At 49.1% G+C, this 576,716-nt stretch overlaps 1 protein-coding gene across 4 annotated transcripts; it reads right to left on the reverse strand.

The window, feature by feature from the left end:
- Positions 1 to 48,642: 48,642 nt before the first annotated feature.
- Positions 48,643 to 403,495, reverse strand: hhip (hedgehog interacting protein). 4 transcript variants are annotated; one of them, XM_073042967.1, is made up of 14 exons: positions 402,912 to 403,495; positions 393,850 to 394,045; positions 390,255 to 390,411; positions 178,750 to 178,951; positions 131,728 to 131,879; positions 127,275 to 127,448; positions 123,548 to 123,691; positions 114,190 to 114,311; positions 113,815 to 113,938; positions 100,050 to 100,192; positions 97,114 to 97,195; positions 63,373 to 63,521; positions 54,489 to 54,613; positions 48,643 to 52,593 (listed from the first exon to the last, which is right to left on the reverse strand). In XM_073042967.1, the coding sequence occupies exons 1-14, from the start codon at positions 403,170 to 403,172 to the stop codon at positions 52,408 to 52,410; spliced, it is 2,217 nt and encodes a 738-aa protein (XP_072899068.1). In that variant the 5' UTR covers positions 403,173 to 403,495; the 3' UTR covers positions 48,643 to 52,407. The 4 variants fall into 4 exon arrangements, with proteins under 4 accessions (XP_072899068.1, XP_072899067.1, XP_072899066.1 ...); XM_073042966.1 differs by having other exon boundaries at positions 48,643 to 52,596; XM_073042965.1 differs by having other exon boundaries at positions 54,485 to 54,613.
- Between the last annotated feature and the right edge of the window lie 173,221 nt (positions 403,496 to 576,716).

The raw sequence follows: 576,716 nt of genomic DNA on the forward strand, positions 1-576,716 counted from the left end.
ACTGGTCTTGAAAACAGTCTTACTGCACAGTCTTCAACCATTCTTGTTTCGAAAATGTCATCAGTGCTGATGTACTTTCAGTGATGTCTCATGAGCAGATCGGACATGATGCACACCCAGAATGACCATCGGGTGAGGCACCTCTGAAGTGAGTTGTGCCTTCTTAATACATCCTCCAACTTGCTGTAGCCCCTCAGAGTCAAGAAAAGGAAAGAGTTCACTAAGGTAACTTTTGATTAGAATTGGTACCTGCTTGGTGATACATTGTTCTTCCTCAGCATACACCTGTCTTTGAACAGCAAGAAGGATTCTAACGTTTGCCTGATCCAGTTGCTCTGCACTGAGATTGCATATATGTGTGCCAACCACTACAAAGCCTGTCTTTGGTTACTTCTACAATCTTCAGTTTCTTATCAATTATACTCTCACAGGGTCTGAAATGACTTGGGTGCCTATTCTTCTGCACATTAGTCTTAAATGTGCTGAGAGTGGACTGATGAGTACCATCAAGCAAGATCTCACCCACTGTGACCCAACCCAGGTCCACAGATGGTGTCTCTGCCAAGCAACAGCAGAATCTCAGTGGATGAGTCAAGTGTGAGGATCTTGTGAGCTATGTCCTTAAGGAGTGACATTTTCACCCTGCTGCCCTCACAGTGGATTGCATACAAAGTTAGGCAGGCAGTTAAACACCTTCTCAAAAATCATCTGAGCTGGAAACTTTCTTCAGGGTTTTTAAATGTGAAAAGTTTGTGAAATTTCAGAAAGTTAAGTAAAACACAGAATAAACTAATATTATTGATAACTATTATTCTCACTAACAGCATTAAACAAGGTAATACACGTGCGGCATTCTGTCGCTGTGCCGTGGACTAAAATAAACTTGTGCAACAGCAATAACTTAATGATGAATGATCAACATAATAGTTCCTTCAAAGTACATCTGCTAAATGCGTTCTGATATTAAGAAAGCTTAAGACTCTCAGATATTGCTATTTCAAAGGCAAGTAAAGAGTGAATGGAAATAGATGTCATTCTAACATGTTTCCTCGAAGTTGAAATCCAAATTTTAACTTGCACAGGAAATAATGTAAAAACAGCTTACAAACAGGAAGTGATGTTTGTACACAATGAACAACTCCTCGAGAGGCAGAACAGTATGACTGATTCTAACCCTCGGACTAAGACTACTTGGTTGTAAGAAATGTGATCATCTGTTCTGAAGAATGATTAACTCTTATATCCTGACAAGAAACATAGCTTTAAAATAAAGTCTCTTCATTTACTTTTAGGTCATTTATAGTCCATTGTGATAGCAAATTTATCCAGCTATGTAAAATACACTAATCCCACTGACCCTTCTAAAAAGATTAGCAGAAAAGAAATTGAATTAAAATGCTACAGTGTACGTGCCTTTGGAATAATCATATAAGGCAAGCCATACTTGCTGTAAAATTATGACTACAAAAAAAATCTGACAATTCACTATTTGTTTCTCAATCCAAATGGCCCCAAAGAAGGCAGCAGTGGGTAATTGCCTTGACTTACATCTGTTTGTTGTTAAGGTATTTTGTACAATGTTTTTATGATAGAGAGTTCTTGAATTTATATTGACAATGATGACAACAATAGTACATTTCCAATATAGTCGAGAATGGCAGGGGAATTTGCAGGCACTTTCCATTGCATCTCCTGTCCTTCCATTTCCTGATGGCAGAGTTTGGGGATGCGGTACTTCGATATACCACTGCAGTGCATTTGTTTGTAGGGTGTAGGACCAAAGTAAATCATTCACGTAAGTGAGAAATGACGTAAGTCAGTGCATGACATTGAGTAGGGCACCTATTATATTCTAAACCTGCCTATCAACCAGGAGTTTTTGCAAGTAAAATATGTGTGTTTATGCAGCAAGACACTTAAATTATTGATAAAAGGGCAAAAAGAAGATTTGATTGGAGACTCATCATGGTTATTGATCAACTGAAGCCAAATTAATTTAGGCTGGGCCCACATAAACATTTGATTGTTTGATTCTACCATTTGCTAATAATGAAATTTTTTTTGCGGACTGGTATGATAGTTACAGCCAACATGAGCAATGTAATTCTACCCCCTCACTCTTTAATTATTTTAAGATACAGGGCAATGTAAGTTACAATGACTGAAATTGTTTAGAAATTTTCTGAAGTTCAAAACCCTCTTGCAATTGTATGCAAGCAGTGAAATTCCAAACTTTAGCACAGTTGATTCCCACTGCTTCCCCAACAGTACTGCAATGCTAGGTTCCATGTCCAGAAACAGTGGGTAATCTGAATCAGAGCCAAATGAGGCCTGGCACTCTCTCAGTGACTTCATTTCAAGCAAATGAGACAAACGAGTATAAGGTAATTTAGACTTTTTGGAATTGCATGTATTTAATTGTTTATAAGTGTTTGGTGTGTGTTTCAGATGAAATAAAACACTTTAATAAGATTAATAACTCTTTAACGTCAGATCTTCACAAAAATTAAAACTTTTGGTAGCCATTTCAACCAGGGACATTGCATCAACATGGAGGACTCTGTTGGTCGGGGTTGACCATGAATGTTGCATCCCAGCTGTCAACATGATGAGCAAATCACTATGCAAACCAGGGCAGTATGATAAGTAGAGTAAGCTGTTGCCCATGTAGCAAGATACCTTTCTCCACGTAGCTGACGAATCCAAAAATGGCAGAGACCGACGCAGTTCCAGTCAGCGTTGAACTCAGTGTTGGGTTGCCTGATGGACACCTGCTCCAGATTTTTCCTTGGGATTTACTCCTGAAGCCTTCCCCGTGAGAGGGTATAGTTGCAAGGTAGCAGAGCTCAGAATTTTCCTTCTAGGTGAGTTGCCATCATGGGGCTAATGAGCCCCATTTGCCCGAAGAGACAAGTTTTAAGGCGCCAGTAATCCACCTTTGCTCCTTCTCCTGTCAGTAGAAACTGTTCTGCTGGGCTTAATAGCTAAGCCACACATGAAGACCAGGAGCTGAACTTAGTTGTCAGAGGTTATTTGAGACACCTGCCATTGGGAGCATTTAATAGATAGTGGGAGCTTATTCCCATTACCACCCCGGCTGTAACAACCTTAAGGAGCCTGGATCAACATCTTTCAAAAGTATTTATATGGAATTCATGATTGACAAAACCCTGCAGATCTCAAGGTGTCAAGGTAAAAGCTTAAGTGGGTTGGGATTTGAGCAGTTTGCAAAAGTTTTGGGCTATCAAACCTTAGCCTACTGGAAATAGTTACAAATCAATTAGAAGCAGAATATTTTCTGCAGCATTGTTTTTAAAATTTGATGACGTGTCCGGGAACGTAATATATTCAAGCTGTTGCATAACTGTTCTGTGTCTATATGTTAACACAGGGTTTCCATCAGTAATCTGGAGGTATTGTTTAGCAATGTAAACTCACAGCACAGAACATGTTTGCTAGTTCTATAAATGCTAAATGAGGGCAAAAATGTACCAATTTAACTTGCCAAGATTTAATATTTAGTGTGATCAATAGTCGATGTGCACAATCAATCCTGTGTTAATGTCAGGAAGCTATTTCCCCCCATTATCCTTAAAGTGATTGGATTACACAATGGAATCAGTTTATACTGCAATTTGTTCATCCAATGAATTGAACAAAAAGGAGATTAAAATGATTTCCTTTAAGTGCATGTTAGAGAACTGACTAATATTGTGATCGTTGTAAAGTAGGATCCAGACCTTTGAATGGTCCCCTTGCTTCTTCATTGAAATGTTCCCACAGTTACTGGATTCACTTTCAAGAACTCTTCATCTCATTCTCTCGATAGTTATTGCTTATCATTTATTATTGTTGCTTCTTCTTCTTGTATTTGCACAGCTTGGTGTCTTTTGCACTCTGGCTGAACATCCTGGTTGGGTGGTGTTTCATTGATTCTGTTATGGTTATTATCCTATAGATTTATTGAATATGTCCACAAGAAAATGAATCTCAGGTTTGTATATAGTGACATATATGTATAGTACTCTGATAATAAATTTACTTCAAACTTTGATATAGACCCTTGGTGGAATCACCTACTACTTTATGATCTTGCACCTTATTGTCTACCTGCACTGCATTTTCTCTTTATAACACTTTAAAGCACGGGGGAAATCTGCAAATTGTTGTCACTCCTCCCAAAATGGAGAAACAACTGCATATCTAACAGTGGATATTGACAAAGTGTATGATATTCTTGCATGTCACACTCTGCTAAGTAGTTTAATGAGAAAGTATTTACAGTAGACCCTGTTACAGCACCTGCACAACTCAAGGATGCCCAGACAGCATGTATGTCTCCCCTCCATGGGCTCTGTCTACACCTCTCACTGCCTTGGTAAAGCAGCCAATGTAATTAAAGATCCCTCCCACACCAGACATTCCCACTTCTTACCCCCACCTTATTGGATTGAAGATACAAAGTTTTGAAAATGGATATCACTGGCTCCAAGTTAGCTTCTACCCTGTGTTTGTAAGACTATTGAATGGTTCCTCTGTATATAAGATGGACACTTGACCTCTGAATCTACCTTGTTAAGACCTTATACCTTATTGTCTACCTGCTCTATATTTTAACAGTAACTCTTTGTACTCGGTTTTTACCTTGTGCTACCTCAATGCACTGTTGTACTGAATTTATCTCTGTGAATAGTTTTTGCAAGACAAGTTTTTCACTACACGTGTCAATAATAAACCAACTTACCATTAAATTTTGAGCGTGATATGATATGGCAGCCAAACTGATTCAAAATGTCTCTTCACATACTTTGAGCAAGGTATTTCACTTTGACTGAATGCTGGTGCCTGAATTTATTCCCATGATGATTTTCTGCAGAACAAACCTGTCTTATGGTGAATTGGGCTCCTTCTGTTCATCCCAGTAAGATATTAATATGAAAATTATAATATCCCAGGAGATATACAATATTCCTGCATTAACCTCGAACTGCTAGCTTTCAGAGTTGTTATTTAAAAGTACATTAAGTTTCATGTGAAAATCTATCTCTGAATTGTTCTATTGTGCTGCACCTCTAGTATAAAGATAATGCTGCCTCATTTGAATTTTTGATTTCAAAATTTATTTCATTCATAATCACATAATATCTTGCATTTCAAAAGCACCTTTTATAGTAAAGTATTTGGGGGGAGTGTTTTGGCAGTCAAGTGTTGACTATTCTATCTGCCAAGGGAGTTCTCTGCCATCAACATGGTTACAGTGTGCTTTGCATCATTGGCAAACATCAAGCTGGCACTGGAGGAGCTGAGCACTGTGATCAACAGTTATGAGACAGTGCACCCTATCTCTAACAGAAGAACTCTCTGACCAAATACTACCCGCACGTCACCTGTGGAACTAGAGGAGTCAACACACTTAATCACTGTTACACCACTAAGCAATAACACTCACAGCGCCATCCTATGCTCGTGCTTTGGCAAGTCCAAAACTCTGGTTGCTCTCCTTCTCCCAGTGTATGAGTAGAGTCTGAGGACCACAGCAACAATAGTGAAGACCGCAAAGGAATGGTCAAGAGAGGTGGAGGAGCTTTCACAGGACTGCTTTGAATGGTGAACTGGAAAACATTCAGCGACTCTCTTAAGATCTGAATGAATATGTCACTCTATACTCATGACTGTGTGGCTAGACACAGCTCAAACACCTATAAATTTGCATATGCCATCACTGTTGTTGACAGAATCTTAGATTCCGACAAGCTGGTTGAGTGCAAACTTGCACTTAATGTCAGCGAGACCAAGGAATTGATTGTGGACTTAAGGAAAAGGAAGTTGGGAGAGCACACGCCAGACCTCATTGTCGGGTCAGTGATTGAAAGGGTGTCAAAGGAACTTGATGAAGGCTAGGTAGTGGATATTATCAACATGGACCTTCGTAAAGCATTTGATAAAGTTCCTCAAGGTAGATTGATTCAGAAGATAAAGATGCATGGGATCCAGGGTGAATTGCAGGTTTGAAGATAGTGGTGGAAGGTTGGTATTCTGCCTGGAGATCCATGATCAAGTGTTCTGAAAAGTTTGGGGCTGGGTCCTCTGATGTCTGTGATATGTACGTACAGTATATGAATTATTTGGTTGAAAATGTAGATGGGTATATTAGCAAGTTTACACATCTCACCAAGATTGGTGGAGTTGTAGACAGCGTAAAAGAATATCAAAGAATACAGTGGATATAGATTAGTTACAGACATGACCAGAGAAGTGGCAGATGGAGTTCAGTTTGGGTAAGTGTGAAGTGTTGCACTGTGGCATCAAGTGAAAGGAGAAAGGATACAGTTAATGGTAAACCACTAAATAGCATTGAAATACAGGGAGATCTTGAGGTCTAGGTCCATAGTTCACTGAAAGTGGATAACGTAGTAAAGAAGCTGTATGCCTTCATTGGTAAGTGTGTTGAGTGTAAGAGTAAGGAAGTCATGCTGCAGCTGTATAAAACTTCAGACAGGCCACTCTTGAGTATCGCATGGTTGCTCCATTATAGTAAGGATGTGGAAAGGACGCAGAAGAGATTTTCCAGGATGCTGCCTGGATTAGAGATTATGAGCCATAATGAAAGGTTGGGTTGTTCTCCCTAGAACATCAGAGGCTAAGAGGATCTTAAAAATTTTGAGAGACATAGATAGGGTAAATGGTCCGAATATTTTCCCCAACGTAGAAATGTCTAACACCAGAGGACATGTTTTTAAGGTCAGAGGTGAGACGATTTTTTTTTACATAGAATGATTGATGCCTGGAATGGGGTGGTATGGTAGTGGAATCAAGCATTCTGGTGGAGTTCAAGAGACTTCAGATAGATGAATGAATCTGAAGGAAATGGAGGGATATGGATCTATACACAGGAGGGGTCATTTAGCATGAATTGGCATCCAGATTGGCACAACACCATGGGCTGAATGGCCTGTTCAATGCTGTTCTAAGTACAAAAATTAGAAAGTCATGTTGCAAATGTATAGAACTTTAATAGACCACATTTGGATTATTTGGAGTGTGCAGTTCTGTGTGCTACCCTACAAGGATATTGCCCAAATTGCACAGTAATTAGCTACAAGGAGAAATCGGGCAAATTCGAATTGTTTTATCTGGCATGTCAGTGGCTGAGAGGTAAACAGAGTCAGTTTTCCAGGGTGCAAATGTCAACTGTTAGAGGGCATAGCTTTAAAGTGAGGGAGGGTTAATTTACACACTGAGAGTAGTAGGTGCCTGGTATGTGATGCGAGGAGATTGAAGCAGATATGACAATAATGCCTAAGGAGAAATTTAGATAGACACTCGAAGAGGCAGAGAACTGCGGAACATGAGCAGACACTGGGATTAGTTAGGTTGGTAACCTTTTCCTGTGTTGTACTGCTCTATGTTCAATGTATTCTCATACTGATGTGGAGTGGCAACATGGACACATTTAGAAGCTGAATGAGATAGAAGTATCAAAGGAAAATAAGCAAAGACAGAATCCTGGCTGCTCCAGTAAGAACAATAAAATATTTTCTCATTTAGCTGTTCTGAAGACAAAATGCACAGACAATAATAATAATCCCTGGAACACTATCCAGCACTATAAAGACCATCCCAAAGCAGAAGCCCAAACAGTAATTTATGTCTTGGAAGCTCATTTTGATTGTCACTTTCCAAATCAACCTTATTATCCTTTGGAAGACAAATCATCAATTGACATCCTGTGAGGGAATGTCGGATGAACATTAACCTAAAAAGACACATTGTCAAAAATAGTTTATCACGATAACATATAATGGAGATACCATTCTCTGGTTGAGAACACCTGAGTCATGGACACCCATTAAACATAAATGAGCTCTATCATATGAAATTCAAAAGCCCAAGATACATACTGTACACACAAAATGATGGAGAAACAGAATGCAGATCCTACATACTGACGTTTGTTTCCTCTCTCTGTCTTTTTTATCAGCTTAGTTGTTTTTGATGCCATTCATCACAATACCATGGAGGTATGGTTAACATTGAGTGATTTTTGTGCTTGTATTAACTTATGGACATAATTGTCTCATGGATGTCTGTAAAAATGGAACCTGTTCATTACCTGGAGACAACTTGTAATAGGACACTTGTCAGAGAATTACCTTAAGTATGTGGGCTAAGTTAATTTACTTTTTTCCCTTCTTAAAACCTCGGTATGAGCCCTTGAACCAAATTATTATCTTACAATCACAAGAGGATCTTTCCACTTAGAAGTAAGTTTGTCTGGATCTTTTACTGCACAGTGAAACATCAGAATCGACATAAACTTCACATCTTGGTCTTACTAGTTCTACTAGTTTTATTAGAAATCATTCCAGTCTAAGATGATTTTCATTTGCATTATTCTTCCTGAAATGCCCCATGTTCTTCAAATCTGAGAGTTCTTTTCAATGTTGGATCATCATTCAGTTGTCTCTGATATTCCTTTGTTCATTTTAGATTATTATTGGATTTTTCTATCAACTTCAACATCACAACATGGGCCAATAGGCCCCTTAAGCCTACACCTCTATTCAATAAAATCATGGCTGAGCCAGCTTTAGCCTCAACATCCCTTTTGCATTATTTCCCATCTCTCTTGTAGATTTAATGTCTGTCAGTCTCTGTCCTTGAATATATCCAGTAACTCAGCCTCTACAGCTCTCGTGGGAAGATGTTCGGAGAGATTCATAACCTTCTTAGAGGAGAATTTCCTTTTCACATTTACCCATTTAAGTCAATCCTTTATTCTGAAACTATGCTGTCTAGTTCTGGATATCCCCATTACTGAGAACGTCCTTTCACCATCTACCCCGTCTAGACCCCTCAGAATGTTGTGCTTCAGTGAGATCACCTTTCATTTTTCTATACCCAATGGATTTAGACACAAATGATTCAAACAGTGACCTTTCATGTTGCACCTTATCAAATGTCTTCCAGAAATCCAAAAACACTGGATCCATCTATTCCCTTTTATCTGCTTTGCTTGTTATATCCTCAAAGAAATTGAGTAAATTTATGCAATGTAATGACTCTGCCCGAACGTATTATGATTTCCTAAGTGTCCCAAGTTTGCTTCCTTAATGGTTTCCAGTATGTTTTCAATGACAAGTAAAGACTACGGTTTCCTGCTTTTGGACTCTCTTTATTCATTGTATTTAGTGATTTTTCTGTCCTCTGTGATCTCCCCATATTGGTACATTACATCCAAAACCCCACCATCTCAGCAGCCCCTTCCTTTAAGACCGCAGGACACAGGGCATTGGCCCAGGGACCTGTTGCTCTTCAGTCTCATTACTTTGCCTGTGGTTTTAGATTGCTAGTGCAGTTGGCCTTGCCCAAAGCTCTTTTTTCAACTATATGCAGAATCCAGTCCCACACATCATCAAGTGACAGTATTGTTCCTGACAGAACCATACTCACTGTATCAAACTGCTGGACCCTTCTATCACTATTGTTGATTGCCCTCAGGTGGGAACAGCAGTAATACTTTGCTTAGGAAAGCAGTAGTCCTGGATTCTTAGAGCATGAGAGGAATCTTCCTACCAATTACCGTCCTGTCTGAGAAAAGCACTGAAAGTAATACCTATTATGGGTGGGTGACTTCAATGTATTTGATAGAGACAGTTAGGCAGCACTATTGCAGGCCAAGTCGAGAAAGACGTGATGCCAAGCTGGCTCTGCACAGGCAGTGAATGAGCCACCATGAGGGATGAGCCTTCTGATGTTGTCCTTGCCAATTGCCCGGTAATGGGCCCATGTGTGTGTGATAGTGTAAGTGACCACTGCGCAGTTCTCAAGTAACTAAAGTCCCTCTGACGTGCAGAGCGGAGCCGCAAACACGCTAAATTGGATAGAAGTCGAGTAAATCTGGAAGCTGCATCCTGATTCTCCATGAGCAACAGAAATAGGCTCTGCCATAATTGGCAACACCATGACACGATAACGTTCCTTATTCAGCCAGGTGATCAATCCTGGCCAATGAGAAGTGCAGTAGGGCATGATGGGAGTAGCAGCAGTCATTGCTTAGAGTGAAGTGCCAACCCGGTGACGCTGCGGCATGTGTGTTACGTGAAACTGCATGTAATAGACACAGCTAACCATCTCATGATAGGTCAAACCATCCACCCTCCCCCTCCAGTGAAGGAAGGAGGAGACTGCAATCCCCTACAGTGGCAGAGTTCAGCATGTGAGTGCTGAAAATGAGGCTGAAATATTCTTAGCTTGTTCAACCAAAAGAACTGAATTAAAAAATCCATCTCCGATTCCTGCTGAGACCCATGTCATCACATCGGCCAGTCTTCAGCCTATTTGATTTGATCCACACAACAGCAAGAGCCGACATCACTGAATACTGCAAGGGCTCTGGGAAAAACTGTTCCATTACAGGTACAGCAGTGGCATTTACCTATCAATGTTGAAAAATTGCCCAGGCTTGTTTTATTTATAAAAGCAGGACAAATAAAACCCAGTGAATTACCATCCAGAATCAGCACACAATAATCAGGTGGAAGATGTCATCAACAGCGCTTATCAAGTGACATTTACCAAGGTGGCGTCTGCCAATGGCCATTTTCAGTTTTATCAGGGACTATTTGGCTCGAGACTTCATAATGACCTTGGTGGAAGCATGGACTGAGTTCCAGAGGTGAGTTGATAGTGAGTGTCCTTGACATCAGGCCATCCTGGTAAACCAAAGTCATTGAGCATCAAGGTGAAGGTGTTCTGATGGCTGGAATTGTATCTCACATATAGACTGATGCCAATTTTCCCATCCCCAGGCCATCAATAAAGGAATTCTCTATTATATCTCCAGAATCATAATTGGACACAGAAGCTCGAGTTGTGAACTGATAGAGGGCCACAGCTCAAAAGCTGGATCAATTGAAGTCCTTCTTTATTTTGTATGTCATGCATAGTGTGATTTAAATTGACAAAGATCCACCCTAGTGATCAATCCCGAGTGATATAAACTCTGACCTGTCTGTCTTCAAGCATTTAAACTGGGGGATTTGGTGTGGTATTCATGTTAATTTTCTAGAGTTAGATTTGAAATTCATTACATCATTATTCATGCCTCACCTATTTCTGTCTTTAGTGAGAGGATCTGGAGTTTAAAGGCACAACCTAGGACCATTACTGAACAGTCAACATACAGTTCAACGTATAGCCCGCTACTTCATTGCTTATGTTGCTATTTAAAACACTGGTTATGCTGAGAGATTGTAACTTCTGTGTTACAATCAGGGGTGGCTCTGCTATTGGGGCACTTACTGATAAATGGGAAACTATTTTCTATGTAAACAAGCTTCTAATATGGTTGACCTTAAGATGAAATTAAATATTAGACTCAGCACTGGAAATGAATGAGGGCTGTCAGATTGATTTAGCAATGTTTGCAGGAGTTTTGCATGCATGTACTGAATGGGAACATACAAGAAACTTTGCTTTGATTGAAATATTGTTTCATTTTAGGACTTGTTTATTTATACATTGCTGATTTAACACAATTGAGAAAATTATTGTCCGCTTTTGCAGTATGCTTTAAGCTGAAAGTTATGATTATTTCTAAAGATTTGGAGATAGAAGAAACCTTTTCAATGGCAGAATGGTACCCTATTGTAAATTAACTCCAACGCCCTGGCAAAGTTTAGAATTGCAGCAAGTTAACTATTCAAGAAAGAGAAGTATATGTATTTCTACAAAGTTAGTTACAGCTACAATATGTAAAAAGAAAGGAAATATTGTTATTTTTCTGGCCACTACCGCTGAGGCTTTACCTTGACCATGATGGCCTTTGATTCTTTAGTGGTCCTTGAAGAACAACGGTTAATATCCATCATTGAAGATTCTGCATGCGCAGAAAACCTGCCTCAGCCACGGAACCTTGCAACCTCCCAGGACCATGTGAGAAAGGATTGGAGTGAAACTAGGGACACTGGCCATTTTCTTTTTGTTTGTTTTCCCATCATTTCATTTCAGACAGATTAATTTCCCATTGTGTAGCCTCAACTGCAAGGTATTAAAATCCAGGGATGGCGAACCTATGGCACATGGTCCCAAGATGTCACATGCAAGATTTTTGTTGGCACACAGCATGTGGTGGTGCCCCTCGATTCTTTAAACCCCACCTGTAATAAAAAGATACATAGTGATTATCATTGCTGCCAGGTGAAGCAGCAAATTACTTTTTCGTAACCTGAGAGCAGTGAGATGCTTTCACAAGAAATGTCTCATACTGGCTTGGCGCCAGCTGGACAGTTGTGAGAACATGTGACGTTGATTGATAGCAAACAGTTGGGCAGTTGGCATTGGCTTTACTCTAATTATGTTTTTTCTTCTGTCATTTGTGAGTGAGTACTGATATTCAGTGATAATAAATACTATATATTCATGTATTGAAGTAACCATTATTGCCAGTAATGAAATGAAATAACTAAATACCTGGGCCCAATACACACTCACTCTTATGACTCAAACATCCTTTTAGAACCATAGAACACTACAGAACAGAAAACAGGCTATTCGGCCCTTCTAGTCTGTGCTGAGACTTTATTCCGCTAGTCCCATTGATCTGCACACAGTCCATAGCCCTCCAGACCTCTCCCATCCATGTACCTGTCCAATTTATTCTTAAATCTTGAGTGAGCCCGCATTTACCACGTCAGATGGCAGCTTGTTCCACATTCCCACCTCTCTCTGAGTGAAGAACTTCTGCCTAATGTTCCCCCTAAACCTTTCCCCTTTCACCCTAAAGCCATGTCCTCTCATATTTATCTCTCCTAATGTAAGTGGAAAGAGCCTACTCGCATTTACTCTGTCTATACCCTTATAATTTTGTAAACCTCTATCAAAACCCCCCTCATTCTTCTACGCTCCAAGGAATAAAGTCCTAACCTGTTCAATCTTTCCCTGTAACTCAACTCCTGAAGACCCAGCAACATCCTAGTAAATCTTCTCTGCACTCTTTCAATCTTACTGTTATCTTTCCTATAGTTAGGTGACCAGAACTGCACACAATACTCCAAATTTGGCCTCACCAATGTCTCATACAACCTCACTATAGCATCCCACCAATGTCTTATACAACCTCACCATAACATCCCACCAATGTCTTATACAGCCTCACCATAACATCCCACCAATGTCTCATACAACCTCACCATAACATCCCACCAATGTCTCATACAGCCTCACCATAACATCCCACCAATGTCTTATACAGCCTCACCATAACATCCCACCAATGTCTTATACAGCCTCACCATAACATCCCACCAATGTCTTATACAGCCTCACCATAACATCCCACCAATGTCTCATACAACCTCACCATAACATCCCACCAATGTCTTATACAGCCTCACCATAACATCCCACCAATGTCTCATACAACCTCACCATAACATCCCACCAATGTCTTACACAGCCTCACTATAACATCTTTTACTTGTTTTACTTATGCACAAGGAAAACAGCATGGGCCCTTGTCACCCACACTGTTCTGTAGTCTGAACAGAAAACTGCTAAATTTGTATAGAAATGGCTTATCAGTTACACTTATTAATTATTGTAAATTGTATGTGTTTGAATTCCATACTTGCAGGATCCATTGCCATTCATAATAGAGCTGTTAAAAGACAATCAAAACTTCGATCACTCAGCCAATGATATTTTGAAGTTAGTAAAGACAATAAAGCCTTAGTTGCTGGCTATGCCTCATATCCTTCTGTGATCTCATCTGTCTCCAGCACCTCCTATTGTGTAAAGGGACACTATCTTTTAGGAAGACCTTTCTGGAAAAGCCTCACTACAGAGTCCTCACTTATTTGAATTGAGTACACAATCCCTCAGCAGAGATGTCTTCAGCAGTCTCAACTCGAAAGTCTCACTTGACTACAACTGCCCCAGGCTATCTTTGCCTTACTGTAACTTCCACACATGAATATTTATTTTATCACAATAAAAATATTTTATTTATAATAGTAAAACTATGGGATAGTTTTAAATTGTGTTTACCATTTTCAGCTTGTTCAAAACATCAGATACACCAGCAGAGATTTTCAAGAGTGGCAGAGAGATAGATTTGGCATGATTAAAAAGATTGATAAAGCATTATCCATTTTATGTTCCAAAATAGTGATGTGTAGGACTTCCTCCTTAAATCAGCATAATGAAACTATTCATGAATGACCTTGCAATAAAAATAAAAATTAAAAAAGAAACATGGTTCTTGAGAAAGCGACAATAAATCAACGCAGTTGAATATTTTGATGATATTTATTTCGGATAGTTCCGACTTAGATACTGCTCAGGGATGGGGATTATGTTAAAGAATCATCGGTAGAGTGTGCTCCTTTCCTTTTTGACAGTTTTCCAGAAAAAGAATAAAATATTCAGTGATTAAGGATTTGCCAGAGAGCAGAAACACAGTAAAAGATAGAATATTAATGTTGTGAACAAACATAGCAGAATAGCTAACAAAAGTTATCAGGACAAGTAAATTTCTTTCCATTTGTGTTGATGAGAGCACTGATTTTACATGCTAAGCTAGGCTGGCCATTATTGCTTGGTTTTATAGGAGTGCTGACATATGCAAAAATATGGTTAACTTGGTGTTGTTACCTGAAGACACCACAGGGGTTGAAATATGTAAGGAAATAGTAGAAGAATTGTCTGGTTGACAAGTTACCCTTCAAAATTAGTTTCCATAATAACTGGTGCACCCAGCATAATTGGTGAAGAGGCAGGTTTTGTGAATCTTGGCTAATTACAGGACTTAAGACATTCATTGATGGGCTTTCATTGTACAGTACCTGAAGAGGCTTTATGTGCAAAAAATGGCCTTAAGGAATTTGAAGAAATGACAAAAATTGTAACCAAAGTAATTGATTTTATTTCTGGGTGTACTTTGACAACTTCACAGTTTACTAAGCAAGATGCATTCAGTGCACACAGAACTACTTGTGCACAAGAGCTCTGTCCTTAAAATTTTTTAACAAGTACTTGTATGAAATTTGCCTGTTTTTGACAAAAAAAACTCGTCTTCTCAAGAATTATTTGACATTGAATGGATTGTAGATTGATGTTTTTTTCAGATTTCTTCTCACATTTAAATGACTTCAACACCAAGTTACAGCAAACTCCTGATCCTCTGTTCGTATAAAAGCCTTTGAAATCAAACTGGAAGTATTTAAGTGTGCTGCAGAACATGGCCCTTTCTAAATATTTTCAGACCTATAGATACTGAAGTTCACAAAAAGGCAGACTTTCAGAGCCTTCCTATGCAATTTTTGAGCAGCATTCGTTCAATTACTGAACAATTTTCTTTAAGCTTCACTAAGTACAGGTCTTTTGAAGAAACTGCAACATTCATGAAGTATGCAGTCACTAGACAAAATGAATTGGAAATTTGGATAATTTTGAAATGCAATTGATTGATTTACAAAGCTCAATTTAAGAGGTAAATTAGAAAATATTAGAAGAGATCAGGTAGTCACTGAATCAATGCATAAAATCAAGACAATGAGGTTTAAGCTTTGGGGTTTCATTCTTGAAATACATAACTCACTGAAAAATTGTGCAATGACATTATTAACAGTACTTTCATTGACATATCCACGTGACTCATTGTTTTCAGTGATGAACTTGGTCAAGTCTAATTATGTGAATAGATTTACTGACGAAACTAACGCTGTGTGCATAGCTCTCAGAACAACCAGTACCAGCTCAATAGAAAATATTTGTCATCATTAGTGCAGCAACATCCAAGTCTCACTGAGAGTAAAGTGTGTTTATTTCACTCTCCATTAACTTTTAAGAATATGCACCAAAGTTTATAAGTTTCAAGTTCAGTATTCTTACTTTATCTATGAGATACAATAGCAATGCCATTTAGAAATTATATTATTTTTCAAAAATTAGTATTGATTTTTGAAGAAATTTTGTAAAATGCTTCATTTATTGCAATCTGCTTCTATTAAACTTTTATTATTATTAAAACAATGAATACACATAAATAATCAGCTGCACTCATTTCTTTTACCTTAAGAAAGTCCATAATAACAGTTACTAATTCATTAATCAATGATAATCTCAAATATACCATGGCACCGGAGAGAACATTTTTAGAAACTTAATGGCTTATTTGGACTCACACTGTCAAATTGGTTTGCCATCCCTGTCAAAAGCAGTTTCTAGTAAAATAGTAGTTCCATTTTACTTCAGTGGGGACAAAACTGAACAAAGTGTTGCGTGAATTATATTTCTTTCTGGGATGTGTTACTATTATTGTCAACAGTCATCAATAGATTTGTGTCATTTGCTGTTGCAGTGGACAGAGAAATGTCTGTAATAAAGAACTAGATTGAACGGAGGCAAAGCAATGTAAATGATGTAAATAATTAATGGGTGAACATGTAACTGTTCTTGATATTAATAACTTTTATTGCATTAATGACATTAATACATTTGAAGTGGTCAAAAAGGTCACTATGCTGGTATACATTGGATGAGAATTTAATTGCTTCACAATATTTTTTGTCTCATTAATGATAAACCCTGGAGTAAGTGGTGTGAATGTACTGCCATCTTCTGACAGTTTTATGAAGAGCTGGAAAAAATCAGTAACCTCAACAATCATCGCTATAATATTTTCCTTTGCTTTATACTTCAGCTATCAGAGGTTCTGACATTTATAGTAATTTATTTCTCAATTATATCAGCAAAAATGATATCTCCATTGTTGAAAAATATGCATGCATTGAAGTAGATTAATTATTTAAGAAATATTTGCTTTGGTAGCACATCATCACCTCAGCTGTTCAAATCGATCACACAGGAGAAAGGTCATAACTCAATATCATAAGTACACAATCCTCAGGTCTTAAAATTTATCCCTGATGTGCAGAGGAATGCCTCCTGCAATTTGAGCTGCGACCTCAAAACGAGGCCATGGGCAGAGCCGAGATGTGGATGGTTCAAGCGCCGGGCCACATTGAAATGGTCAGGGTGTCAGGGTCAGAGGTGAGAGACAGTCCGGTATGGCTTGCTGCTCTTTGTTTGTCTCTGTGCTAGACCAAAGATGTAGCCTGCAACTAGTGGACTCTGGATCGGCTGCAGTGATGCCTGGCTTTGTGAACTTCAGTTCTGAATGCTATGTGCTTGCTTTATTGTTTGCACGATTTGTTTATTTTCTGGGTGTTTGACGGTCTTCATTTGTTTTTAATGAGTTCTATTGTCTTTTTTTTGTTCCATGGCTGCCTGTAAGGAGATGAATTTCAAGGTTGTATAAAGTAAACAGTTTTTGATAATAAACGTACTTTGAATTTTGAATTGTCTCTCAGAGAAGGAGGAACATCCAGAAGGATTTTGTCCAATGTTTGGAAAGTGAAGAGGAAATGTTTACTACAAAAAAGCCTTCTCCTACTGTCCTCACATGAAACCATATCATCTATCTGCTGAAAAATGCCAACGATCGTATAATTTGTTTTTTTTTTGTAATTTATTTTTTTATTGAAGTTCATCATCGAACGAACATTTCCATAAGATGTATTTCAGACATTGTACATATATATCATGTAATCATATATATCACAAATCTCCACAAAGTATTTATCTGAGGTATGCACTTATAGAAAAGAAAGGAAAGAAAAAACAAGCAAAAGGAAAGAACTACGTACAAGTAGGGAGTGATCTTTTTTTTTTACAACAGATTCATTGATTTGTGAGAATAAAATCAGGCCTATGAGGCATTATGTAGTTAAACCATTTTTCCCAGTATGAATCAAATTGTTCCAGCTTATGATTAACAGATGCTGTTATCTTCTCCATTTTGTAAATGTCCATTGTAATTTCCATCCACGTATTTAAAGTTGGGCTCTCCTGTGATAGCCTAGTAAGATTCTTTTTACCAGCCACTAACAGTATATTCATTAAATATTTATCTCTTTTCAACCATTCTTGAGGTATATATCCAAAATATATGGTCTTACTCTCTAAGGGTATTTCATATTTAAAGATGTCTTGTAGGGCATTGTGTATCCCCCTCCAACAGTTTTTGATAACAGGGCAGTCCCAAAAAATATGATAATGATTTGCATTTTGATTTCCACAATTTCTCCAGCAAACAGGGAGGTTACTATCATAATGGGATTTCTGAGAGGGTGTAATAAAATATCTTATCAAGTTTTTCCATCCAAACTCCCTCCATTTCTGTGAACTGGTACACTTCCATTGATACCTCCATATTGTTGTCCATTCTTCCTCAGATATAATTATCCCTCCTTCCTTCTCCCATTTTGTTTTAATGTATGAAGTTGAATGTGTTTTAAGATTTGACAACCCCTTATACGTGCTTGAAATGATTCTACTACCATTATCTAAATTATATGCTTTTCTAAAGAGCTCTATCAAGCATGTACTTGCCTTGGTTACATTTTTAAGTGTCTTATTAATATATTGTCGCATCTGTAAATACCGATAGAAATCTTGTTTTTCTAATAAGTGTTTCTCTTTAAGCATTTCAAAACTGAACAGTGTTCCTTCTTTCATTATGTTGCAAAGAACTGTTATTCCTTTAGCTGTCCAGTCCTTAAATCTAGCATCCAATTTATTTGATGTAAAATCCGAGTCATATGCACACCATTTAAGAATTGCAATATCTCCCTCTAGATTATATTCTTATATAGTAGTTTTCCATATTTTAAGAGTCAACTTTACCCATGGGTTATCAATAGTATTTATGTACCTTTGCAGGTTGTTATCAGCCAGAATTGCTTGTATGGGGTTGGGAAGTACCCGCTCCTCAATGTTTTTCCATTGAGTGTCATATGATGGGTTGCACCAACATATCACAGCTCTCAACTGTGCTGCAAAATAATAATCTGTAAGAGAAGGTAGGCCCCATCCCCCCTTTTCCTTTGCTAATTGCAAAGTTCTGAGAAGAACTCTAGGCCTTTTACCCTGCCAAATATACCTTGATAGCATCTTGTTCCATTCATTGAATTGATTTTGATTAATCTCTATTGGTAGGGTCTGAAAGAGATATAACAGTCTGGGCAGTATATTCATTTTCATGTGTAGTATATTCATATTCATTTTAATAGACTCAATCCTTGAACTGAGACTGAAAAAAGGAATGAGGTTCCATCTTGCCACATCTTCCTTAATTTTTTTATATAAAGGCTGATAATTACATTCTGATAATTTTGCCAAATCTTTTGGCATAATGATGCCCAAATATTTGAAAGACTGTGTGTGCCATGCCCAGGGGTATTGACTTTCAATTTCTCTTGGTGGGCTATAGTAATATGAGAGTAATTGGGTTTTATCTATGTTGATCTTGTATCCTGATAATTGACCATATTGTTCAAAGGATTGCATCAATTTAGGTAAAGACTCCTGATGAAGGGTTTTGGCCTGAAACGTTGTCACTACCTCCTCCCATAGATGCTGTCTGGCCTGCTGAGTTCTGCCAGCATTTTGTGTTTTTAGGTAAAGAGTATATTGGTTGCCCTAGATAGATCAAAATGTCATCTGCGTAATAAGCCAATTTATGCTCTGTCCCTTTAATAGTAATTCCCCTGATATCTTCATTTTGTCTGATGTATTGAGCTAATGGTTCCAGATATAACGCATAGAGTAGCAGTGACCATACTCAACCCTGTCTCGTGCCCCTTTCTAGGGTAAGACTATTTGATAAATATCCATTGATTTTAATCCTAGCAGTAGGATTGTCATATAGTGTCTGTATTTGCTTTTATGTTAAAAGAGAGTTTGCCCTCTTGTATGTCAGAGTTTAGCCTACATAGTTCTTAGAACATTGCCATTGGCTTCAGTGGAAAGCTGAGGTCTATCTACAAAGCTGCTGTATGAAATACAATTGTGTCAGGTACATGTCTGAACCCGCGGAGAGAAGGCTCTTTAAGGTTAATTGATCATTTTCTCTCAGTAATCTCCATTGAACTCAAAGAACATCATGTAGTCTACAAGGTAACCGGTCGAGTACTGAGTAGGGCTCATTTTTTTGTCATAATGCTCCCTATGAATTCCTATCTGTTGAAATGAGTGGATGACACCTTACAAGCTCAATGATCCTGAAATTCCAGTAGGCAAAGTTTCATAGTGAGGGTATTGTCTCCATGAGAATGATTGGTTCCTAAGAAAATGTACATTTAATTACAGGAGGGAACAAAATACTAGGAAACACAAGAGAAAGCCAATTTTGTAACAAGTAATAATTGATGAATGTAGCTAAATTCGACATTAACAAAGTCTGAAATCACTTTTCGACTGCACTGGCAATATGCTGGTATTTTCACAGCTGAATGGTACATATACAGCTTCCATGAAAATGATTCAGATGTTATGATGGATACAAATTATGTTATGTATTTTTTCTGCCGGAAGCAACTGATTTATAAATACTCGAGAACGCCATATGTATACTGACTCTAATAAACAGGCTGGAAAAGAAATTGTCAGTCTCATTGACAGGAGCTCATGAGAAATGGAAACTTGCTGTGACAGTCACAAATGTAGTCAAAAAAGCAGATGAAAAGCTGAACAAAATAGTATAAATAAACTTTCCAGTGCCTTTGTGCATCAACCATGAATTCCAGACAGTGATTTTTAGATTTTTGATGGTTATAAACCTCTTGAGTTTGCCTTTTACAAGCTAAGAAATTGTATGAGTCCATTATTGCAATCCACAATTTTCCAGTCATCTCTTTTCTATTCAAGAATATTGCATTCAGATCTTAGAATGAATTGCCAGAAGAGCAGATTTATTTATCTTCCTCTCCTAAACAAGTCCATTCATTAGACAAAGAGTGAGCTGTCTCTTTGACCAGGATGCACAGGAGACCTGAACATGTTGTCCCAAATTGTCACCAGTCTCTTACTGGAGTTTGGCACTAATTAAGAGCAGAAGCCTATTTTCCTTCTGTCTCACCTACACAGTATAGTTTTGCATCTTATGGGGTGCTTTATTTGAGGTCAGTTTTAACTGTTCCATCACTTCTAAGTTCTAACTCACAAAAATTATAACTTATCCTACCTTGGTTCAAGTGTCAATTATGAATCACCAATGGTCTTGCCAATTATCTCCTAACTCCCCATTTCAAAATCTCTTTTTAAACCTCTAAGTAATCTAGCCTCAACTTTTTGATTTTCTGCAGCCTTATATTCTCAGTGACAAACTCATTCTGTACCTTCAGTTCTGTTCTGTAGTGTATAGACTAATGAATACCACTGAAATCTAATCACCAGGACAGTGAGCTGTTTACTTGTGCTGCACGCTGCACATACATTTTGAATTATATTTTATTGACTTATTTATAAATTTTGTTAACTATCATCCCCTCAAGACTAATCTATTAAGCTTCAAGACCTTGGCCTCAATAACTCCTTGTGCATTTGGATCCTTGATTTGCAGACCCAGTCAGTTCAGATCGACAGCAACTCCTCCGTAACTTCCATCAGCACAGGCTGTGTGCTTAGCCCTCTGCTCCACCCATGACTGTGAGGCCAAGCACAGCTCCAATTCCATATTTAAGTTTGATGATGACACCACTGTCACTGGCTGATATCAAAGGTGGTGATGAGTCAGGGAGATTGAAAGTGTGGCTGAGTGGTGCCACAACAACAACCTCTCACTCAGTGTCAGCAAGAAACTGATTATTGACTTCAGGAGGAAAAAGCCAGGTGAATGAAATATTTTTTTTAAATTTAACTTCGCCTGCTTAAGGATTTTTCTTAACCTTGTCATTTCTATTTACAGTTGGTTTAAATTGGTATACCAGTTTCCTAATTAAGTATACCAGTTATTAATTAAGTAACCAACCAATCAGAACTGAGCAACTCAGTCGGCTCAGAAGGAGAATAGAAATCAGTGGATCTGCACATCATCTGGTGCTCACTAGGTGTGATATCTCTGGATTCTCATCATATGTACGTAATAGACTTTGATGAAACAAAGGCTATAGTGCAGTAAAGAATTAAATAAATTAAACAACACACACAAAATGCTGGTGGAACACAGCCGGCCAGGCAGCATCTATAGGGAGAAGCACTGTCGACGTTTTGGGCCGAGACCCTTCGTCAGGACTAATAATAAGTAAGTAAGCAAGCAAGTAAATAAATAAATAAATAAAATGTCCTGTTTTGTGCTTTGTATGCAAGTCTGAGCAAAAAGGGGCATTGCAGAGGTCCTCTGATCTGTGGAATGGCCCTCTGTGCAGCGTGGAAACTTAAGGATGCTTCCTATATCCTTGATAGCTACAGGTGTTGGAAGTTCTGTTGGTTAAAGGAGTTTTATCCCTGGATTCTGGAACTTAAGGCATGCCTGAAGTTGCTGTGGTCCATTGGGAAGGTTACGTGTTTCCTGGCAATCAGAATGGAACAGAGTTGCAAGGGATGACTGTCAGACAAGCTGATAATTCAGGGACTTCTGAGAGAGAGATACTTACCCTGGGAGTGTAGCCAGACCTAAGACGCTGGGTGGCTTAGCTCAGCTGTACAGGACAGTGCAGTGGTGCTGCTGTTCCTCAGCTCATAACCCGGGCTTGATTCTGGCCTCCGGAGTCTCTGCGAGTCAACACACTCTCCCCGTCACCCCTCCCCGTCACTCTCCCCGTCACCCCTCCCCGTCACCCCTGGCTGTTCGAACTTTCTCTCACTTCTCTGACTTACAGGTTAATTGACCACGGCAAATTATCCCAAGTGTGGGTTGGGTGGGAGAATAAGTTACGGGAATATTAATGGGGAAATCGAATTATACTGTGAGCTGGCATAGGGTTCAAGCTCCATCTACATTTAAGGAAATATATGGACGGGAGTAGAAATTTCAAAATCAATGGCTGTAGGGGATTCTGTAATTCAGGAGGCAAATAATCATTGTAGCAGCCTTAGAAGAAATTTCTGATTGCTTGTTTTCCTTTTGGTGGCTGGGATATATCACAAGGATATCACTAAGTGGTTGCAAAATATTATGGAGGTTCGGCAACCAGAGATTATGGACAAATATCATTACTAATATCAAAAGTAGAAAAGAGGGTACGGTATTTAAATAGGGATTCTAACAAATAAGCAAAGAGATTAAGAAACATGACTGCAAACACATTAATCTCCAGATTACCGTTATGTTTTGTAATTCCAAAACGTTAAATTAATTCAAAGGAAGATGTGGGGAGTTCGAAATACGAGTGTAACTTCCTCTTTACTTTTACCGAGGTATTACATGGCAGCGAGATGACGTATGCAATTAATGTATTTTTACATACGACCCATAATTAATTATTTAAATGAACAAGAATGCTCAGTCAGTCAATATACATACAAAAGATCATTGAAATATGAAATACACAACAATTACTTCCAATCCACTCCACCAGTGGATATAGCTAGAGCCTGGTGGTGCAGATTGTGGCTACAGGGTGAGTCTTATGTTCTTGGGACACAGAAACCAGTTCTGGGGAAGGTGCTACCTTTACAAGACGGATTGCAATTCAACAGTGATGGGTTCAACTTCCTGGCAGCAGGTTTGCTAGTTTTTTTCTGAATCAGATTCAGCTGTATCATTACTGACTTATATGATGGGAAATTTGTTGCTTTGCGGAAACAGTGCAGTACAGGGACATTAAAATTACTATAAAATACAAAATAAAGGGCAAATAAAGGGAATATTGAGGTATTCATGGGTTCATGGAAAGCTCAGAGATCTGATAGTGGAACTGAAGAAGCTGTTCCTAAGTTGATGAATGTGAGTTTTCAGGCTCCCATACCTCCACCCTGATTGTTGTAACAAGTGGAGAGCATGTCCAGGATTGTCAGGGTCCCTAGTGGCAGATGTTGCTTTCTTGAGACCCCACCTCTTGAAGGTGTCCTTGATTCTGCCTTCTCGAGGTTTCACCTCTTGAAGATGTCCTCAATTCTGCCTTCCTGAGGTCTCACCTCTCGAAGTTGCCTGTGGTGGGGCTGGCTGAGTCTAAGATCTTCTGCAGCCCCAAGTGATTCCGTGCAATGGAGGCTCTGTGACATGACTAATCGGAATGCTCTCCATTGTACATCTTTTGTAAGAGTCTGGTGACATATCAAACTCCAAATGAGGCAGTGCTGATGCCATCAATGTGTTGGGTCCCAGAATTATATGTTTGGGATGTTTACATTAAATTGGCAGTGGAATGAGAAGTGGAGCTAAGATTTAGAGGGGATATAACCAGATCTGGAAAATGGAAGGCAGACCAGTAGTGAAAGAGTTAAATAGACATCGAAATCAGGGCTTTTTTTTTGGTGAAATTGTGAGGGGTGATGAAAAAAAGGAGGTGGTTAAAGAAATAATCAGCAATGTGAGGGGATAATATGGGTGCTGCCTGGTCTGCTGAGAGTTTCTAACATTTTCTGTTTTTATTTCAGACTTTTGTTTTTTTAAAATACGCATATGAAGTGTGTAGTAATGCATTTGGGGAGGTGCAACAAGGAAGGCAATATGCATTAAATTGGAAGAGATTAGACAGTGTGAAGGGACAGAGAGATTATGTATGATTACAGATAAAACATAGAACGGTACAGTACAGTGTGGACCCTTTCGCCAAGATGTTGTACCAGCCTATATAAACCTGCACTGCCATCAGTCTAACCCTAAACATAATGGGGCAGGTCAAGAGGATGGTATGGAATATAAGAGCAGAGAGTTTGAATTTGGCTTCAGCTTGAGGACTGCATACAGTTCTGGTCAACACTTTACATGAACAGTGTGATTGCACCAGCCGGGGTGCAGAGATTTTCCAGGATGCTGCCGAGGAACAATTTGATAAACTAGGGCTGTTTTCTTTGTAAGAGAGGAAGGTGATGGGGAATTAATTAAGATATATGAAATTATGAGTGGCCTAGATAGAAGGATCCACTTCTTTTAGCTAAAGGCTTAAAATCATGGGTACAGATTGAAAGTATTTGGTAGAGGGATTAGAGAAAAGTTGAAGAAAATATTCAGCTCACTACCTGAAACAGTGGTAGAGGCAGAAACTGCCATCAAATGTAAACAATGATAGGTGCTGGAAGGCAGGATTCGATTATATAGTTTTGTTTTTGATCAGCACCAGGAAGGTGGACTGAATAGGCTTCTGTGTTGTAAAAGTTCTATGCAGTTTTTCACTTTCGTCTGATCCTGCAGTCGTCTGCTCTGCATGCTTGAAAAAACCTCCTGCTAGTTTTGCATTTCTGTCCACCTACAAATACCCTCCTAGACTTCTGTCTCTCATTGTGTCTTTGGCTATTTCCTTAACTCTTCTGGTGATTCCAACCCAAATTTGCTGTTGGCCTCTTTAAAGGCGGAACTGGAATTCAAATGGTTCCATTTTAATATCAGAGAATTTATATAGTATACATCCTGAAATTCTTACTCTACACAGACATCCACAAAAATCTGAAGAGAACCACAAAGAGTGAACGACAAAAAGCATTCGAACCCCAAAGCCCCTCTCCCCCTCCCACACACAAGCAGCAGCAAAGCATCAATGTCTCCCCTATTTCAGCAGTCACCACACACCTAGCAACAACAAACAGAGATTATAATCTGCAGTCAACAAAAAGTATTGTTTACCCAACAGTCTGACATGCCTCACAAACAAGGGATGGAGAGGTGTCACCCATTTCACAGAGAAAGGGGAGACTAAGAAACAGTTGCTGTTCTGGTGTTTCAATCTGTCGTCTGAGTTCATAGCATTATGAGAACAAAAGTGCTTGAGAAAGCACTGTAAGATGTTTTCAATAGTCACATCGTCTTGTACTTCAATAGTCACATCGTCTTGTACTCAACAATGAAACAGTTGTGGATGTGAAACTGAAAATGTAGGTACAAGCAGTTACATGCATATTTTAAAAGCAAATAAAAATATCGTACAACACATGCAAAATGCTGGAAGAACTCGGCAGATCAGGCAGCATCAAGCAGTCAAAGTTTCAGGCTGATACCCTTCATCAGGTGCAAAACATCACTTTTTCCCCCTCCATTGATGCTGTCTGTTCTGCTGAGTCCATCCAGCACTTTGTGTGTGTCACTCAAGATTTCCAGCATCGGCAGAATTACTTGCGTCTGAAAAACACAGTCGTTTCTTTGTGTCATTCCATGCAAATCCAGTAGGTGGGACTGGTTAGTGTTTAATTCAGTGCTTTCCAAACTTTTTTCAGGTTTCTGTCCCCTTGGCTCCCAGGCCACATCCCCAGTGCCCCCCTCTCCCTGCCCAGCTGTTATGTAAAAACTACAAAGAATTTTGATTTATGATGAGCAGCGATAGGAACTGCAAATTCAAAGCTGTGACAAATAATTGCAAAAATATTCAAATATATTTAACACTATAATTTTTTTCTCTAATTACAATAAAAACAATTTTCATCAACAATTTTAGTGTGTACAGTCATAGTCCAACTATTCACTTCTTCATTGGTTTTTCACCTTTCAGTGAGACGGACAGACTTGGTGCAGTGATAGCAACTCCTCAACATCAGGCTGGATATCACTCAGAAAGGGTTTCAGATCCCCACGTTCAGTAACTTACAGTCTGTTTGTTGCTTTGAAAGAAGTTGTCTGACTGCACTGGAAATACGCTGGGCTAAATATGTTGTAGGAAAGGCAATAAAGAACATCCTGAGCTTTTTCCACAGTGCAGGATAGTGTTCAGAAATTTCTTTCTGAAAATAAAAGTCTTGATTTGAATTTTTGAAACTTAGTTTCACTCGAAGCCATTTTATAGCGAGATCAGTTCTTCCTCCATCCTTCCGGTTAATTCCTCATTACAAGTGTCCAGGATTGGATTTATAACCCAATCTAGAATTAGGATTGAGAGAAGATTCTAAAATCTCTCTGACATGTCTTTATACAACTCACCCAGGTCAGCACAGTATACTTTTTTTAAAAATTTCTTTTGCTCAGCATAACAAAACTTTCAATTTCCAGATACATTTACACTTACATTGCTTCCCCTCACAGATATCAGCTATCAGAACACTTCCATCAAAATACAGACATCACCACAACATCCTATACAAAAGCCCTTATTAGTAAAGCACACAGGTTTGCATCTACATACTGCAGAAAAGGTTGCCATGTTTTATGAAAACTATCTGTTTTTGAGTGTACCATACCTGTCAAAAAGTCCAAAGGAATGTATTCCATGATTTAGCACAGTATACTCAAAGATCATCTGGTCTTCTTTCTTTGTCTTCCATCTCAGAGAGGCTCAGAAATTAGAAAAGGTCATGTCAGCTAATGTTGTACTTAAATCAAGTTAACTTGGACAGAAATGTGGAGATGTCTGATCCGACTTTACTAAGATTCACATCATTTCCTCGCAATTGGAGATTGATTTCATTAAACTTTGCAAATAATTCTGACAGATAAGCAATGTCATGCCTGATATTCTTGAGTTGATTTCTGAATGAAGCATTCGAGTCTTCAAAGATTTTTTTTCAGTTTCATAAGTGCATAAAAACATCTCAGGCAGTTTCCTTTTGAGAACCATATGCTTTGACTTATGGCTGTTCCAATTACCTTCTCGAAATGTTGGATTTGATCAGAAAGTTTTTCTTTTTTCTTGCTTTTACTCTCAGCTTGAGCTGCCCAGTTCCTTTTTCTCTCTCTTTTTTTGTTTTTTCTGTTTGTGTTCTTTTTGTGTATATTATAATTATAAAAGTTCCTTTATCTTTTTTCATCCTTTCATGGATAAGAGGAGAATCAATTATCTTTTTCTTTATTACATACTATTAGATTAATACTATGTATGATCTTGATAATGTTTATTTTACCTTTTATATAAATTGTTTTGATATAGATATTTGAGATAATTCTCCTCTTGTTTATAAATATATGTACTCTTTTATTTAATTAATAAAAAGATTGATAAAGAGAAAGAAAGAGAACCATCTGACCTCTGTGTGCAACGGCAAGCATTCAAATTGTTCATTATTCTCAATACAAAGCTCTGGAAATAGTCAATAATCAAGAGCATGGGACTTGATTTTATTTACTGTTGTGATAATAGTATTCAATAATTTCTGCAACTGATGACTTGGTTTTTTTTAATAACATGACATCTGTAAATTACACAGTGAATGGTAAATATGTTAGGTACAGCTTTCTTCAGGAAACCAGCGGGGTCCTATCCTTAGCGGAGACCCATCTGTTGCACAAATAAGAATGTTGATAAACAGAATGCCCTTCTCTTTGAAAAATTACTCAACTCCTTCTTAGTATCTGCTTTTAGTCCCCTTGGAAGTAATAACTCTTGAACCATGCCTTCATCTTTTATGAAGCAAGCATAATTAACAAAGTTGACTCATCCAAACGCACACCAGATTCTGTTGTCCTAAGTATGTTGCACAATGTGTCTTCCACATAATTAGACATTTCATCTATTCATCTTTGAACAGAGTTTCACTGAGCAGAATTCCTTTAATTATTTGGCCAGGTGACTTGAACAAAATTGAATCTAGAACATCTCATACTGCTGACAGAATCAGTTCTTCTCCAATTGAATGGGGCTTTCTAGTATTAGCAAAGAGTAATGAAATGTTGTATGAGGCATGCTAACCATTACTGTTTTGTTGTGAAGTGTGAGTAAACATATATTGAAGTTTTTGTTTTCCATTTCTGAAAGTTTTCACAAAGTGACTGAAAACAAGCCAAGTTCTTGTTTGCTTTTTCAAGTGTATTCTCTTCAAATGTTCAGGAAGCCTGCATGTTTTCATTGCCTCATTTGAAAAAAATCTTTTTCTCACAACAGACACATCGGTTACTTGGTGTTGGTATAAATCCTTATTTCAGATACTCCATACTATACTGTCTACCCTTTTTCATTGGGTTTGCTTCTGCCATTTTCATTATGGATTAGTGGCCACAGTCAGTCAGTTATTCTTTATGTCCAACCTCAAGTGCTGCGAAAATGAAGGGGAAAGTTATGACATCATCATAGCTCGGGCAAAACCTGGCTCTCAGCCTGAAGGTATATAAAGCGGGGGCAGTGATATTGCATTTGGGCTGAAAGCTAGAGAAATGTGCTCAAGACCATTCGAAAGGGAAGATTCTGAACTTTACCCCATTGAATGCCATACCCTAATTCACAGGAATTGCATCACTGTGTGATTAGAGTATGGGAGTTGTACCAGCTACTACAGTGGTGAATGACAATAATGTGTGGGCCAGGCCTGGAAATAACACGATTTCTTTAGTCCGGATTTCTCATGATGTACCAGGTACAGAAGTGTCACATTGCTTTTCAATAACTATAATGGGCTTCGATCAAAATCTAAAGAACTGTGGGTCAGCAAGAGATGAGGTGAATATGCGATCATTGTGATCAATTATACTAAGTCATTCATTTTAAAAAATTAAGCCTGTACCCCTTCAGCTGCCCCCTCCATTGAGCATCCCCCCCCCCAGTGTTCCCTTTATCTTTATCGTCCCTCCCCTTAGAATCTCCCACCACTCCCGGGGGATGATATCACTCATTTTGGAAAACAAAATTAAACTTTAATTCAACTGCAGCACTGAAGTAGTTTAGAATGGACTTCAATTTTTTTTAAATTTAGAGATATAGTGGGGCAGGCCCTTCCAACCAGCACTCATCTGTCTAACCCTAGGATAATGACAGGACAATTTACAATACCCAGTTGATCTCCTACCCCGTATGCCTTTGCACTGTGGGTCGAAACCGGAGCACTCAGTGGAAACCCATGCACATGAGGGAAGGAGTGTACCAACTTGCTAACAGAGGACGTCTGAATTGAACTCTGAACTCTGATGCCCCGAGCTGTAATAGTGTCATTTAATTTAAAAGCAAATGACTTTGTTTTAAATAAAAGCATACCGAACCTTTATTATATTATAAATAAATCTGGAGTGCTTATTTATTTAATGTTGACATATTTAGTAGATACCCTTTTCAAAGAGTAAGAAAGAGTTAGTTACCAACATATATTTGTCTGAAATATAATATTTTTAATGTGTGATTATGTGCTGTAAATGTGCTCTGCCAAGCGGTTATAACATCGTCTTTAGTCTTCTGATGGAGACCCCTGAGATCAAAGACAGCTCGCATGCAATCTGGTTTTGTGGTTTCTGTGTGACCGATAAGGTCAGTATGGGAAACCACAGCCTCTCTCACAGGGCACTGATGCATATACTTGAGCTTTGTATACCATTGGAGTGTTCCTCCTCCCTTATAAAGATTAGCTTTACTTGCCACATGTACATTGAAACATACAGAGAAATGTGTTGTGTGGTTCAACGACCAACACAGTCTGAATATGTGCTAGAGACAGCCTTAAAGTCTTGCCACGCTTCTGGCACCAATATAGCATGCCCACAACTTATTAACCCTTACACTCTGTGCTAGAGTCAGTGAGAATGTTACATTTTTCAAGAAGCTTTTGACATGCCTGTTGTCTATTTGATATTTCAATAATATTTGAGTAATCTTGTATATACAGTATACTGTTTGATTAATCACTCTTGTTTGTTTGAGTAATTACAGGCTGTACGTAAAAATATGTTAACTGCATTCATCATCTTGTTACCACGTGATACGTGCGCGCCTCGCTCCAAGTAAAGTTGAAGCTACCCCTCTCTGTATTCCGCACTCCCATGTGTTCCTTTGAATTAGTTTAATGATTTGAAGTTACAAAACAGAACAATACCCTTAAGTCTTCTCCTCTCTCCATCTGGTAATGTCTTCCCCTCACTGCACTACATGTAGCTGTATATTCAAGACAATATTTTTCTGTTTGAAATGGAAAAAAAACCCAGAAAATCATCTGTTCATCTCTCAAATTGTGATTCATGTCAACTCTTTCAAATCAAATTTGAAAACAATATAACTGGCTAAATCAGAAATGCAAAAGCAACAACTGGTTTTGAAGGTCTGTCATTTCTGATTCTCTTCTCCACCAAGGAACATTAGGTATTGCTGTTTGAAGCTGCAGAATTAGGCTGATGTGGGTGGGTGGGGAAGGTTATCTTGCAATGGAGCAGAAATTCTGCTGATGCTGGCAGTCCACAATGCCGATGAAAGCTCTTTATTTACACGGATCGTGAATTTTATCATTGATACTTGTCTCCGCTGACAGCTGTCTCGGTGGGTTTTGTTGTGTACAGCAGGGGCAGATTGATAGAGAACCTTTGTTTTTCAGGTGCTGAGGGTCAGGCCCAGTCTCCCAGATGTTTCAGTGACCCTGTCAGCTTCCCAAGGTGTGTGTATGCAAAAGTCAGGAACTTTGCTCTTCGGACTGAAGTTGCGACGACGTTGGCTCTGTAGTGGAGCAGTTCACGCTGAACATTCTATTTGTCCTGGAGATTACTCCCACTCCAACAGCTAAGAAAGATTGAAGGAAATGGTGGAAAATGACGCAGTCTTGCTTGGTCATATTCTCCATTCAAATTATTGGTTAGAATTACATTTTGTATGCTATCATGTGGCAAATGTAGAATGGAGACATACCTATTCGCTTGGGCAGCCAAATTCCTGCAGAATTTTCAACAGTCCCTCCTGCTGGAGAGGGAGGAGCTAAAGATGGCACTAGAGGTTTTTGTTGGCCTGGGCAACTTCTTCCAGTTTGTTCATGAAACAGTTTAATTCTCCTCTTCTCATGTCTCCTTTTCCTGTTTCAAGGTGGCTGGGGTCCTGTTGCAGTCCGTGATCTACAGCCACAGCTCAGACTGTGGTTCTTCACACGTGGTGAGTTCTTGCTCTCTCAGCTCGCTGAGTGGCCTGGTGTTCAATATCTCCAGGTGCGGCCAGGAAGACATGCCCCTTCAGGGTGTGGCCCTGTGGACAACCCAATTCCTTCAGCATTGCGGAAGATTGAAACATCAAGACAGCAGGCAGACAGTGTACACTGCTGTCGAAAGAATTCTCTCTCTCTCTCACACTTTCTCTCACTCTCTCGGGTCAGGGAAATTCGGACAAGTAATGCGGCAGATTGTAACATCAAAACAGTGTGCTGTTGGTCTCCCCTCTTGCTGTGGCTGGAGCGATATCTCTCTCTCCTTCACTGGTGAGAGAGATACATAGATACTTTATTGATCCCAATGGAAATTACAATGATACAGTAACATTACAAATGCACAGATATACAAATATTGTAAGAGAAGTAAGAAAGAATTAAAAAATGTTACCTCAAACAGCATAACAGGAGGGAGTCATCACTTCCCCGGCTGCAGACTGACTTGTTACAGAGTCTAATGGCTGAGCGTAAGAATTACCTCATATAGCGCTCTTTGGAGCAGCGCAGTTGACTTAGTCTGTTTCTAAAGATGCTCCTCTGTTTAGCCAAAGTGGCATGCAGAGGGTGAGAAACATTGCCAGGATTTTCCGTGGGGTTCTTTGTTCTACCACAGCCTTCAGTGTGTCCGGTTTGACTCCTATAACAGAGTCAGCCTTTCTTATCAGTTTATTGAGCCTGTTGGCATCACCCGTGTTGATGCCATTGCCCCAGCACACCACCGCATAGAAGATCGTAAGACTGGTAGAACATGTGATGGAGAGGCCTGCATACTCCAAAGGACCTCAGTCTCCTCAGGAAGCAGAGATGACTCTGGCCCTTCTTGTACACAGCCTCTGTGTTGGTTCTCCACTTAAGTTTGTGGAAAATGGATCTGGAGAAGAGGAATAATTGAACATCCTGCTTCAGGTGAACCCCAAGCTTCATTACCTCCAGTATTAAAAACCATGGAATCATCTTGTATTCCATAGAATTTACAATAGAATCATACATTAATACAGTACGGCAGTGAAGGGGCAGCAGGGTAGTGTAGTGGTTAGCACAGCTGTTTACAGTACCAGTGACCTGGGTTCAATCCCTGCCACTGCCTGTTAGGGGTTTGTATGTGACTAGGGGTGCAGGGTACACAGTGGAGGCGGGAAGCCTCTCTATGGTCGGATTGGGTGATAAAGTGCGTTGCTGCAATGTTCCAGTCAATGAGATGACATAAACACGAGCAAGTCTGCCGATGCTAGAAATCCAAGCAACACACACAAAATGCTGGAGGAACTCAGCAGGTCAGCAGAATCGATGGAAATAAATAAAGAGTTGACATTACAGGCTGAGACACTTCTTCGAGACCCTGAAGAAGGGTCTTGGCCTGAAACATTGACTGTTTATTCTTTTTCATAAGTGCTGCCTAACCTGCTGAGTTCCTCCAGCATTTTGTGTGTGTTGCTTGGATTTCTAGCATCGGCAGACTTGCTCACCCAGCACTTTGGCCAAGCTCCTTGCAGTGAACAGCCTGCATGTGTGGGGACAGCTACAGAGTAAATGTCATTTAATTGAACGATTGAATAGGCTGGTGGGTCCGAATGACTGGTGAAGGACGTGCTCTGATTGAAGTCTTGTCACCACTGAGAAAAGATGTCATCCAAATAGCCGATCTGTTTCAGCTGGAATTTGGACTACCAGTCAGAGCGGAGAAATCTATCAACCGAAGAGGAACGGAGATGACGTGTGGCTCAGCTCTTACCTGTGTCAGTCTCTTACTTGTCACTTTACCTCACCCCGTTCTGATCTCTTTGTCTTCATTCCTTTCTTTGTCCCACTGAAATCCTAAATAAGTGAAAGGAAAATACTTCTGAAAAGGACATTGTAGACTCCTATACTCAACACTGACTTTAACTTGGATAATGGCTCTGCTTTTTCCGGATCCAGGAAGAGACGAGATGATTATCTTCCAGAGGACTATGGGTCTTTGGAACTCTATTCCTCAGGTGGCAGTGAATGAAGGGTTTCGGATTGTGTTCAGGGAAGGGTACATGAGCGAGGGGTGAGAGGTTGTGATGAAATGTGGAGATGAGGCTACACTGAGATCAGCTATTATCTCACTAAGTGTCAGTACAGATGTGAGAGGTCAAGTGGCCTATTTCTGCTCCTAACACGTATGAGTCACGGAGTCATGGAGAAATACAGCTCAAACACAGGCTCTTCAGTCCAATGAGTCCATGCCATCTTGTCCCAATTTCCTGCATTCATATCTCAGCCCTCCATTAACCTATCTGAGTGCTTCTTAGATAATACTATTGTACTTGCCTCAACTATTTGCTCTGGCAGCTCATTCCATATACTCTCCCACTTCTGCATGGAAAATGTTACCCTCATTCACTTCTAAATCTTTTCCTTCTTACCCTAAATCTATGTCCATTAGTTTTGGACTCCCCTACTCTGAGGAAAAGATCCACCTCATCTTTGTCTCTCATAACTTTAAACACTTCTGTTAGGTTGCCTGTCATTCCCCTACCTTTCAAAGGATATAGAGCTAGCCTGGGCAACCTCTGTCACCAACTCAAGCCCACAAGTCCTGGAAATATCATTGTAAATCTTATATGCATCCTTCATTTTTTTTCCTTTGATGGTGACCAAACCTGCACAGAGTATTCTAAGTGAGGCTTCACAAACGACTTATAGAACTGCAACATAAAATCCCAGCTCCTTTATCGGTGCACATGGCCAGTGTGCTAAATACTTTTTACAACACTCTGTGATGTGTACGTGTGCTCCTGGGTCCTTCTATTTCATTCCACTTCCTAATGCCCTACTAGTGTAGGTCCTATTGACTTTCTACGATGCATCACTTCACACATGTCTGTATTCAAATCCATTTTCCACTCCACAGCCACTTCCCTAACTGATCAAGAAACCCCCCCCCCCTTGATCTACAATAACTTCCTTCACTATTGACAGCATCTAATTCTGTGTCACCCACAAACTTGCCGATCGAGCCTCGTGCATTTATGCCTAAGTCATTTATGTCAATAATAACAAGCATCCCATGCAGGACACCACTAGGCACCAGCCTTCATTCTGAGAAATAACCTTTAACCACTAATCTATACTCCCTGCCCTGAGACAAATTAGAATCCACCTAAACAGCTCTCCCTGGATTCCATGCACCAAAACCTCCAGGTTAGCCCATCACGTCAAAGGCCTTGCTAAGGTACAGATAGACAACATCCAGTGCTTCACTGTACATGTTATAATAATAAACCAGCTACAATTCCAGTTCTCCATTTGTAAATCAGTTGCTTTTCCTGGCAGGTTTTTCACCCAGAGTGACTTCTCATGGGATTTAGAAAGTCCTGGCTCAGTCCACTGGAGGGACTGGGTAGAAATTGATCGCAAAGGAAGGCTTCTGAAGCAGAAAGCATAACAAGGTTCAGGTGACATTTAAGAGTGTTTGTGTTATCGTTCTTGTGTGCTGGTTAGTGCATTCATATCCAGTTACAGTGTGTGCTGCAGGTTAATGATTATGTTAAAGGAACACATTCAGGACTAACATACAACGTACTAGCCAGTGTCCTAAAGATATCTGAGACAGTTCAGGTACTAGGTAAGGTTCTGGAGAAGGAACAATTAAAATGTTGGAAAAGGAATGTTACATAAATATATTCAGCAGATGTGTACAGACACTGATCTTCAGTTCATGCAGAAGGAAGAAGATGGGGCTGACTGGGCTTCATGGCCTGCCTCCCACTTCAATAAAATAATAAGTTCAAAGTACATATCTGTCACCATATACAACCCTGAGATTCATTTTCTCGTGGGCATACTCAATACTCTATAGAATAATAACCATAACAGAATCAATGAAAGACCACACCAACTTGGGCACACCAATTTGGTCAGTGTGCAAAAGATAACAAACTGTGCAAATACAAAAAGAAAGAAATAATAATAAATAACTAAATAAATAATAAGTATCGAGGACATGAGATGAAGAGTCCTTGAAAGACGGAACGTTTCAATGACGGTGCAAATGAAGTTGAGTGAAGTTATCACCTTTGGTTCAAGAGCCTGATGGTTGAGGGGTAGTATCTGTTCCTGAACCTGGTGGTGTGGGTCCTAAGGCTCCTGTATCTTCTTCAAGTTGGCAGCAGTGAGAAGAGAGCATGTCTTGGGTGGGGGTGTTCCTGATGATGGATGGTTCTTTACCGTGACACTGTTTCATGTAGATGTGTTCAATGGCAGGGAGGGCTTTGCATGTGATGGACAAGTCAAGTCACTTTTATTGTCATTTTGACCATAACAGCTGGTACAGTACACGGTAAAAATGAGACAACGTTTTTTCAGGAGCATGGTGTTACATGACACAGTACAAAAACTAGACTGAACTATGAAAAAAACAACACAGAAAAAAAACTACACTAGACTACAGACCTACCCAGGACTGCATAAAGTGCACAAAACAGTGCAGACATTACAATAATAATAGACAAGACAATAGGTCTGTAAGGTGTCAGTCCAGGCTCTGGGTATTGAGGAATCTGGTAGCTTGTGGGAAGAAACTGTTACATAGTCTGGTTGTGAGAGCCCAAATGCTTCGGAGCCTTTTCCCAGATGGCAGGAGGGAGAAGAGTTTGTATGAGGGGTGCGTGGGGTCCTTCATAATGCTGTTTGCTGTGCGGATGCAGCGTGTAGTGTAAATGTCCATGATGGCGGGAAGAGAGACCCCAATGATCTTCTCAGCTGATCTCACTATCCGCTGCAGGGTCTTGCGATCCAAGATGGTGCAATTTCTGAACCAGGCAGTGATGCAGCTGCTCAGGATGCTCTCAATACAACCCCTGTAGAATGTGATGAGGATGGGGGGTGGTGTGGGAGATGGACTGGACCATATCCACTACATTTTTAGGATTTTTCATTCAAGGGCATAGCAGATTGTAATGCAGCTGGTGAATATGCTCACCACTACACATCTATAAGAGTTGCTTCGTAGTTGGAAGACTCTGGGCTTTGAAATGTTTTCTTCAAATGTTCATTGCTATCTTCATTCATTTCAGCAAAATCGAAAACTTACTGTGAAATTTTATACACGTCTTTTATTGTATTAGTCCCTTAAGTTCCTGGTCCATCGGCTTGCCCAGCTCTCGATGAACTGTGAGTGGAAAGGTGGTGGGTCACACAGATAGTCAACATAGAAGGTCAGCTTTTATATTTCTTACCACAAAGAAATCTTCCCAGTAATCCCTGCAACAGATCATCTGTCTGGGCTTTATCTGTATTATTAATACCTGGAACGATGTTGAAATTATTTCAATTAGTTGACCCTGGGAACTTAGAAGAGGTTAGGTCACTTGCAAAGCATACTTGTGAAGTGCAGCTGTCCAAGTGCCAGCCTGCTGAGATTATACTCTTGTGATGGCTGGAGCCAATCCATTCCTTGTTGTGAGCCCTGAACCTTCTGAAACAAGTCTACGGTAACCGGTGAGGTGAAGAGGGAATTGGACCTTCCTTTTCTCATGTTTATTTTTGGTGGTCTTAAGTCCAGTTTCTGTCACGTGTTTAAATTCCCTTGGGTACGCTGTTAGAAGTCGGTTATCTGCTATGTTACGCTGGCTGCCCCGTAATTATATTTGCACATTTTCCGATAGATTTTGGAAGCAGACTTTAGTAACTATACTTTCTACACTTTATCTGTAAAAATGTACAATGTTTCTATAAAGAGGATGCCCTAAAAGCGCATACGATTCAGCATACAGTGACATAACAGGGCCAACCAGACTTCACAGTCGGGAAGGTCAGAAGCTCGAATGGTGGGAAGAAAAAGCTGACAAATTTCTTCAGCTGATCAGTCGATTGAAGCTGGAGCTGTAGTGTGCAATTAACAATTACTTACTAATTTATTGCCAGGACCTGTATTCTGGACCAAATTAGAATGTCCTCATCCCTTTGGTATATCAAAGCTATACCTCAACTATACCCAAGGTAGATTACCAAAGCCCCATTGATCTGCCACGGTGAAGGTTATGTAGGTATTAAAAGAGCCAGATTGTTTAGTGTATCTCCTTGTTGTGTATTTTACAATTCTGTAAACAGACTTTGACTTCTCTCCCACTTGCTGAACTCTCAATGAAATTGGGGGCAGCTATAAGCCAACAACATTTGAAATATTTAAATGTTTTTATTGACCTAAGTATTGGCAGCTTTAGCACATGCTGCAGCAAGATTTTTAGCAGAGAATCTGACTGCAATGTGTAATCTAATTCACGGTGCTGGTGTGCTATATGGGGAAACAGTTTGTCTACACGTTCCGGTTGCTGATGCTGCGTGTTAATATCAAACCTACTGGAAAACTTCCAAGAAACTGATGGCACGGTGATGGAAGTGGTTTTTATTTTTATCCATGACAGAAGGCCAAACTGCAACGTGCCCTTGCAGGTCCTTGCAGTGATGATATTGTGATCTACATGAACATAGCTGCATCGGTGAAATAACCTTGAATGACAATAATATGATTGTGAATGTTTATAATACCTGGGCAAATCTATTCTTACTAAGAACAAACATTGTTTCAAGAAATTTATTCTTTCTCTGATTGAAATCAGTGTTCTAAATTGGAACTATTTTCTCATTTGAACAAATAGCAATGTAGAGTTCGCCAGATGTTAGTTGATACTTGCCTCTTTCTTACCTGTGAAGAGGCTAATTACACAATTGTTCATTTCAATAGGTGGCTGTAACTCCTCATCGTTCACATAGCAACAGCTGGGGCATGATGTTTCTTGTAACAGGACCAGAACTGTTTGTGTTGGGCAAAGGAAGGCTTAGTTTTTTTTTGTAGTATTTGTGAATATCAGACTGCCTTTATGAAGTGTATAAATCATGTGTAATAGGATCAGCCTCTTCTATTGATTGGTTGATTGACTTCCTTTCCCCGTTCTCCGCTTGCTGCTGCTCTGCGTCATTTACTCCGCTCTGCGCAGCACTGAGACTGAGGCTGTGGCCTGCTTTGGCTGCTCCAGGCTTCGTATCTGCAAGCTCCACACCGATTTGCTCTGTTGTGTGATGAACTGAGGCTGTGGCCTGCTTTGGCTGCTCCAGGCTTGGTATCTGCAAGCTCCACACCGATTTGCTCTGTTGTGTGATGAACTGAGGCTGAGGGTCTACTCCGGCTGCTCCGGGCTTCGTGTCTACGGACTCACTTTCATTCTGAATGCTTTTGCTTACTTTTATTGTTTGCACGATTAGTGTTTTTTTCTCTCTCTCTGCACATTGAGTATTTGTCAGCTTTTTTTTTAATGGGTTCTTTCGGGTTTCTTGTGTTGTGGCTGCCTGTTAGGGGCCAATTCTCAAGGTTGTATAATTTATACATACTTAGATAATAAATGTACTTTGAACTTTAGAGTTTAGAAGAATGGTAGGCAGCCTCAATGAAACATACAACATTCCTAAACAGTTTGATAGACCAGCTGTAGGGATGATGTTTCCTCTAGCTGGGTTGCAAGTCATGTGGGTGTAACATGTGGGAGATCTTGTATGTTAAGGAAACCACCTGCCTTTATAATGCCTATCAACGCACACACAATGCTGGAGGAACTCAGCAGGCCAGGCAGTGTCTATGGAAAAGAGTAATTATTCAGAGTTTCCGGCCGATACCCTTCATCAGGACTAGGGAAAAAAGATGAGAAGTCAGAGTAAGAAGGTTTGGGGGAGGAGAGGAAGAAGTACAACATAGTAAGTGACAGGTGAGTCCGGGAGCGGGTGAAGTAAAGGTCTGGGAAGTCGACTGGTGAAAGGGATAAAGGGCTGGAGAAGGGGGAATCTGATTGGAGAGGGCAGAAGGCCATAGAAGAAAGGGAAGGGAGAGGAGCACCAGTGGGAGGTGATGGGCAGGTGAGGAGATAAGGTGAGAGAGGGAAATGGGAATGGGGAATGGTGGGGGGGGGGGGGGTGGGGGGAGCATTACTGGAAGTTCGAGAAATTGATGCTCACGCTATCAGGTTGGAGGCTACCCAGATGGAATATAAGGTGTTGCTCTTCCCACCTGAGTGCCCCTCATCATGGCAGTAGAGGAGGCCATGGACTGTCATGTTGGGATGGGAATGGGAAGTCAAATTAAAATGGGTGGCCACTGGGAAATCCCACTTTTTCTGATGGATGGAGTGTAGGTGCTCGGCAAAGTGGTCTCCCAATCTCCGTCAAGTCTCACTGATATACAGGAGGCCACACCAGGAGCACTGGGTACAGTAGATGACTCCATTAGACTTACAGATGAAGTGTCGCCTCACCTGGAAGGATTGTTTGGGGCCCTGAATGGTAGTGAGGGAGGAGGTGTAGCTCCTATTCTGTTTGCAAGGATAAGTGCCAGGAGGGAGATCAGTGGGGAGGGTCAAATGGACAAGGGAGTCGTGTAGGGAGTGATCCACGCAGAAAGCAGAAAGTGGGGGTGGAGGGAAAGATGTTCTTTGTGGTGGGATCCCGTTGGAGGTGGTGTAAGTTATGGAGAATTATGTACTTGACACAGAGGCTGGTGGGGTGGTAGGTGAGGGCATGAGGAACCCTATCCTGGTAGAGTGGTGGGAGGTTGGGGTAAGTGCAGACATGTGGGAAATGAAAGAGATGCGGGTGAGGACAGAATTGATGGTGGAGCAAGGAAAGCCCCTTTAATGAAGGAGGACATCTTAGTTCTGGAATGAAAACACACATCCTGAGAGCAGATGTGGCAGAGATGGAGGAATTGAGAGAAGAGGATGATGTTTTTACAAGTAACAGGGTGGGAAGAGGTATAGATCAGGTTGCTGTGAGATTCAGGGGGTTTATTGGTGGAGGGGCAAGTAATGTAGAGGAAACAGGTAGGATGCAGAAGGACTTACACAGATTAGGAGAATGGGCAAGAAAGTGGCAAATGAAATGCAATGTTAGAAAATGTGTGGTCATGCACTTTGGTAGTAGAAATAAATGTGTGGACTCTTTTCTTAACGGGGAGAAAATCCAGGAATCTGAGATGCAGAGGGACTTGGGAGTCCTTGAGCAGAACACCCTGAAGATTAACTTGCAGGTTGAGTCAGTGGTGAGGAAGGTAAATGCCATGTTAGCATTCATTTCAAGATGCTGATGTAGCATGAAATGCCAACAACTAGAAGTGGAGATAATACAATATCAGCAATTTTCTCTACTCCCTGTTCGAGCACAAATATACAGGGTTGACATTGCAGTCTAGGCATCACAACGCTTCACTGTTCCTTTCAAGCTGTAGAGTTTGGCCTGTGGATTATTGACTGTGCCTCACAAACTCTGTTGTCTAGATGGAAAAATGTCAACCTGTACCAAATAAGGGACTGCTAGCACTTCTGCAACAAGATAGATGGGGAGGCTGGGTGTGGGCAATATAGAAAGGTGTGGTAAAGGGCAAGAACTAGACTGGGAAGGAAGGTGGTGAGAGGGCAAGGAGGGAGAGACCGACAAACTAGGAATTAGTGCTCTGAACCAAGGGAGTTGTTGGTTCTCTCACTAAAATGCCAACCCAGAGTCATGTCGAAAACTGATTTTCTTTTACTAATTTAAAATATGCCTGCTAGACATTTTTTGACACAGAAATGAGAATCATTTTAAAATATTGATATGTATCACACTACTTTCAGACAGCAGATACAGTATGATAACGGGTTGAGAACTACTGTTCTGTAGAATTCGTATTAAGTAAATTTGAATCGCATTGTTTTGTCTGAGTAACAGATCACTGAACAACAGTCCAGAAAACAATTAACATGATCTAAAACGTTTGTACATCAGTAATTTCACCAAAACATCTCTCCGGATCTGATTTCCAAGCCAGTCCGCTCTCCACCTCACAGAAAAAAGTCTCTCCTTTCCTCTCACACAACGTTGCAGGGTTAATTGAAGGAAATGGACGGACATAATCTCTCTGACTGATCCTCTGTATTAAGTACATCCCCTGCAGAACTCTTACTCTGTGTGAAGTGGCAAATTAACCATGACTTACTCATCCACGGTGAGTCACCATACATTGCAGGAGTAACAGCCACCTCTTCTGTTGCTTTGTCATTTACAGCTCTATTGGATAACCAGTGTCAAAGTTAGTTACCTGTGAAAATACCCTGTCATTTACGGATACAAAGAGAATGAGATACCGTTCTACAGAACCAAATTTGGATTGATTACACAAAGATCCTACAGTACAGTATCACCCATGTGTGAACAGAGGAAGAGAATGCCAGAAGGTTTTTAAACCATGGGGCTAACACAAAAGTACCCAGTCTCAAAATCAAAGACATCAATATCTGCAGCAGGGATCTGGCCTCTGGATAACTCAGTGGCATCTACAGTACTTGGCATAAGTAATTATTTGGTTCTCTGTAGTAATTCCCAAGTTGTTTTTGATTTTGACACCACTCCAGACCCACTGCCCTGTGAGTGACTCTTAATTGCCCTCTAGCAAGCCCTTCACTTGTAATTGAATTACTGTGTTGAAATAGAGAAAAAAAGAACGAAATAGGGCAGGCAACCTGGCATTGACATAAATCGGACATTATTAATTCTCTCTCAGAAACCTCAACTTGCAAAGCCCTCCTGCAAAAGTCTGGAGGACCAGTGGACTAGTCAGGGAACAGCCTATAGAATTGTTTCTAGCATCCAACATGCCGGACTCCTGTATCAGATTTTCCTTCATACAAAGTTCACCACAGACATATTTGCCACTGGCAGTGGTGTTCGGTATGTGGGAATTCTCAGCATTGGCTGAAGGCCTTATGAAGACCGATAGTATCTGGCCAAACATGCTCTAGGGTGCTTATTCCATAGTTCCACCTGTTGCTGTTTCTCAGCTGATGAACTGGTGCCCCTACTTGGAAGAAGCCCTGAAACTACCAAGGACACAGAAAGTAGGCTAGTTAGTGGACCTCATTGCTAAGAGCAGCTTGTTAACAGCATGAGACTTAACTGTCTGACCAACTCTGTGGCAGGTAGGAACGCATCTATTTGAGGGATAAATCTGCAAACTTGTCCTTACGTATTTACATAGTTTGGGTACTTTGTCTGAGGTGGCATCACTACTTGACAATCTTTGTGGAAATGTAGTCTTGCCATCATGTCAAGGAAATCTTCCATCGTTTTGCGTGCAGCTAAAATTGTGCTAAGTGGGCCAGACTCAGGACAGTTCTAGGAGCTCCAGACTGGGCATCGGGAGGAACTGTGGACTATAAGAAGCTACAGATTTATTCACAGCCCAAATCTCTAACCTCATGGCCTTGCATTTCCCGAACTCCACATTAAAACTACAGGAAGAACCCTGGTTCGTTGGGGGGGGGGGGGGGGGCGGCGAGGCAGAACAACAAGCCGGCAGTATCAACATGAGTACCTACAACTGAGATGCTAAGGCAGGACCCCATGTGCTAAATAACAAAACCAGCGTGCAGCGAGGGAGCTAAGCTGTCTTGCAAGCAATGAATCCGTTCAGATCTCTGCATTGTGACACTGCACATCATGAATGTTGATGGAGAGTTAACAGAGAGAAGCTCCAGGAACATCGTCCCCAACACTTGCAGAACCCAGCACGAGTGCAAAGCATATTTACAATGTTCGGTATCATGTTTCGTTGGAAGTGTGAAGTGGATGAGTCATCTTGGCTTCCTCTTAAGATCCCTACGATCAGAGTCAACTCGGGCAACAGAATGACGGCACTGGTGCAGCAATGGCCAGAGCACCGGACAACTGCAATACTTTGCACCACAGTAACAGTCAAGCTGTTCTTACGGTTTAAACTTCCCGACAACGTGAAAAAAAACCCCATGTAGATATGGTCAGACATGGACCAAATTCCAGACAAGAGGTCAGATAATGCCCCGGGCATCAAAGTATCAGAAAGTGGAATCAAGGGGCTCTGGGAAAACTTAAAACAATGGGCTCCAAGGGAAAAACACTGCTGTGATTGCATTCAGGAAAGCGATTGTACTTGCTGGAAGTCAGTTACATCTGTGGCAGTACATTGTCACACGAGTCACTCATGGCAATGTCCTCAACCCAAACACCTTCAGCTGAATGATTCCATCATTAGTTTAGGCATGGGAGGGTGACCAATGATTAAATAAAGTTCAATCCAATTTCCAATTCCTCAGCAGATATTGTAGCCTATATTCACCTTATAGACAATATTCACCTTCAGCAGGACATGGACAATTTTCAGGCATGGAACGATGAGTGGCTACAAAAACATTTGCTCCACGTAAGTGACAGCCAATGACTATTTCTGAAAAGCGAGGGTATAAACATCTTCTCTTCACATTCAAAGGCATTACCACTGCTGAGACCTTCACCATTAATCCCCAAGAGAGCACCTGAAACTCAGCTGAATCCACCACATAAGAAGGTATGACTCGGAGAGTGGGTGAGTTGTCAGTGAAGGAATGGATTCACTGTCTGACATCCCAATACCTTTTCAAAATACAAGTCAGCCTCTTTGCAGATTTAGAAAAATTTGACCTCGGTCAAAGTTTTATCTCTTGGATCAAATTACTATATCTATGTCCTACCACCTCTGTTTTGACTAATTCTCAGCAATCCCAGTTGTTTAACCTTAAACATGGCACCCGTCAAGGATGCCCCTTAAGTCCCTTTCTTTTAGATTTGGCTGTAGAGCCTCTGGCGATTGCATTTCGAAGTTGTCCTGAATTGACGGGGATCTGGAGGGGGGGTGTTGAGCATAAAGTTTCTCTTTATGCTGATGATCTATTACTTTTTCTTTCAAATCCGTCCACATCCTTACCTCCAATGTTTTCACTTCTTGATCAATTTAGCCAGTTCTCTGGCTATAAACTTAATTTACATAAGAGTGAACTTTTTCCAATTAATAAAGAAGCACAAGTATTAGTATTTCGTGACCTCCCCTTTAAAGTAGTTGATAATCAATTTACCTATCTTGGTATTACAGTTACAAGGAATTTTAAGGATCTTTTTTGTGAAAATTTTGCCAATCTTTTGTACTCTACAAAACAGAGTTTGTCACAATGGTCACCTTTATCTATGTCCTTGGTAGGTTGTATTAATGTTATTAAAATGTAGGTTCTCCCTAAATTTTTATACTTATTTCAATCTATTCCAATTTTTATTTCTAAAACCTTTTTTGATTCCTTAGACTCTATTATTTTGTCCTATCTGTGGAAGGGTAAGCGTTCCAAAATTAACAAAACTTACCTTCAAAAATCTAAAAAAGAGGGCGGCATGGCCTTACCCAATTTCTGTCTATACTACTAGGCAGCTAACATTCGTTGTCTTATCTTCTGGTCTTTTTTCCATAGCCAGTCTGATCGCCCTAAACGGGTAGCAATGGAGCTGAATTCCACTAAGGATCTATCTATCTCTGCACTTCTTGGATCTGCACTCCCTAGTAGTTTGCCTAGACTAATTGTTAATCCTCTTGTTAGACACACTCTGTGAATATGGGCCCAGTTTAGGAAATTTTATGGTTTCTATGGTTTCTCCCTTTCTAGTCCTATTTTACATATTCATCTTTTGCTACCTTCTATGCATGATTCAACATTTTATGATTGGTATAGAAAGGGCATTAGGTATTTTGAAGATCTTTTCACTGATAATCGCTTCGCATCTTTTCAACAGTTCTCTGCTAAGTTTAATCTACCTAATGCCCATTTCTTTAGATATCTCCAAAATAGACACTTCATTAATCTTTTATTACCCAACTTCCCTGAGATGCCCGAGAAAAATGCTGTGGACTTGTTTCTTTCTATTAATCCATTGTGTAAAGGCTTAATATCCTTTCTCCGTGATAAATTAGTATCCTTACGGCGCACCACTTTGGATAAAATCAGAATGGCTTGGGAGCATGACTTAAATATCCCTTTATCTGATGAGGTTTGGGACTCGATTCTCAAGTCGGTTAACTCAACTTCTCTTTGTGCTCGCCACTGTCTTTTACAGTTTAAGATTGTTCATAGGGCTCATATGTCTAAATCTAAATTATCTCGATTTTACCCTAATATTAGTCCTCTTTGTGATAAATGCAAAAGTGGCGAGGCTTCTCTCATTCATATGTACTGGACCTGTCCTAGTCTAGAGAAATTTTGGAGGAATGTTTTTTTAACTTTATCCTGTATTCTGAATCGCCACTTAGAACCTAACCCTTTAATTGCTCTTTTTGGTTTCTTGGCTGAGACAGATATACGCTTGAGTTTGACTAAATGTCGAATATTATCTTTTGCTTCTCTCCTGGCTAGACGTCTAATTCTTCTTAGATGGAGAGATGTTGCCCCACCCACGCGCGCTCAATGGCTTAATGATATTATGTCCTGTTTAGACCTTGAAAAAATTCATTACTCAATTCTTAATTCGGACATAAAGTTTCATAAGGTCTGGGGACCTTTTATTGAGTATTTTCATAACTTTCCTTTTGACTAAGTTTCTTTTTCAGTCCCTTGCTTTCAGCTTTTTTTTTTGGTAGTAGGCATTATTATCTTCTTTGTATGTTTATAACATTTGTAACCATTGTATGTTTATCTTGCACTGTATTAATTTCCTATTTTGTTCTTGGTTTTTTTTGTAGTGTTGTAGAAAATGCATTAAAAAATCAATTAAAAAAATACAAGTCAGGTATGTAATTGAATGCACTCTGCTTGTTGTATGAATCTAGTTCCAACAATGTTAAACCAGAGCAAAGCAGCCCACTTGACCGGGACCCTCCTTCATCCTAAACATCCCTTATCACTGATGTACTTAACTGTAGAGCGAGCTGTCTACAGAATACACTGTGATTACTCTCCACACCGTAACCTTCTAGCACCAAGATAGGCAAAGGGATCTGGTGCACAGAAATACCACCATCTACACTGCCCCTTCAAGTTGCAAACCATTCTGGCCTGGAAAATATTGCCCTTTTGTCATTGCCCTGGCGTCTTCATCTTCCCTATCCTTCAGTACTGTGGGAGCACTTTCACTGAAATGACTTTAAGAAGGTGATCAAATCAACTTCACAAGTACTTTCAAGGATAAAGAATAACATAAGCCTTGACAGTAAGAAGCACATTTTGAAATAATGTATATAAACTTTTGCCTAATTGTTAGGCTTGTTTTCTCTTCTGTAAATAACCACATCCTACTCGATCATCAACTTCTCCATTGATGTTTTGAATTGCACAGTGTGTAGGAAAGTATATGTACAACAGAGTGGACTTCTTAATTCCTTGATCCTGTTTCACCATTATGATGTCTCTCTGTTCCAAATACTCATTTTATCACATATTCTTTCAAGTTTTATGCCAGGGAGTTCAAACTATTATATAGTTAAAATTAACAACTAACCTTGAACCAAGAGGTTTTGTGAGTCTTCAACATACTTATATACATATGAATAAAACATGGCAAATGAAAATAAAGTCTATTTCCATTTATGTGCAGAACATTCTCAACTTCACTCCTGGATTCTTCTTGTTTTCCTCTCAATTTCCCTTCTTACCTGCCTATCACCTCCCTCTGGCGCTCCTCCTTCCCTTCCTTCCATGGTCTTCTGTCCTCTCCTATTAGATACCCCTTCTCCAGCCCTTTACCTCTTTCACCAATCAACTTCCCAGCTCTTCACTTCACTCTCTCCTGCTTTCACCTATCACCTGCCACCTTGTACCTCTTCTAGATGTTGTCTGGCCTGCTGAATTCCTCCAGCATTGTGTGTTAGTGCGCTGTTTTGGATTTCCAGATTCGTGTTCGTGATTTAGTGCATTCAAAGTTCAGATTTTGGCCTCCTCCACATTGGAGAAACAAGTGCAGATTGGACGATCATTTTGCAGAACATCTGCATTCAATCCACAGGGGTGGTGCTGACCTTCCTGCTGCTTGCCACGTTAATTCAAAGTCACACTCCATTTTAACCTGTGGTCTTATCCACTCCCATTGCGAAGCTCAATGTAAGCTAGATAAACAATTTAAACTAGAAGAACACATCTTATGTCCTTCTAGGCATTTTAGTATATTCTGGGATGAGCAACTTAATTTCCCTCCATGTCAACCTCTCTCTCATTGTTTCACATGATCAAGTTTGTGTCTTTTTTTGCCCCATTTCATTAACATGCCAGAATAATCGTCAGTAAACATGCTTCTCATCATTTGATCTATCTTCATCGATCTTTATATAATCTTTTGTCCTACATTTCAGTTCTTTCCCCAACTCTGCTTTGAAAACTATACATGCACCACTTACCCTGAGGAAGTATCATTGACCTGAAACCTTGCCTGGCTTCCACATGTAATGCTTGTCTGGCCACGTTCTTCCTTTTTCTGTTTGTCTTTCACTCTTGTTACATTTCTGACACTGGGCTGCAGGTAGGCTGATTAACTGCTCAAGAGTGAAGTCACAGGGAAGCTTGACTCTGCTTCCCAGTAGGTGTGCAAATGTGGAGTCCAAATGTTACAATTAGGAGAATACTGAAACAAGCTGGAACATCTTATCTAAGGTCACCCATTCATCCCATCAGGAATGTAATTTAAATCCATTGCAGTTTTCCTGTTGCAGTAGTCCACCAGGTAGTCCGTTTTTCACTCCATGTGTTTCGAAGTTCATTTGTACTTATGATTAACAATTTGTACAACACTGAGTCCAATCAATAGCAACATTCAATAAATCCTTTGTATTTGTTGCAATTACATTCTTCCCTTACTTGAAACACCTAAACCATCCCCACAATGCTGCTGAAATCACTGAAACTTTGCCTTTTGTTTAAAAGTAGTATCTTTGTCATAGTTTGCATTGATGAGTTCATAGGAGTGAAGAAAAAATACACGAGCTTTATTATTCCATATAAACAATACCTCAATAGCTATTTTAGAAAAAGGTTAGCACTGATAGATTCTGCTTTTATTTCAAAAATCAATGATAATAATGATAACTTAATTTATTTACTTTCAATTGTTACTTAAAATATTAAATACAAACTTTTCCAGATTTAGTCTGATTGTGAAAGTATACAATACTGTATTTATAATTTCCTTTATACAATACTGTATTTGACTAATATATGGAGCCTCAGTGACCAGCAGTAAACAACATTATTCCACATTACATTAAACCTTTCCCTTTTTCATCTTTTGTTTCCTGTGTTAGTCGCAAACATAAACCGCGCAGTATGAGCTGTGTAGTCCATGCTGTGTGCTTATTATGGTAACTAGTCACATTAGTGAGGGTGTAGTAAAGCTGAAGGGAGTAAGTTTCGCATTCACGCTTTTTTTGTGTCAGTTTGTAGCTTGGGGCTGGTGGGGGTTATATCTTTGCTGAACGCTGAGACAACTCTTAAATATGCTAAGTGGTATGTTTACTAATTGCTAATAAAGGATGATATAAGGAATCTGACTCATTGGAGCTGTGGGCATGTCATGCAAGTATAACAACTCTGTCTGGGTCAATTGTTTTGTTTGATTTTGAACCAAATTTTTGAGCCACTGTAAGTGCCTTGCAGTGCGTTAAATTTCAGGTCACTCTCTTCACTTCAAATTATGTCATTTAGTCTTATCACCAATTATTTATTTAAAAAAAGCTTACTTGAATTCAGTACTAAATCTACATAGCTTCTGTCTTATCTCAGTTATTTCCACTTATGAATTTACTGGAAAAATAAAATCTCATGATTATTAAGTGGTGATATAAAGAAGCGATTTTTAAACTAAACATTTAATAATTCTTTGCATAACTATTTGCAGGAATTGCCTCACCAAACCAGGTATTAACTCAACTTATCTCATGTTCACAGTTAAATTGTTGTATTTAAGTACTGAATATACAAGGTAAAGTCTGAAACATTGATGTATTTGGATAGAATTCTGCATGGCCGTGTCTGGTAAAGTGTATCTGATAAATAAAATTGATACAAGGGGAACAGAAGTGTTCTATAGCAGGATATTTGTCTATGAAGACTAACCTGTGGCAGGGTTTTACTGTGTTATAAATGGATAAGGATTGAAAGAAAAAAAAACTTTGTCCAGAAGTTAGATCTATTAGCTCTTATTTAATGCACAAATCACACAGAACACGTTACTTGGATAGATTTGCTTCAGTGTTAATTTCTGGATAAAATTTCATCCCTTGGGAATTTACTCTGGGAACTTCCATGCACAGTTCACCAGTGTGATTGACAGCTGTCAGGCATCAGTCCTGTATTTAACGACAGCAGAGGTAATGCATCCACATTTCCTCCACTGCTAATGTACACCGAAGCTTTTCAGTACTACCGAACACCTTCCCTGGCCACTCACAGAACCACCAGTAGCACACTAAGCAAATTGGAACTGGGAAAACAACGGAGGAATCTTCATATGATAAGTGCCAGCCGTAGTTTCCAATGATCAGCGTTATGAAGAATCATTCTGTCAGCTTCCCTTCACTGACCATAGGCTCTTTCTTCAAATCAGTTATGAGCCACACGTTGCAGTCATCTACCCCACCCTGTACCTAAACCTGGGTGTCAGCATCTCTTTTCGCAACTGGATCCTTGACTTCCTCACCAACAGATCACAATCAACAAGGATAGGCAGCCACACGTCCACCACGATCAACGCTGGTGCCCCACGAGACTGCATGTCAGCTCCCTACTCTACCCCCTATACACTCACAACTGCATGGATAGATTCTGCCCTAACTCCATCTGACCGCTTACATATGATACCAGCCTAGTGGACTGCGTCTCAAATAATGATGAGTTGTGTAACAGGAAGGAAATAAGAGGGTCCAGTGACATTGCATCAGGACAACAACCTTTTCCTCAACATCAGCAAAACAAAAGAGCTGGTCATTGACTTCAGAAAGGGAGGCGTTGCACATTCCCGTCTACTTCAACAATGAGGGTTGCGAGTTTCAGGTTCCTAGGAGTGAACATCACAAATGGCCAGTCCCGGTCCAACCACGCCGACACCGTGGCCAAGAATGGTCCCCAGTGCCTCCGTTTCCTCAGGAGGTGAAAGAAATCTGGCATGTGCCCTTTGACCCTCATCAATTGTAACACTGCACCATGGGAAGTTTCATATCTGAATGCATAACAACCTGGTGTGGCACCTGCTCTGCCATGATTGCAGAGTTGTGGACACAGCTCAGCACGTTACAGAAAGCAGCCTCCCTCCCCTCCAGGGTCTCTGCCTATACTACTTGCTGCCTCTATAAAGCAGCCAGCACAATCAAAGGCTCCAGCCACCCTGGAGATTCTCTCTTCTCCCCTCTCCTAACGGACAAAAGATACAAAAACCTGGAAGTATGTAACACTAAGCTCAAAGACAGCTTCTATCGCACGGTTATAAGACTATTGAATGATAAGATGGACCCTTGACCTCACAATCTACATCATTATGATCTTGCACCTTACCGTCTACCTGCACTGCACTTTCTCTGTACAACATCCTGTCATCATCTCGTGCTACCTCAATGCACCGTGCAATGAGTTGATCTGCATGAACAGTATGCAATTGGAGCCTTTCACTGTACCTCATTACATGTGACAAGAATGAACCAGTTTACCTCCTCACGGTGGAATGGGTCTTGATCAAGTTAGGCCATCAACTGAAGGATGCCCAGACTCACTGGTTAGTGCCTGCCCCCCTGCATTTTGTCTCACCTCAGCAGCAGTGTTTTCTATGGCTACTGTGTGGAGGGATCTTTAAGCAAGAGCTCATTTACCAATGACCTGCTCTGCGATGGCAAGGGGGCTTTGAATGCTGCATTTGGCTTCCAATAACATCACAGATATCTTGTTTTAGTGCAATATTCCGTGCGCAAAACATAGTTTTACAAACTTTTTCAGGAGATTGGATTTTGGGTGTTAATGTCATATCATGTTTAGTGTGATAAGAGGGTGCACCCAATTGGTATTTATCTTTCCAACTGCATTATGAGCTCCCAGCCCCGAGCATTTAAAAACCTGGTGACAACAGTCCTTCACAAACACCAATGGTTTCTTCACTAATCTGCTACTGATCAGTATCTCCCACCCTTGCCTATCCACCACCAGGTTATAGCTTAATGATCATATCGATAGAGGCCCACAAAGAGAGCCTTAGAAGTTTAATAGAACTATCAGTGGTCAATTACTTTTTTAGCTACTGTAATAAAAATATACTTTAGCATATCTGCTGCTTACATATAGTATAATAACAAATGCAATTCAGCATGTAACAGGTAATGTTTAAAAATACAATTTATCAGCTCAATGGTCACAGTATAATACTGTATTCTTGAGGACATTAAGCATGCATTTACATAAACAATATATTAAAATTTAAAAAGAAATTATACATTTAAATGTCTTTGTTTTAAATCTACGCACACCAATTAGAATCTGGTGAATGGCAGACCTGTAATGAGCTTATACAATTTGATCGTTTTTTTTTCAGATATCACAATTTCTAGTATTTCACTTCAGATATTACACATCATTTTAAAATAAATTTAAGGTTAGATAATAAAAACCTGAATTAACCTGTTTTCCCATCTTTGAATTTTAAAATCTTTTAGTCCTATGTAAAATATACATCAAAAATATGAAATGTATTTGTTTTTTCTCTCATTATGGAAGAAACTAAAAGATGCCTGGTCAAGAGTTTATTTATTCATCCCTTGTATCAGTTCTGTGCCTTGGTGGTTTCTTGGTAAGCAGGTTTTCTCACACTCTTCTTGAGAATTGAATCTGTTTTTGCTTCCTTGACAACCACTATAGAGAAACTGTTCACACTGTCTGGTGTCCACATTAAAGAACCAAAGCCATGTAGGGGTGTTACATTTCCCACTTCTCCTGGGCTGCTGGCAAACTGCTGTGCAAGAAAACAATGCAAAATAATACTGAACCAAAGGCCAAATAACATGCTTCAGAAAACCAAATAATGCGATAAACTTCAAACAGTATTTACTGAGGTAAACTATCATCGCACTTATTTTGAATGTGCCACAGTGAAAATGTGTAGCAGTTCTGATGAAAAGCCTGAAAGGTTATGTGTTGTTTATCCCTCCATAAATGCTGCCTGATTTGATAGCCATTTCTAGCTATATTTCAGATTTTTAGATCCCTGGGAAACAGAAAAGAAGTTTTGGAATCTAGGTACACTCTACCGATTCAGGAAAACTCCTGTCACCTGATTTCTGAATGGACGTTGAACCATGAACCCCTCTCCACTGTTTTTATTTGCACTACTTATTTAATTTAGCTCTGAATTAAAGTACCGTAGTACAAACGTATATATTCACTGTTTTATCATGTATTGCATTGTACTGCTGCCGCAAAGATAACAAATTTCGCGACATATTCCGATGATATTAAACCTGATGGAGTTATAAAAAGGCAAATGGAATGCTGATCTTTCTTTCAAGGTTTTAAAAAAAAATTATTAATGTTTCAGGATCAAAGAATTGTTGGTACGTCCATCATCCATCGGCCATCCCTAACTGCCTGTGGTGGTGTGAGTGGACACTTTACCCTCACAGTGCTGTTGGGGAGCAAGCACTGGAGACGTTATCAGGCGATCGTTTTAAACTTGCTGCACAATGCAGCTGGTGTTACGGAAGGGATGAGCATTTAGGGAGGTGGGGTGGATGGGGATGCTGATCAAACGGGCTAATCTATCCTGGAGTGTGTTGGACATTGCCAGCTACTAGATCCACGCTCATTCAGGCAAGTGAAGAATATTTCATCACACTCTTCACTTATAACCTGTAGGTGGTGGAAAGGCATTGGTAAGTCAGGAAGAGAGTCACTACACGTGTACCCTGGCATTTTTAGAAAGATGCTCAGCAGAATCTGCCTTTTCCCAGAGCACACTTGGTTTAACCAGAGTTAATATATCACCCTTGTACATTCTTATACACTACAATCAGATTTATTGCTTTATTGGATACTATTGGGGAAGCCTTACAAATCTGTATTAGGTTCTACAAATGATTTTGCCAAGAAAGCAAACTGGATGAAAAATCCAAGCTGATGTTCTTAGGAACACTGAGATCAATTGTGGCATTTACACCAATAAGCTAAATTAGTACCATTTTCCTTTTACAGACCATACATTCAAACTAAATAAAAGTTTTTGCTTTTGAAGAAACTGTGTGGACTAGGTTAAGGCTGGGGCACTGTGCACTAAACCAAACATTGAAAATGATAGGGAAACACCAGACAGGATTGTGTGAGGAATGTCAGGAAGAGGAGTCAGTAGAACATGTAATTCTGAGTTGCAGGAAGAATGGGATACAGAGAGAGATGATGAGAATTAGTCTAAGGGAATTGGGGGTGCAGGAATTCATGTTAAAAGGGTTACTGGGCATGGGTGAGAGGGCACAGGTCAGGGTACTTTTAGCTTTCTTAAGGGATACAGGGATTTTTTATAGGATATGATGGATAAGCAGGAACAGGATACTAGGATGGCCAAAGAAGGAAGGATAAAGTGTAGATTAGGGTATGTGCATGTGTGGGAATGGGTGAAGGGATTTAGAATGTAAGTCTATCGTCTGATCCACACTCTGGAGCAGAAGGTGGTGGTAATGCACCATTAAGCTGGGTGCCAACCGCTGTAAAACAAGAAGAAGTTGTTTTTGCTTAGTGCCTGAAGGAGGTCACTTTTTAAAACTAGAACTTAAATCTAATTAACTACTAAAGCAAATTAGTACAAGTTATTACTTAAAGGCATATATATAATTCTGGTGGTTGGATAATACCTGCCCTTGCCATTCTGTCAATGCTTCGATCTACTTGTTCGCACTGAGGTCCAGTGTAGCTCTCCTTACACAGGCACTTATTTGGTCTCACACACACGCCACCATGCAGACAAATGGGGTCGCACTTTGCTGTTAAAGAAATGAGAAATTGTTAATTCATCAAGCACATTCCATTAACTGAAAGTTTAAAATATGCAGATAAAGACAAAAATACAATGTTCCATTTAAATACAAGTTTAGCTTAATGTTGAAATGTCAATTTTTTTCTGTATCTGTTGGAAATAGATACTATCTTTTATTATCTGGTCAAACTTGGGAATCAGGAACAATGTTCAGTGTTACTGAACTCCAAGGAGCATCATGTCGTGGGATTGACGTCATTCTCAAGTCAGGCATTATTTAGTTTCGGGAGCAATTCATCCCAGTTTACAGCAACAAAGCCACTATCGAGCAGTAGTACTGCAATCTAAATTGTTTTTGTAGTCACACTAAATTTAAGCCAATGCAACTAAACTTCAGTTTCAATAGTGGAGCAGAAGGAAATGTGTTTACACTGTTGTGTGCTCAGTGCTGCTGACTATGGTGAATATATGGACAGGAAATTCCTAACTAACCAGTTGCTATTGTACACCTGCAGGTGGTCAGTCAGCTCCCACTGACGACTATCAGGAAACAAAGCACTTGCCCACTAGCTGTGGAGGATGAGAAGGTGAGTTGTGAGGGCATAAAAAAGGAAGATTAAGAGAATTCTATCCTTGGAGTGAAATGATGACTTCTTAAAATGACAGTGTGTATTCTCACCATTCTGCAATGGAATGCTTATATGACTTTCAAATTTACAATTCCAAACACGCTGCTATTTCAGCACCTAAATATATTTTATAATTACTTTATATTTCAAACATAAAACATCCTTTATATTCCATTAGGCAGAAAAACCAACAGAAATTTTGCAGAGGGTCCTACTATTTTTATAAATATTCTTTCAGCACAAGATGGCATATTTTTCTTTATACAGCAAGATCCACTAATGAAAGAGACAAAGCAAATTGTCACGGAAGCAAACTAGAATCAAATTTTTCTTCATTTATTTTGCTGTAAAGAAATTACCAGTAATATAATTAGCAAAATGTGAAGAACGTTAAAGCTAATTCCTCACTTACATGAATATTACAGTCTAAGTATTGCACATCAGTTAACCCTAGGTCAAGTTCTAGAAGGATTTTGAAATAAAATAAATTTGGGGGGAATTTCAGCTTCAAAGAAGATGAATTCTACAAATTAAACTGATGTTCTTGTATAATGTTCTTTCCAATTTATATTTTTGAAAGATTATTTCTTCTGCTTCCATTCTAATTCAGACAGTGGTGATGATTTTTAAGTTAACAGAACACTGTACATAAATCCACATGATAGAGCTTGTGAGATGTGTGAGGTATGCTCTGTAAAATGTCTTGCAAATGCACCATGCCACATCACCATTAATTCTGAAAGTGGCAGCAGTTAGGTGATTTTGCACAAAACCTGCTTTACTCAATGTAATTTTTTTTAAAAATCCAGGGAAAGAACAACTTTCAGCATTAAATTTGCTAATTGGATAAATGAAATGGAAATGCCTGATCACCCTGAAGGTCAGTGATTCCATACTTCTCATTAGGCAGTCTGTCAGGATCAAGGATGATTCAATTCCAGCAGATGTAAGCATTTTTCATTGTTGTTTTCTAAACAGGGTGAGCTTCAAATTATTCAGCTTCATTTGACTTCAGAGTTTGCATTTTTATTTAATTGTAAGCTTTCGTGTATAAATCTAGAGTAAAAATACGCAAAAATGCTTAGACCTGCATATCAATTTAGAAATGTAGCCAGTTCCCAGCACAAAAAATGTTTAGAAGTATTGCTGCAGAGGATGTCAAAAGCTTTATCAGGATCATTGTTGAATCTGGTACCAGAGAGCCTTCGGAGTGTGTAAGTTATACTGGGAGTCACTAATGGGCTATTGGTCAAGGGATGGGGGAAGGGGCCACCTTGTTAGATCAAATGCCCATTTAGAGCAATTCGAAACCGTGGCACCCACAAGCGGGTAGTACCCAACAATCTGAAACCTCACTACCATTCCTTAAGCACAAAATTCAGGTTGATAATGACAAGCGTGAAGTGATCATGACTTCACAGGTCAAAGAGAGTCATAAAGCACTACAGCACAGAAACAGGCCCTTCTGCCCATCTAGTGCATGGGAAAACTCTGATTCTGCACCTGGACCATAGCCTTCCATACCTCTCCCATGCAAGTACTTATCCTAAATTCTCTTAAAAGTTTCAATCAAATCCACATCCACTACTTCTGCTGGCAGCTCGTTCCACATTTGCACCACCTTCTGACTGAAGAAGTTTCCCTCAGATTCCGAAAAGACATAGAAGCAGAGTTAGGGCAATTGGCAAATTATGTCTGCACCTCATCCCTTTATGGCTAATTTATTATTATCTCTCTCAATCCCATTCTAATGCTTTTTCTCTGCAACCTTTGATACCCTTATTAATTAACAATTAATCAACCTCTGCTTTAAATGTACCCAAAGGCTTGTCCTCCACTATCTCTGGCAACAAATTCCATATTTACCACCCTCTGGCTTAAGAAATTCCTCTTCATCTCTGTTCTAAAGGGATGCTTTTCTATTCTGAGGCTGTGCCGCCTGGTCCTAGAATCCCCCACCATAGCAAACATCCTCTCCTCATCCACTCTATCCAGGTCTTTCGATATTTGATAGGTTTCAACGAGAGCCCCCCTCCCATTCTTCTAAACTTCAGCGATTACAGGCCCAGAGCCATCAAATGCTCTTCATGCATTAACCCTTTCATTCCCAGGATAATTCATGTGAACTTCCTCTGGACTGTCTTCAATGCCAGTACATCTTTTCTTAGATAAGGAGCCCAAAACTGCTCACAATACTCCAGGTACGGACACACCAATGTCTTATAAAGCCTCAATATTACATCCTTAATTTTATACTCTAGTCCTCTTGAAATGAATTAACATTGCATTCACCTTCTTTAACACTGACTCAACCTGCAAGTTAAACTTCAGTGAATCCTGCACGGGGACTTCCAAGTCCCTTTGAACCTCTAATTTCTGAGTTTTCTCCCATTTAGAAAATAGTCTATGCTATTATTCCTTCTAGCAAAATGCACGACCATTCACTTCTTACACTATATTCCATCTGTCACCTTCTTTGCCCATTCTCCTAATCTGTCTAAATGCTTCTGCAGACTCCCTGCTTCCTCAACACCATGTGCCCCTTCATCACCTTTTGCAGCAAACCAGAAGACCATCAATTCCTTCATCCAAATCAATGACATATATCGTTATCTATGACCTCTAGTCTAGTCTCACCCAACCTCCGTGGAAAAAGCCTGCTTGCATTTACCCTATCTGTACCCCTCATAATTCTGAATACCTCTATCAAATGTTCCCATTATTCTCCTATGCTCCTGGGAATAAAGTCCTAATCTATTCAATTTTCCCTGTAGTTCAAGTTCTCAACTGCTGGCAACATCACTATAAATTTTCTCTCCATTCTTTCAATCTTATTGATATCTATCCTGTAGGTAGGTGACCTAACTAAACAACATACTCCAAATTGGCCTCACCAACTTCAGCACAACATCCCTATGCTTATACACAATACACTGATTAATGAAGGCCAATATGCCAAAAGCCCTCTTTATAACCCTATCTTTCTGAGATGCCACTTTCAATGAATCATTCTTTCTATCTATCTATTTAGCTAACTAGCGTGGAATAGACCTTTCCAGCACTTTGAACCACATCGCCTAGCAACCTCCGACAACCTGATTTAGCTCTAACCTAATCACTGGACGATTTACAATGGCCAACTAACTTCAGCAGTACACCTTTGTATCATGGTCCTGATCGGTTATTCCCTAGTTCCCTTTAAACTTCCTTTGTGTCACGATTGGGACCATTGACTCCTTGTTTTCCTTTAATTCATTGTTTCCCCGTGTTTCTTGGGCTCTGTAATTAAAGGCTCTTTATTCTCAGCTGAACCAGCAGTACACAGTGTCAGGCTTACAGCTACTAGGGGCTAGTGCATCACCAGATGCCACCTTACATCACTGAAGCAAGTCACCTTGCCGGAGCGAGCCAAGTCATATCAGTGGAGCAAGTCAAGTCTTCTCCCCGAAGCGAGTGCCAGTAAGTCGCCTCTCCTCACCAGAGCCAGCCCGTTAAGTTACCTCACTGGAACGAGCCGTTAAGCTACCTCGCCGGAGTTAACCCACCAGAGTGAGACAAGAGCCGCTGTCTGTAGTTCCTTGGCCGCGTCAAGGGCTTGCCGCTACTTGGAGCTATTTCAGGTCAAGATAAAGAACTGTCTATCGTTCTGTGGTTTTGTATCCCCGTGTCCTCTCCTCCGCTGGGTAGGTCTGGCTGTTTGCCTCTACCCTGAGTGGGGAACTGTCTCTTCGTGTCCTGTGTCCTGCGTCCAAGAAGAGTCCTGGCTCTGAGTCCTGTGTACAGGAAGAGTCCCGGCTCTGTGTCCTGTGTCCAAGGAAGAGTCCTGGCTCTGTGTCCTGTGTCCAGGAACAGTGTGTCCTGTGTCCAGGAGCAGTCCCGGCTCTGTGTCCTGTGTCCAGGAAGAGTCCGGGCTCTGGGTTCCGATGTTCCAAGTTCCAAGTCCAGGCTCTGATGTTCCGAGTTTTCAAGCTCAGGTTCTGAGTCCTGAGTTCCAAGTCCCAGTCCATGTCTGGGTCCTGAGGTCCTAGTCCAGCCACACTTACTCCTTGATTTCCCTCTGAACTATCCTTGTTTTCTGGCTTTCCTTATAATTATTAATAAATCCTATTTTGTTAATGTTACGAAATGTGTTTGTGTTCTGCATTTGGGTCCACCTGTGCCCCGCACTTGTGACACTTTGGAATATGGGAGGCAACTGGAGAAAACCCACGTGTTTCACCGGGAGGGCATACGGACAGCACTAGAACTGAACTCTGATGCCCCAAGCTGTAATAGCATTGCGCCTATCGCTGTGCTACCATGGTACCCTGATTATGGATCTACAGTATACTCCCAAATCCTTTGTTCTATAATGGATTCCCAAATCCATTCTGTAAATCCGACCCTGGCTTGTCCTCCCAAAGTGCAACACCTCACTTGTCTGCATTAAATTCCACCTGCCATTTTTGAGTTCATTTTTCCAGCTGGTCCAGGTCTCACCACTGCAAACTTTGATAGCCTTCCTCACTGTCCACTGGCCCTCATTCACAAATCTGCCGATCCAGTTTATCACATTATCAATCATATTATTAACAACAGTAGGCCAACATTAATCCCTGTGGCACACCACTGTGTAGTCACAGGCCACCAGTCAGAAAGGCAACCATTTACTACTACTCTCTAGCTCCTCTCACTAAGTCAATGTTGAATCCGACTGACTATTTAATCTTCATTGAACCTTCTGGACCAGCCTCCCATGCGAGATTTTCCTCAAAGGCCTTGTGAAGCCTGTGTAGGCAACATCCACTGCTTTTTCTTCATTAACTCTCTTGGTAACCTCAAACAAAATCATTAGAATTCATCAGACATGATCTACCACTCACAAAGCCATATTGACTATTCCTAATCAAGCCTTGGTTCCTTAGAATACCTTCCAATAATTCTCCCATTAGTGATGGCAAGCTCATTGGCCTATAGTTTCCCATCTTATTCTTAGAGTGTTTCTTGAACAATGTAGCAACATTAGCTATCCTCCAGTTCTCCCTCTCCTCACCCATGGCTAAGGATGACTTAAATCTCTGCTCAGGCCCCTGCAATTTCTGCCCCTGCCTCCCACAAAGGTTTGGGGTGACACCATATCAAGCCCTGGGTACTTATCCATCCTAATTTGTCTAAAGACAGCAAGAACCTCATCTTTATTCCTTGATCTCACTACTGTTTTGCTTCAGTTCTATAAACTCTGTGTCCATTTCCCAAGGTAATAAAGATGCATAAACTCCATTTAAGATCCCCCCGAACTCTTTAACTCCATGCATTGATGACTACACTGATCCTCAAGTGGACCAATTTTGTCCTTTGTTCTCATTTTGCTCTGTGTATCTATAGAAGCCCACAAAATTCTCCTTCAGCTGTCCGCCAGAGCAACCACAAGCCTTCTTTTAGCAATGCACTGTCATTTCCATTGTTCTGTCTGTGCAATGAGAAAGAAAGAATCTTTCCAGAAACTTACCTTAGCCTCTGCCTCTTCTTGCTGAAGCTTCTCGATCCAAAGTCTCAGCTCGCCATTCTAGCCCTGGCCCACTCCCACAATGACCACTCTACTTAAATCTAACTTCTTTATATTGACTGTTGCCAAATGCCAAATAACTCAAATTATCTCAAGATCCTTGGAAACAAATGGCAGAAACATTAATGTGAAAAATCACATTTAGCTACATTGCTGATGCTAACAGATTAGGCAGAAATTTTGTTTTGAGGTTTCAATTATATAACTGATTGAGAGAATTGTTCTCTTAATCCTTTTCCCAGAAGAAGTGGAATACAGATGTAACATGAGATTTACGACCTAATGCAGAACTGTTTATAATTCTTACAAAAAATACACTGTAGCTATAATTAAATTTTTATTTGATTTCCTGTCCAAGGAACCTTCTTCGCTATTCTAAAACTGTCAGATTATAAGAAATGGGAGAATAAGAAGACCGTGTAGTCCACTGTATCTTCGCTGCCATTCAGTACAAGAAGTGGCAGGGAACTTGTGAGGGAGTAGGAGGTGGGTGAGGAGATAAAGTCAGAGGGTGGTAACAGTGAGGCCTACAGTTTGCATGAGCAGGACAGGGCCGAAGCCTGCAAGGGAGTTACATTACCTTAGAGAGAAGTGGCAGACATCGCATGTCACCTCCTGTATTATGGAGCAGAAGCAACTGTGAATAAGTTGTAGGAGGTGAGTGTTTCCATTTATTCTACACTTTATGAGATAAAGAAAATTTCCTTTAATTGTTTGGGGCAGAGTTGAGAGAAACTTGAGTGATTAGTATAATTAATTTAGTTTAATTGAAAGTAATCAAAGATTAAATTATAAACAAGAGAAACTTGGCAGATGATGGAAATCCAAGCAAAACACAAAATGCTGGAGGGACTCAGCAGGCCAGGCAGCATCTCTGGAAAAGAGTACAGTCAATGCTTCAGGCTGAGACCCTGCATCAGGACTCTCAGAGTGTTTCTTGTAACAACATTAGCTATCCTGTAGTTCTCCCTCACCTCACCCCTGGCTAAGGATGTTTCAAATCTCTCTGCTAGAGCCCCTGCAATTTCTGCACTATCACTTAAGTCCTGATGAAGGGTCTTAGCCTGAAATGCCAACTGCACTCTTTTCCATAGACGCTGCCTGACCTGCTGAGTTTCTCCAGCTTTGTGTGCAGAAGAGTGAATTATGACAGGAGAGCTGAAAGCTATGGTATGCTCATCTGCAGATGTGGGAAAACAGGGCTACTTCCACTAACTCAGATGACCATGTGCAGGGAGGGATGTGAACAGGAAACGCAGGGGTATTTAATACTTCAGCAAAGAAAGCAAAAGTGACTAGGAGTCTAGAACAAAACTGAATTGCATACTCATTTTATGTTTCATACCTCTGGGGAGAAAACATAGGTGATACCACCTCCTAACATTTCTATATGGTTTCAATATTGATCCAACACTATCATTTCACTACTTAAGGCAACAAAGTTGCCTGTTGCAAGTTGGCGGCACGACGCAGCACGCAGCGGCCACTTTGGAATGAATATCTGTAATTTGTCAAGTAGGATGCCGTGTACAATCCTGATTTGATGGAGACGGATGTGTGAAGCACGGAGGAACATCTGGTGAAACTTTTGAAATGCCTGTTTTCACTGCCGCTGCTACTGTGTGATCAGAAAAATCTCCGGGAGGAAGGCCCCGAATCCTTGGCTTTGCCTGTTGCTTGGCGTCGAAGCGCTCGGCAGAGATGGTGCTCGGTGTTGGAGGGCTGGTCGGAGGCTCGAAGTTTTCGGACGGACTCGGAGTTGGCTGTGGTCGGGGCTCCCAGAGTGCTGTATCGGCAAGCTGCGGCACTGGAGGTTCATGGCAGGAAGAGTTTTTCTTCCTTCTACCGTCTGCGTGAGATGATGGGCTGTTGGGACTTTGAGACTTTCTTTTAAACTGTGCCATGGACTGCTCTTTATCAGGTTACGGTATTGATTTGCACTGTTGAAACTATGTGTTATAATTATGTGGTCTTTGTCAGTTAGTCTTTTATCAATTATGGTATTGTCTGCACTGTTGAAACTATATGTTAACTATAACTATATGTAACTGTGTGGTTTTGTGTAGGTCTTGTAGCTTTAGTTTTGTCTGATGGGTTTGTAGTTCCTTTCTGGGGAACGTGATAAGACGGTAGCGCAATATCGATACGCAGCAGCCTCTCCGGACTCTGGATTGGGGATTGCCAAACGTTATGTGGTTTTTCTTGTGTGGTCTGTTTTGTGCTTTTTCGTGGTATCATTCCGGAGAACGTTGTCTCATTTTTTAACTGCATTGTATTTGTGGTTTATAAATGACAATAAACTGAATCTGAATCTGAAAGAATCATTTCTCTCCATGGCATGGTTGTTAGCAGTAGCCTTCAATTATTATTGTATACTTTTGAAATTAATGGCCACAGATGCAGCCTTCTTTCATAGTTAAGTTCTCAGAATTTCCAAGGAAGATCTAAAAAAAAGTGTTATTTTCATAGAAGGCATTTAATTCTTGACTACTCAACAATAAGTATTGCTTTATAATATTGGTCAATGTCACACAAAGTATTTGTTTTATAATTACAAATGGTTTTCTAACAAATAAGACAAAAGCTACCTACCCTCTCTGCAGAACTTTCCCTCCCAGCCTGGATTACAGCAGCATACTCCTGTTGGTGTGCAGTGTCCATTTCTACACAGATGTGAGCACTCCGACGCCAATGGTTGTGCAGGCAACACTGATCTCTTACATTCTTCTGGAACCAATGGTCTATTTTGAGATAAAGAAATAACAAGTGCTATGTTATTTGGTTGAGAAGTGGTCATGTAAAATCTCTGCTGGGTTGTAGAGTCAGAGGGCGATAGAGAGATACAGACGGAAAGAGGCCCTTTGGCCCACCAAGTCCATGCCAACCACCTAAAAATCCAATTTTTAGACCCCCATATTCTCATCAACTCACCTCTAGATCCTATCACACACCTACACAAGTGGGGGGAATATTTACAGTGGCTAACTGACCCACCGACCCACATGATGTTGGGATATAGGAGGAAGACAAAGAGTCCCTGGTGGGTATTTACGTGATCAAATGTGCACAGGTCAGGATTGTGCCTGTGTCTCCACAGTGTTATTATCAGAACCAGTTCAATCACCATCTTTTAATGCAGTCTTTTACAAGGGACCACACAGTGCCTAAATGAGAATGGTTCAGAATTTGCAGGCTTTGTTGAACCATCAGGGCTCACAGTTCACTTATGAAACACGATGATGATGATGAAAGGCATTGATCATGTGGATAGTCAGAGGCTTTTTCCCAGGGCTAAAATGGCTAACATGAGGGGGCATGGAAGTAGGTACAGAGGGGATGGGATGTCAGGGGTAAGTTTTTCACACAGATTGGTTGAATGTATGGTATGCACCGCTGGCAACAGTGGTAGAGGCAGATACAATAGGGTCTTCTAAGAGACTCTTCGATAGGTACATGGAGCTTAGCAAAATAGAGGGCTATGTGGTAGGGTAATTCTAGGCAGTTTCTAGAGTAGGTTACATGGTGGGCCAACATTGTGGGCCAAAGGGCCTGTAATGTGCTGTAGATGTCCTTGTTTCTATGTTCTATTCCCCTCATCTTGCGTGTTTCCCCAATCTTATTTTTAGGCATCCGTTAGTCTCGAGAGACCATGGATTTGCGCCTTGGAAGTTTCCTGGGCAGGATTGTATGGGAGACCGGCAGTTGCCCATGCTGCAAGTCTCCCCTCTCCACATGTTGTCCAAGGGAAGGGCAAGGGCTGATACAGCTTGGTACCGGTGTCATCGCAAAGCAATGTGTGGTTAAGTGCCTTGCTCAAGGACACAACACGCTGCCTCAGCTGAGGCTCAAATTAGTGACCTTCTGATCACTAGACCAATGCCTTAGCCACTTGGCCACGCAGCAACACAACTTGAGAAAAGAAGTTGACCCAGTCCTTACAGATAAGTGGTTATCCATGGTCTAAATGGCAATCTGTGAGGGGCCAGAATCAGTCCCACCACAAAACAGCTGGAAGAAACTTACAACAACCAGCTAAGGCATATCCCCTGGACTGACAACCTACTAAATATTACTCAAATCATTAAAATGTTGAACATAATTAAAATGTTTAAAGCAAAAAAAGTCAAGCAATTAAAAATAACTAACATTACTTATTCACAATTTCAGACCCTTGCAATAATCTCCTTTGGAACCAATACAACAGAACTACCTCTGCTAAGTTTATCTGACACAAGCAATTTGAATGGTTTTCCCTCTGTAGGTGGTGGGCAATTTTGTACGGTTTTGGGTTCAAAAAAATAAATATATATAAATAAAACAGGTTTCTGTGCAAAATCTGGAATATTATTTTGGTCTGCTGTTCTAAAAGAAGATTATTTGTTTTATTTCAAATGCATTTATCACTTCTCTGGCATAACTTTATACACTATGGTTTTACAATATAAATTCAATAAGTGTCAGACAGAAGGAAGTAGACTTTACATAATAAACTGATGATGAAATGTGATGGCATTATGCAGCAGTAAGAGAACACAGGTATTGTACAATGGAAATTCATAATGCACAAATATATCGCCGTGCAAAAATGATTATGTTCTCAAAATGGAAGCTGAAACAAACTGCTGGACTCCTGATGTAAGTGGACTGGCATTGACCTTTTAAGCATTGACAATGCTAGGAGGTACAGTAGGGCCTTAAATTGGACAAAGAGGGAAATCTGGTTGGGATGAATACAAGGAATTATACAGGATTTTATAGGTATGTAGTTTACATCAATGTGCAAAACGTGCATTTTCAAAACATTCTTAACAAGTGGCATGAGAATGAGCATTCTAACTGGTTGCATCAGTACACAGAATCAGAAAAAGCTGTAGAGGTTTGTAAACTCAACCAGCCCCATCATGGGCACTGTCACGGTCATCTTCAACAGTGATGCATTGAAAAGGCAGCATCCATTATTAAGGATCTCCATCATACAAGACATGCCCTTTTCTCATTACTGCCATCAGGGAGGAGGTACTGGTGCCTGAAGATGCCCACTCAATATTTTAGAACAGCTTTTTCCCTTCCATGATCAGATTTCTGAATGATCCATCAACCACTGAACACTACCTCACTATTTTGCTCTCTTTTTGCAATACTTAATTATTTTTTATATTTCGCATTTTAAGTTATAGCATTTTACTGCAGCCACAAAACAACAAATTTCATAAAATATGTCAGTGATAATAAACCTGATTCTGACACTATCATAATTTTAAAGTTCCAGAAAATAACTTCTATTGTAAGTTTTGCAAAACCAAGTTACTTTTTGTCCCTATGCAAGAAAATGTCTTTCTTTTTGCTTTGTGCTTTCCTATCGACCAATATCAAAAACAAAGATTGACACCTATCTACAAGTAAAAGTTTTAGTTTAAATGGCCATAGCAGTGCCATGTAATAATCCTTACGATAACACAAATAAATTTAATCATTCAGCATGCCCAAGCTTTGGAGCTACTGAACAATATACTCATGTGGGGGAGTTTTGATTTATTTTAATGTTTAAATATTGACTTATCTTTAGTTGGTTGACAGAGTATATCGGACAAGCTGGACAATCAAGTTTCATATTCCCATCATTCTAAAGTTTCTCCTATATAGGATGGGAGATGAGGGGTGGGTGGTAGATGAACCACAGAACAAAGTGGCAGACAGGAGCAATGCACCCCACCTCTGCAATAATTAACAAGCGTGTCATGAACCTGTGTTGAAATTCACATAGAACGCAGAACAGTACATCACAGGAACAGGCCCTTCAGCCCACAATGTTATGCTGAACCAGATAAAAAGTAAATCAACTCCCCCTCATAAACGAATTCCTCCTATCTACATGATGTCCATATCCTCCATCTTCCTCATATTCATGTGGCTACCTAAATGACTCTTAAAAGCCTCTGATGTATTTGTCTCTACTACCACACCAGGCAGCGCATTCCACCACTCTCTGAGTGAAAAATTTACCCCTCATATCCTCTTTGAACCTACCCCCTCTCAACCTCAATGCATGCCCTCTGGTATTAGACATTTCTACCCTCCAAAGGTGGTTAAAATGAAACTGTTGCACACTCCCTGTTTCTAAATTATCCATTTGATGAGTTAGTGAGCATTTTATATTTCTGTTCCTTTTCCTTTTCAAAAAGTGAAAACAGTTTCTTTATATTCATGCCAGCAAACATTTAAACATTTTAGTTTTAAATTTTTTTTCAGGTCTCTTTTGGTTTTCCTTTTCAAAAAAAGCTTCAACCTGACTTTTAGTTCTCTTACAATATTGGTTGCATTTTCTCCAGTGCATAGAGATTAGAACTCCTTGCAATGCTTTGTGTGGTCCAACCACAGTTCCATATTAGCTTAAAATTGTTGGCCTGCCTTTGCATTCCAATCTGTGACAAACAAAACATAGCAACACACGCAAAATGCTGGATGGAATCAGCAGGCCAGGTAGCATCCATGGAAAACAGTAAACAGTCGAAGTTTTTGGCCGAGACCCTTCTTCGGAACTGAGAAGGAAGGGGGAAAAGTGCCAGAATAAAAAGGTGGGAGGAGGGAAAAGAGGCTAGATGAAGCCAAACATGAGGAAATCTGCAGATGCTGGAAATTCAAGCAACACACACAAAATGCTGGTGGAACGCAGCAGGCCAGGCAGCATCTATAGGGAGTATGGTCTCGGCCCAAAACGTCAACTGTACTTCCACTAGATGAAGCCATGTGGGTGGGAAAGGTCATGGGCTGGAGGGGAGGGAATCTGATAGGAGAGGAGAGTGGACCACAGGAGGAAGAGGAGGAGGAGTGGAAGCAGGGGAATTAATATGCAGCTGAGATGAAGAGTGGGGAATAGATGAAGTGGGGGGGGGGGGGAAGAATTTGATCACAGGAAGGAGAAATTAATAGTCATGCCATCAGGTTGGAGAGTACCAAGATGGAATATAAGGTGTGGCTCTTCCTCTCTGAGGGGAGCCTCACCTTGGCACAAAAGACCATGGACCGACATGTTGGGATGGGAATTCAAAGGTTTGGCCAACAGGAATCTGGCCACCCCTCCCTCCTTCCTCCATTCCCCATTCTGACCTTTAACTTATCCCCACCCTCTCCAGCCCAGGGTCTTTCCCACCTTTTAATTCTGGCATTTTCCCAGTTCCTTCTCAATCCTGAAGGATGGTTTCAGCCTAAAAAGGTGACTATGTACTAAGTGCCAATAGATGCTGCCTGACCTACTGAGTTTCTCCAGCATTTTGTGCACGTTGCTTTGGATTTCCAGTACCTGCAGATTTTCTGGTGTTTATAAAAAATTAATGTTGTTGCATGCTCCAGCATTTTATAATATAGATTTGTACTTTAAGAAATTCAGCACTAATATCCTCAGCTCCCTTTGCACTTCTACCCAATTTAGTTTCTTGCCTTCAGAGAAAACCTACTGAATACTCATTAATGCTCTACCAAGACCCAGTCTCATTAACAAGGGACTAACAAAGGAAGAGGCATTCTGTCAGTGGTCAAACATAGAAGGATAGAATGTTTGGTGGGGGTTTCGGGCTTGAAGTGGTGCATTGGAAGGGCTGAGGCTATTTATAAAATAACAAGGGATTTTACGTCATTGGAAAAGGTAAAATGGAAGCTTCCAAAGTCATGGAACATGAATAACTGGGTTTATTTTGTAGGTTAAGATATAGAAGAGCTTTTTGGATAAGCTGATGTTTATGTAGAGTGGGAACTGGAAGGCTATCTCATAAAACTTTAGATTAACAGCTTATCAGAATCATGGATTTATGGAGGGAATGCAATGGCGATAGGGCAGAAGAAGTTGATGATGTGAAATATGATCTCAATGGATCTTCCTAAGGTTTGGGGTTGGAAAACCTGAAGTAAATAGCCAGTGATGAAGCATTTGAGTGCATGTGGTAACCAAAGATTGAGACTTTGGTTTTCAATATTTATCAAGTAAGTTGAAAAGGGCTGTAGATAGTATTTTTCATTTGAAAAAGTAGGTGAAAATATTAGTTTTAATTTGAAGAGGAGTGGAGATCTGTGGATCTCACATTTTCTCAATGAATTTGCATGACTAAATATTAGTCTAGCCTGGGAGTTGCTTCAGGTGCACCAACCTCAGTCAAAGTTTAGGCAGCATATGTGGAGATAGAAACAAATGCCTTGCATGTAAGGTTTCAGGATCATGAGTTAAAGGAACCTATGGTTCTTGTTGGGGAGTTGCATGAAATGCTTGTCGAACAATGTGGAGATCATCAAACCTAAAAAAGGTTCTCCATCCCCAGCAGCCATGGCACTGCTGCATAAAAGGCTCCCATGAAAAGGGTGAAAAACACACAGGAAGATCTGACTCCCCCATGTGATGCCCTTCTTCAATTGAGCCCTGTGCCACAAATGGCCCCATGTTACTGCGAGGTGTGCGATTACAGTGCGCAGCTCTGATGAGTTTGGGAACAGCAAGTAGAACTGCATCACTGTCGATCTGTGAGTGTTCAACATATATTGTACATTGCACCTAAACATCCAATTTGTTCTGCACAGCAGAACACGTGCAATGTACAGCTCAGTTTCATTAGGTGCACAGACGAAATTGAGCAAAAAGTCATTCAGAGAAGCAGAATCACGTGTGGAATTCCTCCTCCCCCCCACCACCAAGACAATTTTTACCCAAAATAATCGCTAATGCGGTCTAACCCAGGTAAAATTGCTTTTATGTGTTATCTGCACATGAGAAATGTACAGCAGCAGCTCTGATTTCTAAACAATAGTTTCTATTTCCATAGATGTTTCTTGACTTACTAAATATTTTGAACTTTTTCTGTAATACAATTGAAAAATATTGATTTATATATTTGACAGCTTATAGATAGCATATATTTTTATATATAAAAGGTAGTTTGTATGAAAATGTTACATGCCCGTCTATCAAATGAAAACACACATTTACATAATTTCTAACTTAAGAACTTCATACTTGCTGAAAAGAACTTTTCAGAGTCCGCCAGAGTTCTTGTTAAAAAATTAAGCAGACGTGTTCATAGAAATCTTGAGTTTTCCCAATCCTATCAGCCATCATTTTGTCATAAAATAATTAATGTGAAATTCTACATTTTACTTTAGAAGCTACTCTGTTAATAAATATCATGTTTCTTCTGTATCTTAAATATCCATAGACTGCAGGCATAAAAGATATGTACAAAGGTTAGTGCAGACCATTAATGGAACTTCAGAATCTATTTCAAGCAATTGTAATGGAAGCCCGTTGTGCCATCTCAGTTAAAATCAATATGTTCTGATTTTATATTGATATTAAAACTGGTTGCTTCTATTTTACACAACAATGAAAGCAAGATATTTTTAAAAATTTTTGCTTTAAAACAATTCATTATGTTTTTCATTGCTACTTCTCACTATTTCAGTACACACTCTGATATTGTTGTTGTTGTTGTTCGCCCTTCGGAGTCGAAGACGACCACGACCTCTGTCAGGTGGAGGGTTTGTGACTGTGGGTCCGGAGGTGACTAGTGAGGCCAATCCGAGCCCTGAAAGCTCGCTCACATGTGGGACACATAAGGGTAGGTGCTGCAGTGGAAGTGGGGCAAGGATCTATTGAGTTGAATTGAATTGACTTTCTTACGTCCTTCATACACATGAGGAGTAAAAATCTTTGCGTTATGTCTCTGTCTAAATGTGCAATGTGCAATCATAGTAATTTATAATAATTTATAATAAACAGTCAATGTAATATAGAGTATTTTCAAATCAATGTGAGTTAATTAGTCTGGTGGCCCAGTGGAAGAAGCTGTCCTGGAGCCTGTTGGTCCTGGCTTTTATGCTGTGGTACCGTTTCCCGGATGGTAGCAGCTGGAACTTTGTGGTTGGGGTGACTCGGGTCCCCAATGATCCTTCAAGCCCTTTATACACACCTGTCTTTGTAAATGTCCGGAATCATGGGAAGTTACAACTGCAGATGCACTAGGCTGTCCGCACCACTCTCTGCAGAGTCCTATGATTAAGGGAGGTACAGTTCCCATACTAGGCAGTGATGCAGCCAGTCAGGATGCTCTCAATTGTGCCCCTGTAGAAGGTTCTTAGGATTTGGGGGCCCATACTAAACTTCCTCAACTGTCTGAGGTGAAAGAGGTGCTGTTGTGCCTTTTTCACCACACAGCTGGTACGTACAGACTATGTGAGGTCCTCGGTGATGTGGATGCCAAGGAACTTAAAGCTGTTTACCCTCTCAACCCCAGATCCATTGTTGTCAATCTCCATTCCTCCTGTAATCCACAACTAGCTCCTTTGTTTTCACGATATTGAGGGAAAGGTTACTTTCTTGACACCACTGTGTCAGAGAGATGACTTCTTCTCTGTAGGCCACCTCGTTATTGGTTGAGATAAGGCCAATCAATGTAGTCTCATCAGTAAACTTAATTAGCAGATTGGAGCTGTGGGTGGAGACACAGTCATGGGTACATAGGAAGTAAAGGAGGGGACTCAGTACACAGCCCTGAGGGGTTCCTGTATTGAGAGTCAGAGGGTTGGAGGTGAGGGAGCCCACTCTTACAACACGCTGGCATCTGACAGGAAGTCCAGGATCCAGCTGCACAAGACAGAGTCAAGGCCGAGCTATCTGAGCTTCTTGTCAAGCCTGGAGGGAATTATGGTGTTGAATGCTGAACTCTAGTCCAAGAACAGCATTCTCATATAAGCATCTTTCTTCTCCGGATGTTTAAGGACAGTATGTAAAGCAGTGGCTATTGCATTGTCAATTGGATGTGTCAGCAGGTGAACTGAAAATACTGGCTCATTTTTTGCAGGGAAATGTTGATACCGTAACACTATTGACATTAATCAAATAATAACCAGAACTGCAGTATTTCCATGCATGGGCAAACAAAGGTAATTTATTGCTTATTAAATTATTAAACAAAGGTGGCACCTGATGTTGAATTTCTAATGGAGTAGTGATTTTGGGCTAAATGTGCTCTGCTTAATTTCTGGATTTGAAGAATCCTGCGAAGATAAGAAGATGCTTGGGTTGTTTTCATCTCTTGTTTTGAATGGAAGGGAAAATCTGTGAGACTTAGGCATCTGAATGTAAAATTACCTTTATGTACATTATGCTATGCTCGATAAGTACTGCCTCAGGGCACCAATGTCTGTTTTGGTTGTGTGAGCCCCCACTATGAACATTCCTCCTAGGAACTGACAGGAGACCCAGTACAGATGGCCTATCAGTCAGACCTACACTGAGTGTAGATTGCATAGTGAGGGAAAATAAAAATGAGACCCATACTGTTGTCTGAAGCCTAGTCAAGGCTTGGGGAGAAGAAACCAGTTCCACTGCAATAAAGTCTGTGGCAGACGATGAGCAGATTGAAGGTTGCGGCCAACATTTGAAGGATTTGGATTATTGAGGCTTGGGCTTTGTTACTAAAACAGGGGGTAGAATTATGAAAGGTGGGTAAAGAGAAACGCATTTTTAATAGTGTTGCCAAGTCTGGTCCAATATGGAAACTGTCAGGTCAAAAGGCTGTCCCAAGTGGAAAAAAGGGTTTCATGAAATAACCCACAAATAGCCATTGTCTTATTTTGCTCAGGGTGAGATTGATAAATCTCAAAACCCTGTGAATAATACAACTGAAATTCTTGTCAAATTTTTTTTAATCCTTCAAAAATATTTTAAATATACCTAACGAACAGTTCATTTAAGTCTCTCAATGCTTTAAAAATGTTTTTTAATCTTCTTTCATAGTTGTTTCTTTGAAGTTTTAAACTAAAAACAAACAAGTGTTTCTATGTCTCGCAACACACACAAAATGCCGGTGGAACGCAGCAGGCCAGGCGGCATCTAAAGAGAGGAATTAACAAGCAGTACACACAAAATGCTGGTGGAACGCAGCCGGTCAGGCAGCATCTATAGGGAGAAGCACTGTCGACGTTTTGGGCCGAGACCCTTCGTCAGGACTAACGTCGACAGTGCTTCTCCCTATAGATGCTGCCTGACCTGTTGCGTCCCACCAGCATTTTGTGTGTGTTGCTCGAATTTCCAGCATCTGCAGATTTCCTTGTGCTTGCTTTCTATGTCTTGGTTGTACCGGTTAATAGGTGCTGTTTACCTGACTTCCAAAGTAGTTCTCTAGTTCTTGTTAATTGTTTTGCCCCCTACCCACCAACTTTTTACTTCTCTCTATCATCCTAACTTCTGCTTCAAGCCCTAGGTTGTAGCATTGTACAATTCCATATTGTTGATTGCATATTTCTGATAGCAAGTTGCCTGGTTTTTATGGAATGATCAATATTCCTGTACTTAAGTCTGACTAGAGCAGACCCAGAAATCGGAAATATATTTCCAATTAGTGAATCTTTGTTCTTCAAGTCCACCAGTGAAGAATTTACTCTGTTAGCTTAATTCGCAGATGATGTTCATCCAATCAGTGGAGGCTCGATACAAACATAAAGTTGGAAGGTTAATAATTAACCCACTGTGCCACCCAGTTTGCGCACTCCACCAACTTTGTCGTTCATTTGTATAACTGTGGGAGCTGTATCAATCATTAATTATTTACAGAGAAAATATTGAATCAGTGCCCAAAATCAGCAGAGAAAAATCTTTGCACGTAATTTGAAGAATTACACTAACATTCATCGTTTTTAAGCAAGGCAGTGGAAAAAGTTTTTTCCTTTGTAAAAATAACCAGAGATATTTTTCTCTGTTGGATTTCTGTACCAAAAGGAAATTAAAATAGTAATGCATGAATGCATGATTTCTGGTGTCAGAACACTGTGCTTGAAACTTGCAGGAGATTAATACTGTCCTGGCATCTCCTAGCCGACAGCCTTTAACAACTATGTCACTTTGGAAAAATGATACCTACTCTGCCTTGCATTGATGGTAATAGCTCAGAGGTCAGCACAACTACTAAACAGTTTGTATTACTATCAGGGTGGCCATGAAAACAACACCTGCTGTACGAGCACTTGACCAAACAGCTGGGTCAACAGTCACTGTGGGAATTTATCAATGTAACATCTATCACAGGAGAGGGCAAGAATTTACTACCATTCTCTAAAGTTAGTTTAAGTGTTTGGAAAGTTGAAATGCACACAAATTATTATTAAAGCTCTTAAGGGAATGGTTTCTGCGTGTGGCTGGGTAATTGAGATAAGCAATCTGTGGCAATGTTATGCTCACTGGCTAAGTTCAACATAACACAGTGCTAATTTTAGTACGTCATTCTTTACAAAGAATTACATTAATTCATGAGGAAATAGAATAACCAAATGCTATACAAAGCATAATATATTTTAAAATATTACTGGCAATAGAAGATATACTTAATTAATAACTATAAGATGGAAATAAATGTGATCACTCCAACTAGTAATCGACAAAGGGGAAGAGGAGCTGAGTAAGTTGCCTTGGATTCAGCCCGTGCAGCACGTTATGCTCATCTCATTGCCACTGTAACCTATTACAAGGATCAGTACTGTGCGATGTGAGATCCCATGGCAGCCTTCGCAGACCACCCTGCTAGCCTGGGCAAAATGAGCACAAAATCAAGGTCAGACAAGCCAGTCTCTTGAAATCAGATACAATACTGTATGTACAAAACTATTCACACAGTCCAAGAAACCAAATCACTTTATCTAATTTGTAAAGATTTGTTAGTTATCTGACTGAGTGGCAATGCTAGCGGGAAGCTATAATGTCTAGCTGGTTGCAACCCTGATTCCAATGTGATTCACAATTCCCTTGTATCAATACACCACAAATTTCTTGATTACTATACCTTGATGGAAATGGTTTAAACCTCACCATGTATTTACAGTATAATGCACCTTTAATGTAGCAGTGTCCCAAAGTGCTTCATGGGTGTAGCAGCAAATAAAATTCAATTAGAGGGCTCGGGTGAGCAAAAGGTTGGACAGAGGTGATTGTAAGGAGTGCGATGTGGGAGGCAAGAGGTACAGAGGCCGAGTGGTTTCAGGAGGGAATTGCAAAGCTTAAGCATGTTGCCAGAAGGGGGAACCAAACTGTGAGTGCAGGATAAGTTAGAGCTGTTTACAGAACAGGTTATAGAGCTGTGCAGGGGCAAGATCATGGAGACACTTGAAAACCTGCATGTGAAACTCAAAATAAAACTGAGGTGCTGTTGAACTAGACCAACAGTTAGTGCTAAGATGAAGGTGAGAGTCAGGATGCAGATCACAACATAATTTATTGGGAAACATTTGCTGTTTGTTTCTATATAAATCCAAGAATTAAGAGGGTCTGCATCACTTGGTCATACTTGATTGAGATTTTTCCAGAATCTTGCAAAAAACTCTAATTATTTTGTGTTATACTCTGATGAAGGGTCACTGACAGATGCAGAATGACGTGGTGTGTATTTCTAGCGTTGGATCCGTTAGGGTCTTTTAAGGGACTCTTAGATAGGTACATGGAGCTTAGAAAAATAGAGGGCTGTGCGGTAGGTTAATTCTAGGCAGTCTCTAGAGTAGGTTACATGGTCCACACAACATTGTGGGCTGAAGGGCCTGTAACGTGCTGTAGATTTCTATGATATTCTATGATAGTAATTTTTTGTTTTGGATTTCCAGCATCTGCAGCTTTTTAATTTTTTTTCTAATTATTTTGGTATGGTTCCTTCTTTTGTACACATAGATACAATAAAATATTAATTTATAGTATGCCAAGTGGAAACATGTAAAACTTTTTGTACCCCTTTAGAGTTTTAATTGTATTCTCTAGTATCTTCCAATAAATACCTCTCTAGGTATATGGAAAAGGTGAAAACTAATTTATTTTAAATAATGTAGTCCCTTTCTTGTCTTTGGGGTGTTTCAAATCATTGCATAATGCATTGAAGTGTAATGTCAATTGTGAAAAATACTGCAGCTAACTTTTCACAAAGCAAGATCCCCAAAACGGCAATGAGATATTGAAGATATTTCCTCTGAGATTAATTGTTCAATTGATGCTATGGAATCTTTAATGCCAACCTGAGGGCTTAACATAGTGCCCAAAAATGGTATCTCTCTCAGTACTGAAGTATGAGACAGGATTAGATGTTCAGATCTCAGAGTGGAATCTGAACGTATTCGCTTCCACAGCAGAGGCAAGAGGATGGCCACTGAAACACAGCTGACATAGTGTGAACAGAGTTAAAATAGTTTATCCAATTTCCTTATTATAAAAGTTCCAATTATTTGCAATTAGGTGTTTAATAATATTGTTGTAATGAGATATTTCTGTAAATTGAAGAAGCATTATGCTGCAAACATTGCAAGATAATGGGGCTGATAGTTGGATTTGCTTTATTTATTGTATTATACAGCGCGAACAGACCTTTCCGGCCCTTCGAGTTGCACTGCCCAGTAATCCTCGATGTAATCACGGGACAATTTACAATGACCAACTAACCTACCAAATGGTAGGTCTTCGGACTGTGGAGGAAACTGGAGCACCCAGAAGAAACCCATATGGTCATGGGGAGAACGTGCAAACTCCTTACAGGCAGTGACGTGTAAGCGTTTTGCTAACTACTACGCTACCGTGTTGTACTACTTACTGTGACTGATATTATTTAACGATGCAAATTATCTGTATAATGGAGCAATAAACCCATGAGTTTTAAATAGCCAGGATCTTGGATAAAACAACAGGAGTTTCCAGCTTTCAAACACATTTGCTAATGAGACTAGTTAAGAAAAGCAGAGGTTCTGACGTTTGATAATAAACATTCAGAACCATACGTTAACTTGTCTTAACGAGACAAGCAAGTGCCAATGGTATGGTCTTGCCACTAATTGCAATGGAATGTGTTCAGAGTTCAGTCCTAACACCTGCATACATAATCCCGCCCTCATACTTCAGTACTGAGAGCGATACCAATTTTTGGATCATATGTTAAGCCCTCAGGTTGGCATTAAAGATTCTTGACACGGGGAGCAGGTAATTGCTTCTGTTCTCTCTCTGCTCAAGTTTTCTTGATTGTAAGTGTGCCGATTTGAAACTATTAACACAAGAGCAACAGGTCTCCTGCTTTCAGAAGCATGCCCACAGAAAAAAGTCTTTAGTTTACCAGTCCATATTTAGCCATTTCACTTATCGTGCTCTTATACTCTAGAAATCTGGGAAATTAAATTAATAATGTCCAACAGAACACAAATCTTGAATTTGTAGGAGTAATCATTTGCTGTATCGCTGTAGAATTTAAGGATTCAAAACAGAAGAGTCTGGCCTGGATTTTCAATGGCACAGCACACGTGACTGATCTGATGTGCAATGTCAATTAAACAACGTCACTTCTACATGCACATAATGTGAAAATAGAATCATTCAACTCTACATGCATGATATTCCCTGTCCCTGGTGCCTTCTAATTGCATGGCAATGAGTCAATTAACGTCCAGCTTACAGCATGTCTGGCGATCATCCTATGATGAAGCTGAAAAAACCACATGAGACTTAGATGATAAATGAAGATCTTCACAGGAGAAATAAATAAAATGGTAAATTGAAGCATTCATTAAAGTGGTGGTTTTCTTTGAGGAGTTTTGCTTTAAGAGCTTCCGATACAGCAGGTGATTATTTAAATAAGTTTGGAATTCTGCTTGAAGTTGTGTGCACTTGTAACCCCATTGATGCTGAGGATTTAAGATCTCTTCATTAAACATTACTTATGGTTTTCCAGGAGCTGCACTTTTTATTTGGAAATATGCAAAATCTGCATTATAATGATAATTGACAGAATGGTGTCAATTACTTACGACTGTCCGATGAGAAGAGGAACCATGCAAACTTCCTAGGGTGTAATTCTGTCTTTATACCATTTCTAATATATTAACTTGTAGGTTCAAGCAAATTCCATTCTGTGGCATTTTAGACAGATGCTATCTCGATTATTTCGAAGTAACTTGTATTTGCATGGCATGCCCTTTAGATACAGTAAGGAACTTGCTCCCCTGTGGCCCTGCAGACAAGTGGTATGGGTCAACTGTGCAGCGTCAATTTGCTGTAGATCCACTCTTTTTAAATGGCAATTATTCAGATTCCCTTTGAATATTGGCTACTATCACAGCAGAGTGTCTGCTGGTCATTGCTGGGTTTTTCACGCCACTTCTCCCAACCACAGAGGTGACACAGAACTAAGCACTGAGACCTTTCCATCATCATGACCTACTATCCAATGCAAGATAACGTAAGACGTTACAGATGCTAATTGAACAAGAGACATTCCATTAAGATGAAGTCACATACAGTATTTCCTATGTGAAAAATGAATCACCATGCCTCACTTGTTATGAATATAACTGTAAGAAATAGGAGCAATTAGGCCATTTAGCCCATTGAGTCTGCTCCACCATTCCATCATGGCTGGTTTATTAACCCTTTCAACACCATTCATCTGCCCTCTCCCAGTAATCTTTTCTAATCAAGAACCTATCAATCTCTGCTTTAAATGTACCCAATGACTTGGCCTCCACAGCCATCGGTGGCAATGAATTCCACAGATTCAGCACCCTTTGGCTAAAGAAATTCCTCCTCATCTCTTTGAAAGGGTTATCCTTTTATCCTGAGGCTATGCCCTCCAGAACTGGACTCTTGCATGACTGGAATCATCTTCTTCATATCCTGTCCAGCCTTTCAATATCAATACTTCTCAATGAGATCCCCCCTCATTCTTCGAAACTCCAGCAAGTACAGGCTCAAAGCTATCAAAAACTCTCCCATACATTAATCCTTTCAACCCCAGGATCATTCTCATAAACTATCTCTGGACCCTCTCCAACGCCAGCATATTCTCCCTTAGATATGGGGCCCAAAACTGCTCACAATACTCCAGGTGTGTTCTGACCAATGCCTTATAAAGCTTCAGCACTCCATCCTTGATTTTCTATTGCAGTCCTCTTGAAATGAATGCTAACATTGCATTTACCTTCCTTACTACCGACTCAACCTGCAAGTTAACCTTGAGGGAATCCTGCACTAGGGCTCCATAGTCCCTTTGCACCTCAATCTACCCATTTAGAAAATAGTCTACATCTTTATTCTTTCTACCAAATAGCATGGCCGTACACTTCCCTTGCTGTTTTCCATCTGCCAGTTCTTTGCCCATCCTACCAACCTGCCCAAGGCCTTCTGCAGACTCCTTGCTTCCTCAACACTACTTGTCCCTCCACCCAACACACACAAAATGCTGGGGGATTCAGCAAGTTGGGCAGTATCTTAGGAAAGGAATAAAGAGTCAACATTTCAAGCCAAGACCCTTCACCAGTCCTCACGTGAGGCATCTTGTCAAAGGCTTTCTGAAAATCCAAATAATCAGCATCCACTGACTCTCCTTTGTCTATGCTGCTTGTCCTCCCTCAAAGAATTCCAACAGATTTTTCAGGCAAGAAATTTAAAGAAACTTTAGCCTTTATTATTATGTGCTTCTGAATATTCCTACGCCTCATCCTTTACAACAGACTGAAGATCTTGCCAACTGCTGAAGTCAGGCAGCTTTTATGGAAAAGAATAAAGAATCAATGTTTTGGACTGAAACCCTTCATCAGGTCCTCCCAATTTTTTCAATCTTCAGCTGAAGGCTACCACATATAACTTCTTTTACACAGCTATCATTATGATATCTTATAGAGGTAGATATTTCACATGCGAGCCCAGGGAGTGAGTCATTGGCTCTTCAGAAACTTTTTCACTGCCCTATAGCCCAATCTAATCTTGTCCTTCCCAAAACTACACACTGGAACCTTCTAGCAGAGGTTACTGAACAGGGAAGGTAAGTTTAGCAAATTTTATTTCAGCTCCACAATACAGTGAGGAAACCAAGCCAATTCTCACTGCAGTGTTCAGTGCTAGGTTCCTCGAACCACTTTCCCCTTTCCTGCAGCAGAATGTAAGAATAAGCAGAGATTAAACTTACCTACTGAGATTGATAGTTATTCAAACTGTTGAGTAACTAAATTAGTGTGAACGTCAGGGAACACTTTGAGATTATTTAGTGAGTTGAATACCCATTCTGCAAAAAGTTCAACAACCATATGAAGAATACTGCCCTATGATTGCTTGCAAAACACAGGTTTATATTTATTTATTTAGCCATTCTGTGCGGGGTAGACCCCACCCTCAGCCCTTCAAGTCGCACTGCTCCAGCAACCCCTAACAAACCCAATGATGGGACAATTTACAATGGCCAATTAACCTACTTGGTATGTCTTTGGACTGTGGGGGGAAACCGGAGCCCCGGAGAAAACCCCCACATTCCACGGGGAGGATGTAAAGAATGGCATCGGAATTGAACTCCGGAATGCCCGAGCTGCAATAGTGTGGCTGTTACGGCTACGCTTCCAATGTTGTAACATGCATTAAGGTGCGTTCTGTTACAATAGCTTTGTTTCGATTTTCATTCATAGTTAACAGGCAAAATGCTGGAAACACAGCATTTTAATGTTTCAGGCTGAAGACAATATACAGGCCCTTCTAACCAATCCCACGATGAATTTAACCCTTCCCTCCTACACAGCGCGTAACTCTGGATCAATTCCCACCGCTGTTTGTGAGAAGTTTGAACGTTCTCCCCATGATTGTGAGGATTTCCTCCATGTGCTCCAGTTTCCCCCTGCGTACGGGTCAGGGTTAGTGAGCTGTGGACACGCTATGCTGGCACTGGAAACGTAGTGGCTCGTGCTGGCTTCCCCCAGCAAATCCTTGGCTCATTAACACAAAATGATGCATTTCACTGTAAGTTTCAATGTACACATGACAAATAAAGCTGATCTCTTCTTTCATCCATATGCCTATCTAAGAGTGTCTTGTGTCCCTAACGTATCTGCATCTACACACACCCAGTGGTAAATGCATTCCATGCACTCTTGCCACTATATGTAAAAAAGTGACTTTGGACATCTCCCCTAAACTTTTCTTTGCTCTCCTTAAAAGGATGCCCTCTGGTATTACCCCCTGCCACCCTGGGAAAATGGCACTGCCTGTCCACTCTATCTATACTTCTTATAATCTTATAAATCCCTGTCTGGTCGGCAAATTTTTAAAATGTGTCTTCTGACCATCCCAGCCTTTAACTGACCCGCTAAAAGTTTAGCAGATTTTTCCCCATGTATATAAAATAAACTTTTAGATTTAAAAATTTGCTGTTCAATGGGAAAGGTCAGAAGTAAATCATACTGTGATTGAAGTTCGACCCTTTCTTTATATAGGTTTCAGTAGGTTTAACTGAATACGCTTTATCTATCTGTTTAATTTTATTAATAAGCACTGACAATACCGCTTTAGTTTTCTTTCTCAAGGCTGCTGAATATGAGATTATCTGTCCCCTAAGAAAAGATTTCAAGGTGTCCCATATAACCAGATTTGACATTCCTTCAGTTGTATTAAATTCAAAAAATACAGAAATTTGCTCCTTAATAAAATTAACAAAAGCTGGATCCTGTAACAATACGGGGTTCAATCTCCACTGTGAGATTTTCAAAAATCTATCCGAAAGCTTAAGGGTTAACTTTAAAGGCGTGTGATCTGAAAGTGCAATGATGCCAAATTCGCCGACCAGATAGAACAGAAACTTTAGATCCTTATGAAATTAATAAGATATTTATGGACTTTTATTCTAATCTTTATAAATCTGAGTTCTCTGATAGTACTATGACTATGAATAAATTTTTGCAAAGGTTAAACATACCCCAAATTTCGATTCAAGATCCCAATATGTTAGATGCACCTATTAAACAAGAGGATATAAAAGGCTATATCCTCTATGCAATTAGGTAAAGCTCCGGGACCTGATAGTTATACGGTAGAATTTTACAAGACTTTTCATGAAATGCTTATACCACATCTTCATCAAACGTTTACCGATTCTACATCCTTTGGGAACCTTCCTAAAACTTTTTATGAAGCACTAATTTCATTGATTCCAAAAAAAGGAAAAGACCCACTGGAATGTGTATCCTATAGACCTATTTCTTTACTGAATGTAGATTTTAAAATTCTCTCTAAGATTCTAGCAAATAGGCTTGAGACTATCTTGCCTAATGTTATCTCAAATGATCAAAGAGGATTTATTAAAAATAGGTACTCACATTTTAATATTCAAAGATTATTAAATGTCATTTATTCCCCCTCAGCCAAAGAATTGGAATGTATTGTATCTTTGGATGCAGAGAAAGCCTTTGATAGGGTGGAGTGGCCTTATCTATTTCAGGTTTTGGAGAGGTTCAATTTTGGTCCAGGATTTATTTCCTGGATTAAATTGATTTATCATGACCCGGTAGCTGCGGTTTTAACTAATAATCAAAAGTCTCCTTACTTTAGATTATATAGAGGTACCCGTCAGGGTTGTCCCCTTAGTCCTTTATATTTAATTTGGCTTTAGAACCACTTGCTATTGCTCTTAGGGATCCTAATTCTGTGCAGGGTATTAAGAGAGGGGATAAATTACATAAGGTTTCATTATATGTGGATGATTTATTAGTTTACATTTCAGACGCTAGGAAATCTATTCCTTCTATGTTATCTATATTTATGGAATTTGGTACTTTTTCTGGATATAAACTTAATTTACATAAAAGTGAATTATTCCCTATTAATAATTATTCTGATTATTATTATCAAATACCTTTAAATATTGCCAAAAACCATTTTACTTACCTTGGTATCAAAATTACAAAAAATTTTAAAGACCTATATAGGTATAATTTCTTCCCTTTAGTTGAATATACTCAACAGGCACTTTCTAAATGGTCACCTATGTCGATGTCATTGATAGGTCGAATAAATGCTATAAAAATGGTTATTCTACCAAAATTTTTATATATATTCCAAGCAGTTCCCTCTTTTGTTCCAAAAAAATTTTTTGATAAAATACAAACACGAGGAGATCTGCAGATGCTGGAAATACAAACAACAACACACACAAAATGCTGGTGGAACACAGCAGGCCAGGCAGCATCTATAGGAGTCTGTAGGCTTATAGTAGATATCAGTAGATAGGCCGTCTCCAGAGATGGAGAGTCTGTAGGCTTATAGTTATCCTATAGATGCTGCCTGGCCTGCTGTGTTCCACCAGCATTTTGATAAAATAGATTCTTTGATTTTATCTTATGTTTGGAATAATAAAAGCTCTAGAGTGAATAAACTTTTATTGCAAAAATCAAAAAAAGATGGAGGACTGGCTTTACCAAACTTTAGATTTTATTATTGGGCAATTAATATTCATTATATTACTTTTTGGAATTATGATATAAACGACCAAGATCGCCCTTCATGGTTACAGTTGGAGGAAAATTCAGTAATGGGGTTTTCGTTAGCTTCTTTATTAGGAGCTCCTCTTCCATTTTCGCTCTCCAGAATAGGTAGACAAGCTCTTAACCCTATTGTTAAACATACTTTAAAAATTTGGTTTCAATTTTGTAGATTTTTTGAATTAAATAATTTTTAACTTTCTAGTAATATTTATTCTAATTTCTTTTTTAAACCATCAACTTTGGATAAGACTTTTATAACATGGAAAATTAAGGGAATAAAAACTTTTTTAGATTTGTTTTTACAAGACTGTTTAATGTCTTTTTCACAGTTAATGGATACATATGATATCTCTAATACACATTTTTTCAGGTATTTACAGGTTAGGAATTTTTTACGTGATTTTTTACCGAATTACCCCTTGGCCTGCTCTTCAAATTTGGCTTATGTTATTTTTCAGTTTAAACCTTTTCAAAAATGATTAATAGATATCATTTATAAACAGTTAATGAATGCTCGCATGTCGCCCAATGATAGGGTTCAACGTACCTGGGAAGTAGAACTTCAACATTCACTTTCAGATAACCAATGGAGTAAAATTTATTATTTAGTCAATAATTCATCTATCTGCGCACGCCATATCTTAATTCAGTTTAAGATCGTACATCGTATGTCCAGAGATAAATTGGAGCATATTTTTCCGAATATAAGCCCTATTTGTGACAGATGTAACACAGAAATGGCTACTCTAACTCATATGTTTTGGTCATGTGTAGGTTTAAATAATTTTTGGAGGGATGTGTTTGGAATATTATCTCAAGTTATAGGTATGGATGTTCAACCTAATCCACTTACAGCAATTTTTGGGATTATTCCAGAGGAAGCAAGCAAAGTGGCTGCTTCTGCCCAATATGTGATAGCTTTTTCCAACTTTACTGGCTAGGAGAGCTATTTTGCTACATTGGAAAGAATCTAATCCGCCTACTGTTTTCTATTGGCTCTCCTCCATTATGTCATGTCTAAGCTTGGAGAAAATTAGAAGCCAGACATTTGATACATCTTTTAATTTTGAACAAGTCTGGCGACCCTTTATTCAATATTTTCACCTGATTTAATTAATTTTTATTTATTTATTTTTCTTTATTCTCTTTGGGGAAAATCCTTATCTATGAAGGTTCAGAGATGACTGGAAGGATGTGTTTTTTTCTCTCTTTTTTTCTAAATTTATCCTCAATTGGACTGCCCAATCTTTCTTTTTTTTCCCTTTCTTTTTTTTTGTTTTTTGTTTCAGTTTAGTTAGTGGGTTTTTTCCCCTTATCAATAAAATTTCCAATTTTTTTATGATTGTTATGAGGAGTTGTAGTTTTTTTTGACCATTGTATATATAACAGCATGATATTTTACTTATTCGATTTTGATATTATATACTTTTTATTTTTACTATTGCTGTTTATATGTCTTTTATATTATCTACTTGTTAAACTCCTCTTCCGATTTGTATATTCTTTATTTGGAAATCAATAAAAAAGATTGAAAAATGAAAATGAAATCCCTATCAAGTTGCCTCTCATCCTCCTTCATTCTGCAAAGAAAAGAAGTTGTAGTTCATTATTCTAGGCAGCTTTTAGAGTAGGTTACATTGTGGGCCGAAGGGCCTGTAATGTGCTGTAGATTTCTATGTTTCTATAGTTCTATGTTTCACTCAAAAGCTCTAGTTTGCTTTATTTTTATTTTAGATTTCCAGCAACTAATTTTTAAATCTACGCGATTGGTTAGTTTAGCTTCTTGCTATCATTATCATATTGACCAATATTTACTTTTATAATAATAAGGCTCTCAGCTTTTGATTTCTCACTATCTGTAAAAAATTCTTTGGTAGTGATTGGTATTTCCAAAAAGTACCAAAGAAATCAGGATTTGAATTTGTGTGAAAATCCAAATCCAAAATATGTGATAGATAGTGGGTGCAACCCAAGTTTGAGGCTAACATTGCGGAATAAGCTCGAAAGTTGGCGACGAAGAAATCCCTGAGGCTGAGCAAAGTAAGAAGAGGAAGAGCAGAGGAATGAGATTCAGGTAGTAAGCCAGGCGTTAAAAGCATTTGTGGTAAGCTACAAGGCAGATTCATTAAAAGTAAACTAGCAGCACAGAAACAAAAGAGTACAACATCTCTGGGACAGGAGCAGGCCGCCAGTATCCTGAGTTGTTTCCCCTCTTCAATTAGATCAGTACCTTGAACTTCGCTCAATTACCTTTTATTTCAATACTTAACAACTGAAATTCAATTGTAGAGTGCAAGTTTCCATTGGCTCCACAGAGAAGTTCACATTTCTACTGTTGTTTGTTATTTGGCTAAAGGACACTTGCCCTCGATCTATACTCAGGAATGAGCTCACATATGCTCACTCAAAGAGGAAAAAGTCTCCGTGTACAACATTTTTTCCACAAAGCCTTTATCAATGTTTTATGTTAGGTTGTTTCCTTTCAAAGTTTTGCTTAATCACTTAATCAGTGAATGTTCCTTTATTATTTCCTTCTCTCAGTCACAGCTCTAGTGCAATTTGATCCATCAGTCGAATGATTTATACAACTGGGTATCAATGAGAATTTCAGTGTAGGGTTTCCACTGACAACTTCATTTAAGGCTAAAGGCCTGAGCATAACTGACTGGGTGCTGCTAATTTCTGCTCCCCAGAGTGCACACAGTTCCATTCTGTGTCTGGGTTCAGTTGGAGCTGGCAGGGGTAGATTTGCATCAGCAAATGTAAGCCCAATCAGATTTGATGGTAGCGACATTGCAAGTCGGTATTTGGGAAATAATAACAATTGGAATAGGCAGTATCGATAGGGGTATGGCATTCAGAAGAGGAATTTGTCATCTTTATCTGTTATGGCCTGTATGTGGCCCTGGCCCTTGCAACTGTTAACTGACTTCTCAGTTAGAGATGGACAATAAGATCATAAAATTATTAGATATAGTAGCAGAATTAGGCCACTTGGCCCATTGAGTCTGCTCTGCCATTTCGTCATGGAGGATCCAAGTTTCCTCTCAGTCCTAGTCTCCTGCCTTCTCTCCGTATCCTTTGGCATGAAAGGACCAATCAAGACCTGACCAATCAAGAATCTATCACACTCTGCCTTAAATATACATAATGACTTGGCCTCCACAGCTGCCTCTGGCGAAGAATTCCACAGATTCACCACTCTTGAGTTAAAGAATTTCCTCCTCATCTCTGTTCTAAAAGGACACTCCTCTATTCTGAGGCTGTGTCCTCTGGTCTTAGATTCTCCCATCATAGGAAACACCCTCTTCACATCCACCCTATCAAGGCCTTTCACCATTTGACAGGTTTCAATTGTGTCGCCCCTTGTTCTTCTGAATTCTAGTGAATAAAAGCCCAGAGCCATCCAATGCTCTTCATATGACAAGCCATTCAATCCTGGAATCACATACATGAACCTCCTTTGAACTCTCTCCAGTTTCAGCACATCCTTTCTAAGATAAGGGGCCCAAACCTGCTCACAATACTCTAAGTGAGGCCTCACCAGTGCTTTATAAAGCCTCAACATTACATCCTTAAGTGCCAGCATTGTCAGTGGTGTCCATTGTTAAAGAAAGTAATTAATATACGTGGCACGTGTCTGAACCTGGTACTGTGGTAATGAGTTCTATTTGTTCTGCGAGTGTCCAATGACAGATGCCTCAGGCCAACTTGGTGTGAATTCACGTACAGAACTCCACTACATCATCACTTGCACCCCAACAATAGAATGTGCATCAGGACACTCAAGTAACATACTGTAGCTCAGAAACTTATGGTTGAACTTCAGAATGATGTAAACTGATCGAGAAGCAGCTTTTAAGCTTTACATTGAAAAAAATCATTAAAAAAAGAGTAAATCTGAGTATATTCCTTTTATTTCTATACCTCACTTCTACCAATAATTTAAAAAAACTTACAAAGCAAAATCCATATCATTAAAATCCTTATTAAGAAAAATGCTCACAAAATCCACAAACTGCCTGGAACCTGCACTGCTGATTTTGGCCGTATTTGCTTCTATTGCTTTGTGCAGTCTTTCTATCAAATTTTTCCAAATGTATTTTGACAGACTTGAAGTCATTTAGTGAATTTAAAAAATGCACAAACCACAAAATATTTCATTGAATTTGCAAAAATTGACAAAAAAGTACCCTGAAGGAAGAGCTGGATCTTCTAGCTCATTACAAATGTCTCCACTGATGATTTTAGCCGATGTTAGCACCTGTGCCCTGAGGGAATGTAAATCACACAAATTGGGCTCGCATTTTTCAACTTCTCAAGGAGCTCATTCAGCTTCACACTAAAACTTTCTTTTATGATATTTGCCTCTTGAGTGGATTCTGAGAAACAGCTGAAGGTGTTTATAATGTTACATTTTATTTCCTGTAGCTGGGGAATTGAACTACACTCAGGACAAAAAGTATGGTGTTGGGTGAATTAAACTGGGATTAAATAGCGTGAAATCCGAGTGTTACATCATCGTTGCTTACCTTCAGGAATCAAGAGTAAAAGAATAATATTTAAAGAAGAGCTCACTGTAATGATTCAGGGACAAGAGATACTAAAACTATTTTTAATATAAAAAGGGCCACAACTGGTAATGTCGTAAATAGATGCAGTAACATGGTAATTATTGTTATACACTGCCTGCTCATTCATTTATAAGATACCTATTATAATGATTCTAGTGTCCTAGACAAAGCATAGTTTCTTTCCAAAAGCAACACGAGTGAATCTGCAGATGCTGGAAATAAATAAACACAAAATGCTGGCAGAACTCAGCAGGCCAGACAGCATCTATGGGGGGAGGCCTCCCATAGATGCTGTCTGGCCTGCTGAGTTCTGCCAGCATTTTGTGTTTTTAATAATTTCTTTCCCTTGCTTTTCCTGCAGCTAGCAGGCTATGCGTTTCTAACAGAAACCACTGCTTTTGGAGCTACTCCACAAGTTATTGAATAGATGAATATTTCCTAATTTCAGAAGGCTGCAGTTGTGACTGTATCTCACACAACTACTGCTTCTGGCCCCGGGAGCGTGAGTAGCATGGATAAATTATCAATCCCGGAGCAATCCAGGATCTAATTAACCCAAAGCAAGCAGGTGATCTTGGATTTCATATCTGGTACCTTGCACTAAAACAAAATACAAGAAACAAGAGTGTCTTAAACAAGATGCTGGTGACTACTTAACTGCAGAGGCAGGGGCTGCTGGTGGAGGAGCCAGGGGAAATTACAGGTGTGGTACAATGTCTACTTTGTGGAAGAAGGATACAGGCTCCAGAAAGTGGGCGGGCTCAAGGAATAAATATGGGGGAGGGAGACAAGAAATGCTGCAGTATGGGAGTTTTCCCCCTTTGGATGAAATGCTGAACAGGAGCCACCTATGTGTAATACAAATGGAAAATGCTGAAAGCAGTTTTGGAACATTATGGAGAAACATCACGCAGCCAGCAATCACAACATGAAGACCATTCCAGACTCAGACAGGAAGAAACCTCTGATCTCATAGAAAATACAGAACAGTGAATCTCTGGAGCTCTACCCAAGGGTGCTGTGGAGAGTTAGACTGCATGTATCAAGGGAAGGAAGAGTAATCAACTAGCTTCGAACCCGATGCTTCTTCATAGATCTCCCATGTACCTGCCTGTTCTTACCCCAGATACGAACACTCAGTGCTTCAGCACTTGCAGGGGTAACTTCCATGACGTCACAACAGTGATAAGGCTGCCATAAATGGGAGCAAAGCGAGAGAGAGAGAGAGAGAGAGAGAGAGAGAGAGAGAGAGAGAGAGAGAGAGAGAGAGAGAGAGAGAGAGAGAGAGAGAGAGAGAGAGAGAGAGAGGGGAACATAACATGCCTCTCACTTTACCAATTGTAACCCAGTGAAATAAGGTGCCAGAAAATAGGTATTAAATCCCTGTGCAGCCAGAATCAAAATCAGGTTTAATATCACTGACACTGTATGTCATGAAATCTGTCATTTTACAGCTGTAGTACATTGAAATACACAAAAATAAAAACTATTAATTACAATAAGCAGTATATATAAAAAAAATTGGTGCAAAAAGAGAGGGAAAAATACTGAGCTAGTGTTCATGGGTTCATTGTGATGAATGAGGGGAAATGTGATGGCAGAGGGGAAGAAGCAGTTCCTGAAATGTTGAGTGTGTGTCTTCAAGCTTGTGTGCCTCCTCCTCGCAAGTAGTAATGAGAAAAGGTCACGCCTGGGTAATGGGGGTCCTCAGGAATGGATGCCACCTTTTTGAGTCATCACTTTTTGAAATGAAATATATGAAATGCCAAGAGCTGGTTGCTCCTCAAAAGGGGAATTTCTGAAAGCTGGTGCAGTGTCTGGAGCAGAAGATGTACTGAGGTCTCAAAAGACATGGCTAGGCAAGAGTTCTGACTCTTCAGTTTTACCCTAAATATTCAGCTGCTGTGCTCAGACCCCTTAGGATGATACCCTCTTGCCACACATGGAGCCAACTAGGCGAATAAAAGGTGGGAATGCTTTCGATAGACTACTAGAAATTCCTCCTATATCTTTCAGGATCAAACATAAATTATAGGCTGGTGAATCGGGCAGAAAGAAGGTTTACTTGGGCTCAAAGCCTCACCAAGTTGAAACACGGGCAATGGACACTCCAGGGCCCATGTCAAGTATACAGGGTATAGTAGAAGTTTGACATTTTGCAGTCAGCCCTCAGTCTCTGGTGTGTGTTACACCCCCTCATCATTTCCCTATTCCTTACCAAATTGACTTCTGCTAATACAATGAGCTAACTCTGAGATAACACAGAATCCCTGAGCAGCAGAGTTGTTTTCAGTGACAAAATTAGTAACAGTAACACAGATGTGGAGGATAAGGTGATGAATCACAGCATTTCTAAGCCTGCTGGTCTAAGGAAAGAATCTAGACTCAGATTCATTATCATTGACTTAGATTACCTGAATGAACTGGCAGCAGTACAATGTAATAACACAAAAATATTATAAGTTACCAAACTATAGTGCAAAAAAAAAGACTATCAAGGTAGTGTTTGTAGGTTCATGGACTGTTCAGGAATCGACTGGTGGAGAGGAAGAAAGTTTCTCGATTACTGAATGTGGGTCTTCAGGCTTCTCCACTTCCTCCCTGACGGTAGCAATGAGATGAGGGCCTATGGGTTCTTAGTGATGAATGCTGTCTTTCTGAGGCACTGCCTCGTGAAGATGTCCTCAACAGGGAGGAGGGTTGTGCCTGCAATGGAGCTGGCTGGAGATCCTTGATCTCCTGAGGATTCCACTAGAACTGGAGAGCATGAAGTTATTGTCCTTTTTCAGGATGTCAGCATTGTATTAACACAGCAACCAGCTATCTCAGGCTACGGTTTTGCACTGCGGCTCACAGCAGGTGCTAAGTGGCCCTTCCAGGATAGGAGCTGATGAAGCTTCCAGCTTGATCAAGCTGTTACTTCCAGATGCCATGGGATGCACTATCATAGCGGATGGCCACACCAATCACAGCAGGGGACTAACTAAGGAAGGTTCTAAGATATGCATTATTCCTTTAAGCTGTACTTTCCTAAGAACAACTGGAGTTAACATTGTTAAGTGACAAAATATCACGCAAGGTAAGTCCCCCGACTTACCTTTGCATCCCAACCTAACCTTGCACAGAACAGACCTCCCCAATGCCCAACTATGCCTTGACACACAAACACATCTTTACCTAACTCTGATCATTCCCCACCACCAATACCCCTCTGACTCCTGACATTAACCCCAGTCCTCAAATGTGAATGTCCAGCTCCTTAATGTACCTCAGTTCTTAATCATCGATACCCCCAAACCCTGGTCACATCCCCAACTCTCAGTCATCAACTCCTAATCATTATCATCCTTCTGCCCACCCAAACCCTCCCAAACTCCTCCAATCATGAACCGTGAGGCCACTCCCATCACCTTAAGACCAGTGGTCCCCAACAACCAGGCTGCAAAGCATGTGCTACTGGACCGCGAGGAAACGATATGAGTCAGTTGTACCTTTCCTCATTCCCTGTCACGCCCACTGTTGAACTTGAAAGTATGTGTGGACATTACGCATGCGAGGTCATCAGTTGCCTAAACACAGTGATACCCTTATGCCAGGGATCACTGGTTGGCCTCGTGTGGCCAGCGAGAAGTGCCGTTGCTACTGGTCTGGAGCGCGGACAGATGGGCGCTGCCTCTAAACCTGTTTAGCACATTGAATGTTCACGGGGAACCTGGTGCAAAATATTCGCAGACAACTTAATTCGGGCTCAGGGTTTTGTAAGTAGCAGAGCAGCTACCCCGCTGTGATCTACTGAAAGTCATCCCTCGAGCCAAACTTTTGTTGGCCGATAGATCCTACTGACCTACAATGAGGGCAGGAGCGTGCCCTGTCGCACTCCTCCTCGTTCTCTGGACTGCGACCACCACGGCCCTGGTATGGGGACCTCCGGCCCTTACCTTGTCCTCTCAGCCCACCCACGACCAGCAGCACCTGGCCAAGGCGTCTGGCGGTGGACGGGTGTGAAGCTGGAGTTCGGGTCCGGAGGCTGTCTAATGAGGCAATGAAGCCCTCAAAACTGCTCCGGTACCTTGAGTCCAAGCACCCTGCACTTAAAGACAAACCCATTGAGTTTTTTGAGCGAAAAAAAACATGAGCAAGCGGGACAGACGCAAGTGCTGAGAGCCACAAAAACTAAATTGTGGAATAGACTGGACATAAGGAACCCCCTTCGAGTATCACTGTATTCCGGTTGTGATTAACACCCCCCCCCCCCCACCCCGTCGGCCGGTCTGCAAGAATATTGCCAATATTAAACTGGTCCGCGGTGCAAACAAGGTTGGTGACCCCTGCTTAAGACTGTCCTACATTCTATTGTCTGAGATGCCAATCCCCTCACTGAAACCAACTCAACCATTAACCTCTTCACCCAGGCCTAATCCCAACATGCAATGCCTTTTGGATCACAGTAACACCGTCATCATTAACAAATATTACACACATATTCACAACTTTAATGGCCATAAATACATTGTGTTACTGTGTTTGTAGCTGTAATAGTGTTCTTCAATATCTAAGCCAATGTTTCCGTTTGAAATACCATAATGATTAAAAAGGTTATTAATTTTGCTGATACATTATTTTGCTTTCACTTATGAAGTTAATGACAAAAAATATTAATGTATTTTAATGTTTGTATCCTTGATTGTGACATTTACCATTTATCCTGATGTTTTAGGCCAGTGAAAGGTTGGACAGTATGAAAAATTAATCCAGATTAATGCAGAGATGAGCTGGTAGATTCTGTTCCTCATAATAAATGAAAAGGCTTCAGCTGAAGGGATAAAGGGTAACACTAGTGACCCTGAAGAGAAGGTCAACTATTGCTAATCATCGCCTTGTGATCACAAACCAGAGGGCACTCTGTGAAGATGAGTACTTAATTGCTTTCATATTCATGCTGAAATATGGAAGCACAAGGAGGGAGGATGAGGTTTCTCAGTCCTGCAGTCTGCAGATGGTACAGAGGGGCACAGCTCAGCTTTCATGTCTTTGCAACGAAAGCCAACCTCACTTTGACAAAATCACATCCTGTTTATATTCTTACAATGGTCATTTTTAATATCATGATATATGATACCCATTTTTAAATAATCTACTAGTACACCTTTTACCAGTCTCAGATATCGGAATTGCTCACAAAAGAGCAGTGATGCTGGAAGTTCAGTGATGTCCATAAGATCACAAGACAAAGGAGTCTTATTGAGTCTGCTCTGTCATTTCATCATGGCTAATCCACTTCCCCCTCACCCCTATTCTCCCGCTTTCTCCCCGCAGCCTTTGATGCCTTGACTAATCAAGATCCTTCTGCATTAAATACACCTAATGACCTGGCGTCCACAGCCATCTGTGGATTCAGATTCCACAGACTCAACATGCTCTGACTAAAGAAATTGCTCCTCATCTCCCATACAATGTCAAAAGTAGAGATTTAATAAATGCTGGGACATTAATTTATCTTGCCCAGAATTGGCGGCAGCCCATTCCACACACTCACCACTCTCTGCGTAAAAAACTTACCCCTGACATCTCCTCTGTACCTGCTTCCTAGCACCTTAAACCTGTGTCCTCATGTGGCAACCATTTCAGCCCTGAGAAAAAGCCTCTGACTATCCATACAATCAATGACTTTCATCATCTCTTATACCTCTATCAGGTCACCTCTCATCCTCCATCGCTCCAAGAAGAAAAGGCTGAGTTCACTCAACTTATTCTCATAAGGCATACCCCCCAATCCCGGCAATATCCTTGTAAATCTCTTCTGCATCCTTTCTATAGTTTCCACATCCTTCCTGTAGTGAGGCGACCAGAGCTGAGCACAGTACTCCAAGTGGGGTCTGACCAGGGTCCTATATAGCTGCAACATTACCTCTCACACTTAAACTCAATTCCACGATTGATAAAGGCCAATGCACCGTATGCCTTCTTAACCAGAGTCAACCTGTGCAGCAGCTTTGAGTGCCCTATGGACTCGGACCCCCAAGATCCCTCTGATCCTCCACACTGCCAAGAGTCTTACCATTAATACTATATTCTGCCATCATATTTGGCCTACCAAATTAGGTATATGTTGAAATGTTGCTATTAAATCAAACAGCTACTGTATCTGTACTTCAGAGGTATTTAATAAATTGAAAGAATTTAAACAACGAAGAATCTTTGATGCAACAACTTATCTCGATAAAGTAACAATTGTTTCTGACAGTCAGTACCATAAGTGATCTCCTAATCTCCATATCATTCCAGATAGACAAAGCTGATTGGCTGACAGCCAACCTTTTCCAAGCATAAGCTGATGTTGTTCCATTGGTTTAAGAAATGCTTTAAACCAGGAAATGATAGACCAGTGAGCCCGACATCAGTACTGGGCAAGCTGTTGGAAGGTATTCTAAGGGACCAGATATATTAATATTTAGATATACAGGGACTGATTAAGGATAGTCAGTATGGCTTTGTGTGTGGTAGGTCATGTCTAACCAATCTTATAGAGTTTTTCTGAGGAAGTTACCAGGAAGGTTGATGCTGTCTACATGGACTTTAGCATTGACAAGTCATGCTTGGGAGGTTGGTCAAAAAGGTTCAGACGCTAGGCATTCAGGATGAGGTAGTAAATTGGATTAGACATTAGCCTCATTGCAGCAGCCAGAGTGGTAGTAAACGATTGCCTATCTGACTGGAGGCCTGTGACTAGTGGTGTGCCATACAGATCGGTGCTAGTTCTGCTGTTGTTTGTCATCTATATCAAAGATCTGGATGGTAATCTGGCAAACCAGATCAGCCATTTGCAGACATCACGAAGATTGGGGGCATCGTGGACAACAAGGTAGGCTGTCAAAGCTTGTGTGGGATTTGGACCAGCCAGAAAAAAATGTGCTGGAAAACGGCAATGGAAATTACTGTAGTCAAATGTGAGGTGTTACCCTTTGGGAGGACCGCCCAGATTCGGTCTTACACAGTGAGCGTTAGGACACTGAGAAGTGTGGTGGAACTGAGGGAGCTGGGGATACAGATCCATCATTCCTTGAAAGTGGCATCACAGGCAGACAGAGTTATACAGAGAGTTTTCAGCAAATTTGGCCTTCATAAATCAACACATTGAGTACAGGAGTTGGGATGTTATGTATAGGATGTTGGTGAGCCTGACTTGGTGTATTGTGTGCAATTCTGGTCACATACCTATAGGAGATATACTGATACCTACATTAATAATATTGATAAGAGTGCAGAGAGAATTTACAAGGATTTTACCAGGACTTGAGCACCTGAGTTATAGGGAAAGATTGAATAGGTTATGACAAAATTCTCCAGAGCATAGGAGTAAGAGGGGAAGTATATACAATTATGAGGTGTATAGATAGGTTAAACATAAATAGGCTTTTTCTATTAAGGTTGGGTGAGACTAGAACTAGAAGTCGTGGATTACGGGTGAGGGGGAAACTTCTTCACTCAGAGGCTAGTGAAAGTTTGGAATGAGCTGGCAGCTCAAGTGGTGGATGTGGTTTCAACTTCAGCACTTAAGAGAAATTTGGATAGGCACATAGATAGGAGAGGTATGGAGGGCTACGGTCCAGGTGTAGGTAAATGGGAATAGGCAGATTAATGATTTAGCATGGACTGGATGGGCAGAAGGGCCAATTTTTGTGCTTTAGTGTTCTATGGACTCTAATTGTAGAACTCTAGACTAACATGAGATAATTTCTAACAGCAATCAGTACTGAAATAATTCAATACATTCTTGCACAAACACATATTGTAGGCAGAATACTGTGAATTCTCACAGCAAAAATAATTGCCATCAGATTCTCTCTGGGCAAAAATCAATCTTCATGTTGTTCTAATTTACAGGTAATACTTCAATCAGCTGTGAATCATAAACACAAGAGATTCTGCAGATGTTGGAAATGGCTGTAAGTGTTGCATTTTCTACATGCAGCTCGACTTAACATGAGACTTACATTAAACATGCGATTAGGCATTCAATAACTTATTCCAATTTACTCCTTTATTTGCCAGAATATAGATTCCAGTCTTAAATTAAGGAAACTTTATTCCTATGCTGAAATTATGAAAATTCCAGACACAGACAATCCCCATTAATATATCTACAAACACAGAAGGTGTCAAGGGAGATAAAACAACCCAAAAGTTCTGAAATTAAACTCAGCAAAAGAGTGCTGAGATGTTCAAAATACTAACATGGAATGAAGGGCTTCCTGAGACTGCCCAGTCTGAATGCGACGATGCAAACAGGTATGAATGGCTAAAATAAGTTTTGTATCTTCCTGCCATTTTCCAAGAAAGTGCAAGTCAATGAAGTCACACTTGAACTGAGTGCTTCTTCATAGCTTTATGGACACACGAGTTGCCAGTGAAAATGACATGAGGCAAGCACGATTAATTATAATGGAATAACGCATAGAATAGACATTAATGCTGTTTAATAAAGATACTAATTTTCCCTGAAGGTTCTCAAATTAAACAGTTAAAACGCAAGGTATAAAAGATGTTAAACATGTTTAAAATGTTTCAAATCAAAGCCTTGTTTTGCATTTCTGAGGTTTTGCCACATTATTCTGGGAGCCATGACATCTGTTTTACCTATGTCTAATGTAGATAACAAAACACAGATGCGAGATAATCTCTTTCCCTCAATAACTGAAGAGTTCGATGGTGCTGTCAGCATTGTTTTTTGCTCATTCTTTGTATGAGCTGGGAAACAGATACAATGGAATAGATTAATACCATGTGGCACATAGGCTGAATACTGGAAATGTTACCACGAAGCACGTTTTCTTTATATGCTGTGCAAAGGATTTGAAGTACAAAATTGATCATGAAATGTGATTGACACTTCAGCAAAAATACAAAGCGAATTTATTTCAGGGTCCTTTGTGCATGCACTAAGCATGCAGAAGTGACAAAGTCACCATACAAAGAGTTTAAGTGCTTGCATATGCTGGAGAGATTCAGGGAATAAGAAGAGGATTAAAGCCAGTTGCATCATCAGTTAAAGTTAAGTCCCTGTTGAGCCACTAAAGACAAGCATGGAATCTTTAGCTCTTAATTGTACTTCTCCAAAACTGCCAAAAGGAATTCTGCTTTTTTGAGGTGGGTGGAGTCCCAACCATTCTGATGAATTCCCCCTGGGTATCCATCTCAGGTGCCACGATTCCTGATTACTGGAAAGAGGTCATTGCTCTGTAAAATTCCATGCTGCCACCATCAGTGAAAAGTAAGCTGATTAGGCCCATTAATTAAAGTTCCAGTTTCCAGTGAGAACTGCCACTATAGGAGAACTTGTTATGGCATCTAGCTGAAATTACGTTTGATTTCCTTGCATTGAAATTATGCCCAAGCAAGGTTTGTGAGGTTTATTCGTGATTTCTAGAATATACAATTTCTAAGTGCTTATGTTTCACACAAGCTTTACCTCTTTGGGTCCATTAGTTTGTAGAGCTTTCCACTGTGTACTTGTGTTACACTCTTACTGCTTGCCAAAATATAGACCTCACCTGTAAACAACAAATTAGGAAACTACTTAATAATTTGTTATGTGCAATCTATTATTATTAAAATGTTATCTGCATCAATTTGAAACTATTTCAAACGAGTAGTTCTAATCACTTAAAGACTAACTTAGCTTCCTATGAACTATGGTGTCAAAACAGTTATTAAATTAACATGTACACAAACAATTTTAAGTGGTTCCAGATCAAGCAAATTAAATCAAATTATTATCTGCTTTAATTGGGTTCAATTTGTTTTTATAGATTTATGCATAACATATTCACCAATATCAGGGGAGTGGGGCAAATTAAATATAATCAGAAATTTGTAGAAAGTTTTGGAAAGGAGAAAGCAAAAGTCCTGTTCGGACACAGCAACCCTTGATGAATAAATATGATTTTCACCAGTCTGAAAATCTGCTGTTTGAAATACATAGGTCAATGTGAAAAATATTCTGAAAATACATGGATCCTATTTTTTAGAAATAGAAGCTGAAATGGCCATAATTATTCAGTGAGGTCACCACACTGAAGACCACATTCACAGCTGCTTCAATTGGACTAATCTGTGAAATCAAAACACAGTGGCCAATTATTTTCAGCAGATACATATGTGATGATTCACCACCTCATAAAACTTACATAAACCTGCCAAGCACTAACATGGCCCATTAATTCTTGATCTTATTCCAGAATTGAAATATTGCAATATGATCTCATCGTACTTTCATAAACTATCTGCAAACTGATTAAGCTTGAAAACTACGATAATCACAATCCAGGAAAATTTACTTGCAAAGTACCAACAGCATGTCATCTGAATGTTCATGTCACCCTCATGGGTGGGAGTTCTGGCACACTTTGGCCAGAGTGGAAGTTTCACCTGTCCGAAAGCAACCACTTTATGGAATGAATTGATTTTGTATTAATGAAATTGGATTTGCAGTCTCTACATACAAGCTGGATAGGGCTCATGTTTAATAGTTTGAACAAACATCCATGCCCTTTGCATTTATGAAGTAAAATAGCAGCGCATACGGTACTGTGCAAAAGTCTTGGGCACATGCAAAACAAAATATGTAAAGTGAAGATGCTTTCAAAAATAATAAAATGAAAAGTTTCCAAATATAAAGAAGATTACTATAAAGAGCAGTAAACCAGAAAAAAAAACTAAATCAAATCAATATTTGATGTGACCACCCTTTGCCTTTAAATATCCATCAATTCTGTTGGGTGCGCAGTTGTGTAGTTTTATAAGACAATTGGCTGGTAGGTTGTTCCAAGCATCTCAGAGTTCTTAGCAAACTTTAGCTGTCTCACTCGCTTCTGACTCTCCAGGTAATCCCAGGCAGCCTCGATTTTGAGATCAGGGCTCTGTGGAGGCCATCGCATCTGTTGCAGAACTCTTTTCACTGAAGGTAGTTCTTTATGACCTTGGCTGTATTTGGGGTCATTGTTCTGTTAGGACTGATCAGACACTTCCCTGATGGTACTGCATGGTGTATGAGAGTGTGCTTCTACTTTTCAGCATCGAGGATTCCATTAATTCTGACGAGATCACCATTTGTGGAAATGCAGCCTGATACTTGCAGGGAACCTCAATCATGCTTCACTGTTGGCTGCAGATGCTCATCCATGTAGCACTCTCCAGTTCTTCTAGGGCCAAATTCCCTCCTGCTTGAGCACTTGGTGCCATCGTTCAAACACCCCAGTCCTTGTGCATATGAGAGTCTTTGTTTCCACTTCAAAGGAATGGCATTTTGGCAGCAACTCTTCCATGAAGACCACTTCTGACAAGACGTCTGCAGACTGTAGAGGGGTGTACTGGGTTCCAGTGGATTCTGTGAGTTCTGAGCTGATAGCAGTGCTGGACTTATTCTGGTTTAGTAGTGATGTCAGTTTGATGTATCTCTTGTGTACTGCACTCAGTTTCCATGGCTGACCACTGCGTTTCTGGTCCTCAACCATGCCTGTTTATTTGTGCTTCTTCAGAAGAGTACATATTGGATCTCCCGTCTACTGCAAAATTTCTGTTGGAGAGACCTTGCTGATGCAGGATGACCACCGTGTGTCTTGTTATGCTCACTCTTGCCGTGGTGTAAGAACTAATAATTTGAAGGTTAAACTGTCACATCTGCCACACCCTCATCTTTTAAATTTGGTGTTTGCCCACTTTGATTCTGATTCTGTTTCAGTTAATCAGTTTAGTTCATTCAACTCATGATATCATTAATCCATTTGTGATCTTTGTTTAATCATGCACTGGGCTATGTACCTACAAAGTAATCAGGTTTATATTTGAAAAGTGGTCTATTACTTAGCATGTTACTTTCTTCAGCAAAATACAAGCATTTCTCTGCAACATTTATTTTTTGGAACCTAAATATTTGGAAACCTAAAATTGTTCTCTCTTACTGACAAACTAACGCAGAAGGCAAAAACAAACAACTAAAGCAAAATTTATACAAAAAATCTAAGATGCTAAGACTTTTGCACAGTATTGTACATAGAACACCTAATGTTTCATATTAGGAAGTAAATAACCTACCGGTAATTAAGCAATAGTTTAACAGATATATTTAATACATGACTAATTATCAAACTCTCTTGCTGCTTCCAACACTTTTTCTCTGTCTGGCTATTGCAAGAGCATCATCATATATTTTGGATATGGTGGTATGGAGACCTTTTTCATTTAAGGTGCAACTGCATGCAACAAGGAAAAACGTCTTATTTGTAATCCAAAATTTTGTTAATTTGATTAGATTTGTTTTCAGTAAACGAGAACAAATAATCCCCTATTAGCATTAACGAGAACAGACATTAGTTTTTTATTACGAATATTAAGTTGATTCATTACCTAACTCATCTTCTCCAAATCCCAAAACCGTTCCTGAGATCTGGCCAATAAGAGAATTTTTGCATGTGGTGCTACTGCCAAGACACAAAGTTCGTTCTTGCCACTGTTTGTTCAAGGGGTTTTGTTGAAGGCTCATCAATTGCCTGAAATTATAAGTGAAAACAAAGATGTATCATTATAGATAAACTTTGCAAATATTTTGATGTACAGCTCCTCTTGATCTCACATAGATTTTTGAAATGAGCCTGTAAAATGTTCTCAGGTATCTTTAGACTTTTACTGTTTGGCACAAGGAAATTTGCACAATGTTAATTCACTTTATTAGAGTAACTTGATACAAGTTAGGCATTAAACTCAATCACTGGTGTGAGAAAAATATAAACGATTACAGTAATAAGATAGAAGGGAGTCTGAATCCAATCCCAAAGACTCACGTCAACGACAGCATAGAACACAAATAAGAATCCTCATGAGTCTGCTTACATTACAACATTGCGCTAATTCAACTCTGCAATTGGGTATTAATTTGCCCGCCACCTCATTCAGCTGTGTTTATATTTTACTTGCTTCTAAACACTGATGCACATCTGAAATATCTTCCCTTTGAAACTTAAATCATGAAATCCTATAGTAATTATAAAATACATTGCAAAAATATATCTTTAATTGCAAGAATAAACACAAGAATTTGATTCAGATGTATTTAATTGTATCCTAAATATCGCTGGTGCACTTCAACTATTAAAGACCATTACAATCATTTTTTTGTTTAACTGCCAATGGCATCAGAACATGGTTGCACGAGCTGCTAAATATCGTAAAAACGTTTACGCCAATTTCAGTTCCGTAGGTGTTCTCACCTACAGAGTGCTGGGTTGAAGCCATTCAAAAGCCAGCTCTTGGGTGGTAAGTTTTTTTGAACACATTCAGAGCTGTTTTATAGTTCCTTCATGTTTATATTGGCACCGTTAAGTAGTTATAAGATCAATACCACTATTATATTGGCACAAAGCTGTAAGTATAAACAAAGACGCCCAAATCCTTTGAATAACTGCTACAATTTGAAGAACGAATGCTTGGAAAACTGAGTAGTTGTGAAAGCAAAAAGCTTTACATTTCCACCTAAATAACCCAAAGATGTACAACAGAACATAAAGCAAACATGAGTTCATCCAGTGGGTTCAGATAAATATTCTACATCTGAACCAAGTACAACTACACTCACTAAATGTTACCAAGCAGGTTGCTGTTCTAGATGGAGAGTTCAACCATTTGGATAATTTTCACTTTCTCCACTTGGTCAAAATCCAGTGGAGTACAGCCCTGAAGAATTTGCCCATATTTCATTCAACTCATTTCAATGAAATGGACATTGGATGGATTTTGCAAAGTGTGGGCAACCACTCAGGAAGATACTCTGGCAGTAAAATTATACTTGGCCTCTGCAATTCAAACAGAATATACACAAGTTAAGGAGAAAGTAAAGAGGTGAGTTTGATGTGCACAACATCTGAATACTGTAATTTACATGATACTTGGTTTTATTAAAGCTTTTCCTTTGCTCGATTAAATACTGTTGCTCAAACTGAGTTTAGCTGAAGGTAAGTACAAGCCTTTGCAAAAACCTATAAGTAGTTTGGTATTAATTGGAAGTAAGATTGTAATGCCATTTAGAGAGTCCATAGGACTAACTTAATAGGACAGAGAATGAAACTGCAGTAATATAATTGAGGGCATTTTCCTCCTGGTCTCTTGTCAGGGGCAACTGGTCTTGGGCTGCCAAATCCCGATATGAGAACCCAACGATATTGCAAGTGCTACAATATCTAATAGAGATATTATATGTGAGTCTTTGGAGGACGCCATCTCCCTCGCACCACATTCAGCTCTGGATCACTTGACAGTAAGAATACATATGCCAAGATGCTATTCATTAACTACAGCTGAACCTTCAACACTACAGTAAAAGATAAGCTCATCTTTAAGCTTCTGAATCTTGGCCTTGGGTCCCCAGCTGCAAATTGCCCTCTCCCAAGTCATTGCTCAAAGGTAGTTTCCAACCAGGAGCACAGTTTCTCTTGTTCTTTGTAGCTATTCTGCAACCAAAAAATTAATGAGTTGTAGACTGCCAGTAATAAAGCAAATGCATTAAAACATTCAACATATTAATAATATAATAATATTATGTACCTAACATGCTATATACTCCTGGCTTGTCTATTATATTGTCTAACAATATGGACTCAATGATGGGCAATATGTCTACCTGCACTGCACATTCTCTATAATGGCAACACTATATTCCGTGTAAACATGAGAAATTCAAAAGATGCTGGAAATCCAAAGCAATACACACAAAATGCTGGAGAAACTTAGCAGGTCAGGCATCATCTGTGGAAATTACTAACCAGTCAACTTTTCGGACCAAGGCTTTTCTTCAGGACTGGACAGGAAGGGGGAAGATGCCGGAACAAAAAGGTGAGGGGAGGGGAAGGGAAGGAGGATAGCTAGAAAGTGATAGATGATCCACGTGGGTGGGAAAGGTAAAGGGCTGGAGAAAGGAATCTGACAGGAGAGGAGAGTGGATCATAGGAGAAAGGGAAGGAGGAGGGGACCCAGGTGGAGATGATGGGCAGGTGAGGCAAGGTAAGAGGCAGAGTGGGGAATAGAGAAAGAGGGGAGGGGGTGGGAAAAATATTTTTACCGGAAGGAGGAATTGATATTCCTGCCATCGGGTTGGAGACTACCCAGATAAAACGTGAGGTATAGCTCCTCCACACTGAGGGTGGTCTCATTTTGGCACAAGATGTCCAACATGTTGGAACAGGAATGGGAATTCAAATTAATATGTTTACCCACCCGGAGGTTAAGGTTTTGGTGGATGGAGTGGAGGTGCTTGATGAATTTACAACAGGTCTCACCAATGTAGAGGAGGCCGCGTAGGGAACACCGGCACAACAGATGACACCAGCAGATTCGCAGGTGAAGTGTTGCCTCACCTGGAAGGACAGATTCTGCATTCCATATTTCTTTTTACTACCTTGATGTAATTCTGTCTGGATGGCATTCAAAGGAAAAGCTTTTCACTGTATCTTGGTACATCTGACAATAATAAATCAAACCAATTTACAGCATACACTGGATGTGCCAGATTTCTTGGCAGAAAAGATCGCAGAACTGAGTGTCCCAAAATAAGATAGTATAACAATTCATTGATGTAGCTTAGTTTGTTCCCACTGAGCAACTGGGAGCTTGATTTAAAATTTAGAATTCATTCCTGCAATATTGCTTTTCTGAGAGGAGTGAAATTAGATTTCGAGATTTTGATAAGTATATTGCAAAATCTGCTTCACAAGGTAAACACCTGTTTATAGCATCTCTTATGAGCTTGGTAGAGCAGGAATAAACCCTACCCACTGCCCCTCCCCTCCCCCTCCCCCCGCCTCACCCCAGTGTTTAGTTGCTCAGGGCTCAATTCTGCAAAGTTTCCTGCTGTGCTCCTTCTGCACGTTTACTCTCTTGGCTGCTGTAATTTGACAAGGTGCCAAACAGGAAAAGGAAAACAAAACGATATTCAGGTGCCAGGTTTATGCAGTGGGAAGTTGTACGGCCCTGGACCTGTTGCACAAACACTGTCCCTGCTTGGGCTATGATATTAGCAATACCATCGATCTACCCCCTTTGTAATCTTCCATCACAGGACAGACAAAAGCTAATGGCACTGAAACTGTAATAGAGAATGTGGACACCACTACTGGTAAGAAACACCCTCTTCCTTGTGTCCGTTTTACTAGAGGATAGAACAGTACCACACAGGAACCGGCCCTTTGTCCCACAATGTTGTGCTGAACCAGCTAAAGAGTAAATAAAGCAAACCATAAACTAATCCCTCTTACCGGCATGACGTCCATATCCCTCCATCTCCCTCATATTCATCTCTTAAAAGCCTCTTACAAACATGCCTCTACCACTATACCAGACAGCGCAATCCAGGCATCTACTGCTCTCTGAGTAAAAAACTTACCCCTCACATTCCATTTGAATCTACCCCCTCTCACCTTCAATGCGTGCTGTCTGGTACTAGGCATTTCAACCCAGGGAAAAAGTACTGTCTGTCCATTCTATCTATGCTTCTCATAATCTTATAAACTTCTATCAGATCTCCCCTCAGCTTCCACCACTACAGGGGAAAGAACCCAAATTTGTCCAGCCTCTTGCGATAGCAAATGCCCTTTTAACCAGGCAGCATCCTGGCAAACCTCTTTTGCACCCTCTCTAACACCTCAACACCCTTCCTATAGTGGGGCGACCAGAACTGTATGCAATACTCCAGACATAAATCTTATCAGCCATGAGAGAAGGTAACATCAACCTCGTAAAGACCACTTCTCAAACATCTGGGAACTAGTGTCTAAATTGAGAGAATTGTTCCAGAGACTAATCAGGTAATAGTCTGACATAACCATGCTCACAATTATATCTCACAATGGTGTTGACTCCTCCGTCACAATTCTTAGGTACGTATTTTCCCAACAGCAGGGACAACAGAGTAATATTTAGATAGGAATGACTAGTCTTTAGAAGCCTCAACACCAACTTCAGACCCCACTCCCACTGACATGGCATCTGGCAGAACATGGGGGGGGGGGAAACCTTCCTCCAGATTATGAGTTAATGTTCTGCCCCTACTGCTGAATCAATGTTCTTCAGAAATACCAGAAAGCAGCAAGTACACAGAATATATCCTGGATGGGGGATTTACAAAAAAAAAGCCTGCAATACACAGAACTAAGTGATCCCACCATCAGTAGATAAGGCTAACACATCATAATCCTGCCACGTTTAGTTGTGAACAGCCGAAAGAAGCTAATAGGGTGGGGGTGGGGAGAGAAGACTCCAAGAACACTACCATCCTCAAAAACTGAGACCCGGAAGTTGGGGGCGAAGTCAAGGCTGAAGCGGTTGCAACTATGCTTAACCAGGATTATTGAACATTTGATCTAACTCAGCTTTCTTCCACAGTCCACAGAAATCAATTCAATTCACCTCGCACAACATTAGGTAAAGGGTAACCACTGTATTAGAAAATATATGAATGCATACAACATCACAGATTTAACACCAAAGGCCTAATCTTTACAGTACACTTACAACTCTGACAATGTGTAAAATTGACAGGCCTTTGGACAAATCCAATCTGAGAAAATTTTGTTCCTTCAATCTAATCTCACTCATCAGTAAAAGAATGAATGTTGTCATCAAAAATGGCCAATCTGGGCCTTGCTGGGACTGTGGCTTCAGATCTGAAAACAGAATAAGACGTGGAATGAAGAAATGAACTGTGTTGGTAAGATGAGAAAGACAGCTCCCAGTGCAGGGAAGGATCCACAAGTCCTTCTAAAAGTGAAGTCGGTGGGTGGACAACAGCATTAAGCACCTGGGTAACCACTGCTTACTTGCAGGCTCCTGGACTTGGAAATACATTCCATCACCAAAGGTGTGTCTAAATCCTTTCAGCAGCACTGCGAGAACCTTCACTAGGAAGGGCACTCTTGCTTCTCAAGAGTAATTATGGAAGGGCAATAAATACTGGCCTTGCCAGAAATGCACAGAAACACCTAAAAAAAAAGAGCTATTTACAAGAAACACAAAAAGACAGCAGCACCAACTTGCCCCATCATGAATAATGCTGTGATTAAATTAATATCTATAGCAGCATCTTACTGCATATCTGTTAACATCATTGGAGTAAAATGCTGTGGTTGAATATATGGGGATAAGAAAGCTTCTCAAAGCTAGCCTGCTCAAATAGCAGTAGTGGACAGTTTACTAGGCATTAAAATTAATTTTGCCACAGCAACTGTATTGTCAAAAGGACTTCCACATTCAAAGCATTAAATAGAGTTATTATTACATTTATTATGATTAGAAATTGAGAACTTGTGGTAGTAATCAAAATTTCCTTATTCTGTGGTTCTTAGAACAAATTTAACTTTCAAGGATACAAGGACAAAACCTCCAACTTCATTGCGGTTGATTTTAATGAAGGGGAAAAAAATCACTCTAAGTGGTAATCCAGCTTGCAAAGTGTAAAACAAAATCGAGCTGGTTGAAAACGAGTTATTATCTCGTAGAAATAGCTAAGCTGACAGTAGGTAGCTCAACACCAAGGAAGAAATAAATGTCACTACATTGAGAAAAGCAGCAACAATGCCAGGTGTTTGAGATTACCTAAGGAACCACTGCTTGACAGGATAGGATAGAAAGAGCTACCAGCGTTCATCAACTTTTCCACAGTGACAAAGTAAATACTTTGGACAGTCCTTGGCGATGCTTGAAATTATTGGCTTGTTGTCTACCTGTTCCATAAAACATTATTCAAGTTGGAGTGGATTTGGATGAAGGAATTGATGGCCTTGTTGCCAAGATTGCAGATGATATGAATATAGGTGGAGGAACCAGGTAGTGTTGAGAAAACAGGGTGTCTACAGAAGGGCTTAGACAGATTGGGAGAATGGGTAAAGAAGTGCCAGATGGAATATAGTGTGGGGAAATGTATGGTCACGCTCTTTGGTAGAAGCAATAAGTGTGTGGACTACTTTCTAAATGGGGAGAAAATTCAAAAATCAGAGGCACGAGGGGACTTGGGAGCCTTGGTGCAAAATTCCCCAAGTGTAAACTTACACATTGAGTCGGTTGTAAGGAAGGCAAATGCAATATTAGTATTAATTTCCAGAGGACTAGAATTCAGAAGCAAGGATGTAATACAGAGGCTTTATAAGACATTGGTCAGACTGCATTTGGAGTACAGTATCGTGAGCAATTTTAGACCTCTTATCTAAGAAAAGATGTGCTGGGATTGGAGAGGGTCCAGAAGAGGTTCACATGAATGATCCCAGGAATTAAAGGGTTAACATATGAGAAGTGTTTGATGGCTCTGGGCCTGTACTCGCTGGAGTTTAGAAGAATGAGAGGGAATCTCCTTGAAAGCTACTGAATATTGAAAGACCGCGATACAGTGGAAGTGGTGTCCAGATCCACAGCCTTTGAATAGAGAGACGTCCATTTAGAACAGAGAGGAGGAAACCTTGAAAACTTTCTTTAGTCAGAGGGTGGTGAATATATGGAATTCATTGCCACAGACGGCTGTGCAGGCTATGTCATTGAGGTTGATGGATTCTTGATTAATCTGGGCGTTAAAATTACAGGGAGAAGGCAGAAGAAGGGAATTGAGGCAGCTAATAAATCAGCCATGATGGAATGGTGGAACAGACACGATGGGCTGGATGGCCTAATTCTATTCCTATATCTTATGTAATCACTTAAAACCAGATAGATGGCATGCAGTGAATTGCTGAACCACAGTTCGAAGTATCATCGAAGTACATAAATGTCACCATACGCAACTCTGAGATTCATTTTCTTGCAGGCACACTCAATGAATCCATAACAGAATCAGTAAAATATGCACCTACTTGGGCGTTCACCCATTGTGCAAAAGATGATAACCGTGCAAATTCAAAAAGAAAGAAATAGTAATATTAAATAAATAAACAATAAATATCAAGAACATGAGATGAAGAGTGAAAGTGAGTCCATAGATTGTGGAAACAGTTCAGTGATGGAGCAAATGAAAACGAGTGAAGTTATCCCCTTTGAGGGGTAATAACTGTTCCTGCCATCCAATTTCTGAATGGAAATTGAACCTATGAGCATCAGCTCACAACCTTTTTATTTCTATTTTTGCACTATTTATTTAACTATTATAATACATACTGTAATCCACAATTTTTTTCTATTATGTATTGCATTGTTCTGCTGCCACAGGGACAACACATTTCACGACATATTCTGGTGATATTAAACCTGATTCTGATCCTGGTGGTGTGAGTCTTGAGGTTCCTGTACCTTCTTCCTAATGGCAGCAATGAGTAGAGAGCTTGACCTGGGTGATGGGTGACAATGGACTCTGCTTTCCTGTGACAATGGTTCGTGTAGGTGTGCTCAGTGGTGGGGAGAGCTTTACTCGTGATGGACTGAGCTGTATCCACTACTTTTTGTACGATTTTCTGTTCAACGGCATTGGTGCTTCCATACCAGGCTGTGATGCAGCCAGTCAATATACTCTCACCACACATCTATAGAAGTTTGTCAAAGTTTTAGATGTCATGTCAAATCTTCACAAACTCCTACGGAAGTAGAGGCGCTGCTGTGTTTTCTTCATAGTTGCACTTATGTTCTGGAACCAGGACAGGTCCTCCAAAATGATAGCACCAAGGAATTTAAAGTTGCTGACCCTCTCCACCTCTGATCTCTGATACGGACTTGCTCATGGACCTCTGGTTTCCTCCTCCTGAGGCCAATAATCATCTCCTTGATTTTGTGGACACTGAGTGAGAGGTTGTTGCTGTGACACCACTCAGCCAGATTTTCAATCTCCCTCCTCTAAACTGCCAATTGGGTTTTTACAATAACCTGATAATTTCATGATCATTCTTACTGATACTAACCTTTTAATTAAACCTATTAAGAAAATAATTATCTGAATTAAACCATAAAATTCTCAAACTTTAACATGGGATTTAAATTTGGATTATCTCAATTATTCAGGCAGAAAAATGGTCCCTTGACAATTGCCTTACAACCAATGTTGGGTTCAATCAACTGATATAGAATTTGTATCATCTGAAGTTAATATTTCATCCAGGTTCATACAAACAACTGAATATGAAAGGCTTCAGCTAGAAACATCGGCTGTTTAATCCTCTGCATAGATGCTTCCTAACTTGCTGAATTCCTCCAGCATTTCATCATTTGTGTACCTGTTCAATGTGATGAAGACATTCACCCTTTCAGGGAGAGGGTTTCAGATTCTCGCTGCTCCTTAGGTGGAGGTTTCCTTAGCAATTCACCACTACACTTTGTAATGGGATATTATATCTGCTTGTTTCACATCTTGGCCACAGAAAATAGGTCCTTTCTGTCATTCTTGTCTAGGTCTCTCATGATTTCTACTCTCCTCGCTCTCCCAGCCTATTCAGTGTCTCCTCATAAATTTAATACTGTTGCTTGTGAACCTCCTGTGCATTAAAGTGCCAAGCTTTGTCTTCATTCTCCATAATGCAACGTGGAGGAGTGATAACATTACACATGTTGATCCCCATCTCAATGATCTCAGTTAGGGTTCTATTGTTAGTGTGTCATCAGCTTTGCCTGATTACCTATTTCAGAATGAAGATGAAAATTTAGCTCACGCTGCTCCTCCACATCTCCTGCATTTCTCTTCCAATGCTTTCTAGGCTGGGAGTTCTCACCTTTTGCTGCTTCATCTTTCTATTCAAGCTTAATCCGAACTACTAAGTCAACCAACAGTGGATATTAACATAGACTCTGTACTTGGACTGGAAATGTAACTCTATAACAACCAACTTTCCTCAAAACTTTTCATGAAGGACCGCATTGCGTGTGGTAAGAAAATAAACCTGTGGGATGACATTTTTTACCCTGCTCGCAGGCATTGTTCATTTTAACATATTCAAGAAATGCATATTTTATGAAATGAGAGCCTAAACAGGAGCAGGAACAGACCACACACTGATCCTTGATTAAAAATCCACTTTTACTAGTTTCCTTAATTCCGTATGAATCCAAGTCTATTGATCTTTGCTCTAAAAACAATAACTGAGCATCATTGGCCCTCTGCAGAAGAAAACTCTGAGGATTTACAATCCTGAGTGAAGAAAATTCCCCTCATCTCCATCCAAAATGGCTGACTTATCCTGAGGTTAACCCTTAGCTCTCAATCTCCACTGAGGAATGGCTTTTAATTTTCAGAGAAGGGAAAAGTACGCAAGTAAAAATTATAATAGTGGTTGGAGAGAAATATTAGGTTTGTTCTAACCAGGAATGAAAAGCACCAACAATGTAGGATGGGATGTTCCCGATTCCTGAAGTGATAAAATGTATAAATTATTCTGCGTGTTGTGTTATATTTCAATGAGTGATTCTTTGGTGTGATACTATAGAACTTTTACTTTGGCAAAGTAACTATAATCTCTGCATTAGTGTTTTCATTTCTTTAACTTATATTCTAGATGTAATTATTTTAAATTGCTGTTTCAGGAGTAATATTGAGGTTGGTGGATACCGACACCAATGTCATGCTACAAAAACTAACAGGCACATTTGAAATTTTAAAAAATGCTTCTAAAAAGTTACCTCCTCATTCACATAGAAGCAAAAACTTGAGATCCAAATGGCATTTAAAAGGAAATAAGTTCACAGTTTCTGTGCACTTAATGAAATCAAAACAGTGGCAGATTTGGGAAGGCTAAATCTGCCAGTTTTTTGTATAAGTGAATTTATTAACATTGGAAACAATGGATCACACACATTGTACTATTTTAGCCCTGGTGGAGAATCTGACACCCAACTGCATTCATTGGAGATTGCAGGTCTTTGTTTTAAATACTGTCACTTTTTGGCAGGAGAGAAATAGAAGACAGGAGAAGGAGACAGTCCTTTGGGTGGACATTTTGCTCCACCTCTAAACAAAATGTAAACCTGTTGTGATCCTTTGAAAGGGCTGCTGGCTGTATTGTTTGTCATCCAGCACAAATGGACAGACTATGCAAATTGCTTCTACAGACATTATAATTAGCACTTATGTGAATTCAACTCCTAGACAAAATTACCCCTCAAGTTGAGAACCAGGCAGTTATGGGTAATTTTTCGTAGCACTTCTACTTCTGGTAATAGAAGGATGGAAAGTGAACCTGCATATGATGCACATTTCACTGTGAGGAATTTTAGCCACTACCTCCCTAAATATGTTAGGCTTTGCACAAAACTTTCTATCAGTCTTGAAACTTCCACCTCACATTCAGATTTAATTTATCTCATGTTCATCAAAGTGTGAGTTAACAGCCAACGCACCCAAGGGTGTGCTGGGGGCAGCCTGCAAGTCTTGGCACACATTCCGGCGCCAACACAGCACGACCTCCATGCTGGGCAGAATACAAATCAGAACATACCAGGCAACAAGCCCCGTTTCTCACTCTCACCCTCCCATGCACATGCACACTCCTCCAACTCCAGGTCTTCTTTGGCCTCCAGCTGTGGAATTGCAGGCATGTGGCCTTCGGTTTCCCCAGTGGACTTGCTGACTCAGGAGTCGGGCCCTCAGGCCTCAACGTCTGCACTTCCAATCGACCTTTGGGCTTCGATCCGGATTGCCAATCTACCTCTGGGCCTCGATCTTCAGTGTCCGCCCGGTACTCGCCAGTGACGATAAAAGGGAACCCTGGATGGGGACCTGAACTCCAGGCCTCAATACCCACATCCTCCGATGATGGGACAGCGAACATTAGGTTTCAAACTCTGATCTCGCGATTTGTGCACCTAGGAGGTCACCGGCCGCCACTCCTTGCTGGTCCGCCAACATCCGACTGCTGACCTTTGAATGCGGAGAGTTAAGCATCAGCCTGTCCTCTCACTCCCCCACATCCCTGTCTCTACATCTTACCCTGATCCCTAACTCTATCCCCAAAACCATCCTTATAAACCTAAAAAACCCTAAAATCAATTACGTCTGGGCCATGATCTCAGCAGAGACTGCAGCTCAGTGCCATCTTGGTGAACGTATTTGAGGAAATTCATAACATAAACTGCATACATGTACTTAACCTGCTCAAGTTAATGTTAAATGTGATTCATGTCCATCAGGGGAAACAGGACATAAAAATAGATATGCAAGAATGAGAACTTAACACTAGGATATTTAGTTAATATTAAAATATAGATTACAGTGTTTTTAATAGTGAAGAGAACTAAAGAATTTGAATTGCACAGAAAGCAACAGTTATCAGTCCAAGTGAGGAGATTTAGACTGTATCAAACATTTATCATTTCAACAGATTTAACAATTTAAACACATTAATGGCTACCCATTTTTGTTTATACTTTGTTGATAGTCAGAAAGTGAACAAGGAGATGGACCCTATTAGTTATTGTAATCAAATAGATGCAAGGAACAATTGCTGTTCAGAAGTTTAACACTCTTGTGTCTGGGAACTGGCTCTTGGCTTTACCTTCTATCTTGCTGTGAAGAACTACTGAACTGTTCATCAGTAAAATGAGATGGACTCTCGACCTCGCAATCTAACTCTTCATGACTTTGCATCTATTGTCTACCTACACTGCATTTTCTTTGCACCTTGAACACTTTATTTTGTGCACTGTTGCTGTTTTACCTTCCATTTTACCTCAATGTACTGTTACAATGAATTAATCTGTATGAACTGTATACAAGATTTTTGCTGTACCTCAGTTCACGTGACACAATAATAAACCAATTTATTTACCAGTTTACCACATCTCATGCTTCTAATCGCTAGGCACATTCAGTTTAGTATCTCCTTACATAGCAAACTACGTATCCCAGGAGTCAACTTCCTTTCCTCTCACGTCTCAAAGACATGCAGGCTGATAGGTTAACGGGCCACTGCAAATTGCTCCTTGTGTAATTGAGTGGTAGAATTTGAGTGAATTAATGAGAATGTGTGGATTACTGTAAATGGGTTCTTGATGGTCAATATGGTGTTGTAAGCCAAAGGGCCTGTTTCCATGTTGTATAACTAAATGACTCCATACAATACAGTATTCTGCACTAGCAGAATCACTGTTCTTGTAACAGCATCATTAGATAACCTGAGAAAGAAAAGGATCTTGCCTATATCACAGTATAGGAAAATTAAACAGATAGATATTTGATAGTTAAGGCAAATCTGTGAAAAGAATTATTTAATTCACAAACATTTGATGCTCACAAACATCATCTGATACACATGATATAATAAGAGTGATCCTACTTTGATACTAGAAATCCCCAAACTATTTGCTGAAAAAGAGAGGAATGAGTCTGCCAATCACACACTGGAGAGAAAAACATCCGTAACAGGAAACTTCCAGAGATAATAATTTAAATGCTAATCTTCACTGGAAAAATAAGCAGTACTGAATGGAAGCCAGCATGGACTTGTCAAAACAAACTAGGTTTCATTGTTGATCTCTCTCTATAATGCAAGTAATGGAAAGAGCCGATTAAGGTAGTGCAATTGATTTTCATAGAGACTTGCAGAAGGCGTTTGATAAAGTACTTTCAGACATAGGCAGAATTGAAATGCAAGATAACAAAAGAGACGTGGATGGGTTGAGTTGTTCTCCAATCTTGGCAAGTTACTTGCAAAACTTTCATCACCATGTGAGGAGACATCATCAGTGCATTGTTAAGAGAAGTGCTTGAGTGGATGCCTGATTAGCCCCTTCAACGTAAGACATTCTTCAACTTTATAACTATTTATACTACGTCAAAGTTATGGCAATAATAAAACCTAGGCTATTACAGGGAATACCACAGTACCACTCCTCAAGCCATCAAATCATTGCTCATCAACTGGTGTGTTAATTTCTATATCAGCTCGCTGGGACACGAGATTTTGTTCTATCTTTAATAATCGAAGACACTTCAGTCAGATCATTCCCTATCACACGTACACAAGACAATACAAGCCTTGTCAGAGACATCCATTCTCATAATGTAATAACTTTAACCCTCATATAATTCAGAAACTCTGTCCAATACATTCTTCTTTGAACTTTAGAGAATTCTCCATAAACATGAATGAAATGCATTTTATTTGCTTACAGTAGCAAATGCATATCAGATTACTGAGTGGGTGACTTCACGCAAATTCTTCACACATACCCATTCCGGTCTCCAAAAATGTAATTTCCAAAAAGTCTTCTAGACTGGCATCCTCTGTATATAAAGCCCCCCACTAAAGGACTGTGACTGGAAGACTTAAATTCAACCGCCGGAGGCTCTGTTTCTGGAAGAAAGAGATGATAGAAATCAGAAATATATTTGCTTTCCTGGCATTAACCATGTATGTGTGTATTGATGGGGGAGGGGGAATCATACTTGAATGAATTGTCTGTAATTTTAATTACAATATCAATTGATAACATTTAATATTCTTACATTTATAAATGACTAATTCTTAAGTAATTTCAGGTCATACATATCGTATTTACGAGCAGCTGTTTAAAGCAGCAATCACGTTTTGAGATTAACAATTACCATAATCTTTTCCTCTTGTTATCTTGATTATTCTTCCTGATGATTTATTCCAAGTATTTGATTCCGAACAAAGTATGGTCAGATTGCCATTGGAGTCCCTGAGATGTTGATCCACTGCACACCTATGTAAAACCAATACAGGATTCAGGAATACTTCTGAGGAGAAAGCAATGATTTGAAATATACTTGATTTAGCTTAGCATTAGTACCTATGCCTGCTTTTATTTACTTAGAAGTCCAGCATGGTAATTGGCCCTTCTGGTTCAATTACAACCATGTGACCAATTAACCGACTAACCGGTACGCCTTTGGGATGTGGGAGGACCCGGCAGAAACTTACAGTTTCAGGGGGGAAAATGTTAAATCTCCTTATAGAGAGTGGCGGAATTGAACCTGGGTCACTGGTGCTGTAACAGTGTTACACTGACCGCTATGCCACTGTGGCATCCACAGTATTGTAGAATATGTTATCGTATTCCCAGTCAGTAACAAAGATCAAGAAACTAGTGTGAACGATATATTTAGCAATTCAACATTTCATGGCTATGGCATCCTGACAAAGGGTCTCGGCACGAAACGTTGACAGTACTTTTCCCTATAGATGCTGCCTGGCCTGCTGCGTTCCACCAGCATTTTATGTGTGCTGTTTTGAATTTCCAGCATCTGCAGATTTCCTTGTGTTTGCTCATGGCTATTCACCTTTTTCTCTTTTAATTTGGCATTTGTTGCTAATTTCCAGGGACTTTGTTAGAAAAGATTTGCCTTTAGGAAATAAGGATTATTAAGTGTAATTCACTTAGGTGATGTCACGATAATACACGGTACACTTTGCACTGGCAACCAGGTGGATTCGCTACAGCACTGAACTGTCTCTGTGGCTGTGGCCTGCAGCCATCGGACTCCTGGGCCGACTTCACTCACCTCAACACTGAACTGGCTCCGTGGCTGTGAACTCACTACCGGAGACTCTGCGGTTAATGCTCTGTCTGTTATTTGTTTATTTCTTTATTATTTGCACAATTTTGTTCTTTTCTTCACACGTTGGGTGTCTGACTGTCTTTGTTGCGTGGATTTGTTTAATGGGCTCTACTGTGTTACGTTATTCTGTGGCTGCCTGCTAGGAGCCGAATCTCAAGGTTGTATACAGTATACACAGTTCAATAATAAATGTACATCTTTGATACATCTCCTTTCCTGACATTACATCAAAATCTGTTGACATAGCTTGTGCTGAGAAGACTGGGGAAATTAAATTTCTCTCAGTATGAAATAATAAAAGGTAGGTTGGCTTTCACCAAACTCCCATTCACGTTAATAAATACAAAACACCCCAACATTTAGAAGCAAGACACTTCTAATTCCTTGAACGTCAGGGATAAAAAAAATCACATTCACTACTTATTGCATTACTTATTTAACTCTTCAACATATGTATACTTACTGCATTTCAGTTTTATTGCCCCTATTATTATGTATTGCATTGTACTGCTGCCACAAAGACACAAATTTCACAACACATGCCAGTGATATTAAACCTGATTCTGATTCTAATATCTACTGAGTTTGTGGTGATCCCACCGGGAATTACACTGTGGCTCTGAGCTAATGGGCTCACCATACCAGTAGAATCTACCTATCCCTGTGTTAGTGAATAGCTCCCCACACTTGTTCTCAGATTACATGTCTGGAATAGGATTTGAAGCTTATAATCCTTCTGTCTCCATTCATAATACAATAGAACAACTTCATTCACTGACGTTCATTTCGGGCATGGTAAAGTAAGGGGCTGGATTAATGGGTTAAAATAAGAAGAAATAAGTACAAATCACAACATGGCAGCTCAAGAATCAGAATTCAATTTTTAAAATATGTTAAAAAAAAAAGCTAATCTCAGTAAACTTAGCCACAATTGTACAGACTGTGAAAATCTAACTGACACTCTGATGGTCATGGGGAGGGAATACTCCCATATTTATGCTGTCTGGATTTATATGTTAACAATATAAAATCACGAAAATTCTTTACCACTACCCAAAACTGCTGCAAATGGATCTTTAAAACATTGGGAATCAGGTTTGACTGTGCCCAGAAGGCCTTTGGAACAGTGGTCACGTCCACCGAAATGCACCTCAGGATATCAAGAATGGTCATCACAGCCAAACAATGTGTTGTTTCAGGTAATTTCTTCTACAGTTCAGGTATTATTTTATATTTAAATTGTTCCCTGAGTTACGCTGCTTATCCAGGATGCACCTGTTTTTGCTTCATCTCTTTCATGATTCAAGATGTTCTGAATTGCCCCACAGCCAATTAAATATATTTGAGATGTGTAACATGTGAGAAGCTTATTGTTAACTTATTATTCAATTCAATGTTAAACCTTCTTTGTGGTGGCGTGTTGGGGAGGCAGCATTAAGAAGAGGGATGCCTCACGTCTTAATAAGCTGGTAAGGAAGGCGGGCTCTGTCGTGGGCAAAGTACTGGAGAGTATAACATCGGTAGCTGAGCGAAGGGCGCTGAGTAGGCTACGGTCAATTATGGAAAACCCTGAACATCCTCTACATAGCACCATCCAGAGACAGAGAAGCAGTTTCAGCAACAGGTTGCTATCGATGCAATGCTCCTCAGACAGGATGAAGAGGTCAATACTCCCCAATGCCATTAGGCTTTACAATTCAACCGCCAGGAGTAAGATATGTTAAAGTGCCGGGGTTGATTGTATTTAATGTATCTAAGTAAACTACTTAAGAACTTTTTAAAAGCTATTATTAATGCTTTTTGAGAGAGTGATTTAGATGCATATCATATTTTTACTGAGTTAAGTATTGTATGTAATTAGTTTTGCTAAAACAAGTGTATGGGACATTGGAAAAAATGTTGAATTTCCCCATGGGGATGAATAAAGTATCTATCTATCTATCTTATTCAATTCAATGTTAAACAAGGAATGTCATTTCTCTCTCTTTCAGAATTTAATCTGCAGATTAAATGGCCAACAAACATTTTCTTCCAAGATTTTTGGCATCTTTGCTGCACTTGAAAAATAATTTCTAACAACTTTCAAAGGGCAATGAGAAGGCCATTGCTTACTGTTCCTTGAAGTTACAGGTTTGGATGTGTTCCTGTAATGTTTTTTAACTCCAAAACACAAAACTAATCAAAGGAAAAATATGGGGTCAGGATAAACCTGCATGCAGTTGTCTTTTGCTTTACTGAGACATGCACTTATGACCCAGTGGCGTAATGATGTATGCCATTCATGTACAGTAATGAATTATATAAACCACAAAGAGTGATTAATCAAATAATATATTTCCTATATTACTGACATTTTAAATACACAACAGTTCTCTAAGTGATCCATCAACAGTGTGTGTGTGTGTGAAGGCCGGTCACGTGGTCTGCTGGTTCTCTCAATGGCCACACAATCAGAATCTGGGAGAGACTGAGGTCTCCTGGCAGAGGCGTGAAAAAGTGATGGAAAAATTAATAATGATTACAGCAAGTGGAGATGTGTTCCAGTATACCAAAGGATTATAGCACTGTGCCAAAGAATACTGTTTCTAAGAATCTAAAGAGGCGAGCTAATATTAAGATTTTTAGAAGTGTAGGAGATCAAGTATTTCAGGGAAAGTTACAAAAATCACTAACTACTCTGGGCCCATTGAAACTGTAATTACAGGTTGCCGCAGTGCCAAGAGTAGAAAGGAATGGGTTAAAATAGTATAAGCTTTTCAAATATGTATGTACATCTACACTACTTTACCTAAAAGCAGTTCAGTTTGTTGTGAAAATTCAGAATGCTTATAAAGATTAGAATGTTTCAAAACATGGAACAATCTGAAACAAATTCAAGTTTTGAAAAAAGAAGTCAGTCATTAAACCTACTGAGTTAAGTGAACTGTTGAGGCAAGGATTCATCTATTTGAACACCAACCAGCAACTAATATCTTGAAAAACTATAATATAAAATAAAGAACAAGACACCTTCCTACTATTTTTTGTAAAAGACAAGGATGGAAAATTGGTTTTTGATGTTGAAGCTGCTTTTCATGTCTATACTTTTTTTTTCCAGATAGTAAATTTAATTAATATCTTAATCTGGATCCCTTACAATCACATCCATTCTTATTTCAACCTTCTCTGGTCCTACAATCCTCGGAGATTTTCACAATCCTCCAATTCTAATTCTCCAGGACTTTCCACCGTCACACTTCTCACTTACAGGTGCTTTCAACTGTATAAACATTATCCTGCAGGCTGCTTGGACTTCTAAAAGCCAAAAAGATAAACTGTATGCAGTGGAAAGAAAATGGAAAATATTGGGAAAATTCAACACGTCAATTAACACTTGCAGAGACAGAAACAACGGTAAAACTTCAGATTAATGATTCTTCATTATATTTCAGGATGCTTTTTGAATTATCTTGATGTTACTTGTCTCACCACAGACTATTTTGTATTAACCAAACTTGATGGTCCAGAAATTACCTAATGAGTAAAAATAATTTTGTTCAACTCTTTAGGGCATCAAAATGGTCTGAGTCACAGAATGTGTAATATATTACAGTTCTAAGCATAGTATGAGTTAGATCCAAAGATTCAAAGTACATTTATTATCAAAGTATGTATACTTTATACATCCTTAAAGGCAGCTACAAAACAAAGAAACCTAATAGAACCCATTAAAACAAAAGAAGACCATTAGACACCCAATGTACAGAGAAAAAGAAAGCTAGGCAAACAATAAAAATAAACCAATAGTATTCAGAACTGAAGTGAGTTCACACGGTGATAATTGCAGGCCACAGCCACAGTTTGGTGCAGAGATGAGTAAATTGTGCGGAGTAACGTGTTAGCTGTGGGCCACAGAGGCCAGTCCATCTCGATCAAAATCGCACAAAAATTGCAAAAAAAAAGCAACGCAAAAACAGTGAATTGGGTGCTATATCTCAGTTATCAGCAGCCTTTGCAACTGCTCTCCTTCGGGCCAAAAGGAATGAAGAGGAGTGTGAAGGGGACTGTCATGTATGTGCTCCTGATGGAAGGGTTCGGGCTCCTGGATTAAAGAAGAGAAACTCGCTCCCATAAAAGGAGACACCATTAATCCAGCCCCTTACTTTACCATGGCTAACCCGGCTCTTTGTGACATAGGAGCAGACAGTATATTTTGGGACTTCTGATGCTGGGTGTTTGACTTGAAATATTTCCCTGTTTTTCTTTCCTTAGATGGTGCCCGAGTTGCTAAACGTTTCCAGCAGTTTTTATTACTCTCTGGGCGAGGCCTGTTTCTGCACTTGAAGGCTGCTCCACTCAAACTGTTCACTCACATTAGAAAACCACAAGAGCGACATCAACCATATACTGCATGCTGCATGGTATGATTTAAATGTGTTCTCAATATGTTAAACACATGGAGAAAAGCACTACTACACCCAGTTATATGCTTAGCATGGATGGAGATACATTCCAAGCTTAGTGCATCAATATGTTGTCCTTCAGTAACTTTCCAGACGGTCCACATTTTACATTTTACACACAGAAGTCATTCTAGTTATCGTGCCAAATGAATTGAGCAATACCACTACAATACAGTGAGCACTAACTTATAGGACCACTGAATTAAGGGGCAAATGCATTATTTGATCACTGGGGATAGAAGCTAATGTTAAGACTGTAACTTACATTAACTTTCTTCATGGCTCAAAATCATACTCAGTTTATTTGGAAAAGTCTGTAATATGTGGCTATACGACCAAATAAATTTTAAGTCTTGCAGCAAGACTATAAAAAGGACTATCCCAGAACTGACCACAGTGCAACACACTTACTCCTAAAGTCAACAAACGTTCACAGAAAAGCTATAGGGAGTGCGTGCCTTTCGTAAGTGTTCATAATATTGGTTCCATCTCTTAAACTGTCAATGATTTTGGCAATTTAAAAGCAAAATTTAGTTCTCTCTCTCGCTGTCCCTCCCTCCCTTCGAACTTCAACCTTCAGGCCTAAATGGAACCAGACGCTGATGTCCCAGAGGGAGGCAGCATTTTGTTCACAGCCAGGAAGGCAACCACTAATGGGCTGGGGTCACAGCAAAAAAACACCTCCCAGCACCAGAGTGCTGATGTAGGACTGCTGTTAGTTTCAAAGATGATTTCATGCTCTTACAATTTTCTTGCAATGGCCAGAAAAGCTGGGCATTCCACATGTAAACACCAGGCTGAGATGAATAGTTAGAATTTATGTTGCCTGTTTTAGCCCATGCAGTACAGGTACAGCTTGTACTGTGGTTTTGCCATCATCTTGAAGGCATCTCAGTAGGAAGGCAAACAAAAGTTTTGCTATTGATTACTGTCTCTGTTTCTTAATGCTGCTAAGATTCTATCTACTGTTTGGCCTCGATTTGTAATTAACACAGTCTTAGTGGAGCAGTGGGCCATACAGACATCTATCTTAAATATAAATGAAGCAAATCAAACAGCAATAAAAGAGGAAAACCAAGAGCATGAGAAAAGACTATGAGTAAATGTAAAAAGAAATCAAATGCAGATATATTCTGGATCTATAGACACACGCAAAAGGGCTTGTAAGAATGGAGGCTTGACCAATGAAACCAAAAATAGATTATGCTGGCAGGGTGATTATGGCTGAGGTACTAAATGAGAGCTTACCACCACTCTTCACCAAGGGAGGAACCCTGCTGGAATCTCAGCAGAGGATTCAGATGGATAAAGAGGAGGTACCAGAAAGGCTGGCTCCATTTAAAGTGGATCCACTGCCTGGAAAACTGAGGGAAGGAAGGAGGTTGCAGAGACCCAGGGCATAATCTTCCAAACATCTAGAAATTCCAGGTGGCACTGATGACCAGAAATTTGTAGATTTTACACCTCTGATCAAAAAAAAAGACGTAATTGCATTCCAGTGAGTTTAATTATGGTGGTGGGGAGAATAGTAATCAGGAACGCAATTAGCAGTCAGTTGTACTATTAAATTAATTAGAAAAAGCCTGGATGGATTTTGAATGGAAAGACGACTTCATAGCTTTTTTGGTGAAGTAACAGGGAACATATATGTAGGAAATGCAGTTACTGTGTGTACACGCTTTCCAAAATGCATTTGATGAGCTGACACGTGTGAGTCTTCTCAGTGAGATGGAAAATCATGCTGTAGCTAAGGAAGAAAGCTGGCTAAGTAACAAGATATAAACTACAGGCAGTCCCCAGGTTACGTACGAGCTCCATTCCCGAGTCCGTCTTTAAGTCGGATTTGTACGTAAGTCGGAACAAGAACATCCGGTATTATTTAGCGTCGGTTAGTCAAACGTTTGTCTTAGTATATAGTATATATTTTACCTTTCTATGCGTATAAAACACTTAAGAAACATATGTATTCCAATAATTAAACCACTGCGTTGCTTAGTAATAATTGTAGCTTTCATCGGGGCAGGGCCTTTCACATGCTCCATTATTCTCACTTTATCCGTTATCCTTTAAAATTGTTCTGATCATTGACCGACTGTAGCCTAACGCCTTTCCAATGACCGATGTGTTTCACTTCTTTCCAAACGCTTTATTATTTCTACCTTATTTTCAATCGCGATCGCTTCCCGTCAATGGAACAGAAACACTGCGGGCAGCATGTCCCGAGCTCTGCTGGGTCCTAAGGACTACCACACTGAGACAGGCTAAATGAGACAAGTGGGGGCTGTGTTGGGTTTGGGTATTTGATCCGTGGGAATTTAAACTGGAGGTGGCAGTGTTTTTTTTTACGAGGTCGAGTTGCAAGCTCGACATCAACCCAGCACGGATGGTACGGGAGTCACTGGATCGACATCAACCCGGCACGGGAGCGGTCTGTCACTGGATCGAACTCAGGAACTTCCATTCTCGAGCCTGGCACTGATCTCACTGCGCCACCAGCTGACCGGAATGGGGGGGTGGGGTCAGGGTGAATCTTACTAAGAAAAATTTAAGCCAAATACAAAGTTAAACACTCAACACAGTGTCAACGGCAACGACTTAAAATGGCGGATGGCGTCGCGATCTGACTTAAAATGGCGGACGGCATTCTCCTTCCTCGGTTCGTCAGTACGAGTTGTCTGTAAGTCGGACGTTTGTAACTCGGAGACTACCTGTAGTAGTAAAATATTGTTTCTCAGGCTGATTGAAGCGTACAGAGGAGTTCCTGGGACATAGTACCATGACCGTGGTTTACTCTAAAAGCATACTAATAAGTTGGACTTGGGTGCACAGTGCACTATTTCCAGATTTACAGATAACAGAATATTTGGTGGTATTCTGAAATATGAGGAGGGTAGTAGTAGATTCAATGGCGACATAGACAGGCTGATGGGATGGGCAAGTATGGGGAAGATGAAATGTGATCCTGAGAAATGCACAGATTTACATTTTGGTATGTAGAATGAGAAGAGAGAATACAATGTATATTCCAAAATTCTAAATGTGTGAGAGATCCGGGATATATAAACACAGTTCATTAAAAGGGGCAGAGTAGATTGAGAATATACTTCAAAGTACATTTATTATCAAAGCACGCATGATTTCTACAACTCTTGAGAGTTGTCTTCCCCGCAGACAGCCATGAAACAAAGAACCGTGGAAACCTTTCAAAGAAACAAAACATTGACTCTCCTCCCCCCACCCCCCCCAGGCGCAAAAAAAAATTGCTCAACGGCAATAAGAAATGAGTGCAAACACAGAATCAAAAGGCATATTTCAGTTCAGCAAAGTGCTCATTATCTGCAGGTTGCCCCGACTCAAATTCATCCAAACCAGCAGCAAAAATAAGGAGTGACCAGAAACTGAAACACACCATGAAAATGAATTGAGAGTCCACAGTCCATATTAGAGAAACATACAGAATCCTGGGCTTTATAAGTAGAGGGATAGAGAAGAATAGCAAGGAACTTACACTAGAAAAGGCTTTGCAGAAGGTCTGAAGTGACCCAGCAAAATTATTCCAGAGGTTAGTAACTTATGTTCCTAACTTAGGCCAGATAGAGTTGTTCTGCAATAGAGACGGTCATGAGGGGGAGCAGAGGGAAAATTTTAAAATGATGGAAGATTGAGATAGAGTAGATACAGAGAAACTGTTGCAATTGCCAGAGACGACGGGAATATAGGTGATTGATAAAAGAACCAAAATGACACGATAGAGAAGATAGTCTTTACACAGTAAATGGTTAGGAACTGAGTAAAGTACTGAAACATTTTTTTTGGATACAAGTTGAATCTGGTTCCTTTGCATCGCATTTGACCATGCAACAGGTTCATTGCAAACTGGTTTATGCATTTCAACGACAGTAATTGAGTTTATTTGCAGGATCTTTAAACACACTCACCTGCCTGGATTATGAAGCCCATGTGCAAATATTTCTGGTGGTTGATTGCTGCTATTAAAGTAAGGATTGCTTCTGGGAATGGAATAAGGTGCACTGCAGGAATCTGTATCTACATTGATTCGAAGCACAGACCCTGTAAAATCACTGAAAGGATTGCAGAAAAATATTAGAAACGAAAATTATTCTGTCAAGAAACAAATAGTATTCAGAATTTCTCAAATTTAAAAACATCGTATATTCAGTTAATTTGCCAAGCCAACGGAACTGAATCGGAGACCTTTCACTTTGATTACTGTACTTCTTCACTTAGGAAATAGCAATGTGAAAATGCACATGTGGCAACTTCTCCCTCCCTTCTTTTCCTGTCCTGAAGAAGGGTCTCGGCCCGAAACGTCGACTGTTTACTGTTCTCCATAGATGCTGCCTGGCCTGCTGAGTTCCTCCAGCAATCTGTGTGTGTTGCTTTGGATAAAAGGTTATTCTGAATGGCATTCCTTCACAATAGGGTTGATGGATAACAGCATGGAAACAGGCACTACAGCCCAAAACATCGGTGCCGATGATGATGCCAATTTAAACTAATCTTATCTGTCTGCACATAGTCTATATCCCTGTTTACACGTCTGCCTAAATGTTTCTTACATGTTGCTTTTGTATCTGTTTCCATCACCTTTCCTGGCTGCGCGTTCCAGGCAACTATCCCTTTGTAAAAAAAAAACCTGCCTTGCAAATCTCTCCTCTTATCTTAAGGCTACGCCATCCTGTATTAGATATTTCCATAAGACCATAAGACACAGGAGCAGACTGGGCCATTTGGCCCATCGAGTCTGCTCTGCCACAGATCATGGCTGATTTATTTCCCCTGCCTTCCTCCTGTAATGATTGATGCCCTTACTAATCAACCTCCGCTTCAAATATACGCACTGACTTGGCCTCCACAGCTGGTTGTGGCAGGACATAATAGAGTAGGTAGTTAGACTCTTTCCCAGGATGCTTCTAATCCTGGCAAACAGTGTCAACTTACCTATTCATGCCATTTGTAATTTTGCATACTTCTATCAAGTGAACCGATTAGCTTCTGCCTCTCCAGAGAAAACAATGCTATTTTGTCCAAGTTCTCTTTGATAGCAAATGCTCTCCAATCCAGGCATCCTGGTCGACCTCTTGACCGTCTCCAAAGTCTCCACATCCTTCCTGTGATGCAGTGACGCGAGCAGGATGCAATAATCCAATTGTGGCCTCACCAAAATTCTGTACAGCTGCAACTTTGCTTCCCAATCAATACATATAACAAAACAAGTAGTGTTAAAAGAGAGAAAAATAGAAGTAGTGTTCATGAATTCATTGCCCACTCAGAAATCTGATGGTGTAGGGGAAGAAGCAGCTCCTGAAACATTGAGTGTGTATCTTCAGGCTCTTGTATGTCTTCTTTGATGGTAGCAATGAAGAGGGCATGTCCTAGGTGATGGGGTCCTTCATGATGATAACAATAACAACGATGATGTGAAGAAACAATAAACTCTTCTAAGCTTCTTGAACTAGCTGGAAACGTTTTGCACTCTCAGTGGGGGATACAAAGGACAGTTCATTTACATCATGTCTTACCACATTCTCAAGATTATCCCACGTTGTTTTTTTTTAAATTAATTAGTTTTGAAATAGACACAACAGTCAAATTATGCAGGTCAGGCCCTTAGTTCAACATCTGTGATAATGCACTGGACTTCATTTCTCTGACCAGATTTCATTTTCAGCTTGTGGTCCGTTTGAATTTAGGCAACTTCAGCTAACTGTTACTTAACAACTGAATGATTACCGGTAGCAATCCCATCCTCTCTGTCTTCTGGTTGTATAAGGTCTCAGGGGTTATCCTTTTGATGTAATTTCTCCTCACATTAAAGTTAGGAGGCAAGGCAGGAGGTAGCTAGCTAAATGAAGTTGATCATTTGATAGGAATTAACTTGTGTGTTAAAATTAAAGAATGCCACAGACTCTGAGGCTCATTGTGCTTTTCTTCGGCTCAATGAAAAAGTTATGTTAGTCCCACTCCTCTCCTCTTTCTCCGTCACTTACCATTGTTCCATTCTGCTCCATAACAACTCAAATCACAAAAAACTATATTCTCAAGTTTCATTTTCTTCTTATTTTAAACCTGTACCTCAGGTTGCCAAATATTATTGCTTAAATGTTGGGGGATGCACTCATCTTTGGCACCTATTTCCCCTCATTTTGTTTTAATAATTTATGGGGTATAAACTTCATTGGCAAGCCGGCCTTCAAAGCCCATCTCCAATTGCCCTTTGAACTCAATGTCTCGCTAGGGCGTTTCCAATGAGCAGTTAACAGTTGAGCATTTTGCTGTGTGTTGGAGTTGTACGCAGGCTCATCCTGGGTAGAAACTAGTGGGTTTCCTCCCTTAAACAACTTTGAGTGGGGTTTAAGTGTTTTTTAAGGTGGGTTTTTAAGATAAACCTGGAATAAAAAAGAACTATTCTCAGTAATGGTGACCACTTAGGGACTATTACTGAGAATAGTTCCTTTATTCCAAATTTATTTAAAGAATTGTATTTTATTTCCCTAGGTAAGAATTGGACTCTTGTCCATAATGTAATACTGTGCTACCTATTTAAGTTTTACAGCTTCAATTTTGACAACATGCCTATTTTAAAAACTTCATTAAATGACAGTTGAAAATCCATTTATAGATACACTAAGCACACTACCCTCCTTATTAAACCATCAGAAAAATTAATCACGTCAGTTGACTACAAAATAGCTTCAACATACTTATACAGGCTTAATATTATTAACCTGTACTTTTTCAAGAATCTACTGTTCATTTTCCTCCATTGACACTGCCTGACAAGCTGAGTTCCTCCAGCATTTTGTGTGTGTGTTGTTCCAGCTTTCCAACATCTGCAGAATCTTTTGTGTTTTCTGAGTGCCAGCTGAGTCAATCCCAGGTCAATGCCTCTAAACGTTTCCCTGCCCACTGAAGCTAGTCACACTGGCAGGTTTACCTTTGCTTTGAACAGCAATATGATAGTTGTAATATTCTCGTATCCTGTTATTACTTTGATAGCTAACATATAATACCATATAATACCATATAACAATCACAGCACGGAAACAGGCCATTCCGGCCCTCCAGCCTATTGGAATTGGAACATGAATTGGAAGATTGAGGATTTAGCTTTTGCAATTATTCCTACTTGTCACAACATCCGAAAAAAGCCATTGAATTGAAACACCATCCTATTTTATCTACTGTTGTCCACTACTGCATTATTTCTTATTTTCTACACTGAACAAATAAAAAATAGCACATAGGAGAGCACATGAAAAGTGATTTTAAAGCTTTATTGTGTGTTTTGACATTGTCAAAAGACATTGCTTTTTTATTTTCCTGAACACTGGACATTAAATCCCTCATCAATGTGCTTTCACAACACTGCCATTCCTTAATTTACAGAAACAATCCCTTCTTGGAAAACGTTTTGTGAAGCTAATTTTTTGTAAGTCGAAGACTAGACAAAATGAAATTTGAGCATTATAGTATAGTGTATTCCTGTTGGTAGATACTCACACAGTGAAAAATAGGTTTACATAACAAAAGACTTGTACCCAAAAGAATCAATGGCTTTTCATAAAAACAGGTAAATTAAATGCTGGTAAGTCAAAGGATAATAAAATGCATTTTGCAATTTGTGAGGTTTTTTTTGCTTACCTTAACCCATCCATCTCCTCCATATCATCGAGGGTAATCATTCCATCTCCAAGGAAGATGTACAGGAAGCCATCAGGCCCAAACATTAGTTGTCCACCCAAATGCTTTCTGTGCAACTCTGCGACTTCAATCAATACCTTTGCTGTTCTTGTATCCACTTGATTTGCATTTTTTCTGTGTGATAAGTTATAATTATGCCAACAAGTAAGTCGTGTTCTTTTGAAAAATGCAGTAGAATAATTTTCAACGGTACAGTGACTTGCGTGACTTCTGATGCACCGAAGAGCTCTCCTATCAAACTGCCACTCCACTGGCGTGCGCCTGACTATGAGGCTCCTGGTCGGGCGTGCGTTTGAGAAACCGCCCTGTTAGGTTCGGGTCCACCGCGACTTTAAGTTGTGGTAGAAAGAGACCTTGGAGCGTGAGGAGTTTGGTGTGGGAGTATGGGGGGTCGGGGTGTCTGGCTAACTGGTGTGTGAGGTCTGGATTGTCACAGGTTGCATCTGATTTGGGAAATTGATTGACTAACCAATGTGATCTGCGACATAGGCTCAGGGATCTGGAATTGTAAGGTGTGGTCATGGTGGAAGAAAGAAACCCAGACGAAACCGGGGAAGTAGAGTGGGAATCAGAAGGATCCCTCATAAAGGTGGCAGTGCACCATAACCATAAGTTGATACAAAAGATGGTTAAGACGGGTTACATAAACACGAGGTAATCTGCAGATGCTGGAGATTCAAGCAACACACACAAAATGCTGGTGGAATGCAGCTGGCCAGGCATCTATAGGGAGAAGCACTGTCAACGTTTCGGGCCGAAACCCTTCGTCGAGTCCTGACAAAGGGACTTGGCCTGAAACGTTGACTGTACTTCTTCCTATAGATGCTGCCTGGCCTGCTGCGTTCCACCAGCATTTTGTGTGTGTTGTAAGGGGGGGGGGGGGGTGTTACAATCTGGATGGAACAATCCCTGAACAAGTTGCTTGGTGGAAAGGACAAGGGAAGGGGAAATATAAAAAGGCCATAGTAATAGTAACAGCCTGGTTGCAGAATCATCACAGAAAAGGGACCGGCAAACAAGCTCAGAACCTCTCGGTTCTGGGGCAAACGGTAGTGTAAGCCCATACATGCCTCAGATTGGGATTATTCAGCTGACGCTGTTGGTGAGTATGGGACTCGTAATAAAGATTCACAACCTGTACCCTATAATGAGGTAGAAGTGGATGCCTCAGAACTAGTACCCCTCCAGGTCTTCTGGAAGACCACAGGAAATCATGCTACAGAGCCCATTGTTAACATTTTACAGCAATTGAGAAACAGAAATGGATTACCTGCTATCAAACGTGATGATGATAATGTGATTTTTTAGCAAATGGTTGAAGAATGAAGGGAAGCTTACCGTATGACTCTTGATGATATACGCATCCTTTTAAAGGCGAAAATACCCAGGGAGGTCAGGTCCACATTGCCTGACCATATTTGAAATAAAGATTGGCTTAAAGGGAGAAGCAGATCCCCAGAGGACAGACTGGAGGAAGTTACTGAGGCAGTTAAGGATGTGACAGGTAAAGGACAGGCGAATTGTACCAAGATTAACTTAGCAGGAGCAGGAAGAGATAGTCAAGGATTATGAGCCTAAACAGGATGATGCCGAGTTCCTACAGCTTCTGAAAGATGGCATGGGGCCACATCTGACCCAGATAATAAAAATGGTGCTACCTGTTGGGCACATGTTTAATCAAATATTTAACTGGGCAATGACAAGGGAAAAACAAAAGAATGTGCAGCCATAGTGGCAGGTGTACGACAGGGCAAACTAGGAGGTGTTGAAAGTTTCAGTGTGGAAGAGGGCATATGGCCTGGGACTGCAAGGACATGGAATAGGGCCAGGTTGCCGTGGGAGATGGCCCAAGCAGGGTAAGTGTTGGTCAAAAGGTGGTGGGGTAGCAGGGCAAGGACCATGGGCAAGCTGAGGATCACCACTTTGCTTTGAGTGGTAGCGTAGTGGGACCTGTTTTCCAGATCTCTGCAGAGGAGTTAAAAACGAATCCTGAGGAAATGACTGGTGACAATGTTCTCGGTGACAAGGGTGGGGACCCCAGAACATTTGTGAATACACTGTTAAGGAACCAGTGCACTATGCTGGTAGACACTCCGGCCCCCATATTGATGACAAATCTTGATTTACCCAAGTAAAACAACAGTGCTCGGGGGTAGAAGGATCCACACTTGCATTAAATGAACCTGTACTGATACAGATTGAGGACACGAGTACTACCTACAAATCTGGGCTTGTGACAACCACAAAGGCACCACTTTGGGGGTAGGTCTACTGTAACGTCTGGGATCGGTAACAAAGGCAAGTACAAGGAAATTATTTGGGTAATGAAAGCTCGCCCTTGTTGGAGGAAGGGGATGAGATATATACTGTATGTCACAAGTCGCGTCCTTAAAGGCCCAATGGGCAGTGGCGGTGGTTTGGGGTATTATTACAAAAACATATCCCTGGATGTGGACCACTTGCAAACAAGGCAGTGGCCTTGCTGAGGTGACAAACATTGGCACTAAAGGTCCATCACACCTGGCCAACCATTTCTCATAGGGATTCCCCAATCTACCTAAGCCAGACAGGAACTAACAGCTAACCAGTGATTATACCTCTCTGAACAAATAGGCCTCTCCGGAACATCCTATAGGGGTGAACCCATCTATCAATTTGAATGGCATGAGGCCACAGCAGGATACTTCTACTGTCTTAGATATCGAGAAGGTTCTTTGGTCAACTCCAATACATCCTGGTAGTTGGGATAAATTAGGTTTTAATGTCCAGGGACAGCAGTATACTTGGACAAGGCAGCCTCTGTGTTTCCATAACAGTTCTGCCATTTTCCATTTACGTTTGGCTGGAATAATCACCCGTGTCCCCTCGGCAGATCCCAGTAGCAGTATTCTGCAATATGTGGATGGTATTCTAGTTGCATCTCCGGGACAGAACAAGCACATCCGGGTGGTTTTGAGGACTCTACAGGTTATCAAAAACCAGGGACTGACGGTAAACCCCTCCCAGGTACAGTGTGGACAGTCTGAAATTGGGACACAAGATTAGACAGGGTGAGAGAGTGATACCCAAGGAATTTAAAGTCCAGTCAGCATAGGCTGTTCTTTCCCATCTCTCTTCACAGAACTATTCCCTCAACATGGCATTGAATCTAGTGAATACGCTGTTGGAGTCTCCAAGACAAAAATGCCCTTCCTTTATGAATGGGCCGAAGCTGTATGCAGTAACACAGGTCTAGACTCACTGAAGTCCTGTGCAATTGCAGCACAGCAATAAAAGCTTTGTGGTGTGACGGGGCAGGGGAGATTCATTGGCACTGGGGGCCTTGCACCTTTAGCTGGGGATGAGAGAGGGAGAGTGATGGATGACGATTGTGCAACTTGTTCCTTAAGTCAGCAGAAGAGATGAGAAGCACTGAACTAATATCTGAAAATGAGGAAAATGGCAGAATGGGGGAAGAAGGAGGGAGAAAGTGGGAGGCAGCTGTAGGTAGAAGAGTTTCTTGGGTGCCTTACAGGGTTATAGGTCAGCTGATAGGGAGACTGAGGACATTGGGAGGACATTAGGAGAGCACGAGGTTATGAGCAGAATGGTAGTTGGGCCAATACTGGACCCAAAGGATGAAAGTAAGGAACTAATTTAACAGGTGCCCAATTCAGTACTGCATGCCAAACACTAGTTTGTCCCAGGAATGCCCAGTGATATTTAAACCAGCAACAGCTCAGTGTGACCTCTATACACACATAGGAAGTACTATTGCACTCCGCACCTATTACGTGGACCTGTTAAAATATCTGAACTAATACAAAACAACTCAGCAATGATCATTATCTGTCTTATAACAGAAAAAATGTTCATCTGGATAATTATTAAAACAAAGATAAGTAATGAATTTCTTAGGTAGTGAGCATAAATTCTTTAGCACTGTTTAAAGAACGACTTGTGCCACAAACAATGAGAACATATATTTTAGTCTGTTAGTTATAAACTATTAAAAATTCCTTTTTGAAAACTAAAGTTTTTAATTTTGACTTTTAAATTGCTCTACTTTCCCCTCAAATCATTTTGAGAACGGATTTTTAAATTTCAAATTATAAAACTAATGATTATAGCAGGGAAAATTAATCTGAATGTTTACTGAGCTCCAGTGGCAAGTTACTCTGGGCATTTTAGCTGCTGATGTCAGTCATATAGCTTACTAATTGTTAATTCCACTTTCTCAAGAGTTGTCTTCAAAACTATTAATGCAAACAATAGAAAATAATTGAAAATAAATTATTGATAACGATTTTAATAACAAGATCTTTACAGCATTTGAAAGCCTATGATATTCAGCTTGAAGATGTTCAGTAATTGCTACTTGAATTATATCTTGGAGCATAAGTAAATGTACTACCTGGATACAGTGTATTCGACTACTCTAAGAATGTGGTCGTGTGGTCCAATTGCCCATCGCTCTTGGTTGGTGGTATAGGACACATAGAGCTTTCCATTTTTCTTGTATTTAGGATGGAATGCAAGGCTTAACAATCCTCTTTCATCTCCACCCTGTGGTTAAAGAAAATAAAGAAAGCATTGTAACATTAAATATATTCTCTGTTTTGTGTCATCTGGAACCCGATGCAGAGAATCTTTGCTGGTGTGGAAAATTTCCTTATAAATTCTTTTCTTTAATTCACTGAAAACAACCAAAGACACTATAAAATATGCCGCTTTAAATAACTCTCCAAGTTAGAACCAGACATTTCTCACAATTGGCTTCAGAACTCATTGTGCATAAAAACATCTTACAGCACTATTATGAAGTGATTTGTGTGTGTAATCTCTGGATCTCCATGAAGACAAGTCTAAATGCCTGGAAGAATTCTTTGTTCAGCTATTAACTTGCTTATACTCTAAGGGAAACAAATGAGTCCAACACTAGCAGCACTTTTTCCTGCTGTTGATATTCTTAAAGCATCTAATACCACAATGTGAGCTGTGAACTCCTTGTACTCCAAAAACAATTAAATAGATTGGCTAGTATATGAACTTTTCTTTACCCTGGAGGCAGCTACATCAATTGTCACATCTCTGGTGGTCTGCTTCTCCTGAGTCGACAGTACCGTAATTAATTGCCGTTTTCCACTAGTGGCAGTGTATTGGACAGTGAAACTATGTAAGCATGGTAAATACTTTGAATATTATGATATTAATTATTACTTTAAAGTTTTTATATATTCCGTGAATTGTTTTTCTTCAAATTATGCAATATTAACTGTAAGTTATAGAAGAGAATCATTTGAGACAGTCTATGATCTCTAAATTTTATTATCTGAAGCTATTTTTATGAACTATGTGCAGATTACTGGCCATTGCAAGAAGCATCAATTGTAAATACAGTATGATGAAATTGACTTGAGTGCACAAAGAGTGGAGTAAGCCGATGCTCATAGTTTCAACGCCACCAAAGACTCATTAGAAATGTAACCAGAACAATATTTTGTTGGTAGAAATAAATGTTAATGTAGCTGTCCAAGCAAGTGTGAAACCACCTTTTAGTAAATGCAGTGCTAGCATGGCACTCACTTGCTGTGCTATTTTCCTTGCAAGGATAAAAAAAACCCAAAATGAATTTTTGCCCAGATGGAGTATATCTAAAAGATGAATTAAAAATGCCCAACGCCATAGATGGGACTATATTTATGAAACAGACGGCAAATTGTGGATGAACTGAAATACAAATATGCAAACTTTTAAAGAAAAACAGCTGTCGGATCAAAACTCCTTTCGTAAAGCGTAAAAAATGATAGGTGATATGGATAAAGCAAATTTTGAAAACATTTAAAATATTAATATAGCTTTAGTGTTCTTTTAGTTAAAATATTGTAATGAAATGTTCTCAGGATGGAGACCTAAGTAGTATAAAAGGCTGGTCATTGGCTGCTTGCATAGGAGGTCATGGACAAAATGCTCTGATGTCAATCACTGCTTCTTTTTTCATGCAAAGATTGGTATAGTGACGATTATGACAAGGGCTCATGGCACTATGAAGCAGGGCATCCTTGAATATCCAAGTCTTCCAGTTCAGTGCAAGGGCAGGTTTGAAAGGGCTAAATCATCTTCAGCTTTGCAAGCTGTGTAGATAACCCATCTCAGCCTCTTCTGGAAGATCCACTATCACAAAAGCTGATTGCTATCCAATTCAATTCACTCCTGGTAAAAACACAGAGCAGGGAACATAGCAAGAACACTGGGTGTCAACAACATCCCAGAGGACTTCAACTTCAGATCTAGCCATGCCTTTATCTGGACAGTAGCTACAACACTGATAAAGAGAGTAATTGGCCAGGTACATCGAGTGCACAATCAGCAGGGCAAATCCAATCCAATCAAAAATTACTGCCTTGATCAGTCATTAGCAATGCGATGTATGATGTTGTTTGCAATGTTGCTAAATGCCTCTTATTCACCAATATTTTGCTGGCTGATATATAAAATGGAAAATGCTGGAAACACAAGTCAGAAAACTTTATTGCAGAAAGAAATAGAATTAATGTCCCAGACCACCGACTATTCATCAGACCAACTTTGTTTCTCTTCAAGATTACACAAGCATTTTCAGTATATTCTGTTTTTGTTTCACACTTCCAGCTTTTGTTTATCTTTTCAATCTATGCACTGATACTCAGTTTGGCCAGCCTTGGACTTAACATAGGTTAACTAGCTCAGTTCCAGAAGTAAATGAGAGAAAAATATACTTTAATCAAGGCTGCAGTGTTTACATTTGCTATTGATGTTCTAGTAATATTGGAAGTCAAAGGAATCAAGGCAAACAAGCTCCACTAGTACATACAGCACAAGGGAAGATTGTTGTGACTTAAGAGAGATTAATCACTCCAGTAATTGAAAAATAGTGGTAAATAGTCCTCGGAGTTTGTAAGCGTTTCTCAGGAATTTATTCTAGACCCAACCACTGCTTCATCAAGGACCTTCTCTTCAGAAGGAAGTCAAAATTAGGGATGTTTGCTATTGTAATCCTTTACACAATTCAATATTCAGGCAAGTACATGGCAAATAACATTTGCTCCACATAAACACAAGGCAATGGCCAGCTTTAACAACAGATTCTTTGACATTCAACAGGATGATCGTGGCACAGGCAGTACACGGTGACATTTTGTGGGCAGCTCACAAAACTTCTTGATAAACTTCTTCTGAACCATATTGCCTGTAATTTCCCTTGAAGAAAGATATTTTTGAACTGTCTGAACAAACTAGTGATTTTAGATCCCCTGAAGGACTTGGCAGAGTTGACTCTCATGAATACAGGTACGACATCCTTAAGAGAGTGAGGGTCAGTTGTCATTGGGAGAGGGGGAGGACTTCAAGCCAGACTAAAGCTTTAGGGTGTGCAACTTCCTTTACCCAGCATCTTTTTAGCAAATGTACAGTCACTGAAGAACAAGATGGAGGACCTAAGCGTAAGATAGCTGTATTGGAGAGAAATGAGTGATTGTTATGTTCCTCTTTCACGGAGACATGGCTCACTTGAGACATGCTAGATCTGTTGATCACGCCTAAGGGCTTCTCAATCCACCAGATGAACTGAATTGCTGATACGAAGAAGGCAAGACATGGAGGTCTGTGTTTCAAGATAAACTCTTTGTGGTGCTTGGATGTGGCGATCTTGTCACATTCTTGTTTTCCCAACCTACAGAATCTAAAGAGTAAGTGCCATTCATTATATCTACTGAGAGTGTTTTCCTCCACGATCCTGAAAGCAGTTTATATACCACCAAAGGCAGATCTTAAGCAATGTATTTGGTGCTGCAATTAGCAATCAAGAAACTACTTAGCCTAATGCCTTTCAAATCATTACCGAAAACTTTAATTAGGCTTGATTGAAAAAGATAACTCTGTCCAATTATCATCAACATATCACTTGCAGCACTAGAGGAGTCCCAGCGAAGCTAGGGTTTGATCAGGGATGCTGGCTGAGAAGGGCCTATTCTGCTCTGTATCTCAATAAATAAATAATAATAAAAAAGAACGTGCTCTAAAAAGAATATTTGTACTGTTATATATCTGAAGATGCATTACTGACAGCATTATTTTTCTACCAATGCATGGTAAATAGGGGTTCATTTCGGACAAACGTATCATTCTTTAGTGTTATTTATTGAACACTTAACATATAATGAAATGAATGCAATACACACAAATGAACTAATAAACGTAACGGCAGTCAACAAATACCATTCACTTTACTAATGAGCTTTGCTTTATTTTGGGTCACTCTCAGAAACATTCCCTCTACTTTCTCAATCTTTGTGATGCCTTCCATGAAAATGGCTGTGCTCAGTGTATTTTCAACTCTCAATTGTTTCAGTATTGTTTCTGAACAAATGCAGTTACTTCAATTTTTTTAACTTCACGATCATAGAGATTCTCATTTTTGAAACTGACACTTTCTGACCTTTGTCCAGATACTTTGAGTCAGATACTGTTATCAGGAATTCCTTCACAGTATTCACGTACCTCAGTATATGGAAACTACTGTTAAACACAACTAAATGTGTTACTCTTTTTTCATTGGCTGAGCAACAATTATGTCTGTGTTTTCACTGGCCGTCAGATAACGTACTGTGCTCTCTTTGGCTGAGTGGCAAGGTCATAATATACTCTCGACCTACTGCATGTTTATATTTACCCTGGATTATATGCACTAAAATGGTTGAGCACACTGCAGTATAGTTGAGAATGATACATTAGTGTAATTACTATGTATTTATTGAGATACAGTGTGGAATAGGCCCCTCAGTCCCTTCAAGCTGTGCCAACCACCAAATGCCCATTTAATCCTGGCCTAATCACGGGACAATTTACAATGACCAATTAAGTTACCAACCGGTCCGTCTTTGGAATGTGGGAGGAAACCGGAGCACCCGGAGGAAACCCATGCAGTTACAAGGAGAATGTACAAACTCCTTACAGGCAGTGGTGAGAATTGAACCCAGGTCACTGGTGCTGTAAAGCTTTGTGCTAACCACTACACTACCATGCCACCCAGTGTGTGGAGAACACATTCATTAATCTGTATAGAAAATGATTTTCTAGGTCAGTATAGTGAGGCAGAAACATGGTAACCAATTGTTTTAGATCTATAATTGTGTGATATGTAAGATTTAATTAATAATCTGGTAGTTAAGTGGCCTCGAAATAAAAGTGATTATAATATCACAGAATTTAAAATAAAGATTGAGTAAAAGGAGAAGACGGCCAATTGGCCCCTCAAAGCTAGACTTCCATTCAAGAAGATTATGGCAGATCTGATCTTGACTTTAACACCAGCTTCTTCTATTTATACTGTCTTGCGCACATTCAAGGACTCCAGGCCTCTTGCTGTCTGAGGTAGGGAATTGTAAAAATTGTAAAGCCTTCTGTGAGAAGAACTTTATCTTCATCCCCTTCTGCAGTGGGGCACTCTTTATATCTGAAACTACTTCTAGGTGTACCTACTGGAGGAAACATCCTCTCAGTGCCCAACTGACCTCCTGTACCTAATAAAGTGGCCACTGAGTGTATGTTTATGATCTTCTGCTGCTGTAGCCCATCCATTTCAAGGTGCAATGTGTTGTGGTTTCAGAGATGCTCACCACTGTTGTAAGGTGTGTTTATTTGAGTTACTGACCAATCTGGCCATTCTCCTCTCATTAGGAAGGTGTTTTTTGCACATTGAACTGCCGTTTATTGAGTGTATTTTGATTTTCACACCATTCTCTGAAAACTCTAGAGACTGCTGTGAAAATCACAGGAGATCAGCAGTTTCTGAGATACTCAAACCACCCCATCTGGCACCAACAACCATTCCACAGTCAGTCACTTAGATCACATTTCTTCCCTTTCTGATGTTTGTTCTGAACAACAACATAACCGCTTGACCAGGTCTGCATTGAGTTGCTGCCACATTATTGGCTTAGATATTTGCATGAATGAGTAGGTAAATTGAGCTGAGTGCATGTCAACCCTATCATCCTAGGAATCAACCTCCTGAGCATCTATTGTGCTGTCAGAAATGCAAGCACATCATTTCTCAAATATTGACATCAACTCTCTTTTACATGCGTTCACTCTGGTGCCCTGTGAAGCTGTATGAACTTTTCCACTTGCAAAAAGGATCAACATTCCATTAGCCTTCTTAATGAATTGTTACACTTGCATGCTTTACTGCTGCACCCCTTTGTTGCTAAATTTGTGTGTTTCATATACTTGGACCTCTAGATTTTATTGGAACACAATTTTGCACTATCAAAATCTTCATTTACTGGTAACTCATTTGGATCACCCAACAAAACACCGGCTGTAAGGACACATCAGGGGCTGCATGCCCTACAGTTATCACCTCCAGTCAGTCCGCCACCTACGAAGCACAAATCTAGAACATGATGGAGTACTCCTTACTTGCCTGGATTTGTGCAACAGCAACAACTGTTAAGAAGCTCATCACCATCGATGACAAAGCAATCTGCTTGACTGGCACCCATCAACCACCCTAAACATACAGTCCCCCCCACCCCCTGGCTGCAGTGTATACCACTTGCAATATGTACTGTAATTACCCACATAGACAATTCCCACAACATGTCCTAAACTCACACCTCTACAACTAATGACAAGGGGAGTAGGTGGGTGTGAATAACACCACTTGTAGTACTCAAGTTAAGCACCATCTTGATTTAGAAATGTATTGTGGTCCTTCTGAGTTTAAATCCTAGCACTCCTCCCCTAACTGGGGAGTGGAGGTGCTTCATCAAATTATCCTCAACGGTTCAAGAAGGCAGCTTACCGTCAGCTTCTCAAAAATCAATAAATGCTGGTCATGCTAGTGATGACCAGATCGCAAAATGAGCATTTTTTAAAAATCCTGAGATTTCTGCTAGGAAGAATTGACACACAAAAGCCAGCCTCATTCATTTTCTTTAACAAATGACAACAAATATTAAAATAGTGTTTCCATATGCTTGATTTATGTAAGGAAGATGTTCTTAGAAAACACTGTATTAATGGAAATGAGTAACGGAGGGTGAAATGCATAACAAACACTTTGGTACAGTGTATTGCTATGGGAGGAGTAGCACAGCAAGAAATAGATGCCTGAATTGTAGACACTTACCCTGAAGAGTAATACCATAGTAACACAAATATTAGAGTTCCAATATTTGCACATTGAAATTGCCTGTAATTTAAAATTATATTCATATTTAATTGTTTAAAACTACTGTATTTAGTTAGTTACTAAATATCTCCTTAAATGAAATCTAGAGTGACAAAAAAACAATGAGATGTTAAAATTTTTAAAATCTCATCAGTGGGCCTTTCCACCAATTAGGATTGATTCTGCCTCCCCAGCCAACTGTCAGCCCACTGCGTGTAGTAAAAATATGTGTGGGTGTGTGGAAAAGTCGAAGGCAATTTGGCCCAGTGACAGTGAAATCCCAGGATCATCCTGAAGTTGTCTACTGCAATGTAGCTTTCTGCCAGGTCCAAGCTGGTGGCAGAATAATTTCCCCAACAGAAGTTATAGTGCTGTATTATTTCCTTATAGGCAAAGGTGACTTATTATGTGGCTCCAAATCAGTAATTATCATGCTGAAAGACCAATGCATTTGTATTTTTATGAGTCAGCTTTAAAAATATGCAGCTCTGCTCAATCTTCTATTATTTCCCATTCTCCACAGTAAACAACTCTTGACTAATTAAATGGTAAGGGAAACATAAAGTAAGATTTATTATTGGATAGTTCTAATTGACCATAGTACTGCGGGAGCAGGTAATATAATTTACTGAATAAACTCTCACCCAGTGTAAAACAGAGCTTAGCAATATTTTAATGACTTGCCATTGAAATAGAAATGGTTTAAATTCATGTTCATAAAAACCAAAGTTATTTCTTTTTATTTAAAAAACTGTTTTTGTTTGCTTTGTGATGCACCCAAAAAGTTTGATTATAATTAGACTTAATTAGAATTTTTACCACTTTGTCCCAATTCACTCTTACACCCACGGTCCCATACCTGGACTTTCATCTTGGTCTTTCTCTGGTTCTCTGCCCAATCTTTCCCGAAATAACAAGTTTATATCTCCTCTGTTACATTTTGATAATGTTTGTTAATTGTTTTTAAAACAATATGTCATTATCATTTTCTACGCTCTTTTAGAGTTCCTGGTAAGAATTATTTAATAAAAAAAAAGATCTTGACTGAAAAGAATGTATTAATCACAGATTTTGCAATGGTTCTTTAAAGTGATGAACCCAGAGCACAACCCCCCCCCCCACCCCCAAGGCTCACATCGAGTTTACCCGGTGTTTCAGGCATTGAACATCATTAGCACAGTTATGTGTTATTTGTAACATGATCACATTTCAGTCACATTTATGGATGTCTAAAATAATGCAAAATCTCCTTGCTAGCCATTAAACTCAGCCTAAATTGAGTTGCTGAAATTGTAGTGTGCTTACACTGCATGTAAAAATTTGCATATCAACAAGAAACTGCAAATGATGCAGATCGGAACCAAAGGAAGTGAAAACTCCGGTAACACACAGAAGATCAGAAACCATCTGTAGAAAGAGAAATGGAGACAGCATTTCAGGCGACCACTTCAGATTAGAAGACCCTTCATTAGGATTGGGGGAGAGAAAAAATGGATTGAACTTACAATGTATTACCACCTGCTGGCCAGTTGGAGCTGCTTCTGCTGATGAACCACTCTTAGATGTCAGTGGGAGCATGTCTGGGATGGAATGGTCCAGTCTTGCATCCCAAAAACCAGGTTGTGTTGAGGTCAATCAACACAATAACAGTAATGTCACAGGATCATTTCATAACTGTGCATTACAATGGGGCCTGCTTCTGGGTCCAAGTTGATGGCAAATAAACTTGTTTTCCTTTCTTTCCCAGTTTTGATGAAGGATCATGGATTTGAAATATTATCACTGTTTCTCTTTCCCATTCCATAGATGCTGCTTGATTTGCTGAGTGTTTTTGATGTTCTTAATGTTTGAACTACCTTAAAGTTGTTCTTTTTCAAAGAGCACTGCAAAATTTATCGATTTACATTTTAAGATGATGTTGGGAAGGGTTACCCTAAGGCTGGAACAAGACACATTGAATGCTAATGAGCGTTTATTCCTTTGCCTATTAAACAGAAACAGAAACCTATATACCACAACATATTCCCCCAAAACATGCTCTGCATTGTCAGCAAATTCCTAATACATGTAATTGTACACTGCAAATAAAGTTGAACCTTGATCCTTCATGATGAAAATGCAAGTATTAAGCACATATTACTAAATATTGAGATCCAGCAAGTGCTATATTTGATTTTTATCTGCACCCTTAGAAGTCTGTTGTGAAATATTTTGACCTATCACATTTACAATCTACAGCCCAATTACATTAATTTATAAACAGATAACTTAGCAACCACTGTTTATAAAGGAAGCCACATGATTTCCTCATTAGGACAACTTTAACAATTTGCATTTATTTATTCAGTGTGGTAAAATAACACTGCTCATGAGTAATATGAAACAAAATTTCCTTTATGTTAAGATGTACTTCCTATCATTATCGTTTACATGTCTTAGCCAGCAAGCAAATACTTCCTCTCTATTTACCCAAATAACTCATAATTTATATAATCATTTTATAAATAATGCGTATTTCAGAAAAAAGTCACTAATTTAATAATCTTTAAGGCTACGATTAGGTCAACTTCCAAACTTTGACTAAAATATCTGCTTAAATCCATGTAATCTCATGACTTAGTTCTTTTAATCTTGGTATCATTCTGGTGAATTTATGCTGGACCCTACCAGGACCAATAGTTACCCAAAGGTACTGAATGCAGAACTCGAGTGGATCGAAACAAAACTCTAAATAATTATGACACTTTAAAAATATTACCCAATAGGAATTTTCAGACTGAAGGAAGGTAAACAGTGATGATCATCAAAGCTCAAAGTAAATTTATTATCAAAGTACATTTATGTCACCATATACAACCCTGAGATGAATTTTCTTGTAATCAAACAATAAATCTATAGAATAATAACCAAAATAGAATCAATGAACAATCACCCAACTGGGACATTTAAACAGAGAGCAGAAGACAACCAACTGTGCAAATAAAAAAAGAATGAAAGTATAATAATAAATAAATAAGCAATAAATATAAATTAATAAAAATAATAATAATAATAATAAAATAAACAATAAATATCAAGAACATGAGATGAAGAGTCCTTGAAAGTGAGTCTATTAGTTGTGGGAAAATTTCAATGATGGGGCAAAAGAAGTCAAGTAAAGTTATCGCCTTTGGTTCAAGAGCCTGATGGTTGCAGGGTAGAAACTGTTCCTGACACGTACAAACAAGCTGGATGAATTCAGCAGGTCGGGCAGCATCCGTTGAAAGGAGCAGTCAACGGATGCTGCCCGACCTGCTGAATTCATCCAGCTTGTTTGTACGTGTTATTTGACCACAGCATCTGCAGTGTACTTTGTGTAAACTGTTCCTAAGCCTGATGGCAGCAGCGAGAAGAGAGCATGTCCAGGGTGTTGGGGGTCCCTGATGATGGTTACTGCTTTCCTGTGACAGCGAATCCAGTAGATGTGCTCAAACGTTCAAGGGTTCAGGGTTACTACCCCTCAACCTATAGGGGATAATGTCACTCACTTGCCCATCCACTGAGATGTTCCCACAACCAATAATCTCACATTAAGAACTGTTTATCTTATTATCTCATGTCCTCATTATTTATTGTTATCTATTTATATCTGCATTTGCACAGCTTGTTGTCTTCAGCACTCTGGTTGATCTTTCATTGATCGTGTTATAGTTACTATTCTATAGATTTGCTGAGTGTGCTCGCAGGAAACTAAATCTCAGGGTTGTACACGGTGACATATATGTACTTTGATAATAAAATTTACTTTGAAAATGTGTCTGAGTGGCTCAAAGTTCAATCTCCCACTTATAAGCTGATTCGGTCTACAACAGTGGTGTCGTCAGCAAGCTTGAATATGGCATTGGAGCTGTGCTTAGCTATATTGGAGCTGCACTTACAGTCATAAGTGTGAAGCAAGTAGAGCAGGAGGATAAGCACACAGCCTTGTGGTGCCAATCCAAACTGATTGAGGTCTGCAAGTGAGGAAATTGAGGATTCAATTGCACAAGGAGGTATTGAAGCCAAGGTCTTGGGGCTTTTGATTAGGGGTCAGCACTGATATAACACAGTACTGAGAAGTGTGAAGTGGTACATTTAAAAAAAGAAATGCCAGAACTGTAAAGTATGTGCAGAGTCCTATCGACCTGGGTATACATGAGCACAAATCTCCGAAAGTGGCAAAACACTCTGAGATTGTGGTCAGAATACCTGTGATTCTGGGCTTTATAAACAGTGAAACAGAATATAAAAACAGGTAGAATATGTTCAACCTTTGTAAAGCATTGTCAGCTTGCAAGCAGAGCATAAGGAAGGAAGTGAAATAGCTGCAGAGGGTGGGCAGAAACAGATGAAGAATTTTAGCTACAAGGTTAGACTGAAACCCGTGGTTATCATCGGGCACTTGATAAAGGTATGCAGGATGACGATGAGTTTCGATATGGCAAACAGAGAAAACTGTTTTCAAGAACCATGGAACACTCATTTAAAATAATTAGCAAATATAGGGGACATGAAGAATTTTTTTATTCAGAGTGTGGCTAGGATCACAGTGATGGAATCAGGGAATGCAAAAGGCAGTTAAAAGAAATAATTCATAGTGAAATAGCAACGGACTGACATTGACTGGACTCCTTGGCAAAAAAGCAACCAGGATTCAATCAGCTGAATGGCTGAGCAATTATTTTATTTATGAGAGAATGTGTCATCTTGATTAATAGGAAGCTTTTGGACTGGTGTGAATTCCCACCTCGTGCATTCTGCCTTAAACACTGAATCAGAAGTTCACTGAGCAACGCACACACACACACACACAAAGTGCTGGAAGACCTCAGCAGGCCAGGCTGCATCTACAGAAGGGATTAAGCAGTTGGATTTGGGCTGAGATTCTACATCAGGACTGGAACGGATATGTCACGGAAGCAAGGAGAAGGGGACACCCAACAGATTTGAAGTGATGTGTGCAGACACCAATTCAATGGGGCAAGAGCAGTTTAACAGAATTTCACTGTCATTCAGCATTGGATCACGTGTAAAAAGTGCTCTGCATTCATTCTCATGCATTAGCTTCCGACCAGCTTGCTTATTGGCTGCAACTGTTTCAGGGGTGGGAAGATGATATCAGTAAACAGCCACTGTAATCTATTAAGTGGGAATAACAGGAATAAGTTGGATAACAGGAAAACTTAGCTGAAAAATAAGAAGTGCACCAGTCAATATTTCTGCTCCCATTGAAAAGAATAATGAAATGAATGCAGCTTCAACAAATGGATACAAATTTGAACAAAGTTGATGACTACTTTAGCCAACTCAAACCTTGTGTCTCCTTTCACTCTCCAATTATTACACCATATTTCACTCTTCATTCATAAAAATACTTCCACCACTACTGTACTAGTTCTCACTTCCCCAGATGAGACATGCTGTAAATAAGATCTGACTACTTATTACTCAAACTGTTTGCAACATGTGGAATCTCCACTTACTTGCAGAAAGTGGTCTTGGGTAGACGAATCAGCAGACAGCAACGGGAAAAGGCTGAATTCCTCCCTTTCTTCATCGAAGAAGATATACCAGCATTAGAGACATGGCTCAGGCCACCTCTGTGTCAAGAGGCAATGATGGAGCATACACAATATGTGTTGGGTTTCTTCAAACTTCAGTCCCCCTTACTTCTAGCTCATTTTTGCATGCTTCTTGCTGCATCTTTCCAGTAGTTCAACAAACACTTCACAGTCTCCTCTACGTGTGGTTTAGTAATAAGGCTCCATGATATAAGCAGTGGCATTCAACAGGGTAAAATACACACTTGGATATGTCCTCCTCTAAAATCGTTTGTCTTTTGCCCCGTGGAAAGCACAGATGTTCTTTTACAGAAACAGGCTTTCACAATGACTGCTTCAGCATAAATTAAATGGGATTGACTGAAGAATGTTCCACCAGTAGATGCCAATCCTGACCCTCACATTCTGCATCAGCTGATTGTTCATCTGCCAAAGGCTACCCAGTTCCCTGATGACCCAATGTAATCCTCCTCAGATTGATGGTGCCAACCTCCCCTCGTTCCAAGTTTCTTCCCACTGTGATCACTCTGCAAATTACCTGAATTTTTCTACTTGATCTGAAATTATCTTCATGCACATTAAACATACAAGGCCTATTCTATTATACACAATGCCTTGGGCACTGCAACAGTTTTGTGTTCAGAACCTGCCCTGGCCTGATCTGCTTTTAACATGCTGAAAACTGTTTTATACTCCTGTATTATTAGTTCATTGCTCTTACAGATTTTTGAAAATAAGTCAAATTTTTCAAACTTGTATTTTTTGATGTTCGATTAATTGAACCAACACAATAAACATTACTGGCCAGAAACACTGCCAACCTTAATTCATTGCTTTAGTGTGGTTTTTAGGATATCACACTTGTCATCAATCAGTTCCAATTGTAAATGCAACAGCCATTTATTATCTTTGCCAATGTTCATTAATTGCAAGCATAACTCTTTTAATATTTTGAAGTACAAGAACTACCTTGTCTGAATATTTCACTCCATGAAAATATGTGAAGACATTCTTGGAATTTGGTCTAAAATAAAAGGGCAGACTATTGGTGAATGAGTGAGTGTTGCTTGATAGCACTTTTGATAACACATTCCATTCCTTGATGACAACAGATGGAGTAGAATGATAGAAGACAATAAGCTGCTGCGGATTTATTCCACTCTTTGTAGACAGGAGGTAACTGGAGAATTTTCCCCATTGTGGGGTAGGTGTCAATTTTGTCTGTGTACTGGAACAGCTTATCCAGAGACACAACCAGTCCTAAAGTCAAAGGGTAACAGAGCACTGAAACGAGCCCTTCAGACCAACTGGCCTGTGCTGACCACAGCAAAGCCCTGCTACTCCCAGTTGCCCATGTTCAGTCTCTAATCCTCCAAGCTTTCTCCCTCATATATCTCTCCAAATGCCTCTTAAATGTTGCAACTGTACTCACTCCTACCATTTCCTCTGGCAGCTCATTCCAGGTCCTCACTTCCCTCTGTGTAAAGAAGTCATTTCTCAGGACTCTCTGTAGAACAGAGGGAGCTAGGAATACAGATACAAAATTCCCCAGAAGTGGCGTCACAGGTAGATAGGGTAGTAAAGAGAGCTTTTGGTACATTGGCCTTTATAAATCAAAGTATTGAGTATAAGAGTTGGAATCTAATGGTGAGGTTGTATAAGGCATTGGCGAGACCGAATTTGGAGTATTGTGTTCAGTTTTGATCACTGAATTACAGGAAGGATATTAATAAGATTGAAAGGATGCAAAGAAGGTTTACAAGGATGTTGCTGGGACTTGAGAAACTGAGTTACCGAGAAAGGTTGAATAGGTTAGGACTTTATCCCCTGGAGCATAGAAGAATGAAGGGAGATTTGATAGAGGTATATAAAATTAAGATGGGTATAGATAGAGTGAATGCAAGCAGGCTTTTTCCACTGAGGCTAGGGGAGAAAAAACCAGAGGACGTGGGTTAAGGGTGAAGGGGGAAAAGCTTAAAGGGAACATTAGGGAGGGCTTCTTCACACAGAGAGTGGTGTGAGTGTGGAATGAGCTGCCAGATGAAGTGATAAATGCGGGTTCACTTTTAACATTTAAGAAAAACTTGGACAGGTACATGGATGAGAGGTGTATGGAGGGATATGGTCCAGGTACAGGTCAGTGGGACTAGGCAGAAAAATGGTTTGGCACAGCCAAGAAGGGCCAGAAGGCCTGTTTCTGTGCTGTAATATTCTATGGTTCTATGATTCTATGGACTATTCAAAATCTTTCCCCTCTTACCTTGCATGCGTGTTCTCTAGTTTTAGACTGTCCAACCTTGGCGAAAAGACAATGACTGTCCACCTTATCCATACCACTCATAATTTTATAAACTTCGATGAGGTCACTCCTCTTTCTTCTGCGCACCAGGGAATAAGGATCCTTGAGGCCCTGTATTTTAACTTCTTACCTCAATCCCTATACTCATTCTGCAAGACCTCACCTCTTGTTCAACCTGTATCGTAACTAGATCTGGAGCACAAGTTCTTAGCACAATACGTTGTCTGATTCTTTCACCTTTGCTGTGTAGAATGTTCTCCACTGTTTCTAGATAGCTGAAGATTAGCTTCTGAGATGGTGGATGCTCAAGAGGCGAAGATGAAACATTTTCTTGTCTCTTGCAGCATGAAGATAATACAAGTGCTCCATCTAAGATTTCAACTCTCACTTGAATGCCTCTGCCATTACTGAAAATAGCGATGTTCTTGGATCCTCCCCCTCAAGTTAGCTATGTAATAGTTCTCCACTATTCATGAATGTATAAAGCAGGACTCCAGGGATTTGATTTTGTTTGTTAATTGCCTCAATTTCTGTTAAATTGGCTTCAACACTCATATGAAAAGTAAAGGAGGTCTAAGATGATGTTTATTCAAAATGCAGAAGCAAACCAATGGAATTGTCTAAAATATATTTAATTATATTATTACAATTGGCAGAATCAGAAGAATCGGATTTAATATCACCAGCATATGTCATGAAATTTGTTAACTTTATGGCAACAGTACAATGAAATACATGATTAATATAGAGAATAAAAAGTGTTACATTAAATATATATATATTTTTCACTACTTATTTTAACTTGTGTGCAAAATAACCAGAACTAAAGAAGCAGTGAGGTAGTGTTTATGGGTTCATTGTCCATTTAGCAATCAGATGGTGGAGGGGAAGAAGCTGTTCCTGAATTACTGAGTGTGTGCCTTCAGGCTTCTGAACCTCCTTTCTGATGGTAACAAGGTGAAGAGGGCATGCCCTGGGTGATGGGGATCCTTAATGATCGATGCCGTCTTCCTAATAGACAATAGACAATAGGTGCAGAAGTAGACCATTCGGCCCTTCGAGCCTGCACCGCCATTTTGAGATCATGGCTGATCAACTACTATCAATACCCGGTCCCTGCCTTGTCCCCATATCCCTTGATTCCCCTATCCATAAGATACCTATCTAGCTCCTTCTTGAAAGCATCCAGAGAACTGGCCTCCACTATCTTCCAAGGCAGTGCATTCCAGACCCCACAACTCTCTGGGAGAAGAAGTTTTTCCTTAACTCTGTCCTAAATGACCTACCCTTTATTCTCAAACCATGCCCTCTGCTACTGGACTCTCCTAGCATCTGGAACATATTTCCTGCCTCTATCTTGTCCAATCCCTTAATAATCTTATATGTTTCAATCAGATCCCCTCTCAATCTCCTTAATTTCAGCGTGTACAAGCCCAGTCTCTCTAACTTCTCTGCGTAAGACAGTCCAGACATCCCAGGAGTTAACCTCGTGAATCTACGCTGCACTTCCTCTACAGCCAGGATGTCCTTCCTTAACCCTGGAGACCAAAACTGTACACAATACTCCAGGTGTGGTCTCACCAGGGCTCTGTACAAATGCAAGAGGATTTCCTTGCTCTTTGCTCCTTGAACATGTCTTGGATACTAAGTAGACTGGTACCCATGATGGAACTGACTAATTTTACAAGTTTCTGCAACTTATTTCGAGCTTGTGCAGTAGCCCCCCCAACCCCCATACCAGATGGTGATGCAGCCAATCAGAATGTTCTCCACAGTACATTTGTAGAAGTTTTTGAGTGTTTTAGTCGACAAACCAAATCTCAAACCCTTAATGAAATATAGCCACTGTCTTGCCTTCTTTGTAGCTGCATTAATATGTTGTGTCCTGGTTATTTCCTTGGAGATTTTGCACCAAAGAACTTGAAATTGCTCACTCTCTCCATTTCTGATCCATCTATGAGGACTGGTTTGTGTTCCCTCATCTCACCCTTCCTGAAGTTTACAATCAGCTCTTTGGTCTTGCTGATGTTGAGTGTGAGGTAGTTGCTGCCACATCATTGAACTCGCTAGTATATGTCAATCCTGTAAGCCCTTTTGGCACCTTCTGAAATGCTACCAACAATGGTTGTATCATCAGCAAATTTATAGATGCTGTTTGAGCTATGCCTAGCCACACGGTCATGGGGATAGAGAGAGTAGAGCAGTGGGCTAAGCACACATTCCTGTGGAGCGCCAGTGTTAACTGTCAGTGAGGTGGAGATGTTATTTCCAATCCGCACAGATTGTGGTCTTCCGGTTAGGAAGTTGAGAATCCAGTTGCAAAGGGAAGTACAGAGCTTTTCGATCAGTTCTGTCGGAATGATGGTGTTAAATGCTGAGCTACAGTTAATGAACAGCATCCTGACATGGGTATTTGCATTGTCCAGGTGATCCAAGGCTGCATGGAGAGCCACTGGGATCACATCTGCTGTATACCTACTATGGCAATAGGCAAACTACAGTGGGTTCAAGTCCTTCCTGAGGCAGACACTCTCTTCAGTTCTAGCCATGACCAACCTCTCAATGTTGAGAAGATATTTAAAGAGGATTAAACATAAAGAGCTGGATCCTGCTGGAATGGGTCTCCCATCCTCAGTCCTCTCATGAGCCTACCTCATTGGCCTTCTGTATACTGCATTACTTAACATGATCCATGTGGTGACTAGGCTGCAGCTGGCAGAGTGCAGAGGTCCCATACCAAAAGCACCATGACAGCTTCCGAAAGCTTTGTCTCCTGTCAACCTTGTCACCAACTCCAGTAGATCTTAAAATATTTCTGACCATATGAGATATTTAAAATCTATTATAATTTAAGTGAATAAATAAAAAGCTTTAAAATGAGTTAAATATAACACAGAAGTTCTTAGAAACAATTAAAATATTTGAATAAAGAAAATAATCCTGAAAGAGTAATCAGAGATCGGAAAGAACATAACCAATAGGATCCAGAATAGTCTCTTGAGCATGCTCGCCATTTAACATGATCTGGTTGATGTGACTTCTGGCATCAGCTCCACATAAAGCAGGGCTTCCGAAACACCTTAAATATGGTTAATGATTCACCCTCCACAGTTCTCAGGAGCATAAAGTTACTCAGATTGAAAACTTCAAGAAGAAATTCTTCCACGTCTCTTAAGCATCCAGCCCGTTACTTTTAAATTATTCCCAAGTTATAGATTCTTCCACAAGGAAAACATCCTTTCAGCATATACCCTGAGAATCCTAAATGACTGGAAAAGATCATCTCTCATTCTTCAAAATTCCAATAATAAAAGGAATACATATGTAAAGGAAGAACCCCGAAACAACTTATCTGTTCCTCATTAGAAAACTCAAAAACATGCTAGTGACACTTCTCTGGATTACCTCCTTTGCAAATCTTAAATAAATGAAACTTAATCTAATGCTATAGATGTAATCTCACCAACATCCTATTCAGTAACAGTGTGACATTACTCCTTCTGTACTTTATCCTGTTTGCAAGAAAGGCTAATATTTCATTGGCCTTCCTCATTTCTTATTGTATTAATGTACTAGTTTGCTATTTCATCTACAAGGTCACAGAAATCCATTCATCTAGCAGCAGTCCATACACTCACTTCAATTAAACAATGGTCTGCCTCTTTGTTTTCCCCTACTAAAGTGTGCTACCTCATATTTCTCCTAAGTACACTCCATTTACTAAATTTTTCTTCATTTCCTCATCCTATTCATGCTTCTTTGCAAACCACTCTTTGCTTTTGTTCCCATTTTTGCAATATAAACAAATTTGGCTATAATATACTGGGTCCTTTCACATAAATTATTAGTATAAGTTGTGTGAAGTAGAGAACCAACATTGGTTTCTGTAGCACTCCACTTGTTACAACTTGCCACCTGAAAATTACCCATATACCCTGTCACAATTTTCTGTTAAATAGCCAGTTCTCTATCCTTATTCCCAATGCCGAGTCCATACTTCCAACATTCATCACTTTTGTGGCACCTTACTCAAATGTAGTTTCATGTATTCTTAAGAGATGTGTGCTAGGACTTTTAATTTTCAGCATTTATCAATGGTGCACAACTAGCCCAGGTGCCATGTATAGCCATTCCTCTGCTCCCCACAGAGCCTCAGACATGACAGTGGATGCCAAACAGCCACAGGATCCAACTGGTTAGTCTGGCAACTTTTAAAGGTCCTAGCTGAAGAACTATTTTTATGGAAATTTGAAAGGAATCTACAACAGAGATGGCATTGCCTTAAATGAGCTTGGAGATGGCATTGTTGGAATTGGCAAGAAGTAGGAAGTGCCGTGAAATTTGTTAGAAGCTGTTCCTGAATTGCTGAGAGTGTGCCTTCAGGCTTCTATACTTTCTTGCTGATGGCAACAATGAGAAGAGGGCATGTCCTGGGTGATGGGGGTCCTTAATAATGGACACCGCTTTCCTGAAGCACTGCTCCTTGAAGATGACTTGACAAACTGGCTCAAATCAGTGGCTTTTGACCTGAGAGATAGCTATTTCCATCTCTTATTACATGGTACAGCTTAAAAATTCTTAATACATTATATTCAAAGTACAATACTTGGTGGATACATTTTCTGAGTCACTTTCAATCGCAATGCATGCTTTGGAATACCAAACTCTAAAATTTATTTTACTTAAAGCTAACTTTCAGAAAACTGGAAACCGCCAATTCACCACTGAGGAAGTGTGGTTTGGAATGTCTTGGAACACCCACACTGAACATAATTTATAAACTGAGCATTATTTTGGAACAAGTTTGGCTAATTGGTACCTTGGGACACAATTGAGGGAAACATGGTACATTAACATCTTAGCATGTGCATATAACATGATAAAACAAAGTCCTCTGACTCTTGGAACCGAGGTTAATCGTCCATAACCGAGTGATAAGATAACATTTTGTTGATGCAAAGTTTTTAGGATTAGCATTGGGCTCTTCCTTCACTGATATAAGATATAGTACAGTTTCAATCCACGTTATGTATCAAAACAAATCTCTTGCAAAAACATTGCTTTTCACACAGAATTTGGAGCTACTTGTAAATGCTACCACGATTGTTTCAACCACAAACATTCTTACTAAAGATGAAGAGATCGCTCTGAGACCTCCCCAGCGAAGCAGACTGCAAGTTATTGCGAAAGCAGCAGACAGTGCTGAAACATGATATAACATAGTGAAAGAAAACAGCACAATGAAAATAATTAACTTAAAAACATCCTGTATGATCTTATTTCAAGAATTAGAAATTGGGATCCATTTTAACCCCTAGATAGGTTGTACTTGGTCTTAAACAGCAAGGAGACTTAATTTTAATGATAAATCTCACTAGTATGTTGCCTTTCAATCTCTTGCCCCAAAACATAAAAGATTCAGTTGGAATTCTGTTCAGTTGTAAAAAGAAATGATTTTTTTTTTGGATTTTGGACCAGATTGTTGTTTTTTTGAGTTTTTCCTTGTAGTTTAGCTTTCTTTACACTTGTGTATGTTTGTATAATCACCTGTTTATGAACCTTAGTAACATGTAACATATTTGTAATAACTAATACATTTCAATGTATGCTTTAATGTTTCAATGTACATGTGATAAATAAAACTAATTTTAATCTTGTCTGATAGGTGACAGCAGAAAGCTAGGGTGGGGGGGGCGGGATGACAGGAACAGTTCTACATCTGTTAATTTACCTGAAAATATAAAAAGTAAATTAAAAAGTTGGGCCTAATTTCTGATACAGGCTGATTCAGACTGTGAGTACAATACTAGACCTATCTCACGCAGGTCTCAGGTTTGATAGAAAATAACAGCTGTACAGCTGAATATACTACAGCCATCAACTGCGCATTTAAGAAAAGTCCTCCTGATTTTGTGTACGTGTACATACTGACAGCAATTTAAAGCTGCAGTGAGCCAGATTAGGATAGGCCTGGAATTATTCTGCGTTTTGCTTCATCTTAATTGCCTTACCTGCCTGGTGGAATTAAGACTGACCCTCCCCCCTCCCCCCCAATAAGCTGAAAAAGTGCCGGTATACATGGAAATGTAATGTTCTTTTTAAAGTGACTCTGTAAAACAGCTCTGAATGATCACTGAAATCTTGCCCATTCATAGTCTACTGTTCAATACTTTGATTTTGATTGTAAATGAATAGCATGTAGTCGCGCGCAAGGCGCTACTAAAGAAACACATGGAGGCAGAGAGAGCTGAACTCAGAATGCCTTTACTGATTCAAAATCGCGCGCTTAAATCTCCCCTCCCATGGGCCCCTGTGACCCGCGGGGCGGACGTGACGTCAGACTGTCCCCGGAAGGTCTGTCCCGAGCAGGTAGTTCCAAACGCTCTACCACATGTCTGCCTGCGGCTCCCGATGGCGGTTCGAGTCCCGCATGTGCGGGCCGCCACTCCACCCCCCCGAAACGTCCATCGGGGGAGTGGAGCCCCCAGTCCGTGTGGCTTGTCAGGGTGGCCGGCCTCACCGCCGTGATGCGGGTACCCTCACTGGTTGCTCAATGTCCAAGTGCGCCGGTTTGAGGGGGTCCACTGTAAAAGTCTCTTCCCGGCCACCCACCTCCACAACACACATGGTTCCGTTGTGCCAGATCACTTTGAAGGGTGTCTCGTACGGCCGCTGTAGAGGTGACCTGTGCATGCCCCTGTGAATAAAAACATACTCACAGTCTCGGAGGTCTTTAGGGGTGAAGGATGGTGTGGGACCATGCCTGGAGGTCGGGACTGGTACCAGGGTCCCTACCTTGTCCCGCAGCCTCGTTAGCACCGCAGCTGGAGTTTCTTCCGAACCTCGGTACGAACTCGCCTGGGACCGTCAGGGGGGTGCCGTAGACCAATTCCACCGAGGCCGTGTGGATGCCCAGTGGGACCCAGGGAAGCTCATCTGTCCAGTTGGGGCCCAGAACCACGCCATCAGGGCCGAGTTAAGATGCTGGTGGAATCGCTCTACCAAACCGTTGGACTGGGGATGGTACGCTGTGGTGTGATGCAGCTGGGTGCCCAGGAGCTGCGCCAGTGCTGTCCACAAACCAGACGTGAACTGTGCCCCTCTGTCGGAGGTGATGTCCATTGGGAGGCCGAACCTGGCGATCCAGTTTGCAATGAGCGTCCTGGTGCAGGACTCAGTGGACGTGTCTGCGAGCGGTACGGCTTCCGGCCATCTGGTGAACCTGTCTACCATGGTAAAGATATACCTGGCGCCCTGGGAGACTGGCAGGGGGCCGACAATGTCCATGTGGATGTGTTGGAACCTCCTGTGCGTCGGCTGGAACTGCTGGAGGGGAGCCTTCACGTGCTGCTGGACTTTGGCAGTCTGACAGTGTACGCAGATCCTGGCCCAGTGTCCAACCTGTTTGAGCAAACTGTGCCAGACTAATCTGTCCGCTACCAGCTTGATGGACGCCCGGATGGACGGGTGGGCCAGGTCGTGCAGTGTGTCGAACACCCGGATGGATGGGCGGGCCAGGTCGTGCAGTGTGTCGAACACCTGGCGCCTCCATGCCGCTGGTACCACAGGTCAGGGTTTGCCAGTAGACACGTCGCACAGGAGTCGATCCGCTGCCGGGTCAATGGAGACGTCCTCCAACTGGAGCCCCGTAACGGCGGTGTGGTAAGCCGGGATCTCGGGGTCCGACCGTTGTGCTTCCACCAGTGCTGCGTAGTCTATTCCTGAGGACGATATGCCTACTGAGTGGAGGCAGGGGCAAGACTGTGTGTCGGCGACGACGTTGTTCTTCCCTGCGATGTGGCGGATGCCCGTGGTGAATTCTGGAATACAGGACAGGTGTCTCTGCTGCCGAGCTGACCATGGGTCCGATACCTTGGCCAGTGCGAAGGTGAGGGGCTTGTGGTCCATATACACGGTGAACTCCCTTCATCGAGGAAGTGCTGGAAATGCCGGACAGCCAGGTAGAGTGCTAGCAACTCTCTGTCGAAGGCGCTGTACTTCGCCTCTGGTGACCGTAGGTGCCGGCTGAAGAAAGCGAGTGGTCGCCACTGGTCTTCAACAAGCTGCTCCAGGACTCTGCCAACTGCAGTGTTGGAAGCGTCGATTGTGAGTGCTGTGGGTACATCGACTCTCGGGTGCTCTAGGAGGGCCGCCTTCGCCAGCACCTCCTTGGTCTGCTCGAACACCTCCGTGGATTCTGCGTCCCATGCCACTCTTTGGCCTTGCCGGCCATTAGGCTGAACGAGGGTCTCATGATGCGTGCCGCCGCCGGCACGAACCGATGATAAACGTTGACCATCCCCAAGAATTCCTGCAGGCCCTTGACCGTGCTGGGCTTGGGGAACTGGCGGATGGCCTGGACCTTGTCCGGTAGGGGAACTGCGCCATGTCGGTTGACTCTGTGGCCCAAGAAGTCGATCTCCGTCAGCCCGAACTGGCACTTCGCTGGATTGATTGCCAGTCCGTAGTCGCTCAGGCATTGCCAGAGCTGGCGCAAATGTGCCACGTGCTCTTGGTGCAAACTGCTGGCCACCAGGATATCGTGCAAGTAAATGAAAGCGAAATCCAGGCCGCGTCCCACCGTGTCCATGAGCCTCTGGAAAGTTTGGGCTGCATTCTTGAGACCAAAAGGCATCCTCAGGAATTCGAACAAGCCGAACGGGGTGATGAGGGCTGTCTTGGGCACGTTGTCGGGGTGCACTGGGATCTGATGGTACCCCCTGACCAGGTCGATTTTGGAGAAGTTGGTCACTCCATGCAGGTTCGCCGTGAAGTCCTGGATGTGGGGTACCAGGTATCTGTCAGCGGTTGTGGCGTCGTTGAGCCTTCTGTGGTCTCCACAGGGCCTCCATCCTCCTGCGGACTTGGGCACCACATGCAGCGGGGATGCCCATGGGCTGTTTGAGCAGCATACGATTCCCAGCTCTTCCATCTTACGGAACTCCTCCTTGGCGAGGTGGAAATTGTCGGGTGGGAGCCTGCGAGCTCGGGCGTGCAGCGGTGATCCTTGTGTGGGGATGTGATGCTGCACGCCGTGCTTGGGGTCGGCCGTGGAGAACTGCGGGGTGACTATGGAGGGGAATTCCGCCAACACCCTGGTGAATTTGTTACCCGAGAGGGTCACGGAATCCAGGTGGAGGGCCGGGAGCTTGGCTTCTCCGAGCTGGAAAGTCTGGAACCGTCTCAGCGTGGGCCAAACGTTGGCCTTTTATGTCGACCAGGAGGCAGTTGGCTCATAGGAAATCTGCCCCTAGTAGTGGCTGCGACACCGCTGCCAACGTGAAAGTCCAAGTGAAACGGCTGGACCCGAAATGCAGTGAGATAGTCCGTAGGCCATACGTTCGAATACTGGTGCCATTTGCGGCGGTGAGTTCGGGGCCTGGGACCGCGTTACGAGTGTCCATGTTCGGGGGGGGGGGGGGGAGTACGCTGACTTCGGCCCCGGTGTGTACCAGGAAGCACCGCCCGGAGTGTCGGTCCCAGAGGTACAGGAGGATGTCTCGGTGGCCAGCCATCGTAGCCATTAGCAATGGCTGGCCCCGGCGTTTCCCAGAAAAGCACGTGGTGGATGGCAGCAGCGCACAACGATAGAAACACCATTGTTCCGAACTTCCGTCTTTCCCCCCATGGGTCTTGATGGCTTCGGTTGTGGGGCCTGGGCTTCGGGGCACGCGATCGTGATTAGGCCCATGGAGGCTGCTCCACGTTGCTTGCTCTGCCAAAGGACGTCTGCTTTAGCTGTGACCCCACGCGTGTCGCTGAAATCCTCACCCGTGAGGAGGAGGTGAATGTCCTCTGGCATTTGCTCGAGGAACAACTGTTCAAATAAAAGGCACAGCTTATGGCCGTCCATGAGTGCCAGCATATCATTCATGAGCTCAGATGGCGTGCGGTCGCCCAGGCCGTCCATGTGTAGGAGCTGTGCGGTACGGAATCAGGAGTGCCTTAAGCTGAGTGTACCTGTCCTCCGTTGGTGGCTGGTGTAGGAAGTCGATGATCCGGCCTGCCGTCTCCTGGTCGAACATGCTGACCACGTAGTAGTACCGCGTGGCATCGGCTGTAATGTTTCTGATATTGAACTGGGCCTCAGCCTGCTCGAACCAACGTGGGGCTGAGTGGCCCAGAAAGTTGGGAGTTACAGAGAGACCGCGCTGTGCGAGTTGCTCAAACTCATGGCTGGTCGCTGAGTCGCCGGCTCCAGATGCTGTCTGGAATGTCAGGGTCACCAATGTAGTCGCGCGCAATGCACTACTAAAGAAACACACGGAGGCAGAGAGAGCTGAACTCAGAATGCCTTTACTGATTCAAAATCACGTGCTTAAATCTCCCCTCCCATGGGCCCCTGTGACCTGCGGAGAGGACGTGACATCAGATTGTCCCGGAAGGTCCGCCCCGAGCGGGTAGTTCCAAATGCGCTGCCGCATGTCTGCCCGTGGCTCCCGACAGCGGTTCAAGTCCCGCGTGTGCGGGCCGCCACAAGAAATAATATCCTGATAATGATGTTTTCCAGAATGGCAGTGCTTGACTTAAGCTGCAAGTTCAATATTAGAATTTGAGGCTCTTGCAGCAGGTCATCTGTAGAAAAGCTTTTACTCAGGTGCTAGAGTATATAAAGTGGCAAATTCCGATCCCAAAATACATTGTTAATCGATACAGAAACAGTAAAAAGATAGAGCTGTGCTCCTATATCAATTGGCTCATTCACCTCTGAGAATGGAGCTTAAAATTACACCAAAGGAATATGTCTCTTTCTGAAATATGTCAGTTATGTCTTTAAGTAACATGTCTGAATCCAGTTCCCAACTGAGGCGAACTCTAAACATAAAATTGCCTGCAATTCAGCCCTAATTAAACCCAATTGAATTGTGTACATTTTATGTGCTTGGGGTGGGGATGACAAATCTATATCCTTCCTGAAATTCTACATTTATGTTTTATACTAATTTAATACGGGAATTAAATTTACTACAAAAATTTCATCAAAATATTTTAAAGCCATTAATTAACAAAAAATACTGACTGAAGCAGTAGCACAGCAGATAGCACTGCTACCTCACAGCTCACTACTGATCTTGGAGCTTATACATCCTCCCCAAGATTTGTTACTTTCTGCCCACATCCCAAGGTGATTCTGGGAAGGTTAGCTGACCATGGTGGATGGCTCAAGAGGCCTATTGGCAGAATCAGGGAGATGTTGAATGGCTTGCTGAGTAATAGTTGGGGAAATGGACTGAAGTAAGAATCAACATGGAATTGATGAGTCAAATGGCTTCCTTCTACATTGTAAGGAAAATGAGAAAGTAATTTTAAACTTCACATTTGATGTTTATGTTTAACTTTCAAAAGAAGGGTTCAATGCAAATTTTTTTCTGAGTGGAAAGCAATCTATAAAAGATATATATAATCTGACATAAATTTGCAGAAGTACTGCATACCGCTGCTCATGCATGTCATTTTATCCCCAAAAAATTGTGTCCAATGAAATATTTGACTTGGTCAGGGCTACAATGACAGCATTTTCTTTGTGGGCGATAATTTTTGGTATCAAGCATGTGCTGATCCCAGAGAAAGTTGTGAGTCATTTTTTTAATGTCATGATTTGATTGATTTCAACAATCAGAAGAATTCATTGCCTAATAATTCTGGCTCTAAATATCAGATTCCACATACTCCCTTCCTGATTAAGTGATTGTTTGAAAACTGCTTCCATAACAAATGGTTTGAGATCTTTGAAAAGATCAGGGGACGACAAGAGATGAAGTTGCAGATTTTAAGGTAGTCGCAACAAATGAGAATACCTGATGGCTGAAGTCTCAGTCTCTTTAATTGGAGACGAAAGGCAACGGGGAAATGCACAATTTTCCATGTTCAAAATGGAGAACGTAAGCTAACCGTTAGGAGAAAGGCACATAAGTGTACAGACAGAAGCAGCAGAGGAAGTACTGGGAGCTTAGCACTCAGCCTTGTGGTGAAACTATTCTGATGGAGGTCGTGGAGGAGAGGAGTAACATTGCAGATTTATTGCCTGATGAAGCATTCTTTGTTGTTTACATAGCTCATTATGGGTTATCCGTAAAAGCACTGCACGTGAATGCCACACGTCTTTACGCCATCACTTCATACCTGTGCGCCTTACTAAAGTGAAAGTAAGCAAACTGTTTATCCTGGCTCCCATATTTTTCCTTCAATTAGTTTTTGGAGTTGCAAAACATAATAATATTGACAAGTAACTTTTAGAATGAACCCGAGCTGACCACCTAACTCATGAAGTATAATGAGACGTACGAGTTATAAACAAAGCACAGCATGTTTTTCCTTGACGGACAGACAAGACATTCCAGTTTTTAAAAAAAGTGCAGAATGTGTTTTCTTCTGAAGGGGAGAGAGATGGTCCAGTTTAAAAAAAAAGCAGAACACTGATAAAACTTATGGATTCATAAATAGTGAGTACCAGATGATAATAATAACAATTTCTTAAAAATAGCAAAACTGGATGGCTACATCAGAAAGATAGACACGTTCAGTTGCACAAGAGGTAACCAAATCATGCATACTGAACAAACTGAGCTGTGTTTCAAAGCAAAGGGAATAGCTGACGAGAAGGGAGTGCCAGTTTTGCTGAGGTCAGTTGGTGGAAATGCATAGCTTGCCTTGAAAAATTCAAATGTATCAAGGGTAAAATAGTGTTAAATGGAAATGCCACACACGTTTTACAAAGCCTGTTTGTTCCTTATACCATCTGTGATAAAGCAGCCAGTGAGCTAGATTGCACGGAGGCTGAAGGAATTCTTTGCAAGGTTAACTGGTACCCATGGGCAATGCCAGTGGTCCCAGTAGCCTAGAAGAATGGGTCTGTCACAATCTGTGGTGGTTTTGGATCACCCATCAACCCAGTATTGAAAGCAGATCCATACCCTCTGCCCAGGATACAGGATATCTTTGCAAAACTTTCTGGAGGAAAACACTTCTGCAAAGTGGACTTAGCTGAGGCCTACCTACAGATGGAGATGGAAAACAGACCGAAGTGTTTCTCACCATGAACACTCACAAAGGGCTTTATTTCTGGAACCTGCACTCTGGCCAAAGAAATCGATCAAGTGCTGCAAGGCTGCCCAGGCACTCATTGATGACATCATTGTTACCAGTGAGGATGACAAGGAGCAAATCCAAAACCTCAAGACTGTGCTTTAAAATATTAGAAGATTATGGGCTCAGACCACAATGCAACAAGTGTTAATTCTTTAAACCAAGCATCACTTACTGTGGTCGCACTGCTGGTGCACAAGGATTACTGAGAGAATTCAAGCAGAGGTGGATGCCCCAAGGCCAAAGGATGTGTCACAGTCCTTTTTAGGATTTGTCAATTACTGTAACAGGTTCCTGCCAAACCCAGCAACCCCTTGAACTCACTGCTACAGATTAGGAAAAAATGGAAATGGACAGTGTGAGGTGGCTTTCGAAAAGGTGAAGGAAATGATGACATCAGACACTGTACTCACACATTCTGATCCACGTTGTCTGGTGAAGCTGTGAGTCTTGTCTTATGTCATAGGTGCAATCATGTCACATGTTATGAATGATGGATGTGAACACCCCATAGCCTTTGCATCACACTCCTTTATCACTGCTGTGAAAAGTTGTGCGCAGATTGACAGAGAGGTCTTGAGTCTGGCTTGGGGTGTAAAATGTTTCAACCAGTACTTGTATGGGAGATAGTTACTGATCACCAACCACCAATGCTCATTTTTAATCCACAGAAGGGTGTTCCCTCAACAGCAGCAGCATGAATATAGAGATGGGCTTTGTTCTTGGAGAACACAATTACAAAATCAAATTCACGAGGACAATTACTCATGGAAATGCTGATGGATTATCCTGTTTACCCTTGGAAAAGGAAATACCTGAAAAATCTGCAGAAGAGAACACTCCACTGGATGCACTTTCTCTAATGCAAATCGAAAGTCTCCCTATTACAGCAGAGATGGGCCAAAGAGAAACCAGGAAAGACACCACACGCTCTCAGGTCTACATGGCAACGTAAAATGGCTGGAATGTGCAGCAGAAACCCCAGTTCCCCCATTTTTACCTGCGTCAGGATGAACTTGCCCTTGACGAAGGTTGCCTTATGCAGGGATTGAGAATTGTTGTACCATGCAAGTCTCTCCTGCCAAACAGAGTGACACCCTCCCCCCCCCACACCGTCAGGAAAGATGTTAACGCACGAGAGTATGAGATCTTCCACAGCGATTACGTGTCTAGGCCTGAGGGGGACAATTTAAAATTTACCTGTGGATGTATATGTAGTAGTTACTATATATGTAATATAGTATATATATATATATATACATACACACACACACACACACACACACACACACACACATATATATAGAGTATATATGTATATAAGTTGAGATGCATTCTATATTGAGTTGGAGTTTATACCTAAGCAAGAAGGAGTGTTGTGTATTTAATATTTCATTAATATTTGACTAATATTGTAAATATATTGTTTGATTAAGCATTCTTTGTCTATTTACATAATTCATTAGGAGTTACATGTAAAAGTACGTGAATGGCATACGTCATTATGCTACCATGTTATATGAGTGCGCCTCATTAAGGTGAAACTAAGTAGACCAATTTATCCCGGCTCCTGTGCTTTTCTTTCGATTTTATTATGGAGTTACAAAACCTAACAGATATTGTCCATTAATATTTAATTAGGTGTGAATAGTGTGACTGGCCGAACCCTCATTACATCATATCTTTCCCATGTCACATTCCAAAGACAGGAGCAACAGCAGTTAAGCATGGGTGGTAATTTTTTCCCAAAATCAGGCCTTGGGGGAAAGTGCCTCGACTCTAGTCTGGGCTTGTGAGTTCTGTGAGCATGCATTTCATGTCTCCACCCTGTAAAAGCAAGTCAAAACCCCTTTGCTGGGAACAGCAGCTGTGAATGGTTCAGTCAGATTTCTGATCTGTCTGCTCTTGATTTCCATAATTATGTAAGTCCTGTCCAAACTTTTTGCAGTGCACTCTAAGGAAAGCAATTACCACACAAGCCCATTAGAAAAGGGAGACAGAGGAAACTGCAGATTCTGGAATCTGCAGCAACAAACAATCTGCAAGAGATTTCAGTGGGCCAAGAAACATCTTTGGGAGGAAATGAACTGTCGATGTTTCAGGACTCCTGATGTAGGGTTTCAACCCAAAACCTTGTCAATTCCTTTCCTCTCACAGGTGCTGCTTGAACTGCTGAGCTCCTCCAGCAGGTTGCTTGCTGTTTCTCCAGCAAAGGGTATGCTTTTGTGATACTTAAAACTATCAAGCAAATTGGCAATAAAATGAGATAAAGGCCCAGACTCGGCAGTATATGCCATTTTTTGGGCATTACTTCCAACGTGGCAAGCAGAAAGTGCAAACGTAACATCGGCTGCATGAGGGCCCTTTTCATGAAGACTGGGGAGAAATCAACACATAATACTGGATCTGAAACAGATTCAAATTTGCGAACAGGAAAACTAGTTCTGTTTGAGCACACACACTAAACGCTGGAGGAACTCATGCCGCACCCATGGATGGAAATTAACAGTTAATGTTTCAGGTAGAGACCCTTGATCAGGACTGCATCTCCAACATCTGCTGACGGAGATGAGGAACTTATTTAACTAGAGGACGGTGAGTCTTTGGAATTCACTGCCGCAGATGGCTGTAGAGGCCAAACGAAGGTTGATAGGTTCTTGATTTGTAAGAATATTTTGTGCCCTAGTTCAATTTGAGACCTTCACTGCAAGATCAAGAAACATCAGAATCAACATCACTTAGGAAAATCAAGTTCATATGCAGCTTAATGCTTATGGTCCTTGCAAGAAATGCTGCAGGCCATGGCTATCAAGTGAGTTTCTAAAATATAAGCATCATAACTTTTAAAAATCATGATACTTGTAGATTTTATCTCTGCCCATCAATCCCGTCTGTCCAAACCCAATCATTCAGACCCAGAAGACCACTAACAAAACAGAGTCATCCTGCATTCTGAGCAGCCCTAAGACACTCCCACCCAACTGAATCCACCACACCACACATCCCTACACCCCCCATGTCTTTGTAATAAAACAGAAACCCAACTGACAGATCAGGATTCTACACTTAGATGTGCCGGCTGACTTATCGGCCATTCAGTCCGTGCTAGATACAGAAAGAGCTAATAGCTTAACTGCATCTTTCAATATTTGATGCATAGCCCTGCAGATACAACTCTTCAGATATGCAAAAAAAATTAAGAATCATAGATCTGGCGAGAAGGGGGAAATGAAGAATATAGATACTAGTCAAAAATATAGTACAACAGAAGTCAGTGAGCTTGAAAACTCATAAAACTTAAGGACCCAATGATCTAAATCCCAGGGTCTTGGGCCAAGTAGCTATAGCAATAGTGAATCTACCAAAACCTGCAGACATCCGGCTAAGAACTTATACTGGAGAGAAGATAACTCCTCTGGGATTGATGTTCGTGACAGTGAAATACAAAACCAACAAGCCACATTCAGCTTGTACGTGCTAAGAACTGGAGGACCAGCATTGTGATGACATGAAAGGCTGAGACAACTACAACTTGATTGGAGATTCATCCACTATCTGCTTGCCACTTTCCCAGCAATAAAGTCAACCGATAGCGAATGAAGAAAGGTACTGGACGATGCCGCAACTGTGCTGAACACCATGAAACGTTGTCCAACAGAGGGCAAACAGATGTTGGTGCCAACTTCTGTGCCTCTGGTTGGAAACCATATTGGACCAAAGAAGGACCATGCCGCTCAGAGGAATCGTTAAATGATGAAAGCTGTGGTCCGACTTTAACAGTTTTTGCAGGCAATACTATCTTGGAAAGCTTCTGATATGTTAATCAGGCAGTTAATTACAAACTATGGCTTGGTTTTAAGCTGGAAGAAAGTTCAAGGAGTTTCAGGAAAGTTGCAAGCGTTCGGCTTTTGTGAGTATAAAGATCCAGAATCTACTCCACATGCATTAAGGTTATTGCATGAAGTTCAAGTGGAAACCAAAATGCTACTTATAAACATAGATGCAAAGGCCAAAGCACTGTTGGGTGAACGGAAGGCCGAAAAGAAAGGTGTCAATGGAGACACGGAAACAAAGGTTTCATGAGATGATGTTGTGGATGAGGAAACCAAAAGGAGAGATCATAAAGGGAGCAATAGAAGGATAAATAAGAGAATACTCCAGTGAACTGAATGCACCTTCCCAAGATCAGGATGCACAAACTAGAAGAAGAAAAAGAAGAAGGTTGGCTACCGCTGTCAGAACCACTTCCTGTGGTCACAGAGTCAACTCCTACAACCACCATGGAGAAGGCCCAGAACCTGAGATTGTTTCACAGCCATAAGACTCACCTGCCAAGCAGAGAGATCCCCCTTGACAGGAAAGAGGTTATCTCACAAGAGTAAGAAATCCTCCAGTGATTAAACCTTCAGGAGTGATAATGACAATTTAAAAAATGTACTATGCTGTGAATTTCTGTATATAGTATTTGCATTATGTAATCCACTGTGTATATAGTTGAGATGCATTCTCTACTGAGTTGTTAATACCTAAGCAAGGAAGAGTGTTGTGTCTTTAATATTTCAATAATATTTGAGTAATCTTTTATATGTATTGGTTGATTAAGCATTCTTGTTTGTTTAAGTAATTCATTACGGATTCTATGTAATGCATGAATGTGAAAATGCATACGTCATCACACTACCACATGATACATGCATGTCTTGCTTAAGGTAAAACACAAAGTTAGACCCACATTCCCAGACTCCCATGTCTAAGTTTGAATTAGTTGAAAGTTTTGAAGATACAACACTTAACAAATTCCTTATTATCCAAACTTCCATTAATTGAAAGCTAGGGTGCCACAGGTACAGGTGGAGTGTAGAGGCTTTGCTGAAACACAGAAAAACCTACAGCACAATACAGATCCTTCAGCCCACAAAGCCTGTTCCGAACATGTACTTACTTTAAAAATTACCTTGGGTTACCTAAACCCCTCTATTTTTCTAAGCTCCATGCACCTATTCAGCAGCCTCTTAAAAGAACCTATTGTATCCGCCTCCACCACCATCGCCAGCCCATTCCATGCACTCACCATTCTCTGCGTAAAAAGCGTACCCCTGACATCTCCTCTGTACCTACTTCCAAGCACCTTAAAACTGTGTCCTCTCATTTTAGCCATTTCAACTCTGGGAAAAAGCCTCTGACAATCCATACGATCAATGCCTCTCATCATCTTATACACCTCTATCAGGTCACCTCTCATCCTCTGTCGTTCCAAGGAGAAAAGGCCAACTTCACTCAACCTATTCTCATAAGGCATGCTCCCCAATCCAGGCAACATCCTTGTAAATCTCTTCTGCACCCTTTCTATAGTTTCCACATCCTTCCTGTAGTGAGGCCACCAGAACTGAGCACAGTACTCCAAGTGGGGTCTGACCAGGGTCCTATACAGCTGCAACATTACCTCTTGACTCTTAAACTCAATCCCAAGGTTGATGATGCCAATACACCGTATGCCTTCTTAACCACAGAGTCAACCTGCGCAGCAGCTTTGAATGTCCTACGGACTCGGACCCCAAGATCCCTCTGATCCTCCACACTGCCAAGAATCTTACCATTAATACTATACTCTGCCATCTTATTTGACCTACCAAAATGAACCACTTCACACTTATCTGGGTTGAACTCCATCTGCCACTTCTCAGCCCAGTTCTGCATCCTATCAATGTCCTGCTGTAACCTCTGACAACCCTCCACACTATCCACAACACCCCTAACCTTTGTGTCATCAGCAAATTTACTATCCATTTCCTCATCCAGGTCATTTATAAAAATCACGAAGAGTAAGGGTCTCAGAACAGATTCCTGAGGCATACCACTGGTCACCAACCTCCATGCAGAATATGACCCGTCTACAAACAGTCTTTGCCTTCTGTGGGCAAGCCAATTCTGGATCCACAAAGCAATGTCCCCTTGGATCCCATGCCTCCTTACTTTCTCAATAAGCCTTGCATGGGGCACCTTATCAGATGCCTTGCTAAAATCCATATACACTACATTACACTGGTTGCTTGTGACATTACGGGGGCAGCAAAGAAGAGCCATCAGAACAGTCACAGAGGCTGCTGAACGAGCCTCCAGAAGGGGTGTGACCTGTAGACCAGTGCTGCTGGGACACAAGCCAGGGCCCGATCAACCCTGACCTGGGAGAGAGTATCTGATGCTGAAAGACCCGAAAGAGCCGATGACTACAGGTTACATCACTGGTGATGTGTCCCAGTGCATCCTTGGATGAATCTCAACATAGATTAAGCATTAAATAATTCATTACGGGTTATACTTATAAATACTTGAATTGCATAAGACATCACTCTACCACAGGATACGTGTGCGCCTTGCTTAAAGTAAAACATGAAGTTGGATCTGCAATCCCGGACTCCCATTGGATTAGTTTAATATTTTGAAGTTACAAGACAACAGTTTCCACATAATCCAAACTTTCATTAAATGAAAGCTTGGGTACCAAGGTATTGTAGCTGTTTCTGGGTTTCAGAGTTCAATCCCAGTTAAAGTCTGTCCCGAGCCTTTGTGGCTCATCAGGCTGGTGCTTATGCCGATTTCCGTGGCGTGAAGTGACTGAGAGTACGAGACTCCCCCCCTTCCCCCACCGGTTAGGATGCCACTCTATCGCGAGGTTAACCCCCCAGCAATTTTCCGGTGCACATTTTCCGCTGGGTGGACTGGAGCAATGTGTGGTTAAAAGCCTTGCTCAAGGACACAACACATCGCCTCGGCTGGGGCTTGAACTCACGACCTTCAGATCGCTAGTCCAATGCCTTAACCACTTGGCCACGCGCCACAGTTCAATCCTAGCGTCCTCTTTAAGGACTCTCTGACAATCCTCACCATGGGATGTGTGGGTTTTCTCTGGCTCCTCTAGTTTCCTCCATAGTCCAAACAAGTACCAAGTAGGTGAATTGGTTATTGTAAATTGTCCTGCGAATAGGTTACGGTTAAACTGGGGATGTTGGAGGTTCCTGGGTGGTGTGACTCCAAGGGCTGGAAGGGCCTATTCCACGCTGTATCTCCAAGTAAAACTACATCACAACTATTGTGGAAGTTGCCTGCATGTTCTTCTCATTTATTTCCTTTTGGGATATGGACTCACTGGTAGGGCTATTGTTTGTTCTCTATTTCTAATTGCTCCTGGGAATGTGATGGTAAACCACTCTCTTGAATTGCTCCTGGCCTTCTGGAGGGGAATCCAGGATTAAGGCCTAGCAGCAATAAAGTTCCTGTGTTATATTCCCAAGTTAACCTGGTGGAGAAAATGAATGTTTTAATACAGTAGAAATGGCACCAATCAAGCAGGCAATTTTGTACTGGTTGGTGTCTGTGGTAAACTATGTATACCTGTCTGGACACACTCCCCCCGACTGCTCCTGTGGCTCCTCCCACACACCCCTGTATAAAGGCGATTGGAGGCACTGCTCTTCCCTCAGTCTCCAAGATGTCGTGGTCACGTTTGCGGCTAATAAAAGCCTATCTTTTGCTTCCCGTCTCCGAGAGTTATTGATGGTGCATCAGTGTCCAAATTAAATTCTGGTTTAAAATAATGTAAATAATTCTAGTAACTCTGCTTTAAATGATTTTCTTGAATAGAGACTATATTTTTGAAGCTATAATCATTACTTTTCTAATTCTTTCCTCTGTGTCGCTGACCTTTGAGCCACAGATTCAACTAATTTTAATCATCCCTCAATGCATTTCAACTGTCTCTAGGCCGGTTGGTGGTGTAGTGGCTTCGAGGAAGGTGGTCCCGGGTTTGAATCCAGCCGGCTCCTTGCATGCTCTGCATCCATGTTGGGTTGAGTGTCGGGCGAGCGACTCAACATGAAAAGGACAGACAAATGCTAAGGAAACAGCAAGGCTGCCACCCGATGAGACAAAAAGCACGGAGAGGAACAACAATTGTGTAATCTACACTCTTCTGGTTTTCAAACTATTGATCAATTACGCTAGAAAATAATACATCTTCACTATTCTAAAAATGTACTGCAATACAAGATTCAAATATGTATTCAATATATACATATCTGATATATAGGAACATATATGTATATACGATATGCACATGACAATATTGCACACATCATTACAAAATATGGGAGATGACATTCAATAAAAAGCTCCAAATTAGTATTAATTCTCACTGCTTTTTTGCATTAAGTACCTTTCCAATTTTATATATGTATTAGGGATGATTTCTAATGTACACACATTCTCAGGGAAATCATAAATTTACTGCATGGGAGAGGTTGGACATGTTGGATCTTTATTCCTTCGCATGCAGTTGAATGACAGGTGATCCTAAAGAAGTCACTAAAATCACAAGGGGTATATAAAAAGTGTACAGTCATAGTCTTTTCCCAAGTTTGGAGAGTCCAAGACACAAGATAAGAGTAGAAAGCATTAAAAGAGCCATGAGAGGTAACATTATTCAGAACATGGTGAACACCTGGGTTGAGCTGCCCGAGGAAGTGGTCAAGACGGTTAAAATTGCAACATTGAAACATCTGGTTATGTACATGGAGGGGAACGGCTTGGAGGGTTATGGGCTGATTGCAGGCATCTGGCACTAGCAGGTAGGATGCTGTGGCTGGCAGGGACCTGTTGGGCCAAAGGGCCTGTTCCCATGCTGACCCCATGGCTTTAATTTGTGAATACTGATTGACTATATATAAAGAAATGAAGTGCACAAGATGAAACTTAATTATCTCCTTAGTTGCTGTAACTAATGGCAAAAATGACCCAACTGAATCAATTCTTAGTTATCATCTTATCTCATGTCCACACTCACCTTACCCAAATATGGAGAGCCCAATGAAAGACTTCAGCAGCTTGGTTCCAGCAACAAGCCAGCTTCCTACGAAGCCCGACCCTGAAATGCCTCTAAAAGCTTTGATATCTGAACCATTTAAAATCAAACGTGAAGTAAATAATTAAAACATAGTTAATAAAAAATAGGTAAAAACACCAACAAAAACTAAATCTATTAAAGTAATACCAAAATAATTTAAAAAAGGAATGCAGGGAAATAATAGAAATCTATGGAGTTGTGGATTCTGTGTCAGGCTTCACCTGCGCAGGATATGAAGATTAATGTCCTCTGCTGGATAGAGAACTTAAATTAGAAAATCATAGTTTTATTGGCATATTCAGATATGTTGCTTTCTGGTCCATTTCCTAAAGACTAGGGTGCTATCATTTTCTCCTCCATAGGTGTGGCTGGAGACAATCCTTTAACCATGCTCATTCATCTTTAGTTCCCCTTTGTTCATGTAGCTTCCTTCAAGATAAGGTCAAAAGGTGGTGCATTCACGACTGATTGGACAACATTTCTTCATCGTTAGATAACACTGCAGTGCATGTTTTCAGACGAGGTGTCAGTGGCAGGTAACCTTCATAGCACACAGTAAGAGGCAATGATCCAATCCCAATGAATGGATCAGATCTTGCTGGAATACATGCACCTCCCTTAATCATTCACTCTGTGGCGGATGACCAATCTGCTGATCACTCAAAGCCTTATCATCATATGTAAGACATAAGAAACGACCATGATACATCTATCTCCAACCACGGCTACAATATAGACCATCTACAAAGTGTACTTCAGCAGCTTGCCAGGATCTTGATGGAACATCACACACCAGACACCTCTACGCCAGAACCAGGCAGGCGAGCTCATCATAACAGTAACCTGCAGTTTCCTCTACAAGTCTCACACTATTATTATTTGTAAATAGATCATTCTGCCTTTATCATAAGCCAAAATTCTAAACCACGACACCACATGGAGGTTATTTCCTGGTAGGAATTATTGTAATCCAAAAAGCAGCTCACCATCAGTTAGGAATGAGATTCAGTCCTTTGCAAGGGGGGACATAGGGTCAGGAGAAGTACAGTCTGTGTGGATAGAACTGAGGAACAGTAAGGGCAAAAGGACCCAAATGGGTGTTGTCTACAGGCCACCAAACAGTAGCATGGATATTGGGTGCAAGTTGAATAGGGAGTTAACATTGGCATGTGGCAAAGGTAATGTCGCAGTAGTTATGGGGGATTTCAACATGCAGGTGAACTGGGAGAATCAGGTTGGTGCTGGACCACAGGATAGGGAGTTTGTAGAGTGCCTACGGGATGCATTCTTGGAACAGCTTGTACGAGAGCCGACCAGGGACAAGACTATTCTGGATTTAGTGTTATGTAATGAACAGGATTTGATAAGCGATCTTGCAGTAAAGGAGCCATTAGGAGGTAGTGATCATAATATGATAAGTTTTTATCTGCAATTTGAGAAGGATAAGGGCAGCTCGGAGGTGTCAGTGTTGCAGTTGAACAGGGGAAACTATGGAGCCATGAGGGAGGAGCTGGCCAAGGTTGACTGGACGGATATCCTAGCAGAAAAGACAGTGGAACAGCAATGGCAGGTATTCTTGGGAATAATGCACAAGGTGCAAAATCAGTTCATCCCCCAGAGAAGGAAGGATTCAAAGGGGGGGAAAGGGGCCACAGTGGTTGACAAAGGAAGTCAGAGATTGCATAGCATTAAAAAAAAGGAAGTATGACAGAGCTAAGGTGAGCGGGAGGACAGATGATTGGGAAGTTTTTAAGGAACAACAGAACTTAACTGAAAAGACAATATAGGGAGAAAAAATGAGGTACCAACGCAAGCTAGCCAGGAATATAAAGGAAGATAGCAAAAGCTTTTTTTAGGTATGTGAAGAGAAAGAAGATAGTTAAGAACAATGTTGGGCCCTTGAAGAATGAATTGGGTGAAATTGTTATGGGAAACAGAGAAATGGCAGAAGAATTTAATGAGTACTTTAGATCTGTTTTCACTAAGGAAGACACAAGCAATCTCCCAGATGTATGGATGGGCCAAGGACATAGGGTAACAGAGGAAATGAAACAGATTGACATTAGGAAGGAAACGGTGATGAGAAGACTGATGGGACTGAAGGCTGACAAATCCCCAGGTCCAGATGGTCTGCATCCTAGGGTACTAAAGGAGGTGGCCCTGGAAATTGCAGATGCATTGGTAATCATTTTCCAATGTTCCTTTGATTCAGGATCAGTTCCTGAGGATTGGAGAATGGCTAATGTTATCCCACTTTTTAAGAAAGGAGGGAGGGAGAAAACAGAGAACTATCGACCTGTCAGCCTGACATCGGTGGTGGGGAAGATGCTAGAGTCCATTATTAAGGATGAAATAGTGGCATATCTAGATAGCAGTGATAGGATCGGGCCGAGCCAGCATGGATTTACCAAGGGTAAATCATGCTTGACTAATCTGTTGGAGTTTTTCGAGGATGTAACCAGGAAGTTAGATGGGGGAGATCCAGTGGATGTAGTGTACCTCGATTTTCAGAAGGCATTTGATAAGGTCCCACATAGGAGATTGGTGGATAAAATCAAAGCTCAGGGCATCGGGGGGAAGACATTGACATGGATAGAAAACTGGTTGGCAGATAGAAAGCAAAGGGTAGCGGTGAATGGGTGTTTCTTGGAATGGCAGGTGGTGACTAGTGAGGTGCCACAGGGCTCTGTATTGGGACCACAGCTGTTTACAATTTACGTCAACGATTTGGATGAAGGCATTGATAACAACATCAGCAAATTTGCTGATGATACTAAGCTGGGTGGCAGTGTGACATGTGATGAGGATGTTAGGAGAATTCAGGGTGACTTGGATAGGCTGGGTGAGTGGGTAGAGTGAGTGGGCAGATACTTGGCAGATGACGTTCAATGTGAATAAGTGTGAGGTTATCCACTTTGGGAGTAAGAACAGGAAGGCAGATTATTATCTGAACGGTGTAGAGTTGGGTAAGGGAGAAATACAAAGAGATCTCGGAGTCCTTGTTCATCAGTCACTGAAGGTGAATGAGCAAGTGCAGCAGGCAGTGAAGAAGGCTAATGGAATGTTGGCCTTTATTACAAAGGGAATTGAGTACAAGAGCAAGGAAATCCTCTTGCATTTGTACAGAGCCCTGGTGAGACCACACCTGGAGTATTGTGTACAGTTTTGGTCTCCAGGGTTAAGGAAGGACATCCTGGCTGTAGAGGAAGTGCAGCGTAGATTCACGAGGTTAATTCCTGGGATGTCTGGACTGTCTTACGCAGAGAGGTTAGAGAGACTGGGCTTGGAATGCACTGCTTCGGAAGGTAGTGGAGGCCAATTCTCTGGATGCTTTCAAGAAGGAGCTAGATAGGTATCTTATGGATAGAGGAATCAAGGGATATGGGGACAAGGCAGGAACCGGGTATTGATAGTAGTTGATCAGCCATGATCTCAAAATGGTGGTGCAGGCTCAAAGGGCTGAATGGTCTACTTCTGCACCTATTGTCTATTGTCTATTATCACCTTCTCAAGCGATGGACAGTAACAATCAGTAACACTCACATCACATAAATCAATACAAGGAAAATTTATCCTGGCCTACTCTCAATTTTAAACATTTTGCATGTTTACCCAAGGTTTATAGCAACCATAGTACTTTGTATTTGTTTTTTGAATAAAAATATTTTCCTTCTAGAAGAAATAAAAGCATGAGAGATTAGGGCTTCATAAAAGTTGATGAAAAGCCTACAAATTGCTTTCCAAGTGATCAAAACAAAATGGAAGCATTCAGCTAGAAAATGTTCATGGGTGTATATGCAGTCTGCTGCAATGAGTCAGAGCAATGAAAAGTTCAACTCTCAATGGAACACCATGGCACAAGGAAATGTCCAAGTTGGCAAGGAGGCTGCGTGACTCTTCGTTATTCAGATACACAATCAATGTTCACATGTCTCTTTCCAACAAAAAATGAATTCACTTGTAATCTCAATTTGGATAGTAGATCATGTTTCTCCAAATCATTCACATTGCTAAGAGTTGGGAAACACAGAGCCCAGGCATAATTGCACAGCATGCAAGGCATATGTCTCGGTAGCTGAGAACCAGCAGCTGGCAGATTTCTGAATGAAAACTCACAATTACTGATGTGTATTTAATATTCCAGTAATACTGTAAATACATTGTTTGATTAAGCATTCTTTGTTGTTTACATAATTCCTTATGGGTTACATTGCGAAGCACATGAATGGCATATGTCATTACACAGTCAGATCATAAGTGCATGCCTCACTAAAGTATAATTAAACGAAGACAATATTCTTCAGCTGCTTCATCTATGACCGCTCCATCACAAGATAAAAAATGGTAAATGTTCAATTTCATTTGCAACTTCTCCAAATTAAGCAATTCATGGCTTAGTAGGAGCAACTCCTAGACAATGTATGGTTATGGGCTGATGCATGGCATGCAAGTTACCTATCATTTAAGTGCCAAACAATGTCTAGCAAGCCCAAAAACCCACTCTTGACATGGTATGATACTAAAGTTGCTGTATCCCTTTATTAATATCTGGGGTGGTGCAGAACCTATTGATCAGAAAGACAAATGAAACAGCTACTGTGACTGCAAGGAGTTTAGGAACTAAGTATCCTACAGCAAATGATTAATTTGCTGATAGTCGAAGGCCAACAACAAAGCAATGTCAGGAGCATGATGCAATACTTTCCTCAATGATGATACAGAAATGCCGCCTTTGCCAGTGCAGCCTGCAGTTTGAATAAATCCATAAATGGGGACAGGAAACAAAAGCTGATTTTTTAATAAATTTGTCAGTATTTAATTGTTTATATCATAATGCAATGAGTCTAAGAACAAAGATAGTAAACACAGGATTGACATAGTGAATTTTCAGAATATGTTGCAAATTAAAGAGAAAGATAATTTAAAAATTTTGATGCCACCCATACCACTGAGAAACACACTACTACTACGTCGACTCAGGCCTAGGGGGCCGGCGTCGGGCACGAAACGAAAGACTGTGCGGCGCGCCACTCCTCACACAGACAGTAGGTGGCCGCTGACTCACAAGGAGTTCATCCGCCCTTTGACAGTCCTGCTGGGTGCCTACACACCCTCCTCTCTGGTCAACCAGTGCACCAGAGGTTGTACTGGACGAGTTGCCGACAACCCGACCCGAGACAGGTAATACTGGGCTACATGGTGCCAGTAAGCAAGGCAAAGCCTTGACCTGACCTTGAGAAACACAAAAGAGGGTAGAAAGAGAAGCTTATGGCAAAAAACAGAAATTCATTGCAGTGGGAGCATCCATAAAGCCATAAGGTAGAAGAGCAAAATCAGGCCATTTGGCCCATCGAGTCTGCTCTGCCATTTCATCATGGCGGATCCAATTTCTCTCTCAGACCCAATCTCTTGCCTTCTCTGTGTATCCCTTCACGCCCTGAGCAATCAAGAATCTATCAACCTCTGCCTTAAATATACATAAAGACTAGGCCTCCACAGCTGCCTGTGGCAAAGAACTCCACAGATTCACCACTCTCTGGCTAAAGAAATTTCCTCCTCATCTGCATTCTAAAAGGACACCCCTCTATTCTGAGGCTGTGTCCTCTGGTCTTAGACTCTCCCACCATAGGAAATATCCTCTCCACATCCACTCTATCAAGGCCTTTCACCATTCGATAGTTTTCAATTAGGTCACCCCTCATTCAACTGAATTCCACTGAACACAAGCTCAGAGCCATCAGACACTCTTCATATGACAAGCCGTTTCATCCTGGAGTCAGTTTTGTGAACCTCCTTTGAACCTCCTCCAGTTTTAGTACATCCTTCCTAAAATAAGGGGCCCAAAACTACTCATAATACTCCAAGTGAGGCCTCAACTTTACATTTTTGCTTTTATATTCTAGTCATTTTGAAATGAATGATAACATCACATTTGCCTTCCTCACCACAGACTCAAGCTTCAAATTAACCTTTAGGGAATCCTGCACAAGGACTCCCAAATCCCTTTGCGCCTCAGATTTTTTGTATTTTCTCTCCAACTAGAAAAGTCAACCCTTCCATTTTTACTACCACTGCATGACCGTACACTTCTCAACACTGTCTTCCATCTGCCATTTCTTTGCCCAATCTCCTAATCTGTCTGTCATTCTGCAGCCTCTTCTCTTCCTCAAAACTACCTGCCCCTCCACCTATTTTCATATCATCTGCAAACTTTGCAATAAAGCCATTAGTTCCATCATCCAAATCATTGACATATAATGTAAAAAGAATCAGTCCCAACACAGACTGTTGTGGAACACCACCAGTCACCACCAGCCAACAGAAAAGGCTCCCTTTATTCCCACTCTTTACCTCCTGCCAATCAGACACTGCTTTATCCATGCTAGAATCTTTCCTGTAATACCATGGGCTTGTTGCTTGTTAAGCAGTCTCATGTGTGGCACCTTGTCAAAGGCCTTCTGAAAATCCAAGTACACAGTATCAACTGATTCTCCTTTATCTATCCTGCTTGTTATTTCCTCAAAGAGTTCAAACAGATTCGTCAGGCAAGATTTTCCCTTGAGGAAACCATGCCGCCTACAGCTTATTTTATCATGTGCCTCCGTACCCCAAAATCACATCCTGAAGAGTCAACTTCAACATCTTCCCAACTACCGAGGTCTGACTAACTGGCCTATAATTTCCTTTCTTCTGCCTCTCTCACTTCTTGAAGAGTGGAGTGATATCTACAATTTTCCAGTCTTCTGGAACCATTTAGTGATTCTTGAAAAATCATTACTAATACCTCCATGATCTCTTTAGCCACCTCTTTCAGAATCCTGGGATGTACAGGTGACTTATCTACCTTCAGGCCTTGCAGTTTACTAAGAATCTTCTTTCTAATTATAGTAACCTCTCAGACTTCTTGACCCCGACACTTGGAACTTCCACCATACTGCTAGTGTCTTCCACAGTGAGGAATGATGCAAAGTACTTATTCAGTTTGCCCGCCATTTTGTTGTTCCTCATTACTACCTTTCCAGCATAGTTTTTCCAGCAGTCCGATAAAAACTTTAAAGCACAGTTTTTTACACTTTATGTATCTGAAGAAACTTTTGGTATCCTCTTTAATATTATTGGCTAGCCTACTCTCATATTCCATCTTTACTTTCTTAATGATTAACTTAGTTGCCTTCTGTTGGAATTTAAAAGCTTCCTAATCCACTTACTTCACACTAATATTTGCTCTGTTATACACCCTCTCTTTGGCTTTTATGTTGGCTTTGGCTTCTCTTGTCAGCCATGGTTGTGTCATCTTGCCTTTAAGATATATCTTCTTCTTCCTTGGGATGTATATATCCTTTGCCTTCCAAATCGCTTCCAGAAGGTCCAGCCATTGCTGCACTGCCGTCATCCTTGCCAGTATTCTTTTCCAATCAGTTCAGGCCAACTTGTCTCGTGTGCTTCTGTAATTTCCTTTACTCCACTGTGATACTTATTCACATGCCCTTAGTTTCTCATTCTGGGCGAATTCAATCATATTGAGATCATTTACCACTAAGGGTTCTTTTACCTTAAGTTGTCTAATCGATTCCAATGGATTGCACAGCACTCAATGCAGAGTAGCTGGTCCTCTAGTGGGATCAACCAAGAGCTGCTCTATAAAGACATCCTGTAGGCATTTACTCATTGGATAAATTGGTGTGGATTTTAGAAAGATTTTTGAAATGTCACAAATAGCAACTTAGAATAAGAATTGGTTTATTATTGTCAATGCTGAGATACAGTGAAAAACTTGTTTCTTTAAGATCAATTCATTACACAGTGCATTGAGGTAGCACAGTAACAGAATGAAGAATAAGTCTAACAGTTACAAAGAAAGTGCAGTGTGGGTAGACAATAATGTGCGAGATCATAATGAGCTTGATTGTGCTGTCAGGAATCCATCTTTTCAATCAATAATCGTGTAACAGCAAAGTAGAAGCTGTCCCTGAGCCTGTGGTATATACTTTCATGTCTTTATATCTTCTGTCCGATAGGAGAGGGAAAACAGAAAATGTCAGGGGTGGGTATGGTCTTTGATTAGGTTCGCTGCTTTACTGAGGTGGAAAGAAGTGTAGGAAGTGTCCATGGAGGGGAGGCTACTTTCCATAATGTGCTGAGCTGTGTCCACAACTCTCTAGCACTCAGGAGACGAGCAGTTGCCAAACCAAATCTTGTTCTATTCAGTAGGATGTTGTATCTGGTGCTTCAATTAAAAAGCAAAGGGTCAGCAGGGACATGCCAAATTTCGTTCGCTTCTTGAGGAAGTAGAGGTATTGGTGAGCTTTCTTGGCTATGGCGTTTATATGGATGGACCAGGATGGACTATTGGTGATTCTCACTCCTAAGAATTTGAAGCCCTCAACTTCAGCACCATTGAAAAGAATGTAAAATTCTATGGAAGTGGGGAAAATATGTGTGAAATACTGATTTAGTGGGAGAAAACAAAAGAAATAGCAAATCAGAGTTTTGTGACTATTGCTATAAGGTTTTACCAGACTGACAACCAGGACCCTTACTTTTCGTAGTTTTGGCTAGTACATTCTCAACAGACTAAAAAACCTCCTCCTGTTTCAGTACAAAGACTAGGATAAATTCCTTTGAAAAGATTGTTTTCTTTTCTTCTAATCATAGATCTATTAGTGGTATGAAGTGGAGAAGTTATGAATTACTTGGTGTTTCTCAGAGAAATTATGAATATATAAATGAAGGTGTAAACTATAAGGAGAAAGCAAATGAAGTTAGTAAGAACCAATGTTGAAATGAACAGTCAAATGGCCTCCCACCGCACTGTAAGGTTTTATTGTTCTGCATAAGTTTTTTGCGATTTAATTTAGATTTGCTTTGGATCTGTGTTGCAGTAGCAGCTGTGTCTCACTTGTCAGCATTGGCATCAATATCAGTGGACTAAGCCTGACGTTCTTTGCATCGTATCTTTATCCAACATCCACACAAGCTTTCCAGCAGAGGTCACTCAATAGCAGCTGGAGTCAAGGCAATGGCCAGACTTTTTCTTTCCCAGCCCTGAGGCAGAGGAGGCAAATGCACAACCCAATTGCAAGCCTCAACTCTAATCATCTACCTCAGCACTGGACAAGTCTTGAATCCCATGGGTTCTATGGTTTAGCACCAAAGTTTCTCTTTTAGCATCTTGAATTGATTTCAGGTTTTTAAATACATATATATATTCCTGTCTCTTTTATTTCAACCAAGTAAGCATTCCAATACCTATGACAACCACGAAATTTGCTTCTGGAATCCGTCAATATCCCATTGTAAATAACTGATGGATACGATAAGAAAAAGTGCATTTATCTCTCTCTATGCATTTCTTATTGAAGTATCTAGCCTCTTCTCAGTGGTTCTCGGTCTTACAGTAGATAAAAAGATAAATTCTGCATTTGTCTTATCCTACCAGGAAATCAGCTTCCATGTTCTGGAGCAGCAAAGATCCAACGAACACCAAGCGAAATTTACAAAGATATGGATTTTGCTCCTATTTTAAGCTTTTTCCACATAATGAATCTCTGCTTATCTCTACAAAGCTGTTATTAGAAGATAATTTTAAGTCATACAATAAAATATGTTACGTTGTTTTGTTTGTTGTATGACTTTAGTGGCAGTGTGATTTGAATAGACAGAAAGGGAAGAGAAATTTTATAATCTCAGAAATAAGTACTAAAACTGTTTAAGCTAACCACCTAAATCACAATATGATACACAAAATATACAGCTTTTATTCACTTGTGAAGCTGTTAATATATATTAGCTTGTTATTTTGCCATAGGATGCATCAGTTATAATAATCCTAATTTGAAATTTATTTGGGAAACTGCCAATAGGGATTATTCATCAGACTGGTTTCCGCGCTCCAGCCCTAGAATATAAAACAAAGAATTCCATTTGCTTATTCACTGTACCAGTAGAAGAAATTGCCAAGAAGCTCATCCTTGGCTGACATTCCTGAAAATATTACACGACAGCATAAGTGTGTTGGGTACTGCCTTTGAAAGTCAATTCCACTGGAGTTAGTGAAACTGCATTTTGACATACTTAGTTTTGTGGTCAGACATGCGCTCAATAAACTAAATATCAAGCATTCTGGTTTTTGTTTCGAAGCAACTCAGAATCAAACATGCAAAGAATTGTAATCAAGTTTGGCTTAAACTGGAGATGGTATACTAAGTTGTTAAACAGACTATTTACCATTCAGAAACTCAAATCACATCAGTATGGTATATTTTTCCCCCAAATAGGAAACACATTTTACCTTTGCAAATTTATACTAATAAACAGATCAGCATGGATGAACATTAATATTAGGAGAAAATACCAACCTTTATTCCACTCTGAACCTGTTTGTGAATGTCAAGGAATGGTTCCTTCAGTAATTCGCCATCAGGAGTGTAAATCTTTACAAAACCTTCCTTTTCCAAAATGAAGAGCCTCTGTGATCCATCTCCACAATGCACTACTCCCGTTGGCTGCACAAGTCCGCTGACCACTTCATCAAGGCAGTAGCAATTTTTTTTATATTTTCTAAAGAAAGAGTAAAATATTCCATTATTTCTGATCATAATTTGATTTACTTTATCCAAAGAAAATTGGCTATTTTGGTCACATTGCCAACATTACAAAAAGAAAAGTAAATGAAGTACTCAGCAGATTTTTCCAATTCAACAACGGGGCTTATAGCCTTTTTATCATTAATGCATTATGGTGTTTAAAATTCAAAGATTACACATATATATTCAGCTTTGGACTGAATCCAAACTATTTGGATGGAAAGTTCTATTTTCTTAAAGGCTGTAAGATCTCCTAGTAAGTTCCAACTTGACATCTCAGTCACAAAAATTATCTATTATTCATTGCTTGTTAACACTAATAAGACTTATTATAATATAGTTTATAGTGGAATTATGGCTATTATGGTTTCTGGAGGTGAAACCAAATACATCAGGCTCCTCCGACTTAATCTTTGGCTGCAAAGAGCGGCCTTTAGTAAGTCTCAAATTATTTTGGCATGAATATCGTTACCATATTTCTACTTTGTGCGATATTCTAACTATTCAATGAATAATGTTATAAACATTATTTACAAAATCAATTTATTGATTTCACTTTATAAATATTTTGATACAGTTAATATTAAAAGATTTTTTTCAGTGTTTTCTTCAAATGTAACATTAAACATAAGCCAAATAACCTGAGTGGTTAAGGATGAAAGAGCTAGATAGATGTTAAAGAAATCTTCTACACCATTTTAATTACAAAAACACTTTAAATTTGGAATAAGAATAGAAAGGCAAGTTAATATATGATATTTTGTTGCCCACAACAGTATTGAATTCGGCTGTGTATTTTACCATTTCATTTTGTAGATGATCAATGTGCTGATTTGTCTTGCTGCAAAATGCATTTCAGGAGTGTAGAAAATTATCTTGTGGAACTAAGATGGCTAATTTGCTAAAACCATCAAGATCTATTTTAAATATTGCATTTTGGGACATTGGTCATGCTAATTTCTGACCAGTAAATTCATACTTGAATTCTTGGTGACAATTATATTGATAAGGAATAATCATCAGAGGTTACAGGAACTTACACTTCCAACACTGCTCAACATAATTTGGTTAAGAATCTGTGGCTTATATGGTCTATTCGATTTTCAACCAATTCATTAAAATCAGTCCTTGATTATTGGAGAATGTGGAGTTACTGGTGGATGCGAGTTTAAGAGACAATCTGACTGATGAAAAACGGAATATGAGGAGATTGTGCACTGACTGATTAAAGCTACTCAGCTTAAGCACAGACTGTGGAATTAGCTCAGTACCTTGCAGAACTTGCCTCTTCAGGTACATATCCAGGTGCCTTGTAAATCGAATGAAGGTTTCTGTCTCTACTACCCTTTGAGGAAGTAAGTTTCAGATCCCCGCCAGTATCTGGGTGAAAAAGATTTCCCTTATCTCCACTCTAATGCTTTTACAAGTAACCATAAGTCTTCACCTTTAGTTTTTGACTGCCTTGTCTAGGTCTCTCAAAGTTCTGTACAGCCTCCTAGAGTTGCAAGGAAAATAACACATTGTTTCCTATTTTTCTTTATAACTCTAGTTTTTCAATCTCAGCAAAGTTCTTATAAATCACCCCGCACCCTCTCCAGTGCAACTATATCTTTCCTGTAATGTGGTGACCTAAACTATATGTAAGGCAAGCTGTAGCCAAACTAATACAGTACACAGCATTAACTTCCCTGCTCTTATAGTCTTTGTCTCAACAAAGGAAAACATCCTTAATAACATTCTGATGAAATGTAATTACTCCCTCCTCAGAATGCCATCTGCCCTGAGTTTTCCAGCATTTTCTGTATTTTTTATTAAAGCATCTCATACATCCTATGAACCACTTTGCTGACCTGTCTTAAGGACACATGTTTTGCAGTCCCCTTATTCCTCTACACCACTCAGTATCCTGCCATTATAGAAACATAGAACATTACAGCACAGGAAAAGGCCTTTTGGCCCTTCTTGGCTGTGCCGAACCATTTTTCTGCCTGGTCCCACTGACCTGCACCTGGACCATATCCCTCCATACACCTCTCATCCATGTACCTGTCCAAGTTTTTCTTAAATGTTAAAAGTGAGCCCGCATTTACCACATCACCTGGCAGCTCATTCCACACTCCCACCACTCTGTGTGAAGAAGCCACCCCCAATGTTCCCTTTAAACTTTTCCCCCTTCACCTTTTTCTCCATTATCTGTCGATTCCCCTGCTTGTCGCACCTTTCCTAATGCACTTTACTGAATTAAACTTTATTTGCTATTCTTCTGCCCAATGGACTGGACCTTCTTTATTACCTCAATAATAAGTACACTACTTTGTATACTGTTGCAGGGGGGAGGGGTGTAAGTCCTACCAGTGGGAAGCTGCAGCAGCCGGGTCTGTGGCATTGAGTCTGCTTCTGTAGCTCAGAAGGGAAAAAAGGAGTGAAGCAATGATAGGGGATTCTACAGTTAAAGGAGCAGAAAGCAGATACTGTGGACGTGAAAGAGACACCCAGATGTATTGTTGCCTCCCACATGCCAGATCAGGTCAGGGATGCCCCAGATTAGCTCCACAGCATTCTAAAGGTGAAAGGTGAGCAGCCGGAAGTCATGGTACATATTGGTGCCAACAACATAGATAGGAAAAGGGAGCAGGTCCTGAAGAGTGAATATAGGGAATTAGGTAGATAGCAGGACCTCCAGGGCAGTAATCGCTAGTGATGTTAAGAACAGGATGATTTGACAGCTAACTGTGTGGTGGAGGAGCTGCTGCAGGGGACAGGGTTTCAGATTTATGGATCATTGGTATCTCAGTTGAGGAAGGTATGACCTGTACAAAAAGGATGGGTTGATCTGAACCTGAAGGGGACCAATATCCTTGTAGTCAGTTTTGCTAGAGCTATTCAGAAAGTTTAAACTGACTTGGCGGGGGATGGAAACTGGAGTGATAGGGTGAGGATGAGGCTGTTGGTATACAAGTACTTGCAGTGTGTAGCGATACTGTGAGGAAGGGCAGGCAGATGATCAGGAAAATTGCTGTCAATGGGATGAGTTGAATTGTAACCCGGGGACGGCATCGAAAAGGGTGATGAATACAGGACTGAAGGGGTTATTATTGAATGCATGCGGTATACAGAATAAGGTAGATGATCTTGTAGCACAGTTAAATTGATGTTGTGATGTTGTATGATGTATGATGTTGTGGGTATCACTGAGTCATGGCTGAAAGAAAATCATAGTTAGGAGCTTAACATCCACGGATATACACTGTATCAAAAGGGTAGGCAGAGGGGATGGTGTAGTTCTGTTGGTAAAAAAATGAAATCAAATCCTTAGAAAGGGGTGACATAGGATCAGAAGATGTAGAATCCTTGAATGGAGTTAAGAAACTGCAAGGGTAAAAAGACCCCAATGGGACTTATATACAGGCCTCCGAACAGTAGCCAGGGTATGGAATTTAAATTAGAATGAGAGATAGTAAAGGCATGTAAAAAGGGCAATGTTACAATAGTCATGGGGGATTTCAATATGCAGGTAGATTGAGAAAATCAGGTTGGTGGTGGATCCCAAGAAAGAAAGGGAATTTGTAGAACGTCTACAAGATAGCTTTTTTGAGCTGTTTGTGGTTGAACCTACTAATGAAAATGCAATTCTGGATTGGGTGTGGTGTAATGAATCAGATTTGATTAGGGAGCTTAAGGTAAAAGAACGCTTAATAGACAGTGATCATAATATGATGGAATTCACCCTGCTGTTTCAGAGGGAAAAGATAAAATCACATGCATCAGTATTACAGTGGATTGCCAAATGTTACGTGGATTTTCTGGTGTAGTCTGTTTTGTCATATGCTTTTGTGATATCATTCTGGAGGAACATTGTCTCATTTTTTAACTGCATTGCATTTGTGGTTTCTAAATGACAATAAACTGAATCTGAATTTGAATCTGAAAAGAGAATTACAGCGACATGAGAGAGGAGCTGGCCAAGTTTGATTGGAAAGAGGCACTAGCAAGGATGAAAGCAGAATAGTAATGGCAGGATTTTCTGGGAGGAATTCAGAAGTCGCAGGAGATATATCCCAAAGATGAAGGAGTATTCTAAACAAAGGGTGCCATAAACGTAACTGACGAGAGAAGTCAAAGAAAGCATAAAAACAACAGAGGGCTTATAATAAAGAAAAAGTTAGTGGGAAGTTAAGAGGATAGAGAAGCTTTTAAAACTAACAGAAGGCAAATAAAAAAAGCCATTGCAGAGAAAAGATGAAAAATTTCTTTAGACACTAAGTGTAAAAGATGGGTGAGAGTAGATATCGGACCACTAGAAAACAATGCTTGAGAGCTAGAAATGGTGGACAAACTTAATAAGTATTTTGTAAACACAAGGAAATCTGCAGATGCTGAAAATTCAAACAACACACACAAAATGCTGGTGGAACACAGCAGGCCAGGCAGCATCTCTATAGGAAGAAGTACAGTCGATGTTTTGGGCCGAGACCCTTCGTCAGGACTGATTTTGTATCAGTCTTCACTGTGGAAGACTCTAGCAGTATGGTGGAAGTTCCAGGTGTCAGGGGTCATGAAGTGTTTGAAGTTGCCATAACTAGAAAGAAGGTTCTTGGGAAACTGAAAGTTCTGAAGGTAGATAAGTTACCAGGATCAGATGGTATACACCCCAGGGTTCTGAAAGAGGTGGCTGAAGAGGTAGTGAAGGCATTAGCAATGATCTTTCAAGAATCACTAGATTCTGGAATGGTTCTGGAAAACTGGAAGATTGCAAACATCAATCCTCTCTTCAAGAAAGGAGAGAGGCAGAAGAACTCATAGGCCAGTTAGTCAGTTAGTGGTTGGGAAGATGTTGGAGTTGATTGTTAAGGATGTGGTTTCACAGTACTTGGAGGCACATGACAAAATAGGGGGCAGGCAGCATGGTTTTCTCAAGGAAAGTTTTGCCTGACAAATCTGTTCAAATTCTTTGAAGAAATTACAAGCAGGTTAGATAAAGGAGAAACGGTTGATTTTGTGTACTTGGATTTCCAGGAGGCCTTTGACAAGGTGCCACACATGAAACTGTTTAATGAGCTACGAGCCCATGGTATTACAGGAGAGATTCTAGCATGGATTAAATAGTGGCTGATTGGCAAGGGGTAAAGAATAGGAATAAAGGGAGCCTTTTCTGGTTGGCTGCAGGTGTTCCATAGGGGTTTATGTTGGGACTGATTCTTTTTTATGATATATGTCAATGATTTGGAAAATAGAATTAATAGCTTTGTGGCTAACAAAGACAGGTTGAAGGGCAGGTAGTGTTGCAGAAGCAGGGTATCTAGAGAAGGACCTAGACAGATTGGGAGAATGGGCAAAGAAGCGGCAGGTGGAACATAGTGTGGGGAAGTGTGTTGTCATGCACTTTGGTAGAAGGAATAAAGGTGTCGACTATTTTCTAAATGGGGAGGAATTCAAAAATTTGAGGAGCAAGGGCTTGGCATTCCTCATGCAGGATTCCATAAATGTTAACTTGCAGGTTGAGTCGGTGGTCAGGAAGGCAAATGCAATGTTAGCATTCATTTTGAGAGGACTGGAATATAAAAGCAAAATTGTATTGCTGAGGCCTTATAAGGCATTGGTCAGAACATACTTGGAATAATGTGAGCAGATTTTGACCCCTTATTTAAGAAAAGATGTGCTGGCATTGGAGAAGGTGCAGAAGAGATTCACTAGAATGATTCTGGGAGTGAAAAGGTTAATGTATGAGGAGCGTTTGATGGCTCTGAGGCTGTACTCACTGGAGTTTAGAAGAATGAGGAGGGATTTCATTGAAACCTATCGAATATTGAAAGGCCTAGATAGAACAGATGTGGAGAGGATGTTTCCTACAATGGGATAAAATAGGACAAGGGCGCACAGTCTGTCATAGAGGGATGTCCATTCGGGACAGAGATAAGGAGGAATTTCTTTAGCCAGAAGGTAATGAAACTGTGGAATTCATTGCCACATGCGGCTGTGGAGGCCACAGAGGTTGATAAGTCTTGATTAATCAGGGTGTCAAAGGAGGAGAAGGCAGGAGAGTGGGGTTGAGAGGGATAAATCACCCATGATGAATAGCAGAGCAGATTCAATGGGCTGCAAGGCCTAATTCTGCTCTGATATATTAAGGTCTTGTGTTCTTCACTGTCAACTATGTGTCTAACTTTTGTACTTCTGCAAACTTCTTTATACTGCTGGCTATATTTAGTTCCAAATTATTAATGTACATCACACAAAAAAAAACGAGAGGGTAAGCTTTACGGGACTTGACCTCCAGTTATAAAAACAATTGTTGTTGTTCTTCTCCAATCCCTGACACTGAGCTAATTTTTAATCAAATCTGTCACCTTCCCATGGATCTTATAGGCATTTACCTTACAGTTTTATCCTGTCATGTGGAACCTTTTCAAAAGCATTATCCACCACTGAATTTGAACTTAATTAGTTTGCCCCTTCTCTCTTTTTAAAGAACAGCACAATATTAGCAGTTTTCCAACCTTCTGGCACCAGCCCTGCAACCAGGGTGAATTGAAAATCTGTGGTCAGAGCCTCCACAACCTTTTCCTTCACTTCTTTTAACAGCTGGGATATAATTTATCCAAGCCAAGTGACTTATCAGTTTCAAAGCTGTCAAATGGCTTAACACTTCCTCTTTTACTATGCCTACCTCATCCAATATTATACACTCCTTCACCTCAACTGCAACACCAACACCGTCTTTTCTGAAGACATTCACAAAACACTCATTAAGCTATCCGCCTGATATACTCTCTGTCTGACCTCTACCCTCCTTTTTCTACACATTTGACTGCTTGGCACTGCGAGCAATTGAGAGGTTCCCTTAGGTTGTTGCCTAATTCTTTTAAACCGTAACTTCTGACTGTTCAGAATATTACCTTTCCAGAATATTCTGAAACTAGTCAGTGGCGTCTGGGGGCTGATGCCAAGGAGGCTGCAAGCCATCCTGAAATCATGTCCACAGTTTGTTCTCCTGACTGGAGAATCCAAACTACTATTTTCCTGACTTTTCTCCTTCATTGCTGTATAGCTGCGCCACATTAGCTGCTACGATACTGACCCTGACTGCGTTAATTCAGGGTATTCTCTTCCCCATCAGTAAACACAACTAAATCTGGTTAGAGAGTAGAATGCCCTCAGAGGTTTCCTGAAATACCTCCTCCCCAACCCCCAGGCAGTCACCAAATCTCTCTCTGCCTGCATTCTCTCCAGTTGTAGTTCTGATCACCTTCGGAAATGTGCTGTCCACAGAACACTCAGCCTTGCCGATGGACTGCAGTGACATCAGTTGTCACCCAAGCTCTGAAACCTGGAGCTTGACCTTGTCCAACTGACTGCATGTTCTGCACCTGTTGTTGTGCATTCCACAGGTCTGATGTGCCCTGCAATGCCGTTCATTTAGTGGATTAGCTCACTAAGCAGAGACACGAACTTCCCTCACTGCCCCAAAAGCTCTTTTTCACCAAAATCCTGTTTTATACTCAGCAGTGATCGTACTCTGTGGAATATCTTCTGCAACCTAGGTAGTTTAAGAAACTCCTCTATGATCATAAAAAGACAATCTGTCAGTTAGCACCCCAAACTGAAGTTACATCACATTTGTGGTAGAAAAGTAACAAATTCTAAGTCCATCATTATACACAAAGGTCTCGAACAAATTAGCTTATGTATAGCACAGCAATACAACACCAATAATTGAATAACTAAAGCAGAAATTTATGATGAACTGTAAAAGCACACAAGCAACTTCAACAGAATTTTTCCACAAAAGTATGCTAAAAGAAACTTCACTCAGAATTAAGCAATAAATGATTCATTTTGCTGGTTATTATACATTAATCTTGTGGCAGTGTGGATTCTAAAATTACTGATCCTATTTTATGCAAATATTTTCTTCTCGAATTTGCCAATCTCTTATTTTCTGCCTTTAGTTCCTCTTTGGGCACATAATTGTTTCTTCTCCCCTTCGTTCTGTCTGACCTTTCACCCTTCTTGAATGAATCCCTCTCACCTCCCATTGTCTAGAATAATCCTCTGATTTCTGAGTTGTATTTGAATTCCCTCCTAATCAGATTCTAGACAAATGTCTGCCTTCCTAAATTCTAGATATATTCCTTTTAATGAATTCTTAAGTTTACAATGAATTCTCTCTCTCTGTCTCTGGTTCTAACTGAATTTCCCATGGCCTGTGATAAGGGTTGGCAATACTCACTTGTTCTAAGATATTCTCATTAGTTTTGTTGGAAATAGGCCATCCTGTACCAGGCAATATGGGTACCTGACTTTCCTTAATCTACAGATGTCAATTTCTGAGCCAGAAATGAAAAGTAATAGGAATTTTGCTGTGACCCTAAAGACCTCCTAGATTCCATTAATAACACGGTAAACAGAAATGTACCAGGCAATCATTCTCCCAGCACAACAGAGTAGCTAGAGAAACTAAGTCAGCACATCTCAAACCACACATTCAGCAACAGGCCTGATCCCAGCTACAACCATGCAGCCAGCTGCTGTCAAATCCCATTTGAGTAGGTTGAGGGTAGCCAGCATTGAATAACTAATGATGCTGAAAGAAGTGGGTAAGGTATGGATAAAAAGGGATAGAGGAACTAGGGAAAGACTGGAATGGAGGAAAGCAATATCAAAGGCATTTTCTGTGTGTGAAGGAGATATTGGTTACAGAAGATGGCACCGATAAGTAGCAACTCTGCCTGCAGCTCTGATAGGAATCATCAAATATTCCCATTTAGGACTACTACAGTTGAAATCCAGTCACGGCCATGGATGCTTCACTGAGCAACATTGTTTTAATACCTTTTAAAGAATTTATTGCACCTCAAAGTTGGCAGACTGTAGTTCCCCTTTAAGATAAAGAAAATGAGGAAAACAGGCTGGTTTACAGGTATGACTGAAATGTAAGGGCCTTAGACTCCCCACTTCCAACTATCCTGCTGGCAAACATACTGTCTCTGGAAAATAAAATTGAAGACCTCAAAGCAAGATTCCAGTATCAGAGGGATATCAAGGACTGCTGTGTACTTTGTTTCACTGAAACATGGCTCAAACCTGCAATTTCAGATGCAGTGCTGCATCCCGATGGCTTCACCATCCATCTCAAAGACAGGACAGTTGAGTCTTCTAAAGGTAGGGGAAGGAGGAATATGCTTCAAGATTGACTCATTATGGTGCATAGATGTGGCAGTTTTGTCTCAATCCTGCTCACCTGGCCTGGATCATCTAGCAGTCAAGTGTCATCCATTTAATCAACCAATAGAGATTTTTGCCATCATCCTGATAGTGGCGTACATTCGACCTCAGGCCACTGCTTGGCAGGCAGTGGAGGAGCTGAGCAACGTAATCAACAGGCATGAAACTGTGTAGCCAGGCCAGCTTGAAGAAGTCTCCGAACAACTACAACCAACATATCGTCTGTGGAACCAGAGGAGCCAACACACTTGACCACTGTTACACCACCATCAAGAACGCTTACCGTGCCATCCCACATCCTCACTTTGGGAAGTCTGATCACCTAGCTGTACTTCTACTTCCGGTGTACATTCAGAGACCAAACAGCACAGCACCACAGTGGTCAAGGGAGGCGCTGGAGTGCTTACAGGGCTGCTCCAAGTCAGTGGACTCATCAAATTTCAGGGATCGTTCTTTGAATCTGAATGAATACACACAGTTGTCATCGATTTCTTCAAGACCTGTGTGGATGAGTGTGTGCCTTCGAGAACATGCCGAACGTACCCAAACCAAAAGCCATGGATGAGCCATGAGAGTTGTACTCTGCGGAAGGTTAGATCTGTGGCATTCAAGGGAGGTAATTCAGAACTATACAAGAAATCCGGTTACAACCTACAGAAGAATAAAACAAAAACAATTCCTACTGAAGTTAGAGAGATTGAAGTTTTAGTGGTTGGTCATGACCAGAATCACCTACTGCCTGAGCAAGGACCAGAAGCCACTGCAATTTGCCTATCACTACAACAGGCCTACAGTGGAGGCAGTCTCACTGGCTCTCCACTCGGCCTCTGATTACCTGGACAATAATAATACCTATATCAGGCTACTGTTTATTGATTACAGTTCAGCATTCAACATTGTCATACCTCAGTAGTAATCACCAAGCTCCAAAACCTGGGCTTCTGTATCTCCCTCTGCAACTGGATATTTGACTTCCTCAGTGTGGATCGTAAATAACATCTCCTCCTCGCTGACAATCAAAACTGATGCATTTCAGGGATGTGTGCGTAGCCCACTGCTCTACTCTCTAAAAACCTATGACTTAGTGGCTATGCACAGCTCAAATGTCATCTATTAGCTCACTGATGACACAACTATTGTTAGAATTTCAGATGGTGTCAAGCAGGTGTACTCGAGCCAGATGGATCAGCTGGTTGAGAGTTGTCACAACAACAACTTTGAACTCAACGTCAGTAAAACCAAGGAATTGATTGTGGACTTCGGGAAGGGGAAGTCGAGGGAACACACACCAGCTTTCATTGAGGGATCAGCAGTGGTAAGGCTAAGCAGTTTCAAGTTCCTGGGTGTCAACATCATCGTAGACCTATCCTGGGCCCAACATACTGATGCAATTACAAAGAAGGCACAACAGTGGCTATATTTCATTAGGAGTTTGACGAGACTTGATATGTCACCAAAGACTCTCACAAATTTCTGCAGGTGTATCATGAAGAGCATTCTAACTGGTTGCATCGACGTCTGGTATGGAGGGGCCACTGTACGGGAAACACAGAAAAAAGCTGCAGAAAACTGTAACCTCACCCAGCACCATCGTGGGCACTTGCCTCCCCAGCATCGAGGACATCTTCAAATGACGATGCCTCAAAAAGGCAGCATCCATCATTAAGGACCCTGTATCCTAGGACATGACCTCTTCTCACTGCTACCATCAAGGAGGACGGACAGGAGCTTGAACATACACACTCAGTATTTCAGAAACAGCTTCTTCCCCTCAGCCATCAGATTTCTGAATGGACAATGAACCCCTGTACACTATATATTTTTCTTTTATGCTCTCTTATTACACTACTCATTTTTGTTTTTAAAATATATTTCTTATTACAATTTATGATTTTTAAATCACTATGTGTTGCAAAGTACTGCTGCCATAAAACAACAAATTTCATGACATTAATATGCCAGTGATATTAAACCTGATTCTGATTCTGGGCAGCATGCCTGTGATAAATGAGAAATTGACTGCCATGTAAAAGATCAGAACGGGACACCAAATCATTTTCATGATTGGAGCATCTAACAATGTATCTAAAGCTTTTGTCTAGCACAATAACGTTAAGCCACTAGTCCTTTCAGAGTCACTGGACAGGTACAAGTCCCCAGGTTTCTGTAGCCAGTGGGCACACTCCAAACCTCATTAGCTGAAATTTGTTTTGAAATGAGAATGTAAAGGTGACAACTACAGTTAGCCTATTTGCATTTCAAGAACGATGCTGATAATCATATATACATTTTGCATGAATTTGCCTAAATGTGCTTCTCACTGCTCTTCCTGAACTTCCTTTCTCTGATTCTGCCTGAGATTTTCCTCTCTCGCTGCCTCCGCCTGAAACCTTCTCGCTGCCTCTGCCTGAACCTCTCTCGCTGCCTCTGCCTGGATTCCCTCTCTCGCCGCCTCTGCCTGGATTCCCTCTCTCGCCGCCTCTGCCTGGATTCCCTCTCTCGCCGCCTCTGCCTGGATTCCCTCTCGCTGCCTCTGCCTGGATTCCCTCTCTCGCCGCCTCTGCCTGGATTCCCTCTCTCGCCGCCTCAGCCTGGATTCCCTCTCTCGCCGCCTCTGCCTGGATTCCCTCTCGCTGCCTCTGCCTGGATTCACTCTCTCGCCGCCTCTGCCTGGATTCCCTCTCTCGCCGCCTCTGCCTGGATTCCCTCTCTCGCTGCCACTGCCTGGATTCCCTCTCTTGCTGCATCTGCCTGGAATCCCTATCGCTGCCTCTGCCTGGATTCCCTCTCTCGCTGCCTCTGCCTGGATTCCCTCTCTCGCCGCATCTGCCTGGAATCCCTCTCTCGCCGCCTCTGCCAGGATTCCCTCTCTCGCCGCCTCTGCCTGGATTCCCTCTCGCCGCCTCTGCCTGGATTCCCTCTCTCGCTGCCTCTGCCTGGATTCACTCTCTCGCCGCATCTGCCTGGATTCACTCTCTCGCTGCCTCTGCCTGAACCTCTCTCGCTGCCTCTGCCTGGATACCCTCTTTCGCCGCCTCTGCCTGAACCTCTCTCGCTGCCTCTGCCTGAACCTCTCTCGCTGCCTCTGCCTGAACCTCTTTCGCTGCCTCTGCCTGGAATCCCCCTCTCGCTGCCACTGCCTGGATTCCCTCTCTCGCTGCCTCTGCCTGGATTCCCTCTCTCGCTGCCACTGCCTGGATTCCCTCTCTTGCTGCATCTGCCTGGAATCCCTCTCGCTGCCTCTGCCTGGATTCCCTCTCTAGCTGCCTCTGCCTGGATTCCCTCTCTCGCCGCATCTGCCTGGAATCCCTCTCTCGCCGCCTCTGCCTGGATTCCCTCTCTCGCCGCCTCTGCCTGGATTCCCTCTCGCCGCCTCTGCCTGGATTCCCTCTCTCGCTGCCTCTGCCTGGATTCCCTCTCTCGCCGCATCTGCCTGGATTCACTCTCTCGCTGCCTCTGCCTGAACCTCTCTCGCTGCCTCTGCCTGGATTCCCTCTTTCGCCGCCTCTGCCTGAACCTCTCTCGCTGCCTCTGCCTGAACCTCTCTCGCTGCCTCTGCCTGAACCTCTTTCGCTGCCTCTGCCTGGAATCCCCCTCTCGCTGCCTCTGCCTGGATTCCCTCTCTCGCTGCCTCTGCCTGGAATCCCCCTCTCGCTGCCTCTGCCTGGATTCCCTCTCTCGCTGCCTCTGCCTGGATTCCCTCTCTCGCAGCCTCTGCCTGGATTCCTTCTCTCGCCGCCTCTGCCTGGATTCCCTCTCGCCGCCTCTGCCTGGATTCCCTCTCTCGCTGCCTCTGCCTGGATTCCCTCTCTCGCCGCATCTGCCTGGATTCACTCTCTCGCTGCCTCTGCCTGAACCTCTCTCGCTGCCTCTGCCTGGATTCCCTCTTTCGCCGCCTCTGCCTGAACCTCTCTCGCTGCCTCTGCCTGAACCTCTCTCGCTGCCTCTGCGTGAACCTCTTTCGCTGCCTCTGCCTGGAATCCCCCTCTCGCTGCCTCTGCCTGGATTCCCTCTCTCGCTGCCTCTGCCTGGATTCCCTCTCTCGCTGCCTCTGCCTGGATTCCCTCTCTCGCTGCCACTGCCTGGATTCCCTCTCTTGCTGCATCTGCCTGGAATCCCTCTCGCTGCCTCTGCCTGGATTCCCTCTCTCGCTGCCTCTGCCTGGATTCCCTCTCTCGCCGCATCTGCCTGGAATACCTCTCTCGCCGCCTCTGCCTGGATTCCCTCTCTCGCCGCCTCTGCCTGGATTCCCTCTCGCCGCCTCTGCCTGGATTCCCTCTCTCGCTGCCTCTGCCTGGATTCCCTCTCTCGCCGCATCTGCCTGGATTCACTCTCTCGCTGCCTCTGCCTGAACCTCTCTCGCTGCCTCTGCATGGATTCCCTCTTTCGCTGCCTCTGCCTGAACCTCTCTCGCTGCCTCTGCCTGAACCTCTCTCGCTGCCTCTGCCTGAACCTCTCTCGCGGCCTCTGCCTGGATTCGCTCTCTCGCCGCCTCTGCCTGGATTCCCTCTCTCGCTGCCTCTGCCTGAACCCCTCTCTCGCAGCCTCTGACTGAACCCCTCTCGCTGCCTCTGCCTGCTTTCGCTCTCTCGCTGCCTCTGCCTGGATTCCTTCTCTCACCGCCTCTGCCTGAACCTCTCTCGCTGCCTCTGCCTGAACCTCTTTCGCTGCCTCTGCCTGAACCTCTCTCGCTGCCTCTGCCTGGAATCCCCCTCTCGCTGCCTCTGCCTGGATTAACACTCTCGCTGCCTCTGCCTGGATTCCCCGTCTCGCCGCCTCTGCCTGGATTCCCCCTCTCGCCGCCTCTGCCTGAACCCCTCTCGCCGCATCTGCCTGGATTCCCTCTCTCGCTGCCTCTGCCTGAACCTCTCTCGCCGCCTCTGACTGAACCTCTCTCGCCGCCTCTGCCTGAACCTCTCTCGCGGCCTCTGCCTGGATTCGCTCTCTCGCCGCCTCTGCCTGGATTCCCTCTCTCGCTGCCTCTGCCTGAACCTCTCTCGCTGCCTCTGCCTGGATTCCCTCTCTCGCTGCCTCTGCCTGAACCTCTCTCGCTGCCTCTGCCTGGATTCCCTCTCTCGCTGCCTCTGCCTGAACCTCTCTCGCTGCCTCTGCCTGGATTCCCTCTCTCGCTGCCTCTGCCTGAACCTCTCTCGCCGCCTCTGCCTGAACCTCTCTCGGCGCGTCTGACTGAACCTGTCTCGCTGCCTCTGCCTGAACCTCTCTCGCGGCCTCTGCCTGGATTCGCTCTCTCACCGCCTCTGCCTGGATTCCCTCTCTCGCTGCCTCTGCCTTAACCCCTCTCTCGCTGCCTCTGCCTGAACCCCTCTCGCTGCCTCTGCCTGCTTTCGCTCTCTCGCTGCCTCTGCCTGGATTCTTTCTCTCACCGCCTCTCTCGCCGCCTCTGCCTGAACCTCTCTCGCGGCCTCTGCCTGGATTCGCTCTCTCGCCGCCTCTGCCTGGATTCCCTCTCTCGCTGCCTCTGCCTGCACCCCTCTCGCTGCGTCTACCTGAACCTCTCTCGCCACCTCTGCCTGGATTGCCTCTCTCGTGGCCTCTGCCTGGATTCCCTGTCTCGCTGCCTCTGCCTTTACCTCTGTCGCTGCTTCTGCCTGAACCTCTCTCGCCGCCTCTGCCTGGATTCCCTCTCTCGCCGCCTGTGCCTGGATTCCCTCTCTCGCCGCCTCTGACTGGATTCCCTCTCTCGCTGCCTCTGCCTTTACCTCTCTCGCTGCTTCTGCCTGAACCTCTCTCGCCGCCTCTGCCTGGATTCACTCTCTCGTTGCCTCTGCCTTTACCACTCTCGCTGCTTCTGCCTGAACCTCTCTCGCAGCCTCTGCCTGGATTCCCTCTTTCGCCGCATCTGCCTGGATTCTCTCTCTCGCCGCCTCTGCCTGGATTCCCTCTCTCGCCGCCTCTGCCTGGATTGCCTCTCTCGCCGCCTCTGCCTGGATTCCCTCTCTCGCCGCCTCTGCCTGGATTCCCTCTCTCGCCGCCTCTGCCTGAACCTCTCTCGCCGCCTCTGCGTGGATTCCCTCTCTCGCCGCCTTTGCCTGGATTCCCGCTGTCCCTACCTCTGCCTGGATTCCCTCTCTCGCCGCCTCTGCCTGGATTCCCTCTCTCGCCGCCTCTGCCTGGATTCCATCTCTCGCCGCCTCTGCGTGGATTCCCTCTCTCGCCGCCTCTGCGTGGATTCCCTGTCTCGCCGCCTCTGCCTGGATTCCCTCTCTCGGCGCCTCTGCGTGGATTCCCTCTCTCGCCGCCTCTGCCTGGATTCCCTCTCTCGCCGCCTATGCCTGGATTCCCTCTGTCGCCGCCTCTGCCTGGATTCCCTCTCTCGCCGCCTCTGCCTGGATTCCCTCTCTCGCCCCCTCTGCCTGGATTCCCTCTCTCGCTGCCTCTGCCTGGATTCCCTCTCTCGCTGCCTCTACCTGAACCTCTCTCGCTGCCTCTGCCTGGATTCCCACTCTCGCTGCCTCTGCCTGGATTCCCCCTCTCGCTGCCTCTGCCTGGATTCCCCCTCTCGCTTCCTCTGCCTGGATTCCCTCTCTAGCTGCCTCTGCCTGGATTCCCTCTCTCGCTGACGCTGCCTGGATTCCCTCTCTCGCCGCCTCTGCCTGGATTCCCTCTCTCGCTGCCTCTGCCTGGATTCCCTCTCTCGCTGCCTCTGCCTGGATTCCCTCTCTCGCCGACTCTGCCTGGATTCCCCCTCTCGCCGCCTCTGCCTGGATTCCCTCTCTCGCCGACTCTGCCTGGATTCCCTCTCTCGCCGACTCTGCCTGGATTCCCTCTCTCGCCGCCTCTGCCTGGATTCCCTCTCTCGCTGCCTCTGCCTGGATTCCCTCTCTCGCTGCTTCTGCCTGAACCTCTCTCGCTGCCTCTGCCTGGATTCCCTCTCTCTCTGCCTCTGCCTGTATTCCCTCTCTTGCTGCCTCTGCCTGAACATATCTCGCTGCCTCTGCCTGGATTCCCTCTCTCGCCGCCTCTGCCTGGATTCCCTCTCTCGCTGCCTCTGCCTGGATTCCCTCTCTCGCTGCCGCTGCCTGAACCTCTCTCGCTGCCTCTGCCTGGATTCCCTCTCTCGCTGCCTCTGTCTGAACCTCTCTCGCTGCCTCTGCCTGGATTAACACTCTCGCTGCCTCTGCCTGGATTAACACTCTCGCCGCCTCTGCCTGGATTCCCCCTCTCGCCGCCTCTGCCTGGATTCCCCCTCTCGCCGCCTCTGCCTGAACCTCTCTCGCCGCATCTGCCTGGATTCACTCTCTCGCTGCCTCTGCCTGAACCTCTCTCGCTGCCTCTGCCTGGATTCCCTCTCTCGCCGCCTCTGCCTGAACCTCTCTCGCCGCCTCTACCTGAACCTCTCTCGCCGCCTCTGACTGAACCTCTCTCGCTGCCTCTGCCTGAACCTCTCTCGCGGCCTCTGCCTGGATTCGCTCTCTCGCCGCCTCTGCCTGGATTCCCTCTCTCGCTGCCTCTGCCTGAACCTCTCTCGCTGCCTCTGCCTGGATTCCCTCTCTCGCTGCCTCTGCCTGAACCTCTCTCGCTGCCTCTGCCAGGATTCCCTCTCTCGCTGCCTCTGCCTGAACCTCTCTCGCTGCCTCTGCCTGGATTCCCTCTCTCGCTGCCTCTGCCTGAACCTCTCTCGCCGCCTCTGCCTGAACCTCTCTCGGCGCGTCTGAGTGAACCTCTCTCGCTGCCTCTGCCTGAACCTCTCTCGCGGCCTCTGCCTGGATTCGCTCTCTCGCCGCCTCTGCCTGGATTCCCTCTCTCGCTGCCTCTGCCTGAACCCCTCTCTCGCTGCCTCTGCCTGAACCCCTCTCGCTGCCTCTGCCTGCTTTCGCTCTCTCGCTGCCTCTGCCTGGATTCCTTCTCTCACCGCCTCTCTCGCCGCCTCTGCCTGAACCCCTCTCTCGCTGCCTCTGCCTGGATTCCCTCTCTCGCTGCCTCGGCCTGGATTCCCTCTCTCGCTGACGCTGCCTGGATTCCCTCTCTCGCTGCCTCTGCCTGAAACTGTCTCGCTGCCTCTGCCTGAACCTCTCTCGCCGCCTCTGCCTGGATTCCCTCTCCCGCTGCCTCTGCCTGGATTCCCTCTCTCGCCGCCTCGGCCTGGATTCCCTCTCTCGCTGCCTCTGCCTGAACCTCTCTCGCTGCCTCTGCCTGAAACTCTTTCGCTGCCTCTGCCTGAACCTCTGTCGCTGCCTCTGCCTGGAATCCCCCTCTCGCTGCCTCTGCCTGGATTAACACTCTCGCTGCCTCTGCCTGGATTCCCCGTCTCGCCGCCTCTGCCTGGATTCCCCCTCTCGCCGCATCTGCCTGGATTCCCCCTCTCGCCGCATCTGCCTGGATTCACTCTCTCGCTGCCTCTGCCTGAACCTCTCTCGCTGCCTCTGCCTGGATTCCCCCTCTCGCCGCATCTGCCTGGATTTACTCTCTCGCTGCCTCTGCCTGAACCTCTCTCGCTGCCTCTGCCTGGATTCCCTCTCTCGCTGCCTCTGCCTGGATTCCCTCTCTCGCTGCCACTGCCTGGATTCCCTCTCTTGCTGCATCTGCCTGGAATCCCTCTCGCTGCCTCTGCCTGGATTCCCTCTCTCGCTGCCTCTGCCTGGATTCCCTCTCTCGCCGCATCTGCCTGGAATACCTCTCTCGCCGCCTCTGCCTGGATTCCCTCTCTCGCCGCCTCTGCCTGGATTCCCTCTCGCCGCCTCTGCCTGGATTCCCTCTCTCGCTGCCTCTGCCTGGATTCCCTCTCTCGCCGCATCTGCCTGGATTCACTCTCTCGCTGCCTCTGCCTGAACCTCTCTCGCTGCCTCTGCATGGATTCCCTCTTTCGCTGCCTCTGCCTGAACCTCTCTCGCTGCCTCTGCCTGAACCTCTCTCGCTGCCTCTGCCTGAACCTCTCTCGCGGCCTCTGCCTGGATTCGCTCTCTCGCCGCCTCTGCCTGGATTCCCTCTCTCGCTGCCTCTGCCTGAACCCCTCTCTCGCAGCCTCTGACTGAACCCCTCTCGCTGCCTCTGCCTGCTTTCGCTCTCTCGCTGCCTCTGCCTGGATTCCTTCTCTCACCGCCTCTGCCTGAAGCTCTCTCGCTGCCTCTGCCTGAACCTCTTTCGCTGCCTCTGCCTGAACCTCTCTCGCTGCCTCTGCCTGGAATCCCCCTCTCGCTGCCTCTGCCTGGATTAACACTCTCGCTGCCTCTGCCTGGATTCCCCGTCTCGCCGCCTCTGCCTGGATTCCCCCTCTCGCCGCCTCTGCCTGAACCCCTCTCGCCGCATCTGCCTGGATTCCCTCTCTCGCTGCCTCTGCCTGAACCTCTCTCGCCGCCTCTGACTGAACCTCTCTCGCCGCCTCTGCCTGAACCTCTCTCGCGGCCTCTGCCTGGATTCGCTCTCTCGCCGCCTCTGCCTGGATTCCCTCTCTCGCTGCCTCTGCCTGAACCTCTCTCGCTGCCTCTGCCTGGATTCCCTCTCTCGCTGCCTCTGCCTGAACCTCTCTCGCTGCCTCTGCCTGGATTCCCTCTCTCGCTGCCTCTGCCTGAACCTCTCTCGCCGCCTCTGCCTGGATTCCCTCTCTCGCTGCCTCTGCCTGAACCTCTCTCGCTGCCTCTGCCTGGATTCCCTCTCTCGCTGCCTCTGCCTGAACCTCTCTCGCTGCCTCTGCCTGGATTCCCTCTCTCGCTGCCTCTGCCTGGATTCCCTCTCTCGCTGCCTCTGCCTGAACCTCTCTCGCCGCCTCTGCCTGAACCTCTCTCGGCGCGTCTGACTGAACCTGTCTCGCTGCCTCTGCCTGAACCTCTCTCGCGGCCTCTGCCTGGATTCGCTCTCTCACCGCCTCTGCCTGGATTCCCTCTCTCGCTGCCTCTGCCTTAACCCCTCTCTCGCTGCCTCTGCCTGAACCCCTCTCGCTGCCTCTGCCTGCTTTCGCTCTCTCGCTGCCTCTGCCTGGATTCTTTCTCTCACCGCCTCTCTCGCCGCCTCTGCCTGAACCTCTCTCGCGGCCTCTGCCTGGATTCGCTCTCTCGCCGCCTCTGCCTGGATTCCCTCTCTCGCTGCCTCTGCCTGCACCCCTCTCGCTGCGTCTACCTGAACCTCTCTCGCCACCTCTGCCTGGATTGCCTCTCTCGTGGCCTCTGCCTGGATTCCCTGTCTCGCTGCCTCTGCCTTTACCTCTGTCGCTGCTTCTGCCTGAACCTCTCTCGCCGCCTCTGCCTGGATTCCCTCTCTCGCCGCCTGTGCCTGGATTCCCTCTCTCGCCGCCTCTGCCTGGATTCCCTCTCTCGCTGCCTCTGCCTTTACCTCTCTCGCTGCTTCTGCCTGAACCTCTCTCGCCGCCTCTGCCTGGATTCACTCTCTCGTTGCCTCTGCCTTTACCACTCTCGCTGCTTCTGCCTGAACCTCTCTCGCAGCCTCTGCCTGGATTCCCTCTTTCGCCGCATCTGCCTGGATTCTCTCTCTCGCCGCCTCTGCCTGGATTCCCTCTCTCGCCGCCTCTGCCTGGATTGCCTCTCTCGCCGCCTCTGCCTGGATTCCCTCTCTCGCCGCCTCTGCCTGGATTCCCTCTCTCGCCGCCTCTGCCTGAACCTCTCTCGCTGCCTCTGCGTGGATTCCCTCTCTCGCCGCCTTTGCCTGGATTCCCGCTGTCCCTACCTCTGCCTGGATTCCCTCTCTCGCCGCCTCTGCCTGGATTCCCTCTCTCGCCGCCTCTGCCTGGATTCCATCTCTCGCCGCCTCTGCGTGGATTCCCTCTCTCGCCGCCTCTGCGTGGATTCCCTGTCTCGCCGCCTCTGCCTGGATTCCCTCTCTCGGCGCCTCTGCGTGGATTCCCTCTCTCGCCGCCTCTGCCTGGATTCCCTCTCTCGCCGCCTATGCCTGGATTCCCTCTGTCGCCGCCTCTGCCTGGATTCCCTCTCTCGCCGCCTCTGCCTGGATTCCCTCTCTCGCCCCCTCTGCCTGGATTCCCTCTCTCGCTGCCTCTGCCTGGATTCCCTCTCTCGCTGCCTCTACCTGAACCTCTCTCGCTGCCTCTGCCTGGATTCCCACTCTCGCTGCCTCTGCCTGGATTCCCCCTCTCGCTGCCTCTGCCTGGATTCCCCCTCTCGCTTCCTCTGCCTGGATTCCCTCTCTAGCTGCCTCTGCCTGGATTCCCTCTCTCGCTGACGCTGCCTGGATTCCCTCTCTCGCCGCCTCTGCCTGGATTCCCTCTCTCGCTGCCTCTGCCTGGATTCCCTCTCTCGCTGCCTCTGCCTGGATTCCCTCTCTCGCCGACTCTGCCTGGATTCCCCCTCTCGCCGCCTCTGCCTGGATTCCCTCTCTCGCCGACTCTGCCTGGATTCCCTCTCTCGCCGACTCTGCCTGGATTCCCTCTCTCGCCGCCTCTGCCTGGATTCCCTCTCTCGCTGCCTCTGCCTGGATTCCCTCTCTCGCTGCTTCTGCCTGAACCTCTCTCGCTGCCTCTGCCTGGATTCCCTCTCTCTCTGCCTCTGCCTGTATTCCCTCTCTTGCTGCCTCTGCCTGAACATATCTCGCTGCCTCTGCCTGGATTCCCTCTCTCGCCGCCTCTGCCTGGATTCCCTCTCTCGCTGCCTCTGCCTGGATTCCCTCTCTCGCTGCCGCTGCCTGAACCTCTCTCGCTGCCTCTGCCTGGATTCCCTCTCTCGCTGCCTCTGTCTGAACCTCTCTCGCTGCCTCTGCCTGGATTAACACTCTCGCTGCCTCTGCCTGGATTAACACTCTCGCCGCCTCTGCCTGGATTCCCCCTCTCGCCGCCTCTGCCTGGATTCCCCCTCTCGCCGCCTCTGCCTGAACCTCTCTCGCCGCATCTGCCTGGATTCACTCTCTCGCTGCCTCTGCCTGAACCTCTCTCGCTGCCTCTGCCTGGATTCCCTCTCTCGCCGCCTCTGCCTGAACCTCTCTCGCCGCCTCTACCTGAACCTCTCTCGCCGCCTCTGACTGAACCTCTCTCGCTGCCTCTGCCTGAACCTCTCTCGCGGCCTCTGCCTGGATTCGCTCTCTCGCCGCCTCTGCCTGGATTCCCTCTCTCGCTGCCTCTGCCTGAACCTCTCTCGCTGCCTCTGCCTGGATTCCCTCTCTCGCTGCCTCTGCCTGAACCTCTCTCGCTGCCTCTGCCAGGATTCCCTCTCTCGCTGCCTCTGCCTGAACCTCTCTCGCTGCCTCTGCCTGGATTCCCTCTCTCGCTGCCTCTGCCTGAACCTCTCTCGCCGCCTCTGCCTGAACCTCTCTCGGCGCGTCTGACTGAACCTCTCTCGCTGCCTCTGCCTGAACCTCTCTCGCGGCCTCTGCCTGGATTCGCTCTCTCGCCGCCTCTGCCTGGATTCCCTCTCTCGCTGCCTCTGCCTGAACCCCTCTCTCGCTGCCTCTGCCTGAACCCCTCTCGCTGCCTCTGCCTGCTTTCGCTCTCTCGCTGCCTCTGCCTGGATTCCTTCTCTCACCGCCTCTCTCGCCGCCTCTGCCTGAACCCCTCTCTCGCTGCCTCTGCCTGGATTCCCTCTCTCGCTGCCTCGGCCTGGATTCCCTCTCTCGCTGACGCTGCCTGGATTCCCTCTCTCGCTGCCTCTGCCTGAAACTGTCTCGCTGCCTCTGCCTGAACCTCTCTCGCCGCCTCTGCCTGGATTCCCTCTCCCGCTGCCTCTGCCTGGATTCCCTCTCTCGCCGCCTCGGCCTGGATTCCCTCTCTCGCTGCCTCTGCCTGAACCTCTCTCGCTGCCTCTGCCTGAAACTCTTTCGCTGCCTCTGCCTGAACCTCTGTCGCTGCCTCTGCCTGGAATCCCCCTCTCGCTGCCTCTGCCTGGATTAACACTCTCGCTGCCTCTGCCTGGATTCCCCGTCTCGCCGCCTCTGCCTGGATTCCCCCTCTCGCCGCATCTGCCTGGATTCCCCCTCTCGCCGCATCTGCCTGGATTCACTCTCTCGCTGCCTCTGCCTGAACCTCTCTCGCTGCCTCTGCCTGGATTCCCCCTCTCGCCGCATCTGCCTGGATTTACTCTCTCGCTGCCTCTGCCTGAACCTCTCTCGCTGCCTCTGCCTGGATTCCCTCTCTCGCTGCCTCTGCCTGAACCTCTCTCGCCGCCTCTACCTGAACCTCTCTCGCCGCCTCTGACTGAACCTCTCTCGCTGCCTCTGCCTGAACCTCTCTCGCGGCCTCTGCCTGGATTCGCTCTCTCGCCGCCTCTGACCGGATTCCCTCTCTCGCTGCCTCTGCCTGAACCTCTCTCGCTGCCTCTGCCTGGATTCCCTCTCTCGCTGCCTCTGCCTGAACCTCTCTCGCCGCCTCTGACCGGATTCCCTCTTTCGCTGCCTCTGCCTGAACCTCTCTCGCCGCCTCTGACCGGATTCCCTCTTTCGCTGCCTCTGCCTGAACCTCTCTCGCTGCCTCTGCCTGGAATCCCCCTCTCGCTGCCTCTGCCTGGATTCCCTCTCTCGCTGCCTCTGCCTGGATTCCCTCTCTCGCTGCCTCTGCCTGGATTCCCTCTCTCGCCGCCTCTGCCTGGATTCCCTCTCTCGCTGACGCTGCCTGCATTCCCTCTCTCGCCGCCTCTGCCTGGATTCCCTCTCTCGCTGCCTCTGCCTGGATTCCCTCTCTCGCTGCCTCTGCCTGGATTCCCTCTCTCGCCGACTCTGCCTGGATTCCCCCTCTCGCCGCCTCTGCCTGGATTCCCTCTCTCGCCGACTCTGCCTGGATTCCCTCTCTCGCCGCCTCTGCCTGGATTCCCTCTCTCGCTGCCTCTGCCTGGATTCCCTCTCTCGCCGCCTCTGCCAGGATTCCCTCTCTCGCTGCCTCTGTCTGAACCTCTCTCGCTGCCTCTGCCTGGATTAACACTCTCGCTGCCTCTGCCTGGATTAACACTCTCGCCGCCTCTGCCTGGATTCCCTCTCTCTCTGCCTCTGCCTGTATTCCCTCTCTCGCTACCTCTGCCTTTTTACCTCTCTCTCTGCCTCTGCCTGTATTCCCTCTCTCGCTGCTTCTGCCTGAACCTCTCTCGCTGCCTCTGCCTGTATTCCCTCTCTCGCTGCCGCTGCCTGAACCTCTCTCGCTGCCTCTGCCTGGATTCCCTCTCTCGCTGCCTCTGTCTGAACCTCTCTCGCTGCCTCTGCCTGGATTAACACTCTCGCTGCCTCTGCCTGGATTAACACTCTCGCCGCCTCTGCCTGGATTCCCCCTCTCGCCGCCTCTGCCTGGATTCCCCCTCTCGCCGCCTCTGCCTGAACCCCTCTCGCCGCATCTGCCTGGATTCACTCTCTCGCTGCCTCTGCCTGAACCTCTCTCGCCGCCTCTACCTGAACCTCTCTCGCCGCCTCTGACTGAACCTCTCTCGCTGCCTCTGCCTGAACCTCTCTCGCGGCCTCTGCCTGGATTCGCTCTCTCGCCGCCTCTGCCTGGATTCCCTCTCTCGCTGCCTCTGCCTGAACCTCTCTCGCTGCCTCTGCCTGGATTCCCTCTCTCGCTGCCTCTGCCTGAACCTCTCTCGCTGCCTCTGCCAGGATTCCCTCTCTCGCTGCCTCTGCCTGAACCTCTCTCGCTGCCTCTGCCTGGATTCCCTCTCTCGCTGCCTCTGCCTGAACCTCTCTCGGCGCGTCTGACTGAACCTCTCTCGCTGCCTCTGCCTGAACCTCTCTCGCGGACTCTGCCTGGATTCGCTCTCTCGCCGCCTCTGCCTGGATTCCCTCTCTCGCTGCCTCTGACTGAACCTCTCTCGCTGCCTCTGCCTGAACCTCTCTCGCCGCCTCTGCCTGGATTCCCTCTCTCGCCGCCTCTGCCTGAACCTCTCTCGGCGCGTCTGACTGAACCTCTCTCGCTGCCTCTGCCTGAACCTCTCTCGCGGCCTCTGCCTGGATTCGCTCTCTCGCCGCCTCTGCCTGGATTCCCTCTCTCGCTGCCTCTGCCTGAACCCCTCTCTCGCTGCCTCTGCCTGAACCCCTCTCGCTGCCTCTGCCTGCTTTCGCTCTCTCGCTGCCTCTGCCTGGATTCCTTCTCTCACCGCCTCTCTCGCCGCCTCTGCCTGAACCCCTCTCTCGCTGCCTCTGCCTGGATTCCCTCTCTCGCTGACGCTGCCTGGATTCCCTCTCTCGCTGCCTCTGCCTGAAACTGTCTCGCTGCCTCTGCCTGAACCTCTCTTGCCGCCTCTGCCTGGATTCCCTCTCCCGCTGCCTCTGCCTGGATTCCCTCTCTCGCCGCCTCGGCCTGGATTCCCTCTCTCGCTGCCTCTGCCTGAACCTCTCTCGCTGCCTCTGCCTGAACCTCTTTCGCTGTCTCTGCCTGAACCTCTGTCGCTGCCTCTGCCTGGAATCCCCCTCTCGCTGCCTCTGCCTGGATTAACACTGTCGCTGCCTCTGCCTGGATTCCCCGTCTCGCCGCCTCTGCCTGGATTCCCCGTCTCGCCGCCTCTGCCTGGATTCCATCTCTCGCCGCCTCTGTCTGGATTCACTCTCTCGCTGCCTCTGCCTGGATTCACTCTCTCGCTGCCTCTGCCTGAACCTCTCTCGCTGCCTCTGCCTGGATTCCCCCTCTCGCCGCATCTGCCTGAACCTCTCTCGCTACCTCTGCCTGAACCTCTCTCGCTGCCTCTGCCTGGATTCCCTCTCTCGCTGCCTCTGCCTGAACCTCTCTCGCCGCCTCTACCTGAACCTCTCTCGCCGCCTCTGACTGAACCTCTCTCGCTGCCTCTGCCTGAACCTCTCTCGCGGCCTCTGCCTGGATTCGCTCTCTCGCCGCCTTTGACCGGATTCCCTCTCTCACTGCCTCTGCCTGAACCTCTCTCGCTGCCTCTGCCTGGATTCCCTCTCTCGCTGCCTCTGCCTGAACCTCTCTCGCTGCCTCTGCCTGGATTCCCTATCTCGCTGCCTCTGCCTGGATTCCCCCTCTCGCTGTCTCTGCCTGGATTCCCTATCTCGCTGCCACTGCCTGAACCTCTCTCGCTGCCTCTGCCTGTATTCCCTCTCGCTGCCTCTGCCTGATCCTCTCTCGCTGCCTCTGCCTGAACCTCTCTCTCTGCCTCTGTCTGGATTCCCTCTCTCGCCGCCTCTGCCTGGATTCCCTCTCTCGCCGCCTCTGCCTGGATTCCCTGTCTCGCTGCCTCTGCCTGGATTCCCTATCTCGCTGCATCTGCCTGAACCTCTCTCGCTGCCTCTGTCTGGATTCCCTCTCTCGCTGCCTCTGCCTGAACCTCTCTCGCTGCCTCTGCCTGAACCTCTCTCACTGCCTCTGCCTGTATTCCCTCTCGCTGCCTCTGCCTGATCCTCTCTCGCTGCCTCTGCCTGAACCTCTCTCTCTGCCTCTGCCTGGATTCCCTCTCTCGCCGCCTCTGCCTGGATTCCCTCTCTCGCCGCCTCTGCCTGGATTCCCTCTCTCGCCGCCTCTGCCTGGATTCCCTCTCTCGCTGCCTCTGCCTGGATTCCCTATCTCGCTGCCTCTGCCTGGACCTCTCTCGCTGCCTCTGCCTGGATTCCCTCTATCGCAGCCTCTGCCTGGATTCCCTATCTCGCCGCCTCTGCCTGGATTCCCTCTCTCGCCGCCTCTGCCTGGATTCCCTCTCTCGCTGCCTCTGCCTGGATTCCCTGTCTCGCAGCCTCTGCCTGGATTCCCTCTCTCGCCGCCTCTGCCTGGATTCCCTCTCTAGCTGCCTCTGCCTGGATTCCGTCTCTCGCTGCCTCTGCCTGAACCTCTCTCGCTGCCTCTGCCTGAACCTCTCTCGCTGCCTCTGACTGGATTCCCCCTCTCGCTGCCTCTGCCTGGAATCCCTATCTCGCTGCCTCTGCCTGAACCTCTCTCGCTGCCTCTGCCTGTATTCCCTCTCTCGCCGCCTCTGCCTGGATTCCCCCTCTCGCTGCCTCTGCCTGGATTCCCTATCTCGCTGCCTCTGCCTTTACCACTCTGGCTGCTTCTGCCTGAACCTCTCTCGCAGCCTCTGCCTGGATTCCCTCTGTCGCCGCATCTGCCTGGATTCTCTCTCTCGCCGCCTCTGCCTGGGTTCCCTCTCTCGCCGCCTCTGCCTGGATTCCCTCTCTCGCCGCCTCTGCCTGGATTCCCCCTCTCGCCGCCTCTGCCTGGATTCCCTCTCTCGCGACCTCTGCCTGGATTCCCTCTCTCGCCGCCTCTGCCTGGATTCCCTCTCTCGCCGCCTCTGCCTGGATTCCATCTCTCGCCTCCTCTGCGTGGATTCCCTCTCTCGCCGCCTCTGCCTGGATTCCATCTCTCGCCGCCTCTGCCTGGATTCCCTCTCTCGCCGCCGCTGCCTGGATTCCCTCTCTCGCCGCCTCTGCCTGGATTCCCTCTCTCGCCGCCTCTGCCTGGATTCCCTCTCTCGCCGCCTCTGCCTGGATTCCCTCTCTCGCTGCCTCTACCTGAACCTCTCTCGCTGCCTCTGCCTGGATTCCCTCTCTCGCTGCCTCTGCCTGGATTCCCTCTCTCGCTGCCTCTGCCTGAACCTCTCTCGCTGCCTCTGCCTGAACCTCTCTCGCTGCCTCTGCTTGGATTCACACTCTCGCTGCCTCTGCCTGGATTCCCCCTCTCGCTGCCTCTGCCTGGAATCCCTCTATGGCTGCCTCTGCCTGGATTCCCTCTCTCGCTGCTTCTGCCTGAACCTCTCTCGCTGCCTCTGCCTGGATTCCCTCTCTCGCTGCCTCTGCCTGGATTCCCTCTCTCGCTGCCTCTGCCTGGATTCCCTCTCTCGCCGCCTCTGCCTGGATTCCCTCTCTCGCTGACGCTGCCTGCATTCCCTCTCTCGCCGCCTCTGCCTGGATTCCCTCTCTCGCTGCCTCTGCCTGGATTCCCTCTCTCGCTGCCTCTGCCTGGATTCCCTCTCTCGCCGACTCTGCCTGGATTCCCCCTCTCGCCGCCTCTGCCTGGATTCCCTCTCTCGCCGACTCTGCCTGGATTCCCTCTCTCGCCGCCTCTGCCTGGATTCCCTCTCTCGCTGCCTCTGCCTGGATTCCCTCTCTCGCCGCCTCTGCCAGGATTCCCTCTCTCGCTGCCTCTGTCTGAACCTCTCTCGCTGCCTCTGCCTGGATTAACACTCTCGCTGCCTCTGCCTGGATTAACACTCTCGCCGCCTCTGCCTGGATTCCCTCTCTCTCTGCCTCTGCCTGTATTCCCTCTCTCGCTACCTCTGCCTTTTTACCTCTCTCTCTGCCTCTGCCTGTATTCCCTCTCTCGCTGCTTCTGCCTGAACCTCTCTCGCTGCCTCTGCCTGTATTCCCTCTCTCGCTGCCGCTGCCTGAACCTCTCTCGCTGCCTCTGCCTGGATTCCCTCTCTCGCTGCCTCTGTCTGAACCTCTCTCGCTGCCTCTGCCTGGATTAACACTCTCACTGCCTCTGCCTGGATTAACACTCTCGCCGCCTCTGCCTGGATTCCCCCTCTCGCCGCCTCTGCCTGGATTCCCCCTCTCGCCGCCTCTGCCTGAACCCCTCTCGCCGCATCTGCCTGGATTCACTCTCTCGCTGCCTCTGCCTGAACCTCTCTCGCCGCCTCTACCTGAACCTCTCTCGCCGCCTCTGACTGAACCTCTCTCGCTGCCTCTGCCTGAACCTCTCTCGCGGCCTCTGCCTGGATTCGCTCTCTCGCCGCCTCTGCCTGGATTCCCTCTCTCGCTGCCTCTGCCTGAACCTCTCTCGCTGCCTCTGCCTGGATTCCCTCTCTCGCTGCCTCTGCCTGAACCTCTCTCGCTGCCTCTGCCAGGATTCCCTCTCTCGCTGCCTCTGCCTGAACCTCTCTCGCTGCCTCTGCCTGGATTCCCTCTCTCGCTGCCTCTGCCTGAACCTCTCTCGGCGCGTCTGACTGAACCTCTCTCGCTGCCTCTGCCTGAACTTCTCTCGCGGACTCTGCCTGGATTCGCTCTCTCGCCGCCTCTGCCTGGATTCCCTCTCTCGCTGCCTCTGACTGAACCTCTCTCGCTGCCTCTGCCTGAACCTCTCTCGCCGCCTCTGCCTGGATTCCCTCTCTCGCCGCCTCTGCCTGAACCTCTCTCGGCGCGTCTGACTGAACCTCTCTCGCTGCCTCTGCCTGAACCTCTCTCGCGGCCTCTGCCTGGATTCGCTCTCTCGCCGCCTCTGCCTGGATTCCCTCTCTCGCTGCCTCTGCCTGAACCCCTCTCTCGCTGCCTCTGCCTGAACCCCTCTCGCTGCCTCTGCCTGCTTTCGCTCTCTCGCTGCCTCTGCCTGGATTCCTTCTCTCACCGCCTCTCTCGCCGCCTCTGCCTGAACCCCTCTCTCGCTGCCTCTGCCTGGATTCCCTCTCTCGCTGACGCTGCCTGGATTCCCTCTCTCGCTGCCTCTGCCTGAAACTGTCTCGCTGCCTCTGCCTGAACCTCTCTTGCCGCATCTGCCTGGATTCCCTCTCCCGCTGCCTCTGCCTGGATTCCCTCTCTCGCCGCCTCGGCCTGGATTCCCTCTCTCGCTGCCTCTGCCTGAACCTCTCTCGCTGCCTCTGCCTGAACCTCTTTCGCTGTCTCTGCCTGAACCTCTGTCGCTGCCTCTGCCTGGAATCCCCCTCTCGCTGCCTCTGCCTGGATTAACACTGTCGCTGCCTCTGCCTGGATTCCCCGTCTCGCCGCCTCTGCCTGGATTCCCCGTCTCGCCGCCTCTGCCTGGATTCCATCTCTCGCCGCCTCTGTCTGGATTCACTCTCTCGCTGCCTCTGCCTGGATTCACTCTCTCGCTGCCTCTGCCTGAACCTCTCTCGCTGCCTCTGCCTGGATTCCCCCTCTCGCCGCATCTGCCTGAACCTCTCTCGCTACCTCTGCCTGAACCTCTCTCGCTGCCTCTGCCTGGATTCCCTCTCTCGCTGCCTCTGCCTGAACCTCTCTCGCCGCCTCTACCTGAACCTCTCTCGCCGCCTCTGACTGAACCTCTCTCGCTGCCTCTGCCTGAACCTCTCTCGCGGCCTCTGCCTGGATTCGCTCTCTCGCCGCCTTTGACCGGATTCCCTCTCTCACTGCCTCTGCCTGAACCTCTCTCGCTGCCTCTGCCTGGATTCCCTCTCTCGCTGCCTCTGCCTGAACCTCTCTCGCTGCCTCTGCCTGGATTCCCTATCTCGCTGCCTCTGCCTGGATTCCCCCTCTCGCTGTCTCTGCCTGGATTCCCTATCTCGCTGCCACTGCCTGAACCTCTCTCGCTGCCTCTGCCTGTATTCCCTCTCGCTGCCTCTGCCTGATCCTCTCTCGCTGCCTCTGCCTGAACCTCTCTCTCTGCCTCTGTCTGGATTCCCTCTCTCGCCGCCTCTGCCTGGATTCCCTCTCTCGCCGCCTCTGCCTGGATTCCCTGTCTCGCTGCCTCTGCCTGGATTCCCTATCTCGCTGCATCTGCCTGAACCTCTCTCGCTGCCTCTGTCTGGATTCCCTCTCTCGCTGCCTCTGCCTGAACCTCTCTCACTGCCTCTGCCTGTATTCCCTCTCGCTGCCTCTGCCTGATCCTCTCTCGCTGCCTCTGCCTGAACCTCTCTCTCTGCCTCTGCCTGGATTCCCTCTCTCGCCGCCTCTGCCTGGATTCCCTCTCTCGCCGCCTCTGCCTGGATTCCCTCTCTCGCCGCCTCTGCCTGGATTCCCTCTCTCGCTGCCTCTGCCTGGATTCCCTATCTCGCTGCCTCTGCCTGGACCTCTCTCGCTGCCTCTGCCTGGATTCCCTCTATCGCAGCCTCTGCCTGGATTCCCTATCTCGCCGCCTCTGCCTGGATTCCCTCTCTCGCCGCCTCTGCCTGGATTCCCTCTCTCGCTGCCTCTGCCTGGATTCCCTGTCTCGCAGCCTCTGCCTGGATTCCCTCTCTCGCCGCCTCTGCCTGGATTCCCTCTCTAGCTGCCTCTGCCTGGATTCCGTCTCTCGCTGCCTCTGCCTGAACCTCTCTCGCTGCCTCTGCCTGAACCTCTCTCGCTGCCTCTGACTGGATTCCCCCTCTCGCTGCCTCTGCCTGGAATCCCTATCTCGCTGCCTCTGCCTGAACCTCTCTCGCTGCCTCTGCCTGTATTCCCTCTCTCGCCGCCTCTGCCTGGATTCCCCCTCTCGCTGCCTCTGCCTGGATTCCCTATCTCGCTGCCTCTGCCTTTACCACTCTAGCTGCTTCTGCCTGAACCTCTCTTGCAGCCTCTGCCTGGATTCCCTCTGTCGCCGCATCTGCCTGGATTCTCTCTCTCGCCGCCTCTGCCTGGGTTCCCTCTCTCGCCGCCTCTGCCTGGATTCCCTCTCTCGCCGCCTCTGCCTGGATTCCCCCTCTCGCCGCCTCTGCCTGGATTACCTCTCTCGCGACCTCTGCCTGGATTCCCTCTCTCGCCGCCTCTGCCTGGATTCCCTCTCTCGCCGCCTCTGCCTGGATTCCATCTCTCGCCTCCTCTGCGTGGATTCCCTCTCTCGCCGCCTCTGCCTGGATTCCATCTCTCGCCGCCTCTGCCTGGATTCCCTCTCTCGCCGCCGCTGCCTGGATTCCCTCTCTCGCCGCCTCTGCCTGGATTCCCTCTCTCGCCGCCTCTGCCTGGATTCCCTCTCTCGCCGCCTCTGCCTGGATTCCCTCTCTCGCTGCCTCTACCTGAACCTCTCTCGCTGCCTCTGCCTGGATTCCCTCTCTCGCTGCCTCTGCCTGGATTCCCTCTCTCGCTGCCTCTGCCTGAACCTCTCTCGCTGCCTCTGCCTGAACCTCTCTCGCTGCCTCTGCTTGGATTCACACTCTCGCTGCCTCTGCCTGGATTCCCCCTCTCGCTGCCTCTGCCTGGATTCCCCCTCTCGCTGCCTCTGCCTGGAATCCCTCTCTCGCTGCCTCTGCCTTTACCTCTGTCGCTGCTTCCGCCTGAACCTCTCTCGCCGCTTCTGCCTGGATTCCCTCTCTCGCCGCCTCTGCCTGGATTCCCTCTCTCGCTGCCTCTGCCTTTACCTCTCTCGCTGCTTCTGCCTGACCCTCTCTCGCCGCCTCTGCCTGGATTCACTCTCTCGCTGCCTCTGCCTTTACCACTCTCGCTGCTTCTGCCTGAACCTCTCTCGCAGCCTCTTCCTGGATTCCCTCTCTCGCCGCCTCTGCCTGAATTCCCTCTCTCGCCGCCTCTGCCTGGATTCCCTCTCTCGCCGGCTCTGCCTGGATTCCCTCTCTCGCCGCCTCTGCCTGGATTCCCTCTCTCGCTGCCTCTGCCTGGATTCCCTCTCTCGCTGCCTCTACCTGAACCTCTCTCGCGGCCTCTGCCTGGATTCCCTGTCTCGCTGCCTCTGCCTGAACCTCTCTCGCTGCCTCTGCCTGAACCTCTCTCGCTGCCTCTGCTTGGATTCACACTCTCGCTGCCTCTGCCTGGATTCCCCCTCTCGCTGCCTCTGCCTGGATTCCCCCTCTCGCTTCCTCTGCGTGGATTCCCTCTCTCGCTGCCTCTGCCTGGATTCCCTATCTCGCTGCCTCTGCCTGTACCTCTCTCGCTGCCTCTGCCTGGATTCCCCCTCTCGCTGCCTCTGCCTGGATTCCCTATCTCGCTGCCTCTGCCTGAACCTCTCTCGCTGCCTCTGCCTGTATTCCCTCTAGCTGCCTCCGCCTGATCCTCTCTCGCTGCCTCTGCCTGAACCTCTCTCTCTGCCTCTGCCTGGATTCCCTCTCTCGCTGCCTCTGCCTGGATTCCCCCTCTCGCCGCATCTGCCTGGATTCACTCTCTCGCTGCCTCTGCCTGAACCTCTCTCGCTGCCTCTGCCTGGATTCCCTCTCTCGCTGCCTCTGCCTGCACCTCTCTCGCCACCTCTGCCTGAATCCCTCTCGCCACCTCTGCCTGAACCTCTCTCGCCACCTCTGCCTGAACCTCTCTCGCCGCCTCTGCCTGGATTCCCTCTCTCGCTGCCTCTGCCTGGATTCCCTCTCTCGCTGCCTCTGCCTGAAGCTCTCTCGCTACGTCTGCCTGGATTCCCTCTCTCGCTGCCTCTGCCTGAACCTCTCTCGCTGCCTCTGCCTGGATTCCCTCTCTCGCTGCCTCTGCCTGAACCTCTCTTGCTGCCTCTGCCTGAACCTCTCTCGCTGCCTCTGCCTGAACCTCTCTCGCCGCCTCTGCCTGAACCTCTCTCGGCGCGTCTGACTGAACCTCTCTCGCTGCCTCTGCCTGAACCTCTCTCGAGGCCTCTGCCTGGATTCGCTCTCTCGCCGCCTCTGCCTGGATTCCCTCTCTCGCTGCCTCTGCCTGAACCCCTCTCTCGCTGCCTCTGCCTGAACCCCTCTCGCTGCCTCTGCCTGCTTTCGCTCTCTCGCTGCCTCTGCCTGGATTCCTTCTCTCGCCGCCTCTCTCGCCGCCTCTGTCTGGATTCCCTCTCTCGCTGCCTCTGCCAGCACCCCTCTCGCTGCGTCTGCCTGAACCTCTCTCGCCACGTCTGCCTGAATCCCTCTCGCCACCTCTGCCTGAACCTCTCTCGCCACCTCTGCCTGAACCTCTCTCGCCGCCTCTGCCTGGATTCCCTCTCTCGTGGCCTCTGCCTGGATTCCCTGTCTCGCTGCCTCTGCCTTTACCTCTGTCGCTGCTTCCGCCTGAACCTCTCTCGCCGCTTCTGCCTGGATTCCCTCTCTCGCCGCCTCTGCCTGGATTCCCTCTCTCGCTGCCTCTGCCTTTACCTCTCTCGCTGCTTCTGCCTGACCCTCTCTCGCCGCCTCTGCCTGGATTCACTCTCTCGCTGCCTCTGCCTTTACCACTCTCGCTGCTTCTGCCTGAACCTCTCTCGCAGCCTCTTCCTGGATTCCCTCTCTCGCCGCCTCTGCCTGAATTCCCTCTCTCGCCGCCTCTGCCTGGATTCCCTCTCTCGCCGGCTCTGCCTGGATTCCCTCTCTCGCCGCCTCTGCCTGGATTCCCTCTCTCGCTGCCTCTGCCTGGATTCCCTCTCTCGCTGCCTCTACCTGAACCTCTCTCGCGGCCTCTGCCTGGATTCCCTGTCTCGCTGCCTCTGCCTGAACCTCTCTCGCTGCCTCTGCCTGAACGTCTCTCGCTGCCTCTGCTTGGATTCACACTCTCGCTGCCTCTGCCTGGATTCCCCCTCTCGCTGCCTCTGCCTGGATTCCCCCTCTCGCTTCCTCTGCGTGGATTCCCTCTCTCGCTGCCTCTGCCTGGATTCCCTATCTCGCTGCCTCTGCCTGTACCTCTCTCGCTGCCTCTGCCTGGATTCCCCCTCTCGCTGCCTCTGCCTGGATTCCCTATCTCGCTGCCTCTGCCTGAACCTCTCTCGCTGCCTCTGCCAGTATTCCCTCTCGCTGCCTCCGCCTGATCCTCTCTCGCTGCCTCTGCCTGAACCTCTCTCTCTGCCTCTGCCTGGATTCCCTCTCTCGCTGCCTCTGCCTGGATTCCCCCTCTCGCCGCATCTGCCTGGATTCACTCTCTCGCTGCCTCTGCCTGAACCTCTCTCGCTGCCTCTGCCTGGATTCCCTCTCTCGCTGCCTCTGCCTGCACCTCTCTCGCCACCTCTGCCTGAATCCCTCTCGCCACCTCTGCCTGAACCTCTCTCGCCACCTCTGCCTGAACCTCTCTCGCCGCCTCTGCCTGGATTCCCTCTCTCGTGGCCTCTGCCTGGATTCCCTGTCTCGCTGCCTCTGCCTTTACCTCTGTCGCTGCTTCTGCCTGAACCTCTCTCGCCGCCTCTGCCTGGATTCCCTCTCTCGCCGCCTCTGCCTGGATTCACTCTCTCGCTGCCTCTGCCTTTACCACTCTCGCTGCTTCTGCCTGAACCTCTCTCGCAGCCTCTGCCTGGATTCCCTCTCTCGCTGCCTCTGCCTGAACCTCTCTCGCCGCCTCTGCCTGAACCTCTCTCGGCGCGTCTGACTGAACCTCTCTCGCTGCCTCTGCCTGAACCTCTCTCGAGGCCTCTGCCTGGATTCGCTCTCTCGCCGCCTCTGCCTGGATTCCCTCTCTCGCTGCCTCTGCCTGAACCCCTCTCGCTGCCTCTGCCTGCTTTCGCTCTCTCGCTGCCTCTGCCTGGATTCCTTCTCTCGCCGCCTCTCTCGCCGCCTCTGTCTGGATTCCCTCTCTCGCTGCCTCTGCCAGCACCCCTCTCGCTGCGTCTGCCTGAACCTCTCTCGCCACGTCTGCCTGAATCCCTCTCGCCACCTCTGCCTGAACCTCTCTCGCCACCTCTGCCTGAACCTCTCTCGCCGCCTCTGCCTGGATTCCCTCTCTCGTGGCCTCTGCCTGGATTCCCTGTCTCGCTGCCTCTGCCTTTACCTCTGTCGCTGCTTCCGCCTGAACCTCTCTCGCCGCTTCTGCCTGGATTCCCTCTCTCGCCGCCTCTGCCTGGATTCCCTCTCTCGCTGCCTCTGCCTTTACCTCTCTCGCTGCTTCTGCCTGACCCTCTCTCGCCGCCTCTGCCTGGATTCACTCTCTCGCTGCCTCTGCCTTTACCACTCTCGCTGCTTCTGCCTGAACCTCTCTCGCAGCCTCTTCCTGGATTCCCTCTCTCGCCGCCTCTGCCTGAATTCCCTCTCTCGCCGCCTCTGCCTGGATTCCCTCTCTCGCCGGCTCTGCCTGGATTCCCTCTCTCGCCGCCTCTGCCTGGATTCCCTCTCTCGCTGCCTCTGCCTGGATTCCCTCTCTCGCTGCCTCTACCTGAACCTCTCTCGCGGCCTCTGCCTGGATTCCCTGTCTCGCTGCCTCTGCCTGAACCTCTCTCGCTGCCTCTGCCTGAACCTCTCTCGCTGCCTCTGCTTGGATTCACACTCTCGCTGCCTCTGCCTGGATTCCCCCTCTCGCTGCCTCTGCCTGGATTCCCCCTCTCGCTTCCTCTGCGTGGATTCCCTCTCTCGCTGCCTCTGCCTGGATTCCCTATCTCGCTGCCTCTGCCTGTACCTCTCTCGCTGCCTCTGCCTGGATTCCCCCTCTCGCTGCCTCTGCCTGGATTCCCTATCTCGCTGCCTCTGCCTGAACCTCTCTCGCTGCCTCTGCCTGTATTCCCTCTCGCTGCCTCCGCCTGATCCTCTCTCGCTGCCTCTGCCTGAACCTCTCTCTCTGCCTCTGCCTGGATTCCCTCTCTCGCTGCCTCTGCCTGGATTCCCCCTCTCGCCGCATCTGCCTGGATTCACTCTCTCGCTGCCTCTGCCTGAACCTCTCTCGCTGCCTCTGCCTGGATTCCCTCTCTCGCTGCCTCTGCCTGCACCTCTCTCGCCACCTCTGCCTGAATCCCTCTCGCCACCTCTGCCTGAACCTCTCTCGCCACCTCTGCCTGAACCTCTCTCACCGCCTCTGCCTGGATTCCCTCTCTCGTGGCCTCTGCCTGGATTCCCTGTCTCGCTGCCTCTGCCTTTACCTCTGTCGCTGCTTCTGCCTGAACCTCTCTCGCCGCCTCTGCCTGGATTCCCTCTCTCGCCGCCTCTGCCTGGATTCCCTCTCTCGCTGCCTCTGCCTTTACCTCTCTCGCTGCTTCTGCCTGACCCTCTCTCGCCGCCTCTGCCTGGATTCACTCTCTCGCTGCCTCTGCCTTTACCACTCTCGCTGCTTCTGCCTGAACCTCTCTCGCAGCCTCTTCCTGGATTCCCTCTCTCGCCGCCTCTGCCTGAATTCCCTCTCTCGCCGCCTCTGCCTGGATTCCCTCTCTCGCCGCCTCTGCCTGGATTCCCTCTCTCGCCGCCTCTGCCTGGATTCCCTCTCTCGCCGCCTCTGCCTGGATTCCCTCTCTCGCTGCCTCTACCTGAACTTCTCTCGCTGCCTCTGCCTGGATTCCCCCTCTCGCTGCCTCTGCCTGGATTCCCCCTCTCGCTTCCTCTGCGTGGATTCCCTCTCTCGCTTCCTCTGCGTGGATTCCCTCTCTCGCTGCCTCTGCCTGGATTCCCTATCTCGCTGCCTCTGCCTGAACCTCTCTCGCTGCCTCTGCCTGGATTCCCTATCTCGCTGCCTCTGCCTGAACCTCTCTCGCTGCCTCTGCCTGTATTCCCTCTCGCTGCCTCCGCCTGATCCTCTCTCGCTGCCTCTGCCTGAACCTCTCTCTCTGCCTCTGCCTGGATTCCCTCTCTCGCTGCCTCTGCCTGGATTCCCCCTCTCGCCGCATCTGCCTGGATTCACTCTCTCGCTGCCTCTGCCTGAACCTCTCTCGCTGCCTCTGCCTGGATTCCCTCTCTCGCTGCATCTGCCTGAACCTCTCTCGCCGCCTCTGCCTGAACCTCTCTCGCCGCCTCTGACTGAATCTCTCTCGCTGCCTCTGCCTGAACCTCTCTCGCGGCCTCTGCCTGGATTCGCTCTCTCGCCGCCTCTGCCTGGATTCCCTCTCGCCGCCTCTGCCTGGATTCCCTCTCTCGCTGCCTCTGCCTGGATTCACTCTCTCGCCGCATCTGCCTGGATTCACTCTCTCGCTGCCTCTGCCTGAACCTCTCTCGCTGCCTCTGCCTGGATACCCTCTTTCGCCGCCTCTGCCTGAACCTCTCTCGCTGCCTCTGCCTGAACCTCTCTCGCTGCCTCTGCCTGAACCTCTTTCGCTGCCTCTGCCTGGAATCCCCCTCTCGCTGCCACTGCCTGGATTCCCTCTCTCGCTGCCTCTGCCTGGATTCCCTCTCTCGCTGCCACTGCCTGGATTCCCTCTCTTGCTGCATCTGCCTGGAATCCCTCTCGCTGCCTCTGCCTGGATTCCCTCTCTAGCTGCCTCTGCCTGGATTCCCTCTCTCGCCGCATCTGCCTGGAATCCCTCTCTCGCCGCCTCTGCCTGGATTCCCTCTCTCGCCGCCTCTGCCTGGATTCCCTCTCGCCGCCTCTGCCTGGATTCCCTCTCTCGCTGCCTCTGCCTGGATTCCCTCTCTCGCCGCATCTGCCTGGATTCACTCTCTCGCTGCCTCTGCCTGAACCTCTCTCGCTGCCTCTGCCTGGATTCCCTCTTTCGCCGCCTCTGCCTGAACCTCTCTCGCTGCCTCTGCCTGAACCTCTCTCGCTGCCTCTGCCTGAACCTCTTTCGCTGCCTCTGCCTGGAATCCCCCTCTCGCTGCCTCTGCCTGGATTCCCTCTCTCGCTGCCTCTGCCTGGAATCCCCCTCTCGCTGCCTCTGCCTGGATTCCCTCTCTCGCTGCCTCTGCCTGGATTCCCTCTCTCGCAGCCTCTGCCTGGATTCCTTCTCTCGCCGCCTCTGCCTGGATTCCCTCTCGCCGCCTCTGCCTGGATTCCCTCTCTCGCTGCCTCTGCCTGGATTCCCTCTCTCGCCGCATCTGCCTGGATTCACTCTCTCGCTGCCTCTGCCTGAACCTCTCTCGCTGCCTCTGCCTGGATTCCCTCTTTCGCCGCCTCTGCCTGAACCTCTCTCGCTGCCTCTGCCTGAACCTCTCTCGCTGCCTCTGCGTGAACCTCTTTCGCTGCCTCTGCCTGGAATCCCCCTCTCGCTGCCTCTGCCTGGATTCCCTCTCTCGCTGCCTCTGCCTGGATTCCCTCTCTCGCTGCCTCTGCCTGGATTCCCTCTCTCGCTGCCACTGCCTGGATTCCCTCTCTTGCTGCATCTGCCTGGAATCCCTCTCGCTGCCTCTGCCTGGATTCCCTCTCTCGCTGCCTCTGCCTGGATTCCCTCTCTCGCCGCATCTGCCTGGAATACCTCTCTCGCCGCCTCTGCCTGGATTCCCTCTCTCGCCGCCTCTGCCTGGATTCCCTCTCGCCGCCTCTGCCTGGATTCCCTCTCTCGCTGCCTCTGCCTGGATTCCCTCTCTCGCCGCATCTGCCTGGATTCACTCTCTCGCTGCCTCTGCCTGAACCTCTCTCGCTGCCTCTGCATGGATTCCCTCTTTCGCTGCCTCTGCCTGAACCTCTCTCGCTGCCTCTGCCTGAACCTCTCTCGCTGCCTCTGCCTGAACCTCTCTCGCGGCCTCTGCCTGGATTCGCTCTCTCGCCGCCTCTGCCTGGATTCCCTCTCTCGCTGCCTCTGCCTGAACCCCTCTCTCGCAGCCTCTGACTGAACCCCTCTCGCTGCCTCTGCCTGCTTTCGCTCTCTCGCTGCCTCTGCCTGGATTCCTTCTCTCACCGCCTCTGCCTGAACCTCTCTCGCTGCCTCTGCCTGAACCTCTTTCGCTGCCTCTGCCTGAACCTCTCTCGCTGCCTCTGCCTGGAATCCCCCTCTCGCTGCCTCTGCCTGGATTAACACTCTCGCTGCCTCTGCCTGGATTCCCCGTCTCGCCGCCTCTGCCTGGATTCCCCCTCTCGCCGCCTCTGCCTGAACCCCTCTCGCCGCATCTGCCTGGATTCCCTCTCTCGCTGCCTCTGCCTGAACCTCTCTCGCCGCCTCTGACTGAACCTCTCTCGCCGCCTCTGCCTGAACCTCTCTCGCGGCCTCTGCCTGGATTCGCTCTCTCGCCGCCTCTGCCTGGATTCCCTCTCTCGCTGCCTCTGCCTGAACCTCTCTCGCTGCCTCTGCCTGGATTCCCTCTCTCGCTGCCTCTGCCTGAACCTCTCTCGCTGCCTCTGCCTGGATTCCCTCTCTCGCTGCCTCTGCCTGAACCTCTCTCGCTGCCTCTGCCTGGATTCCCTCTCTCGCTGCCTCTGCCTGAACCTCTCTCGCCGCCTCTGCCTGAACCTCTCTCGGCGCGTCTGACTGAACCTGTCTCGCTGCCTCTGCCTGAACCTCTCTCGCGGCCTCTGCCTGGATTCGCTCTCTCACCGCCTCTGCCTGGATTCCCTCTCTCGCTGCCTCTGCCTTAACCCCTCTCTCGCTGCCTCTGCCTGAACCCCTCTCGCTGCCTCTGCCTGCTTTCGCTCTCTCGCTGCCTCTGCCTGGATTCTTTCTCTCACCGCCTCTCTCGCCGCCTCTGCCTGAACCTCTCTCGCGGCCTCTGCCTGGATTCGCTCTCTCGCCGCCTCTGCCTGGATTCCCTCTCTCGCTGCCTCTGCCTGCACCCCTCTCGCTGCGTCTACCTGAACCTCTCTCGCCACCTCTGCCTGGATTGCCTCTCTCGTGGCCTCTGCCTGGATTCCCTGTCTCGCTGCCTCTGCCTTTACCTCTGTCGCTGCTTCTGCCTGAACCTCTCTCGCCGCCTCTGCCTGGATTCCCTCTCTCGCCGCCTGTGCCTGGATTCCCTCTCTCGCCGCCTCTGACTGGATTCCCTCTCTCGCTGCCTCTGCCTTTACCTCTCTCGCTGCTTCTGCCTGAACCTCTCTCGCCGCCTCTGCCTGGATTCACTCTCTCGTTGCCTCTGCCTTTACCACTCTCGCTGCTTCTGCCTGAACCTCTCTCGCAGCCTCTGCCTGGATTCCCTCTTTCGCCGCATCTGCCTGGATTCTCTCTCTCGCCGCCTCTGCCTGGATTCCCTCTCTCGCCGCCTCTGCCTGGATTGCCTCTCTCGCCGCCTCTGCCTGGATTCCCTCTCTCGCCGCCTCTGCCTGGATTCCCTCTCTCGCCGCCTCTGCCTGAACCTCTCTCGCCGCCTCTGCGTGGATTCCCTCTCTCGCCGCCTTTGCCTGGATTCCCGCTGTCCCTACCTCTGCCTGGATTCCCTCTCTCGCCGCCTCTGCCTGGATTCCCTCTCTCGCCGCCTCTGCCTGGATTCCATCTCTCGCCGCCTCTGCGTGGATTCCCTCTCTCGCCGCCTCTGCGTGGATTCCCTGTCTCGCCGCCTCTGCCTGGATTCCCTCTCTCGGCGCCTCTGCGTGGATTCCCTCTCTCGCCGCCTCTGCCTGGATTCCCTCTCTCGCCGCCTATGCCTGGATTCCCTCTGTCGCCGCCTCTGCCTGGATTCCCTCTCTCGCCGCCTCTGCCTGGATTCCCTCTCTCGCCCCCTCTGCCTGGATTCCCTCTCTCGCTGCCTCTGCCTGGATTCCCTCTCTCGCTGCCTCTACCTGAACCTCTCTCGCTGCCTCTGCCTGGATTCCCACTCTCGCTGCCTCTGCCTGGATTCCCCCTCTCGCTGCCTCTGCCTGGATTCCCCCTCTCGCTTCCTCTGCCTGGATTCCCTCTCTAGCTGCCTCTGCCTGGATTCCCTCTCTCGCTGACGCTGCCTGGATTCCCTCTCTCGCCGCCTCTGCCTGGATTCCCTCTCTCGCTGCCTCTGCCTGGATTCCCTCTCTCGCTGCCTCTGCCTGGATTCCCTCTCTCGCCGACTCTGCCTGGATTCCCCCTCTCGCCGCCTCTGCCTGGATTCCCTCTCTCGCCGACTCTGCCTGGATTCCCTCTCTCGCCGACTCTGCCTGGATTCCCTCTCTCGCCGCCTCTGCCTGGATTCCCTCTCTCGCTGCCTCTGCCTGGATTCCCTCTCTCGCTGCTTCTGCCTGAACCTCTCTCGCTGCCTCTGCCTGGATTCCCTCTCTCTCTGCCTCTGCCTGTATTCCCTCTCTTGCTGCCTCTGCCTGAACATATCTCGCTGCCTCTGCCTGGATTCCCTCTCTCGCCGCCTCTGCCTGGATTCCCTCTCTCGCTGCCTCTGCCTGGATTCCCTCTCTCGCTGCCGCTGCCTGAACCTCTCTCGCTGCCTCTGCCTGGATTCCCTCTCTCGCTGCCTCTGTCTGAACCTCTCTCGCTGCCTCTGCCTGGATTAACACTCTCGCTGCCTCTGCCTGGATTAACACTCTCGCCGCCTCTGCCTGGATTCCCCCTCTCGCCGCCTCTGCCTGGATTCCCCCTCTCGCCGCCTCTGCCTGAACCTCTCTCGCCGCATCTGCCTGGATTCACTCTCTCGCTGCCTCTGCCTGAACCTCTCTCGCTGCCTCTGCCTGGATTCCCTCTCTCGCCGCCTCTGCCTGAACCTCTCTCGCCGCCTCTACCTGAACCTCTCTCGCCGCCTCTGACTGAACCTCTCTCGCTGCCTCTGCCTGAACCTCTCTCGCGGCCTCTGCCTGGATTCGCTCTCTCGCCGCCTCTGCCTGGATTCCCTCTCTCGCTGCCTCTGCCTGAACCTCTCTCGCTGCCTCTGCCTGGATTCCCTCTCTCGCTGCCTCTGCCTGAACCTCTCTCGCTGCCTCTGCCAGGATTCCCTCTCTCGCTGCCTCTGCCTGAACCTCTCTCGCTGCCTCTGCCTGGATTCCCTCTCTCGCTGCCTCTGCCTGAACCTCTCTCGCCGCCTCTGCCTGAACCTCTCTCGGCGCGTCTGAGTGAACCTCTCTCGCTGCCTCTGCCTGAACCTCTCTCGCGGCCTCTGCCTGGATTCGCTCTCTCGCCGCCTCTGCCTGGATTCCCTCTCTCGCTGCCTCTGCCTGAACCCCTCTCTCGCTGCCTCTGCCTGAACCCCTCTCGCTGCCTCTGCCTGCTTTCGCTCTCTCGCTGCCTCTGCCTGGATTCCTTCTCTCACCGCCTCTCTCGCCGCCTCTGCCTGAACCCCTCTCTCGCTGCCTCTGCCTGGATTCCCTCTCTCGCTGCCTCGGCCTGGATTCCCTCTCTCGCTGACGCTGCCTGGATTCCCTCTCTCGCTGCCTCTGCCTGAAACTGTCTCGCTGCCTCTGCCTGAACCTCTCTCGCCGCCTCTGCCTGGATTCCCTCTCCCGCTGCCTCTGCCTGGATTCCCTCTCTCGCCGCCTCGGCCTGGATTCCCTCTCTCGCTGCCTCTGCCTGAACCTCTCTCGCTGCCTCTGCCTGAAACTCTTTCGCTGCCTCTGCCTGAACCTCTGTCGCTGCCTCTGCCTGGAATCCCCCTCTCGCTGCCTCTGCCTGGATTAACACTCTCGCTGCCTCTGCCTGGATTCCCCGTCTCGCCGCCTCTGCCTGGATTCCCCCTCTCGCCGCATCTGCCTGGATTCCCCCTCTCGCCGCATCTGCCTGGATTCACTCTCTCGCTGCCTCTGCCTGAACCTCTCTCGCTGCCTCTGCCTGGATTCCCCCTCTCGCCGCATCTGCCTGGATTTACTCTCTCGCTGCCTCTGCCTGAACCTCTCTCGCTGCCTCTGCCTGGATTCCCTCTCTCGCTGCCTCTGCCTGGATTCCCTCTCTCGCTGCCACTGCCTGGATTCCCTCTCTTGCTGCATCTGCCTGGAATCCCTCTCGCTGCCTCTGCCTGGATTCCCTCTCTCGCTGCCTCTGCCTGGATTCCCTCTCTCGCCGCATCTGCCTGGAATACCTCTCTCGCCGCCTCTGCCTGGATTCCCTCTCTCGCCGCCTCTGCCTGGATTCCCTCTCGCCGCCTCTGCCTGGATTCCCTCTCTCGCTGCCTCTGCCTGGATTCCCTCTCTCGCCGCATCTGCCTGGATTCACTCTCTCGCTGCCTCTGCCTGAACCTCTCTCGCTGCCTCTGCATGGATTCCCTCTTTCGCTGCCTCTGCCTGAACCTCTCTCGCTGCCTCTGCCTGAACCTCTCTCGCTGCCTCTGCCTGAACCTCTCTCGCGGCCTCTGCCTGGATTCGCTCTCTCGCCGCCTCTGCCTGGATTCCCTCTCTCGCTGCCTCTGCCTGAACCCCTCTCTCGCAGCCTCTGACTGAACCCCTCTCGCTGCCTCTGCCTGCTTTCGCTCTCTCGCTGCCTCTGCCTGGATTCCTTCTCTCACCGCCTCTGCCTGAACCTCTCTCGCTGCCTCTGCCTGAACCTCTTTCGCTGCCTCTGCCTGAACCTCTCTCGCTGCCTCTGCCTGGAATCCCCCTCTCGCTGCCTCTGCCTGGATTAACACTCTCGCTGCCTCTGCCTGGATTCCCCGTCTCGCCGCCTCTGCCTGGATTCCCCCTCTCGCCGCCTCTGCCTGAACCCCTCTCGCCGCATCTGCCTGGATTCCCTCTCTCGCTGCCTCTGCCTGAACCTCTCTCGCCGCCTCTGACTGAACCTCTCTCGCCGCCTCTGCCTGAACCTCTCTCGCGGCCTCTGCCTGGATTCGCTCTCTCGCCGCCTCTGCCTGGATTCCCTCTCTCGCTGCCTCTGCCTGAACCTCTCTCGCTGCCTCTGCCTGGATTCCCTCTCTCGCTGCCTCTGCCTGAACCTCTCTCGCTGCCTCTGCCTGGATTCCCTCTCTCGCTGCCTCTGCCTGAACCTCTCTCGCTGCCTCTGCCTGGATTCCCTCTCTCGCTGCCTCTGCCTGAACCTCTCTCGCCGCCTCTGCCTGAACCTCTCTCGGCGCGTCTGACTGAACCTGTCTCGCTGCCTCTGCCTGAACCTCTCTCGCGGCCTCTGCCTGGATTCGCTCTCTCACCGCCTCTGCCTGGATTCCCTCTCTCGCTGCCTCTGCCTTAACCCCTCTCTCGCTGCCTCTGCCTGAACCCCTCTCGCTGCCTCTGCCTGCTTTCGCTCTCTCGCTGCCTCTGCCTGGATTCTTTCTCTCACCGCCTCTCTCGCCGCCTCTGCCTGAACCTCTCTCGCGGCCTCTGCCTGGATTCGCTCTCTCGCCGCCTCTGCCTGGATTCCCTCTCTCGCTGCCTCTGCCTGCACCCCTCTCGCTGCGTCTACCTGAACCTCTCTCGCCACCTCTGCCTGGATTGCCTCTCTCGTGGCCTCTGCCTGGATTCCCTGTCTCGCTGCCTCTGCCTTTACCTCTGTCGCTGCTTCTGCCTGAACCTCTCTCGCCGCCTCTGCCTGGATTCCCTCTCTCGCCGCCTGTGCCTGGATTCCCTCTCTCGCCGCCTCTGCCTGGATTCCCTCTCTCGCTGCCTCTGCCTTTACCTCTCTCGCTGCTTCTGCCTGAACCTCTCTCGCCGCCTCTGCCTGGATTCACTCTCTCGTTGCCTCTGCCTTTACCACTCTCGCTGCTTCTGCCTGAACCTCTCTCGCAGCCTCTGCCTGGATTCCCTCTTTCGCCGCATCTGCCTGGATTCTCTCTCTCGCCGCCTCTGCCTGGATTCCCTCTCTCGCCGCCTCTGCCTGGATTGCCTCTCTCGCCGCCTCTGCCTGGATTCCCTCTCTCGCCGCCTCTGCCTGGATTCCCTCTCTCGCCGCCTCTGCCTGAACCTCTCTCGCTGCCTCTGCGTGGATTCCCTCTCTCGCCGCCTTTGCCTGGATTCCCGCTGTCCCTACCTCTGCCTGGATTCCCTCTCTCGCCGCCTCTGCCTGGATTCCCTCTCTCGCCGCCTCTGCCTGGATTCCATCTCTCGCCGCCTCTGCGTGGATTCCCTCTCTCGCCGCCTCTGCGTGGATTCCCTGTCTCGCCGCCTCTGCCTGGATTCCCTCTCTCGGCGCCTCTGCGTGGATTCCCTCTCTCGCCGCCTCTGCCTGGATTCCCTCTCTCGCCGCCTATGCCTGGATTCCCTCTGTCGCCGCCTCTGCCTGGATTCCCTCTCTCGCCGCCTCTGCCTGGATTCCCTCTCTCGCCCCCTCTGCCTGGATTCCCTCTCTCGCTGCCTCTGCCTGGATTCCCTCTCTCGCTGCCTCTACCTGAACCTCTCTCGCTGCCTCTGCCTGGATTCCCACTCTCGCTGCCTCTGCCTGGATTCCCCCTCTCGCTGCCTCTGCCTGGATTCCCCCTCTCGCTTCCTCTGCCTGGATTCCCTCTCTAGCTGCCTCTGCCTGGATTCCCTCTCTCGCTGACGCTGCCTGGATTCCCTCTCTCGCCGCCTCTGCCTGGATTCCCTCTCTCGCTGCCTCTGCCTGGATTCCCTCTCTCGCTGCCTCTGCCTGGATTCCCTCTCTCGCCGACTCTGCCTGGATTCCCCCTCTCGCCGCCTCTGCCTGGATTCCCTCTCTCGCCGACTCTGCCTGGATTCCCTCTCTCGCCGACTCTGCCTGGATTCCCTCTCTCGCCGCCTCTGCCTGGATTCCCTCTCTCGCTGCCTCTGCCTGGATTCCCTCTCTCGCTGCTTCTGCCTGAACCTCTCTCGCTGCCTCTGCCTGGATTCCCTCTCTCTCTGCCTCTGCCTGTATTCCCTCTCTTGCTGCCTCTGCCTGAACATATCTCGCTGCCTCTGCCTGGATTCCCTCTCTCGCCGCCTCTGCCTGGATTCCCTCTCTCGCTGCCTCTGCCTGGATTCCCTCTCTCGCTGCCGCTGCCTGAACCTCTCTCGCTGCCTCTGCCTGGATTCCCTCTCTCGCTGCCTCTGTCTGAACCTCTCTCGCTGCCTCTGCCTGGATTAACACTCTCGCTGCCTCTGCCTGGATTAACACTCTCGCCGCCTCTGCCTGGATTCCCCCTCTCGCCGCCTCTGCCTGGATTCCCCCTCTCGCCGCCTCTGCCTGAACCTCTCTCGCCGCATCTGCCTGGATTCACTCTCTCGCTGCCTCTGCCTGAACCTCTCTCGCTGCCTCTGCCTGGATTCCCTCTCTCGCCGCCTCTGCCTGAACCTCTCTCGCCGCCTCTACCTGAACCTCTCTCGCCGCCTCTGACTGAACCTCTCTCGCTGCCTCTGCCTGAACCTCTCTCGCGGCCTCTGCCTGGATTCGCTCTCTCGCCGCCTCTGCCTGGATTCCCCGTCTCGCCGCCTCTGCCTGGATTCCCTCTCTCGCTGCCTCTGCCTGGATTCCCTATCTCGCTGCCTCTGCCTGGACCTCTCTCGCTGCCTCTGCCTGGATTCCCTCTCTCGCTGCCTCTGCCTGAACCTCTCTCGCTGCCTCTGCCTGGATTCCCTCTCTCGCTGCCTCTGCCTGAACCTCTCTCGCCGCCTCTGCCTGAACCTCTCTCGGCGCGTCTGACTGAACCTCTCTCGCTGCCTCTGCCTGAACCTCTCTCGCGGCCTCTGCCTGGATTCGCTCTCTCGCCGCCTCTGCCTGGATTCCCTCTCTCGCTGCCTCTGCCTGAACCCCTCTCTCGCTGCCTCTGCCTGAACCCCTCTCGCTGCCTCTGCCTGCTTTCGCTCTCTCGCTGCCTCTGCCTGGATTCCTTCTCTCACCGCCTCTCTCGCCGCCTCTGCCTGAACCCCTCTCTCGCTGCCTCTGCCTGGATTCCCTCTCTCGCTGCCTCGGCCTGGATTCCCTCTCTCGCTGACGCTGCCTGGATTCCCTCTCTCGCTGCCTCTGCCTGAAACTGTCTCGCTGCCTCTGCCTGAACCTCTCTCGCCGCCTCTGCCTGGATTCCCTCTCCCGCTGCCTCTGCCTGGATTCCCTCTCTCGCCGCCTCGGCCTGGATTCCCTCTCTCGCTGCCTCTGCCTGAACCTCTCTCGCTGCCTCTGCCTGAAACTCTTTCGCTGCCTCTGCCTGAACCTCTGTCGCTGCCTCTGCCTGGAATCCCCCTCTCGCTGCCTCTGCCTGGATTAACACTCTCGCTGCCTCTGCCTGGATTCCCCGTCTCGCCGCCTCTGCCTGGATTCCCCCTCTCGCCGCATCTGCCTGGATTCCCCCTCTCGCCGCATCTGCCTGGATTCACTCTCTCGCTGCCTCTGCCTGAACCTCTCTCGCTGCCTCTGCCTGGATTCCCCCTCTCGCCGCATCTGCCTGGATTTACTCTCTCGCTGCCTCTGCCTGAACCTCTCTCGCTGCCTCTGCCTGGATTCCCTCTCTCGCTGCCTCTGCCTGAACCTCTCTCGCCGCCTCTACCTGAACCTCTCTCGCCGCCTCTGACTGAACCTCTCTCGCTGCCTCTGCCTGAACCTCTCTCGCGGCCTCTGCCTGGATTCGCTCTCTCGCCGCCTCTGACCGGATTCCCTCTCTCGCTGCCTCTGCCTGAACCTCTCTCGCTGCCTCTGCCTGGATTCCCTCTCTCGCTGCCTCTGCCTGAACCTCTCTCGCCGCCTCTGACCGGATTCCCTCTTTCGCTGCCTCTGCCTGAACCTCTCTCGCCGCCTCTGACCGGATTCCCTCTTTCGCTGCCTCTGCCTGAACCTCTCTCGCTGCCTCTGCCTGGAATCCCCCTCTCGCTGCCTCTGCCTGGATTCCCTCTCTCGCTGCCTCTGCCTGGATTCCCTCTCTCGCTGCCTCTGCCTGGATTCCCTCTCTCGCCGCCTCTGCCTGGATTCCCTCTCTCGCTGACGCTGCCTGCATTCCCTCTCTCGCCGCCTCTGCCTGGATTCCCTCTCTCGCTGCCTCTGCCTGGATTCCCTCTCTCGCTGCCTCTGCCTGGATTCCCTCTCTCGCCGACTCTGCCTGGATTCCCCCTCTCGCCGCCTCTGCCTGGATTCCCTCTCTCGCCGACTCTGCCTGGATTCCCTCTCTCGCCGCCTCTGCCTGGATTCCCTCTCTCGCCGCCTCTGCCTGGATTCCCTCTCTCGCCGCCTCTGCCTGAACCTCTCTCGCTGCCTCTGCGTGGATTCCCTCTCTCGCCGCCTTTGCCTGGATTCCCGCTGTCCCTACCTCTGCCTGGATTCCCTCTCTCGCCGCCTCTGCCTGGATTCCCTCTCTCGCCGCCTCTGCCTGGATTCCATCTCTCGCCGCCTCTGCGTGGATTCCCTCTCTCGCCGCCTCTGCGTGGATTCCCTGTCTCGCCGCCTCTGCCTGGATTCCCTCTCTCGGCGCCTCTGCGTGGATTCCCTCTCTCGCCGCCTCTGCCTGGATTCCCTCTCTCGCCGCCTATGCCTGGATTCCCTCTGTCGCCGCCTCTGCCTGGATTCCCTCTCTCGCCGCCTCTGCCTGGATTCCCTCTCTCGCCCCCTCTGCCTGGATTCCCTCTCTCGCTGCCTCTGCCTGGATTCCCTCTCTCGCTGCCTCTACCTGAACCTCTCTCGCTGCCTCTGCCTGGATTCCCACTCTCGCTGCCTCTGCCTGGATTCCCCCTCTCGCTGCCTCTGCCTGGATTCCCCCTCTCGCTTCCTCTGCCTGGATTCCCTCTCTAGCTGCCTCTGCCTGGATTCCCTCTCTCGCTGACGCTGCCTGGATTCCCTCTCTCGCCGCCTCTGCCTGGATTCCCTCTCTCGCTGCCTCTGCCTGGATTCCCTCTCTCGCTGCCTCTGCCTGGATTCCCTCTCTCGCCGACTCTGCCTGGATTCCCCCTCTCGCCGCCTCTGCCTGGATTCCCTCTCTCGCCGACTCTGCCTGGATTCCCTCTCTCGCCGACTCTGCCTGGATTCCCTCTCTCGCCGCCTCTGCCTGGATTCCCTCTCTCGCTGCCTCTGCCTGGATTCCCTCTCTCGCTGCTTCTGCCTGAACCTCTCTCGCTGCCTCTGCCTGGATTCCCTCTCTCTCTGCCTCTGCCTGTATTCCCTCTCTTGCTGCCTCTGCCTGAACATATCTCGCTGCCTCTGCCTGGATTCCCTCTCTCGCCGCCTCTGCCTGGATTCCCTCTCTCGCTGCCTCTGCCTGGATTCCCTCTCTCGCTGCCGCTGCCTGAACCTCTCTCGCTGCCTCTGCCTGGATTCCCTCTCTCGCTGCCTCTGTCTGAACCTCTCTCGCTGCCTCTGCCTGGATTAACACTCTCGCTGCCTCTGCCTGGATTAACACTCTCGCCGCCTCTGCCTGGATTCCCCCTCTCGCCGCCTCTGCCTGGATTCCCCCTCTCGCCGCCTCTGCCTGAACCTCTCTCGCCGCATCTGCCTGGATTCACTCTCTCGCTGCCTCTGCCTGAACCTCTCTCGCTGCCTCTGCCTGGATTCCCTCTCTCGCCGCCTCTGCCTGAACCTCTCTCGCCGCCTCTACCTGAACCTCTCTCGCCGCCTCTGACTGAACCTCTCTCGCTGCCTCTGCCTGAACCTCTCTCGCGGCCTCTGCCTGGATTCGCTCTCTCGCCGCCTCTGCCTGGATTCCCCGTCTCGCCGCCTCTGCCTGGATTCCCTCTCTCGCTGCCTCTGCCTGGATTCCCTATCTCGCTGCCTCTGCCTGGACCTCTCTCGCTGCCTCTGCCTGGATTCCCTCTCTCGCTGCCTCTGCCTGAACCTCTCTCGCTGCCTCTGCCTGGATTCCCTCTCTCGCTGCCTCTGCCTGAACCTCTCTCGCCGCCTCTGCCTGAACCTCTCTCGGCGCGTCTGACTGAACCTCTCTCGCTGCCTCTGCCTGAACCTCTCTCGCGGCCTCTGCCTGGATTCGCTCTCTCGCCGCCTCTGCCTGGATTCCCTCTCTCGCTGCCTCTGCCTGAACCCCTCTCTCGCTGCCTCTGCCTGAACCCCTCTCGCTGCCTCTGCCTGCTTTCGCTCTCTCGCTGCCTCTGCCTGGATTCCTTCTCTCACCGCCTCTCTCGCCGCCTCTGCCTGAACCCCTCTCTCGCTGCCTCTGCCTGGATTCCCTCTCTCGCTGCCTCGGCCTGGATTCCCTCTCTCGCTGACGCTGCCTGGATTCCCTCTCTCGCTGCCTCTGCCTGAAACTGTCTCGCTGCCTCTGCCTGAACCTCTCTCGCCGCCTCTGCCTGGATTCCCTCTCCCGCTGCCTCTGCCTGGATTCCCTCTCTCGCCGCCTCGGCCTGGATTCCCTCTCTCGCTGCCTCTGCCTGAACCTCTCTCGCTGCCTCTGCCTGAAACTCTTTCGCTGCCTCTGCCTGAACCTCTGTCGCTGCCTCTGCCTGGAATCCCCCTCTCGCTGCCTCTGCCTGGATTAACACTCTCGCTGCCTCTGCCTGGATTCCCCGTCTCGCCGCCTCTGCCTGGATTCCCCCTCTCGCCGCATCTGCCTGGATTCCCCCTCTCGCCGCATCTGCCTGGATTCACTCTCTCGCTGCCTCTGCCTGAACCTCTCTCGCTGCCTCTGCCTGGATTCCCCCTCTCGCCGCATCTGCCTGGATTTACTCTCTCGCTGCCTCTGCCTGAACCTCTCTCGCTGCCTCTGCCTGGATTCCCTCTCTCGCTGCCTCTGCCTGAACCTCTCTCGCCGCCTCTACCTGAACCTCTCTCGCCGCCTCTGACTGAACCTCTCTCGCTGCCTCTGCCTGAACCTCTCTCGCGGCCTCTGCCTGGATTCGCTCTCTCGCCGCCTCTGACCGGATTCCCTCTCTCGCTGCCTCTGCCTGAACCTCTCTCGCTGCCTCTGCCTGGATTCCCTCTCTCGCTGCCTCTGCCTGAACCTCTCTCGCCGCCTCTGACCGGATTCCCTCTTTCGCTGCCTCTGCCTGAACCTCTCTCGCCGCCTCTGACCGGATTCCCTCTTTCGCTGCCTCTGCCTGAACCTCTCTCGCTGCCTCTGCCTGGAATCCCCCTCTCGCTGCCTCTGCCTGGATTCCCTCTCTCGCTGCCTCTGCCTGGATTCCCTCTCTCGCTGCCTCTGCCTGGATTCCCTCTCTCGCCGCCTCTGCCTGGATTCCCTCTCTCGCTGACGCTGCCTGCATTCCCTCTCTCGCCGCCTCTGCCTGGATTCCCTCTCTCGCTGCCTCTGCCTGGATTCCCTCTCTCGCTGCCTCTGCCTGGATTCCCTCTCTCGCCGACTCTGCCTGGATTCCCCCTCTCGCCGCCTCTGCCTGGATTCCCTCTCTCGCCGACTCTGCCTGGATTCCCTCTCTCGCCGCCTCTGCCTGGATTCCCTCTCTCGCTGCCTCTGCCTGGATTCCCTCTCTCGCCGCCTCTGCCAGGATTCCCTCTCTCGCTGCCTCTGTCTGAACCTCTCTCGCTGCCTCTGCCTGGATTAACACTCTCGCTGCCTCTGCCTGGATTAACACTCTCGCCGCCTCTGCCTGGATTCCCTCTCTCTCTGCCTCTGCCTGTATTCCCTCTCTCGCTACCTCTGCCTTTTTACCTCTCTCTCTGCCTCTGCCTGTATTCCCTCTCTCGCTGCTTCTGCCTGAACCTCTCTCGCTGCCTCTGCCTGTATTCCCTCTCTCGCTGCCGCTGCCTGAACCTCTCTCGCTGCCTCTGCCTGGATTCCCTCTCTCGCTGCCTCTGTCTGAACCTCTCTCGCTGCCTCTGCCTGGATTAACACTCTCGCTGCCTCTGCCTGGATTAACACTCTCGCCGCCTCTGCCTGGATTCCCCCTCTCGCCGCCTCTGCCTGGATTCCCCCTCTCGCCGCCTCTGCCTGAACCCCTCTCGCCGCATCTGCCTGGATTCACTCTCTCGCTGCCTCTGCCTGAACCTCTCTCGCCGCCTCTACCTGAACCTCTCTCGCCGCCTCTGACTGAACCTCTCTCGCTGCCTCTGCCTGAACCTCTCTCGCGGCCTCTGCCTGGATTCGCTCTCTCGCCGCCTCTGCCTGGATTCCCTCTCTCGCTGCCTCTGCCTGAACCTCTCTCGCTGCCTCTGCCTGGATTCCCTCTCTCGCTGCCTCTGCCTGAACCTCTCTCGCTGCCTCTGCCAGGATTCCCTCTCTCGCTGCCTCTGCCTGAACCTCTCTCGCTGCCTCTGCCTGGATTCCCTCTCTCGCTGCCTCTGCCTGAACCTCTCTCGGCGCGTCTGACTGAACCTCTCTCGCTGCCTCTGCCTGAACCTCTCTCGCGGACTCTGCCTGGATTCGCTCTCTCGCCGCCTCTGCCTGGATTCCCTCTCTCGCTGCCTCTGACTGAACCTCTCTCGCTGCCTCTGCCTGAACCTCTCTCGCCGCCTCTGCCTGGATTCCCTCTCTCGCCGCCTCTGCCTGAACCTCTCTCGGCGCGTCTGACTGAACCTCTCTCGCTGCCTCTGCCTGAACCTCTCTCGCGGCCTCTGCCTGGATTCGCTCTCTCGCCGCCTCTGCCTGGATTCCCTCTCTCGCTGCCTCTGCCTGAACCCCTCTCTCGCTGCCTCTGCCTGAACCCCTCTCGCTGCCTCTGCCTGCTTTCGCTCTCTCGCTGCCTCTGCCTGGATTCCTTCTCTCACCGCCTCTCTCGCCGCCTCTGCCTGAACCCCTCTCTCGCTGCCTCTGCCTGGATTCCCTCTCTCGCTGACGCTGCCTGGATTCCCTCTCTCGCTGCCTCTGCCTGAAACTGTCTCGCTGCCTCTGCCTGAACCTCTCTTGCCGCCTCTGCCTGGATTCCCTCTCCCGCTGCCTCTGCCTGGATTCCCTCTCTCGCCGCCTCGGCCTGGATTCCCTCTCTCGCTGCCTCTGCCTGAACCTCTCTCGCTGCCTCTGCCTGAACCTCTTTCGCTGTCTCTGCCTGAACCTCTGTCGCTGCCTCTGCCTGGAATCCCCCTCTCGCTGCCTCTGCCTGGATTAACACTGTCGCTGCCTCTGCCTGGATTCCCCGTCTCGCCGCCTCTGCCTGGATTCCCCGTCTCGCCGCCTCTGCCTGGATTCCATCTCTCGCCGCCTCTGTCTGGATTCACTCTCTCGCTGCCTCTGCCTGGATTCACTCTCTCGCTGCCTCTGCCTGAACCTCTCTCGCTGCCTCTGCCTGGATTCCCCCTCTCGCCGCATCTGCCTGAACCTCTCTCGCTACCTCTGCCTGAACCTCTCTCGCTGCCTCTGCCTGGATTCCCTCTCTCGCTGCCTCTGCCTGAACCTCTCTCGCCGCCTCTACCTGAACCTCTCTCGCCGCCTCTGACTGAACCTCTCTCGCTGCCTCTGCCTGAACCTCTCTCGCGGCCTCTGCCTGGATTCGCTCTCTCGCCGCCTTTGACCGGATTCCCTCTCTCACTGCCTCTGCCTGAACCTCTCTCGCTGCCTCTGCCTGGATTCCCTCTCTCGCTGCCTCTGCCTGAACCTCTCTCGCTGCCTCTGCCTGGATTCCCTATCTCGCTGCCTCTGCCTGGATTCCCCCTCTCGCTGTCTCTGCCTGGATTCCCTATCTCGCTGCCACTGCCTGAACCTCTCTCGCTGCCTCTGCCTGTATTCCCTCTCGCTGCCTCTGCCTGATCCTCTCTCGCTGCCTCTGCCTGAACCTCTCTCTCTGCCTCTGTCTGGATTCCCTCTCTCGCCGCCTCTGCCTGGATTCCCTCTCTCGCCGCCTCTGCCTGGATTCCCTGTCTCGCTGCCTCTGCCTGGATTCCCTATCTCGCTGCATCTGCCTGAACCTCTCTCGCTGCCTCTGTCTGGATTCCCTCTCTCGCTGCCTCTGCCTGAACCTCTCTCGCTGCCTCTGCCTGAACCTCTCTCACTGCCTCTGCCTGTATTCCCTCTCGCTGCCTCTGCCTGATCCTCTCTCGCTGCCTCTGCCTGAACCTCTCTCTCTGCCTCTGCCTGGATTCCCTCTCTCGCCGCCTCTGCCTGGATTCCCTCTCTCGCCGCCTCTGCCTGGATTCCCTCTCTCGCCGCCTCTGCCTGGATTCCCTCTCTCGCTGCCTCTGCCTGGATTCCCTATCTCGCTGCCTCTGCCTGGACCTCTCTCGCTGCCTCTGCCTGGATTCCCTCTATCGCAGCCTCTGCCTGGATTCCCTATCTCGCCGCCTCTGCCTGGATTCCCTCTCTCGCCGCCTCTGCCTGGATTCCCTCTCTCGCTGCCTCTGCCTGGATTCCCTGTCTCGCAGCCTCTGCCTGGATTCCCTCTCTCGCCGCCTCTGCCTGGATTCCCTCTCTAGCTGCCTCTGCCTGGATTCCGTCTCTCGCTGCCTCTGCCTGAACCTCTCTCGCTGCCTCTGCCTGAACCTCTCTCGCTGCCTCTGACTGGATTCCCCCTCTCGCTGCCTCTGCCTGGAATCCCTATCTCGCTGCCTCTGCCTGAACCTCTCTCGCTGCCTCTGCCTGTATTCCCTCTCTCGCCGCCTCTGCCTGGATTCCCCCTCTCGCTGCCTCTGCCTGGATTCCCTATCTCGCTGCCTCTGCCTTTACCACTCTGGCTGCTTCTGCCTGAACCTCTCTCGCAGCCTCTGCCTGGATTCCCTCTGTCGCCGCATCTGCCTGGATTCTCTCTCTCGCCGCCTCTGCCTGGGTTCCCTCTCTCGCCGCCTCTGCCTGGATTCCCTCTCTCGCCGCCTCTGCCTGGATTCCCCCTCTCGCCGCCTCTGCCTGGATTCCCTCTCTCGCGACCTCTGCCTGGATTCCCTCTCTCGCCGCCTCTGCCTGGATTCCCTCTCTCGCCGCCTCTGCCTGGATTCCATCTCTCGCCTCCTCTGCGTGGATTCCCTCTCTCGCCGCCTCTGCCTGGATTCCATCTCTCGCCGCCTCTGCCTGGATTCCCTCTCTCGCCGCCGCTGCCTGGATTCCCTCTCTCGCCGCCTCTGCCTGGATTCCCTCTCTCGCCGCCTCTGCCTGGATTCCCTCTCTCGCCGCCTCTGCCTGGATTCCCTCTCTCGCTGCCTCTACCTGAACCTCTCTCGCTGCCTCTGCCTGGATTCCCTCTCTCGCTGCCTCTGCCTGGATTCCCTCTCTCGCTGCCTCTGCCTGAACCTCTCTCGCTGCCTCTGCCTGAACCTCTCTCGCTGCCTCTGCTTGGATTCACACTCTCGCTGCCTCTGCCTGGATTCCCCCTCTCGCTGCCTCTGCCTGGAATCCCTCTATGGCTGCCTCTGCCTGGATTCCCTCTCTCGCTGCTTCTGCCTGAACCTCTCTCGCTGCCTCTGCCTGGATTCCCTCTCTCGCTGCCTCTGCCTGGATTCCCTCTCTCGCTGCCTCTGCCTGGATTCCCTCTCTCGCCGCCTCTGCCTGGATTCCCTCTCTCGCTGACGCTGCCTGCATTCCCTCTCTCGCCGCCTCTGCCTGGATTCCCTCTCTCGCTGCCTCTGCCTGGATTCCCTCTCTCGCTGCCTCTGCCTGGATTCCCTCTCTCGCCGACTCTGCCTGGATTCCCCCTCTCGCCGCCTCTGCCTGGATTCCCTCTCTCGCCGACTCTGCCTGGATTCCCTCTCTCGCCGCCTCTGCCTGGATTCCCTCTCTCGCTGCCTCTGCCTGGATTCCCTCTCTCGCCGCCTCTGCCAGGATTCCCTCTCTCGCTGCCTCTGTCTGAACCTCTCTCGCTGCCTCTGCCTGGATTAACACTCTCGCTGCCTCTGCCTGGATTAACACTCTCGCCGCCTCTGCCTGGATTCCCTCTCTCTCTGCCTCTGCCTGTATTCCCTCTCTCGCTACCTCTGCCTTTTTACCTCTCTCTCTGCCTCTGCCTGTATTCCCTCTCTCGCTGCTTCTGCCTGAACCTCTCTCGCTGCCTCTGCCTGTATTCCCTCTCTCGCTGCCGCTGCCTGAACCTCTCTCGCTGCCTCTGCCTGGATTCCCTCTCTCGCTGCCTCTGTCTGAACCTCTCTCGCTGCCTCTGCCTGGATTAACACTCTCACTGCCTCTGCCTGGATTAACACTCTCGCCGCCTCTGCCTGGATTCCCCCTCTCGCCGCCTCTGCCTGGATTCCCCCTCTCGCCGCCTCTGCCTGAACCCCTCTCGCCGCATCTGCCTGGATTCACTCTCTCGCTGCCTCTGCCTGAACCTCTCTCGCCGCCTCTACCTGAACCTCTCTCGCCGCCTCTGACTGAACCTCTCTCGCTGCCTCTGCCTGAACCTCTCTCGCGGCCTCTGCCTGGATTCGCTCTCTCGCCGCCTCTGCCTGGATTCCCTCTCTCGCTGCCTCTGCCTGAACCTCTCTCGCTGCCTCTGCCTGGATTCCCTCTCTCGCTGCCTCTGCCTGAACCTCTCTCGCTGCCTCTGCCAGGATTCCCTCTCTCGCTGCCTCTGCCTGAACCTCTCTCGCTGCCTCTGCCTGGATTCCCTCTCTCGCTGCCTCTGCCTGAACCTCTCTCGGCGCGTCTGACTGAACCTCTCTCGCTGCCTCTGCCTGAACTTCTCTCGCGGACTCTGCCTGGATTCGCTCTCTCGCCGCCTCTGCCTGGATTCCCTCTCTCGCTGCCTCTGACTGAACCTCTCTCGCTGCCTCTGCCTGAACCTCTCTCGCCGCCTCTGCCTGGATTCCCTCTCTCGCCGCCTCTGCCTGAACCTCTCTCGGCGCGTCTGACTGAACCTCTCTCGCTGCCTCTGCCTGAACCTCTCTCGCGGCCTCTGCCTGGATTCGCTCTCTCGCCGCCTCTGCCTGGATTCCCTCTCTCGCTGCCTCTGCCTGAACCCCTCTCTCGCTGCCTCTGCCTGAACCCCTCTCGCTGCCTCTGCCTGCTTTCGCTCTCTCGCTGCCTCTGCCTGGATTCCTTCTCTCACCGCCTCTCTCGCCGCCTCTGCCTGAACCCCTCTCTCGCTGCCTCTGCCTGGATTCCCTCTCTCGCTGACGCTGCCTGGATTCCCTCTCTCGCTGCCTCTGCCTGAAACTGTCTCGCTGCCTCTGCCTGAACCTCTCTTGCCGCATCTGCCTGGATTCCCTCTCCCGCTGCCTCTGCCTGGATTCCCTCTCTCGCCGCCTCGGCCTGGATTCCCTCTCTCGCTGCCTCTGCCTGAACCTCTCTCGCTGCCTCTGCCTGAACCTCTTTCGCTGTCTCTGCCTGAACCTCTGTCGCTGCCTCTGCCTGGAATCCCCCTCTCGCTGCCTCTGCCTGGATTAACACTGTCGCTGCCTCTGCCTGGATTCCCCGTCTCGCCGCCTCTGCCTGGATTCCCCGTCTCGCCGCCTCTGCCTGGATTCCATCTCTCGCCGCCTCTGTCTGGATTCACTCTCTCGCTGCCTCTGCCTGGATTCACTCTCTCGCTGCCTCTGCCTGAACCTCTCTCGCTGCCTCTGCCTGGATTCCCCCTCTCGCCGCATCTGCCTGAACCTCTCTCGCTACCTCTGCCTGAACCTCTCTCGCTGCCTCTGCCTGGATTCCCTCTCTCGCTGCCTCTGCCTGAACCTCTCTCGCCGCCTCTACCTGAACCTCTCTCGCCGCCTCTGACTGAACCTCTCTCGCTGCCTCTGCCTGAACCTCTCTCGCGGCCTCTGCCTGGATTCGCTCTCTCGCCGCCTTTGACCGGATTCCCTCTCTCACTGCCTCTGCCTGAACCTCTCTCGCTGCCTCTGCCTGGATTCCCTCTCTCGCTGCCTCTGCCTGAACCTCTCTCGCTGCCTCTGCCTGGATTCCCTATCTCGCTGCCTCTGCCTGGATTCCCCCTCTCGCTGTCTCTGCCTGGATTCCCTATCTCGCTGCCACTGCCTGAACCTCTCTCGCTGCCTCTGCCTGTATTCCCTCTCGCTGCCTCTGCCTGATCCTCTCTCGCTGCCTCTGCCTGAACCTCTCTCTCTGCCTCTGTCTGGATTCCCTCTCTCGCCGCCTCTGCCTGGATTCCCTCTCTCGCCGCCTCTGCCTGGATTCCCTGTCTCGCTGCCTCTGCCTGGATTCCCTATCTCGCTGCATCTGCCTGAACCTCTCTCGCTGCCTCTGTCTGGATTCCCTCTCTCGCTGCCTCTGCCTGAACCTCTCTCACTGCCTCTGCCTGTATTCCCTCTCGCTGCCTCTGCCTGATCCTCTCTCGCTGCCTCTGCCTGAACCTCTCTCTCTGCCTCTGCCTGGATTCCCTCTCTCGCCGCCTCTGCCTGGATTCCCTCTCTCGCCGCCTCTGCCTGGATTCCCTCTCTCGCCGCCTCTGCCTGGATTCCCTCTCTCGCTGCCTCTGCCTGGATTCCCTATCTCGCTGCCTCTGCCTGGACCTCTCTCGCTGCCTCTGCCTGGATTCCCTCTATCGCAGCCTCTGCCTGGATTCCCTATCTCGCCGCCTCTGCCTGGATTCCCTCTCTCGCCGCCTCTGCCTGGATTCCCTCTCTCGCTGCCTCTGCCTGGATTCCCTGTCTCGCAGCCTCTGCCTGGATTCCCTCTCTCGCCGCCTCTGCCTGGATTCCCTCTCTAGCTGCCTCTGCCTGGATTCCGTCTCTCGCTGCCTCTGCCTGAACCTCTCTCGCTGCCTCTGCCTGAACCTCTCTCGCTGCCTCTGACTGGATTCCCCCTCTCGCTGCCTCTGCCTGGAATCCCTATCTCGCTGCCTCTGCCTGAACCTCTCTCGCTGCCTCTGCCTGTATTCCCTCTCTCGCCGCCTCTGCCTGGATTCCCCCTCTCGCTGCCTCTGCCTGGATTCCCTATCTCGCTGCCTCTGCCTTTACCACTCTAGCTGCTTCTGCCTGAACCTCTCTTGCAGCCTCTGCCTGGATTCCCTCTGTCGCCGCATCTGCCTGGATTCTCTCTCTCGCCGCCTCTGCCTGGGTTCCCTCTCTCGCCGCCTCTGCCTGGATTCCCTCTCTCGCCGCCTCTGCCTGGATTCCCCCTCTCGCCGCCTCTGCCTGGATTACCTCTCTCGCGACCTCTGCCTGGATTCCCTCTCTCGCCGCCTCTGCCTGGATTCCCTCTCTCGCCGCCTCTGCCTGGATTCCATCTCTCGCCTCCTCTGCGTGGATTCCCTCTCTCGCCGCCTCTGCCTGGATTCCATCTCTCGCCGCCTCTGCCTGGATTCCCTCTCTCGCCGCCGCTGCCTGGATTCCCTCTCTCGCCGCCTCTGCCTGGATTCCCTCTCTCGCCGCCTCTGCCTGGATTCCCTCTCTCGCCGCCTCTGCCTGGATTCCCTCTCTCGCTGCCTCTACCTGAACCTCTCTCGCTGCCTCTGCCTGGATTCCCTCTCTCGCTGCCTCTGCCTGGATTCCCTCTCTCGCTGCCTCTGCCTGAACCTCTCTCGCTGCCTCTGCCTGAACCTCTCTCGCTGCCTCTGCTTGGATTCACACTCACGCTGCCTCTGCCTGGATTCCCCCTCTCGCTGCCTCTGCCTGGATTCCCCCTCTCGCTGCCTCTGCCTGGAATCCCTCTCTCGCTGCCTCTGCCTTTACCTCTGTCGCTGCTTCCGCCTGAACCTCTCTCGCCGCTTCTGCCTGGATTCCCTCTCTCGCCGCCTCTGCCTGGATTCCCTCTCTCGCTGCCTCTGCCTTTACCTCTCTCGCTGCTTCTGCCTGACCCTCTCTCGCCGCCTCTGCCTGGATTCACTCTCTCGCTGCCTCTGCCTTTACCACTCTCGCTGCTTCTGCCTGAACCTCTCTCGCAGCCTCTTCCTGGATTCCCTCTCTCGCCGCCTCTGCCTGAATTCCCTCTCTCGCCGCCTCTGCCTGGATTCCCTCTCTCGCCGGCTCTGCCTGGATTCCCTCTCTCGCCGCCTCTGCCTGGATTCCCTCTCTCGCTGCCTCTGCCTGGATTCCCTCTCTCGCTGCCTCTACCTGAACCTCTCTCGCGGCCTCTGCCTGGATTCCCTGTCTCGCTGCCTCTGCCTGAACCTCTCTCGCTGCCTCTGCCTGAACCTCTCTCGCTGCCTCTGCTTGGATTCACACTCTCGCTGCCTCTGCCTGGATTCCCCCTCTCGCTGCCTCTGCCTGGATTCCCCCTCTCGCTTCCTCTGCGTGGATTCCCTCTCTCGCTGCCTCTGCCTGGATTCCCTATCTCGCTGCCTCTGCCTGTACCTCTCTCGCTGCCTCTGCCTGGATTCCCCCTCTCGCTGCCTCTGCCTGGATTCCCTATCTCGCTGCCTCTGCCTGAACCTCTCTCGCTGCCTCTGCCTGTATTCCCTCTAGCTGCCTCCGCCTGATCCTCTCTCGCTGCCTCTGCCTGAACCTCTCTCTCTGCCTCTGCCTGGATTCCCTCTCTCGCTGCCTCTGCCTGGATTCCCCCTCTCGCCGCATCTGCCTGGATTCACTCTCTCGCTGCCTCTGCCTGAACCTCTCTCGCTGCCTCTGCCTGGATTCCCTCTCTCGCTGCCTCTGCCTGCACCTCTCTCGCCACCTCTGCCTGAATCCCTCTCGCCACCTCTGCCTGAACCTCTCTCGCCACCTCTGCCTGAACCTCTCTCGCCGCCTCTGCCTGGATTCCCTCTCTCGCTGCCTCTGCCTGGATTCCCTCTCTCGCTGCCTCTGCCTGAAGCTCTCTCGCTACGTCTGCCTGGATTCCCTCTCTCGCTGCCTCTGCCTGAACCTCTCTCGCTGCCTCTGCCTGGATTCCCTCTCTCGCTGCCTCTGCCTGAACCTCTCTTGCTGCCTCTGCCTGAACCTCTCTCGCTGCCTCTGCCTGAACCTCTCTCGCCGCCTCTGCCTGAACCTCTCTCGGCGCGTCTGACTGAACCTCTCTCGCTGCCTCTGCCTGAACCTCTCTCGAGGCCTCTGCCTGGATTCGCTCTCTCGCCGCCTCTGCCTGGATTCCCTCTCTCGCTGCCTCTGCCTGAACCCCTCTCTCGCTGCCTCTGCCTGAACCCCTCTCGCTGCCTCTGCCTGCTTTCGCTCTCTCGCTGCCTCTGCCTGGATTCCTTCTCTCGCCGCCTCTCTCGCCGCCTCTGTCTGGATTCCCTCTCTCGCTGCCTCTGCCAGCACCCCTCTCGCTGCGTCTGCCTGAACCTCTCTCGCCACGTCTGCCTGAATCCCTCTCGCCACCTCTGCCTGAACCTCTCTCGCCACCTCTGCCTGAACCTCTCTCGCCGCCTCTGCCTGGATTCCCTCTCTCGTGGCCTCTGCCTGGATTCCCTGTCTCGCTGCCTCTGCCTTTACCTCTGTCGCTGCTTCCGCCTGAACCTCTCTCGCCGCTTCTGCCTGGATTCCCTCTCTCGCCGCCTCTGCCTGGATTCCCTCTCTCGCTGCCTCTGCCTTTACCTCTCTCGCTGCTTCTGCCTGACCCTCTCTCGCCGCCTCTGCCTGGATTCACTCTCTCGCTGCCTCTGCCTTTACCACTCTCGCTGCTTCTGCCTGAACCTCTCTCGCAGCCTCTTCCTGGATTCCCTCTCTCGCCGCCTCTGCCTGAATTCCCTCTCTCGCCGCCTCTGCCTGGATTCCCTCTCTCGCCGGCTCTGCCTGGATTCCCTCTCTCGCCGCCTCTGCCTGGATTCCCTCTCTCGCTGCCTCTGCCTGGATTCCCTCTCTCGCTGCCTCTACCTGAACCTCTCTCGCGGCCTCTGCCTGGATTCCCTGTCTCGCTGCCTCTGCCTGAACCTCTCTCGCTGCCTCTGCCTGAACGTCTCTCGCTGCCTCTGCTTGGATTCACACTCTCGCTGCCTCTGCCTGGATTCCCCCTCTCGCTGCCTCTGCCTGGATTCCCCCTCTCGCTTCCTCTGCGTGGATTCCCTCTCTCGCTGCCTCTGCCTGGATTCCCTATCTCGCTGCCTCTGCCTGTACCTCTCTCGCTGCCTCTGCCTGGATTCCCCCTCTCGCTGCCTCTGCCTGGATTCCCTATCTCGCTGCCTCTGCCTGAACCTCTCTCGCTGCCTCTGCCAGTATTCCCTCTCGCTGCCTCCGCCTGATCCTCTCTCGCTGCCTCTGCCTGAACCTCTCTCTCTGCCTCTGCCTGGATTCCCTCTCTCGCTGCCTCTGCCTGGATTCCCCCTCTCGCCGCATCTGCCTGGATTCACTCTCTCGCTGCCTCTGCCTGAACCTCTCTCGCTGCCTCTGCCTGGATTCCCTCTCTCGCTGCCTCTGCCTGCACCTCTCTCGCCACCTCTGCCTGAATCCCTCTCGCCACCTCTGCCTGAACCTCTCTCGCCACCTCTGCCTGAACCTCTCTCGCCGCCTCTGCCTGGATTCCCTCTCTCGTGGCCTCTGCCTGGATTCCCTGTCTCGCTGCCTCTGCCTTTACCTCTGTCGCTGCTTCTGCCTGAACCTCTCTCGCCGCCTCTGCCTGGATTCCCTCTCTCGCCGCCTCTGCCTGGATTCACTCTCTCGCTGCCTCTGCCTTTACCACTCTCGCTGCTTCTGCCTGAACCTCTCTCGCAGCCTCTGCCTGGATTCCCTCTCTCGCTGCCTCTGCCTGAACCTCTCTCGCCGCCTCTGCCTGAACCTCTCTCGGCGCGTCTGACTGAACCTCTCTCGCTGCCTCTGCCTGAACCTCTCTCGAGGCCTCTGCCTGGATTCGCTCTCTCGCCGCCTCTGCCTGGATTCCCTCTCTCGCTGCCTCTGCCTGAACCCCTCTCGCTGCCTCTGCCTGCTTTCGCTCTCTCGCTGCCTCTGCCTGGATTCCTTCTCTCGCCGCCTCTCTCGCCGCCTCTGTCTGGATTCCCTCTCTCGCTGCCTCTGCCAGCACCCCTCTCGCTGCGTCTGCCTGAACCTCTCTCGCCACGTCTGCCTGAATCCCTCTCGCCACCTCTGCCTGAACCTCTCTCGCCACCTCTGCCTGAACCTCTCTCGCCGCCTCTGCCTGGATTCCCTCTCTCGTGGCCTCTGCCTGGATTCCCTGTCTCGCTGCCTCTGCCTTTACCTCTGTCGCTGCTTCCGCCTGAACCTCTCTCGCCGCTTCTGCCTGGATTCCCTCTCTCGCCGCCTCTGCCTGGATTCCCTCTCTCGCTGCCTCTGCCTTTACCTCTCTCGCTGCTTCTGCCTGACCCTCTCTCGCCGCCTCTGCCTGGATTCACTCTCTCGCTGCCTCTGCCTTTACCACTCTCGCTGCTTCTGCCTGAACCTCTCTCGCAGCCTCTTCCTGGATTCCCTCTCTCGCCGCCTCTGCCTGAATTCCCTCTCTCGCCGCCTCTGCCTGGATTCCCTCTCTCGCCGGCTCTGCCTGGATTCCCTCTCTCGCCGCCTCTGCCTGGATTCCCTCTCTCGCTGCCTCTGCCTGGATTCCCTCTCTCGCTGCCTCTACCTGAACCTCTCTCGCGGCCTCTGCCTGGATTCCCTGTCTCGCTGCCTCTGCCTGAACCTCTCTCGCTGCCTCTGCCTGAACCTCTCTCGCTGCCTCTGCTTGGATTCACACTCTCGCTGCCTCTGCCTGGATTCCCCCTCTCGCTGCCTCTGCCTGGATTCCCCCTCTCGCTTCCTCTGCGTGGATTCCCTCTCTCGCTGCCTCTGCCTGGATTCCCTATCTCGCTGCCTCTGCCTGTACCTCTCTCGCTGCCTCTGCCTGGATTCCCCCTCTCGCTGCCTCTGCCTGGATTCCCTATCTCGCTGCCTCTGCCTGAACCTCTCTCGCTGCCTCTGCCTGTATTCCCTCTCGCTGCCTCCGCCTGATCCTCTCTCGCTGCCTCTGCCTGAACCTCTCTCTCTGCCTCTGCCTGGATTCCCTCTCTCGCTGCCTCTGCCTGGATTCCCCCTCTCGCCGCATCTGCCTGGATTCACTCTCTCGCTGCCTCTGCCTGAACCTCTCTCGCTGCCTCTGCCTGGATTCCCTCTCTCGCTGCCTCTGCCTGCACCTCTCTCGCCACCTCTGCCTGAATCCCTCTCGCCACCTCTGCCTGAACCTCTCTCGCCACCTCTGCCTGAACCTCTCTCACCGCCTCTGCCTGGATTCCCTCTCTCGTGGCCTCTGCCTGGATTCCCTGTCTCGCTGCCTCTGCCTTTACCTCTGTCGCTGCTTCTGCCTGAACCTCTCTCGCCGCCTCTGCCTGGATTCCCTCTCTCGCCGCCTCTGCCTGGATTCCCTCTCTCGCTGCCTCTGCCTTTACCTCTCTCGCTGCTTCTGCCTGACCCTCTCTCGCCGCCTCTGCCTGGATTCACTCTCTCGCTGCCTCTGCCTTTACCACTCTCGCTGCTTCTGCCTGAACCTCTCTCGCAGCCTCTTCCTGGATTCCCTCTCTCGCCGCCTCTGCCTGAATTCCCTCTCTCGCCGCCTCTGCCTGGATTCCCTCTCTCGCCGCCTCTGCCTGGATTCCCTCTCTCGCCGCCTCTGCCTGGATTCCCTCTCTCGCCGCCTCTGCCTGGATTCCCTCTCTCGCTGCCTCTACCTGAACCTCTCTCGCTGCCTCTGCCTGGATTCCCCCTCTCGCTGCCTCTGCCTGGATTCCCCCTCTCGCTTCCTCTGCGTGGATTCCCTCTCTCGCTTCCTCTGCGTGGATTCCCTCTCTCGCTGCCTCTGCCTGGATTCCCTATCTCGCTGCCTCTGCCTGAACCTCTCTCGCTGCCTCTGCCTGGATTCCCTATCTCGCTGCCTCTGCCTGAACCTCTCTCGCTGCCTCTGCCTGTATTCCCTCTCGCTGCCTCCGCCTGATCCTCTCTCGCTGCCTCTGCCTGAACCTCTCTCTCTGCCTCTGCCTGGATTCCCTCTCTCGCTGCCTCTGCCTGGATTCCCCCTCTCGCCGCATCTGCCTGGATTCACTCTCTCGCTGCCTCTGCCTGAACCTCTCTCGCTGCCTCTGCCTGGATTCCCTCTCTCGCTGCATCTGCCTGAACCTCTCTCGCCGCCTCTGCCTGAACCTCTCTCGCCGCCTCTGACTGAATCTCTCTCGCTGCCTCTGCCTGAACCTCTCTCGCGGCCTCTGCCTGGATTCGCTCTCTCGCCGCCTCTGCCTGGATTCCCTCTCTCGCTGCCTCTGCCTGGATTCCCTCTCTCGCTGCCTCTGCCTGAACCTCTCTCGCTGCCTCTGCCTGGATTCCCTGTCTCGCTGCCTCTGCCTGAACCTCTCTCGCGGCCTCTGCCTGGATTCGCTCTCTCGCCGCCTCTGCCTGGATTCCCTCTCTCGCTGCCTCTGCCTGGATTCCCTCTCTCGCTGCCTCTGCCTGAACCCCTCTCGCTGCCTCTGCCTGCTTTCGCTCTCTCGCTGCCTCTGTCTGGAATACCTCTCTCGCCGCCTCTGCCTGAATCTCTCTCGCCACCTCTGCCTGAACCTCTCTCGCCGCCTCTGCCTGGATTCCCTCTCTCGTGGCCTCTGCCTGGATTCCCTGTCTCGCTGCCTCTGCGTGGATTCCCTGTCTCGCCGCCTCTGCCTGGATTCCCTCTCTTGCCACCTCTGCCTGGATTCCCTCTCTCGCTGCCTCTGCCTTTACCTCTCTCGCTGCCTCTGCCTGAACCGCTCTCGCCGCCTCTGCCTGGATTCACTCTCTCGCTGCCTCTGCCTTTACCACTCTCGCTGCTTCTGCCTGAACCTCTCTCGCAGCCTCTGCCTGGACTCCCACTTTCGCCGCATCTGCCTGGATTCTCTCTCTCGCCGCCTCGGCCTGGATTCGCTCTCTCGCCGCCTCTGCCTGGATTCCCTCTCTCGCCGCCTCTGCCTGGATTCCCTCTCTCGCCGCCTCTGACTGAACCTCTCTCGCCGCCTCTGCGTGGATTCCCTCTCTCGCCGCCTCTGCGTGGATTCCCTCTCTCGCCGCCTCTGCGTGGATTCCCTCTCTCGCTGCCTCTGCCTGGATTCCCTCTTTCGCTACCTCTGCCTGGATTCCCTCTCTCGCCGCCTCTGCCTGGATTCCCTGTCTCGCCGCTTCTGAGTGGATTCCCTCTCTCGGCGCCTCTGCGTGGATTCCCTCTCTCGCCGCATCTGCCTGGATTCCCTCTCTCGCCGCCTCTGCCTGGATTCCCTCTCTCGCCGCCTCTGCCTGGATTCCCTATCTCGCCGCCTCTGCCTGGATTCCCTCTCTCGCCGCCTCTGCCTGGACTCCCTCTCTCGCCGCCTCTGCCTGGATTCCCTCTCTCGCTGCCTCTGCCTGGATTCCCTCTCTCGCTGCCTCTGCCTGAACCTCTCTCGCCGCCTCTGCCTGAACCTCTCTCGCCGCCTCTGCCTGAACCTCTCTCGCTGCCTCTGCCTGGATTCCCTCTCTCGCTGCCTCTGCCTGGATTCCCTCTCTCGCTGCCTCTGCCTGGATTCCCTCTCTCGCCGCCTCTGCCTGGATTCCCTCTCTCGCCGCCTCTGCCTGGATTCCCTCTCTCGCCGCCTCTGCCTGGATTCCCTCTGTCGCCGTCTCTGCCTGGATTCCCTATCTCGCTGCATCTGCCTGAACCTCTCTCGCTGCCTCTGTCTGGATTCCCTCTCTCGCTGCCTCTGCCTGAACCTCTCTCGCCGCCTCTGCCTGAACCTCTCTCACTGCCTCTGCCTGTATTCCCTCTCGCTGCCTCTGCCTGATCCTCTCTCGCTGCCTCTGCCTGAACCTCTCTCTCTGCCTCTGCCTGGATTCCCTCTCTCGCCGCCTCTGCCTGGATTCCCTCTCTCGCCGCCTCTGCCTGGATTCCCTCTCTCGCCGCCTCTGCCTGGATTCCCTCTCTCGCTGCCTCTGCCTGGATTCCCTCTATCGCAGCCTCTGCCTGGATTCCCTATCTCGCCGCCTCTGCCTGGATTCCCTCTCTCGCCGCCTCTGCCTGGATTCCCTCTCTCGCTGCCTCTGCCTGGATTCCCTGTCTCGCAGCCTCTGCCTGGATTCCCTCTCTCGCCGCCTCTGCCTGGATTCCCTCTCTAGCTGCCTCTGCCTGGATTCCGTCTCTCGCTGCCTCTGCCTGAACCTCTCTCGCTGCCTCTGCCTGAACCTCTCTCGCTGCCTCTGACTGGATTCCCCCTCTCGCTGCCTCTGCCTGGAATCCCTATCTCGCTGCCTCTGCCTGAACCTCTCTCGCTGCCTCTGCCTGTATTCCCTCTCTCGCCGCCTCTGCCTGGATTCCCCCTCTCGCTGCCTCTGCCTTTACCACTCTAGCTGCTTCTGCCTGAACCTCTCTCGCAGCCTCTGCCTGGATTCCCTCTGTCGCCGCATCTGCCTGGATTCTCTCTCTCGCCGCCTCTGCCTGGGTTCCCTCTCTTGCCGCCTCTGCCTGTATTCCCTCTCTCGCCGCCTCTGCCTGGATTCCCCCTCTCGCCGCCTCTGCCTGGATTCCATCTCTCGCGACCTCTGCCTGGATTCCCTCTCTCGCCGCCTCTGCCTGGATTCCCTCTCTCGCCGCCTCTGCCTGGATTCCATCTCTCGCCTCCTCTGCGTGGATTCCCTCTCTCGCCGCCTCTGCCTGGATTCCCTGTCTCGCCGCCTCTGCCTGGATTCCCTGTCTCGCCGCCTCTGCCTGGATTCCCTCTCTCGCCGCCTCTGCCTGGATTCCCTCTGTCGCCGCCTCTGCCTGGATTCCATCTCTCGCCGCCTCTGCCTGGATTCCCTCTCTCGCCGCCGCTGCCTGGATTCCCTCTCTCGCCGCCTCTGCCTGGATTCCCTCTCTCGCCGCCTCTGCCTGGATTCCCTCTCTCGCTGCCTCTACCTGAACCTCTCTCGCTGCCTCTGCCTGGATTCCCTCTCTCGCTGCCTCTGCCTGGATTCCCTCTCTCGCTGCCTCTGCCTGAACCTCTCTCGCTGCCTCTGCCTGAACCTCTCTCGCTGCCTCTGCTTGGATTCACACTCTCGCTGCCTCTGCCTGGATTCCCCCTCTCGCTGCCTCTGCCTGGATTCCCCCTCTCGCTGCCTCTGCCTGGAATCCCTCTCTCGCTGCCTCTGCCTGGATTCCCTATCTCGCTGCCTCTGCCTGAACCTCTCTCGCTGCCTCTGCCTGGATTCCCCCTCTCGCTGCCTCTGCCTGGATTCCCTCTCTCGCTGCCTCTGCCTGGATTCCCTCTCTCGATGCCTCTGCCTGGATTCCCTATCTCGCTGCCTCTGCCTGAACCTCTCTCTCTGCCTCTGCCTGGATTCCCTCTCTCGCTGCCTCTGCCTGCACCTCTCTCGCTGCCTCTGCCTCAACCTCTTTCGCTGCCTCTGCCTGGATTAACACTCTCGCTGCCTCTGCCTGGATTCCCTCTCTCGCTGTCTCTGCCTGCACCTCTCTCGCTGCCTCTGCCTGAACCTCTCTCGCTGCCTCTGCTTGGATTCACACTCTCGCTGCCTCTGCCTGGATTGCCCCTCTCGCTGCCTCTGCCTGGATTCCCCCTCTCGCTGCCTCTGCCTGGATTCCCTCTCTCGCTGCCTCTGCCTGAACCTCTCTCGCTGCCTCTGCCTGGATTCCCTCTCTCGCTGCCTCTGCCTGAAGCTCTCTCGCTACGTCTGCCTGGATTCCCTCTCTCGCTGCCTCTGCCTGAACCTCTCTCGCTGCCTCTGCCTGGATTCCCTCTCTCGCTGCCTCTGCCTGAATCTCTCTCGCCGCCTCTGCCTGAACCTCTCTCGGCGCGTCTGACTGAACCTCTCTCGCTGCCTCTGCCTGAACCTCTCTCGAGGCCTCTGCCTGGATTCGCTCTCTCGCCGCCTCTGCCTGGATTCCCTCTCTCGCTGCCTCTGCCTGAACCCCTCTCTCGCTGCCTCTGCCTGAACCCCTCTCGCTGCCTCTGCCTGCTTTCGCTCTCTCGCTGCCTCTGCCTGGATTCCTTCTCTCGCCGCCTCTCTCGCCGCCTCTGTCTGGATTCCCTCTCTCGCTGCCTCTGCCAGCACCCCTCTCGCTGCGTCTGCCTGAACCTCTCTCGCCACGTCTGCCTGAATCCCTCTCGCCACCTCTGCCTGAACCTCTCTCGCCACCTCTGCCTGAACCTCTCTCGCCGCCTCTGCCTGGATTCCCTCTCTCGTGGCCTCTGCCTGGATTCCCTGTCTCGCTGCCTCTGCCTTTACCTCTGTCGCTGCTTCCGCCTGAACCTCTCTCGCCGCTTCTGCCTGGATTCCCTCTCTCGCCGCCTCTGCCTGGATTCCCTCTCTCGCTGCCTCTGCCTTTACCTCTCTCGCTGCTTCTGCCTGACCCTCTCTCGCCGCCTCTGCCTGGATTCACTCTCTCGCTGCCTCTGCCTTTACCACTCTCGCTGCTTCTGCCTGAACCTCTCTCGCAGCCTCTTCCTGGATTCCCTCTCTCGCCGCCTCTGCCTGAATTCCCTCTCTCGCCGCCTCTGCCTGGATTCCCTCTCTCGCCGGCTCTGCCTGGATTCCCTCTCTCGCCGCCTCTGCCTGGATTCCCTCTCTCGCTGCCTCTGCCTGGATTCCCTCTCTCGCTGCCTCTACCTGAACCTCTCTCGCGGCCTCTGCCTGGATTCCCTGTCTCGCTGCCTCTGCCTGAACCTCTCTCGCTGCCTCTGCCTGAACCTCTCTCGCTGCCTCTGCTTGGATTCACACTCTCGCTGCCTCTGCCTGGATTCCCCCTCTCGCTGCCTCTGCCTGGATTCCCCCTCTCGCTTCCTCTGCGTGGATTCCCTCTCTCGCTGCCTCTGCCTGGATTCCCTATCTCGCTGCCTCTGCCTGTACCTCTCTCGCTGTCTCTGCCTGGATTCCCCCTCTCGCTGCCTCTGCCTGGATTCCCTATCTCGCTGCCTCTGCCTGAACCTCTCTCGCTGCCTCTGCCTGTATTCCCTCTCGCTGCCTCCGCCTGATCCTCTCTCGCTGCCTCTGCCTGAACCTCTCTCTCTGCCTCTGCCTGGATTCCCTCTCTCGCTGCCTCTGCCTGGATTCCCCCTCTCGCCGCATCTGCCTGGATTCACTCTCTCGCTGCCTCTGCCTGAACCTCTATCGCTGCCTCTGCCTGGATTCCCTCTCTCGCTGCCTCTGCCTGCACCTCTCTCGCCACCTCTGCCTGAATCCCTCTCGCCACCTCTGCCTGAACCTCTCTCGCCACCTCTGCCTGAACCTCTCTCGCCGCCTCTGCCTGGATTCCCTCTCTCGCTGCCTCTGCCTGGATTCCCTCTCTCGCTGCCTCTGCCTGAAGCTCTCTCGCTACGTCTGCCTGGATTCCCTCTCTCGCTGCCTCTGCCTGAACCTCTCTCGCTGCCTCTGCCTGGATTCCCTCTCTCGCTGCCTCTGCCTGAACCTCTCTCGCCGCCTCTGCCTGAACCTCTCTCGGCGCGTCTGACTGAACCTCTCTCGCTGCCTCTGCCTTTACCTCTGTCGCTGCTTCCGCCTGAACCTCTCTCGCCGCTTCTGCCTGGATTCCCTCTCTCGCCGCCTCTGCCTGGATTCCCTCTCTCGCTGCCTCTGCCTTTACCTCTCTCGCTGCTTCTGCCTGACCCTCTCTCGCCGCCTCTGCCTGGATTCACTCTCTCGCTGCCTCTGCCTTTACCACTCTCGCTGCTTCTGCCTGAACCTCTCTCGCAGCCTCTTCCTGGATTCCCTCTCTCGCCGCCTCTGCCTGAATTCCCTCTCTCGCCGCCTCTGCCTGGATTCCCTCTCTCGCCGGCTCTGCCTGGATTCCCTCTCTCGCCGCCTCTGCCTGGATTCCCTCTCTCGCTGCCTCTGCCTGGATTCCCTCTCTCGCTGCCTCTACCTGAACCTCTCTCGCGGCCTCTGCCTGGATTCCCTGTCTCGCTGCCTCTGCCTGAACCTCTCTCGCTGCCTCTGCCTGAACCTCTCTCGCTGCCTCTGCTTGGATTCACACTCTCGCTGCCTCTGCCTGGATTCCCCCTCTCGCTGCCTCTGCCTGGATTCCCCCTCTCGCTTCCTCTGCGTGGATTCCCTCTCTCGCTGCCTCTGCCTGGATTCCCTATCTCGCTGCCTCTGCCTGTACCTCTCTCGCTGCCTCTGCCTGGATTCCCCCTCTCGCTGCCTCTGCCTGGATTCCCTATCTCGCTGCCTCTGCCTGAACCTCTCTCGCTGCCTCTGCCTGTATTCCCTCTCGCTGCCTCCGCCTGATCCTCTCTCGCTGCCTCTGCCTGAACCTCTCTCTCTGCCTCTGCCTGGATTCCCTCTCTCGCTGCCTCTGCCTGGATTCCCCCTCTCGCCGCATCTGCCTGGATTCACTCTCTCGCTGCCTCTGCCTGAACCTCTCTCGCTGCCTCTGCCTGGATTCCCTCTCTCGCTGCCTCTGCCTGCACCTCTCTCGCCACCTCTGCCTGAATCCCTCTCGCCACCTCTGCCTGAACCTCTCTCGCCACCTCTGCCTGAACCTTTCTCACCGCCTCTGCCTGGATTCCCTCTCTCGTGGCCTCTGCCTGGATTCCCTGTCTCGCTGCCTCTGCCTTTACCTCTGTCGCTGCTTCTGCCTGAACCTCTCTCGCCGCCTCTGCCTGGATTCCCTCTCTCGCCGCCTCTGCCTGGATTTCCTCTCTCGCTGCCTCTGCCTTTACCTCTCTCGCTGCTTCTGCCTGACCCTCTCTCGCCGCCTCTGCCTGGATTCACTCTCTCGCTGCCTCTGCCTTTACCACTCTCGCTGCTTCTGCCTGAACCTCTCTCGCAGCCTCTTCCTGGATTCCCTCTCTCGCCGCCTCTGCCTGAATTCCCTCTCTCGCCGCCTCTGCCTGGATTCCCTCTCTCGCCGCCTCTGCCTGGATTCCCTCTCTCGCCGCCTCTGCCTGGATTCCCTCTCTCGCCGCCTCTGCCTGGATTCCCTCTCTCGCTGCCTCTACCTGAACCTCTCTCGCTGCCTCTGCCTGGATTCCCCCTCTCGCTGCCTCTGCCTGGATTCCCCCTCTCGCTTCCTCTGCGTGGATTCCCTCTCTCGCTTCCTCTGCGTGGATTCCCTCTCTCGCTGCCTCTGCCTGGATTCCCTATCTCGCTGCCTCTGCCTGAACCTCTCTCGCTGCCTCTGCCTGGATTCCCTATCTCGCTGCCTCTGCCTGAACCTCTCTCGCTGCCTCTGCCTGTATTCCCTCTCGCTGCCTCCGCCTGATCCTCTCTCGCTGCCTCTGCCTGAACCTCTCTCTCTGCCTCTGCCTGGATTCCCTCTCTCGCTGCCTCTGCCTGGATTCCCCCTCTCGCCGCATCTGCCTGGATTCACTCTCTCGCTGCCTCTGCCTGAACCTCTCTCGCTGCCTCTGCCTGGATTCCCTCTCTCGCTGCATCTGCCTGAACCTCTCTCGCCGCCTCTGCCTGAACCTCTCTCGCCGCCTCTGACTGAATCTCTCTCGCTGCCTCTGCCTGAACCTCTCTCGCGGCCTCTGCCTGGATTCGCTCTCTCGCCGCCTCTGCCTGGATTCCCTCTCTCGCTGCCTCTGCCTGGATTCCCTCTCTCGCTGCCTCTGCCTGAACCTCTCTCGCTGCCTCTGCCTGGATTCCCTGTCTCGCTGCCTCTGCCTGAACCTCTCTCGCGGCCTCTGCCTGGATTCGCTCTCTCGCCGCCTCTGCCTGGATTCCCTCTCTCGCTGCCTCTGCCTGGATTCCCTCTCTCGCTGCCTCTGCCTGAACCCCTCTCGCTGCCTCTGCCTGCTTTCGCTCTCTCGCTGCCTCTGTCTGGAATACCTCTCTCGCCGCCTCTGCCTGAATCTCTCTCGCCACCTCTGCCTGAACCTCTCTCGCCGCCTCTGCCTGGATTCCCTCTCTCGTGGCCTCTGCCTGGATTCCCTGTCTCGCTGCCTCTGCGTGGATTCCCTGTCTCGCCGCCTCTGCCTGGATTCCCTCTCTTGCCACCTCTGCCTGGATTCCCTCTCTCGCTGCCTCTGCCTTTACCTCTCTCGCTGCCTCTGCCTGAACCGCTCTCGCCGCCTCTGCCTGGATTCACTCTCTCGCTGCCTCTGCCTTTACCACTCTCGCTGCTTCTGCCTGAACCTCTCTCGCAGCCTCTGCCTGGACTCCCACTTTCGCCGCATCTGCCTGGATTCTCTCTCTCGCCGCCTCGGCCTGGATTCCCTCTCTCGCCGCCTCTGCCTGGATTCCCTCTCTCGCCGCCTCTGCCTGGATTCCCTCTCTCGCCGCCTCTGACTGAACCTCTCTCGCCGCCTCTGCGTGGATTCCCTCTCTCGCCGCCTCTGCGTGGATTCCCTCTCTCGCCGCCTCTGCGTGGATTCCCTCTCTCGCTGCCTCTGCCTGGATTCCCTCTTTCGCTACCTCTGCCTGGATTCCCTCTCTCGCCGCCTCTGCCTGGATTCCCTCTCTCGCCGCCTCTGCCTGGATTCCCTGTCTCGCCGCTTCTGAGTGGATTCCCTCTCTCGGCGCCTCTGCGTGGATTCCCTCTCTCGCCGCATCTGCCTGGATTCCCTCTCTCGCCGCCTCTGCCTGGATTCCCTCTCTCGCCGCCTCTGCCTGGATTCCCTATCTCGCCGCCTCTGCCTGGATTCCCTCTCGCTGCCTCCGCCTGATCCTCTCTCGCTGCCTCTGCCTGAACCTCTCTCTCTGCCTCTGCCTGGATTCCCTCTCTCGCTGCCTCTGCCTGGATTCCCCCTCTCGCCGCATCTGCCTGGATTCACTCTCTCGCTGCCTCTGCCTGAACCTCTCTCGCTGCCTCTGCCTGGATTCCCTCTCTCGCTGCATCTGCCTGAACCTCTCTCGCCGCCTCTGCCTGAACCTCTCTCGCCGCCTCTGACTGAATCTCTCTCGCTGCCTCTGCCTGAACCTCTCTCGCGGCCTCTGCCTGGATTCGCTCTCTCGCCGCCTCTGCCTGGATTCCCTCTCTCGCTGCCTCTGCCTGGATTCCCTCTCTCGCTGCCTCTGCCTGAACCTCTCTCGCTGCCTCTGCCTGGATTCCCTGTCTCGCTGCCTCTGCCTGAACCTCTCTCGCGGCCTCTGCCTGGATTCGCTCTCTCGCCGCTTCTGAGTGGATTCCCTCTCTCGGCGCCTCTGCGTGGATTCCCTCTCTCGCCGCATCTGCCTGGATTCCCTCTCTCGCCGCCTCTGCCTGGATTCCCTCTCTCGCCGCCTCTGCCTGGATTCCCTATCTCGCCGCCTCTGCCTGTATTCCCTCTCGCTGCCTCCGCCTGATCCTCTCTCGCTGCCTCTGCCTGAACCTCTCTCTCTGCCTCTGCCTGGATTCCCTCTCTCGCTGCCTCTGCCTGGATTCCCCCTCTCGCCGCATCTGCCTGGATTCACTCTCTCGCTGCCTCTGCCTGAACCTCTCTCGCTGCCTCTGCCTGGATTCCCTCTCTCGCTGCATCTGCCTGAACCTCTCTCGCCGCCTCTGCCTGAACCTCTCTCGCCGCCTCTGACTGAACCTCTCTCGCTGCCTCTGCCTGAACCTCTCTCGCGGCCTCTGCCTGGATTCGCTCTCTCGCCGCCTCTGCCTGGATTCCCTCTCTCGCCGCCTCTGCCTGGATTCCCTCTCTCGCCGCCTCTGCCTGGATTCCCTCTCTCGCCGCCTCTGACTGAACCTCTCTCGCCGCCTCTGCGTGGATTCCCTCTCTCGCCGCCTCTGCGTGGATTCCCTCTCTCGCCGCCTCTGCGTGGATTCCCTCTCTCGCTGCCTCTGCCTGGATTCCCTCTTTCGCCACCTCTGCCTGGATTCCCTCTCTCGCCGCCTCTGCCTGGATTCCCTCTCTCGCCGCCTCTGCCTGGATTCCCTGTCTCGCCGCTTCTGAGTGGATTCCCTCTCTCGGCGCCTCTGCGTGGATTCCCTCTCTCGCCGCATCTGCCTGGATTCCCTCTCTCGCCGCCTCTGCCTGGATTCCCTCTCTCGCCGCCTCTGCCTGGATTCCCTATCTCGCCGCCTCTGCCTGGATTCCCTCTCGCTGCCTCCGCCTGATCCTCTCTCGCTGCCTCTGCCTGAACCTCTCTCTCTGCCTCTGCCTGGATTCCCTCTCTCGCTGCCTCTGCCTGGATTCCCCCTCTCGCCGCATCTGCCTGGATTCACTCTCTCGCTGCCTCTGCCTGAACCTCTCTCGCTGCCTCTGCCTGGATTCCCTCTCTCGCTGCATCTGCCTGAACCTCTCTCGCCGCCTCTGCCTGAACCTCTCTCGCCGCCTCTGACTGAATCTCTCTCGCTGCCTCTGCCTGAACCTCTCTCGCGGCCTCTGCCTGGATTCGCTCTCTCGCCGCCTCTGCCTGGATTCCCTCTCTCGCTGCCTCTGCCTGGATTCCCTCTCTCGCTGCCTCTGCCTGAACCTCTCTCGCTGCCTCTGCCTGGATTCCCTGTCTCGCTGCCTCTGCCTGAACCTCTCTCGCGGCCTCTGCCTGGATTCGCTCTCTCGCCGCTTCTGAGTGGATTCCCTCTCTCGGCGCCTCTGCGTGGATTCCCTCTCTCGCCGCATCTGCCTGGATTCCCTCTCTCGCCGCCTCTGCCTGGATTCCCTCTCTCGCCGCCTCTGCCTGGATTCCCTATCTCGCCGCCTCTGCCTGGATTCCCTCTCGCTGCCTCCGCCTGATCCTCTCTCGCTGCCTCTGCCTGAACCTCTCTCGCTGCCTCTGCCTGGATTCCCTCTCTCGCTGCCTCTGCCTGAACCTCTCTCGCCGCATCTGCCTGGATTCCCTCTCTCGCCGCCTCTGCCTGGATTCCCTCTCTCGCCGCCTCTGCCTGGATTCCCTCTCTCGCCGCCTCTGCCTGGATTCCCTGTCTCGCCGCTTCTGAGTGGATTCCCTCTCTCGGCGCCTCTGCGTGGATTCCCTCTCTCGCCGCATCTGCCTGGATTCCCTCTCTCGCCGCCTCTGCCTGGATTCCCTCTCTCGCCGCCTCTGCCTGGATTCCCTATCTCGCCGCCTCTGCCTGGATTCCCTCTCGCTGCCTCCGCCTGATCCTCTCTCGCTGCCTCTGCCTGAACCTCTCTCGCTGCCTCTGCCTGGATTCCCTCTCTCGCTGCCTCTGCCTGAACCTCTCTCGCTGCCTCTGCCTGGATTCCCTGTCTCGCTGCCTCTGCCTGAACCTCTCTCGCGGCCTCTGCCTGGATTCGCTCTCTCGCCGCTTCTGAGTGGATTCCCTCTCTCGGCGCCTCTGCGTGGATTCCCTCTCTCGCCGCATCTGCCTGGATTCCCTCTCTCGCCGCCTCTGCCTGGATTCCCTCTCTCGCTGCCTCTGCCTGGATTCCCTCTCTCGCTGCCTCTGCCTGAACCTCTCTCGCTGCCTCTGCCTGGATTCCCTGTCTCGCTGCCTCTGCCTGAACCTCTCTCGCGGCCTCTGCCTGGATTCGCTCTCTCGCCGCTTCTGAGTGGATTCCCTCTCTCGGCGCCTCTGCGTGGATTCCCTCTCTCGCCGCATCTGCCTGGATTCCCTCTCTCGCCGCCTCTGCCTGGATTCCCTCTCTCGCCGCCTCTGCCTGGATTCCCTATCTCGCCGCCTCTGCCTGTATTCCCTCTCGCTGCCTCCGCCTGATCCTCTCTCGCTGCCTCTGCCTGAACCTCTCTCTCTGCCTCTGCCTGGATTCCCTCTCTCGCTGCCTCTGCCTGGATTCCCCCTCTCGCCGCATCTGCCTGGATTCACTCTCTCGCTGCCTCTGCCTGAACCTCTCTCGCTGCCTCTGCCTGGATTCCCTCTCTCGCTGCATCTGCCTGAACCTCTCTCGCCGCCTCTGCCTGAACCTCTCTCGCCGCCTCTGACTGAATCTCTCTCGCTGCCTCTGCCTGAACCTCTCTCGCGGCCTCTGCCTGGATTCGCTCTCTCGCCGCCTCTGCCTGGATTCCCTCTCTCGCCGCCTCTGCCTGGATTCCCTCTCTCGCCGCCTCTGCCTGGATTCCCTCTCTCGCCGCCTCTGCCTGGATTCCCTGTCTCGCCGCTTCTGAGTGGATTCCCTCTCTCGGCGCCTCTGCGTGGATTCCCTCTCTCGCCGCATCTGCCTGGATTCCCTCTCTCGCCGCCTCTGCCTGGATTCCCTCTCTCGCCGCCTCTGCCTGGATTCCCTATCTCGCCGCCTCTGCCTGGATTCCCTCTCGCTGCCTCCGCCTGATCCTCTCTCGCTGCCTCTGCCTGAACCTCTCTCGCTGCCTCTGCCTGGATTCCCTCTCTCGCTGCCTATGCCTGAACCTCTCTCGCTGCCTCTGCCTGGATTCCCTGTCTCGCTGCCTCTGCCTGAACCTCTCTCGCGGCCTCTGCCTGGATTCGCTCTCTCGCCGCTTCTGAGTGGATTCCCTCTCTCGGCGCCTCTGCGTGGATTCCCTCTCTCGCCGCATCTGCCTGGATTCCCTCTCTCGCCGCCTCTGCCTGGATTCCCTCTCTCGCCGCCTCTGCCTGGATTCCCTATCTCGCCGCCTCTGCCTGGATTCCCTCTCTCGCCGCCTCTGCCTGGACTCCCTCTCTCGCCGCCTCTGCCTGGATTCCCTCTCTCGCTGCCTCTGCCTGGATTCCCTCTCTCGCTGCCTCTGCCTGAACCTCTCTCGCCGCCTCTGCCTGAACCTCTCTCGCTGCCTCTGCCTGAACCTCTCTCGCTGCCTCTGCCTGGATTCCCTCTCTCGCTGCCTCTGCCTGGATTCCCTCTCTCGCTGCCTCTGCCTGGATTCCCTCTCTCGCCGCCTCTGCCTGGATTCCCTCTCTCGCCGCCTCTGCCTGGATTCCCTCTCTCGCCGCCTCTGCCTGGATTCCCTCTGTCGCCGTCTCTGCCTGGATTCCCTCTCGCTGCCTCTGCCTGGATTCCCCCTCTCGCTGCCTCTGCCTGAACCTCTATCGCTGCCTCTGCCTGAAACCCTCTCGCTGCCTCTGCCTGGATTCCCCCTCTCGCTGCCTCTGCCTGGATTTCCCCTCTCTCGCTGCCTCTGCCTGGATTCCCTTTCTCGCTGCCTCTGCCTGGATTCCCACTCTCGCTGCCTCTGCCTGGATTCCCCCTCTCGCTGCCTCTGCCTGGATTCCCCCTCTCGCTGCCTCTGCCTGGATTCCCCCTCTCGCTGCCTCTGCCTGGATTCCCCCTCTCGCTGCCTCTGCCAGGATTCCCTCTCTCGCCGCCTCTGCCTGGATTCCCTCTCTCGCCGCCTCTGCCTGGATTCCCTCTGTCGCTGCCTCTGCCTGGATTCCCTCTGTCGCCGCCTCTGCCTGGATTCCCTCTCTCGCCGACTCTGCCTGGATTCCCTCTCGCTGCCTCTGCCTGGATTCCCTCTCTCGCCGACTCTGCCTGGATTCCCCCTCTCGCTGCCTCTGCCTGCACCGCTCTCGCTGCCTCTGCCTGGATTCCCTCTGTCGCTGCCTCTGCCTGGATTCCCTCTCTCGCTGTCTCTGCCTGGATTCCCTCTCTCGCTGCCTCTGCCTGGATTCCCCCTTTCGCTGCCTCTGCCTGAACCTCTCTCGCCGCCTCTACCTGAACCTCTCTCGCCGCCTCTGACTGAACCTCTCTCGCTGCCTCTGCCTGAACCTCTCTCGCGGCCTCTGCCTGGATTCGCTCTCTCGCCGCCTCTGACCGGATTCCCTCTCTCGCTGCCTCTGCCTGAACCTCTCTCGCTGCCTCTGCCTGGATTCCCTCTCTCGCTGCCTCTGCCTGAACCTCTCTCGCCGCCTCTGACCGGATTCCCTCTTTCGCTGCCTCTGCCTGAACCTCTCTCGCCGCCTCTGACCGGATTCCCTCTTTCGCTGCCTCTGCCTGAACCTCTCTCGCTGCCTCTGCCTGGAATCCCCCTCTCGCTGCCTCTGCCTGGATTCCCTCTCTCGCTGCCTCTGCCTGGATTCCCTCTCTCGCTGCCTCTGCCTGGATTCCCTCTCTCGCCGCCTCTGCCTGGATTCCCTCTCTCGCTGACGCTGCCTGCATTCCCTCTCTCGCCGCCTCTGCCTGGATTCCCTCTCTCGCTGCCTCTGCCTGGATTCCCTCTCTCGCTGCCTCTGCCTGGATTCCCTCTCTCGCCGACTCTGCCTGGATTCGCCCTCTCGCCGCCTCTGCCTGGATTCCCTCTCTCGCCGACTCTGCCTGGATTCCCTCTCTCGCCGCCTCTGCCTGGATTCCCTCTCTCGCTGCCTCTGCCTGGATTCCCTCTCTCGCCGCCTCTGCCAGGATTCACTCTCTCGCTGCCTCTGTCTGAACCTCTCTCGCTGCCTCTGCCTGGATTAACACTCTCGCTGCCTCTGCCTGGATTAACACTCTCGCCGCCTCTGCCTGGATTCCCTCTCTCTCTGCCTCTGCCTGTATTCCCTCTCTCGCTACCTCTGCCTTTTTACCTCTCTCTCTGCCTCTGCCTGTATTCCCTCTCTCGCTGCTTCTGCCTGAACCTCTCTCGCTGCCTCTGCCTGGATTCCCTCTCTCTCTGCCTCTGCCTGTATTCCCTCTCTCGCTGCCGCTGCCTGAACCTCTCTCGCTGCCTCTGCCTGGATTCCCTCTCTCGCTGCCTCTGTCTGAACCTCTCTCGCTGCCTCTGCCTGGATTAACACTCTCGCTGCCTCTGCCTGGATTAACACTCTCGCCGCCTCTGCCTGGATTCCCCCTCTCGCTGCCTCTGCCTGGATTCCTTCTCTCGCCGCCTCTCTCGCCGCCTCTGTCTGGATTCCCTCTCTCGCTGCCTCTGCCAGCACCCCTCTCGCTGCGTCTGCCTGAACCTCTCTCGCCACGTCTGCCTGAATCCCTCTCGCCACCTCTGCCTGAACCTCTCTCGCCACCTCTGCCTGAACCTCTCTCGCCGCCTCTGCCTGGATTCCCCCTCTCGCTTCCTCTGCGTGGATTCCCTCTCTCGCTGCCTCTGCCTGGATTCCCTATCTCGCTGCCTCTGCCTGGATTCCCTCTCTCGCTGCCTCTGCCTGAACATCTCTCGCCGCCTCTGCCTGGATTCACCCTCTCGCTGCCTCTGCCTGGATTCCCTATCTCGCTGCCTCTGCCTGAACCTCTCTCGCTGCCTCTGCCTGTATTCCCTCTCGCTGCCTCCGCCTGATCCTCTCTCGCTGCCTCTGCCTGAACCTCTCTCTCTGCCTCTGCCTGGATTCCCTCTCTCGCTGCCTCTGCCTGGATTCCCCCTCTCGCCGCATCTGCCTGGATTCACTCTCTCGCTGCCTCTGCCTGAACCTCTCTCGCTGCCTCTGCCTGGATTCCCTCTCTCGCTGCCTCTGCCAGCACCCCTCTCGCTGCGTCTGCCTGAACCTCTCTCGCCACGTCTGCCTGAATCCCTCTCGCCACCTCTGCCTGAACCTCTCTCGCCACCTCTGCCTGAACCTCTCTCGCCGCCTCTGCCTGGATTCCCTCTCTCGTGGCCTCTGCCTGGATTCCCTGTCTCGCTGCCTCTGCCTTTACCTCTGTCGCTGCTTCCGCCTGAACCTCTCTCGCCGCTTCTGCCTGGATTCCCTCTCTCGCCGCCTCTGCCTGGATTCCCTCTCTCGCTGCCTCTGCCTTTACCTCTCTCGCTGCTTCTGCCTGACCCTCTCTCGCCGCCTCTGCCTGGATTCACTCTCTCGCTGCCTCTGCCTTTACCACTCTCGCTGCTTCTGCCTGAACCTCTCTCGCAGCCTCTTCCTGGATTCCCTCTCTCGCCGCCTCTGCCTGAATTCCCTCTCTCGCCGCCTCTGCCTGGATTCCCTCTCTCGCCGGCTCTGCCTGGATTCCCTCTCTCGCCGCCTCTGCCTGGATTCCCTCTCTCGCTGCCTCTGCCTGGATTCCCTCTCTCGCTGCCTCTACCTGAACCTCTCTCGCGGCCTCTGCCTGGATTCCCTGTCTCGCTGCCTCTGCCTGAACCTCTCTCGCTGCCTCTGCCTGAACCTCTCTCGCTGCCTCTGCTTGGATTCACACTCTCGCTGCCTCTGCCTGGATTCCCCCTCTCGCTGCCTCTGCCTGGATTCCCCCTCTCGCTTCCTCTGCGTGGATTCCCTCTCTCGCTGCCTCTGCCTGGATTCCCTATCTCGCTGCCTCTGCCTGTACCTCTCTCGCTGTCTCTGCCTGGATTCCCCCTCTCGCTGCCTCTGCCTGGATTCCCTATCTCGCTGCCTCTGCCTGAACCTCTCTCGCTGCCTCTGCCTGTATTCCCTCTCGCTGCCTCCGCCTGATCCTCTCTCGCTGCCTCTGCCTGAACCTCTCTCTCTGCCTCTGCCTGGATTCCCTCTCTCGCTGCCTCTGCCTGGATTCCCCCTCTCGCCGCATCTGCCTGGATTCACTCTCTCGCTGCCTCTGCCTGAACCTCTCTCGCTGCCTCTGCCTGGATTCCCTCTCTCGCTGCCTCTGCCTGCACCTCTCTCGCCACCTCTGCCTGAATCCCTCTCGCCACCTCTGCCTGAACCTCTCTCGCCACCTCTGCCTGAACCTCTCTCGCCGCCTCTGCCTGGATTCCCTCTCTCGCTGCCTCTGCCTGGATTCCCTCTCTCGCTGCCTCTGCCTGAAGCTCTCTCGCTACGTCTGCCTGGATTCCCTCTCTCGCTGCCTCTGCCTGAACCTCTCTCGCTGCCTCTGCCTGGATTCCCTCTCTCGCTGCCTCTGCCTGAACCTCTCTCGCCGCCTCTGCCTGAACCTCTCTCGGCGCGTCTGACTGAACCTCTCTCGCTGCCTCTGCCTTTACCTCTGTCGCTGCTTCCGCCTGAACCTCTCTCGCCGCTTCTGCCTGGATTCCCTCTCTCGCCGCCTCTGCCTGGATTCCCTCTCTCGCTGCCTCTGCCTTTACCTCTCTCGCTGCTTCTGCCTGACCCTCTCTCGCCGCCTCTGCCTGGATTCACTCTCTCGCTGCCTCTGCCTTTACCACTCTCGCTGCTTCTGCCTGAACCTCTCTCGCAGCCTCTTCCTGGATTCCCTCTCTCGCCGCCTCTGCCTGAATTCCCTCTCTCGCCGCCTCTGCCTGGATTCCCTCTCTCGCCGGCTCTGCCTGGATTCCCTCTCTCGCCGCCTCTGCCTGGATTCCCTCTCTCGCCGCCTCTGCCTGGATTCCCTCTCTCGCTGCCTCTACCTGAACCTCTCTCGCGGCCTCTGCCTGGATTCCCTGTCTCGCTGCCTCTGCCTGAACCTCTCTCGCTGCCTCTGCCTGAACCTCTCTCGCTGCCTCTGCTTGGATTCACACTCTCGCTGCCTCTGCCTGGATTCCCCCTCTCGCTGCCTCTGCCTGGATTCCCCCTCTCGCTTCCTCTGCGTGGATTCCCTCTCTCGCTGCCTCTGCCTGGATTCCCTATCTCGCTGCCTCTGCCTGTACCTCTCTCGCTGCCTCTGCCTGGATTCCCCCTCTCGCTGCCTCTGCCTGGATTCCCTATCTCGCTGCCTCTGCCTGAACCTCTCTCGCTGCCTCTGCCTGTATTCCCTCTCGCTGCCTCCGCCTGATCCTCTCTCGCTGCCTCTGCCTGAACCTCTCTCTCTGCCTCTGCCTGGATTCCCTCTCTCGCTGCCTCTGCCTGGATTCCCCCTCTCGCCGCATCTGCCTGGATTCACTCTCTCGCTGCCTCTGCCTGAACCTCTCTCGCTGCCTCTGCCTGGATTCCCTCTCTCGCTGCCTCTGCCTGCACCTCTCTCGCCACCTCTGCCTGAATCCCTCTCGCCACCTCTGCCTGAACCTCTCTCGCCACCTCTGCCTGAACCTCTCTCGCCGCCTCTGCCTGGATTCCCTCTCTCGTGGCCTCTGCCTGGATTCCCTGTCTCGCTGCCTCTGCCTTTACCTCTGTCGCTGCTTCCGCCTGAACCTCTCTCGCCGCTTCTGCCTGGATTCCCTCTCTCGCCGCCTCTGCCTGGATTCCCTCTCTCGCTGCCTCTGCCTTTACCTCTCTCGCAGCTTCTGCCTGACCCTCTCTCGCCGCCTCTGCCTGGATTCACTCTCTCGCTGCCTCTGCCTTTACCACTCTCGCTGCTTCTGCCTGAACCTCTCTCGCAGCCTCTTCCTGGATTCCCTCTCTCGCCGCCTCTGCCTGAATTCCCTCTCTCGCCGCCTCTGCCTGGATTCCCTCTCTCGCCGGCTCTGCCTGGATTCCCTCTCTCGCCGGCTCTGCCTGGATTCCCTCTCTCGCCGCCTCTGCCTGGATTCCCTCTCTCGCCGCCTCTGCCTGGATTCCCTCTCTCGCTGCCTCTACCTGAACCTCTCTCGCGGCCTCTGCCTGGATTCCCTGTCTCGCTGCCTCTGCCTGAACCTCTCTCGCTGCCTCTGCCTGAACCTCTCTCGCTGCCTCTGCTTGGATTCACACTCTCGCTGCCTCTGCCTGGATTCCCCCTCTCGCTGCCTCTGCCTGGATTCCCCCTCTCGCTTCCTCTGCGTGGATTCCCTCTCTCGCTGCCTCTGCCTGGATTCCCTATCTCGCTGCCTCTGCCTGTACCTCTCTCGCTGCCTCTGCCTAGATTCCCCCTCTCGCTGCCTCTGCCTGGATTCCCTATCTCGCTGCCTCTGCCTGAACCTCTCTCGCTGCCTCTGCCTGTATTCCCTCTCGCTGCCTCCGCCTGATCCTCTCTCGCTGCCTCTGCCTGAACCTCTCTCTCTGCCTCTGCCTGGATTCCCTCTCTCGCTGCCTCTGCCTGGATTCCCCCTCTCGCCGCATCTGCCTGGATTCACTCTCTCGCTGCCTCTGCCTGAACCTCTCTCGCTGCCTCAGCCTGGATTCCCTCTCTCGCTGCCTCTGCCTGCACCTCTCTCGCCACCTCTGCCTGAATCCCTCTCGCCACCTCTGCCTGAACCTCTCTCGCCACCTCTGCCTGAACCTCTCTCGCCGCCTCTGCCTGGATTCCCTCTCTCGCTGCCTCTGCCTGGATTCCCTCTCTCGCTGCCTCTGCCTGAAGCTCTCTCGCTACGTCTGCCTGGATTCCCTCTCTCGCTGCCTCTGCCTGAACCTCTCTCGCTGCCTCTGCCTGGATTCCCTCTCTCGCTGCCTCTGCCTGAACCTCTCTCGCCGCCTCTGCCTGAACCTCTCTCGGCGCGTCTGACTGAACCTCTCTCGCTGCCTCTGCCTGAACCTCTCTCGAGGCCTCTGCCTGGATTCGCTCTCTCGCCGCCTCTGCCTGGATTCCCTCTCTCGCTGCCTCTGCCTGAACCCCTCTCTCGCTGCCTCTGCCTGAACCCCTCTCGCTGCCTCTGCCTGCTTTCGCTCTCTCGCTGCCTCTGCCTGGATTCCTTCTCTCGCCGCCTCTCTCGCCGCCTCTGTCTGGATTCCCTCTCTCGCTGCCTCTGCCAGCACCCCTCTCGCTGCGTCTGCCTGAACCTCTCTCGCCACGTCTGCCTGAATCCCTCTCGCCACCTCTGCCTGAACCTCTCTCGCCACCTCTGCCTGAACCTCTCTCGCCGCCTCTGCCTGGATTCCCTCTCTCGTGGCCTCTGCCTGGATTCCCTGTCTCGCTGCCTCTGCCTTTACCTCTGTCGCTGCTTCCGCCTGAACCTCTCTCGCCGCTTCTGCCTGGATTCCCTCTCTCGCCGCCTCTGCCTGGATTCCCTCTCTCGCTGCCTCTGCCTTTACCTCTCTCGCTGCTTCTGCCTGACCCTCTCTCGCTGCCTCTGCCTGGATTCACTCTCTCGCTGCCTCTGCCTTTACCACTCTCGCTGCTTCTGCCTGAACCTCTCTCGCAGCCTCTTCCTGGATTCCCTCTCTCGCCGCCTCTGCCTGAATTCCCTCTCTCGCCGCCTCTGCCTGGATTCCCTCTCTCGCCGGCTCTGCCTGGATTCCCTCTCTCGCCGCCTCTGCCTGGATTCCCTCTCTCGCTGCCTCTGCCTGGATTCCCTCTCTCGCTGCCTCTACCTGAACCTCTCTCGCGGCCTCTGCCTGGATTCCCTGTCTCGCTGCCTCTGCCTGAACCTCTCTCGCTGCCTCTGCCTGAACCTCTCTCGCTGCCTCTGCTTGGATTCACACTCTCGCTGCCTCTGCCTGGATTCCCCCTCTCGCTGCCTCTGCCTGGATTCCCCCTCTCGCTTCCTCTGCGTGGATTCCCTCTCTCGCTGCCTCTGCCTGGATTCCCTATCTCGCTGCCTCTGCCTGTACCTCTCTCGCTGCCTCTGCCTGGATTCCCCCTCTCGCTGCCTCTGCCTGGATTCCCTATCTCGCTGCCTCTGCCTGCACCTCTCTCGCTGCCTCTGCCTGTATTCCCTCTCGCTGCCTCCGCCTGATCCTCTCTCGCTGCCTCTGCCTGAACCTCTCTCTCTGCCTCTGCCTGGATTCCCTCTCTCGCTGCCTCTGCCTGGATTCCCCCTCTCGCCGCATCTGCCTGGATTCACTCTCTCGCTGCCTCTGCCTGAACCTCTCTCGCTGCCTCTGCCTGGATTCCCTCTCTCGCCGCCTCTGCCTGCACCTCTCTCGCCACCTCTGCCTGAATCCCTCTCGCCACCTCTGCCTGAACCTCTCTCGCCACCTCTGCCTGAACCTCTCTCGCCGCCTCTGCCTGGATTCCCTCTCTCGTGGCCTCTGCCTGGATTCCCTGTCTCGCTGCCTCTGCCTTTACCTCTGTCGCTGCTTCTGCCTGAACCTCTCTCGCCGCCTCTGCCTGGATTCCCTCTCTCGCCGCCTCTGCCTGGATTCCCTCTCTCGCTGCCTCTGCCTTTACCTCTCTCGCTGCTTCTGCCTGACCCTCTCTCGCCGCCTCTGCATGGATTCACTCTCTCGCTGCCTCTGCCTTTACCACTCTCGCTGCTTCTGCCTGAACCTCTCTCGCAGCCTCTTCCTGGATTCCCTCTCTCGCCGCCTCTGCCTGAACCTCTCTCGCTGCCTCTGCCTGGATTCCCTCTCTCGCTGCCTCTGCCTGAACCTCTCTCGCCGCCTCTGCCTGAACCTCTCTCGGCGCGTCTGACTGAACCTCTCTCGCTGCCTCTGCCTGAACCTCTCTCGAGGCCTCTGCCTGGATTCGCTCTCTCGCCGCCTCTGCCTGGATTCCCTCTCTCGCTGCCTCTGCCTGAACCCCTCTCTCGCTGCCTCTGCCTGAACCCCTCTCGCTGCCTCTGCCTGCTTTCGCTCTCTCGCTGCCTCTGCCTGGATTCCTTCTCTCGCCGCCTCTCTCGCCGCCTCTGTCTGGATTCCCTCTCTCGCTGCCTCTGCCAGCACCCCTCTCGCTGCGTCTGCCTGAACCTCTCTCGCCACGTCTGCCTGAATCCCTCTCGCCACCTCTGCCTGAACCTCTCTCGCCACCTCTGCCTGAACCTCTCTCGCCGCCTCTGCCTGGATTCCCTCTCTCGTGGCCTCTGCCTGGATTCCCTGTCTCGCTGCCTCTGCCTTTACCTCTGTCGCTGCTTCCGCCTGAACCTCTCTCGCCGCTTCTGCCTGGATTCCCTCTCTCGCCGCCTCTGCCTGGATTCCCTCTCTCGCTGCCTCTGCCTTTACCTCTCTCGCTGCTTCTGCCTGACCCTCTCTCGCTGCCTCTGCCTGGATTCACTCTCTCGCTGCCTCTGCCTTTACCACTCTCGCTGCTTCTGCCTGAACCTCTCTCGCAGCCTCTTCCTGGATTCCCTCTCTCGCCGCCTCTGCCTGAATTCCCTCTCTCGCCGCCTCTGCCTGGATTCCCTCTCTCGCCGGCTCTGCCTGGATTCCCTCTCTCGCCGCCTCTGCCTGGATTCCCTCTCTCGCTGCCTCTGCCTGGATTCCCTCTCTCGCTGCCTCTACCTGAACCTCTCTCGCGGCCTCTGCCTGGATTCCCTGTCTCGCTGCCTCTGCCTGAACCTCTCTCGCTGCCTCTGCCTGAACCTCTCTCGCTGCCTCTGCTTGGATTCACACTCTCGCTGCCTCTGCCTGGATTCCCCCTCTCGCTGCCTCTGCCTGGATTCCCCCTCTCGCTTCCTCTGCGTGGATTCCCTCTCTCGCTGCCTCTGCCTGGATTCCCTATCTCGCTGCCTCTGCCTGTACCTCTCTCGCTGCCTCTGCCTGGATTCCCCCTCTCGCTGCCTCTGCCTGGATTCCCTATCTCGCTGCCTCTGCCTGCACCTCTCTCGCTGCCTCTGCCTGTATTCCCTCTCGCTGCCTCCGCCTGATCCTCTCTCGCTGCCTCTGCCTGAACCTCTCTCTCTGCCTCTGCCTGGATTCCCTCTCTCGCTGCCTCTGCCTGGATTCCCCCTCTCGCCGCATCTGCCTGGATTCACTCTCTCGCTGCCTCTGCCTGAACCTCTCTCGCTGCCTCTGCCTGGATTCCCTCTCTCGCCGCCTCTGCCTGCACCTCTCTCGCCACCTCTGCCTGAATCCCTCTCGCCACCTCTGCCTGAACCTCTCTCGCCACCTCTGCCTGAACCTCTCTCGCCGCCTCTGCCTGGATTCCCTCTCTCGTGGCCTCTGCCTGGATTCCCTGTCTCGCTGCCTCTGCCTTTACCTCTGTCGCTGCTTCTGCCTGAACCTCTCTCGCCGCCTCTGCCTGGATTCCCTCTCTCGCCGCCTCTGCCTGGATTCCCTCTCTCGCTGCCTCTGCCTTTACCTCTCTCGCTGCTTCTGCCTGACCCTCTCTCGCCGCCTCTGCATGGATTCACTCTCTCGCTGCCTCTGCCTTTACCACTCTCGCTGCTTCTGCCTGAACCTCTCTCGCAGCCTCTTCCTGGATTCCCTCTCTCGCCGCCTCTGCCTGAATTCCCTCTCTCGCCGCCTCTGCCTGGATTCCCTCTCTCGCCGCCTCTGCCTGGATTCCCTCTCTCGCCGCCTCTGCCTGGATTCCCTCTCTCGCTGCCTCTGCATGGATTCCCTCTCTCGCTGCCTCTACCTGAACCTCTCTCGCTGCCTCTGCCTGGATTCCCTGTCTCGCTGCCTCTGCCTGAACCTCTCTCGCTGCCTCTGCCTGAACCTCTCTCGCTGCCTCTGCTTGGATTCACACTCTCGCTGCCTCTGCCTGGATTCCCCCTCTCGCTGCCTCTGCCTGGATTCCCCCTCTCGCTTCCTCTGCGTGGATTCCCTCTCTCGCTTCCTCTGCGTGGATTCCCTCTCTCGCTGCCTCTGCCTGGATTCCCTATCTCGCTGCCTCTGCCTGAACCTCTCTCGCTGCCTCTGCCTGGATTCCCTATCTCGCTGCCTCTGCCTGAACCTCTCTCGCTGCCTCTGCCTGTATTCCCTCTCGCTGCCTCCGCCTGATCCTCTCTCGCTGCCTCTGCCTGAACCTCTCTCTCTGCCTCTGCCTGGATTCCCTCTCTCGCTGCCTCTGCCTGGATTCCCCCTCTCGCCGCATCTGCCTGGATTCACTCTCTCGCTGCCTCTGCCTGAACCTCACTCGCTGCCTCTGCCTGGATTCCCTCTCTCGCTGCATCTGCCTGAACCTCTCTCGCCACCTCTACCTGAACCTCTCTCGCCGCCTCTGACTGAATCTCTCTCGCTGCCTCTGCCTGAACCTCTCTCGCGGCCTCTGCCTGGATTCGCTCTCTCGCCGCCTCTGCCTGGATTCCCTCTCTCGCTGCCTCTGCCTGGATTCCCTCTCTCGCTGCCTCTGCCTGAACCTCTCTCGCTGCCTCTGCCTGGATTCCCTGTCTCGCTGCCTCTGCCTGAACCTCTCTCGCTGCCTCTGCCTGGATTCCCTCTCTCGCTGCCTCTGCCTGAACCTCTCTCGCCGACTCTGCCTGAACCTCTCTCGCCGCGTCTGACTGAACCTCTCTCGCTGCCTCTGCCTGAACCTCTCTCGCGGCCTCTGCCTGGATTCGCTCTCTCGCCGCCTCTGCCTGAACCCCTCTCTCGCTGCCTCTGCCTGAACCCCTCTCGCTGCCTCTGCCTGCTTTCGCTCTCTCGCTGCCTCTGTCTGGAATACCTCTCTCGCCGCCTCTGCCTGAATCTCTCTCGCCATCTCTGCCTGAACCTCTCTCGCCGCCTCTGCCTGGATTCCCTCTCTCGTGGCCTCTGCCTGGATTCCCTGTCTCGCTGCCTCTGCGTGGATTCCCTGTCTCGCCGCCTCTGCCTGGATTCCCTCTCTTGCCACCTCTGCCTGGATTCCCTCTCTCGCTGCCTCTGCCTTTACCTCTCTCGCTGCCTCTGCCTGAACCGCTCTCGCCGCCTCTGCCTGGATTCACTCTCTCGCTGCCTCTGCCTTTACCACTCTCGCTGCTTCTGCCTGAACCTCTCTCGCAGCCTCTGCCTGGACTCCCTCTTTCGCCGCATCTGCCTGGATTCTCTCTCTCGCCGCCTCGGCCTGGATTCCCTCTCTCGCCGCCTCTGCCTGGATTCCCTCTCTCGCCGCCTCTGCCTGGATTCCCTCTCTCGCCGCCTCTGACTGAACCTCTCTCGCCGCCTCTGCGTGGATTCCCTCTCTCGCCGCCTCTGCGTGGATTCCCTCTCTCGCTGCCTCTGCCTGGATTCCCTCTTTCGCTACCTCTGCCTGGATTCCCTCTCTCGCCGCCTCTGCCTGGATTCCCTCTCTCGCCGCCTCTGCCTGGATTCCCTGTCTCGCCGCCTCTGAGTGGATTCCCTCTCTCGGCGCCTCTGCGTGGATTCCCTCTCTCGCCGCATCTGCCTGGATTCCCTCTCTCGCCGCATCTGCCTGGATTCCCTCTCTCGCCGCCTCTGCCTGGATTCCCTATCTCGCCGCCTCTGCCTGGATTCCCTCTCTCGCCGCCTCTGCCTGGACTCCCTCTCTCGCCGCCTCTGCCTGGATTCCCTCTCTCGCTGCCTCTGCCTGGATTCCCTCTCTCGCTGCCTCTGCCTGAACCTCTCTCGCCGCCTCTGCCTGAACCTCTCTCGCTGCCTCTGCCTGAACCTCTCTCGCTGCCTCTGCCTGGATTCCCTCTCTCGCTGCCTCTGCCTGGATTCCCTCTCTCGCCGCCTCTGCCTGGATTCCCTCTCTCGCCGCCTCTGCCTGGATTCCCTCTCTCGCCGCCTCTGCCTGGATTCCCTCTCTCGCCGCCTCTGCCTGGATTCCCTCTCTCGCCGCCTCTGCCTGGATTCCCTCTGTCGCCGTCTCTGCCTGGATTCCCTCTCGCTGCCTCTGCCTGGATTCCCCCTCTCGCTGCCTCTGCCTGAACCTCTCTCGCTGCCTCTGCCTGAAACCCTCTCGCTGCCTCTGCCTGGATTCCCCCTCTCGCTGCCTCTGCCTGGATTTCCCCTCTCTCGCTGCCTCTGCCTGGATTCCCTTTCTCGCTGCCTCTGCCTGGATTCCCACTCTCGCTGCCTCTGCCTGGATTCCCCCTCATGCTGCCTCTGCCTGGATTCCCCCTCTCGCTGCCTCTGCCTGGATTCCCCCTCTCGCTGCCTCTGCCAGGATTCCCTCTCTCGCCGCCTCTGCCTGGATTCCCTCTCTCGCCGCCTCTGCCTGGATTCCCTCTGTCGCCGCCTCTGCCTGGATTCCCTCTGTCGCCGCCTCTGCCTGGATTCCCTCTCTCGCCGACACTGCCTGGATTCCCTCTCGCTGCCTCTGCCTGGATTCCCTCTCTCGCTGCCTCTGCCTGCACCGCTCTCGCTGCCTCTGCCTGGATTCCCTCTCTCGCTGCCTCTGCCTGGATTCCCCCTTTCGCTGCCTCTGCCTGAACCTCTCTCGCCGCCTCTGCCTGGATTCCCCCTCACGCTGCCTCTGCCTGGATTCCCTCTCTCGCCACCTCTGCCTGGATTCCCTCTCTCGCCGCCTCTGCCTGGATTCTCTCTCTCGCCGCCTCTGCCTGGATTCCCTCTCTCGCCGCCTCTCCCTGGATTCCCTCTGTTGCCGCCTCTGCCTGGATTCCCTCTCTCGCCGCCTCTCCCTGGATTCCCTCTCTCGCCGCCTCTGCCTGAACCTCTCTCGCTGCCTCTGCCTGGATTCCCTCTCTCGCTGCCTCTACCTGAACCTCTCTCGCTGCCTCTGCCTGGATTCCCTCTCTCTCTGCCTCTGCCTGGATTCCCTCTCTCGCTGCTTCTGCCTGGATTCCCTCTCTCGCTGCCTCTGCCTGAACCTCTCTCGCGGCCTCTGCCTGAACCTCTCTCGCGGCCTCTGCCTGAACCTCTCTCGCGGCCTCTGCCTGGATTCGCTCTCTCACCGCCTCTGCCTGGATTCCCTCTCTCGCTGCCTCTGCCTGAACCTCTCTCGCTGCCTCTGCCTGGATTCCCTCTCTCGCAGCCTCTGCCTGAACCTCTCTCGCTGCCTCTGCCTGGATTCCCTCTCTCGCTGCCTCTGGCTGGATTCCCTCTCTCGCCGCCTCTGCCTGGATTCCCTCTCTCGCCGCCTCTGCCTGGATTCCCTCTCTCGCCGCCTCTGCCTGGATTCCCTCTGTCGCAGCCTCTGCCTGGATTCCCTCTCTCGCCGCCTCTGCCTGGATTCCCTCTCTCGCCGCCTCTGCTTGGATTCCCTCTCTCGCTGCCTCTGCCTGGATTCCCTCTCTCGCTGCCTCTGCCTGAACCTCTCTCGCTGCCTCTGCCTGAACCTCTCTCGCTGCCTCTGCCTGAACCTCTCCCGCTTCCACTGCCTGAACCTCTCTCGCTGCCTCTGCCTGGATTCCCTCTCTCGCTGCCTCTGCCTGAACCTCTCTCGCTGCCTCTGCCTGGATCCCCTCTCTCGCTGCCTCTGGCTGAACCTCTCTAGCTGCCTCTGCCTGGATTCCCTCTCTCGCCGCCTCTGCCTGGATTCCCTCTCTCGTGGCCTCTGCCTGGATTCCCTCTCTCGCTGCATCTGCCTGAACCTCTCTCGCCGCCTCTGCCTGGATTCCCTCTCTCGCCGCCTCTGCCTGGATTCCCTCTCTCGGTGCCTCTGCCTTTACCTCTCTCGCTGCTTCTGCCTGAACCTCTCTCGCTGCCTCTGCCTGGATTCCCTCTTTCGCCGCCTCTTCCTGGATTCCCTCTCTCGCCGCCTCTGCCTGGATTCCCTCTCTCGCCGCCTCTGCCTGGATTCCCTCTCTCGCCGCCTCTGCCTGGATTCTCTCTCTCGCCGCCTCTGCCTGGATTCCCTCTGTTGCCGCCTCTGCCTGGATTCCCTCTCTCGTGGCCTCTGCCTGGATTCCCTGTCTCGCTGCCTCTGCGTGGATTCCCTGTCTCGCCGCCTCTGCCTGGATTCCCTCTCTTGCCACCTCTGCCTGGATTCCCTCTCTCGCTGCCTCTGCCTTTACCTCTCTCGCTGCCTCTGCCTGAACCGCTCTCGCCGCCTCTGCCTGGATTCACTCTCTCGCTGCCTCTGCCTTTACCACTCTCGCTGCTTCTGCCTGAACCTCTCTCGCAGCCTCTGCCTGGACTCCCTCTTTCGCCGCATCTGCCTGGATTCCCTCTCTCGCCGCCTCTGCCTGGATTCCCTCTCTCGCCGCCTCTGCCTGGATTCCCTCTCTCGCCGCCTCTGCCTGGATTCCCTCTGTCGCCGTCTCTGCCTGGATTCCCTCTCGCCGCCTCTGCGTGGATTCCCTCTCTCGCCGCCTCTGCGTGGATTCCCTCTCTCGCTGCCTCTGCCTGGATTCCCTCTTTCGCTACCTCTGCCTGGATTCCCTCTCTCGCCGCCTCTGCCTGGATTCCCTCTCTCGCCGCCTCTGCCTGGATTCCCTGTCTCGCCGCCTCTGAGTGGATTCCCTCTCTCGGCGCCTCTGCGTGGATTCCCTCTCTCGCCGCATCTGCCTGGATTCCCTCTCTCGCCGCATCTGCCTGGATTCCCTCTCTCGCCGCCTCTGCCTGGATTCCCTATCTCGCCGCCTCTGCCTGGATTCCCTCTCTCGCCGCCTCTGCCTGGACTCCCTCTCTCGCCGCCTCTGCCTGGATTCCCTCTCTCGCTGCCTCTGCCTGGATTCCCTCTCTCGCTGCCTCTGCCTGAACCTCTCTCGCCGCCTCTGCCTGAACCTCTCTCGCTGCCTCTGCCTGAACCTCTCTCGCTGCCTCTGCCTGGATTCCCTCTCTCGCTGCCTCTGCCTGGATTCCCTCTCTCGCCGCCTCTGCCTGGATTCCCTCTCTCGCCGCCTCTGCCTGGATTCCCTCTCTCGCCGCCTCTGCCTGGATTCCCTCTCTCGCCGCCTCTGCCTGGATTCCCTCTCTCGCCGCCTCTGCCTGGATTCCCTCTGTCGCCGTCTCTGCCTGGATTCCCTCTCGCTGCCTCTGCCTGGATTCCCCCTCTCGCTGCCTCTGCCTGAACCTCTCTCGCTGCCTCTGCCTGAAACCCTCTCGCTGCCTCTGCCTGGATTCCCCCTCTCGCTGCCTCTGCCTGGATTTCCCCTCTCTCGCTGCCTCTGCCTGGATTCCCTTTCTCGCTGCCTCTGCCTGGATTCCCACTCTCGCTGCCTCTGCCTGGATTCCCCCTCATGCTGCCTCTGCCTGGATTCTCCCTCTCGCTGCCTCTGCCTGGATTCCCCCTCTCGCTGCCTCTGCCAGGATTCCCTCTCTCGCCGCCTCTGCCTGGATTCCCTCTCTCGCCGCCTCTGCCTGGATTCCCTCTGTCGCCGCCTCTGCCTGGATTCCCTCTGTCGCCGCCTCTGCCTGGATTCCCTCTCTCGCCGACACTGCCTGGATTCCCTCTCGCTGCCTCTGCCTGGATTCCCTCTCTCGCCGACTCTGCCTGGATTCCCCCTCTCGCTGCCTCTGCCTGCACCGCTCTCGCTGCCTCTGCCTGGATTCCCTCTCTCGCTGCCTCTGCCTGGATTCCCCCTTTCGCTGCCTCTGCCTGAACCTCTCTCGCCGCCTCTGCCTGGATTCCCCCTCTCGCTGCCTCTGCCTGGATTCCCTCTCTCGCCACCTCTGCCTGGATTCCCTCTCTCGCCGCCTCTGCCTGGATTCTCTCTCTCGCCGCCTCTGCCTGGATTCCCTCTCTCGCCGCCTCTCCCTGGATTCCCTCTGTTGCCGCCTCTGCCTGGATTCCCTCTCTCGCCGCCTCTCCCTGGATTCCCTCTCTCGCCGCCTCTGCCTGAACCTCTCTCGCTGCCTCTGCCTGGATTCCCTCTCTCGCTGCCTCTACCTGAACCTCTCTCGCTGCCTCTGCCTGGATTCCCTCTCTCTCTGCCTCTGCCTGGATTCCCTCTCTCGCTGCTTCTGCCTGGATTCCCTCTCTCGCTGCCTCTGCCTGAACCTCTCTCGCGGCCTCTGCCTGAACCTCTCTCGCGGCCTCTGCCTGAACCTCTCTCGCGGCCACTGCCTGGATTCGCTCTCTCACCGCCTCTGCCTGGATTCCCTCTCTCGCTGCCTCTGCCTGAACCTCTCTCGCTGCCTCTGCCTGGATTCCCTCTCTCGCTGCATCTGCCTGAACCTCTCTCGCTGCCTCTGCCTGGATTCCCTCTCTCGCTGCCTCTGGCTGGATTCCCTCTCTCGCTGCCTCTGCCTGGATTCCCTCTCTCGCCGCCTCTGCCTGGATTCCCTCTCTCGCCGCCTCTGCCTGGATTCCCTCTGTCGCAGCCTCTGCCTGGATTCCCTCTCTCGCCGCCTCTGCCTGGATTCCCTCTCTCGCCGCCTCTGCTTGGATTCCCTCTCTCGCTGCCTCTGCCTGGATTCCCTCTCTCGCTGCCTCTGCCTGAACCTCTCTCGCTGCCTCTGCCTGAACCTCTCTCGCTGCCTCTGCCTGAACCTCTCCCGCTTCCACTGCCTGAACCTCTCTCGCTGCCTCTGCCTGGATTCCCTCTCTCGCTGCCTCTGCCTGAACCTCTCTCGCTGCCTCTGCCTGGATCCCCTCTCTCGCTGCCTCTGGCTGAACCTCTCTAGCTGCCTCTGCCTGGATTCCCTCTCTCGCCGCCTCTGCCTGGATTCCCTCTCTCGTGGCCTCTGCCTGGATTCCCTCTCTCGTGGCCTCTGCCTGGATTCCCTCTCTCGCTGCATCTGCCTGAACCTCTCTCGCCGCCTCTGCCTGGATTCCCTCTCTCGCCGCCTCTGCCTGGATTCCCTCTCTCGGTGCCTCTGCCTTTACCTCTCTCGCTGCTTCTGCCTGAACCTCTCTCGCTGCCTCTGCCTGGATTCCCTCTTTCGCCGCCTCTTCCTGGATTCCCTCTCTCGCCGCCTCTGCCTGGATTCCCTCTCTCGCCGCCTCTGCCTGGATTCCCTCTCTCGCCGCCTCTGCCTGGATTCTCTCTCTCGCCGCCTCTGCCTGGATTCCCTCTCTCGCCGCCTCTGCCTGGATTCCCTCTGTTGCCGCCTCTGCCTGGATTCCCTCTCTCGCCGCCTCTGCCTGGATTCCCGCTCTTGCTGCCTCTGCCTGAACGAGTCTTGCTGCCTCTGCCTGGATCCCCTCTCTCGCTGCCTCTGGCTGAACCTCTCTCGCTGCCTCTGCCTGGATTCCCTCTGTCGCTGCCTCTGCCTGGATTCCCTCTCTCGCTGTCTCTGCCTGGATTCCCTCTCTCGCTGCCTCTGCCTGGATTCCCCCTCTCGCTGCCTCTGCCTGAACCTCTCTCGCCGCCTCTGCCTGGATTCCCCCTCTCGCTGCCTCTGCCTGGCTTCCCCCTCTCGCCGCCTCTGCCTCGATTCCCCCTCTCGCTGCCTCTGCCTGAACCCCTCTAGCTGCCTCTGCCTGGATTCACCCTCTCGCCGCCTCTGCCTGGATTCCCTCTCTCGCTGCCTCTGCCTTTACCTCTCTCGCTGCTTCTGCCTGAACCTCTCTCGCTGCCTCTGCCTGGATTCCCTCTTTGCCGCCTCTTCCTGGATTCCATCTCTCGCCGCCTCTGCGTGGATTCCCTCTCTCGCCGCCTCTGCGTGGATTCCCTCTTTCGCTGCCTCTGCCTGGATTCCCTCTCTCGCCTCCTCTGCCTGGATTCCCTCTCTCGCCTCCTCTGCCTGGATTCCCTCTCTCGCCGCCTCTGCCTGGATTCCCTCTCTCGCCGCCTCTGCCTGGATTCCCTCTTTCGCCGCCCCTGCCTGGATTCTCTCTCTCGCCGCCTCTGCCTGGATTCCCTCTCTCGCCGCCTCTGCCTGGATTCCATCTCTCGCCGCCTCTGCGTGGATTCCCTGTCTCGCCGCCTTTGCGTGGATACCCTGTCTCGCCGCCTCTGCCTGGATTCCCTCTCTCGGCGCCTCTGCGTGGATTCCCTCTCTCGCTCCCTCTGCCTGGATTCCCTCTCTCGCCTCCTCTGCCTGGATTCCCTCTCTCGCCGCCTCTGCCTGGATTCCCTCTCTCGCCGCCTCTGCCTGGATTCCCTCTCTCGCCGCCTCTGCCTGGATTCCCCCTCTCGCTGCCACTACCTGGATTCCATCTCTCGCTGCCTCTACCTGAACCTCTCTCGCCGCCTCTGCCTGGATTCCCTCTCTCGCCGCCTCTGCCTGGATTCCCTATCTCGACACCTCCAGCTGGATTCCCTCTCTCGCCGCCTCTGCCTGGATTCCCTCTCTCGCCGCCTCTGCCTGGATTCCCTCTCTCGCCGCCTCTGCCTGGATTCCCTCACTCGCCGCCTCTGCCTGGATTCCCTCTCTCGCCGCCTCTGCCTGGATTCCCTCTCTCGCCGCCTCTGCCTGGATTCCCTCTCTCGCTGCCTCTGCCTGGATCTCTCTCGCTGCCTCTGCCTGGATTCCCTCTCTCGCCTCCTCTGCCTGGATTCCCTCTCTCGCCGCCTCTGCCTGGATTCCCTCTCTCGCCGCCTCTGCCTGGATTCCCTCTCTCGCCGCCTCTGCCTGGATTCCCTCTTTCGCCGCCCCTGCCTGGATTCTCTCTCTCGCCGCCTCTGCCTGGATTCCCTCTCTCGCCGCCTCTGCCTGGATTCCATCTCTCGCCGCCTCTGCGTGGATTCCCTGTCTCGCCGCCTCTGCGTGGATACCCTGTCTCGCCGCCTCTGCCTGGATTCCCTCTCTCGGCGCCTCTGCGTGGATTCCCTCTCTCGCTCCCTCTGCCTGGATTCCCTCTCTCGCCTCCTCTGCCTGGATTCCCTCTCTCGCCGCCTCTGCCTGGATTCCCTCTCTCGCCGCCTCTGCCTGGATTCCCTCTCTCGCCGCCTCTGCCTGGATTCCCCCTCTCGCTGCCACTACCTGGATTCCATCTCTCGCTGCCTCTACCTGAACCTCTCTCGCCGCCTCTGCCTGGATTCCCTCTCTCGCCGCCTCTGCCTGGATTCCCTCTCTCGACACCTCCAGCTGGATTCCCTCTCTCGCCGCCTCTGCCTGGATTCCCTCTCTCGCCGCCTCTGCCTGGATTCCCTCTCTCGCCGCCTCTGCCTGGATTCCCTCACTCGCCGCCTCTGCCTGGATTCCCTCTCTCGCCGCCTCTGCCTGGATTCCCTCTCTCGCCGCCTCTGCCTGGATTCCCTCTCTCGCTGCCTCTGCCTGGATCTCTCTCGCTGCCTCTGCCTGAACCTCTCTCGCCGCCTCTGGCTGGATTCCCTCTCTCGCCGCCTCTGCCTGGATTCCCTCTCTCGCTGCCTCTGCCTGGATTCCCTCTCTCGCTGCCTCTGCCTGGATTCCATCTCTCGCCGCCTCTGCCTGGATTCACCCTCTCGCCGCCTCTGCCTGGATTCCCTCTCTCGCCGCCTCTGCCTGGATTCCATCTCTCGCCGCCTCTGCCTGGATTCACCCTCTCGCCGCCTCTGCCTGGATTCACCCTCTCGCCGCCTCTGCCTGGATTCACCCTCTCGCCGCCTCTGCCTGGATTCCATCTCTCGCCGCCTCTGCCTGGATTCCCTCTCTCGCCGCCTCTGCCTGGATTCACCCTCTCGCCGCCTCTGCCTGGATTCCCTCTCTCGCCGCCTCTGCCTGGATTCACCCTCTCGCCGCCTCTGCCGGCATACCCTCTGTCGCTGCCTCTGCCAGGATTCACTCTCTCGCCGCCTCTGCCTGGATTCCCTCTCTCGCCTCCTCTGCCTGGATTCCCTCTCTCGCCTCCTCTGCCTGGATTCCCTCTCTCGCCGCCTCTGCCTGGATTCCCTCTCTCGCTGCCTCTGCCTGGATTCCCTCTCTCGCCGCCTCTGCCTGGATTCCCTCTCTCGCTGCCTCTGCCTGGATTCCCTCTCTCGCCGCCTCTGCCTGGATTCACCCTCTCGCCGCCTCTGCCTGGATTCCCTCTCTCGCTGCCTCTGCCTGGATTCCCTCTCTCGCCGCCTCTGCCTGGATTCCCTCTCTCGCTGCCTCTGCCTGGATTCCCTCTCTCGCCGCCTCTGCCTGGATTCACCCTCTCGCCGCCTCTGCCTGGATTCCCTCTCTCGCCGCCTCTGCCTGGATTCACCCTCTCGCCGCCTCTGCCGGCATACCCTCTGTCGCTGCCTCTGCCAGGATTCACTCTCTCGCCGCCTCTGCCTGGATTCCCTCTCTCGCCTCCTCTGCCTGGATTCCCTCTCTCGCCTCCTCTGCCTGGATTCCCTCTCTCGCCGCCTCTGCCTGGATTCCCTCTCTCGCTGCCTCTGCCTGGATCCCCTCTCTCGCTGTCTCTGCCAGGATTCCCTCTCTCGCCGCCTCTGCCTGGATTCCCTCCCTCGCCGCCTCTGCCTGGATTCCCTCTCTCGCCGCTTCTGCATGGATTCCCTCTCTCGCTGCCTCTGCCTGAACCTCTCTCGCTGCCTCTGCCTGGATTCCCTCTGTCGCTGCCTCTGCCTGGATTCCCTCTCTCGCTGCCTCTGCCTGCACCTCTCTCGCCGCCTCTGCCTGGATTCCCTCTCTCGCTGCCTCTGCCTGGATTCCCTCTCTCGCTGCCTCTGCCTGAACACCTCTCGCCGCCTCTGCCTGGATTCCCCCTCTCGCCGCCTCTGCCTGGATTCCCTCTCTCGCCGCCTCTGCCTGGATTCCCTCTCTCGCCGCCTCTGCCTGGATTCCCTCTCTCGCCGCCTCTGCCTGGATTCCCTCTCTCGCTGCCTCTGCCTGAACCTCTCTCGCTGCCTCTGCCTGGATTCCCTCTCTCGCCGCCTCTGCCTGGATTCCCTCTGTCGCCGCCTCTGCCTGGATTCCCTCTCTCGCCGCCTCTGCCTGGATTCACCCTCTCGCCGCCTCTGCCTGGATTCCCTCTCTCGCCGCCTCTGCCTGGATTCACCCTCTCGCCGCATCTGCCGGGATACCCTCTGTCGCTGACTCTGCCCGGATTCCCTCTCTCGCCGCCTCTGCCTGGATTCCCTCTCTCGCTGCCTCTGCCTGGATCCCCTCTCTCGCTGTCTCTGCCAGGATTCCCTCTCTCGCCGCCTCTGCCTGGATTCCCTCCCTCGCCGCCTCTGCCTGGATTCCCTCTGTCGCCGCCTCTGCATGGATTCCCTCTCTCGCTGCCTCTGCCTGAACCTCTCTCGCTGCCTCTGCCTGGATTCCCTCTCTCGCTGCCTCTGCCTGGATTCCCTCTCTCGCTGCCTCTGCCTGAACCTCTCTCGCTGCCTCTGCCTGGATTCCCTCTCTCGCTGCCTCTGCCTGGATTCCCTCTCTCGCTGCCTCTGCCTGCACCTCTCTCGCCGCCTCTGCCTGGATTCCCTCTCTCGCTGCCTCTGCCTGGATTCCCTCTCTCGCTGCCTCTGCCTGAACATCTCTCGCCGCCTCTGCCTGGATTCCCCCTCTCGCCGCCTCTGCCTGGATTCCCTCTCTTGCCGCCTCTGCCTGGATTCCCCCTCTCGCCGCCTCTGCCTGGATTCCCTATCTCGCCGCCTCTGCCTGGATTCCCTCTCTCGCTGCCTCTGCCTGAACCTCTCTCGCTGCCTCTGCCTGGATTCCCTCTCTCGGTGCCTCTGCCTTTACCACTCTCGCTGCTTCTGCCTGAACCTCTCTCGCAGCCTCTGCCTGGTTTCCCTCATTCGCCGCCTCTGCCTGGATTCCCTCTCTCGCCGCCTCTGCCTGGATTCCCTCTCTTGCCGCCTCTGCGTGGATTCCCTCTCTCGCCGCCTCTGCCTGGATTCCCTCTCTCGCCGCCTCTGCCTGGAGTCCCTCTCTCGCCGCCTCTGCCTGGATTCCATCTCTCGCCGCCTCTGCCTGGAATCCCTCTCTCGCCGCCTCTGCCTGGATTCCCCCTCTCGCCGCCTCTGCCTGGATTCCCTCTCTCGCCGCCTCTGCCTGGGTTCCCTCTCTTGCCGCCTCTGCCTGGATTCCCTCTCTCGCCGCCTCTGCCTGGATTCCCACTCTCGCCGCCTCTGCCTGGATTCCCTCTCTCGCTGCCTCTGCCTGAACATATCTCGCTGCCTCTGCCTGAACCTCTCTCTCTGCCTCTGCCTGGATTCCCTCTCTCGCTGCCTCTGCCTGATCCTCTCTCGATGCCTCTGCCTGAACCTCTCTCTCTGCCTCTGCCTGGATTCCCTCTCTCGCCGCCTCTGCCTGGATTCCCACTCTCGCCGCCTCTGCCTGGATTCCCTCTCTTGCCGCCTCTGCCTGAACCTCTCTCGCCGCCTCTGCCTGGATTCCCTCTCTCGCTGCCTCTGCCTGGATTCCCTCTCTCGCCGCCTCTGCCTGGAATCCCACTCGCTGCCTCTGCCTGGATTCCCTCTCTCGCTGCCTCTGCCTGCACCTCTCTCGCCGCCTCTGCCTGGATTCCCTCTCTCGCTGCCTCTGCCTGGATTCCCTCTCTCGCTGCCTCTGCCTGAACATCTCTCGCCGCCTCTGCCTGGATTCCCCCTCTCGCCGCCTCTGCCTGGATTCCCTCTCTTGCCGCCTCTGCCTGGATTCCCCCTCTCGCCGCCTCTGCCTGGATTCCCTCTCTCGCCGCCTCTGCCTGGATTCCCTCTCTCGCTGCCTCTGCCTGAACCTCTCTCGCTGCCTCTGCCTGGATTCCCTCTCTCGGTGCCTCTGCCTTTACCACTCTCGCTGCTTCTGCCTGAACCTCTCTCGCAGCCTCTGCCTGGTTTCCCTCATTCGCCGCCTCTGCCTGGATTCCCTCTCTCGCCGCCTCTGCCTGGATTCCCTCTCTTGCCGCCTCTGCGTGGATTCCCTCTCTCGCCGCCTCTGCCTGGATTCCCTCTCTCGCCGCCTCTGCCTGGATTCCCTCTCTCGCCGCCTCTGCCTGGATTCCATCTCTCGCCGCCTCTGCCTGGATTCCCTCTCTCGCCGCCTCTGCCTGGATTCCCCCTCTCGCTGCCTCTGCCTGGATTCCCTCTCTCGCCGCCTCTGCCTGGGTTCCCTCTCTTGCCGCCTCTGCCTGGATTCCCTCTCTCGCCGCCTCTGCCTGGATTCCCCCTCTCGCCGCCTCTGCCTGGATTCCCTCTCTCGCTGCCTCTGCCTGAACATATCTCGCTGCCTCTGCCTGAACCTCTCTCTCTGCCTCTGCCTGGATTCCCTCTCTCGCTGCCTCTGCCTGATCCTCTCTCGATGCCTCTGCCTGAACCTCTCTCTCTGCCTCTGCCTGGATTCCCTCTCTCGCCGCCTCTGCCTGGATTCCCACTCTCGCCGCCTCTGCCTGGATTCCCTCTCTTGCCGCCTCTGCCTGAACCTCTCTCGCCGCCTCTGCCTGGATTCCCTCTCTCGCTGCCTCTGCCTGGATTCCCTCTCTCGCCGCCTCTGCCTGGAATCCCACTCGCTGCCTCTGCCTGGATTCCCTCTCTCGCCGCCTCTGCCTGGATTCCCTCTCTCGCTGCCTCTGCCTGGATTCCCTCTCTCGCCGCCTCTGCCTGGATTCTCTCTCTCGCCGCCTCTGCCTGGATTCCCTCTCTCGCCGCCTCTGCCTGGATTCCCTCTCTCGCCGCCTCTGCCTGGATTCCCTGTCTCGCCGCCTCTGCCTGAACCTCTCTCGCCGCCTCTGCCTGGATTCCCACTCTCGCCGCCTCTTCCTGGATTCCCTCTCTCGCCGCCTCTGCCTGGAATCCCACTCGCTGCCTCTGCCTGGATTCCCTCTCTCGCCGCCTCTGCCTGGATTCCCTCTCTCGCCGCCTCTGCCTGGATTCCCTCTCTCGCCGCCTCTGCCAGGATTCCCTCTCTCGCTGCCTCTGCCTGAACCTCTCTCGCTGCCTCTGCCTGGATTCCCTCTGTCGCCGCCTCTGCCTGGATTCCCTCTCTCGCCGCCTCTGCCTGGATTCCCCCTCTCGCTGCCTCTGCCTGGATTCCCCCTCTCGCTGACTCTGCCAGGATTCCCTCTCTCGCCGCCTCTGCCTGGATTCCCTCTCTCGCTGCCTCTGCCTGGATCCCCTCTCTCGCTGTCTCTGCCAGGATTCCCTCTCTCGCCGCCTCTGACTGGATTCCCTCCCTCGCCGCCTCTGCCTGGATTCCCTCTGTCGCCGCCTCTGCATGGATTCCCTCTCTCGCTGCCTCTGCCTGAACCTCTCTCGCTGCCTCTGCCTGGATTCCCTCTCTCGCTGCCTCTGCCTGGATTCCCTCTCTCGCTGCCTCTGCCTGAACCTCTCTCGCTGCCTCTGCCTGGATTCCCTCTCTCGCTGCCTCTGCCTGGATTCCCTCTCTCGCTGCCTCTGCCTGCACCTCTCTCGCCGCCTCTGCCTGGATTCCCTCTCTCGCTGCCTCTGCCTGGATTCCCTCTCTCGCTGCCTCTGCCTGAACATCTCTCGCCGCCTCTGCCTGGATTCCCCCTCTCGCCGCCTCTGCCTGGATTCCCTCTCTTGCCGCCTCTGCCTGGATTCCCCCTCTCGCCGCCTCTGCCTGGATTCCCTCTCTCGCCGCCTCTGCCTGGATTCCCTCTCTCGCTGCCTCTGCCTGAAACTCTCTCGCTGCCTCTGCCTGGATTCCCTCTCTCGGTGCCTCTGCCTTTACCACTCTCGCTGCTTCTGCCTGAACCTCTCTCGCAGCCTCTGCCTGGTTTCCCTCATTCGCCGCCTCTGCCTGGATTCCCTCTCTCGCCGCCTCTGCCTGGATTCCCTCTCTTGCCGCCTCTGCGTGGATTCCCTCTCTCGCCGCCTCTGCCTGGATTCCCTCTCTCGCCGCCTCTGCCTGGAGTCCCTCTCTCGCCGCCTCTGCCTGGATTCCATCTCTCGCCGCCTCTGCCTGGAATCCCTCTCTCGCCGCCTCTGCCTGGATTCCCCCTCTCGCCGCCTCTGCCTGGATTCCCTCTCTCGCCGCCTCTGCCTGGGTTCCCTCTCTTGCCGCCTCTGCCTGGATTCCCTCTCTCGCCGCCTCTGCCTGGATTCCCACTCTCGCCGCCTCTGCCTGGATTCCCTCTCTCGCTGCCTCTGCCTGAACATATCTCGCTGCCTCTGCCTGAACCTCTCTCTCTGCCTCTGCCTGGATTCCCTCTCTTGCTGCCTCTGCCTGATCCTCTCTCGATGCCTCTGCCTGAACCTCTCTCTCTGCCTCTGCCTGGATTCCCTCTCTCGCCGCCTCTGCCTGGATTTCCACTCTCGCCGCCTCTGCCTGGATTCCCTCTCTTGCCGCCTCTGCCTGAACCTCTCTCGCCGCCTCTGCCTGGATTCCCTCTCTCGCTGCCTCTGCCTGGATTCCCTCTCTCGCCGCCTCTGCCTGGAATCCCACTCGCTGCCTCTGCCTGGATTCCCTCTCTCGCTGCCTCTGCGTGCACCTCTCTCGCAGCCTCTGCCTGGATTCCCTCTCTCGCTGCCTCTGCCTGGATTCCCTCTCTCGCTGCCTCTGCCTGAACATCTCTCGCCGCCTCTGCCTGGATTCCCCCTCTCGCCGCCTCTGCCTGGATTCCCTCTCTTGCCGCCTCTGCCTGGATTCCCCCTCTCGCCGCCTCTGCCTGGATTCCCTCTCTCGCCGCCTCTGCCTGGATTCCCTCTCTCGCTGCCTCTGCCTGAACCTCTCTCGCTGCCTCTGCCTGGATTCCCTCTCTCGGTGCCTCTGCCTTTACCACTCTCGCTGCTTCTGCCTGAACCTCTCTCGCAGCCTCTGCCTGGTTTCCCTCATTCGCCGCCTCTGACTGGATTCCCTCTCTCGCCGCCTCTGCCTGGATTCCCTCTCTTGCCGCCTCTGCGTGGATTCCCTCTCTCGCCGCCTCTGCCTGGATTCCCTCTCTCGCTGCCTCTGCCTGATCCTCTCTCGATGCCTCTGCCTGAACCTCTCTCTCTGCCTCTGCCTGGATTCCCTCTCTCGCCGCCTCTGCCTGGATTCCCACTCTCGCCGCCTCTGCCTGGATTCCCTCTCTTGCCGCCTCTGCCTGAACCTCTCTCGCCGCCTCTGCCTGGATTCCCTCTCTCGCTGCCTCTGCCTGGATTCCCTCTCTCGCCGCCTCTGCCTGGAATCCCACTCGCTGCCTCTGCCTGGATTCCCTCTCTCGCCGCCTCTGCCTGGATTCCCTCTCTCGCTGCCTCTGCCTGGATTCCCTCTCTCGCCGCCTCTGCCTGGATTCTCTCTCTCGCCGCCTCTGCCTGGATTCCCTCTCTCGCCGCCTCTGCCTGGATTCCCTCTCTCGCCGCCTCTGCCTGGATTCCCTGTCTCGCCGCCTCTGCCTGAACCTCTCTCGCCGCCTCTGCCTGGATTCCCACTCTCGCCGCCTCTTCCTGGATTCCCTCTCTCGCCGCCTCTGCCTGGAATCCCACTCGCTGCCTCTGCCTGGATTCCCTCTCTCGCCGCCTCTGCCTGGATTCCCTCTCTCGCCGCCTCTGCCTGGATTCCCTCTCTCGCCGCCTCTGCCAGGATTCCCTCTCTCGCTGCCTCTGCCTGAACCTCTCTCGCTGCCTCTGCCTGGATTCCCTCTGTCGCCGCCTCTGCCTGGATTCCCTCTCTCGCCGCCTCTGCCTGGATTCCCCCTCTCGCTGCCTCTGCCTGGATTCCCCCTCTCGCTGCCTCTGCCTGGATTCCCTCTCTCGCTGCCTCTGCCTGGATTCCATCTCTCGCCGCCTCTGCCTGGATTCACCCTCTCGCCGCCTCTGCCTGGATTCACCCTCTCGCCGCCTCTGCCTGGATTCACCCTCTCGCCGCCTCTGCCTGGATTCACCCTCTCGCCGCCTCTGCCTGGATTCCCTCTCTCGCCGCCTCTGCCTGGATTCACCCTCTCGCCGCCTCTGCCTGGATTCCCTCTCTCGCCGCCTCTGCCTGGATTCACCCTCTCGCCGCCTCTGCCGGGATACCCTCTCTCGCCGGCTCTGCCTGGATTCCCTCTCTCGCTGCCTCTGCCTGGATTCCCTCTCTCGCTGCCTCTGCCTGATCCTCTCTCGATGCCTCTGCCTGAACCTCTCTCTCTGCCTCTGCCTGGATTCCCTCTCTCGCCGCCTCTGCCTGGATTCCCACTCTCGCCGCCTCTGCCTGGATTCCCTCTCTTGCCGCCTCTGCCTGAACCTCTCTCGCCGCCTCTGCCTGGATTCCCTCTCTCGCTGCCTCTGCCTGGATTCCCTCTCTCGCCGCCTCTGCCTGGAATCCCACTCGCTGCCTCTGCCTGGATTCCCTCTCTCTCCGCCTCTGCCTGGATTCCCTCTCTCGCTGCCTCTGCCTGGATTCCCTCTCTCGCCGCCTCTGCCTGGATTCCCTCTCTCGCTGCCTCTGCCTGGATTCCATCTCTCGCCGCCTCTGCCTGGATTCCCTCTCTCGCCGCCTCTGCCAGGATTCCCTCTCTCGCTGCCTCTGCCTGAACCTCTCTCGCTGCCTCTGCCTGGATTCCCTCTGTCGCCGCCTCTGCCTGGATTCCCTCTCTCGCCGCCTCTGCCTGGATTCCCCCTCTCGCTGCCTCTGCCTGGATTCCCCCTCTCGCTGCCTCTGCCTGGATTCCCTCTCTCGCTGCCTCTGCCTGGATTCCATCTCTCGCCGCCTCTGCCTGGATTCACCCTCTCGCCGCCTCTGCCTGGATTCCATCTCTCGCCGCCTCTGCCTGGATTCCCTCTCTCGCCGCCTCTGCCTGGATTCACCCTCTCGCCGCCTCTGCCTGCATTCCCTCTCTCGCCGCCTCTGCCTGGATTCACCCTCTCGCCGCCTCTGCCGGGATACCCTCTCTCGCCGGCTCTGCCTGGATTCCCTCTCTCGCTGCCTCTGCCTGGATCCCCTCTCTCGCTGTCTCTGCCAGGATTCCCTCTCTCGCCGCCTCTGCCTGGATTCCCTCCCTCGCCGCCTCTGCCTGGATTCCCTCTCTCGCCGCCTCTGCATGGATTCCCTCTCTCGCTGCCTCTGCCTGAACCTCTCTCGCTGCCTCGGCCTGGATTCCCTCTCTCGCTGCCTCTGCCTGGATTCCCTCTCTCGCTGCCTCTGCCTGCACCTCTCTCGCCGCCTCTGCCTGGATTCCCTCTCTCGCTGCCTCTGCCTGGATTCCCTCTCTCGCTGCCTCTGCCTGAACATCTCTCGCCGCCTCTGCCTGGATTCCCCCTCTCGCCGCCTCTGCCTGGATTCCCTCTCTTGCCGCCTCTGCCTGGATTCCCCCTCTCGCCGCCTCTGCCTGGATTCCCTCTCTCGCCGCCTCTGCCTGGATTCCCTCTCTCGCTGCCTCTGCCTGAACCTGTCTCGCTGCCTCTGCCTGAACATATCTCGCTGCCTCTGCCTGGATTCCCTCTCTCGCCGCCTCTGCCTGGATTCCCTCTCTCGCTGCCTCTGCCTGAACATATCTCGCTGCCTCTGCCTGAACCTCTCTCGCCGCCTCTGCCTGGATTCCCCCTCTCGCCGCCTCTGCCTGGATTCCCCCTCTCGCTGCCTCTGCCTGGATTCCCTCTCTCGCTGCCTCTGCCTGGATTCCCCCTCTCGCTGCCTCTGCCTGGCTTCCCCCTCTCGCCGCCTCTGCCTGGATTCCCCCTCTCGCCGCCTCTGCCTGGATTCCCCCTCTCGCTGCCTCTGCCTGGATTCCCTCTCTCGCTGCCTCTGCCTGGATTCACCCTCTCGCCGCCTCTGCCTGGATTCCCTCTCTCGCTGCCTCTGCCTGGATTCCCTCTCTCGCTGCCTCTGCCTGGATTCCATCTCTCGCCGCCTCTGCCTGGATTCACCCTCTCGCCGCCTCTGCCTGGATTCCCTCTCTCGCCGCCTCTGCCTGGATTCCATCTCTCGCCGCCTCTGCCTGGATTCACCCTCTCGCCGCCTCTGCCTGGATTCACCCTCTCGCCGCCTCTGCCTGGATTCACCCTCTCGCCGCCTCTGCCAGGATTCCATCTCTCGCCGCCTCTGCCTGGATTCCCTCTCTCGCCGCCTCTGCCTGGATTCACCCTCTCGCCGCCTCTGCCTGGATTCCCTCTCTCGCCGCCTCTGCCTGGATTCACCCTCTCGCCGCCTCTGCCGGGATTCCCTCTCTCGCCGCCTCTGCCTGGATTCCCTCTCTCGCTGCCTCTGCCTGGATCCCCTCTCTCGCTGTCTCTGCCAGGATTCCCTCTCTCGCCGCCTCTGCCTGGATTCCCTCCCTCGCCGCCTCTGCCTGGATTCCCTCTCTCGCCGCCTCTGCATGGATTCCCTCTCTCGCTGCCTCTGCCTGAACCTCTCTCGCTGCCTCTGCCTGGATTCCCTCTCTCGCTGCCTCTGCCTGGATTCCCTCTCTCGCTGCCTCTGCCTGCACCTCTCTCGCCGCCTCTGCCTGGATTCCCTCTCTCGCTGCCTCTGCCTGGATTCCCTCTCTCGCTGCCTCTGCCTGAACACCTCTCGCCGCCTCTGCCTGGATTCCCCCTCTCGCCGCCTCTGCCTGGATTCCCTCTCTCGCCGCCTCTGCCTGGATTCCCCCTCTCGCCGCCTCTGCCTGGAATCCCTCTCTCGCCGCCTCTGCCTGGATTCCCTCTCTCGCTGCCTCTGCCTGAACCTCTCTCGCTGCCTCTGCCTGGATTCCCTCTCTCGCCGCCTCTGCCTGGATTCCCTCTGTCGCCGCCTCTGCCTGGATTCCCTCTCTCCCCGCCTCTGCCTGGATTCCCTCTGTCGCTGCCTCTGCCAGGATTCCCTCTCTCGCCGCCTCTGCCTGGATCCCCTCTCTCGCTGCCTCTGCCTGGATTCCCTCTCTCGCCGCCTCTGCCTGGATTCCCTCTCTCGCCGCCTCTGCCTGGATTCCCTCTCTCGCCGCCTCTGCCTGGATTCCCTCTCTCGCCGCCTCTGACTGGATTCCCTCTCTCGCTGCCTCTGCCTGGATTCCCCCTCTCGCCGCCTCTGCCTGGATTCCCTCTCGCCGCCTCTGCCTGAACCTCTCTCGCTGCCTCTGCCTGGATTCCCTCTCGCCGCCTCGGCCTGGATTCCCTCGCCGCCTCTGCCTGAACCTCTCTCGCTGCCTCTGCCTGGATTGCCTCTCGCCGCCTCTGCCTGAACCTCTCTCGCTGCCTCTTCCTGGATCCCCTCTCTCGCTGCCTCTGCCTGGATTCCCTCTCTCGCCGCCTCTGCCTGAACCTCTCTCGCTGCCTCTGCCTGGATTCCCTCTCTCACTGCCTCTGCCTGGATTCCCTCTCTCGTCGCCTCTGCCTGGATTCCCTCTCTCGCCGCCTCTGCCTGGATTCCCTCTCTCGCTGCCTCTGCCTGAACCTCTCTCGCTGCCTCTGCCTGAACCACTCTCGCCGCCTCTGCCTGGATTCCCTCTCTCTCTGCCTCTGCCTGGATTCCCTCTCTCGCTGCCTCTGCCTGAACCGCTCTCGCTGCCTCTGCCTGGATTCCCTCTCTCGCTGCCTCTGGCTGGATTCCCTCTCTCGCTGCCTCTGCCTGGATTCCCTCTCTCGCCGCCTCTGCCTGGATTCCCTCTCTCGCCGCCTCTGCCTGGATTCCCTCTGTCGCAGCCTCTGCCTGGATTCCCTCTCTCGCCGCCTCTGCCTGGATTTCCTCTCTCGCTGCCTCTGCCTGGATTCCCTCTCTCGCCGCCTCTGCCTGGATTCCCTCTCTCGCCGTCTCTGCCTGGATTCCCTCTCTCGCCGCCTCTGCCTGGATTCCCTTTCTCTCCGCCTCTGCCCGGATTCCCTCTCGCTGCCTCTGCCTGACCTCTCTCGCTGCCTCTGCCTGACCTCTCTCGCTGCCTCTGGCTGAACCTCTCTCGCCGCCTCTGCCTGGATTCCCTCTGTCGCCGCCTCCTCCTGGATTCCCTCTGTCGCCGCCTCTGCCTGGATACCCCCTCTCGCCGCCTCTGCCTGGATTCCCCCTCTCGCTGCCTCTGCCTGAACCTCTCTCTCCGCCTCTGCCTGGATTCCCTCTCTCGCCGCCTCTGCCTGGATTCCCTCTCTCGCTGCCTCTGCCTGGATTCCCTCTCTCGCTGCCTCTCCCTGAACCTCTCTCGCTGCCTCTGCCTGAACCTCTCCCGCTGCCTCTGCCTGAACCTCTCTCGCTGCCTCTGCCTGAACCTCTCTCGCTGCCTCTGCCTGGATCCCCTCTCTCGCCGCCTCTGCCTGGATTCCCTCTCTCGCCGCCTCTGCCTGGATTCCCTCTCTCGCCGCCTCTGCCTGGATTCCCTCTCTCGCTGCCTCTGCCTTTACCTCTCTCGCTGCTTCTGCCTGAACCTCTCTCGCCGCCTCTGCTTGGATTGCCTCTCTCGCCGCCTCTGCCTGGATTCCCTCTCTCGGTGCCTCTGCCTTTACCACTCTCGCTGCTTCTGCCTGAACCTCTCTCGCAGCCTCTGCCTGGTTTCCCTCATTCGCCGCCTCTGCCTGGATTCCCTCTCTCGCCGCCTCTGCCTGGATTCCCTCTCTTGCCGCCTCTGCGTGGATTCCCTCTCTCGCCGCCTCTGCCTGGATTCCCTCTCTCGCCGCCTCTGCCTGGATTCCCTCTCTCGCCGCCTCTGCCTGGATTCCCTCTCTCGCCGCCTCTGCCTGGATTCCCCCTCTCGCTGCCTCTGCCTGGATTCCCTCTCTCGCCGCCTCTGCCTGGGTTCCCTCTCTCGCCGCCTCTGCCTGGATTCCCTCTCTCGCCGCCTCTGCCTGGATTCCCCCTCTCGCCGCCTCTGCCTGGATTCCCTCTCTCGCTGCCTCTGCCTGAACATATCTCGCTGCCTCTTCCTGAACCTCTCTCTCTGCCTCTGCCTGGATTCCCTCTCTCGCTGCCTCTGCCTGATCCTCTCTCGATGCCTCTGCCTGAACCTCTCTCTCTGCCTCTGCCTGGATTCCCTCTCTCGCCGCCTCTGCCTGGATTCCCACTCTCGCCGCCTCTGCCTGGATTCCCTCTCTTGCCGCCTCTGCCTGAACCTCTCTCGCCGCCTGTGCCTGGATTCCCTCTCTCGCTGCCTCTGCCTGGATTCCCTCTCTCGGCGCCTCTGCCTGGATTCCCTCTCTCGCCGCCTCTGCCTGGATTCCCTCTCTCGCCGCCTCTGCCTGGATTCCCTCTCTCGCCGCCTCTGCCTGGATTCTATCTCTCGCCGCCTCTGCCTGGATTCCCTCTCTCGCCGCCTCTGCCTGGATTCCCCTCTCTCGCCGCCTCTGCCTGGATTCCCTGTCTCGCCGCCTCTGCCTGAACCTCTCTCGCCGCCTCTGCCTGGATTCCCACTCTCGCCGCCTCTTCCTGGATTCCCTCTCTCGCCGCCTCTGCCTGGAATCCCACTCGCTGCCTCTGCCTGGATTCCCTCTCTCGCCGCCTCTGCCTGGATTCCCTCTCTCGCCGCCTCTGCCTGGATTCCCTCTCTCGCCGCCTCTGCCAGGATTCCCTCTCTCGCTGCCTCTGCCTGAACCTCCCTCGCTGCCTCTGCCTGGATTCCCTCTGTCGCCGCCTCTGCCTGGATTCCCTCTCTCGCCGCCTCTGCCTGGATTCCCCCTCTCGCTGCCTCTGCCTGGATTCCCCCTCTCGCTGCCTCTGCCTGGATTCCCTCTCTCGCCGCCTCTGCCTGGATTCCATCTCTCGCCGCCTCTGCCTGGATTCACCCTCTCGCCGCCTCTGCCTGGATTCACCCTCTCGCCGCCTCTGCCTGGATTCACCCTCTCGCCGCCTCTGCCTGGATTCCATCTCTCGCCGCCTCTGCCTGGATTCCCTCTCTCGCCGCCTCTGCCTGGATTCACCCTCTCGCCGCCTCTGCCTGGATTCCCTCTCTCGCCGCCTCTGCCTGGATTCACCCTCTCGCCGCCTCTGCCGGGATACCCTCTGTCGCTGACTCTGCCAGGATTCCCTCTCTCGCCGCCTCTGCCTGGATTCCCTCTCTCGCTGCCTCTGCCTGGATCCCCTCTCTCACTGTCTCTGCCAGGATTCCCTCTCTCGCCGCCTCTGCCTGGATTCCCTCCCTCGCCGCCTCTGCCTGGATTCCCTCTGTCGCCGCCTCTGCATGGATTCTCTCTCTCGCTGCCTCTGCCTGAACCTCTCTCGCTGCCTCTGCCTGGATTCCCCCTCTCGCTGCCTCTGCCTGGATTCCCTCTCTCGCTGCCTCTGCCTGCACCTCTCTCGCCGCCTCTGCCTGGATTCCCTCTCTCGCTGCCTCTGCCTGGATTCCCTCTCTCGCTGCCTCTGCCTGAACATCTCTCGCCGCCTCTGCCTGGATTCCCCCTCTCGCCGCCTCTGCCTGGATTCCCTCTCTTGCCGCCTCTGCCTGGATTCCCCCTCTCGCCGCCTCTGCCTGGATTCCCTCTCTCGCCGCCTCTGCCTGGATTCCCTCTCTCGCTGCCTCTGCCTGAACCTCTCTCGCTGCCTCTGCCTGGATTCCCTCTCTCGGTGCCTCTGCCTTTACCACTCTCGCTGCTTCTGCCTGAACCTCTCTCGCAGCCTCTGCCTGGTTTCCCTCATTCGCCGCCTCTGCCTGGATTCCCTCTCTCGCCGCCTCTGCCTGGATTCCCTCTCTTGCCGCCTCTGCGTGGATTCCCTCTCTCGCCGCCTCTGCCTGGATTCCCTCTCTCGCCGCCTCTGCCTGGATTCCCTCTCTCGCCGCCTCTGCCTGGATTCCATCTCTCGCCGCCTCTGCCTGGAATCCCTCTCTCGCCGCCTCTGCCTGGATTCCCCCTCTCGCTGCCTCTGCCTGGATTCCCTCTCTCGCCGCCTCTGCCTGGGTTCCCTCTCTTGCCGCCTCTGCCTGGATTCCCTCTCTCGCCGCCTCTGCCTGGATTCCCACTCTCGCCGCCTCTGCCTGGATTCCCTCTCTCGCTGCCTCTGCCTGAACATATCTCGCTGCCTCTGCCTGAACCTCTCTCTCTGCCTCTGCCTGGATTCCCTCTCTCGCTGCCTCTGCCTGATCCTCTCTCGATGCCTCTGCCTGAACCTCTCTCTCTGCCTCTGCCTGGATTCCCTCTCTCGCCGCCTCTGCCTGGATTCCCACTCTCGCCGCCTCTGCCTGGATTCCCTCTCTTGCCGCCTCTGCCTGAACCTCTCTCGCCGCCTCTGCCTGGATTCCCTCTCTCGCTGCCTCTGCCTGGATTCCCTCTCTCGCCGCCTCTGCCTGGAATCCCACTCGCTTGCCTCTGCCTGGATTCCCTCTCTCACTGCTTCTGCCTGCACCTCTCTCGCCGCCTCTGCCTGGATTCCCTCTCTCGCTGCCTCTGCCTGGATTCCCTCTCTCGCTGCCTCTGCCTGAACATCTCTCGCCGCCTCTGCCTGGATTCCCCCTCTCGCCGCCTCTGCCTGGATTCCCTCTCTTGCCGCCTCTGCCTGGATTCCCCCTCTCGCCGCCTCTGCCTGGATTCCCTCTCTCGCCGCCTCTGCCTGGATTCCTTCTCTCGCTGCCTCTGCCTGAACCTCTCTCGCTGCCTCTGCCTGGATTCCCTCTCTCGGTGCCTCTGCCTTTACCACTCTCGCTGCTTCTGCCTGAACCTCTCTCGCAGCCTCTGCCTGGTTTCCCTCATTCGCCGCCTCTGCCTGGATTCACTCTCTCGCCGCCTCTGCCTGGATTCCCTCTCTTGCCGCCTCTGCGTGGATTCCCTCTCTCGCCGCCTCTGCCTGGATTCCCTCTCTCGCCGCCTCTGCCTGGATTCCCTCTCTCGCCGCCTCTGCCTGGATTCCATCTCTCGCCGCCTCTGCCTGGATTCCCTCTCTCGCCGCCTCTGCCTGGATTCCCCCTCTCGCTGCCTCTGCCTGGATTCCCTCTCTCGCCGCCTCTGCCTGGGTTCCCTCTCTTGCCGCCTCTGCCTGGATTCCCTCTCTCGCCGCCTCTGCCTGGATTCCCCCTCTCGCCGCCTCTGCCTGGATTCCCTCTCTCGCTGCCTCTGCCTGAACATATCTCGCTGCCTCTGCCTGAACCTCTCTCTCTGCCTCTGCCTGGATTCCCTCTCTCGCTGCCTCTGCCTGATCCTCTCTCGATGCCTCTGCCTGAACCTCTCTCTCTGCCTCTGCCTGGATTCCCTCTCTCGCCGCCTCTGCCTGGATTCCCACTCTCGCCGCCTCTGCCTGGATTCCCTCTCTTGCCGCCTCTGCCTGAACCTCTCTCGCCGCCTCTGCCTGGATTCCCTCTCTCGCTGCCTCTGCCTGGATTCCCTCTCTCGCCGCCTCTGCCTGGAATCCCACTCGCTGCCTCTGCCTGGATTCCCTCTCTCGCCGCCTCTGCCTGGATTCCCTCTCTCGCTGCCTCTGCCTGGATTCCCTCTCTCGCCGCCTCTGCCTGGATTCTCTCTCTCGCCGCCTCTGCCTGGATTCCCTCTCTCGCCGCCTCTGCCTGGATTCCCTCTCTCGCCGCCTCTGCCTGGATTCCCTGTCTCGCCGCCTCTGCCTGAACCTCTCTCGCCGCCTCTGCCTGGATTCCCACTCTCGCCGCCTCTTCCTGGATTCCCTCTCTCGCCGCCTCTGCCTGGAATCCCACTCGCTGCCTCTGCCTGGATTCCCTCTCTCGCCGCCTCTGCCTGGATTCCCTCTCTCGCCGCCTCTGCCTGGATTCCCTCTCTCGCCGCCTCTGCCAGGATTCCCTCTCTCGCTGCCTCTGCCTGAACCTCTCTCGCTGCCTCTGCCTGGATTCCCTCTGTCGCCGCCTCTGCCTGGATTCCCTCTCTCGCCGCCTCTGCCTGGATTCCCCCTCTCGCTGCCTCTGCCTGGATTCCCCCTCTCGCTGCCTCTGCCTGGATTCCCTCTCTCGCTGCCTCTGCCTGGATTCCATCTCTCGCCGCCTCTGCCTGGATTCACCCTCTCGCCGCCTCTGCCTGGATTCACCCTCTCGCCGCCTCTGCCTGGATTCACCCTCTCGCCGCCTCTGCCTGGATTCCATCTCTCGCCGCCTCTGCCTGGATTCCCTCTCTCGCCGCCTCTGCCTGGATTCAACCTCTCGCCGCCTCTGCCTGGATTCCCTCTCTCGCCGCCTCTGCCTGGATTCACCCTCTCGCCGCCTCTGCCGGGATACCCTCTGTCGCTGACTCTGCCAGGATTCCCTCTCTCGCCGGCTCTGCCTGGATTCCCTCTCTCGCTGCCTCTGCCTGGATCCCCTCTCTCGCTGTCTCTGCCAGGATTCCCTCTCTCGCCGCCTCTGCCTGGATTCCCTCCCTCGCCGCCTCTGCCTGGATTCCCTCTCTCGCCGCCTCTGCATGGATTCCCTCTCTCGTTGCCTCTGCCTGAACCTCTCTCGCTGCCTCGGCCTGGATTCCCTCTCTCGCTGCCTCTGCCTGGATTCCCTCTCTCGCTGCCTCTGCCTGGATTCCCTCTCTCGCTGCCTCTGCCTGGATTCCCTCTCTCGTTGCCTCTGCCTGAACATCTCTCGCCGCCTCTGCCTGGATTCCCCCTCTCGCCGCCTCTGCCTGGATTCCCTCTCTTGCCGCCTCTGCCTGGATTCCCCCTCTCGCCGCCTCTGCCTGGATTCCCTCTCTCGCCGCCTCTGCCTGGATTCCCTCTCTCGCTGCCTCTGCCTGAACCTCTCTCGCTGCCTCTGCCTGGATTCCCTCTCTCGCCGCCTCTGCCTGGATTCCCTCTCTCGCCGCCTCTGCCTGGATTCCCTCTCTCGCCGCCTCTGCCTGGATTCCCTCTGTCGCTGCCTCTGCCAGGATTCCCTCTCTCGCCGCCACTGCCTGGATCCCCTCTCTCGCTGCCTCTGCCTGGATCCCCTCTCTCGCCGTCTCTGCCTGGATTCCCTCTCTCGCCGCCTCTGCCTGGATTCCCTCTCTCGCCGCCTCTGCCTGGATTCCCTCTCTCGCCGCCTCTGCCTGGATTCCCTCTCTCGCCGCCTCTGCCTGGATTCCCTCTCTCGCTGCCTCTGCCTGGATTCCCCCTCTCGCCGCCTCTGCCTGGATTCCCTCTCGCCGCCTCTGCCTGAACCTCTCTCGCTGCCTCTGCCTGGATTCCCTCTCGCCGCCTCGGCCTGGATTCCCTCGCCGCCTCTGCCTGAACCTCTCTCGCTGCCTCTGCCTGGATTGCCTCTCGCCGCCTCTGCCTGAACCTCTCTCGCTGCCTCTTCCTGGATCCCCTCTCTCGCTGCCTCTGCCTGGATTCCCTCTCTCGCCGCCTCTGCCTGAACCTCTCTCGCTGCCTCTGCCTGGATTCCCTCTCTCACTGCCTCTGCCTGGATTCCCTCTCTCGTCGCCTCTGCCTGGATTCCCTCTCTCGCCGCCTCTGCCTGGATTCCCTCTCTCGCTGCCTCTGCCTGAACCTCTCTCGCTGCCTCTGCCTGAACCACTCTCGCCGCCTCTGCCTGGATTCCCTCTCTCTCTGCCTCTGCCTGGATTCCCTCTCTCGCTGCCTCTGCCTGAACCGCTCTCGCTGCCTCTTCCTGGATTCCCTCTCTCGCTGCCTCTGGCTGGATTCCCTCTCTCGCTGCCTCTGCCTGGATTCCCTTTCTCTCCGCCTCTGCCCGGATTCCCTCTCGCTGCCTCTGCCTGACCTCTCTCGCTGCCTCTGCCTGACCTCTCTCGCTGCCTCTGGCTGAACCTCTCTCGCCGCCTCTGCCTGGATTCCCTCTGTCGCCGCCTCCTCCTGGATTCCCTCTGTCGCCGCCTCTGCCTGGATACCCCCTCTCGCTGCCTCTGCCTGAACCTCTCTCTCCGCCTCTGCCTGGATTCCCTCTCTCGCCGCCTCTGCCTGGATTCCCTCTCTCGCTGCCTCTGCCTGGATTCCCTCTCTCGCTGCCTCTGCCTGAACCTCTCTCGCTGCCTCTGCCTGAACCTCTCCCGCTGCCTCTGCCTGAACCTCTCTCGCTGCCTCTGCCTGAACCTCTCTCGCTGCCTCTGCCTGGATCCCCTCTCTCGCCGCCTCTGCCTGGATTCCCTCTCTCGCCGCCTCTGCCTGGATTCCCTCTGTCGCCGCCTCTGCCTGGATTCCCTCTCTCGCTGCCTCTGCCTTTACCTCTCTCGCTGCTTCTGCCTGAACCTCTCTCGCCGCCTCTGCTTGGATTGCCTCTCTCGCCGCCTCTGCCTGGATTCCCTCTCTCGGTGCCTCTGCCTTTACCACTCTCGCTGCTTCTGCCTGAACCTCTCTCGCAGCCTCTGCCTGGTTTCCCTCATTCGCCGCCTCTGCCTGGATTCCCTCTCTCGCCGCCTCTGCCTGGATTCCCTCTCTTGCCGCCTCTGCGTGGATTTCCTCTCTCGCCGCCTCTGCCTGGATTCCCTCTCTCGCCGCCTCTGCGTGGATTCCCTCTCTCGCCGCCTCTGCCTGGATTCCATCTCTCGCCGCCTCTGCCTGGATTCCCTCTCTCGCCGCCTCTGCCTGGATTCCCCCTCTCGCTGCCTCTGCCTGGATTCCCTCTCTCGCCGCCTCTGCCTGGGTTCCCTCTCTCGCCGCCTCTGCCTGGATTCTCTCTCTCGCCGCCTCTGCGTGGATTCCCCCTCTCGCCGCCTCTGCCTGGATTCCCTCTCTCGCTGCCTCTGCCTGAACATATCTCGCTGCCTCTGCCTGAACCTCTCTCTCTGCCTCTGCCTGGATTCCCTCTCTCGCTGCCTCTGACTGATCCTCTCTCGATGCCTCTGCCTGAACCTCTCTCTCTGCCTCTGCCTGGATTCCCTCTCTCGCCGCCTCTGCCTGGATTCCCACTCTCGCCGCCTCTGCCTGGATTCCCTCTCTTGCCGCCTCTGCCTGAACCTCTCTCGCCGCCTCTGCCTGGATTCCCTCTCTCGCTGCCTCTGCCTGGATTCCCTCTCTCGGCGACTCTGCCTGGATTCCCTCTCTCGCTGCCTCTGCCTGGATTCCCTCTCTCGCCGCCTCTGCCTGGATTCCCTCTCTCGCTGCCTCTGCCTGGATTCCCTCTCTCGCCGCCTCTGCCTGGATTCTCTCTCTCGCCGCCTCTGCCTGGATTCCCTCTCTCGCCGCCTCTGCCTGGATTCCCTCTCTCGCCGCCTCTGCCTGGATTCCCTGTCTCGCCGCCTCTGCCTGAACCTCTCTCGCCGCCTCTGCCTGGATTCCCACTCTCGCCGCCTCTGCCTGGAATCCCACTCGCTGCCTCTGCCTGGATTCCCTCTCTCGCCGCCTCTGCCTGGATTCCCTCTCTCGCCGCCTCTGCCTGGATTCCCTCTCTCGCCGCCTCTGCCAGGATTCCCTCTCTCGCTGCCTCTGCCTGAACCTCTCTCGCTGCCTCTGCCTGGATTCCCTCTGTCGCCGCCTCTGCCTGGATTCCCTCTCTCGCCGCCTCTGCCTGGATTCCCCCTCTCGCTGCCTCTGCCTGGATTCCCCCTCTCGCTGCCTCTGCCTGGATTCCTTCTCTCGCTGCCTCTGCCTGGATTCCCTCTCTCGCTGCCTCTGCCTGGATTCCCCCTCTCGCTGCCTCTGCCTGGCTTCCCCCTCTCGCCGCCTCTGCCTGGATTCCCCCTCTCGCTGCCTCTGCCTGAACCCCTCTCGCTGCCTCTGCCTGGATTCCCTCTCACGCTGCCTCTGCCTGGATTCACCCTCTCGCTGCCTCTGCCTGGATTCCCTCTCTCGCTGCCTCTGCCTGGATTCCCTCTCTCGCTGCCTCTGCCTGGATTCCATCTCTCGCCGCCTCTGCCTGGATTCACCCTCTCGCCGCCTCTGCCTGGATTCCCTCTCTCGCCGCCTCTGCCTGGATTCCATCTCTCGCCGCCTCTGCCTGGATTCACCCTCTCGCCGCCTCTGCCTGGATTCACCCTCTCGCCGCCTCTGCCTGGATTCCCTCTCTCGCCGCCTCTGCCTGGATTCACCCTCTCGCCGCCTCTGCCTGGATTCCCTCTCTCGCCGCCTCTGCCTGGATTCACCCTCTCGCCGCCTCTGCCTGGATTCACCCTCTCGCCGCCTCTGCCGGGATTCCCTCTGTCGCTGCCTCTGCCGGGATTCCCTCTCTCGCCGCCTCTGCCTGGATTCCCTCTGTCGCTGCCTCTGCCTGGATCCCCTCTCTCGCTGTCTCTGCCAGGATTCCCTCTCTCGCCGCCTCTGCCTGGATTCCCTATCTCGCCGCCTCTGCCGGGATTCCCTCTCTCGCCGCCTCTGCCTGGATTCCCTCTCTCGCTGCCTCTGCCTGGATTCCCTCTCTCGCTGCCTCTGCCTGCACCTCTCTCGCCGCCTCTGCCTGGATTCCCTCTCTCGCTGCCTCTGCCTGGATTCCCTCTCTCGCTGCCTCTGCCTGAACATCTCTCGCCGCCTCTGCCTGGATTCCCCCTCTCGCCGCCTCTGCCTGGATTCCCTCTCTCGCCGCCTCTGCCTGGATTCCCTCTCTCGCCGCCTCTGCCTGGATTCCCTCTCTCGCCGCCTCTGCCAGGATTCCCTCTCTCGCTGCCTCTGCGTGAACCTCTCTCGCTGCCTCTGCCTGGATTCCCTCTGTCGCCGCCTCTGCCTGGATTCCCTCTCTCGCCGCCTCTGCCTGGATTCCCCCTCTCGCTGCCTCTGCCTGGATTCCCCCTCTCGCTGCCTCTGCCTGGATTCCCTCTCTCGCTGCCTCTGCCTGGATTCCCTCTCTCGCTGCCTCTGCCTGGATTCCCCCTCTCGCTGCCTCTGCCTGGCTTCCCCCTCTCGCCGCCTCTGCCTGGATTCCCCCTCTCGCTGCCTCTGCCTGAACCCCTCTCGCTGCCTCTGCCTGGATTCCCTCTCTCGCTGCCTCTGCCTGGATTCACCCTCTCGCCGCCTCTGCCTGGATTCCCTCTCTCGCTGCCTCTGCCTGGATTCCCTCTCTCGCTGCCTCTGCCTGGATTCCATCTCTCGCCGCCTCTGCCTGGATTCACCCTCTCGCCGCCTCTGCCTGGATTCCCTCTCTCGCCGCCTCTGCCTGGATTCCATCTCTCGCCGCCTCTGCCTGGATTCACCCTCTCGCCGCCTCTGCCTGGATTCACCCTCTCGCCGCCTCTGCCTGGATTCACCCTCTCGCCGCCTCTGCCTGGATTCCCTCCCTCGCTGCCTCTGCCTGAACCTCTCTCGCTGCCTCTGTCTGGATTCCCTCTCTCGCCGCCTCTGCCTGGATTCCATCTCTCGCCGCCTCTGCCTGGATTCACCCTCTCGCCGCCTCTGCCTGGATTCACTCTCTCAGTGCCTCCGCCTGGACCTCTCTCGCTGCCTCTGCCTGGATTCCCTCTCGCCGCCTCTGCCTGAACCTCTCTCGCTGCCTCTGCCTGAACCTCTCTCGCTCCCTCTGCCTGGATTCCCTCTCTCGCCGCCTCTGCCTGGATTCCCTCTCTCGCCGCCTCTGCCTGAACCTCTCTCGCCGCCTCTGCCTGGATTCCCTCTCTCGCTGCCTCTGCCTGAACCTCTCTCGCTGCCTCTGCCTGACCCTCTCTCGCTGCCTCTGCCTGAACCTCTCTCGCTGCCTCTGCCTTCATTCCCTCTCTCGCTGCCTCTGCCTGAACCTCTCTCGCCGCCACTGCCTGGATTCCCTCTCTCGCTGCCTCTGCCTGGATTCCCTCTCTCTCTGCCTCTGCCTGAACCTCTCTTGCCGCCTCTGCCTGGATTCCCTCTCTCGCTGCCTCTGCCTGAACGTCTCTCGCCGCCTCTGCCTGGATTCCCTCTTTCGCCGCCTCTGCCTGGATTCGCTCTCTCACGGCCTCTGCCTGGATTCCCTCTCTCGCTGCCTCTGCCTGAACCTCTCTCGCTGCCTCTGCCTGGATTCCCTCTCTCGCTGCCTCTGCCTGGATTCCCTCTCTCGCTGCCTCTGCCTGTATTCCCTCTCTCGTTGCCTCAGCCTGAACCTCTCTCGCCGCCTCTGCCTGGATTCCCTCTCTCGCCGCCTCTGCCTGAACCTCTCTCGCCGCCTCTGCCTGGATTCCCTCTCTCCCTGCCTCTGCCTGAACCTCTCTTGCCGCCTCTGCCTGGATTCCCTCTCTCGCCGCCTCTGCCTGAACCTCTCTCGCCGCCTCTGCCTGGATTCCCTCTCTCGCCGCCTCTGCCTGGATTCCCTCTCTCGCTGCCTCTGCCTGGATTCCCTCTCTCGCTGCCTCTGCCTGGATTCGCTCTCTCACTGCCTCTGCCTGAACCTCTCTCGCCGCGTCTGCCTGGATTCCCTCTCTCGCTGCCTCTGCCTGAACCTCTCTCGCCGCCTCTGCCTGAACCTCTCTCGCCGCCTCTGCCTGGATTCGCTCTCTCACTGCCTCTGCCTGAACCTCTCTCGCTGCCTCTGCCTGGATTCCCTCTCTCACTGCCTCTGCCTGGATTCCCTCTCTCACTGCCTCTGCCTGAACCTCTCTCACTGCCTCTGCCTGGATTCCCTCTCTCGCTGCCTCTGCCTGAACATCTCTCACCGCCTCTGACTGGATTCCCCCTCTCGCCGCCTCTGCCTGGATTCCCTCTCTCGCCGCCTCTGCCTGGATTCCCTCTCTTGCTGCCTCTGCCTGAACCTCTCTCGCTGCCTCTGCCTGGATTCCCTCTCTCGCTGCCTCTGCCTGAACCTCTCTCACTGCCTCTGCCTGGATTCCCTCTCTCGCTGCCTCTGGCTGAACCTCTCTCGCCGCCTCTGCCTGGATTCCCTCTCTCGCCGCCTCTGCCTGGATTCCCTCTCTCGCCGCCTCTGCCTGGAATCCCACTCGCTGCCTCTGCCTGGATTCCCTCTCTCGCCGCCTCTGCCTGGATTCCCTCTCTCGCCGCCTCTGCCTGGATTCCCTCTCTCGCCGCCTCTGCCAGGATTCCCTCTCTCGCTGCCTCTGCCTGAACCTCTCTCGCTGCCTCTGCCTGGATTCCCTCTGTCGCCGCCTCTGCCTGGATTCCCTCTCTCGCCGCCTCTGCCTGGATTCCCCCTCTCGCTGCCTCTGCCTGGATTCCCCCTCTCGCTGCCTCTGCCTGGATTCCCTCTCTCGCTGCCTCTGCCTGGATTCCATCTCTCGCCGCCTCTGCCTGGATTCACCCTCTCGCCGCCTCTGCCTGGATTCACCCTCTCGCCGCCTCTGCCTGGATTCACCCTCTCGCCGCCTCTGCCTGGATTCCATCTCTCGCCGCCTCTGCCTGGATTCCCTCTCTCGCCGCCTCTGCCTGGATTCAACCTCTCGCCGCCTCTGCCTGGATTCCCTCTCTCGCCGCCTCTGCCTGGATTCACCCTCTCGCCGCCTCTGCCGGGATACCCTCTGTCGCTGACTCTGCCAGGATTCCCTCTCTCGCCGGCTCTGCCTGGATTCCCTCTCTCGCTGCCTCTGCCTGGATCCCCTCTCTCGCTGTCTCTGCCAGGATTCCCTCTCTCGCCGCCTCTGCCTGGAATCCCTCCCTCGCCGCCTCTGCCTGGATTCCCTCTCTCGCCGCCTCTGCATGGATTCCCTCTCTCGTTGCCTCTGCCTGAACCTCTCTCGCTGCCTCGGCCTGGATTCCCTCTCTCGCTGCCTCTGCCTGGATTCCCTCTCTCGCTGCCTCTGCCTGGATTCCCTCTCTCGCTGCCTCTGCCTGGATTCCCTCTCTCGTTGCCTCTGCCTGAACATCTCTCGCCGCCTCTGCCTGGATTCCCCCTCTCGCCGCCTCTGCCTGGATTCCCTCTCTTGCCGCCTCTGCCTGGATTCCCCCTCTCGCCGCCTCTGCCTGGATTCCCTCTCTCGCCGCCTCTGCCTGGATTCCCTCTCTCGCTGCCTCTGCCTGAACCTCTCTCGCTGCCTCTGCCTGGATTCCCTCTCTCGCCGCCTCTGCCTGGATTCCCTCTCTCGCCGCCTCTGCCTGGATTCCCTCTCTCGCCGCCTCTGCCTGGATTCCCTCTGTCGCTGCCTCTGCCAGGATTCCCTCTCTCGCCGCCACTGCCTGGATCCCCTCTCTCGCTGCCTCTGCCTGGATCCCCTCTCTCGCCGTCTCTGCCTGGATTCCCTCTCTCGCCGCCTCTGCCTGGATTCCCTCTCTCGCCGCCTCTGCCTGGATTCCCTCTCTCGCCGCCTCTGCCTGGATTCCCTCTCTCGCCGCCTCTGCCTGGATTCCCTCTCTCGCTGCCTCTGCCTGGATTCCCCCTCTCGCCGCCTCTGCCTGGATTCCCTCTCGCCGCCTCTGCCTGAACCTCTCTCGCTGCCTCTGCCTGGATTCCCTCTCGCCGCCTCGGCCTGGATTCCCTCGCCGCCTCTGCCTGAACCTCTCTCGCTGCCTCTGCCTGGATTGCCTCTCGCCGCCTCTGCCTGAACCTCTCTCGCTGCCTCTTCCTGGATCCCCTCTCTCGCTGCCTCTGCCTGGATTCCCTCTCTCGCCGCCTCTGCCTGAACCTCTCTCGCTGCCTCTGCCTGGATTCCCTCTCTCACTGCCTCTGCCTGGATTCCCTCTCTCGTCGCCTCTGCCTGGATTCCCTCTCTCGCCGCCTCTGCCTGGATTCCCTCTCTCGCTGCCTCTGCCTGAACCTCTCTCGCTGCCTCTGCCTGAACCACTCTCGCCGCCTCTGCCTGGATTCCCTCTCTCTCTGCCTCTGCCTGGATTCCCTCTCTCGCTGCCTCTGCCTGAACCGCTCTCGCTGCCTCTGCCTGGATTCCCTCTCTCGCTGCCTCTGGCTGGATTCCCTCTCTCGCTGCCTCTGCCTGGATTCCCTTTCTCTCCGCCTCTGCCCGGATTCCCTCTCGCTGCCTCTGCCTGACCTCTCTCGCTGCCTCTGCCTGACCTCTCTCGCTGCCTCTGGCTGAACCTCTCTCGCCGCCTCTGCCTGGATTCCCTCTGTCGCCGCCTCCTCCTGGATTCCCTCTGTCGCCGCCTCTGCCTGGATACCCCCTCTCGCTGCCTCTGCCTGAACCTCTCTCTCCGCCTCTGCCTGGATTCCCTCTCTCGCCGCCTCTGCCTGGATTCCCTCTCTCGCTGCCTCTGCCTGGATTCCCTCTCTCGCTGCCTCTGCCTGAACCTCTCTCGCTGCCTCTGCCTGAACCTCTCCCGCTGCCTCTGCCTGAACCTCTCTCGCTGCCTCTGCCTGAACCTCTCTCGCTGCCTCTGCCTGGATCCCCTCTCTCGCCGCCTCTGCCTGGATTCCCTCTCTCGCCGCCTCTGCCTGGATTCCCTCTGTCGCCGCCTCTGCCTGGATTCCCTCTCTCGCTGCCTCTGCCTTTACCTCTCTCGCTGCTTCTGCCTGAACCTCTCTCGCCGCCTCTGCTTGGATTGCCTCTCTCGCCGCCTCTGCCTGGATTCCCTCTCTCGGTGCCTCTGCCTTTACCACTCTCGCTGCTTCTGCCTGAACCTCTCTCGCAGCCTCTGCCTGGTTTCCCTCATTCGCCGCCTCTGCCTGGATTCCCTCTCTCGCCGCCTCTGCCTGGATTCCCTCTCTTGCCGCCTCTGCGTGGATTTCCTCTCTCGCCGCCTCTGCCTGGATTCCCTCTCTCGCCGCCTCTGCGTGGATTCCCTCTCTCGCCGCCTCTGCCTGGATTCCATCTCTCGCCGCCTCTGCCTGGATTCCCTCTCTCGCCGCCTCTGCCTGGATTCCCCCTCTCGCTGCCTCTGCCTGGATTCCCTCTCTCGCCGCCTCTGCCTGGGTTCCCTCTCTCGCCGCCTCTGCCTGGATTCTCTCTCTCGCCGCCTCTGCGTGGATTCCCCCTCTCGCCGCCTCTGCCTGGATTCCCTCTCTCGCTGCCTCTGCCTGAACATATCTCGCTGCCTCTGCCTGAACCTCTCTCTCTGCCTCTGCCTGGATTCCCTCTCTCGCTGCCTCTGACTGATCCTCTCTCGATGCCTCTGCCTGAACCTCTCTCTCTGCCTCTGCCTGGATTCCCTCTCTCGCCGCCTCTGCCTGGATTCCCACTCTCGCCGCCTCTGCCTGGATTCCCTCTCTTGCCGCCTCTGCCTGAACCTCTCTCGCCGCCTCTGCCTGGATTCCCTCTCTCGCTGCCTCTGCCTGGATTCCCTCTCTCGGCGACTCTGCCTGGATTCCCTCTCTCGCTGCCTCTGCCTGGATTCCCTCTCTCGCCGCCTCTGCCTGGATTCCCTCTCTCGCTGCCTCTGCCTGGATTCCCTCTCTCGCCGCCTCTGCCTGGATTCTCTCTCTCGCCGCCTCTGCCTGGATTCCCTCTCTCGCCGCCTCTGCCTGGATTCCCTCTCTCGCCGCCTCTGCCTGGATTCCCTGTCTCGCCGCCTCTGCCTGAACCTCTCTCGCCGCCTCTGCCTGGATTCCCACTCTCGCCGCCTCTGCCTGGAATCCCACTCGCTGCCTCTGCCTGGATTCCCTCTCTCGCCGCCTCTGCCTGGATTCCCTCTCTCGCCGCCTCTGCCTGGATTCCCTCTCTCGCCGCCTCTGCCAGGATTCCCTCTCTCGCTGCCTCTGCCTGAACCTCTCTCGCTGCCTCTGCCTGGATTCCCTCTGTCGCCGCCTCTGCCTGGATTCCCTCTCTCGCCGCCTCTGCCTGGATTCCCCCTCTCGCTGCCTCTGCCTGGATTCCCCCTCTCGCTGCCTCTGCCTGGATTCCTTCTCTCGCTGCCTCTGCCTGGATTCCCTCTCTCGCTGCCTCTGCCTGGATTCCCCCTCTCGCTGCCTCTGCCTGGCTTCCCCCTCTCGCCGCCTCTGCCTGGATTCCCCCTCTCGCTGCCTCTGCCTGAACCCCTCTCGCTGCCTCTGCCTGGATTCCCTCTCACGCTGCCTCTGCCTGGATTCACCCTCTCGCTGCCTCTGCCTGGATTCCCTCTCTCGCTGCCTCTGCCTGGATTCCCTCTCTCGCTGCCTCTGCCTGGATTCCATCTCTCGCCGCCTCTGCCTGGATTCACCCTCTCGCCGCCTCTGCCTGGATTCCCTCTCTCGCCGCCTCTGCCTGGATTCCATCTCTCGCCGCCTCTGCCTGGATTCACCCTCTCGCCGCCTCTGCCTGGATTCACCCTCTCGCCGCCTCTGCCTGGATTCCCTCTCTCGCCGCCTCTGCCTGGATTCACCCTCTCGCCGCCTCTGCCTGGATTCCCTCTCTCGCCGCCTCTGCCTGGATTCACCCTCTCGCCGCCTCTGCCTGGATTCACCCTCTCGCCGCCTCTGCCGGGATTCCCTCTGTCGCTGCCTCTGCCGGGATTCCCTCTCTCGCCGCCTCTGCCTGGATTCCCTCTGTCGCTGCCTCTGCCTGGATCCCCTCTCTCGCTGTCTCTGCCAGGATTCCCTCTCTCGCCGCCTCTGCCTGGATTCCCTATCTCGCCGCCTCTGCCGGGATTCCCTCTCTCGCCGCCTCTGCCTGGATTCCCTCTCTCGCTGCCTCTGCCTGGATTCCCTCTCTCGCTGCCTCTGCCTGCACCTCTCTCGCCGCCTCTGCCTGGATTCCCTCTCTCGCTGCCTCTGCCTGGATTCCCTCTCTCGCTGCCTCTGCCTGAACATCTCTCGCCGCCTCTGCCTGGATTCCCCCTCTCGCCGCCTCTGCCTGGATTCCCTCTCTCGCCGCCTCTGCCTGGATTCCCTCTCTCGCCGCCTCTGCCTGGATTCCCTCTCTCGCCGCCTCTGCCAGGATTCCCTCTCTCGCTGCCTCTGCGTGAACCTCTCTCGCTGCCTCTGCCTGGATTCCCTCTGTCGCCGCCTCTGCCTGGATTCCCTCTCTCGCCGCCTCTGCCTGGATTCCCCCTCTCGCTGCCTCTGCCTGGATTCCCCCTCTCGCTGCCTCTGCCTGGATTCCCTCTCTCGCTGCCTCTGCCTGGATTCCCTCTCTCGCTGCCTCTGCCTGGATTCCCCCTCTCGCTGCCTCTGCCTGGCTTCCCCCTCTCGCCGCCTCTGCCTGGATTCCCCCTCTCGCTGCCTCTGCCTGAACCCCTCTCGCTGCCTCTGCCTGGATTCCCTCTCTCGCTGCCTCTGCCTGGATTCACCCTCTCGCCGCCTCTGCCTGGATTCCCTCTCTCGCTGCCTCTGCCTGGATTCCCTCTCTCGCTGCCTCTGCCTGGATTCCATCTCTCGCCGCCTCTGCCTGGATTCACCCTCTCGCCGCCTCTGCCTGGATTCCCTCTCTCGCCGCCTCTGCCTGGATTCCATCTCTCGCCGCCTCTGCCTGGATTCACCCTCTCGCCGCCTCTGCCTGGATTCACCCTCTCGCCGCCTCTGCCTGGATTCACCCTCTCGCCGCCTCTGCCTGGATTCCCTCCCTCGCTGCCTCTGCCTGAACCTCTCTCGCTGCCTCTGTCTGGATTCCCTCTCTCGCCGCCTCTGCCTGGATTCCATCTCTCGCCGCCTCTGCCTGGATTCACCCTCTCGCCGCCTCTGCCTGGATTCACTCTCTCAGTGCCTCCGCCTGGACCTCTCTCGCTGCCTCTGCCTGGATTCCCTCTCGCCGCCTCTGCCTGAACCTCTCTCGCTGCCTCTGCCTGAACCTCTCTCGCTCCCTCTGCCTGGATTCCCTCTCTCGCCGCCTCTGCCTGGATTCCCTCTCTCGCCGCCTCTGCCTGAACCTCTCTCGCCGCCTCTGCCTGGATTCCCTCTCTCGCTGCCTCTGCCTGAACCTCTCTCGCTGCCTCTGCCTGACCCTCTCTCGCTGCCTCTGCCTGAACCTCTCTCGCTGCCTCTGCCTTCATTCCCTCTCTCGCTGCCTCTGCCTGAACCTCTCTCGCCGCCACTGCCTGGATTCCCTCTCTCGCTGCCTCTGCCTGGATTCCCTCTCTCTCTGCCTCTGCCTGAACCTCTCTTGCCGCCTCTGCCTGGATTCCCTCTCTCGCTGCCTCTGCCTGAACGTCTCTCGCCGCCTCTGCCTGGATTCCCTCTTTCGCCGCCTCTGCCTGGATTCGCTCTCTCACGGCCTCTGCCTGGATTCCCTCTCTCGCTGCCTCTGCCTGAACCTCTCTCGCTGCCTCTGCCTGGATTCCCTCTCTCGCTGCCTCTGCCTGGATTCCCTCTCTCGCTGCCTCTGCCTGTATTCCCTCTCTCGTTGCCTCAGCCTGAACCTCTCTCGCCGCCTCTGCCTGGATTCCCTCTCTCGCCGCCTCTGCCTGAACCTCTCTCGCCGCCTCTGCCTGGATTCCCTCTCTCCCTGCCTCTGCCTGAACCTCTCTTGCCGCCTCTGCCTGGATTCCCTCTCTCGCCGCCTCTGCCTGAACCTCTCTCGCCGCCTCTGCCTGGATTCCCTCTCTCGCCGCCTCTGCCTGGATTCCCTCTCTCGCTGCCTCTGCCTGGATTCCCTCTCTCGCTGCCTCTGCCTGGATTCGCTCTCTCACTGCCTCTGCCTGAACCTCTCTCGCCGCGTCTGCCTGGATTCCCTCTCTCGCTGCCTCTGCCTGAACCTCTCTCGCCGCCTCTGCCTGAACCTCTCTCGCCGCCTCTGCCTGGATTCGCTCTCTCACTGCCTCTGCCTGAACCTCTCTCGCTGCCTCTGCCTGGATTCCCTCTCTCACTGCCTCTGCCTGGATTCCCTCTCTCACTGCCTCTGCCTGAACCTCTCTCACTGCCTCTGCCTGGATTCCCTCTCTCGCTGCCTCTGCCTGAACATCTCTCACCGCCTCTGACTGGATTCCCCCTCTCGCCGCCTCTGCCTGGATTCCCTCTCTCGCCGCCTCTGCCTGGATTCCCTCTCTTGCTGCCTCTGCCTGAACCTCTCTCGCTGCCTCTGCCTGGATTCCCTCTCTCGCTGCCTCTGCCTGAACCTCTCTCACTGCCTCTGCCTGGATTCCCTCTCTCGCTGCCTCTGGCTGAACCTCTCTCGCCGCCTCTGCCTGGATTCCCTCTCTCGCCGCCTCTGCCTGGATTCCCTCTCTCGCTGCCTCAGCCTGGATCCCCTCTCTCGCTGCCTCAGCCTGGATCCCCTCTCTCGCTGTCTCTGCCTGGATTCCCTCTCTCGCCGCCTCTGCCTGGATTCCCTCTCTCGCTGCCTCTGCCTGGATTCCCCCTCTCGCCGCCTCTGCCTGGATTCCCTCTCGCCGCCTCTGCCTGAACCTCTCTCGCTGCCTCTGCCTGGATTCCCTCTCGCCGCCTCGGCCTGCATTCCCTCGCCGCCTCTGCCTGAACCTCTCTCGCTGCCTCTGCCTGGATTGCCTCTCGCCGCCTCTGCCTGAACCTCTCTCGCTGCCTCTTCCTGGATCCCCTCTCTCGCTGCCTCTGCCTGGATTCCCTCTCTCGCCGCCTCTGCCTGGATTCCCCCTCTCGCTGCCTCTGCCTGGATTCCCCCTCTCGCTGCCTCTGCCTGGATTCCCTCTCTCGCTGCCTCTGCCTGGATTCCCTCTCTCGCTGCCTCTGCCTGGATTCCCCCTCTCGCTGCCTCTGCCTGGCTTCCCCCTCTCGCCGCCTCTGCCTGGATTCCCCCTCTCGCTGCCTCTGCCTGAACCCCTCTCGCTGCCTCTGCCTGGATTCCCTCTCTCGCTGCCTCTGCCTGGATTCACCCTCTCGCCGCCTCTGCCTGGATTCCCTCTCTCGCTGCCTCTGCCTGGATTCCCTCTCTCGCTGCCTCTGCCTGGATTCCCTCTCTCGCTGCCTCTGCCTGGATTCCCCCTCTCGCTGCCTCTGCCTGGCTTCCCCCTCTCGCCGCCTCTGCCTGGATTCCCCCTCTCGCTGCCTCTGCCTGAACCCCTCTCGCTGCCTCTGCCTGGATTCCCTCTCTCGCTGCCTCTGCCTGGATTCACCCTCTCGCCGCCTCTGCCTGGATTCCCTCTCTCGCTGCCTCTGCCTGGATTCCCTCTCTCGCTGCCTCTGCCTGGATTCCATCTCTCGCCGCCTCTGCCTGGATTCACCCTCTCGCCGCCTCTGCCTGGATTCCCTCTCTCGCCGCCTCTGCCTGGATTCCATCTCTCGCCGCCTCTACCTGGATTCACCCTCTCGCCGCCTCTGCCTGGATTCACCCTCTCGCCGCCTCTGCCTGGATTCACCCTCTCGCCGCCTCTGCCTGGATTCCCTCTCTCGCTGCCTCTGCCTGAACCTCTCTCGCTGCCTCTGTCTGGATTCCCTCTCTCGCCGCCTCTGCCTGGATTCCATCTCTCGCCGCCTCTGCCTGGATTCACCCTCTCGCCGCCTCTGCCTGGATTCACCCTCTCGCCGCCTCTGCCTGGATTCACCCTCTCGCCGCCTCTGCCTGGATTCCCTCTCTCGCTGCCTCTGCCTGAACCTCTCTCGCTGCCTCTGTCTGGATTCCCTCTCTCGCTGCCTCCTCCTGGATTCCCTCTGTCGCCGCCTCTGCCTGGATTCCCTCTCTCGCTGTCTCTGCCTGGATTCCCTCTCTCGCCGCCTCTGCCTGGATTCCCTCTCTCGCTGCCTCTGCCTGGATTCCCCCTCTCGCCGCCTCTGCCTGGATTCCCTCTCGCCGCCTCTGCCTGAACCTCTCTCGCTGCCTCTGCCTGGATTCCCTCTCGCCGCCTCGGCCTGGATTCCCTCGCCGCCTCTGCCTGAACCTCTCTCGCTGCCTCTGCCTGGATTGCCTCTCGCCGCCTCTGCCTGAACCTCTCTCGCTGCCTCTTCCTGGATCCCCTCTCTCGCTGCCTCTGCCTGGATTCCCTCTCTCGCCGCCTCTGCCTGAACCTCTCTCGCTGCCTCTGCCTGGATTCCCTCTCTCACTGCCTCTGCCTGGATTCCCTCTCTCGTCGCCTCTGCCTGGATTCCCTCTCTCGCCGCCTCTGCCTTGATTCCCTCTCTCGCTGCCTCTGCCTGAACCTCTCTCGCTGCCTCTGCCTGAACCACTCTCGCCGCCTCTGCCTGGATTCCCTCTCTCTCTGCCTCTGCCTGGATTCCCTCTCTCGCTGCCTCTGCCTGAACCTCTCTGCTGCCTCTGCCTGAACCTCTCTCGCTGCCTCTGCCTGGATTCCCTCTCTCGCTGCCTCTGCCTGAACCTCTCTCGCTGCCTCTGCCTGAACCACTCTCGCCGCCTCTGCCTGGATTCCCTCTCTCTCTGCCTCTGCCTGGATTCCCTCTCTCGCTGCCTCTGCCTGAACCTCTCTGCTGCCTCTGCCTGAACCTCTCTCGCTGCCTCTGCCTGAACCACTCTCGCCGCCTCTGCCTGGATTCCCTCTCTCTCTGCCTCTGCCTGGATTCCCTCTCTCGCCGCCTCTGCCCGGATTCCCTCTCTTGCCGCCTCTGCCCGGATTCCCTCTCTCGCTGCCTCTGCCCGGATTCCCTCTCTCGCCGCCTCTGCCTGGATTCCCTCTCTCGCCGCCTCTGCCCGGATTCCCTCTCTCGCCGCCTCTGCCTGAACCTCTCTCGCCGCCACTGCCTGGATTCCCTCTCTCGCCGCCTCTGCCTGGATTCCCTCTCTCGCTGCCTCTGCCTGGATTCCCTCTCTCGCTGCCTCTGCCTGGATTCCCTCTGTCGCTGCCTGTGCCTGGATTCCCTCTCTCGCCACCTCTGCCTGGATTCCCTCTCTCGCTGCCTCTGCCTGGATTCCCTCTCGCCGCCTCTGCCTGGATTCCCACTCTCGCCGCCTCTGCCTGGATTCCCACTCTCGCCGCCTCTGCCTGAACCTCTCTCGCTCCCTCTGCCTGAACCTCTCTCGCCGCCTCTGCCTGGATTCCCTCTATCGCTGCCTCCGCCTGGACCTCTCTCGCTGCCTCTGCCTGGATTCCCTCTCGCCGCCTCTGCCTGAACCTCTCTCGCTGCCTCTGCCTGAACCTCTCTCGCTCCCTCTGCCTGGATTCCCTCTCTCGCCGCCTCTGCCTGGATTCCCTCTCTCGCCGCCTCTGCCTGGATTCCCTCTCTCGCTGCCTCTGCCTGAACCTCTCTCGCTGCCTCTGCCTTCATTCCCTCTCTCGCTGCCTCTGCCTGAACGTCTCTCGCCGCCTCTGCCTGGATTCCCTCTTTCGCCGCCTCTGCCTGGATTCGCTCTCTCACGGCCTCTGCCTGGATTCCCTCTCTCGCTGCCTCTGCCTGAACCTCTCTCGCTGCCTCTGCCTGGATTCCCTCTCTCGCTGCCTCTGCCTGGATTCCCTCTCTCACTGCCTCTGCCTGTATTCCCTCTCTCGTTGCCTCTGCCTGAACCTCTCTCGCCGCCTCTGCCTGGATTCCCTCTCTCGCCGCCTCTGCCTGAACCTCTCTCGCCGCCTCTGCCTGGATTCCCTCTCTCGCTGCCTCTGCCTGAACCTCTCTCGCCGCCTCTGCCTGGATTCCCTCTCTCGCCGCCTCTGCCTGGATTCCCTCTCTCGCTGCCTCTGCCTGGATTCCCTCTCTCGCTGCCTCTGCCTGGATTCGCTCTCTCACTGCCTCTGCCTGAACCTCTCTCGCCGCCTCTGCCTGGATTCCCTCTCTCGCTGCCTCTGCCTGAACCTCTCTCGCCGCCTCTGCCTGAACCTCTCTCGCCGCCTCTGCCTGGATTCGCTCTCTCACTGCCTCTGCCTGAACCTCTCTCGCTGCCTCTGCCTGGATTCCCTCTCTCACTGCCTCTGCCTGGATTCCCTCTCTCAGTGCCTCCGCCAGGACCTCTCTCGCTGCCTCTGCCTGGATTCCCTCTCGCCGCCTCTGCCTGAACCTCTCTCGCTGCCTCTGCCTGAACCTCTCTCGCTCCCTCTGCCTGGATTCCCTCTCTCGCCGCCTCTGCCTGGATTCCCTCTCTCGCCGCCTCTGCCTGAACCTCTCTCGCCGCCTCTGCCTGGATTCCCTCTCTCGCTGCCTCTGCCTGAACCTCTCTCGCTGCCTCTGCCTGACCCTCTCTCGCTGCCTCTGCCTGAACCTCTCTCGCTGCCTCTGCCTTCATTCCCTCTCTCGCTGCCTCTGCCTGAACCTCTCTCGCCGCCACTGCCTGGATTCCCTCTCTCGCTGCCTCTGCCTGGATTCCCTCTCTCTCTGCCTCTGCCTGAACCTCTCTTGCCGCCTCTGCCTGGATTCCCTCTCTCGCTGCCTCTGCCTGAACGTCTCTCGCCGCCTCTGCCTGGATTCGCTCTCTCACGGCCTCTGCCTGGATTCCCTCTCTCGCTGCCTCTGCCTGAACCTCTCTCGCTGCCTCTGCCTGGATTCCCTCTCTCGCTGCCTCTGCCTGGATTCCCTCTCTCGCTGCCTCTGCCTGTATTCCCTCTCTCGTTGCCTCTGCCTGAACCTCTCTCGCCGCCTCTGCCTGGATTCCCTCTCTCGCCGCCTCTGCCTGAACCTCTCTCGCCGCCTCTGCCTGGATTCCCTCTCTCCCTGCCTCTGCCTGAACCTCTCTTGCCGCCTCTGCCTGGATTCCCTCTCTCGCCGCCTCTGCCTGAACCTCTCTCGCCGCCTCTGCCTGGATTCCCTCTCTCGCCGCCTCTGCCTGGATTCCCTCTCTCGCTGCCTCTGCCTGGATTCCCTCTCTCGCTGCCTCTGCCTGGATTCGCTCTCTCACTGCCTCTGCCTGAACCTCTCTCGCCGCGTCTGCCTGGATTCCCTCTCTCGCTGCCTCTGCCTGAACCTCTCTCGCCGCCTCTGCCTGAACCTCTCTCGCCGCCTCTGCCTGGATTCGCTCTCTCACTGCCTCTGCCTGAACCTCTCTCGCTGCCTCTGCCTGGATTCCCTCTCTCACTGCCTCTGCCTGGATTCCCTCTCTCACTGCCTCTGCCTGAACCTCTCTCACTGCCTCTGCCTGGATTCCCTCTCTCGCTGCCTCTGCCTGAACATCTCTCACCGCCTCTGACTGGATTCCCCCTCTCGCCGCCTCTGCCTGGATTCCCTCTCTCGCCGCCTCTGCCTGGATTCCCTCTCTTGCTGCCTCTGCCTGAACCTCTCTCGCTGCCTCTGCCTGGATTCCCTCTCTCGCTGCCTCTGCCTGAACCTCTCTCACTGCCTCTGCCTGGATTCCCTCTCTCGCTGCCTCTGGCTGAACCTCTCTCGCCGCCTCTGCCTGGATTCCCTCTCTCGCCGCCTCTGCCTGGAATCCCTCTCTCGCTGCCTCAGCCTGGATCCCCTCTCTCGCTGCCTCAGCCTGGATCCCCTCTCTCGCTGTCTCTGCCTGGATTCCCTCTCTCGCCGCCTCTGCCTGGATTCCCTCTCTCGCTGCCTCTGCCTGGATTCCCCCTCTCGCCGCCTCTGCCTGGATTCCCTCTCGCCGCCTCTGCCTGAACCTCTCTCGCTGCCTCTGCCTGGATTCCCTCTCGCCGCCTCGGCCTGCATTCCCTCGCCGCCTCTGCCTGAACCTCTCTCGCTGCCTCTGCCTGGATTGCCTCTCGCCGCCTCTGCCTGAACCTCTCTCGCTGCCTCTTCCTGGATCCCCTCTCTCGCTGCCTCTGCCTGGATTCCCTCTCTCGCCGCCTCTGCCTGAACCTCTCTCGCTGCCTCTGCCTGGATTCCCTCTCTCACTGCCTCTGCCTGGATTCCCTCTCTCGTCGCCTCTGCCTGGATTCCCTCTCTCGCCGCCTCTGCCTGGATTCCCTCTCTCGCTGCCTCTGCCTGAACCTCTCTGCTGCCTCTGCCTGAACCTCTCTCGCCGCCTCTGCCTGGATTCCCTCTCTCGCTGCCTCTGCCTGGATTCCGTCTCTCGCCGCCTCTGCCTGGATTCCCTCTCTCGCCGCCTCTGCCCGGATTCCCTCTCTCGCTGCCTCTGCCCGGATTCCCTCTCTCGCCGCCTCTGCCCGGATTCCCTCTCTCGCCGCCTCTGCCTGGATTCCCTCTCTCGCCGCCTCTGCCTGGATTCCCTCTCTCGCTGCCTCTGCCTTTACCTCTCTCGCTGCTTCTGCCTGAACCTCTGTCGCCGCCTCTGCTTGGATTCCCTCTCTCGCCGCCTCTGCCTGGATTCCCTCTCTCGGTGCCTCTGCCTTTACCACTCTCGCTGCTTCTGCCTGAACCTCTCTCGCAGCCTCTGCCTGGTTTCCCTCATTCGCCGCCTCTGCCTGGATTCCCTCTCTCGCCGCCTCTGCCTGGATTCCCTCTCTTGCCGCCTCTGCGTGGATTCCCTCTCTCGCCGCCTCTGCCTGGATTCCCTCTCTCGCCGCCTCTGCCTGGATTCCCTCTCTCGCCGCCTCTGCCTGGATTCCATCTCTCGCCGCCTCTGCCTGGATTCCCTCTCTCGCCGCCTCTGCCTGGATTCCCCCTCTCGCTGCCTCTGCCTGGATTCCCTCTCTCGCCGCCTCTGCCTGGGTTCCCTCTCTCGCCGCCTCTGCCTGGATTCCCTCTCTCGCCGCCTCTGCCTGGATTCCCCCTCTCGCCGCCTCTGCCTGGATTCCCTCTCTCGCTGCCTCTGCCTGAACATATCTCGCTGCCTCTGCCTGAACCTCTCTCTCTGCCTCTGCCTGGATTCCCTCTCTCGCTGCCTCTGCCTGATCCTCTCTCGATGCCTCTGCCTGAACCTCTCTCTCTGCCTCTGCCTGGATTCCCTCTCTCGCCGCCTCTGCCTGGATTCCCACTCTCGCCGCCTCTGCCTGGATTCCCTCTCTTGCCGCCTCTGCCTGAACCTCTCTCGCCGCCTCTGCCTGGATTCCCTCTCTCGCTGCCTCTGCCTGGATTCCCTCTCTCGGCGCCTCTGCCTGGATTCCCTCTCTCACTGCCTCTGTCTGGATTCCCTCTCTCGCCGCCTCTGCCTGGATTCCCTCTCTCGCTGTCTCAGCCTGGATTCCCTCTCTCGCCGCCTCTGCCTGGATTCTCTCTCTCGCCGCCTCTGCCTGGATTCCCTCTCTCGCCGCCTCTGCCTGGATTCCCTCTCTCGCCGCCTCTGCCTGGATTCCCTGTCTCGCCGCCTCTGCCTGAACCTCTCTCGCCGCCTCTGCCTGGATTCCCACTCTCGCCGCCTCTTCCTGGATTCCCTCTCTCGCCGCCTCTGCCTGGAATCTCACTCGCTGCCTCTGCCTGGATTCCCTCTGTCGCCGCCTCTGCCTGGATTCCCTCTCTCGCCGCCTCTGCCTGGATTCCCTCTCTCGCCGCCTCTGCCAGGATTCCCTCTCTCGCTGCCTCTGCCTGAACCTCTCTCGCTGCCTCTGCCTGGATTCCCTCTGTCGCCGCCTCTGCCTGGATTCCCTCTCTCGCCGCCTCTGCCTGGATTCCCCCTCTCGCTGCCTCTGCCTGGATTCCCCCTCTCGCTGCCTCTGCCTGGATTCCCTCTCTCGCTGCCTCTGCCTGGATTCCATCTCTCGCCGCCTCTGCCTGGATTCACCCTCTCGCCGCCTCTGCCTGGATTCACCCTCTCGCCGCCTCTGCCTGGATTCACCCTCTCGCCGCCTCTGCCTGGATTCCATCTCTCGCCGCCTCTGCCTGGATTCCCTCTCTCGCCGCCTCTGCCTGGATTCACCCTCTCGCCGCCTCTGCCTGGATTCCCTCTCTCGCCGCCTCTGCCTGGATTCACCCTCTCGCCGCCTCTGCCGGGATACCCTCTGTCGCTGACTCTGCCAGGATTCCCTCTCTCGCCGCCTCTGCCTGGATTCCCTCTCTCGCTGCCTCTGCCTGGATCCCCTCTCTCGCTGTCTCTGCCAGGATTCCCTCTCTCGCCGCCTCTGCCTGGATTCCCTCCCTCGCCGCCTCTGCCTGGATTCCCTCTCTCGCCGCCTCTGCATGGATTCCCTCTCTCGCTGCCTCTGCCTGAACCTCTCTCGCTGCCTCTGCCTGGATTCCCTCTCTCGCTGCCTCTGCCTGGATTCCCTCTCTCGCTGCCTCTGCCTGGATTCCATCTCTCGCCGCCTCTGCCTGGATTCACCCTCTCGCCGCCTCTGCCTGGATTCCCTCTCTCGCCGCCTCTGCCTGGATTCCATCTCTCGCCGCCTCTGCCTGGATTCACCCTCTCGCCGCCTCTGCCTGGATTCACCATCTCGCCGCCTCTGCCTGGATTCACCCTCTCGCCGCCTCTGCCTGGATTCCCTCTCTCGCCGCCTCTGCCTGGATTCACCCTCTCGCCGCCTCTGCCTGGATTCCCTCTCTCGCCGCCTCTGCCTGGAATCACCCTCTCGCCGCCTCTGCCTGGATTCACCCTCTCGCCGCCTCTGCCGGGATTCCCTCTGTCGCTGCCTCTGCCGGGATTCCCTCTCTCGCCGCCTCTGCCTGGATTCCCTCTGTCGCTGCCTCTGCCTGGATCCCCTCTCTCGCTGTCTCTGCCAGGATTCCCTCTCTCGCCGCCTCTGCCTGGATTCCCTATCTCGCCGCCTCTGCCGGGATTCCCTCTCTCGCCGCCTCTGCCTGGATTCCCTCTCTCGCTGCCTCTGCCTGAACCTCTCTCGCTGCCTCTGCCTGGATTCCCTCTCTCGCTGCCTCTGCCTGGATTCCCTCTCTCGCTGCCTCTGCCTGCACCTCTCTCGCCGCCTCTGCCTGGATTCCCTCTCTCGATGCCTCTGCCTGAACATCTCTCGCCGCCTCTGCCTGGATTCCCCCTCTCGCGGCCTCTGCCTGGATTCCCTCTCTCGCCGCCTCTGCCTGGATTCCCTCTCTCGCCGCCTCTGCCTGGATTCCCTCTCTCGCCGCCTCTGCCAGGATTCCCTCTCTCGCTGCCTCTGCCTGAACCTCTCTCGCTGCCTCTGCCTGGATTCCCTCTGTCGCCGCCTCTGCCTGGATTCCCTCTGTCGCCGCCTCTGCCTGGATTCCCTCTCTCGCCGCCTCTGCCTGGATTCCCCCTCTCGCTGCCTCTGCCTGGATTCCCCCTCTCGCTGCCTCTGCCTGGATTCCCTCTCTCGCTGCCTCTGCCTGAACCTCTCTCGCTGCCTCTGCCTGGATTCCCTCTCTCGCTGCCTCTGCCTGAACCTCTCTCGCTGCCTCTGCCTGGATTCCCTCTCTCGCTGCCTCTGCCTGGATTCCCTCTCTCGCTGCCTCTGCCTGAACCTCTCTCGCTGCCTCTGCCTGGATTCCGTCTCTCGCTGCCTCTGCCTGAACCTCTCTCGCTGCCTCTGCCTGGATTCCCTCTCTCGCTGCCTCTGCCTGGATTCCCTCTCTCGCTGCCTCTGCCTGAACCTCTCTCGCCGCCTCTGCCTGGATTCCCTCTCTCGCCGCCTCTGCCTGGATTCCCTCTCTCGCTGCCTCTGCCTGGATTCCCTCTCTCGCTGCCTCTGCCTGAACATCTCTCGCCGCCTCTGCCTGGATTCCCCCTCTCGCCGCCTCTGCCTGGATTCACCCTCTCACCGCCTCTGCCTGGATTCCCTCTCTCGCTGCCTCTGCCTGAACCTCTCTCGCTGCCTCTGTCTGGATTCCCTCTCTCGCTGCCTCCTCCTGGATTCCCTCTGTCGCCGCCTCTGCCTGGATTCCCTCTCTCGCTGTCTCTGCCTGGATTCCCTCTCTCGCCGCCTCTGCCTGGATTCCCTCTCTCGCTGCCTCTGCCTGGATTCCCCCTCTCGCCGCCTCTGCCTGGATTCCCTCTCGCCGCCTCTGCCTGCACCTCTCTCGCTGCCTCTGCCTGGATTCCCTCTCGCCGCCTCGGCCTGGATTCCCTCGCCGCCTCTGCCTGAACCTCTCTCGCTGCCTCTGCCTGGATTGCCTCTCGCCGCCTCTGCCTGAAACTCTCTCGCTGCCTCTTCCTGGATCCCCTCTCTCGCTGCCTCTGCCTGGATTCCCTCTCTCGCCGCCTCTGCCTGAACCTCTCTCGCTGCCTCTGCCTGGATTCCCTCTCTCACTGCCTCTGCCTGGATTCCCTCTCTCGTCGCCTCTGCCTGGATTCTATCTCTCGCCGCCTCTGCCTGGATTCCCTCTCTCGCTGCCTCTGCCTGAACCTCTCTCGCTGCCTCTGCCTGAACCACTCTCGCCGCCTCTGCCTGGATTCCCTCTCTCTCTGCCTCTGCCTGGATTCCCTCTCTCGCTGCCTCTGCCTGAACCTCTCTGCTGCCTCTGCCTGAACCTCTCTCGCTGCCTCTGCCTGGATTCCCTCTCTCGCTGCCTCTGCCTGAACCTCTCTCGCTGCCTCTGCCTGAACCACTCTCGCCGCCTCTGCCTGGATTCCCTCTCTCGCTGCCTCTGCCTGAACCTCTCTGCTGCCTCTGCCTGAACCTCTCTCGCTGCCTCTGCCTGAACCACTCTCGCCGCCTCTGCCTGGATTCCCTCTCTCTCTGCCTCTGCCTGGATTCCCTCTCTCGCCGCCTCTGCCTGGATTCCCTCTCTTGCCGCCTCTGCCCGGATTCCCTCTCTCGCTGCCTCTGCCCGGATTCCCTCTCTCGCCGCCTCTGCCTGGATTCCCTCTCTCGCCGCCTCTGCCCGGATTCCCTCTCTCGCCGCCTCTGCCTGAACCTCTCTCGCCGCCTCTGCCTGGATTCCCTCTCTCGCCGCCTCTGCCTGGATTCCCTCTCTCGCTGCCTCTGCCTGGATTCCCTCTCTCGCTGCCTCTGCCTGGATTCCCTCTGTCGCTGCCTGTGCCTGGATTCCCTCTCTCGCCACCTCTGCCTGGATTCCCTCTCTCGCTGCCTCTGCCTGGATTCCCTCTCGCCGCCTCTGCCTGGATTCCCACTCTCGCCGCCTCTGCCTGGATTCCCACTCTCGCCGCCTCTGCCTGAACCTCTCTCGCTCCCTCTGCCTGAACCTCTCTCGCCGCCTCTGCCTGGATTCCCTCTATCGCTGCCTCCGCCTGGACCTCTCTCGCTGCCTCTGCCTGGATTCCCTCTCGCCGCCTCTGCCTGAACCTATCTCGCTGCCTCTGCCTGAACCTCTCTCGCTCCCTCTGCCTGGATTCCCTCTCTCGCCGCCTCTGCCTGGATTCCCTCTCTCGCCGCCTCTGCCTGGATTCCCTCTCTCGCTGCCTCTGCCTGAACCTCTCTCGCTGCCTCTGCCTTCATTCCCTCTCTCGCTGCCTCTGCCTGAACGTCTCTCGCCGCCTCTGCCTGGATTCCCTCTTTCGCCGCCTCTGCCTGGATTCGCTCTCTCACGGCCTCTGCCTGGATTCCCTCTCTCGCTGCCTCTGCCTGAACCTCTCTCGCTGCCTCTGCCTGGATTCCCTCTCTCGCTGCCTCTGCCTGGATTCCCTCTCTCACTGCCTCTGCCTGTATTCCCTCTCTCGTTGCCTCTGCCTGAACCTCTCTCGCCGCCTCTGCCTGGATTCCCTCTCTCGCCGCCTCTGCCTGAACCTCTCTCGCCGCCTCTGCCTGGATTCCCTCTCTCGCCGCCTCTGCCTGAACCTCTCTCGCCGCCTCTGCCTGGATTCCCTCTCTCGCCTCCTCTGCCTGAACCTCTCTCGCCGCCTCTGCCTGGATTCCCTCTCTCGCCGCCTCTGCCTGGATTCCCTCTCTCGCTGCCTTTGCCTGGATTCCCTCTCTCGCTGCCTCTGCCTGGATTCGCTCTCTCACTGCCTCTGCCTGAACCTCTCTCGCCGCCTCTGCCTGGATTCCCTCTCTCGCCGCCTCTGCCTGAACCTCTCTCGCCGCCTCTGCCTGAACCTCTCTCGCCGCCTCTGCCTGGATTCCCTCTCTCGCTGCCTCTGCCTGAACCTCTCTCGCCGCCTCTGCCTGGATTCCCTCTCTCGCCGCCTCTGCCTGAACCTCTCTCACTGCCTCTGCCTGAACCTCTCTCGCTGCCTCTGCCTGGATTCGCTCTCTCACTGCCTCTGCCTGAACCTCTCTCGCCGCCTCTGCCTGGATTCCCTCTCTCGCCGCCTCTGCCTGAACCTCTCTCACTGCCTCTGCCTGAACCTCTCTCGCTGCCTCTGCCTGGATTCCCTCTCTCACTGCCTCTGCCTGGATTCCCTCTCTCACTGCCTCCGCCTGGACCTCTCTCGCTGCCTCTGCCTGGATTCCCTCTCGCCGCCTCTGCCTGAACCTCTCTCGCTGCCTCTGCCTGAACCTCTCTCGCTCCCTCTGCCTGGATTCCCTCTCTCGCCGCCTCTGCCTGGATTCCCTCTCTCGCCGCCTCTGCCTGAACCTCTCTCGCCGCCTCTGCCTGGATTCCCTCTCTCGCTGCCTCTGCCTGAACCTCTCTCGCTGCCTCTGCCTGACCCTCTCTCGCTGCCTCTGCCTGAACCTCTCTCGCTGCCTCTGCCTTCATTCCCTCTCTCGCTGCCTCTGCCTGAACCTCTCTCGCCGCCACTGCCTGGATTCCCTCTCTCGCTGCCTCTGCCTGGATTCCCTCTCTCTCTGCCTCTGCCTGAACCTCTCTTGCCGCCTCTGCCTGGATTCCCTCTCTCGCTGCCTCTGCCTGAACGTCTCTCGCCGCCTCTGCCTGGATTCCCTCTTTCGCCGCCTCTGCCTGGATTCGCTCTCTCACGGCCTCTGCCTGGATTCCCTCTCTCGCTGCCTCTGCCTGAACCTCTCTCGCTGCCTCTGCCTGGATTCCCTCTCTCGCTGCCTCTGCCTGTATTCCCTCTCTCGTTGCCTCTGCCTGAACCTCTCTCGCCGCCTCTGCCTGGATTCCCTCTCTCGCCGCCTCTGCCTGAACCTCTCTCGCCGCCTCTGCCTGGATTCCCTCTCTCGCTGCCTCTGCCTGAACCTCTCTTGCCGCCTCTGCCTGGATTCCCTCTCTCGCCGCCTCTGCCTGAACCTCTCTCGCCGCCTCTGCCTGGATTCCCTCTCTCGCCGCCTCTGCCTGGATTCCCTCTCTCGCTGCCTCTGCCTGGATTCCCTCTCTTGCTGCCTCTGCCTGGATTCGCTCTCTCACTGCCTCTGCCTGAACCTCTCTCGCCGCGTCTGCCTGGATTCCCTCTCTCGCTGCCTCTGCCTGAACCTCTCTCGCCGCCTCTGCCTGAACCTCTCTCGCCGCCTCTGCCTGGATTCGCTCTCTCACTGCCTCTGCCTGAACCTCTCTCGCTGCCTCTGCCTGGATTCCCTCTCTCACTGCCTCTGCCTGGATTCCCTCTCTCACTGCCTCTGCCTGAACCTCTCTCACTGCCTCTGCCTGGATTCCCTCTCTCGCTGCCTCTGCCTGAACATCTCTCGCCGCCTCTGACTGGATTCCCCCTCTCGCCGCCTCTGCCTGGATTCCCTCTCTCGCCGCCTCTGCCTGGATTCCCTCTCTTGCTGCCTCTGCCTGAACCTCTCTCGCTGCCTCTGTCTGGATTCCCTCTCTCGCTGCCTCTGCCTGAACCTCTCTCACTGCCTCTGCCTGGATTCCCTCTCTCGCTGCCTCTGGCTGAACCTCTCTCGCCGCCTCTGCCTGGATTCCCTCTGTCGCCGCCTCTGCCTGGATTCCCTCTCTCGCCGCCTCTGCCTGGATTCCCTCTCTCGCTGCCTCAGCCTGGATCCCCTCTCTCGCTGTCTCTGCCTGGATTCCCTCTCTCGCCGCCTCTGCCTGGATTCCCTCTCTCGCTGCCTCTGCCTGGATTCCCTCTCTCGCCACCTCTGCCTGGATTCCCTCTCTCGCCGCCTCTGCCTGGATTCCCTCTCTCGCTGCCTCTGCCTGGATTCCCCCTCTCGCCGCCTCTGCCTGGATTCCCTCTCGCCGCCTCTGCCTGAACCTCTCTCGCTGCCTCTGCCTGGATTCCCTCTCGCCGCCTCGGCCTGCATTCCCTCGCCGCCTCTGCCTGAACCTCTCTCGCTGCCTCTGCCAGGATTGCCTCTCGCCGCCTCTGCCTGAACCTCTCTCGCTGCCTCTTCCTGGATCCCCTCTCTCGCTGCCTCTGCCTGGATTCCCTCTCTCGCCGCCTCTGCCTGAACCTCTCTCGCTGCCTCTGCCTGGATTCCCTCTCTCACTGCCTCTGCCTGGATTCCCTCTCTCGTCGCCTCTGCCTGGATTCCCTCTCTCGCCGCCTCTGCCTGGATTCCCTCTCTCGCTGCCTCTGCCTGAACCTCTCTGCTGCCTCTGCCTGAACCTCTCTCGCCGCCTCTGCCTGGATTCCCTCTCTCGCTGCCTCTGCCTGGATTCCGTCTCTCGACGCCTCTGCCTGGATTCCCTCTCTCGCCGCCTCTGCCCGGATTCCCTCTCTCGCTGCCTCTGCCCGGATTCCCTCTCTCGCCGCCTCTGCCCGGATCCCCTCTCTCGCTGCCTCTGCCTGGATTCCCTCTCTCGCCGCCTCTGCCCGGATTCCCTCTCTCACTGCCTCTGCCCGGATTCCCTCTCTCGCCGCCTCTGCCTGGATTCCCTCTCTCGCCGCCTCTGCCTGGATTCCCTCTCTCGCTGCCTCTGCCTTTACCTCTCTCGCTGCTTCTGCCTGAACCTCTGTCGCCGCCTCTGCTTGGATTGCCTCTCTCGCCGCCTCTGCCTGGATTCCCTCTCTCGGTGCCTCTGCCTTTACCACTCTCTCTGCTTCTGCCTGAACCTCTCTCGCAGCCTCTGCCTGGTTTCCCTCATTCGCCGCCTCTGCCTGGATTCCCTCTCTCGCCGCCTCTGCCTGGATTCCCTCTCTTGCCGCCTCTGCGTGGATTCCCTCTCTCGCCGCCTCTGCCTGGATTCCCTCTCTCGCCGCCTCTGCCTGGATTCCCTCTCTCGCCGCCTCTGCCTGGATTCCATCTCTCGCCGCCTCTGCCTGGATTCCCTCTCTCGCCGCCTCTGCCTGGATTCCCCCTCTCACTGCCTCTGCCTGGATTCCCTCTCTCGCCGCCTCTGCCTGGGTTCCCTCTCTCGCCGCCTCTGCCTGGATTCCCTCTCTCGCCGCCTCTGCCTGCATTCGCCCTCTCGCCGCCTCTGCCTGGATTCCCTCTCTCGCTGCCTCTGCCTGAACATATCTCGCTGCCTCTGCCTGAACCTCTCTCTCTGCCTCTGCCTGGATTCCCTCTCTCGCTGCCTCTACCTGATCCTCTCTCGATGCCTCTGCCTGAACCTCTCTCTCTGCCTCTGCCTGGATTCCCTCTCTCGCCGCCTCTGCCTGGATTCCCACTCTCGCCGCCTCTGCCTGGATTCCCTCTCTTGCCGCCTCTGCCTGAACCTCTCTCGCCGCCTCTGCCTGGATTCCCTCTCTCGCTGCCTCTGCCTGGATTCCCTCTCTCGGCGCCTCTGCCTGGATTCCCTCTCTCGCTGCCTCTGCCTGGATTCCCTCTCTCGCCGCCTCTGCCTGGATTCCCTCTCTCGCTGCCTCAGCCTGGATTCCCTCTCTCGCCGCCTCTGCCTGGATTCTCTCTCTCGCCGCCTCTGCCTGGATTCCCTCTCTCGCCGCCTCTGCCTGGATTCCCTCTCTCGCCGCCTCTGCCTGGATTCCCTGTCTCGCCGCCTCTGCCTGAACCTCTCTCGCCGCCTCTGCCTGGATTCCCACTCTCGCCGCCTCTTCCTGGATTCCCTCTCTCGCCGCCTCTGCCTGGAATCCCACTCGCTGCCTCTGCCTGGATTCCCTCTCTCGCCGCCTCTGCCTGGATTCCCTCTCTCGCCGCCTCTGCCTGGATTCCCTCTCTCGCCGCCTCTGCCAGGATTCCCTCTCTCGCTGCCTCTGCCTGAACCTCTCTCGCTGCCTCTGCCTGGATTCCCTCTGTCGCCGCCTCTGCCTGGATTCCCTCTCTCGCCGCCTCTGCCTGGATTCCCCCTCTCGCTGCCTCTGCCTGGATTCCCCCTCTCGCTGCCTCTGCCTGGATTCCCTCTCTCGCTGCCTCTGCATGGATTCCATCTCTCGCCGCCTCTGCCTGGATTCACCCTCTCGCCGCCTCTGCCTGGATTCACCCTCTCGCCGCCTCTGCCTGGATTCACCCTCTCGCCGCCTCTGCCTGGATTCCATCTCTCGCCGCCTCTGCCTGGATTCCCTCTCTCGCCGCCTCTGCCTGGATTCACCCTCTCGCCGCCTCTGCCTGGATTCCCTCTCTCGCCGCCTCTGCCTGGATTCACCCTCTCGCCGCCTCTGCCGGGATACCCTCTGTCGCTGACTCTGCCGAGATTCCCTCTCTCGCCGCCTCTGCCTGGATTCCCTCTCTCGCTGCCTCTGCCTGGATCCCCTCTCTCGCTGTCTCTGCCAGGATTCCCTCTCTCGCCGCCTCTGCCTGGATTCCCTCCCTCGCCGCCTCTGCCTGGATTCCCTCTCTCGCCGCCTCTGCATGGATTCCCTCTCTCGCTGCCTCTGCCTGAACCTCTCTCGCTGCCTCTGCCTGGATTCCCTCTCTCGCTGCCTCTGCCTGGATTCCCTCTCTCGCCGCCTCTGCCTGAACCTCTCTCGCAGCCTCTGCCTGGTTTCCCTCATTCGCCGCCTCTGCCTGGATTCCCTCTCTCGCCGCCTCTGCCTGAACCTCTCTCGCTGCCTCTTCCTGGATCCCCTCTCTCGCTGCCTCTGCCTGGATTCCCTCTCTCGCCGCCTCTGCCTGAACCTCTCTCGCTGCTTCTGCCTGGATTCCCTCTCTCACTGCCTCTGCCTGGATTCCCTCTCTCGTCGCCTCTGCCTGGATTCCCTCTCTCGCCGCCTCTGCCTGGATTCCCTCTCTCGCTGCCTCTGCCTGAACCTCTCTGCTGCCTCTGCCTGAACCTCTCTCGCCGCCTCTGCCTGGATTCCCTCTCTCGCTGCCTCTGCCTGGATTCCGTCTCTCGCCGCCTCTGCCTGGATTCCCTCTCTCACCGCCTCTGCCCGGATTCCCTCTCTCGCTGCCTCTGCCCGGATTCCCTCTCTCGCCGCCTCTGCCCGGATCCCCTCTCTCGCTGCCTCTGCCTGGATTCCCTCTCTCGCCGCCTCTGCCCGGATTCCCTCTCTCACTGCCTCTGCCCGGATTCCCTCTCTCGCCGCCTCTGCCTGGATTCCCCCTCTCGCCGCCTCTGCCTGGATTCCCTCTCTCGCTGCCTCTGCCTTTACCTCTCTCGCTGCTTCTGCCTGAACCTCTGTCGCCGCCTCTGCTTGGATTGCCTCTCTCGCCGCCTCTGCCTGGATTCCCTCTCTCGGTGCCTCTGCCTTTACCACTCTCGCTGCTTCTGCCTGAACCTCTCTCGCAGCCTCTGCCTGGTTTCCCTCATTCGCCGCCTCTGCCTGGATTCCCTCTCTCGCCGCCTCTGCCTGGATTCCCTCTCTTGCCGCCTCTGCGTGGATTCCCTCTCTCGCCGCCTCTGCCTGGATTCCCTCTCTTGCCGCCTCTGCCTGGATTCCCTCTCTCGCCGCCTCTGCCTGGATTCCATCTCTCGCCGCCTCTGCCTGGATTCCCTCTCTCGCCGCCTCTGCCTGGATTCCCCCTCTCACTGCCTCTGCCTGGATTCCCTCTCTCGCCGCCTCTGCCTGGGTTCCCTCTCTCGCCGCCTCTGCCTGGATTCCCTCTCTCGCCGCCTCTGCCTGCATTCGCCCTCTCGCCGCCTCTGCCTGGATTCCCTCTCTCGCTGCCTCTGCCTGAACATATCTCGCTGCCTCTGCCTGAACCTCTCTCTCTGCCTCTGCCTGGATTCCCTCTCTCGCTGCCTCTGCCTGATCCTCTCTCGATGCCTCTGCCTGAACCTCTCTCTCTGCCTCTGCCTGGATTCCCTCTCTCGCCGCCTCTGCCTGGATTCCCACTCTCGCCGCCTCTGCCTGGATTCCCTCTCTTGCCGCCTCTGCCTGAACCTCTCTCGCCGCCTCTGCCTGGATTCCCTCTCTCGCTGCCTCTGCCTGGATTCCCTCTCTCGGCGCCTCTGCCTGGATTCCCTCTCTCGCTGCCTCTGCCTGGATTCCCTCTCTCGCCGCCTCTGCCTGGATTCCCTCTCTCGCTGCCTCAGCCTGGATTCCCTCTCTCGCCGCCTCTGCCTGGATTCTCTCTCTCGCCGCCTCTGCCTGGATTCCCTCTCTCGCCGCCTCTGCCTGGATTCCCTCTCTCGCCGCCTCTGCCTGGATTCCCTGTCTCGCCGCCTCTGCCTGAACCTCTCTCGCCGCCTCTGCCTGGATTCCCACTCTCGCCGCCTCTTCCTGGATTCCCTCTCTCGCCGCCTCTGCCTGGAATCCCACTCGCTGCCTCTGCCTGGATTCCCTCTCTCGCCGCCTCTGCCTGGATTCCCTCTCTCGCCGCCTCTGCCAGGATTCCCTCTCTCGCTGCCTCTGCCTGAACCTCTCTCGCTGCCTCTGCCTGGATTCCCTCTGTCGCCGCCTCTGCCTGGATTCCCTCTCTCGCCGCCTCTGCCTGGATTCCCCCTCTCGCTGCCTCTGCCTGGATTCCCCCTCTCGCTGCCTCTGCCTGGATTCCCTCTCTCGCTGCCTCTGCATGGATTCCATCTCTCGCCGCCTCTGCCTGGATTCACCCTCTCGCCGCCTCTGCCTGGATTCACCCTCTCGCCGCCTCTGCCTGGATTCACCCTCTCGCCGCCTCTGCCTGGATTCCATCTCTCGCCGCCTCTGCCTGGATTCCCTCTCTCGCCGCCTCTGCCTGGATTCACCCTCTCGCCGCCTCTGCCTGGATTCCCTCTCTCGCCGCCTCTGCCTGGATTCACCCTCTCGCCGCCTCTGCCGGGATACCCTCTGTCGCTGACTCTGCCAGGATTCCCTCTCTCGCCGCCTCTGCCTGGATTCCCTCTCTCGCTGCCTCTGCCTGGATCCCCTCTCTCGCTGTCTCTGCCAGGATTCCCTCTCTCGCCGCCTCTGCCTGGATTCCCTCCCTCGCCGCCTTTGCCTGGATTCCCTCTCTCGCCGCCTCTGCATGGATTCCCTCTCTCGCTGCCTCTGCCTGAACCTCTCTCGCTGCCTCTGCCTGGATTCCCTCTCTCGCTGCCTCTGCCTGGATTCCCTCTCTCGCTGCCTCTGCCTGAAACTCTCTCGCAGCCTCTGCCTGGTTTCCCTCATTCGCCGCCTCTGCCTGGATTCCCTCTCTCGCCGCATCTGCCTGAACCTCTCTCGCTGCCTCTGCCTGGATTCCCTCTCTCGCCGCCTCTGCCTGGATTCTCTCTCTCGCCGCCTCTGCCTGGATTCCCTCTCTCGCCGCCTCTGCCTGGATTCCCTCTCTCGCCGCCTCTGCCTGGATTCCCTGTCTCGCCGCCTCTGCCTGAACCTCTCTCGCCGCCTCTGCCTGGATTCCCACTCTCGCCGCCTCTGCCTGGATTCCCTCTCTCGCCGCCTCTGCCTGGAATCCCACTCGCTGCCTCTGCCTGGATTCCCTCTCTCGCCGCCTCTGCCTGGATTCCCTCTCTCGCCGCCTCTGCCAGGATTCCCTCTCTCGCTGCCTCTGCCTGAACCTCTCTCGCTGCCTCTGCCTGGATTCCCTCTGTCGCCGCCTCTGCCTGGATTCCCTCTCTCGCCGCCTCTGCCTGGATTCCCCCTCTCGCTGCCTCTGCCTGGATTCCCCCTCTCGCTGCCTCTGCCTGGATTCCTTCTCTCGCTGCCTCTGCCTGGATTCCCTCTCTCGCTGCCTCTGCCTGGATTCCCCCTCTCGCTGCCTCTGCCTGGCTTCCCCCTCTCGCCGCCTCTGCCTGGATTCCCCCTCTCGCTGCCTCTGCCTGAACCCCTCTCGCTGCCTCTGCCTGGATTCCCTCTCACGCTGCCTCTGCCTGGATTCACCCTCTCGCTGCCTCTGCCTGGATTCCCTCTCTCGCTGCCTCTGCCTGGATTCCCTCTCTCGCTGCCTCTGCCTGGATTCCATCTCTCGCCGCCTCTGCCTGGATTCACCCTCTCGCCGCCTCTGCCTGGATTCCCTCTCTCGCCGCCTCTGCCTGGATTCACCCTCTCGCCGCCTCTGCCTGGATTCCCTCTCTCGCCGCCTCTGCCTGGATTCACCCTCTCGCCGCCTCTGCCTGGATTCACCCTCTCGCCGCCTCTGCCGGGATTCCCTCTGTCGCTGCCTCTGCCGGGATTCCCTCTCTCGCCGCCTCTGCCTGGATTCCCTATCTCGCCGCCTCTGCCGGGATTCCCTCTCTCGCCGCCTCTGCCTGGATTCCCTCTCTCGCTGCCTCTGCCTGAACCTCTCTCGCTGCCTCTGCCTGGATTCCCTCTCTCGCTGCCTCTGCCTGGATTCCCTCTCTCGCTGCCTCTGCCTGCACCTCTCTCGCCGCCTCTGCCTGGATTCCCTCTCTCGCTGCCTCTGCCTGGATTCCCTCTCTCGCTGCCTCTGCCTGAACATCTCTCGCCGCCTCTGCCTGGATTCCCCCTCTCGCCGCCTCTGCCTGGATTCCCTCTCTCGCCGCCTCTGCCTGGATTCCCTCTCTCGCCGCCTCTGCCTGGATTCCCTCTCTCGCCGCCTCTGCCAGGATTCCCTCTCTCGCTGCCTCTGCCTGAACCTCTCTCGCTGCCTCTGCCTGGATTCCCTCTGTCGCCGCCTCTGCCTGGATTCCCTCTCTCGCCGCCTCTGCCTGGATTCCCCCCCTCGCTGCCTCTGCCTGGATTCCCCCTCTCGCTGCCTCTGCCTGGATTCCCTCTCTCGCTGCCTCTGCCTGGATTCCCTCTCTCGCTGCCTCTGCCTGGATTCCCCCTCTCGCTGCCTCTGCCTGGCTTCCCCCTCTCGCCGCCTCTGCCTGGATTCCCCCTCTCGCTGCCTCTGCCTGAACCCCTCTCGCTGCCTCTGCCTGGATTCCCTCTCTCGCTGCCTCTGCCTGGATTCACCCTCTCGCCGCCTCTGCCTGGATTCCCTCTCTCGCTGCCTCTGCCTGGATTCCCTCTCTCGCTGCCTCTGCCTGGATTCCATCTCTCGCCGCCTCTGCCTGGATTCACCCTCTCGCAGCCTCTGCCTGGATTCCCTCTCTCGCCGCCTCTGCCTGGATTCCATCTCTCGCCGCCTCTGCCTGGATTCACCCTCTCGCCGCCTCTGCCTGGATTCACCCTCTCGCCGCCTCTGCCTGGATTCACCCTCTCGCCGCCTCTGCCTGGATTCCCTCTCTCGCTGCCTCTGACTGAACCTCTCTCGCTGCCTCTGTCTGGATTCCCTCTCTCGCTGCCTCCTCCTGGATTCCCTCTGTCGCCGCCTCTGCCTGGATTCCCTCTCTCGCTGTCTCTGCCTGGATTCCCTCTCTCGCCGCCTCTGCCTGGATTCCCTCTCTCGCCGCCTCTGCCTGGATTCCCCCTCTCGCCGCCTCTGCCTGGATTCCCTCTCGCCGCCTCTGCCTGAACCTCTCTCGCTGCCTCTGCCTGGATTCCCTCTCGCCGCCTCGGCCTGGATTCCCTCGCCGCCTCTGCCTGAACCTCTCTCGCTGCCTCTGCCTGGATTGCCTCTCGCCGCCTCTGCCTGAACCTCTCTCGCTGCCTCTTCCTGGATTCCTTCTCTCACTGCCTCTGCCTGGATTCCCTCTCTCGTCGCCTCTGCCTGGATTCCCTCTCTCGCCGCCTCTGCCTTGATTCCCTCTCTCGCTGCCTCTGCCTGAACCTCTCTCGCTGCCTCTGCCTGAACCACTCTCGCCGCCTCTGCCTGGATTCCCTCTCTCTCTGCCTCTGCCTGGATTCCCTCTCTCGCTGCCTCTGCCTGAACCTCTCTGCTGCCTCTGCCTGAACCTCTCTCGCTGCCTCTGCCTGGATTCCCTCTCTCGCTGCCTCTGCCTGAACCTCTCTCGCTGCCTCTGCCTGAACCACTCTCGCCGCCTCTGCCTGGATTCCCTCTCTCTCTGCCTCTGCCTGGATTCCCTCTCTCGCTGCCTCTGCCTGAACCTCTCTGCTGCCTCTGCCTGAACCTCTCTCGCTGCCTCTGCCTGAACCACTCTCGCCGCCTCTGCCTGGATTCCCTCTCTCTCTGCCTCTGCCTGGATTCCCTCTCTCGCTGCCTCTGCCTGGATTCCCTCTGTCGCTGCCTCTGCCTGGATTCCCTCTCTCGCCGCCTCTGCCTGAACCTCTCTCGCTGCCTCTGCCTGGATTCCCTCTCTCACTGCCTCTTCCTGGATTCCCTCTCTCGTCGCCTCTGCCTGGATTCCCTCTCTCGCCGCCTCTGCCTGGATTCCCTCTCTCGCTGCCTCTGCCTGAACCTCTCTGCTGCCTCTGCCTGAACCTCTCTCGCCGCCTCTGCCTGGATTCCCTCTCTCGCTGCCTCTGCCTGGATTCCGTCTCTCGCCGCCTCTGCCTGGATTCCCTCTCTCGCCGCCTCTGCCCGGATTCCCTCTCTCGCTGCCTCTGCCCGGATTCCCTCTCTCGCCGCCTCTGCCCGGATCCCCTCTCTCGCTGCCTCTGCCTGGATTCCCTCTCTCGCCGCCTCTGCCCGGATTCCCTCTCTCACTGCCTCTGCCTGGATTCCCTCTCTCGCTGCCTCTGCCTTTACCTCTCTCGCTGCTTCTGCCTGAACCTCTGTCGCCGCCTCTGCTTGGATTGCCTCTCTCGCCGCCTCTGCCTGGATTCCCTCTCTCGGTGCCTCTGCCTTTACCACTCTCGCTGCTTCTGCCTGAACCTCTCTCGCAGCCTCTGCCTGGTTTCCCTCATTCGCCGCCTCTGCCTGGATTCCCTCTCTCGCCGCCTCTGCCTGGATTCCCTCTCTTGCCGCCTCTGCGTGGATTCCCTCTCTCGCCGCCTCTGCCTGGATTCCCTCTCTCGCCGCCTCTGCCTGGATTCCCTCTCTCGCCGCCTCTGCCTGGATTCCATCTCTCGCCGCCTCTGCCTGGATTCCCTCTCTCGCCGCCTCTGCCTGGATTCCCCCTCTCACTGCCTCTGCCTGGATTCCCTCTCTCGCCGCCTCTGCCTGGGTTCCCTCTCTCGCCGCCTCTGCCTGGATTCCCTCTCTCGCCGCCTCTGCCTGCATTCGCCCTCTCGCCGCCTCTGCCTGGATTCCCTCTCTCGCTGCCTCTGCCTGAACATATCTCGCTGCCTCTGCCTGAACCTCTCTCTCTGCCTCTGCCTGGATTCCCTCTCTCGCTGCCTCTGCCTGATCCTCTCTCGATGCCTCTGCCTGAACCTCTCTCTCTGCCTCTGCCTGGATTCCCTCTCTCGCCGCCTCTGCCTGGATTCCCACTCTCGCCGCCTCTGCCTGGATTCCCTCTCTTGCCGCCTCTGCCTGAACCTCTCTCGCCGCCTCTGCCTGGATTCCCTCTCTCGCTGCCTCTGCCTGGATTCCCTCTCTCGGCGCCTCTGCCTGGATTCCCTCTCTCGCTGCCTCTGCCTGGATTCCCTCTCTCGCCGCCTCTGCCTGGATTCCCTCTCTCGCTGCCTCAGCCTGGATTCCCTCTCTCGCCGCCTCTGCCTGGATTCTCTCTCTCGCTGCCTCTGCCTGTATTCCCTCTCTCGCCGCCTCTGCCTGGATTCCCTCTCTCGCCGCCTCTGCCTGGATTCCCTGTCTCGCCGCCTCTGCCTGGATTCCCACTCTCGCCGCCTCTTCCTGGATTCCCTCTCTCGCCGCCTCTGCCTGGAATCCCACTCGCTGCCTCTGCCTGGATTCCCTCTCTCGCCGCCTCTGCCTGGATTCCCTCTCTCGCCGCCTCTGCCTGGATTCCCTCTCTCGCCGCCTCTGCCAGGATTCCCTCTCTCGCTGCCTCTGCCTGAACCTCTCTCGCTGCCTCTGCCTGGATTCCCTCTGTCGCCGCCTCTGCCTGGATTCCCTCTCTCGCCGCCTCTGCCTGGATTCCCCCTCTCGCTGCCTCTGCCTGGATTCCCCCTCTCGCTGCCTCTGCCTGGATTCCCTCTCTCGCTGCCTCTGCATGGATTCCATCTCTCGCCGCCTCTGCCTGGATTCACCCTCTCGCCGCCTCTGCCTGGATTCACCCTCTCGCCGCCTCTGCCTGGATTCACCCTCTCGCCGCCTCTGCCTGGATTCCATCTCTCGCCGCCTCTGCCTGGATTCCCTCTCTCGCCGCCTCTGCCTGGATTCACCCTCTCGCCGCCTCTGCCTGGATTCCCTCTCTCGCCGCCTCTGCCTGGATTCACCCTCTCGCCGCCTCTGCCGGGATACCCTCTGTCGCTGACTCTGCCAGGATTCCCTCTCTCGCCGCCTCTGCCTGGATTCCCTCTCTCGCTGCCTCTGCCTGGATCCCCTCTCTCGCTGTCTCTGCCAGGATTCCCTCTCTCGCCGCCTCTGCCTGGATTCCCTCCCTCGCTGCCTCTGCCTGGATTCCCTCTCTCGCCGCCTCTGCATGGATTCCCTCTCTCGCTGCCTCTGCCTGAACCTCTCTCGCTGCCTCTGCCTGGATTCCCTCTCTCGCTGCCTCTGCCTGGATTCCCTCTCTCGCTGCCTCTGCCTGAACCTCTCTCGCAGCCTCTGCCTGGTTTCCCTCATTCGCCGCCTCTGCCTGGATTCCCTCTCTCGCCGCCTCTGCCTGAACCTCTCTCGCTGCCTCTGCCTGGATTCCCTCTCTCGCCGCCTCTGCCTGGATTCCCTCTCTCGCCGCCTCTGCCTGGATTCCCTCTCTCGCCGCCTCTGCCTGGATTCCCTCTCTCGCCGCCTCTGCCTGGATTCCCTGTCTCGCCGCCTCTGCCTGAACCTCTGTCGCCGCCTCTGCCTGGATTCCCACTCTCGCCGCCTCTGCCTGGATTCCCTCTCTCGCCGCCTCTGCCTGGAATCCCACTCGCTGCCTCTGCCTGGATTCCCTCTCTCGCCGCCTCTGCCTGGATTCCCTCTCTCGCCGCCTCTGCCTGGATTCCCTCTCTCGCCGCCTCTGCCAGGATTCCCTCTCTCGCTGCCTCTGCCTGAACCTCTCTCGCTGCCTCTGCCTGGATTCCCTCTGTCGCCGCCTCTGCCTGGATTCCCTCTCTCGCCGCCTCTGCCTGGATTCCCCCTCTCGCTGCCTCTGCCTGGATTCCCCCTCTCGCTGCCTCTGCCTGGATTCCTTCTCTCGCTGCCTCTGCCTGGATTCCCTCTCTCGCTGCCTCTGCCTGGATTCCCCCTCTCGCTGCCTCTGCCTGGCTTCCCCCTCTCGCCGCCTCTGCCTGGATTCCCCCTCTCGCTGCCTCTGCCTGAACCCCTCTCGCTGCCTCTGCCTGGATTCCCTCTCACGCTGCCTCTGCCTGGATTCACCCTCTCGCTGCCTCTGCCTGGATTCCCTCTCTCGCTGCCTCTGCCTGGATTCCCTCTCTCGCTGCCTCTGCCTGGATTCCATCTCTCGCCGCCTCTGCCTGGATTCACCCTCTCGCCGCCTCTGCCTGGATTCCCTCTCTCGCCGCCTCTGCCTGGATTCACCCTCTCGCCGCCTCTGCCTGGATTCCCTCTCTCGCCGCCTCTGCCTGGATTCACCCTCTCGCCGCCTCTGCCTGGATTCACCCTCTCGCCGCCTCTGCCGGGATTCCCTTTGTCGCTTCCTCTGCCGGGATTCCCTCTCTCGCCGCCTCTGCCTGGATTCCCTCTGTCGCTGCCTCTGCCTGGATCCCCTCTCTCGCTGTCTCTGCCAGGATTCCCTCTCTCGCCGCCTCTGCCTGGATTCCCTATCTCGCCGCCTCTGCCGGGATTCCCTCTCTCGCCGCCTCTGCCTGGATTCCCTCTCTCGCTGCCTCTGCCTGAACCTCTCTCGCTGCCTCTGCCTGGATTCCCACTCTCGCTGCCTCTGCCTGGATTCCCTCTCTCGCTGCCTCTGCCTGCACCTCTCTCGCCGCCTCTGCCTGGATTCCCTCTCTCGCTGCCTCTGCCTGGATTCCCTCTCTCGCTGCCTCTGCCTGAACATCTCTCGCCGCCTCTGCCTGGATTCCCCCTCTCGCCGCCTCTGCCTGGATTCCCTCTCTCGCCGCCTCTGCCTGGATTCCCTCTCTCGCCGCCTCTGCCTGGATTCCCTCTCTCGCCGCCTCTGCCAGGATTCCCTCTCTCGCTGCCTCTGCCTGAACCTCTCTCGCTGCCTCTGCCTGGATTCCCTCTGTCGCCGCCTCTGCCTGGATTCCCTCTCTCGCCGCCTCTGCCTGGATTCCCCCTCTCGCTGCCTCTGCCTGGATTCCCCCTCTCGCTGCCTCTGCCTGGATTCCCTCTCTCGCTGCCTCTGCCTGGATTCCCTCTCTCGCTGCCTCTGCCTGGATTCCCCCTCTCGCTGCCTCTGCCTGGCTTCCCCCTCTCGCCGCCTCTGCCTGGATTCCCCCTCTCGCTGCCTCTGCCTGAACCCCTCTCGCTGCCGCTGCCTGGATTCCCTCTCTCGCTGACTCTGCCTGGATTCACCCTCTCGCCGCCTCTGCCTGGATTCCCTCTCTCGCTGCCTCTGCCTGGATTCCCTCTCTCGCTGCCTCTGCCTGGATTCCATCTCTCGCCGCCTCTGCCTGGATTCACCCTCTCGCAGCCTCTGCCTGGATTCCCTCTCTCGCCGCCTCTGCCTGGATTCCATCTCTCGCCGCCTCTGCCTGGATTCACCCTCTCGCCGCCTCTGCCTGGATTCACCCTCTCGCCGCCTCTGCCTGGATTCACCCTCTCGCCGCCTCTGCCTGGATTCCCTCTCTCGCTGCCTCTGCCTGAACCTCTCTCGCTGCCTCTGTCTGGATTCCCTCTCTCGCTGCCTCCTCCTGGATTCCCTCTGTCGCCGCCTCTGCCTGGATTCCCTCTCTCGCTGTCTCTGCCTGGATTCCCTCTCTCGCCGCCTCTGCCTGGATTCCCTCTCTCGCCGCCTCTGCCTGGATTCCCCCTCTCGCCGCCTCTGCCTGGATTCCCTCTCGCCGCCTCTGCCTGAACCTCTCTCGCTGCCTCTGCCTGGATTCCCACTCGCCGCCTCGGCCTGGATTCCCTCGCCGCCTCTGCCTGAACCTCTCTCGCTGCCTCTGCCTGGATTGCCTCTCGCCGCCTCTGCCTGAACCTCTCTCGCTGCCTCTTCCTGGATCCCCTCTCTCGCTGCCTCTGCCTGGATTCCCTCTCTCGCCGCCTCTGCCTGAACCTCTCTCGCTGCCTCTGCCTGGATTCCCTCTCTCACTGCCTCTGCCTGGATTCCCTCTCTCGTCGCCTCTGCCTGGATTCCCTCTCTCGCCGCCTCTGCCTTGATTCCCTCTCTCGCTGCCTCTGCCTGAACCTCTCTCGCTGCCTCTGCCTGAACCACTCTCGCCGCCTCTGCCTGGATTCCCTCTCTCTCTGCCTCTGCCTGGATTCCCTCTCTCGCTGCCTCTGCCTGAACCTCTCTGCTGCCTCTGCCTGAACCTCTCTCGCTGCCTCTGCCTGGATTCCCTCTCTCGCTGCCTCTGCCTGAACCTCTCTCGCTGCCTCTGCCTGAACCACTCTCGCCGCCTCTGCCTGGATTCCCTCTCTCTCTGCCTCTGCCTGGATTCCCTCTCTCGCTTCCTCTGCCTGAACCTCTCTGCTGCCTCTGCCTGAACCTCTCTCGCTGCCTCTGCCTGAACCACTCTCGCCGCCTCTGCCTGGATTCCCTCTCTCTCTGCCTCTGCCTGTTTCCCTCTCTCGCCGCCTCTGCCTGGATTCCCTCTCTTGCCGCCTCTGCCCGGATTCCCTCTCTCGCTGCCTCTGCCCGGATTCCCTCTCTCGCCGCCTCTGCCTGGATTCCCTCTCTCGCCGCCTCTGCCCGGATTCCCTCTCTCGCCGCCTCTGCCTGAACCTCACTCGCCGCCTCTGCCTGGATTCCCTCTCTCGCCGCCTCTGCCTGGATTCCCTCTCTCGCTGCCTCTGCCTGGATTCCCTCTCTCGCTGCCTCTGCCTGGATTCCCTCTGTCGCTGCCTGTGCCTGGATTCCCTCTCTCGCCACCTCTGCCTGGATTCCCTCTCTCGCTGCCTCTGCCTGGATTCCCTCTCGCCGCCTCTGCCTGGATTCCCACTCTCGCCGCCTCTGCCTGGATTCCCACTCTCGCCGCCTCTGCCTGAACCTCTCTCGCTCCCTCTGCCTGAACCTCTCTCGCCGCCTCTGCCTGGATTCCCTCTATCGCTGCCTCCGCCTGGACCTCTCTCGCTGCCTCTGCCTGGATTCCCTCTCGCCGCCTCTGCCTGAACCTCTCTCGCTGCCTCTGCCTGAACCTCTCTCGCTCCCTCTGCCTGGATTCCCTCTCTCGCCGCCTCTGCCTGGATTCCCTCTCTCGCCGCCTCTGCCTGGATTCCCTCTCTCGCTGCCTCTGCCTGAACCTCTCTCGCTGCCTCTGCCTTCATTCCCTCTCTCGCTGCCTCTGCCTGAACGTCTCTCGCCGCCTCTGCCTGGATTCCCTCTTTCGCCGCCTCTGCCTGGATTCGCTCTCTCACGGCCTCTGCCTGGATTCCCTCTCTCGCTGCCTCTGCCTGAACCTCTCTCGCTGCCTCTGCCTGGATTCCCTCTCTCGCTGCCTCTGCCTGGATTCCCTCTCTCACTGCCTCTGCCTGTATTCCCTCTCTCGTTGCCTCTGCCTGAACCTCTCTCGCCGCCTCTGCCTGGATTCCCTCTCTCGCCGCCTCTGCCTGAACCTCTCTCGCCGCCTCTGCCTGGATTCCCTCTCTCGCTGCCTCTGCCTGAACCTCTCTCGCCGCCTCTGCCTGGATTCCCTCTCTCGCCGCCTCTGCCTGAACCTCTCTCGCCGCCTCTGCCTGGATTCCCTCTCTCGCCGCCTCTGCCTGGATTCCCTCTCTCGCTGCCTCTGCCTGGATTCCCTCTCTCGCTGCCTCTGCCTGGATTCGCTCTCTCACTGCCTCTGCCTGAACCTCTCTCGCCGCCTCTGCCTGGATTCCCTCTCTCGCTGCCTCTGCCTGAACCTCTCTCGCCGCCTCTGCCTGAACCTCTCTCGCCGCCTCTGCCTGGATTCGCTCTCTCACTGCCTCTGCCTGAACCTCTCTCGCTGACTCTGCCTGGATTCCCTCTCTCACTGCCTCTGCCTGGATTCCCTCTCTCACTGCCTCCGCCTGGACCTCTCTCGCTGCCTCTGCCTGGATTCCCTCTCGCCGCCTCTGCCTGAACCTCTCTCGCTGCCTCTGCCTGAACCTCTCTCGCTCCCTCTGCCTGGATTCCCTCTCTCGCCGCCTCTGCCTGGATTCCCTCTCTCGCCGCCTCTGCCTGAACCTCTCTCGCCGCCTCTGCCTGGATTCCCTCTCTCGCTGCCGCTGCCTGAACCTCTCTCGCTGCCTCTGCCTGACCCTCTCTCGCTGCCTCTGCCTGAACCTCTCTCGCTGCCTCTGCCTTCATTCCCTCTCTCGCTGCCTCTGCCTGAACCTCTCTCGCCGCCACTGCCTGGATTCCCTCTCTCGCTGCCTCTGCCTGGATTCCCTCTCTCTCTGCCTCTGCCTGAACCTCTCTTGCCGCCTCTGCCTGGATTCCCTCTTTCGCCGCCTCTGCCTGGATTCGCTCTCTCACGGCCTCTGCCTGGATTCCCTCTCTCGCTGCCTCTGCCTGAACCTCTCTCGCTGCCTCTGCCTGGATTCCCTCTCTCGCTGCCTCTGACTGGATTCCCTCTCTCGCTGCCTCTGCCTGTATTCCCTCTCTCGTTGCCTCTGCCTGAACCTCTCTCGCCGCCTCTGCCTGGATTCCCTCTCTCGCCGCCTCTGCCTGAACCTCTCTCGCCGCCTCTGCCTGGATTCCCTCTCTCGCTGCCTCTGCCTGAACCTCTCTTGCCGCCTCTGCCTGGATTCCCTCTCTCGCCGCCTCTGCCTGAACCTCTCTCGCCGCCTCTGCCTGGATTCCCTCTCTCGCCGCCTCTGCCTGGATTCCCTCTCTCGCTGCCTCTGCCTGGATTCCCTCTCTCGCTGCCTCTGCCTGGATTCGCTCTCTCACTGCCTCTGCCTGAACCTCTCTCGCCGCGTCTGCCTGGATTCCCTCTCTCGCTGCCTCTGCCTGGATTCCCTCTCTCACTGCCTCTGCCTGAACCTCTCTCGCTGCCTCTGCCTGGATTCCCTCTCTCACTGCCTCTGCCTGGATTCCCTCTCTCACTGCCTCTGCCTGAACCTCTCTCACTGCCTCTGCCTGGATTCCCTCTCTCGCTGCCTCTGCCTGAACATCTCTCGCCGCCTCTGACTGGATTCCCCCTCTCGCCGCCTCTGCCTGGATTCCCTCTCTCGCCGCCTCTGCCTGGATTCCCTCTCTTGCTGCCTCTGCCTGAACCTCTCTCGCTGCCTCTGCCTGGATTCCCTCTCTCGCTGCCTCTGCCTGAACCTCTCTCACTGCCTCTGCCTGGATTCCCTCTCTCGCTGCCTCTGGCTGAACCTCTCTCGCCGCCTCTGCCTGGATTCCCTCTGTCGCCGCCTCTGCCTGGATTCCCACTCTCGCTGCCTCTGCCTGGATTCCCTCTCTCGCTGCCTCTGCCTGCACCTCTCTCGCTGTCTCTGCCAGGATTCCCTCTCTCGCTGCCTCTGCCTGGATTCCCTATCTCGCCGCCTCTGCCGGGATTCCCTCTCTCGCCGCCTCTGCCTGGATTCCCTCTCTCGCTGCCTCTGCCTGAACCTCTCTCGCTGCCTCTGCCTGGATTCCCTCTCTCGCCGCCTCTGCCTGGATTCCCTCTCTCGCCGCCTCTGCCTGGATTCCCTCTCTCGCTGCCTCTGCCTGAACCTCTCTCGCTGCCTCTGCCTGAACCTCTCTCGCTGCCTCTGCCTGAACCTCTCTCGCTGCCTCTGCCTTCATTCCCTCTCTCGCTGCCTCTGCCTGAACCTCTCTCGCCGCCACTGTCTGGATTCCCTCTCTCGCTGCCTCTGCCTGGATTCCCTCTCTCGCTGCCTCTGCCTGAACCTCTCTTGCCGCCTCTGCCTGGATTCCCTCTCTCGCTGCCTCTGCCTGAACGTCTCTCGCCGCCTCTGCCTGGATTCCCTCTTTCGCCGCCTCTGCCTGGATTCGCTCTCTCACGGCCTCTGCCTGGATTCCCTCTCTCGCTGCCTCTGCCTGAACCTCTCTCGCTGCCTCTGTCTGGATTCCCTCTCTCGCTGCCTCTGTCTGGATTCCCTCTCTCGCTGCCTCTGTCTGGATTCCCTCTCTCGCTGCCTCTGCCTGGATTCCCTCTCTCGCTGCCTCTGCCTGTATTCCCTCTCTCGTTGCCTCTGCCTGGATCCCCTCTCTCGCTGTCTCTGCCAGGATTCCCTCTCTCGCCGCCTCTGCCTGGATTCCCTCCCTCGCCGCCTCTGCCTGGATTCCCTCTCTCGCCGCCTCTGCATGGATTCCCTCTCTCGCTGCCTCTGCCTGAACCTCTCTCGCTGCCTCTGCCTGGATTCCCTCTCTCGCTGCCTCTGCCTGGATTCCCTCTCTCGCTGCCTCTGCCTGAACCTCTCTCGCAGCCTCTGCCTGGTTTCCCTCATTCGCCGCCTCTGCCTGGATTCCCTCTCTCGCCGCCTCTGCCTGGATTCCCACTCTCGCCGCCTCTGCCAGGATTCCCTCTCTCGCTGCCTCTGCCTGGATTCCCTCTCTCGCTGCCTCTGCCTGTATTCCCTCTCTCGTTGCCTCTGCCTGAACCTCTCTCACCGCCTCTGCCTGGATTCCCTCTCTCGCCGCCTCTGCCTGAACATCTCTCGCCGCCTCTGCCTGGATTCCCTCTCTCGCTGCCTCTGCCTGAACCTCTCTCGCCGCCTCTGCCTGGATTCCCTCTCTCGCCGCCTCTGCCTGAACCTCTCTCGCCGCCTCTGCCTGGATTCCCTCTCTCGCCGCCTCTGCCTGGATTCCCTCTCTCGCCGCCTCTGCCTGGATTCCCTCTCTCGCTGCCTCTGCCTGGATTCCCTCTCTCGCTGCCTCCGCCTGGACCTCTCTCGCTGCCTCTGTCTGGATTCCCTCTCTCGCTGCCTCTGCCTGAACCTCTCTCGCCGCCTCTGCCTGAACCTCTCTCGCTGCCTCTGCCTGTATTCCCTCTCGCTGCCTCTGCCTGATCCTCTCTCGCTGCCTCTGCCTGAACCTCTCTCTCTGCCTCTGCCTGGATTCCCTCTCTCGCCGCCTCTGCCTGGATTCCCTCTCTCGCCGCCTCTGCCTGGATTCCCTCTCTCGCTGCCTCTGCCTGAACCTCTCTCGCCGCCTCTGCCTGGATTCGCTCTCTCTCTGCCTCTGCCTGAACCTCTCTCGCTGCCTCTGCCTGGATTCCCTCTCTCGCTGCCTCTGCCTGGATTCCCTCTCTCACTGCCTCTGCCTGGATTCCCTCTCTCGCTGCCTCTGCCTGAACCTCTCTCACTGCCTCTGCCCGGATTCCCTCTCTCGCTGCCTCTGCCTGGATTCCCTCTCTCGCTGCCTCTGCCTGGATTCGCTCTCTCACTGCCTCTGCCTGAACCTCTCTCGCTGCCTCTGCCTGGATTCCCTCTCTCGCTGCCTCTGCCTGGATTCCTCTCTCGCTGCCTCTGCCTGAACCTCTCTCGCCGCCTCTGCCTGGATTCGCTCTCTCTCTGCCTCTGCCTGAACCTCTCTCGCTGCCTCTGCCTGGATTCCCTCTCTCACTGCCTCCGCCTGGATTCCCTCTCTCACTGCCTCTGCCTGGATTCCCTCTCTCGCTGCCTCTGCCTGAACCTCTCTCACTGCCTCTGCCCGGATTCCCTCTCTCGCTGCCTCTGCCTGGATTCCCTCTCTCGCTGCCTCTGCCTGGATTCGCTCTCTCACTGCCTCTGCCTGAACCTCTCTCGCCGCCTCTGCCTGGATTCCCTCTCTCGCTGCCTCTGCCTAAACCTTTCTCGCCGCCTCTGCCTGAACCTCTCTCGCCGCCTCTGCCTGGATTCGCTCTCTCACTGCCTCTGCCTGAACCTCTCTCGCTGCCTCTGCCTGGATTCCCTCTCTCACTGCCTCTGCCTGGATTCCCTCTCTCACTGCCTCCGCCTGGACCTCTCTCGCTGCCTCTGCCTGGATTCCCTCTCGCCGCCTCTGCCTGAACCTCTCTCGCCGCCTCTGCCTGAACCTCTCTCGCTGCCTCTGCCTGAACCTCTTTCGCTGCCTCTGCCTGGAATGCCCCTCTCGCTGCCTCTGCCTGGATTCCCTCTCTCGCTGCTTCTGCCTGGATTCCCTCTCTCGCTGCCTCTGCCTGGATTCCCTCTCTCGCCGCCTCTGCCTGGATTCCCTCTCTCGCCGCCTCTGCCTGAACCTCTCTCGCCGCCTCTGCCTGGATTCCCTCTCTCGCCGCCTCTGCCTGGATTCCCTCTCTCGCCGCCTCTGCCTGAATTCCCTCTCTCGCTGCCTCTGCCTGGATTCCCTCTCTCGCTGCCTCTGCCTGGATTCCCTCTCTCGCCGCCTCTGCCTGGATTCCCTCTCTCGCTGCCTCTGCCTGGATTCCCTCTCTCGCTGCCTCTGCCTGGATTCCCTCTCTCGCCGCCTCTGCCTGGATTCCCTCTCTCGCCGCCTCTGCCTGAACCTCTCTCGCCGCCTCTGCCTGGATTCCCTCTCTCGCCGCCTCTGCCTGGATTCCCTCTCTCGCCGCCTCTGCCTGGATTCCCTCTCTCGCTGCCTCTGCCTGAACCTCTCTTGCTGCCTCTGCCTGAACCTCTCTCGCTGCCTCTGCCTGAACCTCTCTCGCTGCCTCTGCCTTCATTCCCTCTCTCGCTGCCTCTGCCTGAACCTCTCTCGCCGCCACTGTCTGGATTCCCTCTCTCGCTGCCTCTGCCTGGATTCCCTCTCTCGCTGCCTCTGCCTGAACCTCTCTTGCCGCCTCTGCCTGGATTCCCTCTCTCGCTGCCTCTGCCTGAACGTCTCTCGCCGCCTCTGCCTGGATTCCCTCTTTCGCCGCCTCTGCCTGGATTCGCTCTCTCACGGCCTCTGCCTGGATTCCCTCTCTCGCTGCCTCTGCCTGAACCTCTCTCGCTGCCTCTGTCTGGATTCCCTCTCTCGCTGCCTCTGTCTGGATTCCCTCTCTCGCTGCCTCTGTCTGGATTCCCTCTCTCGCTGCCTCTGCCTGGATTCCCTCTCTCGCTGCCTCTGCCTGTATTCCCTCTCTCGTTGCCTCTGCCTGAACCTCTCTCGCCGCCTCTGCCTGGATTCCCTCTCTCGCCGCCTCTGCCTGAACATCTCTCGCCGCCTCTGCCTGGATTCCCTCTCTCGCCGCCTCTGCCTGAACCTCTCTCGCCGCCTCTGCCTGGATTCCCTCTCTCGCCGCCTCTGCCTGGATTCCCTCTCTCGCTGCCTCTGCCTGGATTCCCTCTCTCGCTGCCTCCGCCTGGACCTCTCTCGCTGCCTCTGTCTGGATTCCCTCTCTCGCTGCCTCTGTCTGGATTCCCTCTCTCGCTGCCTCTGTCTGGATTCCCTCTCTCGCTGCCTCTGTCTGGATTCCCTCTCTCGCTGCCTCTGCCTGGATTCCCTCTCTCGCCGCCTCTGCCTGGATTCCCTCTCTCGCTGCCTCTGCCTGGATTCCCTCTCTCGCTGCCTCTGCCTGGACCTCTCTCGCTGCCTCTGCCTGGATTCCCTCTCGCCGCCTCTGCCTGAACATCTCTCGCTGCCTCTGCCTGGATTCCCTCTCTCGCTGCCTCTGCCTGAACCTCTCTCGCTCCCTCTGCCTGGATTCCCTCTCTCGCCGCCTCTGCCTCGATTCCCTCTCTCGCCGCCTCTGCCTGAACCTCTCTCGCCGCCTCTGCCTGGATTCCCTCTCTCGCTGCCTCTGCCTGAACCTCTCTTGCTGCCTCTGCCTGACCCTCTATCGCTGCCTCTGCCTGAACCTCTCTCGCTGCCTCTGCCTGAACCTCTCTCGCTGCCTCTGCCTTCATTCCCTCTCTCGCTGCCTCTGCCTGAACCTCTCTCGCCGCCACTGCCTGGATTCCCTCTCTCGCTGCCTCTGCCTGGATTCCCTCTCTCTCTGCCTCTGCCTGAACCTCTCTTGCCGCCTCTGCCTGGATTCCCTCTCTCGCTGCCTCTGCCTGAACGTCTCTCGCCGCCTCTGCCTGGATTCCCTCTTTCGCCGCCTCTGCCTGGATTCGCTCTCTCACGGCCTCTGCCTAGATTCCCTCTCTCGCTGCCTCTGCCTGAACCTCTCTCGCTGCCTCTGCCTGAACCTCTCTCGCTGCCTCTGCCTGGATTCCCTCTCTCGCTGCCTCTGCCTGGATTCCCTCTCTCGCTGCCTCTGCCTGTATTCCCTCTCTCGTTGCCTCTGCCTGAACCTCTCTCGCCGCCTCTGCCTGGATTCCCTCTCTCGCCGCCTCTGCCTGAACCTCTCTCGCCGCCTCTGCCTGGATTCCCTCTCTCGCTGCCTCTGCCTGAACCTCTCTCGCCGCCTCTGCCTGGATTCCCTCTCTCGCCGCCTCTGCCTGAACCTCTCTCGCCGCCTCTGCCTGGATTCCCTCTCTCGCCGCCTCTGCCTGGATTCCCTCTCTCGCTGCCTCTGCCTGGATTCCCTCTCTCGCTGCCTCTGCCTGGATTCGCTCTCTCACTGCCTCTGCCTGGATTCCCTCTCTCACTGCCTCTGCCTGAACCTCTCTCACTGCCTCTGCCTGGATTCCCTCTCTTGCTGCCTCTGCCTGAACATCTCTCGCCGCCTCTGCCTGGATTCCCTCTCTCGCCGCCTCTGCCTGAACCTCTCTCGCCGCCTCTGCCTGGATTCCCTCTCTCGCCGCCTCTGCCTGGATTCCCTCTCTCGCCGCCTCTGCCTGGATTCCCTCTCTCGCTGCCTCTGCCTGGATTCCCTCTCTCGCTGCCTCCGCCTGGACCTCTCTCGCTGCCTCTGTCTGGATTCCCTCTCTCGCTGCCTCTGCCTGAACCTCTCTCGCCGCCTCTGCCTGAACCTCTCTCGCTGCCTCTGCCTGTATTCCCTCTCGCTGCCTCTGCCTGATCCTCTCTCGCTGCCTCTGCCTGAACCTCTCTCTCTGCCTCTGCCTGGATTCCCTCTCTCGCCGCCTCTGCCTGGATTCCCTCTCTCGCCGCCTCTGCCTGGATTCCCTCTCTCGCTGCCTCTGCCTGAACCTCTCTCACCGCCTCTGCCTGGATTCGCTCTCTCTCTGCCTCTGCCTGAACCTCTCTCGCTGCCTCTGCCTGGATTCCCTCTCTCACTGCCTCTGCCTGGATTCCCTCTCTCACTGCCTCTGCCTGGATTCCCTCTCTCGCTGCCTCTGCCTGAACCTCTCTCACTGCCTCTGCCCGGATTCCCTCTCTCGCTGCCTCTGCCTGGATTCCCTCTCTCGCTGCCTCTGCCTGGATTCGCTCTCTCACTGCCTCTGCCTGAACCTCTCTCGCTGCCTCTGCCTGGATTCCCTCTCTCACTGCCTCTGCCTGGATTCCTCTCTCGCTGCCTCTGCCTGAACCTCTCTCGCCGCCTCTGCCTGGATTCGCTCTCTCTCTGCCTCTGCCTGAACCTCTCTCGCTGCCTCTGCCTGGATTCCCTCTCTCACTGCCTCTGCCTGGATTCCCTCTCTCACTGCCTCTGCCTGGATTCCCTCTCTCGCTGCCTCTGCCTGAACCTCTCTCACTGCCTCTGCCTGGATTCCCTCTCTCGCTGCCTCTGCCTGAATTCCCTCTCTCGCTGCCTCTGCCTGGATTCGCTCTCTCACTGCCTCTGCCTGAACCTCTCTCGCCGCCTCTGCCTGGATTCCCTCTCTCGCTGCCTCTGCCTAAACCTCTCTCGCCGCCTCTGCCTGAACCTCTCTCGCCGCCTCTGCCTGGATTCGCTCTCTCACTGCCTCTGCCTGAACCTCTCTCGCTGCCTCTGCCTGGATTCCCTCTCTCACTGCCTCTGCCTGGATTCCCTCTCTCACTGCCTCCGCCTGGACCTCTCTCGCTGCCTCTGCCTGGATTCCCTCTCGCCGCCTCTGCCTGAACCTCTCTCGCCGCCTCTGCCTGAACCTCTCTCGCTGCCTCTGCCTGAACCTCTTTCGCTGCCTCTGCCTGGAATGCCCCTCTCGCTGCCTCTGCCTGGATTCCCTCTCTCGCTGCTTCTGCCTGGATTCCCTCTCTCGCTGCCTCTGCCTGGATTCCCTCTCTCGCCGCCTCTGCCTGGATTCCCTCTCTCGCCGCCTCTGCCTGAACCTCTCTCGCCGCCTCTGCCTGGATTCCCTCTCTCGCCGCCTCTGCCTGGATTCCCTCTCTCGCCGCCTCTGCCTGAATTCCCTCTCTCGCTGCCTCTGCCTGGATTCCCTCTCTCGCTGCCTCTGCCTGGATTCCCTCTCTCGCCGCCTCTGCCTGGATTCCCTCTCTCGCTGCCTCTGCCTGGATTCCCTCTCTCGCTGCCTCTGCCTGGATTCCCTCTCTCGCCGCCTCTGCCTGGATTCCCTCTCTCGCCGCCTCTGCCTGAACCTCTCTCGCCGCCTCTGCCTGGATTCCCTCTCTCGCCGCCTCTGCCTGGATTCCCTCTCTCGCCGCCTCTGCCTGGATTCCCTCTCTCGCTGCCTCTGCCTGAACCTCTCTTGCTGCCTCTGCCTGAACCTCTCTCGCTGCCTCTGCCTGAACCTCTCTCGCTGCCTCTGCCTTCATTCCCTCTCTCGCTGCCTCTGCCTGAACCTCTCTCGCCGCCACTGTCTGGATTCCCTCTCTCGCTGCCTCTGCCTGGATTCCCTCTCTCGCTGCCTCTGCCTGAACCTCTCTTGCCGCCTCTGCCTGGATTCCCTCTCTCGCTGCCTCTGCCTGAACGTCTCTCGCCGCCTCTGCCTGGATTCCCTCTTTCGCCGCCTCTGCCTGGATTCGCTCTCTCACGGCCTCTGCCTGGATTCCCTCTCTCGCTGCCTCTGCCTGAACCTCTCTCGCTACCTCTGTCTGGATTCCCTCTCTCGCTGCCTCTGTCTGGATTCCCTCTCTCGCTGCCTCTGTCTGGATTCCCTCTCTCGCTGCCTCTGCCTGGATTCCCTCTCTCGCTGCCTCTGCCTGTATTCCCTCTCTCGTTGCCTCTGCCTGAACCTCTCTCGCCGCCTCTGCCTGGATTCCCTCTCTCGCCGCCTCTGCCTGAACATCTCTCGCCGCCTCTGCCTGGATTCCCTCTCTCGCCGCCTCTGCCTGAACCTCTCTCGCCGCCTCTGCCTGGATTCCCTCTCTCGCCGCCTCTGCCTGGATTCCCTCTCTCGCTGCCTCTGCCTGGATTCCCTCTCTCGCTGCCTCCGCCTGGACCTCTCTCGCTGCCTCTGTCTGGATTCCCTCTCTCGCTGCCTCTGTCTGGATTCCCTCTCTCGCTGCCTCTGTCTGGATTCCCTCTCTCGCTGCCTCTGTCTGGATTCCCTCTCTCGCTGCCTCTGCCTGGATTCCCTCTCTCGCCGCCTCTGCCTGGATTCCCTCTCTCGCTGCCTCTGCCTGGATTCCCTCTCTCGCTGCCTCTGCCTGGACCTCTCTCGCTGCCTCTGCCTGGATTCCCTCTCGCCGCCTCTGCCTGAACATCTCTCGCTGCCTCTGCCTGGATTCCCTCTCTCGCTGCCTCTGCCTGAACCTCTCTCGCTCCCTCTGACTGGATTCCCTCTCTCGCCGCCTCTGCCTCGATTCCCGCTCTCGCCGCCTCTGCCTGAACCTCTCTCGCCGCCTCTGCCTGGATTCCCTCTCTCGCTGCCTCTGCCTGAACCTCTCTCGCTGCCTCTGCCTGACCCTCTATCGCTGCCTCTGCCTGAACCTCTCTCGCTGCCTCTGCCTGAACCTCTCTCGCTGCCTCTGCCTTCATTCCCTCTCTCGCTGCCTCTGCCTGAACCTCTCTCGCCGCCACTGCCTGGATTCCCTCTCTCGCTGCCTCTGCCTGGATTCCCTCTCTCTCTGCCTCTGCCTGAACCTCTCTTGCCGCCTCTGCCTGGATTCCCTCTCTCGCTGCCTCTGCCTGAACGTCTCTCGCCGCCTCTGCCTGGATTCCCTCTTTCGCCGCCTCTGCCTGGATTCGCTCTCTCACGGCCTCTGCCTAGATTCCCTCTCTCGCTGCCTCTGCCTGGATTCCCTCTCTCGCTGCCTCTGCCTGTATTCCCTCTCTCGTTGCCTCTGCCTGAACCTCTCTCGCCGCCTCTGCCTGGATTCCCTCTCTCGCCGCCTCTGCCTGAACCTCTCTCGCCGCCTCTGCCTGGATTCCCTCTCTCGCTGCCTCTGCCTGAACCTCTCTCGCCGCCACTGCCTGGATTCCCTCTCTCGCCGCCTCTGCCTGAACCTCTCTCGCCGCCTCTGCCTGGATTCCCTCTCTCGCCGCCTCTGCCTGGATTCCCTCTCTCGCTGCCTCTGCCTGGATTCCCTCTCTCGCTGCCTCTGCCTGGATTCGCTCTCTCACTGCCTCTGCCTGGATTCCCTCTCTCACTGCCTCTGCCTGAACCTCATTCACTGCCTCTGCCTGGATTCCCTCTCTTGCTGCCTCTGCCTGAACATCTCTCGCCGCCTCTGCCTGGATTCCCTCTCTCGCCGCCTCTGCCTGAACCTCTCTCGCCGCCTCTGCCTGGATTCCCTCTCTCGCCGCCTCTGCCTGGATTCCCTCTCTCGCTGCCTCTGCCTGGATTCCCTCTCTCGCTGCCTCTGCCTGAACCTCTCTCGCCGCCTCTGCCTGGATTCCCTCTCTCGCCGCCTCTGCCTGTACCTCTCTCGCCGCCTCTGCCTGGATTCCCTCTCTCGCCGCCTCTGCCTGGATTCCCTCTCTCGCTGCCTCTGCCTGGATTCCCTCTCTCGCTGCCTCTGCCTGGATTCCCTCTCTCACTGCCTCTGCCTGGATTCCCTCTCTCACTGCCTCTGCCTGAACCTCTCTCACTGCCTCTGCCTGGATTCCCTCTCTCGCTGCCTCTGCCTGAACATCTCTCGCCGCCTCTGACTGGATTCCCCCTCTCGCCGCCTCTGCCTGGATTCCCTCTCTCGCCGCCTCTGCCTGGATTCCCTCTCTTGCTGCCTCTGCCTGAACCTCTCTCGCCGCCTCTGCCTGGATTCCCTCTCTCGCCGCCTCTGCCTGGATTCCCTCTCTCGCTGCCTCTGCCTGGATTCCCTCTCTCGCCGCCTCTGCCTGGATTCCCTCTCTCGCTGCCTCTGCCTGAACCTCTCTCGCCGCCTCTGCCTGAACCTCTCTCGCCGCCTCTGCCTGGATTCGCTCTCTCACTGCCTCTGCCTGAACCTCTCTCGCTGCCTCTGCCTGGATTCCCTCTCTCACTGCCTCTGCCTGGATTACCTCTCTCACTGCCTCTGCCTGGATTACCTCTCTCACTGCCTCTGCCTGGATTCCCTCTCTCACTGCCTCTGCCTGGATTCCCTCTCTCACTGCCTCTGCCTGAACCTCTCTCACTGCCTCTGCCCGGATTCCCTCTCTCGCTGCCTCTGTCTGGATTCCCTCTCTCGCTGCCTCTGCCTGGATTCGCTCTCTCACTGCTTCTGCCTGAACCTCTCTCGCCGCCTCTGCCTGGATTCCCTCTCTCGCTGCCTCTGCCTGGATTCCCTCTCTCGCTGCCTCTGCCTGAACCTCTCTCACCGCCTCTGCCAGGATTCCCTCTCTCGCTGCCTCTGCCTGAACCTCTCTCGCCGCCTCTGCCTGGATTCGCTCTCTCTCTGCCTCTGCCTGAACCTCTCTCGCTGCCTCTGCCTGGATTCCCTCTCTCACTGCCTCTGCCTGGATTCGCTCTCTCACTGCCTCTGCCTGGATTCCCTCTCTCGCTGCCTCTGCCTGAACCTCTCTCACTGCCTCTGCCCGGATTCCCTCTCTCGCTGCCTCTGCCTGGATTCCCTCTCTCGCTGCCTCTGCCTGGATTCGCTCTCTCACTGCCTCTGCCTGAACCTCTCTCGCTGCCTCTGCCTGGATTCCCTCTCTCACTGCCTCTGCCTGGATTCCCTCTCTCGCTGCCTCTGCCTGAACCTCTCTCGCCGCCTCTGCCTGGATTCGCTCTCTCTCTGCCTCTGCCTGAACCTCTCTCGCTGCCTCTGCCTGGATTCCCTCTCTCACTGCCTCTGCCTGGATTCCCTCTCTCACTGCCTCTGCCTGGATTCCCTCTCTCGCTGCCTCTGCCTGAACCTCTCTCACTGCCTCTGCCCGGATTCCCTCTCTCGCTGCCTCTGCCTGGATTCCCTCTCTCGCTGCCTCTGCCTGGATTCGCTCTCTCACTGCCTCTGCCTGAACCTCTCTCGCCGCCTCTGCCTGGATTCCCTCTCTCGCTGCCTCTGCCTAAACCTCTCTCGCCGCCTCTGCCTGAACCTCTCTCGCCGCCTCTGCCTGGATTCGCTCTCTCACTGCCTCTGCCTGAACCTCTCTCGCTGCCTCTGCCTGGATTCCCTCTCTCACTGCCTCTGCCTGGATTCCCTCTCTCACTGCCTCCGCCTGGACCTCTCTCGCTGCCTCTGCCTGGATTCCCTCTCGCCGCCTCTGCCTGAACCTCTCTCGCCGCCTCTGCCTGAACCTCTTTCGCTGCCTCTGCCTGGATTCCCTCTCTCGCTGCCTCTGCCTGGATTCCCTCTCTCGCTGCCTCTGCCTGGATTCCCTCTCTCGCCGCCTCTGCCTGGATTCCCTCTCTCGCCGCCTCTGCCTGGATTCCCTCTCTCGCCGCCTCTGCCTGAACCTCTCTCGCCGCCTCTGCCTGGATTCCCTCTCTCGCCGCCTCTGCCTGGATTCCCTCTCTCGCCGCCTCTGCCTGGATTCCCTCTCTCGCTGCCTCTGCCTGGATTCCCTCTCTCGCTGCCTCTGCCTGGACCTCTCTCGCTGCCTCTGCCTGGATTCCCTCTCGCCGCCTCTGCCTGAACATCTCTCGCTGCCTCTGCCTGGATTCCCTCTCTCGCTGCCTCTGCCTGAACCTCTCTCGCTCCCTCTGACTGGATTCCCTCTCTCGCCGCCTCTGCCTCGATTCCCGCTCTCGCCGCCTCTGCCTGAACCTCTCTCGCCGCCTCTGCCTGGATTCCCTCTCTCGCTGCCTCTGCCTGAACCTCTCTCGCTGCCTCTGCCTGACCCTCTATCGCTGCCTCTGCCTGAACCTCTCTCGCTGCCTCTGCCTGAACCTCTCTCGCTGCCTCTGCCTTCATTCCCTCTCTCGCTGCCTCTGCCTGAACCTCTCTCGCCGCCACTGCCTGGATTCCCTCTCTCGCTGCCTCTGCCTGGATTCCCTCTCTCTCTGCCTCTGCCTGAACCTCTCTTGCCGCCTCTGCCTGGATTCCCTCTCTCGCTGCCTCTGCCTGAACGTCTCTCGCCGCCTCTGCCTGGATTCCCTCTTTCGCCGCCTCTGCCTGGATTCGCTCTCTCACGGCCTCTGCCTAGATTCCCTCTCTCGCTGCCTCTGCCTGAACCTCTCTCGCTGCCTCTGCCTGAACCTCTCTCGCTGCCTCTGCCTGGATTCCCTCTCTCGCTGCCTCTGCCTGGATTCCCTCTCTCGCTGCCTCTGCCTGTATTCCCTCTCTCGTTGCCTCTGCCTGAACCTCTCTCGCCGCCTCTGCCTGGATTCCCTCTCTCGCCGCCTCTGCCTGAACCTCTCTCGCCGCCTCTGCCTGGATTCCCTCTCTCGCTGCCTCTGCCTGAACCTCTCTCGCCGCCACTGCCTGGATTCCCTCTCTCGCCGCCTCTGCCTGAACCTCTCTCGCCGCCTCTGCCTGGATTCCCTCTCTCGCCGCCTCTGCCTGGATTCCCTCTCTCGCTGCCTCTGCCTGGATTCCCTCTCTCGCTGCCTCTGCCTGGATTCGCTCTCTCACTGCCTCTGCCTGGATTCCCTCTCTCACTGCCTCTGCCTGAACCTCTCTCACTGCCTCTGCCTGGATTCCCTCTCTTGCTGCCTCTGCCTGAACATCTCTCGCCGCCTCTGCCTGGATTCCCTCTCTCGCCGCCTCTGCCTGAACCTCTCTCGCCGCCTCTGCCTGGATTCCCTCTCTCGCCGCCTCTGCCTGGATTCCCTCTCTCGCTGCCTCTGCCTGGATTCCCTCTCTCGCTGCCTCTGCCTGAACCTCTCTCGCCGCCTCTGCCTGGATTCCCTCTCTCGCCGCCTCTGCCTGTACCTCTCTCGCCGCCTCTGCCTGGATTCCCTCTCTCGCCGCCTCTGCCTGGATTCCCTCTCTCGCTGCCTCTGCCTGGATTCCCTCTCTCGCTGCCTCTGCCTGGATTCCCTCTCTCACTGCCTCTGCCTGGATTCCCTCTCTCACTGCCTCTGCCTGAACCTCTCTCACTGCCTCTGCCTGGATTCCCTCTCTCGCTGCCTCTGCCTGAACATCTCTCGCCGCCTCTGACTGGATTCCCCCTCTCGCCGCCTCTGCCTGGATTCCCTCTCTCGCCGCCTCTGCCTGGATTCCCTCTCTTGCTGCCTCTGCCTGAACCTCTCTCGCCGCCTCTGCCTGGATTCCCTCTCTCGCCGCCTCTGCCTGGATTCCCTCTCTCGCTGCCTCTGCCTGGATTCCCTCTCTCGCCGCCTCTGCCTGGATTCCCTCTCTCGCTGCCTCTGCCTGAACCTCTCTCGCCGCCTCTGCCTGAACCTCTCTCGCCGCCTCTGCCTGGATTCGCTCTCTCACTGCCTCTGCCTGAACCTCTCTCGCTGCCTCTGCCTGGATTCCCTCTCTCACTGCCTCTGCCTGGATTACCTCTCTCACTGCCTCTGCCTGGATTACCTCTCTCACTGCCTCTGCCTGGATTCCCTCTCTCGCTGCCTCTGCCTGAACATCTCTCGCAGCCTCTGACTGGATTCCCCCTCTCGCCGCCTCTGCCTGGATTCCCTCTCTCGCCGCCTCTGCCTGGATTCCCTCTCTTGCTGCCTCTGCCTGAACCTCTCTCGCTGCCTCTGCCTGGATTCCCTCTCTCGCTGCCTCTGCCTGAACCTCTCTCACTGCCTCTGCCTGGATTCCCTCTCTCGCTGCCTCTGGCTGAACCTCTCTCGCCGCCTCTGCCTGGATTCCCTCTGTCGCCGCCTCTGCCTGGATTCCCTCTCTCGCCGCCTCTGCCTGGATTCCCTCTCTCGCTGCCTCAGCCTGGATCCCCTCTCTCGCTGTCTCTGCCTGGATTCCCTCTCTCGCCGCCTCTGCCTGGATTCCCTCTCTCGCTGCCTCTGCCTGGATTCCCTCTCTCGCCGCCTCTGCCTGGATTCCCTCTCTCGCCGCCTCTGCCTGGATTCCCTCTCTCGCTGCCTCTGCCTGGATTCCCCCTCTCGCCGCCTCTGCCTGGATTCCCTCTCGCCGCCTCTGCCTGAACCTCTCTCGCTGCCTCTGCCTGGATTCCCTCTCGCCGCCTCGGCCTGGATTCCCTCGCCGCCTCTGCCTGAACCTCTCTCGCTGCCTCTGCCTGGATTCCCTCTCGCCGCCTCTGCCTGAACCTCTCTCGCTGCCTCTTCCTGGATCCCCTCTCTCGCTGCCTCTGCCTGGATTCCCTCTCTCGCCGCCTCTGCCTGGATTCCCTCTCTCGCTGCCTCTGCCTGAACCTCTCTGCTGCCTCTGCCTGAACCTCTCTCGCCGCCTCTGCCTGGATTCCCTCTCTCGCTGCCTCTGCCTGGATTCCGTCTCTCGCCGCCTCTGCCTGGATTCCCTCTCTCGCCGCCTCTGCCCGGATTCCCTCTCTCGCTGCCTCTGCCCGGATTCCCTCTCTCGCCGCCTCTGCCCGGATCCCCTCTCTCGCTGCCTCTGCCTGGAGTCCCTCTCTCGCCGCCTCTGCCCGGATTCCCTCTCTCACTGCCTCTGCCCGGATTCCCTCTCTCGCCGCCTCTGCCTGGATTCCCTCTCTCGCTGCCTCTGCCTGAACCTCTCTCGCCGCCTCTGCCTGGATTCGCTCTCTCACTGCCTCTGCCTGAACCTCTCTCGCTGCCTCTGCCTGGATTCCCTCTCTCACTGCCTCTGCCTGGATTCCCTCTCTCACTGCCTCTGCCTGAACCTCTCTCACTGCCTCTGCCCGGATTCCCTCTCTCGCTGCCTCTGTCTGGATTCCCTCTCTCGCTGCCTCTGCCTGGATTCGCTCTCTCACTGCTTCTGCCTGAACCTCTCTCGCCGCCTCTGCCTGGATTCCCTCTCTCGCTGCCTCTGCCTGAACCTCTCTCGCTGCCTCTGCCTTCATTCCCTCTCTCGCTGCCTCTGCCTGAACCTCTCTCGCCGCCACTGTCTGGATTCCCTCTCTCGCTGCCTCTGCCTGGATTCCCTCTCTCGCTGCCTCTGCCTGAACCTCTCTTGCCGCCTCTGCCTGGATTCCCTCTCTCGCTGCCTCTGCCTGAACGTCTCTCGCCGCCTCTGCCTGGATTCCCTCTTTCGCCGCCTCTGCCTGGATTCGCTCTCTCACGGCCTCTGCCTGGATTCCCTCTCTCGCTGCCTCTGCCTGAACCTCTCTCGCTGCCTCTGTCTGGATTCCCTCTCTCGCTGCCTCTGTCTGGATTCCCTCTCTCGCTGCCTCTGTCTGGATTCCCTCTCTCGCTGCCTCTGCCTGGATTCCCTCTCTCGCTGCCTCTGCCTGTATTCCCTCTCTCGTTGCCTCTGCCTGGATCCCCTCTCTCGCTGTCTCTGCCAGGATTCCCTCTCTCGCCGCCTCTGCCTGGATTCCCTCCCTCGCCGCCTCTGCCTGGATTCCCTCTCTCGCCGCCTCTGCATGGATTCCCTCTCTCGCTGCCTCTGCCTGAACCTCTCTCGCTGCCTCTGCCTGGATTCCCTCTCTCGCTGCCTCTGCCTGGATTCCCTCTCTCGCTGCCTCTGCCTGAACCTCTCTCGCAGCCTCTGCCTGGTTTCCCTCATTCGCCGCCTCTGCCTGGATTCCCTCTCTCGCCGCCTCTGCCTGGATTCCCACTCTCGCCGCCTCTGCCAGGATTCCCTCTCTCGCTGCCTCTGCCTGGATTCCCTCTCTCGCTGCCTCTGCCTGTATTCCCTCTCTCGTTGCCTCTGCCTGAACCTCTCTCACCGCCTCTGCCTGGATTCCCTCTCTCGCCGCCTCTGCCTGAACATCTCTCGCCGCCTCTGCCTGGATTCCCTCTCTCGCTGCCTCTGCCTGAACCTCTCTCGCCGCCTCTGCCTGGATTCCCTCTCTCGCCGCCTCTGCCTGAACCTCTCTCGCCGCCTCTGCCTGGATTCCCTCTCTCGCCGCCTCTGCCTGGATTCCCTCTCTCGCCGCCTCTGCCTGGATTCCCTCTCTCGCTGCCTCTGCCTGGATTCCCTCTCTCGCTGCCTCCGCCTGGACCTCTCTCGCTGCCTCTGTCTGGATTCCCTCTCTCGCTGCCTCTGCCTGAACCTCTCTCGCCGCCTCTGCCTGAACCTCTCTCGCTGCCTCTGCCTGTATTCCCTCTCGCTGCCTCTGCCTGATCCTCTCTCGCTGCCTCTGCCTGAACCTCTCTCTCTGCCTCTGCCTGGATTCCCTCTCTCGCCGCCTCTGCCTGGATTCCCTCTCTCGCCGCCTCTGCCTGGATTCCCTCTCTCGCTGCCTCTGCCTGAACCTCTCTCGCCGCCTCTGCCTGGATTCGCTCTCTCTCTGCCTCTGCCTGAACCTCTCTCGCTGCCTCTGCCTGGATTCCCTCTCTCGCTGCCTCTGCCTGGATTCCCTCTCTCACTGCCTCTGCCTGGATTCCCTCTCTCGCTGCCTCTGCCTGAACCTCTCTCACTGCCTCTGCCCGGATTCCCTCTCTCGCTGCCTCTGCCTGGATTCCCTCTCTCGCTGCCTCTGCCTGGATTCGCTCTCTCACTGCCTCTGCCTGAACCTCTCTCGCTGCCTCTGCCTGGATTCCCTCTCTCGCTGCCTCTGCCTGGATTCCTCTCTCGCTGCCTCTGCCTGAACCTCTCTCGCCGCCTCTGCCTGGATTCGCTCTCTCTCTGCCTCTGCCTGAACCTCTCTCGCTGCCTCTGCCTGGATTCCCTCTCTCACTGCCTCCGCCTGGATTCCCTCTCTCACTGCCTCTGCCTGGATTCCCTCTCTCGCTGCCTCTGCCTGAACCTCTCTCACTGCCTCTGCCCGGATTCCCTCTCTCGCTGCCTCTGCCTGGATTCCCTCTCTCGCTGCCTCTGCCTGGATTCGCTCTCTCACTGCCTCTGCCTGAACCTCTCTCGCCGCCTCTGCCTGGATTCCCTCTCTCGCTGCCTCTGCCTAAACCTTTCTCGCCGCCTCTGCCTGAACCTCTCTCGCCGCCTCTGCCTGGATTCGCTCTCTCACTGCCTCTGCCTGAACCTCTCTCGCTGCCTCTGCCTGGATTCCCTCTCTCACTGCCTCTGCCTGGATTCCCTCTCTCACTGCCTCCGCCTGGACCTCTCTCGCTGCCTCTGCCTGGATTCCCTCTCGCCGCCTCTGCCTGAACCTCTCTCGCCGCCTCTGCCTGAACCTCTCTCGCTGCCTCTGCCTGAACCTCTTTCGCTGCCTCTGCCTGGAATGCCCCTCTCGCTGCCTCTGCCTGGATTCCCTCTCTCGCTGCTTCTGCCTGGATTCCCTCTCTCGCTGCCTCTGCCTGGATTCCCTCTCTCGCCGCCTCTGCCTGGATTCCCTCTCTCGCCGCCTCTGCCTGAACCTCTCTCGCCGCCTCTGCCTGGATTCCCTCTCTCGCCGCCTCTGCCTGGATTCCCTCTCTCGCCGCCTCTGCCTGAATTCCCTCTCTCGCTGCCTCTGCCTGGATTCCCTCTCTCGCTGCCTCTGCCTGGATTCCCTCTCTCGCCGCCTCTGCCTGGATTCCCTCTCTCGCTGCCTCTGCCTGGATTCCCTCTCTCGCTGCCTCTGCCTGGATTCCCTCTCTCGCCGCCTCTGCCTGGATTCCCTCTCTCGCCGCCTCTGCCTGAACCTCTCTCGCCGCCTCTGCCTGGATTCCCTCTCTCGCCGCCTCTGCCTGGATTCCCTCTCTCGCCGCCTCTGCCTGGATTCCCTCTCTCGCTGCCTCTGCCTGAACCTCTCTTGCTGCCTCTGCCTGAACCTCTCTCGCTGCCTCTGCCTGAACCTCTCTCGCTGCCTCTGCCTTCATTCCCTCTCTCGCTGCCTCTGCCTGAACCTCTCTCGCCGCCACTGTCTGGATTCCCTCTCTCGCTGCCTCTGCCTGGATTCCCTCTCTCGCTGCCTCTGCCTGAACCTCTCTTGCCGCCTCTGCCTGGATTCCCTCTCTCGCTGCCTCTGCCTGAACGTCTCTCGCCGCCTCTGCCTGGATTCCCTCTTTCGCCGCCTCTGCCTGGATTCGCTCTCTCACGGCCTCTGCCTGGATTCCCTCTCTCGCTGCCTCTGCCTGAACCTCTCTCGCTGCCTCTGTCTGGATTCCCTCTCTCGCTGCCTCTGTCTGGATTCCCTCTCTCGCTGCCTCTGTCTGGATTCCCTCTCTCGCTGCCTCTGCCTGGATTCCCTCTCTCGCTGCCTCTGCCTGTATTCCCTCTCTCGTTGCCTCTGCCTGAACCTCTCTCGCCGCCTCTGCCTGGATTCCCTCTCTCGCCGCCTCTGCCTGAACATCTCTCGCCGCCTCTGCCTGGATTCCCTCTCTCGCCGCCTCTGCCTGAACCTCTCTCGCCGCCTCTGCCTGGATTCCCTCTCTCGCCGCCTCTGCCTGGATTCCCTCTCTCGCTGCCTCTGCCTGGATTCCCTCTCTCGCTGCCTCCGCCTGGACCTCTCTCGCTGCCTCTGTCTGGATTCCCTCTCTCGCTGCCTCTGTCTGGATTCCCTCTCTCGCTGCCTCTGTCTGGATTCCCTCTCTCGCTGCCTCTGTCTGGATTCCCTCTCTCGCTGCCTCTGCCTGGATTCCCTCTCTCGCCGCCTCTGCCTGGATTCCCTCTCTCGCTGCCTCTGCCTGGATTCCCTCTCTCGCTGCCTCTGCCTGGACCTCTCTCGCTGCCTCTGCCTGGATTCCCTCTCGCCGCCTCTGCCTGAACATCTCTCGCTGCCTCTGCCTGGATTCCCTCTCTCGCTGCCTCTGCCTGAACCTCTCTCGCTCCCTCTGCCTGGATTCCCTCTCTCGCCGCCTCTGCCTCGATTCCCTCTCTCGCCGCCTCTGCCTGAACCTCTCTCGCCGCCTCTGCCTGGATTCCCTCTCTCGCTGCCTCTGCCTGAACCTCTCTTGCTGCCTCTGCCTGACCCTCTATCGCTGCCTCTGCCTGAACCTCTCTCGCTGCCTCTGCCTGAACCTCTCTCGCTGCCTCTGCCTTCATTCCCTCTCTCGCTGCCTCTGCCTGAACCTCTCTCGCCGCCACTGCCTGGATTCCCTCTCTCGCTGCCTCTGCCTGGATTCCCTCTCTCTCTGCCTCTGCCTGAACCTCTCTTGCCGCCTCTGCCTGGATTCCCTCTCTCGCTGCCTCTGCCTGAACGTCTCTCGCCGCCTCTGCCTGGATTCCCTCTTTCGCCGCCTCTGCCTGGATTCGCTCTCTCACGGCCTCTGCCTAGATTCCCTCTCTCGCTGCCTCTGCCTGAACCTCTCTCGCTGCCTCTGCCTGAACCTCTCTCGCTGCCTCTGCCTGGATTCCCTCTCTCGCTGCCTCTGCCTGGATTCCCTCTCTCGCTGCCTCTGCCTGTATTCCCTCTCTCGTTGCCTCTGCCTGAACCTCTCTCGCCGCCTCTGCCTGGATTCCCTCTCTCGCCGCCTCTGCCTGAACCTCTCTCGCCGCCTCTGCCTGGATTCCCTCTCTCGCTGCCTCTGCCTGAACCTCTCTCGCCGCCTCTGCCTGGATTCCCTCTCTCGCCGCCTCTGCCTGAACCTCTCTCGCCGCCTCTGCCTGGATTCCCTCTCTCGCCGCCTCTGCCTGGATTCCCTCTCTCGCTGCCTCTGCCTGGATTCCCTCTCTCGCTGCCTCTGCCTGGATTCGCTCTCTCACTGCCTCTGCCTGGATTCCCTCTCTCACTGCCTCTGCCTGAACCTCTCTCACTGCCTCTGCCTGGATTCCCTCTCTTGCTGCCTCTGCCTGAACATCTCTCGCCGCCTCTGCCTGGATTCCCTCTCTCGCCGCCTCTGCCTGAACCTCTCTCGCCGCCTCTGCCTGGATTCCCTCTCTCGCCGCCTCTGCCTGGATTCCCTCTCTCGCCGCCTCTGCCTGGATTCCCTCTCTCGCTGCCTCTGCCTGGATTCCCTCTCTCGCTGCCTCCGCCTGGACCTCTCTCGCTGCCTCTGTCTGGATTCCCTCTCTCGCTGCCTCTGCCTGAACCTCTCTCGCCGCCTCTGCCTGAACCTCTCTCGCTGCCTCTGCCTGTATTCCCTCTCGCTGCCTCTGCCTGATCCTCTCTCGCTGCCTCTGCCTGAACCTCTCTCTCTGCCTCTGCCTGGATTCCCTCTCTCGCCGCCTCTGCCTGGATTCCCTCTCTCGCCGCCTCTGCCTGGATTCCCTCTCTCGCTGCCTCTGCCTGAACCTCTCTCACCGCCTCTGCCTGGATTCGCTCTCTCTCTGCCTCTGCCTGAACCTCTCTCGCTGCCTCTGCCTGGATTCCCTCTCTCACTGCCTCTGCCTGGATTCCCTCTCTCACTGCCTCTGCCTGGATTCCCTCTCTCGCTGCCTCTGCCTGAACCTCTCTCACTGCCTCTGCCCGGATTCCCTCTCTCGCTGCCTCTGCCTGGATTCCCTCTCTCGCTGCCTCTGCCTGGATTCGCTCTCTCACTGCCTCTGCCTGAACCTCTCTCGCTGCCTCTGCCTGGATTCCCTCTCTCACTGCCTCTGCCTGGATTCCTCTCTCGCTGCATCTGCCTGAACCTCTCTCGCCGCCTCTGCCTGGATTCGCTCTCTCTCTGCCTCTGCCTGAACCTCTCTCGCTGCCTCTGCCTGGATTCCCTCTCTCACTGCCTCTGCCTGGATTCCCTCTCTCACTGCCTCTGCCTGGATTCCCTCTCTCGCTGCCTCTGCCTGAACCTCTCTCACTGCCTCTGCCTGGATTCCCTCTCTCGCTGCCTCTGCCTGAATTCCCTCTCTCGCTGCCTCTGCCTGGATTCGCTCTCTCACTGCCTCTGCCTGAACCTCTCTCGCCGCCTCTGCCTGGATTCCCTCTCTCGCTGCCTCTGCCTAAACCTCTCTCGCCGCCTCTGCCTGAACCTCTCTCGCCGCCTCTGCCTGGATTCGCTCTCTCACTGCCTCTGCCTGAACCTCTCTCGCTGCCTCTGCCTGGATTCCCTCTCTCACTGCCTCTGCCTGGATTCCCTCTCTCACTGCCTCCGCCTGGACCTCTCTCGCTGCCTCTGCCTGGATTCCCTCTCGCCGCCTCTGCTTGAACCTCTCTCGCCGCCTCTGCCTGAACCTCTCTCGCTGCCTCTGCCTGAACCTCTTTCGCTGCCTCTGCCTGGAATGCCCCTCTCGCTGCCTCTGCCTGGATTCCCTCTCTCGCTGCTTCTGCCTGGATTCCCTCTCTCGCTGCCTCTGCCTGGATTCCCTCTCTCGCCGCCTCTGCCTGGATTCCCTCTCTCGCCGCCTCTGCCTGAACCTCTCTCGCCGCCTCTGCCTGGATTCCCTCTCTCGCCGCCTCTGCCTGGATTCCCTCTCTCGCCGCCTCTGCCTGAATTCCCTCTCTCGCTGCCTCTGCCTGGATTCCCTCTCTCGCTGCCTCTGCCTGGATTCCCTCTCTCGCCGCCTCTGCCTGGATTCCCTCTCTCGCTGCCTCTGCCTGGATTCCCTCTCTCGCTGCCTCTGCCTGGATTCCCTCTCTCGCCGCCTCTGCCTGGATTCCCTCTCTCGCCGCCTCTGCCTGAACCTCTCTCGCCGCCTCTGCCTGGATTCCCTCTCTCGCCGCCTCTGCCTGGATTCCCTCTCTCGCCGCCTCTGCCTGGATTCCCTCTCTCGCTGCCTCTGCCTGAACCTCTCTTGCTGCCTCTGCCTGAACCTCTCTCGCTGCCTCTGCCTGAACCTCTCTCGCTGCCTCTGCCTTCATTCCCTCTCTCGCTGCCTCTGCCTGAACCTCTCTCGCCGCCACTGTCTGGATTCCCTCTCTCGCTGCCTCTGCCTGGATTCCCTCTCTCGCTGCCTCTGCCTGAACCTCTCTTGCCGCCTCTGCCTGGATTCCCTCTCTCGCTGCCTCTGCCTGAACGTCTCTCGCCGCCTCTGCCTGGATTCCCTCTTTCGCCGCCTCTGCCTGGATTCGCTCTCTCACGGCCTCTGCCTGGATTCCCTCTCTCGCTGCCTCTGCCTGAACCTCTCTCGCTACCTCTGTCTGGATTCCCTCTCTCGCTGCCTCTGTCTGGATTCCCTCTCTCGCTGCCTCTGTCTGGATTCCCTCTCTCGCTGCCTCTGCCTGGATTCCCTCTCTCGCTGCCTCTGCCTGTATTCCCTCTCTCGTTGCCTCTGCCTGAACCTCTCTCGCCGCCTCTGCCTGGATTCCCTCTCTCGCCGCCTCTGCCTGAACATCTCTCGCCGCCTCTGCCTGGATTCCCTCTCTCGCCGCCTCTGCCTGAACCTCTCTCGCCGCCTCTGCCTGGATTCCCTCTCTCGCCGCCTCTGCCTGGATTCCCTCTCTCGCTGCCTCTGCCTGGATTCCCTCTCTCGCTGCCTCCGCCTGGACCTCTCTCGCTGCCTCTGTCTGGATTCCCTCTCTCGCTGCCTCTGTCTGGATTCCCTCTCTCGCTGCCTCTGTCTGGATTCCCTCTCTCGCTGCCTCTGTCTGGATTCCCTCTCTCGCTGCCTCTGCCTGGATTCCCTCTCTCGCCGCCTCTGCCTGGATTCCCTCTCTCGCTGCCTCTGCCTGGATTCCCTCTCTCGCTGCCTCTGCCTGGACCTCTCTCGCTGCCTCTGCCTGGATTCCCTCTCGCCGCCTCTGCCTGAACATCTCTCGCTGCCTCTGCCTGGATTCCCTCTCTCGCTGCCTCTGCCTGAACCTCTCTCGCTCCCTCTGACTGGATTCCCTCTCTCGCCGCCTCTGCCTCGATTCCCGCTCTCGCCGCCTCTGCCTGAACCTCTCTCGCCGCCTCTGCCTGGATTCCCTCTCTCGCTGCCTCTGCCTGAACCTCTCTCGCTGCCTCTGCCTGACCCTCTATCGCTGCCTCTGCCTGAACCTCTCTCGCTGCCTCTGCCTGAACCTCTCTCGCTGCCTCTGCCTTCATTCCCTCTCTCGCTGCCTCTGCCTGAACCTCTCTCGCCGCCACTGCCTGGATTCCCTCTCTCGCTGCCTCTGCCTGGATTCCCTCTCTCTCTGCCTCTGCCTGAACCTCTCTTGCCGCCTCTGCCTGGATTCCCTCTCTCGCTGCCTCTGCCTGAACGTCTCTCGCCGCCTCTGCCTGGATTCCCTCTTTCGCCGCCTCTGCCTGGATTCGCTCTCTCACGGCCTCTGCCTAGATTCCCTCTCTCGCTGCCTCTGCCTGGATTCCCTCTCTCGCTGCCTCTGCCTGTATTCCCTCTCTCGTTGCCTCTGCCTGAACCTCTCTCGCCGCCTCTGCCTGGATTCCCTCTCTCGCCGCCTCTGCCTGAACCTCTCTCGCCGCCTCTGCCTGGATTCCCTCTCTCGCTGCCTCTGCCTGAACCTCTCTCGCCGCCACTGCCTGGATTCCCTCTCTCGCCGCCTCTGCCTGAACCTCTCTCGCCGCCTCTGCCTGGATTCCCTCTCTCGCCGCCTCTGCCTGGATTCCCTCTCTCGCTGCCTCTGCCTGGATTCCCTCTCTCGCTGCCTCTGCCTGGATTCGCTCTCTCACTGCCTCTGCCTGGATTCCCTCTCTCACTGCCTCTGCCTGAACCTCATTCACTGCCTCTGCCTGGATTCCCTCTCTTGCTGCCTCTGCCTGAACATCTCTCGCCGCCTCTGCCTGGATTCCCTCTCTCGCCGCCTCTGCCTGAACCTCTCTCGCCGCCTCTGCCTGGATTCCCTCTCTCGCCGCCTCTGCCTGGATTCCCTCTCTCGCTGCCTCTGCCTGGATTCCCTCTCTCGCTGCCTCTGCCTGAACCTCTCTCGCCGCCTCTGCCTGGATTCCCTCTCTCGCCGCCTCTGCCTGTACCTCTCTCGCCGCCTCTGCCTGGATTCCCTCTCTCGCCGCCTCTGCCTGGATTCCCTCTCTCGCTGCCTCTGCCTGGATTCCCTCTCTCGCTGCCTCTGCCTGGATTCCCTCTCTCACTGCCTCTGCCTGGATTCCCTCTCTCACTGCCTCTGCCTGAACCTCTCTCACTGCCTCTGCCTGGATTCCCTCTCTCGCTGCCTCTGCCTGAACATCTCTCGCCGCCTCTGACTGGATTCCCCCTCTCGCCGCCTCTGCCTGGATTCCCTCTCTCGCCGCCTCTGCCTGGATTCCCTCTCTTGCTGCCTCTGCCTGAACCTCTCTCGCCGCCTCTGCCTGGATTCCCTCTCTCGCCGCCTCTGCCTGGATTCCCTCTCTCGCTGCCTCTGCCTGGATTCCCTCTCTCGCCGCCTCTGCCTGGATTCCCTCTCTCGCTGCCTCTGCCTGAACCTCTCTCGCCGCCTCTGCCTGAACCTCTCTCGCCGCCTCTGCCTGGATTCGCTCTCTCACTGCCTCTGCCTGAACCTCTCTCGCTGCCTCTGCCTGGATTCCCTCTCTCACTGCCTCTGCCTGGATTACCTCTCTCACTGCCTCTGCCTGGATTACCTCTCTCACTGCCTCTGCCTGGATTCCCTCTCTCACTGCCTCTGCCTGGATTCCCTCTCTCACTGCCTCTGCCTGAACCTCTCTCACTGCCTCTGCCCGGATTCCCTCTCTCGCTGCCTCTGTCTGGATTCCCTCTCTCGCTGCCTCTGCCTGGATTCGCTCTCTCACTGCTTCTGCCTGAACCTCTCTCGCCGCCTCTGCCTGGATTCCCTCTCTCGCTGCCTCTGCCTGGATTCCCTCTCTCGCTGCCTCTGCCTGAACCTCTCTCACCGCCTCTGCCAGGATTCCCTCTCTCGCTGCCTCTGCCTGAACCTCTCTCGCCGCCTCTGCCTGGATTCGCTCTCTCTCTGCCTCTGCCTGAACCTCTCTCGCTGCCTCTGCCTGGATTCCCTCTCTCACTGCCTCTGCCTGGATTCGCTCTCTCACTGCCTCTGCCTGGATTCCCTCTCTCGCTGCCTCTGCCTGAACCTCTCTCACTGCCTCTGCCCGGATTCCCTCTCTCGCTGCCTCTGCCTGGATTCCCTCTCTCGCTGCCTCTGCCTGGATTCGCTCTCTCACTGCCTCTGCCTGAACCTCTCTCGCTGCCTCTGCCTGGATTCCCTCTCTCACTGCCTCTGCCTGGATTCCCTCTCTCGCTGCCTCTGCCTGAACCTCTCTCGCCGCCTCTGCCTGGATTCGCTCTCTCTCTGCCTCTGCCTGAACCTCTCTCGCTGCCTCTGCCTGGATTCCCTCTCTCACTGCCTCTGCCTGGATTCCCTCTCTCACTGCCTCTGCCTGGATTCCCTCTCTCGCTGCCTCTGCCTGAACCTCTCTCACTGCCTCTGCCCGGATTCCCTCTCTCGCTGCCTCTGCCTGGATTCCCTCTCTCGCTGCCTCTGCCTGGATTCGCTCTCTCACTGCCTCTGCCTGAACCTCTCTCGCCGCCTCTGCCTGGATTCCCTCTCTCGCTGCCTCTGCCTAAACCTCTCTCGCCGCCTCTGCCTGAACCTCTCTCGCCGCCTCTGCCTGGATTCGCTCTCTCACTGCCTCTGCCTGAACCTCTCTCGCTGCCTCTGCCTGGATTCCCTCTCTCACTGCCTCTGCCTGGATTCCCTCTCTCACTGCCTCCGCCTGGACCTCTCTCGCTGCCTCTGCCTGGATTCCCTCTCGCCGCCTCTGCCTGAACCTCTCTCGCCGCCTCTGCCTGAACCTCTTTCGCTGCCTCTGCCTGGATTCCCTCTCTCGCTGCCTCTGCCTGGATTCCCTCTCTCGCTGCCTCTGCCTGGATTCCCTCTCTCGCCGCCTCTGCCTGGATTCCCTCTCTCGCCGCCTCTGCCTGGATTCCCTCTCTCGCCGCCTCTGCCTGAACCTCTCTCGCCGCCTCTGCCTGGATTCCCTCTCTCGCCGCCTCTGCCTGGATTCCCTCTCTCGCCGCCTCTGCCTGGATTCCCTCTCTCGCTGCCTCTGCCTGGATTCCCTCTCTCGCTGCCTCTGCCTGGACCTCTCTCGCTGCCTCTGCCTGGATTCCCTCTCGCCGCCTCTGCCTGAACATCTCTCGCTGCCTCTGCCTGGATTCCCTCTCTCGCTGCCTCTGCCTGAACCTCTCTCGCTCCCTCTGACTGGATTCCCTCTCTCGCCGCCTCTGCCTCGATTCCCGCTCTCGCCGCCTCTGCCTGAACCTCTCTCGCCGCCTCTGCCTGGATTCCCTCTCTCGCTGCCTCTGCCTGAACCTCTCTCGCTGCCTCTGCCTGACCCTCTATCGCTGCCTCTGCCTGAACCTCTCTCGCTGCCTCTGCCTGAACCTCTCTCGCTGCCTCTGCCTTCATTCCCTCTCTCGCTGCCTCTGCCTGAACCTCTCTCGCCGCCACTGCCTGGATTCCCTCTCTCGCTGCCTCTGCCTGGATTCCCTCTCTCTCTGCCTCTGCCTGAACCTCTCTTGCCGCCTCTGCCTGGATTCCCTCTCTCGCTGCCTCTGCCTGAACGTCTCTCGCCGCCTCTGCCTGGATTCCCTCTTTCGCCGCCTCTGCCTGGATTCGCTCTCTCACGGCCTCTGCCTAGATTCCCTCTCTCGCTGCCTCTGCCTGAACCTCTCTCGCTGCCTCTGCCTGAACCTCTCTCGCTGCCTCTGCCTGGATTCCCTCTCTCGCTGCCTCTGCCTGGATTCCCTCTCTCGCTGCCTCTGCCTGTATTCCCTCTCTCGTTGCCTCTGCCTGAACCTCTCTCGCCGCCTCTGCCTGGATTCCCTCTCTCGCCGCCTCTGCCTGAACCTCTCTCGCCGCCTCTGCCTGGATTCCCTCTCTCGCTGCCTCTGCCTGAACCTCTCTCGCCGCCACTGCCTGGATTCCCTCTCTCGCCGCCTCTGCCTGAACCTCTCTCGCCGCCTCTGCCTGGATTCCCTCTCTCGCCGCCTCTGCCTGGATTCCCTCTCTCGCTGCCTCTGCCTGGATTCCCTCTCTCGCTGCCTCTGCCTGGATTCGCTCTCTCACTGCCTCTGCCTGGATTCCCTCTCTCACTGCCTCTGCCTGAACCTCTCTCACTGCCTCTGCCTGGATTCCCTCTCTTGCTGCCTCTGCCTGAACATCTCTCGCCGCCTCTGCCTGGATTCCCTCTCTCGCCGCCTCTGCCTGAACCTCTCTCGCCGCCTCTGCCTGGATTCCCTCTCTCGCCGCCTCTGCCTGGATTCCCTCTCTCGCTGCCTCTGCCTGGATTCCCTCTCTCGCTGCCTCTGCCTGAACCTCTCTCGCCGCCTCTGCCTGGATTCCCTCTCTCGCCGCCTCTGCCTGTACCTCTCTCGCCGCCTCTGCCTGGATTCCCTCTCTCGCCGCCTCTGCCTGGATTCCCTCTCTCGCTGCCTCTGCCTGGATTCCCTCTCTCGCTGCCTCTGCCTGGATTCCCTCTCTCACTGCCTCTGCCTGGATTCCCTCTCTCACTGCCTCTGCCTGAACCTCTCTCACTGCCTCTGCCTGGATTCCCTCTCTCGCTGCCTCTGCCTGAACATCTCTCGCCGCCTCTGACTGGATTCCCCCTCTCGCCGCCTCTGCCTGGATTCCCTCTCTCGCCGCCTCTGCCTGGATTCCCTCTCTTGCTGCCTCTGCCTGAACCTCTCTCGCCGCCTCTGCCTGGATTCCCTCTCTCGCCGCCTCTGCCTGGATTCCCTCTCTCGCTGCCTCTGCCTGGATTCCCTCTCTCGCCGCCTCTGCCTGGATTCCCTCTCTCGCTGCCTCTGCCTGAACCTCTCTCGCCGCCTCTGCCTGAACCTCTCTCGCCGCCTCTGCCTGGATTCGCTCTCTCACTGCCTCTGCCTGAACCTCTCTCGCTGCCTCTGCCTGGATTCCCTCTCTCACTGCCTCTGCCTGGATTACCTCTCTCACTGCCTCTGCCTGGATTACCTCTCTCACTGCCTCTGCCTGGATTCCCTCTCTCGCTGCCTCTGCCTGAACATCTCTCGCAGCCTCTGACTGGATTCCCCCTCTCGCCGCCTCTGCCTGGATTCCCTCTCTCGCCGCCTCTGCCTGGATTCCCTCTCTTGCTGCCTCTGCCTGAACCTCTCTCGCTGCCTCTGCCTGGATTCCCTCTCTCGCTGCCTCTGCCTGAACCTCTCTCACTGCCTCTGCCTGGATTCCCTCTCTCGCTGCCTCTGGCTGAACCTCTCTCGCCGCCTCTGCCTGGATTCCCTCTGTCGCCGCCTCTGCCTGGATTCCCTCTCTCGCCGCCTCTGCCTGGATTCCCTCTCTCGCTGCCTCAGCCTGGATCCCCTCTCTCGCTGTCTCTGCCTGGATTCCCTCTCTCGCCGCCTCTGCCTGGATTCCCTCTCTCGCTGCCTCTGCCTGGATTCCCTCTCTCGCCGCCTCTGCCTGGATTCCCTCTCTCGCCGCCTCTGCCTGGATTCCCTCTCTCGCTGCCTCTGCCTGGATTCCCCCTCTCGCCGCCTCTGCCTGGATTCCCTCTCGCCGCCTCTGCCTGAACCTCTCTCGCTGCCTCTGCCTGGATTCCCTCTCGCCGCCTCGGCCTGGATTCCCTCGCCGCCTCTGCCTGAACCTCTCTCGCTGCCTCTGCCTGGATTCCCTCTCGCCGCCTCTGCCTGAACCTCTCTCGCTGCCTCTTCCTGGATCCCCTCTCTCGCTGCCTCTGCCTGGATTCCCTCTCTCGCCGCCTCTGCCTGGATTCCCTCTCTCGCTGCCTCTGCCTGAACCTCTCTGCTGCCTCTGCCTGAACCTCTCTCGCCGCCTCTGCCTGGATTCCCTCTCTCGCTGCCTCTGCCTGGATTCCGTCTCTCGCCGCCTCTGCCTGGATTCCCTCTCTCGCCGCCTCTGCCCGGATTCCCTCTCTCGCTGCCTCTGCCCGGATTCCCTCTCTCGCCGCCTCTGCCCGGATCCCCTCTCTCGCTGCCTCTGCCTGGAGTCCCTCTCTCGCCGCCTCTGCCCGGATTCCCTCTCTCACTGCCTCTGCCCGGATTCCCTCTCTCGCCGCCTCTGCCTGGATTCCCTCTCTCGCTGCCTCTGCCTGAACCTCTCTCGCCGCCTCTGCCTGGATTCGCTCTCTCACTGCCTCTGCCTGAACCTCTCTCGCTGCCTCTGCCTGGATTCCCTCTCTCACTGCCTCTGCCTGGATTCCCTCTCTCACTGCCTCTGCCTGAACCTCTCTCACTGCCTCTGCCCGGATTCCCTCTCTCGCTGCCTCTGTCTGGATTCCCTCTCTCGCTGCCTCTGCCTGGATTCGCTCTCTCACTGCTTCTGCCTGAACCTCTCTCGCCGCCTCTGCCTGGATTCCCTCTCTCGCTGCCTCTGCCTGGATTCCCTCTCTCGCTGCCTCTGCCTGAACCTCTCTCACCGCCTCTGCCAGGATTCCCTCTCTCGCTGCCTCTGCCTGAACCTCTCTCGCCGCCTCTGCCTGGATTCGCTCTCTCTCTGCCTCTGCCTGAACCTCTCTCGCTGCCTCTGCCTGGATTCCCTCTCTCACTGCCTCTGCCTGGATTCGCTCTCTCACTGCCTCTGCCTGGATTCCCTCTCTCGCTGCCTCTGCCTGAACCTCTCTCACTGCCTCTGCCCGGATTCCGTCTCTCGCTGCCTCTGCCTGGATTCCCTCTCTCGCTGCCTCTGCCTGGATTCGCTCTCTCACTGCCTCTGCCTGAACCTCTCTCGCTGCCTCTGCCTGGATTCCCTCTCTCACTGCCTCTGCCTGGATTCCCTCTCTCGCTGCCTCTGCCTGAACCTCTCTCGCCGCCTCTGCCTGGATTCGCTCTCTCTCTGCCTCTGCCTGAACCTCTCTCGCTGCCTCTGCCTGGATTCCCTCTCTCACTGCCTCTGCCTGGATTCCCTCTCTCACTGCCTCTGCCTGGATTCCCTCTCTCACTGCCTCTGCCTGGATTCCCTCTCTCGCTGCCTCTGCCTGAACCTCTCTCACTGCCTCTGCCCGGATTCCCTCTCTCGCTGCCTCTGCCTGGATTCCGTCTCTCGCTGCCTCTTCCTGGATTCGCTCTCTCACTGCCTCTGCCTGAACCTCTCTCGCCGCCTCTGCCTGGATTCCCTCTCTCGCTGCCTCTGCCTAAACCTCTCTCGCCGCCTCTGCCTGAACCTCTCTCGCCGCCTCTGCCTGGATTCGCTCTCTCACTGCCTCTGCCTGAACCTCTCTCGCTGCCTCTGCCTGGATTCCCTCTCTCACTGCCTCTGCCTGGATTCCCTCTCTCACTGCCTCCGCCTGGACCTCTCTCGCTGCCTCTGCCTGGATTCCCTCTCGCCGCCTCTGCCTGAACCTCTCTCGCCGCCTCTGCCTGAACCTCTTTCGCTGCCTCTGCCTGGATTCCCTCTCTCGCTGCCTCTGCCTGGATTCCCTCTCTCGCTGCCTCTGCCTGGATTCCCTCTCTCGCCGCCTCTGCCTGGATTCCCTCTCTCGCCGCCTCTGCCTGGATTCCCTCTCTCGCCGCCTCTGCCTGAACCTCTCTCGCCGCCTCTGCCTGGATTCCCTCTCTCGCCGCCTCTGCCTGGATTCCCTCTCTCGCCGCCTCTGCCTGAACCTCTCTCGCCGCCTCTGCCTGGATTCCCTCTCTCGCTGCCTCTGCCTGAACCTCTCTTGCTGCCTCTGCCTGAACCTCTCTCGCTGCCTCTGCCTGAACCTCTCTCGCTGCCTCTGCCTTCATTCCCTCTCTCGCTGCCTCTGCCTGAACCTCTCTCGCCGCCACTGCCTGGATTCCCTCTCTCGCTGCCTCTGCCTGGATTCCCTCTCTCGCTGCCTCTGCCTGAACCTCTCTTGCCGCCTCTGCCTGGATTCCCTCTCTCGCTGCCTCTGCCTGAACGTCTCTCGCCGCCTCTGCCTGGATTCCCTCTTTTGCCGCCTCTGCCTGGATTCGCTCTCTCACGGCCTCTGCCTGGATTCCCTCTCTCGCTGCCTCTGCCTGAACCTCTCTCGCTGCCTCTGTCTGGATTCCCTCTCTCGCTGCCTCTGTCTGGATTCCCTCTCTCGCTGCCTCTGCCTGGATTCCCTCTCTCGCTGCCTCTGCCTGTATTCCCTCTCTCGTAGCCTCTGCCTGAACCTCTCTCGCCGCCTCTGCCTGGATTCCCTCTCTCGCCGCCTCTGCCTGAACATCTCTCGCCGCCTCTGCCTGGATTCCCTCTCTCGCTGCCTCTGCCTGAACCTCTCTCGCCGCCTCTGCCTGGATTCCCTCTCTCGCCGCCTCTGCCTGAACCTCTCTCGCCGCCTCTGCCTGGATTCCCTCTCTCGCCGCCTCTGCCTGGATTCCCTCTCTCGCCGCCTCTGCCTGGATTCCCTCTCTCGCTGCCTCTGCCTGGATTCCCTCTCTCGCTGCCTCCGCCTGGACCTCTCTCGCTGCCTCTGTCTGGATTCCCTCTCTCGCCGCCTCTGCCTGAACCTCTCTCGCCGCCTCTGCCTGAACCTCTCTCGCTGCCTCTGCCTGTATTCCCTCTCGCTGCCTCTGCCTGATCCTCTCTCGCTGCCTCTGCCTGAACCTCTCTCTCTGCCTCTGCCTGGATTCCCTCTCTCGCCGCCTCTGCCTGGATTCCCTCTCTCGCCGCCTCTGCCTGGATTCCCTCTCTCGCCGCCTCTGCCTGGATTCCCTCTCTCGCCGCCTCTGCCTGAACCTCTCTCGCCGCCTCTGCCTGAACCTCTCTCGCCGCCTCTGCCTGGATTCGCTCTCTCACTGCCTCTGCCTGAACCTCGCTCGCTGCCTCTGCCTGGATTCCCTCTCTCACTGCCTCTGCCTGGATTCCCTCTCTCACTGCCTCTGCCTGAACCTCTCTCACTGCCTCTGCCTGGATTCCCTCTCTCGCTGCCTCTGCCTGAACATCTCTCGCCGCCTCTGCCTGGATTCCCCCTCTCGCCGCCTCTACCTGGATTCCCTCTCTCGCCGCCTCTGCCTGGATTCCCTCGCTTGCTGCCTCTGCCTGAACCTCTCTCGCTGCCTCTGCCTGGATTCCCTCTCTCGCTGCCTCTGCCTGAACCTCTCTCACTGCCTCTGCCTGGATTCCCTCTCTCGCTGCCTCTGGCTGAACCTCTCTCGCCGCCTCTGCCTGGATTCCCTCTGTCGCCGCCTCTGCCTGGATTCCCTCTCTCGCCGCCTCTGCCTGGATTCCCTCTGTCGCTGCCTCTGCCAGGATTCCCTCTCTCGCCGCCTCTGCCTGGATTCCCTCTCTCGCTGCCTCAGCCTGGATCCCCTCTCTCGCTGTCTCTGCCTGGATTCCCTCTCTCGCCGCCTCTGCCTGGATTCCCTCTGTCGCTGCCTCTGCCTGGATTCCCTCTCTCACCGCCTCTGCCTGGATTCCCTCTCTCGCCGCCTCTGCCTGGATTTCCTCTCTCGCCGCCTCTGCCTGGATTCCCTCTCTCGCCGCCTCTGCCTGAACCTCTCTCGCCGCCTCTGCCTGGATTCCCTCTCTCGCCGCCTCTGCCTGGATTCCCTCTCTCGCCGCCTCTGCCTGGATTCCCTCTCTCACCGCCTCTGCCTGGATTCCCTCTCTCGCCGCCTCTGCCTGGATTCCCTCTCTCGCCGCCTCTGCCTGAACCTCTCTCGCCGCCTCTGCCTGGATTCCCTCTCTCGCCGCCTCTGCCTGGATTCCCTCTCTCGCCGCCTCTGCCTGAACCTCTCTCGCCGCCTCTGCCTGGATTCCCTCTCTCGCTGCCTCTGCCTGAACCTCTCTTGCTGCCTCTGCCTGAACCTCTCTCGCTGCCTCTGCCTGAACTCTCTCGCTGCCTCTGCCTTCATTCCCTCTCTCGCTGCCTCTGCCTGAACCTCTCTTGCCGCCTCTGCCTGGATTCCCTCTCTCGCTGCCTCTGCCTGAACGTCTCTCGCCGCCTCTGCCTGGATTCCCTCTTTCGCCGCCTCTGCCTGGATTCGCTCTCTCACGGCCTCTGCCTGGATTCCCTCTCTCGCTGCCTCTGCCTGAACCTCTCTCGCTGCCTCTGTCTGGATTCCCTCTCTCGCTGCCTCTGTCTGGATTCCCTCTCTCGCTGCCTCTGCCTGGATTCCCTCTCTCGCTGCCTCTGCCTGTATTCCCTCTCTCGTTGCCTCTGCCTGAACCTCTCTCGCCGCCTCTGCCTGGATTCCCTCTCTCGCCGCCTCTGCCTGAACATCTCTCGCCGCCTCTGCCTGGATTCCCTCTCTCGCTGCCTCTGCCTGAACCTCTCTCGCCGCCTCTGCCTGGATTCCCTCTCTCGCCGCCTCTGCCTGAACCTCTCTCGCCGCCTCTGCCTGGATTCCCTCTCTCGCCGCCTCTGCCTGGATTCCCTCTCTCGCTGCCTCTGCCTGGATTCCCTCTCTCGCTGCCTCCGCCTGGACCTCTCTCGCTGCCTCTGTCTGGATTCCCTCTCTCGCTGCCTCTGCCTGAACCTCTCTCGCCGCCTCTGCCTGAACCTCTCTCGCTGCCTCTGCCTGTATTCCCTCTCGCTGCCTCTGCCTGATCCTCTCTCGCTGCCTCTGCCTGAACCTCTCTCTCTGCCTCTGCCTGGATTCCCTCTCTCGCCGCCTCTGCCTGGATTCCCTCTCTCGCCGCCTCTGCCTGGATTCCCTCTCTCGCCGCCTCTGCCTGGATTCCCTCTCTCGCCGCCTCTGCCTGAACCTCTCTCGCCGCCTCTGCCTGAACCTCTCTCGCCGCCTCTGCCTGGATTCGCTCTCTCACTGCCTCTGCCTGAACCTCTCTCGCTGCCTCTGCCTGGATTCCCTCTCTCACTGCCTCTGCCTGGATTCCCTCTCTCACTGCCTCTGCCTGAACCTCTCTCACTGCCTCTGCCTGGATTCCCTCTCTCGCTGCCTCTGCCTGAACATCTCTCGCCGCCTCTGCCTGGATTCCCCCTCTCGCCGCCTCTACCTGGATTCCCTCTCTCGCCGCCTCTGCCTGGATTCCCTCGCTTGCTGCCTCTGCCTGAACCTCTCTCGCTGCCTCTGCCTGGATTCCCTCTCTCGCTGCCTCTGCCTGAACCTCTCTCACTGCCTCTGCCTGGATTCCCTCTCTCGCTGCCTCTGGCTGAACCTCTCTCTCCGCCTCTGCCTGGATTCCCTCTGTCGCCGCCTCTGCCTGGATTCCCTCTCTCGCCGCCTCTGCCTGGATTCCCTCTGTCGCTGCCTCTGCCAGGATTCCCTCTCTCGCCGCCTCTGCCTGGATTCCCTCTCTCGCTGCCTCAGCCTGGATCCCCTCTCTCGCTGTCTCTGCCTGGATTCCCTCTCTCGCCGCCTCTGCCTGGATTCCCTCTCTCGCTGCCTCTGCCTGGATTCCCTCTCTCACCGCCTCTGCCTGGATTCCCTCTCTCGCCGCCTCTGCCTGGATTTCCTCTCTCGCTGCCTCTGCCTGGATTCCCCCTCTCGCCGCCTCTGCCTGGATTCCCTCTCGCCGCCTCTGCCTGAACCTCTCTCGCTGCCTCTGCCTGGATTCCCTCTCGCCGCCTCTGCCTGAACCTCTCTCGCTGCCTCTTCCTGGATCCCCTCTCTCGCTGCCTCTGCCTGGATTCCCTCTCTCGCCGCCTCTGCCTGAACCTCTCTCGCTGCCTCTGCCTGGATTCCCTCTCTCACTGCCTCTGCCTGGATTCCCTCTCTCGTTGCCTCTGCCTGGATTCCCTCTCTCGCCGCCTCTGCCTGGATTCCCTCTCTCGCTGCCTCTGCCTGAACCTCTCTTGCTGCCTCTGCCTGAACCTCTCTCGCTGCCTCTGCCTGAACCTCTCTCGCTGCCTCTGCCTTCATTCCCTCTCTCGCTGCCTCTGCCTGAACCTCTCTCGCCGCCACTGCCTGGATTCCCTCTCTCGCTGCCTCTGCCTGGATTCCCTCTCTCGCTGCCTCTGCCTGAACCTCTCTTGCCGCCTCTGCCTGGATTCCCTCTCTCGCTGCCTCTGCCTGAACGTCTCTCGCCGCCTCTGCCTGGATTCCCTCTTTCGCCGCCTCTGCCTGGATTCGCTCTCTCACGGCCTCTGCCTGGATTCCCTCTCTCGCTGCCTCTGCCTGAACCTCTCTCGCTGCCTCTGTCTGGATTCCCTCTCTCGCTGCCTCTGTCTGGATTCCCTCTCTCGCTGCCTCTGCCTGGATTCCCTCTCTCGCTGCCTCTGCCTGTATTCCCTCTCTCGTTGCCTCTGCCTGAACCTCTCTCGCCGCCTCTGCCTGGATTCCCTCTCTCGCCGCCTCTGCCTGAACATCTCTCGCCGCCTCTGCCTGGATTCCCTCTCTCGCTTCCTCTGCCTGAACCTCTCTCGCCGCCTCTGCCTGGATTCCCTCTCTCGCCGCCTCTGCCTGAACCTCTCTCGCCGCCTCTGCCTGGATTCCCTCTCTCGCCGCCTCTGCCTGGATTCCCTCTCTCGCCGCCTCTGCCTGGATTCCCTCTCTCGCTGCCTCTGCCTGGATTCCCTCTCTCGCTGCCTCCGCCTGGACCTCTCTCGCTGCCTCTGTCTGGATTCCCTCTCTCGCTGCCTCTGCCTGAACCTCTCTCGCCGCCTCTGCCTGAACCTCTCTCGCTGCCTCTGCCTGTATTCCCTCTCGCTGCCTCTGCCTGATCCTCTCTCGCTGCCTCTGCCTGAACCTCTCTCTCTGCCTCTGCCTGGATTCCCTCTCTCGCCGCCTCTGCCTGGATTCCCTCTCTCGCCGCCTCTGCCTGGATTCCCTCTCTCGCCGCCTCTGCCTGGATTCCCTCTCTCGCCGCCTCTGCCTGAACCTCTCTCGCCGCCTCTGCCTGAACCTCTCTCGCCGCCTCTGCCTGGATTCGCTCTCTCACTGCCTCTGCCTGAACCTCTCTCGCTGCCTCTGCCTGGATTCCCTCTCTCACTGCCTCTGCCTGGATTCCCTCTCTCACTGCCTCTGCCTGAACCTCTCTCACTGCCTCTGCCTGGATTCCCTCTCTCGCTGCCTCTGCCTGAACATCTCTCGCCGCCTCTGCCTGGATTCCCCCTCTCGCCGCCTCTACCTGGATTCCCTCTCTCGCCGCCTCTGCCTGGATTCCCTCGCTTGCTGCCTCTGCCTGAACCTCTCTCGCTGCCTCTGCCTGGATTCCCTCTCTCGCTGCCTCTGCCTGAACCTCTCTCACTGCCTCTGCCTGGATTCCCTCTCTCGCTGCCTCTGGCTGAACCTCTCTCGCCGCCTCTGCCTGGATTCCCTCTGTCGCCGCCTCTGCCTGGATTCCCTCTCTCGCCGCCTCTGCCTGGATTCCCTCTGTCGCTGCCTCTGCCAGGATTCCCTCTCTCGCCGCCTCTGCCTGGATTCCCTCTCTCGCTGCCTCAGCCTGGATCCCCTCTCTCGCTGTCTCTGCCTGGATTCCCTCTCTCGCCGCCTCTGCCTGGATTCCCTCTCTCGCTGCCTCTGCCTGGATTCCCTCTCTCACCGCCTCTGCCTGGATTCCCTCTCTCGCCGCCTCTGCCTGGATTTCCTCTCTCGCCGCCTCTGCGTGGATTCCCTCTCTCGCCGCCTCTGCCTGAACCTCTCTCGCCGCCTCTGCCTGGATTCCCTCTCTCGCCGCCTCTGCCTGGATTCCCTCTCTCGCCGCCTCTGCCTGGATTCCCTCTCTCGCCGCCTCTGCCTGGATTCCCTCTCTCGCCGCCTCTGCCTGGATTCCCTCTCTCGCCGCCTCTGCCTGAACCTCTCTCGCCGCCTCTGCCTGGATTCCCTCTCTCGCCGCCTCTGCCTGGATTCCCTCTCTCGCCGCCTCTGCCTGAACCTCTCTCGCCGCCTCTGCCTGGATTCCCTCTCTCGCTGCCTCTGCCTGAACCTCTCTTGCTGCCTCTGCCTGAACCTCTCTCGCTGCCTCTGCCTGAACTCTCTCGCTGCCTCTGCCTTCATTCCCTCTCTCGCTGCCTCTGCCTGAACCTCTCTTGCCGCCTCTGCCTGGATTCCCTCTCTCGCTGCCTCTGCCTGAACGTCTCTCGCCGCCTCTGCCTGGATTCCCTCTTTCGCCGCCTCTGCCTGGATTCGCTCTCTCACGGCCTCTGCCTGGATTCCCTCTCTCGCTGCCTCTGCCTGAACCTCTCTCGCTGCCTCTGTCTGGATTCCCTCTCTCGCTGCCTCTGTCTGGATTCCCTCTCTCGCTGCCTCTGCCTGGATTCCCTCTCTCGCTGCCTCTGCCTGTATTCCCTCTCTCGTTGCCTCTGCCTGAACCTCTCTCGCCGCCTCTGCCTGGATTCCCTCTCTCGACGCCTCTGCCTGAACATCTCTCGCCGCCTCTGCCTGGATTCCCTCTCTCGCTGCCTCTGCCTGAACCTCTCTCGCCGCCTCTGCCTGGATTCCCTCTCTCGCCGCCTCTGCCTGAACCTCTCTCGCCGCCTCTGCCTGGATTCCCTCTCTCGCCGCCTCTGCCTGGATTCCCTCTCTCGCTGCCTCTGCCTGGATTCCCTCTCTCGCTGCCTCCGCCTGGACCTCTCTCGCTGCCTCTGTCTGGATTCCCTCTCTCGCTGCCTCTGCCTGAACCTCTCTCGCCGCCTCTGCCTGAACCTCTCTCGCTGCCTCTGCCTGTATTCCCTCTCGCTGCCTCTGCCTGATCCTCTCTCGCTGCCTCTGCCTGAACCTCTCTCTCTGCCTCTGCCTGGATTCCCTCTCTCGCCGCCTCTGCCTGGATTCCCTCTCTCGCCGCCTCTGCCTGGATTCCCTCTCTCGCCGCCTCTGCCTGGATTCCCTCTCTCGCCGCCTCTGCCTGAACCTCTCTCGCCGCCTCTGCCTGAACCTCTCTCGCCGCCTCTGCCTGGATTCGCTCTCTCACTGCCTCTGCCTGAACCTCTCTCGCTGCCTCTGCCTGGATTCCCTCTCTCACTGCCTCTGCCTGGATTCCCTCTCTCACTGCCTCTGCCTGAACCTCTCTCACTGCCTCTGCCTGGATTCCCTCTCTCGCTGCCTCTGCCTGAACATCTCTCGCCGCCTCTGCCTGGATTCCCCCTCTCGCCGCCTCTACCTGGATTCCCTCTCTCGCCGCCTCTGCCTGGATTCCCTCGCTTGCTGCCTCTGCCTGAACCTCTCTCGCTGCCTCTGCCTGGATTCCCTCTCTCGCTGCCTCTGCCTGAACCTCTCTCACTGCCTCTGCCTGGATTCCCTCTCTCGCTGCCTCTGGCTGAACCTCTCTCTCCGCCTCTGCCTGGATTCCCTCTGTCGCCGCCTCTGCCTGGATTCCCTCTCTCGCCGCCTCTGCCTGGATTCCCTCTGTCGCTGCCTCTGCCAGGATTCCCTCTCTCGCCGCCTCTGCCTGGATTCCCTCTCTCGCTGCCTCAGCCTGGATCCCCTCTCTCGCTGTCTCTGCCTGGATTCCCTCTCTCGCCGCCTCTGCCTGGATTCCCTCTCTCGCTGCCTCTGCCTGGATTCCCTCTCTCACCGCCTCTGCCTGGATTCCCTCTCTCGCCGCCTCTGCCTGGATTTCCTCTCTCGCTGCCTCTGCCTGGATTCCCCCTCTCGCCGCCTCTGCCTGGATTCCCTCTCGCCGCCTCTGCCTGAACCTCTCTCGCTGCCTCTGCCTGGATTCCCTCTCGCCGCCTCTGCCTGAACCTCTCTCGCTGCCTCTTCCTGGATCCCCTCTCTCGCTGCCTCTGCCTGGATTCCCTCTCTCGCCGCCTCTGCCTGAACCTCTCTCGCTGCCTCTGCCTGGATTCCCTCTCTCACTGCCTCTGCCTGGATTCCCTCTCTCGTTGCCTCTGCCTGGATTCCCTCTCTCGCCGCCTCTGCCTGGATTCCCTCTCTCGCTGCCTCTGCCTGAACCTCTCTGCTGCCTCTGCCTGAACCTCTCTCGCTGCCTCTGCCTGGATTCCCTCTCTCGCTGCCTCTGCCTGGATTCCGTCTCTCGCCGCCTCTGCCTGGATTCCCTCTCTCGCCGCCTCTGCCTGAACATCTCTCGCCGCCTCTGCCTGGATTCCCTCTCTCGCTTCCTCTGCCTGAACCTCTCTCGCCGCCTCTGCCTGGATTCCCTCTCTCGCCGCCTCTGCCTGAACCTCTCTCGCCGCCTCTGCCTGGATTCCCTCTCTCGCCGCCTCTGCCTGGATTCCCTCTCTCGCCGCCTCTGCCTGGATTCCCTCTCTCGCTGCCTCTGCCTGGATTCCCTCTCTCGCTGCCTCCGCCTGGACCTCTCTCGCTGCCTCTGTCTGGATTCCCTCTCTCGCTGCCTCTGCCTGAACCTCTCTCGCCGCCTCTGCCTGAACCTCTCTCGCTGCCTCTGCCTGTATTCCCTCTCGCTGCCTCTGCCTGATCCTCTCTCGCTGCCTCTGCCTGAACCTCTCTCTCTGCCTCTGCCTGGATTCCCTCTCTCGCCGCCTCTGCCTGGATTCCCTCTCTCGCCGCCTCTGCCTGGATTCCCTCTCTCGCCGCCTCTGCCTGGATTCCCTCTCTCGCCGCCTCTGCCTGAACCTCTCTCGCCGCCTCTGCCTGAACCTCTCTCGCCGCCTCTGCCTGGATTCGCTCTCTCACTGCCTCTGCCTGAACCTCTCTCGCTGCCTCTGCCTGGATTCCCTCTCTCACTGCCTCTGCCTGGATTCCCTCTCTCACTGCCTCTGCCTGAACCTCTCTCACTGCCTCTGCCTGGATTCCCTCTCTCGCTGCCTCTGCCTGAACATCTCTCGCCGCCTCTGCCTGGATTCCCCCTCTCGCCGCCTCTACCTGGATTCCCTCTCTCGCCGCCTCTGCCTGGATTCCCTCGCTTGCTGCCTCTGCCTGAACCTCTCTCGCTGCCTCTGCCTGGATTCCCTCTCTCGCTGCCTCTGCCTGAACCTCTCTCACTGCCTCTGCCTGGATTCCCTCTCTCGCTGCCTCTGGCTGAACCTCTCTCGCCGCCTCTGCCTGGATTCCCTCTGTCGCCGCCTCTGCCTGGATTCCCTCTCTCGCCGCCTCTGCCTGGATTCCCTCTGTCGCTGCCTCTGCCAGGATTCCCTCTCTCGCCGCCTCTGCCTGGATTCCCTCTCTCGCTGCCTCAGCCTGGATCCCCTCTCTCGCTGTCTCTGCCTGGATTCCCTCTCTCGCCGCCTCTGCCTGGATTCCCTCTCTCGCTGCCTCTGCCTGGATTCCCTCTCTCACCGCCTCTGCCTGGATTCCCTCTCTCGCCGCCTCTGCCTGGATTTCCTCTCTCGCCGCCTCTGCGTGGATTCCCTCTCTCGCCGCCTCTGCCTGAACCTCTCTCGCCGCCTCTGCCTGGATTCCCTCTCTCGCCGCCTCTGCCTGGATTCCCTCTCTCGCCGCCTCTGCCTGGATTCCCTCTCTCGCCGCCTCTGCCTGGATTCCCTCTCTCGCCGCCTCTGCCTGGATTCCCTCTCTCGCCGCCTCTGCCTGAACCTCTCTCGCCGCCTCTGCCTGGATTCCCTCTCTCGCCGCCTCTGCCTGGATTCCCTCTCTCGCCGCCTCTGCCTGAACCTCTCTCGCCGCCTCTGCCTGGATTCCCTCTCTCGCTGCCTCTGCCTGAACCTCTCTTGCTGCCTCTGCCTGAACCTCTCTCGCTGCCTCTGCCTGAACTCTCTCGCTGCCTCTGCCTTCATTCCCTCTCTCGCTGCCTCTGCCTGAACCTCTCTTGCCGCCTCTGCCTGGATTCCCTCTCTCGCTGCCTCTGCCTGAACGTCTCTCGCCGCCTCTGCCTGGATTCCCTCTTTCGCCGCCTCTGCCTGGATTCGCTCTCTCACGGCCTCTGCCTGGATTCCCTCTCTCGCTGCCTCTGCCTGAACCTCTCTCGCTGCCTCTGTCTGGATTCCCTCTCTCGCTGCCTCTGTCTGGATTCCCTCTCTCGCTGCCTCTGCCTGGATTCCCTCTCTCGCTGCCTCTGCCTGTATTCCCTCTCTCGTTGCCTCTGCCTGAACCTCTCTCGCCGCCTCTGCCTGGATTCCCTCTCTCGACGCCTCTGCCTGAACATCTCTCGCCGCCTCTGCCTGGATTCCCTCTCTCGCTGCCTCTGCCTGAACCTCTCTCGCCGCCTCTGCCTGGATTCCCTCTCTCGCCGCCTCTGCCTGAACCTCTCTCGCCGCCTCTGCCTGGATTCCCTCTCTCGCCGCCTCTGCCTGGATTCCCTCTCTCGCTGCCTCTGCCTGGATTCCCTCTCTCGCTGCCTCCGCCTGGACCTCTCTCGCTGCCTCTGTCTGGATTCCCTCTCTCGCTGCCTCTGCCTGAACCTCTCTCGCCGCCTCTGCCTGAACCTCTCTCGCTGCCTCTGCCTGTATTCCCTCTCGCTGCCTCTGCCTGATCCTCTCTCGCTGCCTCTGCCTGAACCTCTCTCTCTGCCTCTGCCTGGATTCCCTCTCTCGCCGCCTCTGCCTGGATTCCCTCTCTCGCCGCCTCTGCCTGGATTCCCTCTCTCGCCGCCTCTGCCTGGATTCCCTCTCTCGCCGCCTCTGCCTGAACCTCTCTCGCCGCCTCTGCCTGAACCTCTCTCGCCGCCTCTGCCTGGATTCGCTCTCTCACTGCCTCTGCCTGAACCTCTCTCGCTGCCTCTGCCTGGATTCCCTCTCTCACTGCCTCTGCCTGGATTCCCTCTCTCACTGCCTCTGCCTGAACCTCTCTCACTGCCTCTGCCTGGATTCCCTCTCTCGCTGCCTCTGCCTGAACATCTCTCGCCGCCTCTGCCTGGATTCCCCCTCTCGCCGCCTCTACCTGGATTCCCTCTCTCGCCGCCTCTGCCTGGATTCCCTCGCTTGCTGCCTCTGCCTGAACCTCTCTCGCTGCCTCTGCCTGGATTCCCTCTCTCGCTGCCTCTGCCTGAACCTCTCTCACTGCCTCTGCCTGGATTCCCTCTCTCGCTGCCTCTGGCTGAACCTCTCTCTCCGCCTCTGCCTGGATTCCCTCTGTCGCCGCCTCTGCCTGGATTCCCTCTCTCGCCGCCTCTGCCTGGATTCCCTCTGTCGCTGCCTCTGCCAGGATTCCCTCTCTCGCCGCCTCTGCCTGGATTCCCTCTCTCGCTGCCTCAGCCTGGATCCCCTCTCTCGCTGTCTCTGCCTGGATTCCCTCTCTCGCCGCCTCTGCCTGGATTCCCTCTCTCGCTGCCTCTGCCTGGATTCCCTCTCTCACCGCCTCTGCCTGGATTCCCTCTCTCGCCGCCTCTGCCTGGATTTCCTCTCTCGCTGCCTCTGCCTGGATTCCCCCTCTCGCCGCCTCTGCCTGGATTCCCTCTCGCCGCCTCTGCCTGAACCTCTCTCGCTGCCTCTGCCTGGATTCCCTCTCGCCGCCTCTGCCTGAACCTCTCTCGCTGCCTCTTCCTGGATCCCCTCTCTCGCTGCCTCTGCCTGGATTCCCTCTCTCGCCGCCTCTGCCTGAACCTCTCTCGCTGCCTCTGCCTGGATTCCCTCTCTCACTGCCTCTGCCTGGATTCCCTCTCTCGTTGCCTCTGCCTGGATTCCCTCTCTCGCCGCCTCTGCCTGGATTCCCTCTCTCGCTGCCTCTGCCTGAACCTCTCTGCTGCCTCTGCCTGAACCTCTCTCGCTGCCTCTGCCTGGATTCCCTCTCTCGCTGCCTCTGCCTGGATTCCGTCTCTCGCCGCCTCTGCCTGGATTCCCTCTCTCGCCGCCTCTGCCCGGATTCCCTCTCTCGCTGCCTCTGCCCGGATTCCCTCTCTCGCCGCCTCTGCCTGGATTCCCTCTCTCGCCGCCTCTGCCCGGATTCCCTCTCTCACTGCCTCTGCCCGGATTCCCTCTCTCGCCGCCTCTGCCTGGATTCCCTCTCTCGCTGCCTCTGCCTGAACCTCTCTCGCCGCCTCTGCCTGGATTCGCTCTCTCACTGCCTCTGCCTGAACCTCTCTCGCTGCCTCTGCCTGGATTCCCTCTCTCACTGCCTCTGCCTGGATTCCCTCTCTCACTGCCTCTGCCTGAACCTCTCTCACTGCCTCTGCCCGGATTCCCTCTCTCGCTGCCTCTGTCTGGATTCCCTCTCTCGCTGCCTCTGCCTGGATTCGCTCTCTCACTGCCTCTGCCTGAACCTCTCTCACCGCCTCTGCCTGGATTCCCTCTCTCGCTGCCTCTGCCTGAACCTCTCTCGCCGCCTCTGCCTGGATTCGCTCTCTCACTGCCTCTGCCTGAACCTCTCTCGCTGCCTCTGCCTGGATTCCCTCTCTCACTGCCTCTGCCTGGATTCCCTCTCTCACTGCCTCTGCCTGGATTCCCTCTCTCACTGCCTCCGCCTGGACCTCTCTCGCTGCCTCTGCCTGGATTCCCTCTCGCCGCCTCTGCCTGAACCTCTCTCGCCGCCTCTGCCTGAACCTCTTTCGCTGCCTCTGCCTGGATTCCCTCTCTCGCTGCCTCTGCCTGGATTCCCTCTCTCGCTGCCTCTGCCTGGATTCCCTCTCTCGCCGCCTCTGCCTGGATTCCCTCTCTCGCCGCCTCTGCCTGGATTCCCTCTCTCGCCGCCTCTGCCTGAACCTCTCTCGCCGCCTCTGCCTGGATTCCCTCTCTCGCCGCCTCTGCCTGGATTCCCTCTCTCGCCGCCTCTGCCTGAACCTCTCTCGCCGCCTCTGCCTGGATTCCCTCTCTCGCTGCCTCTGCCTGAACCTCTCTTGCTGCCTCTGCCTGAACCTCTCTCGCTGCCTCTGCCTGAACCTCTCTCGCTGCCTCTGCCTTCATTCCCTCTCTCGCTGCCTCTGCCTGAACCTCTCTCGCCGCCACTGCCTGGATTCCCTCTCTCGCTGCCTCTGCCTGGATTCCCTCTCTCGCTGCCTCTGCCTGAACCTCTCTTGCCGCCTCTGCCTGGATTCCCTCTCTCGCTGCCTCTGCCTGAACGTCTCTCGCCGCCTCTGCCTGGATTCCCTCTTTCGCCGCCTCTGCCTGGATTCGCTCTCTCACGGCCTCTGCCTGGATTCCCTCTCTCGCTGCCTCTGCCTGAACCTCTCTCGCTGCCTCTGTCTGGATTCCCTCTCTCGCTGCCTCTGTCTGGATTCCCTCTCTCGCTGCCTCTGCCTGGATTCCCTCTCTCGCTGCCTCTGCCTGTATTCCCTCTCTCGTTGCCTCTGCCTGAACCTCTCTCGCCGCCTCTGCCTGGATTCCCTCTCTCGCCGCCTCTGCCTGAACCTCTCTCACTGCCTCTGCCTGGATTCCCTCTCTCGCTGCCTCTGGCTGAACCTCTCTCGCCGCCTCTGCCTGGATTCCCTCTGTCGCCGCCTCTGCCTGGATTCCCTCTCTCGCCGCCTCTGCCTGGATTCCCTCTGTCGCTGCCTCTGCCAGGATTCCCTCTCTCGCCGCCTCTGCCTGGATTCCCTCTCTCGCTGCCTCAGCCTGGATCCCCTCTCTCGCTGTCTCTGCCTGGATTCCCTCTCTCGCCGCCTCTGCCTGGATTCCCTCTGTCGCTGCCTCTGCCTGGATTCCCTCTCTCACCGCCTCTGCCTGGATTCCCTCTCTCGCCGCCTCTGCCTGGATTTCCTCTCTCGCCGCCTCTGCCTGGATTCCCTCTCTCGCCGCCTCTGCCTGAACCTCTCTCGCCGCCTCTGCCTGGATTCCCTCTCTCGCCGCCTCTGCCTGGATTCCCTCTCTCGCCGCCTCTGCCTGGATTCCCTCTCTCGCCGCCTCTGCCTGGATTCCCTCTCTCGCCGCCTCTGCCTGGATTCCCTCTCTCGCCGCCTCTGCCTGAACCTCTCTCGCCGCCTCTGCCTGGATTCCCTCTCTCGCCGCCTCTGCCTGGATTCCCTCTCTCGCCGCCTCTGCCTGAACCTCTCTCGCCGCCTCTGCCTGGATTCCCTCTCTCGCTGCCTCTGCCTGAACCTCTCTTGCTGCCTCTGCCTGAACCTCTCTCGCTGCCTCTGCCTGAACTCTCTCGCTGCCTCTGCCTTCATTCCCTCTCTCGCTGCCTCTGCCTGAACCTCTCTTGCCGCCTCTGCCTGGATTCCCTCTCTCGCTGCCTCTGCCTGAACGTCTCTCGCCGCCTCTGCCTGGATTCCCTCTTTCGCCGCCTCTGCCTGGATTCGCTCTCTCACGGCCTCTGCCTGGATTCCCTCTCTCGCTGCCTCTGCCTGAACCTCTCTCGCTGCCTCTGTCTGGATTCCCTCTCTCGCTGCCTCTGTCTGGATTCCCTCTCTCGCTGCCTCTGCCTGGATTCCCTCTCTCGCTGCCTCTGCCTGTATTCCCTCTCTCGTTGCCTCTGCCTGAACCTCTCTCGCCGCCTCTGCCTGGATTCCCTCTCTCGCCGCCTCTGCCTGAACATCTCTCGCCGCCTCTGCCTGGATTCCCTCTCTCGCTGCCTCTGCCTGAACCTCTCTCGCCGCCTCTGCCTGGATTCCCTCTCTCGCCGCCTCTGCCTGAACCTCTCTCGCCGCCTCTGCCTGGATTCCCTCTCTCGCCGCCTCTGCCTGGATTCCCTCTCTCGCTGCCTCTGCCTGGATTCCCTCTCTCGCTGCCTCCGCCTGGACCTCTCTCGCTGCCTCTGTCTGGATTCCCTCTCTCGCTGCCTCTGCCTGAACCTCTCTCGCCGCCTCTGCCTGAACCTCTCTCGCTGCCTCTGCCTGTATTCCCTCTCGCTGCCTCTGCCTGATCCTCTCTCGCTGCCTCTGCCTGAACCTCTCTCTCTGCCTCTGCCTGGATTCCCTCTCTCGCCGCCTCTGCCTGGATTCCCTCTCTCGCCGCCTCTGCCTGGATTCCCTCTCTCGCCGCCTCTGCCTGGATTCCCTCTCTCGCCGCCTCTGCCTGAACCTCTCTCGCCGCCTCTGCCTGAACCTCTCTCGCCGCCTCTGCCTGGATTCGCTCTCTCACTGCCTCTGCCTGAACCTCTCTCGCTGCCTCTGCCTGGATTCCCTCTCTCACTGCCTCTGCCTGGATTCCCTCTCTCACTGCCTCTGCCTGAACCTCTCTCACTGCCTCTGCCTGGATTCCCTCTCTCGCTGCCTCTGCCTGAACATCTCTCGCCGCCTCTGCCTGGATTCCCCCTCTCGCCGCCTCTACCTGGATTCCCTCTCTCGCCGCCTCTGCCTGGATTCCCTCGCTTGCTGCCTCTGCCTGAACCTCTCTCGCTGCCTCTGCCTGGATTCCCTCTCTCGCTGCCTCTGCCTGAACCTCTCTCACTGCCTCTGCCTGGATTCCCTCTCTCGCTGCCTCTGGCTGAACCTCTCTCTCCGCCTCTGCCTGGATTCCCTCTGTCGCCGCCTCTGCCTGGATTCCCTCTCTCGCCGCCTCTGCCTGGATTCCCTCTGTCGCTGCCTCTGCCAGGATTCCCTCTCTCGCCGCCTCTGCCTGGATTCCCTCTCTCGCTGCCTCAGCCTGGATCCCCTCTCTCGCTGTCTCTGCCTGGATTCCCTCTCTCGCCGCCTCTGCCTGGATTCCCTCTCTCGCTGCCTCTGCCTGGATTCCCTCTCTCACCGCCTCTGCCTGGATTCCCTCTCTCGCCGCCTCTGCCTGGATTTCCTCTCTCGCTGCCTCTGCCTGGATTCCCCCTCTCGCCGCCTCTGCCTGGATTCCCTCTCGCCGCCTCTGCCTGAACCTCTCTCGCTGCCTCTGCCTGGATTCCCTCTCGCCGCCTCTGCCTGAACCTCTCTCGCTGCCTCTTCCTGGATCCCCTCTCTCGCTGCCTCTGCCTGGATTCCCTCTCTCGCCGCCTCTGCCTGAACCTCTCTCGCTGCCTCTGCCTGGATTCCCTCTCTCACTGCCTCTGCCTGGATTCCCTCTCTCGTTGCCTCTGCCTGGATTCCCTCTCTCGCCGCCTCTGCCTGGATTCCCTCTCTCGCTGCCTCTGCCTGAACCTCTCTTGCTGCCTCTGCCTGAACCTCTCTCGCTGCCTCTGCCTGAACCTCTCTCGCTGCCTCTGCCTTCATTCCCTCTCTCGCTGCCTCTGCCTGAACCTCTCTCGCCGCCACTGCCTGGATTCCCTCTCTCGCTGCCTCTGCCTGGATTCCCTCTCTCGCTGCCTCTGCCTGAACCTCTCTTGCCGCCTCTGCCTGGATTCCCTCTCTCGCTGCCTCTGCCTGAACGTCTCTCGCCGCCTCTGCCTGGATTCCCTCTTTCGCCGCCTCTGCCTGGATTCGCTCTCTCACGGCCTCTGCCTGGATTCCCTCTCTCGCTGCCTCTGCCTGAACCTCTCTCGCTGCCTCTGTCTGGATTCCCTCTCTCGCTGCCTCTGTCTGGATTCCCTCTCTCGCTGCCTCTGCCTGGATTCCCTCTCTCGCTGCCTCTGCCTGTATTCCCTCTCTCGTTGCCTCTGCCTGAACCTCTCTCGCCGCCTCTGCCTGGATTCCCTCTCTCGCCGCCTCTGCCTGAACATCTCTCGCCGCCTCTGCCTGGATTCCCTCTCTCGCTTCCTCTGCCTGAACCTCTCTCGCCGCCTCTGCCTGGATTCCCTCTCTCGCCGCCTCTGCCTGAACCTCTCTCGCCGCCTCTGCCTGGATTCCCTCTCTCGCCGCCTCTGCCTGGATTCCCTCTCTCGCCGCCTCTGCCTGGATTCCCTCTCTCGCTGCCTCTGCCTGGATTCCCTCTCTCGCTGCCTCCGCCTGGACCTCTCTCGCTGCCTCTGTCTGGATTCCCTCTCTCGCTGCCTCTGCCTGAACCTCTCTCGCCGCCTCTGCCTGAACCTCTCTCGCTGCCTCTGCCTGTATTCCCTCTCGCTGCCTCTGCCTGATCCTCTCTCGCTGCCTCTGCCTGAGTCTCTCTCTCTGCCTCTGCCTGGATTCCCTCTCTCGCCGCCTCTGCCTGGATTCCCTCTCTCGCCGCCTCTGCCTGGATTCCCTCTCTCGCCGCCTCTGCCTGGATTCCCTCTCTCGCCGCCTCTGCCTGAACCTCTCTCGCCGCCTCTGCCTGAACCTCTCTCGCCGCCTCTGCCTGGATTCGCTCTCTCACTGCCTCTGCCTGAACCTCTCTCGCTGCCTCTGCCTGGATTCCCTCTCTCACTGCCTCTGCCTGGATTCCCTCTCTCACTGCCTCTGCCTGAACCTCTCTCACTGCCTCTGCCTGGATTCCCTCTCTCGCTGCCTCTGCCTGAACATCTCTCGCCGCCTCTGCCTGGATTCCCCCTCTCGCCGCCTCTACCTGGATTCCCTCTCTCGCCGCCTCTGCCTGGATTCCCTCGCTTGCTGCCTCTGCCTGAACCTCTCTCGCTGCCTCTGCCTGGATTCCCTCTCTCGCTGCCTCTGCCTGAACCTCTCTCACTGCCTCTGCCTGGATTCCCTCTCTCGCTGCCTCTGGCTGAACCTCTCTCGCCGCCTCTGCCTGGATTCCCTCTGTCGCCGCCTCTGCCTGGATTCCCTCTCTCGCCGCCTCTGCCTGGATTCCCTCTGTCGCTGCCTCTGCCAGGATTCCCTCTCTCGCCGCCTCTGCCTGGATTCCCTCTCTCGCTGCCTCAGCCTGGATCCCCTCTCTCGCTGTCTCTGCCTGGATTCCCTCTCTCGCCGCCTCTGCCTGGATTCCCTCTCTCGCTGCCTCTGCCTGGATTCCCTCTCTCACCGCCTCTGCCTGGATTCCCTCTCTCGCCGCCTCTGCCTGGATTTCCTCTCTCGCCGCCTCTGCGTGGATTCCCTCTCTCGCCGCCTCTGCCTGAACCTCTCTCGCCGCCTCTGCCTGGATTCCCTCTCTCGCCGCCTCTGCCTGGATTCCCTCTCTCGCCGCCTCTGCCTGGATTCCCTCTCTCGCCGCCTCTGCCTGGATTCCCTCTCTCGCCGCCTCTGCCTGGATTCCCTCTCTCGCCGCCTCTGCCTGAACCTCTCTCGCCGCCTCTGCCTGGATTCCCTCTCTCGCCGCCTCTGCCTGGATTCCCTCTCTCGCCGCCTCTGCCTGAACCTCTCTCGCCGCCTCTGCCTGGATTCCCTCTCTCGCTGCCTCTGCCTGAACCTCTCTTGCTGCCTCTGCCTGAACCTCTCTCGCTGCCTCTGCCTGAACTCTCTCGCTGCCTCTGCCTTCATTCCCTCTCTCGCTGCCTCTGCCTGAACCTCTCTTGCCGCCTCTGCCTGGATTCCCTCTCTCGCTGCCTCTGCCTGAACGTCTCTCGCCGCCTCTGCCTGGATTCCCTCTTTCGCCGCCTCTGCCTGGATTCGCTCTCTCACGGCCTCTGCCTGGATTCCCTCTCTCGCTGCCTCTGCCTGAACCTCTCTCGCTGCCTCTGTCTGGATTCCCTCTCTCGCTGCCTCTGTCTGGATTCCCTCTCTCGCTGCCTCTGCCTGGATTCCCTCTCTCGCTGCCTCTGCCTGTATTCCCTCTCTCGTTGCCTCTGCCTGAACCTCTCTCGCCGCCTCTGCCTGGATTCCCTCTCTCGACGCCTCTGCCTGAACATCTCTCGCCGCCTCTGCCTGGATTCCCTCTCTCGCTGCCTCTGCCTGAACCTCTCTCGCCGCCTCTGCCTGGATTCCCTCTCTCGCCGCCTCTGCCTGAACCTCTCTCGCCGCCTCTGCCTGGATTCCCTCTCTCGCCGCCTCTGCCTGGATTCCCTCTCTCGCTGCCTCTGCCTGGATTCCCTCTCTCGCTGCCTCCGCCTGGACCTCTCTCGCTGCCTCTGTCTGGATTCCCTCTCTCGCTGCCTCTGCCTGAACCTCTCTCGCCGCCTCTGCCTGAACCTCTCTCGCTGCCTCTGCCTGTATTCCCTCTCGCTGCCTCTGCCTGATCCTCTCTCGCTGCCTCTGCCTGAACCTCTCTCTCTGCCTCTGCCTGGATTCCCTCTCTCGCCGCCTCTGCCTGGATTCCCTCTCTCGCCGCCTCTGCCTGGATTCCCTCTCTCGCCGCCTCTGCCTGGATTCCCTCTCTCGCCGCCTCTGCCTGAACCTCTCTCGCCGCCTCTGCCTGAACCTCTCTCGCCGCCTCTGCCTGGATTCGCTCTCTCACTGCCTCTGCCTGAACCTCTCTCGCTGCCTCTGCCTGGATTCCCTCTCTCACTGCCTCTGCCTGGATTCCCTCTCTCACTGCCTCTGCCTGAACCTCTCTCACTGCCTCTGCCTGGATTCCCTCTCTCGCTGCCTCTGCCTGAACATCTCTCGCCGCCTCTGCCTGGATTCCCCCTCTCGCCGCCTCTACCTGGATTCCCTCTCTCGCCGCCTCTGCCTGGATTCCCTCGCTTGCTGCCTCTGCCTGAACCTCTCTCGCTGCCTCTGCCTGGATTCCCTCTCTCGCTGCCTCTGCCTGAACCTCTCTCACTGCCTCTGCCTGGATTCCCTCTCTCGCTGCCTCTGGCTGAACCTCTCTCTCCGCCTCTGCCTGGATTCCCTCTGTCGCCGCCTCTGCCTGGATTCCCTCTCTCGCCGCCTCTGCCTGGATTCCCTCTGTCGCTGCCTCTGCCAGGATTCCCTCTCTCGCCGCCTCTGCCTGGATTCCCTCTCTCGCTGCCTCAGCCTGGATCCCCTCTCTCGCTGTCTCTGCCTGGATTCCCTCTCTCGCCGCCTCTGCCTGGATTCCCTCTCTCGCTGCCTCTGCCTGGATTCCCTCTCTCACCGCCTCTGCCTGGATTCCCTCTCTCGCCGCCTCTGCCTGGATTTCCTCTCTCGCTGCCTCTGCCTGGATTCCCCCTCTCGCCGCCTCTGCCTGGATTCCCTCTCGCCGCCTCTGCCTGAACCTCTCTCGCTGCCTCTGCCTGGATTCCCTCTCGCCGCCTCTGCCTGAACCTCTCTCGCTGCCTCTTCCTGGATCCCCTCTCTCGCTGCCTCTGCCTGGATTCCCTCTCTCGCCGCCTCTGCCTGAACCTCTCTCGCTGCCTCTGCCTGGATTCCCTCTCTCACTGCCTCTGCCTGGATTCCCTCTCTCGTTGCCTCTGCCTGGATTCCCTCTCTCGCCGCCTCTGCCTGGATTCCCTCTCTCGCTGCCTCTGCCTGAACCTCTCTGCTGCCTCTGCCTGAACCTCTCTCGCTGCCTCTGCCTGGATTCCCTCTCTCGCTGCCTCTGCCTGGATTCCGTCTCTCGCCGCCTCTGCCTGGATTCCCTCTCTCGCCGCCTCTGCCCGGATTCCCTCTCTCGCTGCCTCTGCCCGGATTCCCTCTCTCGCCGCCTCTGCCTGGATTCCCTCTCTCGCCGCCTCTGCCCGGATTCCCTCTCTCACTGCCTCTGCCCGGATTCCCTCTCTCGCCGCCTCTGCCTGGATTCCCTCTCTCGCTGCCTCTGCCTGAACCTCTCTCGCCGCCTCTGCCTGGATTCGCTCTCTCACTGCCTCTGCCTGAACCTCTCTCGCTGCCTCTGCCTGGATTCCCTCTCTCACTGCCTCTGCCTGGATTCCCTCTCTCACTGCCTCTGCCTGAACCTCTCTCACTGCCTCTGCCCGGATTCCCTCTCTCGCTGCCTCTGTCTGGATTCCCTCTCTCGCTGCCTCTGCCTGGATTCGCTCTCTCACTGCCTCTGCCTGAACCTCTCTCACCGCCTCTGCCTGGATTCCCTCTCTCGCTGCCTCTGCCTGAACCTCTCTCGCCGCCTCTGCCTGGATTCGCTCTCTCACTGCCTCTGCCTGAACCTCTCTCGCTGCCTCTGCCTGGATTCCCTCTCTCACTGCCTCTGCCTGGATTCCCTCTCTCACTGCCTCTGCCTGGATTCCCTCTCTCACTGCCTCCGCCTGGACCTCTCTCGCTGCCTCTGCCTGGATTCCCTCTCGCCGCCTCTGCCTGAACCTCTCTCGCCGCCTCTGCCTGAACCTCTTTCGCTGCCTCTGCCTGGATTCCCTCTCTCGCTGCCTCTGCCTGGATTCCCTCTCTCGCTGCCTCTGCCTGGATTCCCTCTCTCGCCGCCTCTGCCTGGATTCCCTCTCTCGCCGCCTCTGCCTGGATTCCCTCTCTCGCCGCCTCTGCCTGAACCTCTCTCGCCGCCTCTGCCTGGATTCCCTCTCTCGCCGCCTCTGCCTGGATTCCCTCTCTCGCCGCCTCTGCCTGAACCTCTCTCGCCGCCTCTGCCTGGATTCCCTCTCTCGCTGCCTCTGCCTGAACCTCTCTTGCTGCCTCTGCCTGAACCTCTCTCGCTGCCTCTGCCTGAACCTCTCTCGCTGCCTCTGCCTTCATTCCCTCTCTCGCTGCCTCTGCCTGAACCTCTCTCGCCGCCACTGCCTGGATTCCCTCTCTCGCTGCCTCTGCCTGGATTCCCTCTCTCGCTGCCTCTGCCTGAACCTCTCTTGCCGCCTCTGCCTGGATTCCCTCTCTCGCTGCCTCTGCCTGAACGTCTCTCGCCGCCTCTGCCTGGATTCCCTCTTTCGCCGCCTCTGCCTGGATTCGCTCTCTCACGGCCTCTGCCTGGATTCCCTCTCTCGCTGCCTCTGCCTGAACCTCTCTCGCTGCCTCTGTCTGGATTCCCTCTCTCGCTGCCTCTGTCTGGATTCCCTCTCTCGCTGCCTCTGCCTGGATTCCCTCTCTCGCTGCCTCTGCCTGTATTCCCTCTCTCGTTGCCTCTGCCTGAACCTCTCTCGCCGCCTCTGCCTGGATTCCCTCTCTCGCCGCCTCTGCCTGAACATCTCTCGCCGCCTCTGCCTGGATTCCCTCTCTCGCTGCCTCTGCCTGAACCTCTCTCGCCGCCTCTGCCTGGATTCCCTCTCTCGCCGCCTCTGCCTGAACCTCTCTCGCCGCCTCTGCCTGGATTCCCTCTCTCGCCGCCTCTGCCTGGATTCCCTCTCTCGCTGCCTCTGCCTGGATTCCCTCTCTCGCTGCCTCCGCCTGGACCTCTCTCGCTGCCTCTGTCTGGATTCCCTCTCTCGCTTCCTCTGCCTGAACCTCTCTCGCCGCCTCTGCCTGGATTCCCTCTCTCGCCGCCTCTGCCTGAACCTCTCTCGCCGCCTCTGCCTGGATTCCCTCTCTCGCCGCCTCTGCCTGGATTCCCTCTCTCGCCGCCTCTGCCTGGATTCCCTCTCTCGCTGCCTCTGCCTGGATTCCCTCTCTCGCTGCCTCCGCCTGGACCTCTCTCGCTGCCTCTGTCTGGATTCCCTCTCTCGCTGCCTCTGCCTGAACCTCTCTCGCCGCCTCTGCCTGAACCTCTCTCGCTGCCTCTGCCTGTATTCCCTCTCGCTGCCTCTGCCTGATCCTCTCTCGCTGCCTCTGCCTGAACCTCTCTCTCTGCCTCTGCCTGGATTCCCTCTCTCGCCGCCTCTGCCTGGATTCCCTCTCTCGCCGCCTCTGCCTGGATTCCCTCTCTCGCCGCCTCTGCCTGGATTCCCTCTCTCGCCGCCTCTGCCTGGATTCCCTCTCTCGCCGCCTCTGCCTGAACCTCTCTCGCCGCCTCTGCCTGAACCTCTCTCGCCGCCTCTGCCTGGATTCGCTCTCTCACTGCCTCTGCCTGAACCTCTCTCGCTGCCTCTGCCTGGATTCCCTCTCTCACTGCCTCTGCCTGGATTCCCTCTCTCACTGCCTCTGCCTGAACCTCTCTCACTGCCTCTGCCTGGATTCCCTCTCTCGCTGCCTCTGCCTGAACATCTCTCGCCGCCTCTGCCTGGATTCCCCCTCTCGCCGCCTCTACCTGGATTCCCTCTCTCGCCGCCTCTGCCTGGATTCCCTCGCTTGCTGCCTCTGCCTGAACCTCTCTCGCTGCCTCTGCCTGGATTCCCTCTCTCGCTGCCTCTGCCTGAACCTCTCTCACTGCCTCTGCCTGGATTCCCTCTCTCGCTGCCTCTGCCTGGATTCCCTCTCTCGCCGCCTCTGCCTGGATTCCCTCTGTCGCCGCCTCTGCCTGGATTCCCTCTGTCGCCGCCTCTGCCTGGATTCCCTCTCTCGCCGCCTCTGCCTGGATTCCCTGTCGCTGCCTCTGCCAGGATTCCCTCTCTCGCCGCCTCTGCCTGGATTCCCTCTCTCGCTGCCTCAGCCTGGATCCCCTCTCTCGCTGTCTCTGCCTGGATTCCCTCTCTCGCCGCCTCTGCCTGGATTCCCTCTCTCGCTGCCTCTGCCTGGATTCCCTCTCTCACCGCCTCTGCCTGGATTCCCTCTCTCGCCGCCTCTGCCTGGATTTCCTCTCTCGCTGCCTCTGTCTGGATTCCCCCTCTCGCCGCCTCTGCCTGGATTCCCTCTCGCCGCCTCTGCCTGAACCTCTCTCGCTGCCTCTGCCTGGATTCCCTCTCGCCGCCTCTGCCTGAACCTCTCTCGCTGCCTCTTCCTGGATCCCCTCTCTCGCTGCCTCTGCCTGGATTCCCTCTCTCGCCGCCTCTGCCTGAACCTCTCTCGCTGCCTCTGCCTGGATTCCCTCTCTCACTGCCTCTGCCTGGATTCCCTCTCTCGTTGCCTCTGCCTGGATTCCCTCTCTCGCCGCCTCTGCCTGGATTCCCTCTCTCGCTGCCTCTGCCTGAACCTCTCTGCTGCCTCTGCCTGAACCTCTCTCGCTGCCTCTGCCTGGATTCCCTCTCTCGCTGCCTCTGCCTGGATTCCGTCTCTCGCCGCCTCTGCCTGGATTCCCTCTCTCGCCGCCTCTGCCCGGATTCCCTCTCTCGCTGCCTCTGCCCGGATTCCCTCTCTCGCCGCCTCTGCCTGGATTCCCTCTCTCGCCGCCTCTGCCCGGATTCCCTCTCTCACTGCCTCTGCCCGGATTCCCTCTCTCGCCGCCTCTGCCTGGATTCCCTCTCTCGCTGCCTCTGCCTGAACCTCTCTCGCCGCCTCTGCCTGGATTCGCTCTCTCACTGCCTCTGCCTGAACCTCTCTCGCTGCCTCTGCCTGGATTCCCTCTCTCACTGCCTCTGCCTGGATTCCCTCTCTCACTGCCTCTGCCTGAACCTCTCTCACTGCCTCTGCCCGGATTCCCTCTCTCGCTGCCTCTGTCTGGATTCCCTCTCTCGCTGCCTCTGCCTGGATTCGCTCTCTCACTGCCTCTGCCTGGATTCCCTCTCTCGCTGCCTCTGCCTGAACCTCTCTCGCCTCCTCTGCCTGGATTCCCTCTCTCGCTGCCTCTGCCTGAACCTCTCTCGCCGCCTCTGCCTGGATTCGCTCTCTCACTGCCTCTGCCTGAACCTCTCTCGCTGCCTCTGCCTGGATTCCCTCTCTCACTGCCTCTGCCTGGATTCCCTCTCTCACTGCCTCTGCCTGAACCTCTCTCACTGCCTCTGCCCGGATTCCCTCTCTCGCTGCCTCTGCCTGGATTCCCTCTCTCGCTGCTTCTGCCTGGATTCGCTCTCTCACTGCCTCTGCCTGAACCTCTCTCGCTGCCTCTGCCTGAACCTCTCTCACTGCCTCTGCCCGGATTCCCTCTCTCGCTGCCTCTGCCTTAACCTCTCTCGCTGCCTCTGCCTGGATTCCCTCTCTCGCTGCCTCTGTCTGAACATCTCTCGCCGCCTCTGCCTGGATTCCCTCTCTCGCCGCCTCTGCCTGATCCCCTCTCGCTGCCTCTGCCTGGATTCCCTCTCTCGCTGCCTCTGCCTGGATTCCCTCTCTCGCCGCCTCTGCCTGGATTCCCTCTCTCGCCGCCTCTGCCTGGATTCCCTCTCTCGCCGCCTCGGCCTGGATTCCCTCTCTCACTGCCTCTGCCTGGATTCCCTCTCTCGCTCCCTCTGCCTGAACCTCTCTCGCCGCCTCTGCCTGGATTCCCTCTCTCAGTGCCTCTGCCTGAACCTCTCTCACTGCCTCTGCCTGGATTCCCTCTCTCGCTGCCTCTGCCTGGATTCCCTCTCTCGCTGCTTCTGCCTGGATTCCCCCTCTCGCTGCCTCTGCCTGGATTCCCTCTCTCGCTGCCTCTGCCTGGATTCCCTCTCTCGCCGCCTCTGCCTGGATTCCCTCTCTCGCCGCCTCTGCCTGGATTCCCTCTCTCGCCGCCTCGGCCTGGATTCCCTCTCTCACTGCCTCTGCCTGGATTCCCTCTCTCGCTCCCTCTGCCTGAACCTCTCTCGCCGCCTCTGCCTGGATTCCCTCTCTCAGTGCCTCTGCCTGAACCTCTCTCGCTGCCTCTGCCTGGATTCCCTCTCTCGCTGCTTCTGCCTGGATTCCCCCTCTCGCTGCCTCTGCCTGGATTCCCTCTCTTGTTCATTGGCTGAACCTCCTTTAGTAGATTGTGGTTGAATTCCTCCTCTGCTTGCTTCCATCTTTGTTTCCGCCTGCCTACCTCTGACTGAGTTTCTTCCTTACTCTACCTGAAGTCGCCGCCTCTTGACTTATGACCATGTTCTCTCTCGAATTCTGGCTGCATTTTTCCTCTAGTAACTTCTGCCTAAATTTCCTTCCTCTCCAGTCTCATTCTCTCACTGAAATCTGTCCCTCCCTACAGGGAAAACATATGGACCCAATTTTCAAATTCTGTAACAACTCCCAACAGTAGGAACAGGCTCCTCGAGCAACTCTGGACTGGTAAAGCATGCCCTGTCACCAAAAGAACACACTGCTGAATAAATTATAAAATTACAATAGTAGATGCTGAGGTTAATATAGCCAGGAAGTAATTTATTCAAAGCTCGTAACTGGTTTTTAAGTGAATGGAAATGTTTGGTTTGAGGAGAGCAAGAACGATGTATCGAACGTGGAAATGCAAATTTAAGGACACGGCTGCAGAGAGCATTACTGTTAAGGAACTTCAACAATGTGTAAAATTCTGTTGAAATTCCATGACAAAGCAAGCTATCTTGCAGCACGACGTGTAGCTGATTCAACATCACAACTACAAAGACTCGTCTTTCTGAACCAAATAGTAGTTATCTTATTGAACCTGTTGATCTGCTCCATTTTGTAATAGTCATCCATCTGGTTTAAATAGTTGGAATCAGGTCCTTGCACTTGTTTTCTGGGCGAGTCAGGAAAACATATCCCATTGTCCTTTGCTGCATAAAGGTTACAAAACTCATCTGAAGTGGTTTGGAAGAGACCTGGAAAACAGATGTTAAACAAATTATAAGGGTTTACATGATTAAAATGACTGTATGTGCAAGAAGAATAGCTCAAGTCAAAGCTTTTAACTTAAAGAATCGAGAACAGAGCTGTGTATTACTGTGTTTTGAAAGGTGACACGAAAATAATTCTCATTGGCATTATCTTGATATGCGTAGAGTGGTCACCAAGCAGTGACAAATACATCTTTTATTGTATAGCAAGTTAAATTGGTTTTCAAATTAAAACAATATGTTTTTTACACAATTGACTAAAATTTTAATCGCTTTCTGCCTTTACCTGACTTTAAAATATCAATTTATTTTGTTGTGCTATACAGTTTCTTTAAACAAAGTTATAGAAGTTCATGAAGTTTCCACATTCTTATCAACAACCATTATTACACTGGAGTTGGGGGGGGGGGGTTGCTCAGACTGATATAACAGTAAGAACTGGCATATAAAGAAATTATCATCCATGGTTTCAACGAGTAGAAACTCAAAAACCATAGCATGATTGGGGCATGTCAAAAATTAAAAATTTAAGATCTTTTCCCTCCAGCAACAAAATTTACAGTGACTTTCATACAACTCTTTAAACTGTTGAAATAATCACTTATTTATCACTTCCAGTTCCTCAACATTCAAACTGAGGAAAAAACATGACAAATTATTTATTTATTCAGTCATAAAATGCAAATATTAATATTCCTTATTTTACTGTTTGGAGTTATGATAATCCTTGAGACGCAATAGACAGATCAATTCTTTTAGTTGTTATAAAGCAATGATAAATTATCGATGGAATATTCATGGATTTACCTTTCAACAAAGGGGAATCTCAGAATTTAGAAATATCAAATAAAATAAGGAGCTCCATAATCTATGGCATAATTGAAGCAAATGTTTACATCTCACCTTTTGAGGTTGAGCCTCGACTTAAAATTTATTCTTCAGAATAAATTAAACAAATTTCAAGTTCTGAAACCTCTTCTAATCCTATTCCCTCAGTTGCTGAGATCTTTCTCCTACACGTGCCATTACAGCATTGACAGTTGTATGCTGTCTGGAGTCTCAGAGATGCAAACACTCTTCTTGTTCTGCATATGCCGCACATTCAAGCACCAGCTAGCTTGTCATTTCACCTTTCATTAAACTGCACACTGTTAAATTTGCTTGAAAATACTTATACTTCAATGTACTGAAAGTCAAAAAAGTAGTTTCCTCTTCAGTATTTTTAGCAACAGAGTGAACATAAATATAAGGCAGTATTGCATACTCTGTGTCTACTTTATGTCTAGAATTTTTGACCCAACTGTTTATCAGTAATAATGTGTGAAATAAACAAAATGATTTTTAAATCATAAAGGATAATATTAAATGCATTCCAAAACGAGAACACTAAATTATTTTGAATATAAGATTTTATATTATTTAAAATGTTTTAAATTTATCTGTTTTGATTGTGTTGCCCTCTTGCTTGTCTTCAAAGTAACAACAGGGTATTTTGAACAAACACTTCCCAGATCCAAAAAGTGCACAGCAATAAACACACAGAGGCTTACCCACCAATTGCTTTGCCCGATTGCTCCCCCACCCCGCCGCCTTTCTGGCTCTGGGAATTTATCATATGAAAAATTGTGTTTGAGAAGTCTTTATTTCGGGAACAACAACAGAAAAACCATATTGTTCTGCTCTGTGGTCAAGAATATCACTGTACTGATGCAGTAAACTTCCAGGCCACCCACTGTTACAGAATTGGACGAGAATGTTATAAGTTTCAAAATTTTTTAACTACATTCTGTAAACAATATTAATTATTCGTGCAAATTACAATTAACTACAATTATTTTTGTTTTGGATCATCATAATGATGAGAAACTAACAAATCAAGTAAGTGGGAATAGTTCCCACAAAAATTCCTCAGTTATTTTTCTGTCTACGTACTTTTAATAATTTATAAAACATCACACCATTATCCGTAAGTTAAAATGTAGTCAAATAACATTTGAAATTAAAACACTTCACGACTACTAGAGTTGTAATCAATAAATAATTATTTCCTAGCTTGAAAAAAAGAGTAGGATAATTTTCCGTAATTTTATTAGTCTCTTTTGCATTTTTCTGATTGGCTATCTTAAATAAATATAGTTAGACTGCTTGTCAATGATTACCCTGTCAACAAAATTTGTCCTCTGACTTTGGTATCAAAACAACAGCTTTCAATTAGCACCGACCTCTGCAAAAGCAAGTGGTGCCATATGCTGATTATAAGCATCTGTCTAACGTCGGAAAATCATCTTGCTCTCCTGGAAAACAGGCTGCTAGCTCGCTTATGCACACCCCTGAGCCCCATCCATGTCCCAGTGCTAAAGTTATGCTTTCATCTGGTTATCTTCCAACACAACCTGGGTGGTCACCCAAAGCACTTGACATCTTGATGCACTTCAGCAGTTTTACACATACACAAACTTTGTAGAAAAATAAATTTGTCATTCGTCACCACATATGTTGATCTGGGGAGAAAGGTTCCTGTGGCACCAGCTCCTGTGCTGCTTAAGATGCTCCAATTAACTCCTTTGCTTAGTAGAACTGCAATTTTTAAAAAAGTTAAATAGCAATTTGTAAAAAAAAAATGAGGATAAGGTCACTTGGGGTCAGGGATTAGTTAATTTTTTGAGTAGGAAAGTGTACAAAAATTCCCTCTTGTTTTTATTGTTTGTGAATAATATCCACCAAAATCTAATCTGTTATGACTGCCTCGACTTGGAAAATGTAACCAATCCTCCCCAACCCCCCACCCCTCACTCCAATCCTCAGCCTTTCCGTCTGCAGGGAATGTGATCAAGAGTAAGAACCAGCTGTAGGGAGAGAACTATGGTAAATGGTAGTTGGTGGATAAAATAATAATATTTTCATTTTCCAGGAAACTTGGGAAATGTGTAAAACCACACCAAAGAAAATTAAGAGCTCTCCTTAAGAAGTTTTTCTTTTAAGAAAAGGCAAGATACCATTAAAAATACATGTCTCGCTGCAAAAGGGCTAATTTCCATCAAGAGAATGAGATGCAAAATGAAATACCATGCATCTGGAATTGTATATTTATTAGAACAAATGAAAAGGAATTATTTTAGCTATTACTCTGCTGTATCATAAAAGCATCTTTTAATTGTGAAAGGAGTCCCAGTGAGGTGGCAACAGCCTTTTCTGAATGTTACGACATCTCCAAACAGGATGGCAGTAGCAGTGCTGAAGCAATGACTTTTCAGTCAGCTTTTCGGTTTGTTTAATGGTGCCCATGACCACCCCCTTTCAATGCAATAAGCACACCAGAGGACCATGGGTTTGCTGCGAATACCCCCCACATTGATTCATCAAAATAGACAAGGAATTATATGATTCCAGGAGTTCATTCAGATGTCCTGTTGCCTTTATTACCTGTCATTTGACTTTTGCACGCAAAGTAGAGCTGCTTGCAATAATCTCTGCACAACACTGGAAAGGCCAGTTCATTGTCTGGTGCTCCTTGCCGGTCAGGGAAGTGAAATAAATATTGTGCATGTGGTGAACATTGGGCGCACTTGATCTCCTCCAGCAGCTTTGCACATTCTGTATTGTTTGTAGCAGAAAATATCTGAAAATCAAACAGCAGAAAGAAATAAGCAAAAGCAAGCTGAATTAAAAAAAAATAACATTCAGATGTGCGGAGAACATCTGCTTCATATGAGATCTTTACCATACCTTCTTGCCTTCAGGAATAGAGATGAAATTGATTTACTTGACAATATGTACTGTACATCTTGCATTATGGTACATTCCCACCTCAAAACTCCACTGTAGGAATTCTCATCGGGAGTTCTACTGATGTCTTGGACTGTAATGTTCCGAGGTACATATATAAAATTTAATAGAAAATAATAACGTCTATAAATGCATCATCAGTTCCCAATAATTACAAATTCCCTTAACTAACATTCAATGTAAATATATTTACTGGAGTGAAAGTAATGGGACTGTTGGCAGATTATATGTTTTTGTTTATAAAGTATTTAAGTTACTAAAACTACTTAATAACATTTTCGTGGTTATCTTGGAATCCTAACTTAATTAATACTTTGTTTAGCATTCAATGAAAAGTGATTTCAAAGATATTTTTGATTTGTTTGTAATCATATTAAATAAACTTCACTTTTTGTTCATAATGCCTTTTTCAATTTGACTTAGTACTGTCTCGATCCAAACCTGGTTTATATATTTGCTCCATCATTACAACCATCATTGCATGTAAACTGTACTGACATGTCCTGGACACTAACCTCAAGTAAACTGTGTTTAAAATAAAGTGAAGGTTAATCAGAAATAATAACTAATTCCATATCTTCCTGAATATTTAAGTTTCATTTACAAATCAAAGATGGCTTTATGCTCTGTTGAAGGACACAATTATTTGTATGCCATAAAATAAAACAAAATTTTCAAATTCTGCTAACCAGATGTCAATTAGCACACTTCTCTGTTGACCATCATGGACACCAATTAGGTGTTTTTATGGAACCAAACATGCCGCAAGAACTCTAATGAGTGGAATCATTTTTTACTATCCCTGGAATGTCTTTTGCTCACATATAAAATAGACAGGATAATAATATATATATATTATCTGAAATTAGATCCAGTATTTTCTCTATATATGTATTTTGTGGTGCTTTGACACAGTACGACTTTGACATTTTGCACTGTGTGAGGTCTGCAGGGTATATACCCATGAAGAGTTAGATAGAGCCATCACTATAACACACCCTCGATGTTCTCTCCCACTGGAAACAATGAGAATGCACACACAGCAATACCAGCATGGAGCAACTGGCCCTTTGCGTCTGATGCATGTGTAGGTAAGATAACTGCGCAAAAGTTACAGAAAGATCATGAATTAGGACAAAGGAGGCATCCCAGTTTTTTTTAAGAAAAGTTGCATAAAACCAAATGTAACACTTCTGTGCTTATTATCCTAAGAATTTAAAAATAAACACTGGTAAAGTATGTCAATCATTGCAATTTATATCATGGAAATACATAATTAGAGCTACTTACATGTTCAAAACAATCTCAGTTTGGAACTGCTACGGATATACTAGGTCATCTTGATCACCACAATGAGCCACCAAAGAATGGCAAAGAATGAAACCACCAAAGAAATTTCTGTTAATGGTGTGGATTTTTGACAGCTGACTTTTAAACATTGTCAATTTTGCTTCACATGTTGACTTTTCCTGGAGCTGTCCACAGTTTAATAGGTAAATTTATGAATCCCATCCATTCTCTTTCAGAAGTGACACTCAAAAGTAACTTAGATTGGAAAATCATCACCTCAGTTCTATCCCTAACTCACAATTACATTACTCATGCATTACACCATTAGGGGAACTGCATTAGGATTTGTCCATATATACAGCGGACTTTATCTTCTCAGGCTGCAGTTGAAAAATGTTTGGCATGTGACAGAAAGGTTTCCAATCTGATTGAATAAACTATTTGGACACTGCCTCATGCACATTTTGGTCAAAGAGAGCTATTTTATTCCCTTTTCCTCTCAACTAGATAAAATTTACTCATTTTACACTTCAAGAGCCACTCATGACCATACAGCAAACAATTCTTGGAGCTTATTCATAATAGTTTGGGATGCAAATTATCAAAATAAGTGTATTAAATGGATTGCAATGAAACATTTGTTAAGACATTACCCAAAAAAAAGCTGCTGGAATTTATGTATAAGAGAAAATCTGCAGATGCTGGAAATCAGAGCACCACACACAAAATGCTGGAGGAATTCAGCAGGCCAGGCAGCATCTATGGAAAAGAGTACAGTTGACGTTTCGGCCATGTCGACTGCACTCTTTTCCATAGACGCTGCCTGGCCTGCTGAGTTCCTCCAGCATTTTGTGTGTGTTGCTGAATTTATGTATATTTTAAAGAAATATGAAGGGAACATGATTTTCATCTATATAACATCTTTTCTTTGAAAATATTGCAACAATTTACATAACTTCTAGTAACATTATGTTGAATACAAAAATCTGGTTTATTTGGGAGTGGGAACTTTAACACAGAAAGTACATCAACGGCAATGAAAAGCGCTCCGTAAGTAGTCGGAAGAATATTTCTGACAGATTTTTATTGCTATGTCATCAGAGCATCTCAACTAGATGTTGCTCATGATGGAAACTTTGGGATTAAAAATGAACTCAACAAGCAAAATAAAAGTACATCAGGAGGTATGGTAAGTTTCTTGCTTCCCTGGGATACTATATTTATAAATGGGCAAATAAGTGAAATGCGATGTTAATAAGCATGCATTCAAATATTAAGTTTTGAAGACACCAGAGAAAATCTGTGGAGCCGGTCTGTATTGACTGAAGAGTTCCTGATATAAACATTGTCTCAAAAGCACGTTCTTTTCATGACTGGGCCAATTTTGAATATGGAACTCACATAGTGGTTCGATGGCACAAAAGATGTCATGCAAATACAAAACTCATTGAATTCTCCAATGGCCAAAAATACTAATCATGTGTTGCTAGTTGGTTAACTGGTTGCTCTCCCTTTCTAATGTTGATAATGGTAGATGATGAAAAAAAAACAGCGATTTGCATTCACGTTAAGAGTGCAGTGAATAATAATTCACTAACAAATTTATGTTTTTATTGAGTTTCAAGTAGGCATCAAATTGCAAATTAGAAGTACGGACAAATACCAAAGTGTATCTATCTGACGACGATGTACTGTTAACTTCTGACCTTTAAAATATATGAGATTGTACAATGCAGAGTGTTAACTCTATTAACCTAATATTCTTCTTGCACAAGTCTGGCATAAAAGTTATAAGTTGCATAAAGTTTAATTGCTGAGGTTATTCAACTATCTCCACAGTTCTAATTATATTTTGTGGTCTGTTTTATAGTGTATAGCTAAACATTGATTGTTTAATTCTTTGTGTTCACCACAGTATATTTAAGTCTACTGAGTCAGCACAGAACAGGTGGGTTGTCATTTATAAATAAGAAGTATTACAAGGCTGGTACATGGGTGGTCCAGATAACCAGAGGGATAGAACAGAGATTTCATATTGCCAGTGAATGTGATTTGATGCTATCACAGTGGAAACACTGCCTGGGGCTCATTTCTAATGGAAGGCTAATTCAATCTGTCGTTGATGGGAAACCAAACTGATTCCTAGAGACAGAAATATGAATCATGAAAGAAAGGAAGGTCTTCATTAGGGTAACAATGAAGAAATGAGACAGGTGTTAAAAACATCTTAAGGGTGAGAAATGGAAAATATGAGTAACAATAGAGGTAAACATAGGCCTCACGCCCCCTCATGCCTCTTCTGGTGTTCAATTGAGATGATGACTAATCTCATCTGTATTCTTATCACTACTGTCATGTACAATCTCCACATTCCTTGATTTCCTTTCTTAATCTTCATAAAAACAATTTATCATAGCATTGAGTGCACCTTGTAACTGGACATTTGCCCTCTGGAACAGAAAATTCCAAAGATTCACAGTGGTCGGAGGAAGTAAATTCCTCTGAATCTCTTCTGTAAATTGGCAACAATCACTGAGTTATGCTTCCTTGTCTTAGAGTTCCCCGCTAAGGGAAACATCCGCCCCTGCACTTTTCCTGTCAACCCTATTTAGAATCAATTAGATCTGCTCTCATTCGTCTAAATTCTTGTTAGTTTAACAACATCTTAACATTATCAAAAAAAAATTTTTTACTTAGTGATACAGCACAATAACAGAGCCTTCCTGCTCAAAATGCCTGTGCTGCCCAATTGCATCCATGTGACCAATTAACCTACTAACTCATATGTCTTTGAAATGTGGGAGGAAATCCACATGGTTACGAGACGACTGTACAAACTTCTTCCAGACAGCGGCAGAACTGAACCGGGGTCACAAGCGCTAACCGAGAGTTAAGCTAACTGCCATGCTACACTTCTGTAAAACACTACACCCCCCCACCCCCACATTATTCTTAAGGCAAACTGCTTTTCCCAGCAAACAATCTACCAAACTTCCCTGGGACCTACTCTTAGGTAAGCAAAAAGACCAACATTTTACATTGTACTCCAGATGCACTCTTTACACTTGCCCTTTACATTTGTGGCAATGCTTCCTTATTTTTGGCTCTTCCTTCCTGATATTAAAGGCTAACATTCCACTCGACTTCCTAATTGTTCAATGTAAATGCTCTGTGTTTCTTGCATGAGGGTTCACTGAATGTCAACATCAGAAATTTTCACACCACTTAATTAACATTCTGTTTTTCTATTATATGAAACATACAAAGTTACATTTCCCCACACTATAAGCCACTAAACCACATTATTGGTCTCACATTAAATAATATTTAATTATGTAGGTCTTTCTAATAATTTACATTCCAACCTACTGGCAAACTAGGTTTATGTTGCTAAACTCATCTGTAAGAAACTAAGGCAACAGCATTGAATCCTAAGGCACATTGTGAGTTAAAGCTTGCCAATTAGAAAATGAACTATTTATACCTCTTTCTGCTTTCTGTCCAATTGTCCTCCTATGGCTATCTCATATATTCAATTCCAACATCAGTAATACTTACTAATGAAGTCGCTCCATAATAACTTCTTTAATAAAGGTTATTTACATTTTCCTGAGAAAAAGAAAGCCCCAAGCCACAATCTACAATAAGATCAGGAATGTGATGGAAACTTCTCCAGTTGTCTGATTGACTGCATTCCAAGAACTCTGACAAAACCTAATACCATACAGGACAAGACACCCTACTTAACTGTTTAAAAAAAGGGAATTCAACATTCTCTTGATGATCGAGACCTCACTAGGCAATACCTCTCTGTTGGTTCTGTCCTTCCATTAAGGAAGGATGTTAGTGATCGGAAAGCAGTTCAGAGAAGGTTTACGAAACTAATACCTGGAATGGACAGGTGACATATGGGGAAAGCTAGGACAGGCAAGGCTTGCATCTGCTGAAGTTTAGAAGCAAAAAGATTTGATTGTAATGTATAAGATCCCGATGGGTCTTCATGGGGAGGATATTTATCATTGTGGGAGAACCCATGATGGAGATCAGTTTGAAAATAAGGAAGGCTCCCTTTTGAGGCAGTATTTTTCTCTCTCCTGAAAAGCCTGTGGAAGTAGAGTCTATGAAAATTTTAAAAGAGAGTTAAATAGATTCCCTATAAATAGAGGAGTGAAAGGTTAATGGCAATAAATAGGCACACAGAGTTGAGATCAGCCATTATCCTATTAAATGACAAAGCAGGTTTGAGGGCTTGCGTATCCTTCTCCTGTGTTGTATGTTGCTACCACATTATGTTCTATTTGCTGAAGGGAACTTGAAGGAGTCCAAAGGTTTGGCTTCCATTTGCAAGAATTAATTGTAGCATCCGTGCCCCTAATTTACCCCCGTTCGCCTAGGGTGAACTGCTGTCGCCCTGCCAAACCACAGTTAATGGTACTGAGAGCCCTACATTATGACAGGAGGATGCCCCATCGTGGATCTGATTAGAATATAAGCATCACAGCTGGGGAACTATCTTCATGAATTGACAATGTGACAGGGGTAAGTTTCAAGTATATGGTCATTCTGCGTATTTTTCTCAAGCATTTATTCTTTACAGAACACAATAACACAATTGCAGTTTTCATGCATTCAGATCCCTAATTTCAACTCAGCAATGTTAATGCTAGAACTAACCATTAGATGGAGCACCATATAGAACAAACACAAGAGATTCTGCAGACGCTGGAAATCTAGAGTAACACACACGAAGTGCTGCAGGAACTCTGCCTGTCAGGCAGCACCTGAAAAGAAGAGTTTATCAGTTGATGTTTTGGGCTGAGATCCTTCATGCGGACTGGAAAGGAAGGGGGGGGGGGGGAGTGGGTGGTGAGGCCAGAAGGTGGGGGGGAGGGGAAGGAGTACAAGCTGGCAGGTGATAGGTGAAGCCAGGTGAGGGGGAAGGGAGGTGGGTGGGGGAGGGGTGAAGTGAGAAACTGGGAAGTGATAGGTGGAAAATGTAAAGGTTTAAAGAAGAAGGAATCTGATAGGAGAGGAGAGTGGACCATGGAAGAAAGGGAAAGAGGAGGGGTACCAGAGGGAGATGACAAGCAGGTGAGGAGAAGAGAAAGGGCCAGAGTGGGAAACGAAAAAGAGAGAAGGGACAGTGGGAGAAGTCACTGGAATTTAGAGAAATTGATGCTCATGTCGTAAGGTTAGAGGCTACCTAGACAGAATACGAGTTGTTGCTCCCCCAACCTAAGAGTGGCCTCATTTTGACATTAGTGGAGGCCAAGGACCAACATGTCGGAATGGGAATGGGAAGTGCAATTAAATGGGTTGGCCACCAGAAAATCTGACTTGTTGCCGTTGGAGTGTAGGTGCTCGACTACAGAACTACAGTAGCTGGGGGTTTAAAAAAAAAAGAAATCCTCAGGCTCTCTTCTGTACGCCCCCACAACTGCCACTTCCTTTTCCCCGCCACCCCACCCACCTGCAAAATCACTGATGAAGTTTGCAAACTGCACAACTTTGTCAATTCTGGTCAGGGGAAGCTTGCTGCCAGAAGACTATCCTACCTGGCTGTGAGATGGTTCACAATGGAATGAATAATAGCTTCCAGTAAACCTAATGGCCAACAGAGTAACTTACTAATTTTATTATCCACAATGTACTTTTTCTGAATGAATATTCCTTCAGCATATAAATACAATTCTTCTGGTATGTCTTCAACACATGGTTTCTGCAGGAGAATTAGAACTTAGCGCAATCTATGAAAAGCCCTTGCTATTTGGCTGCAATTCCCCTACACTGAATGACCTGCAGCAACAGTCGTACATCTCAAATCTAAAAGTGCTTATCTGTTATCAGTCTGTCTGATCCCATAAAACATCCTGCCCATTCAGAACATTCTCTTTATCTGATTGCTAAATAAGTGATTGAAAAGCTTAAGGACCCCTAAAATTCCTATTTTGTCCTTACTGTTGCTATTTTATATAAAAACATTGAGCTGCATGCGATTGAACTTAATGCATTGAAAACTACCAATATTTACAGACTATCATAACATGAATTATTTCAGTTTCTATTGATTTATGTAAAACATGTGTGGTCTTCCTTTCATCACAGAATTGCTCCAATTAGCAGACTGAATAATTTGTTGTTTTAAAGATGAAGATTTTTTTTTCGCTCCTTGACATTTGTTTAATAATTGTCATTAGTGAGCATCAAGTCCAAACTGTGCAGAAAACAGGAACACATTTGATAACATTCACTTGGCTCTGAAATCATTCAAAGTTGTAAATCAGGAAGGATAAATTCCCTAATAAACTCTTCCTAAAATAGCCATGCATTGAGGCAAGCTGACAAACCATCCAAGACACTCGAAAGATATTGGGATAAAACGCTGCAGAGAAGTACATCTTAAGACATGATTATGCATGATACAATCAATAGCTAGTTGTGAGAAACACGAAAATAATTGCTCGTCAACTTATATATAAAATATATCTGGTAAGATTATCTAATATATCAGTTACACTGACAGGCTGTTAACACAGATCATTTACACCCAAAAATGTGGCAAATTTTACCCTCACTTGAAGATTGTTACATTTGGGGAAGTAGACTGAAAGCCTGCAGTGAGACCTTCTACTGATCTGGGAACAGAACTAGCGGGACAAATGCTCACGCAGAAGGGGCGAACATTTGGACAGAGCTTGGACTGAAGGAGAATGATGTTCTCCAGTTTCACCCATTAGTGAACCAACTAACAAACACAATGGTGTTGTTATTCTTTTGCCATAAGCAACAGGGCTCTGTGTGTGGGCAGCAGTTTAGTGGGGAGGAGGATAAGTCGACCCCTTTTTGTTCTATTGATTTTTTTTCTATTTGCATGACTTGAGCAAATTAAATGATGCAATATGGCTTTTTGTTACAAAACAAAGTGGTAGAAACCACCCAGACGCATATGTTGATTCGTAGAAGCTGTTTACATGAGAATGGAGTGAAATCCACCGTGAACCTAGCATAAAAATTCGATTCAATCTGGGTATTTCTTATTATGCCGAGACCAACAACGCTGAAACACGAGTTTTGAGGCGTCCCTCGTCATCCCTGACAACTACAGTGCTGCAAGTGTGAAGATGGCAAAAGAACACCTGAACGTTTGCCACGCTTCCATTTTACATTATTTTTGTCCGTCAACACCAAAATGACTGGAACCCCCTTCTCTTGCCCAAGAAAAGTAAACAGAAACATATTACCCCGGCCCCTGCCAGCAATAATCTACTCTTGTTACACGCAGTACTTACTATAAGGTCTTTGATAACTATGACTGGGCTTGCTGCTGGTCTGCGCTCAACCTGCTGAACGCATCATTTGCAGCATGGCATGGTGCATTTTTTTATTCCAGCCTGAGTGTGAGCATTTACCTTGGGATCAACGAACTCATGGAAATGCCCGAAGCTGGGGCAGCAGGACAGGCGGCTGTACAGCCTGTGACAGATATAGCCACTGGGGTCCAGGGCTAGCAGCCTCCTCTCTCTCCTCCTCAGGCGGCGCGGCGTACTCCCATCCAGGCATCTCCTCACCGGAGCTTTCTCACTCCTCTCAAGAAACTTCGCCTCGCTGTCAATAAAGTTAGCGACCACCGCCAGCACCAGGGCAAACCTCAAAGACACCATCGCCTTCATTCTCTTTCTCCAAAATTGAAATATATATTAAAGTTTAAATCGTCCTCACGCTTTACTTTTTTTAAAAAAAATCACAACTTCCGAAAGCACATTATCTTTTTTTTTCCCAAAGGTGCTACATTAAAAGTACAAATCTACGAATCTTTTTCTCTGCCACTGATGTTTCTGTGCAGAGCTGAGACTGAAATGCAGTAGTTGCAGCGAGCTGTCTGTCGGGTGTGAGTGAGCAGCGGCAGCAGCGCGCATTCGGGCTAAGTTTGGTGCAATGTTTTCTCCGGATGGATGTTAGCAGGTAGGTGGCACGCTCTCTACTTCTTTCACTCTCCACATGATGTGTATGTGTGCGTTTGGCCGCCGACAACCCCACCCCCCACCCACCCGGCAACCGCATGCACGCGCCCAGCGCCGCCGTCGCCGGAGAAGACAGCGGGGTCGGGAGCGCGCCGGGCGTGTGGGTGGGCGCCCGCACCCTCGGCGGGACTGGGAGCCGCTGCTCGGCGCCCGCACCTTCCTGCGAGCTGCGGCTCCCACTGCGGAGAGTGCAGGGTAAACCGGAGAACTGCAAATTAGCAGCAAGTGGAACTCACACACACCGAAATAAAAGTGTTGCCGCGGGATTCTTCCACTTCTCCCAGCTAGGTTAAAGTACAAATAATCCATGACCTTTCTTTTTGTCGGTGGGAATACTTTAAACGTTTCAAATGCTGTAGAGATTTTCTTAAAGAAAGTATAAGAGAGGGAGGTTGCGCTGTGATTCTTTAATGTTTTCATTCCTTTATTTTTGCGTTGCATGTACCTACTTAATGCCATTTCGCTTTTTGCCAGTTGCGGGAGAGTTTTAACAGCTTATCGTACGAAGTGATCCCAGGTGAATTTATAAGTTAATGTTTAACCGTTTTCGTACAAGTACAGAAATTAAGAGTTGGAGTAATGAGTTGGATCTGTGAGGCGCAATTTACAGCTCAGTTTGACTGACCTGTAAAATGATGCATGCGATCCGGATACTTGGCCTGGGTTACTCCCGTGCGGCTACGTGTTAGGCAAATGAGGCAATTTAAATTGAATATTAAGCACAAACTGGCGGGCAAACTTGCATCAGCAACCTCACTCGTACCTACTTGCGTCTCCGAATGTGGTCTCTCCGGAGTGAGAGTTTGGTCTCCTACCTCCGGTGAGAATTGCCTGGAGCCCTGCATCTTGGCATTTGATGAACTAAGATGCTGACCATCTTTCAGATGCAATATTAAACCAAAGTTCCCTCTGCCCTTTCTACTTGAGCATAAAAAGCTGCACATTTTAAGAGCAGAGTTGGGTGATCGACCAGTGGTTAGCACAGTAGGTTAGCGGTTATTACAGCTCGGGGTGTCCCGGAGTTCGGAGCTCAATTCCAGCACCGCTCCGTAAGGAGTCTCTATACGTCCTCCCCGTGGAGTGCTTGGGGTTTCCGCCTGTGCTCCGGTTTTCTCCCGCAGTCCAAAGATTCAGAGTAGGACAGAAATCAGAATCAGGTTGAATTTCACTGGCATATGTCGTGAAATTTGAGGTTAATTGGTCACTGCAAATTGTCATGTGATTAGGTTAGGGTTCATTGCTGTGTCGCTGGAGCAACGCGGCCGGAAGGCGTATCGCGAAATAAATAAATAATTTATAGTTAATCCTGTATTTTTTCCACTTTTATTGGAAAACAGTCCATTTGGTCATTTCCCTCATTGTAGTTTGCGCCTTTTCTGTAATACATGAATAAATAAACACAAATACTAATGGACATGGCAATACTTGGGGGCATCATGCAAGAGACTTCCTCTTCTCTGATACTTTCCCTTACTGGGGATGGTAGTCCCCACTCAATAAACATCTGCCCCTTGGTCTTTTCACCCACAGTAGCAGAGAGGTGAATGACAGCAAGAGGGCTTCCCAGGTCTGCAGTTTGCCCCACAAGTCAGTGGAGCTTCAATAATTAGAAATATTAAAGATTGTGTGTAAAGTCTGGAGACTCCTCATGTAGAGTGACTACATATGAAAATACATTTTCATTATTGAAAATAATTTCATCAACACTCAAAATACATTTTCATTATTGACTTGATCTTGTTGAATTGGTTTTTTATTGTTACGTACTGAGAAATGGTGAAAAACATTGTTCATACAGATTAATTCATTTCACAGGGCATTGAGGAAGGACAAGGTAAAACTACAGGAGAATGAAGAATAAAATTTAGCAGCTATAGAGAAATTGCAGTGCATATAGATAGTAAGGTGCAAGATCATGACAAGGTAGATTGTGAGGTCAAGATTCCATCATACTGTACTGGGGAGCAGCAGCCTGGTGGTCAAGAAGTCCCATGATCCAGATGCAAAGGGAGGTGCTGACTCTCGGGTCTCAGAGTTTGGTAATGAGTTTGCTTGGAACTGAAGGCAGAGCTGTAATCAGTAAGCAGTTGTCTAGCAAGGGTGTCTTTACTGTTCAGGTGCTCCAGTGATGAGTGTAGGGCCAGGGAAATGGCATCTGCCATTTCAGCAGTAAGTGGGGTTGGGGTTGTCTGGAGGCTGGAGTTAAAGCCTGCAATGACCAGCCTCAATTGATGGCGTGTAAACGAAGTTGCTATTCATATCCACATGAGCTAGAAATTCCAGAGATGAAGTAATGTGACATGAATTAACAGAATATTTCCAAAAACTGCTGTTTCTTTTGCATATCTTTGTCATTAACTTGACACAAATAGCATCTTAGCCTACTGTTCTCCTGCTGCAGAGACTCTGGCCTTAATACTGTATCCCATTAAACTCAGTAGAAAGGGCAGAAGTTTAAAAGCATAATTTTCTTTTATATACAGCATAATTATTCACGTGATGTCAATAGATAATTCCAGAATGGAACAAGTTAAACTTTTTATTCTCTCTTCCATACGTAGTCCATTGTTGGTAAAGATTGTGAAAACACTATTTTTCATTTTCCTTCTGTCTTTTTTTCTTGGTCTAATCACTTTTTTCTCTCTTTATTTTGCTATTTGAACCTTTTAAACTCTTTGTCTCTTTCTCGCGTAAATTAAAAGTCACCATTCACAATTGGTCTCACAGTTTAACAAGACCCTAGAGTTTTTGCTCTGTTATTATGAGTTAGGACTTAAGACAGGTTACAGCCTAAGCTCATGTGAACTGGGGAATATAGGATAAAGTCTGACAAATGCAGCGCGATGTCAGTTAGTCAATGCCAGCAAGATTTAGTTCATTATTGAAATGCAGCTTATACAACAACTTATCAGATAACAGGTTATGTAAGAATTTCTTGGACCATCTATGCCACTGTATTATTGCGTATGCCAGAACTGTATTTAAGGCACTTAACATAACTCAGTCCCCATAAAACTCAATAGCAATTGTAACTTTCCCCAACGGCCAGCTGATTATTTGACTTGAAGTTAATGGCAATGGTGACCTGGTAGAAATTTCAACTACAATAACTTTTCCACTATTAGTGTGAATAACAGTAATTAGTTTCTTTAATTGGGTTTTTACTCTTGTATGGAAAGAAATATATCTGTACTTTGCTTCAAGCACATTGCTAGAATTCTTGTTTCAATTTGGCCAATTATAAATAAAAGCTGCATGGGAGAACAGACAATTGCAAAATTCCAGAAATAATTTTCAATGAAACGAACAAGCAAGATTTACCCACCTGCATGTATTATTAATTCAGATGTTAATCACTGCTTAATCTGTTTGTATTTCCAACACATTGGCCTCAAAGCATTAACAATGGATGCAATATGACAAGAAAATGAGCACTGAAGGTCAGAAAGGACTTCTCGGACAATACCTGACCGACGACCTGATAGCCCACAACAGGATCTACAGAATGTCCACAGCTGCCATCATTAGCAAGCGTCAGCTCCTTGGCCAGGGAGCATTAAGGCGTGTTGGATGAGAAAGGCTAGGAGATCCAGGGGATATTTAACCGGAATTGCAAGATATTTTTGGAATCAATACCACACCACATCAGACATAAAGAAACAGGTCTACAGGAACCTGAACTCTGATGTCCACCAAACCCTGTGAGCTAAGGAACAGGTAGTGGTTGGAATGAGCAGAGGAGATAGTGCAGCTTGATGATACGCTGACAGGCTTACATTTTTCAGCTCAGACAGCACCACTTACAGTGTCTCAGGGCTCACCGCACTGAGAATCAATCATAGAGGAGAGCTTATCAATGAAAGAAGCGGTTAGCGGGACTGGTGGGAATAATGCAAAAAGCCCCTTAAACATGGCCCTGTTACGCATATTGTCTTCTGCAACTTCATTACTAATTCTGGTTGGAAAGGTCATATTCCAGTAGAGAATCACCAAGAGCTCAACATTAAACAGAATCCTTGCTGAGTTTCTAAAACATGGTGAAGAGCAACTTGAATCACAACTTCACTTTCAACATCTTGGAAGAGGATGTGAGAGGGAACATCAGAGATGCCATAATCATCACCATCTCAAAAGGGGAGTCAGAAATGAATACAGTAAACACGTAAGGATCTTCCTGCAGTCTGCCTCGTAGAAATTCATTGTAAGGGTCATCCTGAATCACCTCCCCACATTGACCAAAGAGATGTTCCCCAAATTGCATCATGAGTTCCATACAGTAGGGACTCAAAGGGCATAATTTCCACCACACAGTAACACCAGAAGCAATATAGGAAAGAGCATTAATCATAACGCATTGACTTTTTTCATCTCACTAAAACTTTTGATATTGTTGGAAAAAGAGAGAGAGATACCGCTTCTACCTCTTCCAACGATTCTGAGTGAGGCACAGAGAGATCTGTATTTGCTGACAATTACCTTTATTGTTCAAACTACCAAGTACGTGAATTCATACACTAAATATCTTGTGCGCACAACTGCTAAGTATCCCTGACTCTCCTGGATAGTCAAAGAATAGCAAAAGTATTACCCAGGTGGAGGAATTTACGCTAGCCAGGCGTTCCTTGTTCCTCGTGGTCCCGATTCACTCTCCACATGCTTCACGTAGGGTTCTTCTCGCTTGTATTTGCAATGGTTATTCTTCAAGGTTACCGCCCCCAGCACACACAAAGCATCCACTTTTATATCCATTCCTTATCAATTCAAATGTCTCATTCCCATGTCATTGGCCGCAGGTCATGTGTCTGGCCTTTAACACCTGGTCATTGGCTCTGGTCCAAGCTAGCATCCATCTATTGTCCTCTTCCCATCAAGGGACAGTTGCTGACTCATTGCTCTTTGTTCTCAGTCAGCAATGAGCTCGAATTGTCTCAGGCATTCACAATCCTGCAAGTTATAGCCAACCAAAGAACACATCACAAATAACTCCTTATTTGGAAATGACCTCCAGTCCAGCAGATTACCTGAAGAGTCTTTGTGCCTTCTTTAAAACACTAATCAAGTACAGCATGTCAAGCTCACAAAATGGAGAATCGAGTGTCTTCACAAAATGGCAGCCCCCATTCCCCCAAGCACACGGCAAGAACAAAGACTGCTTCCACTGTCCTTGATTCATTTGAATTCACTGATTTGAAGACTGTCATTCTTTCTGACCAACATATCCCTCCTCTTGATCCAAAGATTTATTTTAGAATTGTGGCGACCCACTTACTAGCACACTCGAACCGGCTCACAATTAGCCAGCGTGCAGGCACAAAGGCTAGGTCCGGGACAAAGGGAGAAAGCCTGAGGGGGTGTCAGTACGTGCCTCTCGAAGCATCCGCGCGGGGGAGGGCGGATGGAGGGAGGCTTTAAAGCAAGGCTGTGAAGTTCGAATAAACTTTAACTGACTGCAGTTTACCGACTCCATGTCGTTATTTTAGCACTGCGTGTAGCACACTGCTACAATTGGTGACCCTGACGGTCCAAACGATTTTTGGACCGGAGATGAACGACGCCGCATCTGTTCATGCGGTTTCCTTGAAACTGCCAAGCTTCTGGACGCTACAACCTCACCTATGGTTTCAGCAAGCAGAAGCCCAATTCCACGTTCGGCAGATAACCTCAGAGGACACCCGTTACTACTACGTGGTGAGCTCCCTCGACCAGGACACAGCGGCCCAGGTCGCGGAGTTCGTACAGTCTCCCCCGGCGGACGGCAAGTACATGGATTTCAAAGCCCTGCTCATAAGGACTTTCGGGCTCTCCTGCCGCGAGCGAGCTGCCCGTTTACTGCACCTGGATGGCTTGGGAGACAGGCCTCCATCAGCTTTAATGAATGAGATGTTGTCTCTGGCCGACGGACACACACCCTGCCTCATGTTTGAGCAGGCATTCCTGGAGCAGCTGCCCGAGGACATACGCCTGCTGCTGTCTGACGCGGATTTCAGCGACCCCCGGAAGGTGGCAGCCAGGGCGGACTTGCTGTGGAACGCCAAGAAGGTGAGTGGGGCGTCCATCTCACTGATCACCGAGCCACGCTCCCAGCAGCAAACCAGTCCAGGCCCGGCCGCAGAGCCCGCTAAACCCAGAGGCCAGGGTGTGGAGCCCAACGAGCAATGGTGTTTCTACCACCAGCGGTGGGGCGCAGAAGCCCGCCGTTGTCGCCCGCCCTGCCAGTTCCCGGGAAACGCCAGGGCCAGCCGTCGCTGATGGCTACGGCGGCTGGCCATCGGGATAGCCTGTATGTGTGGGACGAGAGGTCGGGATGCCGTTTTTTGGTCAACACTGGTGCCGAGATCAGCGTCTTACCTCTGACGAGTTACGACACCCGCAGCAGGGCGCCGGGTTACCCCCTGCGGGCCGCGAACGGCAGCACAATAAGGACCTATGGCACCCGTCCGGTGCAGTTACGGTTCGACTCCAGCCAGTTTACGTGGGACTTCACACTGGCCGCCGTAGCCCAACCGCTTCTGGGTGCGGATTTCTTGCGGGCTCACAGCCTACTGGTCGACCTGCCCAGGAAGAGACTGGTCCACGCCGAGACCTTTCAGACATTCTCCCTGGGTGAAGCCCAGTTGCCAGCCCCTCACCTTGGCTCCATCACACTGTCCGACAATGACTTCACCAGGGTCCTGGCGGATTTCCCATCGGTTCTGGCACCGCAGTTCGCGGCAGCCATGCCCCGACACGGCGTACAGCACCACATCCCGACCCAGGGACCACCCCTCCACGCCCATGCTCGGCGGCTTCCCCCGGACAAGCTCCGACTGGCGAAGGAGGAGTTCAAGAGGATGGAGGAATTGGGGATCATCCGGCGGTCCGACAGCCCATGGGCCTCCCCCCTGCACATGGTGCCCAAAGTGACAGGAGGCTGGAGACCGTGCAGCGACTACCGCAGGCTGAACGAGGCTACAACACCGGACCGCTACCCTGTGCCGCACATTCAGGACTTTGCAGCAAACCTGCACGGCGCACGGATCTTCTCCAAGGTAGTCCTCGTCCGAGGATACCATCAAATCTCGATGCATCCGGACGACGTCCCCAAAACGGCTCTCATCACCCCGTTTGGCCTTTTTGAGTTGCTCCGCATGCCGTTCGGCCTGAAGAATGCCGCACAGACGTTCCAGCGGTTGATGGACGTGGTGGGACGCGACCTGGACTTCGCATTCATCTATTTGGATGATATCCTCATAGCCAGCAGCAGTCGTCAGGAGCATCTGTCCCACCTCCGACAACTCTATGCCCGGCTGAGTGACTACGGTCTAACAATCAACCTGGCCAAATGCCAGTTTGGGCTCAACACCATTGACTTCCTGGGCCACAGGATTACCACAGACAGGGCAACCCCTCTGCCCGCTAAGGTAGATGCGGTCCACCATTTCCCCCGACCCATCACGATCAAAGGCCTTCAGGAATTCGTAGGTATGGTCAATTTCTACCACCGCTTCCTCCCTTCAGCTGCCTGGATCATGCGCCCCCTGTTCGCCTTGCTGTCCGGTCCGGGCAAGGACATTACCTGGGAAGAGGAGTCCGCCGCCGCTTTCATTCAAATGAAGGATGCCTTGGCGAACGCCGCGATGCTAGTGCACCCCAGAATGGACGTCCCTACCACCCTCACAGTGGACGCATCTAATACGGCAGTCGGTGGGGTACTGGAGCAGCTCATTGCGGGCCGCTGGCAACCCCTGGCGTTTTTCAGCAAACACCTGCGGCCACCCGAGCTCAAATACAGTGCTTTCGACCGGGAACTGCTGGCGCTATACCTGGCAATCCGGCATTTCAGGTACTTCTTAGAAGGTAGGCCCTTCACCGCGTTCACGGACCACAAGCCGCTTACCTTTACGTTCACGAAGGTGTCCGATCCCTGGTCGTCCCGCCAGCAGCGCCATCTGTCCTACATCTCTGAATACACGACGGACGTCCGGCACGTCTCGGGTAAGGACAATGTTGTGGCGGATGCGCTCTCTCGCCCTAACATTCACGCCCTTTCCCAAGGGGTAGACTTTGAGGCGCTGGCAGAGGCACAGCAGGCAGATGAGGAGATCCTGAGTTACAGGACCGCAGTCTCCGGTTTGCAGCTCCAGGACCTCCCCGTAGGCCCAGGTGAGAGGACCCTACTCTGTGACGTCGCCACCGGCCAGCCCCGTCCCGTCGTCCCGGCATCTTGGCGACGACGTGTTTTCGACTCCATTCATAACTTGGCGCACCCCTCCATCAGGACAACCGCCCGGATGGTCTCCAGCAGGTTCGTTTGGCACGGACTCCGCAAGCAGGTCAGTGAATGGGCCAGAACGTGCATGCACTGCCAGACGGCCAAGGTGCAGCGACACACCAAAGCTCTGCCGCAGCAGTTCCACCCCACCCACCGGCGTTTCGACCACATTCATGTGGATATCGTGGGCCCCCTGCCAGTGTCGCGAGGAGCGCGGCACCTCCTGACTATCGTGGACCGGTTCACAAGATGGCCAGAGGCGGTCCCGCTCACCGACACCACCTCCGAATCTTGCGCCCGGGCACTGATTGCCACCTGGGTATCCCGCTTTGGTGTACCGGCCCACGTTACCTCCGACAGAGGCGCCCAGTTCACCTCCAGCCTGTGGTCAGCGATTGCCAGCCTGTTGGGGACTCAGCTGCACCACACCACTGCCTACCACCCACAGTCGAACGGACTGGTGGAGCGTTTCCACTGTCACCTGAAGTCGGCTCTCATGGCCCGCCTGCGAGGAGCTAACTGGGCGGATGAGCTACCCTGGGTCCTACTCGGCATCTGCACGGCGCCCAAAGATGATCTGCACGCTTCGTCAGCCGAGTTGGTGTACGGCGCGCCCCTGGTCGTTCCCGGGGAGTTCATACCAGCCCCAAGGGGGCGAGAGGAAGAACCTGCAGCAGTCCTGGGCAGACTACACGAGAGGCTCGGCAACCTGGCCCCCATACCCACTTCGCCGCACGGGCAGAACCCGACCTGCGTACCCAAAGACCTGCAGAACTGTAAGTTTGTGTTTGTACGAAGGGGCGGACATCGGGCACCGCTGCAACAGCCCTACAAAGGGCCGTTTACGGTGCTCAGGAACAACGGGTCCACGTTCATGCTGGACGTTGGGGGGAGAGAGGAGGTTTTCACAGTGGACCGACTCAAACCGGCCCATGTGGACCTGGCGCAACCGGTCGAGTTTCCGGCACCGCGGCACAGAGCCCGACCTCCCAAACAGGGTCCGGCCCAGACTGTGGACATTGGGGGGTGTATCGCCGGTTCTGGGGGGGGGGGGGGGGGTTATGTGGCGACCCACTTACTAACACACTCGAACCAGCTCACAATTAGCCAGCGTGCAGGCACAAAGGCTAGGTCCGCAACAAAGGGAGAAAGCCTGAGGGAGTGTCAGTAGATAGATAGATAGATAGATAGATAGATAGATAGATACTTTATTCATCCCCATGGGGAAATTCAACATTTTTTCCAATGTCCCATACACTTATGTAGCAAAACTAATTACATACAATACTTAACTCAGTAAAAATATGATATGCATCTAAAATCACCCTCTCAAAAAGCATTAATAATAGCTTTTAAAAAGTTCTTAAGTAGTTTACTTAAATACATTGAGTCCTAACCCCGGCACTTTAACATATCTTACTCCTGGCGGTTGAATTGTAAAGCCTAATGGCATTGGGGAGTATTGACCTCTTCATCCTGTCTGAGGAGCATTGCATCGATAGTAACCTGTCGCTGAAACTGCTTCTCTGTCTCTGGATGGTGCTATGTAGAGGATGCCTCTCGAAGCATCCGTGCGGGGGAGGGCGGATGGAGGGAGGTTTTAAAGCAAGGCTGTGAAGTTCGAATAAACTTTACCTTTAACTGCAGTTTACCGACTCCGTGTCGTTATTTTAGCACTGCGTGTAGCACACTGCTACAGGATCACTATCCTCCTCTGTTCTATTGACCATCCACCATCCCCAGCAGGTGTGCTGCACTTACATTATAACTTTTACTTACTGAATTCATACAATTTTTATACTGGCCATCTTTTTTCAGTAGTGCAAAATCATTCCCCTCTACCTTTTGCATAATTTCAGCCTTCCATCTTCTGAGTTGATACACATTAAATAATACAATCATCAGTGTACAAAAAATTATTACTGCAGCATGTGAGATTATCCTCACCCATGGATGTATTTGAACATTTGATCCCCCATTCCAAAATTTATCCCAAAAGTCTAAGTCACTCAACATTTCATTTGCCTTCTCAGCATGTGTCTTAATAACCTTTGAATGTTCAGACCACTGACGAATCATTTCCTTTGCCTCCTCCACCACTCGTGTCCAGTCTGCAGGCAAATGAGTTACAACATAGTCCCACAAATGTCGATCTGTATCAGTTTGTTGGATTGAAAGACTTTCCTCCACTGCTGGTTTAGGCAAAGTTTGTCCTCCAATAGTCAAATTTAAAGTCACACCCTCAATTGCAACATTGTGACTTTCCAAAGGACACTCTTTCCATCCCTTGGTATAACTCATAGCTGATGTTGCTATATAATATGTTTGTCTCACCAGTGTATACTGCAGAAAAGAATCATTACCCACAGGCAAAATAGACAATGAACACTTTTCATAAGTATTAAATCCACAATCCACAAGTTTTTGTCTAGTCATCTCTTCTGGACAAGCCCAGTGATTTCCCCCCTCAATGACATTTCGATAAATCTATTCCTTTTCTGATACCATTCATAACAATAGCATGTTTTGGTGGGTTGCTTAAGGATATCCAAGTATTCTCATGATATTTACCTACATTGTGAACCCTTTTCAGGGAGTAAGTTAAATTATTTCCATGATGTGGAATGTGGAATACTGCACCCACATAAAACCTCCCTTTATCATCATCACAAGTACCCAGTACCCTATGGAATATTTAATGTTTTATCCACACACATCAAACCATCTACCCCAGCATAATACAAATTCGAGTCTTCCATTTCTTCCACATGCGCCCGTATTACCCGTATCCGTTGAGAAAAGTTTCTTTTGATCACCGAATAGTCTTCATATAACGACATTGTTGTTGACAAGTTCATCGGCAGTAATGTTTCGGAAGCACAACCAATCATGACCCCAGTCATGGTCAATTTCATCACCATAAAATGCATTATTCTCTTCATATTGAATTAAATCTGTGTACAATGTCCTGTGTATGTTACTCAAAATGGCTTCTTTGGTTTGTTACGAGTAGGAATAGGAATGCTTCTTTGTCTGATAAGTGTTTCTCTCGCCGTTGTTTCGCTTTAGAATGGCTGATATGGTAATTGTATTCATTTGTTAATCAATGGGGAATGTTATTGTGTTTTGTGAGGCTGGGAACTTGGGGAAGGGGTTGCGCGGGCTTGTGGTGTGAGGGGAGTCCTGAGGGAGACGCCGAGGAAGGTGGACGTGCGCTCGGACGACCACCGGGGAGTCTGAGGTGGAAGACGTGGAAGTCGGAGGCAAGCGACGAGGGGTCGAATGGTTCGATGGTTGAGCTCCAACGAGTGCACTAAACTGACTGAACTTTGATAAGTTGGCGCCTTTTGTTTTTTTCCTTGTATATATATATTGTATTGCCTAATACTCTTTTAATTTTAGTAAACTCTTTAAAGTGTATTTCATAACGGTATTTGTTGTGGGTTTGATACTGTTGGCGGGCGCGAGGCATAAACTCGATTCTCACAGCACCTGCGTGTACGGGAGGTGGGTTGGTGAGTGGCTGGATCTCCTTTTCCCCTAGACATATACCAGCCTGTTGGGTAAGTGTTACACCTGTAAATACACAAAGGGTAATATCTGCTGTTATTTCCAGTTTCAATCTTGAATTACTTTAAATCCATGTTTCCTATCTGGTTTTCCAACCCATGCAATCTAGGCTCCCAATCATCTTTGGACTCAAGTCGTCCATCTTTTCTCACCCAATTTTGTTTCAAGACAGGAGAGGCAGCAACCAATGTATTTCTCCTTCTTATTTTATTTACACATCTCCCCTGTTTTTCAAACTGAGAAAATGGAAAAACTCCTCCTTGGTCAGATCTGTTGCCATCTTCTTGGAATAACTGTTCCAAATTCCGATCTTCCAAATCAGAACTATTGTGTACATCAATTGTCAAGTCTCCAAAATTGGGACTATCATGTACATCAATTGTTACATGTCAATGATAATAATTTTCCTGTTTCTCCCCCACCAATTTCAACTGGTTGATGTGGTAGAATCCACTTTTATCTGGAGAAGTTAGCACCCTGTATACTGATGGACTTGCTTTCTCTATGATTTCATAGGGCCCTGCAAACCTTGGATTTAAAACTGAAGTAGGCTTTACTCTGCTGCTTCTTTCCTATTTGATGAGTTGCCACATAATTGGCCTCTTCCACTGTCTCTACCAACTGTTGTACCCACTTTTCTGACACAATCCCATCTATTTCAGGTTCTGACAAATCTAACCCTAATAACTCCTTTAACCCTTTCATGTTTCTTCCAGTCATGAGTTTATAAGGGGTGTAACCTGTTGAAGATGCCACTGTATTCCTTATTACCATCAGCACATAAGGCAGAACTGCTTGCCATGTTGTTTGATGTTGTTGTACCATTTTGGCCATCATGTTTTTTAAAGTTCGGTTCATTCTTTCCACAATTCCACTAGACTGTGGTCTATAGGGTATATGAAATCTCTGCTTAATTCCTAAAAGTGCCATGACATCTTGCATTATCTGGGCTGTAAACTGTGTGCCTCTATCTGAATCTATACTCCGAGATAATCCCCAACGAGTAAAAACCCTTTCCAATAAGATTTTTGGAGTAGCTTTGGCTATGTTAGTCTTAGTTGGGAAAGCTTCCACCCATTTGGTGAAAGTGTCTATTACTACAAGGATATATTTGTACCCTCCTGTGGTTGGTGGCAAGGGTCCAACATAATCTATCTGCAAATTAGTCCAAGGTCCTTCCACTGGTCTGGTATGTCGGAGGGCTCCTTTCTTTACATTTCCGTCAGGATTATATTGTGCACAAATCAAACAATTCTTGACATAGTGTTCCACACCCTCCTTCATCCTAGGCCACCAACATACCTCCTTGATTTTTTCCAGGGTTCTTTCAGCTCCCAGGTGTCCCCATAAATCATGGTACCAATGGATCATCTGATTTCTTCCTGACTCTGGAACCACAAACTTACCTTCATATAGGACTACTCCATCTTTAACATGTACACCCTTGTATTCTTCATACATTTCTGACCTTACTCCTTCTATTATTTTTTTAAAATTCTTTATCCTTCTTCTGCTCCTTAGATAAATCCATAACCTTAATCTGTTGTTCCTTCTGCCTTCCCATTTCCCCAATCTGTGGTTGCCATTCCCGCCCATTTAAAGCACCTTGCTTTGCTAACTCATCAGCCTTCTTATTCCCCTCAGGAAACAATTTAGAGTGAACTTTCACCTTTACAACTCCGTATTCTTTCCCCTTTGCTTCTTCAAATATGTATTGCAGCAGAGGAGCAGATGGAAGGGGCTTTCCGTCAGCTGAAACAAACCCTCTTGCTTCCCACAGAGGCAAATGTTCTGTAAGGCTGTTACAAACATCATACTATCAGAGCGTATGACTGATCCAGGTGGAAAATATTCTGGGTGGCTAACCACGTATGCTACAGCTGCCAATTCTGCTGCTTGTGCGCTCATGGTTTTGGGTAGCTTTAAAGCTATGGTATACCTTTCTTGTCCCTGTTCATCCTCTACGTAAATGCCACATCCAGTTCTCCTCTCACCATCCTGTACCGATGAGGAGCCATCCACAAAAATTTTAAAATAGGGTTTTCCCTTCTCCTTTGTGTCTTTGGTCTCAAGCATTATTTTGTCTGATTTGTCTCTACCCCCTCCTGTTTGTTTTGATACAAATGGTCCCTTGGGATCATTTGCTATCAGAACCTGACACTCATGTTCACCACCTTGGTACACCAGGTTGTCAGCTAACACAGTGGTGGCACTTACTCGTTTTAGTTATATTTCTCCCTTGCAACAGCAATATCCACCTGGCAATCCTGTTTTGGCCTACTGAGCCATCTTTAATCCTTCCATCTAACAGTAATTGTATGGGGGTATGTTCTTTCAATATCGTAAATGGATTAAGTCCCACTATGTAGTTGAAATGTTGTACTGCCCAGAAAACCGCTAGCAAGTGTTTACAGTATACCCCTGTTCTACTGGTGAGAGCATGCGTGATGCATATGCTACTGGTCTGAACTTCCCATGTGTCTCCTGTGATAGGACTGCTGAGAGGGTGGTATCAGTCGTAGCCACCTCCAATGAGAATGGTTCATTCGGATTTGGGGTTTTCAAAGCAGGCACCATGACCAGTGCTTGCTTCACAGCTGTGATGGCCCGGGTGTGTTCTGATTTCCATTCCCATGCCACATTCTTTTTCAGTAATTCCATTAGAGGAGCTGGCTTAGTGGAAAATCCATCAATGTGATCCTGACAGTAGCCTATTAGCCCCAGAAAGGACCTCAGCCCTTTCACATCTTGAGGAATAGGCAGTTTCATAACCTACTCTACTCTTCATTTACCAATTTCTCTTTTTCCCGGTGTCAAGGTCATTCCCAAATAATGAACTTCTTGTTTCATCACCTGTGCTTTTTTAGGATTTACCTTTAGTCCCAATGCATGCAATAATTGCAGCAGTTCTGTCAATAGCTGATAATGTTCCTGCTTAGTTTCAGTCTGCAGGAGTAAATCATCTACATATTGGACCAAGCATTCAGGCTTTGAGAACCTCTTTAAGCCTTCCTTTAACTGCTGGTGAAATATAGATGGGGAATTATGGAACCCCTGTGGTAGGGCAGTCCATGTATATCGCTGTCCCTGAAAGGTAAATGCAAACTTGTATTGACACTCTCTTTCTAATGGGATAGACCAAAATCCATTGTTTATATCTAAAACTGTAAACCATTGCGCTTTTTCATTCTGTTTGACTACTGTTTCTGGGTTAGTTGCTACAGTTGGGGCTGTTAAAGGGGTTACCTTATTCAGCTCTCGATAGTCTATTGTCAATCTCCAACTACCATCTGGTTTCCTCACTGGCCATATGGGTGAGTTATTAGTTGATGCTACCGTCCTCAGTACCCCTTGTTGTACCAAACTCTGTATTACCTTACCCACATCTTCCTCAGCTTCCTTTGGAAATCCATATTGCTTCTGTGGTTTGGGGTCTGGACCTTGTATGCACACACTGCCAGCCACCTTTCCGCAGTCATGCTGGTACCGTGCAAATGCCCCTAAGTTTTGTGTAATGATTTGCTCATCTCCTCTGGTTTTATCCACATTTTCCCCATGGTGCAGATTCTATCCTGATATTCACCTACTGGAGTTTGTCTGTGACATGTATCGTTCATACCAGTTGGCATTCGCCAAATCATACAGTTAACTGGATCAAAACAAGGTCCCGCTTTGGCCATGTAATCACTCCCCAGTATATGTTCCTGCTCCTGGGGTAATTCAACTAGCACTATGGAATGTTCTAATGCTATGTCTCCTATTCTAACTTCTAAGGGTGCACTCACATGTCCCACTTGTGAATGACCTGTAAATCCACTGAAGATAATTTTACCTTGTATTTCCCAGTTTACATTAGTTACGTTAGTGGTGTTGATGGTGGCTCGGGATCATCCAGTGTCCCATAAAAAGGTAACAGGGCGGCCTCTGACCCAACCATTCCCTAGAGGTCTTCCAGTTTCGTCCCACCTTGTGTCACACACCCATGTTGGTGAGGCCTGACACCGTCATTGAAGCTCGGGGTACAATCCCCCAGATGGCGATGTCTCCACCACATTGTTTTGTGGGCTTGTTCTGTCTGGCCCCTCCAAGGTCACACCTCATTGCCCTACTCTCCCACTTCTCAGGTTTGGACATTCTCTTTGATGTGTCCCTCTTGACCACAATTATAGCATTTAAACACTCCACCGCCAAGTCTCCCTGTTCTCGACACTGTTTCATTTCCTCTGGTTCTCCTAGTCACTTGATAGTGTGGTGGGGTGATATTTGGAGTGGGTCCCCTGCCCTCATTTCTCCAGGCAGTTGCCTTACCTCCAACAGACAGCAATTTCCCATTAGTGGGTTTATTTGGCCTTTGTGTCTCCTTTTCCCATGCTCTACTCATTTTCCTCAGTATCCATGCCTCATTATGTGTAGGGTCAGTGGGATCAAACATTTCCAATACCTTTTTAGATTCATTGGTAGAGTGAGCCACCAATGTCCTTAACCACCTATTTAAGGGCTCTGGTCCTAAATGGTCTCGATCTACTGTTGTTCCATATACTCCTTGGAACACCGTCCACAAACGGGACGCAAATGCCGTGGGATGTTCACCTCTCCTCTGGTAACACTTGGCTAACGCCTCTACAGGATCGCCTCTGTTAATACCCATAACCATCAATATTGCCGTCTTTAATTCCTCATTTGTGCCCCCACCTTGTTGTTGTATATTTGGATGTAAATACATTATCAATTTCCTTTCCTCGGCGTCATCTAGACAGTGTATTATTCTCTGATGATTAGTGGCTTGAAACAGTTCCCGAGGATCATCTCCGAACCCACAAATTCCGATATCTTTGGCAATATCTCTGAGCTGCTGTACTCCAAACGGAGTAGTGTATGTTATATTCTGGTTTTGATTTCCTGCCCCAGCTTCCCCCTCTCGAATAGTAACTACGGGGGTTAGTGGTGCCGTTGGCACCGGCGATTCCTTAGTATTGTATGCGGGCGGGGGATCTTCAGGAAAAAGCGCTTTGTCATTCTCAAGACCATATCTAGTCGCATCATCGGCTAAACTGTTCCAATCTACATATTCACTCTCTTCCCCTCTTTCAGATCCAAAAGCGCATATTATTCCCCTCTGTGCAGAAAGTTGGTCCTGCAGCTTTTGTATCTGCTTTAAACACTTTGTATGGTCACTAGTATTACTTCTCTTTTCAGAAACTGATTTCTGTATCACATTTATAGCTGTTTTTAAATCACTGCACTGTTTCTTTAATTCTTCTGCTTGGCTCTTGGCTAAATTAGCTTCCTTTTCCAGTTTACTCTGTTCTTTAACAAGTTTCTCGCATTTCAGCTGAGACTGATTCATATGCACCAAATCCATACTTCTTTGTCCCTGTAAATCTGTAAAATTTCCCTTGATGATTTGTAACTCCTTCCTGAGCATTGTTTTCATTTTCTAACTCCTCTAGGATTCTTTTGTTTTCGTCTGCTAACTTACCTCTCTCAGTGTCGGCTTTTTGCCGATTTCCTATTAATTCCTCAATGAGGCAGGCAACTGCTACTGGCTTCAGTAGTCACTTAAATTCCTTGTCTGACAATTTCCCTCGGGCAATTCTAAACAACACTTCGCCGCCTTTACTGCTGGTGTGTCCAGCACACTCCCCGTATTGTGGCCATTTCCCCAATACGTATTTCTGGAGGAATTCCCTCCAATCAAAACGATCCAAGTCCTTTGGACTTGCAGATTTCCCTAAATTCTTCATCCTGGGTCACTACCAACCAGTTACCCCGCCCCGATTTCTCTGTTTCTTACCCAAGTGGTCCGGCTCGAGTCTCGTGCTGACTCAACAAGAGATTTAACCTCGAGCCCACCCAGGGACGCCAATTCTGTTGGAAAAGAGAGAGAGAGATACCGCTTCTACCTCTTCCAACGATTCTGAGTGAGGCACAGAGAGATCTGTATTTACTGACAATTACCTTTATTGTTCAAACTAACAAATACGTTAATTTATACACTAAATACCTTGTGCGCACACCTGCTCAGTATCCCTGACTCTCCTGGATAGTCAAAGAATAGCAAAGGTATTACCCGGGCGGAGGAATTTGCGCTGGCCAGGCGTTCCTTGTTCCTCGTGGTCCCGATTCACTCTCCACGTGCTTCACGCAGGGTTCTTCTAGCTTTTATCTGCGATGGTTATTCTTCAAAGTTACCATCCCTGGCACACACAAAGCATCCACTTTTATATCCATTGCTTATCAATTCAAATGTCTCATTCCCGTGTCATTGGCCGCAGGTCATGTGTCTGGCCTTTAACACCTGGTCATTGGCTCTGGTCCAAGCCAGCATCCATCTATTGTCCTCTCCCCATCAAGGGACAGTTGCTGACTCATGGCTCTTTGTTCTCAGACAGCAATGAGTTTGAATCGCCTCAGGCATTCACAATCCTGCATGTTATAGCCAATCAAAGAACACCTCACAAATAACTCCTTATTTGGAAATGACCTCCAGTCCAGCAGATTACCTGAAGAGTCTTTGTGTCTTCTTTAAAACACTAATCAAGCCCAGCATGTCAAGCTCACAAAATGGCAGCCCCCATCCCCCAAGCACACGGCAAGAACAAAGACCGCTTCCACTGTCCTTGATTCATTTGAATTCACTGATTTGAAGATTTTGATTCTTTCTGGCCAACAATATCTTCTTTCAAGACGTGGTCAATAGGGCCGCAGCAAATCCATTCTCAATAAGGTCAAGCAAGGTTGTATTATCTCTGCACTACTTTTTTAATCTTTCTTGCTGTACTGCTGTACTCCAGGAAGTTTCTCATTGGAGCAGAGTTAATCTCCAAGGTAAATGGGAAACTATTCTACGTATGCTAGATGAGCTCAGACTCGGCCATCAAACTGCAGTACACAAATGATCAATATTCACATACATTCGGAAGCCAAGTCCCAGATTATATTTGACTTGTGCACCGAAGCTTATAAAAGAATGATTCTTGCATCTCATGTCTGTGAAACCAAGGTCCTTAATCAACATTCCCCAGTTGCACAAAGCTGCTCCTCCCCCAGATAATGAAGTCCACAAAAAGATACTACAACTCATGAACCACTTCTCATATCTCCTAAGGGCATACAATGATACAGTAGGTAGTATTGATGCCTCAGAGTTCCTGGGACCTGTCTTCAACCTTGACATCTGGGTTGACTTTGCTTTCTATTCCTAGGGCTACATGGAATTGTTTCAAGTGCACCTTCTAGTCTCCACCCACCTGCCACTTGTTTCTGACTCTTCACCTGTAGCCTATTTTAACCCAATTCTCATCTGCAGTCCTTGTTCACCCATCAAACCAGCCGTCCTCAACCAGTTGCTCCTACCCTTCAGATACCTTGTTGCCTGTTGTGTTCGGTATCTGTTCTCTCATGTGGCCCCTTGTGGCTTGTTATTTTGCAGTTTATTATTGAAGCTATCTTCACCGCTGAATCATCTCCACGGCTCTGCCTTTGGGTCAAGCTTCCTCTATGTTTCCCGACTGTGTTTAGCTGTGTTTAGCTGTGTTTAGCTAGGAGAATCGGAGAATAACAAAAGAGTGAATGAACTTCAGGGAAATAAATTAGATTGATTGGCTTTTTCTGAATTAATTGACTGAATCACCCATGGTACTATGAAATGAAAGCAGACATCACTGACGAAGCTCACCATTTCTTTAATGCACCAGTACAGATTACAGTTCTCTGAAGAAAAGTTTTAAATTAAGTATCACAATTCTGGGGGGAGAAATACCTTATGTTCTACTAGGCAGCATTGAACCTTAGCCTTTTTTACACTGCAGAAGGCATCTTAATGCACTAGAGAGGTACCACTAATCTTTTTCACAGAAACATCTAAATTCACTGATAGGATAACAATTTCAGAATCCTTTCCCAGACCAGCATTCCCAGCACTATGGCCTCCACTTCACTCAGTCGGCCTCACTAAGCAGTCCATGTCATTCACATGCCCAGCTCCAAACTCCTGAAACAGGCACTTCTTCAAGCTGTTTCGCTGCAAGAAGTTAGCAACTGGGTAAAGGAAATGATTCAAAGATATCCTCAAAGCCTTTTTGAAAAATGTGCTATCTCCACCCACTCACCAGAATTCCAAGCTTATGATAGAAACATAGAAAACCTACAGCCCTTCAGCCCACAATGGTGTGCCAAACAGGAAGTTGTCCCTACCTTAGAAATTACTAAGGTTACCCATAGCCCTCTACTTTTCTAAGCTCCATGTACCTATCCAAAAGTCTCTTAAAAGACCCTATCGTATCCACCTACACCATCGCTACCAGCAGCACTCACCACATGCTGAGTAAAAAACTTTACCCCTAATCTTTAAGATAATTTCTTTTTTTTTGAGGCATTGTAAGTGTTGTTACTTCGATGCACCTGTGTTATTTTTGAATAATAATAATAAAAAGATTTGGAAAGAAAAAAACTTACCCCTGACATTTCCTCTGTACCTACTCCCCAGCACCTTAAACCTGTGTCCTCTTGTGGCAACCATTTCAGCCCTGGGAAAAAGCCTCTGACTATCCACACGATCAATGCCTCTGATCATCTTATACACCTCTATCAGGTCACCTCTCATCCTCCGTCACTCCAAGGAGAAAAGGCTGAGTTCACTCAACCTGTTCTCATAAGGCATGCTCCCCAATCCAGGCAACATCCTTGTAAATCTCCTCTGTGGCTTCCACATCCTTCCTGTAGTGAGGTGACCAGAACTGAGCACAGTGCTCCAAGTGGGGTGGGACCAGGGTCCTATATAGCTGCAACATTACCTTAATTCATAATTGAGCTGGTTCAATTAGAAATGCTTTGAAAACTTTACACCTCTCCATTGGACACACAATGTCCAAGATAAACAACAGGTGGACAAAACTTATTTTGAACCACCCACAGACGCACCTCCATCCCTCCTCAAGCCATCTCTGTCTAATGAACCTCATGAGGCGAAATTTGCTTGCAGTACATTGACCTCATCAGCCATGTCAGAAGTTACAAAAGTCAACAGGAAGCAAGGTACCCTGAAGGCTGCGGGTACCCTGAGAGAAATGATTGTTAAGAGGGTAAGTGGCTTGCAATAAGTCAACTTATTTCAGCAAAGTAAATTACAATGAATTAGTTGCAGTTTTATGAATGGGTCACAGGAAGATATTCTATTTCAACCATTGATGATTGGGCATTTCATTTCTGTATTTCCAGCAATATAATCGAATCAGAAGTTTAGTTGGAATACATTGTCATTGATAATTTGGTACTCTGGGAGGCAAAAATTACAGGGTTTTACATTGATCTGGCCAATACAGGAAAACCTGAGTAGTCATTTGTAAAAAAAGAAGGTATGTATAATTAGAGAAGGCCTAGGATTCTATTTAAACACGGATAATAGAAACCTGCCCAAGGTTTTCAATTTAGTGTAAATCTTAGGAAAATTTTCTCTTTCTTCCCTGATGAGATTTAATTCTGAATTTTCTTTCATGAGGCCCTAGCATTAGGGAGGATGAACATTTGATTTGTACCCAAGCCATCAATGAAGGATCTAATGAATCTCAGGGCTGTATATGGTGACAAATACTGTATGTACTTTGATAATAACATTTAGTTTGAACTTTGATTGTCTGGGGAAGGTACCAAAGATCCCCAGACATAATCAAGTCATTGACTTGCACTCTGGCTTACTCAAACTCAAAGTTTCTTTCATTGAGGCGTACTTTTAGTGACGCAATATGCCTTAACTCATGTCTGACTTCAAAGTGACATGCTCATATTAATACGTTAACATTCACTTCTATTGTTTCATCTGATGTAAGTTGCTGTCAAACAATTTGAATAAAATGTATAATGTGGTTGAAAGTTTTAAAAAAGCTGTACCTATTGATGAATGGAATCCACAACCTGATTTTGCAAGCAACTCTTCAGCACTCAGAGGAGATTATTCTGGAGGGCCCTGTCAACGACTTCCCCCATGGGAGAGAGCAGGAGGGCCCTCGGTTGGACTTGTCTTTTTTATTATAGATAGTTATGATTGCAAAATCCCTGTAAACCCCTGGCATGCCTCCTCTTCCCTGGTGTAGACAATGAAATTGTGGATTTGTAACTGAATCTCTTTGCCACTGAGCTTTTAAACTTCAGCAAAGATGCCATCTGCTCCTGAACCTTTGACGGGCATGGGTACCAATGATAGGCTGTCACTTGTTCTACTACCAGATATAATCAGAAAAAGACGATCCACATGACCAACAAAATTCTATTTGTCCCATGCATAGCCTGTTCTATAAATAGTTCACACGCCTTGATATACAGTACTGGTACTTTGAAATTAATTTGCTGTGTAATTGGAACACAGCTTCACAGTTTTGTTGTTCACCTGCAGTGGGGGCACAGTTATTCTCATGTGAGAGCTGGGATGTATTTTTGATGGCCGGAGTCCCGTTAGGGAAGTGGTGTGGGTCCGGACTAATTACTTTGTTGGTAGAAGGTGAAGGGAAATCTTTCTGCATGCAGTGATCTACCCTGAAGTATGAAACAGTTTTGCAGGGAATACCATGGCGTGATAAGACACAGTGAGAACTTTAAGATCCAAAATGCACATCGTGGATTGCCTTCTGCTAGAACAGTCACATACTCCCATTCTCATAGGCAGGCAAGGTGACACCAAGAGATCAGCTTTGATGTCCATATATTTCCAATAAAAATATTCAATAAAACTTAAAAATATACAGCTTCAAATGAACCGAATCAAACATATGATAAATGACTTATTGGAATAGTCACTGTCACTATAAAACTTCAGTAACTTGTCTTTCTGTTTCTTTAAATCATATACAGTGGTAGTTTCGACACCATATTCTTCAGTAAGATGCTGCACAGATACACCACAATCAAGCTTCTGCAATAACTCCACACTGTGTTATTGATAATGATAGATGCTTTCTTCTCTTTTCCTCAGAGGGGCATCTGCAGCTCTTTTTGACCTCTTTTTGACATTTTCACAGTGAAACTAAACACAAAGTCAACAGTGAACACAAAATATCGGTGAACAGCAAATGCACGTGTAACCAGTACGAGCGCTGAGCCACAACTGACGTCTGGCGGCCTCTGCTAGTGCTGCCACGTCACACCTGAGTGACGGCAGCTGTTGGCGAAAAAAACTTCGGTTTTCCGAGCTGTTTGGATTTCAGAATTTCGGATAAGTGATTGTGGACCTGTATATTACTGTCACATGTACCAAAATACAGTGAAAACTTGTCTTTTATAGCGTGTCAAAATACTGCTTCCCCTTTGTCTTCCAGCCAAAATGGCTAGGATTGCCTGATCGCACAAATAGGAATCTAAACACGTTGGAGGAGAAAACCTTTCTGTTGGGTAAAGGGTTAGCCTCATTCCATGCAGGAGGTATAGACAAAGTCATCCTGAGTTTTCTTGTAATGCAAGTAGATTATGTCCCTCCGTCCCTTACGGAAATGACTAGTCCATTTGCGTGATGATCATATAAGCTGACTATTATACCTTATCAACTCTATACTTGTCCTTTAGAGAGCTTCCCATAATGATAACCCTCAACCAAGAAGAAAATGTTGGAAACTTAGCAGCATTTTTGGAAGACAAACATATTGAATTAAGTTAGTTACGGAGTCGGGGAGGGTGGGGAGCACATTATGAAAAGTTTACAGGAGAACAGAATTAGGTAAGGTTGCCCCATCTCCCTCTGTCACCAACAACCCCTCCCTCCGCAGTTCCCCACCTCACTCCATCCCAAAAGTAATTCATTTTCTCATCTCTTATGAAGGACTTTTGAACTGAAACTTAATTGTTTCCACTTCCTCAGATGCTGTCTGATATGTTAAGAGTTTCCAGCATTTTTAGTTTTTATTTCAGATTTCCATCATCTACAGATCAATGGATGAGGATGAGTTGTGCCAAGACTCGAAACTATTGAACCTCAGGTCAGCTAGTGGCGTTGCCAGTGCTGAAGAGGTTAGGTTTGAAGGGAATGTTATATAAAAGGAAAGGCACTTCACATAATTAAGCTGTAGCCAGGTAAGAGGTAATAGTAAACTGGTCTTCTGGTTCGTAATTACCGTAGTGTTTATACTTAAGTACAACTGTGGATGAGGACTATAATAGGGGAGCATGCATACCTCCAAGAAGACCACAACCTTGTCATAGTTTGGAGGTTTGCGTACTCAATGATCTGGAGAGCAATGCCGGCTGGAGTCAGAGCTTTATACTTTGGTAGGGTCACCCGTGCCAAGCAGGCCACAGGGTAGAGGCTAGACCAAGAGTGGTCCAGCAATCCTCCGGGTTTGGGGGTTCAGCTCAGGGCTAACAACCCTGACTGGTCAAACAAAACCGTGACAGAAACAGCAATGAAAAATCCTACATCTGTGTGCAACGGTATTCCTGATGGTAAACTGAGTGGAAGCTACTGACATGATGAAGGAAACTGTGCGTGCTGCCAGAAATGGAGGACCTTCATTGCTGCCCTAAATGCCAGAGACATAACAGGCAAAAGAATACATGCACAGACTATAAGGGATGCACTAGGAAATGCGTCCAGCATTATCTGGGCTGCCAGTGTGGCAATGCAGCTGAAACATCCTCTTCATACTTCCACGGAGGTGACGGTAAAGGCAATTCAAGGTCTTCATGTCTCAGGCTGATCTCATCAATTGGTTCTTAGGCAATGCCCACATCTCTGCCCCTATAGTGCACCATCCCATACTGCAATCATGCATGATGGGATATAGGCACCACTGGTAAGGCCAGCATGTATTGTCCATCCCTAATTTCCTCCTGAGAAAGCAGTAGTGAGCTGCTTTCCTTACAGAATGCTCTTTGGTGGGGTGTTCCATGACTAAGTACAATAAAGGAATGGTGATATATTTTCCAAGTCAGGATGACATGTGACTTGGAGAGGAGTGCTTCCTGCAACCGTGTCCTTCTGTAGGTTCAGGAAGTGCTGTTGGGAGCAGCTTTAGTGAGTAACTGCTGTGGTAGAGTGAATGAATTGCTTTGCTCTGCTCATGTCAAACTGCTTGTGTGTGTTGGAATTGAACCTTTCCACACAGGTGGTGAGTATCCGATCATGCTCCAGGCTGGTGATAAAGCTTCGGAGTGTCAGGAGTGAGTCATTTGGTGCGAGAAATGTCGTGACGGCTTGCTCTTTTAGCCACAATCTTTACATGACTTGCTCAAGAGTAGATGCAAATGGAGTGACCGAGCAGCTTTAGAGAGATCCATTACTGCATCCTACCATGCTTTTATTGTAAATTTAATCTTCACATTCAAATTTCAAGTTTAATTGCCATTCAACCATGTATGTATACAACCGAATGAAATCGTGTTTTTCTGGGGCCAAGGTGTAAAACACATCACCAGCAACACACAACACTCTACACATAGCACATATCACAATAGATAGATAGATAGATAGATAGATAGATAGATAGATAGATAGATACTTTATTCATCCCCATGGGGAAATTCAACTTTTTTTCCAATGACCCATACATAGTACATATGGTTATGATTTCAGGAAAAACATACAGTCATAAAGATAAAAAAATTAATATAACCCATGTTCTTCCCCTGAGCAGCACCAAGTGAACACTGGAAGGATGTACCGACAGGAGGGGCCAGCCCCCAACCCAGTATGAAACCCAGCGGTACACGGACAGCTCCAGCGTCTCCTTCGCCAGCGACCGCCAACACGTGACTCCGGGGCACGTGGGCCTTGTCCATGCAACAACCGAGGCGACATCCTTCCCTGCTGTCAGTCTTGCTGATGAATCTATGAACAATGCTTGCAGTATTCTACGCTACCAATGTCCAGCCGGGTCTTGCAATCACAATAAAAATGCCCAAGACAATCACTTGTACCTTTTCTTTGACTCCTCACCATCTCAGTAGAATGGTATGTAACACGCCCAGGCAATGACACAACGGTATGCAATAAGTCCAGCTCCATTGGTATCGAGCAACTCACTGGTGGGATAGCTCCACATTACTCGATGCTCTTGGTATCCAGCAGTGACTTGTGATCATTAAAAAGACGTACAGGACGAACAAATACACATTTGATTGGACCTGAGTGGCCTTTGCACCCAAGCGTGCTGCCTTCTTATCAAAAGAGTTTAAGATTAATAAAAGCTTAAACAAAATGGAAGAACTTCACATCTCACAGTGGTGCATGAAATAATGTGTAACACTACCACATTGTTCCCTTCAAGCCTGGAACCGAAAACTAATTTTCCAATTTTGAAGGGAGTGATCTGGTAGTGTGTCCAGGGGCATGGAAGTGCAGCATTGCCCCTCAATGCTTTAGAAACAACTCCCTTCAGGAAATACATGGGCTTTGTCCATCACACATTTTTCATCAAGTGCTGTTGATGAAAAAAAATTGAAATCAAATGTGCAAAATCACTGTGTATGTGTATCAAGAAATGAAGACAAAACAATTGTCTTCATTGCTACACCAGGTAATGCAAACTATTGCTTGTTTTGTGAACAGATAATGGTCTTAAAAAATGGTAAGTTTTCATACAATTTTCCTACCAGAATATAGGGCATATTCACCAGGCCACAGGACTTAATGGAATACTCAACGTTGCTCATATCATTTGAAGATCCATGGATTTCCTTCTGTACTTGAATCCTCCCCCAGTTTGTAACCATATGATTATACGAAGAAATTCCAACATTTAAAAATTGTAGTGGCATGATTGCCTGGAGAGATGGTTTGGTTTTTTTCAAGAATCTTGATGTGGTGAACTACATATACCTGTCTGGACACGCCCCCCCTGCTGACTGCTCCTGTGGCTCCTCCCACGGACCCCGGTATAAAGGCGATTGGAGACACAGCCCCGGCCTCAGTCTCCAGGATGTAGTGTGGTGGTCAATTGCTGCTTGTTCTTTCTTCCAGCCAATAAAAGCCTATATCTCACCTCACGTCTCCGAGAGTTATTGATGGTGCATCACTTGATAGCCTCAAAATGCAATTTGCTCACATTTTCTTTAACTGGTATTTGTGCCAGTTGCTCTCTCTCTTTCCCTTAGGTTCATAAGGAGCGCTGTGAATGCAAATATTGAAATTTTAAATGCTTTGCCTCTCAGATTTTCTATCAGAGTTCCATCAGATGAGTAAATTAACTGTAGTCATCGGTTTTGATTCCATTAAGTGACTAAGCGGTTGTTCATTCTGGTGAGAGCTGGCTGTACTTCATCCAATAACTCACCCGAATTGCACATTTATTCCAATTAGTGACTCGTGTATGTAAATATACATGCCAACAAACCTATTTAATGAATATTTTTAATTGAAGTATTAGTGTTTCCAAATGATTTCAATATAATAATGCTATTTGCCGAGAGGCCCTGATAGCATTCTGACTGGCTGCATCACTGTCTGGTATGGAGGGGTGGGGGGGGGTGGGGGCGCTACTGCACAGGATCGAAGTAAGTTGCAGAAATTATCTCTTCTTAGGCTTCCAGCTGGGTACAAGTATTGATTGTAACCAACATTTCAGTGACAAACTCTGTCATTTTTCATCAAGGTTATAATCGATACCTGTATCTGGCGGGAAGCCCGAGAAGAGTTTTTTTGTTGTCCAGGCCAGCCAGGAAAGCACCAGCTCTTTTTCAAGTTGCAGAAAGCTGTAAAGTTTGTCAGCACCATCACGGGTACTACCCTCCGTAGTATCCAAGACATCTTTACAGAGCAGTATCTCAGGAAGCAGTGTCCATCACCCAGAACATGCCCTCTTCTCAATGCTACTGTCAGGAAGGAGGTACAGAAGCCCGAAGGCACACACTCAGCGATTCATGAACAGCTTCTTTCCCTCTGCCATCTGATTTCTGAATGGACATTGAACCCCTGAACGCTTCCTCAGTACTTTATAAAAAAATTTATTTCTGATTTTGCACTACTTATTTTAAATTAAATATTTGATATACATATACATACTTACAGTAATTCAGTTTTTTTCCAATATTTATTATGTACTGCATTGGACTATTGCCGCAAAGTTAACAGATTTCACGACATATGTTGGGGATGCTAAACCTGATTCGGATTTGGAAAATGCAGGAGTGATAAGTGAATATAATGTGTCTATACCATTAATGTAATAAACTTTCATAAATAAGGCCTTTGAAGTTCTAAGAGGTTAGACCACCATTATTTTCCTCATGAACAATGACAGAGGGACTGTGGATTTTGGCCTTGTCACTGATGATCGTGTTGTAAATTAATTTTTAAAATCTTGCCTTCCAGTCAACTGGCATTAATGTTATGCTTGTCATGACATGTGGACCATATTGATGCTGATCTGTAAGTGAGAGTTTCAATATCTGAACAGGTGATATTAATGTGAAACTCTTTATTATCACAATTACTGCCTTGGAACAAACACTATCTGATCAGGTATTATTCCTTGGATATCCGAAATGGACAGGGGTCAAAATATCACCAAATGTACTCACCAAATACTTTGACCCATAACTTACTGAATAAATAAGTATACTCACTTTACCCGGTTTTCTGTCCTTGCTTGTATGAAGGTGGTTTACCTATTTATGCAAGTACTTCTCTGACAATAGATGTGTAACAGCCTAATGTAACATTGTATGGAAATACAAGATATTTCCATACAATGGAAAGATGCAGACATGTTTTATACATTTAACAAGGTGCTTTATTAATGCAACAGAGTTCATCAGTTTTTCAATGTTCGTCATCAGCCGGGTCATACTGTCAGTGAACTCCTTGTTAGTTGCCTCCATACGCTCCAGTATTTGATTTTTATTACTTTTAAGTCCTCCTGCGCGAGAGCCAACAGCTGCCCGTCGTTTATGTTTTTCTAGTCTGTAACTGGACAAACGCGCAGCAAGTCTTTCACGGCGAGATTCGACACCAAACATGTCGCTTGTTTTTGGTAGATGTGTCCTGCGTATGTGCAGTAGGAGGAGATTCACCAAAATATCTGTTTTAATGTGGACAGAGATATTTTTAGAAACACATAGTGTGGACACCTATTGTTATTACACGAAACCGACGTTTTCAAAATTATCTGGTCTAGTGTGGACGTAGCCTAAGAGGCTGTTAGACAGGCACATAAATATGCAAGAAAAGGAGGGATATAGATCAGGTGCAAGCAGAAAAAGTTTTGTTTAAACACGAGGAAATCTGCAGATACTGGAAATTCAAACAACACACACAAAATGCTGGTGGAACACAACAGGCCAGGCAGCATCTATAGGAAGAAGTGCAGTTGACATTTTGGGCCATGACCCTTCATCAGGACTAACTGGAAAAAAAAAGATGGTAAGAGATTTGAATTTGGAAGGGGGAGGGGGAAATCCATAATGATAGGAGAAGACAGGAGGAGGGGGGTGAAGCTAAGAGCTGGAAAGGTGATTGGCAAAAGGGATACGGAGCTGGAGAAGGGAAAGGATCATGGGATGGGAGGCCTAGGGAGAAAGAAAGGGGAAGGGGAGCACCAGAGGGAGATGGAGAGTAGGCAAGGAGTGATTGTGAGCAGGGCAGAGAGAGAAGAAAAAAAAAGGGGGGGGTAAATAAATAAATAAGGGATGGGGGTAAGAAGGGGAGGAAGGGCATTAACGGAAGTTAGAGAAATCAATGTTCATGCCATCAGGTTGGAGGCTATCCAGACGAAATATAAGGTGTTGTTCCTCCACCTGAGTGTGGCTTCATCTTGACAGTAGAGGAGGCCATAGATAGACATATCAGAATGGAAATGGGACGTGGAATTAAAAAGTGTGGATAGCCATATCAGAATGGGAATGTCGCATTGTGTTCAGTACAGACTTGGCTGGCCTAAGGGTCTGTTCCTGTGTCGTACTGTTCAATGTTCTATTGTTAACCTATAGGCTAAATATTTACTATTGATGCCCTGAATGTGTCATCATTACAGGAATACAGGGCTGTTTTCATTTTGTTAACTCATTTAAGATTGCATGCTCTCAGAGTTAAATTATATCTACCTTGCTATTAGAAGATGGTTTCAAAATGTTCGTAAAGCAAGGTCAGATTGTCAAACAAATCTTAATTTATAATAGTTATATAATTGTAAGCAATACAGTTGTAATGGCCCATATTTTGCAGACAATTAACAAGTTTAATTACTACACTCCCAAATAAATATAGTTCAGTTACAGCTATATATAACATAGTTATAATCAATTCTATGTAACACAGTTTAAATGGCCAGATTTCACTGGCATAGGCATACCTCACAAAAGTCAAAGTTGAAGCAAATTTTTATCAAAGTAGGTATATGTTATCATATACTACCTTGAGATTCATTTTCTTGCAGGCATTTACAGGAACATAAAGAAATACAATAGAATTTATTTAAAATCTATACTTAAACAATGACTGACAAATAATCATTGTGCAAAAGAAGGCAAACTGGCATGTACAATTATAAAACTCCCAAATACATGTAATCTCAGTGGAAAATGCTTGCTTACTGACTCAAAGTGTTAAAAACTAAGATCTCTTAACATATATGAAACATACTTTTAAATAATTATATATTAAACAGTACACAAATATTTAAAAGAACTTACTTTCTAAGCTACAATTCACATGGCACAATGGTTTACAGTACGAGAGACTGGGGTGCAATACCTACCTCTGTAAGGAAATTGTACATTCTCCCCATGACCAGGTATCTTTCCTCCTATAGCCCAAAGATGGGGAATTTAATTGTTTGCTGTAAATTGTCTCATGATTAGGCTAGGGTTAACTCAGGGGTTACTGTGCAGCGTGGCTCAAAGCATCGGAAGGGCCTATCCAATGCAGCATTTCAATCAATCAATATATCAATCAATAAATAGGTAGATAAATAATCAGCAGGCTTATGGATATTGTGGCAGATACACATTAAAAGAAAAATGGCAACATGGTGAGTTAGTCTAGGACTTAAACACCAATATACATATTCATATGCAAGTGTATGGATAGGCTTTGCTGGATGCATCCCAAAATTGTCGAGTACAATTACAAAACACCAAACTCCGCCATGCAGGGTGATTACTTGCCTTCTCAAGGAATTTAGGGGAGCAGCAGCAAGCCTTGAAGAGCAGTAGGACCTCCATTTGTTCAGAGGAGAAGCCTCACTCCTGAAGCTGCTCTGTCATCTTAGACAACTGGCAAATTTGACGACACATTTCACTATCCATGAATTTTCAAATGTTTATCAGTAAAACTTGGGCAAGCATGATGATAAGTTTATTTAACCCCGCTGCTTGATAGAATTGTTTTTAAAGGACTATGAAACTGTAGAGTCGGTTAAATATAGCATGGCCATATTTTGTAATCTTACGAGTCAGTACAAAGTAGGATTCAGAATTATTCAGAGAGATAGGATGGATGAAATATTATATGGTGGCATTTACCTCATAATGGCAACAGTAATGAACGTTGTAGGTTTGCAAGACAATTAAGTAGATAATGAAAACTGCTTTTTCCTGTATTTTCTTCAGAAGACTGAAATAAAAACTGCTCAGATAACAGCAGCCTACAAACTATCACTGGTTATGTTCGCAAATAGATTCTGCCATTTTAAACTTGACATTTGTACGATGTTTGATATAGCCCACATTCCCACTGAACAACTGCAGTGATGATGCATTTGGCATCTCCTCAAATTAGGCTACGGCGACTTCTATGGGAATGTAGCCAAATGGTATCTTGTAAATGGCAACTTGACTTTCATTTGCACTATTCAATTCTTTTTCTGTTAAGAATTTGCTATTTATAATACTTGACATTAAAAAGTTAATTTTATTTTAACTTACGCGAATCCATATAGCCAGCAACTTTAATTACTAAAAGATTGAATAGAGTACTATTGAAAATTGCATGCAGAGTTGGCTCTTTTGGTGGCACTGTTGCCTCTGACTAGGTAGGTTGTGCATTCAAATCCTTCTGCAGTATTTGACTCATTAGTGTAACATTGAATAAATGATTCCTGTATTGTAGCTGCCCTTAAAATATCTATTCATGTTGTAGAGCCATAGGATAGTCATGGGGGGAGGTTGAGGGAAGGGTATAGATGGAGAATTCTGTGTTTTGTTTGCATTTAAAAGGTCTGAATTACAATGATGAAAGAGTTGTAAGGAGATAAAACACCCAGATAGGTAAATCAGAATTTACCACTTAAGGTTTATAGGTTGTTCCATTGACAATTAGGCTAATTTTAAGAGCGTACTCCAGGAATTCAAGCATATTACAACCCACAAATCTCTAATTAAAGCTCACGGATCATTATAAGCAGCTATATTTACTTTGATCCATATGTGACAAGCTGCCAATAGCACACTATCAAAATCAAGTTTTTTGTCGTATGCAATGAAAAGTTTACCTGTGGCATATTCACAGACATTAGCATCATAGCAGCAGCATTCATAAAAAAACAAATTAAACATATGGTATACAAATTTTTACAAGAGATAACACAACTAGAACAAAATATTGTCCATTTTAGTACAAAGTGATCAAAGTGGTCAAAATGTTGCCTAACCGTAGTTATTATGTTTGTGCCATTTGGTTCCAGAACCAAATGATTGAAGGAAGTGGCTATTCTTGAACCTGGCAGTGTGGCCATTAATCCTGGACTTCTGTGTGTGCCTGATGAAGGAACTTGAGAATCTTAATGTGATCGCACCTATTCCTTCTCTATTTTAAGCAATTATGGGCTAGTGATTCTCACAAGTCAATGCACTTTTTGAAGGAGGATTTGAGAACATTCTTGAATTATTTCATCCTTGATTCAAAAACTTATATAGATGTACCATGGAGAGGATTCTGACGGCTGCTGTCAGAAAATAGTGATTGTCTGGTATGGGGGGTGGGGGGGGGTGCGGTTACTGCACAGGATCGAAAGAAGCTGCAGAGGGTCGTAAATTTAGTCGGCTCCATCTTGGGTACCAACCTACAAAGTACCCAGGACATCTTCAAGGAGCAGTGTCTCAGAAAGGCAGCGTCCATTATTAAGGACCTCCAGTACCCAGAGCATGCCCTTTTCTCACTGTTACCATCAGGTAGGAGGTACAGAATCCTGAAGGCACACACTCAGTGATTCAGGACAGCTTCTTCCCCTCTGCCATCCGATTCCTAAATGGACATTGAACTCCCTTGGACCCTACCTCACTTTTTAAATACATTGCATTTCTGGGTTTTTTTGCATGATTTTAATCTATTATATATACTGTATAAAGTATACTGAATTAGAATAACTTATTTATTATTATTATTATTATTTTCTTCTATATTATGTATGCATTGAACTGCTGCCACTAAGTTAACAAATTTCACGTCACATGCCAGTGATAATAAACCTGATTGTGATTCTGATTTTTTTCATCTGCCCTCCTTTTAATTTACTGTTATGATCAATCTCATAGTGTTATGTAAGTGACATGACCTACCCACTAAAGCAGATTTAGTGTATTTAGGGCCACAGAGGAGAGGTTGCTGATATTAACTACTTGTCTGTACATTGAACTTTGAGGACTTTGTTAATTAAGTTTTCTTACCATTTTCCCAGTTCTTTGACATTCCTGTTGTAAATACTACATATCTTGGAAGCATATAAAAAGGGAGGATTCATTGCTAACCAGTTAGCCATGATTCTTGTGTTGGTTTTGAGATCTTGATCTTCAATATACGTGCTGACAGTGACGGCAAACTTCATCATGAATGTTTGCCTTTGTAAATCACTGGCTCTTGGCAATGTGGGAAGTGGCCCACATTTTCCAGCTTCTGATCAAGACTCCTTATTGTTGGAAGGGATTGGAAGAGCTACAGTAACTACATCTTTAAAGCACCTTTGTTTTGTTAATGTTGTAAGCCTATTATCTTGTATTCTTTTATGAACGACTTTGGAGCATAGCCAATGAATATGCGCATATGTAAATATTGATTATGTCCTGCAGTTCAGTGACCAAGGTTGGAGTGACATTCATTCTGCAGTGGCACTGTAGTTTCAATGATTTCCATTTTGTCTTGTATATTAGATTCATTTCAGCAGGAGCTTTGCTGAAAGTAAGGTGAAGTCTAGCATTGTGACAAGAAAGTTTGAGATAAATTATCTTTGTTTATTTATTTTTTGCACAGACTTTGTAGAGTAAATTTTTATAAAATTTTTTGTGTGCTAAGGGAAAGCAGATATTTGCTAACACCTTTATAATATTATGCAAAGTTGTTTACTACAGAAAAATATAGAAATTACTAGGACAGATGACTTGAATTATAAATACATTTTTAGATGTTTTAACCCCTCAGTTTTTGTCAACCCTAGAATTGTGGTATTAAAACAATATTCTACATTGCTAATAGAGTGGGTCAGTGAGTAAGGAAAGAGGAAGAAAATGTGAAAAACTCTCTTGAGTCATTACTATCTTCACATCCACTATAACTTGAAATCATGTCACTGCCCTCGGAGAGGCCACCATGTCCCAATGCTCTCGGAGATGTTATTGAGATTTATGGATTAGACTGTATTTCCAACTACTGCAGTTAATAATGGCCTCTTTCAGTTCTATGTTTTTTTTCATGTTCTTGTCCATTCTTTCTTGTTGCCAATGGGCAAGCCGAGGGTTTGGGGTTTGGTGTTCTTGCCGTTGTTTTTCCATGTGGGTGATCTGTTAGTTTTTGTGCGAAGGAGGGGTTGGGGGAGTTGGAATTTGTGAATTTTTGTTTCTTTTTCTTTTCCTGTGGTGTGGATAATTAAAACTAGAGGGCACAGGTGGGATTGAATATCCTTCTTTCATCTATTTATATGCTTTTCTGTATTTCGTGGCGATCTGGAGAAGACAAATCTCAGAGTTGTATTCTGCATACCTACCTTGAGAACAAAATGAACCATTGAACCTTTGAAATTTCTAGTTAGAGAAGCTTATAATAGAAATGTATCATGCTGGAATTTGCCTACAGCTTTAGTACTTTAATAATCTTTTTGCTTTAAGTCACCCTAAAGGACCCCCATCATCCAGGCCATGCTCTCTTCTTGCTGCTGCCACCAGGAAGGAGGCAAATGAGTCATAGTGTTTCCAAAGACATTTTCAATCTCTCATTGTTGCATTCAGAAATTCCCACCTGCTTCAAAAGGACAACAATTATACCAGTGCCCAAGATAAGCAGGATAAGCTGCCTTACTGACTATCATCCAGTAACACTCATATCTATGGAGATGAAGTGCTTTGAGAGGTTGGTTATGGCTAGAATGAACTTATGCCTAACCGAGGACCTGGACCCACTGTAATTTGCTTATTGCCACAATATGTCTTCAGTGGATGTGATCTTATTGACTCTTCATATAGCGTTGGATCATTTGGACAATACTCATGCTTACATCAGGCTGATGTGTATTGATTACAGCTCGGTGTTTAATACCATCATTCCTACAGTTCTGATCAAAAAGCTCTAAACCCTGAGTCTCTGTACCTCCTTCTACAACTGGATCCTCAACTTCGTCACTGGAAGATCAGAGTCTGCACAGACTGGAAATAACATCTCCACCTTGCTGATAATCAACACGGGCACAACTCAAGGATGTATGCTTAGCTCACTGCTCTACTCTTTCTACACCTCTGACTGTGCGGCTAGACACAGCTCCAATGGCATCTATAAATTTGCTGACGATATAGCTATTGTTGGCAGAGTTTCATTTGGTGACGAGAAGGCACACAGGAGCGAGATAGATCACCTAATTGAGTGATGTCACGGCAGCAACTTGGCACCCAGTGTCAGTATGTGCAAATAATTGATTGTGGAACTTGAAAGAGTAGGACGAGAGAACACCCACCAGTCCACATTGAGGGATCAGAAGTGGACTGGGGGAGCAATTTCAAGTTTCTGGGTGTTAACATCTCTGTGGACCTAACCTGATCCCAACATATCGTTGCAGTTATAAAGAAGACATGCCTGCAGCTATATTTCATTAGGAGCATGGGGAGACTTGGTACGTCACCAAAGACATTTGCAGATTTCTACAGATGTGCTGTGGAGGGCATTCTAACTGGCTGCATCTCTGTCTGGTATGGGGGCAGGGTGGCACTGCACAGGATCGAAATAAGCCGCAGAAAGCTGTAAACTCAGCCAGCTCCATCACAGACACCAGCCTTCTCAGCATCCCGGGCATCTTCAAGGAGTGATGCTTTAAAAAGGCGGCGTCCGTCATTAAGCATCCCTATTCACCCAGCACATGCCCTCTTCTAATTGCTATAATCAAGGAAGAGGTACAGAAGCCTGAAGGCACACCCTCAATAATTCAAGGATTGTTTCTTCCCCTCTGCCATCAGATTTGTGAATGGACATTAAACCCATGAACACTACCTCACTACTTTTTTTCCTCTTTTTCACTAATTTAATATAACTTTTTAAATACATATACATTGTAATTTACAGTTTTTATTATTACGTATTGCAATGTACTGCTGCTGCAAAACAACAATATTCACAATATATGCCAGTGATACTAAACCTGATTCCGATTCTGATCCTGCATAGAATTTGTCCTGGTTGCCTTCCATGGATCTAATCAGTTTCTACCAATAGCGAACAAGTGCTTCAACCCAAATACATTGGACAAAATGTTCTCAATTGAACTTAGAGATATATATCTGTTTAATATTTGTTTAGAAAAAAATTAATATTTAATGTGATTTAATTGATTTTAGATGTGACATTTTCATAACATACACCTATTTCTATTATTGCCTATATTTATGTGTTTTGGGGTTTAAGATGATTTATCCTGTGTCAGCAAAACCATAAATTCAGAACTTTGAAACAGCTTTGGCAATGGAATTTACCTAATTTTTTTTCTTCTCCAGTATCATTTTCTATTCATTATGTAGTTGAAGGCTTACTGTCCAGGACATTGAGAGGCTGAAACTTTGATGAATGTAATTGTAATTCCAGTTCTCTGCCCCAGTAGTTTTTATATATTGGTGCAATAGACTTTGGCAAAATATCTCCTTTCCCTTAGTGTGCAAATAGGAAAGGCAACAACCAATTCAACAGATCAATGATTCCAAAGGAAACAGAGGATGAGGCAAGGTATCAAGACAGGAGTGAGCTTACGCTGGATATTACCTATTGATGCAAATCTGGATGTATTTATTTGCTGGTTATTATTGTAATTGCCATTTCTATATTTCCTCTATTCATATGTATAAAAAATACCCCAAATCTGCCTCCTAAACCAGCATTGACTGCATTTTTGAAAGCAGAGATTTAGGAAAGGTTAAGTCAGCCATGTTGAATGTTAGAGCACACTTGAGGGACCAAGTAGTATTTCTGCTCCCATTTTCTTATGTTCTAATGGTCCTATGCAAAAACTTCACAGCAAATTGTAATTTTTTGTACTGATTATATGATAGCTAAAGATTTGCTTTTTTAATGTGCATCCATTTTTATGTCTAGTAAACTGCCAAGAAGGCAGCTTCCTGAGAAAGCTGAAGAAATTTGGCCTGTCCCCCAAAAACCCTCACTAATTTTTATAGGTGCACCGTAGAAAGCATTCTTCTAGGGTGCATCACAACCTGGTATGGAAGTTGTCCTGTCTGAGACCGGAAGAAGCTGCAGAAGATCGTGAACCTAGTCCAGCACATCACACAAACCAATCTTCCATCCTTGGACTCACTTTACACCACACGCTGTCGGAGCAGTGCTGCCAGGATAATCAAGGACAAGACCCACCCAGCCAACACACTTTTTGTCCAACTTCCCTCCAGGAGAAGGTTCAGGAGCATGAAGATACGTACGGCCAGATTTGGGAACAGCTTCTTTCCAACTGTGATAAGACTGCTGAACAGATCTTGACCTGGATCTGGGCCATACCTTCCAAATATCTGGACCTGACTTGCACTACCATACTTTCCCTTTTCTATTTTCTAATTATGATTTATAATTTAAATTTTTGTTATATTTACTTCGATTTGTAGTTCAGGGAGCGCGAAGTGTGGAAACAAATATCACTGTGATGATTGCATGTTCTAGTATCAATTGTTTGGTGACAATGAAGTATTTGTATTGTAAGTAACAAATTTTCCTCATCCTCAGCTTGATGGAATTATTAGAAACCTAGTTGGCCTATCATTGAATATGTTTTTGTTTTAAGTACAGGTTTTATTTTTGATACTCAAGACTTGAATTCTTGATTGGTTTATTTGGAGTGATCAAAGAGAAACAGGCCAACTGCAAAAATGACATTTTATAAGAATGCAGAACGTACAGAGGCAGGAATAATACATCATAATACATATGTTCAATTTGCCAGAATCTGCACAACATTTTTCCTGTGGACTCTATGTTATCCCTCCCAACTCTTTCTGGAGATGGAGGTGGGCGGTATTACATGTTTGACCAACACTATTAGGTTCAAAGTTCAAAGTAAATATATTATCAAAATACATATATGTTGCCAAATTCTTCCCTAAGATTAATTTTCTTGGCAGCATTCTGACATAATGTGTGGTTGCGGCCCAAGTGTGGAGAGAGAGGGAGAGACACTGAAGAGAATCAACAGTTCACAGACCTTAATGAGAATGGTGCAGAAATAAAGGAAAAACAATAAACGCTGGGCCAACAGGGCTGTTAACTAAAACTCTCAAACTGAAAGTTAATACAAATACTGCAGCTGGAAGCAGTAACTAATTGTTAAATGAATACCACCCCTTTACATCGTCAACCAAAATGATCGTCTTCTTGCCCAGGGAAGGAGGAAGGTAGGCACGGAGCATAGACATTGTTGTGCTTTTGGTCAAGTCTTGACAAGTCTGGAACGAGAGGAAGGGAGTTAAATACCACCACAATGAAACCCTGATTAGCTGGAACGTGCTTACTCACAAGCACGATTGCTGAACCTGCTCCACAACCTGCCAGGGAGCGCACGCAGACTCCGTAGCAGAGTCCGTGGCTGTGACAGGGTCCCCTCCCTACGTGCAGTTCCTCAGGTGCCCACTGGAAGTCCTGGGTGTGAGACTTGACCAGGATGTCATTGGGAAAACACAAGAACGTTCCTCACGACCATATCCCTCCCGGTCGACAAGATACTGGTCTTTGCCTTGCACCTGGCCAAATCCCAGGAGGCACTGCACAGAATCAACCAGGGAACCATCCACCAAAGTTGGGAGGGTGGTGGGTGTTGATTGGAGCGGGGGGGAGGTAGTCAGTGGCTTGAGCTGGGCAACATGGAACACTGGGTGAATCTTCATTGATGATGGTAGGCACAATCTATACAAGACTTTCTTGATAGCCTTCTCCACTACAAATGCCCTATGCAGTGTACAATGTACTGTGTATGTTAATCAAAATGGCTTCTTTGTTCTGTTAAGAGTAGGAATGCTTCTTTGTATGATAAGTTCTTTCTCTCACAGTTGTTTAGCTTTGGACTTGCTGATATCGGGATTGTATTCATTTGTTGACCAATGGGGAATGTTATTTTGTCTTGTGAGGCTGGGTGCTTGAGGGTTTTCGCGGTCTTTTCAGGGGAGTCGGGAAGAAGACGCCGAGGAAGGTGGACGTGCGCCGCACTGCTCGGTCGACCACCGGGGTGGTCCCAGGTGCGAGGATGTGGAGGTCGGAGGAAAGTGATGAGGGGTCGAATGGTTCGATGGTTGAGCTCCAACGATGTGAACTAAACTGACTGAACTTTGATAAGTTGGCGCCTTTTACTTTATTTTCTTTTCCTTCATATATACTGTATTGCATAGTACTCTTTTAGTTTTAGTAAAATCTTTAAAGTGTATTCCATAACGGTATCTGGTGTGAGTTTGATATTGTGTGCGCGCGCGCGGCATAAACTTGATTCCCACAGCACCTGCGTGTACGGGAGGTGGGGTTGGTGAGTGGCTGGATCTCCTTTTCCCTTAGACATGTACCAGCCTGTTGGGTAAGTGTTACTGCAGCAAGGGGCCAACTTGTGGCTCTCAGCATTCAAGGGAAGATCCCTAGATGCCAGACAGATGTTCTCCCCTGGCTTAAAAGGCCTCACCTGTTGGCAGAGCTGATCAGCTTGCCACACATGTTGTTTTTGAGTGTGTAACAGAGACGCTCTGACCCATATCCACGTACGCTTGAAGTGTTGGACCAGAAGCGGGAACTCCCATGTCAATCTCCTGGTCAGGGAAGAGCAGTGGCTGGAATCCTTTCTGACATTCAAAGGGGGACATGCCAATGGAGACTGACTGGAGGTTATTGTGGACAATCTCTGCCCAAACCAATTGGGAGCTCCGGGACTTGGGGGTTGGAAGAGGCAAGGCATCTCAGGATTGTTTTCAACTCCTGACTCACTCTCTCAGTCTGCCCATTAGATCGGGGGTGGAAACCAGATGAGTGGTTGGCCCTGGTTCCTACAATAGAACAGAGGGCCTTCCAAAAACAAGACATAAACTGTGCCCTTTCATGAGACATCATATCCTGAGGAAAACTATACAGCCGGAACACATGCTGAACTACGATGGTGTCAGTCCCACGAGCCGATGGGGGCTTAGGCGAGAGCAATGAAGTTGGGGAACCGATCCACAATAACCAGAATGGTAGTGTTTCCATTAGACCAGTGACGAGATCTACCGAGAAGTGGAACCAGTGGCGGTGAGGCACAGGCGGTTGACATGGCACACCCGTAGGGCTCTAGCATGAGGTCCTGTTCTGGGCACAAGTGGATAGGCAGAGACCAAGTCATGGGACATAGATGGCCACCAAAATTGTCTCTTAATAAATTCCAAGATCTGTTGAATTCCTGGATGGCCAACCAGATGGGAGGAGTGGCCCCATTCCAACACTCTGGGGTTCAAAGTGGCAGGGACAAATGGCAGGGGCAAATTCCTCCACCTGGGCCTGGATCCATCTATTGGGCAGCCCTTACCTCTGCCTCTATTCCCCAAATTACTGCAGCAGCCATGTATGGGCAAGGAAGGATGGGCTCTGGATTGGGGTTGTCCTTGTGCATGTCAAACTATCAGGAGAGAGCATCCAATGGCCTTGGAATTGGATGGTAGGTGTTGATGAAATTAAACCGGGTGAAGAAGAGAGCCCAAAGGGCTTGATGGGAGTTGAGTATCTTAGCGACCCGAATATAAGAGAGGTTCTTGTGATTTGTCCAAACCAAAAAGGGGGTGCTCAGCCCCCTCCAGCCAGTGTTGCTATTCTTCCAGGACCTCCTTGACAGCCAGAGTTCTCAGCTCCAGGCATGGTATTTGCACTCCGTCACAATCGGGCGATGGGAAAGAAAGGCACCATGGTGTAGGCAGTTATTCACGGAAGATCATCAGGAGAGTACAGCTCCGATGCATTCAATGATGAATGGCTGGGATGGGGGAGGGTGTTGTTATCGCTTTAGCTCCGAGAATGCTCGGTCTTCCTCACTGGCCCAATGGAATCCTGTGGAGGAGGCCTTCTTGGTGAGCGCATTTATGGGGGCAACGATAGAACTGAAGTTTCTGATGATGCGGAGGTAGAAGTTTATGAGCCCCATGGAGCACTGCACCTGTTTGACCATAGCTGGCTTGGGCCCCTCTGTGAGCACCTGAACTTCACTCAGCTCCATTCAAATACCGCTCAAAAACAACACCCGCTCTGCTGGCCAGACCTAAGAACATCACAAGATATTCATGGTGGGCAGTGGAGGTGCTGAATGCTGTCTTCCACTTAACCCCTTCACAGATATGAAAAAGGTTATAAGCATTGTGCACATCTATCATGGAAAATACAATTTCTCCCTGGAGATGTTTGAACACAGAAGCAAGCAGGGGAAGAGGGTAGCGGTTCTTCACGGTGATGTTGCTTAGGGGCCGATCATCAATGAGGGACAGAGGTTGCCGTTCTTCTTGCTCACAAACCCTGCTGGCAAGGTTGATAGTCTGATAAACCCAGGGTCAATGTCCTCTTTGGTGTACCATTCCAAGGCCACCATTTCAGAACAAGAGAGGGAAAAGAACTAGTCTCCAGGAGTACTAGTACCGGGTAAGAGCCAATATCACGGTCATCATAATGGAGGCAGAAAGGTGACTGAGGACCTCAAGAAGATGAGTGTATCCAGCCAGAATCCAGACAGGTCAACACTAGCAGTTTACAAAGGAGGAGACTCACAGACAGGAGCTTGAGCTGGACCCAGCCAAGTAGACAAGCATATCAGTCCCCACTCTTGGATCGCCTTCAGGGACCAATCAGTTTGCGGGTTGTGCCAAAATAACCAGGGAAGGCCAAACACTGGTAGCAGGTCAGGCAAATCAACCACACAGAAGGAGCTTTGTTCCTTTGGTTGCCTTCCAGCACAGGTTGGAGGGGTTCTGTGGAAAAGTGGATCTTGCTGGTGCCCAGAGGCCATCCATTCAGTGCCTTGTGTTATGAATGTGAAGCAACTCTGAGGGGCCGAAGGGTACAAAGTCGCCCCCTCCTTTTTGAGAATCGCAAGATCGCTATTAATTCAGGTCTGAGACCCAGGAAATGAGAGAGAGACACACAGAATACACAGGGTTTGGAATGTGTCCTGGCCTCAGCGAAACGGAACCACTGATAACGGCTATTGTCTCTTGGAGACGGAATTGTGTATTGAGTACTGTACTATTCATCGAAGCCCTCAGGGGGCAGCCAGAGTGGTCTGGTTGAGGGATTGCCTCATCCCAACCTGATTGACATCTGAGACCCCATGAGTAAGGATAAAAGAGGGTCTGGGGAACAACCCCTTTAGACGCACCAGGAGAAACGCTGGAAATCCAGTGACAGCGTTTATAGCAAAAGCCGGTGGGGGCTCGTGTGCGTCCTCCCTTGCCAGGGTGGCGGGCTCATCACGGAAGAACGGTTTAGCTAAAGGAGAGGCCACAAGTGAACGGCCACACCAACGGGACTCCTGACGGATCAAAATCATAAAAGGAAAGCCGGCAAGTTTTTCTCCAAATCTCTCTCTCTGTCCAACCATTGCCACACAGCGATCCCCAAAGGCTGCAGCCTGCATGAACTGAGTGAACTTTATATTTCCATCAGACAATATATTATCCCCTAGACAACGATAGAGCTTATTTCTTATTGATTATTATTATACCCACACTTTTAGATTTAGTATTGACGATGTATATTATCTGTATATTTGCATTGATATTATTTTTGTGTATTTTTACTAATAAATACTGTTAAAAATAGTATCATCAGACTTCAATGGACGTCTCCATCTTTGCTGGTAAGTGACCCAGTTACGGGGTTCGTAACACTTGACACTGATGTTTTATCTCAATATCTGAGTCGTAACTCTCCATTCGTGAGCCAGAGGGATATCGGTGAAATTCCCGGCTGTCCCCGGAGTCAACTAATTCCTGGGGTTTATGGGTCTGAGACCCCCCATGACAAGGAAGCTGGGAGCATCATACAATTAGGAAAAGATGATTGCAGGGAGAACTGACCCATCAAAACTCCCCTTCCTGCTGACGGGCATCCTCTTTTATTGGGTACTTGGGACATGATACTTGGGAGTGTTCTGGATCAGCACAATAGAGGCAGGAGCCCATTGACCATCTCGTTCGTCCTGAGATAGCCACATTGCTCCCACCTGCATAGGCCTCTCCAGTCGGTTTATGAGGCTATTGAAGAGGAGGATCGAGGAGATGCTCCGAGTGGACTAACGTGAGCAAAGGCTGCTGAATTGTGTTTGCCAGAGCGGTAATGGCTGACACCTGACACTGGCTGTGTGTTGTAAGCTGCTAAACTGCGGCTGTGAGAGCAGAGATCACTGCCACCTGATTCCAGTTGTCTTTGGTGAGCTGCTGAATTGTCACTGTGAGGGCTGGCACCTGTTCTTCCAGCTGGGTCTGGGCTTGCTGTACTGAGATTATCTGTCGCATTGCTTCAATCACTTCCCCCAACGCAGAATCAACTCCCTGTAATGTATCTCCTAGCAGGCCAGTGTATGTCAGGTCAGCTGTTTTCTCTCTGTTTTTGTAGCTGAGACTTACTGATAGAACGCGCGGTTATGTCCCAAGCGTGGAGAGAGACACTGAAGCAATCAAGAGTTCACTGACTTCAATGAGAACTGTGCAGATTAAAGGAAAAACAATAAATGCTGGGCAACCCGCAAACCTGCTAAAATTGATGCCAACACTGTGGCTGGAGGCAGAAATGAAATACTAATTAAATACCACTCCTTTACAGCATCAACTGAAAGGGTAGTGTTCTCTCCCAGACAAGGGCGAAGGTAAGCAGGGAGTGTAGATATTGCTGTGCTCTTGGTCAAGTCTGACAAGACTGGAATGAGAGGAAAGGAGTTAAATACCACCTCAATGAAACACTAATTGGATGGAAGGTGCATACTTGCAAGCGTGATTGCCGAACCTGTTCCACAGCCCACATGCATGTGTGCGCAGACACCGCAGCAGTCTGTGGTTGTGACAGATTCACAGTAGAGCTCAGAAAAAAACAGAGTCAATGAAAAACTATGCACAAGATTGATGAGCAAACACTATGCATAAGAAGACAAACTGAGCAATTACATACAAATAAATAGATGGGTAAATAAATTAAAAAATGAATGAATGAATAAATGATGCTGAGAATATGATCCACACTGCCCAGGGCATGCCCTCTTCTCACTGTTACCATCAGGCAGGAGGTACAGAAGCCTGAAGGCACACACTCAGCGATTCAGGAACAGCTTCTTCCCTCTGCCATCTGATTTCTAAATGGACATTAATCCCATGAACACTACCTCACTACATTTTTATTTCTGTTATTATGCACTACTTATTTTAACTTAACAATTTAATAGACATATATATATATATATATATATATATATATATATATATATATATATATATATATATACTTAATGTAACTGAGATTTTTTTTTCTCTATTTATCTTGTATTTCATTATACCATTGCCATAAAGTTAACAAATTTCATGACATATACTGGCGATATGAAGTCTGATTCTGATTCTGACATCAGTCATAGAGTCCTTGAAAGTGAGTACACAGGTTGTGTTCTCTGATCAGCTCAGAGTTCATGATGAGTGAAGTTGTGCAGGCTGGTTCAAGAGCCTGATGGTTGAAGGGTATTAACTGTTCCTGAACCTAGTGGTATGGGAGCTAAGGCTTCTGTACCTCCTTCCCGATGGTAGGAGTGAGCAGAGAGCCTGGCCTGGATGATGAGGGTCCTTGATGATAACTCCTTCCTGTGGCAGCAGTCTTTGTAGATGATAAAATGGGGGTGCTAAAATGAGTTAGGGCAGGATTAGTATAAAAGGGGGTGCTTGATGGTGCAAGAGACCACTGCTCTGCTTTATCTCTCCGTGACTCAATGACTCCGATGCCCTACATACTGGAGTACTAAAGACAAGAAGCGTATTACTAATATGTGACTAGAAAGTGAGGAGTAGCCAATTTTACATAGTGAAACAAAATAAGCTATGTCTGACATGGTATGGAAGTATGGAAAATATGTTTTCATTCCGGCTGAAAATCAGGCAAGTAAACATGCTATCTGTAAGCTCTACCTTGTCCCAATTTCTTGACTGGATATTCCAGATACAGAGTCACCAATAAACATGGAGAATTAGACAAAGGGATGTGCATTTGTCACAATGCTTCGCAAATTGTTTAATAGCTAGTTCATTTATTTTTGAGAGAAAAAAATTCACATGGGGTCTAAATTAACCATCCTCCGATTTGCAATATATAATTGGGAGTGCTTCGGTACAAATTTCAATAATTCCTAAACTGCTTGTATTATCTTCCTTGCATTACTTTTTCTCAGCTTCCAGTTCTATTTTGGTGTAAAATACTTTTACTTATTTCCATTGTTGTGAAATGGGTTAATTATAAATCTCTGCCCATCGCTTTCTGAAGCCAGGTTTAACAGATGTTTTGGTACAGTTCAGTTTATTTTTAAGGCAAGTACTATTAATGCTTTTCATCTATTGATGATGTCTCGGTTCTGTTTTATGGCACAGCATTAATTACACCTTTTGGATTTCATTCCAGAGGGTTTTGAAGGGTTTGCTGTCTCAGACTCTAGCCATATTGACTTATAGACCATAAAGACTGCCATGTTGTTATTTACTCACTACCAAGGTAACATTGTAATCATTGGAATCAAGCAGAGCTAATCCATGTACTTGAAATAGTTAGCTGTTGGCATTAACCCATTGTGACTTGCCCTATCACAGACATTGTCTGTTCTACACATCACTCCCACACCTTCTATCCTATTAAAAACTGTCTCCTATCTTGCACATTCTAAGTTCAGAGGAAGAGTGACTGACCAAGAGCACTGATTGTTTCTCTTTCTATAGATGCTACCTGACCTTCTGAGTTTTGCCAGCATTTTCTGAGCATCCACAATTTTTTTGAATTTTTGTAGCAGAGAATATCTTCTTACTCTGAGGGTTCTGCCAAGAAGACAAGAAGAAAATTTTGCCGTATTCTAGGTTGTTCCAAATTACTAAAGACTGGGCTACCATCCATTTTCTTTCCTTATCTTTTTTCTAACTGGAGATCACTTGTTTAACAAATCATTTTCCCCTATCATTCAGCAATTTTCTCTCAATCCCTCTTCCAGACTCATTTTTCCTTCTTTCCATGCTTTTAGTTCTGACTGCCAGAGACTTTTCCCCCCTTGGTTTTTTCTTTGCTGATAAGCTGACTGTTTAGAACTTTATTGTCAAAGTATTTATATCTGTAGATAAATGTAAGACTTGTATTTATATAGAATCGTCATGGGTATCCCAATGGAATACTCTAGTAGTTCATTCACTGCTATTAGGACATACAGAGTCAATTCAAATTATTTCAGGCTTATGTAGGTGTTACACAAGCAATCTGTAAAAGAAATAAATGTTGCATAAGACATGTGTTGCAAGCACACACACACACACACACACACACACACACACACACACACACACACACACACACACACACACACACACACACACACACACACACACACACACACACACACACACACACACACACACACACACACACACACACTTTATCATTGACACTCACTGTGTGGATTTCAACTGTGAAGCAGCCATTTATCATTCATTCCAGGGCTCTACTGGTACTTGGAAATCAGCCACAATGGTAATAGTCAGGTTTGCTGGCAAACTGGCTAAGATTAGCATAATTCCTTCCCATCCTTCATATTTCAAAGTGAGGTATGAACTAATGCTGTACACCATTTCTCCAGTCTTACGTTCCCACATTTTCTTATGATATGGAAGGAAGCCATTTGATCCTTGGAGCCCACACTGACTCTCTGACAGTGGGGATAATTTTCAGACACTGATCCAGTAACTGATGCTATAGAAACATAGAAAACCTACAGCACAATATAAGCCCTTCGGCCAACAAAGCTGTGCTGAACATGTCCTTACCTTAGAACTACCTAGGCTTTCCTATAGCCCTCTATTTTTCTAAGCTTCATGTACCTATCCAGGAGTCCCTTAAAAGACCCTATCACTTCCACCTCCACCACCACTGCCGGCAGCCCATTCCACGCACTCACCACTCTCTGCGTAAAAAACTTACCCCTGACATCTCCTCTGTACCTACTTCCAAGCACCTTAAAACTATGCTCTCTCGTGCTAGCCATTTCAGCCCTGGGGAAAAAACCTCTGACTATCCAGATGATCAATGCTTCTCATTATCTTGTACGAGAAGTATATTACTAATATGTGACTAGAAAGTGAGGACTATGTCTTTGATCAAATTCTCTCACACCACATATAAGAATGCTTACACCAGTCTCAGCTTTGTAGTGAATGCTGATCATGGAGCAATCAGTGGAGATTGATAGGAGAGTCTCGACCAGCCTCCTCTTAACAGAGAGAATCAGGTTATAAAGGTGAAAGAAATTGTGCACAACATTTTCTTGGATTCTGTCCCTGATTTTGAACAATTTCCAAATACTAACAGGCATAACCTTCTACAGAAATACCACTGATCAGATAAGATCAGTTAACCAAACCGATCTACCCTGAATCTTTAATCAAAATAACATTAATTTGGGTATATACGTGATAGAATTTAGTATTATGAAATATAGGAACTTTGATATACCCTGTGTATGGGTTCATAGGACAACAATTTCTTCGTGTCTACTCTTTGGGGGCATTGTTAGAATCTGTTTGTGTGGTATGGCCAAATAAAAACTTTCTTTGCTTTGAGTCAATTCTCCAACTTTGGGCTGTTGATATCCTGAAAGTTCTGCGTGTGGAAATAGGCAGAAACTTTGGAGTTTGCTGTAACGACAGTGCGGCATGCCATGTTATGAACATGAAGCCAGGATATTTCCTGTTCCTTTATTTCAGTGAAACAGCCATTATATCACTGGCATAAGGCTCTTACTGAGGGAATTTCATTACATTACACATTTTTAAACATCAACTGAACTGTCTTGACATAAAACAGAGAATGTTCTTGGTTTTGCTGAGGGAAAGGTAATTAGGGATGGTTTGCTATCAGTTGGCAGACTTTGAGGTGGTAGCTGAAGGAATGGCCAGAAGTTATATAACCACAGAAAACAAGTCTTGCATCTGACCTACAGCGGGGTCAATCAGTTTACAGTGTAACTGTAATTTATGCATCTTGGTGTCTAATCAATAACTTTTTCTTCTCGATGATGGTCGGATGACCACTTTTTCTTGCATATTGTACGTCTTACAGTCTTCAATATATGTTGCATCAGAGAGGTTATTGATAACCTGTTGAAATTGAGGTCGCAAATTTCACATAGGTAATAGCTAACCAACGCTGCACTCTTGTTGTGCCTGTCTTCTGTGTGTTTCTGTCTGTTGTACTGCTCCTGTGACTGTGATGAAAATTTCTGTGTATCAAGAAGATTAGAAATCTGAAATACTTCCTGGGTCCACACACTAAAAACCTGTGTTATTTTCAACACACAAACAGATAGTGAAGTACACATGTGCCCGAAGTTATCAGAGGCCACAGTTTAAGAATAAGGGGTAGGCCATTTAGAATGGAGTTCAGGAAAAACTTTTTCACCCAGAGAGTTGTGGATCTGTGGAATGCTCTGCCTCAGAAGGCAGTGGAGGCTAATTCTCTGGATGCTTTCAAGAAAGAGTTAGATAGAGCTCTTAAAGATAGTGGAGTCAAGGGATATGGGGAGAAGGCAGGAACGGGTTACTGATTGTGGATGATCAGCCATGATCACATTGAATGGCGGTGCTGGCTCGAAGGGCCGAATGGCCTACTCCTGCATCTATTATCTATTGTCTATTGTCTGTTATCAACAGCCTCATATATATTGCTGTGAAACAAGTCGAAATAATGTTCTTTTTCTTTTTCAAGGAAATGAGGAAAAACATCACTTCCTTAAAATGATGTTTATAATCTGTCCATTAGAAACACTGTAACAATCTGAGTTTTTAATTTACTCATCATCTCATTGTTGATTTTAAATATAATATATTAATTTTGTTGCAGATTAAATTAGATTTTAGTTAATTGTTGAGATTAAGAACTGAAAAAAGCAATGCTCACAATAAATGTTCTGCCTGAAATGCTTAATGTGACTCTGTTACAGCTCAGGGCTTTGGAGTTTGGAGTTCAGACCTAGAGTCCTCTATAAGAAAGTGTGTACATACTTCTTGTGAGTGTCTGAGTTTCCTCTGGGTGCTCTGGTTTCTTCTCACAGTTCAAAGAAATACTGGTCAGTAGGTTCATTGGCCATTGTAAATCATTCTATGATTAGGCTAGGTTTAAATAGGTGGGTTTGTTGGGCCAGAAGGGGCTGTTCTGCGCTATGTCTCTAAACTAATAAATGAATAAACACGTAAATAAGTACATTTTTGTTTCTTTGCTTGAGGTTTGGAAGCTTTTCCATTTGACGACAGCTGCAGAATTTGAGCAGGTTTCCTTTATTGTATTTACACGGAACCAAATCAGAACACTGAAGGTCGATAAGTTCAATTTAATCCTCTATTCTGCTTATACTGGGTTCCCTGAAAATGGTCAGCCATAGCTGAAGCTTTACTGTGTCTCAGTGTTACTGCTGAAATTAATATTCCGCGCTCTTCCAAAACATGACCGTGACCAGGGCGCACCTGCTGCTGAGCCCGAGGAGTCACGTTGCTGCAGTTGTTTGCAGAATGTGTTGAGGCTAGTCTTTGGAAGGACAGGGTTTAGCTGGCAAGGTCAGACATCAGCTGAACATTTGTATCGTTGGCATTATTAGCACGGGATTATTGGAAAACTGTCTGCAGGAGAGCGGTGTGGCCTAGGTTGTTGCATGAACCAGGCCCTCATGCCGTCGTGTGGCTTGCAACAGTCACCCAGGGGAAGAGGTGCCGGATGTGGTGTGGGAGAAAACAGAGACATTGTGCGGTCACTGGAGTCCACGCTGGGTGGGAGGCTGGCCCTCCTGTTGGTGCTGTGCTCTAGTGTTCACTGCCTGCAGGAACAATTGGATTGTCTTTGTCCATGGCTGACCCGACACAAGACAAGTTGATTTGCTTTTGTCTGCAGCTGACCTAGCACGAGATGAGGAACTGCTACGTACCTGTTCTTGCAGAAACATGGCTCCAGGACAACATCCCATGTACCATCAATCTTCAGGCCGTGCTATTCAGGGACTTGTGCTAGTATTATTCTTTGCGACCATATGTACTGTCGTAACAATATGTGCTGTGTGGTGCATGTGACTGTATGTACTGAGTTTTGCTCTCTACCCCCAGAGGAATGTTCTTTCATTTAGCTGTATGCATGTGTATGGTTGAATGACAATTAAACTTGAACTTGACTGTTCTGTTTGGTAATTATCAGAAGATCTTGAGTCCATGTGGAATCTTCCAAGTGGCTCTTTGGCCTTTTCTAAACTACCAGTTTAAGGTGGGGCTACTGAAGGCGAACGACAGCTCACTGGTAGTTGGAAAGGCAAGAAATTTTACTGAAAACATATGGCACCTCCTCTGAAGAAAATCGTGGTAAACTATCACTACAAACAATGAAGAAGCAAGTGGAGCCGAAGCTGATTTGAAGGATAGGCCGTGTGGGTGCATGGCAAAGTCAAACTGCAATGTGTACAAGATGGGGTCGCAGACGAAGTTGCTATTGCTGCCGGAGTTGGAGTGAGCAATTTGTAGACGAGTCGATGCAGAGAGTTTTGATGCCCGTCCACCTAACCCAGGTGAGAGGTTGGATCGCTCAAGGGCCGAGCCGACTTGGTGAAATGGAGAACAGCTTCAGGCCGGGCGGCCCAAGCGTATCGCTGTGCTGGGGTCCGGTTCCTAGAGTGAGGCACAACCCGCTGCTTGGACAATTCAAATGCCGGTCCAGATAGACTGGAAAGCCTGAGTGTCGGGGCTGGAGGCGAGGGCTGGGCTGACTTTGCTTGCTCTCCAGCAACGTTCATTCATCTCTCGGTGCTGAACTGCTCTGACAGCTATGCTACTGAGACCGAGGCCTGGCTTGACTCTGGCTGCACCGGGAGGCGGATCTAAGGACTCAAGCTGGTTGGGAATGCTGTCACTGCTTCTGTTGTTTGCATGATGTGTGTTTTTCTCTTTCTCTGTGCCGTGCTTTCGGTCTTTCTTTTGAATTGGGTTCTTCGGGTTGCTTGCTTTGTGGCTGTCTGAGAGCAGACAAATCTCAAGGTGTATAATTTATACATTCTTTGATAGTAAATGTGCTTTGTGTCTTCTTTCTTCATTAGAAAAGCTTTCAATTCTGCCAGTGGCACCACAACCACTTTTGTCAGTTGTCCCTGCTTAACCATCTCAGCCTGCATCATGGTGCTTAGCATCAGTTTCTTCAAAGTACAAATAAATTGATGGTACATGATTTTATGTATGGACAGAACTGCATTTATGGTATGCAGAAACAAATGTTAAGCACATGGATTTTACTTATTGGGACACAGTGCAGAATAGGCCCTTCCCGTCCCGTGCCTTGAGTTACACCACCCAGGAATCCCCTGGTTTAATTTACAATGGCCAATTAACCTACCAACTGGTACGTCTCTTCAGAGTGTGAGAAGTCACAGACTGTGACTGTGAGAGGAAACCGGAGCGAGCATGCGGTCACAGAGAGAGCATACAAACTACAAGTAGTGGCGGGAATTGAACCCGGGTCACTGGTTCTGTAAATCGTTGTGCTAACCACTATGCTACCATGCCATGCCATTGTTTTGGCAGTTAATACAGCATCTGAAGTGCACAATCATTTCACCATGCTTACCTGCATTGCCATTGAAGTTTTAACCAGATTTTCCCCTTCCAAACCCAACAATCAAGTGACTGATTAAATTAAAAACATATTTCCTCTTGAGCGATGCATTCCTCTAAACTCTGGAGAAGACATCAACTCACTTTATTTAGCACACTTACCATTCTGGCAACCAGCCAAGTGAATCTTTGTGGTATTCTCTCTACTGTACAGAATACTCTGGGTGTGGTTTTATTAAGGCCCTGCAGTAAAACGCTATTATCCCTGAGCTCAAATAAAAGCCAACTTGCTATTTCCCCTCTTAATTGCTGACTGGATCTTATGTGCAAGGACACCTCAATCCCTTTGAATGCCAATGTTTACTAACCTCTCACCGTTTAAAACCATCTGCTTTTCTTTTGAGTACTGAAATGGATTACCTCATTTATTTTGATTTTGGTGAATAAAGAAAGGTCTGTATTTTAAGTGTTCTATTAATAATCAACATACTAGAACCTATTGTAAAGGCCAATCTGCATATAAATCCCTGATTTAGTTAAAGCTGGGATAGATGGGAGTGGGAAGAATAGGAGGAGGAGGAGGCGGTTGCATTGGGGAGGAGGGAATCTGGAGAATGTGATGGACATTGATATGAGAGAGAAGGGTAGGAGAGGGGGAGGTGAATGGAAAAAAGAAAGTGGGAATTGTGAGATGGAGGCACGACTTTCTTCACATAGAAGGTTATAAACCCTTGGAATTCCTTACAAAGCAAATTGATCCTAGATTATTTAAAAGGTAAAAAGAAGGTTTATTGATGTTAGTGATGCTGGCCAGAACATATTTTTTGCTTATTCTTTATTCTCTTCTGAATTCAAATGCAAACAAGACCAAATGGGACAAAGGCCTTTATTTGTTGGCAATGAATGTCCTTTGCAGAAAGAGGTTCAGCATGAAGAAGAGAAAAGGAAGGCCATTGTGACGAGAGACCTTGGTGGTGATGCTTGGGACCCAAGTGGCTGAGTATCCGAGACTAGAACGGCACGAGACTGAGATGAAAACAGCATTCCAAACTAGACGCTAGATGTAGAGCCGATGATTGAACACTGAACCTCTGCTCAGGCACTCTTTAAATATTAAAACCCTGGGGCCAAAACGTATTCACCGATTAATGGGGTGGGCCTGAATCTTCTATGGGGCCATGCCAGCTGTCCGTATTCGATAAAGTCCGAGCGTCTAAACCCTGGAAGTTGGTGTGGCTGGGTGCGTAGCATAACAGCCATTGACCCTTGTGCCTGTTCTGCTGACAATGAGATCTCGGTGAACTTTTAACACCGTGCTCCTTTCCTCCCCACATCCCTAAACATTTTATTATTTACAAATATGTCGATATTTATCCTGAATGTACTCATCTAAAGATCCTCTGTGGCTGGAGCCCTTAGGTGGGGCAATGGTTCACTCCTTTTGTGTCAAATAAGTCCTCCTTTCTTCCACTCACTTCCCCCTCTCTGACCCTTCGACTGCATGTTAGTGCAGTCACCCTCTCCCTCCTCCTAGATTCTACCCTCCTAATTGCTCCTCCTATGTTCTAAACTCTAATTTGTCCCAGTTCCCTCCTTTGCCTCTAGTCACATCACTCACCTCTCCCATTCTCTTAATGATAAAACTTCTCCGTTTGTGAGGCAGTGACCTCTTCCAGATTCCAAGTGAGACCGGCTTGTGGCATCTGCCTTGTTAAATCCCAGAAGGATTTTGTATATTTCATTGAGATCCCTCTCATTCTTTTAAGCCCCGGAGCCTTTCACTTCATTTTTCTCAATTCCTTCTCACAGGAGAGTAAGTACTCATCCCTGGAATCAATCTGCTAAGTTTTGGTTTTACACGCTCAAAAACAAATATATTTCTAGATTAGGAAATCAACACTGTATACAGCGCTCAAACTGTGCTCTCATCGAAGCACTATATGGAGTTGCAGTAATTTGCTTACTCGTATATTCCAACCCCCTTGTAATAAACAGTAGAGCTCTGTTTGTGCAGTTAATTACTCACTGTACCTGCATACTACCTTTTTGTGATTTGAGTGTAAGGAAACCCAAATCTCAATGAATGCCACCATTTATTAGCCTCTCACCTTTGCAAAAACATTTTTCTTTCATTCATACCAAAGTGAACAATTTTATACTTCCCACATTATACTACATAACCACAATCTTACCCAATCACTTAACCACTCCATATCCTCTCGCTGCCTCTTTGTGGCCTTCTCAGAGCTCCCTTTCCTACCGAGCTTTTAACCTTCTATGAACTCGAATGGGGTACACATGGCCCTCTCATCTAAGTCATTTACACAAATCCTTTTGGGATTCCATGAGTTTCACCAAGACCTCCAGAAAAAGACTATTTACTCTTACTTTCTGTTGCTAAATCCTCAATTAATGTTACTGTCTTGGCTGCCATCCCATCGTGTGTAAAACCTCTTGTGTGGTACTTTATTGAAGACTTTTATTGAAAATTCAAGTGCCCAGCATCCATTGCATTATCCTTATTAACCCAGCTTGTTAAATTCTAAAAAAAGCCCTAACTTTGATGTGCATATTCAATTCTCCTTTCACATAATCAAGCTGACTTCTTCTAATCGTGTTTTAACTTTGCAAATTGACTGTCATAAGAATCTTAACAATAGATTCAATTTTCCCTCATAGTATTATTCAACTAAACAGCCTGTGGTTTTCAGAATTCTCTTTCTCTCCTTCCCCAAATTGCTATGATCCAAATAGGGTAATTTACGCTACTGACTCATTTGACTACATCTCTCTCCTAACAATTGTTAGGTGTTTTTGCCAGCCTTTGAAGAAGATGGAAGGAAATAAACAGTGTTTCAGTACCATAATGTCACACAGATGCCAGCAATGCAAGGGAGATTAAGTAAATTAATAGTTTAACAAAATTTTTTCGGACTCTTTACTGTAGTTTTTGCACACCATGCTAAGGTATTGTGTAATAGGTAAGGTGTTACCCCTTTAATGTGATGAAAAAGAAAATGAGAAAGAATATGTTTGCCTTTGTTCTTTTCAAACCTAGATTTTCATGTGTGGGAATATTGGCTGTAGATAAAAAAAAAGTCAATTTGTAAACCTAGCATAACTTATTAAGATAGAGAAAGACCTATTTCTTCCTGGCACATATGTGATAATGGACTCCAGTCATACTGAATTCTGGTACTAAAAAGTTTAAAGTCAGCTGCACAACAACCCATGCCTGAGAAACCTGCTGCCCCCGCATAGACCACATCCACCATTAAAGTGCCTTTAGAGTCTGCAACCTACACAGGTTTTAAGTTAATGGCACCAACTTTCAATATTTCAGCAAACATTGACACTAACTTGGCATGGTCACCCATGGGAGTCAGTGAGATGGTTAATGTGGGCACTAAAAAATCCATGCTTGCAACAGGAAGTATTATTTTGAGGTTTTTGGGATTTGATGGAAAAGATTCCAATGAATGATCTGCTCTACAGATTCAGAGCTTGGTGGATTTCAGTAGGATAGCTTTATTTGTTGGTGAAGTTACCTCTCCACCATCTCATTGTTTGCTGCACCACAGTTTTCTTTCGTTATTCTGCTTCAGTTTGTGTTTGCAGCTGCTTTAGATAGTGAAATATATCTGTAGATGCAATGTAATCATTAAATCTTGGAATAGATAGCCCAAAGAATTCTGCAGGTTCCTTGTTTATTTTCTTGTAGCGCAACTTATTACTTTCACTTCTAAAGTTTCTTCCCATTGAAAACCAACATAAAGTAGCCTAGAATTTGTTTTCGAGGGGCATGTAAACTTGGCTGTCTGAAACAGGCCAGCAAAATGTTATCTTTTGAGGACACGTTACTGCAAAGTTTTTGCACATCACATTAAAGGTATTGTGTATAATAGGCGGTGTTATCCTTGAACATGTTGAGAAAGAACTTGAGAGTGAATATGTTATAGGGAATTAAAGTGGAGACTGGGAATACTGGGATTGCTCTAAGAAATGGCATGGAGCCAATTCTTTCTGTCTCTATCATGCATAACTATGAAACATAATCAAAGGCTGTCCTTGGTTCATTGTGCAAATGAACAGTGATAGGGCTGTCAGATTGGAGGGAGATGGGAGGCTGTCTGTAGGGAAGAGAGACTTGTGGATGAGACAGTGTGTCAGTAAAGTCATATGGTAGTTGTACAGGTAGGTACTTTGTGAGCTGGGATGAAGATCATCTAGAGTTAAGTGATTGCAATTGTTCATCATGTTCTGGGACGCAGTGACATGGAGTGGTTTGTGTTGAGACAGTAGAAGTTATAACAAGGGGGCAGGGATACCAGGAGAGACCTTGTCATCAGGACAGGACGTTGATGTTTTATTCTTGATCAGTTAATACAGACTAACAGTTCATTTCAACTGGAGGAAGTGGTGTACAGCCAATGATTTTGGCTTCTGATATGACATTAAACTGAGAAAAAGCCTGTCCTCTTGGCATATGCAAAGCACAGTCTACGACATTTCCAGTAGAGTTTTTCATAAACGGGCAATTTGCTTCCCTTTCACTTCACCGTATCTGATACTTCACAAAAGTATCTGATCAGCGAAGTTGTTGCTTTATCTGGACTGAGCTGTGCATTAATTGACTCCTGCATTTTTTCATACTTCAAAAGGAATTTCCCTGCCTGTGAAATGTCTTCAGATAACATTTTATCTTGGAACGTCCCTCAGACTTAAATCAGTAAAATGAATATCTGATCTTCAGCCATTCACATCATATATAATGTTAAAATGCTGTGTCTACTTGTAACAAGCCCAAACAATCCTTTATTCACTTAACAAAGACATTCAGCATTTTCTGATGTTTAGAACTGAATCAGTAGAATTATCACCAAACATCTAATTTCACCTTCATCCATATATCTATTACATGTAAGAAATTGTGAATGGGTTGGAGATAGTAAAATGCTGCTATAAATGTTGACATTAATGAAATTTGATATGACCTTTTACTTTCAAGAGGGTAGTGATAGTCTGAGAATGCAACAGAATTTCAAGCTTTAAGGGATGCTGAGAATCCTAAATTCTCCAAGTGAGGAATATCACCATTCTGTGTCCAGCCCCACTAAATGAACCAGATTCTGCAAACCGAGAAAGAAGTGGGATCATTATACCCGAAGCAAGGTATGTTTCACCCCATTCAACTGAGCAGATTTCAAAACTGTTTATATATACTTCCAGATCCATTCCTCTCCCCTTTCCACATTCTAATGCTGCATTGCCTGATCATTATGGAGATAGATCAGTCATATATGAAGTTTAGGGCCTAGATATCGGGGTAATGTGTGTTGATGTAGAGTATGCTGCACGCAGTTAAATAAAGCCAGTACAGGACGACATCATGCTGGTCCAGTGACTTTGTTGGTGATCTGCAGGAATCAATTAAAACTCTAACTGTAAGTACCTAAACACGACTACCTGGGTAAACTTAGCAGGTGACTCCAGGGTGTGGGAGATAATGGCTCCTATTGGGATAATGTATCCAAGGAAAGGGTGTCAACAGATATTTAGCATAAATTTGGTGAATGATTTCAAAGAATTTTAGAATAATTGCAGTTACAGTCATGGGCCTTTTGGCCCACTGAGCCTGTGCTTGTTTTTGTAGAGTAATCTAATCCGTTTTATTTCCTCACTCCTTTCCCCACTGCCTTGCCAACAATATTTATGTATTGTATAACCCTGGATCTATTGCCACTTTTTTAAAACCTATGTCCTTTGAGTTTTGATCCATCCATTAATAAAAAGAGTTTCTCTCTGTTTACTTTATATGAAACCCTCATAAATCAGAATACCTCATTCAAATTTGCCCTTTGTTCTAAGGGGAAAGGCTGCAAGTCTCCCGATTATTGTTGTAAATGAAATCTCTATTTCCAGATCTCATTATAATAAATATTTTACATTCCCTCTATAGGATCTTTAGCATTTTAATTTTAATCCATACTTCTGATGACTTATGTTACAGTATCTTCCATTTGATTGTGTCTCCAACCCTTTTATTTTCTTAAAGTTCATTCCTGTTTCTTCCACCCACGCTACACAAGACCCCTTTTGAAAGAGACTCTATTGGCTAAAATTCCACGATGCTGTTTGAAATAAATTCCTCCTTCTCAGCTATGTTATGTTATATTCCGGTACCAGTATAACTCATGCTACCGTTATCTCCTTTGCACCCGATGTCTTTGACTGATCATATAACTGAAATCTCAGCCCATTCCCAGGTTCCACTTTAGCCCAGATCCCGCTGACGCAGAGGCTGTTTCCTGGTTACAGCTACTCACTGCGCCTTGGACAACAGTGGATGACAATAATGAATCTTTTCCTATATCCACCCATTCTTTAGCTCTGACCTAGTTCTATTTAATGTGTCTTTTAAACACCCTCCAAGTTGATTTATATGAATCTACATCTTCGAGCAAAAACCAGAAGGCTGGACAGATGGTGCAAGAACTTGAGTTATACCATGGTTATGGGAATAGTGCAATTCAAGTTCAGGAACAAAAAAATCTTGGATCAGTTATAGTGATCATGATATTAATAGGTTTCTGTGAAAACTCGACTACTTCATTAATGTCCTTAGGTGAATGATACAGGCTGTTTTACCTGCTGTCACCCATATGTGGCTCCATTGCAGCTGATTCAATTATCCATTAAAATTACACGAAAAACCACTTCATTCAGGTCTGTTAAGTTGTTGATGATAATTACAGGATAGAAGGGCGGAGTTACATCTTTACCAAAGGAACTGTAAGGTGCATCTTCCCTCTGCTCACCTGCAGGTCACCCTTGGGCAAGGTGTAGCTCCTGTTGAGCCCCCTCCGATCAGGGTCAAGTGAAGCCATGGGAGCAGGTGGTGGATGGTCGCATGAGCCCTGGTGAATGCTGCATGCAGCCACTGACGCCAGGCAGACAATCTCTGAAGAGTGTCGATAATAGCTGGGGCCACATGTTTTGTAAAGACACTGCCCAGGAGAAGGCAATGGCAAACCGCTTCTGTAGAAAACTTGCCAAGAACAGTCATGGTTGCGGAAAGACCACAATCGCCCACTTCATATGACACGGCACATAATGAATGCATGACATTGTGTGAGTGAATTAAAAGAAGCCCTCTACATCCCCAGCCCCTTTTCACCATTTCTTTTCTTTGCCTCCTTCTCCTGTCGCTGCATCATCTCTATTCCAGGTAGGTTCACACCGTTGTTTCAGGAGATTACACTCAAGTCCTTACAGAGACCTTTCTGAAACTTGCTTCTGGGACCATGTACCTGTACTTTGGGAGCATTTATATAGTCTCATGGTTCCTTAAGGAGTGGTAGTGGGGACGAGCTCCCACTACCGATTAAATGCTCCCAATGTTGTGAGCCTCAAATAGCCTCTGACAACCAAGTCCAGCTCCTGATCTTCACATGTGGCTTAGCTACTCAGTCCAGCAGAGCTGCTTCTACTGACAGGGAAGGGGCAAAAGCGGGTTACTGGCACCTTAAAACCAGTCGCTTTGGGCAGATGGGTCTCGTTAGCCATGGTTGGCAGTTCATCTAGGAGAAGGAAAATTCTGATCTCAAATCTCTGCCACCTTAGCGGCTATACCCACTCATGGGGAAGGCTTTGGGGGTAAACCCTGAGGGAAAAATCCAGAGCTGGAGTCCTTAGGCAGTCCTACACTGAGTGCAATGTTGACCGGCAACTCCTGCAACGCTGCTGGTACCAAACTGTATCAATCTCTGCCGTTCCTTTGGGTTCATCAGGTGCATGGAGAAGGAGGGCTTGCTACATGGGCAACAGATGCTCTCCGTATCATTCTGTCCAGGCTTGCGTCCGTAGATAGCTAGGATGCAGTATGCATGGTCAACTCTTCACCCCCTTTCCACAGACAATCTGAGAATAAGGACAAAGTGAAGTGAATGTTGGGGCTTCGCTGGATTTACAGCATGGGGCAGGAGCCAGGTAATGGACACTCTGAAATAAAACAGAACGTGCTTGGCATATCAGACAGCATATATGGAGGGAGAAAGAGATGACGCTTTGGACTGACGACCTGCCAATCCTTGGAAAATAAATGCTAATATATTTTATATACTCGTACTGAGGAGGGAATGCTTAAATACTGGGCTTATTTTGCTAAATAATGTAATTGTTTTTGTGGTTTGTTCGCTGCTGGAGGAGAATATTACTTGATGTGTGTTTACATCAAATGTAAGTAGCTTGAGAGGAACTCAAGAAGTCATTGGGAACTTGCTTTCGGTCAGGGATATGCAGGAGAATTTTGTGTAAAGGAAGAACATTGCTTAATTTTCAGTGAGCAATGTTAAAATATATTTTTCCTGAGGGGAAAAGAGGTATGTGTTATTTTCTCAAACGAAAGAGAAGTTGATGAGAAAGAAGATTGGATCTGGGCATTGATAATTTTATTGGTGTGATTGCTATTTTTGCCCTCATATTTCATCGTCTTGAAAGTACCAGAGAGCTGCTAGAAAAAAATGCTGTTAGATGATACAGCTATCCTTGTCCATCCTAATTTCAAAAGGCATTTTCATTTCTCTCTCATGAATTGTTGATTGCAGTTTGTGGTCAGTTTTGTGGTCAAATGGGTTTTGCAAAGGAATGCAGCTCACCTTTGATCTTGATAAAAGCTGTCCACAGAGATTTCTCTGACATACTGTAGATTTCCTTTTGCTCTGGCTTGGCTGATATCATGTGTCAATTCACAGGGGTCCCTGGGGTCCAATGCAAAGGATATTATCAAGCTGGCTGAGTAGCCAATTGCACGAAAGAATTTTCACATCAAGAAGAAAAAAGCACGTATGTTACAGAATGAAAAACAAAGATTGAAATAAGCAACAACATCATCTAACCTTTAAAACAGAAGAAAACGCTTTTTGCTATTTTAAAAATAATTATTTGGTTGAAATATTTACTTGTAAAGTACCGTCTCCAAATGTTAAATTATTTTAGGATAATAATTTCCTAAACAGTAACAATGATGTAGTAAGTTATTAAAAACCTTGAGGCAGCAATGGATCTGGACTTCTGGAAGATCAACAGCAGGATTAAGCTGGAGGTACACTATTTTCCCCTACGAGGAGAAGGCTTTAAAATAGCACTCACTGTGGAAAAATACTGGCTCATTGGCAGTGACTTTAAAATCGCATGCTGGAAAGCACAAAGTTCAACAATGCAATGACCAAAAGTTTTTGCAACTGTGAAATCCAGGCCACGTACTACTTGGTTATAATCTGGCATGAGCAAAAGGGGAAGGAGGTGCAGCAACTAGCTGCTTGCTAACATCTAGCTGTCATAGATTTAAAAAATATGTATGTTCAATTTGTCGGCAGCTTTGAACAGATCAATGAGACAGATTTAGACCTCTTGACCGGTCAGCAGCATAACAGTGCTGAGGTCAAGAGGATTGGGAGCTTCAAGTTCCTAGCAGTGAACATCAGGAATAGTTTGTCTTGGTCCAATCCTGGAGATGCCACAGCACAGAGATCTCACCAGTGCCTCTGCTTCTTCAGGAGACTAAAGGAATCTGGAAGTCTCTTCTGGTCCTCAAAAACTTTTATTGATGCATTATAGAAAGCATCTGATCCAGATGTATTATGGCAGTCTGCCTGTGACTGCGAGAAACTGCAGAGAGTTGCAGACACACCTCCACACATTATTGAAGCCATCGACCCCGGGCATTCTTTCTTTTCTGTCATCCCATTGGGCAGAAGATACAAAAGCCTGAAAGTACATACCACCAGGTTCAAGGATAGCTTCTGTCTTGCTGTTATAAGACTGTTGAATGGTTCCCTAGTATGAGATGATGGACTCTTGACCTCACAATCTACTTTGTGTGATCTTGCGTTTTGTTATTATTTCATCCTGTACTACCAGAGTGCACTGTTGTAATGAATTGATCTGTTTAAATGGTATGCAAGACAAACCTTTCACTCTGCCTCAGCACGGTGACAATTATCAACCAATTTCCCACCTTAATGGTATTCTCAAAGTGAAAATGACTGCACATAGGGTCATAACTTTCATGTGCTTTGTGCTCATCATTTCTCTAATTTTGAAGTGAATTTGTGAAAAAAAGCGTTTGATATAGCTCTGCCAAAATCAGACGGTAGAGACAAGAAGATTCAGAAAGGTGAGGTGCACTGTCTTTCACTGTTGTTAATTAACATGTACAAAATCATATTAGGTAGGAAGAAATGACCAACGAAACCAAACTTTCTGAGAGTGACAATTATGTATCAGAAGAAGTCTGCATTGTCCACTGCATAACAACTAAATTTCAAATAGAAAAAGGAAATTGTGGATGCATATTTGATATATTGCAGTGGATGGTGGTATGTTTACTCACCTATTAACACTGATAATCAACCCAAGCAATTTTATTCAATGGATATGAATTGCAAGTTGCCGCTATTAATCATGCTTATATAATGTATATTTAACATTATGATAGGTCAGAATATATATTTCTCCTTTAGCCTGTACTTCATAAAAATGACAGTAGAATTTTTGTAGAAAGTAGCAATCCCAGCAGTAGCAATCCTTCCTCCCTCTGCAGGACATGCCCCTTCTCCACAGCTCACCTTGATGCAATACCTTTTCATACTTTCCCCTTTCCACCTGCTGTTTCCATCATTACTGGATTTTGTTTAGATTAATCTTCGCACTTTTAGTAAATTCTTTGTTGCTTCAAGCTACACATGTTGTCTTCAAACTAACAGCAGCTCACTGCTCACACACTAGCTTTCCGTCTTTTTCAGGGTGTTTACCATAAAGTGTATTGCAAGGAAAGATTTATGTTCATTACTTTATTTTGTCTCATGGTTTACACGCATTACTGAAAGTTCTTTTTGTTTGTTTCTTGTAGTTGCAAGGTAAGTATAGAAGGTTGAATTTGAAAAAGCACATTAAAAGTATAGAAAGAACTGCATTTCTGCAGAAACATCTGCACTCTTTCATGATGCCCTAGAGTGTGTTACAACTAGAGAAGAGCTTTTACAATAATCACAGTTATGATATAGGTAATTTGGTAGCTAGTTTGAATTGGTCCAAAAGAAACTTCAGTTAAAAAAAAAGCTTTACAAACTAAAACAAACACTGCAGGTACTGTAGCAATTGGAAGGTGAGCCTTTGATGTTATATCTACCATCACACCATGCCATGAAGTAATAAAAGCCTGCATTATTCTTTACAGGAATGTTCCGAGACACAATTTGATCATCCCCTCTGTCTTCTTAATAGTAACGGTGGCCCATTGTAAAATTACTTCAAGTATCTAGCATGAGACTAAACACACAAAAATTATTTTATCTTTTCTGAATGGAGTCCTCGCTTTCCAAAAATGTTTACTTGGGTTATCAAAGCTTAAGCTCGGAGATTCCACTGCCTACCCACTCAGGTTCCTGAACAGAAAAACAGCCAAGAGTTCTGTATCAAGGCATAGGCAGAGGCTTTTTGCAAGGTTTGAGAGGGCGGACTGTCAACACTGAAGCAATCTTTTAGAAATTATCATGCGAAGAAATCACTGTTGGCTTGAAATGATAAAAAGGACCTGAAGTATTAGGTATTCCTGATTCACCAGCTGAGCATGGAAAAGCAGAAGGTATGGCAATGTAGTGGTTAGTATAACACTGTTCTGGCACCACTGAATGGGGTTCAATTCTGTTGCTATCTCGAAGGAGTTTGTATATTCTCCCTGTGACTGCATGGGTTTCCTCTGGGTTTCCCAGTTTCCTCCCCCTTTCCAAAAACTTGCGTGTTAGTAGGTTAATTAGTCACATAGGTGTAATTGGGTGGTGTGGGCTTCTGGGCCAGAAGGGCCTGTTACCAGGCTGTATCTCAGAATAAAGAGTCATACAGTGATAGAGAATTATAACACAGAAAAACATCCGTCGGTCCATTCTGCCTAGTACCATCGACCTGGACCTGGACAATAGTGCCCCCTCCCCCCCCCGATAACTCTTCCGTCTATGTACTTAACATGTACTTCCCCAAATATTGACATTGAATTGTATTCACAACTTCCTCTGACAGCCTCGTTCCACACTCTCACCACCCTATGAATGAAAAATCTCCCCCTCGTGTTGCCCTTAAATATTTCACCGTTCACCCTTAACACATGACCTCCAGTTCTACATCCACTCAACATCAGTGGAAGAAGCCTGCCTACTTTTACCCTTCATAGTTTTGTATGCCTCTATCAAATCTCCCTTCATTCTCCTGCACTCTAGAGGATAAATCTCAACCTACTCAAAACCTTTCCCTGTAACTCAGGTCCTCAAGTCCGGGCAACATTCTTGTAAATTTTCTTTGCACTCTTTCAGTCTTATCAATGTTGATATCTTTCCTGCGAGTGGGTGAGCAGAACTGTACAGAATACTCCAAATAAGGCCTCAAAAAAATCTTAGACAACTTCAGCATAGTGTCCCAACTCCTGTGCACATTACTTTGATTTATGAAGATCAGTGCAGCAAAAATAAGTAAAAATAAAAATAAATAACTTAGCTCATTCAGGTTGTATGTGTGTTGGATTAATTGCTTATTGCCATTTTTCAAAGTTCGAAGTTCAAAGTAAATTTATTATCAACGTACATACAGTGTATGTCACTATATACTACCCTGAGATACAATTTCTTGCAGCCATTCACAATACATGGAAAGAAACATGATATAATCAATGAAAATGCACGCAGTAAATATGGATAAACAACCAATATGCAAAAGACAACAAACTATGCAAATACAAAAACAAGGGAAAAAAGTAATAATAGTAATAATAAATAAATAAGCAATGAATATCGAGAACATGAGTTGGAGGATCCATAGGCTGTGGGATCAGTTCAGTGTTGGGGTGAGTGAGGTTATCTCCACTGAGGGGTAATAACTGTTCCTGATCCTGGTGGTGTGAGACCTGAGGCTCATGCATCTCCTTCCTGATGCTGGCAGTGAGACGGGAGCATGGCCTGGGTGGTGGGTGTCCTCGATGATGGATGCTGCTTTCCTACGATGGCATTCCTTGTAAATGTGTTTAATGGTGGGGAGGACCTTACCTGTGATAGAATTGTAGAATTTGTGAGAAGTTCAGGGTTAAAGACAACAGCCAGGTGAGGATGACTGTGGCAGTGGGTAGTCAAACCTAGACAAGGGATTCCTTTGCAGTGAGACAGTGGGAGCCAATCTTGACCATTGTAGACAGATGGGCAGGGGTGACTATGGCAGTGTGTACTCAAGCCACACAAGTGAGGCCTCTGTAGGGAGAATTTTTCAGAAAGATTTTCCTAAAACATAGCATCACCATACAAAATAGGGGGTGCTGGGGATGTACAAGAAAGGAATCATGGAAGGATGTGAAACATACCAAGCAAATAAGGAACAATTGTCTTTACTAATTTCAAAATATCATTGGCTGTCCATTTGAAGTTTTGATTGTGAATGGTAATTGATACTGCAAGCAAGAGATTCAAACATCTACTGTACAATTTACCAAATGGTCCATATCCGTAACTGATGAACCAATTCTGCATAAAAATATACAGAATTGTATATTTTTATGCCCCTTTTTCATCCTGTTTTCTGTCAGTGTGGGTGAGAGGGATCCATTCTATTCACCTTGTGCATAAGTAAAATAAAACTATGTTTGAGTTGTAAGAGTGCATGTGTTCTTGGCCCAGTTATTTTATTTTATTTTACTCTATAAAAGTTTGTCAAAGTTTTAGATGACATGCTGAATCTGTGCAAACTTCTAACAAGGTAGAGGCGCTCCCATGTCTTCTTTGTAATGGCACTTAATGCACTGGACCCAGGACAAACCCTCTGAAATTATACTGCTGAGGAATTTAAAGACTCTAACCATCTCCACTCTCATCCCCCAATGAGAACTGGCTTATGGACTTTTCAGTTTTCATCTCCTGTGGTCAATAGTCAGCTCTTTGTTTTTGCTGACATTGAGTAAGACGCTACCTGAGGTAGAACAGCCCACAGTTGCTCCACTTGAGATCGCAACATCCTCTTGATTGACTCAAGCTGCTAATTGTCTTTGTAGCAAATGTGCATTTCCTCTCTAAACCCTTACTGAGAATTAGGAATTTTTATGAAGAATCCCTGCATTCCCTCTGTTCCCAACCTCATTTACACCATCCCAACCACCACAAACAACAACTCTGCTTTACAGCTCCTTGCAACCTTTTGCACTAGTTAGTCCCTTACCACTGCAATTGTAAGGCTCCAGCACTGGTCTTCTGGGCCTGTTCCCCCATTTTATAAGCTTGGCCTTTAAAGTCATAGAGTAATAGCAATGTACAGCACAAAGGTGGCTCTTCATTTAAACTGCTTACTCCCATTGACCTGCACTAGGACGACAGCCCTCCATACCCCTGCCTGGTGGATTCACGTCCGGAACGTGATCATTTCTCAGTCATGACTGAAGTTAGATTCATTAGGCCAGTAGTTGTTGCCCTGTTGTATCTGGGCCATTCTAATGCACCTTTAATGGATGCACTAGATCTTCTACTTCGGTACACTGAAATTTTTACTGCTGCTGTGAAGTCAATATGTCACAGTTACTGACCTTACTTCCTCCTCAGTTTTTGTGGACACTTAATCATACACAGCTCACTTCCACCTCCTTCCTGAAATCCACAAACATGGCTTTCTCAGTAGACCCATCATTTCAGACTGTTGTTGTTCTACAGAAAGGGCTTCTTCCTGCCTTGTCTCTTCTTTCTCACTTGTTTGCAATCTCTTCCCATTTATATCAATGACGCCTGTGATGCTCAATGGCACTTAGGGTGCTTCCAGTTTCCGAGCCTTCACTGACTCCTCTTCACCAAAGGTGTCCTATTTCTCTGAGCATCTGTCTCACAGGGCATTCTGAGAGCCTTTTACTTCTTCCTTGAATAAACTTGTCCTCACGCTGAACAATTTTGCATTTAACTCCACTGGTTTCCTCCAACTGAAATAATCCTTCTCTTAGGGGAAACTGCATAGACCTGAGCCATATGCTTTGTGGGATAAATGGAACATTCATTGTTCCAGTTTTATTCAGCACCCCCCATCATCTTTTTTATCCCCACTACATTGATGAATAGTCGTATTGGCACTCCTGTTTGCTTTTGTGAACTTTACAGGAAGTTTGCTGCTGGTTTTCATCCCACTCTCACTTTCACAGAGAGACTCTGAAACCACCTTTCTTGACTTCTATATCTGGACTTCAGGGAACAGATAAGTAATCTTTGTCCACTTCAAGCTAACAATGACCTTCACCATTCCATTCCCTTATTCACCTTCCTGTAAAGACTCGATTCTATTTTCCTAGTTTCTCCACTATCATCGCTTCTGTTCGGATGATTCCACAGTCCATGATGGTGCTTCTGAGATCTCCTCGTTTTACTTGAACCGTGTTTTTCCTTCCAGCATGGTCATCATGGCACTTTGTGCCATTTCCAACATTTTCCTCTCACCTCTTCTCTTTCCACCAAAAGCGAAGGTTGAGTTCTGTTTGTCCTATCTCCAACATCCAATAAGTTATCCATTGTAATTTCTAAAACTTCCAGAATGGTGCTGACAGTGGACCCAGCTCCTCCTCTCCATCTCTCCCCTTTCAGCATTCCAAAGAACACGTTCTGCCCCAGTTTGCTCTCCACTCACACTCACCATTCTTATCTCAGCTCTTTCACAATACAACCACAGAGCTGCAACAGCCGCGATTCATGGATCCCATCAGCTTTTATTGGTTAATCAAGAATTTACTCAAAATATTTCCAAAGTTGTTTACTAGGTTATGATATGGTCTTATATTTAAGGAAATCAAATTCCAATTAGGTGACTATTCTGAGCTTCCTGTTGCCCATCACTTTCCCAGTTCCTTTCTGACTTTTCTATTTTAGGCTTCTTAATCTTACCAATGAACCAGAATCAAGGCTGTAGGAATGACACGTCAGTTGGCACTCTCCCTATTTGTGTCACTTAATTTTTCTCTGCTTCCATCTATCAGAAACACTTCTTGTTCCCTTTGCCACCTCCTCTCTCTATCTCTCTCTCACTCACACACATCCTTATCTTTTCTCAGCAATTTAAAACTGATTTTATGTTTAACATTTCCTATTTTTGATGAAGGTTCAGTGGCCATATTTGTTAAACCTGGTTACCTCTCCACAGATGTTGAGCATCGTATCATTTTCTGTTTGGACTTCACGTTATGCCATGCCATTTGCTGTAATCACACCCACCCCCCCTTCACCCCTCACCTATCACCTGCTAACTTGAACTCCTTTCCCACCACCGCTCCACCCCACCCCTCACCAACTTGATATTCTGGCTTCTGCCCTCGTCATTTCCAGTCCTGATGAAGGGTCTTGACCCAAAACACATATTCTCCTCCATTGATACTGCCTGACCTTCTGAGTTCCTCCAGCATTTTGTGTGTGTTGTTTTAGGCTGATGCATCTTGTTGGATGTATTTACCTATTAGACCTGTTTAGAAAATGAAATGACCCATGAATTATATCATAATTTGATATAGAGGGCTCCAAAAAACTTAAATACACTAATGTTGTATTGCCTCCCTCTTTAGTTCACATAATTTCTGTTTTTTAGTCATAGTCCAACCATAACTAAGATTATCAAGCATGCTGGGCCTCCATTTATGATTGATTAGATGCCTTAAGGCTGACCAGAGGTTTTCAGAACTTCTGTCCTCTGTTCTTACACTTTTCTGTATTTATCTCCTTTCACATTTCACTTATGCAACTTTCCCACCATTATTTTTATCCAGATCTGTTCCCAAGGATTTGTTAATGAACAGTACACCTTTCAGGTGGCTCAGTTATTGTAGTAGGGCAGCTAATAGATCTGCCGTCTCACAACTCTGGCGACCTGGGTTCAATTTCGACCTTTGGTGCTGTTTGCATGTCTCCCTGTGACCATTCGGGTTTCCTTCAGATGCTTTGGTTTTGTTCTCATCATAAGGATGAATGGGTTAGTAGGTTAACTGGCCATTGTAAATTGCCCTGAGCTTATAGATGAGATGCAATGTAGAATTAGTGAAAATGAATGCTTGGTGGCTGTACAATTGCATGAATTGGACTCTATAACTATCATTGGCAGTAATGTGAAAAAAAAGCAAACTGTTATAGCACTGATTTAAACCTTGACAACAGCGATTCCAAATTAAATGCACTCATTTATGGAAACCCAACTGTAAAAATTGAGTGCCACGTGCTTTACACTCTACAACAGTATAGAGCTTGCAAAGTAGTTTAAAATCTGTTTCTTAGAACTTGTTTTGTAGAAACACGAGCACGCAATAAGAGAAGACTCCAGAGCAGATTTCGAGAAACAAACTTACTTCTAAATGATTATTATTTTTAAGGTGGCCATCTGATTTTGACTGGTTGGTCTCTTATTAGAAGCTCATGTTTAGAGAGATAACAAGCATCAGTGACACAAAATAACAGAGGGCAGGGCAAATTCTTGAGTGGGGAGGATGGGGTCATATGACCTTTCATCAACATTAGTGTAAAGGGGCAATTCTGGATTGAAATTTGAAAGCCTTTCTGCCAGGAAATTAGTAGTAAAACATATCCTTGTAGGGTACATATTTTGTTTTAAGTAATACTGTCTGGATAGCAGTGAAAAACTGGAATGTTAGAAATATAAACTTCCATTCACATAGACTCTGTAAAATGCTTATAATTATTTTTAGATGACACATTGTAAAATTTAACCTTGGCTTTGTATACATGTCTCAGTTAAATGTATAGTTACACTTCTGACTGAAGCAGTAAAAACCCCATGAGTTATGCTCTGTATATACTAGAAGTGACGTATAGTCTGTTAATATTGGTAGAGATGTTAATTTGATAAAAAACAATGAATGCCAATTATTCAAAATATCAACCAAATTAAGAAGTATTGGACACTACAATCTGACAAGTAATGAAAATACAGATAGGCCATGAAATTTATGTGAGTGTTATCCCAGTCAGGAAAAATAAACAAATTTTGCTTTAGTTTAAGGACTTGGGAGACATTTTTACTTGTGCAATGTGCTAAGCTTAGTTTGTTCCAGTCTGACATGGCAGCTCAATTCATTATATGTATGTATATTTATCTATGGTTGCATAGATGGCAATGTTCTGAGAACTGTGTCTGCTGAAATTGATAAATGCTCAATACTGTATAAGCCAGCCGGTGGCATCCACACTGGCCTTCCAGGTGAGCTGGTCCCAGGTTCGAATCCGGCCAGCTCCTTGCACACTTTCCATCCCATTGAGCATCAGCCTTGTTAAAAATAAAACAGGCAAATGCTAAAGAAACGGCAAGGTTGCCGTCAGATGCAGCACAAGGTGCGGAGAGGAACTCACTCAGCAACAATACTGTGTATCATTTTCCCTTCTCAGAATATGCAAGATATGTACAACAAGCAGTTGGGAGTATGCAAGTGAAGATGTCGTATTGCAATTATGTAGGGCACCTAGGAGTTATGCGCAGGCACTTTCTCCCTTTCTGGCAAGGGGTAGAATTGCAATAGGGGGATGCAATGAACGTTGATTCTTGGTGTAAGGGCAGTTGTTCTATAAGGAGAGATTAAGCAAAGTGGTCCAGTGTTCTCCTGAATTTAGAAGAATGAGGAGTGATCTCTGAAACATATTAAATTCTTACGGGATTTGTCAGGGTAGTGGAAAGAATAAAGTTACCCCTGCTGGAATATCTAGAACCAGGAGTCCCAGAATATCAGCCATTCAGAAATGAGGTAAGAAGTTTGTTCACTTAAAGAGGAGTGAATTCTTGGACTTCTCCACTCGATGGAGACTCGTTCACTGAGAATGTATTGGGCAGGAGTCAATGGCTTTTTGGACATAAAGGAAATTGAAGCAAAGTGAGTTGTTCAGGAAGTGAAAGGTCAGACCAGTGGTAGAGCAGGAATGAAGGGATAAATTGCTGAAACCTAAATCTTTTTCTTATATTTATAGGCATCCGTTAGTCTCGTGAGACCAAGAATTTGCACCTTGGAAGGTTTCCAGTGCACAGGCCTGGGCAGGTTTGTATGGGAGACCAGCAGTTGCCCAAGCTGCAGGCCTTCCCCTCTCCACGCCACCGATGTTGTCCAAGGGAAGGGCACTAGGATCCAAGCAGCTTGGCACCGATGTTGTTGCAGAGCAAGGTGTTGTTAAGTGCTTTGCTCAAGGACACAACACGTTGCCTCAGCTGAGGCTCAAACCAGTGACCTTCAGATCACTAGACCGATGCCTTATCCACTAGGCCACGTGCCAACACTTCTTACATTAATATACCTGTATCCTTGTGGTGGGATGGAGATATGTCTCTACCAAAGGAGGTGTAAGGTGTTTCTTCCCTCTGTTAGCCTGCAGGTCACTCTTGCCTCTGAGTCAAAGCATTGTGGTTTGAGCTTCACTCTGAATAAGATCCAATGCTTTAGTGAACTCTATAATGCAGTGCTGAGAGAAAGCAGCATTATTGGTGCTGAAAATCAGACTACCTGCTAAACTACAACCGAGTGAGCTTCATACCTCAGTGTTGTGCTCACTGGGTCAGTCCGATTCCATGGTGACGGGTGTATCCACCAACAATGATGCTTTGTGTATTTCTGTTAAACAGCCTGCATCGGTGAATAGGGAACCTGCGAGTCAATTGTTCACTAAGTTTGTAAACGCTGAAGCAAATATGCAACTATTGAAATGTTACAAAGGAGCTAATGTCATAATGTTCAAGATTTGAATATTCCTGTGGCCTACGTCGTTAACTTCATGACTGGTACCTCAGCCCTGCAGGCCATGGGAGGGCAGGCTGACAGGAACTCTGAAGGACGATATTTCCCCATTGGTCCAAAAAGTACTTAGATTAAGTTAGCCCAGGGTGCAAAGTAATTCCTTGTTGTCATGAAGCTGACAGAGTAAATGGCAGTAATAAATAGAAGAATACAATGATGAATGTACAGCAGCAGAATGGTGCAAAGATAGCAGTGCAAAAAGAAACACTAAGTGACAATAATGGAATAACTGAGAGAGCTCGAGCACAGGAACATGGCGGCGTGACTAGGATGGAGGTGTGGAAGAGTGGTTTATTCAGAAGTCTGATAGCAGTGAGGAAGATGCTGTTCTTCTATCTGGGGGCCTGGACTTTCAAACTCCTGTATCTTCTTGCAGAATATAGAGGAGAAAATCAGAATCAGGTTGGATATCATCAGCATACATCCTGAAATTTGCAGTCTTTGCTGCAGGAGTAGAATAAAATACATAATAATAATAGAAAAAGGTGAATTATAGTAAGTAATTTATATATTAAGTAGCTAAATTAAATAAGTACAGTAATACAAAAATAGAAATAAAAAAGTAATGAGGTAATGTTCAGGGGTTCGATGTCCATTCAGAAATTGGATGGCAGAGGGGAAGAAGCTATTCCTGAAACATTGAGTGTGAGCCTTCAGGTTCCTGTACCTTCTCCCTGATGGCAGCAATGAGAAGAGGGCACCTGCTGGGTGATGGGGGTCATTCATGATGGACGCCGCCTTTTTCAGGCATCGCTCCTTGAAGATGTCCACGAAGCTGGGGAGGCTAGTGCCCATGATGGAGCTGAATGAGGTTACAGCTTTCCACAGCTGATTTCGATCCTGTGCAGGGCATCCCAGCCCCATACCGGACGGTGATGCAGCCCGTTAGAATGCTTCCCACAGTACATCTGTAGAAATTTGCCAGCATCTTTGGTGACATACCAAATCTCCTCACACTCCTAATAAAATATAGCCGCTGTTGTGCCTTCTTTGTAACGGCATCAGTGGGTGATGGGAATGGTGAGGGTGGCAGGCATCCTTGATATTGCAGCAAGCTTTCCTGAAGATTCTTCTTGTGAAAATGTTCAGGATGAAAGTTAGTGATGAGCTTGTGATGGACAGAACTGTGCTTACCCATCTCTGCAGGTCCTTTTGGTCAAGAGCAGAGGAGGTGCCATAGCAGTTTAAGATGCAACCTATTCCTTCTATGGCAGTGCTATGGAAAGTCAGGCCAAAAGGGATGTGTGTAACAGCAGCTAGCTGCCAGTCCTAATAGTCACATGTGAGTTTAAGATCTTGTGCCACTGTTCACAGAAGTTCTGGACCTACTTTCAGGAGTCAGATGATTTCTTTCAGTGATCATTATCACTCATTGAATCCTAGTTGTTGGATCTTTCTACAATGTCATTGACAGCTGCCGGCCTCCAGTACTGAACACATTTCCACGTAGCTTCTGTTAGTGCAACAAGTTGAGAGCATTTTAATAAAGATACTCATAAAAAGTAAGCATGCAAATCCCAGGGATGAAAAATAGTTCAGCAGACAGGAAACAGAGAGAGAAGAAATAAACAAGTCAGTTTTAGAGTTGCAGCCGGTAGCTGGTGGAATGCCACAGGGACAAGTGCTTGGACTCTAGCTTTACCTAATATACTCTATATCAATGACTTGATTATGGATGCAAAATGTAATATTTCATAGCTTGCTGATGGCCTGCATTCAACGTGGTTGTGAAATATGAGGCAATGCAAAGAGCGTTGAAGGTGTGTTAGAGTGAATGAGTTGGCAAATGCAGCATAACGTGCATAAAAAGGTTTGAGAAAAAGAAATGATTGTGTTTGATTGGGAAGAGCTGAAGATGATCAAAAGGACTTGGACGTCCTTGTACACTGAAAACAAAGTAAAACCAATAGCTGAGAAAGCAAAGATTTTGATCTTTATAGCAAGAGAATTTGAAGACAGAATAAGTGTATCTTGCTACTATTATGAAGGGCCTTAGTGAAATTATACCTGGAGGACTGTGTGCTGCTTTGGTTTTCTTCTCTATGTGAACTGAAATATGCTGTTTGATTTTGTGTTTTATATTCTGTGTTTTTGCTCAGTTTTTTTTGTTGCCGTTAGCACATTTTTTTGCATGTTGGGGGGAGAGGGGTTCGATGTTTGAGGTTTTTCTTTGAACAAGTTGGTTCCATGTCTCTTCTTTATTTCATGACTGTCTGTGGAGAAAAGAATTTCAAGTTTGTATACTGCATACAAACTTTGATCATGAATGTACTTTGAATCTCTGAATCTTTTCTCAGAAAGAATACACCCACCATAGTGCAAATGCACCAGTATGTACCATATGAGGAGAGAATAAGTGGAGCAGATTTGTATTCACCAGAGTTTAGAAGAATGAACGAATATCTAACTGAAACTTGCAAATTTCTGACAAAGCTTGATGTGAGGAAATGTCAATGATGCATTTGCAGACTTTATCTCAGATAGAAACATAGAAAGATAGAAAACCTAAAACACAATACAGGCCTGTTGGCCCACAATGCTGTTCCAAACATGTACTTACTTTAGAAATTACCTCAGGTTACCCATAGCCCTCTGTTTTGCTAAGGTCCATGTACCTATCCAGGAGTCTCTTAAAAGACCCTATTGTATCCGCCTCCACCACCGTCGCCAGCAGCTATTCCATACACTCACCACTCTCTGTGTAAAAAACTTACCCCTGACATCTCCTCAGTACCTACTTCCAAGCACATTAAAACTGTGCCTTCTTGTGCTAGCTATTTCGGCCCTGGTAAAAAGCCTCTGATTATGCACACGGTCAATGCCTCTCATCATCTTATACACTTCTATCAGGTCACCTCTCATCCTCCGCTGCTCCAAGGAAAAAAGGCCGAGTTCACTCAACCTATTCTCATAAGGCATGCTCCCCAATCCAGACAACATCCTTGTAAATCTCCTCTGCACCCTTTCTACAGTTTCCACATCCTACCTGTAGTGAGGGGATCAGAACTGAGCACAGTACTCCAAGTAGGGTCTGACCAGGGTCCTATATAGCTGCAACATTACCTCTCGGCTCTTGAACTCAATCCCACAGTTGATGAAGGCCAATACGCCGTATGCCTTCTTAATGACACAGTCAACCTGCGCAGCAGTTTTGAGTGTCCTACGGACTTGGACGCCAATATCCCTCTGATCCTCCACACTGCCAAGAGTCTTACCATTAATACTATATTCTGCCATCATATTTGACCTACCAAAATGAACCACTTCACACTTACCTGGGTTGAACTCCATCTGCCACTTCTCAGCCCAGTTTTGCATCCTATCAATGTCCCACTGTAAACTCTGACAGTCCTCCACACTATCCACAACACCTCCAACCTTGTGTCATCAGCAAATTTACTTACCTATCCCTCCACTTCCGCATCCAGGTAATTTATAAAAATCATGAAGAGTAAGGGTCCCAGAACAGATCCTTGAGGCACACCACTGGTCACCAACCTCCATGCAGAATATAACCTATCTACAACCACTCTTTGTCTTTTGTGTGTAAGCCAGTTCTGGATCCACAAAGCAATGTCTCCTTGGATCCCATACCTCCTTTACTTTCTCAATAAGCTTTGCATGGGGCACCTTATCAAATGCCTTATTGAAGTCCATATATACTACATCTACTGCGCTGCCATCATCAATGTGTTTAGTCACATCCTCAGAAAATTCAATCAGGCTCGTAAGGCACGACCTGCCTTTGACAAAGCCATGCTGACCATTCCTAATCATATTATGCCTCTCCAAATGTTCATAAATCCTGCCTTTCAGGATCTTCTCCATCAACTTACCAACCACTGAAGTAAGACTCACTGGTCTATAATTTCCTGGCTATCTCTACTCCTTTTCTTGAATAAGGGAACAATATCTGTAACCCTCCAATCCTCCAGAACCTCTCCCATCCCTATTGGTGATGCAAAAATCATTGCCAGAGGCTCAGCAATCTCTTTCCTTACCTCTCATAGTAGCCTGGGGTATATCTCATCCGGTCCTGGTGACTTATCCAACTTGATGCTTTCCAAAAGCTCCAGCACATCCTCTTTCTTAATGTCTATATGCTCAAGCTTTTCAGTCCACAGCAAGTCATCCCTACAATCGATAATGTCCTTTTCCATAGTGAATACTGAAGCGAAGTATTCAGTAAGTACCTCCATTACCTCCTCCAGTTCCATACACACTTTTCCACTGTCACACTTGATTGGTCCTGTTCTCTCACATCTTAACTTCTTGCTCTTCAGTTACTTGTAGAGTGCCTTGGGGTTTTCCTTAATCCTGCTCACCAAGACCTTCTCATGGCCCCTTCTGGATCTCCTAATTTCATCCTTAAGCTCCTTCCTGCTAGCCTGATAATTTTCTAGATCTCTATCATTTGGGGTTGGAATTAACCTGTTAGATGGATGACTGGATGCATGGTTTGTAAAGTAATACTCTATCTTTTACTGTTTTAGTTGGGTTTGTGTGTGTTTCCAGTACATAGGCTTGAGGTTCTTAGTGCCATTCTGAATACTGCTTTGGGTGGCCATGAGTCAGAGTTTCCCAGTAGCAATTGGGGATGTTGTACATATTCATAGAGACTTTGAACACATCTTTCAGTCATCTCTTCCTGTGTCAGAGCTTGGAACAGAGCATTTCTGGAGTCTGGCATCTGGCTTGCCAGGGACATGAGTTGCCCAACATAGCTGAATGTACATTGTCCTCAGTGTTGGTGATGTTTGCCTGACAGCTAATGCACTTATGTGTCAAGTGAATTTGATGAATTTTGCAGAGATGGTATTGCTGTATCTCTCCAGTGTCTTGGCTTGTTTGCTGGACCTTTGGAAGGCATGATCATTGCTGCTTGTTAGGTCATGAGTCTTGTGGTGGCGCTACCAAACATGTGCGACAGCTCACTCATAGTTCGAATGGCAAAAAATGACTAAAAACACCCTTTCTGTGGTAATTTGTATTAAACTATCACCGCAAATAGTGAGGGGGTCAGTGATAGCGAGGCTGATTTGGGGGACGAGCCGGGCCATTGTGTTGCAGAATCCATGCAGATGGAGTGTCATTCAGAGAGGAGAAGCTGGGTGAGCGGAGTTCTGATCTGATCCCTGGTGTGAAGTTGGATCACTCTGAGCAGTGAGCTGATTAGAAAAGCATGAGATCGGCAAAATCTGGGCCTGGAGCGAGTCGCTGGGTGTATAGTCTAGGCCCCGAGCCCTTCACAGTGGTTGGTTCCTAGTGTGTGGTACGATCCGCGGTTCAGACTATTTAAATTCTGGTTAAATCGAAGGCGAGAGCCAGCTTTGCTCATTCTCCGTGATGTTCACTCCTATTTCCAGGGCACTGGAGCTTTTTGCTGCTGTGGTTCCCAAGTACAATGCGAGGCATGATCTGTTGCTTGGTCAATTTAAATGCTGGCCCAGATAGACTGAAAAGATAGGGTGTCGGGATCCGAGGTGAGAGCCAACTTCGCTTCCTCTCCATGATGGTCACTCCTCTCTCAGTGGCGCAGAGGCTATGAAGACTGACTCAGCTGCCGGGCTCCATGCCCGCTAATATGATGAACCGATGAGCGAGGCTTTGGGCCTACACCGGGTTGCTCCAGGGTTCGGATCTGAGGATTCAGTTTGTTTCGGAATGTTGTTGCTCACCCCAGTTGTTTGCATGATTTGTGTTTTATTTTTCCCTTTCTCTTGCGTATCAGATGTTGGTCTTTTATTTTTATTTTTTAAAAATTGGATTCTTTTGGGTTTCTTGCTTTGTGGCTACCTGTAAGCAAACAAATCTCAAGGTGTATAATTTATACATTCTTTGATAATAAATGCACTTTAAATCATGAATCTTGTGCCACCTTTGAAATCTTGACTTTCAAACACCATTTTCCTCAGTCAACAAGAGACTGAATATGATCGTGAATTTGATGTTTTCACTGACAGCTGGTTTCTGAGATGTGGGGGTGTTCCATGTTTTCCAAGATGTTACCATTACCCTCTATGATCTGATGGAGGTGTTACAGGCGCAGCAGACTCGATGGGCCGAATGGCCTACTTCTGCTCCTATATCTTATGGTCTTATGGTCTCTGAGAGGGCGGTTTGGTAGCATATTGAGCATGCTAAGAGGAAGAGTCATCCTCTTGGTTTGGCCCTCAGCTTCCAAACCTTCACAAATGTACGTGTCGCCTGCATGTTGCAGCTTGACCGCTGAGGCTGGGCTCAACTTGTTTCTGGAGTGGAGGTAAAGTAAGTTCAAGCTTGTTGGTTGGTGTGGATTCTGCAGGGCCCCAGCTCCCGTTTTCATGCTGCACCTCTTTATCACCAAGAAAGCAAGCACTCAGGAATGTGCTGCCTCTCTGAGTGATGGCATCATCCTGTAACTGAACAAAAAAAAATTCAATTCACAAGATATATCTGGATCTAAAATGTCAACACACACACACAATGCTGGAGGAGCTCAGCAGGTCAGGCAGCATCTATGGAAAAAAATAAACAATGAACTTTCTGGGTCGATAAGTTTTCCAGGACTGAAACAAAGAGCCTGATAAAGAGCCTTGGCCAGAAATATCAACAGTTTAGTCCTCTCCATAAATTCTGAGTCCTGCCACATTTTGCGTGTGTGGCTCTGGATTTCCAGCATCTACAGAACCTCTTGTGTTTCCAAAGTGTCAAATCGGTTTGCTTTAATATCTGCTTTTTCATAATCAGTGTCAAAAATGACAATATGATTTGTAAATCGTGCAAAATCAATGGAGCCTCACACAAAAATTGTGGGTTAGAGTGAAGTTGTTTAATTAATTGAGATGGAAACATTAGAAGAATTTAGGTCAATTGAGGTACAGTATATTGAGGCATGTAATGTTCAGTCTAAGTGGAATTCCCCATATTGATCCAACGTTCTGTCATTTGTTCCATTACCTACATCAGCTTGTCTATCTAAGTGTTTAATAGTTCATGCAATGGCAATCCAGTCGCTGAAGGAATAAGTCGACTCTTGTATGCATAATATACCCTTGGTTCTGTATACAGACAGGAAAAATCAAATGGTCTAAAGCACCTAGTAACTCACACCACACGCATATGCGGAAACGGTGTAGACACAGAGATTATAAATGTAGGGATCGTATTTGCAATATTTAACACATTTATAAATGTTGTCGAAATAGAAGGAAGGCTTAGCTTGGTATAGACTAATAAGAGCAAATGTAGATAAAAATAATGAAACTTCAGGAAAGATGATGGACCTTCAGTTGCTAGCATTGCAGCACGGACAGCCCTTGCACTGAGAAGTATAACAAAGTGTGCACCGTTAGACAGGCATGATTGAGTTTTGCTTTATTCCTCTCCATTTATAGCTAGTAACTCTGCTGAAAAATTACTCTGGAGATCAAAATCTGGATTAAATTGCTAGTGATCTGTGATTAAATTGTCTGAGATTCCTTTCTTTTAAAAGATAGTTCTAGAGTTAAGTACACTGATGTCAAAAACATGTCTTTTTAATCAATCACGTCAATCTACCTTGCAATGAAGGTAATGAAGATGACTTTAAAACTATAGTGGTTGTGGATGGCTGAGGTTGTGGTGCATGCCTTCATTAATAAAGGACATGATATTACTCAGTTATACCTGCGCAAGCTTCTGTTCACATATGATGAAGAATATTTCTAAATGTGGCATATTTCTTTGAAGAATTAGATCAACATGTATCTTGTAACATTCATCTTTTAATTCTAATATAAAGTCTCTTTAACAACCAAAAGCCTTAAAAAACAATTCATGGGAGTTTATACTTTGCTGCATATTCTGTTTTCAATGAAAAATGATGAGTTAAGTTAATTCATATTGTCTGCTTGCATAAAGTATCCGTTTTGTTCTGTTTTGGTTTTTGCAGATATTCAAAGGCCTTCCTAAAATCATCAGATAAGTATTTCTGAATAAAAATGACAAAGGTGGACTATAGAGTTGGTGTATCTTAAGAAGTTATTACTATTTTATGGATTCATGAAGGTACACATTCAGTTTTGCCTTCATTTTAAATTCTATAAAAAATGTGAAATGGCTTGGAAATTATACGTGTTCTCTATGCACTATTCCTGATGAGGTCTACATTAATGATGTAATTCCAAAGAAAGTGCAAAGTGTATCTCTAAAGTCTTCTGGTTTTAGCTTGCAGTTTCCATTTTGCAGAGCAAAAGAATTTAACCCCAGGCAAACTGTTAACCCATTGAAAGAAATACCTTTATTCTACTTGTGCTTTGCAGGGAACATTGCAGGGCACTGCACAGTTCAGAATACTCTCTTGGGGTAGAAACAGCCCCAAGGATATCAGTCGTCTTACTTATGAAAAACTCTTTGCAAAAGTCAGTAGTTACAGATAAATCTTTAGTTAGATTTTTGTTCCCTCCTTCATGGTGAAATTATGGCCTGAATATGAGCATTTTGAAATGTTGATTTGCAAGTAGAATCCCAACTGCAAAACTGAGCATTTCTTATAAATCTCCTTGAAGTCATTGAGTCAATACAACACAGAAACAAACCCTTAGGCATCATCTAGTTTGTGCCAAACGATTAAGCTGCCTAGTCCCATTCCCTGGACCATAGCCCTCTATACCCCTCCCATCTATGTACCTATTGAAACTTCTCTTTAACGTTGAAATCGAGCTTACTTTGGCAGCTCACACTCTGACGACCCTCTGAGTGCAGAAGATACCCCTCATGTTTACCTTAATCTTTTCAACTTTCACTCTTAACTTATAACCTCTGGTTGTAGTCCCAGGCAAGCTAAGTGGAAAAAAGCCTGCTTGTATTTATTATCTATAATTATCTTGCAATTATCTATAGCCCTCATAATTTTTTATACCTTTATCAAATGTCCTCTAAATCTTCTACCTGTACATTCCAAGGAATAAAGTCTTAACCTATTCAGTCCTTCCTTATAACTCAGGTCCATGTTGTAAATTTTCTTTGTACTCTTTCAACCTTATTTACATCTTTCTTGCATGTAGGTGACCAAAACTACACACAAAATTCCAAATTAGGCCTCACCAATGTCTTATACAGCTTCAACATAGCATCCCATCTCCTGTACTCAGTACTTTGATTTATGAAGGCCAAGGCGCCAAAAGTTTTCTTAATGACCCTATCTACCCGTGTCATTACTTACAATGAATTAAGTATCTATACTCCCAGATCCCTTTGTTCTACAGCACTCCTGAGTGTAAGATCTACCCTGGTTGGCTCTACTAAAGTGCAACACCTCACACTTGCCTGCATTAAATTCCATGTGCCATTTTTCAGCCCATTTTTCCAGTTGGTCCATATCTATTGCAAGCCATAATAGCTTTCCTCGCTCTCCACTACACCCCAGATCTTGGTGTCATCCACAAATTTGCTGATCCAGTTAATCACATTATCATCCAGATCATTGATATAGATGACAAACAACAAAGGACCCAGCACTGATCCTTGTGGTATTCCACTAGTCACAGACCTCCAGTCAGAGAGGCAACCATCTACTACCACTCTCTGGCTTCTCCCACAAAGCCAATGACTAATCCAATTTACTACTTCAACTTGAATGCTGAGTGACTGAACCTTCTTCTACAACCTCCCATGCGGGACCTTGTCAAATACTTTTTAGCTGGCATCCACTGCTTTGTCTTCATCCATTTTCCTGGTAACTTCCTCAAAAATCTCTATAAGATTGGTTAGAAATGACCTACCATGCACAAAGCCAAGCTGACTATCCTTAATCTGTCCATATCTATCTAAACACTTATATATCTTGTCCCTTAGAATACCTTCCAATAACTTTCCCACCTCCGATATCAGGCTTACTGGCCTATCATTTCTTGGTTTATGTTTTTAGAGCATTTCTTAATTAGTGGAACAACATTGGCTATCCTTCAATCCTCTGGTACCTCACATGTCGCAAAGAATGATTTAAATATCTCTGCTAGGGCCTCCAGTAGAGTCCAGGGGAACACATTGTCAGGCCTTGGGGATTTATCCACACTAATTTGCCTCAGGACAGCAAACATCTCCTCTTCTCTAATCTGTATAGGGTCCATGAAATTGATGCTGATTTGCATCAATTCTGCAGTCCCCTGAGTAAACATAGATGTAAAAAGTTCGTTAAAGATCTCACCCATCTCTTTCAGCTCCACACATGGATTACCATTCTGATCTTCCAGAGGACCAATTTTGTTCCTTGCAATACTTTTGCTCTTAATATAAATGTAGAATCCCTAAGGATTCTCCTTCACTTTGTCTGCTAGGGCAACCTCATGCCTTCCTTTAGCTCTACGGTTTTCTTTCTTAATTGAGAGCAAAAGGTAAAAGAAGCCTTAGGGGTAAGTGACCATAATAAGATTGAATTCCCCTGAAATTTGAGAAAGAGAAGCTAAAGTCATACGTATAGAACACATGATCAGGCATATTAATGTGTGGCTGAGAGACTGGTGTAGGGGGCAGGGCTTCAGGTTCCTGGAACATTGGGGCAGCTTCTGGGGGAGGTATGACCTGTTCAAAAAGGGGTCCAATATCCTTGCAGACAAGTTTAATAGAGCTGTTAGGGAGGGTTTAAACTAATTTGGCAGGGGGATGGGAACCAGAGTGATAGGGCTGAGGAAGGGGAAAACAGAAATAAGTTAAAGATAGCCTGCAATAGAGATGATAGAAAGGACAGGCAGGAGATGAGGCATAATCACAGCTGGTGGGATGATTCACAGGGCAATAGAGTCATGGTGCAGTTAAAACAGAAAGCAACAAATACTGGGCTGAAAATGTTATATTTGAATGCATGCTGCATAAGATCTAAAATGGATGTTCTTGAAATTCAGCTACAGATTGGCAAGTATGACGTTGTGGCCATCTCTGAAACTTGGTTGAAGGATGGCTGCCATTGGGAGTCGAATGTCCAAGGATATACGATGTATCGGAAAGATAGGTTAGTAGGCAGAGGGGGTGGTGTGGCTCTGTGTATAAGAAATAATATTAATTCATTGCAAAGAGATGACAGGATTGGAACGTGTAGAGTCTCTATCGGTTGAGTTAAGAAATGGCAAGGGTAAAAGGACCCTAATGCCAGTTGTTTACAGGCCTCCAAACAGCAGCTGGAATGTGAATTACAAATTACAGCAGGAGATAGAAAGGGCATGTCAGAAGGGCAATGTCATGTTAATCGTTAGGGATTTTAACTTGAAAGTGGATTGGGAAGATCAGGCCAGTACTGGATGTCGAGAGAAGAGAATTTGCAGAATGTCTAAGGGATGGATTTTAGAACAGCTTGTTGTTGAGCCCACTAGGTGATGGGCTCTGCTGGATTGAGCATTGTGCAATGATCCAGAGGTGATAAGAGAGCTTAAGGTTAAGGAAACCTTAGGGAACAGTGATCACAATATGATTGAGTTCACTTTGAAATTTGAGAAGGAGAAACAAAATTCCAATGTGTCGGTATTTCAGTGGAATAAAGGAAATTACAATGGCATGAGAGGGGAACTGGCCAAGGTTGACTTGAAAGGGACATGAGCAGGAAGGACAGCAGAGCGACAATGGCTGGAGTTTCACCGAAAAATGAGGGACGTGCAAGACAGATATATTCCAAATAATACGAAATTTTCAAAAGGGAGAAGGACACAACTGTGGCTGAGAAGAGAAGTCAGAGCCAAAGTGAAAGCAAAAGAAAGGGCATATGAGGAATCCAAAGCTAGTGGGAAGATTGGGGATTGGGAAGGTTTTAAAAATTTGCAGAAGGAAAGTAAGAGGGTCATTAGGAAGGAAAAGATGAATTATGAAAGGAAGCTGGTGACTAATATCAAAAAAGATATTAATAGTATTTTTAAGTATATAAAGGGTAAAAGAGAGCTGAGGGTATCTACCTATCTATAGGACCAATAGAAAATGACACTGGAGATATTATAATGAGAGATGCAGAGATGGCAGAGGAACTGAATGCGTATTTTGTATCAGTCTTCACAGTGGAAGACATTTGCAGTCTACTGAACATTCAAGAGTGTCAGGGAAGTGAAGTATGTGCAGTGAAAATTACGACTGAGAAGGTGCTCAGGAAGCTTAATGGTCTGAGGGTTGATAAATCTCCTGGACCTGATGGAATGCACCCTCGGGTTCTGAAGGAAATAGATGGAGAGATTGCGGAGGCATTAGTGATGATATTTCAGGAATTACCAAGGGTTACCCATAGCCCTCTATTTTTCTAAGCTCCATGTACTTATCCAGGAGTCTCTTAAAAGACTTGGAAGTCCTCATGCAGGATTCCCTAAAGGTTAATTTGCAGGTTGACCTGGTGGTAAGAAAGGGAAATGCAATGTTAATAATCATTTTGAAAGAATTAGAATATAAAAGCAAGATGAAATGCTGAGGCTTTATAAGGCATTGGTCAGACCACTCTTGGAGTACTGGAGCAGTTCTGGGTCAATGGAAGAGAATCTCAATAAAGCCTGTCAAATTTTGAAAGGTCTAGATTTGAACGGACATGGAGAGAATATTTCCTAAAGTGGGGAAATCTAAGATCAGAGGGCACAGCCTCAAAATAGAAGGACATTGCTTTAGATCAGAGATGAGGAGGATTTCTTTAGCCAGAGGGCGGTGAATCTGTGGAATTCATTGCCACAGACAGCTGTAGAGACCAACTCATTGGGTATATTTAAATCAGAAGTTGATAGGTTCTTGATTTGTAAGGGCTTCGAAGGTTATGGGGAGAAGGCAGGGGAATGGGGTTGAGAGGGATAATAAATCAGCCATGATTGAGCCTACTCAGTGATTCCATGGGCCGTATAGACTAATCTGCTCCTTCTTTGTGGGGTTTTGAGTACAAGAAGAAACAGACAATAAAATTCTAACAGAGGTCTGACTAAATATAATTGAAATGGCATTGCTTCCAATTTATCCAGAAATATACAGCTGTAAGAAAAAGTTTGAATGCTTTGCAATTATGTGGTTTTCTGCATTAATTACTCATCAAATGTGGTCTGATCTTCATCTTAGTCACAATAATAGCCAAACACAATCTGCCTAAGCTTATAAAACACAAACAACTGTACTTTCAATAGATTCTGGCATTGTACCACATGACTGAAAAATTGCAAATGTAACTCCACTATTTGGGAAGGGTGCAAAGCAGCAGAAAGGAAACTATAGACCTGTTAGTCTGACATCAGTGGTTAGGAAGTTGTTGGAATTGATTGTTAGGGATGAGATTACGGAGTACCTGGAGGCACATGACAAGATAGGCCAAAGCCAGCATGGTTTCCTGAAAGGAAAATCCTGTCTGACAAACCTACTGCAACTTTTTGAGGAAACTACAAGCAGGGTAGACAAAGGAGATCCAGTAGATGTGGTGTACTTGGATTTTCAGAAGGCCTTTGACAAGGTGCTGCACATGAGGCTGCTTAGCAAGATAAGAGCCCATGGAATTACAGGGGATTCACTAGCATGGGTGGAGCATTGGCTGGTCGGCAGTAAACAGAGAGTAGGAATAAAGGGATCCTATTCTGGCTGGCTGCTAGTTATCAGTGGAGTTCCACAGGGGACGGTGTTGGGACCACTGCTTTTTATGATGCATGTCAATAATTTGGACTATGGGATTAATGGATTTGTGGCTAAATTTGTCGATGATACAAAGATAGGTGGAGGAGCGAGTACTGTTGAGGCTCTATAAGGCACTCATGAGACCACACTTGGAATATTGTGTGTAGTTTTGTGCTCCGTATTTTAGAAAGGATATACTGACATTGAAGAGGGTTCAGAGAAGATTCACGAGAATGATTCCAGGAATGAAAGGGTTACCGTATGAGGAACATCTTGCAGCTCTTGGGCTGTATTCCCTGGAGTTCAGGAGAATGAGGGGGGATCTCATAGAAACATTTCGAATGTTAAAAGACCTGAACAGATTAGATATGGCAAAGTTCTTCCCTCTGGTAGGGAAGTCTAGGACAAGAGGGCATGACTTCAGGATTGAAGGATGTCCATTTAGAACAGAGATGCAGGGAAATTATTTTAGTCACAGGCTGGTAAATCTGTGGAATTTTTTGCCATGAGCGGCTGTGGAGGCCAAGTCATTGGGTGCATTTAAGGCAGAGATAGATAGGATCTTGATTAGCCAGGGCATCAAAAGGTATGGGGTGAAGGCAGGAGATTGGGGCTGACTGGAAGAATTGGATCAGCCCATGATTGAATGGCAGAGCAGACTTGATGGGCCAAATGGCCTACTTCTGCTGATATATCTTATGTCAGCATTTTGGATGATGGAATTGATGGCTTTGTTAAAAGTTTGCAGATGCTATGAAGATCTGTGCAGGGGCACGTAGCTTTGAGAAAGTAGAGAGGATACAGAATGACAGACAGATTAGGAGAATAGGCAAAGAAATGGGAGTTGTAATATAATGTCAGGAAGTGTATGATCATGTAGAAGAAATTAAAGGGTTAACTATTTTCTAAATTGAGAAAAAATACAAAAATCTGAATGCAAAGGAGCTTGGAAGCCCTTGTGCAGGATTCCCTAATGGTTCATTTGCAGATTGAGTCTGTGGTAAGGAAGGCAACTGTTAGCATTCATTTCAAGAGGACTACAATATAAATGCAATGATGTAATGTTGAGACGTTATAAAGCACTGATAAGGACTCAATTGGAGTGTTGTGAGCAGTTTTGGGCCCCTTAGAAAGGATGTGCTGAAACTGGACAGGGTTCAAAAGAAATTCACGAAAATGATTACAGGATTGAATGGCTTTTCATCTGAAGAATGTTTGATGGCTCTGGGCCTTTATTCGCTGGAATTCAGAAGAATGAGTGGTGACACAATTGAAGCATATGGAATGGTGGAAGGCCTTGATAGAGTGGATGTCAAGAGGATGTTTCCTATGATGAGAGAGTCTAAGACCAGAGGACACAGCCTCAGAATAGAGGGCCATCCCTTTAGAATGACGATGAGGAGGTATTTCTTTAGCCAAACATTGGTGAATCTGTGGAATTCTTTGCCACAGGCAGCTGTGGAGGCCACGTCTTTATGTATATTTAAGACAGAGGTTGATAGATTCTTGACTAGTCAGGGCACAAAGGGATATAGGTAGAAGGCAGGAGATTGAGGCTGTGAGAAAAATTGGATCTGCCATGATCAAATAACGGAGCAGATGTGATGGGCCAAATGGCCTAATTCTGCTCCAATAACTTATGGTCTTAAGGTCTATGTGTTTTCTTGCATTTCTTATACTCCATAAGCACCTCATTTGTTCCTACCCGCCTATACCTCCTATGCACCTCCTTTTTTTTCTTAACCAGGGCCTCAATATTTCTTGGAAACCATGTTTTCCAATTCCTGTTATCTTTACCTTTTATTCTGATAGGCACACACATGCTTTTTACTCTCAAAATTTCACATTTGAATGCCTCTCACATACCAAGTACAAATTTGCTAGAAAACAGTATGTCCCAATCCACACTTGCCAGATCCTTAATGATATCATCAAAATTGGCCTTTCTCCAATTTAGAACCTCAGTCTGCAGACCAGGCCTCTCGTTTTGCATATTTACTTTGAAACTGATGGCATTATGATCACTAGATGCAAAGTGTTCACCTGCACAAACTTCTGTCCCCTGCCCTGCCTCATTCCCTAATAGTAGATCAAGTATCACCCAGTCTCTCATTGAGACTTCTACATTCTGATTAAGGAAACTTTCCTGAACTTTGAATGATGCAAGCATTGTAACTAGCAGAGCCTCGGCTGTTTTGCTGCCTCTATTTGTTATTCTTCAGTTTCACCAAGTGGAATTTAATAAAATATGTATTTCTGAATCATTAAGACATTAATATTTGATTTGATTTTCATCTAATTGTTTGATATAAGACAAAACCTTACAGTACACCCTTTAAGAAAAGCTATTGTACATATTTAGAGAATACACTGAGTAACCACGGTAAGCACCATTGGTGTGACTCATCCAATATTCCACAAATAAAGACTAGCTTAAAGATTCCACGTAATTGGATTTCTTACATCCTGTTCTCTGAAGTGGAAGCATAGTAATTAAATAACCTTGGTTGGATGTTTGCGGTGATATCACCTGGCAAGAAATTAGGTTGCGCTGACCTGTTTATTTCATTATTAACCAGTTGAAAAACTTTGATTCAAATTCAGGTTTATTTACCACATAAAAATCAAAAAATACAGTGGACTGTATTATATAACCATATAACAATTACAGCATGGAAACAGGCCATCTCGGCCCTTCTAGTCCGTGCCGAAAGCTTACTCTCACCTAATCCCACCGACCTGCACTCAGCCCATAAACCTCCATTCCTTTCCTGTCCATATACCTATCCAATTTTACTTTAAATGACAATATCAAACCTGCCTCTACCACTTCTACTGGAAGCTCGTTACACACAGCTACCACTCTCTGAGTAAAGAAGTTCCCCCTTGTGTTACCCTAAACTTTTGCCCCTTAACCCTCAACTCATGACCTCTTGTTTGAATCTCCCCTACTCTCAATGGAAAAAGCCTATCCACGTCAACTCTGTCTATCCCCCTCATAATTTTAAATACCTCTATCAAGTCCCCCCTCAAACTTCTATGCTCGAAATAATAAAGACCTAACTTGTTCAACCAACACACACAAGGTTGTGCTGGGGGCAGCCTGCAAATGTCGTCACACACTCTGGCATGCCCCCAAGGTTTAGCAGAATGCACAAGGAGCAGGAGCTACAACAGCAACAAAACAACAAAATCTTAACAAGCCTCTCTCCCACTCTCTTTTACACACACACACACACACACACACACACACACACACACACACACACACACACACACACACACACACACACACACACACACACACACACACACACACACACACACACACACACACTTCCATCCCCTGGACAGGACTCTTCCAGGTCTGCAGACTTAGGCAGTGGACTCTGGGACTCACAGATACTGGGCTTTCAACTTTGGACCTTGCTGACCTCCGGGTTTCGATCCCAGGACTCGCTGATCACGGGTCTGACCTTTGGGCCTCCACATCCGGACTCCTGTGGAACTCTGGGAGGTCAGCGGCTCTCATAACTCCCACTGGAATGGACTTCTAACCCGGGGCTCGCCAATCTGGGGATTGCTCAGTGACTGCCAGCCCTGTCTCCTCTCTGTTTCTTTCTGGTAAGGGCCACAATCCTGGATTCAATGCAGAAAACACTGCAACGATCAAGTAGCAATGAGGTTATGGAAGCATTTGGTTCCTCACACCTGCTCCACCATATAGTAAGATCATGGATGATCCAGCAGATTATTATATTGCTCAATTTCCTTTATGTTTAAAAATCTATTGAATTCTATATTTAATATCAGCAACTTAATCACCACAGACCTTTTCAGTGGAGAATTATTGAAGATTCACTATCCCCGAGTGAAGAAATTTCTTATCATCTCAGCCTGAGATTGCTTATCTCTTACCTCTGAGTCTGTGGTTCCTGGTGCTAGATACCCCAGTCAGGGGAACCATCATCCTTGCATTTACACTGTCAGGATTTGTAAGAATGTTTTATGGTTCAATGACTTAAGGTCAAAAGAATATTGGTCAAGGTTACTTAATAGGATGGAATAATCTTATTGGGATAATCCCACCATTCTAGGTACCAATCAGGTCAACATTTTCTGCACTGCCATTTTCCCAAACACAAATATTTAAGCAATCTTGGAGAAAAAGAGTTTCAAAGACCCTGAGATAAGAGCAGAAATTCCTTATTTTTAAATGGTGATCCCCTAATTCGACATTGTCCTGCAGTTGAAAGCATCCTCTGCAAATTGATCATGTCAAGACCCTTCAGAAGCTAATCATCTCAATTGACCCTTTTGATCATCTAGCCCAGGGGTGCCCAACCATTCTTGTGCCATGGACCAATACCATTAAGTAAGAGATCCATGGACCCCAGGTCGGGAACCCCTGATGTAGCCTTTCCTCAGAAGATCACTCCCATTCTAGTTATTGATCCAGTAAGCATCTGGACTGCTCCTAACATTTTAACATTACTCTTTGAGTGAGGAGGTCAATACTGTAAACCATGCTCCAGACGTGGTCTCACCATTGCTTGATATAACTAAAGTACAACATCTTACTTTTGTATTCCACTTCCAATAGAAATAACCAATAAACATGATAGTGTAGCAGTTAGCATAATGCTATTACAGTGCCAGCAAAGCAGTTTCAATTCCGTTGCAGCTTGTAAGGAATTGTCCTTTCCCCCCGTGACTGAAAATGGGTTTACTCCTCCATGTTCCAGTTTCCTCCCACATTCCAAAATATGCAAATCTAACTTATGGCACTCAGATCCCTCTGATCCCAGAGCTCTGCATTATCTAACCTTCTTAATAATGTGCTTGCAACACACACAAAATGCTAGAGTAACTCAGCAGGCCAGGCAGCATCTAGGACTTCCTGCTGAAGAGTTCTGGCCCGAAACGTCAACAGTACTTTTTTCCATTGGTGCTGCCTGACCTGCTGAGTTCCTCCAGCATTTTGTGTGTGTTGCTTGGATTTCCAGCATCTGCAGATTTTCTCTTGTTAATAATATACTTTTTACTACTTCCTGACTAAGTAGATAATTTTACATTTTCCTAGTGCTCCAGTTTCTTCCATTTCCTAAGTACGTGCAGGATGGTTGATTAATTGGCCATTGTAAATTGCATCTTTTGGGAGCTGATTCTATGACTATCATGGTGTTCCTGGAAAAGAAATGACCAAACATCTGCATTAACCTTTACTTGAGGCCACAGGAGGACAAAGTAGGGCCCTTTATTAATGTAACTTGTGGAAGTTAACGTCCACGAGAAGCTCATCAGACTGGTTGCTCAGTCATTCTGACTGATGTTACTAGAGACAAAACTCACAACTGTGAGAATATTTCACATGTTTTTTTCTGGGAGATCCTGGACATGTTTCTTGTTGCAGCCTGGAAGAAACAGAGGGAAAAAGTCTGGAAGGAGATGATTAATTTCACAGATTCTGGTAATAGTTAGTTGGCAAGCAACAGTTCTCTATCCATCCCAATGTTCTTTTGAGATATCGTGGTCCATAAATTCATAGGAGTCAGTTGTGATTATATCCCAGGAGATTTGAGCACATCCGTAAACTTTTTCCTTCAGGTGCTGGACGAGAGAGAAGCCTACTCTTTGACAACGTCAATCCATCTTTTCGACTGCCCTCCCCCCACTTTCCTTGCTCTATAGCCCACTCCAAAACAGAAATAGTCTATGACCTCAACATCTCAAAAACTGGAGCCACTAACTTTGTTCTAACTGCAGACAATTTATACCAGATGTGTCACTCTGTGAAATTTAATCCAGCCATAATAATGCTTAAAGGGCCAGGGTCTATGTCCCTTTTGGTGTCAAACTAACAGCGCAACGTCTTTTGGTTCTTCTTCCTCTCCACCCACTCCTTTCAAGGCCTGGGCTGGCGCACAGGTGATAATTTTTGAGAAACTGCAATGGAAAAGGCAAAAGAGCATTGTCCTGATGAGAGCAGAAAGCTCTACTGATTGTGGTTTGCAAACAAGTCCATAGATATAGAAGAGTCGTCAGTGGTTTGAAGAGAGGAGGCATCTGAACGGGTAGGTTGTTACTTGTATATCTTCATTTCCTACAGGAAATACACTCTGCACTGCCTTACTCTCATTATCTGTAACTCCTCAATATGAATAAAAGGAATGCAGGGATAACTGAGTGACCATTTTGGAACCTGATTTGTGAGTGGCTGTGTTTGAGTTCCAGTTGCTGTGTTTGAGGAGGAAGTCCTGAGGGATTGTCCTCAGAGGCTTTGGCTTGGAGGCTGAGCAGTGGTATGGTCAGATAAGATAAAGTCCTATCAACTGTCCTCGTCATCCTCATTGCAGTATGGGCAGTCATATACTCCTTTTGCAGGACGAGGGATATCTGGAAGATTTCCAGTGTCCATGTTGTGCCTGTGGCCGTGGGAAGTGTATCCAGCTGCAGCTCCTGACTGACTGCGTATAGAGGGCAGAGCTGCACTTGAGCTCATTCAGGAGCACCATCAAGAACAGCTTTGGTGAGGTGGTCACACCTAAAGTGCAGGTGGCAGGGTGACCATCAAGAGAGGTAGAGGGGGTAAGCAGAGTGCAGGATTCTCCAACAGAATCAGAATCAGGTTTATTATCACTGACATGTGTTGTGAGATCTGTTGTTTCGTGGCAGCAGTACAGTGCAACACATAAAAATTACAATGGCTTAAAATAAGGAATATAAAAATAATATTTAGAAGCAATGCAGAAAGACAGAAGTACAGTGAGGTGGTGTTCACAGATTAATAGACCATTCAGGAATCCAATGGCAGAGGGGATGAAGCTGTTCCTAAAACACTGGGTGTGTCTCTTCAATCTCTTGTACCTCTTCCCCGATGGTAGAAATGAGAAGAGGGCATGTCCTGGATGGTGATAATATCTATATCATATAACCATATAACAATAACAGCACGGAAACAGGCCATCTTGGCCTTTCTAGTCAGTGCTGAGCGCTTACTCTCACTGAGTCTCACTGACCCACACTCAGCCCATAATCCTCCACTCCTTTCCTGTCCATATACCTATCCAATTTTACTTTAAATGACAATACCGAACCTTCCTCTACCACTTCTACTGGAAGCTCGTTCCACACAGCTACCACTCTCTGAGTAAAGAAATTCCCCCTCGTGTTACCCCTAAACTTTTGCCCCTTAACTCTCAACTCATGTCCTCTTGTTTGAATCTCCCTTACTCTTGATGGAAAAAGCCTATCCACGTCAACTCTATCTATCCCCCTCATAATTTTAAATACCTCTATCAAGTCCCCCTCAACCTTCTACGCTCCAAAGAATAAAGACCTAACTTGTTCAACATTTCCCTGTAACTTAGGTGCTGAAACCCAGGTAACATTCTAGTAAATCTTCTCTGTACTCTCTCTATTTTGTTGACATCTTTCTTATAATTCAGTGACCAGAACTGTACACAATACTCCAAATTCGTCCTTACCAATGCCTTGTACAATTTTAACATTACATCCCAACTCCTATACTCAATGCTCTGATTTTGTAAAGGCCAGCATACCAAAAGCTTTCTTTACCATCCTATCATTTTGGATACTGTTGGAGGGGAGGGGTATGGCCTTTCAGAGGAGAATAATAGTAGCAGTCAAGTCTGTGGCACCATTTCTGGCTCTGATGTACAACAGGGGAGGTAGGAGACTCAGTAGTTAGGAGGAAAGACTGGAGTTTCAGTGGCTGCAGACAGGATTGGAATTGGAATTGATTTACTACTGTCATATGTACTGAGATATGATGAAAAGTTTGTCTTGCATATTGTTCATACAGATCAGATCCTTACAAAGTGCATTAAGGCAGAACAAGGCAAAATATTGCAGAATAAAATTAACATCTATGGAAAAGGTACAGAACAGGTAAACAGTAAGGTGCAAGATCATAACGGGGTACAATCTTGATAGAAATATCAGGGTGGTAGGTTTCCCTGTGAACGCCAGCATCATGGATATCTCTGAGCAGATGCAGAGCATTTTCCAGAGGGAGAAGGAACATCTCGAGCTCATTCTGCATATTGATATCAATGACCTTGTAGAACAGGAGACAATGATTGTAGGGAGTTAGACAGGAGATTAGAATGCAGGGCCTCTGAACTACTTCTGGTGCACATGCTCGTGAGAGTAGGAAAAGGAGAATAGGGTAGATAAATGTGTGGCCAGGAACCTGGTGTCTGGTTCAGATTTGTGGCTCAGTGGAACCCCCTCTGGAGCTGAAGTGACCTGTACAAGAGGGTTGGGTTGCACCTGAACTGGATGAGGACTAATATCCTGATAGGGAGATTTTCCAGAGTTACTTGGGTGCATTTAATCTATTCTGGTAGCGGTGGGACACGAAACAGTCGTGAGGCAGGTGAGAAGACTGAGGAAAATCCAGAAGTAAAAGAGAGCAGTAAAGAGGCAGGAGCACAGCAGGGAGTGAAGGAAGATTGACTATTTAAACTACATTTATTTCAATGCCAGAAGCCTGAGAGGTAAGGCAGCAGGACTTAGAATATGGATAGGTACGTAGGACTGGGATATTATAAATTATAGACCCATGGCTGAAAGAGGGAAAGGACTAGAAGTTCACTATTAGTGGGTTCAGATACTACAGGAAGGATAGCATGAGAAAGGGTGTGTTGCATTTTTGAATAGGGAGAACGTCACACCAGCACTTAGAGAGGATATACCTATGGATATATGGGTGGAATTGAGAAGTAAGTAGTGAGTGATCACATTGAAGGGGTTTCACTATACACCCCCTAGTAGTCAGTGGGAAGTATAGGAGAAAATACATATGGAGACAACAGATAGCTTTAAGAATAATAGGGTTGTGATGGTAGGAGATTTCAACTTTCCAAAAATTGACTGGGGATGCCATAGGGCTTGGCTTGGCTGTAGACAGTTTAAGTGTATTCAGGAAGAATTTCTCAATCTGTATATAGGTGGTCCTACTAGAGACCGCGCCCTTCCTCCCTTGTGAAATTGCACCGGGCGAGTGACTGGGGTCAAGCAGTAAATGCTGTCTACAAGGATTTTAGCAAGGTTGTTGGCAAGCTCCTGTGTGGTAGGCAGATTCAGATTAGATCACAGGAAATTCAGGGCAAGCTAGTCATTTGGTCTGACAGTGGGAGACAGAGTGTGTTGATTGAGGGTTGTTTTTAAGGTTGGAGGTCTGTGACCAGACAGTGGTGCTGGGTCCACTCTTCTTTGACATGTATTTGGCATGGTTAGTAAACTTGCAGATCAGAACCGGAATCAGGCTTAATATCACAGGCATATGTCGTGAAATTTGTTATTTCTGCCGCAGCAGTACAATGCAATACATGATAAATAAACAAAAAATTGAATTATATTAAATATATATGTATATTAAATAGTTAAATTAGGATAAGTAGTGTAAAAAAACAGAAATTAAAAAAAATATTAGTGTGGTAGTGTTCATGGGTTCAATGTTCATTTAGAAATCAGATGTCAGAGGGGACGACACTGTTCCTGAATCTCTGAGTATGTGGCTTCAGGCTTCTGTACCTCCTTCCTGACGGTAACAATGAGAATAGGGCATGTCCTGGGTGGTGGGGGTCCTTGATGATGGACACTGCTTTTCTGAGGCACCACTCCTTGAAAATGTCTTGGATACTACGGAGGCTAGTACCCACAATGGAGCTGACTGAATTTACAACTCTCTGCAGTTTACTATGATCTTCTGCAGTAGTCCCTCCCCCCATACCAATGACGACGCAGCCAGTCAGACTGCTGTCCATTGTACATCTGTAGAAGTTTTCAAGTCTTTTAGGTGACAACCTAAATCTCCTCAACCTCCTAATGAAATATAAAAAGAAGATTTAAAAAGAAATATAGCCACTGTCTTGCCTTCTTCATAGCTGCATTAATATGTTGGGACCAGATTAGACTGACACCCAGGAACCTGAAACTGCTCACTCTCTCCACTTCTGATCTCACCATGAGGACTGGTCTGTGTTCTCTCATCTTACCCTTTGACATTTGTTAACATTGGATAGTAACATTGTGGTACAGTGAACAGTGAGGTAGATTAGCTAAGATTGATCAATGGGGCAATGGGTGAAAGAATGAATGAATTGAATTGACTTTATTTCTTACATCCTTCACATACCTGAGGAGTGAAAACCTTTATGTTACATCATGTGCCATGTATAATCATAGTCATTTATAATAATTTATAACAAATAGAACAGTCAATATAATACGGAGTACACTCAAATCAGCATGAGTTCATCAGTCTGATGGCCTGGTGGAAGAAGCTGTCCTGGAGCCTGTTGGTCCTGGCTTTTATGCTGCGGTACCATTTCCCAGATGGTAGCAGCTGGAATAGATTGTGGTTGGGATGACTTGGGTCCCCAGTGATTCTTTTTACACACCTGTCCCTGTAAATATCCTGGATCAAGGGAAGTTCACAACTACAGATCCACTGGGCTGTCCACACCACTCTCTGCAGAGTCCTGCGATTAAGGGAGGTACAGTTCCCATACCAGGCAGTGATGCAGCCAGTCAGGATGCTTTCAATTGTGCCCCTGTAGAAGGCTCTTAGGATTTGGGGGCCCATATCAAACTTCCTCAACCGTCTGAGGTGGAAGAGGTGCTGTTGTGCCTTTTTCACCACACAGCTGGTTTGTATAGACCACGTGAGGTCCTCGGTGATGTGGATGCCGAGGAACTTGAAGCTGTTTACCCTCTCAACCCCAGATCCATTCCTCCTGTAATCCACAACCAGCTCCTTTGTTTTTGCAACATTGAGGGAGAGGTTGTTTTCTTGACACCACTGTGTCAGAGAGATGACTTCTTCCCTGTAGGCCACCTCATTATTGTTTGAGATAAGGCCAGTCAATGTAGTGTCGTTGGCAGATTGGAGCTGTGGGTGGAGACACAGTCATGGGTATCCTGGGAGTAAAGGAGGGGAATCAGTACGCAGCCCTGAGGGGTTCCTGTATTGAGAGTCAGAGGGTTGGAGGTGAGGGAGCCCACTTTTACAACCTGCTGGTGATCTGACAGGAAGTCCAGGATCCAGCTGCACAAGACAGGGTCAAGGCTGAGGTCTCTGAGCTTCTTGTCGTGCCTGGTTGGAACGATGGTGTTGAATGCTGAACTGTAGTCCAGGAACAGCATTCTCACATAGGTGTTCTTCTTCTCCAGAGGTGTAAGGACGGTATGTAGAGCAGTGGCCATTGCATCGTCTGTCAATCGGTTGTGTTGGTAGGCGAATTGTAGGGGGTCCAGTTTGGCTGCAGATGTAGGCCTTGACCAGCCTCTCAAAGCATTTGCTTGTTATTGAGGTGAGTGTTACAGGACGCCAGTCGTTCAGGCACATGGAATACAATTTGGATAAGTACAAGGTGTTATGTTTTGGTAAGACATACTAGGACAGGACTTAGAAAATAAATAGTAGAACCCTGGGAGTATTGTAGAACAGAGAGGCCTAGGGTACATAGTTCTTTGAAAGTGGTAACACTGGTAAACAGGGGACACCACAGATAGATAATGTAGTGAGGAAACATTTGGCATGTTTGCCTTTATAAGTAAGGATATTGAGTACAGGCAGTTGTGTAGGACATTGGTAAGGTCACATTTGGAGTATGTGTGCAGTTCTGGTCTCCTAGGATGTCATTAAACAGGGAAGAGCGCAAAAAATATTTTACCAGGACTGGGGGCCTTGGGTTATGAGGAGAGATGATAGTCTAGGACTTATTTATCAATTTTATCATTTATTTATTGAGATGTAGTGTGGAATTGGCACTTCCGGCCTTTTGAGCCATGCTGCCTAGCAGTCCTCCAGTTTAATCCTAGCCTAATCACGGAACAATTTGCAATGATCAATTAACCTACCAATAGGTATATCTTTGGACTGTGGCAGGAAACCGGAGCACCCAGAAGAAACCTATATGGTCAAGCGGAGAACGTACAAGCTCCTTACAGGCAGTGGAGGGAATTGAACTCGGGTCGTTGGTACTGTAAACATTCTGTTAGCCTCTACTCTACCATGCTGCTCTGAGTGTAGAAGGTTGAGCAGTGAACTTACATAGTTTTATAAAATCACAAGGAGTATAGATAAGGTGAATAACCACATTCTTTTCCCCAGAGTAATGAAGTCCAAAACTGTAGAAGGCATAGATTTAAAGGGAGAGGGAAAAGGTAGGGCAGGACCTGAGGGACAAACTTTTTACTGTGTATATGGAATGAGTTGCTAGAGGAAGTGGTAAAGTTGGGTTCTGTTATAACATTCAAAAGATATTTGAACAGGTACGGGGGATAGATTCAGAGAGATGTTAGCCAAATGGGACTAATTCATTTCGGCAACTTGTTCAGCATTGATACGATGGGCTGAATGGCTTTTCTGTGTTACTTAGCTCTACGGCTTTACAGATTTTGTCAGTTTTTGTGACTGAAAATGTCTCTGTTCAGTCTGTTTATGAGAGCTTTTGTTTCTGTGTGCCTGCTTGTGTTTGTATGTATGTATGTATGTATGTGTGTCTCTGTGTGTGTGCATGTGTGTATGTATGTATGTGTGTCTCTGTGTGTGTGCATGTGTGTATGTATGTACTTCTGTCAGTGTCAGTGTGTGTGTGTGTCTGTCTATGTATGTATGTCTATGTGTGTGTATGTACATGTACATGTCTGTGTGTGTGTGTCTGTATCTGTGTCAGTGTGTGTTTGAGTGTGTGTGTGTCAGTGTATGTGCCTGTGTCAATGTGTGTGTGTGTGTGTGTATGCGTGCATGCATGCGTGCGTGCGTGCGTGTGTGTGTGTGTGTGTGTGAGTGAGATTGGGGGAAGGGTGTGTTGGTAACAGTGCTGTTGTCGAGATGCAGTTATCTATTGGAAACAACATTAGCATGAACTACAGAGCAATCCCAAGAAATTTCACACAATATTACAGCAGAGCTTGTAGCTCCTTAGAAATTCATTCCTGAGATTGATTTCCTGGGTGACCTCCTGACAGTTCCACTTCATTTCAGCTCTGGTACGTCTGCCGTACAGGAATCGTTGTGCTCCTCCTCTTTGCCCAGTTCTATAGCAGAGCACACTTCCAGCCCAGATGCAACTTCCTTGCAGACATTACATCATAATGATCTGCAATAATTTCCAGTGGTATGTGTTGATGCCCTTTAAACACTGGAGCTATGACATCACTTATTCAAGGATGAAGCTCCCAGGTGTTGGCTATTTGTCATAGTACCAATAGCTTACCACAAAGTAAGAGGCAAGGCACTGTGTTATATACTGTCACATGTTGCATTAGCTTCTTGTGCAAAACTTGGGCAATATTTCACCTGAATAATCAAGAATAATTGCTAATTGTTTAACAGTGTTCAAGGGAGATTTTCTGGCCTAGGAACGTTTCAAGCAACAGACATTTATTTACCACAGAAATAAATTTGCAGATCTTAATAGTGTTGTCTTCTAGACTACATGCTCTACAGTGACATCCGTGTATGGAAAACTGAAATGGGTGAGCTGTTCTGCAAGGGAGTTTCATAAGGAAAGAGATTAGTTGACAATAGTCTGTAACTGGACAGAAACCATATTATTTGGCTATGCCAAAGAAATATTGTACACAAGTACTGGGAAGGTTGCACTATAGTAGAGGACTAGCAGCAAGAAGAGGTAATTATGTGAAGTCCCTTCACTTATACTGCAAAGAATGAAAACATAGGAAGGCTTATACCCACAGACAGATGGTTTACATTGACTGAACCTAATGGGGAAAGATCAAATTAGTCTTCTTTTAAGATACACAGTCTAAGGAGCTTTTAAATGTGAGCCTAAAAAAAAGCAGAATTAAACAGCAGGAAATTCATATTTCTCATTTTTATTATCTCCATGGAAGCTGAAATCATGAAAAATGCTGAACAGAGGAGGGAGGATAAACTGCTTGTGTTATGAACACTTGGCACGGTCCGCAGGATTTAGCTCATTCTATCATAAAACTCACAATTTGAATCTCCAGCCCACATACTGTAAATTAACTCATGTCAATACCAAGGTATAGATTTTTTTTTCTAAATTAATTTTAAATGCTAAATGCTCTGCGCCCAAGGCTGGAGAAGCAAGGATAGCAAGGCCTCAGGCCTTCCGTGAACAATTACCCACAGCTTCTAGAACCCAGTCAAGTCCCCTCAGGTGGCTCAGTTGACAGAAGAATCAAATTTTAGACAGGTGATTGACAACAGTCTGAAGTGTCTTTTAAGAGTTGTGTTTAACTAGAGGAAGCATTATTCCAAGGAGGGCAGAAGAAGGAGTTAAAATGATCTGTTTCCCAACTCAGGGTCCAGCCCTGAAAAGGAAACTGCAGATCATCACACCTAACATGTAGGCTCTCTGAATTCTGATGGAGGGATTCTCCACAATGCAGAGTGTGGTGACACCTACGCACACTCCTCCAGGGAACACAGTGGTCAGTCGACACATCATTCCATAGGTGCACTGTGGAGTGGTCTTGGCAGTACACTCTGTTTGTTGTCTATCTCCAGGAACGTTTGGGTTTTCTGTGGTATTGCCTTTCGAGCCTGGCTTGGCATCTGTTGATCCTTCTCTGCCTTCTACAAATAAATGGAAAAAAGAGGGGAAATCCTGGGAGGGAAGATTAAAATAGTGCAGTCATCTCTTTCATTTCAGGAAAATTGCTGCATCGTAAAGCAGAGATAACAGAAAGTAGGACGGATGGGACGGATAGGACGGATTGAAATGAAGAACACTAGAAGCTGATTATCTGAAGTCCAGACTGGGATTATAAAGCACCCTGTGAATTGCAGTGTCAGCTTTTTCTCTATACACAGCTGCTCCCTGACTTGATTGGTGTTTACAGTGTTTTCCGAAAGTATTATTGCATCCTTCACCAACCCCTGCCTCACCAGTCCCTCACCAAACTTCTTAATTGCAGCTGTAAAGCCTTCATCTCAAAATTAGTTTGACCATAAGCTCTTGCACTGAATCTAAGACAACTTCAGTATTATTTCTCAAATGCTCTCAGATGCACTGAGATATCAATGAGCACAAAGCTTTACGTTTATGTGTGAATAACAAGTATGGGTAAGACAAAGACACGAATATTCTGCATTAATAATTCTATGTTTGGCAGCACAAGTTATGAATTCCAAGATAATCAAGTAATCATTGTTCATTAGTAAATTATATGTGGTCCAAGTCCAGGTCTAATAGCTTGAACTTCCCATTGTATGCTACATGAGGGACAATTCCACAATTTGTTGCACCCAGTGCTGAGTAAGCCAGATTTGTGCAGATCATGATTTTCCATCCAATGTATCTGCAATGTGATCCCTCTGTGCGACACTCCCTGTTGAAAGTGTTGGATAGTGCAGTAACTCTGGGTAACCAACAAGGTCAGCTTTCAAGATCAATGTGCATTGGGGGAGGAGGGGAAATTTCCTCTTTGCAAAATCATAAACACATGTTTAAAGAATGCACTTAAGATTTCATTGCATCTGGTGCACAGACGGAACCCTCAGTCTATTAAAGAATGAATGAGCATTGCTTGAGTATTGGAGATTAGAAATTGGATTGTCTAATGCCTGTATTTTAAGGAGTAAGCACGTGAACTTCAATTTTACTCTGAGAAAATCGTGGAGATTTTCTGGGTGAGATACCACCAATAGTCAGATTGTAATAGGTTTGGATGAATGAGATCTATGTCGGTATACCTGATTTTCTTGATCACATGTAATGACATATGTGTTTGTGTAGTGTTCCATTTTAGTTTACAATGAGATAAATTAGATCCTAATGCCCCACATTACAATATTGAAATTTTGTAATAATTTCATTCAAAATGGGAGTGCATCGCAGTAATTTGTTGTGTTCAAAGCTAATTTATTATCAAAATACTCTCTGTGTATATTACCGTATACTACCCTGAGATTCATTGTCTTGTGGGCGTTCACAGTAGGACAAAGAAATGCCATAGAATTGGTGATAAATGGCATGCAAAGATTGATAAACAACCAATGTGCAAGAGAAGGCGAACAGGGTAAATACAAAAAGAAATCACAAATAATAATAATAATACAGGTTGAGTACCCCTTTTCTGAAATGCTTGGGGCTGGAAGTGTTTTGGATTTTGAATTTTGGTATACAGTATATAAAGAGATAGCTTGGGATTGATTACATTTCCAACTAAGAATTTATGAGCTACCAGTAAGCAGACTTTGTCTTATATTTGTTCATCACATACATATGTACTTAACAGTGAAAATATACTGTGTGCAGGGTAACAAAAGAAGCATGGTAGCCTCGGGAGAATACCTGAATCAGCTGGTGAACAACAAACAACAGCAGGCTTTCAGTCTCCACCTATGATGCTGTGTTTTGATTAAAAGTTCACTGTACGTTGTATTTGTATTTTACTTTTTTTAGGCTTTATGTAAGGTATAAAAACAATCAGCATTGTAGACTTGTTCTGGTGTTAGATTTTCATCGGTGAAGATCTTCGCAAACTCATCAATGAATGTCTCTGGTGCTTCGTGATCGACAGATGCTTTAAAATTCTTAAAATCTGTGAAAATGCAATGCCATGCCTTTTCTAAATATTTCTGCAAGCAGCCTGCTGAATGTTCACAATTGCATTGAATTTTCAGTTTGTTGTGATAGAGCTTTGCTTGTTTCATGATCAGTATACTGTTACGTGGCATATGTTCACACAGAATGAATCTTCATTTTTCGTTTTACGCAATGTTTTTCTATTTTTCATTAATTTTTGTTCATGACATAAGTGAGGTCTCTTCTTGAATTGTCTGTGGTGAGCAGATACCTGCGCCTCACCTGGGAACCTTCTCAATGCCTTGTGGAGATTTCCGTTTGTGACGTTATGTCAGTGCTCAAAAAAATTTCAGATTTCGCAGGTTTTCAAATTTTGGAACTTCATATAAGGGGTGCTCAACTTTAATAGTAAATATAGATCTACACACACATAGATAAATAGTACTGAAAAATAAATAAATGGTACTCAGTTTCTTGCTACTTAAAGGGACGCTCTGCAGGTATTGGAAAACCTGACTAGACATCTTCACAACTGACTGCACACACATTCCAAAGCACCACAAAGGTGGCAAAATTATCAGAGAGTGTGTTTCACTGCAATCAGCCGCTGAGATGTACATTAGTAACATCACGCCACCCACCTGATCTGCTACTTGATGTCTGTTCTCAATTGCCTCTTGAGAAGGTCGTGGTGAGTTATGAATGGCTGAAGTTCTCCTGGTGAGGGTAGTTAGGGAGAGGTTTACATCCAGTAACGATATTGCCTTTTCAAACTGGGATCATGTGCAGCTTATACCTGCAAGTCAAGGATTCCCATGAGGCGGATGGTCACTATACAGGTTTGGAAGCTGCTGCCAGTGTAGGTTAGGGAGGTGAGGGCAATGCATTTTGTAACTGAAGCCATTCAAGTGGGCCGCTTTGTCCTGGAAAGTATCGAGTGTTGCTGGACCTGCTTTTAACTGGGCAAATTGTGTATAGTTTTCATGCTCCTGACTTGAGCCTAGCAAAAAACCTAGGTTTTCACCTACTCTAGTTGTAATGGGCAGAATATAAAATTCTGGAAGGATTTAGCAAGTCAGGCAGCATCTATGGAAGGGAAAGAACAGTCAGCATTGCTGGTCAAGATCTGATTAGGACTGGAAAGGAAGCGAACTTATGGCCAGGCAGGTCTAACGCATCCACTATGTCACTGCGCATCAATGCTAGCCTTTCCCTGAAATCAGGGCCCTTCTCTCAGTCTGGATGGTTTTGAGCTCCTTGAGAACTGCTGGAGTTTCACTCATCTAGACAAAAAGAAAATATCTTCTCACAGTCCTGACTTGTGCCTGGTAGATGATGCAAACGCTTTGGCAAGGGAAGAAGCATCACTAATAAATATCCAGATAATCGGTTCCAATAGCCATGGCATTTACATCGAAAGTTTCTAATCAATGATGATCAGGGTCTTGCTAAAAGATATGCTGTTCAATGTCAAAGGTAGCTGGTTAGATTCTAGACTCTCTCCACTATAATAGATAGTCATTCTATGCCACTTCTGTGGTACAAGTATTACTGGCAATTATTAATACATGCCTAGGTATTGTTTAGGTCTTGTTGTTTGTGAACATAGACTATTTCATTTGCTGAGCAGTTAATACTGTAACTGAACAATGTGCAATCATCAGTTAACACCCCCATTTCAGAGATTATGACAGAAGAAAGGCTATCGATGAACCAACTGAAAATAATTGGACTTAGGGCACCACCATGATATGCTGAGTCCGTGATAATGGACCAACAACAAGCACAGCCATCTTAATTTATGAGAGCTATGACGCAATTTAACAGAATGTTTACCCCTTGACCCCTACTGACATCCAATTTACTAGAGAGGCTTGATGCCACACTTGGTCGAATCCTGTCTTGTTATGAAGGCCAGTTTCTCTCACCTGACCTCAACTCACTTTGTTGATTCATTCCTGTTCCTATAATTTTGTGATGAGATCTGGAGCTGAATGTGGCTCTTGAAATCGAGATTGGGCATTGATAACCACTTGGTGTCACTGTTGTTGACATCTGCCGTTACATGGATGATGACTGAGAGTAGACTGATGTTCTGGTAATTAGCTGGGTTATACTTATCCCAACTTCTGTGAAAAGAACCTACTTTAGTAATATTCCGCTTTGACAGCTTGACGCCTGTGTTGCTGCAGACTCACATTGGTATTACTCAATTACTGCAACACAGCAAATAACGCAGCAGGTCCACGTTAGAAACATAGAAAACCTACAGCACAATACAGGCCCTTCAGCCCGCAATGCTGTGCTGAACATGTTGGCCTGTACAATCGTATCAGTCCTATTCCCTTTTATTTCCATCTGGCCCTGCACGACATCATCTGAGGGATTGTTTTGTATCGTCTGGAATCTTGCACCCAGTTATCGCTGTGCAACGTTGTTGGTCACAAATGCAACAGGCCACATGGGGGCTATAGTTTGTAGTTCTTTACAAACAGCATCTCTTTATGAAGAAGGTCATTATATCCCATATGGATACTGCCAGCCTCCTCCATTCATCCAGGAGGCGAGGCTGCAGATACTGAGTAGGGACGTTGCCCGAGTAGCCTTCTTCTCCGTGTCCTCTTATCTCTCCTCACCTTCAAGCTCCACAATCTGAAACTGAAAGATCTAAAGGTAGATAAGTCACCTGGAGCAGATAGTGTACACCCAGGGTTCTGAAAGAGGTGGCTGAAGAGATTGTGGTAGCATTAGATTTCCTTGCTGTGTTATGTGCTGGCTTCTTGTAGTAAGGTTGTGCCGCACATGATAATGAAGTCACCACAATAGTTCTAGTTCCCATAATTGTTTGTTATTTATTTGCTCTTATATTTGTGCTTGGCTTGTGTAGTTGGATAGAGCACACTGGAGTGAGCAGTGAGAAAATAGGAAGTAACTGTTTGCCTCCAGTCTAAAAATGTCCAGCTCATGTCCATTTCCTCAAATGAAGGCAACTAAAAATGTCATTAAGAAGGTAAAAATGGAATACAAAAGTAAGCTAGCCAGAAATATTAAAAAGGATGCCAAAAGTTTCTTCAGATACATGAAGTGTAAAAGAAAGGCGAGAGTGGATATTGGACTGCTGGGAAATGATGCTGGAGAGGTAGTAATGGGGGACAAGGAAATGGCAGAGGAACTGAATAGGTATTTTGCATCAGTCTTCACTGTGGAAGACACTAGCAGTTCCAGGTGTCAGGGGTCATGAAGTGTGTGAAATTCCATAACTAGAGAGAAGATTCTTGGGAAACTGAAAGATCTAAAGGTAGATAAGTCACCTGGAGCAGATAGTGTACACACAGGGTTCTGAAGGAGGTAGCTGAAGAGATTGTGGTGGCATTAATAATGATTTTTCAAGAATCACTAGATTCTGGCATGCTTCCGGAAGACTGGAAAGTTGCAAATGTCACTCCGCTCTTCAAGAAGGAAGCGAGAGGCGGAAGAAAGGAAACTATAGACCAGTTAACCTGCACAGTGGTTGGGAAGATGTCGGAGTCGATTATTAAGGATGAGGTATCAGGGTTTTTTGAAGTGCATGATAAAATAGGCCCTGGTCAGCATGGTTTCTTTAAGGGAAAATGTCTGACAAATCTGTTTGAATTCTTTGAAGAAATAACAAGCAGGATCGATAGCAGTGGATGTTGTGTACTTGAATTTTCAGAAGGCTTTTGATGAGGTGTTGCATGTGAGGCTGCTTAACAAGCTATAAGCCCATGGTATTACAGGAAAGATTCTAGCATGGATAAAGCAGTGGCTGATTGGCAGGAGGCAAAGAGTGGGAATAAAGGGAGCCTTTTCAGACTGACTGGTGTTCCACAGGGGTCTGTGTTGGGACAGATTCTTTTTATGTTATATGTCAATGATTTGGATGATGGAATTGATGGCTTTGTTGCAGAGTTTGCAGATGATATGAAAATAGGTGGTGGGACAGGTAGTTTTTAGGAAGTAAAGAGGCTACAGAAGGATTTAGATAGATTAGGAGAATGGGCAAAGAAATGACAGATGGAATATAGAATTGGGGAATCCTGCAGTTTAGTAGAAGAAATGGAAGGGTTGACTATTTTCTACATGGAGAGAAAATACAAAAAACTTAGGCGCAAATGGACTTGGGAGTCCTTGTGCAGGATTCCCTAAAGGTTAATTTGCAGGTTGAGTCTGTGGTGAGGAAGGCAAATGCGATGATTATTTTAAAAATTCATTTATGGCATGTGGGGTTTGCCAGCTAAGCCAGCATTTATTGCTTGTCTCTAGTTGCCCTTGAGAAGGTGGTGATGAGCTGCCTTCTTGAACTGTTGCAGTCCCTGAGGTGTAGGTTAATTTCAAGAGGACCAGAATTTAAAAGCAAGGATGCAATGTTGAGACTTTATATAGCACTGGTGAGGCCTCACTTGGAGTATTGTGAGCAGTTTTGGGTCCCTTATCTTGAGAAGAATGTGCTGAAACTGGAAAGGGTTTGAAGGAGGTTCATGAATATGAATCTAGGATTAAGTGGCTTGCCTTATGAAGAACATTTGTTGGCTCTGGGCCTGTATTCTCTAGGATTTAGACGAATGAGGTGTGACCTCATTGAAACCTATCAAATGGTGAAAGGCCTTGATAGAGTGGATGTGAAGAGGATGCTTCTCATGGTGGGAGAGTCTAAGACCTGAGGACACAGCCTCAGAATAGGAGACAGAGCAGAGTCCGACTATAGTTGCTTGTAAAAATTTAGTGGTAAGAATATTCTGAGTTTTCATTACTCCTCACCTAGAGTGAGTGGTCCTTGCACAAAATGGCCTGGACCACTCACTTAAAGCAACATCACAGATCCTGCAAATTACATATTGTCCAAAGGCTGAATCAACGACTCTATTTTCATTGTCCATCTTAGCTGCTGCTGCGAAGTCCCAAGCCAACCCTGAATGGCTTGTCATGGTCACAATGACACTTCCAGAGATAGTTCGAATTTAGATTTATTTATCACAAGCACATGTTTACACACCACAGTCAAATGTGTTGTTTGTGTGTAGCACTCCTAAGGATGTGGAAGGGACAGCCCGCAAATGTTGCCACACATTCTGGTGCCAACGTAAAATGCCATAATGCTCAACACAGCAACACAGAACATGAAAAAGAAAACAGAACACAAGAAGCAACAAAAAATAACCCCAAAATATGCCCCTTTTCACCCCTCCCTCCCACCCACCTGCACACACGGACAGTCCTCGAACCCTAGGACAAGCCTCCTATCTCCATTCTCCCGTCTCCAGCCATCAGGCCTCGACTTCCGGACACACGGACAGTCTTCCAACTCCAGGACAAGCCATGAGTCTCTGGCCATCGGGCTTTGCCTTCTGGACTTCCAGTCGACCTTCAGGCATCGCTCTTCGGTATCAATCCCCAGTCTAGCTGATGATGGGACTTTGAAGTTTGGGCACGCTGACTCACTGGCCCTCGTGCTTCCTCATTCCTCCTGCTTACACTGACCTCCTACCCTGCGACCCACCGACCTGGGACAGCACACCAACCACGATGTCCTTTGTCGCCCATCCATGTCACTGGCCTTACAGCGCAGAGTGAAGACCTGGATCCAGATGTCACTTTGAGCCTATGGACTGAGGATGTCCCATCCATTTCATTGGACTTCAAATAGGGAGCATGGAGCCTCTAACTCCTCCACATCACTGACAGCATACTGTAGGGATCTAACAATTTGTGTATAATGATTTTCCTGTTGTGTATGCACAGCCTTTGGAAGGAATTTGAATCACTTCTAAGTCCAAAAGACTGTTAGACATAGAAGCAGAATTAGGCCATACAGCCAATTGAGTCTACACTACCATTTGATCATGGCTTATTAATTTTATCTTCTCCCTGTAACCACTGATGCCCTTCCTGATCAGGAAACCTCTGCTTTAAATATACAATAATGAAACTTTTGTTTTGGTAACCTATTCTAAGCAAAGTTTATCTTAAAATAATGAAAACTAACAAATTCAATGTGCTCCTAGTTCCATTGAGACAGTTGTGGTTTGCACCTCAAGGCTCCAAATCACGTTAGAAAAATCATAATTAATACTGTCATTTGGAATCTTCAGAGCAAATAACTCAGCAAGTGACCATACTTCTGATACAAGGGTTTGATATGTGACCTTGGAAGATATGAGTATGGCAAAGATTCAGTTGTTCAACGCAGATGAGCAGTAAACTTATAGTAATTTTTATGTCTTGCTCAGTACTGCTGCCCCAGAACAGCAAATTTCACAACATATGTCAGTGCTGTTCAACCTACTTCTGATTCTAAATCTGGTACCAGTTATCAGGAAACATTGAATGACATGGAGATAGAATTCTTCATCTTTTACCTGGCTTTCATTACTGTTGGAAGATTCTGTAAAAGATACATTTCTCTTCTGCGCTTGTTAATGCTGACAGTGCTGGAGATGACATTCTCCCCTGACTGTCACCTATTGATAGACGTGACGTACTGCCAGATGTGCTGCACTGTCGTCCTCCACAGGAAATGCTCCACTGTGCTAAACAGGATAATGTTCCCAGAGGGGCAGCAATGTCAGATCTCCATCTGATAAGGTCAGTCTCACTTGACTAGGTTTTGAGCGTATTTCCAGCATCCATGGTTACATTTTGAATGAATTAGTAAGCCCGCGTATTTATGGAAGTTTAAAAAAGTGTAAACGTTCTGATTGAAACGTCAATGATACAACTGAGTAAAATTTTAGATCAGCAGCAAGGTACTCTCTCGACATTCAGTCTTTGCAAACTTGGTCACTCCTGGAGATGGAACAAAGAAGGAAACAAATTCTGCCTGTTGTGCCTGAGCATGGTGCTGTTCATTACCATCACTTTTTCAACAGTTTGTAATCCCTCCTAATAGCATGACCTTCACAGTAGAATGTTGAACACAGAAGTTATTCATAAGTGTATATTTTGGGGGACTGACTAATTTAAGCATTTAACATTTGCATTACTAAAGAATGTTAATTGTATACTTCTTGGAATTTTTGGATTTGCAAATCTACTTTTCAGTGCTATATTTAGTAGTTTATGATTGAGCATTCTACCTATGCCACAAATGTTTTTTTTGGGCAAGGGCAATGAAGTTTATTTTTCATGCATTATGAAGTGTTTTTTATGGCACATTATTGTGAGTGGGAGTTGGAAAGTTTACTAGAGGCATGCAAAGATGCTTAATGATGTCAGTGAGAGAGGGCACAATGATGAATTAAGCCAGAGTAATTGCGATGTTGGTGGCAAATGGATCTGTGCTGAACAAACATCGAATGAATCCAAGCATGACTGGAAAGCTGCTTGTGGCATTGAATCTGGGGATTTGCAGCATCTTGGGATGAAGAGTGGTAGCAAGTTACTGCCAAAATTTTCCTGTTGTTGTTAACGTTCCCTTAAAGGTTAGGAGCCCAAAATTACATACAGGTTTTAGCTGTAGTCTCACCAGTGATCTGTGCAAGGTTACAATAATTTGTTTGGACTCGGTCAAATTTTGTCAAGTCATGCTACATGATTAGTTAATAACATCCACATTGAGAGAAAAATTTCAACAATTTATCAACTTGTACAACCAAAATCTAATGAGCATTCTGTTCTTGTGTTCCCGGTTACGGTTACTATTCAAATGGGTGTTCCCTTGTGCTTATAGTGATTGGTATCTCTTTGCATTTCATGAATTAGAAAGTGAACTGTTGAATCACAATGTCATAAAGGGCATTGTATAAGACCACTGCTTATTAGGTTTCTTGAGAGATATTGTTGACTCTTCCTGAGTTAGTACGTCCTGAATAATTTATTAGTTTATGATAGCCACACTATGATTATGATGATTAGATATATCTACATAAAATTAATTAGGGCCTTCTCAATTATTTAGCGAAAACATTTGGCCATTGAAGAATTTACAGCTGTCTACATCCATCATGGCAAAGCTATTTGCAGAGACTTCTGGATTTGTATTAACTAAAATTATGCTGAGAATTATATCAGGGTCTACACTGTTTATGATTTATAATGAAGTTCTTGATAATCCGATAATCATACATCAGAATGTATAAAAAACATTGTAACGGTTAGTGGAAAATAACCTTAGTTACTTCTCCCCCACTTGACAATGCTATGAAAATTAACATTTGTCAGTGTCAAACAAACAGTTAGAAATTTGTCCTTGACTGCTTGTGTTAACTGCGGAGTATGTGGTGGGTGCATGTTGAACTCTGCATCTAAAGATCAGTTCTATTTGCATGCAAACATATGAAATGAGAGCAGCAGAATATTTTCCTTATCAAGTCTGCCTGGCCATTGAATAACATCATGACTGACCTGATTGTAATATCCTCATCCCATCTCCTCTGTCTAAGCCAATCTTTATATCCCTTTGCTTATCTAGTAACTACCTATATGTAGCTTAAAAATATTCAATGGTTCTACTTCCACCACCATTTGAAGAAGAGTTATGAGAACTCATTCCTCTATTAAGCTAAACAAAATCACTCATCTCTATCTTAAATGCCTGACCCCTGCATTTTAAACTATGACTCACGAGTTTTACATTTTGTTTCAAAAGGAGGAGAATCTACAAGCCTAGCCTGTTAGGATCCCTCAGAGCCTTAGATATTTTGATCAAGTCCTATCTTCTAAATTCCATGAATATAACCCACGCCAGCCCAATTTATCCTCCTGAGGCAGCTCACCTATTCCAAGTGTTAACTTGTGGACCTTCTCTGAACTGTTGCAAATACATTAACATTCATTTTTTAAAGATAATGGGACCAATTCTACATCCAGTGGTCCAGATGAGGTCTCACTAGTACATAATATAACTGAAGTATCACTTCCCTGCTTCTGCATTGAATCTGCCTAGCTATAAGCAATAATGTTCCCAATTACACACTGTAACTGGATGCTAGGCCTTAGTGAATCATGTACCTGGACACTCAGATCAGTTTGAATCTCAGGGCTCACCATCTCTTACCATTGAGATAACATGCTTCCTTTTCTTTTTCCCTTTTTCTTGTCACAATGGGCAATTTCATATTTCCCCACATTATGCTCCATTTGCCAGATCTTTGCCCACACACTTAACGTATTTACGTATATCATTTGTAGTCTCTTTAGGTCCTCTTCGCAACTTAATTTCCTACATTCCATGGACGTTGGGGGTTCTCGATTTTGGTCACAAAATTTGTGCACAGCTCTGTTATAGTAACGTAATGCAAGCAACTGAAAACAATTTTCTCAGAAAATGTAATTCAAAGGGCCATTTTCAAAGCCAGTCAATTCCGTTTCAATTAAAAGAAGTATTCAAATAAATAGAAAATATGTTGCTGGTCCCATATTGGAATAATGTATGTAAAACAAATAAGATAAATATTTGTACTGGAATACAGTGAGGGCTTTACTCAGTTTTGGGTACAAAGTTGTGCCAATATTTTCAAAAAGGCATACACACTCATTACAGTCCGGAATTACTTGCTGATCATTTAGGTTTGGGTTTCTCTGTAGGCATCCAGAGAGCATGCCACAACTATTTGAATTACCAGTTAAATATTATACACTTCAGTGGCTCAGCCGGTATAGTCGCTTCGACACCAACACCAGGCATCCGAGTTCAATCCTGACCTCGGGCGCTGTCCGTGCGGAGCTTGCTTGTTGCCCCCAGTGGTTGCGAGTGTTTCTTCCAGGTATAGCAGGTATCTCCCTCATTCGCAAGACAGGCTGGTTGGTAGGTTAATGAATGAGTATAAATTGCTGCTACTGGGGAGAGTACGTAAGAGTGTAGAGGGAATGAGAAATTGGGATTAATGAGGATGCTTAATGGTCAACGTGGACTCAGTGGGCCTGCTTCGTTGTTGTATCTCTAACTCTATGCCTCCACTAAATGGCGTGACTGTAACACAAGGACTGACCCTTCAGCACTGCTACGTACAACTAGAAGAGTAGGCCATTCAGCCTGCTCAACCATACGTTTTGTAGTCCTCATTTACAAAATTCGCTTCAGTTGCTGACTTGTCATTTGAGCCTGCTCGTTAACAAATTGTGAGATTTATGACTGCGAAACTTGATTCTAACATCTGAGAATAAGTTTTCCTGTGTGTGCTTCTCTGTTTTTGGCTGCTTGCTCAATAGTTTTATTGCCATCCTGGGTGGTCTGGTGAGGCTGCTTTTGATGTTGGAACGCCACGAATTGCAGAAAGGATGAGGGAAGATTAGAGAAGTCTGACAGGAGGTGGAACACGAGGACCTTTTGCACCACACAGGAGGTCTACCAGAGCAGGACTTCAACAGACACTTCTCCTAAATGAGATTCAGTAAGGAGCAATCTGTCTGATGTTGGTGGTTCATCAAGGAGGCTCTCTCCGAGCTTTGACAATTGCTGCAGCCACAATGGAGCCATAAACCAGGGCTTGGTTAATATGGCTTGTAGCTGGTGAGGTTACGCTGTAAGTTGCGTAATGGGCAGCTTGTGTCATCAGTGGTGTCTCCCACTTTGAGGTCCACAGCAGTATCAGGGAAATCACTGTAACTCTCCACGGCAGGAATCCTGCCTCCCTTTGGAAAGAGGAATACAGGATTCATGATCTTCTGTGGGGAAAGCAGTAGCCTCTACACATATTGCAGGCTTCTCCAGTGTTCACTTTGCCTCCTTCTTACCAAACTGGTATATCTCTGAACAGAAGCAATCCCACACATTCAACACTCATCTTGTTTACAGCCATCGATAGTGAGCTATACAGCTCTGCACCCATTTGCAGCTGTTACAGTTCATTTATCCTACTGCTTTTAAATGTCAGGTTACAGACTAGTTAGTACATGAAAAGATATATCCTGTTTGGACTTGGCTCACAATTCCTTTCAGGATCCTGGGCACAGTGAGAGCTGTGCTGTGACCATAAAGGTTACGGGGCCGTGAAGTGACATGCCGCCAGTGCTCAGCAGGACTGGTTCACTCACAGTCTCCACCTACCCACTCTTTGTCTATAGGTGGACTCCACACTCTCTGAATATTCAACATTTAAAGACTACTACATGAATGTAAATGATCAAAATAAGTAAATAATTAAACACCAGGAAGAAATGTGCTCAACTTCCTGAATTGTGGGAAGAGTGAATAATTTGAAAATAAAATTCCTAGATTTAGATTTTCAATCTGAATGGCCTAGACTGCTGTCTTTTGGGTCTGATGATCAAATGCCGTGACCTGGCAACTGGAAGATCCTTTATTTTATCTGTTCTTTCCCTTGTTCACTTATTTTGTATAACTTCATACAATGTCTACTGTCCCGGGGACAGATTAGCTCATTAAGACTGTATGGCTTCAGGTTTCTTATGTTATAAAGGGCAGCTTCTTGTGCCACTACCCTCCCACAATAATCTCCAACTGTTGTGGTTGAAAGATTTACCTAGTCTGGAGTGTAGAAGTAAAAGGCCTTTACTCAGTGTGAGCAAACAGCCAAGGGAAATCCAGTGGAAGAACTTCCTGAAAATCAAAATGCATCAAACCTTATACCTTTTGGGTCAAATAATCAATAGCTTACTTAAATATTTTGGCTGCAAACAAATGGTTCCATCGGATTATACATTTACAAATAAGAGCCTATGTAAGTGACAAGCCAGCTTTGATTGTCCAAAGGTCTTTGTTGAAACGATTTTGTTCACATTAATATTCTAAAAGGTTCTGAAGACAAATCCCAGAAGCGAAAGCATCTTTTTTTACCCCAGCCTTATTGTGTGAGGTGCCTCTCTGCAGACACAAATACCCCAGGACTCTAACTACCCCTAATATCATCCTTTGTCTCTGTCACTGTAGTGTAAAGTATGTTTGCATTTCAAAATACCAGATACCTGGTTCAGTAACTAGACCTTCATCCGATGTTCCTTAACATTGATAGATGCTTCCCAATCTTCTTACTCTAGTCATGGTTGGATTTTCAATATGGTCCAATTAACCCAGTCCTATTGTCTGTGTACTTTGGCAAATGCTTTGTTCTAATATTTAAAAAGTTATTATGCATGTGAATCTGAAAAGGGTGCAGGAAAGATTTATAATAAGAAGAAAAATATAAAATAAACATGTAAATTATGCATAAAATGCACACGAGTTATACGGAAAAGAACAGCAATTCAAACCGAAGAATAAACCATGTTCATTGTAGTACAAAGTGGTTAAAGTGTTCATTGTGTTACTACACTGATTGATGAAAAGCAGGTTGACTCAAGAACTGATGGCTAAATGGAAATAGATGTTCTTGAGCCGGGTGGTTTGTGTCTTCATGCATCTGTATCTCTCGTCTGATAGAAACTGCAAGAAGTTGGTATGGCTCAAATGGTAGTGCTCTTTAATAAGAGATGCTGCCTTATGAGGCAGCACCGTGTAGATGCTTTCGATGTTGGTGATGGATATACCCATGATGTATCTGGCTGAGCTCACAACTCTGCAGCTTCTTATATTTTTATGCATTTGAATTGCTGAACCAGACTGTGATGTACCAGTCCAGAATATCCTGAAAAAAGGAGGGTGAGCAGCCAGAAGTCGTGGTTCATATTGGTACCAATGACATGGGTAGAAAAAGGGAGGAGGTCCTGAAAAAAGGATACAGAGAGTTAGGAAGGAAGCTGAGAAGCAGGACCTCAAGGGTAGTAATCTCAGGATTGCTGCCTGTGCCACACGACATTGAGGACAGGAATAGAATGAAGATAATTGTGTGGCTGAAGAGTTGGAGCAGGGAGCAGGGATTCAGATTTCTGGATAATTGGGACCTCTTCTGGAGCAGGTGGGACCTGTACAAAAGGGACGGGTTGCGCTTGAATCCGAGGGGGATCAATGTTCTTGCAGGTAGATTTACTAGAGCTGTTGGGAATGGTTTAAACTAATATGGTAGGGGGATGGGAACTAGTACGATAGGGAGGAGTATGAACCAGCAGGTTTACAAGTAGATGATGTAATATTCAATATGAATATAAGGTAGGAGAAGCCAATGATTGGTACAACTGCAGACAGAGCAAAGAGTTAAGTTGTACCACAGAGGCAAAATTCTTAAGGGTGAAGAATGCAGGACTGAGTGTGCTGTATTTAAATGCATGTAGCATTCAGAATAAGGTGGACGAACTCATGGCACAATTAGGAATTGGTTGGTGTGACGTTGTGAAAGAAGTTGGGAGTTTAACATCAAAGCATATGCTTTGTATTGAAAGGACAGGCAGGAAGGTATAGGGCAGGCATGGGCAAACTACGGCCCGGGGACCATATGCGGCCCGTTAAGCTTTTTAATCCGGCCCGCAGAACTTGATGAAATTATATTAATAAACCTTGTTAACGTTTTTTCCCCGCAATTCTGGCGTTTTCCCAATAGATGACGCACTCTATATACATTGACCTTTGTTGAGGTGCAGCGTATTATTCCACATTTGCACTTTACTCTTTGACCTCTCACCCCTTCTGTAAAGATGAGTGGAGCTAAGAAAAGAAAAGTGGATAGAGAATGTCAGGTGTTTAATAAGGAGTGGACAACTAAATATCTTTTTACCGAACACCGATCAACTGCTGTATGCCTGATATGCCAAGAGGCTGTGGCGGTTTTTAAAGAATATAATATCAGCCGTCACTTTGCCACAAAACATGCCAACTATGCTAGCAACCAGTCAACGAAAGAATGGGAAGCTAATGCTCAGAGGTTGGCAGCTAATTTACAGGCTCAACAAAATTTTTTTCACCGTCAAACTGCCATTCATGAGTCAAGTACCAAGGTGAGTTTTATGCTGTCATTCAAATTAGCAAAGGCCAGCAAGCCTCTGTCTGAAGGCAAGTTTTTAAAAGAATGTATGGTGGAGACAGCAGGTGTATTGTGTCTGGAGAGCAAAGACAAATTTGAAAAAATCAGTTTATCACACAGGACAGTGACTCGCCGCGTGGAACTGATAGATGAAGATATAACCAGCGACTTAAATAAAAAGGCAGAGTCGTTCACGTTATATTCATTAGCACTGGATGAAAGCAACGATGTAAAAGACACTGCTCAGCTCCTCATTTTTATCCGAGGAATTAACAATACTTTTGAAATAACGGAGGAGCTTTTGACAATGGAGTCTCTGAAAGGAAAAACACGGGGAGAGGACTTGTATGACCGGGTGTCTGCTGTCATCGAAAATATGAAGCTCCCTTGGAGTAAACTTATCAATGTCACCACAGATAGATCTTCTAATTTGACAGGGAAAAATGTCGGCCTGCTGAGGAGAATACAGAATAAAGTGAAAGATGAAAATCCTGACCAGGATGTTATTTTCCTTCACTGCATCATCCACCAGGAATCTCTATGTAAATCGGTATTACAGCTGAATCATGTTGTGAATCCTGTCGTAAAACTTGTCAACTTTATACGTGCAAGGGGACTTCAGCACCGTCAGTTCATCATGTTCCTGGAGGAAACTGATGTGGATCACCAGGACCTACTTTATCACTCCCGTGTCCGCTGGTTAAGTTTGGGCAAAGTGTTTCAAAGAGTATGGGAGCTCAAAGAGGAGATCGGTGCATTTTTGGAGTTACTGAGGAAGGCTGGCGAATTTCCTGAGCTGAGCAACAAGAGCTGGCTTTGTGACTTTGCGTTTGCTGTGGATATATTTTCACACATGAATGAACTGAACGTGAAGCTACAGGGGAAGGATCAGTTTGTGCATGACATGTACACAAACGTGAAAGCCTTTAAATCTAAGCTGGCTTTTTTCTCCAGGCAAATTTTGAATAAGTTATTCACTCATTTTCCCACACTAGCCACGCTGGAAGAGGCCAGCGCAAATGTGAAAAAATACAGCGAGTCACTGGATGCGCTGCACAGAGAATTCTGGCGTCACTTTTCTGATTTTGAAAAAATTGACAAGTCACTTCAGTTGGTGGCCTGTCCCCTGTCACAAGATCCTGAAACAGCACCAGAGGAGCTACAGCTGGAACTGATCGACCTTCAGTCTGACCCCGTCTTAAAAGAGAAGTTCAACTCTCTTAAACTGAATGACTTTTATGCTTCACTTGGTAAAGAGGTGTTTCCAAACCTCCGGAGGACGGCACAGAAGATGCTGGCGTTGTTCGGCTCGACCTATTTGTGTGAACAGGCGTTCAGCGTCATGAACATCAACAAAGCCAGCCACAGATCCAAGTTAACTGACCAACACCTCAGATCCATCCTGAGAATTGCCACAGCAAAACTAAATCCAGACTTTGATGCGCTGGCTAAAAAGGGAGACCAACAACACTGTTCCCACTGAAATTAAAAATAAGTTTCTTCGTTGTGTTATGTAAAAAATGCATTTGAAAATATTTTTTTCAATAAGCCTTACATGTTACATGTCATTTCTGTTAAGTGATGGACATGAGTAGTGCGCAGGTGCACGTACGTTCTCAAAATAAAAAATGCGCTCCAGATCAAATAACGCGCTCCGCATACTGGTGCGCTGTCACTGTTCTGTCAGTGACACTGGTCGTTGTTGAGTTTTGGCACAGGGGACAATTGAATAAGAAGGAGCAGGACAAGTAGACCTGCATCTCCTACCGTTTTTGAAATAAAGACAGTCAGGAGGAGAGTGATGATGATAATATCTTGAAGGATAATAGAATTTTCAGTGCTTTAAAATAATAACTGTTACTATTAAAAAAAGCTGTATTTTATTCATTTAATTTTCAGTGTTTTAAAAGTCATTTCAATAAATAGCTAAATACCATGGGACTTCAAAGACAGATATTTTGTTGTAATGCATTTGTTCATTTTCAATTGAAATTAAAGCACATGTTTTCTACATATCCCATGATATTTTATTTTCTCTTATGAGGTGTATTACCAAAACACTCCGTCCATCTGCTCCTGGTCCGGCCCCCCTGTCAAATTTTAGAACCCTTTGTGGCCCACAAGTCAAAATGTTTGCCCACCCCTGGTATAGGGGGTGGTGTGGCTCTGTTGGTAAGAGATGGAATTACATCTTTAGAAAGAGGTGGCATAGGGTTGGAGAATGTCAAATCTTTGTGGGTGGAGTTAAGAAACAGCGAAGGTAAAAACCATAATGGGAATCATATATAGGCCTCCCAATAGTAGCAAGATGTGGGGTTGAGATTGCAAAGGGAGCTGGAAAAGGCATGTAATAAGGTTAATGCCACAATTGTAATGGAGGACTTTAATATGCAAGGGGATTGGGAAAATCAAGTTGGTGTCAGACTGCAAGAGAGCAAATTTGTTAAATGCCTATGAGATGGCTTTTTAGAGCAGCTTGTGTTTCAGCCTACTAGGGGAAAGGCTGTCTTATGTTGGGTGTTGTGTAATAACCCAGATCTTATAAGTCACCTTAATGTAAAAGAAACCCTTGGGAGGTAGTGATCATACTATAATTGAATTCATACTGCAATTTGAGAGGAAGAAGCATAAGTCAAAGGTATCAGTATTGCAATGGAATAAGGGGAATTCCAGAGGCATGAGAGAGGAGCTTGCCCAGAAAGATTGGAGGAGGATACTGGCGGGGACAACAGCAAAACAAAGGTGACTAAAGTTTTTGGGAATAGTTCACAAGGTGCAGGATAGATATGTCTTACAGAAGAAGTTCTCAAATGGCAGGGATGGGCACCAGTGGCTGACAAGGGACGTTAAGGACTGCATGAAAGCCAAGGAAAGGGTACATAAGGTAGCAGAAATGCGTGGGAAGATGGATGATTAGGAGGCTTTTAAAATCCAACAAAAGGCAACTAAAAAAGCTATAAGAAGGGAAAAGATAAAATATGAGGCAAAAATAGCCGATAATATACAGCAGGATACTGAAAGTTTTTTCAGTATTATAAAGAATAAAAGGAAGGTGAGAGTTGATATTGGACCACTGGAAAATGATGCTGGTGCAGTAGTAATGGGGGACAAAGAAATGGCAGATGAACTTAATAAGTACTTTGCTTCAGTCTTTACTATGGAAAACATGCCAGAGGTCCATGTGTGCCAGGGAGCAGGAGTGAGTGCCATTGCCAATATGAAGGAAAAAGTGCTAGGCAAACTCAAAGGTCTTAAGGTGAATAAGTCACCTGGAGTAGATGAACTACATCCCAGAGTCCTGAAGGAGGTTGCTAAAGCGATAACGTATCTGAAGAGGTTGCTGAAGCCAGCAAACCTTTACTTCACTAAGTGACTCAAAAGTACACACAAGACTTCAGGTGCAGTCTGAACAATGCTTTATAAAACACCAGCATTGCATCCTTGCTCTTATATTCTAGTCCTTTCAAAATAAATGTTAACATTGCATTTGCCTTCCTTACCTGCTTGTTAATCTTTAGGGAATCTTGCATAAGGACGCCCAAGTCCCTTTGCACATCTGATTTTTGAAATTTCTCCCCATTTAGAAAATAGTCTACACTTTTATTTTTTCTACCTAAATGCATGACCACACACTTCCTTACACTGTATTCCATTTCCCACTCTTAGCCTATTCTCCCAATCTGTCCAAATCCTTCTGCAGCCACTCTGCTTCCTCAACACTACCTGCCCTTCCAAAGATACTGTCTTTGTATCATTTGCACATTTTGCCACAGAACCATCAATTCCATCATCCAAATCATTGAACCATAATGTGAAAAGAAGTGATCTGAACACCGATCCCTGTGGAACACCACTGGTCACAGGCAGCCAAACAGAATGGGCCCTCTTTATTCCTGCTCGTTGCCCTCTGCTAGTCAGCTAGTCTTCCATCCAGGTTAGTGTCTTTCCTGTAATACCATGGACTCTAACCTTGTTAAGCAGACTCGTGCAGCACCTTGTCAAAGGCCTACTGAAAATCCAAGTAAGCAACATCCACTGACTCTCCTTTGTCTATCCAGTCCGTTATTTCCTCAAAGAATTCCAACAGATTTCCCATTAGGAAACCATGCTGACTTTCACTTGCTTTATCATGCACCTCTGAGTACCCCGAAACCTCATCCTTAATGTATTTATTTAGCAAAACAACGTGGAGTAGACCCTTCAATCCTTCGAGCCACACTGCCCCAGCAACCCAATGACACTGATTAACCCTAACCCAATCACGGACAGATTTACAGTGACCAATTAACCAACCTGGTACATCTTTGGACTGTGGAAGAAATCTGGAGCACCCATGGGGAGGACGTACTGAGACCCCTTACAGGACAGTGCTGGAATTGAACGTGGAACTCCAGAAAGTCCTGAACTCTAATAGCATCATGCTAATCCTTATGCTACCATTGTCTCCAGCATCTTCCCTGCCACTGAAAACAGGCAACAGACGCAGGCATCAACATGCCTGGCAGAGGTGAGGTCCGGAGCCTCAAAGGGAAAGGACCACGATAGTTGGAGTCACACTTTGCACAAATGATGATGGCTGTGGTTTTCTCTCTCCACAGCCACTTGCTGATCTGATAAGTATTTCCAACATTCACCTTTTGGTTTCATTTCTCTGTAGCAGCTCGGAGCTGCATTTCACAGCTTTCATATCTTACTTTATTTGTTTTTTCTCTCTCTCACTGCTCTCATTAATCTATCACACAGAAGGTTTTGTAAACCACGCTACTCGGGCTTGACCCTAGCAGGGAGATATTTCCTTTCTACAATCCATTCCTCCCCAGCTTACTCTGCAACTTTAAAACCAATCTGTATTCTGCCTTTTTCATTTCAGATGAAAGATCTGTGACTAACTGTGTTAATTCTTTTTCTTTTTCATAAATGCTGCACGACCTGCTGATTTTTTCTGACATTTTCTGCTGTTACAAGCTCTGTTCTTTCATGTCTGTTAGCTAATTGAATTGTTATAAGAGTGCTGTGTACTATTTTTCTGTTTTTTTAAAATGTTTCGGTAAGATGGTGGTGGGTTTGAACACCACGGCCTCTTGGAGGCCACCCGAAGGTGCATTTTTCTTTTTAAAATGTGTTTTTTATGAACATAAAACAATACTGGACTCCAAGAACTACGGCTATAGCAGGTCTACCACATTGGTGATCAGCTCATTGGTCAGAGCACCCAGCCGGGGTATTGAAGGACACACAGTCTGGTTGGAGAAGGAGAAGCTGGTGTTCGGCTGGGGGAAGGAGAAGCTGACGCTCGGCTGGGGGAAGGAGAAGCTGGTGCTCGGCTGGGGGAAGGAGAAGCTGGTACTCGGCTGGGGGAAGAGAAGCTGGTACTCAGCTGGGGGAAGGAGAAGCTGGTGCTCGGCTGGGGGAAGGAGAAGCTGGTGCTCGGCTGGGGGAAGGAGAAGCTGACGCTCGGCTGGGGGAAGGAGAAGCTGGTACTCGGCTGGGGGAAGAGAAGCTGGTGCTCGGCTGGGGGAAGGAGAAGCTGGTGCTCGGCTGGGGGAAGGAGAAGCTGGTGCTCGGCTGGGGGAAGGAGAAGCTGACGCTCGGCTGGGGGAAGGAGAAGCTGGTACTCGGCTGGGGGAAGGAGAAGCTGACGCTCGGCTGGGGGAAGGAGAAGCTGGTACTCGGCTGGGGGAAGAGAAGCTGGTGCTCGGCTGGGGGAAGGAGAAGCTGGTGCTCGGCTGGGGGAAGGAGAAGCTGACGCTCGGCTGGGGGAAGGAGAAGCTGGCGCTCGGCTGGGGGAAGGAGAAGCTGGCGCTCGGCTGGGGGAAGGAGAAGCTGACGCTCGGCTGGGGGAAGGAGAAGCTGGCGCTCGGCTGGGGGAAGGAGAAGCTGGCGCTCGGCTGGGGGAAGGAGAAGCTGGTGCTCGGCTGGGGGAAGGAGAAGCTGGTGCTCGGCTGGGGGAAGGAGAAGCTGGCGCTCGGCTGGGGGAAGGAGAAGCTGGCGCTCGGCTGGGGGAAGAGAAGCTGACGCTCGGCTGGGGGAAGGAGAAGCTGGTACTCGGCTGGGGGAAGGAGAAGCTGGTGCTCGGCTGGGGGAAGGAGAAGCTGACGCTCGGCTGGGGGAAGGAGAAGCTGGTACTCGGCTGGGGGAAGGAGAAGCTGGTGCTCGGCTGGGGGAAGGAGAAGCTGACGCTCGGCTGGGGGAAGGAGAAGCTGGTGCTCGGCTGGGGGAAGGAGAAGCTGACGCTCGGCTGGGGGAAGGAGAAGCTGGCGCTCGGCTGGGGGAAGGAGAAGCTGGTGTTCGGCTGGGGGAAGGAGAAGTCGATAGACAGGCTGGAGATGGAGAAGCCGGCGCTTGGGTCAGGAAGGGTTTGGAAGAACTGACCCGGGTGCAGACCACGCTGCTGCCTGCTACTTGAAGACATCAGAGTTGGTGCATGAAGATGACCTGCAGTGTCACTGTGAGAGACTGTCTTGGACGCTTCACCTGCGACCACAAGACCTGTTGGACATTGATAACGTAAGATGCTGCATGCCTGTTTCCCTTGTTTAGTGGTGAGACAGGCGAAGAGGCAGCAGTGTGGCCTTGGTTGTAGTGAAGATTTGGCCTCAAGTTGTGTGCTTGGCTGCTGCAGCAGTCCCAGTGAGGAGACACCGGTGGCGGTGTAGTGTGGTGTCCATCGTTAGTTCGGGGCTGGCCTCTCCCATCAGTGTTGCCTTCCATTGCTCAACCGGAGGAATGACAGGCTGGATTGCCAGGAGATGTATTATCAATTTGTATGTTGCTAAGGGTGTTGTACTATACATGTGTTTTCTTGCATAGCCATGTGCATTTTTTTGATCTCATTCTTTTAAATGTATATTTTGCACCTTGGCCCTAGAAACTGTCTCACTCGATTGTATCCCTGTATGGTTTGAATGATCATTAAACTTGATTTGATTTGATTTAATGTTTCTGTTCTTATATGTTATTTGCACCCAAACTAAATCTTGATCTTCTAAACCAGGAGTTCCCAACCTTTTTTAATGCCAGGGACACCTACCATTAACTAAGGGGTCTGTGATCATCAAGTTGGATAAGTCACCGGAACCAGACGAGATGTACCCCAGGCTACTGTGGGAGGCAAGGGAGGAGATTGCTGAGCCTCTGGTGATGATCTTTGCATCATCAATGGGAACGGGACAGGTTCCAGAGGATTGGAGGATTGCGGATGTTGTTCCTTTATTCAAGAAAGGGAGTAGAGATAACCCAGGAAATTATAGACCAGTGAGTCTTATTTCAGTGGTTGGTAAGTTGACAGAGAAGATCCTGAGAGGCAGGATTTATGAACATTTGGAGAGGCATAATATAATTAGGAATAGTCAGCGTGGCTTTGTCAAAGGCAGGTTGTGCCTTACAAGTCTGATTTAATTTTTTGAGGATGTGACTAAGCATGTTGATGAAGGTAGAGCCATAGATGTAGTGTATATGGATTTCAGCAAGGCATTTGACAAAGTACCCCATGGAAGGCTTATTGAGAAAGTAAGGAGGCATGGGATCCAAGGGGACATTGCTTTGTCGATCCAGAACTGGCTTGCCTACAGAAGGCAAAGTGTGGTTGTAGACGGGTCATATTCCGCATGGAGGTCGGTCCCCAGTGGTGTGCCTCAGTGATCTGTTCTGGGACCCCCTACTGTTCGTGATTTTTATAAATGACCTAGATGAGGAAATGGAGGGATGGGTTAATAAGTTTATGATGACACAAAGGTTGGAGGTATTGTATATATTGTGGTGGGCTGTTAGAGGTTATAGCGGGACATTGATAGGATGCAAAACTGGGCTGAGAAGTGGCAGATGGAGTTCAACGCAGATAAGTGTGAGATGGTTCCTTTTGGTAGGTCAAATATGATGGCAGAATATAGTATTAATGGTAAGACTCTTGGCAGTGTGGAGGATCAGAGAGATCTTGGGGTCTGTGTCCATAGGGCACTTAAAGCTGCTATGCAGATTGACTCTGTGGTTAAGAAAGCATATGGTGCATTGGCCTTCATCATTCACGGGATTGAGTTCAGGAGTTGAGAGATAATGTTTCAGCTATATAGGACCTTGGTCAGACCCCACTTGGAGTACTGTGCTCAGTTCTGGTCGCCTCACTACAGGAAGGATGTGGAAGCCATAGAAAGGGTGCAGAGGAGATTTACAAGGATGTTGCCTGGATTGGGGAGCATGCCTTATGAGAATAGGTTGAGTGAGCTCAGCCTTTTCTCCTTAGAGCGACAGAGGATGAGATGTGACCTGATAGAGGTGTACAAGATGTTGAGAGGCATTGATTGTGTGGATAGTCAGAGGCTTTTTCCCAGGGCTGGAATGGCTAGCACGTGAGGGCACAGTTTTTAGTTGCTTGGAAGTAGGTACAGAGGAGATGTCAGGGATGTTTTTTACGCAGAGTGGTGAGTGCATGGAATGGGCTGCTGGTGACAGTGGTGGAGGCAAATACGATAGGGTCTTTTAAGAGACTCCTAGATAGGTACATGGAGCTTAGAAAAGTAGAGGGCTATGGGTAACCCTAGGTAATTTCTCAGGTAAGGACATGTTTGGCACAGCTTTGTGGGCCGAAGGGCCTGTGTTGTGCTGTAGGTTTTCTGTGTTTCTGTGTTACCCAAATCCCTCCTCCCACACAAAAATGAACCAAATGGAACAGGCACATTGACCCCCATATCCCCTTCCCTGAACAAAAAAACATGAAAGATCGGGGGGCAAAACACAGAATATAAAAACCATATGACTGAAAAAATGTTTGTAGTCCACGTCCACATCCAAAAGGCAGAAAACCTGGGCAAACCTCTCTGGGCCCAGCGGCAGATCTTTCTCTCTCTATAGTGAGCAATCAAATGACAGGCAGTCGGTGCTCACCCTCCGCACTCACCTCAATGTTTCAACCTCCCTCGTTCCTTTATTCGGCGAACAATGGAGACTTCATTCGGTGAAATGGAGTCAAACAACAGCTCGCGCCTGTCCCTCAGCCTTCTCACCATGAAGAGGTCATATCAAAGGAGCATTGTACACAGGCGCCATCTTGACAGGAAGGACAAAATGGCGCCTTCTCATTATTGTTCGAATGTTATTCTTTATTATCAAAGTTGACCTCTCTTCCATTATGCTCGTTTTCTGAAATGACTCCCCCTTTCATTGTAAATTCTTCTCTATTCAAAACAGATTGCCTTATCTCAGAATTCAGGAGCCTTACTTGTGGCTGAAGAGGACATCTTTCTGCCTTGACTGCACTGCCTATTATGACTGATCTGTCTATTCACTCACTGCGGTAGAACAGAGGGAACTGGGACTACAGATCCATAATTCCTTGAAAGTAGCATCACGGGTTCGTAAAGAGAGCTTTTGACACATTGACTTTCATAAGTCAAGCTATCGAGTACAGGAGTTGGGATGGTACGTTGAAGTTGAATAAATCGTCCGTGAGGCCTGGTACTTGAAGTATCATGTGGAGTTCTGGTCACTTAACTACAGGAAAGGTATCGATAAGATTGAAAGATGGCAGAGAAAATTTACAAGGATATTTTTGGGGCTTGAGGAACCGAGTTATAGTGAAAGGTTGAATAGGCTAGGTCTTTATTCCCTAGAGCATTGGAAAATAAGGGGAGATTTGGTAGAGGTATACAAAATTACGAGGGGTATAGATAGGGTAAATACAAACAAACTTTTTTCCACTGAGGTTGGGTGAAACTAGAACTAGAGTCATACCTTAAGAGTGAAAGGTAAAATGTTTAAGGGGAACATGAGGGGAATCATGAGGTAGCGTAGTGGTTAGCACAACACTTTACAATATCAGCAACCCAGATTCAGTTCCTGCTGTCGTCTGTAAGGAGCTTGTACATTCTCCCTGTGATTGTGTGGGTTTTTGCTGGGTGCTCTTCTTTCCTCCTGTGATATGCCGATTGGTAGGATAATAGGTCACTTGAAATTTTCCCGTGATTAGGCTAGAGTTCAGTTGGGGGTTGCTGGGCTGGAAGGGCCTCCACGCTGTACCTCAATAAATAAATAGATAGATAAAATCAATCCATCTTCCCCACTCAGAGGGCTGAGAGACAGTGGAAAGAGCTGCCACTGGAGTGGTCGATGCAGATTCCGTTTCAGCATTTAAGAGGAATTTGGATAGATAGTTGGATGGGAGGGGTATAGAGTGCTATGGTCCAGATGCAGGTTGATGGGACCAGGCAGAATGATAGTTGGGCGCACACTAGATGCACTGGAGCATTTCTGTGCTGCAGTACTCTATGAATCAATGACTCCAAACCATCTTTTGCATTTGCAGTGATCAGGCTGCCCTTCCTCCCAGCCAGAACCATGGGTGTAAAACAAAGTGCTGGAGGCATCCAGCCGATCAGGCAGGATCCCTGGAGCCAGGGGGTTGATTGAAACCCTCTATCTATACATCGCACTTGTTGGAAAATGTTTTGTGCCCTGTTATCACTATGCCTCAGATCCCCAAACCTGCCTGGCTTGTTGTCCTACTCAGATCACTACCCCAAATCCGGCACCTATCTAATCTTACGGTGGGAGGTCCCCCTGAATCAACTTGTCCAGATAACTTTCTTGTCTGCAGAGGCATCTTAACATTTGGAACTCTGACTGCAGGTCAACAGCAATAACTGGATGTTGCTCAAGGTGGTGACTCGAATTCTTACGCACTGACTGGGGACTTCATTGATTTCCATTGACTCCCGCATATTGCAGCTGAAACACATACCATTCCCAGATAGATATCTTTTTAAAAATTACTTTGGTTTGTATTTAGCTTTTATTTTTAACTAATTAGTTAATCTGTTAAAAGTTAATTAATCTATATTGGTTTTGCCCATCTTTTTGTCTGATATAAAGCTTTAAAGAAAACATGATAGCTTACACTAAGGACCAGACAAAATGTAAATACTCCCTGTCTGAAGTGAAAACAAATCACCACATTTAGTGAAGGCACCAGCATCACCTTCTTTCCCTCTTCACCAAATTCTCAGGCTTTGAACTATGTTCATGCGGGATACCATTTAAGGAAGCAGATATATAGTCCATATAGAAATGCTTCCTGTCTACTTGATGTTGAAATGAATCCAGCTGCTGTAACTGATGGATCATTTCTTCAGCAAGTAGCGTGAATTAACGTCCTCCCTGATACGCTTCCTCACAGGTCACTGTGACTGTTCTTTTCACCAGTTCAGGTTTAGAATCAATTGAGCCAGTCCTAGGCATAGAACAATGCTATAAAACAAAACATATTGCACAGAAAAGACAGTAAAATTAAATGGAAATCTCAGCACTTTAATTGTTAAATACAAAACTACCCTTATTATTATAGTTATTCAGGTATGCTAACCCCTCCAAAACAATTAACAGTTGGCAAAGAGACACAGGCGAACTTTTGTGTTTCTGAAGTACTTTGATTTTCAATGTAATTTAATTTTGAATGTTTTCTCTCTCTCTCGATACTGTCGGAGGATGGTGCCAGAGTTCTGGGTCTTGGGCAAGCCTTAATCAACCCGGTTTGTGGATTGGACCGTCTAGTTCACGTTATGATGTGTTTCTGGACCTGGTGATTCCTTTTTTTGTTACTATTTTGTGCATTTTTGACAAGGGTGTCCTGCAGGTAACGGAAGACACAGCACTGGATTGAATTGAGCTGAGCTGAACTGAACATGCCAGGACTCTTCTGTTGTCTTCGTAGGTTGCTGTTTTATATTCTGCGTTTTTCACTTTTTTATGGCATTTGCGTGATTTGTTTTTTCTTGCGTGCGTGCGTGTTGATGTTTTTCTTTGAATGGGTTCCATGGTTTTCTTTGTTTCATGGCTGTCTTTGCGAAGACTAATCTCAGAGCTGTATACTGTATACATATTTTGATAATAAATGTACTTTGAACTTCAAAGAATTTCTGAACTTCAAGAATTGTTCTTTATCATTTGGCCATAATTCCCTTCTGTTTTAGCAACTATTTATCATATTTTACAAAGTATTGTAGACAGTCACTGGGTAGTTAGTTTGCTTCATATTTTCTTCATTTGAGTGATGTAATTGGCTGCTAATTCAATAATGCTATAAAAAGTATTTCCTGCTGCACCAAATTATTTATGAAGCCAAGCATCAAAGAGATCAACTCACCAAGCCAGGCAGCATCTATGGAAAACAGTACAGTCGACGTTTTGGCCTGAATGCTGCCTGGCCTGCTGAGTTCCTCCAGCATTTTGTCTGTCGCTTGGATTTGCAGCATCTGCAGATTTTCTCTTGTTTGTCATCAAAGAGATCACTGCTTTGAATAATTCAATTGTGGTCAATTATAGCAGTTGAAATTAATATTGCAAAATTAATTACAGCAAACAGGGAGATGGCAGATAAATTATGCAGGCATTTTGCATCAATCTTCACAACATAATAGTAACATCCTAGAAATTGCTGTAAATTGGGGATTAGAAGGTGGGGTGAAACTCAGGAAAACTACAATCGCCGGTGAAATAATATTATGTAATTTTTATTGAGTTGTGCACTGACAAACTTCACTGAGGATTTTAAAAGGTGTGGTTGGTGTGTTGGTTTAATGCTCTGGATTAAGGAACTCTTTTATTCAAAAAGGGGGACAAGAAGCAGGAAACTATAGGTCAGATAACTTAATATTTATCTTAGGGAAAATGTAAGAAGCTTTTATGAAAGACACTATTTCAGGGCACCGAGAAACAATCAAGGCCATGAAGCAAAGTGAACATGGTTTTGTGAAAGGGAAATGCAGATCTAACAATTTACTGGAGTTCTTTGAAGAGGTAGCATGTGCTACAGTAAAAGGGGAAATAGTGAATATATTGTACTTATATTTCCAGCAAGCAGATGAGAAAGTGACATATCAAAGGACATTGTGGAAAAGGAAGGTAACACAGTGATAGAAGACCATAAGACGACAAGATATAGGAGCAGAATTAGGCCATTTGGCCCATTGAGTCTGCTCTGCCATTCCATCATGGCTGATCCAATTTCCCTCTCAGCCCCAATCTCCTGCCTTCTCCCCATATCTCTACCTGCCCTGACCAATCAGGAATCTATCAGCCTCTGCCTTAAATATACATAAAGACTTGGCCTCCACAGCTGCCTGTGGCAAAGAATCCACAGATTCATCGCTCTCTGGCTAAGGAAATTCTTCCTCATCTCTGTTCTAAAATGACATCCCTCTATTCTGAGATTGTGTCCTCTGGTCTTAGACTCCCCCACCATAGGAAATCCCTCCACATCAACTCAATCAAGGCCTTTCACCATTCAATAGGTTTCAATGAGGTCACCCTTCATTCTTCTGAACTCTAGTGAATACAGTCCCAGAGCCATCAAACTCTTTTCAGATGACAATCCATTCAATCCTGGAATTATTTTCATGACCTCCCTTGAACTCTCTCCAGTTTCAGCACATCCTTTAAGGGGTTCAAACCTGCTCCCAATACTCCAAGTGAGGCCTCAGTAGAGCTTTTTAAAGCTTTAACATTACATCCTTGCTTTTATTTTCTAGTCACATTGCATTTGCCTTACTCACCACAGTCTCAACCTGCAAATTAATCTTTGCACCTCAGGTTTTTTGTATTTTCTCTCCACTTAAAAAGTAGTTAAGACTTTCATTTCTTCTGCCGAAGTGCTTGATGATACACTTGCCAACACTGTAGTCTATCTGCTATTTCTTTGCCCATTCTCCTAATCTTTTGAAGTCCTTCTGTAGCCTCTCTACTTCCTCAAAACTACCTGCCCCCCAGCTATCTTCATATCGTCTGCAAACTTTGCTGTAAGCTATCAATTGCCACATTCAAATTATTGACGTATAATGTAAAAAGAATCGGTCCCAACACAGACCCTTGTGAAACACCATGAGTCACTGGCATCCATCCAGAAAAGGCTCCCCTTATTCCCGCTCTTTGCCTCCTGCCAATCAGCCACTGCTTTATCCATGTTAGAATCTTTCCTGTAATACCATGGGCTCATAGCTTGTTAAGCAGCCTCATGTGTGGGTCCTTGTCAAAGGCCTTCTAGAAATCCAAATACACAACATCAACAGATTTTCCTTAGGCTATCCTGCTTGTTATTTCTTCAAAGAATTCCAACAGATTTGTCAGGCAAGATTTTCCCTTGAGGAAACCATGCTGACTATGGCCTATTTTATCAGGTCCCTCCAAGTACCCTGAGACCTCATCCTTAATAATCGACTCCAACACCTTCCCAACCACTGAGGTCAGACTAACCAGCCTATAGTTTCTTTCCTTCTGCTTCTCTCCCTTCTTGAAGAATGGAGTGACATTTGCAATTTTACGATCTTCTGGAACCATTCCAGAATCTAGTGATTCTTGAAAGATCATTACTAATATCTCCATGATCTCGGTTTCCAGTGACGTAATTGTCGAGAATAGCAGCTTAAGTCCCTAGCTCCTCCGGAAAAACGCGTATTAAGCCCCATTAACCCGTCAAATATAATATTTTTTGAAAAATATTTGAACTGGAAAGAGGGGCAAGAATAGGGAGAAGAAATGGAAATAAAAAAAGTGACACTGCGGAGCCTGCGTCCGAGAGGAGTGCAGCGGGCGGCTCTCCAATCCAACCGTGTGCTAGCGAGGCGGCTGCCGGGCCTCGTTCAGTCGAGGCGGCGAATGTCTTCGAAATCCTGAAAGAAATAATGGAGGTCCAGAAAGATATAAAGCAGCAGCTCCATGATATTAAGGCAGAACTCACCAGTGTTAATCAAAAAATAGCAGTGGCAGAGACTCGCATTGAGAAGATGGAAGATTGCGTTCAAAATGTGGAGTGAATACTGAGCAAGACAATAAAAATAATACATCACCAAGATGGTAAACTGCTTTACCTGGAGGGAAGATCATGGCAGAAAAATATCAGAATCTGCAACGTTCCCGAAGGAGCGGAGGGCCCGTCTATGACGCAATTTGTCGGAAAGTTACTGCGGGACGTGCTGGATCTTCCCCCGGCTATGGAGCTGGAAATCGAAAGAGTTCACCGCGCGTTCGTTCCGAAACCTACCCGGGATAGAAAGCCATGCTCAATTATAATTAAATTCCTTCGGTACAGCACCAAGGCGGAGATTCTACGAGGGGCCTGGGGTAAGAAGAGAGTGTTTTTAGAGGATAAATTAATATATTTTGACCAAAATTACCCCACCACGGTCCTCCAGAAACGCAAAGAATACTTCGAAGTAAAGTGAGTATTAAAGCAAAATAAAATTAGATTTCAAACTCCGTACCCTGCTAAACTTCGAGTGTTTTATGACAATGGGATGCAGTTGTACCAGACAGTGGAAGAAGCGACTACAGACATGAAGGCCAGAGGGTTGTCCGTCAGCATGTCCAAAATGAAAGGAAGCCTGGCTGAGGAATTGTCTTGCTCATCTTGGGAAATAGTGCAAGAAATGAGAAGACAGGAGACGGGAGGAAGCCAAGAGAAACATCAGGAAGAGACCGGGAGTTTCCCAAAGACAGTCCTCACCCCCTTCAGAAGAGCCATAAGGTTTGGCTAACTTTAAAAATGTTGAGAAGCTAAACAGAAGCAAAAGTACACGGTGATATACCTATCTCGAGAAATACTTATTATAATGTGGATTTTATATTACCTAGTTGTTATTCTTTATTCGCTCACTTACTCCTCTAGCTCAATGCAGGGTCATTTACTAGAAACCTCAGTCTTGGAATCACACGTTTGTTGCCATTTTTGTTATTATTTGAGTTTCTTGGTTCTTATTTGTTCAGGGAGTAGATTGAGTAAGTTTTATTCTAATTTCAATGATACATTGACAGATAAATACAGATAGCTAAGGACAAGGTGAAATTAATTTCTTTTAATGTAAATGGGCTATTAAATCCAATCAAGTGTAAGAGAATGTTATCCAAAATGAAAAAAGAACAAGCCCATGTAGTATATTTACAGGAAACTCATTTAAGTGATAATGAGCATAAAAAACTAAAGAGAATGGGCTTCACTAATCTGTTTTTCTCCTCATATAAATCAGGGCATAGGAGAGGAGTTGCTATTCTTATCTCAAGTAAGCTAAATTTTGAAAAAATATTCAAAATGAGAGATAAAGAAGGCAGATATATTCTGGTAAGGGGGAATATAGATGGCAATTCAGTTACTCTGTTGAATATATATGCACCCCCGGGAAGTGATATTGGTTTCTTTCAGAAAATTACTGATTTTATGGTAACGGAAACAGAAGGTCTCCTGATATGTGGGCGAGACTTAAATTTACAATTACAACCAAAGTTAGACTCTTCCAATAGAAAAACCTATGAAACAAAATCTTTACATAAGAAAGTTAATACACTTTTTGAGGATTGTTGGGCTCAAGTTATGCCCTGTGTTCGTTTGGAAGAGAGACAACCGACACCTGATTATAGTGAAACATGGCTTTATTGGCAGAATCGTAACTGGCACAGCGAATTCACGGGTCGCTGGAGAAGGCGCGTTCTGTCTTCCCCTTACAATCTGCTCTTATTTATACCCCTTTTCCCCCCAGCACAACCCCCCGCTACATATTAGGTAATATCGGGCACTTGTGTCCATCTTATTGGCCCGATGCCATACACTCACGAGTTACCTGTTTCTTTTGTTTACTGAATCGCGTGACACTAGTAGTTTCGGTGTAGCGGCGTCCCCAGTTTCGCTCCCCCCACCTCCCTCGCATTCCGGTCTCCTAATATTACGTGAGCCACTCCTGACCTGTAATGGCAGTCTCGAATTAACCCTAACATTAACCCTAACACTCCCTCCCTTGGCCTCCCAGAAGCCACATCCCTTACAAGCTTTTCCGCGGCTGCCGGGATCAGGCAGGGAGGTGAGCGTCTCCCGGCACTCTTTGGCGTGTCCTCCCTATTTGCATATCCTGATTTGTCCGACCTAGGGTCACAAAATATGGGTAGGGGTTCCCTAAACATCCGCAATTTTTACAAGTAGCATGCAACATTTCAGAAGACTTATTCAAAAGCAACTCTCAATTTCCCCCTTGGCATGGCCCATTCCAGTCCGTGTTCTCCCATAGTGTGTCTGCTTTCGGGAGGGTCTCGATCTCCCCTTCCACCGGGAACAAGGGTGCCTGGTACGCCGGTGGAGGTCCATCCTTTCCAGTCAAGGCTCGATCTATAGTTCGGACAACTAGGGTCCTGATACAGGGTATGCAACAACAACTACACGTGATAAAGATAGCAATTGAAATAGACAGCCCTAGAGCCAACTGTCCAAGTAGGACCCCCCATTTCCCAAACGTACGGTTCAACCAATCCAGCACTGGGTTATTGACTCCCGATTGTTGCTTTAGCTCATTGGCCAGGGACCGCAATTTAGTCAAACCCTTGGTCAGTGATCCGTCCGGGCCTGTATTGTTCGCTATGGACATACAGCACATGTCACCAAACAGGGCGCACACTCCGCCCTTCTCTGCTAAGATCATGTCTATGGCAATTCTGTTCTGCAGGGTCATTAGGGACATCTGTGATAGCTGCTCGTGGACGGCTTCCGCGATGTCCCTGGTTAGATTAGCCAGCCTCTGAACGTTATAGTGGATCAGGTTGATCCGGTTAACATTTTTATTGGTGGTGATTGGGAATATGGCTGAAAAAAGTGGAAAGCTCTCAAAGCCTGCAGCTACCTCATCTGCCAGCTTATATTCATCCGGGATGTTTCTAGCCTGACCGATAGCATCGATCCACATCCCATCGGGGTTCCTTTCCCCCCTTTCAGTGAGCGCCCTCTTGTTCCTATACCACCTCCCGATTTCATCAGGGATTGGGTTGAGGGTGTAGTCCCGTGGGTTCTTTGCCGCAATGAAAAGAGGTACATTTAGGGTGATCAGGGTGCAGGTCCCCTCCCAGTTTACAGGTAGCCAATTATATAGGACCCGTTTCCCACAGTACCACCAGAGGTCCGCTCTGCTGACAGTCAGCATGGTGGCGTTTTCGGTGCTAGTAAGACTGATCCGGGTAGAGCATGCACTGTCAGGTATGTTTCCCACTCTGTAGGGCTGATCCGACGGGGACAGGTTAGTAACGCAAGTGATGTTCCTGATCGGGTCCACCTTGAAGGCTGGTGGGGTCACATTGGCTGGGGCCATGGGGAAATAGGTTTCCCAGGACTTGCACCCGGCGGAAGGGTTGGTTAGTGACATGAGTTCGAGGGCGCAATGGAAGGTATTTCTTCCTTGAGTGTCAGGATTAACGGGTTCGCTCCCTGCTTTCTTCCCCAAACGGAGCCCCTGTAAAGGCTCACCTTCCTCTTAAACTCATAGTAGGGTTTGGAGGACCCTTGATTGATTGGCCTATTATCCAGCCAGGACTGGTCCACCACCATACATTTATCCATGCCCTACACTCCTTTACCCATGGGTTCGGGTATCCCAAGGTGAATGGACACATGTAGACATTATACCCAGTCCAGGCTCTCTTGTCGCCCCAGCAGTTGATCACATCGCACAGGTCGAACTGGAATGTCCTACCCGTATGAGGGTCCGCATTAAGGATGATATTCGCCCCGCACACATCTCCTCCCCTTCCCGCTTCGTCCATCGGCGCCTTACCTAGGAGCATCACTCCTACCCATATCAGGGTTTTCCATGGCGTCATCCCCCTCGACTTCCTCCTCCTCTATGTCGGAGTCGGGATCAATCGGTCTTCCTTTCTTTGTCCTGGAGCAGTGCGAGAAATGGTGCCAGTTATTGTCCCCCTCCCTTCCCACCTTGAGTGTATTGTTTGAAATTTCTGTAACAGGGTACGGGCCATGCCATCGCTGCTCGCTCGCTCCAGGAGGAGCGCCCTGGTTGCCGCAGGTAGACCTCATCTCCTATTTTTAGCGGCAGCTCGGGGCTGCATCCTCAGGGTGGGCATTCCTGACTTGTTTAGCTATGAGCCTCACCATCTGGCCCAGGACTCTCATGTATTGGGTCATGTCCTGATTCATTGTCTCCCAGTTTTCCTCCCACCGTGGCGATGTGCGCGGTCCCGGCATGGAGCGCCCCGTTAGTATCTCGTGTGGTGTTAGAAAAGTTTCCCCATTCTTTTCTTGCCGCATGGACATCAGAGCCAGGGGGAGTGCCTCCACCCAAGTGAGCTGGGTACCCGCCATTACTTTTGCAATTTTGTCTTTTATGGTTCGATTTGCTCTTTCCACTAGACCCTGGCTTTCTGGGTGGTAGACACTGCCGAACCGATGGGTTATCCCTAGAACGCCCTCTACTCTGGCCAAGTGTTCGTTTTTAAAGTGGGTGCCATTGTCTGTGTAGATTTTAGTGGGGACTCCGTATCGGGGAATCAGTTCCTGGGTAAGGACGTTGACCACCGTCTCACCATCCTCCGCCCTTGTGGGGAAAGCTTCTACCCATCTCAAGAATCGGTCCACTATAACTAACAGGTATCGGTGGTTCTTGGGGGTCCTTAATCTTGCTCCCATGTCCGTGAAATCCATACAAATCTCCTGCCATGGTCCCGTGGGGTTGGGGAATTTGAGCATCGGATGGGGCAGTGGTCTCCGGGCATTGTGTTCATTACAGATTTTACATTCAGCTCTCAAATTTTCCATGTGCTCTTTTAATTTTGGAGCCCACCAGTGATTCTTTATAAGTTTTATTACCTTGGCTATCCCTATGTGGGTGGGCCCATGGATCTCCTTAAATAGTGACGGTAGTAATGCCCTGGGTGCTACTATCTCCCCTCCCTCGGACCGCCAGATATGGTGGTCCGTATCACCCACAGTGAAGTGTTGTCGAGCAGCTCCCTTGTTAATCCACTCCTGACGCTCTGCTGCCGATGCTGCCCCCTGTAACTCAACAAGGTGGAGCATAGCATCTGTTTGGAGCAACGGAGCGACCTGTAAACCTCGGGATTCCGGCTGGACCGGCTCCGGGCGGGGCGAGCCAGGAGGCTCACGGTCTGAGGTGTCCCTCCCTGACCTCAGGGTGGGCATTTGAATTGCGGCTTTTGCCGCCCAGTCGGCCGCATCATTACCCCTAGCCTCGGGGGGTGTTTGAGGAGCTGTGGCCTACCACCTTTATCACTGCGACCTGAGTCGGTAAGCGGACTGCCCTTAACAACCTGCGGAGAGGTCTGTCATGCTTCACCGGGGTACCAGCCGCGGTCCTGAAACCCCGCCGGATCCAAGCTGCTCCCTCTATATGCACAGCCCCCCACGCGTAGTTAGAGTTGGTGTAAATATTGACTCGCAAACCCTCACTAAGCTCTAAGGCGCGCAGGAGGCCGTAGACCTCGGCCAGTTGGGCTGAGGCTGGTTGTGGGATCTCGTCCGCCTCCAGGGTCCAGAATGCCTGGCCCTGCCGCTGCACCACCGCGTACGAGGCCCGTACTCCGGTGTCATCCCGGCGACTGCTACCATCCGTGAAGAGGTCCCAATCGGGCTCATCAAGGGGTTCCATGAATAGATCCCGTCGGACCTTCCGTTCCTCGGCCACATGTGCAACGCAATCGTGGGCCTCCAGCGTCCCGGAATTGACCCCCGTGGTCATGTTACGGGAATGGTCGCGGGTCGGCTTAAAAGAGATGTCCGGGGCAAGGAGGGTGTCCTCCATCTTTATCTGTCGATTAGCCGAGAAACTGAAAGCATCAGACGCAAGCAGCGCGCTGACACTGTGATCCGTGTGGATCAGCAGGGGGTGGCACAGGACAATATGGGAGGTGTGATTCACCGCGCGAGTGACAGCCGCGAGAAAACGGGCACAGGCAGGCTGTCCCTGCTCAACGGGCTCAAGTCGGCAGCTATAGTAGCCCAGGACCCGCCGGGATCCTCGGTCGCGCTGATAGAGGACCGCATTCGCCCGCCCATCAGTTTCAGAAACGTCCAGGTGGAATTCCCGGCGGTAGTCGGGATGGGCCAGTACAGCAGCAGCCCCAAGAGCCTGCTTTACCTGTCGGAAAGCAGTTTCCCTCGTAGAGTCCCAGCGGAGGGTGCTCTTGAGGCGCTTAGTCCCGGCCTCCGTGATCATGGCTCGCAAGGGGCCAGTGAGACCGGCATAGTCCAGGACGTAAGTCCGGGAGTAGCCGCATAGGCCAAGGAAAGCCATCATATCTTGCACAGTCCGGGGAAGCCCATACGAGAGAATGGCCTCGCGGTGGGCATCCGAGAGAGTCGTACCCCCCTTTCCTATGATTCTGCCCATAAATGCTACCGATCGGCGCGCTATCTGGCATTTCGATTTTTTGACCTTGAATCCCTCCCTTGCCAGTGCGTCCAGGAGAATGCGAACAGCCTCCAGATTAGCTTCATCGGTAACACTGGCAACAAGGACATATTGGACAATGGTGGTGTCCGCCGGGAGCGGAAGGGCCCGAAGGATGGGTGTGAGTGCTGCGCTGAAAAGGCCAGGGGAGTCCTTGTAGCCCTGCGGGAGCCTGTTGTAAGTGTACCGGCAGCCTTGGAAAGTGAAGGCGGACCAGGCCTGACAATCGGGATGGAGGGGGAGACAGAAGAAGGCATTTGCTAAATCCACCACCGAATAATACTGCATGGATGGGATAAGGGCGTGGAGGGCAACGTAAGGGTCCGGGACCTTCAGGTTCAAGGTCTCAGTGGCGTCATTAATTGCCCTGAGGTCGTGGACCATTCGCCACCCTTTGCCCAGGCCCTTGGGCACAGGAAGGATCGGCGTGTTCCACCGACCTCCCTCTATACGTCGCAGCACCCCGACCTCCAGGAGTCCCTCAATGGTGGGCCCGATCCCCGCGACTTGGTCCGGGGTCAGGGGATATTGGGGCACCCAGACGCAGTGTTTGACCTCGGGTTTAAGCTGGAGCTGCACTGCCCCTTTGAGGCGCCCGGTGTCATGGGGATGAGTGGTCCATAGGGAGGGGTTAGTATCCCGAAGGATCTGGGCGCCTTCCTGTGATCTACGGTATCCAGGTGTAGGGCGCGCTCCACTGTACGCTTCTCGTACAAGCCTTCCTCCCTGAGGGCAAGAGGACGTCTCTGGAAGCAGCCATCTAGGGACACTTCTTCCGGTCCCCCTCCCACTATCCTGTACTGGCACCGCAGCGCCGCGCAGACCATTGGGCCAAGATTCCGTGCCTCGTATCCAGGGGCAATGGCCAGCGTGACATGCGGTGCCGACTCATCCCCAGCCTGAAACCGGTCAGTCTGCTCGTCGCTTAATTTCACTGCCGCTGCCACCCCCTCCCTTCCTGCTATTAGGTAGGCCAACTGAACAGCGGTGCGGGTGCCCCGGGCGTGGGCAGTGAACCGTGCGTCGTATTCGGGGTCACTTATGGTTATGTAGTTTAGGGTCACGTGGTAGGGATCGCGCGGTGGATGGTAGAATTGTGAATCGGGTACGGAAGGGAGCCACTCCTCAAACTCACGAAGGAGCCCTACAGTCCGTTGGTCATACAAAAGCCTAATCCAGTAAATACTGATCTCTTTAGATTGGGATTCTGGTGCAGGGGTGAAGATGTATTGGCCGGCGGCATGGTCAGTGATCCCCTTCTGACCCGGCCATACCAGCCGGAGCCCGGCTGGGGAGCAGAAAATCTTCGCCCCCAATTTGGAGAGGGCATCACGGGCTAGGAGATTGACTGGACACTTCGGGGCCAGCAGATAGGGCAAGGTAATTCTCTGGGTTCCAATAACAAGCGTGGCGGGATGAGTATATGGTCGGGCCTCAACCGTCCCCGAGAATCCCACAGTTTCCAATGTATTGCCCGAGAGGGTGAGATGGCGGAGTAATTTGGTGATCGTAGAGGCTGCTGCCCCCGTGTCGACCATAAACTCGATAGCCTCCCCGCAAAGTTTTGCCCGGATCATGGGGGGCTTATGGGGAGGCGTCACCCTCGGGGATTCTCGCGGGCCCCGTCAGAATTGCTCGGGATAAGGGGGGTAATCATATTCCTCGTCTGGATCGACCAGCGGGCCATCCTGAACCCCCTGCAGTTCCTGGTTCTCCTGTGATCCATGCCATCCCCCTCTCACCTCTTCCCTACCGTGGGGTTGTCTCGGCCTGGGTTCCATTGACCGGCCTCTACTGGCCCCTATCCTAGCTCTAGGGGGAGGTCCTTGTCCTCGCCCGTGCCTTCCTTGGAGGGCGTCTACGGCCCGGGGCCGATCCCGTCCCATAGGCGGATTTTCGGCCCGGCAATCCCTGGCATAGTGGCCAAACTCATTACAGCTCCAGCACATTACCTGCGGATTGCGTCCCTGCGAGTGCGGGGGACCAGGTGGGTAGTAGCCCCGGGGTTGGCCCTTTAGTGGGGCTGGGTGGCCGTACGGGGGCTGATAGAATTGTGGCTGGGGGAGTACGGGGACCTGCGGGACCAAGGCCTGAGCCGCATGCTTGGCGCTAGCTTGCTCTAAGACCTTGCTCAGCTGTTCCATGACCTGCTGGGAAATCTTCGACGCCTGGCCTTCTGCCTTATTCTTCTCTGAACTCCTATATCTATTCAGATAGTGGTCTACCTGGCGTTTCCACTGATCCTCGAGGAGTGCGTCAAGGCCAACGATATTATCTCGCAATTTTGACTGGACGGGGTGCGGCAGCCCCGCCAAGATGCCGTGGCGGAAATGGGCCACTGCCAGGGCTGAACTATCGGGCCGCTCCCCTGTTCCTGCCTCCCATTGTTCCCAGGCCCGACTGAGGTACTCGTGGGTGTCCTCCCCTTCCCTGAGGCGGAGGGTGGCCAAGGCGTCCAAAGAGAAGGAGGTGGGGTAGCTCTCCCTGAGGGAGTCCCAAAACCGGTTCCTAAACGAGTCAAATAGGGATGACTCATCCGTGCGGGTGCACTTTGCCAGCTTCTGTGCTCGGCTCAGTGCCTCTTCCGCCCGGACCTCCAGCAATATGGTACGTATATCGGCTAGGGCTAAGCGGTCCTGGCAGGTCTCCCTCTCAAAGGTCCGTATCCACGCCGCCGCCCCATTTGCTAGTGGCGGCAGCTTTTTTATCAATGTGTCCAGATCAGTACGGGCCCAGGGGACATACTTTACTCCTCCCCCATGTGTGGCCAGTAGGGGGCCCTGTAGACCCGGCCAGGAGACACCATCCCCCGGCGTGCTAACCGCGTCCATGCTATCCCTGTCCTCCGAGGGGTCGGGTTTGTTAGTCTGATCTATGGACGGGCTGCCTTTTACCAGTGTGGCATGCAGTCCATACCCTGTGACTACTACCGAGTCCTCCTCTGGAGGCTCTTGAGGCTCAGTCTGTCGCCTCAGCTCAGGGTCTCCCTTGCCACCTAGAATCGTGAGGGCGGCATGTCGGCCAGCCTGGGCGACGCGCTGGAATGACTCTGAGTGGGGAGGTTCGGAGGGCAGGCACCAGTCCGGCCAGTCCTCCCCCTCCCTCGGGAGAGCGACATGGGCCTTGAGAGTCCTCGCCTCCTCCTCTGTCAGGGCAGTGAGTTCTTTCAGTTGCTGGCTGTGCTGCGTCAGCAGGGTGAGCATATGTTCTCGGATGGGGTCCTTTACGTCAATAATACCACCTTTTATTTCCATCATAGGAGCTTGGACATTCTCCTGTGGGGCTGACGGGACTGATGGTGCTAGATCTGCTTTGGGTGGCTGGGGGGGCTCTGCATATGGTGGAGGGGCCGTTACTGGGATAATGTGATGCGGGGCGTGAGAGGCATTAGACCATCCGGAGGGAAACGGTGGGTAAAGAGGCTGGTGGTCTATGATCCACTCTGGGTCTGCGGGGTCAATCTCGGGGTCTGGACATGTGGCTGACTCCCTTGGTGTGGGGCGCGGGAGCTCGGAGTTCCCCGGCGGTTTGTCCGCATGCGCCTGGAACCTGGACAGGAATTCCTTGAGATACACATCCTCATCCTCTAATTTGGCTACGGACTTGGATTTTCCAAATAACTTTCGTTTTGCCTCCCCTCGTCTGTTTTCCAGATCATCGAGGACACGAAGTTGAAATTCAGCCAGCAAGGAGAGGGTCAGAAATGGTTGGTCATCGGCTGGGAACCATCCTTTTCTCTCCACGCCTGAAGGCTTTTTTCTAACTTGTGTAATTTCTTTTCTCCCTCCTTTACTGTATTGTTTTGGGAGATCGAGTGTCTGACGCTCTGGAGCACCACTCCAGTGCGTGGCCTATTTGCAGCGACAGTGGCGGGGGCCATAGTCGCGGACTCCTTTTGGGTGAAGTCTGAATCAGGGGAATACGTGAGATGGACCGCCACAAACCCCAGTTCCGCGGTTGTACTTGCCGGATGGGCGGTGCCCAATAGGGGCACGGTTTTTAGAGGCCCAATGTCACACGGAAAGTTTGATTGCATTGATCCCTTCTCAGGCCAATCCCGCGACTCCCACTTTGGGGTCAGACTCATTGTGAGCTCCGTCTTCCATTTGTGTGGTGGGGCCTGCTTAATTCCCTCCCAGGCAGGGGGCGGATTACCTAATTTTATCACTGTTCTGGCAGATGCTTGGGGATTCGCTGCCAGATTATCCAAAATTTTAGCCATGTGAACGGGGTCTACAAGGGTGTGTCGAACCTCACTTAGAAGGTGGTCTTTCTGGTGGGGTGCCTGGTCTAGTACCTGAAGTACATTGTTGGGGTCCAAAATGGCATTATCTAACAATAGCTGTGATGTAAGATTAGTGCCGCGGTCTAGGCTCAGTCGCCACCACGGGACACCGGGGTGTTCAACACGCAGGTGTCTGAGTTTTGGTAACTTAAAGTTGAAGTGTTCCATGGCTCCCTAGTGCACAGAGAGGATCAAATGTGGGACAGTCGCCTTTCAAAACCTGACCGTCGCATGGGAGATTTCTCCTCTTAATAACCAGTCTAAGGTAGGCGCCGTCAATATCCCCGTGCACTAAGGTGTACCGCGGAACACTTTCTCTTCTCCTCCTCACTTCTGAGACTTTTATGCCCTTATGGGCAGCGGGTTTCTCAACTCCCCTCACTCAGAAGACTTTTCCATGGGCGGAGGATCCTGCTAAAACGGATAAGAAAAATAAGTACTTACCAGTCACGATTCCGCACCTGGAATGAACTTTCTCGAGGTAATTTGGGGTTGGTGAGGTTCCGTCAGCAGACAAGATCTAACTCAGTAATTTAACTATCTAGTGGAAGTCTTAGATATAACAGGCACTTCCTTACCTTATTCAAGACGCGGCCGCAAGTTGTCTGCCGTCAGACCCGCCAGCCTGTGTTGTCTCTCCCTCCCCACGTCGGGGTCACCAAATGTTGGGCTCAAGTTATGCCCTGTGTTCGTTTGGAAGAGAGACAACCGACACCTGATTATAGTGAAACGTGGCTTTATTGGCAGAATCGTAACTGGCACAGCAAATTCACGCGTCGCTGGAGAAGGCGCGTTCTGTCTTCCCATTACAATCTGCTCTTATTTATACCCCTTTTCCCCCCAGCACAACCCCCCGCTACATATTAGGTAATATCGGGCACTTGTGTCCATCTTATTGGCCCGATGCCATACACTCACGAGTTACCTGTTTCTTTTGTTTACTGAATCGCGTGACACTAGTAGTTTCGGTGTAGCGGAATCCCCAGTTTCGCTTCCCCCCTCCCTTGCATTCCGGTCTCCTAATATTACGTGAGCCACTCCTGACCTGTAATGGCAGTCTCGAATTAACCCTAACATTAACCCTAACAGGATGTTGGTTTAATTGATATACGGAGGGTCCTTTTCCCTGACAGAAGGGATTACACTCATTATTCTGCTCCACATTCTGTATATACAAGAATAGACTATTTCATAACATTTGGAAAAGACAAAGACAAAATAAACACCTGTGGAATTGGGACAATAGATGTAAGTGGCCATGCACCTATATATTTATCTGTTGATTTTGACCTGCAACCAAAGAATACTATTTGGAAACTAAATTCAAGTCTACTCAATGATCCGTACTTTAAGAAACAAATTAAAAAAGAAATTGGTCTTTACTTAGAATTTAATGATAATGGAGAGGTTTCACCTCCCATTTTATGGGATACTCTGAAGGCGGTCTTAAGAGGGAAAATTATAGCGATATCTTCATATAAGAAAAAAATAAGGAATAAAACATTAGAGGAATTACAAAATAGGCTGAAGGAACTAGAGAAAAAACACAAATTGAATTTGGCACAGGATACATTAGGGGAAATTAAAAGAATTAGGAATGAAATAAATACTTAATTTTTCTGAAACAGAGACATTATAAAAGTGGATTGAAATCTATTAAAGTACTGGCGTGGAAACTGAAAAAAAAAAACGATAGCAGAAAATACAATTCATCGAATTAGGGACCCAAGAACGAAAATGATAAAAAATAAGCTAAGTGAAATTCAAGAAGCTTTTGAAGTGTTTTACAAAACGCTATATTGCAAAGTTCCAGGGGGAAGCATAACCCAAATTGACACCTTCTTGAATTCTCTAGAGTTACCCACTTTAAGCGAAGAACAAAATAGAATGATGACTGCTGACATAACTGAAGTTGAATTAAAAGCTGCAATTAGTAGGCATAAATTAAGCAAGTCACCAGGATCTGATGGGTATGTGGCAGAGTGATACAAAGAATTTAAAAATGAGTTCATTCCTGTTTTACTCCTCACACTGAACTGGGCTCTAAAAAAGGCACAAATGCCACCCAGTTGGAAGGAAGCGATAATCTCAGCTATACCGAAAGAAGGCAAGGATAAAATGGAATGCGGGTCATTTAGACCAATATCCGTTCTTAATGTAGATTATAGGTTATTTACCTCCATCATGGCCAAACGATTAGAGGAGTTTCTACCCATACTGATACGTAATGATCAGACAGGTTTTATACGACAACGCCAGACTCAAGACAATATACGAAGGACACTTCACATTATGGATCATATACAAAAAAATAAAATCAAAGCAATAGTGATAAGTGTGGACGCTGAAAAAGCATTTGATTCGGTTAATTGGAATTTTCTTTACAGAATTTTACATAGATTTGGTTTCCAAGACACAATTATTAAAACTATACAGGCACTATATGACAATCCTACTACTAGGATTAAAATCAATGGATATTTATCAAATAGTCTTACCCTAGAAAGGGGCACGAGACAGGGTTGTACATGGTCACCACTACTCTTCGCGTTATATCTGGAACCATTAGCTCAATACATCAGACAAAATGAAGATATCAGGGGAATTACTATTAAAGGGACAGAGCATAAATTGGCTTGTTATGTGGATGACATTTTGATCTATCTAGGGCAACCAACGTACTCTTTACCTTAATTGATGCAATCCTTGGAACAATATGGTCAATTATCAGGATACAAGATCAACATAGATAAAACCCAATTACTTTCATATTACTATAGCCCACCAAGAGAAATTGAAAGTCGATACCCCTGGGCATGGCACACAGAGTCTTTTAAATATTTGGGCATCATTATGCCAAAAGATTTGGCAAAATTATCAGAATGTAATTATCAGCATTTATATAAAAAAATTAAGGAAGATGTGGCAAGATGGAGCCTGATTCCTTTTTTCAGTCTCAGTTCAAGGATTGAGTCTATTAAAATGAATATACTGCCCAGACTGTTACATCTCTTTCAGACCCGACAATAGAGATTAATCAAAATCAATTCAATGAATGGAACAAGATGCTATCAAGGTATATTTGGCAGGGTAAAAGGCCTGGAGTTCGTCTCAAAACTTTGCAATTAGCAAAGGAAAAGGGGGGATGGGGCCTACCTTCTCTTACAGATTATTATTTTGCAGCACAGTTGAGAGCTGTGATATGTTGGTGCAACCCATCATATGACGCTCAATGGAAAAACATTGAGGAGCTGATATTTCCCATCCCCATACAAGCAATTTTGGCTGATAACAACCTGCAAAGGTACATAAATACTATTGATAACCCATGGGTGAAGCTGACTCTTAAAATATGGAAAACTACTATAAAAGAATATAATCTAGAGGGAGATATTGCAATTCTTAAATGGTGTGCATATGACTCTGATTTTACACCAAATAAATTGGATGCTAGATTTAAGGACTGCACAGCTAAAGGAATAACAGTTCTTTGCAACATAATGAAAGAAGGAACACTGTTCAATTTTGAAATGCTTAAAGAGAAACACATTAGAAAAACAAGATTTTTATCGTATTTACAGATGTGACAATATGTTAATAAGACGCTTAAAAATGTAACCAAGGCAAATACATGCTTGATAGAGCTCTTTAGAAAAGCATATAATTCAGATAATGGTAGTAGAATCATTTCAAGCACGTATAAGGGGTTGTCAAATCTTAAAACACATTTGATTTCACACATTAAAACAAAATGGGAGAAGGAAGGAGGGATAATTATATCTGAGGAAGAATGGACAACAATATGGAGGTATCAATGGAAGTGTACCAGTTCACAGAAATGGAGGGAGTTTGGATGGAAAAACTTGATAAGATATTTTATTACACCCTCTCAGAAATCCCATTATGATGGTAACCTCCCTGTTTGCTGGAGAAATTGTGGAAATCAAAATGCAAATCATTATCATATTTTTTGGGACTGCCCTGTTATCAAAAACTATTGGAGGGGGATACATAATGCCCTACAAGACATCTTTAAATGTGAAATACCCTTGGAGAGTAAGACCATATATTTTGGATATATACCTCAAGAATGGTTGAAAAGAGATAAATATTTAATGAATATACTGTTGGTGGCTGGTAAAAAGACTCTTACTAGGAAATGGTTATCACAGGAGAGCCCAACTTTAAATACATGGATGGAAATTACAATTGACATTTACAAAATGGAGAAGATAACAGCATCTGTTAATCATAAGCTGGAACAATTTGATTCATACTGGGAAAAATGGTTTAACTACATAATGCCTCATAGGCCTGATTTTATTCTCACAAATCAATGAATCTGTTGTAAAAAAAAAGATCACTCCCTACTTGTACATAGTTCTTTCCTTTTGCTTGTTTTTTCTTTCCACTCTTTTCTATAAGTGTATACCCCAGATAAATACTTTATGGAGATTTTGTGATATATATGGTTATATGATATATATATATATACACATATATATATATATATATACATACAATGTCTGAAATATATCTTATGGAAATGTTTGTTTGATGAACTTCAATAAAAAAAATTACAAAAAAAATACCTCCATGATCTCTTCAGCCACCTCTTTCAGAACCCTGGTGTGTACACTATCTGCTCCAGGTGACTTATCTACCTTCAGACCTTTCAGTTTCCCAAGAATCTTCTCTCTAGTTATGGTAACTTTAAAGACTTCATGACCTCTTACACCTGGAACTTCCACCATACTGCTGGCATCTTCCACAATGAAAACTGATGCAAAATACTTATTCAGTTCATCCGCCATTTTGTTGTCCCCCATTACTACCTGTCCAGCACTGTTTCCCAGTGGTCTGATATCCACTCTAACCTCTCTCTTACACTTTAAGTATCTGAAGAAACTCTTGGTATCTTCTTTAATAATATTGGCTGGCTTACTTTTCATATTCCATCTTTACCTTCTTAATGATGTTTTAGTTGCCTTTTGTTAGTTTTTAAAAGCTTTCCAATTCTCTCTTCCCACTATTTTTTGTTCTATTCTATACCATCTCTATGGCTTTTATGTTGACTTTGATTTCGTGTCAGCCATGGTTGTGATATCTTTCCTTTAGAATACCTCTTCCTCTTTGGGATGTATGCTGCGCCTTCAGAATTGTTTCCAGAAATTCTGTCCATTGCAGCTCTGCCGTCATCCCTGCCAGTGTTCTTTTTCAATCAATTCTGGCCAACTCCTCTCTAATGCCTCTGTAATTTCCTTCACTCCACTGTAACAGTGATACATCTGACTTTAGCTGCTTCTTCTCAAATTTCAAGGTGAATTTGATCATATTATGATCACACTCCCCTAAGAGTTCTTTTACCTTAAGCTCTCTAATCAATTTTGGTTCATTGCACAACACCCAAACTAGAAAAGCTGATCCTCTAGAGGGCTCAACCATGAGCTACTTTAAAAAGCCATAATGTAGGCATTCTAGAAATTCCTCCACCTGTAATCCAGCACCTACCTAATTTTCCCAACCTACCTGCATATTGAAGTCCCTCATGACTATTGTAACATTACCCTTTTGGCATGCATTTTCTATTGTCCAGTATAATTTTTAGGCCATATACTTACTATTGTTTGGGGGTCTGTATACACCACCCATCAGGGTCTTTGTACCCTTGTAGTTCCTTAGCTCTATCCACAACAATTCAACACCTTCTGACACTATGTCACCTCTTTCAAATGACATGATTTATTTTTTTACCAACAGAACAACACTGCCCCTCTGCCTTCCTGCCTGTCCTTTTGATACAATGTGTATCCTTGGACATTAAGCTCCCAGCTATAATCTTTCAGCCATGATTCACTGATGCCTACAACATCATACCTATTCATCTGCAACTGTACTGCAAGTTCATCTACCTTATTCCATATACTGTGCGTATTCAAATATAACACCTTCAGTCCTGTACTCACCCTTCTCGATTTTGTCTGGCATTTACATCGCAACTCATCCTGTTAACTGAAATTTTGCCCTATCTACAGCTTCTCCTCACTACGTACTGCCTCTTTGTAAACCTGTTGCCTCATCTTGAGCACAATTATCCGCCCGTTGCACCATCAATAACTCTGAGACGTGGGTTAAGGTAGGCTTTTATTGGCTGGAAGAAAACACAAGCCGCAAGTGACCATCACACAACATCCTGGAGACTGAGGAAGGGTCTGTGGCTCCAATCGCCTTTATACCGGGGTCTGTGGGAGGAGCCACAGGAGCAGTCAGCCAGTGGGGCGTGTCCAGACAGGTATATGTAGTTCACCACACCGCCCTTCCTATGATACTTCTTGCATTGAAATGTAGGCTTCTCAGGACTCTAGATGCACCATGTTCGACCTTTTGATTCCTGACTTTGTCTGAGATCTTATCAACACCTGCCTCTGTAATCTCTCCACTACCTGGCTCCCATCCCCTACAACTCTAGTTTAAACACCACCATACAGCATTAACAAACCTTCCTGCTAGGATATTGTCCCCCTCCAGTTCAAGTGCAAACTGCCCCTTCTGTACAGGTCCCACATACCCTGGAAGAGAGCCCAATGATCCAAAAATCTTATGCCCTCCCTCCTACACCAACTCCTTCACCAAGTATTAAACTGTATAGTCTTCCTAGTTCTGGCCTCACTATCACATGGGACGGGCAGCAATCCTGAGATCACAACCCTGGAGGTCACCCTGATCACCCTGAACTCCCGATGCAGAACCTCGTCGCTCATCCCACCCTTGTCATTGCTGGACCACGACTTCTGGCTGTTCATCCTCCCACTTAAGAATGCTGAGGACTCAATCTGAGGTATCCTGGACCTCGACATCGGGAAGGCAACATACCATCTGGGCATTTTGTTTTTGCCCACAGAACCTCCTATCCATTCCCCTAACTAATGAATCCCCTTATCACCACAGTGTCCTGCACCTTGTGTGTAACTACTTCTCTATATGTCCTGACTATGACCCCCTCAGCCTCCCGAATGATCCACAATCCATCCTGTTCAGGCTCCAACTCCGTTACACAGTTTGTTAGAAGCTGCTGCTGGATGCACTTCTCGCAGTTGTAGTCATCAGGGACACTGGAGGTCTCCCTGCCTTCCCACATCCTGCAAGAGGAGCCTTCCACTGTCCTGCCTGACATCTCAGAAGGGAAGGAAAAAAATAACTTGAGCTATTCTTTCCTTCGCTTTTTCTAAATGAAACCTCTCTTTGATGAAGCGTCAAAGAGCTGAAGCCGTTAAATCATCACTCTGACTATGTCCACTCCGACAACGGCCACTGCTCTTGCCCCTGCCTTCCTTTCATTTGCTCTTACTAGTCAATCCCAAATGCAGACTCGTTGTCGGTTAATGTTCTTTATCACTGCACCTCCTGCTGCTGGCTTCTTATCCTCGGGCAGTGGACTCGATTGAAGTCCCCTCCTCTTCAAACTTCCAACGTCCCGGTTGGCTGCTGGTCAAAGCTCTATGCATTGAAAATTGGCCACCTAACTGGAACAAGTAGAGTTGGCATAAATTAAACATTTTCTAGCACTGTTTTGTGGTGTACCATGGGGATTGATGCTATGGCCTTAACATTTTCCAGTTTATGAAAGTTACTTAGTTGAAGAAACAAAGGTAAAGCTGCAAAATTTTCTGATACCACAAAGATAGGAAAGTACGTCTTAAGGAAATCTAAGGTGGCAACAGAATGATACATTTAGGTTAACTGTGTGAAGGCAAATGGAATATGAATTTCCCTTTTGCTGGAAAAGTAAAAATAAGGCATAATGTTGATTTTTAGGAATTAATATTAACAATTTGTTTGAAGCTCATTTACGATAAAAATATCTTCTGTATGTGAATTCATCTCATTGTAAAGGCATTTATTAAGGCAACTTTCAAACTTCATTGTTCACTTAATAGGTGTCTATAGAATTAAAAATGGGTATTGATGGTGTAGACAGAGAGAAGACAGTTTAAGCCCCGCCTCTTTATTCTTTCCTAATGGTTGTATCCTCTTGGTTCCTGCATCACTTTGGTAACACAATATGTATCTCCTCCAGTTCCTCTCTATCATTTTCAGAAGCAGGGACCAGAATTCTGCATATGCTCTCATAATTTCACTGTTTTTCAAATTCATTGGTCTCAGACTGAAATTTTGTGCTTTTCCATAATTAGCGACATTATTATCCTGTAATTTTTTTTTCCAGGAAGGAAAGTTTCCAAGAAACATTAGTCTTCATGACAGTATGGATGTTCAGTACCTTTGTGTAAATAATACTCAGTTGGTGGCACACTCTCATGCACAATAGCATAAACTTTAAGATCAGTGATATAATGAAGTTAACTAGTTGTTTAGACACAAATTATCTGTTATTTTGTAATAACAGAGAAAAAAGCACTGTTTTGATTTAAACAGGAAGTCCAGAAGATAGTAATCGTTTTGTGTAACAGGATGCTTCTGTGCTGTTCCAGATAATGCACAGCTTGATGAGCTTCATGGGATAAATACAGTAGCATCACAAATTAGTGTATAGCATTCGGCTGCCTTCCCTTTTACAGTGACGATGAAGCAGAAGTTTATCTTATCTGAAACAGTTCTGGAGTGATGTCCATTTTGAGATGAGTTGGAGGACTAGAGGTCTGCTTTTGTTAGTTTAAATAATTTACAGAATGTAATTGGGCCTTTTGTTTATTATACTTTGCATATCTTATCTATATCAAAGTATTTGTTTTTCTCAATATGTCATAATAAGTATTCCCATGACCACTATAGTATTCCAGACATGCCGGACATTGTCTTAAAATTATCAGCAGCATAACACTTTGGATCTTTTCCCAACCTCAGCTATGCAAATATTTATTGGAATGCTGAGCTTTGTTACAGTTCTCTCATCTATTATGATAATTGTTTGATTAAAAGCTATCACATTACAAATAAAATTATACTGATTATCACTGTAGGCCATCCAAAAGAAAGCAATTTCCTCTGTGCAATTATCCAGCACATAATATATACAAGATAATGACAATCCTGATAACAGAATATACTATTTTGGTCAAAACTCTGTCTTCCTGACTTCTGATTCTGTATAAAAAATGTCTGAAAACAATATAGGAATCTCTTTCCACTTTTTATGATGTAAGTTCATAAAGAAAATAGCCTTTGGGTGGTAACAGGAAATATGATCCTGTATAAAGGGAAGTTATAAGCAGCAAAGGGAATGGGATGGTCGCCAACCTGGTGAAAATCAATTAGGCAGAATACACAAAGTAAGAATGAACTTGCATTTACAGTATATAGTGTATGGTGACAAGCTCAGAGACTTTCTGTTTGTTCGTTTTGTGCCATGTTGCATGATAAAAGCGATCATGGTCTTTCCATGACCGTAATTGTTCTTGGCAAATTTTTTTCTGCAGAAATGGTTTGCTTTTGCCTTCTTCTGGGCAATGCCTTTATAAGACAGGTGACCCCAGCCATTATTAATGCTCTTCAGAGATTGTCTGCCTGGTGTCAGTGGTCGCATAACCAGGACTTGTGACATGCACCTGCTCCCATGGCTTCATGTGACCCTGATCGGAGTGGGGGGCCAAGCAGATGCTACACCTTGCTCAAGGGTGACCTGCAGGCTTGCAGTAGGAAGGAGCACCTTATACCTCCTTTGGTAGAGACATATCTCCGCCCTGCCACCCTCAGAGACACTTAGAACTAAATAATTACTGAAAGATATTGTCATGTCATATACCTAGAAATTCATCCTGGTTAGTAGACCTATATATACAATAAAGAAGAGGCAATACTCTGAAAATTCAGATTTCTTACAAAATTGTAGCATGCTACAACGTGGCTGTCATTATTGTATCATGTGTTTAGTCTCGACTAATTTTCTTGTGCATTGCCAGTTGTTCACTTGCATGCAGCAAATCAGTTGAATAATCAGTTAATCTGATGAACTGTTAATAACCTGAAACATTAGCTTATTATATCTTTCTACCCACCTAAACTGCTGAGTTTTTCCATCATGTTCTATATACATTTCAACTTCTGCAATATTTTGCCTTTGAATCACTTTATCTTAGTGAAGAAGGGTGCTTAGACATGATACTGGAAAAACCACCCATTCTTCATTAAATTATTTTATCCAGTTAAACAGGCAGAGATAATTACAGATTCACAACTTTATTAATGTACTCTTTAGTAATGTACTATTCCTTTAATACTGCATCAAAATATTGTGATGTGTTTCAAACACTCAAGAAAAGTTGCTATAAGTATGTGGGAATACAATGGAAGATACATCATGCATTAATCAAAATAACACAATTTAACAGTTATATTTGGGTAAGTGTTAGAGTGTATTGCGAAGTTATGGAATGTAGCAAATATTAATTTCAACAGCAACCAGTCTTCAGATTTGAATGTGGATTGCAGATTGAATTTGAAATGTAGCTCAGAACGGTGGTGGTCTTGGAGCTGCAGACAGGGGTTGATTGCAAACCAAGAAGGACCCCCCCCCCCCCATTGACCTGAGATGTCTGCATGAGCATGAATGCAATTAAGAGAGGGTAGTGATTAACATTCAATCTGGGGTGTCTGGAGTGCTGGTGTGAAGATCTAGGAACTTGAAAATTATATGTGACTCAAAAGAAGTATTGTCAACCCAAAGTATTGAAGAAAATGGTGTCATTGTAGTGACTGAAACTTAATTGAGTTACCATTGATCTTAAGGGTATAAAAATGTAATTTACTTTGCGTTTAGGAGCCTCTTCTTCCAAAAGCATCTCCAGTATGATACCTGATTGTGCTGAATAAAGACTTCTAAATCCACCAGCTTCAGTGTCCCTCCAGTGACTTTGATCACAGTCACAACAGTAAGTACATTAGAAGAATTGGATCTTGGAAGTACCTAATATTTGATGACACTTGCAACTAGTTTGCATCATAATCACCGAGTAGCTTGTCATAGTACAAGTTACCACCAGAGTACGATAGGTCCAATTTAACAAAAATCCTGGGGCAAAAGAACAGAAACCAGCATCTACAATGTTATCATGTAAATACTTTTCAAATTTTTATATATAATTATGCAAAAGGTAATAATAAGTTTAAAATAGAGGCCAGGAATTTGATCTGCACCTACAATGAATTTGCTAATATACTGCTACCATAAAATATATTTGATCCTGGAATTTTCCATGTTACATAATTTTCTTGCATTTAAATTATGAATGGTATTTTTGTAGTAGAAATTAATCATTGAATCTGTTAGAAAAAATTTTCTTGAGACAAAAACTGAAATCTACCAGTATTTGTGGTTTTTCACTTCCTTGTGTGAAATGACTCCGTTCTTCATCATTTGCTTAAGAGATATCTAAGTATCAAGTAAACTCTGTGTTTAATGTAACAGGTACACAATTTTGTATATTTTAATTGAATAGTAAATTAAGCAGCTTTTGAGGTAAGCACCCAATTTGAAAGCAAATCGAGAAGAACTGAACACAAGCAGATCACCCCTTAGCATATAATAAGGTAATGCAGGGCCTGAAGGAAGTCTGCAGAGTACCAATAAGATAGTAAGAAATTTATCTTTAACAAATATTTATTTAATGAAAACAATTCAGATTTCTTATAGTTCAAAAGGCCCTGCTTTCTTATTTGCTCAATTATTATTTCAGTGGAAATTTTCATGAAGACATCTGTCATAAGGGGGCATTGGGAGCGGACCCAAATGTAAGACACAGACACTGAACTTCCAGGAACAGGACTAGACATGAGAAGGAAGCAAGGAAAGTGAGGAAGAAAGGATGCTGGACATGACAAGGATTCTGGACCTGGGCTAGGATTTGACTAGGATAGTGGAACCAGGACATGGAACTGGGAACTAGGAGCCTGGGTCTTGACTCGGGCTCAGACTCCAGAGCCAGGTGAGAACAAGACATGGCTACAGGACGAGGAGAGGCAACAGGACTGGACGTGAGACTCCTGGACAGGACGAGGGAATCCCAGCACCGGGCTGGCCAAGGTACTCCTGGGATGGGCGAGGCACATGGACAGGACAAGAACACAGAACCATGGCTTGGACAGGACAAGGTGCTAGGACGTGGCTAGGACTGGACGAGACCTTGAAGCCTTGACTTGGTCGAGGAAGAGACAGGAACATGGAACACAGAGCCAGGACCCCTCCTTGGGTATAGGACATAGGGCTGGGACTCATTACACAGAATGCAGAATACAATGAGACCATTCTCAACACAAGGTAGCGGCAGTCGGCCAGATTTACCTAGCGAAGGCATGGACACAGAGACAGTACAAAGCAATGAAAGACAGTTTCTTATCTTGCTTCAGTGGTTGAACCTGACAGCAGTGAAGGCAAGGGTTATAGGCCAAGCGAAGCGAGGCTCCAGGAGGAAGGTGAAGGGAAGGGATACAGACAGGGGGTTTGGACAGGAACAGTACAGCAGCCAGAGGCTGAATGCTGAAGCTATTTATGAAGCCAGCCCAAACGAGATTCAGCTGCCTCAACAGAAACTGGGGAAAACCGGAAAACCTGGAATAAGGAACATGGACCGGACCGTGAACCAGTATGTGGATTTCACGGACAGGACCATGACTACATCATTACCTTGCATTCATACATATAATCTTCTGTATTCATTACTCATTGAGTTTAGCTGAAATCATTGCTAGCATAATTTTATCACCTCAGCAGCCAACAAATTTGAATGACTATTCCACTTTAAAGCAGACATAACGGGCAGCAGGACATTGCAATCATCAACAAGCATTAGTTAGAGCAGTGACTGAAGATCACTTTTGTGTAACGCACTCCAAAGGAAAACAGGTTCTTCACCACTTCAGTGTGCAGGAATGTAAGGTTTGACGAGTGACTCCTGCTTTCCACAGAAGTCCTTCCCCTTACCTGTAAGAACTGTGCCTAAAAGACAGTAATGACACTGAGTTCAGCTGTCGGGTATTTCAGTGTGTCTGTCACGGTGGATGAATATGCCAAAAATCAAAACTCATCCCTCCTGTCTAAAACTAATGAACTCAAATCAATGGTTAAAGTTCAGAGTAACTTTTGTTATCAAAGTACATACACATCACCATGAGATTCATTTTCTTGTGGGCATACTCAGTAAATCTTTAGAATAATAACCATAACAGAAACAATGAAAGACTGCCCAACTTGGGTGTTCAACCAGAGAGCAGAAGACAACAAACTGTGCAAATACAAAAAGAAGAACTAATAAATATAATTTTAAAAATAGGCAATAGTTATCGAGAACATGAGATGAATAGTCCTTGAAAATGAATCCATTGGGAACATTTCAATGATGGGGCAAGTGAAGTTGAGTGACGTTATCCCCTTTGGTTCAAGAGCCTGGTGTTCCTGAACCTGGTGGTGAAGATCCTGAGGTTCTTGTAACTGCTTCCTGATGGCAGTAGCAAGTAGGGAGGATTTCCTGGGTGGTGGGGGCCCCTGATGATGGATGCTGCTTTCATATAGATGTGCTCAGTTGTTGGGAGGGACTTACCCATGATGGACTGGGCTGCATCCACTACTTTTTGTAGGATTTCCCATTCAAGGGTATTGGTGTCTCCATACCAGGCTGTGATGCAGCCAACCACTACACATCTATAGAAGTTTGTCGAAGTTTTATATGTCATGCCGAATCTTCACAACTCCTAAGGAAGTAGACACGCTGCCATGCTGTTTCCATAATTGCACTTATGTGCTGGGCCCAGGACACATCCTCTGAAATAATAACACCTAGGAATTTAATGTTGCTAACCCTCTCCACCTTTGATCCTCCAATGAGGACTTGCTCGTGGACTTCTGGTTTCCCTCCCCTGAAGTCTATAATTATTTCCTAGGCCTTGATGACATTGAGTAAGACATAATGGTTATGACATCAGCCAGATTTTCAGTCTCCCTCCCATATGGTGATTTGTCACCACCTTTGATTCAGCCTACAACAGTGGTGTCATCAGCAAACTTGAATATTGCATTGGAGCTGTGCTTAGCCACACTGTCGTAAGTGTAAAGTGGGTAGAGCAGGGAGTGAATACTAAGAAGAATTTGTGCTGTGTCATGTTAAGTTGGTTATCAACATGTCCAAGCTAAACCTATAAAATATGATATAATGGGCAATGCCTTTCACAACAAGGTACCTTTTAATTTATCACTGAATGTGTCACTGGATTTCCACTGATTTGTGTCTCCTTTAGTTCAATACTCAATATTTTTGAGATAATGATTGATGCCCAAGAGCTTCCTTAAACTGAAAATTCTTTCAAAAAAAAGTATCCACTAATATTCACAATGTATTAAATTTTATTTTAGATAGTTATTAGTTTCCTTCAAGGCTGCAAAATTATTTCTCATAAATACTACATAAACATGTGCACTTAAAATATCATGGCTTGCTTTCTTAGACACCATACACTTCAATTATTTTAAAACAATGATATTTGTACTTACTGAGGAATTTTTTGGGCATAAAGAGCGGGATCGATGTGGACCAGGTCAGCTGAGCAACCCATGACCGTTCTACCTGTTTGCACATCTTCCAGACGCAATGATCTGAACAAAGCCTTAGGCAACATATCCTGGTCCAGAGTCAAAGTACCTTAATTTCTTTTCATTAGTAACATTGGATTGCTAACATTGATTAGTTATAAGATAAGGAGAATATTAATAGCTCTGATGTTTGCAAGAACTTCAGAAACCAACAAAGAACAGAGAAAAAGATTGATAAAAAGGGGAGAAAAAAGAATATAGGTGTAAGCTGGCAAGAAATATTTAAAAAAATGAATTGTTGGAACTTCTACAATTACTTTATAAAGAGAACGGCAAAGCCAGATGTTGGTTCCTCAGAAGCTGAAACAAGGAAAGAATAATGGGGAGCAAGGAAATGGCAGAGATTTAAACAATCATTTTGTATCTACCTTCAGAGTTCATGGCATGAAAATAATTCAAAAAATGTTAGGTATCCAAACGGTTTAATAATGGAGGAATGCCAAACAAATCCTATCACTTCAGTAAAAGTAATATACAAATTAATGGTCTGAAGGATTGCAAGTCACATGGAGAGGTAGTTGAAGCATTGGTTTTCACAGAACATAGAACTGCACAGACCCCTCAGCCCATGATGTTATGCTGACCCTTTAACAAACTCCAAAATTTCTATGATTCTGTGGTTGAAGACTAATGAATTTAAGATTGCTAATTAGGGAAAGAAGAAAGTAAACAAGGACCTTTGAGTTAATCGGTTACTATCTATGGCAGGGACAGTGGCGGGATCCATTATCAAGGAAGGGATAACAGAGTGTTTAAGAAGATGTAATGTAATCAGGCAAAATAGGTACTTCTCACTGCCGCTGTAATATACCTTTGCCTCATCCAGAGACAATGTGTATTCAAACGCAATCTCAAACAGATATCTATTCCGTCTTGCCTACCTAATAGCCAAGGCTGTGTATCTTGTCCTTAACAAGGAGCTGCTCCATGCAAAAAGTCTCAAAGTAGTATCCCATGCCAAGGGATTCTTAGACTCCCTTGAGTCCTCCCTTAAGTAGACTCTCAGACTCCCATAAGGAGCTCAAATGACCAACAACACCATGGATGTGAATGCCACGACAGTACGGTGCCAGGGCATCAGCAATTAGCATTGATAATATATTACAGCAAGCAGGGTCTTGTGGCTTTATGAAGGTTAAATCATGTTAAACACATCAATTAGGCAGGAATTGGAAGGGTAGGTAGGAGGAAATCTGCAGGTGTAGAAAATTTTGATTTCCATAATTGATAAGATGTCACGTAAAGGTTTATTGGATAAGGTGAGGCAATAAGATTGAGAATAATATATTGGCAGAAGTCAGGTACTGATAAGGAGGTAGTGAACAGTGAAGTTGAATCTTGATGATTCTGGCTGTCTGTGATCAGCTGCTCCCAGTTAAGTATTTGATTTATCTACATCCAGCAATAGTCCAGAGTGATAGTTTTTATTTTACTAATTCCTTAGAGTTTTAATATCTGATAAATTAATTCTTCAAAAATTCTTTAAAAATTATTTGCAGAAATCTCCCTACCTAGAAATTAATTAAGTAATTATTTAAGAAATTAATGGGAGTGCAGTGACGTGGGAATTATCTTGTGAGGAAAGGATGAGAAGGACAAATCTCATTTAGACAAATAGCCAAGGCATAGGAGGATATTGCCTTAAAGCGGGTACATAGGATTGATATAGATTGGCACAAAAGATTTAGTCTGTGGTTGGGGTCAAGTACGTGTGAACGCGAGTGAAACACGTAGGGAGATCCAAACGGTAGAGCTGGAGGAGCCTCAGCCCTTCAGCTTGTCAACAGGTCTGAGGTTCTTGCTCTCTGCATGGGTGGGAGTGGGGACTGTAGGAAGGAATGGCACCTTCTCCTCTTATCATTCCATGAAAAGAAGAAAAAAGATAAAGAAACTTTTATAATTATTATATACATAAAAAACCCACTAAACAAAGAAAAACAAAACAAAAAAGAAGAGAATAAAAAGAATTGGGCAGCTCATACTGAGAGTAAAAGCAAGAAAAAAGACAAACCTGATCAAATCCAACGTTTCGAGAAAGTAACTGGAAGAGCAATAAATCAAACCATATTAAAATATTGAAAAAAAGGTCGCCATGTTTCTTCAAATTTAAAGGATCTATCAAATGTCCGACTTCTTATTTTCTCTAAATTTAGACAGGACATAATGGAGGTAAGCCAATGAATAGCAGTAGCTGGATTAGAATCCTTCCATTTAAGCAAAAGGCTCTCCTAACCAATAAAGTTGTAAAAGCTATCATCCGTTGAGCGGGAACAGGAATATCTCCTGCTTCCGGTGGAGTGATCCCAAAAATTGCTGTAAGTAAATTCGGTTGTAGGTCCAAATAAAAGACTTTTGATAAAGTTTTAAAGACATCTTTCCAAAAATTATCTATCTTGATTCAAGACCAAAACATATGTGTTAAAGTAGCCATCTTAATATTACAACTGTTGCAAATAGGATTAATATTGGAAAAGATACAGGCTAATTTATCCTTTGACATATGTGCCTGATGTACTACCTTGAACTGTATCAAGGAATGACAGGCACAAGTAGATGAAGTATTTACCAAATGAAAAATGTTATCCCATTGGTTATCTGAAAGTGACTCTCGAAATTCCAATTCCCACGCAGCTTTAATTTTATCGTTAGATAACGTTCGCAAACTCAATAACCATTTATAAATTATAGCTATCAGTCCTTTTTGAAATGGCTTAATCTGAAAAAGAATATCTATTATATTGGGTGAATAAGCCGAGGGGAAATTTGGAAGTAAATTACGTAGAAAATTCCTAATTTGTAAATATCTAAAAAAGTGTGCATTAGATAAGTCATATTTGTCCACCATCTGAGTAAAAGACATTAAAGAATCCCCCAGAAACAAGTCTAAAAAAGTTATGATTCCTTTGGTTTTCCAAATTAAAAAGGTCTGATCGGAGATTGATGGTTTACAAAATAATTAAGGTGGATTTTACTAGAAAGAACAATGTTATTAAACTGCAAGAATCTACAAAACTGAAATTCTTAATGTATGTTCGGTAACACTATCATTTTAATAGCATTAATTCGACCAATTAATGATAATATCCATTTAGAAAGTACTTGTTGCATGTATTCAATTAATGGAAGAAAGTTATATTTATACAGGTCCTTAAAATTTTTGGTAATTTTAATACCAAGATAAGTAAAGTTATTTTAATCAATGCTAAAAGGAATTAGCACATATTGATCCAAGTAGTTATTAATAGGAAATAACTCACTTTTGTGCAAATTTATTTTATATCCAGATAAACTGCTAAATTCAGAAAATATAGATAACATAGCAGGAATAGATTTTTTAGGATCTAAAATATAAACTAACAAGTCATCTGCATACAACAAAACCTTATGCACTTTATCTCCTCTCTTAATACCTTGAACCTTGTTAGAGTCCTGAAGAGCAATAGCAAGAGGTTGTAATGCCAGATTGAATAACAGCGGGCTAAGAGGTACCCTGCCGAGTACCTCTATATAGCCTAAAATAAGGAGATTTCTGATATTTAGAAATCTGCCGCCATAGGAGCTTGATAGATCAGCTTAATCCAGGAAATAAAGCCTGGACCCAAATTAAATCTTTCTAAAACCGCGAATAAATAGGACCATTAGCAGTGTGGCAACCTTTTTGGACAAATTTAAGAGTTTTATTGGAACAAATTATTGGAACACAACTTCCACATAATCCAATATTATTTTTATTAGGCAATATTGAAGGGATAAAATCAAAACCCAAATTGAATAAATATCAGAAAGAATTCATAAAAATTGCACTGGCAGTAGCCAAAAAGGCTATTGCAGTTACTTGGAAATCGGATTCATACTTAAGTATAGATCGTTGGAAGAATGAAATTTCCAGCTGTATTCCACTTGAAAAAATTACTTATAATTTAAGAGATAAATATGAAACATTTTTGAAAATTTGGCGCCCTTATTTACAAAAGACAGGATTAAATATATAGGTGTTCCGAAGATAAAATAATTGGTTATTTGGGGAAATAAATAAATATATATACTAAAGTTATTACGAACTCCGTGGAGCGTGTGGGGATCTTCCGATATCCAGGCACTCTCTCTTTCTTTTTTTTTCTTTTTCTTTTTCTTGTTTTCTATAGGGATGTTGGGGGGAGGGGCTAAGGGGAGGGGGGAAGGGTATATATTTTTTTCTTTCTGTAATCATTTGAAAACTCAATAAAAAATGTTTTAAAAAAAAGCAGTGTGGCTTCTGAACCAGCCTCAGAGGATAAACTGCACTCAGAGTACAATATGCCCCTTTTGTTGCAGTGCTGAAGGATGATGCCATGAATATACAACTAACCAGAAGACTTAGGCTACATCCACACTAGACCGGATAATTTTGAAAACGCCAGTTTCATGTAAAAACCATAGGCATCCACACTATGCATTTTTAAAAACATCTCTGTCTACATTGAAACGGAGATTTTGGCAAATCTCCCCCTATTGTGCATGCGCAGGACACATCTCCCGAAAACAAGGGTCACATTTGATGTTGAATCTTGCCGTGAAAGTGTGCGTTTGTGCAGTTACAGACTAGAAAAACTTAAATGATGGATAGCTGTTGGCTCTTGCGCAGGAGAACTTAAAAGTAAAAAAAAACAAATACTGGAGTGTATGGAGGCAACCGGCAGGGAGTTCACGGACAGATTGACCCGGCTGACAACGAACATTCAAAAACTGACTAACTCTGTTGCATTAACAAAGAACCTTGTTAAATGTATAAAACATGTCTGCATCAGTGTTATCTTGTATTTCCATACAATGTTACATTAGGCTGTTACACATCTATTGTCAGAGAAGTATTTGCATAAATAGGCAAACCACCTTCATACGAGCAAGGATGGAAAACAGGGCAAAGTGAGTATACTTATTTATTCAGTAAGTTATGGGTCTAAGTGTTTGGTGAGTACATTTCTAACTCTTCTGGCTTCAGTCTCATTGCTGTCTGTTCTGAAATTGTTGGGTTGCGTTCAAGAAAACAATGAAATGGCACGCTGACATCTGACAGCACTTTGGTAGAAGGAATAAAGGCATAGACTATTTTCTAAATAGGGAGTAATTTCAGAAATCAGAGGTGCAGTGTGAGTTGGGAGTCCTAGTGAAAGACTCCTGAATGCAAGGTTCCTAGCCGCTTGCTTAGCGGTATTGGTCCCTGGCATAAAGAAGTTTGGAAACCTTTGTTCTGAAGGTTACCTTGCAGGTTGCATTGGTAGTAAGGAACATAAAAACAAGCATAAAATGCTGAGGCTTTATAAGACATTGATCAGATGATATTTGGAGAATTGTGAGCAGCTTTGGGCCCCGTATCTAAGAAAAGATGTGTTGGCATTGGAGAATGTCCAGAGGATGCTTACAAGAATGATCCTGGGAATGAAAAGGCTTACATATGAGGAACATTTGATGGCTCAGGGCCTGAAGCCACTGAGGTTTAGAAGAATTAGGGAGGATCTCATTGAAACTTCAGGAATATTGACAACCTTGGACAGAGTGGACATAGAGAGGATGTTTCTCTTAGTGGGAGAGTCTAGAAACAGAGGGTACACCCTCAAAATAGAAGCACCCTCTTTAGAATAGAGATGAAGAGGAATTTGTTAGCCATAGGATCACAGATTTGTAGAATTCATTGGCCCAGACAACTGTGGAGCCAACTGATTGGGTGTATTTAAAGTGGAGGTTCATGAGGGTGTCTGAGGTTATGGGGCAAAAGCAGGAGTTTGGGGTTGAGAGGAAAAATAAATCTGCAATGATTGAATGGCAGAGCAGACTGAACGTGCTGAATAGTCTAATACTGCTTCTATGTCTTATAGTCTTATGGTGTGAGTTTGAAGCATGGGAGCTTAGACTCAGAGAAATGGTTAGTCTACTTAAATCTGAGTTAATGAGGAATTTATTCTCTTGAAGGTTTATGGATTGCCTTAAATTCGTCTACTCCAGAGAGAAGTCAACCTTGAGTCATGACAATATTCAAGGCAGGTATAGATAACTTCTTGGACTGTTGGGGAATCAAGGGCTTTGGAAAGTGATCAGATTCGCCCTGATGTAGAGTAAGCTGGAGAGGCCACATGGTCTATTTTTACTCCTAATTCTTTGTTGCATATAATGAAAAAGGAAGTACATTATAAAGTAGCATTTCTCATAATGCGGCAACTTCATTTTAATGCATTTGGCTGCTGCACGTCATCTGGAACCACATGTGTGAGTGCTTATGAATTGTAGTAGATTCTTTGCAGATTTTCTCCATGCAGTTCTCCCATTGATAGCCTTGATATTTTTTTTTATCAGATTTTGAGCAAACTTTTATCAGAGCGAAGCAGTAAGATTCACAGACTAAAAGGAATAAAGATGTTAAGTACCACAATGACTGAACATATGCTGGAAATTTTACTTCTGATGGTGAACTGAGTTTTGTGCTTTAACAAATGAAGCATTCTACTGCGGGAGATTGGGCTGGAGCAATGGACTCCCTCTTTGTGGCAGAGACCGTGCCTGGAATCAGTCCTGTATAACCAATGAACACAGGTCTCCACAAAAGTTTGTAGTCAGGGCATTTGGCACAATGCAGAAACATCCCAATGTGACGGCTGTCTTTTGATGGTTTTCTAGAGAAAAATATGAATATGTAAGTGCTGAAGAACTCTTTCAGACTTGGCCTCTGCTTACTTCTATTGAAAAGTCAGATCCAGTGATTGTGCACCAATGCGCATTTCACCCTCAGGGAGAAGTAGAACAGTTATATGCATTGTTATTGCAGATCTGCCCTCAACTGTGTGATTATTCCTCTTCAGAAACTTCTGCAGATAAAAAATCTTGGCCAGGTTGTCGGGAATATTTTGGCTTTCGTAAATGGAGACGGATTTTTCAAATTTTGTGGTCAAATTTCTCTCATAATTTTCTGGATCAGTCCAATTTCATGGCAGAATCCATAATCAGTCTGTTGCCAACAACTTGTTATCATTAGGAGAAAAGTCTTCCTTCTGTAGAGCAGGCTTGCATATGCTATTGCCCTGACTCAAATACTGATCGATGCCTGACCGATAATAAAGTGTAGGTGAAAGGCCATACAGAACAATACCCAGGGACAAAGTAAACTCTATACCTTAACTGAAGTACCGTCAGTTTACAAAGAGCCTTGAATCCAGTAAGTTTAGGAGGTTTCTATCAGAAAAGAGGGGATCATCATGAAGGTTTGGGAACAGCAATTTAAGAAACAACCAAAGCCACGTTTGGGGTGAAAGTGTCAAGACAATAAGGACAGTTTTGGAAAAAAAGTAAAAGAATTATAAGTCTCATTAATATCAAAAACAGCCTGTTTGAAAACTAACGAGAAGCCAATGTAGAAAACTAAAGCGAGACATTGACAAGTTAAACAGAGAGAGAGAGTTAGTTATTGGATCAGTCTCTGTTATCAGATACAGACAGCTTCAAATGGAAGACATTTAAATTTATGTATGAGCTTTGAAGAAAACAAGTGTGCCCCTCTTTAGTTATGCCGTGGGAGAAGACATGTGCTCCATTTAGAAATCCAGAGATTCTCAGAATCAGGTTTATAATCACTGGCATATATTGTGAAGTATGTCAGTTGTACAGAGTAAGACAGAAGAAATAACAAGAACTTTCAATAAAAAGTCATAGTGCAAAAGAGGAATAGTAAGGTGATGTGTTAATGGGTTCATCGACACAGCAGAAATCTGATAGAGTGTGTGGGTCTTCAGGCCCCTGTACCTCCTTCCCAACAGTGGTAATGAGCAGAGGGCAAGTCCCGGATAATGGGGGGTGCCATCTTTCTGAGGCACTTAATGGTGGGGAGGGTGATCCTCTGCATTGGAGCCTCCATATCAGGTGGTGATGTAACCTGTAAGAATGGTCTCCTCCATACATCTGTAGGAGTTTACCAATTCGCCTCCAGCTCCTAATAAAGTATGGTGGCTGGCGTGGCCTTCTTCATGATTGCACCAATATATTGAGCCGAGGATAGATCCTCCAACATGTTAGTGCCCAGGGACTTGAAGCTGCTCGCCTTTTTTAATGGTGAAGTTCAGGCCCTACTACTTAACGAGGGAACTCACTGGCATTGTGATTATTCCTGATAACATGCCCCCTTGTGGAGAAGCGGTGCAGGTGCTCCATGGCGCGATCTGCAGCTTCAAGGCCACTCACCCCGACGGTGTCTTCATTGATGCTGGACACTTCAATCATGCCGTAAAAATAGTCCTGCTGAGGTTCTACTATCATGTTAACTTCACAACTAGAGGACAGAATATATTAGATCTGTTTTATACCAATGTTCATGGAGCCTACAAGGATATCCCCAGCCCTCACTTCGGACACTCAAACCACATATCCATCTTGCTTGTCCCTGCATACAGACCATTGGTTAAGTGAGTCAAACCAGTTGACAGGGAGATCTGGACCTGGCCAGAAGGTGCCACTCCACCTTTCTGAATTAGACCTCTGTCTCTGCAAGCTTCAAGAGAGTCACCATCAATCCGGTGTTCAGAAGAGCAATGGTAACTGATGGTAAATGATTATCACCAGTGGAACTGACTTCACCAATCATGAAGTGCTTTGAGCAGCTGGTAATGGACTGTAAAAACTTCCACCTTCCATCTACATTGGACCCTTTCCAGTTCATCTACTGGTCTAATCAGTCCACTGATGATGTCACTTCACTCCATCCTGTCCCACCTAGAAAGTACACCAGGATGTTGTTCATCAACTTCAGCTTTAGCGTTTAATACAATCATCCCTCAGTGACTGGTGAGTGAACTACCCTCCTTGGGATTGAACACCCCACTCTGTAACTTGATCTTGGACTTCTTGATGGGGAGACCCCAGTCAGTCCGAGTTGTCAGCAACACCTCAAACTCTGTCACGCTAAGCACTGGGGCCCCACAGGGTTGTGAGCTCAGTTCACTGCTGTTCTTGCTCCTGGCTCATGACTGCACAGCCAGGTTCAGCTCAAACCACATCATCAAGTTCGCTGATGATACTACAGTGTTTGGCCTCATCAGCAACAATGATGAATTAGTATACAGAGAGGAGGCAGAGAAGCTTGTCAATGGTGTGAGAACAACAACCTGAGTCTCAATGGGGACAAGACAAAAGAGATGATTGTGGACATAAGGAAGGCACAGATCGACCACTCTACATTGCACATCAATGGCTCTGCCATGGAAAGAGTGAAGAGCATGAAGTTGCTTTGTGTGCAGATAACGGGCAATCTAACCTGGGCCTACAACACCTTCTCATTAGTCAAGAAGGCACAGTAATGTCTACCCTTTCTGAGGAGACTGAGGTGGACAAGGCTCCCTGCCCCCTTGCTAACAACTTTCTACAAGAGCACCATCGAGATTGTCCTGTCTGGCTGCATCATTGTGTAGTACGGAAGCTGCAAGATATCAGAATGCAAGACCCTACAGAGGACAGTAAAAACCACCGGGAGGATCACTGGGGTCTCCCTCCCCACTATTTGTGGATTTACTGGGAGTGTTGTAGGCAAAGGGCCCAAAGTATTTTTGAGGATCCCTAAGACCCATCCCACAATCTCTTCGACCCATTACCATCAGGAAGGAGGTACAGAAGCATCAGGACTAGGACTGTCAGACTGGGTAACAGCTTCTTCCCTCAGGCTGTGAGACTAATGAATACCCTGACACCCCCAAGGTCTCATCACTAGGACGGAGAGCTGTTTGCAGTTTACCTGTGCTGCACTTTACTACGTGCATTTTGAATTATATTTTATGAACGCATTTATAGGATAATATTTTGTTTCTGTGTGGTGTGTGATGTATGTCGTGTGGGTCCACCACGTTCTGGAGGAATGTTGTTTCGTTCAGTTGTATATATGTACAGTCAGATGACAATAAACTTGAACTTGAATTGAAGCTGCTCACCCTTTCCACCGATGATCCTCAATCAGGACTGGTGTGTGTTCTCCTGACTTCCCTTCCTGAGGTCCACAATCAGTTCTTTGGTCTTGCTGTTATTGGTTGCAGTGTTGTTGTTATGGCACCATGCCTCTTGGTGCCATCTGAGATTCTGCTAACAACAGTGATGTCATTGGCGAAATTATAGATGCAGTTTGAGCTGTGCCCAGGCACACAGTTATGAGTGAGAGTATGATGCTTTATTTCCCTTACTTCAGATGATTTAGGAAAGGTCTGTTGCCTAGCCACTTCAGCCTGCAATTTAGCCCTGGCCACAAATTTAATTCTTAACTAAATTAGGGGTGTTGCCTAGCAGTGTGAAAGAACAGTTTTCTTGTCGTCACTCTGCAGAAATCACTCCGACCAGAACCTTTCCTTTTTGTTACCTCATCATTTCTGTGCTTCAGCTGTGATTTAAATATTTCCCTTTAATTGCACACACAATGCATGAGTTTTTATTTAAAGTGTGTCCTTTGCTGAAGATGAATGACATTATTAGTTGGGAATGGGACATTGTTCAGGGAAGCCCTACTTGCTACCACAAAAAGTAATGCCCTCCGTTCTGTTTCAACACAGCTCTGAAGAGCACACCCAACTGCATCAACGTGACATTTTCCCCTTACCTACCACACAATCCTCTTGAGATTACCAGTTTAGTGCCAAACTAAGAGCAGCTGTGCGTGGTGGACCTGGGCCAATAAGGAACTGACTGAAACTATGAAAGTCTTTTCCAAGACTTTCTCAATTCCAGCCAAACATAAGAAACCTTCGTTCACTTATTCTGGATGGGATTTGACCCCAGGCCCCAGAAGTGAAACAACTGTATGCCTGGACTCACACTATACAGTAGTTACTGCTTTTGTGAAAAAGATACACAACTATTAGGTGTAAATTTATATTGGGGGAATATAAATGATATAAAGCTACAATAAAGACTCCAAATTTCAATTCAGAATCTAAAACTGTAGACACTTTGAACCTTGTGGGGTCCTTTGAATTGCTTACATTAGCTGGGGTAAATTAATGGAACGGCTGATAACAGATTCAAGAATGTGTTCAAATTCACAACAAATGAACAGAAATTTAAAGAATTAAGAAAATCTGGAATTACGAAAAAACAGATGCAATGAAGATTGTGAATCATTGGGCCGATGTGAGAAGCTCAGGTGCTCTTTGATAAATCTGCCATCCTTATCCAATCCAGCCCTTGTATGTCTCCAGACCACCAATGTGGGTCTGCCCTTTAAAATGGCCACTAAAATCGAGGGTTAATTAGAGAGTGACAGTAAATGTCATGTCCTACAAATAAATAAAACTCTGTGGCCATCTGGAGAAGATGATATAGGTTTGTTTATATTGTTTTTCTTGAGGTTTCTATAAATATGGCAGAAGATTAGGAGAATTCTCATCAACTCATTCAAAAACAAATATTTTTTCTTCACTTATTCTGTTACCTCACTTCTTTTATTTTGCATTAGTTTCCACTTGCAACTAAATAGCGAGGCCTTGAAATGTGACTGTGCTGTCCTTCTTACTTCAACTCCACAGGTCTGAAATGTACTTTTGCTGAAGTGGAACAATACTACTACAATCACTTTTGCTGCTACATGTCCTTAAATCTTGATCACGCAAAAAAAACTGTGGCATCTTCTCAAAAGCCTTTTGGAAACTAATGCAAAACAGCCACAACGACCAAATTTTCCTAGTTGAGTCTCTCTGTTACATCATCAAAAAGCTCTTTCAAGTTAGTTAGACAAGATTTGAACAAATCCATGCTGATTTTCTTGGATCAAACCTTTCTTGTGTGAGGGAATCAAAAATTTCTCCTTGGTTATTGCACCTCATTCTTCTCCATCACCATAGTTAAGCTGACTGATCTGTAGTTTCTCAATTTTTCCTTACACCTTTTTTTTGAACAAAATGTAACAGTTTCAATTTGTCCAGTCCTCAATCAGTAACCCAGACCTATTTTTGGAAGACTATGACCATGGTCTCTACAATTCCCTTCCATACTTTCCTTCATAATCTATGATGCATTCTATCTTGAGGTAACTTTTTCCACTTGAAGTGCAACTTGCTGGCATGTTTGTTATCACAAACAAGACAAAATCTGCAGATGCTGGAAATCTGAGCAACTCACACAAAATGCTGGAGGAACTCAGCAGGCCAGGCTGCATCTTTGGAAAAAAAGTACAGTCGACATTTCAGACCCTTTGGCAGGTAATTTTTGCTATATCCTGTTTATTTCTTATTAGTCATATTGAAATTTAATACACCTTTCTTTTCTGAAGCTCTAGCAGCATCATCTTCTTTGGTGAAGGCAAACATAAAGTATATATTTAGTACCTCAGTCTGCCACCATACATAGCTTTCCTTCACGATTGACTGAATCTCTCCTTTCTAGCCTTATTTCTGTTTGCACGCCTTTGGAGTATTTTTAAACTCTTTCATTTTAGGTGCTGGATCTCTTTCTTGATATCACTCTACCTTTTCTATTTCTTCTTTTTAAGTTCCTCTCTGAACCTACTGTAAACACCCTGCATCTCATTTCATCATCAATTTGATATCTGCCTTTTACACTTTTTCTCCTGTTCTGTTTTGCATAAATTATCAGAAACACAAGGGATTTGCAGATGCTGATAATCTTGAACAAGACACATACAATGCTGGAGGAACTCAGCAGGTCAGGGTGCATCTACGAAAGGGAAATAAACAGTCACTGTTTCGGGCTGAGACCCTTCATCAGGACTAGAAAGGAAGGTGGCAGAAACCAGAATAGGAAGGTAAAAGTTGACAGGTGAGACCAGGTGAGTAGGAAGGTAGGTATGAGGGGGAAGGGGATGAAGTAAGAAGCTGGGAGGTGATAGGTGGCAAAGATAAAAGGCTGAAAAATATGGAATCTAATGAGAGAGGACAGTGGGCTATAGTAGAAAGGAGGAGGGGAACCAGAGAGAGAAGATCAGCATATGTGGAGAAGAGATGGGGGTGAGAGGATAACCAGAATAGGGAATAAAAAAAGAGAGAAGGGGTGAGGGAGAGTAATTACAGGAAGTTGGAGAAGTCAATGTTCATGCCATCATGTTGGAACCTACCCAAATGGAATAAGAGGTGCTGCTTCTCCAACCTGAGTTTGGCCTCATCATGGCAGTAGAGGAGGCCATGGACAGATATATTAGAATGTGAATGGCATGTCGCATTGGAATGGGACCACTTCATCGAGCACCTTCACTCTGTCTGCCACAAAAGGCAGGATCTCCTAGTGGCTACCTATTTCAATTTGACATGCCATTCGCATCTAACATCTCAGTCCATGGCTTCCTCTATTGCCACAGTGAGGTCAAAATCTGTCTGTATAGCCTTCATCCTGATGGCATGAACATTGATTTCTCTATCTGCTGGTAACTACTCGCCCTCCCCTTTCTCTGTATCCATTGTCCATCATGGTTACACTCTCACCTCTTCTGTTCTCTTCTGCTGTTCATCCCCCCATTTAGTTTCCCTCCTCTGTCCATGGTTTACTGTTCACTCATGTTAGATTCTTTCTTCTTCGGCCTTTACCTATCCCATCCTAGTTTCTTCACCTCCCCCCACCCCAACCATTCCCCTCTCCTGGTCTCACCAGCTTGTACTCCTCCTCCTTCCACCTAATTATGGCTTCTGCCCTTTGCTTTCCATTCCTGATGAGAGGTCTTGAGTTAAAACATCGGCTGTTTATTCCTTTCATGGATTGCCAGATTTTGTCATACAAATACTGTTTGTATGGTTAAATGTACATTATTAAAAGGTAAATCTCCAAATCATTCCATGATGTGGAATCATCACTGTTAGTTGTTAATAATTTCCGAATACAGGACCAAAATGGAATAAACTCCCCATAAATATACAAATGATCAAAGCAACATCATCTTATATGTGGCTTCAAAATTTTAGTTTTTTTTCCAGTGATAGGTGAGTCTAGAATTAGGGGACATAGCCTCAAGATTCGGGAGAGTAGATTTAGGATTGAGATGAGGAGGAATTGCTTTTCCAAGAGAGTGGTGAATGTGTGGAATTCTACCTCAGTAAATATATTTAAGACAGGGACTACAGCAAAATAAGAGAATAGGGGAATCTTCCATTGTAAGTTTATGAGAAGATCCAGAGGAGGTCTGAAGAAATAGCACAAATGCATTCATACCATTTCTTGTAGGCATTTACCGAGTTTCTAGTCTTAGTTTTTTGAACAAGTTTACATGCTGAGACTATAAAAGAGATCCAACAGCTTATATTGGACTGTGTACAGACCCTGAGAACAAAAGAGTCAAAATGTTAGTGGCCAGCTCCATCATGGACTCTAGACTCTGCAGTATCCAGGACACCTTCAAGGAGCAATGCCTCCAAAAGGCATCATCCATCTTTGAGGACCCCAATCACCCAGGACATGCCCTGTTCTCATTGCTACCATCAGGTAGATGGCACAGGAGCCTGAAGGCACACCCTCAATGATTCAGGAACAGCTTCTTCCCTTCTGCCATCTGATTTCTGAATGGACATTGAGCTCATGAACACTACCTCACTACCTTTTTATTTCTGTTTTTGTGCTGCTATTATTATGTATTGTGCTGTACTGCTGCCGCTAAGGCAACAAATTTCATGACATATGCCAGTGATATTGAACCTGATTCTGAAAAATTATACAAGATAAGAATGTATACTCTCTGTAATAGAGATAAATGCATTTATTCATGTAATTATTATAATTGGCACCCAATTTATTGAACATTCTAAATGGCAATGAAATTTGCCTTTTGTGCCCTCACATTTCCCATGAACGTTTCTCTAATAGTATGTCCCTAAACTGAAAATACCTACAATGCAGCACACACAGAATGCTGAAGGGAGGCAGCAGGCCAGGCAGTATCTGTGGACAAAAGTAAACAGTCAATGATTTGGGTTGAGACCCTTCATCAGGACTGGAATGAGAGAGAAGTCAGAGTAGGAAGGTGGGGGCAGGGGAGGAAGGAATACCAGGTGGTGGGTGACAGGGGAAACCAGGAGAGGAGACAAGAGTGAAGTAAAGAGCTGAGAAGATGATAGGTGAAAGAGATAAAGGGCTGGCGAAGGAGGAATCTGATAGGAGAGGATAGAAGACCATGGAAGAAGGGGAAGGAGGAGGGGCACCAGGAGGTGATGGACAGGTAAGGAGATAAGGTGAGAGAGGGAAACAGGAATGGGGAATGGTGAAGGGGGGTCTGGTAATTACCGGAAGTTCGAGAAATCATTGTTTATACTATCAGGTTGGAGGCTACTCAGATGGTTTATAAGGTGTTGCTCTCCCAACCTGAGTGTGGTCTCATCGCGTCAGTAGTGGAGGCCATGGACTAATGTGGCAGAATTGCTCCTCCCCTCTCCTTCACCATTCCCCATCCCTGTTCCCTCTCTCATCTTACTGCTTACCTTCCCAGCAACTCCTTCTCCTCCTTCCCTTTATTCTGTGGTCTTCTGTTCTCTCCTATCAGATTCCTCCTTCTCCAGCTCTTTATCTCTTTCACCCGTCCGTTTCCCACCCCTATACTTCATCCCTACCACCTCTCTCAGTTTCTCCTATCACCTACGATCTTGTACTTCTTCCTCCCCTCCCCCCACCTTCTTACCCCACTTCTCTTTCTTTCCAGTTCTGAAGAAGGGTTTCAGTTTTTTCCATAGATGCTGCCCGGCCTTTTGAGTTCCTCCAGCGTTTTGTGTGTGTGTTGGTTTTGGATTTTCAGCATCTGCAGATTTTCTCATGTTTGGAATACCTAAAATGCATTAGTTGCTCAGACTTCACTGTCTCAACCTTCCTTTTAGTCACTCTTAAGCTCCACATATCTTTCCCAGTCTCCACTAAGTTTGAAGTGAAGTTTTTAGTTCATACTAAAGCGGCAGTACCACTTCAAGGATTTGTCAGCATGATTTTGTAAACTATAGCTCTTGGTGCATTATGGCTGTTAGTTTTCATTAATTCTACTCATTTTCAAAAAGCAAACGATGCACCAAAGGCTGGATTTTCCCCTGTGTTCTGTCTGGGTAGAACTGTGGTTGAAATGTGAGATGGATTATTTGGTAAATCTTGGAAATGCACCACTAGACCAAACTAAATAATTCTTGTCTCCCAACTTTGTTGGGACTTTCCATACTCGCAGCACTTAAAAGTACGTTAATGTTCATTTATCGCTGTACATGTGTGACACATTGTCTAGTGAAATCATACTTTCACGTGGGGATCGTGATCTAATTTCATGCACAAGCTATATCAGTGGGTAAACTACTCAGTGGCGGATTCAACCAGCAACTCAGGAACAATAACATTTCTAATAAATCAAATTATAATTAACATAAAACATTAATCCTACTTATCTTCCAAAATATGCTTGCGGACGTTTTCTGTTTTAGCCTCCTGTCTCCGATATCGTGTCATCAAAATCTCAATGTAACAGCCAGCTCAAGCACTATAATGGGTTGCACTGTTGACCTTCCACCCTCTTGACTTCTGTATTTGTACATAACAGTGTGGAATTTGGAGTTCATTCTTCTCCTCCCTCTTCACCGTCTGACTCACCACCACGTTCAGTGATTCTGTATCACACTGCATCGGGCCCTCAGCTTCCCGGCTGTTAAGGTTGGTTGCCCAAGAAGCAATAGACTCTTCTTCAAGATATGACTTCAAGATATCCGGCATCCTTCATCTTCGCTGGATAAATTCAGATTTATTTTGTACAGTTTTATTTATTACTTTTGTGATTTAATGTACATTTAATTCAAATAATTTTTGAATAATTCTTATTTTTGTAATTAGTTATAATCATTCAAACTCTTTTTAAATATCAGAAACACAAGAGATTCTGCAGAAATCCAGTGTAACACACACAAGATGCTGGAGGAACTCAGTAGGTCAGGCTGCATCTATGAAGGGGAAGAAACAGTCCATGTTCCGGGCCGAGACCCTTCATCAGGACTGGAAAGGAAGGGGGACAAAGCCAGAATAACAGTTTGTGGGGGGGAGGGGAGGGGAAGGAGTCTGAGCTTGAAGATGATAGGTGAAGAAAGTGAGGGGGAAGGTAGGTGGGTGGGGGGAGGTGGGATGAAGTGAGGAGCTGGGAGGTGATAGGTGGTGATGCACCATCAATAACTCTCTGAGACGTGAGGCGAGATATCGGCTTTTATTGACTGGAAGAAAGAACAAGCAGTAGTTGACCACCATACTACATCCTGGAGACTGAGGGCAGGGCTCAGACCTCAATCGCCTTTATACCGGGGTCTGTGGGAGGAGCCACAGGA

Source organism: Hemitrygon akajei, chromosome 4 (genome assembly GCF_048418815.1).
Source record: "Hemitrygon akajei chromosome 4, sHemAka1.3, whole genome shotgun sequence".
Lineage (NCBI taxonomy): Eukaryota > Metazoa > Chordata > Chondrichthyes > Myliobatiformes > Dasyatidae > Hemitrygon > Hemitrygon akajei.

Bases quoted from the DNA above. Each gene is read 5' to 3' on its own strand.
- hhip (XM_073042964.1), bottom strand. From the start codon at position 403,172: ATGAAGGCGATGGTGTCTTTGAGGTTTGCCCTGGTGCTGGCGGTGGTC. The intron at 127,449-131,727 runs GTAGTACATTTA...CTTATCACACAG, and splicing joins GTCGAATACACTGTATCCAG to AAAAAATGCAAATCAAGTGG. The intron at 63,522-97,113 runs GTAAAGCTTGTG...ATCTCAAAATAG, and splicing joins AAACTAATGGACCCAAAGAG to ACCATTGGTTCCAGAAGAAT.